General features: G+C 41.7%; 2 protein-coding genes across 2 annotated transcripts; one reads left to right on the top strand and one right to left on the bottom strand.

Moving 5' to 3' along the window:
* Positions 1-200620: 200620 nt before the first annotated feature.
* On the top strand, positions 200621-218438 carry LOC124719721 (26S proteasome non-ATPase regulatory subunit 10-like). The gene is made up of 2 exons (XM_047244924.1): positions 200621-200643; positions 217943-218438. Exons 1-2 carry the CDS (start codon positions 200621-200623, stop codon positions 218436-218438), a joined length of 519 nt encoding a protein of 172 aa, XP_047100880.1.
* A 52646-nt stretch (positions 218439-271084) lies between these two features.
* Positions 271085-528605, bottom strand: LOC124719720 (BTB/POZ and MATH domain-containing protein 4-like). The gene is made up of 4 exons (XM_047244923.1): positions 528585-528605; positions 278806-279379; positions 275264-275410; positions 271085-271475 (listed from the first exon to the last, which is right to left on the bottom strand). Exons 2-4 carry the CDS (start codon positions 279366-279368, stop codon positions 271085-271087), a joined length of 1101 nt encoding a protein of 366 aa, XP_047100879.1. The 5' UTR covers positions 279369-279379; positions 528585-528605.
* Between the last annotated feature and the right edge of the window lie 48111 nt (positions 528606-576716).

The following is a 576716-nucleotide window of genomic DNA, read 5'->3' as shown; positions in this document are numbered from 1 at the left end:
TTTTGGAGGTATGATATTGTGTCATTTGGTGTGCTACAGGCATCACGATGTGCAGTGTCCAAAATTATGTGTTGTGCAGATTATTGTAATATAAAACAGAATATGTCATAAAAATTAAACTGTACTCTTAGGTGTCCATGTAACCACTAAGTTGACCAATGTTTTTAATTAGATCATGGGAGGAGGCTGGTGAATCAGTTTTAGAAATATATCAAATGTGGAAACCTATTATTAATAAACATTGATCCACTAACCTTCTCCTGAGATTTAACTAGAACCATTGATCAATCTATCTTCTCCCATGATTTCATTAACAAACACTGAGTCACCTACTTTCTCCCATGATTCCATTAATAAACATTGATCTACTTATGACATTTTCTATTTTGTCATGGGTTCTGCTCTCTTCTTCGATCTGACTCATGATTTGTGCCGTTCACTTCCAATAACTCACTGTGCATACAGTTACTAACTGCAACATGCAACAGTAAGGCCACCAACACCAGTAACAGCACTTTTACTCTAGGATTGAGTTGTGTAGGTGAATTGGACTTTGGGATACTGCATTATTGTAATCCGGTCTAGGGTTTAGCTATGTAGGGGAACTGGAGATTGGGATACTGCCTCTTGCCATTGTGGAGGGCTGGATCATGGTTATTGTTACCCTCGTCTACGGTTGAGCTGTGTAGGTTAACTAGTGATTTGGATACTGTGATATTATAGTGTGTTTTGCATGAATTTGCTGGACTGTTTTTACTACTGAAATTTTAATTTGTCCCCACCCAAATCCCCATTTCTTTCCTGTGGTTTTCCCATTAAATTTATTGAGTTCAGTCAGTGTGTTGGTTCACATAGTATTTGTATTTTTGCAGGTTACAACCAATGTTTCGGCCATTCTGCTGGATACACTCGAAATAGGGCTTTTCAGCATGGTGCTGATGTCACTGGTCAAAGCAGACTGGTGGTATCCCAGTCTCTAGTAATCCCAGTTAGATCCAATTTATTAGCCTGTATGTAGTGTCAGAATTGACAAGTCACCTATGGCACAATCTTTGAGTATTTGAGAAATATTATGAGATGATAAACATTTGATTTCCAACAATTAGAACATGAATGGTATGAAATAAAAACTAATGACAATACTTACAATTAGAGGTCATCAAGCCAATAGGGACATTTTAATATTATCCAGTTCTTCAGTTTGGTTTTAAATTTTGAACCTTCAAAATCTTTCAAGTATCTTGGTACTTCATTACATGAGATTGGGCTGGTTACAGTATGGGTAAAATTTCTTCTTATTTTCAACAACCATTCTTATGTCCAGTTTTGTATTCCTGTACTTGACTGTTGCAGGAAGGTCTGTATGAAGTTCACTAATTGTTCATATTACAACATATATAAGCTCTTGTGTAGACTGACTTGTCAATGGAACATTGTACACAATAAGCTTAACTTGTATGCAGTCCCTGTTGCTGTAAAAATCCTCAATTGGTTGTGCATTACTTGCCACTTCAGTTTGTTATGTGAGATTCTGATATAACTATCTGTCCATTAAACTAAGTGTGTTACATTCACAATACTGCATACATTTTAACAGTTTGGCTAGGTGTACATTGTACTTATCTGTACAGCCAGTCCCATTAAAGTTACTGCACAATGGAAGCTACACTCCTGGAAATTGAAATAAGAACACCGTGAATTCATTGTCCCAGGAAGGGGAAACTTTATTGACACATTCCTGGGGTCAGATACATCACATGATCACACTGACAGAACCACAGGCACATAGACACAGGCAACAGAGCATGCACAATGTCAGCACTAGTACAGTGTATATCCACCTTTCGCAGCAATGCAGGCTGCTATTCTTCCATGGAGATGATCGTAGAGATGCTGGATGTAGTCCTGTGGAACGGCTTGCCATGCCATTTCCACCTGGCGCCTCAGTTGGACCAGCGTTCGTGCTGGACGTGCAGACCGCGTGAGACGACGCTTCATCCAGTCCCAAATATGCTCAATGGGGGACAGATCCGGAGATCTTGCTGGCCAGGGTAGTTGACTTACACCTTCTAGAGCACGCTGGGTGGCACGGGATACATGCGGACGTGCATTGTCCTGTTGGAACAACAAGTTCCCTTGCCGGTCTAGGAATGGTAGAACGATGGGTTCGATGACGGTTTGGATGTACCGTGCACTATTCAGTGTCCCCTCGACGATCATCAGTGGTGTACGGCCAGTGTAGGAGATCGCTCCCCACACCATGATGCTGGGTGTTGGCCCTGTGTGCCTCGGTCGTATGCAGTCCTGATTGTGGCGCTCACCTGCACGGCGCCAAACACGCATACGACCATCATTGGCACCAAGGCAGAAGCGACTCTCATCGCTGAAGACGACACGTCTCCATTCGTCCCTCCATTCACGCCTGTCGCGACACCACTGGAGGCGGGCTGCACGATGTTGGGGCGTGAGCGGAAGACGGTCTAACGGTGTGCGGGACTGTAGCTCAGCTTCATGGAGATGGTTGCGAATGGTCCTCGCCGATACCCCAGGAGCAACGGTGTCCCTAATTTGCTGGGAAGTGGCAGTGCGGTCCCCTACGGCACTGCGTAGGATCCTACAGTCTTGGCGTGCATCCGTGCGTCGCTGCGGTCCGGTCCCAGGTCGACGGGCACGTGCACCTTCCGCCGACCACTGGCGACAACATCGATGTACTGTGGAGACCTCACGCCCCACGTGTTGAGCAATTCGGCGGTACGTCCACCCGACCTCCCGCATGCCCACTATACGCCCTCGCTCAAAGTCCGTCAACTGCACATACGGTTCACGTCCACGCTGTCGCGGCATGCTACCAGTGTTAAAGACTGCGATGGAGCTCCGTATGCCACGGCAAACTGGCTGACACTGACGGCGGCGGTGCACAAATGCTGCACAGCTAGCGCCATTCGACGGCCAACACCGCGGTTCCTGGTGTGTCCGCTGTGCCGTGCGTGTGATCATTGCTTGTACAGCCCTCTCGCAGTGTCCGTAGCAAGTATGGTGGGTCTGACACACCGGTGTCAATGTGTTCTTTTTTCCATTTCCAGGAGTGTATATACGTATGATCGTGACTGAAAGTTGTTGCATTTTGTTTTCTGTCACCACAAATGTGATTGTAACCACACACAACCTGCTATTAAATGCAACATACAGAACACCTGTTAAAACTGTCACTTGTACTTATTGTAGCAGATGACACTCAGCTTAGTTATCTTAAGATTCTGGTCACTGTCAGTGTATTTAGACCTCTATGATCATCTTTGACTCTACTAGTAAACAGTGATCAGTTATTCAGTTGCCTCTGAGTGATATGAACTGTTCACAAGTGTTAACGTCAATTACCGTTTTAAAATCAATGTGTACAATCCCTAGCATTGTTTTAATAAAATGATGACATGCATTACCGGCCATTAAAATTGCTACACCACAAAGATGACATGCTTCAGATGCAAAATTTAACTGACAGGAAGAAGATGCTGTGTATGCAAATGATAAGCTTTTCAGAGCATTCACACAAGGTTGGCGCTGGTGGCAACACCTACAACGTGCTGACATGAGGAAAGTTTCCAACCGATTTCTCATACACAAACAGCAGTTGATGGGCATTGCCTGGTGAAACATTGTTGTGATGCCTCGTGTAAAGAGGAGAAATGGTTACCAATCACGTTTCTGACTTTGATAAAGGTCAGATTGTAGCCTATCGTGATTGTGGTTTATCGTATCTCAACATTTCTGCTCGCGTTGGTCAAGATCCAATGACTGTTAGCAAAATATGGAATTGGTGGGTTGAGGAGGGTCATATGGAACGCCGTGCTGGATCACTAGCAGTCGAGATGACAGGCATCGTATCCGCACAGCTGTAACGGATCATGCAGCCACGTCTCGATCCCTGAGTCAACAGATTGGGGCGTCTGCAAGACAACAACCATCTGCATGAACAGTTCGACAATGTTTGCAGCAGCATGGATTATCAGCTCGGAGACCATGGCTGTGGTTACCCTTGATGCTGCGTCACAGACAGGAGCGCCTGCGATGGTGTACTCAGTGACGAACCTGGTTGCACGAATGGCAAAACGTCATTTTTTCGGATGAATCCAGGTTCTGTTTAGAGCATCACAATGGTTGCATCCGTGTTTGGCAACATCGCAGTGAACGCACATTGGACGCGTGTATTCATCATCGCCATACTGGCGTATCACCCGCCATGGTAGTATGGAGTGACATTGATTACACGTCTCGGTCACCTCTTGTTCGCATTGATTGCACTTTGAACAGTGGATGTTACATTTCAGATGTGTTACGACCCTTGGATCTACCCTTCATTCGATCCCTGCGAAACCCTACATTTCAGCAGGATAATGCATGACCGCATGTTGCAGGTCCTGTACGGGCCTTTCCAGATACAGAAAATGTTTGACTGCTGTCCTGGCCAACACATTCTCCAAATCTCTCACCAATTGAAAATGTCTGGTCAATGGTGGCCGAGCAACTGGCTCGTCACAATACGCCAGTTACTACTCTCGATGAACTGTGGTATCGTGTTGAAGCTGCGAGGGCAGCTGTACCTGTACACACCATCTGAGCTCTGTTTGACTCAATGCCCAGGTGCATCAAGGCCGTTATTACGACCAGAGGTGGTTGTTCTGGGTGAAAATGTAACCACATTCCACTTCTAGTATAATTTGTCCAATGAATATCCGTTTATCATCTGCATTTCTTCTTGGTGTAGCAATTTTAATGGCTAGTAGTGTAATTTGGGTCATTGGAAGAGTCTGACACTATCCCTGAGCTTTGTAATGGTGTTGTGGTGTGTGACGTCACTACTATGGGGTGTTTTTGAGTTGTTTGTTTTTGTAGATGTCGTATTGTTGCATTTAATGGTGCCCTCTGGTGGTAGATGTGGACGTGCTGAGTTTAACAGGTGGTATTGGATTAATTTGAGTTTTGGTCATCATCATGCTAACATGGTTACGAGTTTAGGTGGTTGGTGCAATAACGTGGGTTGTAGAAGTCTTTTCAGCGAGTTACTAATGTTTGTTTTTGTTTATGTGTTTGGAGTTTTTGTTAGGTTTGATTAGCTTGGTATTTGTTGTGTGGAAAGAAGACTAATTTTTTTATTGTGTTTTAGTTAGGTATGCATATGACAGTGAAGTTAAAGAGTGGGTGGTTTAGGAGATTTTTGTTTTGTTTTTGGTATGTATATGTGTGTGTGTGTGTGTGTGTGTGTGTGTGTGTGTGTGTGTGTGTGTATGTGTGTGTGTGTGTGTGATGGCTAGCATAGGTGGTATTGCCAGAGGCTTTCGTGGGTAAGTAATTTTTCTTGTTGGTGTTGGTTTTTGGTATCGATAGCTGTGTCTGGGCTATGTAGGTCAACAGAAATGTCTGATTCCACTTTTCGAGGTTGCATGCGTTTTTTGGTGTCGATAGTTGCAGTTGGTTTTATAGGTAAAGAGAAATGCCTGATTCCTGTGGTTTTGTTGGTGGAGTAGAATGTTGCAATTTAATTTTTTTGGGTATTATTTGTTTTGGGATGATGTGGTGTTGTTTTTATTGTTGTATATGTAGCTTGTCCCACACCCTAAACCTCCAGTTTCCCACAGTTGTCCATTAGTTCTATTTTATTTATGGAACGAAATGTTATTGTATCATTTTTTTGTTTGCATTTGTTGGCATGTGTATGTAGTGACGTCGTTGTCACCATTATTTTATTTTCTGGAACTAGCCGTTTCCGCCATACTGATGGCATCTTGGGTCAAAGCAGACAGGTGGAATCAGATACTTCCGTAATTTCATTTATTCAACACTGACTGATTAATTGCATACGTATAAATAAAGGTTATCATTCTTGGTGCATAGCACAATAATACATTCTTCTGAATATGTCAGTGATTAACAAAATGATTAGATTACAAATAACATGGTTTGCTTAACACTGTTATATATTTTTTCTTCTAATGGGTAAAAGGGATTTGTAACAAGAATTTCTGTAAGTGAAATTTAACCTTCATTGTGGGTAGGGTCATACCTTTACTGCAAAGTGCATTATCTACCTTTAAACTCGCTTAATTGTTCGCCCCTTTCATAGAGTGCTGTTCTGTGGCTGCTGGTGTAAAATTTTTCTTTATTCATCGTATTGTACTGATACAAATCAGAACAAATGTTGGGCTGCAGTCTTTTAACAAGTAATATGGCTTTTCTGAATATACAGTGTGGTTACCGGATCACACACCACTTACCATCTTACTCATTAAAGTAAATTACAGTGCACTGAGTTCTATTTTGCAGAAAGAAATGGATGAGTCTTAACATCCACCCAGGGACATCAAAAGCAAATAGTTTATGCAAAAGTATTTTATGGTTGACCCAATGAAAAGCCTTCGATAGGCCAAGGCAGTGACCCACTACCTTCCAACTGGAGTCAAGGTTGTCAAACATTTTTGAAAAGACAAGGATGAGTGATATATGTCTGCAATTAAGAGGTGGTTATGCTTATCTCCAGTTTTGACATGGGCTTTACTACAGCATACTTGAGTGTGATAGAAAAGATGCCTTGAGTCATTGATTGATTACAGGAATAGCTTATGGCCAGTTCTATGGTCAGCAGAACATTTTAATATCCTGCTGGAAACACAGTCAGCACAAGTCTGCTTTTCATTGACCTAGTGAGTTCTGTAATCGCCTTTGGGGTTGTATTTTTGAAACTAATATATGCTGGTCTTGCATGCAGTGTCTGCACAACCAGCTGTATTCCATTGTTTGTTACTGGGTGCGCCCACTGTAGGGAAGTTATCTTTGAATTTGGTTGCCAACGATTTGAAAGTGTTGCCATTTCTGTCGGAACTACGTTCTGGTGGCTCAGTTTCATTTGAATTACTAATTTTATTTGTTTCTTGCTTAATGATGTTCTGAATAGTTTTTTGTGTTGTTCTTGGAGTGTTTTTTTCTTTTCAGGATAACACATGAGTTTTTATTTTTTAATGACAGAGCGGAGGATTCGACAATAATGATGGTAATGTAGTTACAAACAACGTCTACTGCTCTGTTCTCTGAATTACATAGAGCTATTACAGCCTAGCACAACATACTTTAATTCCAGAAGAAGTCCATCCTATATCCTGCTTCTATTCAGTTTTATTCTTCATTTTTTGTATACAAAAACAAAACTCAAAATGTTGAATTGAATATAAATTTTATTTGATCCTGTAAGATTACATGGTGTACAGTAAAGATACATGTAATATAGTACATGACAAAAATATAAAATACTTCATTATCACATACTTCCTAACTATTGTAACATCACTGATTATAGTTAACAGTATTTACAAATGTAATGTAAGCAAAAATCAAAACGAGGATAATGGAATGTAGTCGAATTAAGTCGGGTGATGCTGAGGGAATTACATTAGGAAATGAGACACTTAAAGTAGTAAAGGAGTTTTGCTATTTGGGGAGCAAAATAACTGATGGTGGTTGAAGTAGAGAGGATATAAAATGTAGACTGGCAATGGAAAGGAAGGCGTTTCTGAAGAAGAGAAATTTGTTAACATCGAGTATAGATTTAAATGTCAGGAAGTCGTTTCTGATAGTATTTGTATGGAGTGTAGCCATGTATGGAAGTGAAACATGGACGATAAATAGTTTGGACAGGAAGAGAATAGAAGCTTTCAAAATGTGGGGCTACAGAAGAATGCTGAAGATTAGATGGGTAGATCACATAACTAATCAGAAGGTATTGAATAGAATTGGGGAGAAGAGGAGTTTGTGGCACAACTTGACGAGAAGAAGGGACCGGTTGGTAGGACATGTTCTGAGGCATGGAGGGATCACCAGTTTAGTATTGGAGGGTAAAAATCATAGAGGGACACCAAGAGATAAATACACTAAGCAGATTCAGAAGGATGTAGGTTGCAGTAGGTACTGGGAGATGAAGCTTGCACAGGATAGAGTAGCATGGAGCGCTGCATCAAACCAGTCTCAGGACTGAAGACCACAACAACAACAATGTGAGCAGAAATTTAATGTTGCAGGAATATGTCTAAGAAAGAGATAAATTTTCCATCAACACTGTCTGCTTTATGAATTTTTCCCCGCCGTTCTACTGTAATTTCTTTCAAAACACAAAAATCAAGTCTTCATTTACAATTTTGCAATATAATACTTGCTATGACCTGTACCTAATGGGTTAGCAAATTTTGTTATTAACATGATCAATGAAACCCGTGGCTATTGGCTATACAGGTAAATCACTGAAAATTGTGGGCCAACAATCAAATTGTCAATTGCTGTTGCACCATGCACTTCAACCCTCTTACAGAATTTTATTGTACACTCAGTATGGAATACTTTTAATTATGTGCTTAGGCCCTACTACGAAAACTATAATATGACTATCTGGTGATAAAAAATGCAGCCTTTCTTTCTGTTCTTCTATTAAGAACAAACAAAATTTGCACTGCAAACACTGACAAGTCTTTGAACAGCCATTGATACTACAGAGTATTATTCAGTACATCCTCTTGAATCAAAATTTAGCCGGCAAAAACTTGTGTGAAAATTTAATTCGTAAGTTATCACTGCAGACCTCACTTGCAATAAAACATGACCTTCCTACTGGATTTAAATTGTGTTTTCTGAACCAACAAAGGACATGCAGAACTGTACCATGGTTTACTGTATTTCATATTTGTAAATAATTATACCATAGTAAGTGTTCGGAGCATTAAAAATCGATTTTCCGCAGCACTGCATGTCATAAGACTGTACAGTTATCATTGTCTCCTGAACAGCAAGCTCTCTCTCTCTCTCTCTCTCTCTCTCTCTCTCTCTCTCTCTCTCTCTGGTGGGTGTGAAGAGTGCCATCTGTTGGCGATGTCATGCAACAGCTGTATGTCACAGCCACACCGTCCAAAGGAGTCTTAAGGGACTGTTAATTTTATTTCATATTTTGCAGTTGTATGGGACGGCAGGTGAAGTATGATGCATTTCCACAAGGTTCTATTTCTACACCATTAATGGAATTGCTGTAAGCGAATGTGGGTTCATACTTTTTATGATCTGTATTGTTTATACATGTTTAGTGTAATTCACAGTGCCTTTTATTTACTTCGCCAGGAAGATGTAAGCCTCAATTTAAATGACTATTATGAAAGTAATTTTTGCGTATAATGTTGCTTGTGTCTGTGTATGTGCGGACGGATATGTGTGTGTATGCAAGTGTATACCTGTCCATTTTTCCCCCTAAGGTAAGTCTTTCCGCTCCCAGGATTGGAATGACCCCTTATCCCCTCCCTTAAATCCCACATCCTTTCGTATTTCCCTCTCATGCCCTCTTTCCTGATGAAGCAACCGTTGTTTGCGAAAGCTTGAATTTTGTGTGTATGTTTGTGTGTCTATCAACCTGCCAGTGCTTTCATTTGGTAATTCACATCATCTTTGTTTTTAGATATATTTTTACTATTAGTACAGTACCACATACTTGAATGTAGCTTAACATGTATAAATCATTTGGATAAAACGATACATGAGGCAGACCAACTGATATAAAATAATTATCACAGAAATAAAAATTAAAGAACAACTGCTCTCATGGTCATTCTATTCCATCAGATGTATAAAACAGAAGATAAAACTATTTGACTGATGACCTCAGAAGTTAAGTCCCATAGTGCTCGGAGCCATTTGATAAAACTATTTGACACATGACCGCAACTCGACTAACAGCAGTCGGCATTACACTGTCCACGCCAGTTTGCCTGCTGCAAATCTAATGGTTCACAACCAGCCACTAGATAGTGCTGTCCCAGCAGTGCACACACAGGCTCATGGTATAACCACTCATTACTACTACAATACAACTTTACTATTATTGCTAATCAAATACTCATGCAAAGAACACTTTTGCATACACTTACTGTTCACACCCCACAAAAAGAGAAAAAAAAAAGAGAAAAAATTACCAATAGTGTGTTGAAACCAGTCATCTAGTAAACAGTGTTTAAGTGATCCGAGCTTTTGAATTATTTCTACAACAGAGTGATCGCCCCACAACGCACTATGTGTTCACTGCAAAATTCATGTATATTCCAATATTACTATGTAAAGTTAATATTATATCAGCTGTTTTTCTAAAAGAATTTCATCTGATTTTATACATGGAATGGTATATTTCAGGCTAATATGCACGTTGTTACAATCGATGTGTACTGGCTCTGTATGTACAGTTAAAACTACTTTTCTCTTAGAAACATTTGAAATTACAAAGTATCTGGCACACTTAAAATTCATATTTTTAATTGTGTAACCTGATAATATTTATTAAATTTATGTCTTGATTCATTTATAAAATATTGATATAACTAGGTGAAGATTCTTCTTTTGTCAACAAAATTTGTAAACTCTTTGGAATATTGTTAGTACAGCAGAATGAGTTAGTAGTGGGCATTCCTCCGATGTGATCGGACGTAATTTTACATTTGGCAATAACAATGTAGTATTTTATAATGAAGTGGAAATTGTTAAGACAGTATGAGATGAAAAATATGAAAAAATAAAAATCAAGATAAAAACAGGCAATTATTCAGTAGTTATATGTCATTTACAACTTAAAATCTCAAAAATTTCAGCGTCAAGAATCGACCCCTAGACATGAAGAACTGGAGCCAACCACTGCAAAAGAAGATAAGTAAAAATTTATTTGGAAATCTCACTCCTCTTGAAGCTCATTAAAAGACTTTAATTCTGAAATGAGTGAAAATCAACAGGTGATGTGAGGGAGGGTGAGATTACAATTGGTGGCATCTTCCAGGATCAGTTGACTGATAATGAAGTTTTGTCTGTTGCAGAAGAAGGGACAACAATTTGTGTCATTTGTGGTTTATACATAAATGAATTTTCAAACCACTCAAAGAAAGAAGACTGAGAGTTGCCCAACAAAGTCATATCAACAGTGACAAGGTACTAGCAACAATGACAGACCAGATCAGATCAGTTGAAAGGGACTTTACAACTATGACAAGGGACATCAAAATAGGAAAGTTAAGTACAAACTATATGTGAAATTAATTGGTTTGTGGACTCACGTGATTGTTAACAAAATGAATATCGACTAGGGTAGTAGTGATCTCGAAGTGAAAGCTGTAGGACCCAGCCAGGACAAGTTTGAGCTGAGAGAACGCAAGAAATTGTAAAAACTGATGGTATGCAGTTGAGTTTGCCAAAATAGAGGAAATGGAGACAGATAACAATAGTAAATTCAATAGGGTGCAATACCAAAGGGACCAACTTAGTAATCAGGTTTCAGAGCTAAAAAATGGGTTGTCAGAGGGGTTAAAAAGTGTGAATGAAAAAGCTGATGTCTTAGAGAGTAAATTTATTGTGTTTGAATATGAGTTTATTACCAAACCCAAAAGACAGACGAAGAATGTTAATGACATTCGAGTTGAACAGAAGTTCGTAGTAGATAAAAGGGAACAGAACTTTAGTAGTTTAGATCAAAAAATTTCAAATGTTGAAAATAATATGCAAACTAATGTAAATGTATAAGATCAAAAAATTTTATCAGTTCCAGAAATTTGCATTCACAAAAATCTGCATTCAAACAACGGTATTGCGTGGTCCAACAGTCCGCTCAAAAGTTTTCCATTAGACAATTTACATCCAGTGGATTTTCTGCACCACTGTAGAGATAGTTTTGTGTCAGACATGAGTGACAGTCACAGAATTAAATTTGTTAAAAGATGTTTTGAAGGCAAAGCTCTCTCTTGGGTAAATTTAAATTTAAATCAGTGGGAAACATATCAAAGTTTTGAGAAAATTTTATTAAATAAATTTTGGTCAGAAGCTAAATGAGGAAGAATTATAGGCGGATTTTTCATTGCCCCTAACTATAGGGACAGGAATGGTACTCTGAAAGAGTTTTGTAAGAACCAACTTAAGAAATTAACACATTGACAAACCATTTGACGAAATGACATTGATAGATGCATTTAAAAGGAGATTACCATAAAGGTTGCAGTGGGATTTAGTACACGGATGTGACAAGTCTCTTGAACAACTTTTATAATATGTTGACAGGCTGGCTAGAGCAGTAGAACAATTGGAATGATAGACATCACAATGGTAATAACTACAGAAACAGAGATAGTGGTAACTTCTATCAGGGTCAGAATAGTGACTGGGACAGAAATTTTGAACATCAGCATAATGGGGATAACGATGGGCAGTTTATACAAGAAACAATCATAGAGGTAAAAACTACTTGGGAAAAGGCAGTCCGCCTCAATGAAGGTCCTCAGTTTTGGGGTGAGGAAACACAACAAGCACAGGTCCTCCAATTTACACTTGCAATCAGACAATTATAACATCTGTTGTCCATTGAAAACTAGATATCTGTGTATATAACCTAGGTGTGCACAGTTTTAATGACTCGAGATTACATGTACTTGTGGGATGAGACAGAAGGATCTCGAGGATCACAGTAAATTGGAGCATGTCTTGTTAAACATCTTAAACAACATGCCTCATCTCATTGTCTTGTTAAACATCTTAAACAACATGCCTCATCTCATTGTCTTGTTAAACATCTTAAACAACATGCCTCATCTCATTGCCATATTATCATGTATTCAGATTCTTGCACAGGTCAAAACAGGAATATCATACCAAGCTTATCATTGCAAAAACTTTTGCATGATCCAGGGATGGCAGCTGATTACATTGACCACAAATATATGGTATCGGGATACAGTTACCTCACAAATGGTGCAGATTTTGGCGTTATCAAATCCAAAGCAAAAAAGAAAGAATTTTTGTTGTTTCAAGAGATTGAATTAATTTGGCAAGAATTGCCAAATGTAAAAATCCATTTCTGGCAACAGAGATGAAGCGAGAAGAGTTTCTTTCAACTCAACAGTTGGAAGCTTGAATTTCCAATAGGAAAACCAATACTGAAGGGGGTAGAGTAAACTGGTTGAAAATGAAATGGCTAAGATATTGCAAATATCAAGAAAATTCTATTTTCTAGAAAGAAACATATCTGGAAGATATTGCATTTTATGAGATCAACATTACATCAAATTCAAAAGGAAGGCATCCTCATTTTATCAATATTGTTCGAGCTCCCCAGTATCCAGATCTTTGAGCTGTTAAAGAGCTGAAAACAGAAGCATTTGTTGGAACTTTTGCAATATATTCCTCCACATTATCTTTCATTTTACTGATGATTACCTTCAATAAACCAAAGCAGTAATGTGTCATCCTCAAAAGCAAAAGAAATCTAGAATGCTGCAAAGTACGGCAGTGATAACAATGTATATATAGATTAAATTCATCGAAAAGCGCTGTTGGCAGTGACCATAAGTCACAGTTTTTGTGTTAAGTTATAGTTATGTTTAAAATTATTTAAGTTAAATTCTTCTGTATCCTCACAATACGTGAGTTGTTATACTAGGTTTCAATACAAAAAAGTTTTATCATTGTATGAATCACTTGCATTTTTTTGGGTTACATTTTTAAAACATCTAATTATCTTCAGTTTCATTGTGGACTGACTGACACTGATTGGCATTTGAACCCTACATATTTTAATTGAATCAACTGTGGCTTCTTGCTGAAACATTGTAAATTAATGTTATATTGCTGACTGTGTTTACTGAGACTTATGGCTTGACTTTTTTGGGTACATAAACATTTTACTTTTATGTTTTATTACTTTTATGTTGTAACTTCACATACTGACATGTTCCATGACCTTGGATATTTGCTCCTCAGCTTGGTCCTGCAAAACTTGATGAGTAAATAAGTAAATAAATAATAAACTTCTAATATAAGAAACAAATTTTTAAGTAGTTTTCCCTGTCATAAGTAATTTGAATGCATTCTTAATAAAAAGCAAATAAATAACATAAAATCAAGGACACTTTGAGCAGAAATGCCTTGCCTCCCCCCTCCCCCCCCCCTCCCCCCCCTCCCACGCACTTAAACTGACTGCCACAGTTACCATGCCTAATCTGACTGCCAATTTTTTTTTTTTTATTTTTTTTATTTTTTTTTTTTATTTTTTTTTTTTTTATCCCAGGCAACCTGAGTAAGAAGAGCTTGACCCAGCTATTGAGTGAGATAAATATCAATCTATAGACAAGAGGCATTTGCAGCTGAGACAGCAGTTTGACCTTCCAAGACGACATTGCAAAAAGCCTGGGGTGGCGATGCTCAGATGTTTTGTTAGCTGGTTGGAAACTCAGTAGTGCGCCTACAGCTGAAAAAAGTGGTCCCAGTGCCAACTTAGTGGCTGTTCGAGTGGTTACTGTCATCTGCTGGGACACAGGCTTGGCAGCTTACTTTTTGCCCCAGAAGTTCCAAAAGTGGTGCAGCCTTGGTCAGTGGACACAGTTCAAGACCAAGAAGACACTCCATTTAAACTTGATTCTTTTTAACTGCTGCCACCATATTAAACTATGTATTACTTTCTCTCAAAATGATGCCAGCCCAAATCTCTGTTCTGATGTATGTAGGGAATTGTTAGTATTACAATGTTTCTTTCGTTTCTGTAATTGCTTAGGTTCTTTAATTCACAGTTGAATCCTTAGCTACTTTGAAATAAAACTGATATGCAAATTATGGATAGAGCAGTGGGTTGTTCATCATCAGAATGTCCCAAATCTGCCACCTGATTTCTTATTCTTTAATTACTTCTTGACTCAGCTTTTGTCTCTGGTCTTGCATGGCTGCCCATGTGCTCTTCACTGCACTTGGCATTCTTGGAAGGGTTTGTAACATGATGTGTTATAATATCGATCTCGATAGGCTGAAACACCTCATGTGTATCAAACAGAAAATTCAGGTTTGTCAATTTTCACTACTTTCAGAACATTGGCATAAATGAGTAATACGTATATCACTATTCTGTGCATTCATCAGATGTATGCACTTCATCGCACAGTACTAATTTAGTCTACATTTAAAGTGTAGTAATGTGATAAGTCATGTGGAGCTGTTAGGTTAGGTCCCTTACATGCTAAGATGTCTCTGCTCACTTTTTTCCTTACCCAATGTCAATATATTGCATAATGAATAGCATACTACAGAACAATTATACAAAATTCAGAAAGGAATTTAAGCACACTAAAATACATTTTCAACATTTTATAAACAAATTTAGCATAGATTTATGTAATTTTCTTGGATAAAGCTTACATAGCAGAGATTTGCTTGCCATCATATGTCCACATTTTACAGTTTTCAAGTTCTTTTTTAAAATTCCAAAACATATATTTTCAGACAAAATCTGGCACTCTCCTCATTAATTTAAATTTTAAATCATCTCAGCTTAGAAAATTCACTTGCTTTAAGACACCATAATCAACCATTTTATTTCTTAGGTGTGGAGAGCAACTGAAATATTCACTGCATTTTAGCATAGGGGCAAATTGTCAAAACAGCATTCCCATTTATACAAGAAACTTATAGCAGTTGTTGGAAGCAAACAATCACTATCTTTGTCCCACTTATATTGCTTCAGAGAACATTTAGAATTTCAGTTGTAGGTAGGTCCCAAATTAGAACCAGGAAATTCTATACAATGTGTTAATATTTGCGGTGGCTTCTGTGGCTTTTTGTTCTTTGCATTATAACTATTTTTCTTTCATGGTTTGTTGTGTCCAGCAAAAGGGAAGCAAATGCAAAACAAACTGTTTATTTTAAAAATTTACAACTTGGAATGTTAGACTGTTGATTAACTTTATTTTTGTCATATTTTGTGACTCTCCTTCCAACATACCCACTAGTAACGAAGAGTCCACATTTCTCCACACTTCTTAGCTGACTGACTGATGTACTGTTTTGCTCATTCCAACGTTTCAGAAGTTTGAATGTGCATTATTCATGCACACTGCTGGAGTATTACTTATCCGAAATTTCTAAATGGAACTAGTTAGGTAGAATCCTTCACTATTCTCATAAGTGGATTTAGATATGCTTGCCAAATACTGAGCCACACAAATTACCATAGGGTTATTTTTAAATTGTAATGCTTAGGTACCTTCTGGAGGCTTCTAATGCAAGAAAACAAGTTTTCAAGTCAGCCTTGCGTAAGTCGTTTTGCCAGAAGAAATTTGTATACACTTTGAATAACAAATAAATAAATAAATGAACAGAAATAGTCCCGTAAATGAAGAACACTTTGAGTGGAAAGTTTTGGCCCCCTCTACTGTATTTTATGGACATTAATACACACTTTTTTCTTCCAAGTATTACATCCAAAATTCAGGTGAATCTTATACTCGAAATTAATATAAAAATGTCCACTGTTTGATTCAGTACTCCTGCCAGTCATAAAAATGGCCATATATTCAATGCTGCGGAGAACCTCTCCCTATCTGGCAACATTGGATTCAACTGGCAGCAGCAGTGCACCAATGTGACGAACATGAGTTTCAGGAAACCACAAGCTTGCCAACACTGTCTCTCTCCTGCCCCACCATTGCAAACCCAGAACACTGTCTAGCCTATGATGTGTCATTGCAGTCTGTGGTGCCAGTTAACCTGAACTGAAAGTGATTTGTGTTATCAGTAACAGTCTGGATTGCCACAAGTTTCCCCAAGTGAAATGTCATGATATTTCCCTGATTTTCATACAAGTTTTAGCATTTTTCCATGTCAAATTTTGAGATCTCAAGGGTACTTAAAGACATAAGTTGACAAAAAACTTCCGTATTTCTCCGACATGTGAACAAAAATCTGAAGTACTAACATCAATATCTTTTGTAAGGAACTATTTTTTAGATGGAGAAAACAAGCCAAATGGTATGCGTGCTTCATTAAGACCACTGTTGTTATTTTGTTCCAACAAAATGAAACAGATTTGGTGATAAAAATACACCTTCCCTTGGAGTGGCAAGACAGATTTAAACAACCTACACTGATTTGAGAAATAACACCGGAAAAATGTAGGCCTCTCGAAATAAGTGTACAAGGCAGGGAAGAGTTGTGTAAGCCAACACTATAGGTTAGCACCAATAAAAAGTTGGTTCTACTATGATGATTATTGTCAGTTCTTACCCATTGTGTTATGTCGATTATGTTACAGGTATTGTTTGATTTTTCTTTCGAGAAATATATGAGTACCAGTGACTGCCACAATTTTCTTCTTCTTATCGTCCATACTTTCTATGACATAAATTGTTTTCGTATCACCAAAATATGCTAGAGTAAATAAAATGTTTATAAAACATCGCACTGTTCAATGTACTTGCCTTGAGACAGTCACAATTTCTGAAATCCATCACCCATGGCCTCTGGCCTTCTGAGGAGCACCACAGTCCTGGGTCCACGAATAAACCATGAATACCCACCTCATTATGCCACACAAAAACAGACCTACAGGCGGATCAGTGGGACTAGATCCAACGGGCAGGGCCTGCAATTAGTGGGAAACATAGGCTTCAGATTGGCAGGCTCGATCCATTAGAGATACCCACAGAAACAGACTGTGGTTTTGGTCCATCATGGATGTCTACTCATGTGGCCAGATATTCACATGTCACAGACACCATGCTCATGAAATGTTACCATATTGATCAATCTATGCAACAAATAACCTGTGCAAGTACTCTGAGAATCAATACTAAAGAGGATAGGGAGCAAACCACAGTAAAGATGAAACTTCCTGGCAGATTAAAACTGTGTGCCCGACTGAGACTCGAATTCGGGACCTTTGCCTATTGCGGGCAAGTGGTAAAGCACTTGCCCGCGAAAGGCAAAAGTTCTGAGTTTGAGTCTCGGTCTGGCACACAGTTTTAATCTGCCAAGAAGTTTCATATCAGCCCTCACTCCGCTGCAGAGTGAAAATCTCATTCTGGAAACATCCCCCAGGCTGTGGCTAAGCCACGTCTCTGCAATATCCTTTCTTTCAGGAGTGCTAGTTCTGCAAGGTTGGCAGGAGAGCTTCTGTAAAGTTTGGAAGGTAGGAGGCGAGATACTGGCAGAAGTAAGGCTGTGAGTACCGGGCGTGAGTCATGCTTCGGTAGCTCAGTTGGTAGAGCACTTGCCCGCGAAAGCCAAAAGTCCCGAGTTCGAGTCTCGGTCGGGCACACAGTTTTTAACCTGCCAGGAAGTTTCATATCAGTGCACACTCCGCTGCAGGGTGAAAATCTCATTCTGGGCACAGTAAAGATGATCGCTGTGCCACAGACAGGCATGTAGAAAAGGCAGTCATACACTCACAATTATATTTTCGGCCATAGCCTTTGTCAGAAAATAAGAGTGCACACATATTTACACAGTCACTCGGACGCAATTCATACGCACTTGACTGCAGTCTCCAGCCACAGCATCAACAACCTTTGGAAACCAAATCCAAGCAAACCGCTCCTCACGCCTCCCTGCCTCTCGTCAGCAGCTGCTAGGCTAGTGGCAAGAAGTGGTGGCACAGGTGACTGCAAGCAGCGAGGAGTGGTAGAAAGGGGAGAAGCAGTGGGAGTGAGGGAGCAGGGAAATGGCGCACATACTCAGTTGCACCCAGCCAGCAATGATGCATGACATATTCATAAACAAACGATTTCATCTACTGAGGCAAAATCGAAATTTTTCCAGTTTTTTTTTCCACATTTACCTGATACTTCCCTGATTTCCCTGACATGTTTGAAATTCTCTGACATTCCCTGGTCTCCAGAACATGTGGAAGCCCCGTCAGTACAATATTTCCATTACTAGCTAGTTTTGTAATGGAAAAAATGAAAGGCTTTTGTTTGATGCAGGCTATAAACTGGAAGCAACAGCATACGTCGGAGAACCTGGAAACAGAGCAGCTGAACAGCATTTCACCCATCCACCAACAGAAAAAAAAAACCATTCATGATTGGTGGGCTAGTAAAGAAGAACTGAAAAAAATGAGGAAGGCTAAATGTGCAAACAGAGGACTGAATGCAAAGTGGGAAAAACTAGATGACATATTGGAATGGATTCAAGGGCATCATAAAAATGGCATTCGAATTAATACAAAAATGATTCAAAAACACGCTTCTAAGCCAGTGCTACACTGGAACTTAACAGACTTTAAGGATGTAGTTGGTTGGTGCTAGAGGTTTATGAAGGATCAGAGACTGGGCATGCAAACTAAAACCAAAATATCTCAGAAAATGCCCCAAGAGTATGAAGAGAAAACAAATTTTAGCTTTCATTGCTTTATTATCCAAAATCAAAACAAAACCAGTGTGGAATAAAGCCAAATAGCAAATATGGATGAAACTCCTCTGAAATTTGATGTGCTGCGTAACAGAAATGTTGCCATGAAATGTGATAAAGCTGCAACTATAAAAACAAGTGGATATGAAAAAATGTAATCCAATGATCATTTTCTAGCGCAAAACAATGTCCAAACCTTCTAAAATACTGCCAGGTATTGTTGTTCACAGGCATGACAAGAGTTGGTTGGACAAGGCTGGTATGAAATTATTAATAAACTATGGGGGAGAGGGAAAGCCGGCCGATGTGGCCGAGCGGTTCTAGGCGCTTCAGTCTGGAACCGCGCGACGACTACGGTCACAGGTTTGAATCCTGCCTCGGGCATGGATGTGTGTGATGTCCTTAGGTTAGTTAGGTTTAAGTAGTTCTAAGTTCTAGGGGACTGATGACTATAGATGTTAAGTCCCATAGTGCTCAGAGCCATTTGAACCATTTGAGAAGGAAAGGTGCTTTAGTGAAGAAGAGTTTTCTTCTTGTGCTAGATCAGTTTAGTAGTTGTTTGAGAAATCATGTGAAAGAGAAATTGTGACAGAGAAATACAGAGCTTGCTGTTATTCCAGGAGGACTTACCTTACAATTGCAAACTCTTCATGTCTCGCAGAATAAACCATTAAAAGTATATACGAGTGGCGAATAGAACAAATGGATGAAGGATGAAACTCAGTATGAATTCACACCAAGGTTTTCAAACTACCTATAATCAAACAGGAATGTCAATGGATAAAACAGATGTGGTTTAGAGTGAGAGAAGACATTATTGTTAAATCTTTCAAGAAGCATGGTATAAATAACACTCTCAGTGGCAGTGAAGACCATCTTATAACTACATAGGTTTCCAGTGACCAGCTGTACCAACTAGCATATGCTGAAACACCTCCATTACATCAGTCAGAAAGTTCAGTTTTTCTTCATACGTTTGTAAGTTACGTTACTAATACCAGTAACAGCATGTTGCTCTTTCGAAAGTTTCTCCCCTTATCACCAGGTATAAAATTCAGCCCACAATGAGTGTAGTGCCTCAGAAATGTATGAGCTGCAGAAACATTTATTTCATCATATTATATTTACAATAGCTTAGGAACTAGCTTTAAGTCACTGTCTTACTAAAAGTTGTAGACATCCTCCAATGATGATCCACAATTGCTGTGGAAAATGAAAGTTTTCGTTTAATATTTTCAGAGTTTTCTAAGGACAGAAGCTGAAGTAATTAATTAAAATTTTTGCCAAGGCCAGGACTTGAAGTTATGTCTCCTGGTTACTAGACAGATGTATTATCCATTACACCACACTGCCATTGTGGATAACTCTCCTGCATGGACTATGCTAGTGCAATGCCCTCCCTAACACAAACTTCAAATCACACCTCAACCCTTTTTCAACAGTAGCAATTTAAGAACCAACAGGTTGGTGCCAACCCTGGAATACATTACCTTCTCAACATTTTTTAGAATGTTATATTAGGAGTGTCACTGCATGGTAGTTATTGAGATCTTTGGAGTTACCCTTTTTATAGAGAGGTCTAACAAAGGTGTATGTTAATCTGGCTGAGAAAAAAATGATGTACAAATGGTGCATAATGCACATGACCTAGAACACTGGATATGACAGGAGCCAAACATTTTACTGCACTATTTGAGATATCATCATTCCTATACAAATTTTTACATTATGGAGGCCTAATGACCTTCCTTATTTTAGATGGGGATGTGAGATTACTTTATATCTCACTAAATGTCTTTTATATAACTTCTTTGCTGTAGTGTTTTGCTTTCTTTTCAATTATTTGGACGAATTTTGTCACTTTTTTTTTTTTTTTTTTTTTTTTTTTTTTTTTTTTTTTTTTTTTTTTTTTTTTTTTGAAAAGGAAAGACTGATTACTATATAGTCTACTGCTCATGCACAGTCTTTTACAATGCTCCCATAGTTACTTTGTGTTTTTTAACAATATTACCCTTTGATCTGAATTTTTGTCTGATATCATTTTCAGAAAAAATATGTATGCTCCTGGCTTTCTTTACAAATGCATATTTCATACATGCCCCTTTCTTGTTGCTAATTTCCTCTGATAACCTGTAAAGATGCAAGGTTTCTTTGATGGCTTCCTAATTTTGAATTTAATTACCTTTTCCTGAAAGTTTATGTAAAAATGAAAACAAACTTTATGTATTGTGTTTAGAGCTATTTGTAACCTAGAAATTTTTAAAATTCCCTATCTTTAATCAGCCTCATTGTTTCCTTTGAATATTTTTGAGCTGCACATGGAGGCAGGTTATGTAATATGACTGTGCATCATGTTCTGACAATCATTTTACCAAGAGATAAGCATGTGTTTCTATAACTTCCACCTGTATGAATAAATTCTCTGTATGCAACTTGGACAAGGAAATTTATGACTGATACTAAATTAGAAGTGGCTGACAATGCTTTATCACTTTTGTCAGAATCCTTAAAGAAATTTATAATAAAATTACAATAAGTAGTTAATCTCTGTTTACGTTAGACAGACAGTGCAGTCAAAATAATTCATACAAAATGTTCCAACCTCCCTGTGGGAACCAGTATAATGTAACAATACAAACTCCCAAGCATATGCTTCTACATCCTGATCTAAACATAAGTTACTTAATTCTACATTTCTACTTATTTCTGCATTTCTTCTTATTCCTACATTTCTACTTATTTGTACATTCTACATTTCTACATTTTTTTTTATGAATACCTCAACTCCTCCTCTATCCATATTTTCTCTATGTGAATACAGATATAATTAATAACAACTTACATAAAGATTTTCTACCATTGTGATTATTCAGATAGATAAATGGCCTCGATTTCCTTCAAACTACTAAGTGTTCCAGATCAAATTAGCAACTCACTTATCCCCCAATATTCCAATGAAGCAAATTAATTTCTCCTTTATGCTCTATTATTATAAGATTAATGGGGAATACCAGTCAGTGTCACTTATTAATGCGTCTGAATTTGACCATAAGCAAGTGCCTCACCTAACTCCAATAATCACGGGATTTGCTGCTGGATCTCCTTATGTTTGCTGCTTACAGATTTTATAACTACATTGCTGCAGTTACCATAGGACTCATTAGGTCTTTTCAGCAACCATCCTGTTAAACGAGTACAATACATGTTCACCCTGAGCTTCTTTCCATGCATCTTTAGTCGCATTAGTTAAAACTTTGCGGGAAGTCATCCACACCCTTAGCTTGAAATGGAACGTTATGAGGCAAACACCTGGTTTATATTACACATTAACAACATAATGATATGCTCAGTTCGTCACCATGACCTAAATTTCAGATGCTCACATTCATTGGCATTGTCAATCCTGAAACAGTCACCATCCAATCTAACCTAGGTTTTGGGCTCCACTGCACGTCTGTCAGCTTAGGAGGGCACAAACAGTCACCACAAATGCTCTTGGCATGATGGCAAGTAAGCTTGGCGTTCTGCTCAACCCAATAAATTTTGTTCCAGGTGAGGACATTGTTGCGTGCTGTGTTCTGCATAATTTTATTTTGGAACAAAATCCTCAGTGGTGTTTTCAAACACACATGAGCAACAGTTCATTAACAGCTGGTATGAAAGCCATTCTACAGCAACATGAAAGTAATCCAACTATAAATATTATGGGAGTCAAGGATAATGTCAAAAATTACTTTAAGACAGTTAGGGCTGTGCCATGGTAGCAGGATTACGTGGATGCAAGGAGATAGCGAAAAATGTAGTGATGAGGCGGCTGAAATTTTACCTGAACTTTTACCTGCTATAGTGTTGGACTGAAATTAGAATCATGATATATGTTTTTTATGTAGTACATCGTCCTATACTATGATTTCATAAACAGTCTAATTGTTTTAGTTATATTGCCCAATTCCTTTTAAAACCTCCTGCACTTCACTTGTATCCCATTGATGTTATAAATGTTGCTGCTTATGTATATATAGTTTATTTAGGTGTAAGCTAATCTTGGTCTCCACAGCAGCTACTGTGTGAATTGCTTTCATTGTGCAGTTTTATTGAGAATCTACCTCTTGTATGTGCAACAAGCACACAGACTTTGACGTGTAGATAAGAAACAGATATTTCAAAAAGAAAACACTCTTAGTTGCAAAATAATGAGTATTTAACACTATGTTTCACACTTTTGGGGCGTTGTCAGGTTATGTAGTATTCTGCAAATTAGCATTCATCAAAAAGTGTATGAGTAAGGGGTGGGCATTGAATACAGCAGCATCCTCAGATGTCTGCAGATGCTGGTGTACTAAAGGTCCACACACTCTCTCTCATACTTTTGGATGAATGCTTGTTTGGAGCATACTACATAATTTGATGAAGCCCCATAAGGGTGAAATGTGTTATTTAATAATCATTATTTTGCTAACAAGAATGTTTTCTTTTTGAAATAACTTATAATGTTTGCTGTGCCTGCCAGCCAATGGAGTGGAAAAGATTTTACATACATATAGTTGCCAAGTTTATGAATACCAACATTAGATCGCATGACCTTTCTCTGTACATCCACCTCCTCCCCACTTAAAAGACCTAAGCTTTAATCTTGGATTTTTATTTATACAGTAAGGAGACTCTGCTAGCAAGTGAGAGCTTCATAGATTATTGTGAAAAAATCACCAATCCTGACCTATAAACAGGGTCTTACAAACTTCTAGGACTTGCAGATGGTAGTGAATAGATAATATTTTGAATTTGAACTCATATCCAGAAATTTACCATTTACATGCTACAACCATTTCAAAACAGGTTGGTAATGCAACCACGTTTACAAGTAATTGATTAGGCACGGGCTGAGTCGTTCTAGGTACTTCAGTCTGGAACCGCGTGCCCGCTACAGTCGCAGGTTCGAATCCTGCCTTGGAGATGGATGTGTGTGATGTCCTTCGGTTAGTTAGGTTTAAGTACACTATTGGCCATTAAAATTGCTACACCAAGAAGAAGTGCAGATGATAAATGGGTATTCATAGGACAAATATATCATACTAGAACTGACATGTGATTACATTTTCACGCAATTTGGGTGCATAGATCCTGAGAAATCAGTACCCAGAACAACCACCTCTGATCATAATAACGGCCTTGATACACCTGGGCATTGAGTCAAACATAGCTTGGATGGTATGTACAGGTACAGCTGCCCATTCAGCTTCAACTCGATACCACAGTTCATCGAGAGTAGTGACTGGCGTATTGTGATGAGCCAGTTGCTCGGCCACCATTGACCAGACGTTTTCAATTGGTGAGAGATCTGGAGAATGTGCTGTATCCAGAAAGGCCCGTACGGGACCTGCAACATGCGGTTGTGCATTATCCTGCTGAAATGTAGGGTTTCACAGGGATCGAATGAAGGGTAGAGCCTCGGGTCGTAACACATCTGAAATGTAATGCCTACTGTTCAAAGTGCTGTCAATGTGAAGAAGAGGTGACCGAGACATGTAACCAATGGCACCCCATACCATCACGCCAGGTGATACGCCAGTATTGTGATGATGAATACACACTCCCAATGTGCGTTCAGCGCGATGTTGCCAAACACGGATGCGACCATCATGATCATGTAAACAGAACCCGGATTCATCCAAAAAAATGACTTTTTGCCATTTGTGCACCCAGGTTCATCGTCGAGTACACCATCACAGGCACTCCTGTCTGTGATGCAGCATCAAGGATAACCGCAGCCATGGTCTCCGAGCTGATAGTCCATGCTGCTGCGAACGTCATCGAACTGTTCGTGCAGATGGTTGTTGTCTTGCAAACGTTCCCATCTGATGACTCAGGGATCGAGATGTGGGTGCATGATCCATTACAGCCATGCAGATAAGATGCCTGTCATCTCGACTGCTAGTGATACGAGGCCATTGGGATCCAGCACGGCATTCCCCATTACCCTCCTGAACCCACCTATTCCATATTCTGCTAACAGTCATTGGATGTCGACCAACGCGAGCAGCAATGTCGCGATACCATAAACCACAATTGCGATTGGCTACAATCCGACGTTTATCAAAGTCAGAAATGTGATGGTACGCATTGCTCCTCCTTGCACGAGGCATCACAACAATGTTTCACCAGGCAACGCCGGTCAACTGCTGTTTGTGTATCAAAAATCGGCCGGAAACTTTCTTCATGTCAGCATGTTGTAGGTGTCGCCACCAGCGCCAACCTTGTGTGAATGCTCTGAAAAGCTAATGATTTGCATATCACAGCATCTTCTTCCTGTCTGTTAAATTTTGCGTCTGTAGCACGTCATCTTCATGGTGTAGCAATTTTAATGGCCAGTAGTGTAGTTCTAAGTTCTAGGGGGCTGATGACCTCAGATGTTAAGTCCCATAGTGCTCAGAGCCATTTGAACCATTTGATTAAATATGACCCAGTCTTGCAGCTGTTGACGGGTTGTTTTTAATGTGATGCAATACTGCCTCTTCCATTTCGAGTGTCTGGCACCTCCTTGAAGAAACACCGACGTGCCTACTGATGGTGAAGGTACCCTTTCTTGAAGCCATTAGGTACTTGTGCAAAAAGGATATGCAGTGGAGTCAGATGTAGACAATAATCTTGATAAAGGCGACGAGCACCTCTTCCGTCCCTGTGAGCTTTACCATTCTGGAGGATATCGTGTTGTTGTATGCTGCAAATGTATGCTCAGTCATGTAGCTCTGACACTCACAGACACATAAATGAAGCTCAAAACACATCTGGGATGTTGGATGGACATCATATGTCATATGGCGATCTGACATAACCACCCTCCCACCATGACTACACTGTTGCATACTTATCTACCAAACATGTTTTCAAATGGCTATAGCATGGAAACAGTATGTTTTTGGACATGGGTTCCTATTCAAAATGTTATCTACCCACTCCCCTCTGTAAGACCTAGAAGTCTTTAGCAGGTAATTTCTGAACACTTTGCATATCTGAATTCTACTCCAATCATCTACTGTAATCTATTCTACTTTAGTGTCTACAATCATCTAGTTTTACCAGAAGACGCAGCACGTCTATAAGCCCTTCTGTTTGATGTGTATCACAAACACACAAACCTGTGCAGCTACATTGTCAATACACATGTGCTTATGTATGTGTTCTACCCTCTTTAAAGTATTTGTGCAAAAGTAGGCAAGCCAAATATTTTGGGTCCAACCCGGGGCATATTACTTAAGTCTTAACTGTGAACACCTTATTTATTCAGTTGAATTTCTCATTAGACATAACATTACTTCTCTCAGTTTTTGTCCTAGCTAATGAATATTTTAGGTTAACAATTTTAGACATGCAATGTGATGTTCTGAAACTGAGTTGATATCTAGCAGCATGGTATGAAAATGTAGCCTCTTTACAGCACATAACACATCACTGCTATTTCTGTCTTTGGCTTTAAAAAAATATCTTAAGTTTGGTGAAGCAATCACTTTAATAGTATTCCTACATTTAACTGTTTTCATGAGATCTGTAATATCACTCATTCTTTTATGAGTGACTGAAAACTGTTGAGTATACAGTGCACAATAAAAATGGTCATTGTTACTGTCAGTACACAGTTTCAAAAATTTGTATCCTATTTGCAGGTAAACACTAAACACAAGACTTTATTTTGCCTATTGGTAAGTAACCAAACAGAAAAGGAAGAGATATAAAATGGTCAAAAATGTGTAGACAAGTTGCTTGGCATATGAAAACTGCATAAACACATTGCTCTATTGTGTTGTCAAATAGCTAAGTAAAAATCTGGGGCAGAACCAGTAGCCACATCTCCCTAAAAATGGCTGAGGAAGACAGTGTCAGACATACAGGCCAAAATTTAAAAAAAAAATCCTCACTAGTCATAAAATTCTCAAACTCTACACATTTTTGCAACCTCTGGACAAAACTAAAATGAGGACAGTCCAGGATAATCCTTGCCTTGTGGTAACTCTATCCACAAGCAAGCAAAACTTTCATTCTTCCCCATGTGTCTGTTGACAACTCTATGCTTCTGGTATTTGATAAATTGTCACCTTCACTCCTACATTACTTACATCCTGCCAAAACTTTCCATACTGTATTTACATACTGAAACATGTAGTCAGTCTTAGTAAATACAAAACATACAAGAATAAACTGCTACCTCTAACATTATAATTATAATTTCCAGATGCTGACAGGACATGACTACATCACTGAATGAAGCTTCAAGTTTAACAGCAATACTGAAGAACAGGACCCACAAATTGAAGGCAAGAAAATTAAGGAAATGGATGTCATATGATGCATGGTCAGTGAGAAGGAATGAAGTGGAATGTGATGAAACAAATTCTGCACACTAGCTTGAGATTATAAAGAAGGTGATGAAAGAGTAAAGAGAAATTAAACTAAACCAGTTACATGGCAAGGATTATGGAACTGCAAAATGGTGAAATAAATATGCATCAATAGGCTTACTCACTGGCACACAACACAAAGGTGATAGGGAATGTGAACATAACAGTTAATAAAAAATGGCCACAGTTTGACATAGTATCAAAGGTGTGTAGTAATCTTCTTATTTAAATGATTGCCAAACTAAGGTCATATTTCTGTCAAAGTTACACACTACACTGTCTTCACATAGTGAGTGACATTTTCAAATATTTATTTGAGGGGCATTCAAAAAGTAATGCAACACATTTTTTTTCTTGGCCAGTTTCAACTGAAAAAAAATTTGGAATTAGCTGTGGGGCATTGTGGAATAATCCCTGCTCCTGCCCGTATAGTTTCATGAAGTTCCAATGTGTAATGGTGCTCTACATTGCCTTCAAAATGGTGTCTGTAATGGAGGTATGTTCCAAGCAGAGAGCTTTCATTGAGTTTCTGTTGGTGGAAAACCATAGCATCACAGATACTTGCAGGTACTTGCAGAATGTCTACAGAGAACAGAAGCACGGTGAGTCATTAGGAGAGGCATCTGTTGTCACTGCAATAAGGTGGGGCAAACCTGTTCAATCTCCTGCATGCCGGCCGGCAAGACACACGTAGCTGAGACTCCTGCAATATTGGAATGTGTAGACACTCTTATTTGAGGCTATTGATGAATCACAATCAAACACCTTGCTGCTCATCTGGACACCTCTGACGGTAGTGTTGACACACTTGTCCACCAGATGGGGTACTTAAAAGTGTGTGTTCACTGGGCTCATTGCTGCCTAATGAACCTTTAATGACAAAAAGTTTGGCCCACTGAACTATGCACTCTGTGGTAAGCAGTACGGGAATCCTTATATGAAGTATTCGGTACCACACTGTTACGTATTATACTATGTAAATTTCACAGTATTGCAAATGTTAAAATATGACTTTTGATGCTCTGCATTGTATAAAATAGCATTGTACACAATATATATAAAATGCGACAGACCCATTTAGCCATCTACAGTTTTATTTAAATACAAAAAGAGGAATCTTTAATTAGTGCACATGTATCCTATTGCAATCATAGATTTTACGAAATTTACAGAAAACATAATTATTTCATTTCCCTAACTATCACACAATAATCATGTAGAAATGTTAGTGTTAAAATTAGTTCAGTCATTAAATGGGAAATAAGTTGTCAAAATTCAATTATTTCATAGCACGTGAAAATTAGTGCTTTTAGTAAATTTCTGGCTAACTGATTCACTGAAAGAAACTTCCTGGCAGATTAAAACAGTGTGCCGAACCGAGACTCGAACTTGGGACCTTTGCCTTTCATGGGCAAGTGCTCTACCAACTGAGCTACCCAAGCACGACTCACGCCCTCTCCTCACAGCTTTACTTCTGCCAATACCTTGTCTCCTACCTTCCAAACTTTAAGTTTCATATCAGCGCACACTCCACTGCAGAGTGAAAATCTCATTCTGGAAACATCCCCCAGGCTGTGGCAAAGCCATGTCTCCGCAATATCCTTTCTTTCAGGAGTGCTAGTTCGGCAAGGTTCGCAGAAGAGCTTCTGTAAAGTTTAGAAGGTAGGAGACGAGGTACTGGCAGAAGTAAAGCTGTGAGGATGGGGTGTGAGTCGTGCTTGGGTAGCTCAGTTGGTAGAGCACTTGCCCGCGAAAGGCAAAGGTTCCAAGTTCGAGTCTCGGTTTGGCACACTGTTTTAATCTGCCAGGAAGTTTCATATCAGCACAGACTCCACTGCAGAGTGAAAATCTCATTCTGATTCACTGAAAATTGAAGTTACTCTTAGGAGAGTATATTTCTATAAAAACTCAAATCAGATTCATTGCAATTAATTCTGTAATGATGAGTTCTGGAACTTCCTGTCACAAGCAAACTATTATTTCGATCATTTTGTCAAATCAAGATTATTATGTAAAATTTGAAACACTCAATCTGTTTTTGCATTATGTAAAATACTCAAAAATATGTTAGCATCAAAGTTTCTTTTTTAATTAACATGACATTAATTATTTTGTATCAAGTATTGTTAGTCACATTTCACAAGCAGAATTTTGATACTAAATTTGCAATTTGAATTTTAGAAATCACATTTGTTATCTTATTAATGTAGCTCTGCTGAACAATACTTTCAAATAACTTCTGTTGTTAAGAAACCATACAATTTAGAGAAGTGCCAGTAGTGGGGCAGTTGTTCTCAGGTGTCAGAGTACATTAACTTTTTTTTACTCAAACCTTTCACAGTAGTGTAAATCTAATCAAAGTACACACAAAATGGTAAATGGTTTCATTCCTGATGATGTTCATCATCATTGTCTGCAGCAGCATTCATACATACAGGCCATTTTGTCAAGTCATCATAGAAATACTTATATTCTAATTGGGTATATTGCTGTTGTTTGTTACCATTGCTAAGGTTCCCCATCTCTCTCTCTCTCTCTCTCTCTCTCTCTCTCTCACCCCCCCCCCCCCCCAAAAAAAAAAAAAGCCCTTTTCTTGAGGATGTAATTCATAAGCATTATCAAGTTATATTTTTAGTAGTGTTTTAAATTGTTTCTTTTTTTTACTCAGGCATTTTCACAGTATTGTACAGCTAACCAATGTATACACAAAATGGTTTCGTTGGTGACGTTGAACATCATCACCAGCAGCAGCAGTGTTACATACTGACCATTTCATCAAATCATAGAAATATCTATATTCATGTGGAATATAACTGTGTAAACATTGAATGTCTTTCATGTTGTTTCTCTTAAGAGCCTTTTCAAAATTAAAAACAGCAGACACTCCCAGAAAATGAAAGACTGAATGTATGCTTCTGTAATCCACCTATGTATTCAGAAGAACCTGACTGTAGCTGACTATGTTGAAGATGCATAAAGGAACATGACTGAAACATGACTTTCTGAAATATGCCTACCTTGTGATTCATTTGACAGTCCCCCCTTTGCAGAAATATGTTGGCCACTGCTTAGGGAAGTTGTAGGTAGCTTCAGTTTCCATTGGATTTACAGTGAACTTACGATTTCTGGAAGCATTGGCAACCATTTCTCAATATTCTTTCACTGTATTCATACTGTCAACTCTCCTGGTTACCTGTTCCACCATGGAAAATTTCCTGTTGCATACAGTATATAAATTCCCATGAACAGGAAAAAACTGTTCCACTTTTTTAGAATGTTTCTGTGTCCTTCAAAGATGCACACATTCAAATTATACAGGGATTGTTATTTTCCCAATGCAACTGTCAGAAAACAACCATAGCTCTTAAACATCTTGTGATCGGTATTCTTTTATTTAATCAAATGAGAAGTCACACAGTTCATTTGCTCATTCCTCATAATGCCTTCTTGGTATACTTGCATTGCATACTCATTATACTTCATGTTATGGAAACAAGATACATTTACCCACAGCTGTCAAACTTGAGCTATGAAAAGCAAAACATAGCACATAGTGCATAATGGATTTCATAGGTGGCATATGAAGATGATCACTATTGAAAGGACATTATTGCAGAAGTAGATCCTTATCAGGAATTATGTCCCCACAATCAGGTTGCAGATACAATGTGTAGAATAAAGCACTTTGCATGTTGAAAGATGTATCTATGTGTACAGAACACAATGTTGGAATTAAATATATGTTTATTTCATCATCATTATCATTATATTCGTGTAGTGTATTTGTGATTAACTGAACTGCAGATCAAGATTCATCATTCCATTTCACTTTCTTCATTGTGGAGAGCCTTGGAGTGGACGTCTCAACATCTGTTGACTCAAGATCTGTGCATGTAGTTGTTGAGTTTTCATTGACTATAACTATGTTACTACCATTGCTACCCACTTCTGGTTCAGAATAGGTTAGGGCTGCATTACTACCTTTCGATACTTTTCTTCCTCAAGTGTAGAAACAGCTACAAATAAAAGTAGATATACAAACACGAAAGTTATGGCTGTGTGCCATCAATGGGAATAGAGTTACCCTAGTTTTTCTTGGAACTTAGTGCTCCGTCAACAATCCCATTTCATGAAAAATACCACAAATTTCGTGTTTATATCTGACAAATACACTGTCCCATGATTTAAATGTTTTGCCATTACATACTACATCATTAGCAGACAAATCTAAGAACATTTTATGTTCTCTATTGTCTTGTTGTTTTGAACATTTAACATAGTCCACATGTTCCCAAATTTTTCATAGCACTCCTTCATGCTGCATGACTGCAGCTGAAACTTTTCATCTCTGAAGACTCTAGATACAACCTCTAGCTGGGAATGTTGCAGACAGGCACAGTTAAAAGGCACTGACACACAAGCTTTCAGACACAGCCTTCATCAGAAAAAGAAAGAGAAACACATACTAATCATTCACACAAGCAAGTGCACCCCATGCATGCATGACTGCCAACTCCAGCCTAAGCTGATGGAGTTGGTGGTCATGTGGGCACGATGTGTGCTTGCATGAGTGATTGAATGGCGTGTTTTATCTTCCTCTGATGAAGGCTGTAGCTGAAAGCTTACATGTAAGTGTATTTTTAACAGTGCCTGTTTGCATCCATCTTGACATGTCATCTTTATGGGAAGTAGCAACATATCTATTACTACATTGCTGAAGTACATACGGTATCATCCATTAATTATGAGAGCTCAAAATATAGAATGGTGTGACAGCAAAAATCTCACATCAACTTTTTAATTCAAGGAATACATATTATTAGAATGGATAACATTTTGTTTTATAAAATCCTAAGCACAGACAATATTAAAGTGCCAGTCGTCTTTATGGCCTTTCTGAACTGAACTGATTGCATAAAGTGTGTGCATGCCTGGGGTTCTCTGATTTTAACCAAGTGCCTCACAAGTGCCTGATTTCATTTGAGGGGTTTTCGCCATGCTGGTTGAAATCACAGTGTGTCAGTGAATTAGTCATGATATTCTACAATGCATATGAAGCAAATGTAATTGTGATCAACATGGAAATTGTATCAGAGCTTTTACATCACGTATGTTAAGCACAAGTGCAAGCAAGAAGCTCACCATTTGTGGAAGGAAGCTAAGCTGAAGGTTGCTGAGAAGAATTCTCTTAGTGAACATACACATTCTTATAATGAAAAGCTATATGACCATGCGGTTCAGAGGAAGGTACAGATAATGTTATCTTTCAGCTCTGAAGTAAGTAAAGGTTCAATGACATTTAATGTATGCAATATATCCACAAAAGCTCAATTTTTTAAGAAACCATCAAAACAGTTAATACTATTTCCATGGAGACTTTTTGTTTGCATATCTCCATCTGTCTGCCTGAATACTACTCAGGGTCGGAATGTTTAAAATAGTGTTTTTACCATTTGTTCAAAAGGTTCAAATGGCTCTGAGCACTATGGGACTTAACTTCTGAGGTCATCAGTCCCCTCTGTAATGGATCTGGGAGATGTGTTTTTTTCAACCGGATTTGTCGATACCAAATCTAATGAGGGAGGTTGTAAATGTTACTCTTACATTTTTGTCAGAATATTTTTTGTGAATTGTAATTTGCCTTATTTTATGCTAATTTGCTTATATGTTTGAGAGTGACAGCATATTGATTAATATTAGTAGATGTGACGAAGAATATCAAACAGACTGGTTAGAAGTAGAAGCTTGTGTGTTGTGTGAAATGTCTTTGACGCTGGAGTCATCTTTGACCGTAGTCAGTCAGCAGTGAACTCTCGGTGTGTGATGGTGGAACAATGTACAGGTCTCCATTATAATAATTTGCAAGTGACCAGCAAAAATGAGTTCTTCTACTACTTTTTTATATAAACATAAAAAAGAAAGCACATTCGGAGAAATGGTATTTGAAGCACCAAAAATGAGGCAAACTCATTGAACCAGGACATTTCCACAGCCGACAAAACAGCATTATGGAATCATACTCTCACTAAATGACTGAAGCCAACTCAAAAAAGAAGTCAAAGATCATCGTATAAACATTTCACAAAAAAGTGAGTACTGTCACGAAACACGCTAAATTCAAGTATATAAAAATAGTGAGCATATTTCACCTAGAACTTAGAACTACTTACACCTAACTAACTTAAGGACATCACACACATCCATGCCCAAGGCAGGATTCGAACTTGCGACCGTAGCGATTGCACAGTTCCAGACTGTAGCGCCTAGAACTGCTCGGCCAAACTGGCCGGCTTAACATTTGTTAAAAACACTGTTAAATTCACTTTCCAAATAATAGATGTTTTTATTAAGGTTTTTTAATCAATGGTAATGTGTTTTTACCCAACTATAGTCCGTGGCTCGTGGTCTTGCGGTAGCGTTCTCGCTTCCCGCGCACGGGGTACCGGGTTCGATTCCCGGCGGAGTCAGGGATTTTCTCTGCCTCGAGATGACTGGGTGTTGTATGTCTTTCACCATCATTTCATCCTCATTCACTCGCAAGTCACCATAGTGGCGTTAAAGAACTTGTGGAGCGGCGACCAAACCGCCCTGCGAGGGGTCACCCGGTCACCAATGCCCTACGCTCATTACTATTACCCAAGTATAGGATAAACCTCATGTGATGGGCACAGGAGTAGGAATTCCAAATTTAAAAAAATAAGCACATCCTCCAGTTCATCCTCTCTGCAAGCAGCTGCAATGCTCTCTCTGACACTATTTAAAGGAGAGATGACCAGACTGTTTACAGGGTGTTACAAAAAGATACGGCCAAACCTTCAGGAAACATTCCTCACACACAAATAAAGAAAATATGTTATGTGGACATGTGTCCGGAAATGCTTACTTTCCATGTTAGAGTTCATTTTATTACTTCTCTTCAAATCACATTAATCACGGAATGGAAACACACAGCAACATAACGTACCAGAGTGACTTCAAACACTTTGTTACAGGAAATGTTAAAAATGTCCTCTGTTAGCGAGGATACATGCATCCACCCTCCGTCGCATGGAATCCCTGATGCGCTGATGCAGTCCTGGAGAATGGTGTGCTATATCACAGCCGTCCACAATACCAGCACAAAGAGTCTCTACATTTGGTACCGGGGTTGTGTAGAGAAGAGCTTCCAAATGCCCCCATAAATGAAAGTCAAGAGGGTTGAGGTCAGGAGAGCGTGGAGGCCATGGAATTGGTCCGCCTCTACCAATCCATTGGTCACCGAATCTGTTGTTGAGAAGCGTACGAACACTTCGACTGAAATGTGCAGGAGCTCCATCGTGCATGAACCACGTCTTGTGTCGTACTTGTAAAGGCACATGTTCTAGTAGCACAGGTAGAGTATCCCGTATGAAATCATGATAACGTGCTCCACTGAGCGTAGGTAGAAGAACATGGGGCCCATTCGAGACATCACCAACAATGCCTGCCCAAATGTTCACAGAAAATCTGTGTTGATAACATGATTGCCAATTGCTTGCGGATTCTCGTCAGCCCACACATGTTGATTGTGAAAATTTACAATTTGATCATGGTGGAATAAAGCCTCATCCGTAAAGAGAACATCTGCACTGAAATGAGGATTGACACATTGTTGGATGAACCATTCGTAAAAGTGTACCCGTGGAGACCAATCAGCTGCTGATAGTGCCTGCACACGCTGTACATGATAAGGAAACAACTGGTTCTCCCGTAGCACTCTCCATACGGTGACGTGGTGAATGTTACCTTGTACAGTGGCAACGTCTCTGACGCTGACATTAGGGTTATCGTCAACTGCACGAAGAATTGCCTTGCCCATTGCAGGTGTCCTCATCATTCTAGGTCTTCCCCAGTCGCGAGCCATAGGCTGGAATGTTCCGTGCTCCCTAAGACGCCAATCAATTGCTTCAAACGTCTTCCTGTCAGGACACCTTCGTTCTGGAAATCTGTCTCGATACAAACGTACCGCGCCACAGCTATTGCCCCATGATATTCCATACATCAAATGGTCATCTGCCAACTCCGCATTTGTAAATATTGCACTGACTGCAAAACGACGTTCGTGATGAACACTAACCTGTTGATGCTACGTACTGAAGTGCTCGATGCTAGTACTGTAGAGCAATGAGTCGCATGTCAACACAAGCAGCGAAGTCAACATTACCTTCCCTCAGTTGGGCCAACTGGCGGTGAATCGGAGAAGTACAGTACATACTGCCAAAACTAAAATGAGCTCTAACATGGAAATTAAGCGTTTCCAGACACATGTCCACATAACATCTTTTCTTTATTTGTGTCTGAGGAATGTTTCCTGAAAGTTTGACCGTAACTTTTTGTAACACCCTGCATGCACACACATACATGCACACATGACTGCCATCTCTGGTTGCTCAGGTCTGAATGCAAATATCATGTGGGATGGGGCAGCAGTCTGGAGAGGGCAGGGAAGGTGAAGGGATAGCAGTGTATGGGTGGGGGGATAGAGGAACGCTGTCTGCCAGTGTGTGCAGGGACTAGAACGCCAGCGGGCACAGTGTTGGAAGGCTGTGGGGCATGGAATTGGGGAGGTGAGGCAATGCAGGAAAAAGGGAAAGGAGGGGGGGGGGGGGGGGGAAGATGGGCAGGTTTGCTGGCAGAGAGCCCACAAAGAGGGTGGGAGACAAGAATGGGGAGGAGGTGATAGGACGGAAGGGGTGGAGACTGTTGGTTGGAGGGTGTGGGGACAGTACATTACTGTAGGCTGCGGCCGGTATAACTATGGGAGCGAAGAATGTGTTGCAAGGATTACTCCTACCTGCACAGTTCAGAAAAGCTGGTGGTGGAAAAGAGGATTCAGATGGCTGAGGTAGTGAAGCAGCCACTGAAATTGAGATGTTATGTGCAGCTGCATGTTGTGCCCCAGTTTGGCAGTGGCAGTTCATCATGATCAACAGCTGGTTGGTAGTCACAGCATAATAAAAACCTGTGCAATGACTGCAGCAGAGCTGATATATAACGTGGCTGCTTTCTCAGGTCACCCATTCCCTGATGGCATAGGATAAACCTGTGACAAGACTGCAACAGGAAGTAGTGTGTGGATGTATTGAGCAGGTCTTGCACCTGGGTCTTGCACAGAGATAGGATCCTTGTGGCAACGTGTTGGGATTAGGAGTGGCATACAGATGGACCAAGAAGCTGTGGAAGTTCGGTGATAGAACACCACTACATTGTTGATATTCCTACCTGGAGTTCCCATTGTTTGATCTTATGTACTTTAGGTGCACTGCCCCAGAAGATAATTTTATAAGGCAGCAAGAAGGCAAAACATACAAATCAAACCAACACTCTCGTCTTTATGTCGATACAATGGGAGATGCTTGTAAGTGCATAATGTACTGAACTGAGCTTCTTGATTAGTTTATTCATGTGTTGACTCCAGCTGGACTTTCAGCCTTCTGGACCACATGGAATTTTATGTTTTGTACTTCATTCACTGTATGACCTTTAATATGTACTTGAGGTGCTAAAAAGTATTTGTTGTTTGTTTGAAATTTCATAATGTGTGGCTTTGTGAAATTAAGATATAAACTGTTAGCTGCAAATAACTTATATGCATGATAAGGTCCTGCACTGTGTTTGCCAGTGTTGAGTTTGGACCCCTGATTAGCATTCTCGTGTTATCAGCAAACATTACAATTTCAAACAGCCCTTTAAAGTCATTGGAAGAGGTTAAAAAGAAGTGTGGGTTTCATAATGATCCCTGTGACACTTTGCATGCTAAATTCCTCCATTCTGCTTTCATGCCCTTGGTACAATCTGTAGCAAGACCCTCTGCTTGCTGTTATGGAGGTAAGACTGCATCCGTGCAAGAGTGATGCCATTAATGCCCTAATACTTTATCTCACTAGTTGGCTTTTTCAAGATGGCACTGATGGAAATATTGTAAATTGCTCCAATATAAGCAAAGCAAAATGTAGTAATAATTGTAATATACAATGCAATGAAAGGTATCCAATGGAAATGTTGTAAATGGTGGTTTCACAAAAACTGTTGAAAAATAAACATAAAATTGGTAACTGTGTACTACTCATGATTGTGTGATGCTTGTGTAACAAAAACATGAGAAGATAGTATACTGGGTGATCAAAAAGTCAGTATAAATTTGAAAACTTAAAAAACCACGGAATAATGTAGATAGAGAGGTAAAAATTTACGCACGTGCTTGGAATGACATGGGGTTTTATTAGATTAAAAAAAAAAAATTTCACAAAATTCCAACAGATGGTGCTGGACAGCAAAACGTCAGTGACTGTGCATGACAATCGTGTATAAAAGGAGCTGTAATGAGAGAGAGAATCAGATGCACCAGCAGTCGCAGCATGTTGATGTTACCTGAAAAGGCCTATTAGTGAAGCTGTATTATCAGAATGGGGAATGTGCTAGTTCAGCATTACGATCCTATTGCCATAGGAAGGGGATTCAATTGGGTAAAGGTCCATTGACAAATGCAGCTGTGGCGAGAATGATTTTGAAATTCGAAGCCACGGGTTGTTTAGACGATAGACCCCATAGTGGCTGACCGAGCACAAGGCATAATGCTGCTGAGACAGTTCAGAAAGAAATGGAGACCGTAGCGGGTTCGACTGTGCACGGGGAAGTCAGCACTCGTGCAGTCGCAGGCCGCACCGGCATTCCATACACTACTGTTTGGTTGGCACTTAGGTGTACCCTTCGATGCTATCCGTACAAGATTCATCGGCATTGTGAACTGTTACCTGGCGATTTAGTGAAGCAGAGGGCATTTGTGGCGTGGGCATTTCAAAAGATGGCAGAAGATGATGATTGGTTGAGTAACGTGTTGTGGACCGGCGAAGCCCATTTCACACTCCGAGGGTCTGTCAACACCCACAACAACAGAATTTGGTTTACCGAAAATCCTAGAACTGTCGTGGAAACTCCACTGCACAACAAGAAAGTCACGGTATGCATTGGATTTACCACATTTACCGTTATCGGGCCTTTTTTCTTTGAGGAAATGTGTGATTCTGGTTTTGTAACTGCTACCGTGACAGGTGAGAGGTACACAGATATGTTACAGAATCGCATCATCCCCAGCCTGGCTGATAAACACCTGCTGGTATGTACGATGATTATGCAGGATGGCGCTCCACCCCATATTGCTAGACACGTGAAAGTTCTCTTGCATGCGTCATTTGGTGATGATCATGTGCTCAGCCACCACTTTTGTCATGCTTGGCCTCCCAGGTCCCCAGACCTCAGTCCATGTGATTATTGGCTTTGGAGTTACCTGAAGTTGCAAGTGTATCGTGATCAACTGACATCTCTAAGGATGCTGAAAGACAACATCCGACGCCAATGCCTCACCATAACTCTGGACATGCTTTACAGTGCTGTTCACAACATTATTCCTTTATTACAGCTATTGTTGAGGAATGATGGTGGACATATTGAGAATTTCCTGTAAAGAACATCATATTTGCTTTGTCTTACTTTGTTATCCTAATAATTGCTATTCTGATCAGATGAAGCGCCATCTGTTGGAAATTTTTTGAACTTTTGTATTTCTTTGGTTCTAATAAAACCCCATGTCCCTCAAAGCATGTGTGTCAATTAGTACCTCTCTATCCACATTATTCCATGATTTATTCAGTTTTCAAATTTACACTGACTTTTTGATCACCCGGTATTATCATTATTAGAAACAAGGATTCAATAATTCAGGTCAGCAAAACGTCAGTGACTGTGCATGACAATCGTGTATAAAAGGAGCTGTAATGAGAGAGAGAATCAGATGCACCAGCAGTCGCAGCATGTTGATGTTACCTGAAAAGGCGCTATTAGTGAAGCTGTATTATCAGAATGGGGAATGTGCTAGTTCAGCATTACGATCCTATTGCCATAGGAAGGGGATTCAATTGGGTAAAGGTCCATTGACAAATGCAGCTGTGGCGAGAATGATTTTGAAATTCGAAGCCACGGGTTGTTTAGACGATAGACCCCATAGTGGCTGACCGAGCACAAGGCATAATGCTGCTGAGACAGTTCAGAAAGAAATGGAGACCGTAGCGGGTTCGACTGTGCACGGGGAAGTCAGCACTCGTGCAGTCGCAGGCCGCACCGGCATTCCATACACTACTGTTTGGTTGGCACTTAGGTGTACCCTTCGATGCTATCCGTACAAGATTCATCGGCATTGTGAACTGTTACCTGGCGATTTAGTGAAGCAGAGGGCATTTGTGGCGTGGGCATTTCAAAAGATGGCAGAAGATGATGATTGGTTGAGTAACGTGTTGTGGACCGGCGAAGCCCATTTCACACTCCGAGGGTCTGTCAACACCCACAACAACAGAATTTGGTTTACCGAAAATCCTAGAACTGTCGTGGAAACTCCACTGCACAACAAGAAAGTCACGGTATGCATTGGATTTACCACATTTACCGTTATCGGGCCTTTTTTCTTTGAGGAAATGTGTGATTCTGGTTTTGTAACTGCTACCATGACAGGTGAGAGGTACACAGATATGTTACAGAATCGCATCATCCCCAGCCTGGCTGATAAACACCTGCTGGTATGTACGATGATTATGCAGGATGGCGCTCCACCCCATATTGCTAGACACGTGAAAGTTCTCTTGCATGCGTCATTTGGTGATGATCATGTGCTCAGCCACCACTTTTGTCATGCTTGGCCTCCCAGGTCCCCAGACCTCAGTCCATGTGATTATTGGCTTTGGAGTTACCTGAAGTTGCAAGTGTATCGTGATCAACTGACATCTCTAAGGATGCTGAAAGACAACATCCGACGCCAATGCCTCACCATAACTCTGGACATGCTTTACAGTGCTGTTCACAACATTATTCCTTTATTACAGCTATTGTTGAGGAATGATGGTGGACATATTGAGAATTTCCTGTAAAGAACATCATATTTGCTTTGTCTTACTTTGTTATCCTAATAATTGCTATTCTGATCAGATGAAGCGCCATCTGTTGGAAATTTTTTGAACTTTTGTATTTCTTTGGTTCTAATAAAACCCCATGTCCCTCAAAGCATGTGTGTCAATTAGTACCTCTCTATCCACATTATTCCATGATTTATTCAGTTTTCAAATTTATACTGACTTTTTGATCACCCGGTATTATCATTATTAGAAACAAGGATTCAATAATTCAGGTGTTGGTGGGTGATACTGAAGCATTACAGATTAAATATGCTGCTTTAGAGCACAATCGCAAAATAGTTTAAAAGTGGATAAAAATAACTGTTTCAAAACATCTAGCTCATGTATAATCAAGAAATGTCACGCCCTGGAGGTGGAACTGAAAACAGGACAATTACCTGTGACTGCAGAACTATGTGGAGAGCTCATGGCCCCTTCAGCAGATGCTCAAATGCCTGAATGAGGAATACAATAAGCAAAATACTGTTAAGTTTTTCTCAGTTAATGAACTCGGCAGGTTACAGGTAAAGGATGGAATTAATGTCCATAGAGAGATGTACTGTTACAAAAAGTCCACCTGAGGCACTATACTGAACTGCTACTAGCGCTCCTCATCCTCCATGGCACAGCAATGTCTCCTCCACATTGTTTGCTACTGAAGAATTGTGACAAGACAACTGACTGACTGCAGCCAACTCAGCCTCAAAACTACTCAGAGTGACCCTTGGGTCATTACAGTGCCTAGTATAAATACGTACCAGTGATGTGCATGTCATGTGCCACCTCCCAGACCCCACACCATCATTTCTCTTCAAGATGATTGCACTGCATATTCAGACCACGTGTATGTGATCCTACGACCTCAAGATTTTTATTCTAGCTTCTCCTGGTATATGTGCCCAGATGCTGTTGCCGTGCAGAGGGTGGTACACAGTTGTTTCAAGATTTATGTTTGTCCGTTTCTGCTTCCTTGAAGGTTGCATGCCTTGGTAGCACTAACAAGTACACAGTCCTGTATCAGTGCCCCCTGCATGTTTAAGGGCTTGGCTATTCCCTCATAAAATCAGTTTTAAGCACTTTTGCATGCTTTGTATCCCTATTCACCAAACTTCACACACCATGAGGAAATTTCTGTTAATCTTCACCCTCGAAGTATTCCCAAAACTTTCTTCTCCTCTTAGTTTTAATATTGAAGTATGTCCTTCATACAATACTGGCCATTAAAATTGCTACACCACGAAAATGATGTGCTACAGACGTGAAATTTAACTGACAGGAAGAAGATGCTGTGATATGCAAATGATTAGCTTTTCAGAGCATTCACACAAGGTTGGCGCCGGCGGCGACACCCACAACGTGCTGACATGAGGAAAGTTTCCAACTGATTTCTCATACACAAACAGCAGTTGAGCGGTGTTGCCTGACAAAACATTGTTGTGATACCTCGTGTATGGAGAAGAAATGCCTACCATTACGTTTCCGACTTTGATATGGGTCGGATTGTACCCTATTGCGATTTCAATTTTTCGTATCATGACATTGCTGCTTGTGTTAGCCGAGATCCAATGACAGTTAGTAGAATATGGAATCGGTGGGTTCAGGTGGCTAATACGGAACGCCGTGCTGGATCTCAATGGCCTCGTATCACTAGCAGTCGAGATGACAGGCATCTTATCCATTTGGCTGTAACGGATCGTGCAGCCACGTCTCGATCCCGTTTGCAAGACAACAACCATCTGCACGAACAGTTTGACGACATTTGCAGCAGCATTGAGTATCAGCTCGGAGACCACAGCTGCGGTTACCCTTGACGCTGCATCACAGACAGGAGCATCTGCGATGGTGTACTCATCTACATCTACATCACTTGACTACTCTGCAATTCACATTTAAGTGCTTGGCAGAGGGTTCATCGAACCACAATCATACAATCTCTCTACCATTCCACTCCCAAACAGCGAGCGGGAAAAACGAACACCTAAACCTTTCTGTTTGAGATCTGATTTTTCTTATTTTATTTTGATGGTCATTCCTACCTATGTAGGTTGTGCTCAACAAAATAGTTTCGCATTCGGAAGAGAAAGTTGGTGACTGAAATTTCATAAATAGATCTCGCCGTGACGAAAAACGTCTTTGCTTTAATGACTTCCATCCCAACTTGCGTATCATATCTGCCACACTCTCTCCCCTATTACATGATAATACAAATTGAGCTGCCCTTTTTTGCACCCTTTCAATGTCCTCCGTCGATCCCACACTGCGCAGCAATATTCTAACAGAGGACGAACAAGTGTAGTGTAAGCTGTCTCTTTAGTGGACTTGTTGCATCTTCTAAGTGTCCTGCCAATGAAATGCAACCTTTGGCTCGCCTTCCCCACAATATTATCTATGTGGTCTTTCCAATTGAAGTTGTTCGTAATTTTAACACCCAGGTACTTGGTTGAATTGACAGCCTTGAGAATTGTACTATTTATCGAGTAATCGAATTCCAACGGATTTCTCTTGGAACTCATGTGGATCACCTCACACTTTTCATTATTTAGCATCAACTGACACCTGCCACACGATACAGCAATCTTTTCTAAATTGCTATGCAACTGATACTGGTCTTCGGATGACCTTACTAGATGGTAAATTACAGCATCATCTGTGAACAACCTAAGAGAACTGCTCAGATTGTCACCCAGGTCATTTATATAGATCGGGAACAGCAGAGGTCCCAGGACACTTCCCTGGGGAAGACACGACAAACCAGAGTGCACAAATGGCAAAACGTCATTTTTTCAGATGAATCCAGGTTCTGTTTACAGTATCATGATGGTTGCATCCGTTTTTGGCAACATCGCGGTGAACACACATTGGAAGCGTGTATTCGTCATCACCATACTGGCATATCACCCGGTGTGATGGTATGGGGTGGCATTGGTTACACGTCTGAGTCACCTCTTGTTCGCACTGACGGCACTTTGATCAGTGGATGTTACATTTCAGATGTGTTACGACCCATGGCTCTACCCTTCATTCGATCCCTGCGAAACCCGATATTTCAGCAGGATAATGCACAATCTCATGTTGCAGGTCCTGTATGGGCCTTTCTGGATACAGAAAATGTTCGACTGCTGCCCTGGCCACCACATTCTCCAGATCTCTCACCAATTGAAAACATCTAGTCAGTGGTGGCCGAGCAACTGGCTCGTCACAATACGTCAGTCACTACTCTTGATGAATTGTGGTATTGTGTTGAAGCTGAATGGGCAGCTGTACCTGTACATGCCATCCACGCTCTGTTTGACTCAATGCCCAGGCATATCAAGGCCATTATTATGGCCAGAGGTGGTTGTTCTGGGTACCGATTTCTCAGGATCTATCCACCCAAATTGCATGAAAATGTAATCACATGTCAGTTATAGTATAATATATTTGTCCAATGAATACCCATTTGTTATCTGCATTTCTTCTTGGTGTGGCAATTTTAATGGCCAGTAGTTTATATATATACCAATCATTTTACATTTTCTCGTAATAGTTTCCTCTTTGTGTAATATCTTTAACATTACAACATGTGAACTGTCATAGTTCTTGGAAATGAGGTGCATTTCCTTGTAACGTATGACATTATTCAACCATTTCTTTTTGCAATCAGCTCCGCATCTTACATCTATGGTGTTTCATGGCCTTACGGCATTATTTACATGAGAAATTGGTAGTTATCTTGCAGTCACTGTTGAATACAAATGTTAGTAGTATGAATCCACCTATGAGATTTGATTTGGTAGACTGGTCTTGCATGATTAGTGAAATTCAACAAACGAATCGCAAATTAAAATGCTACTGTCTGAAGTTTAAAAACATAAACTTTCTTGATGACAAGAGGTATGAGAATGCATGTTTCCCATGCACAGACAACGCCAAAATTGATGTGGTAAGAATATGCAAACAAAGCCCATCAAGAAATAATGTGTGAAAACAGTTGTTAAAAAAACTGTTTTTAAACACACTCTGCCTGATAATGTAAACAGTAGTAATTTCATTATACATTTGAACATTGGAGGTCAGTCAGAAGGAATGATCAGCAAGCGTAATAATATGCAAATTGTATTAGATAGCATGAAACAATTAATCAATGTAGTATGTTTAAATGAACAATGGTTTAAAATAGAAAATATGTCTTCTTAATAAACTTACATGCTACAAACTGGCTTCCAACTGTTAAACAGGTAACGAGTATGGTGGCTCTTGCGTACCAGTTCAGCACTTGGTAGTCTATAAAATCAGACAGAATTTTGGCCACTAATTGTAGAACTTGCATTTAAAAGTAGTTGTATAGAACTCAAATGTATAACATATTAACCATCAGTATATATAATATCTCTGGGTACCATGTAAGTTTGGTATTCTTAGATAATATGAAACATTGTTATATAAATTAAAAACTAAAAACTATTTGAGAAGCTAGTCGTATGTGTTGACTTCAACATAGATACAACAACTGATGACAAATTTGCATCACTTTGAACAACTGGTCAGACTCATATGGGTTAAATCTAAATTTCAAGCAATATACAAAGAGTTAGAGCAACTGCTTCTACATGTCTTGACAATATTATAAGTAGTTATAATTACACATAAAAGACAAAATTCTAGATTTAGGAGTATCAAGACCATGCAACACTATCAATATCACTATCAAAATTAAATGCAGGCTGTACAACAAAATGATGCAGAAAGTTCAATCAAGGAAATGTAGAGGTGTTAATTAAAAAATTAAGCCAACACCATGTGGTAGGTCAACAAACACAATTCAACAAAGGACAACTACAACCAAATTTGTGGATGTATTCAGTGAATGGTCCCTTTGGAACAGTGTTTACTGAGTCTCATAAAAGTAGATCATGGGTTAAAATAGGAATTAGGCAGCCTTACATTAAGATGAGGAAGCTGCATACGCTGGCAAAAGCTAATCAAAGTCATGAATTTCTTAACTACATAATCACATACAAAAAACACTTGACAAAGTAGTTAAACTGGCAAAGTGTATCGCAAACAACAGATTCATTTCAAATGCTAAAAACAAATCAAAAGCTGTTTGGTCTGTTATAAGTGATGCTGTTGCCACTGAAATGGAGAGAAGGTGCCCCTCTAAATTAATGATAAATGGCAGAGCTGTTGCAGGTTCTAGTGTCGTATTTGAATACTGCAAAGACTTATTCATATATTGCAATAAAATCTGTAACTCCTCACTAGCAAATATGAATCCCAGTATGCCAGAGAAATAGCTCAGGTTTTAAGTTTTCCCATGTATCAAGCCCACAAGGGAAACTCTGCATCGTACCTCCCCCACCCTCCCCACCCCCAAGAGTTAGTGGTAAAATGGCTCAGTTGATAGCCCTTCAAAAACTGAATGCAGATTAAGCATGAGAACTGTAAGAAGGTGTGCTGAACTGTGAAAAAAGAAGAAAAATATAAATAGTGAAGCAGAATAGTAACAAGCTCAAGATGTGCAACATCAAGCGAATTGCAAGAACTATGGCATTGTGGTTGTGTGGTCATGATGTTGGACTGCAAAGCGGGAGATCCATGTTCAAGTGTACTTCGTACCCCAGTCTTCCTTTTCTTTTCCACAAAATTATGAACTTTCTGTTTGTTTGTTGATGTGTTTTTTCTCCTTCTGTATTCTTGGCAATTTTCGTGGTTAAAGAATATGAGTTATGTGAGAAGAATATATTGCTGTCACAAGTAAATGTGATCAGTAGTGGGAGCAGGCTAGATGCTGCACAGATCACTCACACAAATGAAAACAACAAATAAACAGCTGTGAAATATGTTGGAACAAAGGAATGAAAGAGTCAAAACTTGTAAAATGGACACAAGAGTCATAACATATGGTACTTGTGTAGAACAAATTGGAAGTACGTATGTCTGGAGGCTGCTTCCTTACACCTCACTGCTACAAACGGACATTACACCGTGACACAGACACAAATTTCAATACAGTGAACAGACATGTCAGTGACTGGATGTACAGTCCATCTTTTGTGGTGGGGAAAAAAAAAATGTGGGGTGTGAGGGGGATTAATTTGAACATTGGTTTCCCCCATTGCACTCCAACACTGTAACCGCATTACCACAACACTGTTGTTACTGATATTGGCCTGATGTTCCATGTCTGGAGCTTGGACCATTCACTGTATATATTCTGCTTTTTTTTTTTCACAGTTCAGTACACCAACTTCCTGTCTTCATGCTTGATCTGTGTCCAGTTTTTGGCAGGTTATCCACTGGGTCAACTTACTGCTATGTCTGTCAATGAGAGGAATGGGGGTCGGAGGGCAATGGAAGTTTCCCTTGGCAGACACTATGAAATTCATAATGCCCCTATTAAAACTTTAAGTCAATTGGTTGTGATGAGTTTCTGATAATAAAAAAGGTCTGTCATAGTACTGCAAATCCACTGTTCTCAAAATCAACCAGTTTTTCATGAGTTACATTATCCAGATTGATTAAAAATGCTGAAGTTTTGCCAATTCATAAAACTGCAAAAAGAGGTGAAATGGGGAACTATGGAACTATCTCATAGTTACCAATTTTTTTAAAAAATTTCTGCATGTGAGCTTCAATTTGTCACAAGCATTATTTTATGCAATCAGTATGGTTTCAGGAAAGGATGCAGTACAACCACACAATAAGTGATTGACCATGAAAATTAACAAATGTCACAATAATAGAATGTGTGTATCAGGCACGCTTTTTGATCCTACCAAAGCTTTCAATATGGAAATCATAACCATCTCCAAAAACTGACCAGCTATGATTTTCACTGAAAATCTCTTCAATGGGTGTCATCGTATTTGGCAAACAGAAAGCAAGAAGTAATTGTTAATAGTAATGGGAAGAAATTCCTTAATGGAAACACACACTATATGGCCTTCAATAAGGTTCAATTTTAGGGCCACTACTATTTTTTATATTGTACTGATATGACAAGTCAGGTTCAGTCTGATGCCATAAACTTTGCTGATAACTCAACAATGATAGTTTGCTGTCAAACTGATGGAGACTTAATTTGCAATATTGAGCAGACTCTTGGGGAAGCAGAGATATCAGTCAAAAATAATATCCTAGATCAAACTTTGCAATAACAGAAACTGTCCCATTTCACCACGAAACGTTCAGCACAATGTCTTAGCAAAGTAAGCTATAAGGACAAAAAATTAGATATGCAAACTATGTCAAATTTGGTTGTGTACTAGTGAATAAAAATATGTTGTGTAGTTATCATGTGCACAGCCTACTGAGCCAACAGAACAGTCACAGATGTGTCATAATTGTAGTATATAATACTGCTGATTTAGCTCTGAAAGAAACTGCATACTATCCATATTATGTTTCCATCCATAGTTATAGTGTAATTTTCCCAGGGTTTATAAGACCAATCTACTTAAAGTCTTTAGACCAGGGGAAAAAAATTGAGTCATGGTGGGAGTTAAAATGAAACAACACTACAAACATAAGACTCATTTGAGACAAGAAGGAGAGCAAGTTACATATTACATATCCACAGACTAAAACTACATGAAGAAACTCCATGTTATATAAGTATGAAATTTATAAACATAATCTGGAAAGAGAAGTGTAACTCAAATTTGAAAAACAGTGAAGGAGACCTGGAAAAATAGTTGAAGAGTAACAGCTTTTATAGTGTAGAAAACTGCTTGAATGAAAATCACATAAAATAAAATTTGCCTAAAAAGTAACACCACATGCATTATAACCACAATTTTTTTAATATGGTAAATATGTAAAATAATACCTGTCTGAAAAATTAGCAGTCTAAATATTATAATCTTAAATAAGTTGCTTGCTTTGACCCATGATATAGCTGTGCTGTGCCTTGATATGTTGTGTGATGCCATTGAGAAGTGATGTATTTGTTTTGTAGTGGAAGTGAAATGTTGATGTAGAGGGCATGGTATATGAGGAGGTGGCATACCCTTAACTGTTTAATTATGTGGTGGTGATGTGTTTGAGGGGTATGATACTGTGTCATTTAGTGTACTACAGTCATCACGATGTGCAGTGTCAAAAATTATGTGTTGTGCAGACTCTTGTCATATAAAACAGAATATGTTATAAAATTTAAACGGTACTCTTAGATATCCATGTAACCACTGAGTAAGTTGATGAATGTTTTAATTAAATCATGGGAAACAGCAGGTGAATCAATGTTTATTAATATATCCAGTGTGCAGTTATATTATTAATAAACATTGATCCACTGACCTTCGCCCGAGATTTAACTAAAAACATTGATCAACTTATCTTCTCCCTTGATTTCATTAAGGAACACTGATTCACCTACTTTCTGCCACAATTCCGTTAAAAAACTTTGATCTGCTTATGAAATTTTCTATTTTCTCATGGGTTCTGCTGTATTGTACGATCTGACTCATCACTTGTGCTGTTCACCTCCAATAACTCACCGTGCGTACAGTTACCAACTGCAGCATGCAACAGTAAGGCCGCTAACACTGCTAACTCTGCATTTTTACTCTACAATTGAGTTGTATAGGTGAACTGGAAATTGGGATACTGTCTTTTGGAGAGGTACAAGGGGTGATTATTGGAATCCTGGCTAGGGTTGAGCAATATACATGAACTGGAGATTGGGATACTGCCTTTTGGAGTTGTGGAGGGCTGGAGCATGGTTCTTGATATCCTGGGCTAAGGTTGAGATTTAGATACTGTGATCCTATTGTGTATTTTGCATGAATTTAACTAACTGTTTTTATTGGTATGAATATAATAGAGGGAAACATTCCACGTAGGAAAAATATATCTAAAAACAAAGATGATGTAACTTACCAACCGAAAGCGTTGGCATGTTGATAGACACACAAACAAACACAAACACACACACAAAATTCAAGCTTTCACAACCAACGGTTGCTTCATCAGGAAAGAGGGAAGGAGAGGGAAAGATGAAAGGATGTGGGTTTTAAGGGAGTGGGTAAGGAGTCATTCCAATCCCGGGAGCGGAAAGACTTACCTTAGGGGGAAAAAAGGACAGGTATACACTCGCACACACACACACACACACATATCAATCCGCACATATACAAACACAAGCCGACATTTGTAAAGGCAAAGAGTTTGGGCAGAGATGTCAGTCGATGCAGAAGTACAGTGGCAAAGATGTTGTTGAATGACAGGTGAGATATGAGCGGTGGCAGCTTGAAATTAGCGGAGGTTGCGGCCTGGTGGGTAACGGGAAGAGAGGATATTCTGTGGTTGCGAAAGCTTGAATTTTGTGTGTGTGTTTGTGTTTGTTTGTGTGTCTATCAACATGCCAACACTTAACTATTTTATTGAATTTTTAGTTCATCCCTACCAAAAACACCATTTTTTCCTGTGGTTTTCCCAAAATTTCATTGGTTTCATTCAGTATATTGGTTCACATAGTGTTTGTATTTTTCTGGATTACAATCAATGTTTCGGTCATTATGTTGGATACACTTGAATTAGGATTCTTCAGTATGGTGATGATGTCACTGGTCAGACCAGACAGATGGTATCCCAGTCTCTAGTAATCCCCCTTAGATCAAGTTTGTGTCTATATGTAGTGTCAGAACTGATATGTCACCATTTTTATATCTAGTGTTGTATTCCTGTACTTGAATGATGCAGGAATGTCTCTATGCATTGTGTAAATTATTTGCAAGTACAAATTCAGTGAACTGTGGTACACTTCACCATGCCCTATGTTGGTTCAGAGAACATAATTTAAAACAGCTACAAAGGTTGTGTTTTATTGATGTCCGGTCTGCAATGTTAACATTCATATGAAATTTTCAAACAAGTTTTTGCAGGCTAAATTTCAATCCAATTGAATGTACTGAATAATATTTTGTAGTATCAATATTTGTTCAAAGACTTGTCAGTCTTTGCAATGTAAATTTTCTACGCTCTTAATAGAACAACTGAAAGGAAAACCACATTTTTAATACCAGGTAGTCATATTAAGGTTTTCTAAGTAGGGCCTCCGCACATAATTGAAACTATTCCACATTGAGTGTACAATAAAATTCTCTACAAGGATTGAAGAGCTTATTAATTTGATTTATTGATCCATTTTCATCTGCAGCTGCACAGTGTGCAAGAGATATTTGTATTTTTATGTTAATATTAACAATTTTATATATAATTATAGATTTGTACATAATAACACACATTAATATACCATTTAATGATGAATACTTAAATAAATGATCTTACGCTATATACAGAGAGATAATATACAAATGTTCTTATGTATGAAACTACACTGGGTTAAAATAGAAAAATTAATTTTTGTAGCTATTCATTTACTGTGTACAAGCAGTGATCAATAAAGTATGACTTCAATTTAGATTTGAAGTGACTAATCTTCTGTATGTGTTTAATGGTACCTGATAAGGCACTGTATAATTTGATACTAGGATGCCTAAGACAGATTTGAAATAACTTTGTGTTGGCACTTTGAACATGGACAGCCACTGCGACAGTAACTGACAATTTGATTTTGGACCCACAATTTTCATGGATTTAGCTATAAAACCAATAGTCAAGGGTTTAACTGAACACCTTTATGACAAAATTAGTTAAACCATTAGGTTCAGTTCATAGCATGTATTATATTGCAAAATCGTAAACGATGACTTGATCATCATGGTTCAAAAGAAACTACAATAGAACAGCAGGAAAAAATTTATAAAACAGACAGTGTTGATGAAAAATTTATCTCTTTCTTAGGCATATTCCCGCAACATTAAATTTCTGGTCACATAAACTTTAAATACTGTTAATTATAATCAATGGTATTACAATAGTTATAAAGTATGTGACAATGAAATTTTTTGTGTTTTTGTCATGTCCTATATTACATGAACGTACACTCTATACCATGTAATCCTACAGGATCAAATAAAATTCAGTTAAATTCAACATTTTGGGTCTTGTTTTTGCATACAACAAATAAAGAATTAAACTGAAGAGATGCAGGATAAAGGGTGGATTACTTCTGGGATTAATGTATGTTGTGCTACACAGTGAGAGCTCTACGTAATTCACAGAACAGAGCAGTAGTCTGGGTTTCAAACTACATTACCATCATTATTGTCGAATTCTCCACTCTGACATTAAAAAATAAAAACTGGTGCATTATCCTAAAAAAATAAAATACTCCAAAAAGAAGGCAATAACTATTCGGAACATCATTAAACAAGAAACAAACAAAACTAGTAATTCAAATGAAACTGAGCCACCAGAAAGTAGTTCCAGCAGAAATGGCGTCACTTTCAAATCGTTTGCAACCAAATTAAAAGATTACTCCCCCACAGTGGCTGCACCCAGTAACAAACAATGGAATACAGATGGTTGTGCAGACACTGCATGCAACACCAACATAAATTAGTTTCAAAAATTCAACCCCAAAGGAGATTTCAAAACTCATTGGGTCAATAAAAAATAGCAATTCTGCTTCCTATGACTGTGTTTACCTCAAGATATTAAAATCTTTTGCTGACAACGGAACTGGTATGAAGCTATTCTTGTAGTCAATCAATGACTTGAAGGATATTTTCTATCAGACTAAAATATGCTGTAGTAATGCCCACTCCAAAACTGGAGATAAACGTAACCACCTCTTAATTGCAGACACATATCACTCATTTGACAACCTTGACTGCAGTTGGAAGGTAGTGGGTAGTCCCTTGACCTACTGAAGGCCTTTCACCAGGGCAACCATAAAATACTTTTGCATAAACTAATTGCTTATAATGTCCCACAGAACAGCACTCTATGGAGCGAGCAAACAATAAGCAGGTTTAAAGTTAGCCAATGCATTTCCAAGTACAGGTATGACCCTACCCACAATGAAGCTTAAATTTCAGCTAAATAAATTCCTGTTACATATCCCTTTTATACATTAGAAGAATAGCGTACTTACATGCAGAATAAGAAGTGCTTCAAAAAAATATGTAAATAGTGTTAAGCAAACCATTTTATTTGTAATTTCATCATTTTGTTAATCAATGACATATTCAGAAGATGTATTATTGCACTATGCATCAAGAATTGTAACCTGTATTTACACATATGCAATGAATCATTCAATGTTGAATAAATGGGCATCACAGAAGCATCCGATTCCACATGTCTGCTTTGAACCATGATGTCATCAGTTTGGTGCAAGTGGCTAGATCCAACAAATACAATATGGTGACAATGATGTCACTACATTCACATGCCAATGAACCCAGAAGGGAGAGAGAGGAGGGGGGGGGGGGTTAGGGGGAGGGGGGGGGGAGGGGGGAATTTACACAATAATGTCACACTCCAAAAACAAACTGAAGCTAACAGGACAATTGTGTAAAATTGGGGTTTTAGGGCTAGGACAAGCTAAATATACAACAATAAAAAGCACCAAATCATTCTAAAACAAAAATTAAATTACAACACTCTCCTATGCCAACAAAACCACAGGAATCAGGCATTTCCCTTGACCTATATAGCTTAACGTCAGCTATCAATACCAAAAAACCATAACACCTACATCTCCAAAGCATGGAATCGGATATTTCAGTTGAATTATATAGCTCCGATTCAACTACTGATACCGAAAAACCGACACCTGCAACTCCTAAAAGTGGAACCAAAACCCCAACAACACAGGAAGCCAGTTACCTCATAATCACTACATGAATTAAAACACAATCGACCTGCCACAAATACGAACAGATGAAGCATCACAATAACTGTATAATACAATCAAAACAAAAATTACTTACCAACAAAAGTCTCTGGCAATACCACCTACATTACTCACCACACACACCCATGCTCCCACACAAATACACTCTCTCTCTCCCCCTCTCTCTCTCTCTCTCTCTCTCTCTCTCTCTCTCTCTCTCTTCTCTCTCTCTCTCTCTCTCACACACACACACACACACACACACACACACACACACACACACACATCATCAAAAACAAAAAAAACTAAATCTCCTTAAACACCCATTTGTGCATTTCACTGTAATATCCATACCGAACTGAAAATCAATAACAGAATTAGACTTCTTTCTGCACAACAAGTACCAAGCTAATCAATCCTAACAAAATCTCCATACACAGAACCAGAAACAAACCTTAGTAATTCAGTAAAAACACTTCTACTACCCACATTACTGCAACAACTACCTGAACTTATTACAATGTTAGCATGATGACAACCAAAACTCTAATGAATCCAATATCTCGTATTAAACTCATCATGTCCACATCTACCACCAGAGGGCACCATCAAATGCAACAGCACAACATCTACCATACCAACCAACTCAAAAACATCACACTGTAGTGTTGTCACACTCCACAACACCATTACAGCACGAATCAAACCAGAGTGATGGTATCAGACTCTTCCATTAACCCAAATTATGTCCTAAATTTATAAAAACCATGCTAGGAATTGCAATTGCATTGATGTTAAAACAGATTCATATCACACAGAGGCAACTGAATAGCTGATTACTGTTTACTAGTAGAGCCAAATATGATCATAGAGGTCTACATACACTGACAGTGACTAGAATCTTAAGATTACTAAGCTGAGTGTCATCTGCCACAATAGGGACAGTTGTAACAGGTGTTCTGTATGTTGTCTTTAACAGTAGTTTGTGTGTGTGTTACAATCATGTGGCAATTGCAAGTAATGCACATCTATTTGAGGGTTTTTACAGAAACAGAGACTGCATACAAGTTAAACAAATTTAGGCTTAGTAGCTTATTGTATCCAATGTTCCATTAACAAGTCAATCCATGTAAGAGCTTATATATGTAGCTTTGTATCCATTTTAAATTGTGTTCTCTGACCCAATATAGGGCATGCTGAAGTGTACCACAGTTCACCGTATTTGTACTTGCAAATAATTATACGATAGTAAGAGTTCGGAGTCGTAAAACCCTTTTTCAACAGCACCGCCAGTCGTATGACTGTACTCTCTCTCTCTCTCTCCAAATAATTACAAGGGCTATCCACGAAGTACATTACGTTTTCGTTTGTGTCCGCTAGGGGCGGGGCTAGCACGGCCATCTTGGTGTCATGGCATTCCGCTGCTCAGTCGGCATCCTGCCATGCTAGTGAGAGATTTGTGCTGTACTCTGTTGAGTTACTGTGACAGTTTGAAATGTCAGCGTTAATCAAAAATGCCGCGAAGTCTAAAGTGCATACTGTAACAAGGTTCCTGACTGCAAAAAACTGTACACCGATAGAAATCTGTCGGCAGCTTTGTGAAGTGTATGGGGACAACATAATCACTGAAGGTGTAGTGCATCAAAGGGTCATAAAATTTAAAAATGGTCAAACTAACGTTCACGATGAAGGCGAAATGGAAGACCCAGCATAGTGACTGCTGACCTTGTCGAAAAACTCGATGCCGCGGTCCGTGAAAACCGTAATTTCACAATAACGAAACTCTCTACGAGTTTTCCACAAATTTCACAAAGTTTGTTGCATGAAATCATTACCGAAAAGCTTGGTTACCACAAGTTTTGTGCAAGATGGATACCAGAAATCTTGACTGAGATTCACAAAAATCAGTGAATGGCTGCAGCGTTAACGTTTTTGGACGCTTACAAGAAAGATGGGCATCGTTGCTGGTGACGAAACATGGGTTAAGCATGTGAACTGTGAGACAAAATTGCAGTCAATGCAGTGGGGGCACACAAATTCCCCCCGAAAACCCAAGAAATGCATGCAGACAATGTTGGCAAGGAAGGTGATGGCGACTGTCTTTTGGGACAGAAAAGATGTGATTTTTGAGGATTTCCTGGAAAGAGACACTACAATAAACTCTCAAAGGTATTGCCAAACTCTGCACAACCTCAGAAGATCAATACAAAACAAGCGCAGGGGAAAGTCGGGCTCAAAGATCTTGCCGATTCATGACAACACCCGGGCACACACGGCAAATGCCACTCGTGAAGTTCTCGAATCTTTTAACTGGGAGTTGTTTCTTCATCCGCCGTACAGTCCCGACCTGGCACCGACCGACTTCCACTTATTCCCAGCAATGAAGAAGTGGTTGGCTATGCAGTGTTTTGATGACGACGCACAGCTTCAAGAAGAGGTAACCACGTGGTTGAAGGCGCAGGCGGCCGAATTTTACGACGAAGGAATTTCCAAGCTCGTCCATCGCTACAATAAGTGCCTTAATTTAAATGGCAACTATTTTTTTTTTCTTTATTGTTATTTTGATCACCTTATACAAAGGCGGGCTGTCAGCAGCATATCACGCCGCTCTTCAGCCTTGAGTGGTACAATAAGTATTACATAAAGGTGGCACAGATAATACAATAAAAACGGCGGGCAAAAACTGTAGACACAAAAAACAATAAACATGGAGCCATTCATGCTGGATGAGAAAAAGCACTAACACTAGTTGACATGCGCACATAACATGGATGACGGAGACGGCACACGTGAACAGTGGTGGTGTGATGGTAAAAGAACACTAAACACAAAACGAAGGCACACACACGAGACACTGATGGCGATGAACTGCGGCGCGTGAATGTTCACTGAGTGCGTGCGAGTCCAGGGACCTGCCAAGAGAGGAGGAGGGGCGGGGGTGGGAGAGGGAGAGGGGAGAGCAGAGATGCCACAGGCAGGGGAGATAGGGGGAGGAAGGAAGGGCGGAAGGGGGAGGCGAAGCCCGGGGGAAGAGGGGTGGAGGATGGGGGATGGGGGGTAAAGGAAAGAGAAGGGAGGGGAAGGGAGGGAGGGTGCCTAAAGGAAAGGACACAGGGGGGGGGGGGGCAGAGGATCAAAGTTGATAGGAGGGGTAGATGGAGGGGAGGAGGAAATCATCAGGGAGGGGGAGCTGGCGGAAGCCGCCTCGGGAGAGGGTAACGAGGGTGCAAAGATGGAGACCGGGTGGGACGTGGGAGAGGATGGGCGAGACAAGCGGGTGAGGAGGATTGAGTTTGCGGGAGGTGTACAGGATCTGTATCCTTTCAAGGAAAATGAGGAGGTGGGGGAACGGAATGAGATCGTACAGGATTTGCGTGGGGGAGGGGAGATGGGTGCGATAGGTGAGGCGGAGAGCATGGCGTTCGAGGATTTGAAGGGATTTATAAAAGGTAGAGGGGGTAGGGGGGTGGTGGAGATCCAGGCCGGATGGGCGTAACAAAGGATAGGGCGGATGAGGGATTTATAGGTGTGGAGTATGCTGGAGGGGTCCAGACCCCACATACGGCTGGAAAGGAGCTCGAGGAGACAGAGTCAGGAGCGTGCCTTGATTCGGATTGTCCGGAGATGGGAGGTCCTGGAGAGGCAACGGTCGAGGGTGACGCCAAGGTACTTGAGGGTGGGGCTGAGGGCGACAGACAGTGAGATAGAAATTAAGGAGGCGGTAGGAAGGGGTGGTTTTGCCTACAATGATCGCCTGGGTTTTGCAGGGATTGACCTTGAGCAACCACTGGTTGCACCAAGCGGTGAACTGGTCAAATGGCAACTATGTACAAAAGTAGTATTTAAGTGTGGCTTTCATCTGTATATAATAAAAAAATTTACAATACTTTATTTATTTTTAATTCCAAAACATAATGTACTTTGTGGATAGCCCTCGAATATGATAGGAAGAGTTCGGAGTGTTAAAAATGTTTTCCAACAGCACTGCAAGTCGTATGACTACTCTCTCTCTCTCTCTCTCTCTCTCTGTCTCTCCCCCACCACACTCTGCATGGGCGTACACAGTGCCACCTGTTGGCAATGTCATACAACAGCTGTATGGCACAGCTAGCTGTTCAAAGAAATCTTAAAGGACAATTAATTTTATTTCACATTTTGTAGTTTTGTTGAATGGATGGTGAAGTATGACGCATCTTTACAAGTTTGTATTTTTAGACCATTAATGGAGTTACTATAAGTCAACGAAAGTTCACACTTTTTAAGATCCATATTATTCATACGCGTGTCATGTAATTCATGACGTGTGGTATGTATTAATCATATTATTATTGTAGTTCACCATGCAAAATTCACAGAAGAAGTGTTACATACTAGTATCGTATATAATGTTCGATTAAGCATTGTATTCTATAGGCGAAACATGTCTGATAGTTATTGCAAAAGATGAAAGTTCTCTTACCTTTATGTTAAAATATGACTAGAAAGGTAATATAAGGCTTTAAATCCATATATCAGATGGGGAAAGGCAGATTTCGCTTACAGGGGCATAGGAGACTAGAGAAGCATCTGTATGAATACCAAGAGCTCAGATGGAAAACCTGTTGTATCAAAGAAGGGTAAAGGGGGAGAAGCATAGCTTGAAGGTAATTTTACAGAAGGGGAAGAGAACATAGATGGTGAGATGGGAGAGGGCACTGCCACATATTGCACACGATTGAATATTAAGCTCATGAAGATAAGTAATTAATTCTATAATAACTGTCAATTAAGTTAATATTACACTCTAATGAAGTTAATTAGTCTGTTTTATATTATCTATTGAAGGTTTCACTCGTTTCAAACTATTACTAAAAAAAAAATCTAATGGCCGGTTTCTGCATACTATAAACATATGTTTACATATAAATTTAAGACATTTTTTAAAGTATTAATTGAAGAACCATGGACCTTGCCGTTGGTGGGGAGGCTTGCGTGCGTCAGCGATACAGACTGCCATACCGTAGGTGCAACCACAACGGAGGGGTATCTGTTGAGAGGCCAGACAAACATGTGGTTCCTGACAGGGGCAGCAGCCTTTTCAGTAGTTGCAGGGGCAACAGTCTCAATGATTGATTGATCTGGCCTCGTAACACTAACCAAAACGCCCTTGCTGTGCTGGTACTGCGAATGGGTGAAAGCAAGGGGAATCTACAACCGTAATTTTTCCCGAGGGCATGCAGCTTTACTGTATGATTAAATGATGATGGCGTCCTCTTGGGTAAAATATTCCGGAGGTGAAATAGTCCCCCATTCGAGTCCCCAGGTGGGGACTACTCAGGAGGACATTGTTATCAGGAGAAAGAAAACTGATGTTCTATGGATTGGAGCATGGAATGTCGGATCCCTTAATCATGCAAGTAGGTTAGAAAATTTAAAAAGGTAAATGGATAGGTTAAAGTTAGGTATAGTGGGAACTAGTGAAGTTCGGTGGCAGGAGGAACAAGACTTCTGGTCAGGTGAATACAGGGTTACAAATACAAAATCAAATAGGAGTAATGCAAGAGTAGATTTAATAATGAATAAAAAAAAAATAGGAGTGCGGGTAAACTATTACAAAGAGTATAGTGAACACATTATTGTGGCCAAGATAGACACGAAGCCCACGCCTACCACAGTAGTACAAGTTTATACGCCAACTATATCTGCAGATAATGAAGAGACTGATGAAATGTATGATGAGATAAAAGAAATTATTCAGATAGTGAACGGAGACAAATATTTAATAGTCATGGGTGACTGGAATTCGATAGTAGGAAACGGGAGAGAAGGAAACTTAGTAGGTGAATATGGAATGGGGGTAAGAAATGAAAGAGGAAGCCACCTGGTAGAATTGTGCATAGAGCATAACTTTATCATAGCTAAGACTTGGTTCAAGAATCATAAAAGAAGGTTGTATACATGGAAGAACCCTGGAGATACTGGAAGGTTTCAGACAGATTATTTAATGGTAAGACAGAGATTTAGCAACCAGGTTTTAAATTGTAAGACATTTCCAGGGGCAGATGTGGACTCTGACAACAATCTATTGGTTATGAACTGTGGATTAAAACTGAAGAAACTCCAAAACTGGATAAACTGACAGAACCAGAGGTTGCAGAGAGTCTCAGGGTGAGCATCAGGGAACGGTTGACAGGAATGGGGCAAAAAAATACAGTAGAAAAAGAATGGGTAGCTTTGATGGATGAAATAGTGAAGGCAGCAGAGGATCAATTAGGTAAAAAGACGAGAGATAGTAGAAATCCTTGGGTAACAGAAAATATATAGGACAAATGTAAGGATGTAGAGGCATATCTCATTAGGGGTAAGGTAGATATGCGTACAGGGAAATTACAGAGACTTTTAGAGAAAAGGAAACACAGTTATAAGCAAAGGACAGAAAGCAGAAAGGTGGAAGGAGTATCTAGAGAGTCTGTACAACAGTGATGTACTTGAGGACAATATTATGGAAATGGAAGAGGATGTAGACGAAGATGAAATGGGAGATATGATACTGCATGAAGAGTTTGACAGAGCACTCAAAGACCTAAGCTGAAACAAGGCCCCGGGAGTAAACAACATCCCATTAGAACTACTGATAGCCTTGGGAGAGCCAGCCCTGACAAAACTTTACCATCTAGTGAGCAAGATGTATGAGACAGGCGAAATACCCTGACTTCAAGAATAATAATAATTCCAATCCCAAAGAAAGCGGGTGTTGACAGTTGTGAAAATTACCGAACTATCAGTTGAATAAGCCAGCTGCAAAATACTAAAAGAAATTCTTTGCAGGCAAATGGAAAAACTGGTAGAAGCCGACCTCGGGGAAGATCCGTTAGGATTCTGTACAAATGTTGGAAAACGTGAGGCAGTACTGACCCTTCAACTTATCTTAGACAATAGATTAAGGAAAGGCAAACCTATGTTTCTAACATTTGTAGACTTAGAGAAAGCTTTTGACATTGTTGACTGGAATAATCTCTTTCAAATTCTGAAGGTGGCAGGGGTAAAATATAGGGAGCGAAAGGCTACTTACAATTTGTACAGAAACCAGATGGCAGTTATAAGAGTAGAGGGGCATGAAAGGGAAGCAGTGGTTGGGAAGGGAGTGAAACAGGGTTGTAGCGTATCCCCGATGGTATTCAATCTGTATATTGAGCAAGCAGTATAGGAAACAAAAGAAAAGTTCGGAGTAGGAATTAAAATTCATGGAGAAGAAACAAAAACTTTGAGGTTTGCCGATGACATTGTAATTCTGTCAGAGACAGCAAAGGACTTGGAAGAGCAGCTTAACGGAATGGACATGGTCTTGAAAAGTAGATGAACATCAACAAAAGCAAAACGAGGATAATGGAATGCAGTTGAATTAAGTCGGGTGATGCTGAGGGAATTAGATTAGGAAATGAGACACTTAAAGTAGTAAAGGAGTTTTGCTATTTGGGGAGCAAAGTAACTGATGATGGTCGAAGTAGAGAGGATATAAAATGTAGACTGGCAATGAGAAGGAAATCGTTTCTGAAGAAGAGAAATTTGTTAACATCGAGTACAGATTTAAGTGTCAGGAAGTTGTCTCTGAAAGTATTTGTATGGAATGTGGACATGTATGGACTGAAACGTGGGCCATAAATAGTTTGGGCAAGAAGAGAATAGAAGCTTTCGAAATGTGGTGCTTCAGAATAATGCTGAAGATTAGATGTTTAGATCACGTAACTAATGAGGAGGTATTGAACAGAACTAGGGAGAAGAGAAGTTTGTGGCACATTTTGACTAGAAGATGGGATCGGTTGGTAGGACGTGTTCTGAGGCTTCAAGGGATCCCCAATTTAGTATTGTAGGGCAATGTGGAGGGTAAAAATTGTAGCGGGAGACCAAGAGATGAATACACTAAGCAGATTCAGAAGGATGTTCGTTGCAGTAGGAACTGAGAGATGAAGAAGCTTGCACAGGATAGAGTAGCATGGAGAGCTGCATCAAACCAGTCTCTGGACTGAAGACCACAACAACAAACAACAATTGAAGAATTTAGGTTGATTTCATTATACATCTATTTATATATATCTACTCAGGGAATTAAAGGTTTTAAGTTCTATCTTTTATTTCCTTTCAAAATGCATAAAGTCCGTATCGTGCATACACAATTGTAGGCCTAATTTTTTGGGTATACAAGTTTTGACTTTTAATGTTAGTTTAACTGCATTACATTACTATATTAATTTTATACACATATATTAGTGTTCCACATAACTTTGCTGACTTGTGATCTGTAGTTAATTGAATATTACTGTTATTACCTAGATAAATTTTGTAAAAATATTCTAAACAACCATGAGTAACACACAAATGTTGGATGGTTCCTGCTTTCATGCAATATGATCAGCCCCAATTGAATAGCTCTGTCAGGAGAGTCAATAAGGAGCTAGATCAGCTGCTTCGGGCGGCTACTTTGTCAGACATAGGTCTGATTCCTGTTGATGGGATTGGTAGGTGGGACTTCAAAAGACATGGCCTGCATCTCAATATGAAAGGGAAGAGTAAACTGGTTGGGGTCTTTAATAGGGGTGGGGGGCACTGAAACTCATGGGAGTACTTTTTGAGGCTAGATCGTATCCAGTCATCATACATTGACTGAAATTAAGCTTAATGAGAGGTTCAGACAGGCAGGTACTAGACATGTTGAAATATCTCAAGATTCTCATAACAGTACAGTGAAAAATAATGTTAGTATGTAACAAGATTCACATAAAAGCACAGTGAAAAATAATGTTAGTATATTGCATTAGAATATCAGGGGATTAAAAACAAAGTATATGATCTTCTTGTTCATTCAGAAGATTTAGCAACTGAGGATGGAATAGATGTACTATGCCTGTCTGAACGTCATGTAGTCACAGGCATGGAAATAGTAAATGTAGGTGGATATAAGCTTTCAGCACATGTAAGTAGAGACACTATGGAAAGAGGAGGAGTTGCCATATTTGTTAAAATCTGTCATAGTGTGAAAAATTTGGAAACTAAAAAATCTTGTTTAGAACAACATATAGAACCATGTGCATGTGAGCTTAAACTAAGTAATGGAAATTTTATAATTGTTGCTGTGTATAAGTCCCCATTGGGAAATTTTCAACTATTTTTTAAAAACTTGGATTCCTTGATGCTATCAGCCAGACAGAGGAAAGCAAATTATTGTTTGTGGGGATTTCAGTGTAGATTTTCTGAAAGAGTCCGATAGGAAGCTTGACCTTGAAGTAGTACTTGGTTCTTTCAATTTGACATCAGTTATTGATTTTCCTACATGGGTGGTACAGGAAAGCAGCACACTGATAGATAACGTTTTTATAGACCAAGATAAATTTAATCAAATAAAAACTTTTCCATTAAGAATGGTCTGTCTGGTCATAAGCTAGTTACAGTATATGATATAGCTCCACATAGTAATGCAAAACAGTCCTCCAAATTAGTGCGTTCAGTTAACAATTTTACGATTCAAAATTTTAGGAGAAGCTTGCAACAGTTAGACTGGCATGAGGTGTACAGGGAACATGATGCTAATTTAAAATTTAACCTATTTCATGATACCTTTGTGAGTATATTTGAAAACAGTTTCCCTAAGAAAGCAGTGACATATAATTGTAAGAAACTATGTAAAAAGCCATGGCTTCCTAAAGGGATAAAAATATCTTGTAAACAGAAAAGGGATATGTTTCTTATGGTTATGAGGAATAATGATCCTGAAACAGTGAAACATTATAAAAACTACTGCTATGTATTAAAAAAAGTTATTTAAATGTCCAGAAGTATATGCATTATGTCTGAGATTAGCATATCTGATAATAAAATTAAAACAATTTGGAATATCGTTAAAAGGGAAACAGGGCAACCGACAGCAGAGGAAGACTGCATTTCAATCAAACACAATGAAAAGTTTGTTAACAAGATGTCTGACGTAGAAAACATTTGTAATAATCATTTTTAAGTGTTGCAGAGAAAGTAGCATCTAGCTATTCATTAGAAAATGCAAGGCAGTATATGGAAGAGGCAGTACCTATACAATTTGATAACATTAAAATTCAACCCATCTCTGCTACTCAAAGTAGGAAAATAATAAATTCATGTAAAAGTAAAAGCTCACATGGAATTGATGGCATTTCTGACAGAGTACTAAAAGCTTGTTCCCAACAAATAAGTAGGATTTTCAGCCACATATGTAGCAGCTCACTGAAACAGGGCACTTTTCCAGATAGACTGAAATGTGGTATTATTAAACCATTGCATAAAACTGATGCTAACAACTCCTGCCCAATCTCACTTCTGAGACATTTATCCAAAATTCTTGAAAAAGTGATGCCATCAAGAGTAGCATCATATATTTGTAAAAATGAACTACTAACAAAATATCAATTTGGTTTTCAGAAAGGATTTTCTGCAGAAAATGCTATATATGCTTTCACTGATCAAATGTTAAAAGCATTGAACAACCAAACATCACCCATTGGGATATTTTGTGATATCTCAAAGGCTTTTGATAGTGTGAATCATGAAATCCTTATAGATAACCTGAAGTATTGTAGTATGAGTGGGACAGTGCACAAATGGTTTAATTCATACTTAACTGGAAAATTGCAGAAGGTTGAAATTAACAGTACAGATAGTCTGTAAAAATCAGCAGAGTCCTCTAACTGGGGAGGTATCAAGAATGGTGTCCCACAGGGTTCAGTCTTGGGTCCCTTAATGTTCTTAATATATATTAATGACTTGCCATTCTATATTCATGAAGATGCAAAGCTAGTTCTTTTTGCGGATGATACAATTATAGTAATCACACCCAACAAGCAAGAATCAGCTGAGAAAATTGTAATGTTTGGTAAAAACTCTTCAATCCAGCCACACAGCTGGTCTGATATTCCATAGGCTCTTACTTTGTTTATCAGGCGACAGTCCGGAGCTGTATCGAACGCCTTCCGGAAGTCAAGAAAAATAGCATCTACCTGGGAGCCTGTATCTAATATTTTCTGGGTCTCATGAACAAATAAAGCGAGTTGGGTCTCACACGATAGCTGTTTCCTACATAATAGATTCTGGGTTTCCAAAAACGACATGATACTCGAGCAAAAAACATATTCTAAAATTCTACAACAGATCGACGTCAGAGATATAGGTCCATAGTTTTGCACATCTGCTCGACGGCCCTTCTTGTAGACTGGGACTACCTGTGCTCTTTTCCAATCATTTGGAACCTTCCGTCCCTCTAGAGACTTGCGGTACATGGCTGTTAGAAGGGGGGCAAGTTCTTTTGCGTACTCTGTGTAGAATCGAATTGGTATCCTTAATCTTTCTTCTAAGATAAGTTGTCGCGTCAGTATTGCCTCACGTGTACCAACATTTCTACGAAATCCAAACGGATCTTTCCCGAGGTCGGCTTCTACCAGTTTTTCCATTCATCTGTAAAGAATTCACGTTAGTATTTTGCAGCTGTGACTTATTAAACTGATAGTTTGGTAATTTTCACATCTATCAACACCTGCTTTCTTTGATATTGGAATTATTATATTCTTCTTGATGTCTGAGGGTGGACTTTCCTCTGTTGAGTGATTTCAGTTGCTTTTCTATTCCTTGGACACTTATTTCGATGTCAGCCATTTTTTCGTTTGTGCGAGGATTTAGAGAAGGAATTGCAGTGCGGTCTTCCTCTGTGAAACAGCTTTGGAAAAACGTGTTTAGTATTTCAGCTTTATGCGTGTCATCCTCTGTTTCAATGCCATCATCATCCCGGAGTGTCTGGATATGCTGTTTCGAGCCACTTACTGATTTAACATAAGACCAGAACTTCCTAGGTTTTTCTGTCAAGTCGGTACATAGAATTTTACTTTCGAATTCACTGAACGCTTCATGCATTGCCCTCCTTACGCTAACTTTGACATTGATTAGCTTCTGTTTGTCTGAGAGGTTTTGGCTGCGTTTAAACTTGGAGTGAAGCTCTCTTTGCTTTCGCAGTAGTTTCCTAATTTTGTTGTTGTACCACGGTGGGTTTTTCCCGTCCCTCACAGTTTTACTCGGCACGTACCTGTCTAAAACGCATTTTACGATTGCCTTGAACTTTTTCCATAAACACTCAACATTGTCAGTGTCGGAACAGAAATTTTTGTTTTGATCTGTTAGGTAGTCTGAAATCTGCCTTCTATTACTCTTGCTAAACAGATAAACCCTCCTCCCTCTTTTTATATTCCTATTAACTTCCATATTCAGGGATGCTGCAACGGCTTTATGATCACTGATTCCCTGTTCTGCACATACAGAATCAAAAAGTTCGGGTCTGTTTGTTATCAGTAGGTCCAAGATGTTATCTCCACGAGTCGGTTCTCTGTTTAATTGCTCGAGGTAATTTTCGGATAGTGCACTCAGTATAATGTCACTCGATGCTCTGTCCCTACCACCCATCCTAAACATCTGAGTGTCCCAGTCTATATCTGGTAAATTGAAATCTCCACCTAAGACTATAACATGCTGAGAAAATTTATGTCAAATGTATTCCAAATTTTCTCTCAGTTGTTCTGCCACTAATGCTGCTGAGTCAGGAGGTCGGTAAAAGGAGCCAATTACTAACCTAGCTCGGTTGTTGAGTGTCCTATTGGTCTCATTTTTGAGACATTTGTATTCTTTTTCAGCAGCTTCATTTACTGTATTTTTATATTTTCTCCTTTCAACAATTAAATTCAATATCTCTTCTGATACCCAAGGATTTCTACTACCTCTTAAACGTTTGCTTAGCTGATCCTGTGTTGCCTTCACTATTTCATCTCTCAAAGCTATCCAGTCTTCTTCTAATGCATTTATTTCCCCTGTTCTTGTCAATTGTTCACTAATGCTCTCTCTAAAACTCTCTACAACCTCTGGTTCTTTCAGTTTATCCAGGTCCTATCTCCTTAAACTCCTACCTTTTTGCAGTTTCTTCAATTTTAATGTACAGGTCATAACCAATAAACTGTGGTCAGAATTCACATTTCCCACTAGAAATATCTTACAATTTTAGACCTAAATCTGTGTCTTACCATTATATAATCTATCTGAAACCTTCCAGTGTCTCTGGGCCTTTTCCACATATACAACCTTCTTCATGATTCTTATATCAAGTGTTAGCTATGATGAAGTTATGCTCTGTGCAAAATTCTACCACGTGGCTTCCTCCTTCATTCCTTACCAGCACAGCAAGGCCATTTTGATTGATGTTACAAGGCCAGATCAGTCAATCATCCAGACTGATATACCTGCAACTACTGAAAATTCTGCTGCCTCTCAACAGATCTCTTGATATTGCACTTGTGCTATGGCTATCTGTATCACTAAGGTATGCATGCCTCCCTACCAATGACAAGGTCCACTGGTCATGGACGGAGGGGGGGGGGAGGGGGAGGGTTCTGAAGTTATTGGGGTAAAATACAGGGAGTGAAAGCCTATTTACAACTTGTAGAGAAACTAGACAGCACTTTTAAGAGTCGAGGGGCTTGGAAGGGAAGCTGTGGTTAAGAAGGGAGTGAGACAGGCTAGTAGAATATCCAGAGTATAATTCAATCTGTACAACAAGCAAGCAGTAAAGGAAATAAAAGAAAAATTTTGAGTAGGAATTGAATTACTTGGAGAAGAAATGAGAACTTTGTGGATTGCAAATGACATAGTAATTCTTTCAGATGAAGCAAAGGACCTGGAAAAACAGTTGAACAGAATGGACAGTGTCTTGAAAGGAGGATATAAGATGAACATCAACAAAATCAAACTGAGGATAATGGAATATAATCAAATTACATCAGGTGATGATGAGGTAATTAGATTAGGAAATGAGACAGTTAAAGTACTAGATGAGTTGTGCTATTTGGGAAGCAAAATATCTGATGCTGATCAAAGTAGGGAGAATATAAAATGTAGACTTGCAATTGGAAGAAAAGCATTTCTGAAGAAGAGAAATGTGTTAAGATGGAATATAGTTTCAAGGGCTATGAAGTTTTTTCTGAAGGTATTTGTCTGGGATGTAGCCATGTTTGGAAGTGAAAGATGGATGATAAGCACCATAGATAAGAAGGAAATAGAAGCCTTCGAAATGTGGTGCTACAGAAGAGTGCAGAGGATGTGATGTGTAGATCATATAACTAATGAGGAGGCACTGAGTAGAATTTGGGAGAAAAGAAATTTGTTTCACAACTTGATTAAGAGAAGGGATCAGTCAATAGTGCACATTCTGAGCCATCCAGGCATCACATATTTAATGTTGAGGGAAGTGTAGAGGGTAAAAATCATAGAGGAAGATTAAGGGTGAATACAGGAAACAGATTCAGGAAGATGTAGGATGCAGTAATTATTCAGAGATGAAGATGGTTGTACAGGATAACAATGGTTGCATATATCAACAATATTATTTATCCACAGTAATTTGTCCTGATGAATGGTTTCTCTTAAAACAGCCAAGAATTATAATAAAAGAATACACTATGTGTGGCTCTGTGCTTGTGTTGTAACGCCAGTGAGTTGTTATTAGGTTACACTGCTCCCTTAAATCATTCTCGTGTGAAGAAAGGTGAGATGTTTTGTGAGATTTTATGGGAGCAGCGAACCTCGCCTTGCTTCACAACTTGTGCCTGTCCTGGAAAGTTTAATTTCAACAGTTGCCATTTCCATTGCAGGAAATGACTGCTCCCTCTAAAATGACTAAATATGTACTGGAATTGATACATGTCCTGATCTCATTCCCTCTGTCCATTTCCTCTGCCTACTTCCCCGTCTCTACATCCATTTCCTTCCTTCCTCCCTGCACAACTGCTTGCTCCCTCCACTCCCCCAGCCCCTCCCAGCCACAACTGCTTCTGTCTGATCTTGAACTGTGTTTATTGCTATTTCAAACAAAACCTTGTTTGGAAACAGAAGTCACTTGAATGAATGGGTAAATCAGTTGGGATCATTGCTATGCTGGGTATGAGAGAAACCTCCCAGCTTGCTGAGTCTGTGAGGATAGAAGCTTCAGTAATTTGTGAATGGGTAAGATTAAAAAGTTTTGGACCATTCAAATTCCTTAGTAGTATTCTAATCATAACACAATAAGTCACGCCAGCCACTGTAGCCGAGCGGTTCTAGGTGCCTCAGTCTGGAATTGCGCGACCGCTACGGTCGCAGGTTCGAATCCTGTCTCGGGCATGGATGTGTGTGATGTCCTTAGGTTAGTTAGGTTTAAGTAGTTCTAAGTTCTAGGGGACTGATGACCTCAGACGTTAAGTCCCATAGTGCTCAGAGCCATTTGAACCATTTGAACAAGTCATAAACACAACTTCTGTGTTTTATGTTAAAATTGACTGGGAGGAACAAAGGAAAACAGCACTTTGTGTGTATGGTACAGTATTCAATTTTTGTTTAAAATTATGTATGAGGATAAAATATGTATGTGAGAAACAATTTGTTTAGTAGTCTAAATACCCTGCTATCTTAGCTGAAACAGACTGTGAGAAAGAAAACTAAACCACACACACCCCATTCACAGTACAGTATAACATTTTCTCTCTTTCAGGCCATTGTGACAAAGAAACTGTACACTGTTGTTTAAAGAAATATTTAGTCTATACCTGACTGTTTATTGGAGTACGTAAAAACTTGAAGTAAATTGATTACGAACTCTTCGGGACTTTTGCTAACAACATTATCCTTTGTGTATCATATACCATTTGTATTTAAATAAAATGTGTAGTGCATGTCTGTGCAAACCACTGTGACAGTATTATATAAAGATTGTTCAATAACAATGTCCTGTCTTTACACAGTACTGTACAGGGTGGTCCATTGATTGTGACTGGGCGAAATATCTCATGAAATAAGCATCAAACGAAAAAACTACAAAGAACGAAACTCATCTAGCTTGAAGGGGGAAACCAGATGGCACTATGGTTGGCCCGCTAGATGGTGCTGCCATAGGTCAAACGGATATCAACTGAGTTTTTTTAAATAGGAACCCCTATTTTTATTACATATTCATTTAGTACGTAAAGAAATATGAATGTTTTAGTTCGACCACTATTTTTGCTTTGTGATAGATGGCACTGTAATAGTCACAGACATATGGCTCTCAATTTTTGACGAACAGATGGTAACAGGTAGGTTTTTTAAATTAAAATACAGAACGTAGGTATGTTTGAACATTTCATTTCAATTGTTCCAATGTGATACATGTACCTTTGTGAACTTATCATTTCTGAGAACCCATGCTGTTACAGTGTGATTACCTGTAAATACCACGTTAATGCAATAAATGCTCAAAATGATGTCCATCAACCTCAATGCATTTGGCAATATGTGTAAAAACATTTCTCTCAACAGCGAGAAGTTTGCCTTCTGTAATGTTGGCACATGCATTGACAATGTGCTGACGCATGTTGTCAGGTGTTGTTGGTGGATCACGATAGCAAATATCCTTCAACTTTCCCCACAGAAAGAAATCCGGGGATGTCAGATCCAGTGAACGTGCGGACCATGGTATGGTACTTCGACGACCAATCCACCTGTCATGAAATATGCTATTCAATACCACTTCAACCATACGCGAGCTATGTGCCGGACATCCATCATGTTGGAAGTACATCACCATTCTGTCCTGCAGTGAAACATCTTGTAGTAACATTGGTAGAACATTACGTAGGAAACCAGCATACATTGCACCATTTAGATTGCCATCAATAAAATGGGGTCCAATTGTCCTTCCTCCCATAATGCTGCACCATACATTAACCCGCCAAGGTCGCTGATGTTCCACTTGTCAGCCATCCTGGATTTTCCATTGCCCAATAGTGCATATTACATTGGTTTACGTTACCGCTGTTGGTGAATAACGCTTCGTCGCTAAATACAATGTGTGCAAAAAATCTGTCATCGTCCTGTAATTTCTCATGTCCAGTGGCGGAACTATACACAACATTTGAAGTTGTAGCCATGCAATTCCTGGTGCATAGAAATATGGAACGTGTGCAATTGATGTTGATGTAGCATTCTCAACACCAACGTTTTTGAGATTCCCGATTCTCACGCAATTTGTCTGCTACTGATGTGTGGATTTGCCATGACAGCAGCTAAAACACCTACTTGGGCATTATCATTTGTTGCAGATCATGGTTGACATTACACATTTGGCTGAACACTTCCTGTTTCCTTAAATAACGTAACTATCTGGCGAATGGTCCGGACACTTGGATGATGTCATCCAGGATATCGAGCAGTGTACATAGCACACGCCTGTTGGGCATTTTGATCACGATAGCCATACATCAACACAATATAGATTTTTTCCACAATTGCTAAATGGTCCATTTTAACACGGGTAATGTATCACGAAGCAAATACCGTCAGCATTGGCGGAACGTTGTGTGATACCACGTACTTATACGTTTGTGACTATTACAGTGCCATCTATCAATTGATCTCTGTTTGACCTATGACAGCGCCATCTAGCGGACCAACCACAGTGCCATCTGGTTTCCCCTTTCAAGCTAGACGAGTTTTGTTCTTTGTAGTTTTTTTGTTTGATGCTTATTTCATGAGATATTTGGCCTGGGTACTATCAATGGACCACCCTGTATATTGTGACTTACAAATGTTATGACACCCAACCCCTTTCCTGATACTGTCTTTAACAGTAACATTCACTGTTGTACATTGCAAATAACATTGCTATTATATGTCTAGTTGCGCAGTTTAATACTCCTTGTAATTTTCTAGATGCAGTTCACACTCTGCCGTGTGTAGCTTTCTACATCATCCTGTAGACCTAAACATTCATTCAAGGTCAAAGTGAACTGAAAGGGATGTTCAAAAAACATGAAAAATGCTGTGAGAAACTTGTTAGTAATAATGGAAATAGCATTTGTGTCTCAATGATTTATGATAAAATACATAATCTGTTTAGCTGTGTAATCAGTTGTTGTATTGAAGAAAATACATCTAGTGGAAAGATCATGTTGTTTGTGTCAGTTCAGTTTGTTACACAATAGTCGAAAAAATTGCAAAGAAGTATTACAGATTATGAGTTAAAACTGCAGAGTCCTGAAACATCGGCTCATCCGTGAGGAACTTTCTCCTTGCTCTTCATTCAGAACAGAATCCAACACATTTCATTTCATTCGTTATTTGTCAATAAAATTTGGTTGCCATGGTACAGTATTATCTACAAGAAATTACTTTGCCTGGTATGTAATACGGAAGTAAAGAATACACTGCTGTCTAACTGTAGCCGGCAAGCCGGAAACCAGTTGGTCGGTAATGCACCTCTACACCATACCGGCAATTCATTATGGATGCATGCTGCACAATGGCAGCATCTTCTGGTATCAGTGCTGTACTCGAAACTGACTCATTCAAGAAGTCCATAGAGTGTTTTGTTTAATTTTTTTCTGATTTTTGTGTTCAGCTGTCTTAGTTTTTTGTTATGAGCCTCCATGTCTGAGATTATGCCATACTGTTATCTGGTATGTGTATGTCCAATGGAAATGAACATTTCTCATATGAGTCCTTGTGTCCATCAAATTCTATATGTGTACTTTGTTTATGCACTTGTATTTTGGTATTAATTTGTGCTGTTTAACTTAAATATCATTTGTGAAGGCAGTGATGTGCCCTGTTGCCTAATAGCACAGAGGGATACTACGTTGTATTTCACTTACCTGCTTATATTGTCAGCACTGCCTTTGATATGGACTTTTCTATACATCTGTTTGTAATCCTGAAATAATGCAAGAAGTTTAGGTCATACTCTATGCTTTTAATAGGGCTGAGGTGTTTGAAATGTTGAGAGCATTTCCCATTGCTTATCATTACCCCACTACTACTGTACAAGCCAACTATTTCAGGAAATGCCTCCTCAAGTATTTGTTAATTTAATATTATGCACTTGCACATCTGTATCTGATTTTTGTGTTCTATACTTGTTCTTCATCGAGAATTCGACAAGAAAAAGAAAAAAAAGCTTTTAGATGGGAGGGAGGCACTATTTTCTGTTTGTCCACAATGATTCTGTTATATCAGTAAATTAAGACAGCTAATGGTGAATGATAAAATACCTACCCCACCTTAATACACACATTGTTATGGATATTGTAAAATGTTCATCACAGTAATACATCCAACCTTATTATAAGTATTGTTGTGGTCATTGTAATATAATCATTGTGGTAATATATCTGACCATCATAAAATCTTTAAAATAAAAAACATCAAGTGGGTAAGATGAAATTCCAACAAAGCTAATTAAAGAATGTGATTCTGAGTTAAGTAACATATTAAGCTATCTGTGTAACTAGTCGTTTATCAGTGGAATGTTTCCTGAATGGTTAAAATATGCTGAAGTTAAGCCACTGTTTAAGAAGGGAGATAAAGAAATAGCATCAAATTTCCGTCCAATTTCACTTTTGCCTGCATTCTCAAAAATTTTAGAAAAACTAATGTACAATCGGCTTTGTAACCATCTTATCTCAAATAACATACTGTCAAAGTCGCAGTTCGGATTTCTAAAGGGTTCTGATATTGAGAAGGCTATCTACACTCACAGTGAAAATGTGCTTATTTCATTAGATAAAAAATTGCAGGCAAATGGTATATTTTATGATCTGTCAAAGGCATTTGACTGTGTAAATCACAATATCCTTTTAAGTAAATTAGAATATTATAGTGTAACAGGAAATGCTGCAAAATGGTTCAAATCTTATATCTCTGGTAGGAAACAAAGGGTGTTATTAGGAAAGAGACATGTATCAAGTTATCAGGCATCATCCAACTGGGAACTAATTACATGTGGGGTCCCACAAGGGTCCATTTTAGGGCCCTTACTTTTTCTTGTGTATATCAATGTCCTTTAATCAGTAGCATTAGCAGATGCCATGTTCATTTTGTTTGCCGATGATACAAACATTGCAATAAATCGCAAATCAAGTGTAGTTTTAGAAAGATCAACTAATAAAATATTTGTGGACATTAATCACTGGTTCCTAGCCAATTCCTTGTCACTAAATTTTGAAAAAACACACTACGTGCAGTTCAGAACTTGTAAGGGGTGTCCCACGAGTGTATGCCTAACATACGATGACAAGCAGATAGAAGTAGTGGACAGTGTTAAATTCTTGGGATTACAGCTTGACAATAAATTCAACTGGGAAAAGCACACTACAGAACTGCTGAAGCATTTTAACAAATCTCTATTTGCAGTGCGAATTGTGTCAGACATAGGGGACATAAATATGAAAAAGCTGGCATACTATGCTTACTTTCATTCCAGAATGTTATATGGGATTATTTTTTGGGGTAATCCACCAAGTCAAGCTAAAGTTTTCCAGGCACAAATATGTGCAGTAAGAGTTATATGTGGTGTGAGCTCAAGAACATCCTGCAGAAACCTGTTTAGGGAACTAGGGATACTAACTACTGCTTCCCATTGTATTTATTCTTTAATGAAATTTGTCATTAAAAATATATCACTTTTTCAAACAAACAGCTCAATTCATGGAATAAATACTAGAAATAAGAATAATCTTCACAAGGATTTAAAGTCACTTAGTCTTGTACAAAAAGGTGTGCATTATTCAGGAACACACATTTTCAATAACTTGTCAGCAGCCATAAAAAGCTTAACAACCAGTTTAAGAGAAGCCTAAAGGATTTATTGGTGGCCAACTCCTTTTACTCCACTGATGAATTTCTCAGTAGAACCAGTTTATAGAGGGAAACATTCCACGTGGGAAAAATATATCTAAAAACAAAGATGATGTGACTTACCAAACGAAAGTGCTTGCAGGTTGATAGACACACAAACATACACACAAAATTCAAGCTTTCGCAACCAACGGTTGCTTCATCAGGAAAGAGTGAAGGAGAGGGAAAGACGAAAGGATGTGGGTTTTATGGGAGAGGGTAAGGAGTCATTCCAATCCCGGGAGCGGAAAGACTTACCTTAGGGGGGAAAAAAGGACACTTCTGCACAATTTCAGTGCAGTAATGTGTTCATTGTAAATATTTTAGTCGTTGCATTACACATTTATTACCTTATAAATAAATTTTAAAAAAAACTTTAAAAGATCTGGCCTTTACAAATGTCTGCTTGTGTCTGTGTGTGTGCAGATGGATATGTGTGTGTGTGTGAGTGTATACCTGTCCTTTTTTCCCCCTTAGGTAAGTCTTTCCGCTCCCGGGATTGGAATGACTCCTTACCCTCTCCCTTAAAACCCACATCCTTTCGTCTTTCCCTCTCCTTCCCTCTTTCCTGATGAAGCAACAGTGGGTTGCGAAAGCTTGAATTTTGTGTGTATGTTTGTGTGTCTATCGACCTGCCAGCGCTTTTGTTTGGTAAGTCACATCATCTTTGTTTTTAGATATAAAAAAACTTTTGATATTTTAAATTCAGTGCATTAGTATTTGTAAAATGATTCTTTCATATAGTGTTAGTTAAAAAATGACAATCATTCCACTTGGGACCTGTGGAATGGTACATTAGCTTATTTGTTTGAGTTGTAAATATTTGTCATGTATTGTTGTTTTTGTGACATGTTCTACATCCTGGAGGACCTCCTCACTACGGATCAATTGGAATGAAAGTAAATCTAATCTAATCTAATCAAGGAAATGACACATGGGTTGCATGACTGGGAGCAGGAACCAAGACCTTATCATTGTTCTGACACACTAAGGCTGCACTACAGTGGTCACAAATCATAGTGACTATGTTGCTAAGGGTGTGTTTATGCTGGCACCTCACTGCTCGCCAGCACGGCATGGTGATGACAAATAAAACCATCTGTGTCTACGGGTTCATTTAACGGCGACCGTCGCTGCTCGTGCCGCTTGTCACTATGATCCTCGTCAGGTAACAATGTTGGGTCAGTTTGTGTTTTGTGATGCAATCGTCACCTTATGTCCTGAAACTTGGGCTGCGATTGGCTACTTCGAGATGACTCCAGCATGCTGCATTTTACTCTGCTAGCACTCTGTTCAATACATGAACAGCTGCAGGATAATGACTTCCAGCAGGCAGAGAACTGTGAGGTTGCAGAGTGATTGCCACAATGCTACTGGGTAACAGCAATTTGCAATGTGCCCGCAGTGAGGCATCAGAAAGTGGGATGCAGCATGAAAGTCCTCTGAGGGTCACTATCAACTTTCCAACACCTCCGCAAACAAACCTTTCAACCGTGTTCCAGTCCCAGTTTGACAGGATCTCCCCCTGCACTCTCCTACCTTTTATTACTTCTCTCAAAACAAGCCCAACCCCACAAGCTTCCCCACCAGTTGCCCCATTGTAGCTGGGTACAGTGCTTCTACATATTAAAAGTCTGCCTTTGTTTATTTATTATTAATTTACTTAGTGCCTTTATTATCACATTCATGATACTGGACTTGTTGACCATCTCCAAACTATTGACTGTAACCTGCCATCCCACATTCATGACTCCACTCACTTCCTTCACCACCTTTCTACAGTACCTGCCCTGTTACCACCACCCTTCTTGTTGGTCACTGTGCATGTGACATTCTTATACACCAACATCCCCCATAAGCAAACTCCTGATACCAAACACGCTACATTTTTCCTTAACCTCCTAATCAATCACATTATGCCCACAATTATTTCACTTTCAAAGGAAAAAAATCTATAAACAAATCTGTGGTTCTGCCAGAGATATTTGATGGCACCACCCTGTGTCAACTTATATATGGGCAACCTGGAGGAATCCTTCCTATGCAGTCAATAACTAAAACGTCTTGTCTGGTTTAGATTCACTGACGACGTTTTTATTATCTGGACTCACAGCAGAGACAACCGCTTTTCTTTCCTCCATAACCTTGAAATCATCTTCCAAATCTGTTTAACCAGTTCATTCTCAACTCAACAAGCCACCTCTGTAGATGCTGATCTCTACTTCTCAGACAGCTCCATCAATAAGTCAGTTCATATCAAGTGCACAAGCCACCGAGAGTACCTCCGTTTCCACTGCTATCATCCCTTTTCTGTCAAAAAGTCTGTTCCTTACAGCCTCACCATCTGTGGATACCACATCAGCAGTGCAAAGCAGGAGTTGTCGAAATATACTCACAGCCTTATTGGAGCCTGTATTGAGAGACAGTATGCTACAAAGTTCAGCAATAAACAGATCTCCTGTGCCTTCTAAACCAGTAAATCTGTTAACCAGCCACCAACCAGAACTCTACTGACCACTCAGTGTCACCATTGCCTCGAAAAGCTCAACCACATCCTTCCTCAGAGTTGTTGTCAAGCCCTGAGATGAGAAATATCCTACTCGATATCCTACGCAGATCCGCAAAAATGTGTTCCATTGCCCACCCGACCTACAGAATAATCTTGTCTGCCCCTACACAGGTGACCCAGGTGTGACACCCATCATCTCCTACCACAGTCCAGTTGCAGGCATCTGCTACCCAATAAAAGGCAGACCCACGTGTGAAAGCAGCCATGTTGTACACTGAGGAGACAAATATCACGGGATAGCTATATGCACATATACAGATAGCGGCAGTATCGTGTACACAACGTATAAGAGGGCAGCACATTGACAGAGCTATAATCAGTACTCAAGTGCATCATGTGGATTGCCTTCCGACACAATTATAGCCACACTACAGGAACCAGCATACTTTGAACGTGGTGTGGTAGTTAGAACTAAAGGCAGGGGACATCCATTTCAGAAATCATTAAGGAATTAAATATTCTGAGATCCACAGTGTCAAGAGTGGAACTAGAATACCTCATTTCAGACATTACCTCTTGCCATGGACAATGCTGTGGACAATGGCCTTCACTTAATGAGTGAGAGCAGCAGCGTTTGTGTAGAGTTGTCAGTGGCAACAGACAAGTAGCAATGCATGAAACAACTATGCAGATCAGTGTGGGGCATGCAACAAATGTATCTGTTAGGATAGTGGAGCAAAGTTTGGCATTACAGGCTGTGGCAGCAGACAACTGACACAAGTGTCTTTGCTCAGAGACTGACTTCGCCGGCAGTGCCTCTCCTGGGCTCGTGACCTATTTCTGATTGGATCTTTGACATCTAGAAAATGATGGCCTGGTCAACCAAGTTCTGATTTCGATTGGTAAGAGGTGACAGCAGGATTTGAGTGTGGTACAGACCCTACGGAGCCATGGATCCAAATTGTGAAAAGGCACTGTGCAATCTGTTGGTGGCTCCATAATGGTGTGGGCTGTGTTAACGTGGAATGGACTGAGTCTTCTTGTCCAATTGAAACACTCATTGGCTGGAAATGTTTATGCTTAACTATTATGAGATCATTTGCAGCCTTTCACAGACTTCATGCTTCCAAACAATAATGGAAATTTTACAAATAACAGTGTGCCATGCCACTGGGCCACAATTGTTTTGAAGAATGTTCTGGACACTAAGTGAATCCCATCTAACATGAATGGAACATAATTGAGAAGTAAGTCTGTGCACAGAATTCTGGAGTGGCAAGACTTTTGCAACTATGGCTGGTTATAGAGACAGCATGGCTCAATATTTCTCCAGAGGACTTCCAACGACTTATTGCGTCTGTGCCACACTGAGTTGCTGCACTACATCATATGGACATGATGTTAGGAAGTATCTCATGATTTGCATCACCTCAGTGTATATGAGCTAAGCTGGGGTTACTGTACATTATTCTACATGGTCATGACGAGTAACCAGCTATTTACTCGCCTGAATGGCCACCAACAGATGGTGGCAAACCACAGACTTGATCATCCAGTTGCTGAACATGTGCACCACATCACTAGTAACTTCAACAGCTGCTTCACTAAATGGACCATTTGGACCTCTCTTCCAGCACAAGTTTCTCTGAACTACACAGTTGGGAATTCTCTCTCCAGCATACCAAGAGCTCTCCCAATCCCCTGCCCTAAACTGCACTAACATGTTTCCCACTGCTTCACCTTACCTCTACCCTTCTCTCCGATCCACACAACTCCTTCCATGTCCATGTCATGTACTGCCTTCTATCTCTCTCTCCCTCTTTCTCTTTCTCTCTTGGCAGCTGATGTCAACTCAGGTTTTAGGTCTGCTCTGAAAAACAGTTATCAAATCATCACAGTACTAAATATGTATGTATTTATTTATTCATTCTTTGATCACTTTTGATAGTGATATTGGATACATCAGAATATACATGGATTTGTTACAAATTATTTCATAGATACATAAAAAACATAGATATGTAGTAATTTTCAGGCATTTGAAAAATAGGTTTAGAGTTTACACCATACAACTAAGATTACAAACATACCCAAACACTGTAGTATCAGACAGAGTTAATAAAAACATACATAGTTGTATGCAGATACACTGGCCAGCACAATGTCTTTAGGTTATTTACAAAGAACCTGCATAAAAATCTCTTAAGAATTGCTGTACTTACACCTAGGAACTTCTTTTCAGTGTAACATCAGGCTGAGACTGGATACATCATAACTTTTGTTTGACAGTTGACAGTGTTTTTAAGTTCTTCATACTGATTACAAGTTTAAGAAACATACTTTCAATTACTTCATAGTCTTTTTTACATAAGTCTATTTGCATACATGCAGCATTTTTCTTTACACATAGCACTGCAATTATGTACATTTTTGTTCACCATAACTATGCAGTTTATTTTTCAAGAACGCGATATCTTCATATGTGTACAGAACAGGCACAATCACAAGTGGAACATTGTCTAAGATGTATTTATCACTAACCTTTTAAAATCATTTTATTTCCTGACAATGTATCACTGAAAAGGAATGGCCACAAATAGCCACCATTTTAAGAGGATGCCAATTTCAATTATTTTAATACCAAGAATAATAAATAATAAAGAAAAAATCAAACAATAGAAATTCCAAGATAGAAGAACTATGAATTATGAAAAGAATGGGGTTATACTTACTACACAGAGACAGTGTTGAGTTGCAGACAGGCACAAAGGACTACTAAATACTTAAGCGGTTGTCTAAAAGGTCTCCTTTCACACACACACACACACACACACACACACACACACACACACACACACACACACACACACACACAATCTTACTTCTAACATCAGAGCACACAAAAGATAAGTAAACATCAGCGTAATTTATTGTAGACTCTCGCATAAAGAATTGTTCCCCAGACTGCATCTACGACTAGTCTTGATATAACATAGAAAGCGTGTTCGTTGTGTGCACCATCTAACCTAAATTGTAAGCAAATCATTTTCTCCATTGGGCCAAACCTATGTGGAAAATCTCTTCATCATAAATTGTATTTAGTGGTAGATAAATTGAATTACTAACCAGTTACAGATCACCATCTGCATAAATGAGAAATGGGTCTGCTGTGTCATAAATTTCTGCAGCAACAATAGAAGTAATTGTTGAATTTACAGTACAATGTGAAGACAGAATGACTGAAATTTGTTGTCTTAATACAATTATTGTAGGAATTGTTGCCCACACCTGATGTTCTTGCATGAGAAGTAGTCAGTTTTTAAATGGTATTGTTGATGGGATGATTCTCAGAATTGTCTTCCTGTATCACTATGAACTTCTTGTAACATGACATTCGTACATACATGATCATATCATTTTGGGTGTCATGAAATACCATCATGAGTAACCATTATAGACTCCCACTGTCTCCTATGATTTATGCATTCATTAGTACAATGACACTGGTGCTCACAAGAACAATTGCAATTGAAATTTGGTCAATGGCATTTATTGGCCTGTGTATCATTGGATTGTACCAAATTAACATTCTGGCTACATTGGTAGTTTGGTTATTGCATTTCAAATTTGTGTTTGGGTTATATATATTACTGTAATTTTTACCAGTATTGTATATATATTGATGGTCAAAATCTGGATTGTGTTCATTTTTATTACCAGTGACTTTGATTTTTAAAATTCATAGATGGACTTTGCTGTGAGTTTTCATTAGGTTAACTTTTATTTTTTGCCTGCATCACAACCATGGTAATCATTTGGAATTATTTCCTGGAAGTCCATAATACATAACACCTCATTGATCACAGTGCCCCCAAAATCTTTCCTTCTGAATCTCTCAGACTCCCTAATAACTATAGTTGTACACTGGTTGGTAGTTTAGCAATGGCACATGCTATGAAATCATGCTGAGCTGGATTCTATAAACTTTTGTTCCTATTTCACAAGGCTGTAAAATAATCTGTAAGGTATTTAATTTCAGACTTGGTAAATAGCTGTGTTAAATTTATGTGTGAATACACACTTGCACATCAAGTGGCCAACATTTATTAAAAATATCATTTCAAATTGCTGGACAGTGTCACTGCTTTACATAATTTCCAAACAATCAGTATAATATTCTGGATCTATAAAATTCGATGTATACTCTAATTTGTGTCCTTCACCCCAATGAAGTGGAAAGAGGCAGCTGAATAGTGAAGGAAATGCGTTTGGCAAAATTTTCCCATTCTGTGTAAACATATGAAATCATTTGAGCTTTAAGTTACCTTCTGGTTTAGCATTAACACCAGCTGGTACACAGAGTGAATGTAGGTTAGGTGTTTGCCAAAATGGTGTCTGGGTTACATTTATTACCTCCTGATTGTTGTTAAATTATTTGTATTTGATAAGTGTCGAAAAATGCGTCTCTTATACTTTTTTTGTTAAATTTTTTTAATATATTTACAACAGACTGACAGATATATGTAAATCACACCTCACTATGGCATCTCATTCCTCAGTGGATTTCCGATAACAGTTCATTCCCAAGATGAGTGGTCCATGCAGCACAGCTCTTGTCTAGCTCTTTAAAGTGTTCCAGGAAATAATGCAATGTGAACCTTGACTTTTCCTAGTAATTGTCTTCTGCAGTCTTCTATTATTTGATTGACAGAGACCTGAAGTGCTTTATTGCAGGCAATAATGTTTGATTTAGTGTTATCGATTGCTTTCTCAGTGACTTTTGTTGTAGATTGTATTTTATTGGTCCTGTTGTCTATAGCTTTCAATTAGAAGAGGTGATTTCAGATTTGAATTTAGCTTCTACTTTCTAATTTAGATGACAAGAGTTGTAATAACAAATGTGACTGACTAATTGCTAAGATTCCTCTGAATTAATACCAACTTCGGTAATTGTGGCAAACTCAGTGTACTGAGATTCGTGGACCAGATTATTCTGAGGATGTCATCATCTTTATGCGGCTGATGGAATTTCCCACAAGCCCTCCAATGTTTTTTTCTGAAAATTTAATTACATCAGAACTGACTTACTGAAGAACTACATAGTCAATGCAAGTAAAATACCACGACAAACCAAAAAAATAACTATTCTTAGAATGGCAAATATTATTTTCTTTTAGACCATAAATGAGGGACCGATTGCTCCGTTTAAGTTTTGGCATTTAAATTTACAAAATTTTGATACCAGCTGCATATATAAAATGACTGGTGGCATGCAATGTTCAAAATGGACATTGCAATGCTACCCAACACAATGAGTTTAATTTCAGTGACTACTTCACAGGCTGTGACATCTAGATTTTTCCTACCAACAGCATCTTTTCTGAACTGCACAGGGGGAACCTCTCCTTACAACATATCCCTTGTTCCTGTAACCAACCTGGCCTCTGCCTTCATTATTCCCTGTCCTCCACCTATCTATCACTTTTCCTGCTCCCACTTCACCACTACGGCAATTCACACACCTTCCATTCTGCCGACACACCCACTACCCACTTCTCTCCTCTACCCTCTGCCTATCCTGCCCCTGCTAGCAAGCATCTTGACTCTGTGACAGTAGCATTACCCTCCCCCCACCACACGCCTGTACACTCTCACAGCAACCACACCACCTTCCCCGACCACTGCCCCACTATCCGTCCCTCTGCTTACTCTGTGCCTTCTCACCCCACCACCCGCCTTGGAGTGCTGCTGAAGTCAGAGGCAGTTGTAGCCCACAATCTGGCCACAGCAGCCAGTGACAATGGTTGCGTGCAAGTTACACTTGCGCGCTTTCTGTTTTCTAAGAAGGCATTTATGCTGAATGCTTAGATGTTTAACGGTATTTTGATTGCGCCTGTTTGCAGCTTAGCATCACCTCTTTATAGTGAGTAGTACTCTGTCCTTTCCACAGTATTATAAATAATCAAGACATATTCAGCCAGTAGAGTTTAAACAATGACTTCAGTATTTAAAAGTGGTTCTTTTACTTAATTTTGCAAAAGACATCTTTGCCTATGTAATTTATTACAAGATGATATTTCTTCAGTTTTAGGAAAGATAAGCCATTTTGGGAACTCAGTTCATCTTTTGCCAAACACTGCAAACTAAACACAATAGTAATTTCTTTCCTATACATAAACAGTGAACTTCCTTTCTGTTTATTTATTTTAATTTTGTTTTCCATGTCCCAATATGATTACTATTGAGGAAATCATTAAAAATGCAAACTACTGAAAGCTACTATGTAATACAATGAATGCAAGACTTTGTGGTGAGTACAGTCAATACAGAATTCCTGTTGCTTCAAGATATTCTGATACATAACAAACAAATGATCAATTTGTTGAAGTAAGAAAGTGATGATGTAATGCACCTCTTTCTCCGTGGGAAAATATTAATTATTGTCAGTAGTAATATAATAAGCTACAAATCATCATTTTAAACCTGTGTGGTCTCCCTGGTGTGCCTAGTCGACCATTAAGTCCCTGTCACGCTGCTCACTCTAACAACAGAGTACATACAGGGTTGAAAACATGGAGAAAGAAAGGTATCACCACAATTTGAATTTAGAGTAATATAACTTTCTTACCTTTATTGGTTGTTGTTGCATGCTCGTGGTCCAATGATGAATCTCACAATCTGCTGTTTGTTAAATCAATTTGAGGTCCAGAGTGCATATTCTGCTGCATAAGAACTGACACATATTTAAACTTCCAACTTTTATTTTATAAATGCTGATCATGACGATATTCAATAATTTTCAATGCGACAGATTTTCCAGTACATCATTTTGTTCCCTCTATCCTTGACCTTCTCAAAGCAAGCATATTACAAGACGTCTCAATGCCAACTGCCCATTGTCTCTACACCCGCCAACCACCAGCTCCTGTTTCACAGAGCTTACAAACTGTGCAGTACTGTCAACCTTGGTTGTACATCGATATTTTACACATCACACGTATACATATATGAAAAACATAATATGAAAAGTGAAAAGTGTTTATAATATAGTTCTGTGGCAATATACCTCATGATTGTCCTCATATTAACAGTTTTGTAACAAAATAATAATATGTTTATGTTTACATAGTTAAAGTTCACTTGCTCCTTCAAGTTGATTGACGGCACCGCACACCTCACCAGCCGGTGTTATCGGTAGTTTCAGTAGTCCATTACATTACAATGGGCACTTCAGTTCAAAATTTTGTGCACTGCAGCAAAAATGTAATGTGTTATTGGTCATGACTATTATTCTGAATTGCATGTTACGTGACTGAAAGCATACAGTTGCACTTCCTGATGATACGTAAAGTAGATTCACTTATACCATAAAGATGGCATGCTGGATTGCAGACTGGCACAACAAAAAGTTACATATAGAGCTTTTGGCCAAAACTTTCTTCAGAAAAGAAGACATACACACGTTCACACACGCAAGCACACCTCACAAATTCCCAGTGGAGGGAACGGAGATAGTGGTTATGTGTGTGACATCTCTCTCTTTGCGTCATTGTGTGTGTGTGTGTGTGTGTGTGTGTGTGTGTGTGTGTGTGTGTGTGTGTGTGTGTGTGTGTGTGTGTGTTTTCTATCCTGAAGAAGACTTTGGCCAAAGGCTCAGTGGGTATCAGTTATCTTTTTCGCACCTGTCCGCAACTCAACATCTCATCTTCATCTTTTTCATGATGTTACTGATATTCCAACATGGTTTTTCCATTGTTAGATTCATTTTTAATTTGAGTTAATTTAATATAATTAAGATCTTACTGGATAAGACAACCCTTGCTAGGCAAAGACAATATAATTATGTCTTGCTCTTTGTTTCCACATCTGGGTCATGTGAAATAAGAGTTTGGAATCCCTGACATTACTGGATATACACTACTGGCCATTAAAATTGCTACACTACGAAGATGACGTGCTACAGGCGCGAAATTTAACTGACAGGAAGAAGATCCTGTGATACACAAATGATTAGCTTTTCAGAGCATTCACACAAGGTTGGCGTTGGTGGTGACACCTACAACATGCTCACATGAGGAAAGTTTTGAACCAACTTCTCATACACAAACAGCAGTTGACCGGCGTTGTCTGGTGAAACGTTGTTGTGATGCCTAGTGTAAGGAGGAGAAATGGTTACCAATCACGTTTCTGACTTTGATAAAGGTCGGATTGTAGCCTATCGCGATTGTGGTTTATTGTATCGCGACATTGCTGCTCACGTTAGTCGAGATCCAATGACTGTTAGCAGAGTATGGAATCGATGGGTTCAGGAGGGTAATATAGAACACCGTGCAGGATTCCAACGGCCTCATATCACTAGCCGTCGAGATGACAGGCATCTTATCCGCACGGCTGTAAAGGATCGTGCAGCCACGTCTTGATCCCTGAGTCAACAGATGGGGACGTTTGCAAGACAACCAACCATCTGCACAAACAGTTCTGACAATGTTTGCAGAAGCACGGACTATCAGCTTGGAGACCGTGGCTGCGGTTACCCTTGACGCTGCATCAATGACAGGGGCACCTGCAGTGGTGTACTCAATGATGAACCTGGGTGCACGAATGGCAAAACATCAGTTTTTCAGATGAATCCAGGTTCTGTTTACAGCATCATGTAGGTCGCATCTGTGTCTGGCGATATCATGGTGAACGCATATTGGAAGCGTGTATTCGTCATCGCCATACTGGCCTATCACCCGTCGTGATGGTATGGGGTGCCATTGGTTACACGTCTCGGTCACCTCTTGTTCCCATTGACGGCACATTGCACAGTGGACGTTACATTTCAGATGTGTTATGACCTGTGACCTGTGGCTCTACCCTTCATTCGATCCCTGCGAAACCCTACATTTCAGCAGGATAATGCACGACTGCATGTTGCAGGTCCTATACATGCCTTTCTGGAGGCAGAAAATGTTTGACTGCTGCCCTGGCCAGCACATTCTCCAGATCTCTCACCAATTGAAAATGTCTGGTCAATGGTGGCTGAGCAACTGGCTCGTCACAATATGCCAGTCACTACTCTTGATGAACTGTGGTATCATGTTGAAGCTGCATCGGCAACTGTACCTGTACACGCCATCCAAGCTGTGCTTGACTAAATGCCCAGGCATATCAAGGCTGTTATTACGGCCAGAGGTGGTTGCTCTGGGTACTGATTTCTCAGGATCTATGCATCCAAATTGCGTGAAAATGTAACCACATGTCAGTTCTAGTATATTTGTCCAACGAATACTCATTTATCATCTGCATTTCTTCTTGGTGTAGCAATTTTAATGGCCAGTAGTGTATTCTTAGAAGTGGAATAGGAGTGAAATACCTGCATGTGAATACTGTTCTGCCCCACATGGGTTCACATTCGAAAGCTGAGCAGAAGAGTTCACATGTATGTTATGCTCATATCTATTCTTACCAACATCTGGAGTAACACAAGGTAATGTGTCTTGACAATCGTTTATCTTATTTATCTGTGACATCTGGCAAAGATTTTGTAGATACCATCATTTGCTGTGGGCCTTTCTTCTAAGATAGCATTAAAAACAACACTGAGAATTAACCAATACTATGGTAAGCCTAACAATGGATGCTGGTCTCTCATCTATTAGTAGCACTAAGCAACAGCTGTGTGGCCCACACTGGTGACTTATGGGGGCGTGGAGTTCATTTAACATTTGGACGTATTATAGAACATATGTATATCTGTGTGTGTGCTTTTGGACATCGGTGAAAGAATGACCCAAGATGGCACCAATAGGAAAGTGCAGCGACACTTCTCTCTCATTAAAAAGGAAAAAAATGAACAGTTCTTCATGTAGAGAATGTGAAAAGCGTGTGATGAAGGGTATTCTGTGTATGAAATGCAACTGCTGGTTACACGAAAAGTGTGGGAAAGTAAATCTAAGGTTCGTCAGCGATGATTTTCTGTGGTCATGTCACAGTTGTTTACATGACGAAATGGCTGATCTTTTAAGTGCAGTTGATACAAAAAACAAAATTATAAAGTTACTACAAAGTGACAGTGAGGCATTAAAAACTGAACTTTTGACCATCAAAAAAGAAAACGATATATTAATACAAGAAAAGAAGTCCTGCATGTGTAAAAACCATCAAACAGAAAAGCAAGAAGATCTCAAAAATACGATTGAATGATCGGACTTTAAAAACAACAACATTTCAACTCAGTAAACTCAGTAAGCCAAAAACCGGAAGATAAATATAAATGGAAGGTGGTGACATACAGCAAAAGGAAAAACAAGGCAGCAGATACACAACAAAATGAAAATGACTTTTTAATAATTAGTGATTCGCTGCAGAAGAATATCGCAGTCTCCAATTGCAAGATCGATGTACGACCTGGAATTAGAAATGAACATCTCGGTAAACATTTTAAAAATATGGTAAATGCAAGACAAGCTACTACAGAACCAGATTCTGAAACCAGACAATTATAAAGGGGTGTTTATACATATTGGAACGAATTTGTTAAGAAGCAGGAGTGAGAAAGAAATGGCAAATGAAACAAGAAACATGATTCGTTCTGCAAGAAATATGTATGCAGGATCTTGGCTGATACTTAGTGGAATCATAAACAGAAGGTCAGTGAGTGAAAAATATACCGCCAAAATAAACTGTGTTCTTAAAGAACAATGTGATTGTCTTCGGGCAGTTTTTAAAGACCCAAACTAATTCCTATCTGAAAACTCACTAGCGAAGGATGGCTTGCATTTAAATAGACTGCGGCCTGCAACATTCAGCAGAATGTTTGCAGATGTCTGCAAAATCATTAGAAGCAAGGGAAACTAATATGACCTGAAGGGGACGAAAAATCGTACACACTAGCTTGAAAAGAAAAATATAAGCACCATACAAAAAAAGACAATGCTAAAGAATTTGCCTCAGAATACAGCTCACGACATGTAAACTGAAAAAAGAAAAATTAGATAAAAGTACTTCACCAAAATATTCAGTACTTTGGTAACCAAAAATTAGAAGCAGAAGTACTCCTGAGTGAAGTAAGACCAGACATATTTCTGCATGTCTGCTTGTGTCTGTGTATGTGCGGATGGATAAGTGTGTGTGTGCGCGAGTGTATACCTGTCCTTTTTCCCCCTAAGGTAAGTCTTTCCATTCCTGGGATTGGAATAACTCCTTACCCTCTCCCTTAAAACCCACAACCTTTCAGCTTTCCCTCTTTCCTGATGAAGCAACCATTGGTTGCGAAAGCTTGAATGTTGGGTGTATGTATGTGTTTGTGTGTGTGTCTATCAACCTGCTAGCACGTTCGTTTGGTAAGTCACATAATTTCTTTATATATCTATCGACCTGCCAGCACTTTCGTATGGTAAGTCACATCATCTTTGTTTTTAAATATATTTTTCCGGCGTGGAATGTTTCCCTCTATTTTTTATATATATATATATATATATATATATATATATATATATATATATATATATATATATATATATATATATATATATATGGAGGACGGAACTGTTCCAGGCAGTGTTCAATTTGGATGGTGTCTTGGGGAGTTGGATCATTAGGAGTGGGATCAGGATTATATATATATGAGGGAAACATTCCACATGGGAAAAATATATTAAAAACCTAGATGATGTGAGTAAATGAACCAAACTGCCCTTGTCAAAGATTTACTGTCCTCCACTCGTAGTCTCTGCTGGAAATATCACTTTGCCACGAAGAAAAATAATCCTGATCCCACTCCTAATGATCCAACTCCCCAAGACACAATCCAAATTGAACACTGCCTGGAACAGTTCCGTCCTCCATCACAGCGGGACCCACCTCCTCTTCCTCAAAATCACTCTCTCCAAACCTTCCAGGAATTTCTCACTTCCAGCCTTGCCTCTCAATCTTTCTTGAAAAAACTTAATCCTACTCCCAACATCACCACAGCTGATGCCCAGGCTATCCGTGATCTGAAAGCTGACCATTCCATCATCATTCTTCCAGCTGACAAGGGTTCCACAACTGTGGTACTTGATCGTCGGGAGTATGTGGCTGAGGGACTGCGTCAGCTTTCAGACAACACTACATACAAAGTTTGCCAAGGTAATCCCATTCCTGATGTCCAGGCGGAGCTTCAAGGAATCCTCAGAACCTTAGGCCGCCTACAAAACCTTTCACCCAACTCCATCAACCTCCTGACCCCACCGACACCTTGCACTCCTACCTTCTTCCTACTGCCTAAAATTCACAAACCCAAACATCCCGGCCGCCCATTGTAGCTGCTTACCAAGCCCCCACAGAATGTGTCTCTGCCTACGTAGATCAACACCTTCAACCCATTGCATGCAGTCTCCCGTTCTTCATCAAAGACACCAACCACTTTCTCGAATGCCTGGAATCCTTACCCAGTCTGTTACCCCTGGAAACCATCCTTGTAACCATTGATGCCACTTCCCTATACACAAATATTCCGCATGTCCAGGGCCTCGCTGCAATGGAGCACTTCCTTTCACGCCAATCACCTGCCGCCCTACCTAAAACCTCTTTCCTCATCACCTTAGCCAGCTTCATCCTGACTCACAACTTCACTTTTGAAGGCCAGACATACCAACAATTAAAGGGAACAGCCATGGGTACCAGGATGGCCCCCTCGTATGCCAACCTATTTATGGGTCGCTTAGAGGAAGCCTTCTTGGTTACCCAAGCCTGCCAACCCAAAGTTTGGTACAGATTTATTGATGACATCTTCATGATCTGGACTCACAGTGAAGAAGAACTCCGGAATTTCCTCTCCAACCTCAACTCCTTTGGATCCATCAGATTCACCTGGTCCTACTCCAAATCCCATGCCACTATCCTTGACGCTGACCTCCATCTGTCCAATGGCCAGCTTCACACATCCGTCCACATCAAACCCACCAACAAGCAACAGTACCTCCATTATGACAGCTGCCACCCATTCCATATCAAACGGTCCCTTTCCTACAGTCTAGGCCTTCGTGGCAAACAAATCTGCTCCAGTCCTGAATCCCTGAACCATTACACCAACAACCTGAAAACAGCTTTCGCATCCCGCAACTACCCTCCCGACCTGTACAGAAGCAAATAACCAGAGCCACTTCCTCATCCCCTCAAACCCAGAACCTCTCACAGAAGAACCCCAAAAGTGCCCCACTTGTGAGAGGATACTTCCCGGGACTGGATCAGACTCTGAATGTGGTTCTCCAGCAGGGATACGACTTCCTCAAATCCTGCCCCGAAATGAGATCCATCCTTCATGAAATCCTCCCCACTCCACCAAGAGTGTCTTTCCGCCGTCCACCTAACCTTCGTAACCTCTTAGTTCATCCCTATGAAATCCCCAAACCACCTTCCCTACCCTCTGGCTCCTACCCTTGTAACCGCCCCCGGTGTAAAACCTATCCCATGCACCCTCCCACCACCACCTACTCCAGTCCTGTAACCTGGAACGTGTACACGATCAAAGGCAGAGCCACGTGTGAAAGCACCCACGTGATTTACCAACTGACCTGCCTACACTGTGACGCTTTCTATCCGGGAATGACCAGCAACAAACTGTCCATTCGCATGAATGGACACAGGCAGACAGTGTTTGTTGGTAATGAGGATCACCCTGTGGCTAAACACGCCTTGGTGCACGGCCAGCACATCTTGGCACAGTGTTACACTGCCCGGGTTATCTGGATACTTCCCACTAACACCAACCTATCCAAACTCCAGAGATGGGAACTTGCCCTTCAATATATCCTCTCCTCCCGTTATCCACCAGGCCTCAATCTCCACTAATTTCAAGTTGCCGCCACTCATACCTCACCTGTCATTCAACAACATCTTTGCCTCTGCACTTCTGCCTCAACTGATATCTCTGCCCAAACTCTTTGTCTTTAAATATGTCTGCTTGTGTCTGTATATGTGTGGATGGATACGTGTGTGTGTGCGAGTGTATACCTGTCCTTTTTTCCCCCTAAGGTAAGTCTTTCTGCTCCTGGGATTGGAATGACTCCTTACCCACTCCCTTAAAACCCACATCCTTTCATCTTTCCTTCTCATTCCCTCTTTCCTGATGAAGCAAGCTCGAAATTTTGTGTGTGTGTTTGTGTGTTTTTTTATTGTGCCTATCTACCAGCGCTTTCCCGTTTGAAGTCATGGAATCTTTGTTTTTAATATATATATAATACAGGAAAACATTCCACGTGGGAAAAATATATCTAAAAACAAAGGTGATGTGACTTGTCAAAAGAAAGTGGTAGCAGGTCGATAGACACACAAACAAACACGAACATACACACAAAATTCTAGCTTTCGCAACCAACGGCTGTTTCATCAGGAAAGAGGGAAAGACGAAAGTATGTGGGTTTTAAGGAAGAGGGTAAGGAGTCATTCCAATCCCGGGAGTGGAAAGACTTACCTTAGGGGGAAAAAGGACGGGTATACACTCGCGCACACACACACACACACACACACACACATATCCATCCACACATATACAGACACAAGCAGACATTTTCAAAGGCAAAGAGTTTGGGCAGAGATCTCTGCTCCCGGGATTGGAATGACTCCTTATCCTCTCCCTTATATATTTCTTATTGGTGTAATATCTCTGGTTTGGTACATCTTGTCACACCTGTAATAACATGAGATAAGTGGTCGTTAAGTGACAGACTGTTTTTGTTTTGCAGCACTTTCATGTATTCAGCTTTGTACATAACATTTTACCATTTTACCATTTTGGTCCTAGCAACTTAATTCTGTACAGCCATCTGTAGTATTACAGCGGCTGATAAATATTTAAGTAATACTGATCTGCTTGCCATTTCTTGTCTCTCATTCTTTGTACACACATGATAAATTTTGGTTGTGATGGAGTAAAAAAGTATGGATTTAAATTGCACAGTTTTCTGTATTGTAACATTTTAGATTGTGTGCTGTTATTTATATGCACATTTTTGCTTCAGTTCCTGCTGATACTACGCTACTGGTGGGTGGTCCATTTCAGTAATAACGCAACATTTTTGCTTTCTCAGGAATGACCTGTTGAAACTTAATTATAACCATTACTATTCCAGTTATATTAGACTAATACTTGTTCAGTAAATCATAAATACCAGTTAGATTAGACTAATACTTGTTCAATAAATCATAAATAAGATACTTTGAAGTGATATGGACTATATAAGTCTAACAAAACCTCTCTTTATTGTCAATAATCAGATTTTTTGTTGTAAGATTACTAATTTATATCTAAAAACCCATCCATTGAGTAGTAGTAGTAGTAGTAGTAGTAGTAGTCATTCAGAAATTCTTAATTTGTTTTGAAATGTTGGTTGGCTATGTGTCTGACTTTTGATGGTATTTGGTAAGCATCCCAAGATTTTTGTGGCAACATGGTTCACCCTTTTCTGTTCCACCACCAATTTAACTGTTAAGTATTGGAGACCAGCCTTTCTCATAGTGTCAGAGCTATGCACGTTTCTATTGCTTTAGGCGCGCGCGCACGCGCCCACACACACACACACACACACACACACACACACACACACTCTCTCTCTCTCTCTCTCTCTCTCTCTCTCTCTGATTGCGGCAGGGCGGTTTAGAATATTATTATTCGTGCGTCGTCATACTGTTCAAATTTAATGTCCACCTACCTCAGTACATCTTCAGCTCAACGTCCCTTCAGTCTGCAACTACTACTACTACTCAATGGATGGGTTTTTAGATATAAATTAGTAATCTTACAACAATTGGCAAAAAAGAAGCATTGAAGAAAACTCCGCCTAATATCTACCCGGCAAAGTCCGCGTAACTCTAGTAGCAATTCGGTGCCTGTAATGTTATTTTACATGATTTCGGGTGGTAACGTGGTGCATTTTGATTGAAATAAGTGCCCTAAATTCGAAGACAATGTATTTTATTGCTTTTGCAACTCATATACAGAGTGGTCCATTGATCGTGACTGGGCCAAACATCCCAAGAAATTAGTGTCAAATGAAAAAACTACAAAGAACGAAACTCGTCTAGCTTGAAGGGGGAAACCAGATGGCGCTATGGTTGGCCCGCTAGATGGTGCTGCCATAGGTCACATGGATATCAACTGCGTTTTTTTAAATAGGAACCCCCATTTTTTATTAAATATTCATGTAGTACGTAAAGAAATATGAATGTTTAAGTTGGACCACTTTTTTCGCTTTGTGATAGATGGTGCTGTAATAGCCACAAACATATGGCTCACAATTTTAGACGAACAGTTTGTAACCGGTAGGTTTTTTAAATTAAAATACAGAACATAGGTATATTTGAACATTTTATTTCAGTTGTTCCAACGTGATACATGTACCTTTGTGAACTTATCATTTCTGAGAATGCATGCTGTTACTGCATGATCACCCGTAAATACAGGCTACAAAGCTCTAGCAGAGATTTCTAAGATCATCATTTTTACTTATAACAATTATGAAAAATATACACCATGAATTAAAATTTGTAGTGCAAGAAACAAGGCAATTAAGAAGAATGCTTGCTTTCTATAATAAAAATATTCATTTGCATTAAATCCAGGCCCTTAGGTATCACACACTTCCAGCTCTCAAGTGTTGCCTTTGTGTTTTACACAAGCAGCTGCAACTGAAATTTAATACTGGATGGTCCACTGGCTTGCTCATTTATTTTTGTGCAGAGGTTGCACAGCATTGAACATTAAACAAATAATTACCATCTTTGATGTGTAAAACCAGTCTTCATTAGCTACAATGCTTGAATCAAGTATGGATCATTGTAATACATAATAAGCATTTCATACTGACAGTGGTTTATTAGAATAAAAACAAATCAAGCATGGTAAATTTGTTATACTATAGAGTTTACAAACTGACTAATTTGTGAAGAGACGCTGATGAGCGAAAACAGTACCACCACTGCCCACCATGAAACTTAATGTCTCCTAGAGGCACTACAAGCAAGTGATGATGTAATGAGAGTACATATACAGAACCGAGATGAATGGGAAGTCATTCTAGTGATGATATAGGCTGCAAATGTGTACATTCACAGACTTTGACAAAGGGCAGGCTGCGACTTGGAACAAGTACCTCAAAGTGGTAAAGGTGGCTGGCTGGCTGTCCATGTGCTGCTGTTGTGGGCATTGATGGAAAGTGGTCGAATGATGTGAAACCATATTTGCAGCACGGTGTAGGATGCCCAATCCTTATCACAGAATGTGGAGGTCAGACACTTGCTCTCTGTAAAGCAGAATAGACAGCAGCAATAGCGTATTTACTCGAATCTAAGCCGCACCTGAAAAATGAGACTCGAAATAAAGGAAAATAAAAATTTCCTGAATCTGAGCCGCACCTGAAATTTGAGACTCGAAATTCAAGGGGACAGAAAAGTTTTAGGCCGCACCTCCAAATCGAAACAAAGTTGGTCCATTGTAATATGAGACAATTTAGGTCGAATGAATGACGATACAGCTACAGTAGTTTGGTTCAAGTCGTAAGCTTAGCAGTTAAGCTTTACCAGTAGCCACTGCTATGCGTCAGGTGCTCCGTCCATATTTATACGGGTACCCTTCCTTTTTCACGTGCTTTGTCTGTTTTGAATCGATTGCTTATTTTGCTTTGATCTGATAAGTCCTGTTTTCTTTGTTATATGTGTTTACTTCACTCTAAGCTGAAAATGCATTACTGGACTGTGTCATGCATAGTTTGTCGCATTCTGATAGTGCGTGTTTATGGCCTGTCACCGCTCGCGTCATGGCTTGCTTTTGTGCGCGCTACCGCCACTTACAATAAAAAAAAAGAAGAGAGGAATCGTCTCATTACTGAAACAATGGCAAGAGACTGCTATTTGTTGTTACTTACACTGCTGCTTTCTTTGATAATGATCAACAAGAACCAAATAATAGACTGCGTATGATAGAACATGTTCTGAACGAGAGTTAGGCAAAAAATTTTCTCCGTTTGAAAATCTTTGCGGCTGCTTCTTTAGTACATCAATTTCTGCAGAGAAATTAGAGTCATCTTAGATTTAAAAATCTAGTCGATTTCCGTGCTTCATTTCTGACTGTACCACTATTAGGCATAAGAATAATACGAATATAAACATGACATGATATGAATATTCTTACGCGTTTGCTGTTGTCTCACTCTAGTTTCGTAATTTAGTAGGCAGACAGGATTTAAATGAGATAGCAGCAAACACGAAAGAATACATTGCAAAATGTTTATATTCGTATTATTCTTATGCTGAAAAGAATACTGCATGTGATTCACAATACCTAAAAGTTCCTATTAGCAACCATCTCTTCTCACAGGTAGGAAAAAATTCAGAACGGAGAGTTGGCCATATTGACGAACATCCCAAACTGTTTTGCCACGCGGATTTTTGAAGTACATTGAAATTCTGCTACATTTGAAGATGAACAATACGGAATTTGTATTTACTTCGTTGGATAATGTATGAAAATGCAGTGGTCGAAACTCGGGGTGGAGAAAAAAAAGCTCATCTTCCACCTTTTTTTTTTTTTTAATTTATTTGCCGATGCAGAGGTTTTGGCGCCAGTATTTATCTTTGTGCCTACAAAGCATGCTTGCGTAGCGAACATATATTTGACGGCAGAAGTTAGTAGTGGCAGCACCTACCAACATTTTTCAGAACTTCCGCTTGCTTTGTACTCTATTCTAAGCCGCAGGTGGTTTTTTGGATTACAAAACACGGAAAAAAGTGCGGCTTAGGTTTGAGTAAATACGGTATGTGGCAGACCTGGTGACAGAAGATGATGGCAGTGCACGCACAACTGTTTCGCAGCACACCATTTACCACACATCGTTGAACATGGGGCTCCACAGCATATGATTACTTGTGTTCCCAGGTTGATCCCACTATATTACCAATTAAGACTGCAGTGAGCATGGGATAAATAGGACTGGACCACAGAGCAACGGAAATTTTCACCTGGCTGTATGAGCGAAATTTCCTTTTTTTGCCAGGTCAATGATGGTATCTGGATATGCACCATCCAGGTGAATGGCTGCTTAAAAGATATACCACACCACAGATGCAGGCAGATGGAGGTTGTATTAATCCATGGGGGCATTCACTTGGGCTGGCATGGGACAAGTGGCAGTAACTGAAGGCTCCCTGACAGTTGTGGACTACATGGACATTATTACAACCACCTCCATCACTTCTTGCTCGATGTCTTCACCAACTATGATATCTTCCAACAGGATAACTGTCTGAGGGCTAGAACTCCACTACCATGGTTTGTGTAACACAACAACTCATACTAGTGTGCTTGATAACCAATTTACCAGATCTGACCTCAACAGAACAGGTGGGAGATGTCATCTGCTTCTGGCTCTGTGCCTGCAAACCACTGGCCAATAATTTAGAGAAATTTTGTGACTCATGTGTAGACCACTGGTGTAAGATACTTCTGGAAATTTACAGACTTGTGATGTCATATTGTGCACATACTCTGCTGCATTGTCCCCCAAAAGGTGGACCAACACACTATTAAGTAAATGGTCATAATACTTGTCTCATCAGCATACCTTTACCATTAGACATTTTGTAATAGACAATGTAGTATAAAAATCACATGTATGCATGCACCATTAATTACAGACACAGCACTAATATTGAGAAAGCGTACCTCATTAAAGTAAATGATATACCTGTGTTAAGACTGTGCTATAAATATTCTATTTTTGCTATGTCCCATGTAAAGCTTCATGGATGTTGAGGTGATATATCACTACATTTTCTTGGCCTATATAGACCAGTGTGGGGAAAAGATGTATCACAAATGAAAAACTTCATCTCAAGTTTTATAGGAACATAGCAGCATTAATTACAAAAGAATGATTTGTGTAATGTCTCTGTAGTGTTTAGTACTGCAACTGCAACTTGCAGAGTTGCATTTGTCTTGCTGAAATTTTCCGTGATCTCTGTCTTGTACATATCACTGCATCTCTCTGCAACTCTAGCACATGTGAAGAGTTTTTCACAGTGTGTCATTTACATATGGTCTTCAACCAAGAAGCACTACTGTATAGGCCTTGAAGGCATTGGCTAGAGAAAATGAATTGCCTCACGTACCTCATTTCCAAGTGCTTCTTGAGAGTACGCAATGCATTAAAGGATTTGCCACAAATATTACACTTGTGTGATCTCATTCCAGTGTGTCTTAATGCATGCTCCTTGAGATTACTCACGTTACTAAAAGACTTTCCACAAGTAGTACATTTGTATGGTCTTGTTCCAGTGTGTATCACTGAATGCTTCTTGAGATTACCCAAACCAGTAAAAGACTTACCACAAATATCACATGTGTTTGGTTTCAGTCCTGTGTGTACCAATGAATGTCTCTTAAGGTCACTCGAAACAGTAAAAGACTTGCCACAGGAACTACATGTGTGTGGTTTCACTCCACTATGTATCAACGCATGTTTCTTCAAATCACTCAACAGAGCAAAAGACCTGCCACAAACACCACATGTGTGTGGTTTCATTCCAGTGTGTCTTAATTCATGTTCCTTGAGAGCACCCAATCTAGCAAAAGATTTTTCACAAGTATTACATTTGTATGGTCTCATTCCAGTGTGTATGAAGGCATGTCTCTTGAAATCAGCCAACTGAGCAAAAGACTTGCCACAGACATCACATTTGTGGAGTCTCTTTGCAGTAAGAGGAACAGCATGGTCATAGACACCACCAGTGGCACATGAAGTTTTGTAATTATCACGTCTGTCACATTCCTCTGCATTGTGTGTTTTAGTATGTGTGTTATTAATGTCATTAAAGGATTTATTTGAAATTTTGCAAGTTTCCTTGGATGAAGACTGAAAAGTAGTCTGTTCCATGAAAGGAGCTTCTTTATTATCTTCCAAGAAAATGTTTTTGTGGTCATCGCTGCAATCAAATGTTTCATAATTGACAGCACGTAAGGCTTGAGCACAGTCACTTATTTTCAAATGTTTGTTCAACCTAGCACTACTGGGAAATGCCTCACCACATGACTTACAAACATAAGCAGGTGGCTGCATACCATCAATATGGATGAAGACATGCTTTATGAGCCTGAATTTTGAAGGAAAAGTCTGTAGACAGAAACTGCAGCTAAAGTTTTCCCTTAAACTACATTTTGGACTGGTACTGAGTAAGCTGTTTCCTTCTGAGGACAATCTTTGATTATGAGTACTGAACATGAAATTTGTTCACTCCTCTGCATCCATCTCCAGCTCATTGTCAACCACTCCTTGATTATCAGTTTCTTCAAATGAAATTCCACAACTCTCACCACTATTTTCAATCAACCTGCAGAATGAGGAGAACAACATTAAACACTCATTTATAAGACACATGGAAAAAATATGTCATTGTACACAAAATCCAGGACTACAACACAATAGCTGAAAGCATGTGGGTAAGAAATAACATATTGAGTAAATGTTTTACAATTATCTTTAGATTCTCCCAGGAGCACAAAATTTTGTTACAGTAAAACCCTTTCACAAAGAGAATGACTGGAGGAATATCAATAATGATTAACCTGATACACTGCTAACTTTATATTCAAAAATTCAGTCAGTAGGTAATTTAATTTAAGCATGCCATAATCTTTTGAATTACAGTGCTACAAGCTAATACAAAACACCAGTTTCTTAAATTTGTCAAAAATTTATTACATTATGTGTTGAAAAGTTCTAAGCATGGGCTGTCTAACCCTCGATTGTGCTCTACAGGTTGGGCTCGGGATCTGTTGCAGCCCTGATTACAATAGTTATCCATTATGTCACTGATACCATACATAAAAAATTACTTTACAAAGAAAACACAGTAGAATGGGCATGTCAAATTGTCATTGAGCTAATGCTGAATATTGTATCCTATGGAGTTTTGTATTCTGCATTTAAAAAATATGCCTACTACACATGGCTGATGTTTGCAATTTTTTATACAGCTGCTTCCTGGTAGGCCACGTAATACAGACTACATCCCTGCTGAATTCATATCACATGTGGCTCAATACACCAAACGCTTTCATAATCACCTTTCACTGACAGCAAAATAGCCACAATTATGTATATGCCACTCCGAGCTATTATTAGCATAGAATAAGTTAGTGAATTCCACGAGTCAGATTGCTCAGGATGGAGAGATGCTTGTCAAATACAGTCAGGAAGTTGATTAGTACTATCTTGGATTCTACAGCCCAGGTAAGCCACAGGCTGACCAAACTTTTCATGTTACTTTCCTTACAGATATTGAGGGCCACATTGCAGTAACTAATGTGGAATATGCAATTCTTCGCAACTCTCAGGAGAGGAAACAAAATAACTTCTTTGCTTTAGCAAGGTGCTCTATATTCAGTTTTCATTACAATGAATGAGGAAGATTTATTTGTGTTTTGAGAATGTAAAATCCATATCCCACACAATTGCTTATCTAACAGTTTTGTAATTGGTGTACCAACTATAACTTCCTGACACCAAAACTATCAAACAAGTAAATTTCTGGCCAAAAATGGCACACCCGAACAGTAGATCCTGAGAAATCAGTACCCAGAACAACCACCTCTGGTCATAATAACCGCCTTGATACGCCTAGGCATTGAGTCAAACAGAGCTTGGATGGTGTGTACAGGTACAGCTGCCCATGCAGCTTCAACACGATACCACAGTTAATCAAGAGTAGTTACTGTTCAAAGTGCCGTCAATGTAAACAAGAGGTGACCGAGACATGTAACCAATGGCACCCCATACCATCACAGGGTGATACGCCAGTATGGTGATGACGAATACACGCTTCCAATGTGCATCGCAATGTTGCCAAACACAGAAGCGACCATCATGATGCTGTAAACAGAACCTGGATTCATCCAAAAAAATGACGTTTTGCCATTCATGCACCCAGCTTCATCGTCGAGTACACCATCACAGGCACTCCTGTCTGTGATGCAGCGTCAAGGGTAAGCGCAGCCAAGATCTCCAAGCTGATAGTCCGTGCTGCTGCAAACATCATCAAACTGTTCATGCAGATGGCTGCTGTCTTGCAAACGTCCGCAACTGTTGACTCAGGTATCAAGACGTGGCTGCACAATCCGTTACAGCCACGCGGATAAGATGCCTGTCATCTCGACTGCTAGTGATATGAGGCCGTTGGGATCCAGCATTCTGTATTACCCTCCTGAACCCACTGATTCCATCTTCTCCTAATAGTCGTTGGATCTCGACCGACGCGAGCAGCAATGTCGTGATACGATAAACCGCAATCACGATAGCCTACAATCCGACCTTTATCAAAGTTGGAAATGTGATGGTAAGCATTTCTCCTCCTCACACGAGACATCACAACAACGTTTCAGCAGGCAACACTGGTTACCTGCTGTTTGTGTATGAGAAATCGTTGGAAACTTTCCTCATGTCAGCACGTTTTAGGTGTCGCCACCGGCGCCAACTTTGTGTGAGTGCTCTGAAAAGCTAATCATTTGCATATCACAGGATCTTCTTCCTGTGCATTAAATTTTGTGTCTGTAGCACGTCATTTTCATGGTGTAGCAATTTTAATGGCCAAGAGTGTATTTATATATTTTGTAGGTTCAGCTGCAATAGAAGGCCATCTGGAGAGCCCTCACTAAAATCTGGCTGTTGAAGAGGGCCAGCAGCCTTCCACCAGCAGTTGGAGGCTGCAGCAGCTTGGGGACAATCATCTATCTGGCCTTCTACCATTAACCTACATGGCCTTGCTATGTTGTAACTGTTAATGGCTGAAAGCAAGGGGAAACTACTGCCATTTCATAAAGATACACAGCTCTACAGATCTTTAACATAATGCAGTGCATAAGCAACTGTGTAATGTACAGAAAATAAACAATTTTTTCAGCCTTCAGTTGCAAGGTAATTTTTACTCGTTTACCTAGGTTTCGATTCCAGTAATGGAATCTTCTTCAGAACAAAAAAATTAAATTATTTTGAGAGCCAAACACTGGCCATGTCACAGATTAAAAATTAAAACAATAAAGACGCATAATCATAAGATTATGTCTGTCAAAATTAAAACCATTAAAACCACACGTGAGCGGCTCGGAAACTTACTTTCCGAGCCGCTCACGTGTGGTCCTTATTTCTGGCCGGCGCAGCTCCATCTACGTTTGCCTTAATGGTTTTAATTTTGACAGACATAATCTTATGATTATGCGTCTTTATTGTTTTAATTTTTAATCTGTGACATGGCCAGTGTTTGGCTCTCAAAATAATTTAATTTTTTTGTTCTGAAGAAGATTCCATTACTGGAATCGAAACCTAGGTAAACGAGTAAAAATTACCTTGCAACTGAAGGCTGAAAAAATTGTTTATTTTCTATACACAGCTCTCCCACTCAGATCTCTGGGCAGGGACTACCCTGGACAACGATGTCAACACGAGGTGGGGGGGCGGGGGGGGGGGGGGGTGGAACGAATATGGCTACAGGTCAGAGTGTGGAATGATAAATTGCTTAATCGATTAGGTGGGATAGAGAACATGAAAACAGAAATGGATAGGTTGAAGTTGGAGATGACAGGAATTAGTGAAGTGCGGTGGGAGGAAGAACAGGATGTCTGATCACAAGAATACAGGATTATCAACACAATGTGGGTCATACAATAGTAAAAATAATATTAAATACAAGGGCATGCTGAAAAGTAATGCCTCTGAATTTTTGCATTTGAAGCTGTAAGATTTTTAAATAGAACAAGTGTTACTAATATGCGAGTGCAGGCTTTCTCGGCAGATTTCATGTATGAAGTCTTCACAGATTGTCAGCTGAGTAACATCGTTGTCTCGTAGCAATGTTTCGATGGAATGCGTCTGCATCATCTCCGCCTGAAGATGATGGAGTACATTCCATCAAAATGTTGCTACGAGACGACGATGCTACTCGGCTGACAACCCGTGAAGACTTCATATACAAGTGTTACTAACATTCTATGCCTTTATTCTTATGTCTACATATCTGCAGCCCTCTGCTACAAGAGTGCTCTGAATTGTCATGTGTAACACGGAGATGTTGACCTTAACTATGTCAGTGCATGAGAAACAGTATGCTTTAATCGAGTTTAGAACTTGGAGAGTTTGGCCACATACTGAGCACCCTCACCATCAGCATTAAAATGCCAGACCACACACAACCACTGTGACATTTGCAACAACCTGATGTCTCAAATTAACGGTCATTGGTCATCCTGCGTATGGTCCCAACTTGGCCCCATCTGACTTTCATGTGTTTCTAGCACTTAAACACCTTCAAGGACATCAATTTCATAGTGATGAAGTGGCACAGGCAGAGGTGAGGTTTCGGCTCCACTGAAGTCAAAACGTTCTACAGTGACGGTACCAACAAACTGGTCTCATTGGGAGAAATGTGTGTCAACAGGGTCACCATGATGAGGAATGAACATGTAGGCATGAAGAATATAAGTGTACAATGTTAATAAAGTTTGTTTTATTTAAAAAAGTTTTAAAAATTTTTATACACAAAATTCTGAGGCATTACTTTTCAGCATGACTTTGAAAGAATATTGGAGTGTGGATGAACTTTTAAGCACAGTATGGTGAATGCAATATCAAAGGCAAGATGGACACAAAGTCAACACCAACCTCGATATTACAAGTGTTTATACCTACTTGATTTGCAGACAAAGAGATTGAAACAACACATCATCATAACTTGATAAAATTTTGTGCAAAGACTGGCAACTTGCTTTACATGTTCAGACATACACAGATCCTATGACTGCACCAGAGTCAACTTGTACAAATACCTGAGTATCAATAGGTGGATATATAAAATTGTATCATCATATTGGCTCAGTCATACATAAAGCAGGTGGCAGATTTTGGTCCACTGCTAGGACACTCAGGAAATGCTGTCAGGCTGCAATGGAGATGCTTACTCACCCATCCTAAAATGTTGTCCAAGTGTGTGGGACACACATGAAATAGGTCTAAAAGAGAGATGGAACTTGCTCTTCACAGCTGTTTTTCGAAAATGGAGGTAGCTGTATATACACAAGTCACACTACTCAGTGAGAATTTACTAGACGAACGAGAAAATCTTTACCAAGAGACCACACTAATATATGGCTACTTTCCAGCAGTTGGAGGGGCAGCAGTTTGGGTGACTGATCTGGCCTTTTACAATTAGCCTACGTGGCCTTGCTACGTCTTTACTGTGCATGGCTAAAAGGAGGGGAAACTACTTTACAGCAGGTCATGGGCAATTGCAGTTAAAGCTCACACCTAGGACCAAAATAACTTGTAGCAGTAAGATCATTAGTTATATAGAGGATTACCACTAACAAAAAATTTAAAGGTGCACTTCAAGCAGAATAGCAAAGTTCTTCACTGTGTGTACACAAAAGATTATTCTCTACATTAGGCAGATCTCCCTCTTATTTTCACAAGACTCCAGGATTTATTTGTCCCTTGGCCTTGCTTCTGTTCAATTTTATGTTTTTTATGGGAAGGTAATACTAGGAATACAGTTTAAAACAGTTAATTTTCCATTCAAACTCTCTGGCTAATAAAATTACGACACTCATTTTGTAATTTCTCTCTAGTTGCAGTAATTTAATCATTGCTTACAATTCTGTGATAAAACCACTTTCTTCTTATGATTTTAACCTAACTAATCTGAATACATCTGACTGTCATGGTCACAATCATTGGCCATTGGTTTTGCTACTGTATCACTGAAGGTTACTGGGTCACAAAAGAATTTTTCCGAGCAGGTTTTCAAAAGTTGGGAATAAATTATTCAGGGCATCCTTTGTTAGTACTGTTTGAAAGAAGACAAACCTTTGAGTCTCTACCAACAATGATTCACCAGTTAAGTCTTCAGAACCTTACTAAAACTGTATCCAGTTGCTTTAGGAAAGTTAAGATGCCTCTTGATGGTGACTTCTAAACTGCCAGCATGACAAGCTTCTGTGTTTCCCGAGCCACCTTTATGGTATAGCATTCAATGAGCTATTCAATGGTGTATTCATTAATCTGAAGGGACTTGGGACATAAAAGGCACTGTCCCTTTCATCTTACTGGTTGTACAACATTATGGCATTAGCTTGTGCTCATCAAGACATATCTGTTCAATGTCAGGGATTTTCATGTGAAGCTTCAGTAAACAATGTGACTGCTGTCATTCTACCTGCAGTTTCATTTACTTGTACTGGTATCAGAAGTTCACTGTTTTCATTACAGTACAGTGTCACATAACAGTTGTCATATAAAATGCATTAGTATCCATATTGCCCCATAATATTGTTACTTATTAATAACGAAAAACTGTGAAACTACATTTCAAGTATTTTCATACTGAGTAAAAGAAAATTTTTAGTGCCCAAAAAATTCTGCAGTGAATTATAAAAATTTACCTTGTACTATTGCATTCATATCTTGTTGAGTGTACCACCTGAAATATTTCAAGAAATTAGCAGTGAAAAAAATGATACAACAGTAAACAGAATTCTCTAAACAACCACTAACATCAGATTGTTCCAAAAGATGCTGTTTGTAATGTTAGTAAATAGCAATAAAGAAGGCATGTGACAGAAACCGAAGCAGTTATTGAAGCTGATTATCACTATGTATAACTATACAAGCCAGAGGCTAAGTTGTAGCCACACTTCTAACTCGATATTTCAAAAAGAAAAGGTACCAAAAATACCCTTCATTTATCATTCACATATGCCTCACAAAAGTGTTCTGCTTTTTTTATTATGAAATTTTATTTCACTTCAATGTGAACCCATCATCACAACTGCTGCATTGGGGCCTTTGTATTCAGGGTGTTGGACAGTCTTTTAAACCAAACCAAAAATTCAAACACAAAATGAAGGGCACTGAATGTTGAATACTCTAGCACTAATAAATGTTGACAAACCCAAACTACTGTGTCTATTTACAATAGATTAAAATATTGGCAAAACAAAATACCACATTCACAGCTAAAGAAATACCAAATTTATACAGTTGTAGACTATCACAAAAACTATGCCACATACAGACAATGCATTCATTTATTAATAAATCCATACCAATGGTACACAAAAATTAACGCTCAATCTGCTAAAAACGTGTACATGAAAATGTTTTCTGCCTGAAGTGTTAAACTTTTATTCACAGTTGCCATTTTGACTATTTTACCATTCTAAAATGAAGTACATAAAAATTACTGTGTCACATCTACTGCATGCACAGTGGAAATCAGAGAGATCAGTATACAACTTCATAGCAATTATTACATTTTATAGGCATATAGATGAGGAAGACTCTTTTCCTATGACACATATGAAATATGTAAACACTTAACACACAAATAATGCCCTCTTAAAAGGACAGAATTGAGAATTTCAGATGGATCACATGGCAATAACAGAAGAATGTCAGAAATATAATGAAAGTAAAAAGACAGAAATGGATACTTTCAGAAACTGTTTATTACCCTTCAATAATGAAAGTACAATTTCTGGTCCAGAATATGTGAAAAACCATATTTATAAAAGATTCCTACATTTGGCACACTAAATTTTAAAGAAGAAAATACAGAATTTATAAAGAGCTTCGTAAAAATGAATTCATGAAACTGGGAAGAAATAAGAGGAATTAACCTGTGTAGCACAAGAATTGATGCCAGTGAATAGAATAAGGTAACACTAGTGGTGGATACTGGAGTGTGAGAGCAGCTGAATGTAGTCTACGGGCCTGGAAAAAAAATGGCCATACTTGCAAAAAATTGAAGAATATAGCAATATCAAAAATGAAACAAAATTACTAAACATTCTAAGAAAGCAGAAGAAACAGCTACTACATTTGATTGATTAGTATTTTGAAGAAAAATATCTTTAACTTCTATCAATAATTTAAAAAGAAATTAACAAAATTCAGTCCCATGATCTAGGACTGAAGCAGACAATCTTGATATAAACAGAGAACTAGAAAATCTTAAGCCAAATTTTTTGATAGATTACTTTAAGGATCGAAAGGACATACGAGAATTTAGCAAACCTTAAGTAATTCAAGAAACATCTCAACCTCCAAATGAAAACGAGAAATTGTGAATCAATTTTAACACCAGGAGAAAACAATGCAACAGCAGAAATGCTAAAATACAAAGTAGGAGGCATGGCTTAGTAAGAAAGGCCATGTGTTGATGACATTAATAATCTTACACAAACACTGCAAGAAATGACCAAGAGATAAAGAGTACTATTAAACTTTAAAAATGCTTATGACTCTAAACATAGTGAGTTTATTCAAATGAAATGAAGACCCTGAAATACCTAAGTAAACAAGTGCTGTTAACAGGAACACTAACAAACAAAACCTAAAATAAAATAAAATTCATGTGGGAAATTTCAGACTTGTTTGAGACTAGGGCTGGAATTAGAGAATGTGATGGACTATCTCCATTTTTGTTCAATTGAATGCTTGAAGAGATATTCAGAGGATTCAAAAAGTAACGATCAGACCAATATCAAAGGTAGAATACCAATTGGCTAGGAAATGTATAATCTCAAAAACTGACAGTTTAATTTTTATAGAAAATTTACCAATTTTAGCAGTGTAGATGAAGCAAAAATACAGAAATACAAAAGTACAAAAAAAAAAAAAAAAATGACTACAAATAATCTCTGGTAAGCAGAGATAACAACAATATTGCAATTTCCAAAATCAATCCTCATGTATGCGAATAACAGAAAAACACAAATTGTCAGCAAAACGGAGAGTAAAAAGAAGTCACCAGAGCATGACCATGAAAGATGGGCTTCGCATTTCACTTAAGACATGTTTATAATAAAAAAAATTCTTTCTGTAGAACTGCACAAGTTAACACTACAAAGCTGTCATTCAGTCAGAATGTGGGCGAGTGCACGCACGCTCACACGCACGCACACACACACGCACGCACACACACACACACACACCAGAAATTAAGTTTAGGATCCATAAAATATACTGCAGAAATCAGAAAACAAAAGACATTGGTCAATACAACAAATATATAAACATTTAAATTAAGAAGTAACTCTGAAATATAACAGTATGTGGAAAACATTTCCAATAAAATTAAAGAAAGAAGATTGATGTAATATGTGTGCATCAAAGGAATGAGTCCTAACGTACTGATAAAAATCTGATTCCATGGCCTCCAAAAAAATCTTATCACCAACTGACATAGACTACTGACAACTACTGCACCTCAATCAATGTCACCTATGTTGTTCCTCATATATTTATTTACTTCAGTTCAGCACGCACTTCATCTGGTACTACAACCACTTCATACTCCACACTATCTCAAGATACTGTAGCTCAGTTCCACATTATTCTCCTTAACTTTATCAATGCTAGTACTCTGCACATCATTTAAATTTCTTTCTACAAACTTTCTTCTTCCAAGTGAGTACTATTTTTAATATCTCATAACCCCTACAAATGCTAATATTCTGTACCACTGGAGAACCATACTGGATGTTTTTAACCCACCAGTCACCATTCTTGTCACAACTTATCCACCTGCTCTGGAGTAACTGGACTGTGACAGTCCCAGTTCCTTTTCCACTTTTACTTTCTCTGCTATATCTGCCCTGTATGCTTCCACAGCCCAATTTTCTAGGACATACTCAAATTTCTAGCTTGCAGCTGAGCTATTTCATCAGCTGAATAAAAATAAAAGTAACTTATTTCACACATACAGGCAGAGACAATTATTAATGTTTATTATGCTACTAGCAATAAAACACTGAATATAGAAACACAAACATAAAATACAGGGGAGTAACCATTCAGAATGATCTAAAGACGACTGACCACAAAGTAGAAAAATTAAAGGGCAGACATACTCATTGGAAGATTCTTAAGGAATGTTATTGATCAAGAAAGAAAATGGTTCAAATGGCTCTGAGCACTATGGGAGTTAACTTCTAAGGTCATCAGTCCCCTAGAACTTAGAACTACTTAAACCTAACTAACCTAAGGACATCACACACAGCCATGCCCAAGGCAGGATTCGAACCTGCGGCCGTAGCGGTCGCACGGTTCCAGACTGTAGCGCCTAAACCGCTCGGCCACCCCGGCCGGCTGATCAAGAAAGAAATGGCTTGACATTCTTGAGTACTATTCATATCATTCTGGCATCATTACCCAAATTTATCATCCTAAGAAATGGAGAATATGCAAAGAAGGGCAGTGGGTTTTGTGGCAGGATCATTTAGCAAGTGCAATAGTTTTAGAGACACTGAAATCTAGTGGCAGATGCTACAAGAGAAATTGTGCATCATATAGCTTTACTGTTTGGAATCCAAAACCATACATGCCAAGAAGTCTGGCAATGTATTGCGTTTTCCCACATACTTCTTGGGAAATGAACATAAAGGGAAAACTTCTTCACAGAAGTATCTTTTGACACAGACCTTAACATGGTTTACAGATTACAGAGGTAAATGTATGTGAATGCTATTAATGTTGGAGAGTGGCAGTTTTGTACAGCTCTTACTTACAGCTACAGTGTGGCTTAATCTATTTTAGTACAATCAGTGGAATGAATCACAGGACAAGCAACAGAGTATTTCAAATTCACCCTGGGGTTCGAATCTGAGTAACCAACCCTTCTTTCCTAACCTCTCCCAACCTATACCGCATTCTTCCCAAACTAAGGAATTAACAGTTTAGAAAGTATCACAGTTACTTGTCATTTTGCCATGTGTCTATTGACAGTGCTATGAGTTTTGCCTGCTTACATGTTGACCAGCCATTTTTTGTCATAATTTTATAGTTTTGAGCCATTCCAGGATATGATCCTAAGAAGATTTGGTCTTAGTTTTACATCCAGATTGAGCTGCTGTACCTGTATTTTCCAATTTGTGAGGGAAAATTCATAGAATTATTTTTTGAGAGATACCGATTAGCATTACAGTAACACTTGTTAATCTGGGGAATTTTTGTCTTCAAACTACTTACATAATTTTTATCTTCATTTGACTTATTGATTACTATGGCACTTTATTTGTGCTGATTTGTACTATGTAGTACATGTTCCAAAGGAGATTTTGATTGTTAACCATGTCAGAGGCATTTATTTCAAGTTTAAATTCTTGGTTTTTCTTACGTCCTGTATTGTCTAAAAATATTTATTAAGTTGTTATGTCAAAAGAAGAAGTATTATGGTATCTTACACAACAGAAAATTGTTACATAAGCATGTATACACTTTTTGATAGTTAACTTTAAGTTAGACAATGTTGTTTTTCTAAAAATTGGTGGTGTATGATACAGGTCTTGCGATAGAATTATTTTGTAAATGAGATAATTAAATTGTTTCATCATTTGAATAATTTTTATCATGTTAGTATGCAAGAGGTTAAAATACTTTTTTGCACTGGAGACAACTGATAGTAATATGAAAAATTCATAGCTCAACACAGACAAAGAATATTACAAGACTTCAGAAGAAAGGAAAGAATAACTTATGAAATGTTGAGTGGGCATCCATGACAGAAAAGGTGCCATTAAGAAAAAGAAAAGACAAACCACTCAAGACAGTAGAATTTCCTCATCAAAACCTTATTGTGGTTTGTAGCTATCTCTGAATTTTAGGAAAGCAGTGAAAAAATGTAAAGCTGTTTCCAGACAGTTTCTCAATGTCTTTCTTCTGAAGAATGCAAACATTTAAATTTTTTAGAATAGAAAGCTATCAAGCATCTGGAAGAAGGGATACAAAAACAGTTAAAGATCTTCAGACTAATAACAGACAATATTCTCAATGAAGGGAGTATATGAGCAGCTTTTGGTAGACACTAAAATATACACTACTGACAAAACATTTTGTTGTGTTTATGATACAGCTTAAAATATATGTGCCTGTGGATATCATATTAACTTTGATTATCTGGTTAATGAACTGAAAAGTGGCAATGGAAAAAAAAACATATTTTCAAGAGTCAGGGAGTTAGTGGGGCATGTAGTAGAGTTACTGGAGCTTATAGTCTCCAATGTGAAAAGCAAATCCTGCATGTCAAATTATTATATGAAGTGGTAAGTTTGTAGGCTAAGATTCAATCCAGGTTAAACAATGAAGTTTACTATGATACACAAGTCAAATGAAAACAATGGACTGACATTTATAAATAACAAACTTGCAGAGGCTAATGGCACTATTTTTGATGTAGTGTCAGAAACGGATAAGTAAATCACTAAATATAAATTTCACTGCTTCATTGAACTTTATTCTGGAAATTCAATCTTCCAAATTTGAAACAAGAAAGCAGAAAGAATTTAACATACTGGAATGCTACATATACACTTCACTGAAAAATATTCCTCAGAATATCCAAGACAAAATTCATTGGCCATTGGCTGCACGAGCAAGTAACAGTACATACAATTTGTGACTGAGTACTGATAAAACGTGTTCTCATGATATATCACCAGCGGTGGTAAGAAGGCATCACCAGCAGTGGTAGAAGATTGAAAGATCTCTATTGGTGTGTTGTTCTAAAGCTGAGCTTCCACAATACAACAAGCTGACAATGTTTACACGATCATACCTCCCAATTCAAATCATGTCCAATTTGTGTTCAATGCAGTAAGTATTTCAAGTGGACATTGACAGTTTTGTCTTTGTCACATACCATGATAAAGGTGTGGTGGATGCTATTGGTGGTGTAATAAAGAGAAGAGTGTGAACCAAGTAAAATTGGGAAGAATGGCATTTCAGCTTTGCAAAATATTTTTATGAATGTGCAGAGGTTCAGATTCAAACGACAAGCATGCTTATGGCCTTAAAGATTTACTCTGTGAAAAGCCTAATACGAAATCTACCTGGATTAATGTCCAACTCATTGCTCACAATAAAAAAATTACTTTCTGCATTATTCAGTCACAATACTTGTGATGAGTCAAATAGTGCCTGTGACTGCAGCGCCGGGTTCTGGTCACCGACCACCACAATCAATGACCCATGCTGACAGCATTCTCAGCAGAAAATTGCTTCTATGCTTCAGCCTACTTCTGCAAGGCAATAACGAAGTCCTCCCACACTGGCTCCCCTTTGAGAAGCTTCTGCAGTGACTGAAGAATATGACAGTGCTACCTCTTTCCCTTTAACAGTCTTCTGACAGAGTAATGAACCTTACGACAAAGTTGTGTGTGTGTGTGTGTGTGTTTTCATTTTCAAACAACTGACCCCTTTAATGAGTGCTTCTAAAATTTTATTCCATTAAGAAATTTTTGTATTGCTTCCACTTTCACCACTATGCCAATTTATCAGGCAACAAATCCCAATTACTTTGAGCATAAGCTGTTGAATATTTTCAAGTGCTACAGTCATTTCCACAATGAAGCAAATTTGTTCAGCAATTTGCACGCTGTTTTAATGCTTCCATGCATTTTCTTTATATAAAAAATGTTTTTAACTCTTCCCTCATTTGTTGATAACCCACATGATGTTTTAATGCTTGGTTTACACTCTTAATTAAAATTATACAAAGAACGAAAAAGGAAACTTCTCATATCAGAAATTACCTTTTTTGATGTTAACTTACACATCTTGTCAAAGGTTCTAAGAATCAATGACACACAGATCCCACAATTCCTTTAACAGGGGCCATGTCCATTTATGGCAAGACATTAAGACTCCTCTGACATTTACTTGTTCATTACCTCACATCAAGATTGAAACATTTGCAAGAAAATATTAAGTTCTTTACAAGCTTCATGACTAAAGGCACCACCACTCATCTTTGTAACAAATATTGCCAAACTAATGCAGTCATGAAACACTTAGCACACATGCACAGGGTTCACTGCATTTGGAAAATTAAGTATGATACCTATAAATGTTCACAATATCCACACCCAGACATTTGGCTTACCAGGTCAAGTATTATTTTCAATTTTGTACACATTGCTGAAAGACTGGGAAGGAAACATGGTTTCCTAATAAAATTACACAGATGATAATTTATCTATTTGCAATAACTGTTCAGAAAACATGAAAAAATATTATGGGGTGCAAACTTATTTTTTAACTGTAGCTAAAGGAACACTGAGCAAGAAAGTAAACCAGTGAAAGCAGATCAGACAGGTAGTGAATACTACACCAGATGACATCAGTTTTATCAGATCAGCTGTTAAATAAACAATATTCATTTGGTGACAGAAGCAGTAGCTCTTCGAATTATGATGGTCACCCTAAGAACTACAGCTTTGTGCTGAACTAATTTTTTTTGGCATTAAAAATCACTTAAACTGCGCGAATTTCAAAAATATATCTAAAAACAAAGATGCTGTAACTTACCAAACGAAAGCGTTGGTATGTTGATAGGAGACAATGAAAAACACACAAACACACACACAAATTTCAAGCTTTCGCAACCCAAGGTTGCCTCATCAGGGAAGAGGGAAGGAGAGGGAAAGACAAAAGGATGTGGGTTTTAAGGGAGAGGGTAAGGAGTCATTCCAATCCTGGGAGTGGAAAAACTTACCCTAGGGGGAAAAAAGGATAGGTATACACACACAAGGACAGGTATACACTCGCGCGCGCACACACACACACACACACACACACACACACACACACACACACACACACACACACACACACACACGCTCATATACAGACACAGGCAGACACATGTATATGCAAAGAGGTTGGGCAGAGATGTCAGTCGAGGCGGATGTACACAGGCAAAGATGTTGTTGAATGACAGGTGAGGTACGAGGGGCAGCAACTTGAAATTAGCGGAGGTTGAGGCCTGGTGGGTAACGGGAGGAGAGAATATATTGAAGGGCAAGTTCCCATCTCCGGAGTTCTGACAGGTTGGTGTTGGTTGGTTGGTTGGTTGGTTTGGGGAAGGAGACCAGACAGCGTGGTCATCGGTCTCATCGGATTAGGGAAGGATTGGGAAGGAAGTCGGCCGTGCCCTTTCAGAGGAACCATCCTGGCATTTGCCTGGAGTGATTTAGGGAAATCACGGAAAACCTAAATCAGGATGGCCGGACGCGGGATTGAACCGTCGTCCTCCCGAATGCAGGTTGGTGTTAGTGGGAAGTATCCAGATAACCCGGACGGTGTAACACTGTGCCAAGATGTGCTGGCCGTGCACTGAGGCATGTTTAGCCACAGGGTGATCCTCATTACCAACAAACACTGTCTGCCTGTGTCCATTCATGCGAATGGACAGTTTTTTGCTGGTCATTCCCACATAGAAAGCGTCACAGTGTAGGCAGGTCAGTTGGTAAATCACGTGGGTGCTTTCACACGTGGCTCTGCCTTTGATCTTGTACAACTTCCAGGTTACAGGACTGGAGTAGGTGGTGGTGGGAGAGTGCATGGGACAGGTCTTACACCGGGAGTGGTTATAAGGGTGGGAGCCAGAGGGTAGGGAAGGTGGTTTGGGGATTTCATAAGGATGAACCAAGAGGTTACGAAGGTTAGGTGGATGGCGGAAAGACACTCTTGATGGAGTGAGGAGGATTTCATGAAGGATGGATCTCATTTGAGGGCAGGATTTGAAGAAGTCGTATCCCTGCTGGAGAGCCACATTCAGAGTCTGATCCAGTCCCGGAAAGTATCCTGTCACAAGTGGGGCACTTTTGGGGTTCTTCTGTGGGAGGTTCTGGGTTTGAGGGGATGAGGAAGTGGCTCTAGCTATTTGCTTCTGTACCAGGTCAGGAGGGTAGTTGCAGGTTGCGAAAGCTGTTTTCAGGTTATTGGTGTAATGGTTCATGGATTCAGGACTGGAGCAGATTTGTTTGCCACGAAGACCTAAGCTGTAGGGAAGTGACCATTTGATATGGCATGGGTGGAAGCTGTCAAAATGGAGGTACTGTTGCTTGTTGGTGGGTTTGATGTGGACGGATGTGTGAAGCTGGCCACTGGACAGATGGAGGTCAACGTCAAGGAAAGTGGCATGGAATGTGGAGTAGGACCAGGTGAATCTGACTGAGGTGGCACCAGCATGCCAGTAAATTAACCAAAATGCTCAAATAAGCCTGTTTGCATTAGAAATGTTTCACAAGTGTTCCAACATGCAGAAATGTCTCCTAGCATACTTTCTTTCAGTATTGACCTATGGCATAATTTTAGGAGAAATATAGCTAAGATTGAATAAATATTCATTCTACACAGGTGCACAGTAGGAACACAATGTTAAATTGGAACTGAATATCTTCAGGAAAAAGTTCTATCATAGACCTACATACCAGTACATGGACACTACTTGTATGAACATAAAACAAATATTTTACTTATTTTAGGTGTGCTGACCCAGAAAATAATTTAAAAAAATTGAAAGAAGCTAAAATTCTTTTCTTTAGCTAAGTCACACTGAGTGAACCTTCTTAATAAGTATAAGAGGTGTTCTAAAAGTTTCTAAGGGCTTTGCTGCAGCACATATGCAATGTTGCAGGACTTTGATGTGGGTATGTAAACACTGATATGTAGTCATGGGATCTGTGTGACATTTGTGTCTTTCCAAGATGCATGTGATAAATGCAGAAATGTGAACTCAATATTATTACCAAATGCATTCTAACAGAAATTATGTGCTGTTTTTCTTTATTGGGCCGAGAAGGAAAAACACTGGCAGAATTCCATTGAAGAATAATGAATGTGTTTGGGGCAGCATGTGCCAAAAACCACCACTGTGGGATGTTGCATTACAGATGATGATGATGATGATGATGATGACTGGCTTGTGGGGGTGGCTCAACTGTGCAGTTTATCTGTGCCCGTATAAATTCCCAATCAGTAGACAGTTCAATCTAGTGAAGTTTACAAATGATAATGGAATGATGAGGACAACAAACACCCATTCCTCTGGCAGAGAAAATCACCAACCCAGATGGGAATCTAACCCAGGACTCCATGATCCAGAGGTAGCAACACTAGCCACTAGACCATGAGCTGCAGACATTCATGACAAAGGGTGCTGCTGCTTCATGATAATAAATGACCCAAATCACAAATGCCATAATGCAGAAGTTATGCCAACACAAGTCAGAGACACTTGCACCTGCCCTACAGTCCTGATCTCTCCCATGTGATTACCACACCTTTGATCCCTTAGGAAAGGGCTCAAGGGGCCGAACATTCCTATCCAATCCACTGACGTGCAGCATGCAATTATGGACTACTTCATGCAGCAGGTCATGTTGTTTTGACAAATAGGTATCTTCAAACTGGTGCATTGGCGAAATAACTGAGTCAATGCTGACAGCAATGTAGCCTAATTGGCGTACTGATTCCAAACTTCTGAATGGGAACTTTTAGGCCACTCATTATACACTGTTGAGCCAGAACATGACAACCAACTACTATCAATGTAAACCTGTCCAGGTGATAGCAGCATCACCTGGCAAGGAATAGCTGCTAGTCACAAACACGCACGATGTATGTAGTACCACTGAGCGTGCTGTGTGTGTAGACTGGGGAACGTGAGCAACCCGAATCTGACTGGGGGCAGACTGTGACAGCCTGGAGGATCAGTATGAACATTTTGGAAACTGCACAACTGGTCTAGTGTTTGAAGAGTGCTGTCATGAGCGTCTAGTATGTGGCGAAACCAAGGTGAAACCATGTCCATATGTCTTGGGGCTGGGTGGCCCCCTCCTCATTACAGATGCCCGACACTGTAGCCCAGGCAGACTGGTAAAACAGGGCAGCAAACTGTAGCAGAAGTAACATCAGACTTTGTTCGGCATTAGAATACAAGTGTGTGTGAACACACAGTGCACCAAACACTCCTCTGCTGCCAATGACCCACGCATGTGCCAATGTTAACCACAGCACTCGCAACTATGACTGAAATGAGCACATGGCCATAGGCACTGGACGTTGGTAGGAAATTGCATGGTCTTATGAATCCCAATGCCAATGGAGGTTGCAAATCCGTCATCTTCCAGGTGAACAGCTCCTTGACACCTGTACTGTGTGACGTAGACAAGCTGGTAAGTGGCTCCATTATGCTCTTTGAACATTAACATGGGCATCCATGGGTCGAGTTGTGCTCATGCAAGGCACCATGACAGCCAAGGGGTAACATACACCCCTTCATGACACTCATGTTTCCCAACAGCAGTGGCATTTTTCAACAACATAATGTGCCATGTCCCAATGCCAGAAGTGTGTTGAGCAGTTTGAGGAACACAATGGCGAGTTCCAATTGATGTGCTGGCTCCCTATCTCACCAGATCTAATCCATCTAGGACATGATTGAACATGGCACCAGATCTTATCGGCTGCCCTCCCCGGAATTTACGGAATTAGGTAACTCGTGTGTCCAGATGTGGTGCCAACTCCCTCCAGCAACCTAAAAAGGCCTCACTGCTTCCATGCCAAGGTGTTTCACCACTGTTATCCATGATAAAGGTGGACATACTGTTTATTAGGTTGGTGGTCATAATGTTCTGACTGATCAGCATATGCCTATATCATTGACTCCCATTTTACATTGATGTCTGTCTGGGAGACTGGTCCTACAGGGGAACCTGAATGTAAATATCTGTGAGCACATTTCATGGACAACTCTTCACATGCAATCACGATCAATGCCAGTATGTCTCAAGGCAGTTGAAGGGTTGGCCACATAAAGCATTCATTGCACCTGCGGTGATATATGGCTCTGAGATGTGGGGTATACAAAAGCAGGACTGAATTTTCTCATTTTTGAGAAAAAGTGATGCAGAAGATATTTTGTCTAGTTTCAACTGCAAACACAGGTGAATGGAACATCATGCAACAATGAGCTGGATGACCTGTGCCAAGAAGCCAATATAGCAGGAATCATCAGAAGCAATTTGGCTGGACATGTGGCTTTGACAAGACAACAGCTGGACACAGAAGTTCCTGGATATCATACCTGCAGGCAGACTTGCAGGAAGAGCTAGGAAGAGGTGGAGCGATGGCCTCTGAAGACGTGTAACAATCAACCACCTACGTGGATGGATATAGGATGGCAGCAATGGACAGAAGACTTTGGAGGAGGACAATTGTAGCAGCGTGGAGTCTATTAGGCTCAAATGCATAAAAGTTAAAATATCTACATGGATGCCTAGGAAGTTTACATACTATGTTCCATTTAGTATATGATGAATAATGTCTACTTATAGTGGTACCACTAACTATTTTCGTTCCTATGAAATTTTATTGTGCGAGTCCTTGTGGTATTAAGATACATGCTATATGAGAATGCAGGCTCTCTTGGCGAATCTCGATGATAAAGTCCTCTCAAGTTGACAGCCGAGTCAATGTGTTGTTCTCCAGTAATGTTTCAGCAAGTTTCTTACTTGCCATCTTCAGGCAAAGTGTCGGGTTCACATCTTGTTCAGATCTTTATAGCCGCTGGACCACGGGCTTCTGTGCATCCACGGTGTCGGTTGAGCCAATCAGGCGCGGAATTGGTGCGGCGGCACGTGGTGGTGCAGGAGGGAGGTGGGAGGTGGGAGGTGGGGGTGGGGGGGGCGAGCCATGGGTGCTGGGTCCTAGCGTCTCGACTTTGTACAGCCTGTTTATTCTGTCCGCTGCCACTAACCTGCCTCCATCGGTGCGCTTTCTTCTCGTTCCTGATAATGTTGTGTTCCACACGCTGCTGAGTTGGAAGCCACTATCCTGATCGACCAGGTTATCACTGACCCGTATGTCCACTGTCTCTTTAATAATAGAGTCCCAGAAACCTTTCACTCTACACAGTCTCTTGGTTGCTTCAAATTGAAACCTGTGTTCTTCACTGAGGTTGTGATCCGCTAGCGCGGATTTTTCTTTTTGTCCGAGGCACACATGTTCAGAGATGCATTGTGTTATGCAACACTGCGTCTGTCCGATATATTGTTTCCCACATTCACAGGAAATACTGTAGACACCTTGTGTTCTTAGATCCAAGTTGTCCTTCATTGAGCCCAGCATATTTCTGATTTTTGCTGGAAGATGGTTTTTTATCTTGTTCCCCTCCAGTATCCTAGCAATCTTGGGCAAGGGAGGCACTGCGTACGGGATGAATGCCAAACCTTTGTTGTTCTCTTCTTCCAGAAGGTTCCTCTTCTTCTTCTTCTTCTTCTTCTTCCTCTTCCTCATCTTGAGAATGTGTCTAATCTGCATTTCAGTGTATCCATTCTTCTGGAAGGTTTTCTTCAGGTGCTGAATCTCAGTAGATAAACTGTCCCTGTTGCATGTCATGAGCTCTGCGGACAAGAGTAGGGAGCTCAGATTTCCGTTGTGCTGGGTGATGGCAGCTGTTGGCATTTAGGTACAGCTCTGTGTGTGTTTCGTTTCGGTAGACCGAGTGTCGCAGTGTGCCATCCCGTTTTCTTCTCTATTGGGATATTGAGGAAAGGTAGGCACCCATTCACTTCCAATTCCATTCTGAACTTTATGTTCTCATGTATGCTGTCCAGATGGTTGAGAAATTCCATTAGAGTGTCCTCGTCATGCGGACAGACTGCGAAAGTATCGTCCAGGTACCAATAAAAGACCTTGGGTTTAAGGTGTGCTGTTTCCAGGGCAATAGCCTTGAAGTATTCCATGTACAGATTAGCAATACATGGTGGCAGTGGGGATCCCATAGTGACCCCATGTGCCTGTTGGTAAAACTTGCCCCCACACTGGGAATACGTGGTCATGAGCGCATGGCGGAATAATTCCACTGTGTCTTCATCGAAACGAGTCTCCAATAGTTTCAAGGTGTCCTCTAACAGTACCCTCATGAAGAGGGATGTAACGTCAAAGCTGACCATAAAGGTGAGAGTGTCGAAGCCAGTTTCAGGTGGCATGCAAGTAAAGCATGTCCAATTTTGTCGAGTTCAGACCGGGTGAGGCAGAGAAGCCCGTGGTGCAGCAACTATAAAGATCTGGACGAGACGTGAACCTGACACTTTGCCTGAAAATGGCAAGTATGAAAATTGCTGAAATGTTGATGGAGAACAACACATTGACTCGGCTTTCAACTTGAGAAGATTTTATCATCAGGATATATGCTGTTAGTTGTGGATCAGTTGTAGGACTGATTAGCCATCTTCTGATCTGTGCCATAAGGTTGTGAATGGCTACTTAATTGGTATGCCTGTTGTCAGCAAACATTCCAGTTTTTTAACCTTGTAAAAGAACTTGTGGAAAAATTAATGTGACTGCTGAAAAATCTGAGTAGTAAATAATTTAAAGAGTCACTGTATAAAAAATATAAGTGAAGAAAAAGCCAAAAAGTGGACAATTGCAATTGCAGTAAAACAGGTCTGTAGTTGGTGCCTAGCAAAACTCCATCAGGATCAAGGAAAATCCAGAAATTTAGACACCATGCCAACAGGTGAAAAGCCAATGAGAAACTGATATCAAATAGGGTCACTGAAGATAGGATTACACATATTGTGACAATTCTTGTTCAAATTGTATTTAGAGCAGTCAGCAAATAATCTATGATAATCCAAGTCATTTGAAACTTTATAATGATACTGAGAAATTATTAGTGCCACTAATTCCACTGCAATGTATGTTTCACATTAAACAATTAACCTACAAAAATTTTCCTTACTCTGCATGCAATAAATCAGAAATGTTAAAGCTTACAATATTCTGAGTTCCATCTGCTTCCAAATTTTGTTCAGGATCTTCCTTGATAAATTCAGTAGAGAAAGAGATCCCCAATGGCTCTTCAACAAACTAGGAAAAAGAACACCTCAATTAAAACTGCCAGTATACTTCTATACATATGGTATGACTTTTTATTTCTTTTTCTGAGTACCATAAAACTTTTTACTGATTATTATCTCTTATGCAAAAAGGAATTTTTAAAAAAATATGATTTTCTGAGCAGCTGTTCTTCCAACACACATTCTGACTATTTCATCCTGTACTATACAATATTATGTTCTTTGGAATGAACCAGACCATTCTTTCTCCATTTCAGCATACTTCATGGGTTTTTGACATTCACTTTCAAATGCTAAAATCACAGCTTGCCTGTAGTTACAGTGCTTTTGTGCTACCTCCAAACACTAACCTTTTATCACAGAATTTGACCTCAATACTTAATCATCTCATCTGCCTGTTGCTGCCTGGTTTATCAATTAACTTATTCTCCTGATCACAGCTTTGGCTGAAATGTTTTGCAAAATTTTCAGCAGGTCTGTTTCTCCTTCTGTCCAGCTATCAGTGTCTTCAACTGTTTACTTGCAAGGTTCTGTATGCACTACTGCTCCACTCTTTTATACTCAGCAGAAATGTTTGTCTGCACATCAAAACTTCTCCAGGCTGGCCAATTTGAAATTCCCAGCTTGCAGTGGGGCTTCCAGAAAGAACTACCATGTGTGTTTCTCAGCATTGCCCTCCAGCACAAGTATACTGGCACTACAGGCTACAAACATCACTGTTCCCACTCCCTCCACTCAGACTTTGCCATTACTGTTGCAGATTAAGTCATGTGCCCACATTTTGTATATGTCATTCACGTAGGCACCTTTACTAGTTTTGTTAATTTCTCAATTACAATGTTGAACACACTTGCATGAACATCACCTTGTCCCTAAACAGTGTGTGCGCACTAAACTCGCTGCATCAGTCTCAGTCTCAGTCTCTCTCTCTCTCTCTCTCTCTCTCTCTCTCCCCCTCCCTCTCTCTGCCTGTGCCTGTCTCTCTCTGGTATAACCATATTTGCTCTTGCCCCTGACCGTCTACTTACTATGCCCACTTTCTTCGTTACCAACACTCCCTCACTCTGTGCCTTGTTTCACACAGAGAGAATACTACAGAAAGATCTGGAGATTTCCGAAACATTTGTGTGGAACAGTGCTTTTGAAGGCAGAGGGAATCTGTATAACCTCTAATGTCCCCAATTTGGCCATCACAGTCATATTTGATTAAATAACATGATGCCAGGTTGTTCTTACCAGCCCTGTAGAAGAAACTATGGCATATTCTTCTCCCAAAAATATGCACACTACCTTCCAACTTAATCTTCGTGTTTGACACTTTCAGGTTCCATTATGCGCTAGATAAAAAACACGAAAATTGACTACAGCACATTTTCAGTTCCTATTTCAGATGTCTAACATTAACATTTTTATTTTATTTATTTTTTGCATAGTGGAGGTCGGACACTTCTGCCTGGTTTGATGTGATCTGCCATGACTTCTCCTGTGCTAACCTCTTCATTTTAAATTGAATATTGCATCCAATGTCGAGTATTTGATGTACTTGAGACTGTCTTCCCCTACAGTGTTTTTTACACAGTTCTCTCTAGTACCATAAAATTTATTCCCTGATGTCTTAACGTGTCTGTCATCATGTCCTTTCTTGTCAAGATGTTCCCTAAGTTCCTTCTTCACTGATTCTGTGGAGAACCTCTGTACTTCTTATCAGTTATCTACTTTTATCACTATTCTGTCATACTACATCCTAGGTGGTTCAGTTATCTTTCTTTTGCATTTTGTGACTGTGCCTACCAAGTACTAATTGTAGTATCCCAGTGTATCTTATTTTACAAAGCTGGGTACTACTGCTAAGAATATAAAGACATGTGATCATCTTACATCTTGCCACAGGTCTGTGAAAATCAAGACTTTAAAACTTCAAAAAATTCTTAAGTGTACCAATCTTCCATCAGATATTTGTGCAGATTTCCTTGAATGTTATTTTATTTGTCTTTCAACAGAAATCTGATTTGGTTTTACTCCCATCTTTCTTGGCATACTTCCATCTTCCACTCTTATTTCAGCATCTACTATCGTTTCAGTGGCACAAGGGCCTGTTGTATCCAGTGGTTATACTTCCCTATACAGCCTGGTGTTGTGTACAGCAACGTGATATGTCATTTCAAAATTAAACTCTGACAATATAGAGATGCAAATAATTTTACTGTCGGCTGAAACCAGCAAACAGAGGGCTTCCTGATCAATAGTATAATGAATAAGGCATTCCATGTAGTATCACCAGAATTTACCCACTCTCTTGCTATTTACACTGGTTCTTGCTGTGACAGTGTGTTCAATGAATGTTGTTTAGGAAATGTTATGCTCATTACAATGCAAATTTTATGCCATGTGCACTGAACAACCATCTTCTGTACTGTACGTACAGCCAATGTGCGACTTTGGTAATGAAGGCAGTATTTCTTTAAATACTTCAGTGGACAGTGATCACGAAGTTTCAGACATATACCTGTCACATATCTTACTGCTTATGCTCGACTGCTTCATCTCTTAATGCTTTTCTGTTAAAGCACTGACACTGTGGCAAATACACAGATTAACAGCTACTGCAAAGAGGTGTCTTCCTTGCTACATTGGTAACAAAAATGAATGGAAGGCATTCATTAATACAATGATGATAAAAAATATAGCAAATGCCTTGTTTAATAAAGCTATGCTTGTTATGTGTATTGTTCAGATACTATTCATAGCAACCAACAAGTTACTCAAAGTAATGGAATCAGTCAAAATTTTACAAAAATTCTTAAAAATTGCTGATATATTTCATCAAAGCTTGTAGTTCACTACCTAAAATTATTCACCTTTAAAGTACACATTAAATGCCATAACATTCCCACTGCACATCATACACAATACAAAACTGATGTAAAAACTTACATTATGCACAGAGCCAGCCACATTCAGTTCTGGATCTTGCTTCACAGGGAGATTAGAGTCTTCAAAAAACTGAAAAAGAAAAAAAGTGATGCATGCAAAGCTTCTGTCCTTGTTCATATGTGGGTCTCTCTCTAGAGGGGGTGAAGAAAAGGAAGTGAGGGGAATGCTTTCAAACACGTGTCACGTAGAAGCTTCTGAGACCCTAATACTTATGATCATGCATATTCCACAAGCAGTCCATGGCAAAAGAAAACATATATGCCACAGTCAAATGTTTGAAACCAAAGATTTGTTTACTCTGGAAGCCAGATAATCAGTAATAGATCATCCACTAAATATGAACAAACTATGTCTTACTTTCCAAGCAGTGAACACTGAAGAGATCCTAGTTCCTTTAACTGAAACTTTTTGTGCATATTTGTATATCTGTGGCACAAAACTGTTCCATTAAATTTCAGGTGTGCAGCCACATACATTCAGCTGCTGCTTCTGATATTTCAGCTGTATATTATTCAGCAATATTCACACTAGGTCTAAGAACTATCACTGCAGCACTCAATCCATCCTTTAAACTTTTAGATCTTGCCACTGCATATACAGCCACAGATACACCGGCACCAGATATGTTTCTTGACAGCAAAGAAGTACAATGTATATGAATTATATTTGTAGCTGTGCAATCACAGCCAAAGTATCCACAACTCTTTCTGTGTAACTAACTACACAAATTCTCTTCTTAGTGTCAGAGTTATGGAGTCCTGAGTCAGCCCAAGTATGCCATCAATAAAAAGCCAAATTACATCCATATCTGAGGCTATGTTATACACTCTTGCAGTTCTTCTCGCCTCTTTCAGTTCACAACATGCGCACACTTTGCCTGCTAGTGACCAACTGACTTGTGCCACACAGGAACCTTTCGGTTCGACAACCAGACACACATTTTATATTCCAGCCTAGCCAGTTCTGTTGCAGAGGAACTTCCCTCCAAGTTTTACATGGTTGCAAACCTACTTTCCCTATGCATGAACCAGTTCTACAAATAAAATTTAGCTTCTTCATTCTTTTACAGTATATATTTTTTGAAATTACGTCCACAGATTAATTGAAATTACATAAATGCTCACAAATATTGAATAAAACCTTCACACATCAAAGTGCTTGCTGCTAGAGAAGTCACATTAAGTAAAAACAGACATAAAATTTAGCTTCATTCTTTTACAGTATATATTTTTTGAAATTACATCCACAGATTAATTACAATTACATAAATGCTCACAAATATTGAATAAAACCTTCACAAATCAAAGTGCTTGGTGCTAGAGAAGTCACATTAAGTAAAAACAGACAAAGAAGTTAGGTAAGACAATTATAGGTAATACTGATAATTGTGTTACAATATGAAGAGTAATAATGTTTTTACAATATCAATGATTAAACAACATCTTTTGGCCTACAAATATAGTGCCTTATAATTAACAAGTATTTCAGGTAATAGCCTCTTCTGTGAATCCTTCAACATGACATCCGATCACGAAAAGCAGCCACAATGCTTATCAAGAAACATGGCCAAGGTGTACACACCAATAAGAGTTAGTTACTTAAAAAACAAAACTTAATACAATTATGACACTGACTTCTAAACCTTTTCAGAAGCAAATCTACCATCTGCCATAGTTATCTCTTCGTAAAAATTTTGAATTAAGTTACATAATTTACAACTGTACTGTCATATTTGGCCTAATAATGTCTGTCTGAAAACAGTCTCCTGCAGCCCCTCGGTATAATTTCAGATACCAGGACATCAAGATTATTGGAAACAATGTCTCCAGATCAGGAGAACAAACATGGAATCCTGTTGTGATGGCACTGGTCACAGTACCCACCTACTGTATTTCCTTGAATCTAAGCCGCACTTGAAAAATAAGACTCGAACTCAAGCAAAAAAAAAATTGCCTAATCTAAGCACCTGAAATTTGAGACTCGAAATTCAAGGGGAGAGAAAAGTTTTAGGCTGCACCTCCAAATCGAAACAAAGTTGGACCACTGTAATATGAGACACAATTTAGGTCGAATGAATGACGATACAGCTACAGTAGTTTGGTTCGAGTCGTAAGCTTAGCAGTTAAGCTTTACCAGGTAGCCATTGCTATGTGTCAGGTGCTCCGTCCGTATTTATACGGGTATCCTTCCTTTTTAATGTGCTTGGTCTGGTTTGAACTGATAGCTTATTTTTCTTTGATCTGATAAGTGCCGTTCTTTGTGTTATTGGTGTTTACGTCACTCTAAGCTGAAAATGCATTACTGTACTGTGACATGCATTGTTTGTCACATTCTGATAATGAATGTTTACGGCCTGTCGCCGCTCGCGGCATGGCTTGCTTTCGTGCACGCTACCGCCGCTTACAATTAAAAATAGAAAAAGAGAGAGAGAGAGAGAGAGAGGAATCACCTCATTAGTGAAACAATGGCAAGAGACTGCTATTTGTTGTTACTTACACTGCTGCTTTCCTTGATAATGATCAACAAGAACCAAATAATAGACTGCGTATGATAGAAGATGTTCTGAACAAGAGTTTAGTGAAAATTTTTCTCTGTTTGAAAATCTTTGCAGACACCTCTTTAGTACATTACATTCTGCACAGAAATTAGAGTCATTTAGATTTAAAAATCTAGTGAATTACGATGCTTCATTTCTGACTGTATCACTATTAGGCATACGAATATGAACGTGACATGATATGTATATTCTTCCGTCTTTGCTGTTGTCTCACTCTAGTTTCGAAGTTTATTAGGCAGACGGGATTTAAATGAGATAGCAGCAAACACGAAAGAATACATGGCAAAATATTTATATTTGTATTATTCTTATGGTGAAGAGAATACTGCATGTGATTCACAATTCATAAAAGTTCCTATTAGCAACCATCTCTTCTCACAGGTAGGAAAAAATTCAGAATGTAGAGTTGGCCATATTGACAAACATTCCAAACAGTCTTGCCAGTCGGATTTTCGTAGTACATTGAAATGCTGCTACAAAGATGAACAATATGGAATTTGTATTTACTTCATTGGATAATGTATGAAAATGCAGTGGTCGAAACTCGGGGTGGAGAAAAAAGCTCGTCTTCCACCTTTTTTTAAAATTTATTTACTAACACGGAGGTTTTGGCGCCAGTATTTACCTTTGTGCCTGCGAAGAATGCCTGTGTAGTGCTACATATATTCGATGGCAGAAGTTAGTTGTGGCGGCACCTACCAACATTTTTCAGAACTTCCGCTTACTTTGCACTCAATCCTAAGCCACAGGTGGATTTTTGGATTACAAAAATCAGAAAAAAAGTGTGGCTTAGATTCGAGTAAATACGGTAGGTACAGGAAATTTGTCACTAAGTAAGCCTTCAGAAAAGTGCATGTATTTTTCACTTAGAAATATCTGATGAGACAATCTGAAGATTCAAGTTGCAAGTTCCATAAACAACTATGGTTTGGTGAAATCTTAATTTCTTTCAGTGGTCTCTTTGGTCCCCCCCTTTTCCTATGCGGCCCAAGTTGTCACTCTACAATACCAATATTGGCTGTTGAAAAGAGAAGTTTGATGACCACTGAACTACACAAAGAGCTGCATAATCTCAAATCCTATATGGAATACTGATCAAGAAGATGCTGAACCACAGGAGACAGCAGGATCCGATGGGGTAGCCATCAGTTTTAAATAAGGAATGAAACAGAACTGCCCCCTCTAGCATGAGAACTGTTGGTTTATGAAAGAGTGGTGTGTCATGTGTAACTGTGAAAAGGCAAAGGACATGCCAGTTTGGGAAAATAGTCACATGAAATATGCATGGAACTACAAACTTTTCTAGTAATGTTAAAATCTTTTAGAATGTGTGTTGCCATATGACTCATTTCGAAACAAGTCCTCTGCAAGAATAAAAATGGATCCCACAATCACTGATCATGTGAAACTAGTGCTGACACAATGTATGAGTGTGTGTGTGTGTGTGTGTGTGTGTGTGTGTGTGTGTGTGTGTGTGTGTGTGTGTCTGTGTGTCTGTGTGAGTGAGTGTGAGAGAGAGAGAGAGAGAGAGAGAGAGAGAGAGAGAGAGAGAGAGAGAGAGGCCACAAGCTACAGACAAATCTTATGGAAGCACAATTTAATGTTTTCACAAGTGCACAGAGTTACATCTGGCTGCAAGTATTCAAAGTGTAGTTAAATAATTGCAACACAAATACATGACTAAATCCAACTAGGATGCTTGTTTTCAATAGTCTTTGAGGGGTTTATTAACACACATATGATTGACTTAAATTTTTTTACACACGTTTCAATGACATTCATTCTTTCCCCACTCTCCCTCTGGTTCTTCCTACACCCCACAGACAAATATACCGAGGAAACATGTATCTGTTATCCACACCACTTTCACAAAAAAATTCAGAGAGACAAAAACTCATTTCGACCATCAGAAGCTTTTAGCTTATTACAACACTCCAATAAGGATCTAACAAATTTTGAAAGTTGGAAATTAATCCATGTAAAAATGAGAGCATGAAGTAAACCTTTTTCACAGCCACAATGATGAGTTTAACCCAAATTTCTTACTTTTCATAGGCAGTGACACTGAAAATATAATTCAGTCAAGGAAGCACGACTGGATGGCCTAACAATTAGGACAGCTACTTATCAAAGCTAATTCCTGGCTTGAGTTCTAAACACAGCGACAACTCCATGTGTCACTTTGTATAAATAGAAACCCAGTATCTCATAACTTCTTTCTGTGTTCATACAGGGTGTATACGACCCGGGAGATCTGGGAAAAATCCGGGAATTGTTTAGAATTCTGGGAATTTTTCATTGTTTTAGTTTTCAGTTAAATTTTTGAGATTTTGACAGGTAAGAACCAATACTGTAACAAAGGATATTACTGTATCCCGCTACTGCAGAGTAATACTGCAGCAACAAAACATGAATGAGAGGGAAAAAAAAACGAAAATAAAAGGAAATGTGCTGAATACAACAACAAAACAGTGCTCGTACAAGTGTACCAACAGCAAAGTGTGTCAAAGGCTTTAGGAAGACTATGCAATGCTTTATAACAAATTGCCTCCGATGAGTGTGACATGACAACTATTTAAATTAGATTTGTTTGAGTAGTTGCAGGCGGGCTCTTGAGCACGCACAGTTGAGTCGCATATGAGTTGTACCTTGTCCCGCTTCTGGTTACAGAAGTGTGGCTGGGCACCACTACTTAATATTGCCCCGGTTCGGAAATTACTAAATCTGGGGCTGATGCACAGAGCAATCTGAGGTGGGGGGGAGTCTCCACGAGACCAGTGTTTGCGTTCAGTGATTTTATTGTCTCCTCTTCGTTTATTGCTCTCACGTTAAATGATAACAAAATGGATTTTTGTGGCCAGGAGCTATCAAATGAATTAAAATATGTTTGCATAATTATGAAAGGCTAAAATATGTTATTAGTTTCAGATTTTATTTCCACCTTTCTGACAGTCACACACTAATCGCCTTGCAGAACAATGAAGTTAGTTTTGCCGATTTGCTAAAGAGATTTGGCTTAAAATTAATCTTTCCTGCTGAGGCAGTCAATTTATTTGAAACGAAGTGTTGAATTTCACACTGTTGGCTAGTTTCAACTGTTCATTGCATTTCAAGTGCACATATGACATTATGCCATAATAAAGAACCAAACATGAGATAATACGGTACTGTACTCCAAGAAAATTTACATATGTATGTGCATTTTAAGTCGGATTATGTGTTTTATTATGGTTCACGAAATTCCAACGCACTTGAAGCATCATCTGACATCTTGTTTCTTTTATGACATAATGTAAGATCTTTTAATGTTTTACACGTACGAACATTTGGACTTCCTGTGTCATCGTAGCTGCGCAATCGCGGTGACGCCTGTTATCTGGCACTCTCCTACAACTGCTGAAATGAACCTATTTCTAACAGGTAGCGGGAAAATATTGTGAATGGTGGTTTGAAAAGCGTCACATTCAAAGCAGATTACCTATTACACAAGATGAATTATGTGCGAGAATGTATGATGAATTTCTTAAATCACAAAGCGTTTGACTCTCATTTAAAAATCAACTCTTTGAGGACGACCATTTAGAAGAATTTCGTGCCCAGAAGATCAGACATTCACGTCATTATTAAAATTTTTACTGGCACATTTGTGTGATGTATCTTAAAGTGTAACACGCACAAAAAAGATCAACGTTATGCATGGAAGCTTTGCTTCATTTCCAGCTTATTAATCTTCAAGACCATTATTATATGTGAATGCTATGTATATTAATTTAAGCCATTAACTTTTCTTATTTGTGTGTTCGCGCTACTTAAGAGTGATCTTACTATTGGTTGACTACATGACGTGTCCTATGCTCCATCAGCTGGCGAGATCACGTGACATGAGCTATAACTGTCTTACAAAAGCGCATCGCAATCTCGATTTCAATGCTGTGGAAAGTAACGTGCAGTGTTTGGTGGAATTCAAATTTATATCTTCGTAATATGAAAATATGCAGTGTACGTGTTGCTGCACATCAAATGTCTTTCAAAACTTGTTTTTCCCCGTGTTTCGTTTCCTAAGGTGCCGGGAAATTCTACTCCGGTATATAAAACCATAAACATTCAAAGGATTGATGAGTTTTGAAAAAGTGTGTTTTCACCCAGGAGAAAGTGTATTTTTAACCGTGAAATCCGGGAATTTAAACAATAGAAAATCCAGGATGGAATGTAACAATACGAGAGAAGGAAAGTTGGTACTCACCATATAGTGGAGATGCCTGAGCCGCGATAGGTACAACAAAAAGATTCACACAATCATAGCTTTTGGCCATTAAGGCCTTTGTCAGCAGTACACACACACACACACACACACACACACACACACACACACACACACTATGGTGAGTAGCAACTTTCCTTCTCTCAAATTGTTACAAATCCGGAAATTTTTGTTTCCTTGTCCACGTATACACCCTGTCATATGTATAAAGAAGCAATTCTACAAATATAATGCTAAAATTATTTCACCTGGTCTGCAGTAATGTGAAAATCCTTGTAGCATAATACCTACAGGAAACTGTATGTTGCCTTTTATTACTTCCCATGATGGGTATCTATGTTATTGTGACCACCATCTTCATAGTGCCTACTGCAAAAACCTGGATGTAGACATATTGGTTACCCGTCTCATTATATTCACCACAATTAAGCCATGAAACAACAATATTTCATTCCAACCAGTCAGAAATTCTAGAATTACTTCTTTAATAACAACCTCCACTAATTATCTTCTACATTCAGACTACATGGAGAAACATGGGCCTGTGATAACAGTAAAACAAACTGCAGAAGTGCATTTAAGCAAAAATTGGCTCTGAGCACTATGGGACTTAACTTCTGAGGTCATCAGTCCCCTAGAACTTAGAACTACTTAAACCTCACTAACCTAAGGACACCACACACATCCATGCCCGAGGCAGGATTCGAAGCTGCGACTGTAGTGGTCGCACGGATCAAGATTGTAGCGCCTAGAACCGCTCGGCCACTCCGGCCAGCGCATTTAAGCAGTCACAATCTCTACACAGTACATGAAAGTATTACATATATTATGTTTAACTATGGTACATCTTAAGAATTAATTACAAGTTCTACGTAAGTGTTCTTTTTGGTGATACAATTTAGATGAAAAATTGTTAAGGAATAGTTCTTTGAGAGAACAAAAAAATTGAAGTAAATGGTATTTAAATATTTATTAGGATCTCTCACATAGCCTTCTCCCTATGCTATTATTTGCAATCATATTTTGTAACTTCATATTCTTTAAATTTAAGTAATAGTAGTGCAGTCAGAAGGTGCAGCTGGAATCATAAATACTAATATCAACATAGTTCATATTAAATGAAAGAACAGCCAAAGCCTTAAATATTAAAATCGGCATTTTACACATCATAGAACTGATATTAAAACATTGGTGTCCTGACAGCCAGTCACGTCACTTTGATATTTTTACAAGGCAAAGAACCGAGCAGGGAGAGAACATTAAAGATTTCGAGTGTATTCACTGAGTTTTCAATTCTTGTCAGCTGGTGGCTTTGGATGTTGGTTTCTTTCTGATATCCTGGATTGCTCCCTTGGGAGCATTTTCTCCACTGCTGCCCCAAAAATGATAGCAGATTCACAGCTGTGTGTTCAGAGCCTGGTAAAGAGACTGTTGCACTGCTCCATAGGACCAGTCTTCCAAGTCACATGGACAACTTTTTTCAATCAAATGAGGGGAGTAACTCCACATGAGTATTCCAATAAGGCATATGAGTAAAATGGAAGCCAATATGTCATATGAAGATTATTAATAGTAATAACACCCCTCAGGACACTCTTATGATGGTTTCACACATTTCATTGATACATTCTTCCGTGTTCAGGCTGGTGTCAATATGAATTCCTGAAGTTCCAAAAATTTAATTTCTATATTCCTAGCTGTTGATTTTTACTGTTACTGTATAGCCATCCTACAAACAACTTCTCATGAGCTGCTTGATCAGCCATTACACTTTGACACAGATTTGATTGAATGACAAGCAGACATCTCTGCACAACAGCAATAGCACAAAAGACGTAATAATTCTTTCTGTGCTTATCCCAAATGAAAACTGCAAGAGGAGATTGCTACAGGAAATATAGGTGTGAGATATTATGAGCTATTTGCCTCGCTTTATGAAACCTTTATTAGCCATACATCACTGTACAAAAAAATTAATTCCCTGTATGCAGCCAGGACAGTTCTCCTTGGTTTTGGTTTTGTTTTGCTTTGCTTTAGGGCACAAAAAACAACTGGGCTCATATGGAGCTGAGTCAAAACTAGAGAAAATAAAGACAGAGAGGACTTAAAAAAACGACTATACAACAGTCCCAATTGACAGAATAGCAAACAGCTAAAAACAGGGATGTGGAGAAAGGGCTAAAGATGACACCATACACAAACTGAGGTCCAAAACTGAAATTTAAATGGCCTTTGCCACATTACCTTGGCAGATAAAAAGTAAAACGTGGTTGACAGCTCGTGCATCATTTGTTAAAACGGCCGATAAATCAGGAGGAAAACCCAAGCTGGAACGTACGTGGTTAAAAAATAGGCATTCCATCAGGAAGTGGTAGACAGTTAAAACTTGGGCACTATGCATATGAAGTTGTGTGGTAGCTCCACTAAGCAAATGAGGATGGCTAAAAAGGCAGTGCTCAATATACCGTATTTACTCGAATCTAAGCCGCACTTTTTTTCTGGTTTTTGTAATCCAAAAAACCGCCTGCGGCTTAGAATTGAGTGCAAAGCAGGCGGAAGTTCTGCAAAATGTTGGTAGGTGCTGCCCAATTAACTTATGCCGTCGAATATATGTAGCGCTACACAGGCATGCTTTGTAGGCACAAAGATAAATACTGGCGCCAAAACCTCTGCATCAATAAATAAATTAAAAAAAAAAAAAGTGGAAGACGAGCTTTTTTTCTCCGCCCCGAGTTTTGACCACTGCATTTTCATACATTATCCAACGAAGTAAATACAAATTCCGTATCGTTCATCTTCAAATGTAGCAGAATTTCAATGTACTACGAAAATTTGACTGGCAAGACTGGGATGTTTGTCAATATGGTCAACTCTACGTTCTGAATTTTTTCCTACCTGTGAGAAGAGATGGTTGCCAATAGGAACCTGATGAAATGTGAACCACATGCAGTATTCTCTGCACCATAAGAATAATACGAATATAAACATTTTGCCATGTATTCTTTCGTGTTTGCTGCTATCTCATTTAAATCGTGTCTGCCTAATAAACTACGAAACTAGAGTGAGACAACAGCAAACGCGGAAGAATATATGTATCGTGTCATGTTTATATTCATATTATTCTTATGCCTAATAGTGATACAGTCAGAAACGAAGCACGGCAACTGACTAGATTTTTAAATCTAAGATGACTAATTTCTGTGCAGAATTTGATGAACTAAAGAAGCGGCCGCAAAGATTTTCAAACGGAGAAAAATTTTTGCTAACTCTCGTTCAGAACATGTTCTATCATACACAGTCTATTATTTGGTTCTTGTTGATCATTATCAAAGAAAGCAGCAGTGTAAGTAACAACAAATAGCAGTCTCTTGCCATTGTTTCGCTAATGAGACGATTCCCCTTTTTTTTGTTTTTTTTTTAAGTGGTGGTAGCGCACACAAAAGCAAGCCATGCCGCGAGCGGCGACAGGCTGTAAACGCGCACTATCAGAATGCGACAAACAATGCATAACACAGTACAGTAATGCATTTTCAGCTTAGAGTGACGTGAACACCTATAACAAAGAAAACGGCACTTATCAGATCAAAGCAAAATAAGCAATCGATTCGAATCAGACGAAGCATGTGAAAACGGGAGGGTACCCGTATAAATACAGACCTCCGGAGCGCCTGACGCATAGCAATGGATAACTGGTAAAGCTTAACTGCTTAGCTTACGACTAGAACCGAACTATTGCAGCTGTATCGTCATTCATTCGATCTAAATTGTGTCTCATATTAGAATGGACCAACTTTATTTCGATTTGGAGGTGCGGCCTAAAACTTTTCTCGAAATTCGAGTCTCAAATTTCAGGTGTGGCTCTGATTCGGGAATTTTTTTCCCCCTTTATTTCGAGTCTCATTTTTCAGGTTTGGCTTACATTCGAGTAAATACGGTACAGCCTAGTTAAAATGACCTACTTCTGGCAGGAGGGCAGAGAGGAGGTCGTACAAGCTGCTGGAAGAGGCTTAATTATCAGGAACTTATTCCCACGAAGGGAGGATCATTGGCAAAGCCAAAGGAACACCACATCTTGACAGACGGTGACACAGGTATCACTGGAGGGAATACAGGTACTCACGGGCTGAGAAACAAGGACTGCGGCCTCGGCAGCAATCTCGTTTCCTAGCAGACTGACATGACCAGGAACCCACAAACGTCACACTGGCTCCATCTACAGTGAGCAAGTGACAGTTTTCCTGGACCTGCTGCACTAAGAGATGGGCGGTGTACACCACACACAGACTTTGAAGGGCGCTGAGAGTCTGTGCAGAGGACACAATTGAAAAGGCTGTGTCACCTGATGTACTCCGTGGACTGATACAAGGCAAAGAGCTCAGCTATAAATACTGAGCAGTGTGATGGAAGCCGATATCAAAAGACACGGGTGCCAATGACAAAGGCACAACCGACCCCACGGCCAGTCTGAGAGCCATCAGTGTATACAAAGGTACTATGGCAAAGTTCCCTGTGAAGGTTGTGAAACTGAAGACGACAGAGCGAGGCTAGAGTAGTGTCCTCAGGAAGCAAATGGAGGCCAAGGTTGGCATGTGCTGCTTCATGAAGCCAAGGTGGTAAAGGGTTCAACCCACCGGGAGAGTCGCAGGTAGTGTGAAGGTAAGCCGCTGTAACACGTGCCAAAAACAGACTCCAGGAGGTAACAGAGAAGAGGGATGCACCCCATACTGATAATCAAAGGAATCATCAAAAAAGGAGGCATAGGGTGGGTGGCCATGCATGGCAGACAAACAGCATGCATCACTGCTGAGGAGAAAGTCACCACAGTAGGTCAGCAGCTTCAGAACACAGACTCAAACGGGCTAGTGTAAAACTCACTCCTGGCCAAACAGATGCCACGATGGTGGATAGTGTTGAGACAGCGTAAGAGGGATGGGTCCGTAGATGCATAAACATAGCACCCACAGTCGAGTTTCAAATGGACAAGGGACCGGTACAAACGTTGCAGGGTGGTTCGATAGGCACCCCAGGAAGTACCATTGAGAATACGTAGAACAATGAGGAACGTGTACAGTGGGCTGACAGGTAAGACACATGGGAGGACAGTTTCCTATCAAGCATGAGCCCCAGGAATTCATTGGTTTGAACAAAGGAAGGGCAACAGGCCCAAGACGTAAAGATGGTGGGAAAAACCACTTGCGTCACCAGAAATTCATAGACAGTTTTGTCAGTGGAAAAGCGAAAGCCACTGTCGACGCTGCAGGAGTAAAGACGATCAAGGCATCGCTGAAGATGCCGCTCAGTGAGACAGGTCTGTGGAGAACTGTAATGGATGGAAAAATCGTCAACAAAATGGGAGCCGGAGATGCCCAGCAGGAGACAGGCCGTTATAGGGTTAACGGTGATAGCAAAGAGGACGACACTCAGGACGGAACCCTAAGGCACACTGTTTTCCTGGATAAAGGTGTCTGACAAGGCAGCACCGACACGTATCCTGAAACCTCGATTATTTAAAAATGCCTGAAGGAAAAGGGGCAGGCAGCCATGCAAGCCCCTCGTGTAAAGAGTACAGAGGATACCAGTTCTCCAGAAGATGTCGAAGGCCTTCTCCTAACTGAAAAACATGGCCACAGTCTGGGATTTTTGCAGAAAACCATTCATGACACGAGTGGACAAAGTAACGAGATGGTCAACTGCGGAACGCCGCACTCAAAATCCACACTGTGCACTCGTCAGTAAACTGAGAGACTCTAGCCTCCATACCAGCCGGGTATGAATTGTAAGTTCCATCACCTTGCAAATGCAGCTGGTAAGGGAGATGGGGCAGTAGCTAGAAGGAAGGTTTTAGTCCTTACTGGGCTTAGGTATGGGTATGATTTGGCTTCACGCCAGTGCCCGGGAAATGTGCCCTCTGCCCAGAAGAGGTTGTATGTGTTAAGCAGAAAGTGCTTGTACGCAAGAGTAAGGTGCAGCTACATCTGAATGTGGATGGCGTCTGGCCCTGGGACGGAGGATCAGGATGAACTGAGAGCACGATCTAGCTCCCTCATAGCAAAGGCAGCATTGTAGCACTCATAATTCGGAGAAGGGAAGAGTATCGCCTGAGCCTCCTCTGCTCGTTTCCGATGGAGGAAGGCAGGGTGATAGCAGGGAAGAGCTCGAAACTTCCGCAAAATGATGGCACAAGGTCTTGGAGATAGCAACAGGGTCCATAATAACATCGTCTGCTACTTTCAGGACAGAAATTGGGGAATGGATCTTGTTTCCAGAGAGCCGTTGGAGGTTGTCCCACACTACAGAGGAAGGTGTGGAACTGTTAAAAGAACTAGTGAACGGAATCCAGCTAGCTCTTTTGCTATCCTGAAGAACACAATGACACTTTGCATGCATCTGTTTACAAGGAATGCAGTCTGCAATCGTAGGATGACTGTTAAAACGTGGAGAGCACATGGATGGGGTTGGAGTCAGAAAACTGATAGCACACGGTCGCTCAAGTAGGTGTCAGAAAGAACAGGCCACTCGATTGGTTGGTTGGTTTGTGGGATTGAAGGGACCAGACTACTAGGGCAATCGGTCCCTTTTTCCATGAACTTGAAACACCTTCAAAGAATAAAAACAAACAATGGAGATGACAAGACACGACACAGGACAAGAAAGACACAGACAGATACCAGAAAAAAGGAATTAAAATCACACCGACTGTGACAGTGGTTGGCCGACCACAGAAACAAAAAAGGAACAGCCAACCACCAAGAAATGCACTAAAAACCCAAAATCATAGGCCAAAGCCAGACTCAACACAAAAACAGGACAAACACTGAGATCAAGCGATAAAAACCCCCTGCATGATTAAAACTCAAAACTAAATCTGCCACCGCAACGTCATCTGATAAAAGTGCAGGAAGGATACCAGGCAGCACAAATGTCTGCCTGAGCAGAGTAAAAAGTGGCCAGTCAGACAAGATGTGGACCACCGTCAAAGCTAAGCCACAGCGACATAAAGGTGGGTCCTCACGGCGCAATAAATAGCTGTGTGTTATCCAGGTGTGGCCAATGCGCAGCCGGCAGAGGACAACAGAGTCCTTGCAAGGGACCCGCAAGGAGGAGCGCCACACACCGGTAGCCTAATCGATGGCCCTAAGTTTGTCGGACAAAGGAAGGGGGCGCTATTCTTCACCCCAGGTGCGAAGTACCTTCTGCCGCAAAACTGACCTGAGGTCACTCTCCGAAAGGCCAATCTCCAAGGCTGGTGGACCAACAGCCTATTTGGCCAGCATGTCAACATGTTCATTTCCCGGGATGCTGACATGACCTGGGGTCCACACAAAGACCAAAGAGCAGCTGCAACAGGCAAGAGTATAGAGGGACTCCTGGATAGCCATCACCAGACGAGCGGGGGAAACACTGGTCGATAGCTTGTAAACCGCTCAGAGAGTCACTACAGATAACGAAGGTTTCACCTGAGCAGGAGCAGATATACTCTAGGGCGCGAGGGGTGGCGACCAGCTTGGCAGTGAAAACACTGCAGCCAGTCGGCAATGAGAGTTGTTCATAATGATCACCTAGAGTAAGAACATAACCAACACGACCAGCAACCATTGAAACGTCAGTATAGACAACGTCAGAAACTTGAAACGTGGCAAGGATTGAAAGAAAGCAGTGGCAGATGGCCTCAGGAGGGCTGAGTCCTTCGGGCCCTGTGCTAAATCGAGCCGAAGGCACGAGTGGGGCACACACCATGAGGGTATACGCAGAGGGGCCCAGAAAAGAGGTGGAAGAGGGAAAGCCTCAAGCCCAGAGAGAAGAGCTCTGATGCGAACCATAATCATACACCCTGATTGGGGCCCGCGTTCCGGAAGATGGGCGACTGACTGAGGGAACAGGAGATGATAATTGGGATGCCCAGGCAAGCTACAAATGTGTGTAGCATAAGCAGCCAGTAACAGTTTGCGCCGGACCCGCAATGGAGGGACACCTGCTTGTCTGGAAAGCTCCAGAGGAGAGTCGGATCCCGCTGTGAAGGATGGGGTCCAGCAACTGCAATGGGGAAGGGGATGCCAAACCATAAGCCAGGCTCCCATAATCTAAACGGGATTGAATTAATGCCTGGTACAGCCGTAGAAGGGTACACTGATCGGCAGCCCAACTGGTGTGTCTCAAACAATGAATAGCGTTAAGGTGCCGCCAGCACATCTGTTTAAGCTGCCGAATATGAGGAAGCCAAGTATCAAAATCCAATACCAAAAACCGGGCAAGGGGGGGGAAGGGGACGGGCAAGGGGGGGAAGGCGGCGGGCTAGGGGGGGGAAGGGGCGGGCAAGGAGGAGGAAGGGGGCGGGCAAGGAGGAGGAAGGGGGCGGGCAAGGAGGAGGAAGGGGGTGGGCAAGGAGGAGGAAGGGGGTGGGCAAGGAGGAAGGGGGCGGGCAAGGAGGAAGGGGGCTGGCAAGGAGGAAGAGGGCGGGCAAGGAGGAAGAGGGCGGGCTAGAATGGATGAGCATACATTTCTGTATGTCCGCAGTGAAGTGTGTCTTCTATCACAAAGTACAATATTCATTTAAGAACTGCTACATCTGCAGAAGACAGGCTCACTGTAACACCCCGAATCCTTGCTACAGGAGGGGGTTAGGTTAGGTCAGTTTAGGTCGCCAGTCTTCTTAATCTATTTTTGTATTCAGGGTGCCTCACGTTAAGGGCCTCATCAACTTCATATGTCTCTTATTAATTTTGTAGTTGTCAGCACACAGCAATTATATTTACCGGCAACGTTTGTAAAAGCACTACAGACGACAGAAAGCTGCAGCGATGCTAGCACTCTATGTTGTAACATGTCACATTGCAGTGAACAGAAGACAAGCGACTTCTTTGATCAAATCTACAGCAAGGCCCTAGATTTGATCAAATATTGGACGACATTTGGCAAAGTTCCCTTTTACACCATCAAATATCTTTGACAAAGATTTTTGACAAATAAATTTAATAGTGTAATACCAGCCTAATCCATGCCATAGAAGCCAGGGACGGAGTTGTCCCCCAAATTGCTCACATTAGAGACAGAAATTTCGAGGCGGAGGTAAAAACCCAAGGGGTGCCGAAAATGTCTAAATGGAGGAAAGGGAAGTGGGACAAAATTGCAATGAATACGGGGAACAGTCAACCCAGGTTGACATAAATCAAAACACTGAGAAAGGATAACAGGGGCGCAGCAACGAAGGAGTGGAGATTCGGAGTGAGGGGTACGGTGATGGAAATGCAATTCAGGGAGGATCAATGGGGCACAATAGCTCATTTCCCAGTGTGCACCACGCACGACCTCAAAAGAATTGTGTGCCTGGGGGGGGGGGGGGGGGGTGATTTTTTTTTTCACACTACAGACATCTAATCAGCATTAATTGTCTTCAATTGAAGAGTTATATATTTTGTATTGTTATTTAAATTTCCAATACTTGCTTCACTTGCCTATTCTACAACGAAGGCGCCACTTTGACCAATCTAGCATCCCCAATTGGTAGTTTTAGTTTCACTGTGATTTCACCATGTAGCACTACCAGTCTCTCTGTGACAGTTACGTACTCAACATGTACTTTCAGTTCATCTTAACAACATGGTCTATTTGTTATGTTTTCATGATGTTTTAACGAATTTTTGCGCTTCTTAATACAGGTTGTCACTGCTGGTATAACCTTTTATTTCATGGTAATGTATCCTACATACTCAGAATATTCGTTGTGGGGAAACCCCAAACACTTTATATTAATGTAATTTGTTCACCAACTGATAACATTTCTTTTAATGTCTTATGAGTGTTTGTGCAGCACTGTTCACCTTATGCATTATGGTCACATGTTTCCTACACAACTGTTACCCCTTCAATTTGGTGGGCAAGGTTCCTTGAAGGGGATATCCACACTGATTATGGGGATAGATTATGAGCACATAGCCCTGGGATCCACGTGTCGTGGCTCCTTCGGCCATTATTTGCCATTGGGCCTCCGGTCTGAGGGTTACCGGGGAGAGGGATCCCAAGAGGGGACCTCGTCACCAGTATATAGAAAAAAAGGAGAACATTTCTCCAGCCACGTGCAAGAAGTGGTTCCTTAAGAAGGTGCTGTGAGAACAACGGAAAAGGAGGGTGGTGGGGAAGGCAGAGGGTGGAGGATGGGACAAGGCTGGGGCAGCAATGGTTGTGAGGTTAGCACAACATATCATACCCACAACCCACAGAATGTAGACATTCATATTTCCTCCATTGCTGCATAGCTGACATGCAAAGGAGGATGTTCACAAAGACTATGTATGTGTTTGCCACATATTGGGCAGTGGGGTGACAAGATCTGTTCAAAAAATTCCGCAACATTCAAAATTTCATGCCAATGGTGTGTTGTAGTCAAATATGGTTGGCATCCCTGCACACACATGGGTTTATTGTGTAAGTGATGGAAATTCCTTTGTTGTATGTCCTTCTGTTCAGTGCTATATTGAGTAGAATGTTGTGCCACATAGTTCACAAATTTCGAGATGGTTGTGTCAGAAGAGCAAATGAATCTTTACTACAATAACCATACCCCATATCGTTCCTGTTGCACAATAGGCTTATAGGACAACATACCTCACACGGCCTTCACAATTATGCCTTCGCATCTTCATACACTACATCAACATTTCACTATCAATCTTAAACACCACTGCTCAATTTCTCAACACATCATGGCTCAGTACAACTATATCACAGGTCGGGTCGACAGAAGCGTCCGATCCCACGCATTGGCTTTGACCCGTGACGTAAGGGTGTTGTCGTGTGTGACGTCATGACGGCGCGGAGTTTGGTTTGTGAGTGTGGCGTGTTCGTAGATGTCGTCGTGTTGTGGTTTGTTGTGCTCTCTGGTGGTATGTTCAGGGTTTTCGTTTGTGTGGTGTTATGGGCTCAGTTTGCTTTTGCTCATTGTCCAGAATTGTTCGAGTGTAGGCTGTTTGTAGTGGAATTCGTTTCAGTGAGTTAACGATTTTGTGTGAAGGTTAATTTAGTGTTGTTCGCTGTATGTCCTGTGGTAATTTTAGTAAAATTAATCGGTTGTTGTTTTTGTTGAGGAATGGATATGACGGATAAAATTAACAGTGCGCAGGTCAAGGGAAGTGTTCGATCCCAATGTGTGTGTGTGTGTGTGTGTGTGTGTGTGTGTGTGTGTGTGTGTGTGTGTATTGGTATTGGGAGATGTTTTTGAGCTATATAGGCCAAGGGACGTGTCTGATCATAATTTATGGGATCGGGAGCTGCTGTTGAGCTATATAGGTCAAGGGAAGTGTCCTATTCCGGATGATATTGTGTTTAGTGGTATTTGGGGAGTATTGTGATGTCAGTTTTTTTCGTCGTTTTGTGTGGTTTAGTATGGGTGTGAGTGTCTAAATTTTTTTATATTTAGTTTGCCCCCACCCAAAAACACCCCATTTCCCGCGCTTGTCCCGTTAGTGTCATCAGGCTTTTTGTGGAAAGTGTGTGTGCTTGTTTTTCGATGTATTTTCGTCCTCATAATGTGTATGTAACGACTTTATATGGGCCATATTGGAATCGTGGTTTATGGTCGTTTCCGCCATATTTGTTACGTCATGGGTCAAAGCAGACGGGCGGGATCGGACGCTTCCATATTTCCCACAGGTCAAACAAAGCAGGCGGGTGGTATCCTACAACCAAGTACACCCCTACATATGGCACACAAGTTAATGAAACAGTGGTAAACCACTTACCACAGAACCTGGCTCATTAGGGACGTCATCTGACCTCTCTTCCTTTATCCAGATTGTCTCCATGTCAATTGATGCCGTTCTACACCTCTGAAAAACAAGCAGGCAGACGAACAGTTGCATCCAGTTGCCATTTTTACTATGAGGTACAGATTAAAGGCAATATTTTATCCAGTACTGGCTGCAGCAAATGAGCCCACAGCTGAGGAGCTAAATCAGACACTAGCTGAAAAATATTATTTACAGTTCTCAGGTTGTGAGGAGTGTGAACAATCTCAAAGTATGATTCTTCAATTTCTCAAGGCATATTTCATGATGAAATAAATCTTGATTGAACAGGTCCTTTGTTCACACGAGATTTGTGTCATCATGAAATACGCCTGGAGAAATTGAATCTCAAAATGGTACGTAATGTCAACAAATGAGTAATGAATTCTGTTGTTCCTTTGTCCCACAGGCTTACTGTATACTGCCATGGATTGAACTACAGTCGCCATGTGTACTTTCCTACACGACCACTAATTTCAGCATCAAGACCAATAAAGGCATCTAAAATGGCAAAGTGAATTTTCTAAATAAAACCATTTACTAAAGCTGGCCTCTGTTTTACACAAGGAGAACGAACGGGTACAACAGAGCTCGCTGTCTCCTGCTAGGCAAATGCTTGTGGACATGTACTACACTCCAAAAGGTCCATAATCATGTCATTAACGATACAATTTGGACTGATGTTAATCACGCATGCTGCACTTTAAATCGTTTACTACTACACCCACATTTCTATCAGAACTCTGCTCACTGCAGTAATTAATTTCAGGCTGACAGATGCAAAATAAAATTCCAGCCCTACAGATTGTTGACTGCTGGTGACCCACATTTTTAACAGATATTTTAATATGTACTTTTAACACATCTTTTACTTTGACACTTTCCATAGGTGTATCGCTACCCAATTTGGGGCAACTAATACCATGCAGAAATCACCTGCTCACTAAAGAATAACACCTACTGCAGTCTAGACACTGCACTGCGAAATTTCTGATTCTTGATCTTAATATGGGTTTAGCTTTCTCTAAAACAACCGAATTTCTTGAAATGACTTCCTCCTAATAGCAACCATGAAGATTATCCTGATTACATGTGGCTTTCCTTGGTCAGCTTTTAATTATCTTTCCAGGAGGCTGTTCCACTATTCTTATAGAAAACTACATTAAAAGGCATATGATTTACTAAAATACACAGCAGAACAAACTTTTAATTCTCAAAGCACATTGAAAACTCCTGGAACATTCTATAGCATTTTCTTTCGTCCCAGCATAATGGATCCCTACAAGGAGGTAATGGGCACTTGGCACGCTACAGTCTGTAGGAGCAAACTCTAATTCCTGGTGGTTCTTTCACAAACACTATTTCGTCACATGGGGTACAAAACTCAAGACTCATACGAATTTAGTAGGGTGCAAACTTCACTTTGCGCTTTTCCTGTCATTCTCAAAGTATTGCTGGAGATCACAGCATACAGAACCTGCTTCAAACAACGTATCACTATGTGATATGCAGCTTTTACGAAATCACAGTAGACATGTACCAATTTTCATAGGACGTGGCGAAAATAGCAAGCACTTGAAAATATGATATACATACATATCGACCTGCTATTTTTCGTAATTAAGAGTACAGATACTGGTGTGTATTAAAATACTTGTTGTTGTTGTTGTGGTCTTCAGTCCTGAGACTGGTTTGATGCAGCTCTCCATGCTACTCTATCCTGTGCAAGCTTCTTCATCTCCCAGTACCTACTGCAACCTACATCCTTCTGAATCTGCTTAGTGTATTCCTCTCTTGGTCTCCCTCTACGATTTTTACCCTCCAAGCTGCCCTCCAATGCTAAATTTGTGATCCCTTGATGCCTCAAAACATGTCCTACCAACCGATCCCTTCTTCTAGTCAAGTTGTGCCACAGACTTCTCTTCTCCCCAATCCTATTCAATACCTCCTCGTTAGTTACGTGATCTACCCACCTTATCTTCAGCATTCTTCTGTAGCACCACATTTAGAAAACTTCTATTCTCTTCTTGTCCAAACTGGTTATCGTCCATGTTTCACTTCCATACATGGCTACACTCCATACAAATACTTTCAGAAACGACTGCCTGACACTTAAATCTATACTCGACGTTAACAAATTTCTCTTCTTCAGAAACGATTTCCTTGCCATTGCCAGTCTACATTTTATATCCTCTCTACTTCGACCATCAACAGTTATTTTACTCCCTAAATAGCAAAACTCCTTTACTACTTTAAGTGTCTCATTTCCTAATCTAATCCCCTCAGCATCACCCGATTTAATTTGACTACATTCCATTATCCTCGTTTTGCTTTTGTTGATGTTCATCTTATATCCTCCTTTCAAGACACTGTCCATTCCGTTCAACTGCTCTTCCAAGACCTTTGCTGTCTCTGACAGAATTACAATGCCATCGGCGAACCTCAAAGTTTTTACTTCTTCTCCATGAATTTTAATACCTACTCCGAATTCTTCTTTTGTTTCCTTTACTGCTTGCTCAATATACAGATTGAATAACATCGGGGAGAGGCTACAACCCTGTCTCACTCCTTTCCCAACCACTGCTTCCCTTTCATGCCCCTCGACTCTTATAACTGCCATCTGGTTTCTGTACAAATTGTAAATAGCCTTTCCCTCCCTGTATTTTACCCCTGCCACCTTCAGAATTTGAAAGAGAGTATTCCAGTTAACGTTGTCAAAAGCTTTCTCTAAGTCTACAAATGCTAGAAACGTAGGTTTGTCTTTTCTTAATCTTTCTTCTAAGATAAGTCGTAAGGTTAGTATTGCCTCACGTGTTCCAACATTTCTACGGAATCCAAACTGATCTTCCCCGAGGTCCGCTTCTACCAGTTTTTCCATTCGTCTGTAAAGAATTCGCGTTAGTATTTTGCAGCTGTGACTTATTAAACTGATAGTTCGGTAATTTTCACATCTGTCAACACCTGCTTTCTTTGGGATTGGAATTATTATATTCTTCTTGAAGTCTGTGGGTATTTCGCCTGTTTCATACATCTTGCTCACCAGATGGTAGAGTTTTGTCATGACTGGCTCTCCCAAGGCCATCAGTAGTTCTAATGGAATGTTGTCTACTCCCGGGGCCTTGTTTCGACTCAGGTCTTTCAGTGCTCTGTCACACTCTTCACGCAGTATCTTATCTCCCATTTCATCTTCATCTACATCCTCTTCCATTTCCATAATATTGTCCTCAAGTACATCGCCCTTGTATAAACCCTCTATATACTCCTTCCACCTTTCTGCCTTCCCTTCTTTGCTTAGAACCGGGTTGCCATCTGAGCTCTTGATATTCATACAAGTGGTTCTCTTCTCTCCAAAGGTCTCTTTAATTTTCTTGTAGGCAGTATCTATCTTACCCCTAGCGAGACAAGCCTCTACATCCTTACATTAGTCCTCTAGCCATCCCTGCTTAGCCATTTTGCACTTCCTGTCGATCACATTTTTGAGACGTTTGTATTCCTTTTTGCCTGCTTCATTTACTGCATTTTTATATTTTCTCCTTTCGTCAATTAAATTCAATATTTCTTCTGTTACCCAAGGATTTCTATTAGCCCTCGTCTTTTTACCTACTTGATCCTCTGCTGCCTTCACTACTTGATCCCTCAGAGCTACCCATTCTTCTTCTACTGTATTTCTTTCCCCCATTCCTGTCAATTGTTCCCTTATGCTCTCTCTGAAACTCTGTACAACCTCTGGTTCTTTCAGTTTATCCAGGTCCCATCTCCTTAAATTCCCGCCTTTTTGCAGTTTCTTCAGTTTCAATCTGCAGCTCATAACCAATAGATTGTGGTCAGAATCCACATCTGCCCCTGGAAATGTCTTACAGTTTAAAACCTGGTTCCTAAATCTCTGTCTTACCATTATGTAATCTATCTGATACCTTTTAGTATCTCCAGGATTCTTCCAGGTATACAACCTTCTTTCATGATTCTTGAACCAAGTGTTAGCTATGATTAAGTTATGCTCTGTGCAAAATTCTACAAGGTGGCTTCCTCTTTCATTTCTTCCTCCCAATCCAAATTCACCTACTATGTTTCCTTCTCTCCCTTTTCCTACTGACGAATTCCGGTCACCCATGACTATTAAATTTTCGTCTCCCTTCACTACCTGAATAATTTCTTTTATCTCGTCATACATTTCATCAATTTCTTCATCATCTGCAGAGCTAGTTGGCATATAAACTTGTACTACTGTAGTAGGCATGGGCTTTGTGTCTATCTTGGCCACAATAATGCGTTCACCATGCTGTTTGTAGTAGCTAACCCGCACTCCTATTTTTTTATTCATTATTAAACCTACTCCTCCATTACCCCTATTTGATTTTGTATTTATAACCCTGTAATCACCTGACCAAAAGTCTTGTTCCTCCTGCCACCAAACTTCACTAATTCCCACTATATCTAACTTTAACCTATCCATTTCCCTTTTTAAATTTTCTAACCTACCTGCCCGATTAAGGGATCTGACATTCCATGCTCCGATCCGTAGAATGCCAGTTTTCTTTCTCCTGATAACGACGTCCTCTTGAGTAGTCCCCACCCGGAGATCCAAATGGGGGACTATTTTACCTTCGGAATATTTTATCCAAGATGACGCCATCATCATTTAATCATACAGTAAAGCTGCATGTCCTCAGGAGAAATTACGGCTGTAGTTTCCCCTTGCTTTCAGCCATTCGCAGTACCAGCACAGCAAGGCCGTTTTGGTTAATGTTACAAGGCCAGATCAGTCAATCATCCAGACTGTTGCCCCTGCAACTACTGAAAAGGCTGCTGCCTCTCTTCAGGAACCACACGTTTGTCTGGCCTCTCAACAGATACCCCTCCGTTGTGGTTGCACCTACGGTACGGCCATCTGTATCGCTGAGGCACGCAAGCCTCCCCACCAACGGCAAGGTCCATGGTTCATTAAAATACTTACTTAAAAAAATATTTTCTACCATTTAGTATTTCGAAAACATATATTCACTAAAGACAATTGTTGGTTGTAATTCACATAACCTGAAAAAAATTATATGTGAAATTAACACCTTTGTCCCAAACCATAACTAGTGGTAGTGGGATCACAACAAGTTAAATACGGAATAAAATAACGTTCAATTGTGTCCAGTAAATAACTGGAAACTAACATTAAACCCATACCCTACTTTCATACACAGTTACACGATCATTTCAAGATACTGTCAAACTGCTTCAATCGTCCAAATCAAATACAACAAACATGTAGTATTAACTTGGCTCCAAAATATATATTCGTTTTTCCTAGAGTCATACTTAAGTCGCGTATTTAATACCTGGAAAAAGCAATACACGAGTTTCCGAAAGAACACGAGATTGCAACAGCTTTAACTTTATTTCTGCATTCCTCAATAGTCAATATGGGCAGAGTCCACATGCTCTAAGATAATAAAAGTGGAAGAACAAATCAAACCAAGGACGTTAGAATAGTATGAGTTTATTACTATTCCAACACCCTTGGAGCCAATTACGCTGATTTACCAGAAGGAAAAGTTGAAACGAGCGTTGTGAACTAAACACACATTTTTCTATGTAGTTGCATAAATGGTTTTGAAATACCATACATAATCTAACAGAATCTACAACCACTGTGGACGCACAAATGATAGAAAAAAAATTCTGATTCGCAGAATCAACCGTAGGGTGTATGAAATCATGAATGGGAACAACATTACGAGAAAACATTTACAAAATAACTAAATTTATTACGATCGAGAGTAGCGGCCTTTATCTTCACGAAATGTAATGTGAATTAAGGGAAGGTATCTCAATTTAAAGAAAGCATGTCTCATTATAAAAAAAAAAGTGCAAGCAAACGCCAGTTGCCGAATTCATACTGGCCGGTGGCACCTTCACGTCACAGAACCCTTACGGCAAGTTTGATGTTTTTACAAAGAACACAGATAGGATAGATATTGCACTTTGCTAATAGTCTTTGGCAAGACATCATTGTATTATGATACAAATATTGCTAGTACAGGTTTTACATTTCAGTAAATGTTGCTAGGTGCATACAAAAGGTAAACAGTTAGAGGTGAATATTTAAAACACAATTAAAAACTTTTTGTAAGTCATACAGTACCATAGTCGCTACACACCGAGAAGAATAAGATCTATGCAGGAAGATGAATTATTGTCTTTTTTGTTGTTTTCTTGCTGCCAGGATAGCCTGGAAATTCTGGAAGAAAAGGTTTTGCGTTGACTCAGTCTGTTCATTCAGGATTTTTTGGGGTGATTTTAGTTTGTGGATGAAAATTTCTAATTGTTCAAGGAGGTCCATCTGTAGCCCTTCCTCGGCAGTGTGTAGCACAGAAAGACTGTCATTGATATCATCAACAGAGTGTTCATGATGAGCAATTTGTGATGCAAAACTGGACTTATCTAAGTTTTTGAGATGAAGGGTATCCATATGTTGCCTGTAGCGAGTTGTTAAATTTCTCCCTGTTTGGCCTATGTAGAAGGAAGAACAGTTTGTATATGCCAATCTCTAGTGGATTTATTATTGTGGACAATTTTATTTTGTAGTTTATTGTCAGTGTGGAAAGATATTTTTATGTTGTGTGGACTGAAAAGATTTGCAAGTTTATATGATACTATGCCAAGGAATGGAAGACAGACAGATTTTGGCGTTTCAGTCTTAGTTTTTAATGGAGATGGCGGTTGCTTGAGTTTACTTCGGATTTTTTTCATATAGGGTGTTTATCAAAGATGAATTATAACCATTATTTTGGGTTATATATTTAAGTATGTTCATTTCTTTATATGAATCTACTTCACTGATACGGGTGTTTATCAAAGATGAATTATAACCATTATTTTGGGCTATAAATTTAAGTATGTTCATTTCTTTACATGCATCTTTTCACTGATAGGGGTGCAGAGCATATGGTTTACAGATGACCTGAAGAAAGCAGTTTAATGTTGGTTTGAGTGGCATGAGGTATTGCTAATGGTAACATCACTGGTAGTGGGTTTTCTGTATATTTGGAAGGTATGCTTGTTATTGTGAGTGGAGACAGTCACGTCAAGCAAGTTAATTCCTTCAGTGGTTTGGTGTTTAACTGTTAATTTAATATTTGGGTGCATTTTATTCATTTCATCTGCTAGGTTATTTAGTTCTTCTTTTGCCTATTGAAAAGTATTATTGTGTCATCCACATATCTTTTATAATATAGAATTTTGTCAGTAAATTGTGGGGGTTTTTAAAAAGAAGTTTTGTTCCAGATTATCTATAAATATGACAGCAAGCAAGCCTGCAAGGCTGCTACCCATTTCCAGACCATGGTTTTGCATGTAAAATTTGCCATTGAGTGAAAAATAGTTATGTGAGAGGACTAATTCAAGCAACATCATGAGTTCATAAATTTCTGCATTGCTTAGCTTTTTGTATTTGATTAGATTCTTTTGTATTATTGTGAGAGTGTCTTTCCAGGGGATATTGGTGTAGAGGTTTACTATGTCAAAGGAGGCAAATGTTGCTGTGTCTGGCACTATTAGTTCATCATCCACAATTGATATATTGAAAAAAAGGAAATACATTTCTTGAATATAACAATAAAGAGAGAGAACAATAAACACATATTTGACCTCTTCAGAAAGCCACCAGCCACAGACATTATCATACATGCATCATCTAACCACCCTCAAAATCAAAAATTAGCAGCCCTACGACACATTACAGTGGCTAAATAATATCCCACTGAAAAAAGAAAATTATGAAAAAGAGTTACAAACAATACAACCCATAGCCACTAACAATAGTTACAGCACCCATATAGTACAAAGCACCCATATAGTACAAAAACTCAATCAAAAAATTGAAACACAACTAAAGAAAAATCAAAACAAGCAGAGAGCACAGAACCTCACAGACACTACAGTACACATGGAAATACAAAACAATAACACTCATGACATGAATAACAGAAAAAAATGGTACACTCTTACATACAAACACAAAGCACCACACAAGATAGAAAATATACTAAAAAACAGGGATTACAAATAGCTTACAGAACAAGAAACACACTCCAGTCACATTTACAAACAACAGAAAAACCAGATAAATACCAAGGAGCAGGTATATACCAGCTAGAGTGCCAGAAATGTAAATCAGTATATCTGGGGATGACAAACTGGGACTTTATAACTAGATGTAAAGAACATATAAGAAGTTGGAAATATGAAAACAGTCATTCTACCTTCACCAAACACCTGATAAAACATGGACATGAACCATTCGACAAAATGGAATGTGAATAATCACAACAAAAACCTCCTGACATTGCAAGAAAACTTTCACATACAAAGGGCCATTGCAATGGAAAAGAAGGTACTCTAAACTGTTGAGTAATAAATCTTCTATGTGTGACTAAGGTTACTTGCATTTTAGATGCGTTAAATTTCAAACCTATGCCCTGAGCCTGTTCTGATAAAGCAAGTAAGTCAGCTTTTGCGTTCTGGTTGGCTGTACTCAGATTTGTTGAGCTTGCACCTACGTATAACTGAAGGTCATCATGGTATAAATGATATTTGCAATGGGAGATAACTGTCAGCACATCATTAACGTATAATGAGTAAAGTAATGGGCGCAATACCGATTCTTGTGGGACCCCTGATACAACATTCTTCCACTGTGAACTCTTTGTTCACATCATTACATACTATTGGTGGGATGTAAAGTATGAGTGGATCCATCGTAACGCACTTGAAGAAAAGTTTAGATTTTTGAGTTGAACAAGTAGAATACCAAAGTCGGCGGTGTCAGAAGCTTTGCTGAAATGCAAAAAGCACATAATGGTCACCACCTGTTTGTCCATAGCTTGTTTCACGTCGTCAGTCACTTTTACAAGAGCAGTCGTCATGCTATGATTTATTCGGAAGCTAGATTGGTATTCATGCAAAAGTTTATTTGAGGTTAAGTAAGTTCAAAAAAATGGTTCAAATGGCTCTGAGCACTATGGGACCCAACTGCTGGGGTCATTAGTCCCCTAGAACTTAGAACTAGTTAAACCTAACTAACCTAAGGACATCACAAACATCCATGCCCAAGGCAGGATTCGAACCTGCGACCGTAGCGGTCTTGCGGTTCCAGACTGCAGCGCCTTTAACCGCACGGCCACTTCGGCCGGCGTTAAGTAAGTGGTAAGCTGGTTGTGAACTGCGTATTCTAAAGCCTTAGATAATTCTGGTAGACTGCAAAGGGGCCTGTAGTCGGAAGATTCTTTGAGATATTCTTTTTCAGGTAGAGGTTTAATAAGTCCGTTTTTCCAGGCCATTGAATAGATGCTGGAGATCAGTGAATGTCTGAAAATATACACTATTATCGGCAGTAATAAATCGACAAGGAAACTGATCATTTGTATTGTAACATTGACATGTTGACTTTCTGACTCTGTTAAGGCTTACCGGCTGCAGAAAAAATTTTTCCTTTGTACCCACAGCAGACAGATCGAGGAATTCGATGGTTTGCCTCCTTGCGCGTTGGTCAAGTAGAGATGTAGTCTTGGAGAAACACTCTTTTGGACCCTCAATAGGAACCAGAGATTCAGCTGCACGCTGATATTTGCCTGTTCCTAGCCCCTGCAGATTTTTCCACATGATGAAGGGCCAGTGAAAGTCTTAGTTGAGGAGTGGGCATGTCTGAGTTTTCCATTTCTCACTGACTGGCTGAATCGGGTGCACAGCCGCTTTTAGGCGAGATGATTCTCGAACGTCAGGTGCCGTTTATATTGCCTGTGTACTATGTCTCTGATGGTGATCAGGTGTTTCATGTCTCTGATGGTGATCAGGTGTTTCATGTCTCTAATGATGATCAGGTGTTTCAGTTGATTGGCAAGCCATGGTGCAGGTTGTCTCCTGACTCTTAGAGTTTTTATCGAAGCATGTATATTCTATAAATTACTGAGTCTCTCAGCGAAATTAAATACTTCATAATTCATGTCGAAGTTATTTCTGGTCATTCCTTGCCAAGAGATATCATAGGCGTCAGCTATAAGCTGAAATCTCTAAAAGTGGCCAGTTGCTGTTTGTTCCTTGGACATTACAACGAATAATTCATGAATATTACATCTTGAGCAGATAAGCCATGTGCAGAAATTTGATCAGTGTGAATTTCTGTTTGGGGACTTGGTCGCGAAAATATCGATAGAGTTATGTCTGCAGTATGGTGAGTTGGCCCAAGTGGAAGCAGTGCAAGATTCGAGCAGGAAAGCATATACCTGAATTTTGAAACTGAAGGAGTGTTGCTCATAAAGTTTATGTTCACATCTCTGGCTACAGTTACATGTTCACACAAAGATTCAAGAACTGAGAGTGCAGATTCCAAGCTAGAGAGCTGCACAGCATAGTATGTATTATACAGATAAACTAAACTCCGTCTGAACAGGCCTTGTAGGGCCCAACGGTACCGACCGGCCGCCGTTTCATCCTCAGCCCACAGGCGTCACTGGATGCAGATATGGAAGGGTAAGTGGTCAGCACACCACTCTCCCGGCCGTATGTCAGTTTACGACACCGGAGCCATTACTTCTCAATCAAGTAGTCCCTCAGTTTTCCTCACAAGGGTTGAGTGCACCCCCGCTTGCCAACAGAGCTCGGCAGACCGGATGGTCACCCATCTGAGTGGTAGCCCAGCCCGACAGCGCTTAACTGTGGTGATCTGATGGGAACAAGTGTTAGCACTGCGGCAAGGCCGTTGGCATTGCAGAGATGGGGCACTTTCTATTGACAGGCGTAATTTCAATGAACATAAACTCCAGTTGTTTGTCCTCGTCTTTGGATGTGAGCAGGACACTGGGGTGTCGTTTGCACCCATATGTGCAGCCACACCGCCACCTCTTTTGTTACACCCGTCATGTCTCAGAGGCACAAAGCCATCGAGGCTTACATAGCTGGAAGAGATATTCGACTTAAGCCACGTCTCAGACAGTAGTGCGACATGAAAGCTGAGGTCCTGAAATACGCATCTGAACTCGGTCGAGTCGGCCAGTAAAAACTGCACATTTGCACGCGTGAGTTGTAGCATAGAATCATTTCTGCTGTAATTTTGCAAGTAGGGACAGCCGCTGCCTTGGACTCTGGTATGCAAGGGGGAGGTCCCATACATTGGTAGGGGGTTGGAGAAAGCAATGCGTTCCAGATATGCCTTAGTGCAAAGCACAGAGGTTGGAGCGAATATGGAGGAGTGGGCTAAACTGCAGTTTTCCGATATCAGTGATTTCTGTGATTGCTACTTTTCAGTAACTGCAATTCTTAACTGTGACATATTGCAGTTGATGAATTCACTACTTGTATCCAAAAAAATGGTTCAAATGGCTCTGAGCACTATGGGACTCAACATCTGTGGTCATAAGTCCCCTAGAACTTAGAACCACTTAAACCTAACTAACCTAAGGACATCACACACATCCATGCCCGAGGCAGGATTCGAACCTGCGACCGTAGCAGTCGCGCGGTTCCTGACTGAGCGCCTAGAACCGCTAGACCACCGCGGCCGGCACTTATATCCCTCTGGTATTTCTGCAACTTACGCGATTTTTACTACTCTTGCGATTTACGCGATTTCTGTGACTTCTGCCCCATTTCTGCGACTTCTGCCCCATATCTGTGACTTCTGCCCCATTTCTGCGACTTCTGCTCCATTTCTGCGACTTCTGCCCCATTTCTGCGACTTCTGCCATGTCTGCGACTTCTGCCATATCTGTGACTTCTGCCATATCTGCGACTTCTGCCCCATTTCTGCGACTTCTGCTCCATTTCTGCGACTTCTGCCCAATTTCTGCGACTTCTGCCCCACTTCTGCGACTTCTGCCCCATTTCTGCGACTTCTGCCCCATTTCTGCGACTTATGCCCAATTTCTGCGACTTCTGCCCAATTTCTGCGACTTATGCCCCACTTCTGCGACTTCTGCCCCATTTCTGCGACTTCTGCCCCATTTCTGTGACTTCTGCCCCATTTCTGTGACTTCTGCCATTTCTGTGACTTCTGAGCTTTATGCGATTTATCACTGTAGATGTTACACTGTCATTAGTCGCAAGTAAGAAGTGAACTGTGTCACTGCAACCCAGAACTATGCTCTCGCCTGTACAGGCGATTATTTGTGAAGGCCTAAAGTAATGTTTCAGTAACCTAACTGACAAAAAGTTACCTGAAATGGTATCATTAATATTTCCAATGATTCTTCCTCAGTTGTTACAAGATATACGAAAGAAACCCTTGCCCACAGACAAAATTTCATCTCAACACAATCAGTATTAAGTATATTTTACAGATGTTCTTCCTATGACTTTAGTTTAAATTAATGGAACAAGTGTGAAAATATTAATAGTGTGATGTTGAGAATCATAACATGAATTATCACAGAGTACCGTAGGAATTCATGTTTAGAATATGGATTCTAGCCATGTTGTTACGTTCACAAGTATCTGAACCACATTATCAGTCACTCGATATAGCGATAATTCAAAACATCAGTGACAACAGAACTGGAAAATTTGCCACAGCGTCTTTACACCGTCTTCGTCAGAAGTAAGGTTAATTTCTAAGTTTGTGAATGAACGGAGGGGCATCGTTTATGCAAAGTGTGAAACCTCCCCACTCAAGTGTATGCATCACCAGAAGTATCACAGTTGCATAATGTGAATTAAATTGCTAGTAATTAGTAGCAATACAAAAGTTTAATAATCCTAGTGATTTTCCAGACGCAGTTCCCATTTCGATTACTGGCTGCTTCATGTACCCATCCACATTTAGAAGAGATAATTGTGAAGATTCAAAACGACTCTTGAAGAATTCACAGCATAAAAGAGCCGTAATTGATAACATAAGTGAGCAAAATTAGTATTTGTATAGTGTGTCATTGAAGTCATTATGTGAAAGGGATGATAAATAGATGTGAACTGTACTGTTAGTGATTAATGAAAATCCCATACCCCAAAATTTTCTACCATATATTTATTGTTAAAGACTTGCTAGAGTGTGATACTGATATGTCTATCCCTCCCGCCTTGAATGTCGATTGTGATGACAGACTGATTTGTAGATTATCCTGAGGTCTACGCTATCTTGGAACGTTGCGTGTTTTAAGGTTGATGATATGCAAGCGAAAACAGAGGAAAGCACTGATCTTACAGTTACAAGTTGATATTGGGAATAGTACTAATGCAATATCTGAAAATACAGACAAAAGTTTAACTGCATATTGTACTGTCAGAAAAAATATCCGTCTTGTGAATGCAGCTGTTAAACATTTGGTAAAAGTTCCATAGTAAGACACCAGATTGCATTATTAGTATATTATGTACGATATACGTGTGTAATACACATCAAAATACTCATTGGAGACTTATTCATTATCTGTTCTTGAAATTACCGTGCAGTTTTAGCTTTTATGATGAAGTGTGTGTTTAAATGTGTCACGACAATTCCAGGCTACGCTTATGGTCTTTCTGTTGACACAACCTTTATTCGGCCTCACATTCCTCGGCTGCACCAATTCTCAACAGAGTATAATTTTTTTCTCAGAGCAAATTAGCTTCTTGGTACATTTCTTCGGCCATAAGCATGTAATACATCCATATCGTGAGACACAAGGTTCTCAGAACAAAGTACGGACGTAGTACAAAAGATCGCATACGGCCTGTAATGTTAATTGCGCTTTTTAATTGCTATTTGCTAATTCTCGCTGCGACTTGTCACGGAAATCGCGACGACACACGGCGTTGAATGTTACCTGCACTTTTTGGTTGCTACTTGCGACTGCTACTTGCGATTTGTCGCTGAAATCGCAGCTAGACAAGAGGTTCAGAGGAAGAAGTACGAAATTCGGCCAATAGATGGCACACGGTGTTGAATATTAAAGGTTACTTGCGACTCAGCTGTGACTGAAATCGCAGCCAGATTTTGTGAAGTTGTTATTGTCATATCTGTGACATCTCAATCTCTGATTTGTAACAGATACGCGACTTCTTGCCCACCCCTAATTCATTGTGAGGGAATGTGACTCACAATATGACGACTGTAAGAAAAGTTTACCCTTTCTATTAAAGGATGAAAAGTAGTTAGTGTGCTGTACAGTTTAGGGTGGGAGGAGAGAAGCAGATGATTTACAAGGCCGATTACGCCAGCAGAGAAAAATAGCTTTAGCAACTAAGACATTACCACAGAAAGCTATCAGTTAAACTAGAAATTAGCAAACCAACACTGAAGAAGTCAACACCTAGTTAAAAGTGTACAAATGGGGATTAGCGATCATGATGACATTATAGCAACTATGGTTACGAAAGTTCACAAATCATTTAAGAACGCTAGGAGAGTGTTTCTGCTAGAAAGAGCAGATAAGCGGTTGTTATCATCTCACTTTGACAATGAACTGACATCGTTTACTTCATTAAGCTGGACGTAGAGGAATAATGGGTAGAATTTAAGCAGATTCTAAATCGTGGTCTGGAGAATTACGTGCCTAGTAAGTAAATTAAGGACGGAAAAGACCCACCACGGTTTAGTAACGAGATTAAGAAACGCCTAAATAAAGACAAGCTGTGGCCGTCCCACACTCCCCTGCCCCCGCCGTAGCCATTTTTCTGTTCATATTTAGGAAATTTGGTTAATTTGTAGCTTAATAAAAATGAGGTGTTGTTGACAATTATTACTTAAATGATTTACATAAACAAAAAATATACATACAACAAATTATGCAACATTGTAGCGAATAAATTACAAATTGTATAGAGTTTCTAAAAAAAAGTTCATATGTCTTACTGTTTATGGCAGTTACTGTATTTTAGTACGATGTATGCTAACAAAGTTCGGAATACAATCTTACAAGCTGTCACTGTAGTGTGGACTCTTTCGTTAAATTGACGGAAATGGCTACTTTTTACTTGTAATCAGAGTGATTTGAAAATGTCATGAAATACAGATGTTACAAACGCGCTTGACAATGACGCTTAGTCGAAATTAGCTAGTCTTTCGCGGAAATAAATATCGTATTACGGCCTACTACGTTTATTAATCATCTGGAGCTTGTGGATCCCTAAAAATACAACATTTTATTTATCACGTATGATACGTGACCTGTAGGCTGTAAAGGGACATCCTCCTCTAGCATTACTTTTCCTCAGCAGTGGTAGTCGATACCACAAATATTTTTCGGATATTGAACAGGTCAGTATTATCTCAGCTGTTTACCTGAAAAATTTCATAGAATTTTATACACAATATGTTATATTTCACGCAAAAATTTATGAAAAGGTATTACTTTGTTTTCGTTGTTACAATCGATATGTACTATCTCTGAATGTACAGTTAAAATTTCGTTCCTTTCCTTTTTTTTTTTTTTTTTTTTTTTTTTAGAAACATTAGAAATTATGGAATATTTGGCAAATTTAAAATTTCTATTATCAGTTACTCAATTTAGTACTGTTTATTATGTCTATTTCTGGACTCATTTATAAAATAATAATCTATTGTAAACTAATAGAAATTCATTTGGCAAGAAAAATTGTAAACCCTTTGAAATATTGAAACTTGTTGGCACATTAAAACTGTGTGCCGGACCGAGACTCGAATTTGGGACCTTTGCCTTTTGCGGACAAGTGCTCTACCATAAGAGTTACCCAAGCAAGACTCACGCCCCCTCCTCACAGCTTTAGTTCTTCTGCCAGTATCTTGTCTCCTACCCTCCAAACTTCACAGAAGCTCTCCTGCGAACCTTGCAGAAATATCACTTTCCCACGAAAGGGAAACGTCCTGAGTTCGAGTCTCGGCCCGGCACACAGTTTTAATCTGCCAGGAAGTTTCATATCAGTGCACACGCCGCTGCAGAGCGAAAATCTCATTCACTCTGGAATACTGTTATTACCACAGAGTGAAGTAGTAGTAAGCATGCGTCTGATATGATGGGAGATACTTTTGTATTTCGGACGAACAATGTAATTTCAGCTTTGTTAATGTGGAAATTCAAAAGACAGTAAGGTACAGTACAAAGTGAAACAATAAATTATTGTGAAAACAATAATTCTGCAAAGACATTCTTCAAAATTATTTAGATAATTGAACCACGAGAGCCTAAAATGTAAGAATTTAAGCTTCAAGAAGACATGAAGAAGTGGAGCCATCTGTGCGAGAAAAGATACAATATGTGATCAAAAGTGTCTGGACACGTGGATGAAAATGTCTTACAGGTTCATAGCGCCCTCCATCGGTAATGCGGAAATTCAATATGGTGTTGACATACTCTTAGCCTTGATGACAGCTTCCGCTCTCATAGGGATACGTTCAACCAGGTGCTGGAACGTTTCTTGGGGTACGGCAGCCCGTTCTTCACGGAGTGCTGCACTGAGAAGAGGTATCGATGTCGGTCGGTGACGGCTGGCACGAAGTCGGCGTTCCAAAACATACCAACGGTGTTCTGTAGGATTCAGGTCAGAACTCTGTGCAGGCCAGTCAATTATAGGGATGTTAATGTCGTGTAACCACTCCACCACAGGAGGTGGATTGTGAACAGGTGTGCAATCGTGTTGCAAGATGCAATCGCCGTCCCCGAATTGCTCTTCAACAGTGGGAAGCAAGAAGGTGCTTAAAACATCAATGTCGGCCTGTGCTGTGATAGTGCCACGCAAAACAACAAGGGGTGGAAGCTCACTCCATAACACCACCGCCTCCGAATTTTACTATTGGCACTACACACGCTGGCGGACGACGTTCACCGGGCATTCGCCATACCCACACCCTGCCATCGATCGCCAAATTGTGTATCGTGATTCGTCACTCCACACAACGTTTTTCCACTAATCAATCGTCCAATGTTTTCGCTCCTTACAGGAAGCGATGCGTCGTTTGTTGTTTCAAAAATGGTTCAAATGGCTCTGAGCACTATGGGACTTAACATCTGAGGTCATCAGTCCCCTAGAACTTAGAACTACTTAAACCTAACTTACGGACATCACACACATCCATGCCCGAGGTAGGATTCGAACCGGCGACCGTAGCAGTCGTACGGTTCCGGACTGACGCGCCTGGAACCGCTCGGTCACCGCGGCCGGCCGTTTGTCATTTACCGGCGTGATGTGTGGCTTATGAGCAGCCGCTCGACCTTGAAGTCCAAGTTTTCTAACCTCCTTCCTAGCTGTCATAGTACTTGCAGTGGATACAGATGCAGTTTGGAATTCCTGTGTGATGGTCTGGATAGATGTCAGCCTATTACACATTACGGCCCTCTTCTGTGTCAGTCAGGTAGGCTCTATGCTTTTGTGCTGTACGTATCCCTTCACGTTCCCACTTCACTATCATATCGGAAACAGTTGACCTAGCGAAGTTTAGGAGTGTGGAAATCTCGCGTACAGACGTATATGACACAAGTGACACCCGATCATCTGACGACGTTCGAAGTCCGTTAGTTCCGCGGAGCGTCCCATTCTGCTTTCTCACGATGTCTAACGACTACTGAGGTCGCTGATTTGGAGTACCTGGCAGTAGGTGGCAGCACAATGCTTGTAATATGGAAAACATATGTTTTTGGGGGTGTCCGTATACTTTTGATCACATAGTGTAAGTAAAAAGTTTTTTGTAAATCTTACTCCTCTCGAATCTTCTGAAAAGTCCCCACCATCATGGGCAGTAGCAACAACAAGAAAAGGAGGTGTAGATTGAAAGGTCATGCAGCGCTCACTCAACAGCAGTCTCCTGCTGAGAGTGCAAGCTGCGAGCTGATATTCAGCTTCTATCCCCGCCCCCCCCCCCTTCCTTTTTTTTTCTATATCACTTTCTTTGAATTCCTGTTAAGAGTTTGGAATCCACACTACTGGCCATTAAAATTGCTACACCACGAAGATGACCTGCTACAGACGCGAAATTAAACCTACAGGAAGAACATGCTGTGATAGGCAAATGATTAGCTTTTCAGAGCATTTGCACAAGGTTGGCGCCGGTGGCGACACCCACAACGTGCTGACATGAGGAAAATTTCCAACCGATTTCTCATACACAAACAGCAGTTGACCGGCGTTGCCTGGTGAAACGCTGTTGTGATGCCTCGTGTAAGGAGGGGAAATGCGTACCATCACGTTTCCGACTTTGATAAAGGTCGGATTGCAGCCTATCTCGATTGCGGTTTATCGTATCGCGACATTGCTGCTCGCTTTCGTCGAGATCCAATGACTGTTAGCAGAATATGGAATCGGTGGGTTCAGGAGGGTAATACGGAACGCCGTGCTGGATCCCAACGGCCTCGTATCACTGGCAGTCGAGATGACAGGCATCTTATGCGCACGGCTGTTACGGATCGTGCAGCCACGTCTCGATCCCTGAGTCAACAGATGGGGACGTTTGCAAGACAACAACCATCTGCACGATCGGTTCGACGAAGATTGCAGCAGCATAGACTATCAGCTCGGAGACCGTGGCTGCGGTTACCCTTCACGCTGCATCGGAGGCAGGAGAGCACCTGCGATGGTGTACTCAACGACGAAAATGGGTACGCGAATGGCAAAACGTCATTTTTTTCGGATGAATCCAGGTTCTGTTTACAGCATCATGATGGTCACATCCGTGCTTGGCGACATCGCAGTGAACGCACATTGGAAGCGTGTATTTGTCATCGCCATAATGGCGTATCACCCAGCGTGATGCAATGGGGTGTCATTGGTTACACGTCTCGGTCACCTCTTGTTCGCATTGACGGCACTTTGAACAGTGGACGTTACATTTCAGATGTGTTACGACCTGTGGCTCTACCCTTCATTCCATCCCTACGAAAACCTACGGGTCTTTCTGGATACAGAAAATGTTCGACTGCTGTCCTGGCCTGCACTGGCTTGTCACAATACGCCAGTCACTACTCTTGATGAACTGTGGTATCGTGTTGAAGCTGCATGGGCAGCTGTACCTGTACACGCCATCCGAGCTCTGTTTGACTCAATGCCCAGGCGTATCAAGGCCGTTATTACGGCCAGAGGTGGTAGTTCTGTGTACTGATTTCTCAGGATCTATGCACCCAAACTGTGTGCAAATGTAATCACTTGTCAGTCTAGTACACTGCTGGCCACCGAAATGCAACACTCTGAAGGAAGCATCCGAATCAAGTGAATTTTACACCATGGGTTTGCAGCGATGAGATATGCAACTGATTAGAATTTCAGCGCAGACGCACATCACGCGCGCCTGTGTCGCCACCTCATAGCGCCATTTAAGGCTTGGCGATTTCGACGAGTGTACGTTCGGCACGTGTGTTTACCTTGTGGTTGTTTCACAGGACGATCAGTTATGCCTCGTAGACAACAGCGAACATCTTTTGATCAAGTATCCGAGTTCGACAGAGGAAGGATAGTGGCTTACCGAGATTGTGGATTATCATACAGAGAAATCGCTAGTCGTGTTGGACGAAACCAAACAACTGTAATGCGGATATGTGACCGTTGGATGCAGGAGGGTACGACGGACCGACGTGGTCGATCGCATTCACCTCGGTGCACCACTGCACGTGCTGATAAGCAAATTGTGCGCACGGTAGTGACGGATCGCTCAGTGACATCCCGAACCATAGCACAGCACATTGCGTCTGTAACGCATCATCCAGTGTCTGCGCGTACCATTCGACGCCGTTTACAGCAGAGTGGTCTGTCCGCAAGACGTCCATTGCTTCGTCTACCATTGACGCAGAACCACAGACGTCTCCGTCGCCAATGGTGTGATGACAGACGGATGTGGACGGCAGAATGGAATGACGTTGTCTTTACTGACGAGGCACGCTTCTGTCTGCAGCACCACGATGGTCGGATTCGAGTGTGGAGACACCGTGGAGAGAGGATGCTGGACAGCTGCATTATGCACCGCCACACTGGTCTTGCACCGGGTATTATGGTATGGGGCGGTATTGGATATTACTCTCGCACGCCTCTAGTACACATTGCCGGTACTTTAAATAGCCGGCGCTACATATCCGAGGTGCTGGAGCCAGTTGTCCTTCCTTACCTTCAGGGCTCGGCCACAGCCATATTTCAACAGGATAATGCGCGACCACACGTGGCACACATTGTCCAAAGGTTCTTCGTCAATAACCAGATTGAATTGCTTCCCTGGCCGGCTCGCTCTCCGGATCTTTCGCCGATAGAAAACATGTGGTCCATGGTTGCTCAACGAGTGACCCAGATTACATCCCCAGCTGCCACACCAGATGATCTTTGGCAACGTGTGGAAGCTGGTTGGGCTGCTGTACCCCAGGAACACATCCAACGTCTCTTTGACACAATGCCGAGACGTGTGGCAGTGGTGATCTCCAACAATGGCGGCTACTCTGGCTACTGATTCTGGCAGGAACCACATGTCACAGACGTCTGTAAACGTAATCATTTGATACTTGGTCAACATGTTATCTACAAAATAAATTTTGTTGTGCTACCTCTTGTCTTTCTTGGTGTTGCATTTACAGTGGCCAGCAGTGTATAAAATATTGTCCAATGAATACCCGTTTCTCATCTGCATTTCTTCTTGGTGTAGTAATTTTAATGGCCAGTGGTGTATATTCCGACATAACTGTTAGAAGGAGTGTGACCATAACATAAGTTAAAGGTCTATTTAACACTAAAATAGTGAAGCGATAGTCACAGTACATAAAATTTTTCTTAAAAAAAGAGGTCACATTACGTCGTCATTTCCAAACGTAAAACATCAGTTGGAGAATATACACTATGTGATCAAAAGTATCCGGACACCTGGCTGAAGTGACCACGCCCCCTAGTGCATCGAAAAGGAAAGTATCTATAGAAACGGCTAACAGTGGTGAAAGTAATGATATTATGGACAACGTCATTATTGATCTGGAAAGCCTTGCACAAGTTCTTTCTGAAACTGTCTCTTGCTGTCTTTGTGGTGGTGAAGTTAAACGTTATGAGGATATTGGAGCTAGAATAGGTGTCGTGTCTAAATTAATTATTGAAGGTCAGAAGTGCAGAAACGAAAAAAGCATTTCATATTTCATCAAAGTGTTCAGGTAACGAATTGTATGAAACCAACGTGAGGCTGTTCTAGGGCCTTAGATGCATTAGTAAAGGTACAAGGGCTGGTAATGTTCTATGCACTGTGTTAAATTTGCCAAAACCACCCTTCACGTATATGAAATATGTAACAGCAATTGGGGACTCTGTAAATGCTGTGGCTGAAGATTCAATGGTTCCTGCTACACCAGAAGCTGTTGAACAAAATGAAGGTGGCACAGACATCAGCACTGCTGTGGATGGATCCTGGCAAAAGCGTGAGTTTAGTTCCAAAAATGGTTTTACATCTGGAATAAATATTGACATTGGAAAAGTTTTGTATTTTGAAGTTCTCAGTAAGCACTGCCAAGGTTGTACAGTGAACCAGACGAACAGATTACTTCATAAGCAGCAATGTATAAAAGATCATGATGGCACAAGTGGAGGAATGGAGGTAAAAGGAGCAGTTGACATTTTCCAGCATTTGCAGCAGGAGAGAGGTGTCATATGTGAATTACTTAGGTGATGGAGACAGCAAGGCTTTCATTGCAGTACAAAACAGTAAGCCATATGATGCTCCTATACAAAAACTTGAGTCCATTGGACACGTCAAGAAAAGGATGGGAACACGTCTGTGTCACTTAAAAACCAAGCTAGGTAACACAGAACTGTCTGATGGCAAGACAATAAAATGTGCTGGAAGACTAACGGACAAAGTAATTGACGAATTACGGGAATATTATGGGAAGGCCATTAGAGATAACTGTAAAAATTTAGACAAGATGATAAGAGCTGTGTGGAGAACTTTCTTTCATCGAATGTCAACCGATGAAAATCCATGTCATACTTTGTGTCCACTTCCACCAAACACTCTGTGTAAATATAGGCAAGCTGAATTTTCAGGCACCTTGAATGAATTTACACATAAACATTCTCTTCCTTTGGCAGTAATGAAGGCAATCAAACCCATTTACAGAGATTAACAAATTATGAGCTACTAAAGAAGTTTCCAGAATGAGATTTTCACTCTGCAGCGGAGTGTGCGCTGATATGAAACTTCCTGGCAGATAAAACTGTGTGCCGGGCCAATACTCGAACTCGGGACCTTTGCGTTTCGCGGGCGGGCTAGGCCATGGCTGAGCCATGTCTCCGCAATATCCTTTCTTTCAGGAGTGCTAGTTTCTGCAAGGTTCGCAGGAGAGCTTCTGTAAAGTTTGGAAGGTAGGAGACGAGATACTGGCAGAAGTAAAGCTGTGAGGAGGTAGCTCAGATGGTAGAGCACTTGCCTGCGAGGGGCAAAGATCCCGAGTTCGGGTCTTGGTCCAGCACGCAGTTTTATCTGCCAGGAAGTTACTAAAGAAGTGTTTACATGGGAAGTACCAGAATGGGAATGAGTCCCCCCATTATGTTGTGTGGTGCCGTGTGCCTAAAAATGTATTTGTTGGCCTTATGACTCTAAAGTTAGCAGTGTCTGATGCAGAATAACTTTTAATGGTGGGAACTATGAAAGACTTCAGGTTCTGGAGAAGTTAGGGGTAAGAGTTGGACAGAACACAGCTAAAGGACTGCGGGAACTGGATGACTTCGTGTACGTGAAGGAGAGTTAGCTGGTCAGCAAATGACAAAAGAAGCAAGAAAGAAAAGGAGGAGGCAAGCAATGGACTGCTGTGACACTGAAGAAGGCACAGACTATGGGCCAGGGAAATTCTAGTGCATAAAAGACGCGAAAGAATTTGTAATAAGGTTTTAAACCTCAATATCTCTGAACTGCATTTTTTGCAATAAATGACCCGCTTTCTAAAAACGTACTGGCGCTGGAGACATGGAATATTCACAGCATGCCAAGTGTCAGATTCAACACACATGGAACTAGAATAACTAAAATATCCTGAGTTGTTTTGTTTTTATGATCATTTGTTTAAAAAATTCTGTCAAAAAAGGTGTTTGAAAAAAAAAGATTGTAAGGTGGCAAGGGTCTTGCACCTTACATGAGTCCATTTAACGTGACTGTTATCACTTTGCGAGCACTTCAGCACTCCGTCATCAGGCCACAACTGGCCCATCGCGACCATCCGACCGCCGTGTCATCCTCAGATGAGGATGCGGATAGGAGGGGCGTGTGGTCAGCACACCACCCTCCCGGTCGTTATGATGGTTTTCTTTGACCGGAGCCGCTACTCTTCGGTCGAGTAGCTCCTCAATTGGCATCACGAGGCTGAGTGCACCCCGAAAAATGGCAACAGCGCATGGCGGCCTGGAGGGTCACCCATCCAAGTGCCGGCCACGCCCGACAGCGCTTAACTTCGGTGATCTGACGGGAACCGGTGTAGCCCCTACGGCACTTTAGATCAATAAAAAACGACTTACAGCGCCGCAATCGCTTTGTAGATAAGTAGTTGCTGTTTGTTGGAGTAATGCTGTAAATTACGGTGTAGGAAATCTATGTGGAAACGTATGGCACGCTGGCTAGGTAATACAGCGAGAATTACGCGATTTTGTAATTATAAGATTATGCGGAGATGCAGTATGCTAGACAGAGCTCGGCTACCTCCCCGGGTAGCAGCCGAAGGCCACAGCCTGACGGGATGAATGGTGAACTGGGGAAGTTTAGCGTTTGGGATCCCTATCAGGTCGGATTGAGGGAGGACATAGAATCAATTCAGAGGCAGGCCGCTAGATTTGTTACTGGTAGGTTTGATCATCACGCGAGTGTTACGGAAATGCTTCAGGAACTCGGGTGGGAGTCCATGGAGGAAAGGAGGCGTTCTTTTCGTGAATCACTACTGAGGAAATTTAGAGAACCAGCATTTGAGGCTGACTGCAGTGCAATTTTACTGCCGCCAACTTATATTTGGCGGAAACACCACACAGATAAGAGAGATTAGGCTCGTGCAGAGGCATATAAGCAGTCATTTTTCCCTCGTTCTGTTTGGGAGTGGAACAGGGAGAGAAGATGCTAGTTGTTGTACGAGGTACCCTCCGCCACGTGGATTGCGGAGTATGTATGTAGATGTAGATGTAGAAGTTCTGTAATCAGTTTAGAGAGGCTACAGCGGCCGCCGGCCTCTGAGAGACGCGCGGCTGCAGGTGTTCAGGTGTTTACCAAAACAGAGCAGTGGATAGCTGGACGGGCTTTCCTGTGCGTGCTCTCGCCTATGTCCCACTAATTTTACGCCTTCGAGTAACTCAATTGGGGCTGGCCAGGAGTTCCGAATAACAAAACTTTCAATGCAGGAGTTTGTGTTCGCTACGACGAGGAATCTTGCCAGGAAACCTCGAGTGGTCTCTTAGGAGAAAAATTCCAGTGAACGTGTCATTGCCCACAGCTGTGGTTCTTCCCAGCCGGAGTGGGCGGAGTTTACTTGTGAAATTTTGTAGAAAGGGAAGAATTGTGGAAACGAGTTCTAGTCACAGGCTGTACATTGGTCGGCACTGGCAAACTGGCCGGCTGGAGTGGCCGAGCGGTTCTATGCGCTACAATCTGGTGCCTCGCTACCGCTGCGGTCGCAGGTTCGAATCCTGCCTCCGGCATGGATGTGTGTGACGTCCTTAGGTTAGTTAGGTTTAAGTAGTTCTAAGGTCTAGGGGACTGATGACCTCAGAAGTTAAGTCCCATAGTGGTCAGAGCCATTTGAACCATTTGAACTGGCAAACTGGGTATTTTGAGAGCTTCTGGTGATGTGATTCGCTCGGTGTAAAAGTTGAGGTGCGAAAACAGAGGTGGTCTCCCGTTCTGGGCTTTCGTACTGAGAGGACGATAGCCAAGTCGCCCTCCGTCTTGGTCTTTTGTTCTGAGAGGACGTTAGCCGCGCCAGCTCTTTGCTGCCAGGAAGATGGTAGCAATTAGAGAAGTTTACGCCCCCGGAGTAGACAATATTCCGTTATAATTACTGACAGCCTTCGGCGAGCCAGTCCTGACAAAACTCTACCATCTGGTGAGCAAGATGTATGAACAGCCGAAATACCCTCAGACTTCAAGAAGAATATAATAATCCCAATCCCAAAGAAAGCGGGTGTTGACAGATGTGAATATTACCGAACTATCAGTTTAATAAGTCACACTTGCAAAATACTAAGGCGAATTCTTTACAGGCGAATGGAAAAACTGATAGAAGCCGACCTCGGGCAAGATCAGTTTGGATTCCGCAGAAATGTTGGAACACGTGAGGCAATACTGACCCTACGACTTATCTTAGAAGAAAGACAAAGGAAAGGCAAACTTACGTTTCTAGCATTTGACAATGTTGACTGGAATACTCTCTTTCAAATTCTGAAGGTGGCAGGGGTAAACTACTGAGAGCGAAAGGCTATTTACAATTTGTACAGAAACCAGATGGCAGTTATAAGAGTCGAGGGACATGAAAGGGAAGCAGTGGTTGGGAAGGGAGTGAGACAGGGTTGTAGCCTATCCCCGATGTTATTCAATCTGTATATTGAGCAAGCAATAAAGGAAACAAAAGAAACGTTCGAAGTAGGTACTAAAATCCATGGAGAAGAAATAAAAACTTTGAGGTTCGCCGATGACATTGTAATTCTGTCAGAAACAGCAAAGGATTTGGAAGAGCAGTTGAACGGAATGGACAGTGACTTGAAAGGAGTGTATAAGATGAACATCAACAAAAGCAAAACGAGGATAATGGAATGTAGTCGAATTAAGTCGGGTGATGCTGAGGGAATTTGATTAGGAAATGAGACACTTAAAGTAGTAAAGGAGTTTTGCTATTTGGGGAGCAAAATAACTGATGATGGTCGAAGTAGAGAGGATATAAAATGTAGACTGGCAATGGCAAGGAAAGCGTTACTGAAGAAGAAAAATTTGTTGACATTGAGTATATGGCTCTGGGTACTGTGGGACTTAACATCTATGGTCATCAGTCCCCTAGAACTTAGAACTACTTAAACCTAACTAACCTAAGGACATCACACAACACCCAGTCATCACGAGGCAGAGAAAATCCCTGACCCCGCCGGGAATCGAACCCGGGAACCCGGGCGCCGGAAGTCAGAACGCTACCGCACGACCTGACATTGAGTATAGATTTAAGTGTCAGGAAGTCGTTCCTGAAAGTATTTGTATGGAGTGTAGCCATGTATGGAAGTGAAACGTGGACAATAAATAGCTTAGACAAGAAGAGAATAGAATGTTTCGAAATGTCGTGCTACAGAAGAATGCTGGAGATTAGATGGGTAGATCACATAACTAATGAGGAGGTATTGAATAGAATTGGGGAGAAGAGGAGCTTGTGGCACAACTTGACTAGAAGAAGGGATCGGTTGGTAGGACATGTTCTGAGACATCGAGGGATCACCAATTTAGTACTGGAGGGCAGCGTGGAGGGTAAAAATCGTAGAGGGAGAGCAAGAGATGAATACACTAAGCAGGTTCAGAAGGATGTAGGCTGCAGTAGGTACTGGGAGATGAAGAAGCTTGCTCAGGATAGAGTAACATGGAGAGCTGCATCAAACCAGTCTCAGGACTGAAGACCACAACAACAACGTCCAGCGGTCTGTTGTCCGAGTAGTGTAGGAGTGTACTTTCCGAGACGCCACACTCCGCCCGCGCAGCCGCGCCGACGCCGTCGAAGACCGCCGCTACAACAGGAACATTACGGTGAGATCGCTCCCGCATCGGCCTGTGTTAGGAATAACGTTAAATAGTTGGATCACGTGCAACTGCTGTTTCCACAGAGGTTTCACGGTACTTTGGGGTGTAGTGGTTCTTCATATTTTACGTTTTGTGTCGATGTCATTCGGTCAGCCAAGTTATAAGAGGTCGCGTTTTGGACCGATTTTAACACAGTTCACTGCCAATGCCAGTTAGGAGGGTAATTTGTAAATTGATCATTGTGTTTTATTCACCTTTGATCTGAAGGTTATAATAGCATTATTTTGATTCAGTAGAACCTTTACTTTCAGTAGTTGATCCTGAATTCACCCTTTTGCTTTATTTTATTTTTGTGTGTGTGTGTGTTTGATGTCATTGAACACCCTAAGTGTTCGTAATCGTTCATGTTTGGAAGTAAAAATAGGTGTGCTTTATCGTCAACACTACCACCGCAGATTAATTTGGGGTGACAGAGCCACATTTAACTCTAGCGTTATCCGTTTTTGCGTACAGTTTCACTCCCAATTTCTCTGTCAGTTGTTTGTCATGGGCGAACACACGCAAAATCGAGACATGCAACGGGTGGGGTGTTACAAGGTAACATGCTCCACATTACAATTTTAGTAATAATTCTAGATCAGTGTATTTGGGAAGGTGCATTCAATAATTATGGAAAATTGTAAGTGGGTCTCTTAAAAAGTTTCCAAGACAATGGGTCACAAAATTCGTTAATTTAACATTTGCGGCATAGGACATACAATGTCTCCTTAATAAAACGAACACCTTGTGCTACTTGCAGTAAGACAGTTTGCCCTTCTTTTAAGTTTTGTAATTCACAAGTAGAGATTATGCCACTGAGTAAGAACAGTGCTCAAGTAAGATTGACATTAGAGTTTTATTAAAAGGTGAGAATGATGAAATAATTTTTATCCTATGTGGAGAACTATTGTAAACTTTTATCGCACTATTTGTAATGACACTTATACAGGGTGTTCCACTGATCGTGAACGGGCCAAATATCTCACGATATAAGCGTCAAACGAAAAAACTACAAAGAACGAAACTTGTCTAGCTTGAAGGGGGAAACCAGATGGCGCTATGGTTGACCCGCTAGATGGCGCTGCCATAGGTCAAACCTATATCAACTTCGTTTTTTTTTTTTAAATAGGAACACCCATTTTTTATTACATATTCGTGTAGTACGTAAAGAAATATGAATGTTTTAGTAGGACCACTCTACTCGCTTTGTGATAGATGACGCTGTAATAGTCACAAACATGTGGCTCACAATTTTAGACGAACAGCTGCTAACAGGTAGGATTTTTAAATTAAAATACAGAACGTGGGTACGTTTGAACATTTTATTTCGGTTGTTCCAATGTGATACATGTACCTTTGTGAACTTATCATTTCTGAGAACGCGTGCAGTTACAGCGTGATTACTTGTACATACCACACTGTCTCTATTGAACACCTCACAAACTTGAAATGTACGAAAAGCAAAACATCTCTGTTATTGAAAGCCTCCAATCCAGAAACACGTTTAACGGTACTACCATCGTACCGTACAATAGCAACTGGGCTGTAATATAGCTGTAATACGTGTAACAACATTCCTCTCAACAGCGAGTAGTTCGCCTTCCGATTAGCACATACATTGACAATGCGCAGACGCATGTTGTCAGGCGTTGTCGGTGGATCACGATAGCAAATATCCTTCAACTTTCCCCACAGAAAGAAATCCGGGGACGTCAGATCCGGTGAACGTGCGGGTCATGGTATGGTGCTTCGACGACCAATCCACCTGTCATGAAATATGCTATTCAATAATGCTTCAACCATACGCGAGCTATATGCCGGACATCCATATTCTGGGAAGTACATCGCCATTCTGTCATGCAGTGACACATCTTGTAGTAACATCGGTAGAACATTATGCAGGAAATCAGCATACATTGGACTATTTAGATTGCCATCACACCATACATTAACCCGCCAAGGTCGCTGATGTTCCACTTGTCGCAGCCATCGTGGATTTTTCTTTGCTCAATAGCGCATATTATGCCGGTTTACGTTACCGCTGTTGGTGAACGACGCTTCATCGCTGAATAGAACGCGTGCAAAAAATCTGTCATCGTCCCGTAATTTCTCTTGTGCCCAGTGGCACAACTGTACACGACGTTCAAAGTCACCGCCATGCAATTCCTGGTGCATAGGAACATGGTATGGGTGCAATCGATGTTGATGTAGCATTCTCAACACCGACGATTTTGAAATTTCCGATTCTCGCGCAATTTGTCTGCTACTGATGTGCGGATTAGCCGTGGCAGCAGCTAAAACATCTACTTGGGCATCATGATTTGTTGCAGGTCCGGACACTTGGACGATGTCGTCCAGGATACCGAGCAGCATACACAGCACACGCCCCTTGGGCATTTTGATCACGATAGCCATACATCAACATGATATCGACCTTTTCCACAATTGGTAAACGGTCCATTTTAACACGGATAATGTATCACGAAGCAAATACCGTCCGCACTGGCGGAATGTTACGTGATACCACGTACTTATACGTTTGTGACTATTACAGCGCCATCCATCACAAAGCGAAAAAAGTGATCCAACTAAAACATTCGTATTTCTTTACGTGCTGCACGAATAATTTATAAAAAATGGGAGTTCCTTTAAAAAGAAAAAAACGCAGTTGATATTCGTTTGACCTATGGCAGCGCCATCTAGCGGGCCAACCATAGCGCCATCTGGTTTCCCCCTTCAAGCTAGACGAGTTTCGTTCTTTGCAGTTTTTCGTGAGATATTTAGCCCTGTCACTATCAATAGACCACCCTTGTAACCACCCCACAAAAATTTAAATGAAAGACAATATTATATAGAAATGCTAATGGACATTGCGCTAAGTGTAACCTCTCCACTGAAATTTTAAAGACGGAAATAATAAATGAATAGGAGCCAAGAATAACCTCCCTGCAATGAAATGTACTGACAAAGGCAACAAAAATGTGAAATTCGCAATCTGACTCTGGTGTAAGCTCCCACAAAAATAATGAAAAACAATTCAGTGCTAATGAAACTTCAGTTAAACCGAAATATCGGTCTTTGGCCCTGTGTAAAACAATCAGAATTAAAGTCTTACCTCATTGTAACTGCTAGTCAAATTTCTGCTCTTATTCCTGCGCACGGCTTGGAGGAACTGCATTGCAAATAATAATATTCCTTTTTTCTGTGATTTTACTGAAATTTTTCTTCAAAATAAGTGGAATGAAATGGGAAGTGCAACGAAATCTTTAGTTCAATAAAAAAAAAGTTAAAAAAAATGCTTTTGAAATAAAAATTATTATTGGGGCACTTGTTGGAGATTAATTACAATAAATAAACTTTACATTATCTGATCATTACCTTAATTAATAATATACCTCATTCAGCCTCTTGACCAGAATGCCGACAGCCTACATCACACAACCGCACTGGGCTGCTACCACTGACCGACCGCTCTGCATGACGACTACTAGCGTACTGCCCGCCACTGAACAGAGCTACTGCTCGCAACAACTACTGACAGAGTACTGCTCTGCATAGCGACGACCGCAACGACTACTGACAGAGTAACGCTCTGCATAGCGACAACTAGCGAACTGCTCGCAACACTCGCGCGGTCAAGCGCATACTCTCTGGTCAGAGACGCTGCAATGCCTCGCCATCGCTGCTACGTTACATACGTGTTTTATAACCCTCCACTGGGGGGGGCAAAAATTTGGCAGCGATGGTGAGTCATTTGGACTTGCCAAGCGCGGCAAAATTTTTCATTAATTAGTCAACTTGTACAATTTACAGAATGTTTAGATTCATGAATTAAATGTGGTGCACATGCACAGAGTACAAAACATTTCAGACAAAGACAAGATATGAGTACAAAACATAGTAGCAAATCAGAAAACTGTATATACAAATTATTTGACAGATAACAAAGTGCACAGGCACTGAAAAAATTCTTTAGCATATTCAGAACAAATAAACAGACTGGCAAAAAATATTATGTTGACAAGTGACATGAGTGCACATGCACTGCAGTTGAGAACATATCAGTAAATGATGAAATGGATATACAATTAGTAACAAATGACATAAGTGCATACGCATTGAAGTATTGAATATACAGAATAGTACAAATCATATTGAAAAATGAGAAAAGTGCACAGGCACTGAAGTTCAGTAGAAAACATATTAACACCTAACATAAGTGCACATGCACTGTAATTCAGAACATATCATTAAAATAAAAATGTATATACAATATAAAAGACAAGGGTGTACATATACTGTACTTCAGAACAAATCGAAAAAAATGTCTTTAGCATTTTCGCAATAAATAAACATAATGGCAAAAAAAAATCATGTCCAAAGTGCACACGCACTGAAAAAATGTCTTTAGCATTTTCACAACAAATAAACATAATGGCAAAAAAATCATGTCCAAAGTGCACACGCACTGAAGAAATGTCTTTAGCATTTTCACAACAAATAAACATAATGTCAAAACATCATGTCGACCAGTGACATAAGTGTACTCGCACTGGAGTTCAGCGAATCGAAAAAAATGTATAACCCACGAACATAAATGATGTTACCAAAAAAATGATTTTCATTATGTGACAAGAATTAGGATAGGAAAGGGAAGGATTGCATCATGGTTGTAGCACTTTAGATTGCACACAGCTGTTCTGAAAGTCCATATATTTCCACAGAAGTACAACACCAAGTGACACAACTTGAAGTTCTTTTCCCCTCAGAATTTATCAGTGTAGCCAAGACACTGAACTGTCGTAGTAATATTCCATGTTTTCATTTTGGCAGTACATTAGGTACACCAAACAGTGGGACCATAATAACGTCTTCATTGCTCACGGTGGTGGACAGCATGTCGTGTCAACACCACTCTCTTACAAGGCACACCAACGTAGAATTAGTGCAAAACCAAATATAGTGCTCCATGATCACTAGGATAGACAGGACAAATGGACATTGCAGTAATTCAGGGTAGTTAGCTCATGAGGTGAAGGACATTAAGTCACATAATATTCACAATTACAGTCTTCATTAGTAGTTTGTGGCATTCATAGCCCAGTTATTGAACATTTCTGTACCAAGTATGTAGTATTACAGAAAAATGTTCATGAATTGTTTTACATAGAATCAGTAACCTTCTTTTCCTAGTTACAAAGTATAGCATGGTTAATTAATCATTTGTCATTCCAATAGTATTAATCATTAGCCTTTTCCTAATTACAAAGCATTATTAAACAGTCACATCTTTCCCAATTACAAAGTATGGCATAGGTAATTAATCATTTGTCATTCCAATACAGTAAGAATGATTAGCCTTCTCTTAATTACAAAGCATTATTAAACAATCGCATTCTTTTCCAGTTACAAAGTATCAACATTGAAAACAAGAGCTAATTAATGGCATAATTAATAACAATTCATCGGGTGACATTAATTATTGGCACTCAGTGGCCAGCAAGTATTGAATAGAATAAAACATAGTTCATTATTCAGTATTATTCAGATCATTACGAAGTCATTATTAAAATCAGTTAATTACAGTCATAGCATTAATAATCATGGGCATTATAAGTAGTCTCATTACAATAAACAGTGGCAGTTATTAGCCAGTTACAAAGCATTATTTTATACATATATATTTTTTTTTGTCTCGTTAAGAAGTCATTACTCAAGTGACATACTATTCAGAGTTGATCAGTATTATTCAAAATTTTCATAAACTAGTGACATTATGTGGGACTGGTAATACATTCTCTTTTTTGTTAGCAATGCATTGCGTTGGGATCGATAATTAATTGCTGAGGCATAACACTACTTGCTTTTGACCTGTTGCTGCAAATGAGGATAGGTAACGTCATTCGTCATGAGTCAGCTGTAGCAAGGTTATGTAACAAGGCAGTATATGTGATCACATTTATAAATGATAAACACAAATGAGTAAAAAAGAAAAATGCAAGTACTAGAACAGGTATAATAAGTAACAGGTTTAGTAAGTATCATGAAAAGCTTCTCCTGGAAAAAATACAAAATGGATTATTGACCTGAAAGAAGAAACGCACACTATGCTGAAAAGTAGTGAACTTCGAATTAACAGGTAGTGAAATGTGTATAAAAATGTGTTCCATAGCTGTCCTTTCCAAAACTTTCCGTCATCCTACTATGCAATATAACACCTGCTGTCAAAACAAACTGCAACAAATACTTAAATAACTACATAGCATAAATACATAACTTCAACATTATCCTCATCTGTAAAGAAAAAACTTCATTATCCATCACTTCATTATCCATAATACCATTTCCTTCATCAGTATTCATTATCATCTGCAAAAAATCACTTCATTACTCATTATACAACTATTCCTTATCTCTAGCATATTTCATCACTAAAACTAAGATGTGTAGTTCTCTCTGACAGCCTGCATCAATTACCTTGTATTCTGAAAGAAAAAATTAGTTAAGACTGCTATTCTACGATGAGTATAGTATATTCTTGTTAATGCTTGTTAATCCTGATCCATTTACTCTTCCTCATAAAGCTATTGCATCTTCTTTCGTTTATTCCGTAGGTGAAATTCCCATTTATGTTAAATTTATTTCTTAGAATCATCATTCCTTTCTGAAATTGATGAACAAAGATTAATGTCCTGCATTTAAATCATATACCCACTAAATAATGACTGGTTTATGGTGACACAATTAAGCATACAGCATAACATGACAGAAAACGTAATATGTCAAAGAGATTGACAGTGTTCAGATGCAAAAATATACACAGAATAATACAATGCAGCAGCAAAAAATGTAAAACAGTCACGATGTTGAGATGTCATAAGGCAAAAAATGTCAAAGTCAACTGGTGTGTGTTATATCTTAACTATTTCACAGTGCATATAAACAAAACATGAAAACAATCGTACATTAAAAAAAAGTGGAAAATGTGCACGGTCTGATGTGTAACGACAAGAAAAGCGACCTGCTAACCTTACCTTGCCGGGCACTTGCCAAGAAAAAATACGATAATCATCAGTAATTAGTCATGTGAATATAAATGCATTAGTAAATGGCATCATAGTGTGTTGAATCATACAGTGTCTTCATTCAATAAACGGTTTAATGTTTGAGATATGGTGATTGCCTTTCGATTTTCTGGTTCTCAAAGTTTCGACGTGTACAACATTGGGGTGAGGGATGCTGCGAGTCCGATACGGACCTGCGTATAGAAGTTCAAATTTACTGCACTTACCTTTTAATTTACTGGATAAATAGTGTGTACGTACTAATATCTTCTGTCCAACGTGAAAGTCGCGGCGTGTACAAACCTGTTTTTGCTGTCTTCTCCGGCGCCCTGCGGCACGTTTGATGTTGTTCAGCGCAATGTCAATTATTTCGTGGTGTCTTAGTCGACGACATTTAGGGAAGTTTACTAATTCTTTAATTTTGTTTGGTGGTTCAACGTTTCTCAATATAACAGACGGAGATAGCATAGTGGATTCATTTGGAATGGAATTAATTACGTCTTGGAATGAGAGTATGTGTGTATCCCAATCAATATGTCTTTTGTGGCAGTATATTCGACACAGTTTACCAATTTCTTTCATTAATCTTTCACAGGGGTTCGAAGAAGCGTGGTACTTGGATATCTAGATCGGAGAAATATTTCTGGCTCGTAACATGCGTGTCCATACGCTACTACGAAATTGAGATCCATTGTCAGAAATTACTTTCATCACATGCCCTACATGAAATAGAAAATGTTTTACAAATGCTTTCGAAACAGTTTTAGCAGTAGCTTTGCGTAATGGAGTGAAAGTAACAAATTTTGAAGTGAGCTCAACAGCGACAAAGATGTAGCAAAAACCTCTGTTAGTTCTGGGAATCGGACCAAAAATGTCTACTGCGGCCATATGTCTTAATTTAACAGGTATAATGGGATATAATGGAGGAATATGTGAAGTGGTGTCTGATTTAGCTTTCTGGCAAATTTTACAAGACGCTAAAACTCGTCGTATACGTTTCTCCATATTGGCAAAATAACAGTTCTGTCTCAGTATAAGAAAACATTTTCGTGCTCCGTAATGTGCGTAACTTAAATGAGTGTACCAAATTAATTTGTTAACCAGTTCGTTAGGAATGCATAATAACCCATTGTTGCTGTCAGGATGAGAGCGGCGAAACAGAATGTCATTGCGTACAGTGTAGTGGTTCCTAATCGTAACATTTTTCCTATCTTGCCAAAGGTGTTTAATTTCTTTCCACACATTGTCTTTATTTTGTTCTTGTGCTATGTCCTGTAATGACGATGAAATAAAGTTTTCAAATGCAACTTGCTGAATGTACATGACACTGAAATTTGCTTTGCGGAAGTTGGTTGCTACGTCTTGCTGATTGTTGCTGAGAGAACGCGATAGTGCGTCTGCTATAACATTTTGTGTGCCAGGAATGTGAACAATCGTAAAATTAAATTCCTGTAAATAAAGTTTCCATCTGCTTAATCTGTCGTGAGTGAATTTAGCCGAAAGTAAAAATTGTATCGCTCTGTGGTCTGTGTAAACGGTGGTATGTCTGCCATAAAGAAAATGCCGAAACCTCGTAAAAGCCCATACAACACATAATGTTTCAAGTTCTGTAACAGAATAATTTCGTTCAGCAGGTGACAGAATGCGACTTGCAAATGCGATGTTTTTAATTACTGTAGAACCATCTTCTTCAATTTCCTGGAAGATATGTACGCCTAAAGCCGTGTTAGAACTGTCGGTGGCAATGGAAAAATTTCTAGTAAGATCTGGGTGCGACAAAAGTGGAGCATTCAACAAAGCATGTTTCAAATAACATTCTCGTGAACAAAATTCTGCGTGTCAAAATTATTGCTTACGTTACTGGAATATGAAACCTGTACTGTGTCTGGTCAAATTCTGTCGTACGTGCTATTATTTACGCGAGGATGCTGTGGCATTTCGACTATTTGAACTGCTCTGTTATTTCTTACTGACGTATTACGCTATGGATGACACCTATTTTCTGTTTCATTCATGATTATTTGTTGTTGCTGATGTTGTTGCTGCTCATAAGATCGACTGTTATTAAATGTACGCTGAAAATTGTGCTCATCATTTTTTTTACGTCTGTCATGATAGTATTTTCTATACGGCGCATTGCGATAGGAATTGAAATATTGTCTTCTTTGTACGTAGTTATTTCTTTGCTGCTGTGCGTTACTATTTGTTGTAGCTGACACTATACGTGCACGCGGCGAAACATTAAAGTTTGCTTGACCTTGTAGACTGCATTGTTGGTTACGTATGCTAAGCGGCTGACTTTCATGCTATTGTGGTGAAAAACATCTATTGTTACCAAAATGTGGTTTGCTATTGCTGATAATTTTACACATACTGATGATTACGATTTTATCTGTTATTAAAGTTACGGTGGTTCTGGAGTGCCTAAAGAATGTTGTCACTTTCAGTAAAAATTTGTCACATCGGGTTTTCATCACTCGTCTCTTAATACTAGGTAGAGCAATAGTTAAAGAGCAGTTTTGATAGATATAAAGGATAGTAGAAGAAAAGGAAGCAGTGCAGAAAACTAAAGATGAAACAGCACTACTACAGCTCGGGGCCCTATGCTCGCTACGGCACATATTCATTGAAGCGTAATGAATCCCCTGAGGTCATTTACGCACTGCAAATAAATTTTGGTTTTTGCGTTACAGGCAATTGCGGTATAAATTCAAAAGTAAATCGTTGTAAGCACGTTAATTCAAGTTTCCTCATTACACGCAATGCTGATGAAAATGCAATAGCAAATTGTCGCATCAGGTTCAAAGCTAGCTTCTGCATTACAGGCAATAGCGGTGAAAGCATAAAAACAAATTGTCGTATACAGCTCAAAGCGTGTACCTGTGTTCTGTCATTATTAAATTCTTTACATTTTCTTACAAATGCAAACTGCTTATTATCAACGCTCTCGTCACTGAATTTGAGAACACGTTCAGGTTTGTGTGAAAGTCTGTTTGTCCGTGTCATTCCGGATTTCCAGTTGCATAGCTTTTCAGATTTTAAGTCGCGTGGCTTTTCGGATTTTACGTCTCGTAGTCTCTGTAAATCGCTCACATTATACGCGCTGCGTAAGTCTGACAAATCTTCGCAAAGTGGCGTCTGCTGTGATGTGTTATTAACTGAAATGCTTTTCATTTCTGTTACTTCTTGTTGTAAATTTGACAACTTCCTACGTAACGTGTTGTTAGATGAATCGATCTCATTAATTGTCTGCTGTAAATTTTGAAATTCAGGTGTTTGGTTAAATGAAACCGGTGCAGTATCGTCTGATTTATTGTCATTAGTATTTTCGATAACATCAATACGACTGGCCAATTCATCACATTTTTCAGTCAGTATTTTAACCTGATCATCGATTTTAGAATCAGACGCATTAATCTGTTTTTGCAACTTACGCGTAGTTTCGCTCAGCTTTTTAACGTCAGTTTTGATGACATCTGAATCATGTGCTAGTTCTAATTGTTCGAATCTGTCTGTCACTGTTTGAATATTTACTGTGTGTGTATCTGTTTTTAATTTAAGATTGGAAATTTCGTCACGTAATTCCGCGTTCGTCTGTTTGATGGAATTAATTTCGTCGGACACTGTAGCAATATTGTTGTCTACGTACGTCTTCGCTTTCGCGAATATTTTACGTTTGTCTTCTTGTCTTTGTGCAGTGATTGTTTCCATGACTTGTCGTTTTACTTTGTTTTGATCCTGAATAAATTTGCGGAAACGCGTATCACTGCTTTGTATATGCTGATTAAAGCGTTCGTCAATCTGAGTATTCTGTTGTTCGAATTTCGCGTCTATCTTTGCGTCCATTGTGCGCGAAAGTTCTATCGTCATTGCTTTAAACTCGTCCCGTAATTGTGTAGCTTTTTCAGAGCATTGTTTAGCGACTCCGCTAATTTCGTCTCTGAGTGTGTCTGTTGCAGCTGTTTGCAATTCCCTTAATTCCTGCGCAACAGACTTAATTTCTTCGCTATTTTTTTGTGAACAAGCCTCAATTTCCACGCGCAACTGTTCCTTAGTGTCATGACACTGCGCGGCAACAGCTCTAATTTGTTCACTAAGCTGTCTGGAATTGTCATCTAATTTTTCATTTAAGTGTTGTTTGAGATCTTCTTTAAGTTGTTTGGAATTGTTATCTAGTTTTTCATTAAATTGTTTAAATTTTTTATCCTGTTCACTAAATTGTTGTTTGAGTTTTTAGTTATCTTGTTTGTTCTGTTCTTTAAGTTGTCTGAAATTGTTGTCTGTTTTCTCACTTTGCTCTTGTAGCAAACTTCTCATAATTCGTACCAAGTCAAAACTAGCGTTTATATTCTCTGTGCTGTTTAGTGGTGGATCTGGAATTGTCTCGCTTACTGTAACCATTTGGTTGTTCTGAGATTTAGAAAAAGGTTTGTCAGTCGGATGTACACTGTCAGACATTATTTCGGAATTAAATAAATCCGTCGTACTTTCAGTACACTGTCCATTTTCATTAGAAATATTTGTCTGAACGTTACTTGAATTTTCCAAACCGGGTGTGTTAAGCTGGGTAGCGCTCATTACAATAGAGCGTCCCGCGTCATCAACTGTCGTCAAATTAACAGAAGAGACAATTGAGTTCGTTTGTTCATCGTTAAGATAAAAGTCATCATTAATGCTTGGAATGCACTGATTGTTAGTGAACACAGGATTGTCATCATTACACTGCGTGTCACATGTCCTATCGGTAACGTTGTTTGAGTCGGTAATTTCGTTCATAATACCTCGCGATACACTATTCACAGTCTTTCGCGGCATTTTTGCTAAAGTCACAATTATTCACAAAAGAAATACGCACAATGCAAAAACAACACACAAATACAACAGGGCAAACGAATTGTCGTTGATCTGTGGAAAGAAAGTCACAAGATTAGTAAAAGCGTAGCGCCAAATCCTAATTATACTTAAGCAAATAAGAGCAGATATCTGACTGTTGTTCAAAAGATTCTCAACGAAATACGATCCTGGACTGGGTGTCGCCAAGTGTAACCTCCCCACAATGAAATCTACTAACAATGACCATTAAACAAAATTAGCAATCTGACTCAAATATAAGTTCTTCACAAAAAATTTTAAAGTGAATTCAGTGATAAGAAAATTCAATTAAACCGAAATATCGGTCTTTGGCCCTGTGCAAATCAGAATTAAAGTCTTACCTCATTGTAACTGCTAGTCAAATTTCTGCTCTTATTCCTGCGCACGGCTTGGAGGAACTGCATTGCAAATAATAATATTCCTTTTTTCTGTGATTTTACTGAAATTTTTCTTCAAAAAAAGTGGAATGAAATGGGAAGTGCAACGAAATCTTTAGTTCAATAAAAAAAAAATATTTTAAAAAAAATGCTTTTGAAATAAAAATTATTATTGGGGCACTTGTTGGAGATTAATTACAATAAATAAACTTTACATTATCTGATCATTACCTTAATTAATAATATACCTCATTCAGCCTCTTGACCAGAATGCCGACAGCCTACATCACACAACCGCACTGGGCTGCTACCACTGACCGACCGCTCTGCATGACGACTGCTAGCGTACTGCCCGCCACTGAACAGAGCTACTGCTCGCAACAACTACTGACAGAGTACTGCTCTGCATAGCGACGACCGCAACGACTACTGACAGAGTAACGCTCGGCATAGCGACAACTAGCGAACTGCTCGCAACACTCGCGCGGTCAAGCGCATACTCCCTGATCAGAGACGCTGCAATGCCTCGCCATCGCTGCTACGTTACATACGTGTTTCACCCTGTATAAGCCAATGGCCTCTCTAAGCGGATATGATACTTTCCATCTTGCCTTGTAACATTTTCACAGACACTGAAGTTTTTATTTATGTATACTGCAGACAAATCAACCTGGCTAGCATATGGACAAGGGAGGAAAGAATGTTGTAATAGAGCGTATATAGGAATTTTACGCGCGCCCTTTTCGTAAATTGTGTGACTTGCGGGCCAGATATAGCCGACAACTGCCGTTGGAGCGCGTTGAAATCACGTGTACCACGTGTCGGCCCACGTGCCGTGTGCACAAGTCGCATCGTTTCCGAGCGTTCAGCAGCGCGCTGAACTCGACACGCTAAAACGCTGACGTTCGACAGCACGGTCCGCGTCCCGACGGCTTAAAGGGAGTCGGAACGCCTTATCCCGACAATGTTAAATTTAGTGAGTTGGCTTGACCGTATTTCAGGAACTACTGTGGCCACTGACATGAAACTTTTACATAACATTAAACTGTATGTTCTGAGTCTACTGAAGCACACTAATTGTATTTCAGCCACTGCTTTCGGAAATACAATTTTTTTAATTGCACAGTAAAAATTTCGTGTACTTTTTTCTAAATAATTCTTATTATACGTAACATTATGAACATTATGTTCTTCTCTTAGTTCAGTAGATGTATGTTATTACGCCCTGAAAATTTGAATATTCTACTCAAAGTGGTGTCTGAGATTTTAGGGAAAATGCAACAGAAAATGTAAATTTTCAGGAACGGCTTCTAAAGTTTCAAAAGACTGTAACTCACTTAATATATACTTAATTTTTTTTTATTTTTAGTCACTCAGAAGCACCCTGAACCATACTGTATATAATCCTCTTTATCTTTTTCCAAGTTTTTTCTTCTTTTCTTCTTTCTGGACTCCTTAGTGGCCAACTGTGCCGCATACTCTGCTTTATCAATGCGGACCTTGTCCATCCGTTCAAGTTCTCTGATGCAGTTTTGCTCCACCATTAATTCCCATATGCTGTTGCACTTTCACCCTACCAATGTTGCCATCATTAACAGCAATAACAGCATCACTGCCCCCCCCCCCCCCCCCCACTTTAGTGTCTTAATTCCAACAAAAACATTCTTTGGTACACGTGTCCATATAAGATTATTGAACGACACATTGGGATTATGAGCCTGAACATGCAGACACTTCTTCGGATAATTCAGGATTTGCCAGGTCTCTGTAAATAGGTTTTATGATGTGAATCTTCAGGTTTTGGCGGCGCAAAGACTGTTCCATTAAGTTTCGGGTGTGCAGCCGCAAGAAATCTCCTTCTTCTTCTAATATTTCGGCTGTATAACGTTCAGCCATCTTCAGAGTGAGCGGCTGCACACCCGAAACTTAATGGAACAGGTTTTATGATATCCATTACTGCTGCTGGGATGGAATGTTCATAGCTGTATAAACTGTTTGAGTACTGGGCATTGCAGTAATTGCACCACGGATCATGTCCAGGAGGGCAAAGGTGGTGTACTGGTTTTTCATCAGTTGACAGTCTGTGGAAGAAGGTAGCCCATACTGCCTGCTTCATTTTCAACAAATCCTCAGTATTATTTATAATGGCCGTCCCATAACACTGCTGTAGCTCATCAGTCATTTGGTCTGCCAGCCTGCATCTGTTAGTTGTTAGCACTTCGACGTACAACGCATGTTTATACTATGAAACGACAGGATACTGTTTCTGACAGTGCTACCAATAGAAACACGTAATCTAAACTTTATGACACAGCAATCCACAGCCTTCTGAATAAAAAAAAATTACCGATTTTATTAGATCTTGAAATGTTGAAGGAATACGACAGATGGGGACTACAAATGAGTCAAACAAAAACAGAGTATCTGGTGGTGAATAGTGATGCTTAATCTGAAGTACACATCAATGACAAAGCAGTTATGAGACAGGTAAAGAAATTTAAATATCTCGGGGCACATATTGATAACAATTGATAGGGCCATACTGAAGTAAAATATAGAATACAGCAAAGCAGATAATTGTTAGGGTGTATGAATTCTTTTTGGTGGGATAAGAATATTTCCAGCAGCAATAAGAAAAGAATAGGTAGGATAATGGTTGAATCAGTGCTATGCTATGCATTAGAAGTATGGATCTTAAATGCGGATCTCAAACGAAGACTAATAGCTGTGGAAATTGATTATTTGCGTACGAGTGCCAGAATATCAAGAATCGAAAAAAAAACAATGATTAAGTAAGATCTAGAATGAAGGCAAATGATACAATGACAGATAGAACTGAACGAAAATCATTAAAATGGTACGGACATATGACGAGAATGCCAGATGGTTGGTGGCGAAAGAGTGTTTATCAATGGAAGACACCCGGCAGACGTAAGCGCAGAAGACCACAACGTTCTTGGACAGACCACGTAAATGGAGTAATGGAACATCGCAACATCGACAAGGAAGATGCGCAGGGTAAAGAGGCTTGGCGGAGGATAACAGGAATACAACAATATGTTGTTATTAATCAATCTATGTATTTATTAATCCTGTAATAATAATAGTAATAATTATTATTGTGACCATACATCTGACAGCAATTACGAGACATAATGAGACCAGGCAATCGAGGCAATGGTGGCAAAACCAAGTCACTACAAGTTACGCCCATGCTTGCCCAGCTGTTCATTCCATATCCTAATGTCAATAGATAAAAACTATACCAGGGCAAAAACTGTCAAGAATTCTTGCAATGCCGGCCGGAGTGGCCGTTCGGTTCTGGGGGCTACAGTCTGGAACCGGGCGACCGCTACGGTCGCAGGTTCGAATCCTGCCTCGGGCATGGATGTGTGTGATGTCCCTAGGTTAGTTAGGTTTAATTAGTTCTAAGTTCTAGGCGACTGATGACCTTAGAAGTTAATTCGCATAGTGCTCAGAGCCATTTGAGCCAATTCTTGCAATGTGTCCTGCTGTGACACAACGGTCATATGGCTGATGCAAATTCAAAAATCGTAAGTGTATCAAGCACAGCAAGCTTCGATGTGTAATGCAGCTCACAGTTTTACTATGTTCCGAAAAAAGAATCTCAAAACACCCTGTACACTGACAGGACTGACACACAACTAACTGTAGAAGTCAACATTATTCTTGTGCTTACTGGAATACAATGTTCTTACTTGCTGTCAGCGGAATCAGGAGCTATGACTATAAATAAAGAAGTTTTGAGTTCTAACTGATTAAGGTATTCAGTAAAAGTTCACACGCACAAACACAATAATATTCCTGAGTAACGTCCTTATCAGAAACACCACTATCAGTAGCTCAGAGGCGACCTCTACGGTAAGTTCCAAGTGAAATGTTCTATCGCCCTGACTTCTCACGATCAAAGTTAATTGCTCGCCACACGGTTTTGTCAACACTACGGGCGGCACACAAACAGGCACTGCCTTGAAATCTAACCGATCCAGGACGGTGTACGGTCCTCGCGAGTCCACCTCCCCCTACTACCGGAAACGCGTTTGGTAGCTGCCTGACTCTGACGTCATCCGACACACAGCGAATGAAAGCGTTTGACCCACGGGGACAGATTTACAGCTGAGCGAGATTAGGAATAATTTAATACTTTCAACTGCTGATTGGCGTTGATGTATGTCAACGGGGAGAGGTGAAAATGTGTGCCCCGACCGGGACTCGAACCCAGGAACTCCTGCTTACATAGCAGACGCACTTTCCATCTGAGCCGACGAGGGTACAGAGGATAGTGCGACTGCAGGGACTCTCTCGGACATGTCCGAAAGAACAGACACCATATCCATATAAGTATGCAGGGTGGTCCATTGATCGTGACAGGATCAAATATCTCACGAAATAAGCGTCAAGCGAAAAAATTATAAAGAACGAAACTTGTCTAGCTTGAAGGGGGAAACCAGATGGCGCTATGGTTGGACCGCTGGATGGCGCTGCCATAGGTCAAACGCATATCAACTGCGTTTTTTTTTTAAATAGGCACTCCCATTTTTTATAGATTATTCGTGCAGTACGTAAAGAAATATGAATGTTTTAGTCGGACCACTTTCTTCGCTTTGTGACAGATGGCGCTGTAATAGTCACAAACGTATAAGTACGTGGTATCACGTAACATTCCGCCAGTGCGGACGGTATTTGCTTCGTGATACATTGCCCATGTTAAAATGGACTGTTTACCAATTGCGAAAAAAGTCGATATCGTGTTGATGTATGGCTATTGTGATCAAAATGCCCAACGGGCGTGAGCTATGTATGCTGCTCGGTATCCTGGACGACATCATCCAAGTGTCCGGACCGTTCGCCGGATAGTTACGTTATTTAAGGAAACAGGAAGTGTTCAGCCACATGTGAAACGTCAACCACGACCTGCAACAAATCATGATGCCCATGTAGAAGTTTTAGCTGCTGTCGCGGCTAATCCGCACATCAGTAGCAGACAAATTGCGCGAGAATCGGGAATCTAAAAAACATCGGTGTTGAGAACGATACATCAACATCGACTGCACCCGTGCCGTATTTCTGTGCATCAGGAATTGCATGGCGGCGACTTTGAACGTCGTGTACAGTTGTGCCACTGGGCACAAGAGAAATTACGGGACGATGACAATTTTTTTGCACGCGTTCTATTTAGCAACGAAGCGTCGTTCACCAACAGCGGTAACGTAAACCGGCATAATATGCACTACTGGGCAACGGAAAATCCACGATGGCTGCGACAAGTGGAACATCAGCGACCTTGGAGGGTTAATGTATGCTGCGGCATTATGGGAGGAAGGATAATTGGCCCCCATTTTATCGATGGCAATCTAAATGGTGCAATGTATACTGATTTCCTACATAATGCTCTACTGATGTTACTACAAGATGTTTCACTGGATGACAGAATTGCGATGTACTTCCAACATGATGGATGTCCGGCACATAGCTCGCGTATGGTTGAAGCATTATTGAATAGCATATTTCATGACAGGTGGATTGGTCGTCGAAGCACCATACCATGGCCCGCACGTTCACCGGATCTGACGTCCCCGGATTTCTTTCTCAGGGGAAAGTTGAAGGATATATGCTATCGTGATCCACCGACAACACCTGACAACATGTGTCAGCGCATTGTCAATGCATGTGCGAACATTACGGAAGGCGAACTACTCGCTGTTGAGAGGAATGTTGTTACACGTATTACAGCTATATTACAGCCCAGTTGCTATTGTACGGTACGATGGTAGTACCGTTAAACGTGTTTCTGGATTGGAGGCTTTCAATAACAGAGATGTTTTGCTTTTCGTACATTTCAAGTTTGTGAGGTGTTCAATAGAGACCTATGGCAGCGCCATCTAGCGGACCAACCATAGCGCCATCTGGTTTCCCCCTTCAAGCTAGACGAATTTCATTCTTTGTAGTTTTTTCGTTTGACGCTTCTATCGTGAGATATTTGGCCCGGTCACGATCAGTGGACCACCCTGTATAGTTCTGGCAATACCGGCCGTGACCTTCTTCTTCTGTGCAGATGCACATATGTTCCCCAAACTCTTACGGGACTTGCTAAGAATGTCTTCCACGAGTAATGAGTGTGTTGGAGTGGGACACTACGAATGTAGTGTGTGGACATACAAGGTGAGAATGTGGGTCTCGCGGGAGGCGTGCGGCAGATAGTCCCTGCAGTCGTGCTCTCCTCTGTGTCCTCGGTGGCTCAGACGGATAGTGCGTCTGCCATGTAAGCAGGAGATCCTGGGTTCGAGTCCCGGTCGGGGCACACATTTTCACCTGTTCCCGTTCATATACCGGTATATCAACGCCCATCAGCAGCTGAAGGTATTAAATTATTTCTGATTTCATTATAGACAGCTGCAGGTCATCAATGTATAGATTTCCAGCTGCGTATGAAGTGCCTCCCTCGATGCCTCTCATGGTGTATTTATGTATGGGCGCAGCGCACCGCCGAATGGAATATCTACTATCAACAGTCCTAGGCACAAGTTTGCAGTATCTAAGTGGCCCATATCTCAAACACGTACACTACTGGCCATTAAAATTACTACACCAAATATATTATACTGGAACTGACATGTGATTACATTTTCACGCAGTTTGAGTGCATAGATACTGAGAAATCAGTACCCAGAACAACCACCTCTGGCCGTAATAACGGCCTTGATACGCCTGGGCATTGAGTCAAACAGAGCTCGGATGGCGTGTACAGGTACAGCTGCCCATGCAGCTTCAACACGATACCACAGTTCATCAAGAGTAGTGACTGGCGTATTGTGACGAGACAGATGCTCGGCCACCATTGACCAGACGATTTCAATTGGTGAGAGATCTGGAGAATGTGCTGGCCAGAGTAGCAGTCGAACATTTTCTGTATCCAGAAAGGCCCGTACAGGACCTGCAACATGCGGTCGTGCATTATCCTGCTGAAATGTAGGGTTTCGTAGGGATCGAATGAAGGGTAGAGCCACGGGTCATGACACATCTGAAATGTAACGTCCACTGTTCAAAGTGCCGTCAGTGGGAACAAGAGGTGACCGAGACGTGTAACCAATGGCACCCCGTACCATTACGCCGGGTGATTCGCCAGTATGGCGGTGACGAATACACACTTCCAGTGTGAGTTCACCCCGATGTCGCCAAGCACGGTTGCGACCATCGTGATGCTGTAAACAGAACCTGAGTTCATCCGAAAAAAATGACGTTTTGCCATTCGTGCTCCCAGGTTCGTCGTCAAGTACACCATCGCAGGTGCCCCTGTCTGTGATGCAGCGTCAAGGGTAACCGCAGCCACGGTCTCCGAGCTGATAGTCTGTGCTGCTGCAAACGTCGTCGAACTGATCGCGCAGATTGTTGTTGTCTTGCAAACGTCCCCATCTGTTGATCCAGCACGGTGTTCCGTATTATCCTCCTGAACCCACCGATTCCATATTCTGCAAACAGTCATTGGATCTCGACCAACGCGAGCAGCAATGTCGCGATACGATAAACCGCAATCGCGATAGGCTACAATCCGACCTTTATCAAAGTCGGAAACGTGGTGGTACGCATTTCTCCTCCTTACACGAGGCATCACAACAACGTTTCACCAGGCAACGCCGGTCAACTGCTGTTTGTGTATGAGAAATCGGTTGGAAACTTTCCTCATGTCAGCACATTGTAGGTGTCGTCACCGGCGCCAACCTTGTGTGAATGATCTGAAAAGCTAATCATTTGCATATCCTGTCGGTTAAATTTCGCGTCTGTAGCACGTCATCTTCATGATGTAGCAATTTTAATGGCCAATAGTGTAAATACGAACCTTTTTTTACATTGTCAAGAACTTTTAACAGCCAATAAATGTGGAAGAATAACTATTAAATGACTAACTTCCCTTAATACTCATATGAAGCGCAGGCAGATTACAGAAAAAAAGTTACTTGTGGAGTAGCAGTAGCGTTACATGTTGTGATTATTTGCCATGAAAAGGTCCAGGATTCGATTCTGGGCTGTTCTTATATCTTAACTGACTCAGTTATAAATTCTGTATACAATGTTTTATGTACACTGTTTACAGTGCCGCCCTAAGTATATTTTTAAGATCTTGCCAAAGAACCCAGTATATCTCCCATTAAATTCCTAATAAATTACAATGAACCACGAAATTTTACAGATATTTGATGTTGCAAAAGTAAGTCATCAGCAGTCAGTGTTAAAGCCAAGCGTTTCAATTACTCTAAATAGTCTGTAAAAGTAAAGCATACAAAATTTTTGAAAAGAAAGTCAAACGTTTTGTGTAATGATTTGTCTAAAAGCATGAATCAAAAAATATTAGGGAAACATTTGGTGCACCTCATTTTCTGTTCATGATTTAGATCATCATTCAAAGGCACGTAGAACGCTTCTCTGATATTTTTATTTGTTTTACACAAATCATTTCATAAAATATTTGACCGAGTTCTTGCATTTTTTATTTTCAAGTTTTATTCAGAAAGCATGACCTTACTGCGTCCTCGTTTGCCTTCCTAACGTACTTGATTCGAAAGAAGCCTTTTTGACATTTAAATACCGCACCAGTGTATATTTTTATTTGCAAAACAGCTAGGCCTTCAACAGATGAAATTTTAGACGATTCATTTACAGTAGCTTTTCGTGCAATACTTCAATTTTTCCTCAGCTTATTAAGTTTTTGTTAATTACCCTGATTACTTTCAAGCAGTTAATTATTTTCATGCAAAACTAGACCTCATGCTGGTCACTTTGATACCCCATTTACCTGTTTCTCTCCCTTTGCTTGGGTATGAAAATTTGGACAAAACTTCATGGTGTAATTTATAGGGAGTCTTTTTTTCGCTCTTCTCGTGCGTTTACAAAAACCTATCGCATGTTTACCATATGGTAAAATAGTCCTTTCTGCGTGCTGTCATATCGTTTCGATATGTTGAACCTGTTATGAGACACGAAGATTTTTACGACCACTTGATTCGTGAAGCGCATGGAAGCGAGCGACACATCCACAGGTATAACAACCAATATCTGAAGAATGAAAAGAGATATCATGCCGGTCTCAACTTCAAATACAATTTAGACATATTGCTTACATTTCATATGCAGTAATGTATGGCCTTAAATGAACTACCTAGGAAGTCTATGCAGTGTGATTTTACCACACAAATTCTTAAAAATTTCGTGCAGCCACTTACTCAATTTCGTGCAGCACAGTAACTATGACGAATAAAGAAAATAAATTGAGACCTTTATCGTTTCAGGATATCAAGCTCTAAGATGCGGAATAGTCAGTTTTTTTCACAGGTTTTCTTAAAATCGGATGGTAAGTATTTCATAGCTGCCGTCACGTCCGCTCCACAGCTTTGCCGAGGAGACACGTGGCTGTCGCTCTGTGTCGCGCGTGCTGCAGCCACAAGATTCAAACACGTCTGAATTCAAACGTCGCCAGTTGCAGCGGGAGACAGGCAGCGACACAGGTGTGGCTCACGTAGGACACCTCCGTAACTACACCTGCGGTTGTTTGTGTTTTGTCGCCTGAAGCTGTCGCGCGCTTCTGTCGCTCGCTTCTGTCGCCCGTGTAGGACACGGCCTAAGCGTCAAGGCGACGCGAGGTGGAGGGTTCCAGGCACATGTGTTCCAGTCCTTTTGACGCCGCCGAGGCTGTATCGCTGAGCCGCCGGTGCCAGACTTTACCCGAAGGTTCACGCACCGGGACAAATTCCAAGCGTGCCCGCAGCACTGCAACACTATCCCGAGTCACACCACTTGTTTTCAGTTAACCTGCTAACTACCGTAATAATTATTGTTTTAACTCATTACTGAATGTATTTTAAAAGGTAACTATCGTCAAACAAGGAGAATAAAAAATTCCAACATAATTTTTTTGATTTTACAAACGAATTCATACAGCGAAAACAGGGCTATGAGCACATAATGTGTGCTCTTGCACAACGCTGCTGAAAGATCATATAAGAGAGTGCAAACTGTGCGGGAAAACATCACACCCTAAAAGAAATGTCTTAATCTAACACTTGGGAATGGATATATTGTGAGAACGAAATTGTGGAGCATTGTTATACTGAAGGACGCTCGCATACTGGGATGTCCAGGGCAATTGTTGCCTCAAACATTTTCGTGGTCTTCTTCGAAATGCTTACACCAGTCTTAACCCATTCTCTTAATTACAGAACGCTCACCAAAAGCAGTGTTTAACGCTTCTAAAATATCGTTACATTGTATTACCTTCTTATTGCGATGTATAATACATACACTCTATTTTTATACAGAATAAATAATCGAATCGTCGATACTACTGTAACACATGTATCCTTTTGACAGATGACAACAAATTAAATATCCGATGTGGCTAACACTGTAAACATATTTTCCAGACTTGTTCATGACAACGAAAAGGAAGTACGAATCTGACTAACACAATATGCAAACATTCAAAAGTCCTATTGCCTCATTTGATATGAATTCAATTGACCATATGGTATTCTTACAACCATTAATACTTTGTTCGAGTGTTATAAGCCACAAAGATAGCTAAATAGCACTTAAGACTGAGTGCCACTTGATAGAAGAGCCTTGTACTTTTAAAAAGCTTCATTCTCACTATATATGTCGCTATTTTCTACTCCATTAAAAGAAAATAGCATTGTACCTGGCTGATGTGTCAGACTGTCAACATTTAAGTTTTCCAGAAACAGTCTCCAAATTAGGAGACATGAAACATGCACTGAGACGGTAGGGGTCTCTTAATTGTCCGTAGCTCAACGTACAGCGAATAAAGGTAACCCCTTAGGGAAATGACAGAAAGCTATGGGAAGTAACAACATGTGCAATCAGTGTGTGTGTCTGGGGACCTAAATCAGCAAGTTGATGAGGCTGTTCCAGCAGACGTTGAGGGAACAGCATGTACCCAATTGAGTATTGTGAGAACTTTGGTGCAAACGAAGCCTTTCATTTGGATCACTCCATCAACTGGCAGAGAATATTGTGGATAGCAGTCTTGCTCACAGAATTTCAACGAAGCTCAGAGTCTGCAGCCATTGTAAAAAACAGTGACGTTCACATACTACTGGGAACAGAAAGCTGGTTAAAACTCGAGGTTGACATCACTAAAATTTTTGAAAAAAGAAAGCATATGTCGGAAGAGCTGGATAATGGGAATGGAGGTGATCCACTGAGATAGAAACTCAAACGGCATGACAGATTGGTCATGCAAGAATCAGTGTCAAGGGTGGGCATAAAATTGTAGGTGTATCCTTCTATCAAACACCACATTCATCACCCTGTGTAACCAGAAATTTTAGAGAAAAGCTCAGTTCGCTAGTATACAAGTTCCTCAGTCACGTTGTAATCAAGTGAGGTGCTCCAGTGGTCAGCACACTGGACGTGCGTGCTGGGAGATGACGGTTCACATCCGCTTCCAACCATCCAGATTTAGGTTTCCTGTGATCTGCCTGAAACGCTCCAGGTAAATGCTGGGATGCTTCCTTTGAAAGGGCATGGCTGATATTCTTGCCCATTCTGGGCGAGTGCTTCGCCTCTAATGCCTTGAGATCGATAGGGCACGAGACCCTAATCTACCTTTCTTCATATTGCGATCATTGGAGGAAACTTTATCCATCCAAAAAAATCTTACGCAATGTCTAGTGCTGTCTTTTAAAAATATACTCATTTACTTCAGTTTACAATGAAGGCACTCATCCACAGCAGACAACCCATTATCTATGGCTCTAAAGTAAAGACATCAATATCTATGACTAGCCTATGACGTCATTGGTCAAAGCCAAAGGGTTGTATCCTGTCATTCGCTTCACCCCAATATACGGTACAACCCCTACCTATCACTCGCATATGAGGATGAAACTAGATTAGTGGCAGGGCACACAGAGACATTCAAACAACCATACCTCCCACCCCCCTACTTGAATGGAATTTGAAGCAGCCCTAAATGCTGATACAGTGGGAAGCACTCTCTGCCATTCACTTCAACGTGGTTTGCACTGTATGGGCGTAGGTGTACATGTAGAGATACACGTTTCTGGGATCGAATGTTATCTGAAAGCGAAAACCTCTTCTCTCTTCTTTTGTTCTGAGATGTTTGTTAGTATCACTGCTACCGTCAAATTGAAGTTCTTGAGCTGCTGGACAATAATTGGGAGTGTTCTGTTGATGGTTGATGTATGGGGTAGCATCTAGTTTCGTTTGATAGGCCTGTAAATTGTTGAGTCCTCTTCATGAACCTGTTCTGTTTCGGTATCACTGTTTTCCTCAACTGGTACACCCGCATCAGATGGAAAATGCCCCTGAAGCAACTTTAATGTCCCCTCGTCGTTCAAGGTTATTGCGATAGGCCGTTACGAGGAGTCATGAAGCTATAGGCCTGACGTTACTTACAAGAGTAGAGCATTTTTTTTACGATAAGTTTCCAAAAATTTTCAATATCTTGTGCTTATAATCGATTATTAACATAAATAGTCTCTCGACGAAAAGCGGAAAAATATGAAGCTCGGATTATCAAAGGTGAAGCACGGAATGACCGCTTTTTTCACTGCACACAAACGAATAATGATACCACAGCTCGCGTTGCAATTCAAACTGTTCTGGAGCCACAGATGATACATCCATGAAAGTCCAGCGATATGTAAACAATGAGCCAAAGTAAATACGTATAATCCGGGCGCCGCAGTAACTTCAGCGCTGAAACGATGGAGGTTCTTTTGGAGCGAGACAGACAAGTTAGTCGCCTAATAAAGGGTTAACAGCAGGAGAGCTGGAGTGAACGTGGAACACTGAGGATTGCTGGAGCAGCTTGGCAGCAGGTTATTCTACATCTGAAGGTAAGAACGAAAGCCGCTATTTTGTGTCGCATGTAGCTGTTTTTGGACCATTTTCACGTCGGGAACTGTATCTCATCATTCACCCTGCATGCCACACTACGTAAATATACCAGCTTAGATCGTTTCAGTGTGAATAGTCACTTCACTCTCTTTTTTGTAAAAGAGTTAGTACTTGTATTTGGATCCTCCTGAGGTGACGCAAAAAGGATAGATGCTGATACGCTAGATTTAGAATCACAAAGAACGAGAAGAGATTGTGACTGAAATTGCATTTTTTTGTTTTTTTTTTGCTTTTTTGCCAAACTCTCGTGGTTGTCATCCCTGCCCTCCTCGAATTTTTCGCAGTCTATGTACAATAATGATAAGTAAAATGTTGCAAAATACTCGTCCGACAGTTGTTCATTGCACAGATTTGATGAATTCGCCTTGCAGTTTGTTTTTACGACGATGAGTGCGATAAAATGGTGCGAACGTAGAGTCGTGTGAAGTTAGCACCCCTTTTTCGAGAAATATACATTTTTTCCACAGTTCTTGTTAGATGTGCCATAGTTCTAGAGTTCTTTGCACAAAATTTCAATAGTTCTGCAAAATGTAACGAAGAAAACAACAATACCCGAAAAAATTTTCGTATCGAAAATATTCCTTGACAATTTCCGCAAAATGTAAATAAGTACAAGAGTTCTGAGCACAGTTCCGAACAGAGCTCCAAGAGTTCTTTCGAAAATCCAAGTAACATTTTTTTGTGCAGCTAATAGTTCACGAGATAATTGCAATTTAAGGAGAAAATCTTTTCACTTACTGTGAAGTTGGCACCCTTTTTTTCCGAAATGTATATTTCTTTCACAGTTCTTGACAGGTATGCCGTAGTTCTAGAGTTCTTTGTACTAAATTTCAATAGTTCTGCAGAATTTAGCGAAGAAAACAACAATATTCGAAAAAATGTTTCTATCGAAAACATTTTTTGTCAATTTTCGCAAAAATTAAACTTGTACAACAGTTCTGAGGACAGTTCTGAACAGAACCCCAAGAGCTCTATCGAAAATCCTAATAACATTTTTCTATGGCGATAATAGTTTGTGATAAATTGATTTAATATGGGACACACTTTCTCTACAGAAAATATAAATATATTCGTACAACAGTTCTGATGACAGTTCTGGACACCACGTGAAGAGTTCTATCGAAATTCCTAGTAGAATTTTTTTGTGCAGGTAATAGTTTAAGAGGTAATTGCAACTTAATTAAGAACCCCATAAGAGCTCCTACTGTGAAGCTGGTACCCTTTTTTCAGAAATATATATTTTTTTCAGAGTTCTTGATAGATAAGTCATAGTTATAGAGTTCTCTGTACAAAATTTCAATAGTTCTGCAGAATTTAGCGAAGAAAACAACATTGTATAACATAGCTGATTCAGGAACCCTTTCCTTCTGATACAATTCTTACTGTTGCCACAATAAATCACTTGTGCATAGATTCCAACTGTACTGATCATTACAAAAATACAACCATTGACCAGCGGCGCACATTTCTTGCAGCATTGTACAAAGCATTCGGCTTATCCGCTGTGAAAGTACCACACTTAACGCTATTTTAAAATTTACGGTGGATGGCTTCCGTTTATCTACAATGTCAGCATCTATCGAATTATCTTCATGTAAACGTGATGCCTGGATCACTCACGTCCCCTTTTTAGGTACGGAGGAAACTAGAGTTCAGTCTTGTGGAAGCCAAAAAAGGAAATGTGGGCAGCCCTTCTTTTACTGATAGCAAACTCTAGAGAAATCTCCACGCTTGTTTTTCTTCATCATGCCAACAAAAGAAAAATTCTCCCTTCATAGCTCTGTTATCATTCCAGTACTAGTAAACCAGTTGTCCGCTTTCACATTTCGACCTGACTGATATATAGGTTTACACAGTCTCAGAACAACATCAAAATGTTTATTGCTCAGTTGGTAAATCCTTCTGGTTGCAACACAGCGTATATTTCCAAATTGTACAGGTAAAATACTTAAGAATCCACACTTAAGAATCCATAGTCGTTTGTTTTGATTGATACATATTGGCGAAAACTGTACCTTCCACAGAATCCTTCCAGCTTCTTGTCTACTGTAACATTTTCTCCAAGGGTGTAAGATTTGTGGTAGTTGCGTACAAACACAGTAAATATTTCCTGAATAGCTGTTAGCTTGTCTAATTGTCTCCTTTCATCACGAATAGCGCGACTGTAAAATCTAAGGCTCTCCAGAATAAATTTGAAACGATTTATGTTCATTTGCGAGGTGAAATTTTTCAATGCCATCACCATCAGTTCCACACAGATCTTCCAGGCTTTATCTGTTACTTTTGTTAACAACAATTAAAAACAAGAGACTGATGAAGGCTTACAATTCAATATCATCTATTGATTTTTACCCCTCTCTCACGCTGAAATGAGGCTTTGATGCTCTCAAAATTCTGATTGGAATACAAAACTACAATAGACAAATATCGTTATCTATGAGGTAATTACAGCATCACAAATGCTGCTTTGGCTGCACCTAGTGGTACAGGTAAATTTCGAATAATATTATGCTCTTCGAACAATATGCTTTGTATTTCTTCAACATTATCTAGTACTTCCCACTTACAATAATAAAATTCCTATAAAATAACGCAACCAGGCGCAGTGTATTAATCTGAAATTTGACGTTCAGACAGCGGACACTGACTATTAAACAGTTCAAACAGAATTTAAGTGCAGTTTACATTCTGGATTAGCTTTGTACTACTTACTACGTTGATAAACAAATAAATTAATCGCTGAAATGAAATACGAAAGAGCACAGTGAATAAAAACGAGCAATCGGCTCATATCTCATCAAGAGAGCATTAGCGTCGATACTGAATCATACAACAGTGAAAGGCACACATGAAGTGTATATTTTTAGAATCAGGAAGAACCAGATGAATTTTATTACGTAAAACGGTAATTGTTTTGAGCTCTCATGACATCCATGACCCACTAACAGCTAAAAATATGCCCAGGACCCTCATGGATGAAAGTTATGTGGCAACATCACCAGCCGCTAGGATACATAAAAACATGTGCTGTGTGTAACGAATAAATTTGAAATTGCTGTCGTTAATATTGTTGCAAACATTTGTTCTAGTTAGAAAGGAAGTGTGGAAGTTTGATGAGTTACACTACAGCGAGAGTTAAAAGTCTTTACAATGTATAGAAATGTAAGTATATTTACTGAATATATCGTACAAACGAACTAAGTGGTATGTTTAAATCCTAATTCAATACATGACTGATAGAGGTGTTATTATGTTGAGGGGATACAGTATTAAAGTTAATAAGAAGTTCGAAATTTGTAAATAAGAACCTCGTTTATTTGGTCCTCAGTAATCCGGATTTCCGGTTTATCCGGATTCATATTTTGTGTCCCTTGGTATTTTTCTCTTTTTTTTCTTATAACACGAAGATGTGTAGTCGGTGAGGTACATAGGCTGCTTATCACTAGGCCGGTAATTTAGTCTAGTACTGAGTGATAAGGAACTCGGAGTGTGTGAATGACATTGTTTCTCAAGTATTGTACATTAATATAACGGTGTATTGATGCCCTTCAAGTAAGTTGCATAGTAACCACGCCAACAGCACTCCACCATAGCTCATTGTACCTCTGGTGCGATTCTCGACAGGTGTGACACCATCTGGTTAGTGGCGCGTGTGAATGTATCTGCTCTCTCAGCCGTCTGTTTGTTTTGCACTGACGAGCCTTCTCTCCTTGAATCATCTAAGCGTGCACATCCCACAGTTACTACAGCCAGTCTTAAGAAGGTGTACTGGCATTTGTATAGTGCTGAACATTTAGACTTTTTGTATTTAGTAGAATATACATCCGGTTTTCGATTTTCGGTTTTCCAAAATAAAAGTGAGAATTTACGATCGTACTCATAGCTGTACTTCCAGCAGTACTTTATCTCCTGCGTTCCCAATTTCGTAGAAGTTGTCCTACGAAAATTGCAGAAGAAGCACTCCTGGACGAAAGGATATTGTGACGATATTCTTTCGTCACAGCCTGGGGTTAGAGACCCGGTCCGGCACACAGTTTTTATCTGCCAGTAAGTTTCACATCGGCGCACACCCACTGCAGAGTGAACACACAATCTATTTCATAATCTACTGCCACCATAAAAATGTTATGAGGGTTTTTAAAAGAACTCTTTCGGTGCTATCCAGAACTGTCAGCAAACGGGTTGTGCAAATTTATTATAATGTATACCAAGTGGGTCTCTCGAAAATGCTATTATCTCATTAACTGTTATCCCCACAAAAAATGTTATTACAGTTGTCGGTAGAACTCTTAGGATCGTATTAAGAAATGCCATCAGATCTTTTGTACGAATTTATTACTTTTACATGACAAAAGTGAGCCCACATTAATTATCTCATATAATGTCATCGTCACAAATAATGTTATTATAGTTTTTGGTAGAACTCTGTGGGTGATATTCAGAACTGTCATCAGAACTATTCTACGAATTTTGCTATATTAGATAAAGTGAGCATCAGATTAAAACAATTAGTGTATAAACTATTGTCGCCACAAAAATGTTCTTATCATTTTCAATGCACCTCTTCCGGTGCTATCCAGAACTGCCAACAGAACTGTTATACAAATTTATTTTTCCAAACTGACAAATAATTTTTTACGATACCAAAATTTTGCCGAGTTATTGTTTTCTTCCCGAAATTCTGTAGAACTATTCGTGTTTTGAGCAGGGAAATCTAGAACTATTGCATATATATCAAGAACTGTGAAAAAAATTTATATTTATCGTAAAAGGGGTTAAAACTTCACGGGAAATGCTCATAAGCATTCCTTAATAAAGCCAGTTGCTACATAAACAATTACCTGCACAGAATATGTTACTAGTATTTTCGATAGAACTCTTACAATGCTATCCAGAGCTGGCATCAGAGCATACGAAGAGACATAATTTTTTTTTTTAGTAAGAGTGCCCCACAATTAATCAATTACCATACAAACTATTATAACCACAAAAAATGTTATTATGATTATCGATAGAAGTCTTGAGGTGTTAACCAGAACTGTTCATCAAAACTGTTGAACGAATTTACTTTTTCTGTGGAGAAAGTGGGTCTAACATCAAAGCACTTACCATATAAACTATCATCGCCACAAAAAGATATTATTAGGATTTTCGATAGAGCTCTTGGTGTTCTGTTCAGAACTGTTGTACGAATTTACTTTTTGCGAAAACTGACAAAGAATGTATTCGATACGAAAAATTTTTCGAGTATTGTTGTTTTTTTCGCTAAATTCTGCAGGACTATTCAAATTTTGTACAAATACCTCTAGAACTATGACATTTCTATCAAGAACTCTGAAAAAATATATATTTCTGAAGAAAAGGATTCCAACTTCACAGTAAGTGAAGAGGTTCCCTCCTTAAATTGCAGTTATCTCGTAACGTGTTAGCTGCACAAAAACTTGTAATTAGGATATCCGATAGAACTATTGGGGTTCTGTTCAGAACTGCCCTCTGAACTGTTGTCCGAATTTACTTTTTGCGAAAATTAATAACGAATGTTTGCTATACGAAATTTTTTTCGAGTATTGTTGTTTTCTTCGTTAAATTCTGCAGACCTATTCAAATTTTGTACAAAGAACTCTAGAACTATGCCATATCCATCAAGAACTCTGAAAAAATGCAGTTATCTCGTAAAATATTAGCTGCAGTAAAAAATGTTACTTGGATTTTCGAAAGAACTCTTGAAGCTCTGTTCAGAACTGTGCTCAGAACTCTTGTACTTATTTACATTTTGCGGAAATTGCCAAAGAATGTTTTCGATACGAAAATTTTTCGAGTATTGTTGTTTTCTTCGCTAAATTCTGCAGAACTATTGAAATTTTGTACAGAGAACTCTATAACTACGACTTATCTATCAAGAGTTCTGAAAAAAATATATATTTCTGAAAAAAGGGTGCCAGCTTCACAATAGGAGCTCTTATGGAATTCTTAATTAAGTTGCAAACACCTCTTAAACTATTACCTGCACAAAAAAATTTCGCTAGGGTTTTCGATAGAACTCTTCACGTGGTGTCCAGAACTGTCGTCAGAACTGTTGTACGAATATATTTATATTTTCCGTAAAGAAAGTGTGTCCCATATTAAATCTATTTATCTCAAACCACTATCACCATAGAAAAATGTTGTTGGGATTATCGATAGAGCTCTTGGGGTTCTGTTCAGAACTGTCCTCAGAACTGTTGTACAAGTTTAATTTTTGCGAAAATTGACAAAAAATGTTTTCGATACGAACATTTTTTCGAATATTGTTGTTTTCTTCGCTAAATTCTGCAGAACTATTGAAATTTAGTACAAAGAACTCTAGAACTATGCCATATCTATCAAGAACTCTGAAAAATATATATATTTCTGAAAAAAAGGGTGCTAACTTCACAGTAAGTGAAAAGATTTTCTCATTAAAATGCAATTATCTCGTAAACTATTAGCTGCACAAAAAAATGTTACTCGGATTTTCGAAAGAACTCTTGGAGCTCTGTTCAGAACTGTGCTCAGAACTGTTGCACTTATTTACATTTTGCGGAAATTGCCAAAGAACATGTGTCGGTACGAAAATTTTTTCGAGTATTGTTGTTTTCGTCGCTAAATTCTGCAGAACTATTGAAATTTTGTACAAAGAACTTTAGAACTACGCTACATCTATCAAGAACTGTGAAAAAAACGTATATTTCTCGAAAAAGGGGTGCTAACTTCACACGACTCGAACGTAGATAGCAGGCTACGCTACACGTAGATGTTACCACAACCTTCCTTCGCCAGTTCACTTCCAAACTCACACCTTTCATCCTAACCTAGACGTAGGGCTACGCTACAAATCAGTCTGTACCACACCGAAGATGTGGAGCCCTTTTTTCTAAGTTCATTTATCGGAAGCTGTACTTCTCATTTTCCATCTGGTCTCGCGTTGAATGGAATTCACTCGCGGTGTAAGTGAACAATTTAAATTTCTACAACTACCATTGTAAAGCTATTGACAAATTGCTTCATAGTTGCGCAGGTAAGAGTTTATTGCTATACTATAGTTGAATACAACGCTTAGCTTGAGACGTAGAAAGCCGGCCGGGGCGGCCGAGCGGTTCTAGTCGCTACAGTATGGAACCGTGCGATCACTACGGTCGCAGGTTCGAATCCTGCCTCGGGCATGGATGTGTGTGATGTCCTTAGGTTAGTTAGGTTTAAGTAGTTCTAAGTTCTAGGGGACTGATGACCTCAGAAGTTAAGTCCCATAGAGCTCAGAGCCATTTGGACCATTTTGGAGACGTAGAAACAGTGTAAATATCACATGTTGCGTTTCGAAGCACGTTCATTTTGTTTCTTGTTTTTCAGTATTTTTTCATAAGAAAAAATAGCATATCACTGGCATGAGTTTTATATTGTCTGAACCTTTTGTTTCTTAGCGACATTAAATTCTGTTCAGTCAAAAAAATGGTTCAGATGGCTCTGAGCACTATGGGATTTAACATCTTAGGTCAGCAGTCTCCTAGAACTTAGAACTACTTAAACCTAACTAACCGAAGGACATCACACACATCCATGCCCGAGGCAGGATTCGAACCTGCGACCGTAGCGGCCGCGCGGTTCCAGACTGAAGCGCCTAGAACCGCTCCGCCACACAGGCCGGCTCTGTTCAGTCAAACATGTTTACTGGACACAGCCAGCAGTACGTTTCGATATACACGTAAGTACATGTGTCATACACAAACACATCTTTCGAAACAGTGAACGGTATTACTTTTAAGAAGAATATGAAAAGAATTGTTTCTTAATTAGTGCTGTTGTTTGAAAGTGTGTTTCGTTAAGCTTCAGTGCTGATATCCGGTCGGCATTAGACAGTGGTGCTTCTGGATCCACAATGACAACTTTAGTGTCCAAGTCGTTATGGCCATCAGCGGCTTGTCAAGGTTCGTTGTTCCGTGAGCGATCGAAAATGTCTCGACAGGGATACGTTCATGCAAAGCGCCATTATTTCGGCTTTTGTTTTTTATGCTGCAAGAGTATCATTCGTTTACTGGCCCGAGATTTACTTGAAACCCACGAACGCACAATATTTGTATTCAAAGAAGACTGCTATTCTTAAATGTCATATTTCCTCTCCTTTCATGAGTCATTTTCACAGTAGTCTATACTGTTTGTGAGGTGCTATGTTGTGGTTGCCCCTCAACTTTTTATATATTGCAAACTTTTTTAAAAATCTTTCATTCTCAGTTTATGTCGTTTTCGGCCGCATGTTATGTTGTAGTATTTGAGCTCCATTTGCTTGCTGCATGTCTGAAGGACACTGCATTGGACTATACACGTACCGAACACTAAAGACAATGCCAGCCTGTATTCCGTGCCGCAGCAGGGAAAAACAAAGAAAATAACAATGCAGCTCTCTGTGCGGGAACCACGGCACTGTGTGCGAGCACGGGGCGTGGTCAGTATGACTCGAGGAGGTCTGGGGCGGTCGGGGAGGCGAGCGCGGGTAGCCGGAGTGGCTCAGGGGGCGGCCTGCCCGCACTGACCGGTCGGGCCCCGGTCCAGCACAAAACTTTATCTGTCCGCTCGTTTGCACAGCTGGTGTATAAACGGATTCGTAGTTTGCGAATACATTTCGTTAATTTTCAATTTGTTGTCTATTATTCATTTTCTAATTTTTATTATGAGGGGGCCGGCCCGAGTGGCCGTGCGGTTCTAGGCGCCACAGTCTGGAACCGGGCGACTGCTACGGTCGCAGGTTCGAATCCTGCCTTGGGCCTGGATGTGTGTGATGTCCTTAGGTCAGTTAGGTTTAAGTAGTTCTAAGTTCTAGGGGATTGATGATCTTAGAAGTTAAGTCTCATAGTGCTCAGAGCCATTTGAACCATTTTATTATGAGGGGTATGGTATAGTCTCGGCATTCGCTCATCTGCGGTGAAGCTGTCATTGTTCCAGTTTTTCCTTCTGGGTTATCCTGTAAGAGATGTTTGGTGTTGCTGAAGACTTCTCCTTAGGTCTCTCTCGCCGCACTGTTTATCTGTTTTCTGTACGCAATGAACTATTCTATGTCGCAGGTAACTGAGTAGAACTTTTAGAACACTGGAAGTGAGGATTTTGTTTTTATGTGGTTCCGTAGACAGTGTGTTTTCAGTTAACCTGTTCAGTCCGATTTTACCAGCGAATTAGAAGTGTCGGTATTATACAGATGTTATGCTTGCTTTTTAGTGTGTGACGTCGATTATCATATATATAGTATACCATATAGTGTAGCTATTCTTTGGATTCTTCTGGCAGCTGAATAATCATTTTACTTGGTTTGGGATAGACATACAGACAGGCGCTGCAAATGAATCAGTTTGTCTAGTGAAGGTGTTGTCTGTGAGTACCAGTGTTTCGATTGCAGCATCATTAATGAGCGCTTTAGTCAGATTTAAAAGTCCGAGTCATCATCGTTCTTTTGCTGTGAGGCTAATGCGAGTTTTCCATAATACACTGAAGACCCAAAGAAACTGGTACGCCTGCCTATATCACTCCCACTGCACACACCCCACACAATTACAGAACCTCCACCAACTTGAACAGTGGCCTGCTGACATGCAGGGTCCATGGATTCATGAGGTTGTCTTCGTACCCGTACAAGTCCATCCACTTGATACAATTTGAAACGAGACTCGTCCGAACAGGCAACATGTTTCCAGTCATCAATAGTCCAGTGTCAGTGTTGACGGAACCAGGCAAGGTGTAAAGCTTTGTGTCGTGCAGTCATCAATGGTGCGCGAGCAGGCCTTCAGCTCAGAAAGCCCATATCTATTATGTTCCGTTGCACGCTGACACTTGTTGATGGCGCAGCACTGAAATTTGCAGCAGTTTGTGGAAGGGTTGCACTTTTGTCGTCGTCGGTCCCGTTCTTCCAGGATCTTTTTCCAGCCACAGCGATGTCGGGAATATGATGTTTTACCGGATTCCTGATATTCACGATATGCTCGTGAAATGGTCGTCACCCTTCATGGCTATCTCAGAGATGCTGTATCCCATTGCTCGTGCGCCGACTACAATAACCACCTTCAAACTCACTTAAATCTTGATAACCTGCCATTGTAGCAGCAGTAACCGATCTAACAACTATGACAGACACCTGTTGTCTTATATAGGCGTTGCCGGCCGCAGTGCCGTATTCTGCCTGTTTACGTATCTGTGTATTTGAGTACGCATGCCTATACCAGTTTCTTTGGCGCTTCACGGTAGTTTAATATCCATTGTCAGTTCGAGACGTTTAGCTTTCGTTTCTGGTGTTACTTATTGTCGCCTAACTGAAACGTTACGTCTTCTCGTGTCTGCTTTTCATTTCTTGTCCAGTTTATTACGTCTAAAGATAACAGGTGGACATTTCTGAGCGTTGGGTCTTTTGAGTCACAGGCTGAGGCATTTCTCTACTTTGCAGACTACTGATTGCTCATTAGTTTTATGTCTTTTCATGGTAGCAGTATAAAGTGTCATCTTTGCAAAACCCTAAGCCTTCATTCAAATACGTTGGGGTAAGCAAGTGTGCGTGTATACACTGTATAGTATTGAAGATAATATGACTCCTTGAGGTACTCCAACTTCCAGGATAAGAATGTATGTTTGCCACCACTGTGGTGGTTGTGTGCCTCTCATTTACAGTATGATTGACTTGAGTAACTATACACTTTGGTCGAGCATGGCGAGAGTGGTAGATTTATTTCATGTATGAGGAAGCATTTCGAAATTATTTCCGCATAGATTTAAATAATACGTCAAAGTTTTCAGAATTGTTGATATCGTAAGACGTTTTCCAAACAAGAAGTCTATCCTTAAAGTTGTACCTTGAAATGCTTGCTATTTTTCGAACAGGAGATAGTTCAGTAATTCAACGATCTCCTTCAGGCCTTGATTTTTTACCTAGATGATCTGCTGTCTTCGATGTTTTATCCCTCAAACCTACCCATTGATTTTCCACTGTATTACTTTTCACTGAGTACAACATTGACTAATGCTCCCTTTGAGACTCTCAGAATCCTATGGTTTCTTCAATTTATGTAGCTTCCTTTGCTATAATTTTAAACCTTTCTGCAATTTCTTCGCTTTTAATCTTCAGCGCATAACCAACAATATACAGGCAGCATCAGAATCTCCTGGAGGCATCTTCCAGTTTAAGATCTGGTTTAGAAATCTTTGTCTTATTCTTTAATCAATATGAAACATTCCAGTGACCTCAGTTCTCGTCCATATTACAACCTTCTCTCATGACTCTTAAACAAAGTGTTAGCGATTATTAAATTATGTTGTGTGCAAAATTCTAGCAAGTGGCTTCCTCTTTCACATCATTCCCCGAATCAATGATCTCCCTCTGTGATTCCTTCTCATCCTTTTGCTACTACTGTACCAAATTCTAGCCACCCATGACGATTAAATTTCCATCTCCCTTAATTCCCTGAAAAATTTCCCTTTCTCATCATAAATTCTTTTAACCTTTGAATCTGTCCACGTAGTTGGTTGGCTACAAATTTTTACTCCTTTGTTGGGTGTTGGTTTCATATCTAACTTGGCTATGACAATCCGGTCACTACAGTGTTCCTGGTAACTTATTCACATTCTTATTTTCTCATTCATTATTAGGCCTGTTCCTGCATTAACCCTAGTGTTGCTGACATTGTGCTGACCTGACCAAAAGTGCTGTTCTTCCTGTCACCACACTTCAGTAATACTTATTATATGAAACTTTGACCTATCCATCTTCCGTTTCAGATTCTCTAACGTAGCTAACTGATTAGGTGATCTAACAATCCTTGCTCCGACCAAACAATGCCAGTATTTTTCTCCTGATGACGACATCCTCCAGAGAAACGCCACTGTGGGATCTGAATAAGGTAATATTTAACCCCCAGAATATTTTTCTCTAGAGGATGTCATTATTAAACCATGCAGTGGAGCTGCATGCCCTCAGGAAAAAAACTGCGGCCACAGTTTGCCAGTGCTTTCAGCCATTTGCAGTAACTGCACATCAAGGCGATGTTGGCTAAAGTAACGAGCCCAGATCTGTCAGTCGTCAAATTGTTGACTCCGGAACTACTGAAAAGGCTGCTGCCCTGTTTTGGGAACCACAGGTTAGTCTGACCTCTTGCCAGATACTCCTATGCTGTGTTTGGACTTACAGTATGGCTATTTCTATTATTGATGCTGCAAGCCTCCTCGCGTCTGCAAGGTTCTTGTGTTGTATGGAAGAGGAAATAGACAAGATCCAAATCAGAGAAGCGAATTTCATTAAATGTCCGTTTGGTAATTGCGATAGGATCACAGAGAATCTGAACCAACTCCTGTGGAAGAAACGGGAAGAGAGGCTTTCAGCATCACAGTGTGGTTCACCATTAGAATTCTGAGAGCGTACATTTCTAGAGTAGTCGACGAATATATTGATTTCTCCCACGTATATCTCTCAAAAAGACCGTGAACGTATGAACAGAGTTTCGAGCTCACATGGAGGGTCACCACGAATCGTCTGTCCTGCAAGTCATTCGCTACTGGAACAGAAAAGGATGGCGTAGGTGCTGGATGTCGAGACCCACACAAGAAAAGCAGATTCCCACATGCAGAGAACTGTGCCTTCAAATGTATGGAGAGTAATTCTGTTACAGTATTCTAGGGTACCCTAGCGATACATTTAAAAACTTAACACGCCGTTATTACAGTGTACGGAATCGCCTGTGCACGAAACGGAAGATTATCTCTAACAGTAACAAAATATCCATATTAAATGACAATTAATGACAGGTCAAAGTATAATAGTGATACAGAGACACTGATTCGAGAGTGAAGATTCACTCTGTTGTTTTCCCTTTTTTGTAAGCAGCATGATGTGAAAATCGTGGAGGTTAGTAAAATTTGCTGCCCCCCCCCTTTTAACATGGAAGCACTGGCCTTATTTCGAAGCAAAGTTTTGGGATTAGCTTTTTGGTGTTTGAAAAAATCACTCGATATCAGCTGTGATGAAAGTACTCACTGTTAATGTTTAAACACCCCTCAGAGGCTCAGATTTCATTTGCTGAGTACGGACTTGGCCACCCCAGGGTTCCTGAGCTGGGGACTGGTAAGCACCGCCAGCCCTCTGTCACCGTAAGCTCTGGGCATGCTTCAGCGACCGCTGTGCGGCGCAGCAGTGGAATGTTGTGTGTTCTGGAGAACAGAGGCCTTGGCTTCACTGCCTGGAACGAGAGGAAGGTACACACCTCTATAAGAGAAAACCTCAACCTCAAGGTGGGCCACGTACTGATGAGGAGAATGGCTGTTGAGGTAGAACAGTCTCTAGCGGGCAACCTCTGGGGCACCTGGTGCCCCCACCCCCCCAGTTGTATAAGGCTTGCCCAGGCATGCAGAGCTCTGCCTGGGTAGACGGTTGTTTCCCTAGCGTCTCGTGGGATCCCTATGGAACTGCCTCATCAAGCTACTACTACTGACGTGACGGGTGTACCATCAGGCCGTACCTACACCCACTCCCCATAGAGAGCTCGGCTGGTAAATCCTCCCAAAAAGAAGCCTCAGAATCATAGTAAGACGGCATCAGTGTGCCATTTCATTTTAATCAACCGAATAGCGGAACCTTTGAGAAAGGATCCCCTTTCTATATTCACAAGACATTGGAAGGTATTGCTGGATCTCTAAAAAGTGTCAAAAAACTTCGTAATGGAACACTTCTAGTTGAAACTGCTAATTCAAACCAAATCTCTAAGCTTCTGGCATGTAAGACCTTAGGTGACTACGCAGCCGAGGCTGAGTTGTATAACACCCTTAAATTTAGTAAGGGCGTGGTTACCTGCTCCAATATGATGGAGGTGGACCCCGCGGAGTTACCTGAAGAATGGAAAAATATGGGCATCACGGAAGTGCAGAACTATATGAGGAGAGTCAATGGCAAATTGGAAAAATCGGCAACATTTATTCTAACATTTAGTACTCCAGAATTACCTGAACATATCCTTGCACACTATATCCATCTTAAGATATGCCCATTTGTTTCTAACGCAGTGCAATGCCACAAATGTCAAAGATTCAGCCATATGACTATGGGATGTAATGGGAAGGCTAAGTGTGACAATTGTGCAGAACTATATGAGGAGAGTCAATGGGAAATTGGAAAAATCGGCAACATTTATTCTAACGTTTAGTACTCCAGAATTACCTGAACATATCCTTGCACGCTATATCCATCTTAAGATTCGCCCATTTGTTTCTAACCCAGTGCAATGCCACAAATGTCAAAGATTCAGCCATATGACTATAGGATGTAATGGGAAGGCTAAGTGTGACAATTGTGGAGTCTCAGCTCACGAATCAGGCAATCCTTGTGCACTTCCTCCGAAATGTGCAAACTGTTCAGGGGATAACCCAGCGTGGAGCAGAAAATGTGTCATTTACGAGGAAAAGAAAATTCAGGATTAAAAGCCTAGAGACACATACCCTATAGTGAAGCTAAAAATACTTTCAAAGCTATGCAACTGCCCATTTTGGCAACTCCTTTTGCATCAGCCCTTAAGACGCCAGTCGCTAAGTGTGATGCCTCCACACAAACCCAGGCCACAGATTCAAGTACGAGCTCATGCACTTATCGATGTATCTGTAGGGGAAACACTCCACTTGAAACTGAAGTCGTTGAGAGGCCGTCAGAAACAGGCTTACCATCTAAGCCGCATACCACTACCCAACATCAGAAGCCAATTAAGCCATCCTCGCAACCCAGGCAACCACTTCCTCCCATCAGTAAAAGTAGTTCTAAGTTCAAGAAAGTGTTAGTTAAAGCTTGGGATTGGCGAGCTCTCTCGTTTTCTGAATGGGGACTATGCTCTTGATGATTTGGTCTTCCACTCATAGGAAGGTTAATCACCCCATACGAGGGAGAAAGAAAAGAGGAACCAACGCTAAACAATGGCTTCCACAGGGACATAAGCGTTGCGGTGGGATATGAATGGATATCGCTCACATTTGGAAGAACTGCAGCTCCTCGTCCAGCAGAAGCCGTTCTGGATCTGCTTACAAGGGACATATCTTAAAGTCATCGACACACCTGCATTACAGGGCTACCACACATATAGGGAGGACGATACTACTGGAGACAGGGCTAAAGTTGGAGTGCCTGTTTTCATTGATGACAGGTGTCACTCCTTTTCTGTCACTCTTACCACCACCGCGCAAGCAATTGCTGCGAAAGTTCTCGCACCCTTTAATGCTACAGTGTGTTATTTGTACCTTCCCCCTAATGATGCTTTGGATGCAGACGCACTGGCATAACTCTTCCGGGCACTACCGCGCCCATTCCTCCTTGTGGGGCACTTCAGTGCACACAATGTGTTGTGGGGCTCGGCTACCACTTGCTCCGAGGGTCGGACGATCGAGCGACTCATCCATTCTGAGAATATCTGCCTTCTGAACGCGGGTCAGATGACACACTTTTCCACAGCTACAGGGTCTTTTTCAGCCGTTGACCTTTGTGTTTGTTTCGCAGCTATTGCAGACTCAGTTCAGTGGGAAGTGGCTCCGGAATTACACTCTAGTGACCACTTCCCAGAGTGGATTCATCTGCCGACTAGGATGGTGGCTGGCAAGAGGCCAAGCAGATGGATGGATGATACAAAGGGCAAATTGGTTGCAGTACACTTGACAGGCTATTTTTGAACAAAAGGATTGTGCACAGCAGATGGTGGCCCATATCACTTCTGAGCTTCCACGGCACAAGTCTGGGAATCAATGAGACGGATTTCAGGCAATGGTAGTACACGTTCCCTTATGACCTTGTCAAGTAATGGGGTCATGGTGAACGGGCCAGAACACATGGCTCAGGTTTTAGCTGAACACTTCTTTACTGTTACTATGCCATCCAGCAAGCTCCTGCTTTTCACGTGTTCTGTAGGGCTGCACAGATGAGGAAGCTCACTTTGTAACTTCCTGGCAGATTAAAACTGTGTGCCCGACCGAGACTCGAACTCGGGACCTTTGCCTTTCGCGGGCAAGTGCTCTACCAACTGAGCTACCGAAGCACGACTCACGCCCGGTACTCACAGCTTTACTTCTGCCAGTACCTCGTCTCCTACCTTCCTAACTTCTCATTCTGGAAGCTCACTTTGTTCTTGCATAATGAGAAAGTCTGCAACCTTCCATCCTCCATGTGGGAACTGGAATGATCTTTGACTGAAGGTGAAGACACTGCTCCAGGACATGATCAGATACATTCTGCCATGGTTCGTCATGTGTGCCTTGAAGTGACAGGAGAGTTCCTCTCTTGTTTCAGTCTGATCTACAACTTGGAAGGAGGCAATATTAATTCCATTCTGGAAATCAGGCAGGGCCCATAGCGTCCCTAACAGATGCCAGAGTCTAGCCCTTACCAGTTGTATGGGTAAGACTTTTGAATGCATTTGTCAACTTCTGCCTCGTCTGACTGCTCAAATCCCAAGGTCATCTGAGCCATTCCCAGTGCTGTTGTAGGTGCTACCATTCCACCCTTATTCTATTGGAGATGGCGATACGGGCGTCCTCCTTACGCCGAAACCATTCGGTTTGTGTGTTTCTTGACCTTAAAAAAGCACGACACTACTTGGAGGTACAACATCCTTTGCCGACTTCATGAATGGAGACTATATGGATGTGTGCCACTTCTTATCCAATCCTTTCTCAGGGACTGGCGTTTTCGATATCGTGTTGGCGATGCCATGTCTGAGTTGCTATGTTCAGGAGATGATGCCCCCAGGGGCAGTGTCCTCAGTGTCACATTGTTTGCCATCGCTATCAGTGGCATTTCCTCATTTCCTCTGCAGTCAGGAGGGCTGTCAAATGCACTTTTTGGATGACTTTGCAATCTTCTACTCTTCCTCTGGTCCTAAACGACGACGGGGTAGTTACAGCCGACCATTAGGAGGCTGGAAACCTGAGCCAGGACAACGGGTTTCCAGTTCTCGCCCGAGAAGAATACATGTGTCAATTTTAACCGTGACGTCGACGTTTTAACCAACCAGTGCTCACATTAAGGGATAATATTTTACGATATCAAGACACTGTGCACTTTCAGGGTTTATTATTTGACTCGAAATTAACTTGGCTCCCACGCCTGAAAGACCTACGAACAAAGGGCTTCCAGTCATTCAATATTTTGAAATGCCTTAGTGGAAAAACTAGGTGAGGTGACAGGTCCTGCCTCCTGCAGTTTTATAGGGGATCTGTTCGATCACGTTTAGATTATGGCAGCGTGGTCTACAGTTCAGATTGTTCTTCCTACCTCAAGACGTTAGATGTTGTCCAGCATGATGGCATTCGGACATTGACTGGAGCATTTCAGACCAGCCCAGTACCGAGCCTGTGTGCAGAGGTTGGTAAACTACCACTCTTGATTGGGCAACGTATGCTTTTAGCTCGACAGGCGCTGAAAATCTCAGCACCACTTCAGTCATTGAAATTTAGTTCAGTGGTCCAACCCTCTTTTGAACCGCTGTTCAGGAATTGGCCCCATGCGACCAAGTCATTTCAGATATCTGCTACAGATTGCATCAAGGATATGAATCTCTCAGCATCCAAGTACACAGCCAGAGATCGAACACACTGCCGCTTTGGCGTCTTCAGAGGCCCGAAGTGATTTTAAGCTTGACACAGTACAAGAAAACTTGTACTGCAGATTTTGTTTTTACAACTTTGTTTTTGTCCATTTTAAGTACATACGACAATTTTACCTTAGTTTATGCAGATGCAAGAGAATGCTCCTAGTTGTGCTGCTGTTTACCCCGATAGGGTTTTTAGACTGTGTCTTCCGGAATAATTTACACATTGTGATGCAGAATTGTGTGGCATTTTGATGGCACTGGAGATGGTTCACAGGCATCACCGTTCAAGATTTCTTGTCTGTTCAGACTCTCCTAGTGCACTGGAAGCACTTCACCAAATGTAGTCAGTAGACCTGCTGATTCGGCTCATCCATGGCTCCTTACAGCGGCTCCAACACCGTGGCAAGGAGGTGAGTTTTTGCAGGGTACCTGGCCACATTGCGATACAGGGCAACGACGTGGCCGACAAGGGAGCATGCTGAGATAGTGCTGTCCAACAATGCCCCATCCCAATACAAGCCATCGTCTCATTTTCTGACAGACACATAATGCGTCATTGGGAGACTGAATGGTTGCAGGAGACAGACAACAAACTGTGGTTGCTCGAATTGACCACAAAGGCTTGGAGGACTTTATGTCAGCCTCATCACTGGAAGGAGGCTCTGCTTACGAGACTGTGCATCAGGCATAGCCGCTTAACACACAGCTCCCTCCTCTGGTGGAGAGGATCCACTGATCCCTGAAGTTTGTGGTGTGCCGCTTTCAGTTTAGTATGTTGTGGTTACGTGTGTCCAATGTACTGATATTAGGGCAGCTCTTAGTCTTGATGGAGATATGCCCACCATCCTCGGAGACAGTGATTCCAGTGTTACAAGAGATGTGAAATTTTGTGAACTGTCAGGCCTCATCCCCAAAAAACGTGGCGACAGCCTTCATCCGCACCCATGAGATTAGCATGCTGACTTTCCGTCAGGCCGCTGTTGACCATGATGTAGAGTGCCCCTCAACACAAATCATTACCGCCAATATTTAATTAAACCCACGTGGAATCAAAATATTTTCTTAAATATAAATCCTGTTAGGGCGATTGAAAAGCAACTGGCATTTCAAGACACAAATTTAAGGCTAGCTTAATTCTGCTCGAGAAACGTCACACAGTATCAACACATCTAAAAAGTTTGTTTGCCATTATTTAAATTCCTCTGGGAAAATTTTCGGATTCGTGTGTCATGCTTTAAATTTTAATATATTTTATTGATAAAAAGATGAAAAATTATCTTTTGTGTTGGCTCCAACTCAGAGCCTTCAGGTACAAGGCATGCCTGGAATAGGTTTATAGAGGTCTTTCAGTTAGCCAGTGCTAAGTACAGGGTGTTACAAAAAGGTACGGCCAAACTCTCAGGAAACATTCCTCACGCACAAATAAAGAAAAGATGTTATGTGGACATGTGTCCGGAAACGCTTAATTTCCATGTTAGAGCTCATTTTAGTTTCGTCAGTATTGAAGGAATGTAATGTTGACTTCGGTGCTTGTGTTGACATGCGACTCATTGCTCTACAGTACTAGCATCAAGCACATCAGTACGTAGCATCAACAGGTTAGTGTTCATCACGAACGTGGTTTTGCAGTCAGTGCAATGTTTACAAATGCGGAGTTGGCAGATGCCCATTTGATGTATGGATTAGCACGGGGAAATAGCCGTGGCGCGGTACATTTGTATGGAGACAGATTTCCAGAACGAAGGTGTCCCGACGGGAAGACGTTCGAAGCAATTGATCGGCGTCTTAGGGAGCACCGGCACATTCCAGCCTATGACTCGCAACTGGGGAAGACCTAGAACGACGAGGACACCTGCAATGGACGGGGCAATTCTTCGTGCAGTTAACGATAACCCTAACGTCAGCGTCAGAGAAGTTGCTGCTGTACAAGGTAACGTTGACCACGTCACTGTATGGAGAGTGCTACGGGAGAACCAGTTGTTTCCGTACCGTGTACAGCGTGTGCAGGCACTATCAGCAGCTGATTGGCCTCCACGGGTACACTTCTGCGAATGGTTCATCCGACAATATGTCAATCTTCATTTCAGTGCAAATGTTCTCTTTACGGATGAGGCTTCATTCCAATGTGATCAAACTGTAAATTTTCACAATCAAAATGTGTGGGCTGACGAGAATCCGCACGCAATTGTGCAATCACGTCATCAACACAGATTTTCTGTGAACCTTTGGGCAGGCATTGTTGGTGATGTCTCGATTGGGCCCCACGTTCTTCCACCTACGCCCAATGGAGCACGTTATCATGATTTCATACGAGATACTCTACCTGTGCTGCTAGAACATGTGCCTTTACAAGTACGACACAACATGTGGTTCATGCACGATGGAGCTCCTGTACATTTCAGTCGAAGTGTTCGTACGGTTCTCAGCAACAGATTCGGTGACCGAGAGATTGGTAGAGGCGGACCAATTCCGTGGCTTCCACACTCTCCTGACCTCAAGCCTCTGGACTTTCATTTATGGGGGCATTTGAAAGCTCTTGTCTACGCAACCCTGGTACCAAATGTAGAGACTCTTCGTGCTCGTATTGTGGACGGCTGTGATACAATACGCCATTCTCCAGGGCTGCATCAGCGCATCAGGGATTCCATGCGACGGAGGGTGGATGCATGTATCCTAACGGAGTACATTTTGAACATTTCCTGTAACAAAGTGTTTGAAGTCACGCTGGTACATTCTGTTGCTGTGTGTTTCCATTCCACGATTAATGTGATTTGAAGAGAAGTAATAAAATGAGCTCTAGTGTGGGAAGTAAGCGTTTCTGGACACATGTCCACATAACATGTTTTCTTTCTTTGTGTGTGAGAAATGTTTCCTGAAAGTTTGGCCGTACCTTTTTGTAACACCCTGTATACACGCTTGTGTCCCTGGAAAGGGCAAACTATTTCCTGTGCAGTGTGATTCATTCGACTGACGTGCGGTAGGTATGTTTCAGGTGAGGTTACAAAAGTGGAGACAAAGTCAGAGGGAGGCAGCTTTACAAGCAATCGGGGTGCTCTGCTGGAACTGGACGAGGGCGCCGATGTGACTCTGGTGGTTGGCGACTCAGAGCTGCCGGCTCACAGTCGGGTCCTGGCAGCGAGGAGCCCCGTCTTTGCAGCCATGTTGCGGAACGACATGCGAGAGGCCCGCAGCCGCCGTATCGAAGTGGCTGACGTGCGGGAGGCCGTCTTGCGGCAGCTGCTGCTGTTCGTCTACACGGACACAGCTCCGGAGCTCCCGAGTGTAGCGGCCGAGCTGCTGGCTGCCGCCGACAAGTACGACCTGCCGGCACTCAGGGAGAGGTGCGAGCAGCAGGTGGCGCGCGACCTGAGCGTGGAGAACGCCGCAGCCGCTGCGGGCCTGGCCGTGCTGCACAGCTGCGCGGCACTGAGGGGCGCTGCCGTGCAGTTCATAGCGAGGCACCCCGAGGTGCTGGCCACCGGCGGCTGGGCGCGGCTGCTGCTGGGCGACGCGCAGGCAGCGGTGGAGGTCTGCCGGGGGCTGGCGGCCGCGCTGGCGGCTCCACCTCCTCTGGAGGCATCGCGGAGCAGGTTGGGACAGCACTGGGCGTGCGTGTGTGTGTGTTCTGTGAGACTGTCGTGTCCGCCACCCGTGTCGCCATCGGGAAGGAGGCTGTTATAACACAGTTAAGTTCTAGTGTCTATTATCTGTCTGTGTGCGTGTGCTTGTTGTGGGACTACAGTTCAGAGCTAAGCACAGCCCTGTGATGCTGTCAACACCTGCACCTGGTGACCAGACTGCTCCTTGTAGTTGCCCAGTCAGTCACGAAATACAGGTACTGTAGCTCGCATAGATGTAGTGAAGGAATGTTCCAGCTAAGGACTGAACCTAGATGTCAAATTAAGTACTTGTTTTTTTTTTTGTTTTTTTTTTGCTAAATCTCAGTGACTTGACTCCAAACATTGGATAATATCAGCAATTTTTAACAGCACATTATTTCAAACTGATTATTTAACACATGCAATTACAGCTTGGAGCAGGTGGGTTGAGTGGGAAAGGCAATGCGAGTAAATTACTATGTTTATTAAAAAAACTGTAAATGATTCCCGAATTAGTAACCAGATTAAATGAAAGACTCAGGAAAGTGCAAGTGTGTACCAGTTCCGCTGCCTCAGCACATGTTGATTGTAACTAGCTCACTGTGTGAATTAATTCCTGAAAGCAAAACTTTCACTTGAAACAAAGAACCTCACATGCATTTCGTCAAGTCATGCGCCAGTGTTTCGGATGCTTACCGTAATTCTGAACTCGAATGCAGAGAACAGTTACAAGTTCAGCCCCTGTGTCTGTGATTAGCTCTCAGACAGAGCCTCAGAACAACTGTCAGCCAAAGACTGGCTGATGGGCGTGCACATAAAGAAGCGTCCTCCCTGGCCATCTAAAGTGAAGTGTCCTCTGGTTCTGCCAGCACTGGAATACCTTAAGCTAATGGCTGTGGACATTCCAATCAAAAGTTTATATAAAAAAGCAACCTTATCACTTCTCTTAAATACTCTGTTGTGATTAACCCAGTAACACATATATCTCCCTTAGAGAACCAGTTGTGTCTCAAAAGCTTCGGGGGGCAGCAGTGTAATCAAGAATCTATCGAAATAAAAATCACTGACAATGGCCTACAGCTCGATATCCAGCAATTGCAACGTTAAAGTGGGCGTACCGGACATGAAATCAAAGTATGTTCATGTATGGCAATAACGTAACCATGAGTGATGTCACAGCCGGCAGCTAGGTTGTGTAATGGTGTATGAGGAACGCACCAGCAGTCATTCCATTTTACAGTGACTGAGAAGCACTTGGTCGAAAGTTCATGCCATTTCACTCCCTTGAAGCAACTCGAAACCCGAGAACATTTTATTCTGTAGGCAGAAACTGCTGAAATAAACAGCACTTTCCACCATTTACACATTTCCATTGCCACAGCCTGCAGAACTGCGTTCATAATCGTAGTGTTAAGTGAAATACTGATACTGGGTAAGTGCTTGTAAACTATAACTTTGGCAAAAACTTGTAGCTATTGTAGTTCTTAAAAGAAACATAATATTTCAGTTTACCGGCTAATCCTTATCTACTATATAATTTTCAAAATTGCTGTACCTTAGAACTTACATAGTGATGTACTATGCGCTGATCTAAACAAATTATCACTGAAACCATAGACATCTGTTACAATGTTAAAAGTGAGAATGGCAGATTGTGTTCAGGTGGAGGGAGTGCGACAGCCAATAACAAGCTGTGAACACCCTCTCCCCAACTCCAAAACCAAACCACAGATGCTGACCTTCAATTACACTGCACTCTCTCACTCTAAGTATGTCATCTAAGGAATGTAAGATATGTAGTATAGCTTTTCTGTGAGTAATATGCTCTTCATACAAGGAACATCAGGCAAAATTAATACCTTTCTTCCCCACATTTATATAGTCTCCATTAAAGTTCTCACTGCAGTCAACAAGGAAAGCACACAAATGTATACAGAAAGTGTTCTGCTATCTGTTATGTATGAAATTGAATTGTTAAATTTTCTTCTATTTGGAATTAATGTCCATAATAAACATCACTAAAAACTGTGACAGCCTCTGAATTTCATCTTTAAGATTTTCTTGCCACATCAGAATCACATGCAGTTTCAGATGGTGATGGTTGCCGTATTTGGGGATTTTTGGGGGGTGGTGGGGGTGGTGGTGGTTTGGATGTATACACCTTTCTATTGCGGCCCAGAGAGAAATAAGCAGACTGTACTGGCTGGCCAAGGATCCATACATTTCTTAAGGCGTTTGTAATGTGAACTGTAGTGGGGCGTTTTGCATTATGCTGCTGGAATATGTCATTTGATTCTGTAGTCATTATGGGAATGACAAGAGGGTTTACTATATTTGTCACATATTGGCAGCTATTCAGCGTTTCTTCAACAATTACGAAGCCAGTCCAGTTGTCATATCCAGTACCTCCCCACAGCACGGTTCCAGGAATTGGAGTATGTGTCTGGAGTACTGCTGCTTCCTGCGACCTGTCACCAAGTCATGTACAGGCATGTGGATGACAATCTGAGTGCTAGAAACAGAAGCAGGACTCGCTGTTGAAGAGCAGAGAATTCCAGTCAGTGTTCCAGTTGACTATGGATGTACACCGTACAAGTCTTTGTTGTCTGTAGTATGGAGTCGACAGGAGATGACTCACGTCAACATGAGATCTCAATCCAGCTTCCAGTAATTTGATGCTGGCACACTGCCCATCAAATCAGCTCAGAATTAAATTTTCACTCAGCAGCAGAGTGCACACAGATATGAGACTTGCTGGCAGATTAAAACTGTTTGCTGGACCGAGACTCATACTCCGGACTTTTGCCTGCTGCGGGCAAGTGCTCTACTGACTGAACTACCCAAGCACAAATTGTGACCTGTCCCACAACTTTTCCTTTGCCAGCACCTCGTGCAGTATCTTCCGAACTTCTTAGCAGTTCTCCTGCAAAACTTACAGGACTAACGCTCCTAGAAGGAAGAATATGGCGGAGAATTGGCTTAACCACGCCCTTGAGGATGTTTCCAGAATGAAATTTTCACTCTGCACTGGAGTGCTTGTTGATATGAAACTTCCTGGCAGATTAAAGCTGAGACTGGAACTAAGGTTCTTTGCCTTTCATAGGTAAGTGCTCTGCTGACTGAGATACACAAGCATGACTCCCAAGCCATCCTCACAGCTTTACTTCCCCCAATACAGAAAGATACCGAACTCAAGTCTCGGTCCAGTAGACAGTTATAATCTGCCAGGGAGTTTCAACTCTGCTCAGGTTTCGGCTGTCGTCTATATGAAAAAGCCAGTTGTTCCATTTTAAAATCTGTTTGTAGTGCAGTTCTTCTGGATGGCCATGTGCCTACCCTTCTTGCCACGCTGTTGTCCTGCAACCCCATCGTCATCATTCATCTGTTGCACTTCAGACTGGGATCACTGTGTGACCTGCCAGTATGCTGCTCCCACGTCCATCAAGCCAGTGACTCAAGCCTTCTCAAAGCCATCTCGTGCACATTCTCTAGGCATACCGTTTTGGAGACTCCTGTAGATAAGCGCCAGTGACACCCAGTATCTATTGTAAAACTAAAACTAAACTAAACTCATCCCAAACAGCCATAAAAGCCCAACAGTACCGACTAGCTGCCATGTCATCCTCAGCTCACAGGTGTCACTAGATGTGGATATGGAGGGGCATAGCTACCATGCACTCACATAATTCTTCATCTACAAGAATGACTTTGTTTCTATGGTGACAATAAGCTAAACGCTAAAATTTTAACCAACATATCCAACGGGCTTTAAATTACTTTACTACTTGTATGACTGATTTCAAACAAGGTTTTCACATGGTCACATTTTGGATCTCCGACCCCACTCCCCTCTCTCTGTGTATGCGTGTGTGTGTGTGTGTGTGTGTGTGTGTGTGTGTGTGTGTGTGTGTGTGTGTGTGTGTGCGTGTGTGTGTGTGTGTGTGTGTGTGTGTGTATGTACGTGTTTTAGATACGTTGTGGAGGTCATGTCCATGTCACTGCTGCTATAATAAAACTGATGTAAATCATAATGTGATTTACAGGATCCTGACCGAGGAGCAGAAGCAGATGCTGGCTGGGAGGCTGATCATTGCTGCGTCACAGGGTCAGACCGACGAAGTGCGGGCACTCCTGGATGCGGGGTCGCCAGTCAACACGACAGACGCCAGTGGCGACACTGCCCTGCATGAAGCAGTGATGAATGGCCACGAAGAAACTGTCAAGTGCCTGATTGATGCCGGGGCAGACGTCAACATCAGAGACTCGGATGGGATGACGCCTCTGCACTGGGCTGCATGTAGAGGTGGCGAGCAGCACATTGTATGGATGCTGCTGGCGGCATCAGCATGTGTAGATGTCCAGGACGACGCGGGGGAGACTCCACTCCATGTGGCAGCCAGATGGGGGTGTGCATATGCAGCAAAGGCACTGCTGCTGGCCGGTGCGAGGAGGGACATAAGGGATAACAGTGGGCAGACACCTGCGGACGTGGCAGAAGCAGACGCGGTACAACTATTTAGCACTGAACAAGTCTTGTGATTAATTATTTTTATCTAAATTCTTCTTGTATTGCATAAAAATTTGCTATTAATTTTTTTAAATTTTGAAACACAATACATCTTAAGGACCACACATCAAAGAAATTTTAAGAGGGGGTTGGCGCAAGTTTTAATCTGTATTACTATACAAGGACAAGTCATTGTTTATCACATGATACTTAATGAATGGTCAGACAGATACAGGACATACATAACATGTAAAGAGGAAAAGTTTTTATTAAAAGTCTTTAAAAGCTCTTGACTGATATACTTCAGATTTGCACCTGATACTCTCATCAGTATTTAGTTGGATATATGCTATGTACTTCATTCACAATTATAACATATAAATGTTTTTGTAACATTTACATTGGAAAGGAGGTTGCCAGCCATATCAAGATGTTCTCAACCGATATAGTTCAAATTTTTACACAATACTTCCATGAACTATTGAATGGGCATAGGCTATGTACTTTTAATGTATATAACATACAAATATATTTTTAATCTATAAAGGGGAAATGCTGTTGCCAAAAATCTTCACTGTATTACATCAAATATTTACATGATACTCTAATAAACAATCAGTTTTAATATATATATATATATATATATATATATATATATATATATATATATATATATATATGTATGGGGGGAAGGTTAATCACCAAATACCTGGAAAAGTTCTTGAGTGAATTGCTTGAAATTTATGCAGAATGCTCTAATGAACCTACTTTGTTACAAAAACGCTCGAAAAGTGCTTGAGCGATTTGTTTCGAATTTCTATACTAAACTCTAACAAACATTTTGTCAGGTATGGTTACATATTTTTCTAAATGCCAACATGTAGGTTTTCTGTTAAAATCGACTGTGTGAAAGAAAATCGTGTGCTGTACTGTGAAAATGTGTTGTTTCGGTATCTTTCTCATAGTTTGAACTACAATAGTGGGGCATGTAACCCATTAGACAAATTCTTTCTCCCGTATATATTCTTTCTCTTTATGTATAATTTCAAAGACAAATTGTGTACACAGTATTTTACTGTTTTGTTTACTTCTTCGCCATCGTTTTTACAGAAACAAGAAACTGGTATCTATGGCTTATCGGCTTATTATTAGGAAAACACTACAGAATCTTTAACTTTGTAATTCTACCCACTCGCAAATTAAAACTATGCCAAACACTCTCGTTAAAGCTACTGTCTTCACAGATCCAGCAGGTGGACAGGTGTCTTCACACCCTGTATACCAATGGTCTCAACTAGCGTACACATTCATTTTAAGTGGCTTCAGTTCCCAATAGAGGTTTGGTTCTCAATAACAATAAACGAGGCTGGAGCTCAGAGAGGGGGGTAAGAGGAAATAGACAGAGGGTGGAGGAGGACTTGGGGAGGAGTCCATGCACAGAGAGGGGGGAGGAGTGGGAGATGGACAAAGAGAGAGGGAGTAGGAGATGGACAGAGAGAAGAGGGGAAGGAATTCGGGTTATACATCAAATTCCTACTCATATTTAGCAATTAAGAAGTCCTGCCATGTCTGCTAGTCACCTATGGGGAAAAAAATAACTTAATTCAAAAATGGTTCAAATGGCTCTGAGCACTATGGGACTTCTGAGGTCATCAGTCCCCTAGACCTTAGAACTACTTGAACCTAACTAACCTAAGGATTCGAACCTGCGACCATAGCAGTCGAGCTGTTCCAGACTGTAGCACCTAGAACCGCTCGGCCATTCCGCCCGGCAGAGGTAAGTAAATTTCTGAAAGGACCTAACGGTGATCAGAGAGGTTAGGCTAAACACAGTTGGTGGTGGCGTGTTTGTTGCTTTTAGAAGTAATGGTGGTTTATCTTTTAGTGATATTGAAGTAAATAGTTTCGGTAAGTTAGTATGGGTTGTCATTCTAGGCAAAATAATTGGATTTTTTTATTAACTTCCCAACTCAGATGATGGAATTGCTGAAAGGCTCAAAGAAAACTTGAGTATAATCTCAATCACGTACCCGATTCGTAAAATTATCATTGGTTGCGACTTCAGTTTACCCTAGATATGATGCTGAAAGTACATGTTTAAATCTGGAGCTACAGATAGAACATTGTCTGAAATTGAGCTGAACACATTCTCTGAAAATTATATCGAGCAGTAAGTTCACGACCCCACTCGAATAGTAAACAGTTGTGGGAAAACAGTTGACATCTTAGCAACAAATAATCCTGAGCTAATAACGAGAAGCAAAACATATACTGAGATTAGTGAACACAGGATTGTTGTAGCGAAACTGAATATTGTAACTCCGTGACGAAATATTCGTAACACAAAGACTATAATATTGCACAGATTATATCAACATTCAATAAAGGCACTAGGAGTAATCCACGAAATTACAGGGCCATATTATTAACATCCTCCCCCCATGAACCATGGACCTTGCCGTTGGTGGGGAGGCTTGCGTGCCTCAGCGATACAGATAGCCGTACTGTAGGAGCAACAACAATGGAGGGGTATCTGTTGAGAGGCCAGACAAACATGTGGTTCCTGAAGAGGGGCAGCAGCCTTTTCAGTAGTTTCAAGGGCAACAGTCTGGATGATTGACTGATCTGGCCTTGTAACAATAACCAAAACGGCCTTGCTGTGCTGGTACTGCGAACGGCTGAATGCAAGGGGAAACTACAGCCGTAATTTTTCCCGAGGGCATGCAGCTTTACTGTATGATTAAATGATGATGGCGTCCTCTTGGGTAAAATATTCCGGAGGTAAAATAGTCCCCCATTAGGATCTCCGGGCGGGGACTACTCAGGAGGATGCCGTTATCAGGAGAAAGAAAACTGGCGTTCTATGGATCGGAGCGTGGAATGTCAGATCCCTTAATCGGGAGGTAGGTCAGAAAATTTAAAAAGGGAAATGGATAGGTTGAAGTTAGATATAGTGGGAATTAGTGAAGTTCGGTGGCAGGAGGAACAAGACTTTTGGTCAGGTGACTACAGGGTTATAAACACAAAATCAAATAGGGGTAATGTAGGAGTAGGTTTAATAACGAATAGGAAAATAGGAATGCGGGTAAGCTGCTACAAACAGCATAGTGAACGCATTATTGTGGCCAAGATAGATATGAAGCCCACACATACTACAGTAGTACAAGTTTATATGCCTACTAGCTCTGCAGATGACGAAGAAATTGAAGAAATGTATGATGAAATAAAAGAAATTATTCAGATAGTGAAGGGAGACGAAAATTTAATAGTCATGGATGACTGGAATTCGAGTGTAGGAAAAGGGAGAGAAGGAAACATAGTCGGTGAATATGGATTGGGGCTAAGAAATGAAAGAGGAAGCCGCCTGGTAGAATTTTGCACAGATCACAACATAATCATAGCTAACACTTGGTTTAAGAATCATGAAAGAAGGTTGTATACATGGAAGAACCCTGGAGATACTAAAAGGTATCAGATAGTTTATATAATGGTAAGACAGAGATTTAGGAACCAGGTTTTAAATTGTAAGACATTTCCAGGGGCAGATGTGGACTCTGACCACAATCTATTGGTTATGAACTGTAGATTAAAACTGCAGAAACTGCAAAAAGGTGGGAATTTAAGGAGGTGGGACCAGGATAAACTGAAAGAACCAGAGGTTGTACAGAGATTCAGGGAGAGCATAAGGGAACAATTGACAGGAATGGGGGAAAGAAATACAGTAGAAGAAGAATGGGTAGCTTTGAGGGATGAAGTAGTGAAGGCAGCAGAGGATCAAGTAGGTAAAAAGACGAGGGCTAGTAGAAATCCTTGGGTAACAGAAGAAATATTGAATTTAATTGATGAAAGGAGAAAATATAAAAATGCAGTAAATGAAGCAAGCAAAAAGAAATACAAACGTCTCAAAAATGAGATCGACAGGAAGTGCAAAATTGGTAAGCAGGGATGGCTAGAGGACAAATGTAAGGATGTAGAGGCTTATCTAACTAGGGGTAAGATAGATACTGCCTACAGGAAAATTAAAGAGACCTTTGGAGATAAGAGAACGACTTGTATGAGTATCAAGAGCTCAGATGGAAACCCAGTTCTAAGCAAAGAAGGGAAAGCAGAAAGGTGGAAGGAGTATATAGAGGGTCTATACAAGTGCGATGTGCTTGAGGACAATATTATGGAAATGGAAGAGGATGTAGATGAAGATGAAATGGGAGATACGATACTGCGTGAAGAGTTTGACAGAGCACTGAAAGACCTGAGTCGAAACAAGGCCCCTGGAGTAGACAACATTCCATTGGAACTACTGACGGCCTTGGGAGAGCCAGTCCTGACAAAACTCTACCATCTGGTGAGCAAGATGTATGAAACAGGCGAAATACCCTCAGACTTCAAGAAGAATATAATAATTCCAATCCCAAAGAAAGCAGGGGTTGACAGATGTGAAAATTACCGAACTATCAGTTTAATAAGTCACAGCTGCAAAATACTAACACGAATTCTTTACAGACGAATGGAAAAACTGGTAGAAGCCAACCTCGGAGAAGATCAGTTTGGATTCCGTAGAAATACTGGAACACGTGAGGCAATACTGACCTTACGACTTATCTTAGAAGAAAGATTAAGGAAAGGCAAACCTAAGTTTCTAGCATTTGACAATGTTGACTGGAATACTCTCTTTCAAATTCTAAATGTGGCAGGGGTAAAATACAGGGAGCGAAAGGCTATTCACAATTTGTACAGAAACCATGAAAGGGAAGCAGTGGTTGGGAAAGGAGTAAGACAGGGTTGTAGCCTCTCCCCGATGTTGTTCAATCTGTATATTGAGCAAGCAGTAAAGGAAACAAAAGAAAAATTCGGAGTAGGTATTAAAATTCGTGGAGAAGAAATAAAAACTTTGAGGTTCGCCGATGACATTGTAATTCTGTCAGAGACAGCAAAGGACTTGGAAGAGCAGTTGAAAGGAATGGACAGTGTCTTGAAAGGAGGATATAAGATGAACATCAACAAAAGCAAAACGAGGATAATGGAATGTAGTCGAATTAAGTCGGGTGATGCTGAGGGAATTAGATTAGGAAATGAGACACTTAAAGTAGTAAAGGAGTTTTGCTATTTGGGGAGCAAAATAACTGATGATGGTCGAAGTAGAGAGGATATAAAATGTAGACTGGCAATGGCAAGGAAAGCTTTTCTGAAGAAGAGAAATTTGTTAACATCGAGTATAGATTTAAGTGTCAGGAAGTCATTTCTGAAAGTATTTGTATGGAGTGTAGCCATGTATGGAAGTGAAACATGGACGATAAATACTTTGGACAAGAAGAGAATAGAAGCATTCGAAATGTGGTACTACAGAAGAATGCTGAAGATTAGATTGGTAGATCACATAACTAATGAGGAAGTATTGAATAGGATTGGGGAGAAGAGAAGTTTGTGGCACAACTTGACCAGAAGACGGGATCGGTTGGTAGGACATGTTCTGAGGCATCAAGGGATCACCAATATAGTATTGGAGGGTAGCGTGGAGGGTAAAAATCGTAGAGGGAGACCAAGAGATGAATACACTAAGCAGATTCAGAAGGATGTAGATTGCAGTAGGTACTGGGAGATGAAGAAGCTTGCACAGGATAGAGTAGCATGGAGAGCTGCATCAAACCAGTCTCAGGACTGAAGACCACAACAACAACAACAACAACAACAACATTATTAACATAGGTCTTCAGCAGGATTTTGGAACATCTGTTGTGTTCGAGCCTTATGAATTATCTGGAAGAGAATGGTCTGTTGACAAACAGTCAACACGCATTTAGAAAACATCGTTCTTGCTAAACACAACTAGCTCTTTACTCAGACGAGGTACTGAGTGCTACTGACAAGGGATTTCCAATTGATTTCGTCTTTCTAGATTTCCAGAAGGCATTTGACACTGTACGTCAGAAGTGGCTTGTAGTCAAATTGTATGCTTATGGAATGTCATCACAGGCTGGACTGTGACTTGATTTGTGGTTTCCTGTCACAGAGTTTACAATTCGTATTAATTGGCAATTGATCCTAAATAATGGAAAGTGTGAGGTCATTCACATCAGTGCTAAGCGGAATCAGTTAGACTTCGGTTAGTCGATAAATCAGTCAAATCTAAAGCCCGGAAATTGAACTAAATACTTAGTTATCATCATTACGAACAACGTAAATTGGAAAGAAAACATAGGAAATTTTGTGGGGAAGGAGAACTAAAGACTGCGTTTTATTGGCTGAGGATGGAACAGATCTACTAGAGAGACTGCCTACACTCCGGTTGTCCGTCCTCTTCTAGAATACTGCTGTGCAGTGTGGGATCGTGACCAGGTAGAATTAACGGCCTTCATCGAGAATGTTCAGGGAAGAGCAGCACATTTTGTATTATCGAGAAATAGGGGAGGGAGTGTCACTGACATGATACAGGATTTGGGGCGGCCATATTTAAAACAAAGGCATGTTTCGTTGCGGCACAATCTTACCACGAAATTTCGATCACCAGCTTTCTCCTCTGAATGCGAAAGCATTTTCTTGACGGCGATCCCCGTAGGAAGAAACGATGATCATAATAAAATATGGAAATCAGGGCTCGCTCGGAAAGATGTTAGTTTGTTCTGCGCTCTGTTTCAGATTGGAATAATAGAGGATTATTGTGAAGGCGGTTCAATGAACCCTTGGCCAAGCACGTAAGTGTAATTTGCAAAGTATCGATATACATGTAGATTACGAATGATATTGTAGTGGACTTCAAAGGCCGTCTATGGTTCTTTCACTTGCTCACGTGAACTGTGATAATAAAAAAAATGAGCGTACGGCATTGTGGGCCGGGAGTCCCTCATTCGGGAAAGTTCGGTCGCTGAGGGCAAGTACTTATTGCATTCGACGCCATATTGGGCGAGTTGTGCGTCGGAGATGGGAATGGAATAATGATGAGGACAACACACCACCCAGTCCCTGAGTGGAGAAAATCTTCTGCCCCAGCTGGGAATCTAACCCGGGTCCTTTGGTGCGGCATTCCGCCGCGTTGACAACTTTTTTTTTTTTAAATCTCTTTTTGTTCGTTTTTGTTTGTTGTATCTGCTCTGGGTGGACGTCGAAAGACACCCGTTTTAGTTCGTTGTTGATCCATTAACTCAGTTTTTTTATTACAGAGGGCAGCTAGCCCTCTGACCGAACATGCTGAGCTACCGTGCCGGCTATCCACTCAGCTAACGGGGGCGGACACTGTGATAATAATTTATGCATGTAAGTTGTTACTTTCTTTTTTATTATCTTATTATTTATTTATTTGCGACATAAGTTGTAGCTATATAATTAGTCGTGTGAGCTTCAATGGAATTTAATTGTATGTACGTATATTATCTGTCTTTTTTGTGATACATTCATTGGTTTAGGAGTGAACCTCATTGCCTTTAGATGTCGCCTCTAAGTAGCATCTGTGACTCAGATATGACGTCGATCAAAGCCATAGAGTAGAAAAATCTTTGGAGTGAGCATTGCATGCTGCACATGTTGTCAGCATTAAGCTGTAGTTGTCACATGATCTCTGGATGACTCTTCTTTAGACCATGTCACCTTGGCCGTTAAATCCCGTAACATCGAGTCAAAACGATCCGCAATGCATTTCAAATGGTGGCATTAAGACAAGTCGTCAACAGATAGTCACGTCGCGTAAGGCATGTCAATGTTTCCCGGGAGGGAAGTGTCGATTGCATCATCGTCTGCTAACATCGTAAGTTAACCTATCTTGCCGCGCGTAATTGTTGTATAGTAGTGCATATTGTCCTTTTGTAACTTCGTAATCTTTATTTCCTTATTGTGCTTTGGTTCTGTCACGTACTTTTATAACTTCTTTATCTTTATTCATTATTGTGCTTTCGTTCCGTCGCGAATTGTAAATGTTCCATAACGACTAGGATGTTTTTTCATTTGATCTTCTTACACAAGCAATGTGAGATATCTGAAAGGAAAAAATTATTTAGTTTTGACCACAACACACAGATGCCCACTTTCCCACACCACAGAAATGTCTATGTTCTGAAATGTTGTTTCATGTCTCACCACTTCAACAAACAAAACTGATCCAGAACATACGTTATGAGGTTTGCTTTGGTCATTAATAACATTAATTCCTCAGTTGCCACACTACTCTCTAACATGGACTAAGCGAACTGACGTTACATGACGAAACCGTCAGTGCTGTGACGTGATGCCCGCTGATTTTGCTCATCAAAGCTGTGAGAACAATTTATTCCAGGTATGAAATGCAAATTGTTAAGGTGTCTAAAAAACGCCTGTTCCAAATACACAGCACATACTAAGGGAATCTATCTGTACTAACAATATTGTGTGATTCATAATTTATACGACATTTTACAGACAAACCTACGCCACCTCAAGATCACAGGACCACAGTAGCAATCTGTTTCGACAACAGAAAATCAGTTCTGTGCATCTGAGTGCTCACTGTTGTAACGTTCTATAATTATAATATTATTTGTGTTTGTTATTGGATATGCGATGCGTAATGTTTGTCTGACTGTGTGATGTGTTGTTGAGCAAATGGTGCGCTTAATCAGTTTTACTGTAATCCAAAGAAAAATTAAACAACTTAATCTGGAAAAGCAGTATCTAATGCCTATAATGAAATCAATCTCTCGGAAATTTACTCAGTCTCGTGAGCGCCGAGCTCTATCATCCTGCGCAATGAACTGATAAAATTCCCTATGCAAATAAACCAAGAAATACATTTTCCTTAGCTCTTGAGTCACAGTGGATGTGATCTTGGTATTCTGTGCTCTCCACAGTAGGCATAGAAAATATTCAATCTTGGCACAGTGAAGTGCAATGCCAGCCTTAAAACAGCTTTATACAAATAATGCCAGTAGGTTGTCTGATAAATAAATAACCTTGCAAACTTTCAATGAAAATATCGGATACTGGCTCAGCACTGTGCAGTGCTGCCCGCATTGAAGCTGTTACCAACGTTAATACTTTTCTGATTCTGTCACATTAATATTTTTTTGACTCTGATTGAAAAATAATTTCTTTTAAAAACGTTCACTGGATTTAAAGAAACATCGCATGGAAGAGGATGAGGTACTGATAACGGGATATGCTAAGACTGAATTGTTTGAAAATTGTATTCAAAATAAAGTTTCTCCTTTACAAAATCTAATATGAAACATTTGACATTACCTTCAAAACCAGTGAACTTCTCAACTGTTCTAGAATTCTCACATACTGATGTAATTAAAAATACTTGGATTGTTACATGACAAAAGGTCTGACATCATCTGCGAAACAGATTCCAAAATTTAACTTCCCTGTAACAGGTTTACAAAATATTACAAATCTTGTATCCCTAATCAACCTGTATATTGAATCTGATGGAAGATACTTGGTTCCTACATTCAAAGGTTGGTACTGTTAGAATTTGCAAAATCCATATTGTGTTGCTGCATACGTAAAACTAAATATACAAAATTTCTTTGTTACGAAACTGTATTATGCTGCATCCATAAGCCAACAGCTAAATTCTCACAGATAGCCACTAGCTTTAAGTCTTACATCCTACCTGTAACAGAGAACAACGGCAACTGTTACTACATTCTGCACACCACTGCTTACAATCTATTCTGCCACTCAGGCAACAGTTTTGGTTCAGTTGTGTCAAAGATACAATCTCTTCTACATACGATAAGCATTTCATGTCATTTTTTATGAAATATATTACAAACTCGGGCTCCACGTGCAAGTAGACCCCTCACATAACCCTCCAGCAGGGTCTGTTAAATTTGTTTGGATTTGCAATGGACGCCAAATGTAGGGTGTGCACCCCTTACACTGTGTGGTCAAAGCCGAGGATGAAATATATTACAAACTCGGGCTCCACGTGCAAGTAGACCCCTCACATAACCCTCCAGCAGGGTCTGTTAAATTTGTTTGGATTTGCAATGGACACCAAATGTAGGGTGTGCACCCCTTACATTGTTTTTTCTGTTTATGGATCATTAAATTAGACGTCTTTATCGTCCTTGTGCCAATGCAATTCGCATCCTTAACACCAGTGCACTACTGTCACATTATCTTGGCTTCTCATCTCCCTAGAACTGAATTAGTAGAGACTGTGCGAATTCGAGCTGCTGATATGTTGATTCATTTCGCTGTCAACTTTGGCAACATATAGTGGTTTGCAGCATATTGGTTGCAATGCAAAAGATTTTAATAGCAAAAATTCGCAATTTTCTTTACCAGGGTTACGTATGGCACATGGATTTTTTTCTCATTTAAATTAGTATATGCTGTGGGTATTTCTTTCGGCATGATGTCATATTTTTGTGCTATAAACATGCTGTTTACACCCTGTGAAGATAGATATCACTATTCTTCCAAAGATGTATTTATAAATTTATTCACAGGTAACATAGCTCTTCCAAAGATAAATGATTTCATGTACCTATGATCTTCCTGTGAACATGGATTGTCCAACATGGACTTTCAACCTATGCTATTCATCTTTGGCTATGTCAACCAGTGTCTTCTATAGTATATTTTCAGATCAAACTCACTACACATGTAAGTGCGGTACTGATGTTCACTCTGTGGCTCGATTGATTAATGACTGTAAAACATATTTGCTATTTGACTGTCATAGATTTAGACGATTTTGCACTTTTTGTTGTAAGTAGGCTGTTTAGGGTTTTATGTTGGTAACGTCACGTAGCGCTCTGTATGAAAATCAATGGCTATGCTGTGTGCAGTCTGTGGCTGGTTTGCATTGCTGGAATATTCTCTTTTGTAATGTTGGGCAGTTGGATGTGAACAGCGCGTAGCATTGTGCAGTTGGAGGTGAGCCGCCAGCAGTGGTGGATGTGCGGAGAGAGATGGCAGAGTTTTGAGAGCGGATGATCGGTACGTGTGTCCATCACAGACAGTAAATTTGTAAGACTGGATGTCATGAACTGATATATATATATATATATATATATATATATATATATATATATATATATATGTATATATATGTATATATATATATATATATATTATGACTTTTGAACACTATTAAGGTAAATACATTGTTTGTTCTCTACCAAAATCTTTCATTTGCTAACTATGCCTATCAGTAGTTAGTGCCTTCAGTAGTTTGAATCTTTTATTTAGCTGGCAGTAGTGGCGCTCGCTGTATTGCAGTAGTTCGAGTAACGAAGATTTTTGTGAGGTAAGTGATTTGTCAAAGATATAGGTTATTGTTAGTGTGGGCCATTCTTTTGTAGAGATTATTAAGTCAGATTGCGTTGTGCTAAAAATTTGTGTGTCAGTTTAGTGATGATCAGAATAAGTAAAGGGAGAAATGTCTGAGTACATTCAGTTTTGCTCAGCTGTTTGAAAATCAAATAACGTAAGGGGTTTATCAGCAAAGTAATTCATTAATTTTTCAAAGAGGACGTTTCATATGTCGACCCTTAGCCGAGGATACCTCACTAGAATCTTCTGATTTTTTCATGTAATTTGTGTAATTAAGGTAACTATTGTTTACTGCTAGAGCGTATTTCCTTTGTAGTTGTAGTTTTCCATTGTTGTACAGTAAAACAGTTGTGGCATGCATGTAGATTTGCACCAAGTATTTCGCAGCTGTGCTTGCAATCAACTAGATATTATTATCAGTGCTATGTTAATGTGTTTTCTTATTTTTGCTCTTCAGATTGTGCTGTTCTTGTCATCGTGGAAATACGTGACAATTATGGCGTCTGAAAAACGTAACACTAGGCTCCAAAGTAAACTGAGAAATGATGGTGATGACGAGCGTAGCTTATGAGCACCACCGTGTAATGAATTAACAGACATTCAAAGTAGTAATTTGGTAATTGTGCATAGGGAAATGGAGCGGGCGGCAAATAATGGTGTGGACAGTGAAACAATTAGTGAACAGGGAGGCATTATCGATCGATCGGTCGGCAAGAGCTCGCCTCAGGATTCCTAAATGACAGGACACAATCTTGCAAATACTGTAGATTCAGGTCTTGGGTCCTCACCGTTTTCTCAAATAAGTCAAGACACATTTTCTGCTCTTCGAAATGCGAATATTGCCGGTTCAAATGCACTGCCGACTAGCACTCAGGAACATGTTTCAGACACCAGTGCATTGTTACTACAATTAATGCAACAAATGGGACAAAGGCTACAAAAGTTACACCCAATGCTTGAACAAAATCAGAAACAAATGGGACAAAATCTTCGACAGTTAGACACAATGGAACAAAATCTTCAAAATCTAGACACAATGGAACAACACCAGAGACAAACATAGCAACAGATTCACATGTTAGACACCACGCTTGAACAAACACGCGAAGGTTTAACTGCTGAGTTACTTAAAATGGAATCGAAATGTCAAAAAGAATGTAATGACGTAAAAACACAAATTTGTGAGCATTTCAAACCTATTTTTTTGCGCCATGAAAATGCATTACAGAATCAGGAAGCAGCCATAAAGGAACTGCAAACTATTGTTCATGAAAATCACAACACCTTGCAAGCTAAAACTGACTCTGTTGCATCTGCTGATTCGGTTACGCAACTTGCAAAAACTCAGGAAAACTTAAAGGACACAGTAGACACGTTTTCAACACAAATGGACACTCGAAACTTGGTTCAGAAAAACACACTGTGGAAATCAGTTCATTATCGGATAAAGTAGCCGAACTTTCGGATCAGTCCACTAACTTATCTACAAAGGTAGATGATGATCTGAATGACACAAGACCTGTAGCCATCACTGACACAGAAGAGTATGAACAAATTAAGAAATTAAAACAAAATGAGAATCAAATTAATACGCAACACAAAAGAGAAATCCGGGAAGTACAAGATCAGTTGGCACAAGGAATTGCATATTTCAGAGGACACTCGCGCTCCAACACATGAAGAGGGACTTAGAAATACGGAAAAGCCACAAAATAATAACACAGGGCATTTCGGAAATTATGAAAGAAATTGGCACCGAATTTTGAAATGGAACCGCCGACACGACGTAACAATGACCGATATGCGACTCGCCGACACGATGATTTTGACTATAAGCTATTTATTACTACACGCAAATTCAAAACATTTTAGAATTCTGGCAACGACATTCATCCACAAGCGTGGCTTCATCAATGTTCTCATTGTTTTCCTCCCAACTGGTCATTAGAGCACAGATTAGAATTTATGTGTGGATACTTAGAGAATTGACCAGCTGTAAGAATGCGATTGGTCATTCACGATTGTCACAGTGCAGGAGAATTTTATCCTGCCTTCCTCTCAGCATATTGGTCTCAAGCTACACAAGACCGAGTAAAACATGGCATCATAATGATGAAACATTTCTAACAATCTGACTTTTCCAGTCTTGTGAAATATTTTGAAGACATGTTGCACAAGAATCAGTACCTGTCAAACCCATACAGCCCCACAGAACTCATCCGCTTTTGCTTAATCAAATTGCCTGAACATCTACGACATATTACTTTGGCAGGACGTTGCAAAGACGACATCGAAGCTTTTCAGGGACTGTTACAAGAATTGGAAATTGACACTGACAATCACAGAACGCGAAAACCGGACCACAACAATTACAGGTCACATCCGTCACAATTCCTCGATGACAGAAATAATAACTGGACACGATAAGGCCATTCTCACAGCGCAAATCGTGACCAAAACAGACACCACCCGTATGACAACCGTTGGCAGAATAATAGTTCAAGAGAAAGATTGCATTTCCGTAGTAATGAATATGATAGAAAAAATGGTTCAAATGGCTCTGAGCACTATGGGATTTAACATCTATGGTCATCAGTCCCCTAGAACTTAGAACTACTTAAACTTAACTAACCCAAGGACATCACACACATCCATGCCAGAGGCAGGATTCGAACCTGCGACCGTAGCAGTCGCGCGGCTCCGGACTGAGCGCCTAGAATCGGTAGACCACCGCGGCCGGCTATATGATAGAGATAACCATAGAAACAGACAATATGGGAACCAAAACAATTATTATCAAGGGAGACAGAATAACGTCAGACACAACAGTTCAGCGCACAGTTACGATTCAGGGAGAAATTCTCCACCACGTGACCGACAAGAAAGAAACTACGGAATCTACCGACATGACGACAGACAGTAATTACGAATGCATTGTTATAGTGAATCGACGACATAATGTTATTGTATGTGTACATTCTTGCTTGTTAGTTGCACGATTACGTAATGACTATAAGGCTTACATACTTAGAACATATACTGGAACTGCTAATGAGATTTTAATGCAACATTTTGGTTTACTTGAAATTAAGTTTTATTTCACTGCACAGTTTCTGTTGGTCACAGTATATGCACAATATGTGAGAAGTAGGGACTGTTAGTATTTGCATATGTGTTAATAATTCAGCAAGGGACTGGTTAACAGCATTGCTGGTTCTAAGGACAATTCCAAAAATTTTGTGAGTGCACAAGTGGTGGTTATGGACTTACTATAATCTCCACAAGACTCTTCAATGGTGGTTGTGCACCTGCACAGTCGCAACACATGGCTGCTGGCCATTTCTACAAGGACTGCAGTGGGTCTGCACCTTTGATGACCCACCAATACCATACTCTCTACCAGGACTACAGTGGGTCTGCTGTGTGATGACCTACCTACCAATATTCTTCAAAACTTCGACTGACTCTGCTGTGGGTTTGCTCTGTTGTGGCCCATTATCTGTCTGCATGTCAAGAGTCAGCATTGTCTTTCCGTTGGAAGGACAACACTACTTCTTCAATAGTGCATGGAAATCCACTACTTCCGTGCCCATTTTCTTTTTCTTATCAGATTTTGTGCAATGCAATCACTATTGTGATAAACGATCAGGACTGTCTTTATGAGAACAATTTTTTTGTTTTTGACCAACATTGCATCAATAAGTGTGTGCAATTGATATCTTTCTTATTGTAATTATGAAAAATGTTATCAAATCATTATTGGCCACTGCCCAAAACAATTTGTAAACTTTTTTTGTGGTGAGTATGGGGGCTATAAAAGTAGGCTGTTTAGGTTTTTATGTTGGTAACGCCACGTAGCGCACTGTATGAAAATCACTAGCTGTGCTGTGTGCAGTCTGTGGCTGGTTTGCATTGTTGAATATTTTCAATTGTGGTGTTGGGCAGTTGGCTGTTAGCAGCACGTAGCGTTGCGCAGTTGGAGGTGAGCCGCCAGCAGTGGTGGATGTGGGGAGAGAGATGGCGGAGTTTTGAGAGCTGATGATCTGGACGTGTGTCAAACAGAGACAGTAAATTTGTAAGACTGGATGTCATGAACTGATATATATATCATGACTTTTGAACACTATTAAGGTAAATACTTTGTTTGTTCTCTATCAAAATCTTTCATTTGCTAACTATGCCTAACAGTAGTTAGTGACTTCAGTAGTTAGAATCTTTTATTTAGCTGGCAGTATTGGCGCTCGCTGTATTGCAGTAGTTCGAGTAACAAACATTTTTGTGAGGTAAGTGATTTGTGAAACGTATAGGTTAATTTAGTCAGGGCCATTCTCTTGTAGGGATTATTAAGAGTTAGATTGCGTTGCGCTAAAAATATTGTGTGTCAGTTTAGTGATGATCAGAATAAGTAAAGAGAGAAATGTCTGAGTACGTTCAGTTTTGCTCAGCTGTTTGAAAATCAAATAACGTAAGGGGTTTATCAGCACAGTACTTCATTAATTTTTCAAAAGGGACGTTTCACTGTGCGCTGGGCATCCATTTCAATAGATCTTGACGATGACACCATTAACAGTGTATAATTATACCAAACATTGTTGAACTTGATAATGACTTAAGGCTGAAATCATGATATGAACCTAGAGTAAGGAAGTTTCATACAGTCAGAAGGCGGAAATATCATTCCAAAAGCTGCGATCGTCATTGTTTAACGCGGTGTTCCATTTAGGTGATATATAACTTATAGCAGTAAACATCATTTGCACGTGACCTCCAACACACTTGCGTATCCCGAGATATGGCAGGCTCGCCGACGACGAGTTCATCTAGCAGCCCACACACGAGTGGAAATGTAACATGTGGCGAGTAGTTATTGCTAGCAATTGTTCACAAAACACACCAGCGATCTGTATAGCAATTTTGGTCAATAATTCGAACGCCATTACGTCTGGAACACCTGCTATCGAAAATTATCTGCAGTGGTTAGCAAAACATCGTATGTCGATTAATACTCGAGGAAAAACAAGAGTTGAAATGTATTAATTTAGGGATGTTGAAATTGTAAGATGCCAACTAAAATGGTATTCAGATTTATATTATCTGCTCTTCTTCCTTTTTTCTTATTTTGGGGTCAGTACGTTAATCTGTCACAGGCATAGAGTCGCGGATTGCTCCTTCCTATTGCCAGCCCTTTAGCCTCCCATAATTCTTTTGGAGTGAGTAGTGGGGAGCGAAGGAGTTTTGGTATTTCTAACAAGCGCTCGGGATTACGCCATTGCAGCTTATATGTCTCATAGGATATTTTATGCTGTGCGACATTGTTGTCAGTTAATTTTTCTCAAAATTGCCCTGAAAAAGAACTACTCGCGACAAATGAAACCTATTCGCGCGAAATGCTTGTTTTTGCTAACACATACACATTTTTTAAGGCATAATTGTAGATAAAAGTTTGTAGAAAATTTTACGCTCTACAAAATTTACTATGGCTACTGTAACCGAAATGTCCACTTGAAAGTAGGTAGATGGGGAAAAAGATTTTGTCGTGCTTTCGGTTGGCTTTTTGAATGTGTCCACATGCACAAGTGCGCTCCAGTATCGAGATCTCTGATTTTACAACAGGGTGAGGTACATGTAACATACTAAAAAAAGTGGAACAACCGGAATAATTGCGATCGCGGATTACTAACTGCACTGTGCTACAGGGTGTTCGGAAATTCCAGTTACAATCATGTAGGACGTGTAGAGGGGAGTGAGTATATAATATTCTGAACAGAAACGCATGTCCGCGAACGTTCCCTATCCATTCTCCGACGCTTTCAGTACAGCTGTTTAACTCATCCACTTCTGCTTGAGGAACTGTATTAGGCGTGACGCAGTACAGTTGTTAGATAACAGTTCGAAAGGAAACATAACGAAACATCCACTTATCACTTAAATACATTTGTTTATGTTAACAAAAAAATGGTTCAAATGGCTCTGAGCACAATGGGACTTAACTTCTAAGGTCATCAGTGCCCTAGAACTTAGAACTTAGAACTTAGAACTACTTAAACCTAACTAACCTAAGGACATCACACACATCCATGCCCGAGGCAGGATTCGAACCTGCGACCGTAGCGGCCGCGCGGTTCCAGACTGTAGCGCCTTTAACTGCTTGGCCACCACGGCCGGCTTATGTTAACACACTACACTCTTGTCTACACGTCGGTGATTATATACAAGCATCGGAGTCATGCTGGGTTGCATATAAGCTGCAGTAACACCCTCATGCTGAAACTTTTTGATCCTATTTACACCTCCTCTCATAATATGGAAAGCAAAGAGCTGGCAGTAGAAGCGATTTGCTTCACAGTATCGAAGATGAAGAAGCTTTTAGAGCACACGTTTGCTAAGGCTTTTTTCCTTCGAATTGTCATTGCTGTAATATCCCTGAATATCGAGCATGCCTCCTGAGACACCCTGTGTTATTTCCGTCTGTCAGGTACACTGTAGCGCATAGACAGGACGCAAACGGCAACCTGGCGGAGTCATTTCAGGCTTCAGAATGCAGTTCGTGGTTGTGTTGCACCAACTGGTTGTCACCCACCCGACACCACAGCACCACATCTATCGTTTCCTTCAGCACAGCGTTTTCGAATCCAGATCGTAAGTGTGTCATACAGCGTAAGATGGATCTAAAACTGTCGTCAGTGATAAAGTAGATGCCATCAAATTCGTATCACATATTTTCTGATTCGCACGTCGGAAAAACCCAAACCAAAAAAGATTTTCGAAATGACTAGAACGGCATGGTGTTATGTCATTGACGACAACACAACTAACTTTTCAACTTGTTGCGAAAAACAATCAATGGTTACTGTATCGGTTCTGCCTATGAGTGATTGTAATGGATAACGACGCTTGTGGACGAGGAAGAGAGAGAGAGAGAGAGAGAGAGAGAGAGAGAGAGAGAGAACGCTAAAAGCTATCTGCGTTTCCAGCAAATATATGATTCATACATGCTAACTGGCATAAGACAATGTACGAACATTTCAGCACAATTCCCAGCTGATCTGGAGGCAAGTAACTCACACCGAAAAAATTCGCAACTGTGACATGTCACCTTCACAACTGTCTACGCTCTCTTGCTGACTGGTGAATTATTCTCACCCAAGAAAACTTCCTTGTCGACACTGAGAACTGAAATTCAAATCTCGTGTTACGAATTTCTTTAAAAGAAAATTGGTAACTTCGAATTCTCTTTTTCTGTAGGTGTCGATAAGAGAACAACCATGACAAATGCCGAAAGTGAGTACTGGGTAGTTAGATTTAGTATGTGTTAGAGCCGCGTTTGTCGACATTTCCGACTCTGGGGCACACCAACTTACGTTTCAAACTTTCGTCACACCCCTGCACGTGACATTTTTTCCTAGATGCAGAAAAGCGAACACATTATGTTCATACAATTCATTTTTTTATAATGCGTGTAATAATGTATAATGATCGGTGATGTCTTACAAATTGGGCTATTCCAAGAAATGATTTGGCCATTAATTTTGTATGGTCTAGATGTTTTACCTGCGGAAGATGGGAACAAAAGAAAAAAAAACTCCTGCGGAACACACCCTGACGGCCCAACCCTGAAGGTTCCGACCGGCCACCGTGTCATCCTCAGCTCACAGGCATTACTGGATGCAGATACGGATGGCCTTGTGGTGAGCACACCACTCTCCAAGCTGTTGTCAGTTTTGGTGACCGGAGCCGCTACTTCTCAGTCAAGCAGCTCCTCAGTTTTGCCTCACGGGGGCTGAGTGCAGCCCACTGGCCAACAGAACTCGGCAGACCCGGACAGCGACCCATCCAAGTGCTAGCCAAGCCCGACAGCGCTTAACGTAGGCGATTTGATGGGAAGCAGTACTACCACTGCTGCAAGGCCGTTTGCCGGGAGATGAGAAGGCATTAAGAATCCTAAGGCACACCTGACGTGTGTTTGTGTATATCGCGTCACAGCGCCTGAGAGACACTATGCTGTCAAACCACACTCTAGGCTAATAGGTTACTCTCACCACACTGTTGCCCACTTTTCTAATGCACTGCGATGGCAGCGCTCCTAGCGGACAATAAGCTGCACTTCTGAATACGGTAAGGGATGTGTGAGAGTAGTATTTTATGTTGGCTGACAACATAGTCTTCACAAGAGGGAGTGCATATAAAGCAGTAAAAATCGGCATTAACTAAAAAAAATTACACCGCATTTGTCTCTCTTTAGTTTCCTAAGGATCTTGGGAAGTATGGAATGGTATATCACGCTGGATTAACACGGGCACATATTGGTCGTGCACGTTGACGTACACATGTAAAGGTGTGCCTGTAACCACCCAAAACAGCATGCCGCAGGAACTGGCGCACCTAGAAATTAAAGCTGAAACCGGGTGTACCTAGTACCTTGGCTCGCCCCCCCCCCCCCCCCCCCCCCCGCCGTGGTCTTGGCCCTTTTTGCCGAATGGCACACAGTTTGTTTTTGATGGTTCGAGAGTTGACATCTTGCACATTTTATTTCAAAGGCCTGATATGCAATGGCAGAGAGAGATGTGGCCATTACAGTATGCTGTGCAATTTCTGGAACTCTGCAAGCATCATCCGTGTTTGTGGAACATTAATCTTGGTACTTCTAGTAACAGAAATATGAAGGAGAAACAATCTACATCAACATCTGCATATATATTCCGCAAGCCACCCAACGGGTTGTGGCGGAGGGCACTTTACGTGCCACTGTCATTACCTCCTTTTCCTGTTCCAGTCGCGTATGGTTCGCGGGAAGAACGACTGCCGGAAAGCCTCCATGCGTGCTCGAATCACTCTAATTTTACATTTGTGATCTCCTCGGGAGGTATAAGTAGGGGGAAGCAATATATTCGATACTTCATCCAGAAACGCACCCTCTCGAAAGCTGGCGAGCAAGCTACACCGCGATGCAGAGCGCCTTTCTTGCAAAGTCTACCACTCGAGTTTGCTAAACATCTCCGTAACGCTATCACGCTTACCAAATAACCCTGTGACGAAACGTGCCGCTCTTCTTTGCGTCTTCTCTATCTCCTCCGTCAACCCGACCTGGTACGGATCCCACACTCATGAGCAATATTCAAGTATAGGTCGAACAAGTGTTTTGTAAGCCACCTCCTTAGTTGATGGACTACATTTTCTAAGGACTCTCCCAATGAATCTCAACCTGGTACCCGCCTTACCAACAATTAATTTTATATGATCACTCCACTTCAAATCGTTCCACATGCATACTCCCTGATATTTTACGGAAGTAACTGTGTAAGTAGGCTGTTTAGGTTTTCTTATTGGTAACGCCACGTAGCGCTCTGTATGAAAATCACTGGCTGTGCTGTGTGCTGTCTGTGGCTAGTTTGCATTGTTGTCTGCCATTGTAGTGTTGGACAGCTGGATGTTAACAGCGCGTAGCGTTGCGCAGTTGGAGGTGAGCCGATTTTATCACGACGCTACTAATGAGTGACAATTTACAATGTTGCTTTTGCGGTGTTTCTGTTTTATGTCTGCACAGTTTTATGTATTATTCTGGAAAGTAAAACATGTTTTAGTAGTAACTTTTGTGGTATAGCTGCAATGAGACAGCCTTTTCCATAGCACAACAATACGTTACAGCACAGTACTTTCTTCATCACAGCAATAAGCGTAATAACTAAGATATCTATACGCAAAGCATTTCACTTTTGTTTATCATGAGGTAAGTACATTGACTTCTGCAGAACTTAGCTTTTGGAGGACAATAACTACGACACTTCCACAGAGATTATCTTACATTTAGCGCTACAGCTCACGTATTTGAGTGATTAATTTTGTACTTAAAACATTTATTTTTAAAGAAATTTGAAGTACAATGATACAAAGGTTTTACGTGATACATTTCATTCCATTGCTGTAATCTGTACCACCTGAGGGTATTATTCATTAATCCTCACAGGGGTACACGCTTACTTTGTGTACCATGTGTTTGGTAAGCACAAGGAGCCCTAGCTAATATGGTATTTGGCTATACAATTTTACACATCGCTCCCATATTTCTCTAACACACAAATTACACAGCTATCTGATCATTTAACTGAGAGATAAACATTTTTTTTACTACATCAGTGACACATGTTTACGCAATTACACCGTTGGATAACTTCACTCTTATGAAATTGTATTTTGTCTGTACTTTGTGAACTGTTCATACTTTTTTGGAACCTTGTGATACTATGAGGGCTTTGAATGATATATTTGGTAAGGGAGCATGATTTTAAAGTACGTTTGAGGTAGATGACACTATTGAAATGAGCAGAGAATTTTTTTTAGGTTTTGAAATTATTGGAGGAAGCTACGACGTTTTTGAGATTTGACTGAGGTGTTATGATGTTATTTTTACGACGACGATGTGTATTATGCTGTTGAGGTATGTTTATGATAAATAAGCTGATGCTAATGAGGAATTTGATTATGCTATATATTTATTATGATGAAATATTGAAGTGTCGCTGCAAGATTGATGTGTCGACGAATATGTACATGTGTAGTAAGGTAAGGAATAAGGAGTAGTGGTTAGGGACTCTGATTTATGAAAAGGCTGTTGGAAACCAAGAATCATACTTTAAGAGTTAAGAAATGTGTGTAAATGCGTGAATGTATCACAATGATGGCGAAAATTTTTGGACACTGTTATATCAATAGAATTTTGTTTCTACACATTTGTAACGCAAATTCTCAACCTGCAGAATTTTTTATATGAGACTGCCACTGTAGCGGAAACGGCTGTCATAAATATTTCAGTAAGAAAGTTAAGTGACCTTCACGTAATGCATCATGGGCACTACGCATTACGTGGCCAGCTGTGCAACAATTGCCTGGAAAAAAGCCATTGGTGTGTGCCTTTCAGAAGCACAGGTGAAGAAAAAAGGAGGCCATTATCCTCGCTATTGACATTCCTTTGTAGAACGCATCGCAAATACAACACGCTCAAACTTTAAAACATATGATTACACTGTGGAGCTCGTAATTTATGATGTTAACTAAAATGCCTAATGAAATGATGAGAAACATTTCACATCTATTACCTTGCTAGTTGAAAGATTGTTTATTGCATTATGAAATGCCATATGGCTAGTGAATGAGGTTTCACGCCTTGCTTTGCCTATTTTGTTTAATATCTAGTTTCTAGCTGCACTGCAGCATTGGTTAAAATAAAATTTTATAGATGAACTAATATAAATATTTTCTGTCTACAGATCGAGAAAATAATAATTTTTTTCAAAAAAATGAGGGAGCACAAAAAGACTTTTACCTTCACAGGAACTGCATACATAATTTTCTTTTCAACTACTTGGTAATTTTTTTGGTAGAGTAAGTTATCATGATGCATCACTCTAGTGTTAAGATGTGACATACGTATTAAACATGGCCATTTTTACTGTAATATTTTTTCTGCTTGAGCTTTCTCATGTTTAGATATAAGTTATTGCATTTGCTTCGGCTGTTTGCCAGGCATAGTGCTACTAAATTTCACTTTGTATTACTCTGTTAAGCTAGTTTTACTACTGATTTATTTTTCTTGTTGCTGCACATTGGCTCATATTAGTTGTAATGTTGCATTGCTTGGTAATTTAGATTTACTGTAGCTTGCTTTGCAAATTTCCATTTTTTTTTTGTCATTGCTGTTTGTGTTAATTGTTCTGTGTTGCTGCATTGCCTCGTCCCTTAGTTTAGCATCTGAGCTCAGTAGATTTAAGTTAGCTTAAGAGGGGGTAGACTACATAAGAGAATGAGTTGCGATGAAATGCATTGAGAAGTCATACGAAAAAAGTACAGAAAGCAGGTATAGATAGGACTTTTTGGAAATAATGAAGAACAAAGGGAGATCTCCGAGAAGTAAAGAAAGTTTTGTTTGCAAAATACTGCAGTAAAAGAAACCCTGTCCTTTCCTTGTGTTATCCCACTATGTGTTTGTGTACTTTCGTATATTTGTGTTTTTCCTGTCTTTATGTGTTTAGCTGATGTTGTTCTGTTGTAGAATTTTTCTAATACTATGTTATTTACTTTGTAAAGATGTTTAGACATTATTTATTCTGTTTTGTTTTCATGCTCATGTGTGAAGTTGATGTTTCGAAAGTTATTCTGATCTTTTACGTATGTACTCATGTTATAATTCCTGTAACACTGATGTATATGTTATTTCGATTCTTTTGTAAAGCCTGTACTACAAATGTTATCTGTATTGTTATGTTCTTTAATGATGTATTTTGTACCTTTGTTATTGTATTCTCATGTTATAAAATTGTAATTGACACCAGTTCATCAAATTAAGCAACTTGTAAGTTACATTTCACTGCACACGTTTCTGTTGGTCATAGTATATGGACAATATGTGAGAAGTAGGGACTGATAGTGTTTGCACGTGTGTTAATGATTCAGCAAGGGACTGGATAACAGCATTGCTGGTTCTAAAGACAATTCCATAAATTTTGTGAGTGCACAAGTGGTGGTTTATGGACTTACTATATTGTCCGCAAGACCCTTCGATGGTGATTGTGCACCTGCAAAGTCGCAACAGATGGTTGCTGACCGTCTCTACAAGGACTACAGTGGGTCTACACCTTTGATGACTCACCAACACCATTATTTCTACAAGGACTGCAGTGGGTCTGCACCTCTGGTGGCCCACCAATACTGTAATCTCTACCAGGACTACAGTGGGTCTACTCTGTGATGACCTACCTACCAATATTCTTCAAAACTTCGACTGACTCTGCGGTGGGTTTGCTCTGTTGTGGCCCATTACCTGTCTGCATGTCAAGAGTCAGCACTGTCTTTCCGTTGGAAGGACAACACTACTACTTCAAAACTGCATGGAAATCCACCACTTCCATGTGCATTTTCTTTTACTGCTCAGACTTTGAGAAAAACACTGCAATTTTACTGTGATTGACTGTGAGAAAATTTTAGCTTTTGACCAACATTGTATCACTAAGTGTGTGCATTTAATTTCTTTGTTATTGTAATTATAAAAATTTTTTTCAAATCTGTATTGGCCACTGCCCAAAACAATTTGTAAATTTTTTTGTGGGGATCATGGGGGCTATGTAAGTAAGCTGTTTAGGTTTTCTTATTGGTAACGCCATGTAGCGCTCTGTATGAAAATCACTGGCTGTGCTGTGTGCAGTCTGTGGGTAGTTTGAATTGTTTTCTGCCATTGTAGTGTTGGGCAGCTGGATGTTAACAGCGCGTAGCATTGCGCAGTTGGAGGTGAGCCGCCAGCAGTGGTGGATGTGGGGAGAGAAATGGCGGAGTTTTGAAATTTGTAAGACTGGATGTCATGAACTGCTATATATATTATGACTATTAAGGTAAATACATTGTTTGTTCTCTATTAAAATCTTTTATTTGCTAACTCTGCCTATCAGTAGTTAGTGCCTTCAGTAGTTTGAATCTTTTATTTAGCTGGCGGTAGTGGCGCTCGCTGTATTGCAGTAGCTTGAGTAACGAAGATTTTTGTGAGGTAAGTGATTTGTGAAAGGTATAGGTTAATGTTAGTCAGGGCCATTATTTAGTAGGGATTTTTGAAAGTCAGATTGCGTTGCGCAAAAAATATTGTGTATCAGTTTAAACACAGTCATGTATAAATTGTTCTAAGGGGACGTTTCAACTGCTACCAGTGTTTGTTCTGCTATCATATAATCATACAATAAAGGATCCTCGTTTCTATGTATTTGCAATACATTACATTTGTCTATGTTAAGGGTCAGTTGCCATTCCCTGCACCAAGTGCCTATCCGCTGCAGATCTTCCTGCATTTCGCTGCAATTTTCTAATGCTGCAACTTCTGTGTATGCTACAGCATCATCCGCAAAAATCAGCATGGAACTTCCGACACTATCTACTAGGTCTTTTATATATATTGTGAAAAGCAATGGTCCCATAACTATCCCCTGTGGCACGCCAGGGGTTACCTTAACGTCTGGCCGGCCACCGTGGTCTAACGGTTCTAGGCGCTCAGTCCGGAACCGCGTGACTGCTACGGTCGCAGGTTCGAATCCTGCCTTGGATGTGTGTGATGTCCTTAGCTTAGTTAGGTTTAAGTAGTTCTAAGTTCTAGGGGACTGATGACCACAGATGTTAAGTCCCATAGTGCTCAGAGCCATTTGAACCATTTGAACCTTAACGTCTGTAGCTGTCTCTCCATTGAGAACAACATGCTGTGTTCTGTTTGCTAAAAACTCTTCAATCCAGCCACACAGCTGGTCTGATATTCCATAGGCTCTTACTTTGTTTATCGGGCGACAGTGCGGAACTGTATCAAACGCCTTCTGGAAGTCAAGGAAAATAGCATCTACTTGGGAGCCTGTATCTATTATTTTCTGGGTCTCATGAACAAATAAAGCGAGTTGGATCTCACACGATCGCTGTTTCCGGAATCCATGTTAATTCCTACAGAGTAGATTCTTGGTTTCCAGAAACGACATGATACGCGAACAACAGATCGACGTCAGAGATATAGGTCTATAGTTTTGCGTTTCTGCTCGACGACCCTTCTTGAAGACTGGGACTACCTGTGGCCTTTTCCAATCATTTGGAACCTTCCGTTCCTCTAGAGACTTGCGGTACACGGCTGTTAGAAGGGGGGCAAATTCTTTCGCGTACGCTGTAAACGTAATGAAGGAAAATGTACCACACAGTGATGAAAGTGTGTAGTACCGTACACCGTGCCAGACGCCTTGCCGCAGTGGTAACACGGGTTCCCGTCAGATCGCAGTTAAGCGCTGTCGAGCTTGTCTGGTACTGCCATAAATCAGTAAATCCTTCTTTCGTTTGTTAAGTTATTACATCTGGTTAGCAGTCCGCAGCTCACGGTCTTGCGGTATCGTTCTCGCTTCCCACACACGGGGTTCCGGGTTAGATTCCCGGCGGGGTCAGGGATTTTCTCTGCCTCGAGATGACTGCGTGTCGTGTGTCCTTCATCATCATTTCATCATCATTGACTCGCAAGTCGCCGAAATGGAGTCAACTAAAAAGGAGTTGCAATACGGCGGCCGATCTCCCCCACATGGGGCCCCTTGGCCAAGAATGCCATACGATCATTTCATTTCATCTGGTTAACAGTTATAGTGTTACGTTCTACATATTAAAAGTGTTAAAGTTGTCATGACGATAATGGAAAAGAAATAAGTCTTGTATTATCAAGATCTTACTGCGTGTCTCTGGACATTCTAGCTCGCCAGACTGGCGTTTTCCGTCGTTTTCAAAAAAATCACAATTCACGAACGGTTACAGACAAATCATTGCAGTTTTTTGTTTTCAACTGTAATTGAAACTTTAAAACCAGGTAAAACATTTTAGTTACCAACTTCACTTAAATTTACACTGTTATCACAAGTTTGTAGCTCAAACAAGAAAAATTAAAACCTTTTATAGTAGGATTTATAGTAGGTAGAAAGAATATTGTACTTGTTTATGTTTTATAAAAACAAACTGAAAGGTATTTATTTAAAAAATCAGAATACACAACCATTTACCATTACAATTTCTTATAAATAATATCTATAAAAACTGGCTATCGTGTGAAATTGCTCAAAGCATTCTGGCAAACACAGCGCAACATCACACATTGCACCATAGTATGTTGTTTCTTTGCTTCTCCACACTCCATTTTCTTTTTTAGCTTTGCTACCAGACACTTTATACCACCTCCACGGCCTCGCTTTGCTATCAGTTGTAGGAGTTTTATCTTCCAAAATGTCGCCCAGTTAGTCTGTCGCCTGCAGTCGAAGGCTTCGCCCCTACTTGTTCCTTTCCTGCTATCGTGGCCAGTGTTTCTCCATTTGACACACATGAGTTTATCTGGAGGAGTGGTTACCTATGTGGCATTTTATAGATAATATAACTGTTTACTATTCCCCGGTATGAAAATTCTGTAAATAAGTGAGTCGTATGTAGGACTTGTCAACTTGTTTTGTATTATTTACAGTCTGATATGTGATGCATGAGAAGTGAACTAATTATTCTTTGAATGCTGTAGTGGCAATTACTAATTATTCTTACAAGTTTCAAATAATTCAAAATGAAATTCATGCTTTATTTCAAAGCATTCCTTAGTATTTTAACTTATTGAACCAGTGATTCATCCTTCTAACTGATAACAGTCTGTAGTTTTCGAATCTTTTATTTGTACACAGCTGTTACAGTCGCTGGAGAAAAATGTAAGTCACCTTGCAATCCCTGACACAGTACTCGTTAAAGCCTGTGATATGGTAAGTGAGGGGGATTCCCCTTATGAGAAAGGATTTTCGCATAGATATCGACCGTGTGTACCTGAATGGTGGCAAATGAGACTTACATCCACTCTGTAATAACAATGATCCGTCAAGTAAGTTCAAAATGCAATCACACGTCAGGATCGATCAAAAGCAAACTAGAAGATGTGACAATAATACAGTCGCCAGCCTAATTAGACATTAACTGAGTTTCTTCCCTGCACCAGTTGATATATATTCATGCAAAACGACACTGCATAATATAGTAGGATTTTAGAACCGGAAAATCTATTGAACTAATAGTTTCACGTTCTGTACTGATATGGAAAATCACGAATACATAACACTACACTATAATGTTTACTACAAAACTTTATACTCTCTATTAATCTGATTAAAATCGGGCATAGGTTACCCTAGAAATTGTACTTTTATGCCACACACAAAACGTCAATTTAGATAAAGATAAAACATTGATAAATTTTGACTTTTATATTGACTTTAACTTTTGCTGGTCAAACTAATTTAGAACACTTCAGAATTCAAATGAATGAAGGTGGGACCCTGAAACTGTTATGATCGCTGTATTAAAAAAAAAATGACTACTGAATTTATTATTCATTCAAATATCCAGTATAAAAGTTACTACTCTTTTCATCTTATTTACTGCTGATTTAAATGCCCTTAAACCTGTCTCAAAATAATAACCTTCAATACTATATCAATACTACAGTTATCTTTCGACTTCGTTAGACCTTCGCTATTCATTTACGGGTTAATTAACAAAACATTTCTTTAAACACAATTCTAATATAGCTAGTACTGCAAATAATTATTATTAATACCATTTTTAATTTTCATTTTGGGACGCTTGGATTGCACAACGTTTGGAAAGGACCCTGTCTATGTTAGTTGTGAGGCTAATTGAATGATGGAAAAGTTCTGGTAAAATTTAGGTTATTATTGCACCAAACAAACACAGTCCTGATCCATACGAATACAGCACTAAAAGTTTCAACCTGCTAGTATCGATGCGGCGGTTGGCGGGCGGGAAGATGTCGAGGCACAGAGCACACATGCAACCACAGCTATGGCTCTTGACGTATTCGCACTTTAATTCTTCTTAGCATCGCAATACTTTTCCATTTAGTGCCTATGGAACTTTGCCATGCTGTGTGGGTGTTGGGACGGCATACCCGAGGCTCAGTGAAGCTATGTCTTCCAGAAGGTGTTGCTCAATCCAGTGCCAAACTCCAACTACTACTGAGCCTGTTGTGACGTGCAGTGCCCGTGCGCATTTCCCTGCGCTCACCTGCCATCAACCTTTTTCCGCTCCCTGACAGACGGGGTATTCACCCGAGGTTTTGCATTCTACATATCCCAACACATTGCCTACGTATGGACCAGACGAGCAGTTACAATTTTAAACATCTTACAACAGTTTCAACATTTGTTGCATTTCAATTCTATTACAATATTACTTGACATTTGACATAAACATTAATATTCACATTGAAACTTACTTACAGTTTTCTTAACAAAATGGGATGAAACAAAAAGAAATGAAATCAGTACACCAATTACACAAGTTTATCGTAAAATCAGATGAAAAGAATTACTTATTTGTACAATAGTACAGAGTCATTGGCCCTGTTTCCAGTAAATTTCACTAAGTGCAGATTTGATGGGAACACTAAACTTTATTTTTATATGGGGGTTCTGAATCTTTATGCCAATGCACCATCACAGAATTTTATATCACAAAACTTCCTTTCACCCACATTATATATATCTATACTTTTTAATATATCAAGAAAATTTACCTATCATTTACTTAAGTGCCTTTGGCACAGTCCACTCTCCTATCACAAAATTACTTATTATTATTAAATTTCTCAGATAAATAAAATCAAAATTTGGGACACTAACACTTAACTACAAAGCATATACAAATACCTATGTATACTATAAAAAGATTTTTTGCTGCTTGCATTGAATGGCAGTCCATTTCCTTATTTACTAATAAACACACAATGCTATTTAGAAAAATCTCTACATATATTTGCTGCCTATTACTCATGTTTGGGCAGTCCATTTTGTATCATTTTATCACATCACCTGTACCACACTTACAATTCTCCTTTGACTATTTATCTGCCCTCTTTAGTGTTTGGCAGTCCTTTATATCACAACTCACGTACTGCCCAATTTGGTTATTGGCAGTCCTATCTTTTACTTGGCTTGCAGCATTTGCTTTTTCTTTTCAGCCCTTTTTTCCACACACCTTTACATGTATAGTACATTTGGTAATCTGAAACTTACATAAGTACATTAGCACACTGACATTGGTATACACACATTTACAAAGATTTGTTACATTTAGAATAAAATAGTTTCATCGTAAGATACAGCACATTTACTGCAGATTGCTTTCTGAGTGTATTTAGGTCACTCACTCCTAGGAACATACAGTTTCAGGTCCACAACGTTTCTTACACCTAAAGGTCTCTTGGATTTTGGGTAGAACAGGTAGTAAGCATTGTCATGTGGAATGTTCTGTATTATATAGGTCCATTATAAATATATTTAAATTTGGAAATTTCATGGTTCAGTTCACTAGAAATTTCGTGGGTTTTTAAAAGAACATAATCCCCAGTTTTAAATTTTGAAACTTTCAGGTTTTTATCATGCCTTTTATATGTAGATTGAGCTGTTTGCTTTGCCCTTTTTCTGACTAATTCTTTCTTTTGACTGAACCCCAAGCTTGTACAAGGTGGAACCCCTAGTCTTCCCTCAGTTAAACTTTTACTTCTGCTGGCTAACAAAATTTCTTTTGGTGGGAACTCAGTAGACTCATGATGTAAAGTGTTCATGACATTCTCAAAGTTCGATATAAATCTGCCCTCTTTGGTATGGGTACCGAAAATGGTCTTACAAAGAAGGGTTTATGCTCTAATGTAGTATTCAAAGTTCTTAACTCGACCGGTTTTGTCCGAAAATACGGTGCTATTACTTTCTAAAAGATGAAGCAATTCTATTTTCTGATCAGAAGATATCTCCTTCAAATTTTCCACAATATCCATAAAATCATGCCCTTGCCTGTCACTCTCGTCTATTAACCTCTTGACATGCTACATTTCATACATGTTTGTCAAACCATCATTCCCTTGGTCAATCTCCAATAATGAAGAACCAATTTCTGAATCGAACACCTTCCCATTTTCCTCAAATTTTATTTTCAAATTCGTAGATGCATTGTTGATTTTGAACACTTCCTGGCTACAATCAATAATAACTTTTTCTTTATCTAGCCAATCTATACCCAGAATCATTTCAGTACTCAAATGTGGCACAACCAAAAAATCGTGTTCAAACTTTTGTCCTTTTATACTAACTTCAACCAATATCTGGTTCTTTACTGGCTTGCTAGTCTTGCCAGTAGCACCAACAATTTTTACACTAGTCGCTAACATAATTACTAGTCTAGGCTTATCACAGATGTGTTCGAAAAACGATTGGGAGATAGCACTTATCTGAGCTCCAGTATCAAGAAGTACTTGCAATTTCACATTATAAATTTCAACTGGTATTACAGTTTAGCTTAACCATCAAATGCTTTTCATTGTTGTGTTCTTCCCTAAGAAAATCCAGGTCGACGATAACATCGTCCCAAGATATGCTTTTCACCTGCACATCACCTATATCTGGCAGTTTCTTTGGTTCCCGGAGTTCAAAGTCATTAAATACTTGAACTCTTTGTAACTTTGACACTGAGTCGTCCGGTGGCTCCTTTTTTCTGTGTTCAGTCTCAATATCTGGGTTTTGTTTTGAAACTTCGTCATCAGTAGGTACAATATCGCAATTAGCTGTATTCCCATTACTTTCACTAGTACCGAAATACTCGTCATCTGAACTATCGTCAGAATCTGACCATTCTGTCTGGATCGCTTTCAGGTTCTAACATAAAAGCTTTTCTGAGACAGGCACTAAGTTCTTCCTCCGCATTTTCATCAGGCTTTGATTTTAACTCAATATCCTCTTTTGGCAAAATGACCTCATTATCAGCTTTACTCACATCCACTGTTACTTCATATTTAGCGTAATCCTCGTGGACTTCAGTTACTCGTAGGTAATTATCTGCCCCTTCCCCACGGTGCCGTTTGGTAACAGCTTGTACTGTTGGCGGGTCGTTAACAGAACTTACTGCCTCGTCAATGCTTAGGATTTCATCCTCCAATTCCTACCTATCTTTAACCATCGTCCTATCGGCAGCACGCATACTTTGCGTGGCGCTATTTACTCTCTCCTCCTGAAATTCGGGGCACGTCACCTTATCGACGTTCCTACTATTACTTTTTTCACTAATTAACGTCCTTGCCTCATATTCCTTCTTAAAATTCTCCCACTCACATTGCTTGAGGCCCTCGTACAGATCGTCGATCTGCACACGCCAATCAGTTACTTCTGCTAATTCGTTCTCGCCATTTACTTCATTTCTGACACTGCTAACCGCACCTCTCTGTGTATCCACTGTTCCATCCACTATTTCCTTCGCCATGGAATTACCACTTGTAATGTATTCGCCAGCTCTTACGGCAATGTTCATACCTAATTCTGCCGCCTTGCTAGCGGCTTCTGTCTGAACAGCTGATCTGCTAGGCTGGGCTGTTGCTCTCTGATGCTCCACTCGCCAGTTAACATGTAGCGCACTGCGGGGCAAAGATGAATCATCTGCGCACGCACCTGACGCTTGTTTCGCAACAACACGCTGCGTCGCTCCACGCTTGTCCCTAACCTGTCTCATAATTTTACTGTCAGCCCGGTATTGTTTCTTAAATCGGGGCCGGTATGTTCCGTCCGCTTCCGTCTGGCCCGCAACGTTCTCGGAAATCAGTTTCCTGCGCCGTTATTATTCTGCGCGGTGTACCCTCCACCGCGACCTGGATAACTCCCTCCTCTTCCTCTGCCTCTACCTCTCTGTATCATGTTGACGCGAAAACCATCGCCGTCATTCCTCTCGTCATTGTTGCGGTTATTCCTGTTACTAAAATTCTGATAATTGGTACGACTTTCGCGCCAGTGGTCTTCGTCTTTGACCCTTTCGGGAAGTGCTTGGAAACTGCGATGATTGCTCCCCACATATCTCTTCGAATCTTCTGGAAGCTTTTTATACAGGGTGTTACAAAAAGGTATGGCCAAACTTTCAGGAAACATTCCTCACACACATAGAAAGAAAATATGTTATGTGAACATGTGTCCGGAAACGCTTACTTTCCATGTTAGAGCTCATTTTTTTACTTCTCTTCAAATCACATTAATCATGGAATGGAAACACACAGCAACAGAACGTACCAGCGTGACTTCAAACCCTATATTACAGGAAATGTTCAAAATGTCCTCTGTTAGCGAGGATACATGCATCCACCCTCCGTCACATGGAATCCCTGATGCGCTGATGCAGCCCTGGAGAATGGCGTATTGTATCTCAGCCGTCCACAATACGAGCATGAAGAGTCTCTACATTTGGTACCGGGGTTGGGTAGACAAGAGCTTTCAAATGCCCCCATAAATGAAAGTCGAGAGGGTTGAGGTCAGGAGAGCGTGGAGGCCACGGAATTGGTTCGCCTCTACCAATCCGTCGGCCACCGAATCTGTTGTTGAGAAGCGTACGAACACTTCGACTGAAATGTGCAGGAGCTCCATCGTGCATGAACGACATGTGTCGTACTTGTAAAGACACATGTTCTAGCAGCACAGGTAGAGTATCCCGTATGAAATCATGATAACGTGCTCCATTGAGCGTAGGTGGAAGAACGAAACTAAAAAGAGCTCTAACATGGAAAGTAAATGTTTCCAGACACATGTCCACATAACATCTTTTCTTTATTTGTGTGTGAGGAATGTGTCCTGAAAGTTTGGCCGTACCTTTTTGTAACACCCTGTATAGCTCACATACGATTTCAGAATCGTATCTTCTCCCTCTTAAGTGTGTCAACTTTCGGTACCAGTATTCACGGAAACCTTTCAAAGAGTTCCTGCCCCTGTTGTCATGAAGTTTGGCCAAGATAAACTCGCGCCACAAATGATTCTGTTTTTGTTCAGACCAGTATTCTTCCGTAAACTTTTGTTTAAACTCTTCAAACGTCATTGGTTCGGTATTCAAGTTGATTCCCCAGCGCTTAGCGCCACCTGCTAAGGCGCTAATTACTATGTTTATCTTCTCCTGATCAGACAATTGTTTAGGAAACATCCTCTCGCAATTTTTGATGAAATCCAACAGATGCCATCCGTTATGTTTTTTGGCGGGATCGAAGCGCTCCTCACCTTCCAACAGCTTCCTAAGTGGCGTGTTTTTACTCTCGAGATCGAAAATCTTCCCTTGAATTTTCGATGTATTTTGTTGACACTTTAGTACACATCCAGTAATTTTTTCGCCTAAATTTCTTTCAGTATCTGAAACTGTCTTTTTCAACTGTGAAATTCCATGTTGACGGTCGTTTACGATCTCAGTTTTAAGACCGAAAACTTTTTCGTCTATTTTTGTTTCAACTAGAGGCTCTACTTTCTCTTGGATGTTGAGAATTTCAACATCAAACCTACTGTTCATGTCGCCAATTTCCCCGTGCATAGTATTCATATTTTTATTAATTGTGTCAATTTCAGACTTCATAGTATTTACTGCAGAATTTAAATTACCCACTTTTTGTTCTACCTGTTCAATTTGTTTACTAATTTTAATTCCTTGTTCTTCGACCTGTGCTTTAAGCTGCCCAGCTTGTGTTTTAAGCTGCTCATCAAGTGTGTTTTAAGCTGATCATTCCGTGTTCTGAGCTGATTACTTTGTGTTTTAAGCTGCTCATCAATGTGTGTTTTAAGCTGGCTAACCTGATTACTGACTAGTTTTTGAAGTTGATCATTTTGTCCTGCAATTTGTTTGGTTAATCGTTCAAATAAGTCGTTCATGCTTAAAATTTTCACACTGTCTTGTTCTACGGAATTTGTGCGTTCCGATCCTACTTCAAAATTTTCTTTCTGTTCTTTCTTTATCTGTGGTGAATCAAACATGTCAGTGTATTCGTTCACATACCCACTATTATCTACAAAGTCATCCTCTACTTCCTGTTTTATTCCTTGCTGTTTTCGAGGCGATCTCGACATTTCAATCTGTTCGTTAACATGTTCGTGGTATTGTATGTACGCCAAATGTCTACTGCTAACGTCATCTGTTATCTGGCCGCGTGAACTCCTGTCATTGCCAGCCGCATCTTCCATTACACTCGGCACATCTACTGTGTTTACGTTCTTGTCCACACTGAACGCAAATTACACCTCACTACCGTACTTGACATTCACTGCTATTTACTTCACTAAATACTATTGCAATTCGTGCCACTGAACATCTTCGGTATTCACGGTAATTTGTGACCGACAACAACTGGATGTCCTGTCACTGGGAATCCACTTGTAATGTTCGCGTGACACAGTACTCGTTAAAGCCTGTGCTATGGTAAGTGAGCGGAGATTACTTTATGAGAAAGGATTTTTGTAAAGATATCGACCGCGTATACCTGAATGGTGGCAAATCAGACTTACACCCACTCTGTAATAACAATTATCTGTCAAGCAAGTTCGAAATGCAATCACACGTCAGGATGGACCAAAAGCAACCCGGGAGATGCTACTAATGTGATAATAATACAGTCGCCAGCCTAATTAGGCATTAACTGAGTTTCTTCCCTGTACAAGTTGATATATATTCATGCAAAACATGTTGTAACACTGTATAATATAGTAGAATTTTAGAACCAAAAAATCTATTGAACTGATAGTTTCACGTTCTGTACTGATATGGAAAAACCATGAATACATAACACTTCACTATAATGTATACTACAAAACTTTATACTGTCTATTAATCTGATTAAAATCAGGCATAGGTTACCCTACAAATAGCACTTTCGTGACACACACAAAATGTCAGTTTTCATAAAGATATCACACTGTTAATTTTGACTTTTATATTGACTTTAACTTTTGCTGGTCAAACCAATTAAGAACACATCAGAATTCAAATGAATAAAAAGGGGGTGGGGCCTTGAAACTGTTATAATCGCTGTATTAAAAAAATGATTACTGAATTTATTATGCGTTCAAGATTTCCAGTATATAAGTTACTACTCTTTTCATCTTATTTACTGCTCATTTAAATACCTTTATATCTGCCTCGAAATAATGAACTTCATTACTATATCAATATTAAAGTTATCTTTCAACTTTGTTAGACATTCGTTATTCATTTACTGGTTCATTGACAAAACATTTCTTTAAACACCATTCTAACATAGCTAGTTCTGCAAATAATTATTATTAACACAAATTTTCATTTTCATTTTGGGACACTCAGATTGCAACACATTTGGAAAGGACCCTGTCTAGGTTAGTTGTGAGGATAATTAAATTATGGGAAAGTTCTGGTAAATTTTAGGTTCACTCTCTGATCCACACGAAAGTTTCAACCTGCTAGTATCGATGCGGCGGTTGGCGGGCGGCAAGATGGCGAGGCACAGAGCACACATACAACCACAGCTATGGCTCTTGACGTATTGGCACTTTAATTCTTCTTAGCGTCGCAATACTTTTCCATTTAGTGCCTATGGAACTTTGCCATGCTGTGTGGGCGTTGGGACGGCATACCCGAGGCTCAGTGAAGCTATGTCTTCCGGAAGATGTTGCTCAAACCAGCGGCAAACTCCAACTACTACTGTGCCCGTTGTGACGTGCAGTGCCCGCGTGCATTTTCCCGCGCTCACCTGCCATCCACCTTCTTCCGCTCCCTGACAGACTGGGTATTCACCCGAGGTTTTGCATTCTGCATATCCCAACACATTGCCTACGTATGGACCAGACGCACAGTTACAATTTTAAACATCTTAACAACAGTTTCAACATTTGTTGCATTTCAATTCTATTACAGTATTACTTGACATTTGACATAAACATTAATATTCACCTTGAAACTTATCTACAGTTTTCTTAACATAACGACACGAAACAAAAAAGAAATGAAATCAGAACATCAATTACACAAGTTTATCGAAAAGTGGCTTGCAGTCAAATTTTGCGCTTATGGAATTCGTCACAGGCTGGACTGTGACTCGATTCGTGATTTTCTGTCATAGAGTTCACAATTCGTATTAATTGGCAGTTGATGCTAAATAATAAAAAGTGTGAGGTCAAATGTAAAGACCGGAAATTGAACTAAATACCTAGAAATCACCGTTACGAACAACATAAACTGGAAAGAACACATAGGAAATGTTGTGGGGACGGAGAACCAAAGACTGCGTTTTATTGGCTGATGATGCAACGGATCTACTAGAGAGACTGCCTACACAACGGTTGTCCGTCCTCTTCTAGAATACTGCTGTGCAGTGCGGGATCGTGACCAGGTAGAATTAAAGGACTTCATCGAGAATGTTCAGGGAAAAGCAGCACATTTTGTATTATCGAGAAATAGGGAAGGGAGTGTCACTGACATGATACAGAATTTGGGGCGGACATATTTAAAACAAAGGCATGTTTCTTTGTGGCAAAACCTTATCACGAAATTACGATCACCAACTTTCTCCTCCGAATGCGAAATCATTTCGTTGACGCCGACGTTCACAGGGGTTAACGATCAGCATCAAAAAATAAGGACATCAGGGCTCGCTCGGAAAGATATATGTGTTTGTTTCTTCTGCGTTCTGTTTCAGATTGGAATAATAGAGGATTATTGTGAAAATTGTTCGATGAACAGTTTGCCAAGCACGTAAGTGTGATTTGCAAACTGTCCATGTAGATGTAGATTACGAATTTACTACGAGTGATATTGTAGTGGACTTTAAAGGACATGCATGGTACTCTCACTTGAACGCGTGAACTGTGATAATAATTAATTTCATGCATGCATGCATGGTTTTTTTATGTTGTTACTTTCCTTTTTGTTACCTCAATTTATTTGCGATACAATTTGTAGCTATGTAATTTATCGCATGAGCTGCAACCGAATTTTATTGTATGTGTGTGTATTATCTTTCCTTTTTCTGATACAGTATTTGGTTTAGGAGTGAACCTCATTGCCCTCAGATGTCGCCTCTAAGTAGATCTGTGACTCAGATATGACGTCAGGCAAAGCCATAGAGTAGAAAAATCTCTGTTGTGAGCACTGCGTGCTGTGCATGCTGCTAGCATTAAGCTGAAATTGTCACATGATCTCAGGATGATTCTTTTTAAGACCAGTTCACAAAGGCCGTCAAGTCTCGTCATGCCAAAACATTCCACAATGCATTTCAAATGGCGGCATTCAGACAAGTCAACAGACCGTCACGTCACGTCACGTCACGTCACGTCACGTCACGTCACGGCACGGCACGGCAGGACACGGTTTACCGGGAAGGAAGTGTCGACGGTATTACCGTCTGCTATCATCGTAAGTCAACCAATTTTGCCGCGCTTACTCGTTGAATAGATAGTGGATATTGTGCTTTTGCAACTTCTTAATCTCCATTTTATTATTGTGCTTTGATTTCGTAGCAAATTGTAAATGTTAGATGCAGACTTGGAGGTTTTTTGCACTGGATGTTCTCACACAAGCAATGTGAAATATCTGAAAGCGAAAAATTATTTAGGTTTGGCAATAACAGAAGAGACGCCCACTTACCCGTAATGTAGAAATGTCGCTGTTTGAAAACGTTTCATGTATCAGCACTTCAACAAACAAAACTGATCAAGAACACAAGTTATGAGGTTTGCTTTGGCCATTAATAACCTTAGTTCCTCATTTGCAATACTGTACTCTGGCACGGACTAAGCAAATTGACGTTACATGACGTGACGGACAGTGTGAATACACGCTGTCGTGACGGTGCTGTGACGTGATGTCTGCTCATTTTGCTCGTCAAAGCTGAGAGAACAATTTACTCCAGGTATCAAATGCAAGTTGTTATGGTGTCTGCAAAACGCCTGTCCCTAATACACAGCACATACGAGCGGAATCTATCTGAACTAAAGATTTGGTGCCATTCTATGTTCACGGGAAGATCATAGGTACATAAAATCATACATCTTTGGAAGAACTATGTTATCTGTGAATACATTTATTAAGTCCAGTGTTATCTATGTGTAAACAGAATGTTTGTAGCACAAAAATATGACATCATGCCGAAAGGAATACCCGCATCTTTACTGGTTTAAATTAGAGAAATGTCCAAGTGTCATACATACCACGGTACAGAAATTGCGAAAGTTTGCCATTAAAATACTTTACGTTGTAACCAATATTTGGCAGATCACTACAGTGTCAAGCATATGGCCTGAATGCCAAAGTTGACAGCGACATGAGTCAACATACCGGCAGCTCGAATTCGCGCAGTCTCTACTAATCTTGACGATGACTTTACTTATACTATTTGATCAAAAGTATCCAGGCATCTGGCTGAAAATGAGTTACAAGTTCGTGGCGCCCTGGAATTCAATATGCTGTTGGATTTCTTATTCTCCACAACTCCAAATGGATTATACGCTTTCTCTTTAAAGTACTTTAATCACCAGATGGGATCGTAGTAACCTTGAAAATTAATTGCAAATAGTCTTGGGAAATCGTAAATTAAAAAACAGTAGATAAGTTGTGGATAATTCGTGCTACTCTTGCCAGAACTTACTCAGTCGTATTCCGCGCTAAACACCAGCAGCGGCAGAGATCTCGTTCAGACACGGACTTCAGTTCTCCAGTCGCTAGGCTGGAGTGAGAGCGGCACTGTTGCAGGGACGTCGCTGCTGAGGAAAACGGGAGAGGAAAAGGGGTTGATCTCGGAAACCCAAAGTGGGAGGAGGGAAGATTAAAGAGAAAGGATACAGAAATAAACGCAGAAACACTATCTAATACAACGTTTCTGGCGATTGGCAACCCAGTTTGGACCAACCCGATTCTGCCGAAAACCCCCAGAAATTGACAGGTATGTGGTACTGACGTCGAAGAAAAACAGTACATTGCTTCCTGTGGGGTAAACGTTCGTCACAACTAGTATTGCTGTGTTTGGGATAAACTTGTACATTTCGATCTGCAGCTTCAGAGTGAATAGTGTAATAGTTTCTGAAACAGCCTGCTGGACGTCCTGCACTTGCCGCCGACCAGAGCGAAAACTTTCTGAGACGAATTACCTCTCTAAGTGTGCGTCATCATGGTTTCATGCAACTTACAGAATCGCGACCTTCGATCGTATGAATAAAATGGAGAATGTACTTTATACTAGAAATTGTGGAGAACATTCCCAGGTTCCCACGAATAAAGCGAGTCGGAGAATATGCTTCACGCGAGAAATTTCTCAGCTTGAGTAAACGAGTGGTGGGGGGGGAGTCGCTAAAAACAATCAACATTCTCCGATTTCGTATGAGTAAAAGTAGAGGAGCGATAACGAACCGAGAACATTCTCCGTTTTTTGAAGTGTGCTCTGTAGCATACATCGAGCTGAGTAAGTCCTGTTGACGTCAGCTTTTACAGACTTTTTGGTAGTAAAGGCAAAGTTTATATTGCCTGTAAGGCAAGAAGGTATACGTACCCGAAGAAATACAGAAGAGAGAAACCGTAGAAACTTCTACGGGCTTTACAATAAAAACATTTTTGTATGGCGAATTTCCTTCCAAAAAATCGTGAAAGCAGAGATGGGCGACCTTTAAAACGAAGTGAAAATTAAAATGTTTTTGTTGCTATTTAGCAGACTCAAGTTTTCACACTGCTGTACGAGAAGACTTTGGTACACACACAACACCTGTGCCGCTGACGTTTCCGGATATTCATGTCTTCTCACATCGTAAATCTTACACTTCGTTAAGTTCGAAATATAGACGAATCAGAAAATTTAACAGCTGGCTGATTACAAAGCTAGCGATCTGCTTCTCGTAATGAACTCCACGGGCGATCGCTTGCGTCCTTGACACCATTCTGCGTCGTATTTAAACAAAATTATCTCTTCTTAGAAAACTCGGCCACAGTTCCGGTTTGGGGTCGATGACAAATGATGTAATTTTAAGATTTCATTCACGTAATGTGTTGACCTAACTTCAGTAACAGAAAAGGTTCCCCACATGTCTTAAATTCAATACGATCGCAGAAAATGTATTTTTCTAAATGGTCTTTAATCGTCATAACAATTTGCTGCCGCACATAAAAGTGAAATCTAAACGTAGTGCAAGTCTTCCAGAACACACCGACGCCAGTTCAATCTTCGTACACTAAACAGTTTGCCTGTTTGAGCGAGCTGAATGAAGTCTGACGTTACGCGTGCGTTCTGTGCGTGACACGGCATACGACACACACAGAGAACCTTCTCAGGGAGGTGGGGAGGAAGTTGGGAGGAAACTCTCTCGTCAGAGAATACGCTTCCAATTTTAGATTCGTACGAAATTGAGAACTTTCTGAGAGAATATTCTTTTGCTCTGATAATCTTCTCCGGAGAAAGATGTCTTTTTATGTATACGACTCCTAATCCTCACGATTTCTCCCCATGAATGCGAAATCGAAGGGAGTACCCACGACATATACTAGAGGAATTCTGGCGGGAGGGGACAGGTCATGCAATTCGCAAAGAACTAGGAGTAGGCAAACCAGGCATCATTTCTTGATAGAGGAAACAGAAAACTGGCGACAAACTGCTTTCTATAAACATTTTAAGTATAAGAATGCACTCGCGTAACAACACAATAATTTAAGTTCTTGGATTGGACGCAGATGTTTCTGATACTTCCTTTTTTGTAAAATCTCGCCGTATTCTTTCACGTAGTTTCGGTGTTCGCTCAGCAGGAACAACGCAGCCAGTCTCCTTCGTCTGTCTCGATTCGGTTCTAAGGCAAGTCTTTGCTGGTCGTAGAGTATTGAAGCATCGTTCCATAATCACCGTTCCCGTGGAATAGTACTCAAAATATTTTGTGCTTCTATAATGCTAGAGAAAAGGTTCTTGCCCTAGGGAAACAGAGCTGCGACCTATAAACCACTTAATTTAGAGTCAGAGACACACTTTCTCCTCGATCAGTTGTACTGCGGGTGCAGCTGAATGGCAATGGCCATAAAACCGTGAAGCTTTTAAAACAACTCTGCGTTTTTATGGAAGTGCGCCGTGCTACTTTTGCAAATATTCAGGGGATGTACCATGTTCAGAGCAAACGCTGGAATACTTTCAGAGAAAACTGAATACTTAACGGAGACGGGAGTGATTCGATATATGGTAATACGACCGAACGTCATCAGCACTTCCTCTCTTTTTCCGTCAAACATTTTCTTTCGAATTTTTCCTTACAAGCGGAAGGTCAAAATTTAATTTCCACCTCCGGTCCCCCTGCAAGAGCAGCCTGTGCTTCTACAAGTAATTCCACACTCATGGTGTCTCGTTCACTTAGGTCTGCACTCAGATGGTCGATAACCCATGCCGTGTGTTCACCCACCGACTTACATTGCAGGACATCCACAACGGGTACCACAACTCTAAGAGACCTCGCTACTACAATTCTGCAAAGAAAAGATAAACTACACCAACGTTCCCTTTGAAAGGTGGCTGTTTTAATACCACATTCTGTTAATTTGTAAGTAATTACATCAGGCTAATTTTTTAGAAATTAAATGCCATTATCTCACACACTCATTACAGATTCACACACGCCATGCAGTAATACGCTTATTCTCCTGTTCTTCATCAGCAGCATAACGAGTACCGCCTGCGTGCCACCATCAACTCTGCAGTCGACTGCCATTCATCTGCAAACAGAACATGCCCTGCTCGAAAGCTGCCTTTGAGATGTAGGGATGTGTCTTTATTTCTTTAATTTGATAAAAATGATATCTACATAATTCCTGTACGGCATGTAGTTCATCTACACAGATGATGGATTACTGCTGCTACGATGGCAGCTTATCAAGATTTAAGTGAGTCTGAACGCGGTGTTATAGTCGGCGCACCAGCGATGGGACACAGCAACTCCAAGGTAGCGATGAAGTGGGGATTTTACGGGACGACCATTTCATTGGTGTACCTACAATATCAGGATACAGGAAAACATCAAATCTCCGACATCGCTGCGGTCTAAAAAACATCCTGCAAGAACAGGACCATCGACGACTGAAGAGAATCGTTCAACGTGACAGAAGTGCAACCCTTCCGCAAATTTCTGCAGATTGCCATGCTGGGCCATCGACAAGTGTCGGCGTGTCAACCACTCAATGAAAAATCATCGAAAAGGGGTTTCGGATCCGAAGGCACACTCATGTACCCTTGATGACTGCACGACACAAAGCTTTACGACCGTCAACACCATCACTGGACTGTTGATGACGGGGACTGTTCAAGCTGGTGGAGGCGCTGTACTGGTGTAGCTGGAGTGATATGGGACCCGTGACACGTCTAGATACGACCCTGACAGGTGACAAGTACGTAACCATCCTGTCTGATCATCTGCGTCCATTCACGTCCGTTGTGCACAACGACGGACTTGGGCAATTCCAGCAGGACAGTGCGACATCCTGCTCGTCCAGAGATGCTACAGAGTGGCTCCAGGAACACTCTTCTGATTTTAAACACTTCCGCCGGCTGCCAAACTTGCAGCATACTGTTCAGAGGAGATCTCCGCCCCCTCGTACTCTTACGGATATATGGACTGCCCTGCATGATTCATGGTGTCAGTTCCCTCCAGCACTACTTCAGGCATTAGGCGAGTCCATACCACGTCGTGTTGCGGCACTTGTGCATAAAATATGTCGACTTGAACAGCAAATATTAAGTGTGTCTCTAGGTTTACATCTACTCCTTTTCCTGAAACTGCTCCACTAGCTTTAGTCTTTTATAATACGACTGTAGGGCAAGAATTATTCGAACTGCGTTTATTACATGCTGCATAACTAATCAAAGTGACTGGAGATCCATAGTCAGTTACCGCGGTGGAATTTGTGAGTCAATTGATATCTTTATAATTGCATGATACACATTCTCTTGTAGCAGTTCTTTTCCCTGCAATAACGTGTCTCTTATGTCTTCCAACGTGATAATATGTTCTGTTACTGTGTTCATGTTGTAAAAGTGTGCAAATTGATTAAATCCGGAACTTTACTATTAATCTGTTTAATAAAAACAAATTAGTCCCCTTGTGTTAATGCTCTGGAAAAAATGCTGTTCGTGAAATGGTCCCCGTCCGTTGACGATTTTCGTAGCAAACAGATCCTGGAATGGAAATATCTCACCTCGTAATGTAATTGTTTTGTAAGTACTGGCGCCTAGTCGCTCATAAATTATTTTGCAGAAAGCTTCGTCCATTTTGTGCTCAGGTGAACGCCGAGTTACAAATGTTGTTTACATTGGTGCTCAGGTGTACTCAATACGTTACATTTCGTTTGAAAGAATTGTGCACAAGTTAAGAAAATGGTCCACTCTAGTATTGTGCTATAAAGTCATCAATTGAGGCAAAAAAATTACGTTCATGGGTTTATTTTTTATCGTTATTCTGCACAAAATCTCGTGAGACTAATTGTGATTACGTCGTCTTTTAGTCGTAGCAAATATGTATCGAAGCAACGTCTTTTCGTGGTTTTCACACACGCAGCTGTTGGCCTGAGAGTACGCAGTACGCTATGCAGCACATGTTGGAGTGTCTTCCAGCACTCATGACGTTGTAACACCTCTCCAAGTGAAAGCGTCGTATCGTGACTGTGTGGGAGGCGGCTGAGAGCAGACTTGGTGCACTCCGTACGTGTCAGCAACAAATCCAGTGGCAACTCAGAGCCAGACCGCTCATAGAAGGTACCTCCATGTCACTTTTAACAAAATGTCTGAAGTCGCCAAAAATCACAATAATCGATGCGGCATGCCGTGGTAAAGAAAACGTTAATAATATCTCCAACTTCCTCACAGCGCAGACAATAACTATACTCGAGTCCACGAATGTGCTGCTTTCACAAAGTACGTATATTCTGTTACAATACAGTGAAAGCAAATAAAGCTAAGACGTTTATCTAAAACTACGTATGGTAGATTCTCGGATTAAATGACAAAGACTAACAAACATTTCTCACGAATATCGACATTACAATTTAGACGTATGTGTCCGTCGTAACATGTCAAACAGAAAAATCATATTCGACATTTGTTTTCACTGTGCTAGAAAAGAAACATTAAAATACAGTAATCATTACATGTATAATGCATTATCAAAATATCAATAGCTAAACATTGTGTTGTTATGCAAGAGTACAATAGTGATTTCTGCAGAGTGTGTGTTTCTATGTACTCGAGTAAATGCGCAGAAGTATACATGCTAAAGGAAAGGAATGGAATCTGAACAATATTTTGCATTTCTCAGTTGTCTGTCAGTCACACAAAAAAAAGAAAAGCAAGTGAAAATGTGTGCACAAAACCTTAACCTATGCACGTGCCAGTTATTTATAATTACCACAAATGCGAAATTTAAGTGTTATGAAGAAGAGTACTTAAAACCTATGAACAACTAAAGTCAACGTGCAGAATAAAAATAATTAAGAAATTATCTCTTTCCGATGAAGTCGATTAAATGTGGGCGAAAAGGAATGATAAATGATGATATTCTGTGAATGAGAAGAAAATCTATTAGTGGAAGCAAAGTCACAAATTTCATCAAAGCAAGTAAACAGTAATAAGCGTGTTCAAACCTTCAGGTTGTTATTCCCAAAGAAAAAAAGGCGTATGTTTGAAAGAAAGTGTTTATCTTTAAGTAAATTCATAGTTTTGTCTTATCGCTTTGCAACACCTTATCGCAAACCATTAGAAATTCCAGAACGAGAATTTCACTCTTCAGTCGAATGTGCGCTGATTTGAAACTTCCTGGCAGAGTAAAACTGTGTGCCAGACCTAGACTCGAACTCGGGACCTTTGCCTTACGCGGGCAAGTGCTCTACCATCTGAGCTGCCCAAGCACGACTCACTCCCCGTCCTCACAGCTTCACTTCCGCCAGTACCTCGTCTCCTACCTTCCAAACTTCACAGAAGCTCTCCTGCCAAAGGCAAAGGTCCCGAGTTCGAGTCTCGGTCAGGCACACAGTTTTTATCTGCTCGGAAGTTTCATTAGAAATTCTATTCATCAGAGAAACACACCAAAACACAATCAACAAAGCAAGCTCCAAAGGTTAAATCATCTCGTAATACCTAACACTCCCAAACATCAGTGTGCCACACTTCATATTATAAATCATAAACGTCTGCATAATAATCATGAAAAGTTCGCTATCCTCACTTCCAGTTGTCTCACCATATCTTTGTTGTAAAAATCCGTAAGTCATTGCTGCACATGCTCCATCTATAATTAATCCTTAAGTCTTCACATACGACACAGAGTAAAATTCTTACAGTCAATGAAAAAACCCTGGTTATAGCTCAGGATTAGAGTATCCCAGTGGAAGACGAAGAAATTAAATATCTTCTCCGATAGTTGACATTACGTGTCATACCTGTGCAAATATACATTGTCTACCTGTTTTATCAGTACTATCTGGAATCCGTTATTGCATACTTCTGTACCTTAACCTGTAGAGAAAATGTATTAGCTCTGGCGGAATTCTATGTTACTGTTTCACATGTTGCTTTTATCTTTTGTGATGCGTTTGTCTTTGGCGAAGGAGTCGTTACTGTCTTCTTTTACGTAACTTTTGCTTTTATAATGATGTATTGTAAAGATCTGGGTCAGTTACGTTGGAACACGGAATGGTATATACTCTGTAACAATCATTACACAGTGAAAATAAACATCCGAAATGGCTTGTGCTGTATGAGATAAAAATGTTATTGTCATGTACTCATACATGTCAATGAAAGAAAATTTGTAGAAAAAGTTTAATTTCTACCTACAAACGGTTGACGTCATAAGGAAACGAAGTGTTATGTATCGGTATGGTGTTGTCTTAATGAGGAGTACAAAATCAAACAATTGCATAGTGAACGGTTTTGTATTGGTGATGTGATGAAGACCTGTCGAAACTTTCGTTCTGAGTGTTTCAAGATGTCCTACGTTCCGAAGTGGGATTCGTCGATTCCGAAATGGTCCGTTATAAGGCAATGCAAATTTCTGACACCTGTTCTTTGCTTTACTAAGACAATGGCCGTGTTTGAACTAAAACTTACTGTCCAACTTGAAATTTTTTAGTGTGACTTACCTTCTGTTGTAGCGTTTTCCTCTTCTCAGCTGCCTCTTTTGTATTAACTGTTGCAGTGTCTGTGTTAACGATGACGTAGACGCTTTGACTTGGGGAAAGTCACAAGTTCTTTTATTTTGTCTGGCTGATTTTTATCCTTCAAAATTAAATGTGGCGAGAGCAAAGTTGTATCAATAGCAGTTGAAATAGTGGTGATCTGAAAAATCTGTCCAATGGAGTGTGTTGTTTGGTTCGTCTGTTGCTGCTTCACAACTGTCTTCCTTGGGTCTGACTGACTGCGAAACGGCGAAATTTAATCCTTCATCTACATTGACTGTGGCAAAATACGTCAGTTAAAAATGATGTGTACCAATGGTTATTTTTTGTGTATGAGGAAAGCTCTAATCTGTTAATTTCCCACTCGTGTATTGAAATGCTCTGCTGAAAGTGTAATGCATCTTCATAGTCCGAAATGGCATCATGTTCTGTTAAAAAACCCATACGCAGCTTAGCTTCAGTTTTTAAAAAGTTGGACGATCCAAAAATCTGCATAAATTGCGTGGCTGTGAACAGCAAATTTTAAGTGTGTGTGAGTGGTTTTTACATCTATTATTTTTCCTGAAACTGCTCCTCTAACTTAAGTCCTTTGTAATGGGATTGTACAGCAAGAATTATTCGCATTGTGTTTATTGCCCGCTGCATCACTAATAGATGTAACTGGAGATCCATAGTCAGAGCGGTGAAATTATGTAAGTCAGTTGGTATGCTTCTAATCGCATGATGCACATTCTTTTGTGGCTGTTCTTTTCCCTGTAATTACGTGTCTCTTATGTATTCCAACGTGATGATATGTTGTTTTACTGTATTGATACCGTCAAACTGTAAATTGATTAAAACCTGAAATTAACTATTAATCTCTTTAATAAAAACAAAGTGGTCCCCGTGTGTTAATGGTCTGCAAGTAATGCTGTTCGTGAAATGTTCCCTGTCCGTTGATAATTTTCGTAGCAAACAGATCCTGAAATCGAAACATCTCACCTCGTAATGTAATTGCTTGGAAACACACTGCTTGGCTGCTGTCTGCGCTCCAGTTGCAAATTTCTGACTCCAGTTGCTGAGGGCCTAATGGAATGCTCCAGACAGCGAGCAAACTGTTTTATACACACCACTGAGAGAGACACTGCTTTGAATAAAATGACTTGGACCGAGGGTGTGGTGAAATATGCCTTTAGCAAAATGTTTTTACATTATCGGATATATTATTACCCGTATGCAGTTCATATTACAACATCTATTAACATTGTCAAAGGAAGACACCGATACCAAAATCTTCCTCTGACAAACGTCAGTGAAATAATTGACAGACATGAAAAGACCCTCACAGTGAAAATTAAACAATCTTTAATGAAAAATCTCAATTTCCTTGATTTTACTGTCTAATTCAAAAATGAAACTAATGTAACTAGGGCGACTGCAGTGCCACTAAATAAAAAAATGTTACCTTAATTACTCTTTTCTGATATCCTTACACCTCATTTCATTCTGAACCGTTAATCGTATCTCTCTCCTCTGTTTCACAGCATTCAGGCACAAAGCACTTTACTTAAACGCTGGTGCTCTTAACTTTACGCCTGCACTGCCCAGTCCCCTGCTCGGCGTCTCAACTCACAACTACCCCCCTGACGCTGGAACTCCAGCGCCCCTCTCTCCCCCCGGCAGCGACGACAAACACGTGGACACTTTCCAGCGACACAGCTGCTCCTCCTTTCTTCCGCTTGGTAGGTAAATAGACCTGGTTAGACACTGTTCATATGAGAGCCTGCTGCCTCGAATGCTGTCTCCTGTTCCTTATCAGCAGGTTAATGAGCGCCACGTCGCTGCCGCCATTTATTCTGATATCGACCGCATTTTTTAAATTTTTTTGCCAAGGAAAGATGCCCAAATGAAGAGAAATAAGTACTTCCTTCTAGCACTGGCTAAGTAATTACATGTGGTTAACATTTTTTAATATTACTCTCTGCAACGTCAAACGCTATTATCTACAGCTTCCGATTTGGAATGTGGTAACAGGGGGTATTCTGCTGTTCTTTATCAGCATTTAACGGACATCTTTTAGTCTATTCTGCTGATGACTGCATTTTATCTGCAAATGGAAGATGCCCTACTCGAACACTTTTTGAGAAGTAGTGATCATGAGTACTTCTTACTTTCATTTTATAACAAATAACATCTCGTTAACGTTTTAAACATTACATTCTGCTGTCTCAAATGTTTTCTACAGAGCCCCACATGAATTGTAGTAATAGCACTTATTTTCCAGCAGGTTATGAATGTGTTCTGGCTGCCACCATTTCCTCTGTCAACAACTGTGTTTTATTTGCGAAGTGGAGATGCCCTGCCCAAAAGCACGCTATGAAACTTACAGAAATCAGTACCTCCTCCTTTCATTTGGCAAGTGATTACATCTGGTTTAGACTTTCAATACTACGTTCCACATATTGAAAATGTTACAGTTCTCTTGACGATAATGGAAAAGAAAAAATTGTTATTTTATCTCACGTCACCAAGACCTCAGTGAGTGTCCCTGCAGTTTCTTTGCCTCAGTCTGTCATCAACTGAAGGCCGCGGCAGGCGCCTCTTGCTGACACACTGTGGTGACGTCATAACACCACCGCCCACACACGCTGGCCCCGTAATCGAGTCAGCCTGGCCTTGTTGCCTCTCACCGGAACAACAAATCAACACTTTTAAGTTTGGGACTCTTCACGACATTCTAGCTCGTCAGACTGGGGTTTTCTGTCGTTTTGGAAAAAAATCACAACTCACGAACGGTTACAGATAAATCGTTGCACTTGTTCCGTTTTAACCCTGTACATCAAACTTTAAAACGAAGTAACACATTATAGTTACCAACTCCACTTAAATTTACACTGTTGTCGCAAGTTTGTAGCTGAAACAAAAAAAAAAAGTTTTTACAGTAGGGTTTATTATAGGTAGAATGAATATTGCAATTGCTTATGTTTTATGAAAACAAACTGAAAGGCATTTACTAAAAAATATCTTAAAACACAACTAAATCAAATTAAAATTTTTTTACAAATAATTTGTATACGTAATTGGCTTTCGTGTGAAATGGTTCAAAGCATTCTGGTATGCACAGCGCAACATCACACACTGGACAAGTGTATTGATTCTTCCCTTTTCCACTCTCCAGTTTCTTTTTTAACTTTGTCACCACACGCTTTACACCATCTTCACGGCCTCGCTTTGCTCTCAGTTGGAGGAAATTTTCTTCCAAAATGTCGCCCAGTTAGTCTGTCGCCTGCAGTCGAAGGCTTCGCCCCTACTTGTTCCTTTCCAGCTACCGTGGCCAGTGTTTCTCCAGTTAACACACGAGTTTATCTGGAGGACATGGTTGCCTGTGTAGCATTTTATACATAATGTAACTGTTTACCATTCCCCAAATGAAAATTCTGTAGATAAGTAAGTCGTATGTAGGACTTACCAACATGTTTTTTATTATTTACAGTCTGATATGTCACGTGAACGAATTATTTTATTTTTTTAATTATGTAGTGCCAATTACTAATTATTCTTACCAGTATCAAATAATTCAAAATGAAATTCACGCTTTACTTCAATCCTGTAGGCGACATTTGTAACTAATTTCCGAACACCGGGTTTTACGAGATTCACCCACCACTCAATTGCTTTACGGAAGAAATGTTTCCAGTTAACGCACAATTTGTAGAGAGCAATGAAATCCATAGTCATCCACATTATGTGCAGCAGGTTAGAATTTAATTTCCAGTATCCTCTGCGAATTATTTTGGGACTGTGTAGACATCTTGCAGTAACAATTACAGGGTGGTGGTCGGAGAAGCTGTCACGGGCTGCGTAGTAATCCTGCACAGTTACTCACACCCCGCTGTGATGTGGAGTCTGTCAGGCCTCGAAGCTGACACTGCGGAGACGTGCGTGCAGTGAGTGCGTGTAACGGCGCGCCGCTCAGCTGCGGCTCCCGTGTCCAGACCTGCAGTCATATTTTGCAGGGCGCCACAGAAGGGTGTCGCGCCTTTTGAGTCGATCGCTGAAAAATCTTTCCCTTGGAGGTCTCTTGTTTGCTGCGGAGGGACTGCAGACGTTTAGAGAGATGACCACATTGACAACGCCTGTCACAATGCGTCCTCCCGGCTCTTTTTCTAAATCCTTTAGTTACTGTGATCGTGAAGAGTTACTCACCGCAAAAACTCCATTACGAGACTGCAGTTGGCCGGTGGCCACCCGAGCGAGAAGCAGAAGGCGTACTTCTGCGCATGCGCGGGCGTAGCGAATCCCAATTTTGGGGAGTCGCCGTTTTTTTTAGGACGCTCTAGCGCGGTTACCACTCGCCGTCACAAAATCACTGCTGATTGTACAAGAGTTTGTCCAATTTAATTTTGTGTTGGGTTTTCAACTTTGAGAAACACGTAGTCTTTGTGAAATAAATGAAAATCTGAGAAAAGTCGGAAAATTTTGAGGCTTTCGTTGTGAAGCCTACATACTACAGGGCAGGAAGCACGAAATTTGGATTTTAGGAGCCCAAAACATATGATTATGGAACTGCTGAGGAAAGATCTGCCGCAGTTTCTTAGCAATTGGTATTTTTGGTCATTGCACGTAGCGTCGCTCTGGATAGTTACTGCTAGATATTTTACGGTAGGTGAGTTACTGTTTTCAGCAATTTGTGGTCAGCAGTGTAATTGTACAGTAGTGGATTTCTTTTCCTGTGTATGCAGAGTGTATTACATTTATTTATGTTGAGGATCAACTGGCAGAGCCTGAAGTATTCATCAATGCCGTGGAGGTCGCTCACCAAGTCAGTACTGCCTCCTGGCGTCGCTGCTTCCTCACAGAGAATGTTGAGGAGCTTCCGTGTGTAACGCCGCCACATGAGGGCCACAGAAGCTCTTGTTCAGAATGCAGTCTGCCGCTTTGATCACACATGCACGCACGGGTATGCCAAGTCTAATTGTATCACGGCAGACAGGGGAATGAATGTTCCAAATGTGGTCTGCTTCCAAAACGTCTACAGAGAGCCGTATAATTCCAGTGATCGCTCCATGTCTCACGTGATTGAGTGTAATTCCCTGAGAGATGGTAGTTTGTAAGAGCAGCAAGGGAGGTGTGTGGGAGAGAAATGATTTGAGGTGGATCTTCAATTGCCTTTATTTGAAGGTGAGCTGGCAAGAAGGCTGCAGATGGTGTGAGCATGAAGTGGTGTGAGCACTGCTACAAATGTGACATTGCAATTAAACACGAAAAGTACCAAGTGCTTGTGCAGTGCACGCACCGAACTGAATTCAGTGAGAAATCTGAAGTGAAGATACATTCTAACTGAACAGCTTATATGGCAGTAATATGAGTATGGTGCAGTTTGCAGTGATGTAATGTAGCAACATAGACACTGCTAGCAAATGGTTTGCAGTAATTAGGTAATGTAGCGGACTGGTGGGAAGAAGTGACGTTATTGCGGCTGGGCGATGTGTTACACAACAACCGGTATTCTCGCATTTGTCTCTTGGAAGAGATTGGGTGTTTACGTTTCGAAATACAGGCGGTTGTGAAAGACGTCGGCTGTATTCTTGTAAGCTGTTTGAACACTGTATGTGGGACGAGAAACGCAATACAGAGAGGGAGAGGGAAGTGAAGTTTATGAATGATGGAGTATTTGTCAATTGTTGCTGAGCTTTTGCAGAAATTGCTTGTGAAATGTTTTACATACTGAATTCACAAAAGGAAGGTTTGTCACGTTGGTTTACAGGTATCTCTTGTTGTTGCAGTAGTTGTCGTGTTACTGGAGAAATTGTGCGGACTGCAAAAGGTAGAAATGAATAGAGAAAACGTTCTTTTTTATCAATTTTTTTTATTTTAATGTTATGTACAATGAAGTACATGATGACATTTCCCCTAGTGGCACGTATTAACGCTGTGTTAGCATCTCGATGAGATGGTGTTTGTTTTGCTGCCTGGCGTAGTCCAGGGGGGTGTCCCCATCTTCATCCGTCTTCCCCCTGTCGGCTCCGGCCTGCAGCAACGCAGCCGCCGCTTCTGCGTGGCCATTCCGTGCCGCCCAGTGCAGCGGCGTCCGCCACCACTGATCCCTGGCGTTGGGGTCGGACGCCGCAGAGAGCAGCAGCAGCCGCACCACAACCGCGTGGCCTCTCCCTGCAGCCCAGTGCAGGGCGGTCTCCCCGTCCCCGTCCCTCGCCCCCACGTCCGCCCCAGCCGCGAGCAACAGCCGCACCTCCTCCACCGCCCCCACCTTAGCCGCCTCTATCAGCCTCCTGCCTCGCTCTGCCCCAGAAAGGCTCCTGCACAAAACATCAACACACTTACTCTCTACTATCGAGACACACACACCAAATGAAAGAAACTGTCACAGCCGCAAAACTGCCAACAATTCGGAATACACTTCTTCCGAGCGACAAGTCCAAAATCTAGAATTCTCGCTTCTGCGATACGGGTTAACCAGCGTAATCAAAAACTTCAGCCATCTCCCATTAAAAATATGTGTACTCCATCTCCTAACAAATTCATTTGGTTTTCCTCATAATTCACTCCACAGATCCGCTTCCTTTCACCTCGGCATGCACTTGCTACCCAATCCTTCACCTACATTCAAACACACCCCTAAAACTACCTTCTCTGGGTACCAATTCCTTCTTTCACTTACGGAGAAAACACTGGAAACTAAACGCATCTGTACTGAAATACAATTTCCTCACCAGACAGCTAAGTCATTCAGACCAGTAACACGGAAATTTCCTGACATACCGACAAAAGATATAAAAGTCACTCCTTCGTACACAATAAGTCGGTCGACATATTTCAAATACAACAAGGGCACCGGGTCGACTCTCCCTGACACACACACACACACACACACACACACACACACACACACACACACACACACACACCTACACAGTCCTCCTTAGCCATTTTCCACTTCTTGTCAATAATTGGTTAAACATTCATATTTCCTTTTGCCTGCTTTATTTGCTGAATTTTTATAGTTTCTTCTTTTAACAGTTGAACTCAGTATCTCCTGCATTAACCAAGGATTTCTATTTGGCCCTGTTTTTACCTATTTGATCCTTTTCTACCTTCTCTGAAAGCTACCGATTCATCCCCCAAAAATTTATTCTTTGTTTGTCATTGTCCTAGTTTGTTATTGTGTGTGCTGTGAGTCCATTGCTTCCTTCTCTAACAGTAAGTTTCTCACATTTTTCATTGTAACATAACCTGTTGTGTTTGCACCCCAAACATTTCCCCACTTCCTACCTTTCCAAGTCTTGCATCTCATCCTGGCGTTCTATTGTTTTCTCCTTTGTTTCACGTTCTCTATGGAGCATACTGATTTTGATATCAGCATGTGCTGCATTATTAATACTATTATCCTGGATACCAAGTATACGATTCGACACTATCAATGATGTTTTTAGTGTGCATGCACCACATGTAGGTGTGTGTCATCTTATATTGAGCGTTTTTAAAATTTCTTTACTTGTAAGTATGTACTTCCTGCGCCAAATTACGCGTTATTACCCGCATGATTTGTATGCACGAAAATTGAAAAATTTCTGTTTGTTGCCTGCTCCTGATATAATCTCAACACTAATTCTCTGTGTCTTCCATGACTGCCAGTCGAAATGGGTGTGCTTCTGTTGCCTGCCTGAGGTGCAGGAGGGTTTTGAATGTTCACTGGATTCCAAAGTCGATATCTGCAGCTGATTATCTTGGTCAATCAAAGCAGGAAGTACTTTAATCTCTATACCGGAGGGAATCAACATCTACATGGTTACTCTGCAATTCACACTCAAGTGCCTGGCAGAGGGTTCAATGAACCATTTTCATACTACTGCTCAACCATTCCACTGTCGAATGGCGCGTGGGAAAAAGAACACCTCAATCTTTCCATTGGAGCTCTGATTTCTCTTATTTTATTATGTTGATTATTTCGCCCTACATAGGTGGATGTCAACAAAATATTTTCCATCGGAAGAGAAAGCTGGCAATTTAAATTTCGTAAACAGATCTCGCCGCAAAGAAAACCGCCTTTGTTTCAGTAACTGCCACACCAACTCGCGTATCATATCAGTGACACACTCACCCATATTGCGCGATAACGCGAAACGAACTGCCCTTCTTTGCACTTTTTAGCTGTCCTCCGCCAATTGTACCTGGTAAGGATCCCACACTGCGCAGCAATATTCCAGCAGAGGACGTACAAGTGTAATGTAGGCTCTCTTTGGTAAGTTTGTCGCATCTTCTAAGTTTCTGCCAACAAAGCGCAGTCTTTGTTTCGCCTTTCCCACAATATTATCTGTGTGGTCATTCCCATTTAAGTTGCTCAATTGTAATCCCTAGGTATTTAGTCGAATTGACAGCCCTTAAATTTGTGCGATTTATCGTGTACCCAAAATTTAACGGATTTCTCTTAAGACCCATGTCGATGACCTCCCACTTTTCTTTGTTTGGTGCCAATTGCCACTTCCCGCATCATAAAGAAATTCACCCGTGCGGCTTTATTCCGCTCAGCTCGTGTAGCCCCGTCCCCTTTCCCTGCAGGAAAGTTTATTTCCCGATGCGACGAGGATTCCCCTGGCAGGTACATCATGTACACTATGCACGCATTCAAAAATCAACTTATGATCCATTCAGAAATCAACTTAGAATGTGATCAAAAATGTTCAAAAAGCAACAGGGATGAGCTTCAAACTCTTTTGAATAATCGATAGACCAATGTGCTCTAGATGCTAGGTGCTTTGTGAAACAAGGTTATTTTTCCTCAACAATGCGAATTCGTCTTTTTTCGTGAAAGAATTAAGGAAAACTGTATTTAGTAACTCCGCTGTAGTGGCACCATCATCATTGTGGAAACTCTGCTGTTGGTTTTATATATATATATATTTATTAATATATATATCACACACACACACACACACACACACACACACACACACAGAAGGTCCAACTATCTTTGCCCACATCGGTTGCTCATTTCTAAAAATAAAAGTTAACTATACCATGGAATTATGCAAAACTTCTCCTCGGTGAATCAAAACCACTACTCATCACACCTGGTGACGAGCCATACAGTGCTGTACGCATCTCCACTCAGCCACACCCACTGCATTTCTCACTTCTCAAGATCAGATGCCTCAACCATTAGGCCAGCTGAGTGCGTTTGCTGGCGTAGATGGAATTACCGCTGTGGATGATGCTTTTTACCCATGGTTTGCAAACACTACCACCAGAGGTTCTGATGTACATCCTCTGCAGTAGGGTAACATCCACCGATTCGATTTCCCTTTTGCTACTCTTCCCACAAGTCCCCCGGGGTAAACTCTAGTGCAAGTGTCGATGAGATGCTGAGTCAGAAGTGGAGGTGTACTCAGGCAGCCTACTGGTCAAGGAGACTGCCTGCAATAAGCAGCAAATCTGGGTTCCTGTTCCAGTGCGGCACAGATTTTCAATAGTCAGTACAGATGTAACTGACCAGAGAACCATTTAACGAATATTCGAATTACATTTTAAGACATACCCAAAACAAGCTGTATCCTCACTCCGGTACTAAATATTAACTTTTTGTCATTATTACTTCTATTTCTGTTTACCTTATTTTCGCCATTTCTTCCTCAGTGTCTTCAATAACTTATATCTACAACCATTCACATAAGTTTTGTTGAGTGGAATTGTGTGAAAAATCCCATTAATCCATTTAATTCAGAATCAATTTGTAAGACACACAATCGTCACAAAACAAAATCTAGATTCAACACATCAATATATAAAGAATCTTTGGGAATGGGTATGATTTGTATGCGACACTTCCTACGTAACTACAGTTGAGTGAATGAACTGAACGTAATTCTCACGGCAAATACAGAGAACGAGAAATCTTCTGCATATGTGCTCAATCTTCCAAATATCATAGCCAAAAAAGTGAGAAAGGAGTAATGTTTAATGGCAACTGTAACCTCCATCCAAAAACTGAAGGAATCTGTATTTTATTTTATTTACTATATCGGCTGGTTAATGCCAAAATAAGCAGTACTGCGAGGGTAAGACTTGGGCACGTGTGGCAACAACTCACCGGAAGCGAGAGACGGCTGCGTCATCGGGTGGAGGGGTGTGTCGGGCAGACGTGGGAGGCGCAGCTGCAGCAGGAGTCCGGCTGTGGCCGCTGTGGGGTTGACTGTCAGAGTTGGGGGTGGACCCGCCCCCTGTGGCGGCCGGCGAGCTGCACAGAGAAACACTGTGTGGGTGGGCGTGTTCACACAGGGGCTCACTGCAGGCGGTACAGCTGAAGGACTGTCCACCGGGGTAACAGAACACACAGTGCCAACAACACCAGCCTGTCACTTAACGTGACTGTGCCACCAATTAACTGGTCTTTTTCTGCACTACTTCTGCTATATTCCCCACTGGCGTAGCTTAAGATGCAAACCAACAAATTGTTCAAAATGAAGCACAAACCAAATCCCAAACATAAGGGCCAACAATTTTGTTGCCCTGACAAAACAACTTTCAGACAGAATTTAGAAGCAGTTAACGTCAACTGGCTGCTACCTTTGGTTGTGAGACCAGGAGACCAGGAGACCAGGAGACCAGGAGGCAACAAATGATAGCTGGATGAAAACGTCACATCAATACTGACGTTGTGGGAGGTATGTCATACACCTGCAGGTGGACAGCAAATATAATCTGCTGTATCCCAGTAGCAGGAAACCTGATAGGATTCCCTAGACGACCTCTGGTAACGCCACAGGGAACTTCAAAAAAGACAGGGGGGGCAGATATTTCCCATCTGTTCTGTAAAAGGGAATGCACGGAAAATATTCGGGGCAATAACTGCTGGCTGGATTATTCTCTTCTTGTTTGCCCCCAGTGTGCACGACTAGCCCCAGTGCTCATAGCTCCTGCTTTACTGGATATCTCAGGGAGTCATACCCTGCTCTTTGGGGCCAGTCACCCAGGGGTAGCGTCTTTTTTAGTAATCATGGAAGTCCTCAGTCCCAGGTTTGAACCTCACCATCACCTGAATCTTGAATACGAATCATCAGCATTGGTGTCTGAAGACTTCCAGCATCAGGTGTCGCCCTTTTTCACCCAACAGCCTTTCGAAAGAAGGCGGAGGGGCTGACAGAGGTTCACGGCACTCTCTTTCCCTTGAGGTCTGAAACTGCTCCTAAATGATGAAGAATTGGCAGTGATCAACAACGTGAAGATGCAGCAGGCAATGTAAACCATTGCTTAAAGATACATAACGTCATTGAGGCATGTGATTCAATAAGTCTGTGCTGTACAGACTCTCCATTGGCAAGACTAGTCCCCCATTCAAACCTCCAGGCGAGGAGGCCCAAAGGGGAGGTGACCATGAGAAAAAAGTTGAGTAATCAATAAAAGGATAACGTTCTACGAGTCATCAAGTGGAAAGTAAGGAATTTGTATGTGGTTGAGAAGCTAGAAAATAAGAAAAGGGAAATGCTGAGGACGTATCTAGCTGTAGTGGGTGTCAGTGATGCGGAAAGGAAAGAAAAGTACAGGAAAGGAAAGTATTTCTGGTCACATGAGAACAGGGTAGTAGCAATAGCAGTAGGATTCAGTATGAATAGAAAGGCAGGGCAGAAAGCGAGTATAGATATTTTCTCGTGAGAATCAAAACCAAACCAACAACATGCATAGTTCAGGTATACATGATGACGTCGCAAGTTGAAGGTGAAGAGAGAGAAAAAGTGAGGATATTGAACAGGTAATTCAGTACTATGTAGCAGTCATGGAGGGACTGAAACGTAATCGTAGGGGAAGGAGTAGAAGAAAGGGTTACACGAGAATATGTAATTGATAATAGGAATAGGAGAGAAGAAAGGCTATCTAAGCTCTACAGTAAATTTATTCTAGTAATAGCTGGTATAGTCTATTCAAGAATCTTGAGACAAGGGGGTATACTTGGAAAAGGACCGAAATATGCGAGGTTTAAAGTCACACTATATTATTGTCAGGCAAACATTTTGAAATCAGATACTGGACTGTAAAGCATACCCAGGAGTAGATATAGACTCATAAAATTCAGCCTACTCTTCATCACTGCTAAATTGTTATGAGACTCATCAGGAGCCATCGATGTACAAAGAGGTGAAATACAGTAGTACTAAGGAAAGAGGAGATGAGATTTATGTTCTCTGAGGCTACAGATACTGCTATAATAAGCAGCTCAATAGGTAGTTCAGTTGAAGAGGAATGGAGATCTTTAACAACGACAGTAACAGAAGTTGGAAAGAAAAACGTAGGTACAAAGAAGCTAACTGCGAAGAAACCATAGAAAACATAAGAAATCCTTCAGTTGATCAATCAAAGAAAGAAGTTCAAAAATATTCAGGAAAATTCAGTAATAGAGAAATATGTTACTTAGGAATTAAATGAATAGGAAGTGCAGAGAAGCTAAGGCGAAATGGCTGCACGAAAAATGTGAAGAAATCAAAGAAGAAATGATTCTTGGGACGACTGACGCAGCATATAGAAAAGTCAAAGCAATCTTCCATGGAATTAGAGGCAAGCGTGGTAACATGAAGAGCACAATGGGAATTAGAGTGTTAAATACAGAGGCGAGATCGGATAGTTGGAAAGAGTACACTGAAGGCCTCTCTTATTGGAACAACTTGTCCGATGGCGTGACAGAAGAACAAACAGGAGTCGGTATGGAAAATATTGGTGATAAGAATCAGATTTTAAAAGCGCTTTGGAAAATTTAAGATCAAAGAAGGCAAAAGGTATAGACAACATTCAATCAGAAGTTCTAAAATCATTGGGGAGGTGGCAAAAGGTCTATTCTCACTGGTGTGTAGAATGTATGAGTCTGGCAATATACAATCTGACTTTGAGAGAAATATAATCTGCACGATTTGGAAGACTGCAAGAGCAGGGAAGTGTGAGAATAATCGGACAATCAGCTTAATAGCTTAACAGTTCAAGGATCCCAGTTGCTAAGGAGGATAATACACAGGAGAATGGAAAAGAAAATTAAAGTTCCGTGACATTCATTCATAGGATTTGTGGTCCTGGAGAAAGCGTTCGGCAATATCAAATGTTGCAAGATGTTTGAAATTATGAGAAAAATACGGGTAAGACAGAGGGGAAGTCGAGTAATTTGCAATATGTACAAGAGGCAAGAAGGTAAAATAAGAGTCGAAGACCAAGAACGAAGCACTCGGGTTAAAAAGGGTGTCAGACAGGGATGTAATCTTTCACCCCTACTGTTCAATCTATATACCGAAGAAGCGATGATGGAAATGATGGGAAGACTGAAGAGTGGAATTAAAATTCAGGGTGAAATGATATACGATTTGCTGATGACGGATCCCCTCAGTGACAGTGAAGAAGAATTACAGCGTTTGCTGAATGGAACGAACAGTCTAATGAGTACAGAATATGGAATGAGAGTAAATCAAAGAAAGGCGAAATTGATAAGAAGCAGAAGAAGTGGAAACAGCGAGAGACTTAGCATTGTGACGGACTATCAGTAAGTAGATCAAGTTAAGGTGTTACGCAACGTAGGCAGCAAAGAAACCCATGACGAACAAAGCAAGGACGACGTGTAATTCACACTAGCAATGCTAAAAAGGGAATCGTGCTTACCTGTCTTCTGCTGGTGGCCCTCCGAGCATACTGCCGACTTCAATGACTTGTTGCGGGTACTCGAGCACAGCGTCCGCCCAGCCCCGCGTGGCCATCACCTGCAGGTGGTCCTTTATGAAGGCGACGGCAGCCCTGGTGGCGTCCGGGCACGAGTGCCTCACTGCCGTGACGGCCGTCGCCGCTGCGGTCTCGACGGCCAACTGCGAGATCAGCTGCCGCTCGCAGGCAGCCTTCAGGGCCGACAAGCCGTATTTGTCGGCCGCCGAGAGCAGCTGGGCGGCCGTGTCGGGCAGCTGGGGGGCCTGCAGGGTATACGCGTAGGCCACCAGGAGCCTCAGCACCGGTCCCTCCACGTCGTCGATGCTCACCTGGCCGCAGCTGGCCTCCAGCATGTCGTGCGCGAACATCGCTGCGAACACGGGGCTCGCGGCTGCCAACACGGCCCTGTGAGCCGCCACCCTCGTCTCGCCCGCCACCAGCGTCACCAGGGAGCCTTCACCCCCGTCTAGCAGAGCGGCCAGGGCCTCGGTTGTGGTGTTCTGAACCTCCGGAACTGCCGACATGGTGGGTGGTCCTGGAACACAGTGCCACTGAGGAGCCCTCGCACTGCACCCTCAACACTTGTACGAGGCGCATGCAGACCTGTATGAAACAGCAGCTGTTAAAGTGTTGTCCACCCTGAATCAATTGCAACGTCACCAGTTTCCTTCAAATGACAAGGGCCCGTACTGCTTCGCGATCACCTAAGGTTTGTAACTACCACTGCGGTGCTACGATAGACTGCTTTCACCTTCTAAAAATGTTATCGTTCTCAGTCAAAAGATGGTTTATTTATGTCTCAGCACAAAAATTAGCAAAGCAACAAACTTGTTTCAGCCATAAAGTTACACGACTTATATTTAAATCCAAGCTCGTGGCACTTCTGAGAAAAATTTTCTTCCTCCCTATCTCAGGTTCCACAGATCAGTCACACATCAGAAGCAATGTACATGTAATGCAGAAATCATGTTCCTCGGTGAATGTCTCAGGGTAGGCACGATTAAACTTGACCGGCCGCCTTGACCGAGCGGTTCTAGGCGTTTCAATCCGGAACCGCGCGCCTGCTACGGTCGCAGGTTCGAATCCTGCCTCGGGTATGGATGTGTGTGATGTCCTTAGGTTAGTTAGGTTTAAGTAGTTCTAGGTTCTATTGGACTGATGACCTCCGATGTTAAGTCCCATAGTGCTCAGAGCCATTTGAACCGTTCTGAATCACTGTAAGAGTCTAAATTCACTAGTATGTTTAACTCTCCTTTGAACAGACTGATATCTGTGCCTTCTATCTTATAAAAAAGATTCAGTGCCCACCTCCGTCGTAAACAATGCTGCATAATACAATCATAAATCATGTCGCCATTTTATCCGAATGTTGCAAGCTATGGTGTACCCAGGTATTTCCAGGTTGAGCAGTTTAGGAATTAAACTCGTTGCCTCCATTTCCAGAACGTGTGTTGTGGAACTTTCGCACAAATATATATTTGTACCTCCTTTTGGCGTGGACGTGTCTGTATAGCATCTTTGCCCCACAGAATGTTCGGATACTTATTAGATGACAGATACGTCATGGCTAAACCAAAGTAAGCTCTATCACAGCTCCGACATCACTCTTGACTCTCCTGGTCGTATGAGGGGGCAAACGACGGAGTCAGTAAAATAGTTCCACACCCTACAGTGTAAACTGGTTTCCGAAATTCAGACAAGTGGGTTTCGGGAGCACGGCGTCCACTTTCTTCGAAACGTGCCGAATTAGCATCTCCATTCCGCCAGCGTAAGACGTCTGCCGGACCGTTACGGTGCTAGCAGAGCGCCTAAGAATTCGTCCCAAGGCTTCTGCCGCGCCCGCTCGACGTAGATGGAGACGCCGAGGCAGTGCTGTACAGAGCGTAGCGCCGGAGGTCAGCGCAGGGTCGCAGGCCGACACGTACACTGCAGGCTTCTGGAAGCCACCCGACCAACCCGAGTCTTCCTTCCCCATCCCTCGTTAGTTGTACATTTGCTTCCGTTTTACATCGCTTTGTGGTTTTTTCGCCTCCCCATTCCAAGCATCCACTCAATGTTATAGGCTCAAAAATTTGGACACTGGCGTTGTAATCACATAATGAACGACTTTTTACTTGTTACCGTATTTTCCTACATCCAAGTGGTGCTGCATGTAAATAAGCGAAGCGGTAAAAGCTGTAAAGCCGATTACATTTCCATACAGTCTTCGAGCATCGGTATGTTCCTCGTCTAAGAATCAGACGTCATTGTCTTATAAATGTTTAACGTATCCTGAGATCAGTGGTGTAGTATTCTACTTTATTGTGACACTCACAATGCGACTGTAGTTTACACTGAGCTTTCGCAGATTCTTTCACTCAAACGGTTTTCTAGGTAATCACAAATTTGCCAAGATACTGAGCGGGATCGTGTCTGAATTATTAGTAGACAGAGAGCCATGGTCCCGATCACCGTCAGCATATTTTGGAGTCACAATCTTCGTACGTGTCTGCGCCATGTAATCGGCAGAGAAACGTGCGTCAAATGCACATAGTGGACTGGATATGCAGGGCGCGGAGGTGAGACACTCTGGACTCACATTCGGGAGGACAGTGGTTCGACCACACACCGTGCAGTGGTCTGCAGACCAAGGGCGAATGAGTGCATGTGGCTGCTTGTCATTTGTGTCTTCTGCACGGGTTTTCTGTTTGCTGTCCACCCACACAGGTTTTTCTTCATAGAGTCTCTCTCAATAGGAGTGCCGTGATGGTGCCCTGGGAGAGGCATGACCTTTAAGGCAGCCCTACCGGTCTTCATTACCGAATGTTCCACAAATTGCAACAGGTATTTACTTGTCGGTGTGTCGTTTCCCAGGAAAACCGTGAGCAAGTGGTCTCATTTCGTCCATCATTAAAGTTGTTTACAAGCTTTCCAATGAGTACGACGTGCATTAAACTACTTTTCAATATTTATATAATTTCCAATGGTGGTGATGTTTCCTTCTACAGTGTAATTTCCGTGTGTGGGTCACACAAGTCAAACGATTTCACGGTGCCATCAATTTGGAATCATTACAGTCGTATCATCAGTATGAATTGCAAACTTCTTTATTCTTTTTCCATCCAAATTCGAAATTAATCAGCAAAAGCACTCTACGCCCTCTCGAAAGTTTTTTATTAATGAGTAAACATTTGGCTGAGCTTTTGATATTAATAGATCACTTTCTTCCACCCCTCAGAGGCGTTTTCGATGTGATGGGGCCTTCCACTGTAATTCCACATGTCTGATGGCATCTGGTCTTTATCAACCAACTCGTCCAGAAATAGTCCAATAACCGACGGAACTCTAGTTTTTCAGACAGTATTTTCTGAATAGACAGCCAACCATGGTCCAATATTTCTAAAACAATATATCGTATTCTGGATAGATTGTTAGATAACAATGTCTTTCTTCATTTTTCTTAAGAGGGGACTTCTTTCCACGTCGTTGATTAAAATGAAAATTGCAACTCGTAATCTCTGGTTCAGGAAATAAATTTCCAGCTGATTGGAATGGACATTAGCAATTTCCAGAGTCATTATGAGAGAAGCAGGGTTCCATCCGAGCACATTTTTATTTGTTAAGTAATAGTAAATATTTGGACTATGTAGTATGTCTGAAATAGTGAGGTGCATTCTGACTCCTACCATGTACACAATTGTCTTTCATGATTCAAACCAACTGTTAGTGGTTAAATTGTGCTCTGTGCGAAATTTTGCCAGGCAGCTTCCCCTTTCATTCCCTTACTTCAGTTCTTTTCTCCTCTAACTTTTTTTCCGCTTCGTATTCTGCCTGTCGATTTCGAGTGCCCCATCACAAGTTTTCATCTCGCTTAACGATCTGACCAATTTCTTCTCTCTCAAAAAGCATTTCCTTAATCTCTTCGTCATTTTCGGAACCAGTTCGCGTGCAAGCCAGTACTTCTGCAACTGGTTTGGCTGTGTGTCCGTCCTGGCTGTGGTAACGACTTCTCTGTCCGGCTCAGATATCAATAAGATGTTAGTGTTTTCGGCCGAGAACGATATTAAACATACTTCCAGTGACGTCGGGGAGAAATCTAGGGAGGAGTTATTCTCGAACACACGCATTTCTTGCTACCAGATGCTGAGACGAAGACAGGCATTGTGAAGAATGTAGCCACACCAAGATCGAGGACCCAGATTAAAATACATATGCATAATCATCGTCCAACGGGGGCATTCGATCTGCAACGCTACACTTTTTTCTCGGCCAGTTTCTGTTGGGAAAATGCGGAATTTGTGAGACATCGTGGAATATTCCACTTCAGCCCCTACAGCTTCATGGAATTCCATCAGCTGACAGCACCGTATGCAGCCTCCAAAATGACGTCCGTAAAGGAGGTGCGACCCAAGCTGAGAGCGGTCACCGAGTTTCTTTCGGATGAAAACCAGAGCATCGGAGATCTTCATACCCGCTTGCAGAATGTCTGAGGAGATTTGGCAGTGAACAGAAGCACCGTGAGTCGTAGTGCGAGGTGTCTGTCAGCGTCAGAAGAGCTTACTGGTGATCAACGCCTGGCCTAGCAGCGCCATCGTCGCAGCAAGGTTGTGCATATCTGGCCGACCCCCGCGTGTCGGTCAGCTGCAGACGGCTGTGACTCCTGCGATGTGGGAACGTGCTCTCATTCAAGGTGACCGGTGGATCACTCAGAGCTGAACAACCCGCATCTCGCACCTTCCGACTCCCGTCTGTTTGGTCCAACGAAGGATGCACTCCACGGCAAGCAGTACACGGATGATGGGCAGCTCACTGACGCAGCAAGACGTGAGTGGCTAATCAACTGTTTATTCACTCCGTCAGTTTTATCAGTTTAATGAAACAACCAGATGAAACTGGCCATGTCAGCTATATGAACACTTTTTCAACCACTCTCTGAGTTTGCAATGTAGCTAATTATTACGAATTGTCATCTTACATCGAAAGCGTAGCTTACCACGGAGCTGGGAGGAGAGCAGAATTTTGGTTCTCACGCTGGCACAGCTGATTTCAAGTGAATAACTTCAGTACTTTCGGAGATATAAATTTTTACCTAAAGGACGACTGTGATGGATTCATCTATAGTATCAATTGAAACTACAACCAGAAGTACAGGTCCATAAAATCTAATTGTCTGGAATTTTCTTTCTTTTCATTACCACAGATTTCTGACTAAATAGAAAGTACTTTGGAAAATTATTATTTCATTGTGTTATGGTTATGTAAGTGTTTTGCTGGCTCTGAGGACATACGTTGAAATTTTATGGAAATTAAGTAAATCTATGTGTGAGAACGTTTCTTGTACAATAGTGGAATTTGTGATGTATGCCCGACTTACTTTGGTTTTGTAAAAGGCAGCCAGAATGGAGTTGAGTATTAAATCTGTAAGTAATTTATGTTGCGGAATGGAATCTAATTTTGTCTTCATTAAATTTTATTTAGTTTTGGAATTACGTGATTTCCAGTCTAAATTACCTGCAGTAATCTGATTGTCATTAAAAATACCTGAAGTATACAAGTGCTCGAAATGATCTGATTGGCTGTTTAACATATTAGCCAATAGGAATTAAGCATATCCCGTGCGTATCAGTATGGCTTTGTGCCTCCGATCTAGGAGCCGATGAAGTCATTCGGGAGCCATCTTCTGGTAAACGCCTATGTTAAATCGCGCTGATCAAATTTATTCCAAAATAACGAAATTTGCGCGTTTTATTGCTTCTCTTGCCGTTGACAAGGAGACTACAGTAGTGAATATTTTGTGAAAGCTTAAGATTTGTGAGTGATTTATTTTAGGAGATATTCGCAAGTAAACATTTTATTTCGTACACAAACACTGCGCGGCATGTTTCGTGCTGATTACGAGACATTATATGCATTATAGGAATGTTTCTATACTGAGTCTGGGTGAGTGATTTCGCTGACTTTTGTTTTCAAGGTTTATTGGAATGCCGCAATTGTTAAATCAGCCCAGAATTTTGCCATTCTGCATGCTTTTCGAGGAGCTAAGGACTGTACTGAGTGCAGGTTATTTCTGGAGGAGACAATATTCCATAAAACCACATTTAGAAAGTCTGTAGAACCAACGTCAAATCCTGACTCTGCGAATACATCGTAACTCCATTCGTATGGCTCTCGCACAGATCACGAAGATAAGTTTAGACTGATTACTGCACACACACAGAGGCACTTTAATGATTCTTCACACACCCCTGAACTCTTAGTAAGTGATACGATGCATGTGCCCACTGCCATGCACTTCACAGTCGTTACAAGGGTGTAGATAAATGAGACTCAGTTTGGGAGGAGGAAGAATCACACTATCTTTTAAGGGACTGTAACTGATTGGTTCCACCAGTAAATGTAAGGGCCTTGCTGCTCTCACACGTAAACAACTCGGGTAATACATAACGAGTCCGTAATTATGAGCAATACATCATCCATCCGCGGTAACTATAGACTTTGCATTACTGTACTGAAACTTCCTGCAGAGCTGAAAGGAACATTTACAACTTAACGGTCGTTAAATACTGGAAGAAACCCATAGTGTGTGGCTTTTTCAGTCCTTATTACGGCCATGTGCTCCCTCTGAACGTCATCACGTCATCAGCGCACACAAATTGAACTGTGAGGCTTCATAAATGGACGGCTGTGTGTCTACCAAACGTCGGTTTTCGTCATCTGGTTTTTTCCCTGTATGCAGACATCGTGAAGTGATCAATGGGCAGAATTACTCACAACAGAGTCAGTGCCCATACTGACACATACGATGAGTTTCATTATGCACTTAGTCGGGGAACTGCGATTGTGCAGCACTATTGCATTGTAGGTAACATGTGAGACACGTCGCCCGGCTAAAAACCAGGACGGCCTTCCTGCTGAAAAAGACACACGCGAGATTCTCCTGTCCTCTGGCAACGTGGCTCTGCTTCCCCACTCTAACCACCAACCTCCGAAAACCATGCAGTCCTTAAAGGACTGCTTAAAAACTGTTCGTGTCTGAAAGTCAGATCCCTCATCAGTGAAGAGCCGTCGAATGACTAATCAGTTGAGTGGAAAAAGCTAGCGAAAAGTCGAGAGGTATAGATTACATTTACCAAATCACCCACCAAATGTCTGAACTATGGCAAGCTGCAATCATTCTGGGGTGTTATACATGTGAGGAACAGATTTCCTCTGGAAAAAATTAACAGCAGCTACTGCACCTTACAAACACATTTTCTTTTGCGAACTTGCAGCATGCTGCAGTACTTAGGGCAACAAGTACTGTTCATCAGTAGCATAAAAAACAGCCCAAGTTGCAAATTTTTACTTTTTATTCATTTGATGACCAGTTTCGAGCCGAAACCAATTTTGAAATCGTCTTAACATAATCGGCAATGGGATTTCCGAACGTTTCAAAAATGTACTACGAGCATTTTTGACATGTTCGTAAATGCTATGATTTGAAAATGGGTCTCGGTCCGTAATTGGTCATCTAGTAAATAAAACGTAAAAATTTGCTACTTGGACTGCTTTCCCATTCTACTGACTCTTTTGCCACAGACTTTTTGTGTGTTTCTCTGTATAATAAATGCCTCTGAAAAACCTACACGAGGCAAAATTCTAACTTCAAGAAAAGTCGAAGGGAAGAATCGTTAATCTCGCGAAATAATCTTTTTTCAACTGCCGATGTCAGTTATTTAAAGTACACACACACACACACACACACACACACACACACACACCAAAAGTAGTCTTGCCTCACCTAGGTTCCGCGAGTTCTGGAACCTGTACAGAAAATTGCTCATGAAAGCTACACATTGCATGTTGTACAACCATACAGCGAGACCTTCAGAGGTGGTGGTCCAGATTGTAATACCTCTAATACCCAGTAGCACGTCCTCTTGCATTGATGCATGCCTATATTCGCCGCGGCATACTATCCATAAGTTCATCAAGGCACTGTTGGCCCAGATTGTCCCACCTCTCTATGGCGATTCGGCGTAGCTCCGTCAGAGTGGTTGGGGGGTCACGTCGTCCATAAACAGCCCTTTTCCATCTGTCCCAGGCATGTTTGGTAGGGTTCATGACTGCAGAACGTGCTCGCCACTAGTCGAGCGATGTCGTTATCCTGATGGAAGTCATTCACAATATCTGCACGATGGGGGCGCGAATTGCCGTCCACCAAGACTAATGCCTCGCCAATATACTACCGATATGGTTGCACTATCGGTCGCAGGATGGCATTCACGTATCGTACAGCCGTTACGGTGCCTTCCGTGACCACCAGCGGCGTACGTCGGTCGGCCCACCACATAATGCCACCCCGTAACAGCAGCGAACCTCCACCTTGCTGCACTCGCTGGACAGTGTGCCTAAGGCGTTCAGACTGACCGGGTTGTCTCCAAACACGTCTCGGGCAATTGTCTGGTTAAAGGCATATGCGACACTCATCGGTGAAGAGAAAGTGATGCCAATCACGAGTGGTCCATTCGGCATGTTGTTGGGCCCATATGTTCCACGCTGCGCTGTGTCGTGGTTGCCAAGACGGACCTCGGCATGGACGTCGGGAGTGAAGTTGCGCATCATGCAGCCTACTGCGCACAATTTGAGTCGTAACACGACGTCCTGTGGCTGCACGAAAAGCATTATTCAACATGGTGGCGTTGCTGTCAGAATTATTCCGACGCATAATCCGTAGGCAGCGGTCATCCACTGCGGCCTGAGCGAGGCATGTCATAGACAGTTCCTCTCTCTCTCTCTCTCTCTCTCTCTCTCTCTCTCTCTCTCTCTTTCCCTCCCTCCATGTCCGAACAACCTCGCTTTGGTTCACTCCGAGACGCCTGGACACTTCCCTTGTTGAGAGCCCTTCCCAGCACAAAGGGAAACTACATACAACACGAGCCGTGTACCTCCTTCCAGGTGGAATGGCTGGAACTGATTGGCTGTCGGTCCCGCTCCGTCTAATAGACGCTGCCCATGCATCGTCGGTTACATTTCTGGATGGGTTCGGTGACGTCTCTGAACAGTCAGAGGGACTGTGTCTGTGATACGATATCCACAGTGAACGTCTATCTTCAGGAGTTCTGGGAACCGCTAAACTGTGTGCGTGTGCGTGTGCGTGTGGGGGTTGTAGTTCCACTCACCGCACGAGAGAGCACCCATGAAAAGTGAGCCATGGTAGGGCAATGAAACATTTGTGAGGACATGGGGGCAGAGTAAGAGTGAACAAACCATTAAAAATCGCATTTTAATTTCCACATGAGTGGGAAAACGTCGTTAATTGCGTTCAGTGTTTACATTCCACGTTACGAACTTCGGTCAGTGTGGAGACGGTGTGCATCGGCGGCAGCCCCGTCAGCTCGCCACGCCTCCCCTGGACACGCGCGGCCCCGCCTCTTCCCTGCGGCGCCACGGACAGTGTTGACGCGGGCCGCGCCACCGGCAGAGTTGAGGCGCGCCGAGTCACAGCCTACTGGGCGCTACGGACGTGCGTACACGCACAGCTGTCTTCCCGCCCTGTTCTTCTCGTAGCTGTTCAGCGGTCTGACTGTGTAGTTCGAGAGTGCATGTTGCTGTGTTCGCTCTCTGCAGAATCCCACTTACATTCCTGTAATTTCGTCAGTTTTCTACGTGAGAAATGTCACGTCGCCGTGGTTGCACAGATAAATCCTGGATATGCGCACTAAGAGCGACAGTGGGTGTGAATTACCTGACGTTGCGTCTTCAATAGAATCTCGAAGCTGTAGTCCTCAGCCATTTACGTCAGAGGGGAGAGCGAGAATTAAAGTCAGCAGTTCCTCTGAATCCGAGGAATCAGAAAGCGACAGTGAAACGATTCAGAAAAATGCGCACTTACGTGACACATTTGACTGGAAAGAAACCGATTTCCAGCCATTAAACCATTACTTTGATGACGAGTTCAGGACACATACCAGATACTGACCCAAACATTCTTTCATTTTTTGTCATATTTACGTCTCAAGAACTTTCAATTTATTGCAGACGAAACAAATTCGGTTTTACGTTTACACCAGAGGAAATACTGCAGAATCTGAATTCTCCTGGGCCAGCCGTTGTGGCCGTGCGGTTCTAGGCGCTTCAGTCTGGAACCGTGTGATCGCTACGGTCGCAGGTTCGAATCCTGCCTCGGGCACGAATGTGTGTGATGTCCTTAGGTTAGTTAGGTTCAAGTAGTTCTAAGTTCTAGAGGACTGATGACCTCAGATGTTAAGTCCCATAGTGCCCAGAGTCATTTGAACCATTTTTTGTGAATTCTCGACTGTCAAAATGGAAATGTATCGTTTTGTTGCTGTTTGCCTTCTGGTGGAGCAGGTTCAGAAGCTAAAATTAACTGCTTATTGGTCCAGAGATACACTTTTGAACACACCAGTTTTCAGCGAAATTATGTCCCGAGACCGTTTTTGTCTACTTCTGAGAATCTTACACTTCAGTGATAACTCTGCGAGTACTGGAAGCGACAGTCTATTTAAAATTAGGGCTAGTGTTGACAAAGTTCGTAAGACATTTCGTAATTCATGTCGTCCACATCACAAGATTTGTATAGATGAAAGTCTCTTGCTGTTCGAAGGGCGATTATCTTCTAAGCAAGTTATTCCAACCAAGCGAATTAGATTCGGAATAAAGACATTCGGAGTGTGTACCTGTCACAGTAGGTATATTTTAAATTTTATTGTGTATACAGGCGCACCAACAGAAATTGGGTTCTACAATTTGCGACAAAGTGGCAACTCTTATGGAGCCATATTTGGAACAGGGTCATATTCTGTATGTCAATGACTGGCTGGTACTGCAGCCGGACCTGTTCCTCTGGCTTCACATCATGGAACAGCCGCGTGTGGCACTGTTCGTGAGAACAGGCGTAACGTGCCAAAACTGCAGACGAAATTAAAACGAGGAGAAACTGAGTTCAGGTCCACTGACAAGGTCCTTGCTATCAAGTGGTGCGATACAAAAGACGTGTACATGTTGACCACAAGTCACACAACACGAATGGTTGAAACAGAGAAGACTGACAAATACTGACGAAAAGATAGAGAAACCGCAATGTATTGTACAGAACAATTCTAGTATGGGTGCAGCTGACCGTTGTGACATGTAACTGAGCACAGTGGGATCAGCGCGTAAGACTGTGAAATGGTATAAGAAGTATTTTTTTTTCACATTCTGGATTTGTGCATTCTAAATGTTCATGCTCTCCACCGGTGGTAACAGGGCGAAAACTGGCACCAGCACAGTTCCACCTTTCTCTCGTAAGGGAGATTGTAGAAAAATATGCTACAGAGCGGAGGAAAGCTGGTAGGGGAAGGTACTGCTATGACGAGAATCCTCTGCGATTCACACGGAGACATTTCCCGGCTGTTGTGAGTGAACATTCGCACGAAAGTATGCTAATGCGCAGATGCGTGGTTTGCACGAAACAGTAAGTGCGCCGGAAACTGGAGACCGATGCAAAACTTGCGACGCTCCATTACGTGTTGCACCCTGGTTTGAGACTAATCATACAAAGAAGCATTACTCATCATTGGGAACTAAATGAGAAAATTTATTCACACTTCTGAATGAATCACTAAAAAAAGGCAAAAATGTAAAACAATATAAACCTATTTATCTCCGCCGAAGCCCGGTAGATGCAACAGGTGTAAAATTATTTAAACGAAGCCTGACTTCTTCATATGTAGCAGTTTACTGGCAAATGAACGGACTTTGTGATTGAGATGGCGCAATATCTGTACTGTGGGAAATGTAATTACGCCGAGTACATTGCGCCAGTCTAACAAAACCCTTCATTAATCTGCATACGGTACATTTAAATTATTAACACGTAACATGGACACTTATATTCATTCATCCTTAACAGTACAAATGTATGTCACACTGTCTACTTGTTCAAAACATGTTTTCCATAACTGATTTAAACGGCTTCGATCAACGAGAAACAACACGCCAAAGTTAAAACTCTTTTCTCAGTGCGATTTCTCTAGCTACTTTGCCTCTGTTGTCGGTCAATACTGAAAATTAAACTGTTTGTTCTGGGGAGGGTGGGGGGCTTAATTTGTTGTTCGAATGAGAATGGCTTTGAATCATTAATAGAAAACGGTATTTGAAAAAGGAGTGTATTACACCCTGCTTTCATCTTTTCATGAAAATCAACATATTTTCGACTAATTTGTGGATTATTGGAAAATAGTAGGGGAATAAAAATTTTTATTCCTTATCGTTGTGCAGTCAATCTATAGCACTCTAAATTTCATTTTCATCATGCGTTCACACTACTAGACATGCTAACCCGAAGTTTACATTGTTTTCGGGCCTGATTTTCGCGCCCAACTTTCATTCCAGTTGTACAGCATTGTATGTTCTATGCAGCACAGTTTTTTTAGCAAAATCGGAATGAAAATGCCGCATTTTTGACGTTTTTACGAAATCTTCAATTCTGTGCTTAATTCATTCAGTACTGAAAAGTGCTTTGGAAATATAACTTTATATTTAAGAACCTTTTGTTGTTAGGTTACTGCATGCCAAGTTTCACGTTCGTCATAGCATTAGTTCAGGAGGTGCAAGAAGCCAAACTGAAATTTTTTCGGGTGCCTAATTTTTTGCCCGATTTACCTACAATTTTCTGGCTGAATATGGTTCTTAGGAGAACGCATAAAGTTGTACAAGATGGCCGGCCAAATTTTATTTCTTTACAAAAACGATTGCCCGAGATATTACAGCTCAAAGTCGGCACAATTTCACGCTGGCTCTGCGCGGGCCGATCCGGTGAAAGAGCTGCGTGCGTTAGTTCCAGTACGTCTGGGAGCTTAACAGTCTTTTCATTTCTGGGGCCAAATAACTTCACTCGGCTCCAGGTCAGTTCTGTTGGGTTCATACTGTAATGGCACAGTAGCAAATGCAGCATTTGTAGGCTGTGCGCGATGCTGTGAAAATGATTGTTATTCATGTTTCTACGACACACATCTGTGGCATAGAACGGACACCGTGCAAATAAGGAGTATTTAGCTTTTCATTTTTGCACAGAATAATTAAATTGTTATGTTTTCCTAATTTGTTAACTGTCTTTCATAAAATATCGATAGTTGAGAATTTATAATTAAAATGAAATTCCGCGTGCAATAAATCACCAAGCCATTACGCTACCGACTCCGCTGTACATTCACTTTTAGTTACGTTGTAGCTATATGTGACAGTCCCTCGGAAAACTTCAAAGCCGATTATCTCACCACGCAACAGGAAGCGGCCTCGGCCATTTTCGTACAGCGCGACAGTGGGAGCACAACGCTGCAGGGCCCGTGACTGCACACGATATCTGAAATAAAAACTACATAGCTAAAGCGTGGTTGAGAGAAACGTTGGTGGCTGTTAGTGAGTTTGAATATCTTCATGGGCGTTGCCGTTGGTAGGGAGGCTTGAGTGCCTCAGCGATACAGATGGCCGTACCCTAGGTGCAACCACAACGGAGGGGTATCTGTTGAGAGGCCAGACAAACGTGTGGTTCCTGAAGAGGTGCAGCAGCCTTTTCAGTAGTTGCAGGGGCAACACTCTGGATCTGATCTGGCCTTTTAACACTAACCAAAACGGCGTTGCTGTGCTGGTACTGCAAACTGCTGAAAGCAAGGGGAAACTACAGCCGTAATTTTTCCCATGGGCATCCAGCTCTACTGTATGGTTAAATTATGATTCCGTCCTCTTGGGTAAAATATTCCGGAGGTAAAATAGTCCTTCATTCGGATCTCCAGGCGGGGACTACTCAAGTGGACGTCATTATCAGGAGAAAGAAAACTGGCGCTCTACGGATCGGAGCATGGAATGTCAGCTCCCTTAATCGGGCAGATAGAAAATTTAAAAAGGGAAATGGATAGGTTAAAGTTAGATATAGTGGGAATTAGTGAAGTTCGGTGGCAGGAGGAACAAGACTTTCGGTCAGGTGAATACAGGGTTATAAATACAAAATCATATAGGGCTAATGCAGGAGTAGGTTTAATAATGAATAAAATAAATAGGAGTGCGGCTAAGCTACTACAAACAGCATAGTGAACGCATTATTGTGGCCAAGATAGACACGAAGGCCACGGCTACTACAGTAGTACAAGTTTATATGCCAACTAGCTCTGCAGATGAAGAAATTTATGAAATGTATGATGAGATAAAAGAAATTATGCAGGTAGTGAAGGGAGACGAAAATTTAGTAATCATGAGTGATCGGAATTCGAGAGTAGGAAAAGGGACAGAAGGAAACATAGGTCAATATGGACTGGGGCTAGGAAATGAAAGAGGAAGCCGCCTGGTAGAGTTTTGCACGGAGCGTAACTTAATCATAGCTAACACTTGGTTCAAGAATCACGAAAGACGGTTGTATACATGGAAAAACCCTGGAGATACTGACAGGTTTCAGATAGATTATATACTGGTAAGACAGATTTAGGAACCAGGTTATACATTTTACGACATTTCCAGGGGCAGATTTGGACTCTCACCACAATCTATCGGTTATGAACTGTAGATTAAAACTGAAGAAACTGCAAAAAGGTGGGAATTTGAGGAGATGGGACCTGGATAAACCGAGAGAACCAGAGGTTGTACAGAGTTTCAGGGAGGGCGCAAGGGAACAATTGACAGGAACGGGGGAAATAAGTACAGGAGAAGAAGAATGGGTAGCTCTGAGGGATGAAGTAGTGAAGGCAGCAGAGGATCAAGTAGGTAAAAAGACGAGGACTAGTAGAAATCCTTGGGTAACAAGAAATATTGAATTTAATTGATGAAAGGAGAAAATATAAAAATGCAGTGAATGAAGCAGGCAAAAAGGAATACAAACGTCTCAAAAATAAGATCGACAGGAAGTGCAAAATGGCTAAGCAGGGATGGCTAGAGGACAAATGTAAGGATGTAGAGGCCTATCTCACTAGGGGTAAGATAGACTCTGCCTACAGGAAAATTAAAGAGACCTTTGGAGAAAAGAGAACCACTTGTATGAATATCAAGAGCTCTGATGGAAACCCAGTTCTAAGCAAAGAAGGGAAAGCAGAAAGGTGGAAGGAGTATATAGAGGGTCTATACAAGGGCGATGTACTTGAGGACAGTATTACGGAAATGAGACGATGTAGATGAGAATAAAATGGGAGATACGATACTGCGTTAAGAGTTTGACAGAGCACTGAAAGACCTAAGTCGAAACAAGGCCCCGGGAGTAGACAACATTCCATTAGAACTACTGACAGCCTTGGGAGAGCCAGTCCTGACAAAACACAACCATCTGGTGAGCAAGATGTATGAGACAAGCTAAATACCCTCAGACTTGAAGAAGAATGTAATAGTTGAATGCTAATTAAACATTTCTAATTTTCAAGGTGATAATACACCTGCTTAGGCGATTACAAAAACGCTATTAGTATTGCTTCTTTTTCGTTTACAGATAACTAGTCTGAGCTTACATTCGCATTTCACGCAGTTCAACAACATCATAGCTATGTCAGCTCTCACTGCAATGTAAAAGTTTTTTTCTCAGTTATTGGTTCAAATGGCTCTGAGCACTATGGGACTTAACATCAGAGGTCATCAGTCCAATAGAACTTACAACTACTTAAACCTAACTAACCTAAGGACATCACACACATACATGCCCGAGGCAGGATTCGAACCTGCGAACGTAGCGGTCACGCGGTTCCAGACTGAAGCGCCTAGAACCGCACGGCCACACCAGCCGGCTTCTCAGTTATGCCCGAATTCGATAGCTGCAAGTAAAATCACGAGTGGGAAAACAAAATTATATGACGCTTCCAACAAAGGTAGCCCAATCAAAAAAGCTATCCAATTTATGTAAGCTGCTTCGATGCGCAGGCACAGACTTCTCGATTCCAAAACACAAGGTGAGTTTGCCCCAGGTTTCAAGTTTTACTGTACACAATGCAAATGCAAACTGTGGGAAGAGGAACTATGTTCACTTAAAAAAGGAAATCGTGGGAGAGTGAAATCAAATTGCTGTGCACATATACTCCATAATTGATTTAAATGTGGTACGAACGCTATGTCAACAGATACTGAAATGTTAGTAATTAAGACTTTCAACTATTTCTTAAATTCATCTAAAAGGTTATCCAAGTTGAAAGAGTTCTTTCAATTTGTTGATACAAAATACAATGCTTTGTCGAGATGTGTACCTACAAGGTAGTTAAACCTAAAGCCTGCCATAGAAAGTGTGTTGAAAAATCTTCCTGCAATTATGCCATATTTTCCTAGTGTAGACGATTGCCCCAGCTTTATCAAAAACAACTTGATGGGTGTGTGTGTAGTTCAGGAATACAACTTATTTTAGTGGAATTATATGTTCAATTTTCCTTGCACTTACTGTGGTCTTCAGTCCTGAGACTGGTTTGATTCACCTCTCCATGCTACTTTATCCTGTGCAAGTTCTTCATCTCCCAGTACCTACTGCAACCTACATCCTTCTCAATCTGCTTAGTGTATTCCTCTCTTGGTCTCCCTCTACGATTTTTACCCTCCACGCTGCCCTCCAGTAGTAAATTGGTGATCCCTTGATGCCTCAGAACATGTCCTACCAACCGATCCCTTCTTCTAGTCAAGTTGTGCCATGAACTCTTCTCCCCAATCCTATTCAACACCTCATTAGTTACGTGATCAACCCACCTAATCTTCAACACTCTTCTGTAGCACCACATTTCGAAAGCTACTATTTATTGTCCATGTTTCACTTCCATACATGGCTACACTCCATACAAATACTTTCACTAACGACTTCCTGACACTTTAATCTGTACTCGATGTTAACAAACTTTTCTTCAGAAACGCTTTCCATGCCATTGCCAGTCTACATTTTATATCCGACCATCAGTTATTTTGCTCCCCAAATAGCAAAACTCCTTTACTACTTTTAGTGTCTCATTTCCTAATCTAATTCCCTCAGCATCACCCGATTTAATTCGACTACATTCCATTATCTTCGTTTGCTTTTGTTGATTTTCATCTTATACCCTCCTTCCAAGACACTGTCCATTCCGTTCAACTGCTTTTCCAAGACGGGCGCTGATAACCTCGCTGTTGTGCGCCCTAAAACACTAATAATCATCATCTTTTCCAAGTCCTTTGCTGTCTGACATTTACAATGTATCGGCGAACATCAAAGTTTTTATTTCTTCTCCATGGATATTAATACCTACTCCGAACATCTTTGTTTCCTTTACTGCTTGCTCAATATACAGATTGAGCAGAATCGGAGAGGCTACAACCCTGTCTCACTCCCTTCCCAACCACTGCTTCCCTTTCATCTCCCTCGACTCTTAACTGCCATCTACTTTCTGTACAAATTGTAAATAGCCTTTCGCTCCCTGTATTTTACCCCTGCCACCTTCAGAATTTAAAAGAGTATTCCAGTCAACATTGCCAAAAGCTTTCTCTAAGTCTACAAATGCTAGAAACGTAGGTTTGCCTTTCCTTAATCTTTCTCCTAAGATAAGTCGTAGGGTCAGTATTGCCTCACGTGTTCCAACATTTCTGCGGAATCTAAACTGATCTTCCCTGAGGTCGGCTCCTACCAGTTTTTCCATTCGTCTGAAGAATTCGCGTTAGTATTTTGCAGCTGTGACTTATTAAACTGAAATGACATTTTTTCGACGGGTGTACTAAACTTTGAAGTAAAAAATAAAAAGGAACTTAATTTGTGAAATATACCGTGTGATGGAGAAAATAAAAATGGAGGTAGAACGTAGGATAAATTATATTTTGTTATATGGTGCAACAGTTGCTAGACAAATTGGAGGACCAGATCCCACATGAAAGAGAAACGCGACTGGAAAAATGCAGACATATATAAAGTGTGTGAAATATTGAAATAAATAGTTCGTTTTTTTATGACTAACTTTCTGTCCAGAATGAGATTTTCACTCTGCAGCGGAGTGTGCGCTGTCCTTAATGGATTGCATATCACTTGGAAAAATCCTGTGCTTCAAAATATTTTGAAATTAGACGGATCACTTGGCATTGTTGATTTCCTTGGTGTAGATAATGCTATGGTTTCCCATTTCTTTTGGAGGAGGGAACGAGCACTTGAGGAGAGCAAAGTTGGCTGCTTTGACAACACTACTGAGGTGAGTCTGCATTATAGAAATGATTGGGGCATCAAGACTGTGCAGTGTTTTAAAGTACATTTTCTTCAAATGCATTCATGAAGAAAGTTTTCTCCATGGCTAACATTACACTGAGGGATGAGCGAAACAGAGCTTCAGTTGATCTACTAAAAACGGACTGTACACTTATTTCAATTACGATGAAAGCTGCCGTGAGTTCAAGACAGCATTGTCTCATAAAAAGTGTTGAGATTTGCACGCTCAGCTGAAAAGTACTCCTCTTCATTGTGTTGAGTGTGTTCTGAAGAAAATGTGCAAAAAACAATTATTTTAAAAAGTGTCGGTTTCGATACATCTGTTCCCATTTTCCCTAACTGGAATCTGGGGGCAGGAAGGCCATTCTGCGCTCCGTCGTCGCGTCAGCCTCGCTGCCGCACACTCCTCTCCCACACAGCAACAGGTACTTTTTTCCCCGCGGGTGTGGCCGCACTGCGCCAGCTGCCCGGGGAAGTCCCGGCCTCTGTGGCTGTGTGTCTCCTCAGTGTTTCGGCCTTGCAGCCGGAGTATTTGCTCCTGCGCCTTTTAGCAAAACGGCAACCACACCCGCGTACTCTGGCTTTTGAGTTTATATCCCGAAGGAGGATTCCGACGTGGAAGCCGGTTGAGCTACCCGCTCACGCCTTTTGACACAACCTTAAACGAATGTAGGTATGTGAGTTTCATCTATAGTGCTTCTCGAAATTAAAATGTCAGCTATGTTTTACAACAGTATAAGCCGTGTTCACGATTCATTGTTAAGTTACCTCGTTTATACAGAAGATATACAAGCATAATATGTGAGACACTAATGAAAAACTTCCGAAATCGTCATTTATTCTGTTTTTTTTTCACGATACACAAGTTGGTAGGCGCTACAAACATATCTGTAGTAAAAACGTTCGTAAGGTCATCTAGATGCGAAACAGTTTTACATTTCGAGAAGTATTCGTATTTTCCGGATCTGGATTGACTGCCGCTGTTTGCGAAACATGAAAATTTATGCCGGTGCGGGACTAACCCGAATGCCGAACAAACGTCCACAGCTCACGTCAATCCCGATTCGTAAAATGCGAATCCATTTCGAAATGTTTACCACAGCTATAATCGCGAGAGGAGAGTGCCTGCACCTATGAAGGGCATTGCAGTGTGACCCCGACATGGTATTAAGACGGACGTTGTCACCTGAGTTGAACGTATTTCAGAATATCTACGTACCACTGTATTTCCATTTAGAATCTCGTTGAGTACACTGGAATATGCAATTGGAATTATCGTGCATTGACGGAGACTAACGGGTTACGATTTCCCAAAATACTATTGTCACGGCGTACACACGCGACTGGAGCTATGGCGTGCCCACTTTGATAAAGGTTTTTCTCTACTCCAAACCACGCTGGGCAGCGGCAGTTTTAGCTCTGGTTTTGTTTCGCAAAGACGCAGAAATATTTCTTACGCAAGAGGACTTTTCTGAGGGAAGCTGTAATTTTCTTTGACTTCTATTCCGAGCTCCGTGACAAGCTGCTCTCGTAAATGGCGTTAGCAGGAGAGTTTCGTGTTCAGTCCTGCTGCCTGGCACCACTTACACAATCTGAAAACGACTTCTTCCTTAGAGGTTAAACGCAGCAAATATAGTTCATTATGACGTTCGTTTGTGCTTCTATCTCTTAACTGATGTCTGCATATCACTTATCACATTTTTTTTTGTGAACGAAGACTCCAGACAACAAGGCGGACTGCATGTCGTACTGACAGATATGCCCTTCGATATGCTGCAGTCTGTGTCGGCAGCTTCGACTGCACTTTGTCTGGGCTGGGAATGCGACATGACCCTGGTTTCAGCTGTAGAAACAATCTGTACCTGTCAGCGGCTGTTTCCGTGCACCCCTTTCCGACCAGAGGTGTAATGGGGCTAAAGCGGCTGGTATGTTTCCTCATCCATTCTTGGAGAGTCCCTGAAAACGTCACTCAAGAACTGGTAGCAGCTGTAAGTGACAGAACTGGTCTCTTCTTTGCAGCCATTTCTTCACCCTAAACTTTGGTCTCTTCTTCCTCACGCAGTCACACAGTTCCTGCACACAGCGGCAGCAAAGTAACGCCATCGTCCGCCCTGCCCCACTCCACACGGCAGACCGGCGGTCTGCGCGGCCACAGCTACGGTCGCAGAACCTCCCCCGCCGACGGGGGAAACAGCCCAGCATGCCGCGCGCTGAAACCTACTGTGGCAGGGAGGAGGGAGACCCGCTGCACGCAGCAGCTGGCGCGGTCAGCTCCACTGCGGGGGCGGGTGACGCAGTGGGGTGGCGGGGTGACGCCGGCAGACGGGGGCGGCACACGATATTCCCCCTTCAACATGAGCCACATTCTTAGGCGAACGCAGCTCTGCTGGGCGAATTGCGCTGGTGAACTCTGCTGGGAAACTGGCCCAACGTGGTATTTCCGTGTCACCAGGAGGTGGGACGCAAGAATATTGCCGCAACGTTGCTCCAAAACAAACGCATCACTCGGCACATTTCACGAGAATTCGCAATTTTCAGTTTCTTAGTACCTGTCGTGCACTTTCTCGAGGCGACGTGTAAACCGCCCTTTCGAAACACGGACGACGACCAGCAGTTAAATGTCTGGACCAGTCGCGACCAACACCGACTCAGAGGAAGGCCTCGGCGCTTGTTGGTGACGTCACGTCGGCTAGGCACGGCGAACGCCAAGTCTGCTGCAGGCAGAAACGCCTGGGCGTGCTTATCACTATAAATCTCTTATTTTGGGACAAACTGTTTGGTATTGTTTTGAATTCTGCAGTTTTATTTAGATGAACTATCGTACAGCTACAAATAAAGAACATATTTCTGAATTACTGAATCCTGTCGAAACAAACGTAGATCAATATGAGAAGATGATTTGCCCAATTGCAAGCTTCGGAAATTTTACATTCAAGAAACTATACTTACTTGATCCACTTTGTTATCGAAACTTACCCCAACCCCCTTACAATGAACTCGTTTCTTTTATTTATTTTCGTTTGACATCCTCGCCGAAAATGTGAACTAATTTACATGTGTAAATGTCCAACTGTTGCCAGTCATTAGATTACAGTCGTTTTCAACGAAAGGAATTCTAAACAGGACATAAAATAGCTTCATACGTCGAAAATACTGCTGAGCTTAAACTTTTTTAAACATGCACATTAGAAATGATAAATATTCCCTCTTGCAACTGAAAGGAGAAACTTTATAAGATAAAAAAATGTTATTTGATAAAACAAGCATCTGTCTTTTGCCTCTTCTTCTGTCCCCCACCCCCTCCTCCAACTTGTACAATCGCAAGATATTTCATTAACATTCAGTGCTCCTCACCCCATAGTCAACCAAGATACCTAAAGAAGAGCACCAATATGTTCACAGTTTCTTGTAAAAGCAACCCAGTACAAAAGTAACTTCCTCAGATTTGCAAATAAGATAAAGAAGCACAAATTCTGTTGCTTCTGGTCCATGAAGTTGTTTTGGTATGTCAATCCCTAAAACAGGCGGAAATTTAAGCTCAGGAGTACACTATTTGTTAAGAAGTGTAATGAATTGCACAATTAATTGATTGCAGAAATCTCTCAGAACAATGTGTGTTGGTCAGCTACCGCCAACAGTTTCACATTTTCCTGTGTCAGGTAAGGAGACACCACCATTATGAGTATGCCTGCAACAGACCTGGCGTTCGCCGTGCCTAGCTGACGTGACGTCACCAACAAGCGCCGAGGCCTTCCTTTGAGTCGGTGTTGCCGCGACCAGGCAAGTGGATGTTTCTCAGACACCCGCCACTGGCCGTCTCATGTTTTTTTTTTTCACAGTGCGCTTGTCCGTGACGTTCATAAAGGTACAAATATTTTGTGAATCTATTTTGATAATCTGTTGCACAAACGTTCTCGTCTCTTACATTCTCGCATCACTTTCGGATGATGAACTAGTGATAGACTCCTTGGTGCCGAGTATAAGCAACTTTGTTTCTCCATAACTTTTCGGCAACCGGACAGCCGATAACTGAAAACTATCCTCTCACGATTTAGCACCTTCCGACTACAGGTGTTCATGAAATATGCCTTATGGCGAAGGCTTGATGTCCTACAAAACATACGGTAGTGTGTAACCCGTAACACAAGATTCACACGTCATTTTTAACTTATTTTTCTTCAGCCTTTTGTAAAATATTGTGTTTCCAATATCACTGTTACCGTGAATGACCGAAATTGGAGAATGTCGACTTTCTCCGGTGAATGTCAACAGATACCAAATACGTCGGTGAAAGATCGAATATTTCATTACACTGTTGTACATTCGGACCCTCTCCGGTGTGTGTCGACAATCACAGATATGCTCTGGTGGAGGTCCAAAACAGAAAAGTCAAACAAGCGACTGGCTCTCTCCCGCCAAATCCTTTGTTCTGCTCGGAGTCAATCAGCTTTGTCAGTCTTACGCAAGCTTTGACAACGCCAGCAACGTTTCCTTAATTTTTTTTCCGGTACCCTAATTTATACTAAATGGATACTGCAGTAAATCGTGATCTTTTTCATGTAAAGTTAAATGCATTAATTGCGGGTAATGGAGAAGATACCTTGTTTTTATTTTTCTCAAGAAAATGTTCTAAAACACTTTCTTAAGTGGTTTCCGCTAAAATTAAATGCAACACACCTTTGGATCATTGACGTTAAAACGTTTTGATGTTTTAAAAATTAATGATGAAGAGAAGTTAATGCTACCATTAAAACCAGGGGAAACTAACACAGTATTATCTTACCAATGAAGAATTGTACAGTATGGTCTAGTATATGAAACTCACATCAGAATAGGCCACCGAGGAAGAACACGCATGCTTAAAGGGTTGCAAGTTAAATACAAAAATATTACGTATGGACTTGTAATGTTGTATTTAAATTTATGCAAACAGCGTCAAATGAAACGCAGTGCACCTAAGAAAGGTATTGTTGTGAAGCCAATGGTTAGTTCTGAATTACACTCAAGATGTCAAGTTGATCTGATAGATCTGCAGTCAGAGATGGCGAATATATGTTCATAATGGTGTGTCAAGACCATTTAACTAAGTTTGTCCAGCTACGACCTTTGAAAACTAAAAGAGCTGAAGTAGCGCATCACGTTCTTTGAATATTTTTAACATTTGTTGCAACGGCAATATTGCAGTCAGATAATGGTAGAGAATTTAGTAATCAAGTCATATCCGAAATATGCGCTACGTGGAAAGATGTTAAAATAGTTCATGGAAAGCCTAGTCACAGTCAAACAAGACTCAGTTGAAAGGGCCATTCAGGATATACAGGATACGCTAACTGCATAGATGAACGGTAGCGACACAAATAAATGGTCAGATGGTTTATCCTTTGTTCAATTTTCCAAGAACACTACATACCACGAAGGAATACGCCAAAGTCCTTATGAAGCCGTGTATGGCGTTAAAACAAAAAGAGGCATAGCATCGTCTTTTTTTGCCTGGCGAACACATACCAAATATTGAAACTGAAGAACTCTAAGAAAGCGCCAATACTTCTGAAACCGAAAGATAGCTTGAAGAAGCTGTTAATGCTTATATAAAAAAAACTTGCTGTCATCATACCGAAAACCACATTCCAAAGAAAAATATTGAAGAGGACCTACAACCTACAACATCTTCACATCAAATTCTGTCTGAAAAACACGAGTTGATTTCTACAAAACGAGCGGCCGCCAAATTAAATCTTCTACTGCAAGCAACAAAAATGTTACGAACCTCACAAAAACAATTTCCTCCTGCTTAAATTGGTGATAACGTACGAATACGAGTCCCTGATGTCGACCGTGGTCGTACAGATAGCCGAAATGTGTTAGCGGTTGTTGTGGGAATAGAAGACTCAGACTTCTATAAACTGGCAAATAAAAATGGTACCTTCATGCAGCTTTACACACGTAATCAGTTCGTAATTTGTAAACATAAGTTACTTTCCATAGATGAGATTTCTTTTCAAGAGATGTCGCTGGGACAAGCAGCTGCAGCTAATTCTAGAAAGGGGGGGGGGGGGGGGGGCAAGACTATACAAGGCGTCGTTGCAAAAGGAAGAGTTCCACAAACAAATGCAGTTGTAAAAGCAAGGGACTCTTGTGCAATTCAAAGTGTCATAATAGTTCAAGTTGTTGCAATAAATAAGATATGAATCATATAATTAAGTAATTTTTTATAACTTGTTTTCTTTTGTCTCATGTAGAATGTACTGTGTATTTTAAGTTCTTGGTAATTCCTTTCGGAAAGAGGCGAAAAAGTTACGTCAAGTCAGAAATAAGGGTGTTTAGCAAATATTTCGGACATACACTAAGCGACTACTTGAATGTCGACATTCACCGGTGAAAGTCGACATTCTCCAGATTTCGGTGTTTCACTGTAACAGCACCACCACCAGATATCCGGCAATTGCTTCCTAAGTCTACAGTGATACACTCGTAATTTGCGTTTACTATCGCAATCGAAAGCATGCTACGATTGCCCTCACATTTACTACTTGACAGTAGCGTGAGTTAGCTGTTGCAACTACCAATGAAGAGAACCACAACATTCAACTCCGTCTCCAAATTGCCATTAACGTTGATATCATTACCAAGATGGACATAACGCTATCACTCACACCACAGGCAATGAACAGACAAACAATGTACGGTAAGAGAGATTAACCAGGTAAGCGGGACAAAAATTTAAAATGTGGTGGGAGACTGGAATACGGTAGCAGGTATAAAAAGAGAAAATAGTAAGAAATTATAGACTTAGGGGGACGGGATGAAAGGGGAATCCATCTGATAGAATTCTGCACAGACCATAATGTAATGACCGCAAACACTTTGCTCGACAACCATGAAAGAATAATACATACTTGGAACAGAAAAAATGGTTTAAATGGCTCTGAGAACTATGGGACTTAACATCTGAGGTTCCATGCCCTAGGCAGGATTCGAACCTGCGACCGTAGCAGTCGCGCGGTTCCGGAATGAAGTGCCTAGAACCGCTTGACCACCACGGCCGGCCTTGGAACAGAGTTTTCGAACCAGATTTTACACTGTAAGCAATTTCCTGGTACAGACGCACACAGACGATAATTTATTGGTTACGGACTGCAGTTCACAACTACGCAAAGTGACAGTAAACGGAAGCAGAGTAAGGACGTGGAACCTGAATAAGTTAAGGCGCAGAGTTTTTCGTTAATGTTACACGCAACGGCTGATTGAAACAGAGGAAGGATTCTATTACAATACGAAGCTGAGAATGTCAATCGGAAAAAGGTACAGTTGAAATCTTTGGATAAAACACGAATGTTTAATAGAAAAAATATAAAAACGTAGCAAATAAAGCAGACCATGGGGAACAGAGATGTCTAAAAATACGCTGACAGAGTCGAAAATCGCAAAAGCGATTTTGCACTTGGAAAACTTTGGTGTCGACATTAAATAAGAAAGAAAACTTTGCTCAAAGGAGAAGCAACTGCCGAAAGCTCATTTGGGTACCCAGAACTAAGCAAATAAGAGGATATATGGTGGAAGGAGTATGTAGAGAGGAGAGAGGGAGGGGCTATACGAACTGATATGAACGCAATGTTAGATTCCTGTAAAATGTCTGAACACGAGAGACAATACTGATCCTACCACTTAGCTAATTAGACAGACTGAAGAAAGGCAAACCTGTGTTTATAGCATTTGCATATTTAGGGATAGGTTTTGACAAAATTAACTGAAAGACACTCTTTGAAGCTCCGGAGGTATCAGTGGTAAAAAACAGGGACGCAAGATTATCTACAGCTTGTAAAGAAACCAAACTCCAATGACTTTGAAGGGAAGCAGTTATTGAGAAAGCAGGAGTAGAGAGGATACAAAATGCACACTGTCAGTAGCAAGGAAAGCGTTTTTGAAAAATAACATTTGTCCACATCGAATAAATTTTAATGGTTGAGAGGTATTTCATAATGGTATTTGTGTTGAGCGTAGCCTCTTTCAGCTATGTAAGTGAAACATGGACGATGAACAGTTCTGTCAAGAAGACAATGGACGCTTTCTAAACGTGATAATAAATAAGAATGCTGAAGGTTAGATACGAAGATCGTATAACTAAAGAAGAGTTACTGAATTAAATAGAGGAGGAAGAGGAAATTATGGTACAACTTGTCTACAAGAGGAGTTGGTTGACAGGGCATGTTGTGAAGCATCAAGGAATCTTCAGTTTGGTAATGGAGGCTCAATTGTAGGGAAAGACCGAGGCTTGCCAACGGCAAGCAGATTAGAATGGATGTAGGATGAAGTAATTACGTGGCGATGAAGAGGCCTGCAGAGGATAGACTACTGTGGAACACTATCAACACACAGACGAATTGTTTTTCTTATTAATGAAGCCCAACAGCAAATAACATAACTTTTCATTACGTACGTCAGTTGTGTATTTATTGACAGAATATTTGTTTAATGTAGCCTCTAGCACATATACTTGTGATTTACTTGTGTATATATCTCTATTAGTTTCTGCAAACGGCCCTATGTTAGGGAAAAGTTACGACTTGAACGCAGTTTTCTTATGGCGACTGTCAGCAAATGATGGTTACTACAGGGTGTATATGTGCACAAGGAAAAAGAATTCCCGGATTTTCCGGTAAAAAATGAACTTTCTCCCAGGTGAAAATAGACTTTTTCCGTGTTAAGTGACATACTATTCCTGGAAACTGTAAAACTTATCAATCCTTTGAATGGTTGTGGTTTTATACACCGGCGTAGAATTTCCCGGCACTTTAGGAAACGAAATTCAGGGAAAAAAACACTTATTGGAAAGATGGCTGATGCGCAGCAACATGTACACTGTATATTTTCGTGTTACGAAAGTATCAATTCGAATGCCACCAACCACCGCATGTTACTTTCTGAAGCATTGAAATCGAGATTGCGATGCGTTTTCAAAGCCAGTCATAGCTCATGTCACGTGATCTCGCCAGTCGATGTAGTGGATATTCAGAGCACAGGACACGATGTAGGCAGCCAACAGGAACATTACTGTCAAGTAGCGCGAACACACAAACACGAAACGTTCATGGTTTAAACTAACATACATAGGGTTGCTACAAGAAAAGGAAAGCTTTCACATATTAGTGTCTAAGATTAATAAACTGCAAGAGAAGTTAAACTTTCACATATAATGTTTATTTTCTTTTTTCTTTTTTTTTTCGTGTCACTTTTAAGATACACTACACAAACGGGCCAGTAAAATTTGTAACAACGACATAAATGTCTGATCTTCTGGGCTCGAAATTATTCTAAATGGCCGTCCTGAAAGGGTTGATTTTTAAATGAGATCAAATGCTCCGTGACTTAAGAAACCCATCGTACATTCTCGTACATACATCATCTTGCGTAAAAGGAAATTTACTATGAGGTAACGCTTTTCAAACAATCATTCGCATTATTTTCCCGCGACCTGTTAGAAATAGGATCGTTTCAGCAGTTGCCAGAGAGCGACAGGTAAAGGGCGTCACCACGCTTGTGCAGCTACGACGACGCAGGAAGTCCGAATGTTCGTATGTGTAAAACATTGAAAGATCTTATATTATGTCATAAAAGAAAAAAAGACATTAGAGAATACTCCAAGAGCATGGGAATTTCGTGCACCATACTAAAATGCATAATTCGGCTTGTAGTGCACATTTGCATGTCCTGATTCGGATGAAAATTTTTTGAAGTACCGATACTGTATTATCTCATGTTTGGTTCTTTGTTATGGCATAATGGCAAACGTGCTAGAAGATGAAATTGTGCACTTGAAATTCAGCGAACAGTTAAAGCTAGCTAATAATGTGGAAATAAACACTTCGTTTCAAGTAAGTTAACTGCCTCTGCGGAAAAGGTTAATAAAGCCAAATTTCTTTAGCAAACCGCCAAAGTAACTTCATTGTTCTGCAAGGCGACTAATGGTTGACTGTCAGAAAGGTGAAAATAAAAGTCTGAAAGTAATAAATTTTAGCCTTCCGTAATTATGTGAATATTTTATTTCACTTGATAGCTCCGGGCACAGAAAAAATCCGAAATGTTTTCATTTCACGCGAGAGCAATAGACGAAGAGGGAACAGCAAAATCACTAAAACGTAAACACGAGTCACGTGGAGACTACCCACCCCTCCACCACAACTCAAGACTGCTCTGTGCATAGCCCCCGTATCTACGATGTTTCCGAACCGGAGCAATACAAGAGTGTTTTTTTCATATTTTCAAAAAATATGTTCATTTTGTAGCGCACATCTTTCTGAAGGGTCTGATCCATAAAACACACGTGTTCGAGGAAATGTGAGACATGTCATTTGGTCAGAAGTGTGCCAAAGTGCAATGCCACGCCTCTTCACACAGCATTTTTCTATCGCTCGTCACAGTATTTCGCTCTGTGAAATTCAAACGTGGAATATTGTGTAATGGAAGCCACCAAACTATATTCAAGACAGTGGAAATTAAAATGTCCTGCGCTGTCCCACCTGCCCCTCCTAAAAAAACTCTGAATTAATATTGGCTGGGATTATTTGCAACCCGAAGAACAAGAACTCTTTACAAAATTTGCACTCTTTATTGCTTATTAGCTAACAACTTGCTGTTTTGTAACATAAAATTATATATAGGATACATAAAACCAGTAAAGACAAGAGACAAGCGAGACAGTACACATTTCTTCAATCCGTAAGTCCTAGCATTTTTCTCCCTACTCTTCCTACAGCTTTACATGGCGTGCTTTCTTTTCTGGGAAAGAATCTATTACCTCATCAAAGTTCGTCAAACGTTTTGCTACATGAGAAAACGACATGTCGCTGTCTAGTACTGAAAAAGCTGTTAATACAAATAGTAACCAAGACTGCTGTGGTTTTGTCGATCTGATTACGCGTATTTTGTCACTGCTAGACGAAATAGGCCTGCATAATATTGCAGCAGTTTTTACACACACCAAATAAACAAGATGTTTTGGCATTTTTTTATAACACCACATAATATAATTCACAAAGTACCAATATCAAATTCGTAATTAGGCCACCTACAAGCAAAACGTTTTTGTGTTAGGAAACAGTTACACATTTCAATCACACTCTCTAGCTTCTCAAGCAGGAGATCGAAAAGCAGTAGTACGAAACTTGATATAAATTTGGAATCTTCATATTTTTCCGTAATATGTGATGTCCCCGTTTCTTCTCCTTCCTCGTCCGAACAAACAACCCTGTTATCACTTATTTTGTAACTATTCCTGCCAGTGTCAAAAATTATTCTCCGGTTAACTTCACTAACCCTACCGCAATCACCGGTTTAGTTATCCCACGTTTATTCTCCGGTCAGGCGTTATTTCGTGTTCTTACAACGCGTTTTCCGCGCTACTACCAGAATACAGGTTTAGCGGCTGCTATCCGGGGACTGTACGACTGGCCCTTACTAGTGTAACGGTCTGGCCAAAACTTTCCTGTCAGCATTTCCTTTTCATGGATACACCGAGAAGATAGTAAGTAATCTTTCTTACCTCTTATTCCTGTTACTCGTTTATTTCCACTCTGGTAGTCTCAGCCTATGGATTCCGCTAGTAATTATAACAACGCTGATCATTCGCAATCCAACAGCGATTGGCATTCACCCTTTCGGCTTTGTTCCGCTCAGCTTGTGTAGCCCTGTCCCCTTTTGTCTGCAGGAAAGTTTATTTCTAGATGCGACGGGGATTCCCCTGGCATACACATCACGCACACTACGCACGCATACAAAAATTCAACTTATGATTCATTCAGAAATCGACTTATAATTTGTTCAAACTCCTACAGTTATGCGTTTCAAAATCATATGAAGACTCGATAGACCAACGTGCGCTGGATGCTAGGCGCTTTGAGAAACGATGTCTTTTTCGTCAAGAATACGAATTTTACCCCCCCCCCCCCCCCCCCGCCTGAAACTGCTGCCAGGGACAGATACCTTGGTTTGCCACTCGTCCCCTAGACCCGGGCCTGTTACGCATCCGTGAATGTGCCATCTTAGGCGCGTCAGTGAAATTTTCCCGGGTAGCACCTGGCTGCTTGCTGCTGTTGCTTATACAACTAACTGCCACACTTCTGTAACCAGAAACGGGAGAAGGTACTGCTCATACGCGACTCAACTGCGCTAGAGCTCGCTCGCAACTGCTCAAAAGAATCTAATGTAAGCAGTTGTGACGTCACGCTCATCGGAGGCAATGTGTTGTCGCGAGGTCTTCCTAAAACCTTTCACACATTTTGCTACTGGCAGACGCTTCTATGAGCACTGTGTTTTTATGTTGTACATGGCGCATTTCCTTCGCAACTCGAGTGTTATTTTCGTTTTCTATTCTCTCGTTGACGTTTTATTGCTGCAGTATTATTCTGCAGTAGCGAGATACAGCAACAGCCTTTGTTAGAGCGTTGGTTCTTACTAATCGAAGTTATAAAAATTTATCTGAAAACTAAACCTGTGAAAAATTCCCGCAATTCTAAAATATTTCCGGGTTTCCCCGGTTTTCTCCCGGATGAAAAAATTTCCGGATTTTTCCCAATCTCCCAGGTCGTATACACACACACTGGTTAAAAACCATTTTGGCCACTGCCATTTGTAGCATTTTCCATAAGACCTGTATTGCTTCATGAAACAAAGACTGAATGGTTACGTATTATCCATGACTTTAGAATGCACTGGCAGTACACAGACATTTTTTCTTATTGTTTATTTTTTGTTTACACGTCAAGCTCCGTAGGGCCAAATTGAGGAGCAAATCTCCAAGGTCATGGAGCCTGTCAGTACGTGAAATTACAACATAAAAGTGATGACAAAAATAAAATGTTAACGAATGCGAAAAAGTCAATCCATAAAGCCAATCAACAATACAACAAGAATCACCTTAATTTTTCAAGGAAATCTTGCACCGAATAGGACTGGACCCATGAGGAAACACTTCAATTTCGATTTGAAAGCGCGTGATGTACTACTAAGATTTTTGAATTCTAGCGGTAGCTTATTGAAAATGGATGCAGCAGAATACTGCACACCTTCCTCCACAAGAGTTAAGGAACTCCGATCCAAATGCAGGTTTGATTTCTACAGAGTATGAACTGAGTGAAAGCTGCGATATTAGCACATATTCACGTTAATTTTTTTTCTTTACAATTTTAATATTCTTTGCGCTATTTGGTGTGGAGCACAATTAGTCTTCTATTACTAGCGGTGGATATTTTACCAAAAATTAATTCAGAGTCGTAACTACTGTGTGTTCAATTTATGTCTCTGATTTGTTTATCTACACGTTGCCAACCTAACGAAGTATATGCTGAAACTTAAGTCTGTTCCCTTTGTGTGTGTGTGTGTGTGTGCGTGTGTGTGCGTGTGTGTGCGTGTGTGTGCGTGTGCGCGTGTGTGTGGTTAGGGTGCGTTGTAGGACGTTGAATGTGAATGTAGTATCTGCCAGGCCGGCCGGTGTGGCCGAGCGGTTCTAGGCGCTACAGTCTGGAGCCGCGCGACCGCTACGGTCGCAGGTTCGAATCCTGCCTCGGGCATGGATGTGTGTGATGTCCTTAGGTTAGTTAGGTTTAAGTAGTTCTAAGTTCTAGGGGACTGATGACCACAGCTGTTAAGTCCCATAGTGCTCAGAGCCATTTGAACCATTTTTTTAGTGTCTGCCAGAGCGTATTAATAGTTTTCATGTTCAGCTGATTTTCGATTTTTTGTTTAAATATTTTTGAAAGGGTTCATGTAAGAGTAGGGACAAAGGGGGTTGGGTGTTTATATTCCGATAATCATCATCCTTTGAAATGTTATTCTACTATTGTATCTGTTAATGTAAGTAGTGAATTACTCCTACATGAACTCCACAAAACACTTAAACCAAAACTGAAATCAGCTGCACACCAAACTTTTCAACCACTGACAATTATTGCATTCACTTCCAACTTTCTGTAACTCTCACTGAACAGAAGTAAACAAACAGTTTTCAGCATATAATTCGTTGGGTTGGCAGCATGTACATAAACGAAAGAAGAGGAGACATGAATTGAACACACTGTAGTTACGACCTTAAATTACAGCTTTTGGTAAAATGTCAACAGCTACTGACAGTAGAAAAAAAAGAGTTAACACAAAAATGTGTTGACCACGTGAGAAACGCAGATTTGCGCCAAAAACTATTTAAGCGTAAGTAATTACCTTTTCACACAAAAATACGATTAAGTTTTATAACCTACAAGCGTCATATATCGAAACAAACTGAATCATTCTACATTCCACCAAAGCTGCCTTAAAGCGAAGGGCAAAACGCGTCTTTAGCAAATAAAGTACACTGCAGCAAGAAAAAAGGATTCATTTTACCAAAGGAAACGATCAACAGCTGTACATACTTAGCAAATTACATCTTATGACATACCATCAAATTAGTTTCTGTTTAGCTTCTGTAGGTCAATTTAGAGTATTGTAAATATGAAAGTGTTCCATGTCACTGCAATTCTCATTTCGCTTGTTATCAAATGTCGTTTAAAAAATTAAATCGATCCATGCTGAAAAACTGTAGTTACCTTCACATCTCGATAGGTAAATAAATTTTGGGTATTTATCATGCAACCAAATATTGGACTCATTAGAAGTTATCATTCGCAAAAAAAAAAAGTTTCGATATCTTGAACCGTTTAGGAAATCTGGGGCCGATAACAGCCACGTGGTTGACGAGGAGCAGGGCGAAGTGTGGGCCGCATGGTGGGCGACCCGCCGACGTACCACTGAATTATCTGGAGAGCGGTCATAGCTACCGCTCTGCTCTCAACTTTAAAAACAATTTCGGCATGTTGACTATATTTGATACGCAATAATGTATTACCCGAAATGAACTATAGGCAAAGCCCACGCAATGGCTTTTCACCTCTGAAAGCTCATTAAAAATTCGTGTAATGGTTTACGTAAATACGATGGAGCACGCAACCACTACGAATAACAAAAAGAAATTCAGTTCTTTATCGACAAAAGGCATCAGGTCGTAAGACGAAGAATAAATTTTTTTCACCGAACCGTTTCCTTTAAATCGGATGGTAAGTGTTTCATACCTGCCGCCGCGTCTACGCCAGAGCGCTTCGGGGAAAGTTCGTGTGGCCCGGGGTTGTGTGACTGACGTCACGCTCAGCGCGTTCTGTGATTGGCGGCGCGGCACCGGTTCGTGTGCAAAGAGCGACGCACGTGGCAACCGAGTCCCAGCCCCGCAGTTTTTTTAGTGGGAACGGGCCTTACACAAGTTTCTGCACATGCGCAACTGGCGTGGCGTATAATTCCCTACCGGCCAAATACATAGGGTTTGATGAACAATGTGCGCGGTTTGCGGCGTGCACTGCTAGCCCTTAACACTCAATTACTTGCTGCGTCAATGCCACCACTTGGAAGCACTCGGCAGCAAATTTATCTTCGTTCGCCATAAATCCCGCTAGCGGCAGCATACACCACAGACACACACTATACATAATAAAATCAGATCCGACATCAGCGTATGTTATACTGAGGGGGAAAAAAAATTATTTTCTGACATTCTGAACGAGATGTTTTAAAATTTATCGTACAGTAATACATTTGTGGGACTGAGAACCATGAAGCACCTAATCGTCGATTGTTAGACAGTAGCATTTGTTCATGCTTCTGACATCTGTAGGGTCAGTTTATCTGTACTGTAGGGCCACATTGTACTTATATCTGAACACTCACTGAGAGCTGTCACTGGTTTCTCTGATATTCACTTAAATATAGGGGGTCGAAGACGAAGTCCTCTTGGCCGTTACGGCTCTTAGCGCCTCACTTGTGTTCTAGTTAAGTCACCTTGTCGGCAAATGGTACCAACTGAATTTAACCATTTACGCAAACGGCTGTTTATGTCTGGAGTTGGCTGTCTACTGTGAAGAAATAGGCTTTCTAGTGGAGTAGCAACATGAACTCTATTGAACGTGTATTAAGTGCTAACAGAAAAGAAAGCCGACCGAAGTGGCCGTGCGGTTAAAGGCGCTGCAGTCTGGAACCGCAAGACCGCTACGGTCGCAGGTTCGAATCCTGCCTCGGGCATGGATGTTTGTGATGTCCTTAGGTTAGTTAGGTTTAACTAGTTCTAAGTTCTAGGGGACTAATGACCTCAGCAGTTGAGTCCCATAGTGCTTAGAGCCTTTGAACCAGCCAGAAAAGAAAATTACCTGGAAAAGCTGGCCGCAAAGAATTTACGGCATTCAAGACGAAATCCATTGTCACAGAAAGTGACTAAATCAAGCGTGACTACAAGCCAACAAGGAAGTGTACAATAACCGTAAGTTTTTAAGTGGATGCAACGTAATAACGTCCGATTTTAGGCCCAGAAGTTTATTAGTTAACTAACAACAAATGAATTAGGAATCTTGCCGAAAAAAATACAAAACCACGAAAAGTTACACAAAAAACGCGAAACGGAGGGTAGTGGAAGCTCAAACATTATTCCGTTCTTACCATAAACTACTTAATTATGGACAAAACGAAATCAACAAAACCATTTCTTCCTTTTTGCAGAGAAGTGACGCCTATTATTATTACTATTATTATGGACAGCTGCTCATGAATGTGTTGGTGAGCATAGCTGTTAGATAGCAGACATTAATTTCGAGCTATCACATTTATCTGAATTTAAAAATTTGTCAACACCCAGAACGTATACCTGCGAGGGACTACAGGCACATCGAAACAATGCCCGACGGAATGTGGCGCTATTTTCCGTTCGTTCCACATTATTCTAATGCAAGCTTTCAGCTATCAGATGACTGTAGCATTACGACGAATAACAAGCAGCGAATTATGAAACACTGGACAGGGTAATTTAACACACCATTCGCCATTCGTTTGTTCGCAACAATTCTATTTTGTAATTAAAGTACAACAATGGATTAGGAGCAGGTCTGCCGTGAGTTAGGCGACAAACCAGACAAAAGCGTGCAGCACAACATCCACAGCTTCCTGAAATTCCAGCACACACCCCATTCGCATGACGTTCCAAAAACCGACGTCCTTATATCGACTTCCCGATGCTGCTTCTGGGTGGTTATATAAAGCCTTAAAAATCGATTTTTTTGAAGCCGCTTCTAGTTGCCTGTTTTCCAATTCCGCAATCTATTTTCGCTTCCATGTAAACGCATCTGGTTTTGAAACGTGCTTGGGCTGAGAGGTTTCTTCTTATTTTTAAAAACTTTCAGGTAATATGGACGGAGTGGCTTTTTGTACAGTGAAGGACAAGTAAAAATATTATACCAACTATTTACACCTCGTCTACGTGCATAGGAATAGCAGTTGCACAGACTAAATCAGATACCTTAACAGCTCTTTTCCTGGTGCCATATTTAACTGGGCAGCAAATGCGTTTCAGGCCTTAACATGTAACCACGAGGCCGAAAAGCAGTTTGCGAAATTCGGTTTTCGTCTTTCCGATGAGGTGTCGCATGTAGAAGCCATTTTAAGGCATGTACACACTAGGACCTAGGCTAGCGTCACCAGAAGCCCCGTCTCTAATGGGAATGGCCATTTTTTTCGTTCTGTGTCCCGCTGACTATCCAATGGGAGGCAAAATGCCCCGGCTTTTTCGTAATCAGAAGTGACATTTTGTTTCATTTTGTGTTTTTAATTATTTCTACGTCAATTTCGCATGACAAACATGTTTAAGATTTTCGTGAGTCTTGCTTTGTCTAGAATTCAAAGACGGAATACAGAAGCTGTATTTTGGTCACAGGATGAGGAGAGGTGTGAACAGAAGATTTCCGGTCATCACGCTCGGTGAAAGTGACTCAAGCGTGAGCTTCACGATTCGTATCCATCACTTACTACTGCAGAAATAACGGACGGATGTAAAAAGTTTTCGTTAAAGAACGTTACAGGGCTATCAACTTGCAATTGTACTTGCAGTTACGAACTAGCTATTCACTGGTAGATGACATACGTTTACAGTAGATGCGACCGACACGATGTCTTCGGATTGTTTGAGAGAACAATGAGAAGCAGGCGGCAGTTTCAACAATAGATTCGGCAAACCTGCTTCAGTACGCTCCATTCTCTGTTGTGCGTTGTGTGAAACTAACTCCTGCCCTTTAATATGGGAAAACCATGGAAGACTAGTTCGCTTTTTTGAAGGAAACCACGACTATGCGAAGGTAAAATGTGTGCTGCATCGTTCAGTTTTTTCCACTGAACGAACATGGAGGGTTTGCCGATATAACGCATCACACGAAGAAAATGAAGCACCTGTTGGCGGTTTCTTCGGGAACTGACAGTGTAACTTACTTTGTTAGTACGAATGAACTACAAACAGACGAAGATGAGAGCATCGCTACCGCAAAACACACACGTTCTTTCCGTTAAAGGACTGCATGGTTCTTGTCATCCGAGACCTGTTTCAGAAGAAACATGTTCTAGGACAAAATGCGAGTGCATCTAAGTGAACGTTTTATGGCCTTACGCAGTACGTTAAGTTCAGTCAGGATTTGAAGATGCAATGTCCCTGTGATGGCTGATGATGCATCAAATGACAAAACCTGGAAGCTGGTGCCGATTCTAGCTAGATAATTCATTCGTGCAGAAAGTTGGCCAGTGCAGCGTAATCTCTCTTCAGAACAATGGCGGAGAAACGGTAGCATTATTAGCTAACTGTAGTCTGGGTATTTTAAAAAAGAAAAAATATAGTTTACGAGATTGTCACATTTTGTGCATATAATTGGAATTTCAACGTTGGTACGCACAAGATGGCAGGAACAAACAATGTTTATTGCAAACTGAGCAGCGTTCTCGAGATGAGCATTGAAGGCATCCGTTGTGCTGTCCACGTGGTACAGAGCGGAGGTAGAGTGTAGAAATTCTCCCCACTCACACAGAAACAACAGCGAATTAAATTTTTCCAGTATTTTCACATTTACACTCAGCGTGTGGGGAAACTGAAATCCTTCTGTGATTTTGTTGATACTGAATACAAACAAGTTCTAGGTAGTATTACACTAGATGGTTGTCACTGTTGCCGGGAGTATAAACCTCTCAAATGGTGTGATGTATTCCATACACTTAAAAGTACAGGTGCTTCATTTAAAAAATATAGAGACGCATGTGAGGTTTGCTCGTGCTTTACCAGGCACAAATGCTGTCGTGGAAAGAGTATTTTCAACTGTGAATTCCTTTTGGATTGCTAAGAAAAATCGTTTTACGACAAACTATTGAAGCAATTGTAATAGTTGAGACTCGTTATGAAGATCTCACCTGCAAGGATTTCTGCAATCTGCTACTAATCTAGTCAAAGCTGTTAGGTATTCTGATAAGTACAAAGTCAGTAGCAGTGCACGCCGTACAGTAGCTGAACGGTTTGCGTGTTTTAGACGTGTACATTATCGTTCATTTGTCAGAAATCGTTCTATCAGCTTCTCAGTATTTTCAATTGTAGTCAGTTTCTGGAAAAACAATGAATTATCATATGAAGCAGTGGCATTACAAGCATGTTCTGAAGTGCATTGTTAGAATGTGTCTTTATGTGTATAAAGTTTAGTTTTTATGTATTTTAGTAAAGCAATGCAGTCACATATGCAGAATAGTTTCTTTTTGTCCAGTGTCCTGTTTATCGCAATTTCCGCAAATACCCCGTCTCCTCATGTCGGAAAAGAGGCCGAGAACTGTTCAGTGTGTGCAGACGGCAAATCCGGCCGGCCTCTCTTGCAGTTGGGTCTGCTGGCGGGAACACCAAAGCGTCGCCGTCTGGCTGCCGCTGGGTCCCCACTGCCGGTGCTCCCATGTCCGTCGGCTCAGCAGCGACTAGCCGTGTGTCTGGAACGGCTGTGGAAGTTTTCGACGATAGCCACCGGTCGCACTGAGTGTGTTTTGTTGTCCGGTTTCGCTCTTTAAGTGAACCAGACGGCCATGAGAAGCTCTGGAATTTACAGTATCAAATACATTAGCTGGCCGTTATTCTACGACCAGCATGAGAATAAACCGGATGTAAACATTACACTGTGTAATATTTGGCTTTTGCTGGAATCTCACCGAGTCGCGTTTCACGAGGAGCGGCAGCCGAGCTGACTGCAGTGCAGTAAGGATACGTTTTGCGCTGTGCGTTACCCGTACGTCGGCTGAGCGATAATAAGGGACCACAGCTTTACCGGCGGATCTTGTGCAACTAACCTGCCGTGATTTGAACCCTACAGTTAAATCGTAAGAACGGACGAGGAGACATACGTAGCTTAGAATGTCATTTAATTTTTGAAGAGAATGAAGTAATGTTCGGCACTATTCCAGCAATACCGCACGCTTCTTGGCTGACCGAACAGAATGCGTAGGATTCTCTCGTTCTTATCTAACATAGTGTTATAATTAAAAAGAAGAGTGATGAAAAGTCTAACTTGAACACCGGAAAATAGATCTGCGTCAGATACGTGTAATGCAAAAGCGTATTGCACAGATCCAGTACGGGAAGGTCAAGTGTGGTCCGGGAAACGTCACTACGTGCCGGTAACGTTGGAAGCCAAGATAAGAGCGTAGGCAGTCAGAAGGCTGGAACACCCTCGCCTGGTATAAAATATTCTGTACACCCGTATATCAGTGGTAAGATTGTCATCAACCGTATGTTTTGATATCTATGTAAAGGTTTCACAAGGCCATGGAGTCATATTTGAAGAACAATCTTTGTAAGAGGAGAAACGGCGAGATCGGAATCTTACGATAACGGCCTGGAGGGAATAACACAAAATAAAAAAAGTATGAGAAGAAATTATCGTGGTAAGGCACCTGGCCAAGAATCGCCCTGAAAGATGCGATGAATGGGGAAGTATGGCTTGTGGGTGAAAGTGGCCGTCGTGAGTACTCGTGACAGGTTTATTGCAAATTGTTGTATTTACATTCGTTATGCTGACGTAATTTTTTTTTAATTTAAATATTATGTACCTTGTAATGGAATGTTTTTGTGTGTTTCAGGAATACGTCCACCGGAACCACGTTATAGGTACGGAGCGCCTGCTCCCCCTCAGTCCGCGCCGCTGGCTCTGCTGCCGCTCTCTCGTGGCGACACATCTGCCGCGCAGTTAGCGTTCCGAAAAATTTAGTCAGTCTTCTTTCTTGCTACAAGAAAACGACAGCCACATGTTGCGTCTGTCCGACGAGACGTCGTAGCCCAGAGCCTGGATTCGAACTGCACCCACGCCTTCTCCGTCACATTTACTTCCAGGCTGGGCTGTCCGGCCGCGCTTCGCGACACACAGACGGCTCTCCAGGGCCCCACCGAGTTTCTCCAGGCGGCCTGACCAGCCGCTCTGCTCTGCCCTCTCTGACTCTCCACACACTTACACCTTTTCAAAATCAGCCTTCGGAAATCAGTTTCCTGACGAAGTACGATTCAGTACTAAACAACACTGCAAAAAATAGAATTTGAAGATTCCCGAGCGCCATTAAGCAATACTGGTTTTTTATTTACTAATAGCGCCAAAATGCGGACCTTCGTAATTAAAAGTTTGTAGTAAACTGAAAAATTACTTATTTTCAAATGAAGAAACTATAAATTCTTCATTTGTGTGGCCATACTGTCCGTAGTTGCTTCATAATTCTCGAGTGTAGTTTTGTTCTGTCGTTGCAGCTACAAAAATGCGTGATTTTTTCACCGGACACGTTTCGCTTTACTACGGTACAGCTGATAATGTTTTTCGTCAACAAAGCGAAACGCGTCTGGTGAAAAAAGTCACTCATTTTTGTAGTTGCAACGACAGAACAAAAATACACTCGAGAAGAAACTGTAGTGTACACCAACAGTACAAGTCAATGTCGAGCAATCAGGTTGTATTTCATTTAAAATTTGAAAACTCGCACTTTTTTGTACCGGATTTTAACTTTTTGTTATTACGCGTGTTTTCATCCGATTAGAAATCAAAAATAAAAATTTTCTATTTTAGTTAATTAAAACGCCAAACTGATAAAATTATAAGCTACGTAATACAGAATGTTACTGGCGAGAACTGCATTAGAGTTTACACTAGTTCAAGATTACAACGGTACGTTCTCACATCCAGGCATTTTGATTTGAAATGCTCACAATGTTTTGTACTTAAAAGCCGTGCGAACCCTTGAACGCCGATACTTTCGGGTGTAATTCGAAGTGTGTCGTACTACTGTAGTAAACAGATCTCCGAACGCCGCACTTGGATTTTTATTTTTTTTATTTTTGAACAGAGTTAGCCACGCGATTACCCTCGCAGTGCATCCCACTATTTCGCGTGAAGCGGTGGGAGGTTCACCTTTCAGCTAGTGCACTTCATTACGAAGGATAATTTAACGTTTTCTTTAACCCGAAGGGAGTTTCAGAAGAAAAATAGTCTGTGTGAGCTACACGGCAGTTGCCAGATTTAACGGTATCGAAATTTCAGCAGACCTGTTACCAGTGGACGTGGAAAATATAGTTACGAAATTTTATTCGTACTTCACCCTTCTTTTCCTGATGATGCTTTGTATAAAAACGGCAATTCCAAAAACGTTTATCTGGTCTAGAAAGATCATCGCCGGTAAAACGAACCCATTTGCTTCTGAAAGAACTCCCAGTAACTATTCAAACTACTTTAACAATGTCCTAATACTTGTGAAAAAGAGGATTCCACTGTGATCCGACGCCAAACTTCAATGTCTCGGCCTCAAAGAATGTCATTTCACTATCGTCAGATGTCTGAGTTCCACTCATCTACCACTAACAGACTGCCTCAGTTTGCACGTGTAGCTGTAAATACGCCATTATCTTCCGGTGGACGCAATGAATACAAATGTCAACGTTCATTGACAACATAGGAAATCCAAGTACGGGCATTGCAGAGACACTTCGGTTAGAAAAAATGGTAGGAGTTTTGTAAGTGGAAAGTACAGTTACGGAAACGCTCGATGTTCCAGATACAGAACCTGCACAGAAGCCTTAAGCGAATGATAAATACATACAGGCAGACCACTTAAACTGGAATCATTAAAAATTTTAGGAATCCAAAGTACTTGCGAGTTGATACGAGGAACGAAATTAGATAATTCTGACAGAGAAAATGGGGGCTTAACTTGGAATCGACTAAAGTACAGGTACGAACAACTCTGGATGAATAGCCGGCCCAATAAAGTGCAGAAATCTACAGCAGAATTCCTGCGTCTGTGGTGAAACTAAAATTAAGACGCATTGCGATGAAAAAACAGAAGAAAATGAGAACGAGAATGGCCCGAAACTACGAAAGACGCTATGATAATACGATGCTAAACAGCATCTTCTACATCCGCTTCTGCATCTATATACTCTGTAAACGACCGAGGCAGAGAGTACGTCCCACTGCACCAGTTATTAATGTTTCTTCCTGTTCCATTCACGAATGGAGAGAATGACTGAATGACTTTGTACGTGTAGTAATTATTCTGATCTTATCTTCACGATTTCTATGTGAGCGATATGTAGGGGGTTGTAGTATATTCCTAACGTCACCATCTAAAGCAGCTTTCTGAAACTTTGTCAACAGACTTTCCGGTATAGTTTGGGTCTGCCTTAGAGTCTGTAAGTTCAGTTCCTTGCGTATCTCAGTTATACTGCCACGGGTGAGAGAAACCTGTGACCATTCGTGCTGCCCTTCTCTGTATACGTTCAGTGTCCCTTGTTAGTCCTATTTGGTGCGGGTCCCACACACTTTAGCAGTATTCTAGAACCGGTGGTACGAGTGGCTTGTAAGCAAAGTCCACCGTATGCTGACTGCTCTTCCCCAGTATTCTACCAGTAAACGGAAGTCTGTCACCTGCTTTACCTACGACTAAGCGTATGTCGTCATTCCATCTCATACCAGGTACTTTCCCTTACAGTATAAGTACAACATTTACAAAACAGTTCCATCTGAGACTTTAATAGCACTCTTGTCCTAACTAGATGAGGACTGCTTCATCGCAGGTCACTAACTGAGCAGAGCAAGTCCTTGTTTGGCTCAATACCGACCTCTGTGTGATGGCGCTGCAGTGCTTAGAGACGGGGCGTGTTCTTAGGAGCCTTTCTCATTTGTCATTACGGATTGCAGCAAGACATCGCTCATGTCTGTGGTATCAACACGCTTTGCCGATTTTGGTGTGGATCGCGATCTTCGGACGATAAAGAAGAAGTCACTCGGATTGGCCTGACATAGCCACAATATTTCCGCCGATGGCTCTGAAAGCTGATGTGTGGAGTTGGTCCGTTGTCAGAAAAAGCGGGCAGCCATTCTAACAGGCGAAGTAAACCATCAGCTCGTTTATATTGTGTCCAGTGAGTAATGCCGTTTCGAAACACTAACACCAGCTAGCACATTTCGAAAACACGTCACTATCGGTAACACTTGTTGTAGTAAAATGGACGTTTATCTCGTAAAGACGTGGCCTAGAAAAACTAGCCCGTAAATTGTCTTTGTACACTTTACATATGGCTACGTGTTATGTATAGCTGAGACTATGCTACCTTTTTATTCTGTTGCAAATGTGTCCGTCAGTTATACGCTTTTTATTTTGAACGGTAATTTGCTTTGCCAGATGATCAACGTGTGAATATTCGCATTTGCGAGTTTCACACTTAATATTTAGATTTGAAAATTATTGACAATGACAACCCAGACATGATACGCTCACCTCCAGACAGAGGGAACTACTGTATGTACAAAACATCTAATATTTAAGAATTAACTGCAGTTAACTTAATAAAGAAGTCCCACAACCTTTACAAACGTGAAGGTAGGACGCGAGTCACCTCCGTAGCTACCCTCTGCTCTGTGACTCAACGCTTACAACCGCTGCCTCACAATCAACCGCTGGAAGATCAGCCCCCGCACCGTAAACTGAATGTAATGAAGGCTTTAGCAGCCGATACGTCCTTACATGACGTCTGATTATAACACCTCCGAAAGAAAGTGACGTGTTTTTACAAATCTTCCATGTACAGTTGCCTTGAAACGGTGCTGTTTCATAATACGGAATTTAGGACCTCATATCCAGTAGCAGTCATGACAAATGACAACTTTTTTCATGCATAAATAATTATAACAGTCACGTGCAAATGTCAACTCACGGAGTAACGGTGTGATAAGTTTCTTTTTTTTTTTAACCATTCTTGACGGCCCACGTAAAGTCTGGTCTTCCGCCATTTTCTTTGTTTGTCTTTACAGGAACACAGCCGACTAAGCGAGCAGAACCGTTGTTCCAGCTCCAAGTACTGGAGACGCTGTCCAATGCTCGTACTGCATGCCTGGACTGCACACTTGCGAAGGGCGTTTCAGTTTTCCAATACCTATGTACCCTAAAATGTATCACAGAGTTTCGTGGTGTGCAATTTAATAAATAATGACTCCGAAATGCACCACTTACGCTTCGCGGAAACTGAATACAACCTGGCGTCTACTACGACTGCTGTTTCCCACCAAACACAAAACGACACAACTGAAGTCATGAGAAAAGTTACTGACGTCCAACTTTAAGTGACGGGAAAATTCTCCGTGCAACTTCGTATGCATTACGTAGCTAAAAATGAAATTTCCATCCGGATGACAAATTTATTACTGTCTGTCCATTTGCATACTGATGAGTGAACGAACCCTCATTTGAATTCTGGGTTCCATATAACACTTTACAGCTTTGCATCAGAAGATCACATGATCAGAAGAAACACCTAAAGAGTGAATAGTAAAGATATTGTTTTCCGACGCAGACTGAATGCACATTTAACAGCACATGACGATTCTTGCTGCACGAATTTCGTGAAAGGAAATACGGACCAGTACTCTATGTGTCCAGACTAGGAATGAGAAAATACCGCACCTGTTGCTACCGCTGCCCATCTTTGACCGACGACGAAACTGCCGGATAAACCACTAACCAAAACGCAGTATGCGTAAAATACGTGTAGTAACAAGGACTATTTAGTTTGTTTCCATCACAGCACATTCATACACTTCACCAAATCACAAACTGCCCTTTCAGTCTCAGCTGCAGAAACGTGTCAGCACACCCTGCCTTCCAAGCAACAACGTGGGAGGGAAACAAAGGTCAGTGTTGTGTTCTGCCTCTGCACTGGGAGTAGAGAGAGAGTCACGTGAAATCACGACACAGGTCAAAGCCAGTGTGTGGCGTCGCTAGCACACTCGGTGGGGAGTCTTGTTTTACGGTACGTGGTTGTGCCCTAGCAGTTTAAGATTTTAATTTGGAAGGCATGATATATGCGGAAAAGTGCGTTGAATGTATTGCAAATCTGGACATCGCAATATACTCTGTTCATCACATTAAACTTCATGTAAACATTACGCTATGTACTCTTCCGCGTTTGCTGGAACCTCTTTGGATTTAGTTTCAGGAGGAGCAGATGCCAAGCGGGTCACAAGTGCAATCAAGTACGATAATGAGGTTTCGTTTTATGCTGTGCCTATCGACTTGTGCTGTAATACGGGGCAACAGCTTTACCGGCGCATTTAGCTTTGACAGCGCTGGCCGAGCAAGTGGTCCAGCTAACGTGCACTGAAGTGAGCAGTGGCAGTTCAGACGTAAAAAGAGACGAGCAGAGGACAATACAGCTTTGGATGTGAATTTTTAAACAGAAGGAAATAATATATGGTAAAACTCGGGTGTTTTCTCCTTAGGTGACCGGACGGAAAATGTAACGTCATCCATATCAGCGAACATACTATTGTAATTAAGAGCAGGAGTGATGAAAATTCGTGACTAATGAGGGTAATTTTTCTACTTGAGCTGTGTGTGGCGTGAAAGCGCACTGTAGTAGCGCAGTGTAGTAAAATACTAAGCCACTGAAGGTATCGGAGTCAGTTGTCTGGTAATCTCTGAACTCCTTCCACATCGGACACCGCTGAACACACTTCAGTACAGCTAGGTTCATAACGAGTCTATCAGAGACAGAACCCCAAGCCACAAAAATTTCCACATTTCCTCCTCCTCCTCCTCTTTCGTGACTTGCTGTTCTGCGGTTCGCCATCGTTTGGCAGTGCCGTGTCACAAAGCTTCGCGCATTAGTTGCAGTTCGTTTGACAGCGTAATGTCTTGTTATTTCTCGCGACAAATACCTTAACTTGGCTCCATATCAATTCTGTCGGGTTCAGACTGCAGTGTTACGACCACAACTAAATATAATTCATTTGTACAGCGTGCTCGACGCCATCAAAATTGTCTTCCATCTTTCTGCGACATTTATCACTCTGGCTCATGTGAGACCACATCTGACCTACAAAACAATGGGCATATTCAAACAGTACTTTTTAATTTTTCTCCAAAAAATTTAATCACGTAATGTTTTATCTTCAACCATCTTTTGCAATCTTTTATAATATATCTGTAATTAAGAATGTATACTTGCAATGACAACCAGAAATTTTCGTGTGATATGTAATTGTAAACTACAAGATGTGCATTTTTCTTAAAATTGGTGATGCACAAGTTAATTGCCATATATGGCTCAAAACCATATCAACCAAAACCACTAAAAATAAACGCAAAATATATCTATTTAAAACAGCAGATAAAAATTCTGCTTGATGCCTTCCTAAGAGAGAGTCTCCATTCCTTCCAAGCTAATTATGTAAGTGTAGACCAGATATGGCTCAAATTCAAAGATACAGTATCGACAGCAACTGATTCATACCGTCTAAGTTAATAAGAGACGGGACTTATGCATCATGGTACACAAAACACATCAGAACACTGTTGCAGAAGCAACGAAAAAGCATGCCAAATTAAGAAGAACGCAAAAGCCCCAAGACTGGCTAAGTTTCACGGAAGCTCGAAATTTAGTGCGGACGTCTATGCGAGATGCTTTTAATAGTTTCCACAATGAAATATTGTCTCAAAACACGGTAGAAAAGCCAAAGAGATTCTGGTCGTATGTAAAGTACACCAGTGGCAAAAAACAGTCAACACCGTCACTGCGCGATAGCGATGGAGAAGTTACCGACGATGGTGCCACTGAAGCGGAGTTACTAAATACAGTTTTCCGTAATTCCTTCACGAAAGAAGACTTACATATTCCAGAATTCGAAACCACAGCAGCTGTAAGCATGAGTGACATAAAAGTAGGTATCTTAAGTGTTGCGACAACTCAAATCACTTAAGAAAAGCAATTCTTCCGGTCCACATGGTATACCAATCAGGTTCCTTTCAGAGTATGCAGACACAATACCGCCTTTCTTGGCAATCACATACAACTGCTCATTTGACGAAAGGTCTGTTCCTGAAGACTGGAAAGTAGCACAGGTCGCACCACTACTCAAGAAACGAAATAGGAGTAATCCATTTAATTACAAACCCGTATCACTGACCTCAATTTGCAGGAGGATTCTGGAGCACATACTGTACTGTAACACTATAAATCACCTTGAAGAAAATGACTTATTGATACATAACCAACACGGATTCAGAAAATATCGTTCTTTATTCCCATCAAGTAATGAGTGCTGTCGACAAGGGATCTCATATCGATTCGATATTCCTAGATTTCCAGAAGGCTTGATACCGTTCCTCACAAGCGACTATTAATCAAATTGCGTGCATATGGAGTATCGTCTCAGTTGTGTGATTGGATTCGTGATCTCCTCTCCGAGAGAGGTCACAGTTCGTGGCGATAGACGGTAAATCATCGACTAAAACAGAAGTGATATCAGGCGTTCCGCAAGGTAGTGCCATAGGGCCTCTGCTGTTCCTGATTTACCTACACGATCTAGGAGATATCTGAGCAGCCCCCTTAGATTGTTTGCAGATGACGCTGTAATTTACAGTCTTGTAAAGTCATTAGACGATCAATTCCAACTACAAAATGATCTAGAGAGAATTTCTGTATGGTGCGAAAAGTGGCAATTGGCACTTGCCACTAAACAAAGAAAAGTGCGAGGTCATGCTCATGGGTACTAAAAGAAATCCGAGTAATTTTGGGTATACGATAAATCGCACAAATCTTAGGGCTGTCAATTCGACTAAATACCTAGGAATTACAATTACGAGCAACTTAAATTGGAATGACCAGATAGATAATATTGTGAGGAAGGCGAAACAAAGACTGCGCTTTGTTGGCAGAACACTAAAGAGACAGCCTACATCACCCTTGTGCATCCTCTGCTGGAATATTGCTGCGCGGTATGGGATCCTTACCAGGTAGGATTGACGGAGGACATCGAAAACGTTGAAGGGAGGGCAGCCCATTTCGTGTTATCGCGAAACAGGGGTGAGAGTGTAACTGATATGATACGCGAGTTGGGCTGAGATACACTGAATCAAAGGCAGTCTTGACTGAGGAGAGATCTGTTTAAGAAATTTCAATCTCCAACTTTCTCTCCCGAATGTGTAAATATTTTGTCGACACCCAACTACGTAGGAAGAAATGATCATGACAATAAAATAAGAGAAATCAGAGCTCGAACGGAAAGATATAGGTGTTCCTTTTTCCCACGCGCCATTCGAGAGTGGAATGGTATAGTATTAGTATGAAAATGGTTCGATGAACCCTCTGCCAGGCACTTAAGTGTGAATTGCAGAGAAACCATGTAGATGTATATGTAGATGTGATGAGTTTCATATTTAAATGCTTTAGGTATCCAAACCAAACAAAGAAAATTACGCACCACGTGGAGCGTAGAACCACCGCCCGCCGGCACACACGATGGTCAGTCTACGACCCTGTCCATCACGCCACGCATGTAGTTAACACCTCCCTTATTTCTGATACATGGTCCTACTCGAAAAAAAGTCAAAAGCTGATTTTTGTCTGTAATCTTGTGAACATTAACTACTTGTTTCTCCCCATTAAAGGTGTTCCATGCGCGTGTTTCACTACGGAGCAGGAAGCAGTGTCGTCCATTTTCGCGGTACGTATGAACAGCGAGAAAGAGCACAAGTACTCGTTACAGGGACTGTGACTGTACACAATTTTTAAGATAAAAGTTACGTAGGTAAAGTACGATTAAGATAGACGTAGATGGCTGTTAATACGTCAGAATGTCTGAAAGGTTCTTCCACACTGACATAGTAATAAGCTGCCGAACACTTAAGTTGGACCTACTTCCGAGAGCGGAGCACCACCAGTGGTAAGAGCTACGGCTGATGACCTGTCACCGCGCTTGCGTTTGTTTACATCTGGTTTGCTCTTATGCTTAAGTACATGCTACATACGAACCCCGTAGCCCCACCCTTTATTTCGCATTCACGTTTATTCTCTTATCCGTCTCTCAACCGTAACTTCTTATTCCACACCAACCTACACCTCTTGCTGTGCTACGGAGTACTGAAAGCTTGTTCCAACAAATAAGTAGGATTCTCAGCCACATATGAATTTCTCCAGATAAACTGAAATACGCTGTTGTTCAACAACGGCGTAAAAAAGGGATAGGTCTGATGCGAACAACTACCACCCAGTCTTAGTTCTGACATCTTTATCCAAAATTCTTTAAAAAGTCATGTATTCAGGAGCAGAATCTCTTATCTGTAAAAATGACGTAGTAATTAAATGTCAATTTGGTTTTCAGAAAGACTTTTCAACAGAAAATGCTATATATGTGCTTTCACTGATCAAATATTAAATGCACTGAACAACCGAACTTCATCCATTGGAATATTTTGTGACCTCTCAAAGGCTTTTGATGGTGTGAATCACGAATTTCTTTTAGACAAGCTTAAGTATTGTGGCATGAGTGGGACAGTGCACAAATGGTTTAATTCATATTTAACTGAAAGAAAGCAGAAGACTCATATTAACAGTACAAATAGTCTGCGAAAACCAGCGGAGTCCTTTAACTAGGGAGGTATCAAGATCGGTGTCCCACAGAGTTCAGTCTGTTTCCTTATTGGTCTTAATGTATGACTCGCCACTCTATATTCATCAAGCTGCAAAGCTAGTTCTTTTTGCTAATGATACAAGTACAGTAATCACACTCAAGGAAATTGTAAATGTCTTTCACAAAATTACTAAGTGGTTCTCTGCAAGTCGACACTTATTAAATTTTGAGAAAAACAGTGAATATAATTCTGTGCAGTAAATGGCATAACAACACTGATAAATATAGGCTATGAACGCAAGTCTGTTGCTAGGGCAGGGTATTCAAAATTTCTGGATGTGTACACTGATGAGAAATTGAGTTTGAAGAAACATCAGTGATCTGCTGTAATAGTTAGGTTGAGCTACTTACGCCACTGCGGTTATTGCAAAATATTGGTGATGAACATCATTAAATTAGCCTACTATCCCTATTTCCATTCACTGGTTACACATGGTATCGTATTTGGGGCAATTCGTCACTAAGAGGAAAAGTATTCATAGCACAGAAGGGTGTGATCAGGATAACAGCTGCAGCCCACCGAAGATCACCTTGTGGGCGTTTATTTAATGAATTTGAGACATTCACAGTACCTTCGACGTACATATATTCATTTATGAAATTTGTCATTAATGACCCACCCCAATTCAAAAGTAACAGCGAAGTGCATAGCTACAACACTAGAAGAAACGATGATCTTCACTACTCTGGATTAAATCTCACTTTGTCACAAAAAGGTGTAAATTATGTTGCCACAAAAATATTTGGTCATTTCCAAATAGCATTAAAAATCCGGCAAATATCTAACCAACATTTAAAAGAAAAAATTATGTAAATACGGAAGCGTCCGATCCCGCCCGTCTGCTTTGACCCATGACGTCACAAATATGGCGGAAACGACCATAAACCACGATTCCAATATGGCGCATATAAAGTCGCTATGTACACATTGTGAGGACGAAAACACAGCTAAAAACAAACACACTTTCCACAAGAAGCGTAATGACACTAACGGGACAAGTGCGGGAAATGGGGTGTTTTGGGTGGGGGGAAAACTAAATATAAACTAATTTAGACACCCACCCCCATACAAAACAACACAAAAAGACGAAAAAACCGACATCACAAAACTCCCCAAATACCACTAAACAGTATCATCTGGAATCGGACACTTCCCTTGACCTGTATAGCTCAACAGCAGCTCCCGAACCCATAAATTAGGATCAAACACTTGCCTTGGCCCATATAGCTCTCCTGATACCAACGTACACAGCCACACATCGGGATCGAACACTTCCCTTGACCTGCGCACTTAATTTTATCCGTCATATCCATTCCTGAACAAAAACAACCGATTAATTTTACTAAAATTACCACACGACGTACAGCGAACACTAAATTAACCTTCACACAAAATCGTTAACTCACTGAACCGAATTCCACTACAAATACAGCTGACACTAACAATTCTGGATAATGAGTAAAAGCAAACTGAGCCCATTACACCACACGAACGAAAACCCTGAATATACCACCAGAGAGCACAACAAACCACAACACGACGACATCTACAAACACGCCACACTCAAACCAAACTCCGCGCCGTCATGACGTCACACGACAACACCCTTACGTCACGGGTCAAAGCCGACGCGTGGGATCGGACGCTTCTGTCGACCCTCCTGAATGACAGCTTCTACTGAATAGATGAATCTTTAGACATGAAGTATTAACTATAAAAATATTTACTATTTTGTGTAAAGAAAACTTAGCCCTTCTTTGTGAAAGTTTGTCTACAAACACATGCATTGCCATTTTTCATTTACTTACACAAAAGACGATGAAATTACTCCCAACGTATTAATGACAAGAGATCCGCTTGCTGTGATAAACTGTGTATTCCTTCCTCCACACAACAGCAACACACTTTATACTGTAAGCACCTACAGATGTAACAATGCGTTCTTAAATCCGCAACAGTTGAATAATTCTTTATTTGTCCTAATAAAGTATTACTCAGCAGCACCCGTTTGGTTTGACAAGAACATGTATGTGGAACTTCAGTTTCTCCCAGCTTATTTTTTGATGGAACAGTCCACAGGTGAACTGCCTGTTTGTAGTGTCCAGCGTGCACGCTATGAACCGAAAGTACAGTTATGGATTGTTCCATCTAGAATATGTATAATAGTTGAGTTCTGCAGTGAGATTTGTAACTGATACTCTGTATTTTGATATCGTTCTGAGCAATGACAAACACTTGTCAGAAAGGATTCTGAGGATGGCTGGTTTTACTGCCAAAGTGTTTCAGTACTGGTCCTTTACGTGGGATACTGCTTCACTCGTCCAGATACCTCCTTATCAGAAAACCGACTACTTTTTTGGTAAGTGTACGGCACAGTCACTGCCTGGAGATGCACGATTATTAACAGAAGTGAAGACTAAGCCCCTGACGACGGGAATTTTGACAACTTTTCTAGCAAGAGGATCAATTTTAGGTCAACGTAATAATTCATTAATTTCTGCACTTGCACATATAGAACAAATACGAAATGGAAGGTAACATTATCTGTCTTACTGACTACCCAACAGACTACCTTGTCACCAAAACCATTGCTCTAGAAAAGTGAAGATATCGAAATTAAATGGAACAGCGTTCTGTACTAAAGCACATTTGCGTGACTTAACGTGCTGACGATTGCTGATGCAGGACTGGGGGAAAGACGCGAACAGATTAGTTGTACTAAATTCGGCAGTTTTCGTGGAGCCGACTGCTTCGGGAAATATCTGATTCAATGCTCCACTATGGAACTGTCAAAATGCGTCTAGCTTGGTTTGATTTCAAGCCATTAGGAGTAGGATCAGACTGTCCCAAGGTCCACGCACTATCCTGACGGAAAGTAATTGTTTAATTCCTCAATAGTCCAAGTTGCCATAGCACCTTATCTACTTGCACAAGCAGTGTTCCATCATTCTGTTCTGTTATTCCTAAAAAGCAGAATAATCCTTTTATGGATCAGATGTGTACAAATACCAACCTATAGTTCGGGAAAAAAAATTCAACAAAATGGCGCGAATACGAGTAGAAATCTCGTGCGAGCCTATGCTTTTCACTCATGCCTAAAGTCCGTAGAACAGCAGAATTAATAGGAATGTCGATAGGAGTTTAAAATAACAAGATTTGTAATACGAAACTCTTTAGTATTTTGAGAGCGTAATAAACGAATGCGGTTTGCTTTATACGCGATAGTCTCCATAGTGAACCTAAATGAAACCATACAGCTACCGTGACTTTGCAAAAACAAACCAAAAGAAAACAAAGAAAATAACTCAACACTACAGGAACGCATGAAAACAGTCGTCCTTACCTTATTACGGGTGTGGCTGTAGCAGAAGAAATTCTCGGCGCAGAAACAGCAGCACGAAATCCCAACGCAGAACGTCACACTGGACACGACTCTCTACTAGTGGTGGGCAGGAAATCGCGTATCTGTTAGAAATCACAGTGACTGAGAAGTCACAGATATCACAGTAGCAACTTTACAGAATCTAACTGCGATTTCAGTCACAGTTAGCAGTCGCAAGTAGTATTTCACATTGACAGACGTGAGCCATCTATTGGTCGAATTTAGCACTGCTTTCTGCGATTTCAGTGACAAGTCGCAACTAAGAGTCGCAAGTAGCAACTAAAAAGCGCGGTTAACAGTGGCATCTGTTGGCCAAAGATCGTACTACGTCCATCTCTGCGGTACGCTATGGAGTCTAACTGCGATTTCCGTGACAAGTCGCAACTAAGAGTTGCAAGTAGCAACTAGAAAGCGCGGTTAACAGTGCCATCTGTGGGTCATAGTTCGTACTACGTCCATCTCTGCGGTACGCTATGGAGTCTAACTGCGATTTCCGTGACAAGTCGCAACTAAGAGTCGCAAGTAGCAACTAAAAAGCGCGGTTAGCACTGCCATCTGTTGAGCAAAGTTCATACTACGCTATTCGCTACCGAGTCAAACTGCGATTTCTGTGACAAATCGCAACTAAGAGTCGCAAGTAGCAACTAAAAAGCGCAGTTAACATACTTTTCCTAGTGTGCCTCACGAGATCGATGTGTTGTGTGTGTGTAACTTAACAAATGTGTTTGATTCTGCTTCCAATATGACAGTTTTGGTTAATACTCCACATGCCTACAGGACTTTGCAATGTTAACACAAAGGAACTCAGACATCTGTATAAGTGTAGTGAAATGAAAACAGTCATATGAATGCCTCACTTTTGTTCCGACACAGTTCAAGACTCGGGAGAAAAGTTTTACACCTGGTGTTCTACATGGCAACTTCACACACAAGAACTTTTTGCCGACACTGCTACCACCTACATAAGTAAGCTTTTCCTGTGTCACTTTCAAGTAATGCACTTAAGCTATTCCTGATTTAACTGGAAGATCTGTACTTCCCACTTTCATATCAACAGCCTCAAAATGCATATTGTAGACTTCGGGATATGTTACAGGTCAGTGTCACACCAAGATTGTGGAGAAAGGGGGGGGGGGGGGGGGCGGCATGTCACTCTCCAACAAGTGTTTACCAATAAATAAGTGGCGGAAAATTACGGGTATAGGACGGCTTAACATGTGGAAAATGAGATTTTTATAATTCACTCAATGTATTTAACATTTATTATTCCTTTAAAATCGCACAACTTCAATAAAACACTTTAATCAGTCACACACTTATTTCATAATTATTTCACTTTTAAACTGCAAATCCTCTAAGGGCTGTCTTGAATCTTCACGAGTCTCTCTCAACAGCCTTGATGTGGATAGATATGTACAGCAACCAGTAATCAGTCAGAACTGCGTCTGCAAAAACACAAGGATTATTAAACAATTTTTGCTGTCACTAATTACTAGCAATATAATTGACAGAGTAGATTGCTAATATTTGCTATACCTCATTTGCTAATATTGCTATATCACATTCGCAAGAACGATCTCACTGAAGTAATGAAGTCCATCAAAACGCTTAGAAACTAACCTGTCGTCTGACGAAAACGGTCTAAAGACTGGCAATTTCTTCAGATCTGTTGACAATGATATTTTGAATTATCACTTTACTGAGTGACTGAAATGTAGTTCAGGTACCTATGAACATAACAATATGTTAGAATTCATTTTCTAAACACGAACTATTACGGTACTGTGCGGCTACTTACATATTAATTACACTATTAATATTTTCACAGTTGTTTCTTTAATACAAAATTAAAGCCAACGGAAGAATAAACGTAAAACATACTTACCAATGACAGGTTTGTTGAGATGCAATTTTCTGTGTGGACAGATGTAACTTTTTCATACTGTGGTACGTCGCAGAAATCACAGGAGTCACAGAAATCGCAGAAGTAGCAGAAGTCACAGAAATCGCAGAAGTCGCAGAAGTAGCAAAAGTCGCAGAAATCGCGGAAGTAGCAGAAGTAGCAGTGGCGGAGGGATACGCGACTTAGGTTCCTTAACTGCGACTCTTAACTGCGACAAATCACAGTTAAGAATAACAGATACTGAAAAGTAGCATTCACAGAAATCACTGATATCGGAAAATCGCAGTTTAGCCCATCACTACTCTCTACAAATGCGATAGACTCCTGAAGCGGCAGGGCTGTGGCACGCAATCAGTGCTGCCAACGGCTGCGAGGCCGGCAGGTACCAACTGCAGTCTGCTACGGGGGCCTCACACAGGGGGCAGCGCTTCCAGGGCCCCGCGCAGAACATGCGAATGTAATACGAAGACTGTCGTCCTAATTTTGTCATTGCTGACAAATTCAAAAAAATAAAGTAATTAAATTTCATCATTTTTTCACTTGCTATTGGCTTTTCTTCATAGGTAAGACAGACTCTTCGGTTAATTTGGCGCAGCGTACAAACCATGCTTACAGGTGTATGAAAATCTAGAATTTTCCAAATCTATAAAAACTCTGGTAAAAACTGAGATAATTGACAATAAAATTAGATTTTTTATCTAAACATAAAGTTTAAAATGTAACAGCTTACTCATTTTTTCATAAATTAAGTAAACTCTAGAGCTTCATACAGCTGTAAGTATGGTTTGTACGCTGCGCCAAATTCATAGTAGAATCTCTCTTACTTATGAAGAAAAGTATACCTATAGCAACAAATGCAGCCAATAGTGGGTGAAAAATGTTGAAATTCCACATGTAAAAAGAAAATTATTTTGTTATGTTTTTGAACCTCCACTGCTATGAGTGTGATTTCTGAATAAAATGTCCTGTGGTGCCTCTCCTGTTACAAGTCGGGCCGTTTGACGTCCTACCCCCTTAAAGACAGCACAGCTGTTCATGTGCCCAGTATGTGCGGCGTTCCTTGTAAATGTGGCAGCATTTACATGCATCAGACAATTCACAGTTGCAGAGCGTTGTACTGAGCATAAGATATTAAACAAAGGGAGCTTGTCAAGTTGACCGTAACTGAACTTTACTTGGAAAACGGACGTGAACTACAGTTCGAAAACACGAGAGCCCTAGCTCACGCGTCAACATACTGGGATTCCGTTATAAAAGAGATGAATGAGATTAACCGGCCGGGTGGCCGAGCGGTTCTAGGCGCTTCAGTCTGGAGCCGCGCGACCGCTACGGTCGCAGGTTCGAATCCTGCCTCCGGCATGGATGTGTGTGATGTCCTTACGTTAGTTAGGTTTAAGTAGTTCTCAGTTCTAGGGGACTGATGACCCCAGAAGTTAAGTCCCATTGTGCTCAGAGCCATTTGTACCATTTTTTGAATGAGATTAGAGTGGACAGCAACAGTTTTAAAAGAGACGAGGGGAACACAGTTATTAGGGCGTGGGGGCGGGCACTGTATGTTGAAAGGAAGCAACGGTGGGCGCTCGACGTTTTCAGAGAGACGGGAGCGGCAGTTCAAACGTGGTGGCGGCCCCTCGTTCCAGATCACGTCATTCGGTCCCGCGGCGGGCCAGCGCTGCTACACTATGTGACCAAAAGTATCCGGACACCCCCAAAAACATACGTTTCTCATATTAGGTGCAGTGTGCTGCTACCTACTGCCAGCTACTCCGTATCAGCGGAACTCACGGACTTCGAATATGGTCAGGTGATAGATGTAACTTGTGTCATACGTCTGTACGCGAGATTTCCACTCTCCTAAACATCCCAGAGTCCAATGTTTTCCAACGCAAAGGGACGCGTACAGCACAAAAGCGCACAGGTCGACCTCGTCTGTTGACTGACAGAGACCACGGACAGTTGAAGACGGTCGTGATGTGTAATAGGCAGACATCTGTCCAGACAGTCACACAGGAATTCCGAACTGCACCAGGATCCACTGCAAGTACTATGACAGTTAGGTCAGAGGTGATAAAACTTGGATTTCACGGTCGAGCGGCTGCTCACAAGCCACACGTCACTCCGGTAAATGCCAAACGACGCCTCGCTCGGTGTGAGGAGCGTAAACATATGACGATTGATCAGTGGAAAAACGTTTTGTGGAGTAACGAATCACAGTACACAATCTGGCAATCTGATGGCAGGGAGTGGGTATGGCGAATGCCCGGTAAACATCATTTGTCGGAGTGTGCAGTGCCAACAGTAAAATTCGGAGGCGGTGGTGTTATGGTGTGATCGGGCTTTTCATGGCGGGAGGGGAGGCTTGCACCCCTTGTTGTTTTGCATGGTACTCTCACAGCAAAGGCCTGCACTGATGATTTAAGCACCTCTTTGCATCTCACTGTTGAAGAGCAATTCGGGGATGGCGATTGCACCTTTCACCACCATCGAGGACCTGTTCATAATGCGCGGTCTGTGGCGGAGTGGTTCACGACGGTAACATTCGTGCAATGGTTTAGCCTACACGGAGTCCTGACCTGAATCCTATACAACACCTTTGGTTGTTTTGGATCGCTGACGTCGTTCCAGGCCTCACCGACCGACGTCACTACCTTTCCTCAGCGCAGAACTCCGTGAAGAATGGGCTGCATTCCGCAAGAAACCTTCCAGCACCTGATTGAACGTATGCCTGCGAGACTGGAAGCTGTCATCAAGGCTAAGGGTGGGCCAACACCATTTTCAATTCCAGTATTAACTATGGATAGTGCCAAGAACTTGTACATCATTTTCAGCCAGGTATCTTGATACTTTTGATCACATAATCTAGTTAACCGCCTCTTAACAGCCAATCACACAGAGGTGCGGAATTACCAATAGAAATGTCCATCACACAAAAGTAACTCAGCGACTCAGAAACTATTGGATTAGAGCAGGCGGTTTCTCGCACTGGAAACGATGAGACAACTAGCTGTTAACTAAGTACTGGTCAAACAAAATGTAGAATGATAATGAGACTGCATGGTAGGCTAAAAATGACCGATGAAAACCAGTTAGCAGTTCATTACCATAGCACCAGCACTGGTGGTAGACATCCAAACAGATGTCTGTACGTTGTCAGTTTGGATGCTCCATACTCAAGGGGCTGATTTCATGTATCAGGGTTTGACTTGCAATTGCACACAAGTATATGTGATTTTGACCACTACCAGTATCCCCTGTTTTTCTGTTTCTTTTTTTTTAATGAAGCACTACCTGTATTATTATTGAGCTTATAGAAAACAGGAGATTATACAAAAATGCAACTGATGAACAAAGAAAAGCTGAATACAGAAGACTAAGGAATTTAGTTAATAGAGAATCTAGGAAAGCAAAAGAAAATTTGAAACTTCCTGGCAGATTAAAATTGTGTGCCGCACCGAGACTCGAACTCGGGACCTTTGCCTTTCACGGACAAGTGCTCTACCATCTGAGCTACCTAAGAACGGCTCACGATCCGTCCTCACAGCTTCACTTCTGCCAGTACCTCGTCTCCTACCTTGTAAACTTTACAGAAGATCTCCTGCGAACCTTGCAGAACTAGCACTCCTGAAAGAAACGATATTGCGGAGACATGGCTTAGCCACAGCCTGGGGGACGTTTCTGGAATGAAATTTTCACTGTACAGAAATGTGCAGGGAAGTGGAAGAAAATATGCAAAGATAGAAAGGCAAATCAGTTTTTTAACAAACGTAAAACAACACTCTTAGGCACAATAGAAAATAAAGAGGGGAAATTGCTGTTTGGTGAAGACTTAGTGAAGAGACGGAAAGAATACATAGAGGAGTTGTACGCCGGAACACCTCTTTCCGAGGAAGTAATAGGAAGAGAAGAGCAAGAAGATGAAGGTGACAAGGGAGAAGCCATTCTGCAAGAAGAATTTTACAGAGCTCTAAAAGAACTACGAGACAACAAAGCAATGGTATTGATGACATCCCTGCAGAACTAATAAGGAACGTTGGTAACAGCAAGAAAATGATGCTGCTCAAAGTTATTAGGTCCATCTATAACACAGGAGAGATACCGACAGACTTCCAGAAATGTATCATTGTCCCTATTGAAACGGAACTTGTTGTACCGTTCCAATGTTTTATTAAATTGCTAGCACGCAGAAATTATTAGCAAGAGTTTCTTCTCTTGCAGGTAATACCTCAGCTGGTGTCCAAAAGGAGAGAATGGACTAAACAGTGTTATTTATTGAATTTTTTTATGTTGTGTACCACGTTTCCCATTTTCTTTTCCTTAGTGCAGCCTGGACGGTATAAATGAGTGAATGTGTGAACTAGCAGAAAGCTTTAGGCACAGATTGTAACACTGCACGAATGGCCGTTCTGGCGTAGGGTAGTACCAACCCCCCAAGTGCGAACAAGGTTAGCAGAGACCAAGTTTGCAGGTCAGGGCAAAGATGACACGTAGGCGCGCCTACTGGCTCTGTCAGGTTGACACGCCGTCCACACCACGTTTGTAAGCGGAACGGTTAGGCGATTTCGGTTGGAAGAGCACTTGTTCCTGGGTCGTGGTGCGGGACAGACATGGAGACGCAGCTCACGTCTTGGTAATGTTAACATAGGTATTAGATTGTCCATAATCTGCTCTGCAATGAAGTCCAGATGTTGAAATCAGGTGCGAAATTACCACTGAACACCATAAGGGAATTGATTTTCTTGCCCGCATCTCGTGGTCGTGCGGTAGCGTTCTCGCTTCCCACGCCAGGGTTCCCGGGTTCGATTCCCGGCGGGGTCAGGGATTTTCTCTGCCTCGTGATGGCTGGGTGTTGTGTGCTGTTCTTAGGTTAGTTAGGTTTAAGTAGTTCTAGATTCTAGGGGACTTATGACCACAGCAGTTGAGTCCCATAGTGCTCAGAGCCATTTGAACCAATTGATTTTCTTACTTTACTCGAATTTCAGTAGACCTTGTGTCAGTGCCTTGTTCAGGCAACGCACCATGTGCCTTAAGCTCATGGTCACGTTGCTGCTCTGTGCTTAACGGAAATTCACTCATTCAATGTATTTTAATGTGCTCTTCCATTTACAGTAATGTTTTGGGGATTATTATTTATTTTCCATATGTTTTCTTTGTGAATTGGTTTCGCGCCACGTGGTCGGTTGGAGCAACCGCCGCATTGATAAATTGTAGTTTCGGTCTGAAAATATATTGTACACGATGAATAATCATACGATAGTGAGCGAGTGTAAAATAGAGAAGGGATAATCGTGTGTGTCCATATTTTTCTGGGTTTCTGTTGGCTACTGAAACTTGGCCATGTGGGTTGAACTGCGTTGCAGTGATGTTTCTTGTGCACCTCCATAACGATCTGATTTGTTGGCGATGTTGTGCATTAAATAAAATACTCGTGCCACTAGGAAAAGTATCGGATTTTAATGCCCACTGATTTGATAAAAATTTGCGAAATACTCTCCCACCCTGATCAAGTTTTGCTTGTATTGTCTTTGCGGAACTTGTTCTGAGTAATCTATAGGAACTGAATGTAATAACCTAGGGTTTAGGTATAATTGTGCGGTTGTATAAAATTACATTGAAGCCAGGTCTGCGCTCATCTGTCCCATTTCATAATTACGTGGCGAAACTGAAGCATGTTAACTAGAGACCGGTTTTGATGATGTACATATCAAGAGAAACACGACTAGTTGTTGAAATAAAATCGGTATTGCATAAATATCAATTAATCTCTACCCTCGACTGATTATTTACTCCATCCATCATAAAGAATAGGTGGCAGTCAGTACCACAGTCGAATTGTGGGTCATGAAATCAAATAAAAGCTATATACTGCCTATTAAGCCCTCTATAGGTGCCTTCTGTAGTGGTTAAAAAAATGCGTTATCCGTTGCGTTCAAATTTCTACCGGTCCGTTAAAACCTTCCGCTAGAAATTATTAATACCCAGCAATAACTCGCAGGGGCCAGTAATTTCGTGGACCACAAGAAACCATTTACTACAGATGGTAGCTTGCAGGAGCGGTAGGACATGTCAAAGCGACGGTAATCTACCTACGTAGGTAGACTTTTACCACCGCCAGTACTAGAAGGTTATGTTGCACGTGGCGACCCCGCCTGGATATCGAGTCACAGGTCCTTTTGATCAGTAATTAGGTTGCATTAAATTAACAAAATTGAATGAAATAATATTTTTTTTCTTGTATAGAGGAGCACAATTCTGCTTGTGCTGAATAGAGCGTTGCTTCTATCTTTGTTGTGTTCTGCTGATTTTGTTGTGTCTTGGCCTATAGTTGAATTTACGGGTGTTTTGGTACATGAGATCGGTTAATTAGATATTTCTGGGTTATTTTATTGTACGTTGTATAGTGTATAGGGGACAGTGATTAAAACTGTAAACATAGGTAATGAGTCAGATTATTACTAGAGTGCGCGAGAAAAGCATAGCTGAGATGGATACGTTGCACGACGAAAACGGTGGTGTGTGCAGCACGCAGGGATTGCCGGCTGGTGCGGAGTACCAAACCGGGGCGAGCTGACCGCGGGCACCGGACAAACAGTGGAGCCTCGTGCGTTCGTAGCGGGACTCGGGCCCCAGGCAGGCTGTGCGGAGGCGACCAGCACGAGTGAGGGTGCGACTCAGGAATGTGCATCCGAGCCAACTTTCACAGCACAGGCTAGCGCGGGAAATACGGGCTACGAGAACCCACTGCTAGCAAGTGTTTTGCAATTCATGAAGCAACAAGCCGATCATCAGAAGAGGGTAAATAAGGCGTTAGAAGACTCAAATAAGACATTACTGGACTCAAACAAGGCGTTATAATACACTCCTGGAAATAGAAATAAGAACACCGTGAATTCATTGTCCCAGGAAGGGGAAACTTTATTGACACATTCCTGGGGTCAGATACATCACATGATCACACTGACAGAACCACAGGCACATAGACACAGGCAACAGAGCATGCACAATGTCGGCACTAGTACAGTGTATATCCACCTTTCGCAGCAATGCAGGCTGCTATTCTCCCATGGAGACGATCGTAGAGATGCTGGATGTAGTCCTGTGGAACGGCTTGCCATGCCATTTCCACCTGGCGCCTCAGTTGAACCAGCGTTCGTGCTGGACGTGCAGACTGCGTGAGACGACGCTTCATCCAGTCCCAAACATGCTCAATGGGGGACAGATCCGGAGATCTTGCTGGCCAGGGTAGTTGACTTACACCTTCTAGAGCACGTTGGGTGGCACGGGATACATGCGGACGTGCATTGTCCTGTTGGAACAGCAAGTTCCCTTGCCGGTCTAGGAATGGTAGAACGATGGGTTCGATGACGGTTTGGATGTACCGTGCACTATTCAGTGTCCCCTCGACGATCACCAGTGGTGTACGGCCAGTGTAGGAGATCGCTCCCCACACCATGATGCCGGGTGTTGGCCCTGTGTGCCTCGGTCGTATGCAGTCCTGATTGTGGCGCTCACCTGTACGGCGCCAAACACGCATACGACCATCATTGGCACCAAGGCAGAAGCGACTCTCATCGCTGAAGACGACACGTCTCCATTCGTCCCTCCATTCACGCCTGTCGCGACACCACTGGAGGTGGGCTGCACGATGTTGGGGCGTGAGCGGAAGACGGCCTAACGGTGTGCGGGACCGTAGCCCAGCTTCATGGAGACGGTTGCCAATGGTCCTCGCCGATACCCCAGGAGCAACAGTGTCCCTAATTTGCTGGGAAGTGGCGGTGCGGTCCCCTACGGCACTGCGTAGGATCCTACGGTCTTGGCGTGCATCCGTGCGTCGCTGCGGTCCGGTCCCAGGTCGACGGGCACGTGCACCTTCCGCCGACCACTGGCGACAACATCGATGTACTGTGGAGACCTCACGCCCCACGTGTTGAGCAATTCGGCGGTACGTCCACCCGACCTCCCGCATGCCCACTATACGCCCTCGCTCAAAGTCCGTCAACTGCACATACGGTTCACGTCCACGCTGTCGCGGCATGCTACCAGTGTTAAAGACTGCGATGGAGCTCCGTATGCCACGGCAAACTGGCTGACACTGACGGCGGCGGTGCACAAATGCTGCGCAGCTAGCGCCATTCGACGGCCAACACCGCGGTTCCTGGTGTGTCCGCTGTGCCGTGCGTGTGATCATTGCTTGTACAGCCCTCTCGCAGTGTCCGGAGCAAGTATGGTGGGTCTGACACACCGGTGTCAATGTGTTCTTTTTTCCATTTCCAGGAGTGTATAATTTGACCTTACAAATTAATTGCTCAAGTAAGGCATTACGCGAGGAACTAACAAGAAAATTAGATGAACAGATAGGCGCAATTAATAGCCTTTTCGACGAACAAGAACGCATGCTAGGGCACCAACAGGAACGCCTAGAAGCGTTAGAAACCCGAGTCGAAACAGCCACTGCTGGAAACCAGGCACTGGCTGACTCCATGTTAAAGGAGTTACAGTCTGTGCACACCGAAGTCAGCGAGGCCACAAGCAGACTCGAAAACCGGGTCACAGTGCTTGAAAGTGACCTGTCCCTGCGAGAAATAGTGCTTCCTTCCGAGTCGCAAGTTAGAGAAGTATAGGAGAGCGTCTGCACGGAACAGAGAGAAGTGGTTGCTCGTATGAGCGAACAGGTGGCCGCTCAGGGTGAGCAGCTAACGGCGCAAGCAGACGAGACTGATAAGGTCATCAGTCAGGTAGGCGTCCTGACGGGTGTGATAGAGAAGATCGCGCGTAATAATGGAACGGACTCGGATAGGACACAGCCGGTTCCTGTCGCGGAATCCGCAGAAATTCAGTCACTTCTGCAGTTTAAAAGGGTGCAGGCGGATGTTAAGAAATGCAATCGGGACATGATAGCTGACCTACATAATAAGCTGCAGGAAAATGAAAGCGCCAACGGCAGTAATTCTGTTAGTAATGCGGCTAGGGGAGCAGAAAGTTCCAGCAGTGAACGTAGATGTAGAGCAGAAGAGGAATACCGTGATTTTGAAGAGAGACTCGGTAATTTAAGGCGTAATCCGGAGCCGCCTACTCGGACGACTGATCATGGTATGAATTTTGATACTGACGAGGAAGAATGCAGGAGACACTTTGTCTCAGTGCAATCTTATTTTCTTTTCCCCGACCCGACCGACGACGTAGCGCCCTCGATGTGGCTCAATCAGTTTGGACACTCGCTCTGCCTCGCTCCTGGGGAGATGTGCTAAGAATAAAATTCGCGCGCAGTCACCTGAGAGGTGAAGCGGCTACCCCGATTACAAATAATGCTTAAGGACTGTCGAACGTCCGAGGACTTCAAGGCGGCTTTCCTCAGCGAGTTCTGGTCTCGGAGCATGCAAGAGCGGGTGAAATTGGGCAACTTAACGCGAGAGAACTACGTTTACAGTACGTTCAGACACCCGGTAGAGTACTACAAAGACATGGTCGAGAGCAATCACTTCCTTGACGCACCGTATGATCCTAAGGAACTCAATAGAATCTGTCTTACTAAACTCCCGCGTAAATTGCGTAAAGAAATTACAATTGCGGGAAGAGGCATGGACGAAGTTAGTGGGTTGCAGAACCTGCTGCAAGAGTTGGGTACTGAAAGAAATATAGGTGAGCAGCAAAACGCCGTTAGGTTTGAAGGAAACCGCGACGAGAATGTCGGGCGAAGGCGCAACCAGAGTTGGAGACCTCAGTTTCCCGGTAATAATAATCACGGTCGTGGGCATGACAGGCGTGGGCGCGCCTCTTGGAGCCCGCGACAACGCAGCAGAGGCTGGGGACGCTCTAGGGAAGAGCGGTTCCACCGTAACGAGCAGAATTCACGGTACGCAGGAGGCGGGAGGTCAGAGGAGCCACGTAATTCCCGCGGTAATACGGAAGGCGAAAACAGGGGATCAATATCTGGCAGACTTCCAAGGAATCCTGAACGAAATTCCATATGGGACGATCAAGCTCAGTCCTACACTGGTCCTGAAGAATCAGGCACCTCCCAACAGAATTAGGGAACTGGTAGATTGGCCACCAGAAAGGCGGCAACAACACAGGGTAGTGGTAGAGTTAGCAACTGCAAATATCAGGAAGGAGGCGTTAAGTAGAAAAAGGCAACAAAAGGGACGCATTAGATAATTAGTACTGGAAATTGGCGATAAGGTTCTCGTGAGGACTCATAGATTATCCAAAAGACACCGGCATATTAGCAGTAAGTTTTTCAACGCGTATTCAGGACCCTTTAGGGTGAGACGTGTCGCTCATCAGAACGCCAGTGAAATCGAAACTGTCTGGTCTCGTAAGCCAAGAGGGTTCACCACATATCCAACGTCAAAAAATGGATAGAGTAAGAACAAGGGAGAGGAGGGTCATCGTTTACAGGCAACCATTTAGTTTAGTGTAATCATAGAACTCCACAACATCTTAAGCAATGGATTTGGTACCCTTCTTGCTGTTTTTGCCTGGTCATAAGCTAGAAGCTAAGTGGAAAAAACGAGTGTCAAAGGAAAATATTCGTACGCTATGGTGGTGATTTGCTCTGGAGAAGCGAGGCCCACTCGTAAGGGAAACGAGAAGTAGTTACGCTGGGAATGGTAGACCTTTGCAAAGTATATTGATGGGGAAACGCGCCATAGATGCGCTTATGTGGTAGTAATGGCTCGCGCCAAGGTAGCGACGGGACCAGTTGTCGGGTGCAAAAGGCACCGAATTTTTGTGTGGTTGTGGTATTTGTGTTTTAGTGTTGTGCAGAGGCGCAGCGCTATAAAGTGTTACTGACTTACGCGGTGGTGACTTTGAGAGACCCCGAGAGCGAGCTGAACTTGGTAAGGAGTATGTGACACACCATAGCAAGGATAATCAGACGGAGGCAAGTTAAGGTTCCTGGAGGTAAACCATCCAGAGGAATGAAGGCACGACTGAATGAAGAGGAAGCCCCAGGGAGGTAACAGGGGGAGTACCGACTGCAGTCACGAATGACATCTTGACGTAAGAGGATGATACTCTAGATACAAGATGTAAAGTGTGTCCTTAGATTTATAACTATTAGTATGTGGTATGCGGTTTCTGTGCTTGAATGTTTGTTCCCAGGGAATAAACAGCACTAAAAGGGACGAGATGCTGATTAGAATGGCCTCAGATGAAATTGCGAGTAAAGAGGACTGATGTGATGACCCAGAGTTGTTGGTGTAATGTTCTGTGAGTCTTTTCCAAGTAAAAAACAGCCGTAACTTGTTCTTGGCGGACTGAGCTTGACAAAACGGAGAGGAAACATCTGAGTCGGGTAAAGCATGAAACCGTAATGAGAGGTAATAACTGCAGGTGGTATCGTTCCAATGAACCTTTATTCTATGTTTTTTCTTGTGATGTGTAACTAGCTACTCAGTGTTTCATGGTGTGCTAAACTGGTCATACCTAATGGATGAGCAGTTACGTCGCCAGTGTTGGCTTTGCCTGTCTGTTAAAGGAACAAAAAAAAAAAAAAAACGTTGGGATAATGCTTCTAGCTATCTGTCAGTACTGCTAACGATCTCTGATAATAGTAGATTAGAAAATATATGAATGTCAGCAGTAATACTCGAGTGGTTTGGAAATGTGAGCATGCAAGAAGGAAGGAAGATAGAGAGGTAGATCGTGGTGGTGGTGTAGTGGTTTACATAACAATGCCCAAAACCCAAGATACCTGCCCTACTCCACAATCGAGACAGAAGGGTTGCTCCTTTATGGGCACTCAAATATGATTGGTATCTAAGGAAGTAGCCATAAGAATTTAACAGTTGTCAGAGAGAAGTAAATAACCTGTAGCCAAAAAATAGGCTAGCAATTTTTATAAAACGTCTTCCGCACAGTAACGCCTTTTGGAGACGCATTTTTTTCCTCTCTTATAATTATTATTCAGGAATCGCGAAACTTATTTTTGAATTCAGTTACTGTAAATTGCCAAACAGATTAGCGTAAGATTTCAGAGAGGCCTGTGTATAAACAAAATGTAATATGTAGAGGTTAAGAATTATTTTGTATTAGTAACTATTTGTCATCCATTGTAAAGCCCTGGTGAAACCTGTAAATAATTAAGATTTGTGTACTGTAGGTTAATTGAGAAATGTACTTGGTGTACTCAAGTAAGGAGATGACGACCACTAAAATTTAAGAGAATGACGATTGTTCTGTCTGAATGTTGCAAGGCGATGGCGAGAAAAGGGCGGCTTACCGAGTCCCGGTGGCAAGGACACGGGAGAACCTGTCCCGGTGCTGCAGCCGAGCGCGGAGGGGCGCGCACGCACGGGCCAGGCGGTACGAATGGAGCCTTGCCCCCCCCCCCCCCCCCCCCCCCGGCCCACCCCACGCGGCAGAGCCGGGGCGTGGCTAGCCGTCCACGGCGGCCCTGTGCTGACGTACCACTCTCAGCTGCTGACAAGTGCCGACGGCCTCGGGCGGCTACCTGCAGGTATTCACGGCCAGGCGGAGCGGCTAAGCCTTTTAACCACTAAAGAGGCCCTGATGTTATTGCTCCGGCGCATCTTGTCAGGCGGCGACTCGCATGCCGTTACGACTGGATGCAAGAGGCGGCGGTCGTAATGACTTTAGCACAAGCCATTAGCGTGACCGAACTTGTCAGGTGAAGTAGGTTGCTGTTCGGATTGTTTCCAGAGCTAAGAGATGATGGGGTACAGACTGAAGGCTCCTAGTCTCATAGGTAACCCCTGTAGTGACTATGGACACGGAAATGAGGGAGAACCCGTTAAAGACTGGCAATATAAAGGCCGCATATTTCGGACTTAGAGATAGGGCATAAACTCGCCGATATTTAATTAGATCATGATGAACTACACTAGCAGTTTTCCTGATCCGTGATAGGTTTCGGACTCAAAGAGCACATAACCTCGCCGATATTTAACTAAGTAGATGGAATCACGATGAACTTCACTAGCACCTTTCGTGATCCCTGATAGGTTTTGACGTAAAGAGGACATGGACCCACCGATATTTAATTAAGAAAAGTGTGTCGTGATGAACTTCGCTTGCATTTTCAGTGGTCCACGACGTTGAGGTGTAGACACCGCCAGCAGTGCCTGGTGAGAGAGCTAAGAACTGTTCGCCACCCAAAGTTAAGACAGTAAACGCTAGTAAACCTGCCACACAATAATTTAGTGGTTCAATGAGGACAGTAGGAAAACTTCAAGCCATAAAGGGACACAAATGTTCAGAACGAGTGTATGACAGGTGATTTAAGTGGGCTTACGGGAACTGCTGTACCTTTAGTCCAGCCCATTCCACTAGTCATGGTGCTCGCAGGACAACAAAGGCAACCTCTTTAACAGTGTGTTCACTGCCAACGGACGACTAGCTTGCCATCAGAATTTCGCAGAAGACAATGGCGCTGGACGCAATAAAACTTAAGGAGACAGCGTGTGAGGAATGACAGTCGGCTGAGTGTAATAGGCTACCCCCCCAAGTAAAGCAGATTAGGGGGGGGGGGGGAGGGAGAAAGCCCTGCCCGACGATAACCCTAGATTGTGTGCGTGTGACTTAACAGTGCCGCGTGACTACTTAAGTGTAGGAAGTGCCAGTGATACCCGACCTAACAAGGGAGCTAGCCCCTTCTTTCAAGTGTTTCTGTATCATGCCACTCTAACCTCAAAAGAGAATCTTGTATATTATTCATGTGAATGTGTTGAGTAAGATGTATAAAATGTTACTTGTCCTACGTTAGTCGTGTCATTAGTGTATCCTTCTTTGATGACTTCGTAGCAGATTCTGAGCAGAGTGGAAAAGGAGAGGACCATTGGCTTTAACATAAAGTATTATCTCTAAAGTTATAAGTATAGTAAGATGCATGTCGTTAGTCTGTCATCTACCAGCCTGACACTGGGGATGTAAGATGGGGTAAATTTTCTGCCCCAAAGCAAGATGTGCGCCTAATGAGTTAATCAGAACCTAGGCCGACAATGTTTCTCTCAGTCCTGTATGGCCAGAATTAAGTGTGTGTCATGACAAGGCGGCCATAAGCCTTGGTGTAGCAGAGATAAGATACTTGATTTTAACTGGACCTAAGACATGTGTAGAGGGATATTGTTTTGTGAGCTGTTTGTGCCTATATAATTGTTCATAACATTGCTTTCATGGCCCACGTAGCTTTATTGCAATCAATAATGAGAATGCTTTATTAAGGGTTTAGTGATAGGCTAGCAGACTCAACAACTAATGAAACTGAAATTAGAGTTTTTATTAGCGTTTCTGATAAGACGAATAATAGAAAATGTTTTGTAGCCCCTGAAGGCGATATATTTTTATTAAGTGATTGTTTACTCATTTTTGATGTGTTGTTAAACAGTAACTGCCACCCTTGCTATAAATGTTTCATCTCACAGTGTCTTGCCATAACTAAGAGTGTTTCCATTATGTGTATTTATTTGTCTTCGTGATTACGTGAATATTTACTCATTTTAATATTTTGAACAGTACTTCTGTGATGCCTACTGAGAACCACTAACTGCCCCCCCCTTGTTATGAGTGTTCCAATTCACAGTGTGCTAAAACAATTGTGTTTCCATAATGTGTACCCATCGCTATTGTACAATTGTGATTAATTACTTAAGGTGATATCGTTTCTAGAATCTTCAAGGATGCTCTGAATATTTGTTGCAATAATTCATTGTGTTTGCATAATGTGTACCCATCTGTATTTTATAATTGAGATTAATTACCTGAGATGATGTCACTTATAGAACATTCACAATGCTGAGATTATTTGTTGCAATTGTCACTGTATCAATGATATTATTTTGTGCGGTCTTGGCAGACTAACTGTCCAATGTTGTACTTTGAACAGTGTCTAGCATAGCATGTTAAAAATATATATATATAAAACGGATTGGTGCAGTGTGGAGATTAGGGTCTCCTCCCCGTGGCGTCAATTGAAAAATGTTCTGGACTGTCGTTCCATCGGAAAGCCAGCCAGAAGTCCATTTTCTTCGAAGATACCAGAGTGTGATGAAATGGAACTTGTGAAAGGTCCCTGTTGGATTCCTTTCATGTTAATTTCTTAAATCTGTTGTTATTTTCAGCATAAATTTCTCTTCTAAATTGACTGTGGTGTTTCTGACTGCCTGCATCTCGTGGTCGTGCGGTAGCGTTCTCGCTTCCCACGCCCGGGTTCCCGGGTTCGATTCCCGGCGGGGTCAGGGATTTTGTCTGCCTCGTGATGGCTGGGTGTTGTGTGCTGTCCTTAGGTTAGTTAGGTTTAAGTAGTTCTAAGTTCTAGGGGACTTATGACCACAGCAGTTGAGTCCCATAGTGCTCAGAGCCATTTGAACCATTTTTGTTTCTGATTATCTGGGAGGAGACTGAGCAGTGAAACGTGTTACTTTTACACATAAACAAGAGCGATCTGTCACACTACTACACTTTAAAACACAGTTTATATGTAATTCATGTCACACAGTCTCATACGGAACCTACATCCGCTTTCTTCTATATAATGTATATGATAAGATACTGTCATCCCCCTTCCCTTCTGTGTGAGAGGATGAATGAGCAAACGTATTTGTAGTTGCATGCTTGATGGTAGCAGACAAGCTTGTCTACTAGAGAACAGTAGGACCAACGTCGGAACAGGTAGTTACGCTTTCTAAAAGCAGAGAGGTTTCTATTCTTAGTATGGTCCTGCCCATCCCTTGTCATGTTGGTATAGGAAGCTGCCTCTCTGGTCACTTCCGTTTGTATCTGTGAAGCACCCCTTGGTAGGGGCCCAGGCAGTCTGTCCACGGCGAGTGTCTGAAGTGGTAAGATCTCCGGCTAAGCACGTGGCTGCTAAGTCCGTAGGACAATAGATTTCTTAAGTTCAGCCTAGCTGAAAATTTAATCACCTTTATTTCAGGTTTAGCTCTAAAATATCTAATGTTATCTTAAATTGCAACGCAGTGTAATTCGAGTGTGAAGTTCAGAATATCTTCCGGTAGTTGCTTTGTCACTACTTTGTGAGTAAAGAGGAACCACGTGTTGATCAGTAACTCTAACTAAGATCATCAATCTTAAATGCGAATGTGCGTGAGGTTATAACGTCTCGTCTTGACAATATTTTTCAATATAGCAACTTTTCTTTACGTTAAACCCACGTGGGGTGTACTTTGTGAGACCAGCACCACGTGCTTATACAATTGTTTGACCCATCAGGTTAATAGTAAGACGATGGTAACCAGTTTGAGGTTTTTCTTTTGTAAATTGCGTTTCGATGTAATTTATTTTAATTATCAAAATTATTGTGGAGTTACATTCTTTGTGTAAACCAAGTTGACCACGTGAAGCATGTGGTGTAAGCATCAAAGTAACCCTCAGCTATTCTTTTCGGGAAGATTTCACAGAGAGTTAGTATGAATTTGGTATACCAGTGTGTGGTAATTTCATGACAGACAGGATTGCGCTATGAACGTAACTTCTTTGGGTGAAAATTGAATCGGTTGGTTGTGGTTAATTTCCTCTTGGGTATGTCTCAACGTTCTTCGTGTGTTATTTTGTGAATGCAGTGTTGTATGCAGTCTCCCAATCCTGGCTTCCTGTTTGATGTGTTCCGTAAGATAACAAACTCACATTTTCACAGCCCTAAATAAGGCACCACTTTAGTTATGAATCAAGTTTGATATGCTGAAATTCTAACGGAACAATGATAAAATTTAAAATAAATGTCCAAATATAAACTGATTCATTTCTTTTTATTTTAATTGTCTTTCTATATATACATCACCGGTTCTCGTAAGATGAGTACTAAAATACAGGGTTATTACAAATGATTGAAGCGATATCACAGCTCTACAATAACTTTATTATTTGAGATATTTTCAAAATGCTTTGCACACACATACAAAAACTCAAAAACTTTTTTGGGCATTCACAAATGTTCGATATGTGCCCCTTTAGTGATTCGGCAGACATCAAGCCGATAATCAAGTTCCTCCCACACTCGGCGCAGCTTGTCCACATCAATGAGTTCGAAAGCATCGTTGATGCGAGCTCGCAGTTCTGGCACGTTTCTTGGTAGAGGAGGTTTAAACACTGAATCTTTCACATAACCCCACAGAAAGAAATCGCATGGGGTTAAGTCGGGAGAGCGTGGAGGCCATGACATGAATTGCTGATCATGATCTCCACCACGACCGATCCATCGGTTTTCCAATCTCCTGTTTAAGAAATGCCGAAAATCATGATGGAAGTGCGGTGGAGCACCATCCTGTTGAAAGATGAAGTCGGCGCTATCGGTCTCCAGTTGTGGCATGAGCCAATTTTCCGCGGGCTACGCGTGAAACTTGCCCGCACGCGTTCAACCGTTTCTTCGCTCACTGCAGGCCGATCCGTTGATTCCCCCTTACAGAGGCATCCAGAAGCTTTAAACTGCGCATACCATCGCCGAATGGAGTTAGCAGTTGGTGGATCTTTGTTGAACTTCGTCCTGAAGCGTCGTTGCACTGTTATTACTGACTGATGTGAGTGCATTTCAAGCACGACATACGCTTTCTCGGCTCCTGTCGCCATTTTGTCTCACTGCGCTCTCGAGCGCTCTGGCGGCAGAAACCTGAAGTGCGGGTTCAGCCGAACAAAACTTTATGAGTTTTTCTACGTATCTGTAGTGTGTCGTGACATTATGTCAATGAATGGAGCTACCGTGAATTTATGAAATCGCTTCAATCATTTGTAATAGCTCTGTATTATAATTAATGTTAGTCTGGTTGGGAATTTGGTAAGCTAGACTGGATACCTGGTGAAACAGTTGCGCAGTAATGCAAGGTTAACTTCCTCAGATAGCTCACAACTTTTAACCCACTTTTATGGTCTTGAATATCAGCACCGCTTTCAGAACAAATTAAAGCAACAACATTACACATAACAACATTACACTTGTTGTACCGTTCCAATGTTTTATTAAATTGCTAGCACGCAGAAATTATCAGCAAGAGTTTTTTCTCTTGCAGGTAATACCTCAGCTGGTGTCCAAAAGGAGAGAATGGACTAAACAGTGTTACTTATTGAATTTTTTTATGTTGTGTCCCACGTTTCCCATTTTCCTTTGATTTATGCGGCCTGGACGGTATAAATGAGTGAATGTGTGAACTAACAGAAAGCTTTAGGCACAGATTGTAACACTGCACGAATGGCCGTCCTGGCTTAGGGTAGTACCAACCCCCCAAGTGCGAACAAGGTTAGCAGAGACCAAGTTTGCAGGTCAGGGCAAAGATGACACGTAGGCGCGCCTACTGGCTCTGTCAGGTTGACACGCCGTCCACACCACGTTTGTAAGCGGAACGGTTAGGCGATTTCGGTTGGAAGAGCACTTGTTCCTGGGTCGTGGTGCGGGACAGACATGGAGACGCAGCTCTCGTTTTGGTAATGTTAACATAGGTATTAGATTGTCTCAAATGTACTCTGTAATGAAGTCCAGATGTTGAAATCAGGTGCGAGATTACCACTGAACACCATAAGGGAATTGATTTTCTTAATTTAGTCGAATTTCAGTAGGCCTTGCGTCAGTGCCTTGTTCAGGCAACGCACCATGTGCCTTAAGCTCACGGTCACGTTACTGCTCTGTGCTTAACGGAAATTCACTCATTCAATGTATTTTAATGTGCTCTTCCATTTACAGTAATGTTTTGGGGATTTTTATTTATTTTCCATATGTTTTCTTTGTGAATTAGCTTTCGCGCCACGTGGTCGGTTGGAGCAACCGCCGCATTGATAAATTGTAGTTTCGGTCTAAAAATATGTTGTACACGATGAATAATCATACGATAGTGAGCGAGTGTAAAATAGGGAAGGGATAATCGTGTGTGTCCATATTTTTCTGGGCTCTGTTGCCTACTGAAACTTGGCCATGTGGGTTGAACTGCGTTGCAGTGATTCTTCTTGTGCACCCCCATAACGATCTGATTTGCTGGCGATGTTGTCCGTTAAATAAAATACTCGTGCCACTAGGAAAAGTATCGGATTTTAATGCCCACTGATTTTACTCCGTCCATCATAAAAAATAGGTGGCAGTGAGTACCCCAGGTGAATTCTGGGTCATGAAAGCAAAGAAAAGCTATATACTGCCTATTAAGCGCTGTATAGGTGCCTTCTGTAGTGGTTCAAAAAAAATGCGTTATCCGTTGCGTTCCAGTTTTTACCGGTTCATTAAAACCTTCCGCTAGAAATTATTAATACCCAGCAATAACTCGCAGGGGCCAGTAATTTCGTGGTCCACACGAATTTAAGAAACCATTTACTGCAGACGGTAGCTTGCAGGAGCGGTTGGACAGGTCAAAGCGACGGTAACCTACCTACTTAGGTAGACTTTTACCGCCACCAGTACTGGAAGGTTACGTTGCACTGTACCAAAGAAGACAGCAGCTACAAAATGTGAACAGTACCGAACTCTAAGTCTAATATCACATGCATCAAAAATTCTCATAAAATTAGTTCTGAAGAGAATTGAAGAGAAGGTGGAGGATATGCTGAGTGAAGATCAGTTTGGTTTCAGAAGGGGATTGGGAACAAGAGAGGCGATTGTGGCACTGAGATTCGTTATCGAAAGGCAATGACAGAAAAATAAACCAACTTGTATTGCCTCTGTAGACCTGGAAAAGGCGTTTGATAACGTTCTCTGGCAAGAGATGTTCAGAGTGCTGAGGAAAAGTGGAATAAAGTACAAAGACATCCCTGTGATACTCAGTTTGTATAAGAGTGAGGTGGCAGAGATTAGGGACTGTCACCAGAAACAAGAAGCAGATATTAGAAACGGGGTAAGACAAGGATGTGCTCTCTCTCCTCTTATATTCAACGCTTTCATCTAGGAAGGTATAGACCACGTTCGAGAAACTACTAAGGTGGGTATCAAAATTAGTGGGCTGAAGATAGACATGGTACGTTATGCAAATGATATTGCTATAGTCACGGAGACAAAAGAAGATCTGTGGGAAGTCCTCAGAACGATGGAAAAAATTCTATGCAATCAGTGTGGGATGAGAAAAAACAAGAAAAAGACTAAAGTGATGGTATGCAGTACAGGAGCAGAATATGAACCTCTGAGAATGAGAATTGGAAGGGAGGAGCTGGAAGTCATAGAGGAATTTACTTACCTGGGAAGCAAAATCACAAGGAATGGTAGAAGCTGGAAAGAAATTGCGACCAGAATACAAAAGGCCAAAATTGCATTTAACTGGCGGAGGAGCTTACTCAGCAGCAACAACATCAGTCTGAAAATGAGGAAACATATCATGAAAGCTTTCGTTTGGAGTGTGACTCTATAAGGGTGAGAAACTTGGACAATTGGAAGAGTAGAGAGAAGACGGCTAGAGGCCCTGGAGATGTGGTTCTATAGAAGGACGATGAAGATCAGCTGGAGAGACAAAAAGTAACAAATGAAGAGGTGCTTGGAAGAGTACAGGAAACCAGATGTCTGTGGAGGCACATCTAAACAAGAAGCGACAAACTTGTAGGGCACGTACTACGACACAACAAAATGATTGGAACAATAGCAGAAGGAGCTACTGAGGGAAGCAATCGGCGGGGGTGACCAAGGATATCACACATGCAACACATCATGAATGACGTTGGATGTAACACATACGTGGAAATGAAGACAAAGGCAGACAGAAGAGAGGAATGGCGCTCTGCTGCAAACCAACCTCAGGGTTGAACACTAAAAGAAAAGAAGACCAGTGTTAGAAGTCCGGGTGGGACAGTGGGTCCGCGTGACCCTGTGCACACTACAGGTGAGGGCAAAGCTACACCGACTCCACCAGGGCCACACCTACGAAAGAAGTGTGGTTGCGGAAAGCATTACTTGGCTATTGGCCACTGCACAGTCGTTAAAAATTCTCTTCGTCTACATCTCCATTTCATGCTAAAGATGAAAATGCATTTGACGTAATTGTCAGAACATAGTTACACTTTGAGTATGCGAGCTGAATGGAGACACAGTAAGTTAGTTTGGCTGTACAGACTCACTTCCAAGTGGTACGGTGCCATTAATATCTGCAGGTGCATATAATATTTAGAGAAAAAGAAACTGTTTGGCTGGTGGATATTGGATTTATTAGCTGGAACATCTTTCTTTCCATAATAAGAAAAGGAGTTTGTTATTAATTGCCTTTGTTTAGTAAAGAATTTTCAGAATTTTTACTCCTCACCGTATGATGAAGCCGTAGTATATGCGGAAATGTTCTCCTTGTGTGACTGAAGAGTTATAGAGTGTGACTTAGACAGAATTTCTGTTTTGTCTGGATGAATGGCCGTATTCTCTAAACGTAGAAAAACGTAAATTAATGCAGATAAGTAGGAAGAAAAATCCTGTAATGTTTGAGCACAGTGACAGTGCTGTGCTGCTTGACAAATTCACATCGGTTAAATACCTACACATAACATTGCAAAGTGATATGAAATCTAATGAGCACATTAAAACAGCAGTAAGGAAGGTGGATTTTCAGCTACAGTTTACTGGAAAAGTTTTAGGAACGTGTAGCTCACCTACAAAAGGAGACCACATATACAACACTAAGGCAACCCTATTCTTGAGTACCCTTAGAGTATTTGGTATCCTCAGAAAGTAATATTAAAGAAAGACATTGAAGCAATACAGAAGCATTCTGCTAGATCTGTTACCAGTAGATTTGATCATCGTGAGATTGCTACTGAGACGCTACATAAACTCAAATGGGAATCCCTAAAGGGAAGACGACACACTTCCCAAGAAATAGCTACAGCTGCCTGCAGAAAATTCTACAGTGACCAACATATATTTTGCATAAATATCACAAACACCAGATAAATTAGAGCTCTTGCGGAGGTATGTAAGCAATCTTTTTTTCCCTCGCTTCGAGTGGAATAGAAAAGGAAATCGCTGGTAGTGGTACATGGTATCCTCCACAATACAACATAACAGTGGCTTGCTGACTTATGTACATAGATGTAGATGTAGCACAGAGTTTTCGAAACAGAATGAACGTATTGTCTTGTTGGGTCACTGTAGTGAAGTTGTCACGTGCCAATGGTGAACTGGTTCAAATGGCTCTGAGCACTATGGGACTTAACTTCTGAGGTCATCAGTCCCCTAGAACTTAGAACTATTTAAACCTAACTAACCTATGGACATCACACACATCCATGCCCAAAGCAGGATTCGAACCTGCAACTGTAGCAGTCACGCGGTTCCAGGCTGTACCGCCTAGAACCGCTCGGCCACCGCGGCCGGCAATGGTGAACTGCCATGTTTCATTATTTACATCAGTGCTATGAGGAATAAATACAAAATCAAATAGGGGTAATGCAGGAGTAGGTTTAATAATGAATAAAAAATTGGAGGTCGGGTAAGCTACAACATAGCCGGCCGCGGTGGTCTAGCGGTTCTAGGCGCCCAGTCCGGAACCGCGCGACTGCTACGGTCGCAGGTTCGAATCCTGCCTCTGGGATGGATGTGTGTGATGTCCTTAGGTTAGTTAGGTTTAAATACTTCTAAGTTCTAGGGGACTGATGACCACAGTAGTTAAGTCCCATAGAGCTCAGAGCCATTTGAACCATTTGAAGCTACAACAAACAACATAGTGAACGCATTATTGTGTCCAAGATAGACACGAAGCCCATGCCTATGACAGTAGTACAAGTCTATATGCCAACTAGCTCTGCAGATGTCGAAGAAATTGAAGAAATGTATGATGAGATAAAAGAAATTATTCAGATAGTGAAGGGAGACGAAAATTTAATAGTCATGGGGGACTGGAATTCGATAGTAGGAAAAGGAAGAGAAGTAAACGTAGTAGGTGAATATGGATTGGGGGTAAGAAATGAAAGAGGAACCCGCATGGTAGAATTTTGCACAGAGCATAACTTAATTATCGCTAACACTTGGTTCAAGAATCATACATGGAAGAAGCCTGTAGATACTGACAGGCTTCAGATAGATTATATAATGGTAAGACAGAGATTTAGGAACCAGGTTTTAAATTGTAAGACATTTGCAGGGACAGATGTGGACCCTGACCACAATCTATTGGTTATGAACTGTAGATTAAAACTGAAGAAACTGCAAAAAGGTGGGAATTTAAGGAGATGGGACCTGGATAAACAGGAAGTGCAAAATGGCTAAGCAGGGATGGCTAGAGGACAAATGTAAGGATTTAGAGGCTTATCTCACTAGGGGTAAGATAGATACTGCCTACAGGAAAATTAAAGAGACCTTTGGAGAAAAGAGCTCAGATGGAAACCCAGTTCTAAGCAAAGAAGGGAAAACAGAAAGGTGGAAGGAGTATATAGAGGGACTATACAAGGACGATGTACTTGAGGGCAATGTTATAGAAAGGGAAGACGATGTAGATGAAGATGAAATGGGAGATATGATACTGCAGGAAGAGTTTGATATAGCACTGAAAGACCTAAGTCGAAACAAAGCCCCGGGAGTAGACAACATTCCATTAGAACCACTGACGGCCTTGGGAGAGCCAGTCCTCACAAAACTCTACCATCTGATGAGCAAAATGTATGAGACAGGCGAAATACCCTCAAACTTCAAGTATAATATAATAATTCCAATCCAAAAGAAAGCCGGCGTTGACAGATGCGAAAATTACCGAACTATCAGTTTAATAAGTCACTGCTGCAAAATACTAACGCGAATTCTTTGAAGACGAATAGAAAAGCTGGTAGATGCCGACCTCGCGGAAGATCAGTTTGGATTCCGTAGAAATATGGGAACACCTAAGGCAATACTGACCCTAAGTAAGAGCATATGGACTATCAGACCAATTGTGTGATTGGATTGAGGAGTTCCTAGATAACAGGACGCAGCATGTTATTCTCAATGGAGAGAAGTCTTCCGAAGTAATAGTGATTTCAGGTGTGCCGCAGGGGAGTGCCATAGGACCGTTGCTATTCACAATATACATAAATGACCTGGTGTATGACATGGGAAGTTCACTGAGGCTTTTTGCAGATGATGCTGTGGTGTATCGAGAGGTTGTAACAATGGAAAATTGTACTGAAATGCAGGAGGATCTGCAGCGAATTGACGCATGGTGCAGGGAATGGCAATTGAATCTCAATGTAGACAAGTGTAATGTGCTGCGAATATACAGAAAGATAGATCCTTTATCATTTAGCTACAAAATAGCAGGTCAGCAACTGGAAGCAGTTAATACCATAAATTATCTGGGAGTACGCATTAGGAGTGATTTAAAATGGAATGATCATATAATGTTGATCGTCGGTAAAGCAGATGCCAGACTGAGATTCATTGGAAGAATCCTAAGGAAATGCAATCCGAAAACAAAGGAAGTAGGTTACAGTACGCTTGTTCGCCCACTGCTTGAATACTGCTCAGCAGTGTGGGATCCGTACCAGATAGGGTTGAAACGTCCCCTTAGAACAATTTATACACGACTGTGCTTAAACTGACACACAATATTTTTAGCGCAACGCAATCTGACTTTCAAAAATCCCTACAAAAGAATGGCCCTGACTAACATTAACCTGTACCTTTCACAAATCACTTACCTCACAAAAATCTTCGTTACTCAAGCTACTGCAATACAGCGAGCGCCACTACTGCCAGCTAAATAAAAGATTCAAACTACAGAAGGCACTAATTACTGATAGGGATAGTTAGCAAATGAAAGATATTAACAGAGAACAAACAATGTATTTACCTTAATAGTCATAATATATATATAGCAGTTCATGACAAATTACAAAACTCCGCCATCTCTCTCCCCACATCCACCACTGCTGGCGGCTCACCTCCAACTGCGCAATGCTACGTGCTGTTCACATCCAGCTGCCGCTGCCCAACACTACAATGGCAGACAACAATGCAAAACTAGCCACAGACTGCACACAGCACAGCCAGTGATTTTCATATAGAGCGCTACGTAACGTTGCCGATAAGAAAACATAAACAGCCTACTTACATAGCCCCCATGCTCCCCACAAAAAATTTTACAAAATATTTTTGGGCAGTGGCCAATAATGATTTGAAAAAATTTTTCATAATTACAATAACAAAGATATCAAATGCACGCACTTATTTATACAATGTTGGTCAAAAGCTAAAATTTTCTCACAGCCCATAAAGACAGTCCTGATCATTCATAACAGTGAAACTGCCGTTTCTTTTCTCAAAGTCGGAGCAGTAAAAGACAATGCACACGGAAGTAGTGGATTTCCATGCCGTCTTGAAGAAGTAGTGTTGTCCTTCCAACGGAAAGACAGTGCTGACTATTGACACGCTGACAGGTAATGGGCCACAACAGAGCAAACCCACAGCAGAGTCATTCGACGCTTTGAAGAAGATTGTTAGGTATGTCATCACAGAGTAGACCCACTGTAGTCCTGGTAGAGATTATGGTATTGGTGGGTCATCAGAGGTGCAGACCCACTGCAGTCCTTGTAGAGATAATGGAATTGGTGAGTCAGCAAAGGTGTAGACCCACTGTAGTCCTTGTTTGAGATGGTCAGCAGCCATCTGTTGTGACTGCGCAGGTGCACAATCACCATTGAAGAGTCTTGCGGATAATATAGCAAGTGCATAAACCACCACTCGTGCACTCACAAAGTTTTTTTTTTCTAATTGTCCTTAGAACCAGCAATGCTGTTAACCAGTCCCTTGCTGAATTATTAACACACGTGCAAACACTATCAGTCCCTACTTCTCCATATACACTCCTGGAAATTCATTGTCCCAGGAAGGGGAAACTTTATTGACACATTCCTGGGGTCAGATACATCACATGATCACACTGACAGAACCACAGGCACATAGACACAGGCAACAGAGCATGCACAATGTCGGCACTAGTACAGTGTATATCTACCTTTCGCAGCAATGCAGGCTGCTATTCTCCCACGGAGACGATCGTAGAGATGCTGGATGTTGTCCTGTGGAACGGCTTGCCATGCCATTTCCACCTGGCGCCTCAGTTGAACCAGCGTTCGTGCTGGACGTGCAGACCGCGTGAGACGACGCTTCATCCAGTCCCAAACATGCTCAATGGGGGACAGATCCGGAGATCTTGCTGGCCAGGGTAGTTGACTTACACCTTCTAGAGCACGTTGGGTGGCACGGGATACATGCGGACGTGCATTGTCCTGTTGGAACAGCAAGTTCCCTTGCCGGTCTAGGAATGGTAGAACGATGGGTTCGATGACGGTTTGGATGTACGGTGCACTATTCAGTGTCCCCTCGACGATCACCAGTGGTGTACGGCCAGTGTAGGAGATCGCTCCCCACACCATGATGCCGGGTGTTGGCCCTGTGTGCCTCGGTCGTATGCAGTCCTGATTGTGGCGCTCACCTGCACGGCGCCAAACACGCATACGACCATCATTGGCACCAAGGCAGAAGCGACTCTCATCGCTGAAGACGACACGTCTCCATTCGTCCCTCCATTCACGCCTGTCGCGACACCACTGGAGGCGGGCTGCACGATGTTGGGGCGTGAGCGGAAGACGGCCTAACGGTGTGCGGGACCGTAGCCCAGCTTCATGGAGACGGTTGCGAATGGTCCTCGCTGATACCCCAGGAGCAACAGTGTCCCTAATTTGCTGGGAAGTGGCGGTGCGGTCCCCTACGGCACTGCGTAGGATCCTACGGTCTTGGCGTGCATCCGTGCGTCGCTGCGGTCCGGTCCCAGGTCGACAGGCACGTGCACCTTCCGCCGACCACTGGCGTCAACATCGATGTACTGTGGAGACCTCACGCCCCACGTGTTGAGCAATTCGGCGGTACGTCCACCCGACCTCCCGCATGCCCACTATACGCCCTCGCTCAAAGTCCGTCAACTGCACATACGGTTCACGTCCATGCTGTCGCGGCGTGCTACAAGTGTTAAAGACTGCGATGGAGCTCCGTATGCCACGGCAAACTGGCTGACACTGACGGCGGCGGTGCACAAATGCTGCGCAGCTAGCGCCATTCGACGGCCAACACCACGGTTCCTGGTGTGTCCGCTGTGCCGTGTGTGTGATCATTGCTTGTACAGCCCTCTCGCAGTGTCCGGAGCAAGTATGGTGGGTCTGACACACCGGTGTCAATGTGTTCTTTTTTCCATTTCCAGGAGTGTACTATGACCAACAGAAACGTGTGCAGTGAAATGGAACGTACAAGTTACTTAATTTGATGAACTGCTGTCAATTACAATTTTATAACATAAGAATACAATGACAAAGGTACAAAATACATAATTAAAAACATAACCATACAGATAACATTTGTAGTAATACAGGCTTTACAAAATAATAGAAATAGACATATACATCAGTGTTACAGGAATTATGACATAATTCTATGAAACTACACAGAGACAGGAAGAAAACAAATACACAAGGGTACACAAACACATAGTGGGATAACACAAAAGGAAAGGACAGGGTTTGTTTCATTGCAGTATTTTGCAAATATAACTTTCTTTGCTTCTTGGAGATCTCCCTTCATTCATCATTATTCCCAAAAAGTCCTATATATACCTCCTTCCTGTATTCTATTCACATTTCTTTCAAAATAATTATTTCTCATTGTACAATACTCATTTTCCCCCAAATCTTTTTCATATAATTTCGCAATGCATTCTTTACCTATTCTCCATAGTCAGTTTCTTATATAGTCTACCCCTCTTAAGCTAACTTAAATCTACTGAGCTCAGATGCTAAACTAAGGGACGAGGCAATGCAGCAGCACATAACAAATTAACACAAACAGCAATGCAAAAAAAATGGAAAATTGCAAAGCAAGCTACAGTAAATCTAAATTACCAAGCAATGCAACATTACAACTAATATGAGCCAATGTGCAGTAACAAGAAAAATAAGTCAGTAGTAAAACTAGCTTAACAGAGTAACACAATTTAAAATTCAGTAGCACTATGCTTGGCAAACAGCAGCAGCAAATATAAAAAATATAAAACTTAAATCTATACATGACAAAGCTCAAGCAGAAAAAATATTACAGTAAAAATGGCCATGTTCAATACCTATGTCACATCTTAACACTAAAGTGATGCATCACGAGAACTTACACTTGCAGATAAGTTACCAAATCGTAAAGAAATTATTTATGCAATTCCTGTGAAGGGAAATGTCTATTTATGTGCCCTCGTTTTCTTGGAAGTAAATCATAAATTTCTTATTGACTGGATCTGTTGGCATAAAATAACTATATTAGTACATATATTAAATTTTATTTTAACCAATGCTGCAGTGCAGCTAGAAACTAGATATTAAAGAAAATGAGCAAATATGTACAAAGGACGGCATGAAACGTCATTCATTAGCCATATGGCATTTCATAACGCAGTAAAAATTCCCTCAATTCTAGAGAAAGACGCTTGTCATAATCAGGTGTGCAGATGTAAGCGTGTCGTGTTTGCGGTGCTTTCTACAAAGGTATGTCAAAAGCGAGGATAATGGCCTCCCTTTTTTTTTTCTTTTCTACCTGAGTGTCTGAAAAGGCTTGTTCTTCAGGTGTCTGACACAGCTCTGTGCCCACGACGCATGTGCAGGTGGTCACTTAACTTTCTTATGGAAATATTTACGACAGCAGTTTCCGCTACAGTGACAGTCTCATATAAAAATTTCACAGGTCGAGAACTTACGTTGCAAATGTGTAGAAACAAAATCCTATGAATATAACAGTGTCCAAAAATTTTCGCCGGCATTGTGATACATTCACGCATCTACACACACATTTCATAACTCTTAAAGTACAATTCTTGGTTTCCAACATCCTTTTTCACAAATCAGCGTCCCTAACGACTACTCATTATTCCTTACCTTATTCGTCGACACTTCTTCAATATTTGACCATAATACATACGTAGCATAATCATTTTCCTCATATAACATCGGCTTATTGATCATAAATATACCTCAATAGCATAATACACATCGTCGTCGTAAAAATAACATCATAACACCTCAGTCAAATCTCAAAAACGTCGTAGCTTCCTGCAATAATTTCAAAACCTAAAAAAATTCTCTGCTCATTTCAATAGTGTCATCTACCTCAAACGTTCTTTAAAAATCGTGATCCCATACCAAATATATCATTCAAAGCTCTCATAGTATCACAATAGTTCCGAAAAAATATGAACAGTTCACAAAGTACAGACAAAATACAATTTCGTAAGTGTGAAGTTATCCAGCGGTGTAATCACGTAAACATCTGTCACTGACGTAATAAAAAAGTTTGTCTCTCTCAGTTAAATGGTCAGATAGCTGTGTAATTTGTGTTAGAGAAATATGGTACCGATGTGTAAAGTTGTATAAGCAAATACCATATTAGCTAGGGCGACTTGTGCTTGCCAAACACATGGTACACAAAGTAAGCGTGTACCCCCCTGAGGTTTATTGTAATTATACCCTCAGGTGTTACAGATTACAGCAATGGAATGATATGTATCACGGAAAACTTTCTTTGTAATTCAAAAATCTTTAAAAATAAATGGTTTAAGTACAAAATTAATCACTCAAATACGTGTCCTGTAGCGCTAAATGTGCGTCTTGCTGTAAAATAATCTCTGTGGAAGTGTCGTAGTTATCGTCCTCCAAAGCTAAGTTCAGCAGAAGCCAATGTACTTACCTCATGATAAACAAAAGTGAAATGCTTTGCGTATAGATTTCTTAGTTATTACGCTTATTGCCATGATGAAGAAAGTACTATGCCGTAACGTATTGTTGTGCTACATAAAAGGCTGTCTCCTTGTAGCTATACCACAAAAGTTACCACTAAAACATGTTTTGCTTTCCAGAAAAATTCAGAAAAACCGTGCAGATATAAAACAGATACTCCGCAAAAGCAACAATGTAAATTGTGTCACACATTAGTAACGTCGTGATATAATCGTGTAGCTGTCACATTAACTAACCACTGTGTCATCTGGTATCTCCCAGAAAGTACTTTAATTCAGAATGTATTTTCAAGTAAACCAAAATGTTGCATTAGAATTTCGTTAGCAGTACTGGTAAATGTTCTAAGTATGTGAGCCTTATAGTCGTTACGTAATAGTGCAACTAACAATCATGAATGTACACACACAATAACACTGTGTCGTCTGTTCGCAATAACAATGCATTCGTAATTTCTGTTTAAATAAGTTCTCCTGGTTCTTGACTAGATATTTAACTTCAAAACATAGTTGCATGATAACAGTTTCTAAGTGTGACAATGCATACTAGAAATGTGAAGTGAAACGTTTTATGGCAAAGACAAAGTTAAAAAGCAGATTATCTTTCAATAAATGGTTTCACATGTGAAATGTGGTGTAAACCTTTACTCTTCCTAGTACGCAGAGTTTCAACTTCAACGCAATTATCATGTGGTATACGTCGGATTCTGTAAGGTCCATTGTAAACTAGAAAGAATTTGTGACTCAAGTGTTTCTTCTTATGTGACAATGGATGAGCTTCAATGAGAACTTTCTGACCAATATATACTTTCTTTGCATTTGCTTTACCGTGTAGTTTTCTCCTTTTGTCTGCTGCAGATTTTATATTTTTAAGAGCCAAATCAATTATGTCTTTGTGTCGAAGTTTACGTGTATTCGGGAAAGGTACAAGCTCTCTGATTCTGTTCGGTGGTTCTTCATTCTTTAATACAAGAGTAGGTGGTAAAGCAGTGGAATCATGAGGCATTTCATTCAGCACATTTTGAAATAAGTGTAAATATCTGTCCCAATGCTGGTGCTTTCTGTGACAATAAAGTCTGCAAAGCTTATTGATTTCTTTCATAATCCGTTCGGAGGGGGCTGTATGGGTTTGACAGGTACTGATTCTTGTGCAACATGTCTTCAAAATATTTCACAAGACTGGAAAATTCAGATTGTTCGAAATGTTTCATCATTATGATGCCATGTTTTACTCGGTCTTGTGTGGTTTGAGACCAATACGCTGAGAGGAAGGCATGATAAAATTCTCCTTCACTGTGACAATCGTGAATGACCGATCACATTCTTACAGCTGGTTCATTCTCCAAGTAGCCACACATAAATTCTAACCTGTGCTCCAATGACCAGTTGGGAGGAAAACAATGAGAGAATTGATGGAGCCACGCTTGTGGATGAATGTCGTTGGCAGAATTCTTAAACGTTTTGAATTTACGTGTAGTAATGAACAGCTTATAGTCAAAATCATCGTGTCGGCGAGTAGCATATCGGTCATTGTTACGTCGTGTCGGCGGTTCCATCTCAAAATTCCGTGTACCTTGCCAATTCCTTTCATAATTACCGAAATGCCCTGTGTTATTATTTTGTGGCTGTTCCGTATTTCTAAGTCCCTCTTCCCGTATTGGGGCGCGAGTGTCCCCTGAAATACGTAATTCTTGTATTACCTGTGTCAGCTGATGTTGTACTTCCCGGATTTCTCTTTTGTACTGTGTATTGATTTGATTTTGATTTTGTTTGAATTTTCTAATTTCTTCATGCTCTTCAGTGTCAGTGAAGGCTACAGGTGTTGTGTCATTCAGATCATCTTCTACCTTTGTAGATAAGTTAGTGACCTGATCCGAAAGTTCGGCTACTTTCTCTGATAATGAACTAATTTCCTCCATGTGTCTTTCTGAGCCAATTTTCAGAGTATCTACTGTGTCCTTTAAGTTTTCCTGAGTTTTTGCAAGTTGCGTAACCGAATCGGTAGATGCAACTGAGTCAATTTTAGCCTGCAAGGTCTCATGATTTTCATGAACAATAGTTTGCAGTTCTTTTATGGCTGCTTCGTGATTCTGTAATGCATTTTCATGACGCGAAAAAATAGGTTGGAAATGCTCACAAATTTGTGTTTTTACGTCATTACAGATTTTCTGACATTTCGATTCGATGTTATGTAACTCAGTAGTTAAATCTTCACGTGTTTGTTCAAGTGTGGTGTCTAACTTTTGAAGATTTTGTTCCATTGTGTCTAACTTTTTAAGATTTTGTTCCACTGTGTCTAACTTTTTAAGATTTTGTTCCACTGTGTCTAACTTTTGAAGATTTTGTTCCATTGTGTCTAACTTTTGAAGCTTTTGCTGTGTTTGTCTCTGATTTTGTTCCATTGTGTCTAACTTTTGAAGATTTTGTCCCATTTGTTGCATTAATTGTAATAACAATGCATTAGTGTCTCGAATCTGTTCCTCTACGCTTTTCGGCAGTGCATTTGCACCAGCAACATTCACATTTTGACAAGCAGAAAATGTGTCTTGACTTATTTGAGAAAACGGTGAGGACGCAAAACCTGAATCTACAGTATTTGTAATATTGTGTTCTGTCATTCCTAATTCCTGAGGTGAGCTGTTGCCGACCGATCGATCGATAATGCTTCTCTGTTTACTACCTGTTTCACTGTCTACACCATTATTTGCCGCCCGCTCCATTTCCCTATGCACAATTACCAAATTACTACTTCGAATGTCTGTTAATTCACTACCCAGTGGTGCTGATAAGCTACGCTCGTCGTCACTATTATTTCTCAGTTTACTTTGGAGCCTAGTGTTACGTTTTTCACACGCCATTATTGTAACAATATTTCACATGATAACACAGAAAAGCACAATTTGAAGAGCAAAAATAGGGGAACACATTAACATAGCACTGAAAATAATATCTAGTTAATTGCATCTGCGAAATACTTGGTGCAAATCTACATGCATGCCACAACTGTTTTACTGTACAACAATGAAAGACTGCAACTACAAAGGAGATTCTCTCTACAATTACGCAGTAGCAATAAACAAAATCTACACTAATTACACAAACTACAAGAAAAAATCAGAAGATTCCAGTGAGGTATCCTCGGCTAAGGGTCGACATATGTAACTTCTACAAATTCACCGTGACGAGAATCCCGCCAGTTCTGATGCAGTTCAGGTCTGTCGTTACGATCATATCGTCTGTCGTCATGTCGGTAGATTCCATAGTTTCTTTCTTGTCGGTCACGTGGTGGAGAATTTCTCCCTGAGTCGTAACTGCGCGCTGGACCGTTGCGTCTAAAGTTATTCTGTCTCCCTTGATAATAATTGTTTTGGTGTCCATATTGTCTGTTTCTCTGATTGTCTCTGTGATATTCATTACTGCGGAGAGGTGATCTTTCCCTGTAATTATTACTACTTTGGCAACGGTTGTCATACGGGTGATGTCTGTTTTGGTCACGATTTGTGTTGTGAGAATAGCCTTGTCGTGTCCAGTTATTATTTCTGTCGTCACGGAATTGTGACGGATGTGCCCTGTAGTGATTGTTTTCCCGTTTTCGCATCCCGTGACTGTCTGTGTCAATTTCTAATTCTTGTTAGAGTCCCTGAAACGCTTCAATGTCGTCTTTGCAACGTCCTGCTAAAATAATATGTCGTAAATGTTCAGGTAGTTTGATTAAGCAAATGCGGATGAGTTCTGAGAAAAAATCAGAAGATTCCAGGTTCGTATCCTGGCAGGGTTGCCATATGAAACGTCCCCTTAGAACAATTTATACACGACTGTGCTTAAACTGACACACAATATTTTTAGCACAACGCAATCTGACTTTCAAAAATCCCTGCGAAAGAATGGCCCTGACTAACATTAACCTGTAACTTTCACAAATCACTTACCTCACAAAAATCTTCGTTACTCAAGCTACTGCAATACAGCGAGCGCCACTACTGCCAGCTAAATAAAAGATTCAAACTACAGAAGGCACTAACTACTGATAGGGATAGTTAGCAAATGAAAGATATTAATAGAGAACAAACAATGTATTTACCTTAATAGTCATAATATATGAATAGCAGTTCATGACAAATTACAAAACTCCGCCATCTCTCTCCCCACATCCACCACTGCTGGCGGCTCACCTCCAACTGCGCAATGCTACGTGCTGTTCACATCCAGCTGCCGCTGCCCAACACTACAATGGCAGACAACAATGCAAAACTAGCCACAGACTGCACACAGCACAGCCAGTGATTTTCATATAGAGCGCTACGTAACGTTGCCGATAAGAAAACAACAGCCTACTTACAGGGTTGATAGCAGAGATAGAGAAGATCCAACGGAGAGCAGCGCGTTTCGTTACAGGATCATTTAGTAATCGCGAAAGCGTTACGGAGATGATAGATAAACTCCAGTGGAAGACTCTGCAGGAGAGACGCTCAGTAGCTCGGTACGGGCTTTTATTGAAGTTTCGAGAACATACCTTCACCGAAGAGTCAAGCAGTATATTGCTCCCTCCTACGTATATCTCGCGAAGAGACCATGAGGATAAAATCAGAGAGATTAGAGCCCACACAGAGGCATACCGACAATCCTTCTTTCCACGAACAATACGAGGCTGGAATAGAAGGGAGAACCGATAGAGGTACTGAAGGTACCCTCCGCCACACACCGTCAGGTGGCTTGCGGAGTATGGATGTAGATGTAGATGTAGATGTAGATGTAGACTTATCTTAGAAGCTAGATTAAGAAAAGGCAAACCTACGTTTCTAGCATTTGTAGACTTGGAGAAAGCTTTTTGACAATGTTGACTGGAATACTCTCTTTCAAGTTCTGAAGGTGGTAGGGGTAAAATACAGGGAGCGAAAGGCTATTTACAATTTGTACAGAAACCAGAAGCCAGTTATAAGAGTCGAGGGACATGAAAGGGAAGCAGTGGTTGGGAAGGGAGTGAGATAGGGTTGTAGCCCCTCCCCGATGTTATTCAGTCTTTATATTGAGCAAGCATTAAAGGAAACAAGGAAAATTCGGAGTAGGTATTAAAATCCATGAAGAAGAAATAACAACTTTAAGGTTCACCGATGACATTGTAATTCTGTCAGAGACAGCAAAGGACTTGGAAGAGCAGTTGAACGGAAGGGACAGTGTCTTGAAGGGACGATATAAGATGAACATCAACAAAAGCAAAACGAGGATAATGGAATGTAGTCGAATTTTGTCGGGTGATGCTGAGGGAATAAGATTAGGAAATGAGACACTTAAAGTAGTAAATGAGTTTTGCTATTTGGGGAACAAAATAACTGATGATGGTCGAAGTAGAGAGGATATAAAATGTAGACTGGCAATGGTAAGGAAAGCATTTCTGAAGAAGAGAAATTTGTTAACATGGTGTATTGATTTAAGTGTTATTTTTATTCAATTAACTGGAAGGAAAGTGATTTTTAAATTTTTATTCCACTATCACGTTACTTTAATCAGTGTATTAATTGCTTCAGTTGTAATTCCTCTCATCATTCTTTTTCCACTTCGAATCTTTGTGCATGTGAATTTCATTATTTTCAATTTATCTATCATAATATTTAAACGCTTTAAAATGCCATTTTATCATTCAAAAAAACAAAAGACGAAAAAAACCTACTCCTATTGACTGTGGTATGGTGTCAAAAACATGTTTTTTGTTACAAGGTGCATAGATTTTTAGAATGGCAACTGCCACATTGACATTTACAAAAGAATTCTTATTGCACTATGCACAAAACAACGCAGATGCAAAGACGAAAGAAGGGTTATAAGTAAAACCGTATGTAGCAAAGTCAGGAATAAAAATAATGAAGGCGATAAGATGGACGAGAATATAAGATGATAAAAGGAAAGAAATTAAATCGTAACCAATAAATCACAATAATTAAATTCACATGCACAAGTATCCCAAGTGGTAGAAAATTTTAGGAAGAAAAAATGAGAGCAATTGAAAGAATGAACAGTGTAAATAAATTGACGTTACAAAGGAATAAAAAATGTTACATTTAAAACTGTTATTTGAATAAAATTAACGATCAAAGTGATTTCAATAAAGATTAAAAAATAAAAGAATTCTAAGTCTGTAACGAGATACGAACCTACTCAACGCTCTAGTAGAGCTACTCACGAAATTCAGAAATTCTTTTCATCGATCACTCACAGACGAGGTCCCACCTGTGTGAACGACTGCAGGGTGTGACGCCTTGGACCATCACTGTATAACGGTTTCAAAAATTCGAGCCCACTCTCGGAGACATCTTCTAGTCAGAGACTCTTCAGTGCTGTGACGTCACGTTGTATCATAGCGACAACTCCTACCGATTTGCGCACACAACAGAGGCGATACAAAGTGTGCAGACGCGACTGTCGATGATATGTGCCACTCGATTGTGTTGAATGAACACCGAAAGATCTGTTTGCGTGGAGATGTGGCAGAAAGCTGCTGCCGTGTTTGGAGCTGCCAATAGCTACACGGTGAATGAAGTTGCCTGATTTGTTGGCGAATAAAGGCGTATTTTACAACATGTCTGCAACGAATGATTTCCATCTCGCAAACATGTAATACGGCACAAAATTGCTACAAACCCGACAGAAATGTCAGCTGTTAGTCAATGCTTGTCCTTCCCAGTCAGTTTCTGAGCCATGATTGTGAAGGGAACTCCACGCAGTGGCAAACTGGAGTAGGAAACCTCGCTAAAGTCCATAAAGTCCATCCCTCGCAACGGCATGTAAAGCTGCACGTCTTCGATTTGCCACACAACGGCGCAACTGGACGTTACATGACTGTAGGGAGTAGCACGTTCCGACCAGTTTCGACTTTGCCCCTTTTCAAACAATGCAGGCCGTTGATTGGACCGACGGCTCTATGAGGCGTGTAGCCTGCAGCGTGGGGACGGCATAGTTGAGGCCGGAGGTGGTTGTGTGATGTTTTATGGGTGTTTCTCGAACCATAGATTGCGACCTTTCAGTCACATTACCTCGAACACGAACGCTGATCTTTATTTCAACATTATCGATACCAAGTTTTGCACTTTCTCCTACACCTTATGATGAGCACATGGTTCACCTTTGCATATTCCAATACGGCAACACCTGTTTTCCTAGGGCAGGCTCATGGTTTTCTGGTTACTTGAAGTTCGGAAGTGTGTCGTACCTCGAATTGTCCGCTACGTTACACGATAGCTGTCCCATAACACACGTCTGTAGCTGTTTGTGCAATCATCATTCTCGCAGTTTCACAGCTTTTGGCTCCCAAACATCAGTGAACGTCTCTAGCTTGATCTAGTACACCCGAAGAAACTCTTGGAATTTGTCCCTTGACGAAATGAGGTGGTGCCACACAGTATTGGCTATGAGTCTACGGGAGTCACTAACATTTATTCCAGTGTCCTTGAAAGCCTACCAGCTTCAACATTTTTTTTTACTGTGCGGTCATTACTTGTGTTATTAGAGTGAACGAACGTCTCTAGAAGATCGCCATAGTTTGTACGCTGAATAGACAAAAAACTGGTACACCTGCCTAGTATGGTGTAGGGACCCAGCGAGCAAGCCCAAGTGCCGCAACACGACGTGGCAGGGACTCGACTAATGTCTGAAGGGAACCGACACCACGAGTCCCGCAAGGCTGTGTAAGGGGGTGGAGATCTCTTCTAAACAGCACGTTGCAAGACATCCCAGATATGCTCAGTAATGTTCATGTGTGGGGAGTGTGGTAGCCAGCGGAAGTGTTTAAACTCAGAAGAGTGTTCCTGGAACCAATTCTGGACGTATAGGGTGTCGCATTGTCCTGCTGGAGTTGCCCAAGTCCGTCGGAATGCACCACGGACATGAGTGGGTGCAGGTGATCAGAGAGGATGCTTACATACGTGTCACATGTCAGAGTCGTATCTGCACGTGTCAGCGGTCCCGTATCACCTCAAATGCACACGACCCACACCACTGCAGAATCTCCACCAACCTGGTCCCCTGCTGACACGCAGGGTCCATGGATTCGTGAGGTTGTCTCCATTCCACTACACATCCATCAGCTCGATACAATTTGAAACGAGACTCGTCCGACCAGCCAGCACGTGTCCAGTCATCAACCGACCAATGTCGATGTTGACGGGCCCAGGCGAGGCGTAAAGCTTTCTGTCGTACAGTCAAAACGGGATCACAGTGAGCCTTTGGCTCCGAAAGGCCATGTTGATTACGCTACGCTGACACTTGTTGATGGCCCAGCTTTAAAATATGCAGCAATCGGCGGTAGTGTTGCACTTCTGACACGTTGAACAATTTTCTTCAGTCGTCGTTGGTCCCTTACTTGCAGGATCTTTCTCTGGCCGCAGCGATGTCTGAGATTTGATGTTTCACCAGATTCCTGATATTCATGGTACACTCGTGAAATGGTCGTATGGGTAAATCCCCACTTCATCGCTACCTCGGAGATGCTGTGTCCCACCGCTCGTGCGCTGACTATAGCACCACGTTCAAACTCACATCTTGATAATCTGTCACTGTAGCAGCAGTAACCGATTTAACGACAGCGCCAGACACTTGTTGTCTTATACAGGCTATGCCGACCGCAGCGCCTGTTTACATATCCCTGTATTTGAATACGCATGCCTATACCAGTTTCTATGGCTCAGTGTATTACGGACAGCCAGTCAGTTATTCATATGTTCCATTGACCTCATTCACAAAGAAATGAATAAGATAAAAACTTATTTCCTCAGCTATTACGAAGTACTTATTGATTGAATTGTGTGTAGTTCTTTTACTTCCAGACATTTATTGTTGTTCTGGATCATCTATCGTATAGCAGTTGCTGAAGGGAAGCATCAGTTTGCTGTTAGAAGCATTTCCCTGCCTGCCAGACGGTTTTGTTTCATTCATATTTTACTTTGTCCTATAACGCTGCAAGTGAAGAATGTGTTAGTGTTAGTGTACTGCCCTGTATAGCATTATCATTGTATGAAATGACAGTCTTCCTGTAGATCTGCTTCAAGAGCTGGAGGATGGTTCATTTCTATCAGAAAAGGAACACAGTTATATCAAGGAACGAACTTGATACCGTAAGTGAACAGAGACACTTTCAAAAATCTGATACTGAATTAACAACACTTGACATCTACAAGAAATCAGTTATTTTACGTATGTCTTAATCACCCAGTATTAGTGTGGACCCTTTCTTCAATGAACTAACACAAGTTGTAGATAATGTCTCAATTACAAGAGCCAATAAACATATCGTTTTGGCGGAATGTTTGTCTTCAGTTCCAAATCTTTTCTAGTTACATGCCTGATATGCCTTCGTATTTTAAATGACTGGTGATTAAGCTTTTCTTCGTTATGTGTTGGAGGCCCATTTCAGGAATTATGCTGATATTTCTTGATAATGTGTATAGCTCATTCACAGACTATGTCGGCATCCTTCATGTACGACATTCAACCAGCCTCTAGGTTATTGTACTCTCGAAAGCTTACCAGTCTCCTGTCGCTTTGTACGCCTCTCCAGTAGAACGTAGTTCGAGTTGAATTAATTGTGCGATCCTGCCTTGATGGATATGAAATGTGACGGCAATATTTTCTATGCATGAGAATTATTTTTGCATTTTTGTTAAGAAATTCCATTTGAATTCCATCTGAAATGAATTTAATTTTACAAGAATTTTTACAAGACAGGAGAGTAAAGTAATCATCGAAACATAGGTAGAGCTAAAAATGTAAGCAAGTCTGGAGGAAATAGGGAAAGAACTCCAGAGACCACCAGTTGAGACAGAAGGAAAAACTAATAAACAGTAATTAAGCTCAGGAGTGGATATCCGCCGCGATGTGAGTTCAAAATACCGGTACACGAAATGTACACTATGTGATCAAAAGTGTCCGGACACCTGGCTAAAAATTACTTACAAGTTCATGGCGCCCTCCATAGGTTATGCTGGAATTCAGTATGATGTTGGCCCAGCCTTAGCCTTGATGACAGCTTCCACTCTCGCAGGCATACGTTCTACCAGGTGCTGGAATGTTTCTTGGAGAATGACAGCCCATTCTTCGCGGAGTGCTGCACTGAGGAGAGGTATCGATGTCGGTAGGTGAGGGCTGGCACGAAGTCGGCGTTCCAAAACATACCAACGGTGTTCTGTAGGATTCAGGTCAGAGCTCTGTGCAGGCCAGTCCATTACAGGGGCGTTATTGTCGTGTAACCACTCCGCCACAGGCCGTGCATTATGAACAGGTGCTCGATCGTGTCGAAAGATGCAATCACCATTCCCGAATTTATCTTCAACAGCGGGAAGCAAGAAGGTGCTTAAAACATCAGTGTAGGCCTGTGCTGTGGTAGTACCACAGGAAACAACAAGGGATGCAAGCCGCCTCCATGAAAAACACGACCACACCATAACACCACAGCCTCTGAATTTTACTGTTGGCACTACTCACGCTGGCAGATGACGTTCAGCGGGCATTCGCCATACCCTCACCCTGCCATCGGATCGCCACATTGTGTACCGTGATTCGTCACTCCACACAACGTTTTTCCACTGTTCAATCGTGCAATGTTTACGCTCCTTACACTAAGTCAGGCGTCGTTTGGCATTTACCGGCGTAATGTGTGGCTTATGAGCAGGCGCTCCACCATGAAATCCAAGTTTACTCAGTTCTCGCCTGTCATAGTACTTGCAATGCAGCATGATGCAGTTTGGAAGTCCTGTGTGGTGGTCTGGATGGATGTCTGCCTATTACACAGCACGATCCTCTGTCAGTCAGCAGACGAGGTCGGCCTGTACGCTTTTGTGCTGTACGTGTCCCTTCACGTTTCCACTTCACTATCACGCCGGAAACAGTGGACCTACGGATCTTTAGGAATGTGGAAATCTCGCGTACAGACGTATGACACAAGTGACACCCAATCACCAGACCACATTCAAAGTCCATGAGTTCCGCAGAGCGCCCCATTCTGCTCTCTCAAGATGTCTAATGACTACTGAGATCGCTGATATGGAGTACCTGGCAGTAGGTGGCAGCACAATGCAGATGTGAAAAACAATGCAATATGGAAAATGTATGTTTTTGTGGGTGTCCGGATCCTTTTGATGACATAGTATATCGTCCAATGTTTGGAAAGAAAGAGATCTTATAAACCTGTCAGAATCTCTTTCAATGTGTATATACACCTTCATAAACACACTGTAAACTGCATGATGGGGATATAAATTATATTAAATTTTACAAATCTTTCTGGTGTTTGGAATCCGTAGGACATTTTATGGACTGTGAATTTAAACATCGTGGCTTGTGGGATTGGAGCAGCACTGAAAACAATCGAGACTATCAACTTTTATTTATTATAAAGCGAATACACTGTAGCTCCTTACTTCAGCTGTACATAAGATGCTACGCTAGGCCACTATCCGTGTACAACCTTTGCTGAACTACCTGCTGATCACCCTCGGCCCCATGCAGAACCTGTAAACAACGTAAGCATCAGAATTTACAATGACGGATATGTAGCAACTTTTCCCTTAATAAAACAACGGATATTGGTATGGATTTTAAAAGTCAAAACTGTAAAGTTCGGGCACATATGCTGTTATTACCAAAAAAATTCTGTACCAGAGAATTAAGCGACATTGAGGTCGCATCCATGATCACATCCATTTGAGTCTCCGCCATGGCATCCAGACTCAACTTGTGAAGTAACGGGCGAGTTGCGGCGCCCTGGAAATATTCTATGGCCGGAGTTGGGGCGGCCGCACAGGATGCTCGTCAAAGCCGCGGCCCGGCAGCAGCCACGTGGTCCAAAACGTTAGCTTAGCTACCGCGTATGGTTCACAGCGGCCGGTCCAGCCACTTGGCTGGGAATTTCTTGGTGACGCTCTGCGCCGGGAGTGCCAAAGATGGCGCACTTCGTGAGACCTTAATGGCAGACATCTAACAGTTCGTATAGAAATTAATAGTAGCCAGATGAATCATGATACGTCAAAAAGAAACGTGTAAATTACTATTATTTGCACGTCGATTCTGACGGTGTGATCGGATTTTCAATATCTTTATTAGTTTGAAGTTTAGTACTGACCGTAAATTATACACGTAACACCCAGCAACGAATTTCCAAAATATAAATGCTTCTTCCGAATTTGTCGATCGCCGTGTCTTTAGAATGGTATGAGTGTAGACCTAAATTGGCTTGATTTACAGGCATGTAACTTGAATAGTACATGAGTTATTGGAGGTCAAAGTGGCCGATTACTATCGATCGCGTCAGGCCATAAGTACACCATAGTTACACAAATAAACGGTATCAGCATGCTTATAAATATATTTATTCACCTATGTCTTTGTTTATATCCGATATATACTATTCATGAAGAAATTGCTTAAATATTTACTGTGGTTTAGAAAGCACAGAGACATTAGGCTACTGGCCTACCTTTTGTTGCTATTCCTTTGATATATGTTTATTTAATTTGTTTATGTATCTAATAATGTGTGTTAGAACGTGTTTATGGTCCAGCCGTAGGAGTATTTATTTAATTTCAAGTATTTAAATGTAAATCCAGTATTTCGTATGTGCTTTAATATGTGTGTGTGTGTCTGCGTTGGTTTGCAGGCATGGCGCGAGCGCTCGTGGGTGGGGAGACTGGATGGGGGCGTCGTCTCCGGAGAGGACACGGGGCAGCTGGTGAAGGGTGCGGCGCGAGGGACGGTCGCACGGGACACGGCAGTTCGGAACAGGACGGCGACGGGCGCGCAGTCGTGGCAAAGACTGGGAGAGCGTGGAGCGGTCTGCGCGTGGTCGCGGCGGGTGGAAATACTCCGTAGTGCCCACTTGTGCACTTGTGAGATTTCCGTGGCTTCTACAGTGGAGACGTAGCGTGCGTTCAGAAGTGAATATCTCGCGAGCTATGTCGTTGTTCGTAACTAATTACGTGCAGTAGGAATCTATTGTTTCCCTGTTATTCAACTTATATTTTATTTAATTGCTGCACCAACGACACCAATAAGTCTTTTGCAGAAATATACCGCATTCTCAAAAGTACTTCTACTATAGTACTCCTCATTTAAAGTCGTTAAGATAGTGCCTGCAGATTTTATTTAATTGCAATCATTCTTTTATAAATTTATATGTTACTTTCATAATTCGCAATTGCCGAGTGATAGAAACCTTCGACCATTCGATTCATGTGTGTATTCTTGTAGTATACTGTAGACTCAGCAGTATGTGGCAAGCAATGCGGCAACTACGTATCCCAGCCCCCAGACAGCGAAACCGGCCAAAACTTTTAATATTTCAACTCTGAGTCGGAGGGCGCGTAGTTGAGGGCCACCAACATCATTTCATTTCATACTGTGGGCATGTTTCCCTGAAACAGGACAGAGCCGATTTACTACTTTTTTTTTTATTCATCAGTCTTCTTACTGGTTTAATGCGGCCCGCCACGAATTGCTCTCCTGTGCTAACCTCTTCATCTCAGAGTAGCACTTGCAACCTACATCCTCAATAATTTGCTGGATGTATTTCAATCTCAGTTCTCCTCTACAGTTTTTGTCCTCTAGTACCGTGGAAGTCATTCCCTTATCTCTTAACAGATGCCCTCTCGTCCTGTCCCTTTTTCTTCTCAGTGTTTTCCACATATTCCTTTCCTCTCCGATTCTGTGCACAACCTTCTCGTTCCTTATCTTATCACTGCACCTAATTTTCAACACTCGCCTGTAGCACCACGTCCCAAATGCTTCGATTCTGTTCTGATCCGGTTTTCCCACAGCCCATGTTTCACCACCATACAACGCTGTGCTCCTAACGTAAATTCTCAGAAATTTCTTCCTCGAATTAAGGCCTATGTTTGGTTCTAGTAGACTTCTCTTGTTCAGGAATGCCCTTCCTGCCAGTGTTAATCTGCTTTTGATGTCCTCCTTGCTCTGTACGTCATTGGTTGATTTGCTGCCTAGGTAGCAGAATTCCTTAATTTCATTTACTTTGTGACCATCAATCCTGGTGTTAAGTTTCTCGCTTTTCTCATTTCTGCTACTTCTCGCTACATTTGTCTTTCTTCGACTTACTTTCAATCCATATTCTGTACTCATTAGACTGCTCATTCCATTCAACAGATCCTGTAATTTTTCTTCACTTTCACTCAGGATAGTAACGTAATCAGCGAATCGCATCATTGATACCCATTCACCGTAATCCTAATCCTGAACCTTTCTTTTATTTCCATCATGTCTTCTTTGATATACAGTTGGGATGAAGGACTACATCCATGTCTTACACCCTTTTTAATCCAAGCACTTCGTTCTTGGTCATCGGCTCTTATTTTTCCCTCTTGGCACTTGTCACTGTTGTATATTACCCTTCTCTCCCGCCGGTTCTAGGTGCTTCAGTTCGGAACCGCGCTGCTGCTACGGTCGCAGGTTAGAATCCTGCCTCGGGCATGGATGTGTCTGATGTCCTTAGGTTAGTTAGGTTTAAGTGGTTCTAAGTCTAGGCGACTGATGACATCCGATGCTAAGTCCCGTAATGCTTAGAGCAGTTAGAAACTTCTCTCATTTTCCTCAGAATTTCGAACATCTTACATCCGTATCGACAAATCCTACGAAAATATGTTGATTTTTCTTTAGTCTTGCTTCCATTATCAACCGCAACGTCGAAATTGGCTCTCTGGTGCCTTTACCTTTCCGAAAGCCAAACTGATTGTCATCTAACACATTCTCAATTTTCTTTTCCATTCTCCTGCACGTTATTTTTGTCAGCAACATAGGATGCATGAGCTGTCAAAATGATTGTGCTACAATTCTCATATTTGCTAGCTCTTGCATTTTGCGGAATTGTGTGAGTGATATTTTTCCAAACTGGGGAGGGGCAGTTGAGAATGTGATTAAATAACCGACGAAATGTTAACAGTGTAGGAGTTTGAGTGTAGAATGTCAGAAGTCTGAATGTGGTAGGGATGTTGGAAAGTCTAAAACTACAAACGCAAAGGCTCAGTCTAGACGTAGTGGAGGTCAATGAAGTGAGATGGAGAGAAGATGTCTCCTGGTCAGACGAATGAAGGCTAATATTAACACTAGCATAAAATTGTGTAGGCAGAAAGTAAGCTACTGTGCGCAGTTGAATGCTAGGATCTGTCGGAATTACGTTTTCGTGGAGATACATTGAGTCTCGAGGATAGAAGCCGAGACAATTAATTAAAATTTATGCCACGGCTGGGACATGAACCGCGGTTTCCCACATGAGGTACGGGCAGTATTTCTCCGTTATATACAAAGCTGGGGTGCTACTTCAATATCGGAGAGCCTCAGCAATACCGACGACTTAAGGAAGGGAAAATTAAAATGGACTGAAGTTTGTGTTAGGGAGGGCATTGAACTATGGTTAACTGTGCACCTGGAGTAGCCACCATCGACGTGAGTAACACATCTGCATAGTAAGCTGGAGATCTGGATTTAAGTCCCGGCTTTAGCAAAAATTTTAATTCATTACTTCAGCTTCTGTCTTTATCAGTGGTAGGAGTTTCACAACAGGCTCGACACTCATTGAACATCAACAACAGTCATTAGGGTATACATGCTAACATCAAATGCAGAAGATGAAGAGATAGAAAGAGTAAATGAGAATATTGAATAGGTAATGCAGTGTATAAACGCGCTCAAAATATAATAATTAAGGGCGACTGAGAAGCAAGAGGAGCCGTAGAAATATAAGAGAGATTGACGGGAAAATGTTGGTTCAGTAGTAGGAATGAGAGACTAGAAAGACTAATTGAATTCTGCAATAGATTTCAGATAGTAATACCTGGAACACTGTTCTAAAATAACGAGCGGATATTCTTGGAAAATATCCAGACGCACAGATGAGACAGCATTTCAAAATCAGATACTGGATTGCAAGATGTACCGAGGAGCAGATGTAGACTTAGAACACAAATCCGTAAGGATGAAGAGTAGCCTGACTTTACGAGAATCGTCCAGAAGATCCAACGAGGAAAAAGTGGAATACTGAACCAATGACTAATGATTAGATACGACTGAAGGACTCTAAGGTTGCAAATATTTCGATAATGAATACCAGAATAAGCCGTTCAGTTGAAGAGGAACTGGCCTCTCTAGAAGGGGCAATCACAGAAGTGATTGCCTCTTCTAGAGACTGATAAAGGTACAAGGAAGGTAATACTAAGAAATCTCGAGTGACAGAAGAAATACTAGAGCAGGTCGATGAATGAAAGAAAGAATATAAACACTCAGGAAATGACAGGAATACAGCAGTGAAAGTTACTTGGTAATGAAATAAGCAGGAAATGCATGGATACCAAGACGAAGTGGATGCATGAGAAATGGAAAGAAGTCGAAAAGACTGATTCATCATTTTGAAAGACAAATGCAAACGCAGATGGAATTAAAAGGAAAGGCGTCAACACTAACACGGCAGGAAAAATTCCACGGTGAAATGCTGAGGAGTTAGCGGACAGGTGGAAATACTACGTAAAGGCTCCTGTGCAGAAGTGGACATGTCTCATGATGTGATAGAAAAAATGGAAGTCGATGTGGAACACGTGAACCCATCTTCTCTAGAACCTGTGGTCTAGGGGTAGCGACTTTGACTAGTAGTCAAAACGTCTTCGATTACTTGTTCAAATCCAGCCGCTATATAAATTTCGCTTAAAAATCATCAGCAAAGTTGGCCGAAGACTTTCGGCATAACAAGTGACTCAGCCGATGGCCTTGTCAAAACTGACGGAGTAGCGGACAGAGATTCAGGGCACTCTCTTGCCCACTGGGTGGGAAAATGCCCCCCAAAAAGGCGGAACCATTGGCGATGATCAACAGCATGAGGATTCAGAAAGGAATGGAAACCACTGGGCAAAAGACGCCTGATGTATATCTGCAGGACATGTGACTTTTAACTGCAAAAGTCTCATCATGACCTCTCCATTGGCGCCATGATTCTGAACTAGTCCGCCGATCGGACTTCTAGGAGGGGACTGCCAAGGGGTAGGTCACCACAAGGGAAAAAAAAAGATAAAATCAACGAACGAGTAGCATTGTTCGAGTCGAGGAGAGTAATGTAAGAACTCTGAATGGGTCACAGGGGTGAAACGGAATGAAGGTAAGGATTTCTGGTCAGGTGAATACATGATAATAGAACAACAGCAGAATACTGTGTAAAGGGAGAAGGATTATGCGTAAATAGGAAAGTAGGGCAGGAAGTGAGCTACTGTGAACTGTTCGGTGATAGGGTTGTTCTCATCCGTTTTGACAGCAAATCAGTATCGACAGCGATAGTTTGTGTATAAATACCTACGTCGCAATCGAAAAATCAGTATACAGAGGCAGTATAATTATAAGGATACTGAAGGAGTAATTCAGTATGTAAAGGGAGATGAAAATATAAGAAATATAATGGATTGGAATATGTTTGTAGGGGAAGGAGTACAAGAAAGGTTTACTAGAGAATATAGGATAGACAGTAAGAATGAGAGAGGGGAAAGACTAATTGAGATCTGCAATAAATTTTAGACAGTGACTCTTTTCAACGATCACAAGAGGAGGAGGTGCACCTGGAAAAGATCCAGATACATGAAAAGATTCCAGCTGTATTACATCGTGGTCGGACAGAGATTCCAAAATCAAACTGAATTGTGAATCATACCCAGGAGCAGATATGGACTTGTATCATAATTTAGTAACAGTGAAGAGTCGACAGAGGCTTAGGAGACTCGTACAGAAGAGTCTGAGCGGAAGGAAGTGGGATATGATACACTCAGGAGTGAAGACACTCGTCTGAAGTTCGCTAAGGAGGCGGGTATTGCGATAAGGAACATTACAGCACGCAGTTCAGTTGAAGCGGAGCGGACATCTTTAAAAACGGCAATCTCACATGTTGCACAGTCAGAGAAAGGTACAAGGAAGGTAACTACGATGAAACCTTGGGTAACAGAAGAAATAATTCGATTGACAAACGAAAGGAGGAAGTACAAAACTGTTTATGGAAAGACAGGAATCCATACATACTTTAAAAATGGACGCACATATACGTATGTTCCACATACCCACCAAAAATAGTGGACCGATGTCAACCAAACTTTGCACACATACAACGTATTGCCTTGAGATAATCTCTGTAGGGCTAAGAAACACCTACCTGTCAAAGAGATACGCGTGAAAAAGAAGTGTAGCTCGTTATGCGCGAATATCCATTCTTTATTCACCAGTATTTCAGAATGAGACTTCGAAGAGACATGACACATAATTTCAAACCTTTCTCAAACATTTTCTCGCTGTAATGATGAAAGTAAAACGTTGGTAGCTTACTACATTTTCCCTATTCACGCTGAAAAAGTGCCACCTGAATCATGACGTTTCAACCTAAGTAATTGCTTACTACTACCGCTATTCGCAACACACGTCCCAAATAATAAACACGCATGCTGTTGAAAGTACCTACAAAAATGTATAATTTAGGACACGCCGTTGAGGAGATATGACGTCAAATACAAAGATGAGTTACAAACTGTCGCATCATGCACGACATTTTAATTTATTATTTTTATCCTATTAACTCTACTCGCAACACATTTCGCAGACAGTATGTACATATGTCACCGAATATAAGTACAGAAATACACCGCCGAAAGAAAAAAAGAAATCTCTCCACCAAGAAACAGTTGTGCGACATAAACGAAAGTTGGTTCAAATGGCTCTGAGCACTATGGGACCTAACATCTCAGATCATGAGTCCCCTAGACTTAGAACTACTTAAAGCTAACTAACCTAAGGACATCACACACATACATGCCCGAGGCAGGATTCGAACCTGCGAGCGTAGCGGTCGCGTGGTTCCAGACTGAAGCGCTCGTCCACACCGGCCGGCTAAACGGAAGTTGGTAGCCGTGCTTAGACATCTGAACAATGACGTCTATTCGGATTTCGGACCGAACGAGATGGCATATTGGTTAGCACACTGGACTCGCATTCGGGAGGACGACGGTTCAAACCCGCGTCCAGCCATCCTGATTCAGGTTTCCCACGATTTCCCTAAATCGCGTCAGGCAGATGCTGAGATGGTTCCCTTGAAAGAGCATGGCCAACTTCCTTCCCATCCTTCCTTAATCCGATGGGACCGATGACCTCGCTGTTTCGTCCCGTCCCCAAAATTAACCAACCAATCGGATCTCGAGCCAGTCGCATTAGAGTGGCACTAATAGCGTCACTATGAGGCTTCGAATCAAGTTTCCTTTAAATACACGCCGTGACGGTCGTGAGTGTTAGTTACCTTTGATATTGGACGTGGTGAGTAGTGTTAGTCAAGAATGCCTTTGACAGAAAAAAAAGGCCAGTTGAGGACCAGCACCCAACTTGTGTGTGTGCTAGACATTCTGGATCTACACCTGGAGCTACGGTCTGCGGTGCGATTTCTTATGACTGCAGGAGAACTCTCGTGGTTATGCCGAGTACGTTGACTGCAAAACTGCATGTCAGTCCCGTGATTCGAACTGTTGTGTGGCCATTCAGAAACAGCTCTCCAGGGGGTGTTTTCCAACAGGATAACGCTCACCCACGCACATGTTCTATAGAGTGTCAGCATGTTTCCTTGGCCTTCTTGATCGCCAGATCTGTCTCCAATCGAACATATATGGGACATCATTGGACAAGTACACCAGCGTCATCCACAAACAGCATTAACCCTCCCTGCATTGACTGACCAAGTGCTACAGACATGGAATTCCATCCCACAAACTGACATCCAGAACCTGTGCAATACAATACATGCACGTCTGCATGCTTACGTTCGACATCCTAGGGGCTTACACCAGTTAATTTGTATGCCAGCGTTTCAGCATTTCACATTTCCAATTGCTTTCCTCGCACCTATATCAAACTGTGATACTGCAAAGTTAATGATTTAAATATTTCATCTAAAGAAATTTATTCCCAAGATTTCATATCTCTACATTAATTATTTTGTGCTGCTGCGACTTTTTCCCGTCAGTTCAGAAGACACGACGTCACAAACATTGAGCTGTGGGAAAATGAAACAGCAGAGCGAATTTCACTAGAGATACAAGTGAAATACGTCTGCAAATACATGTGGAAAATTTTAAATATACGTGAAACATATTTGACTTGCATGTACGTGAGCAAAGACATTGGTGGAAAGTTTATCTTAAAACCCTGCAACTATTGCTATCAAATGTGATACACTTATTAGTTACTCTCTCCATAATAAAAACTGTGGCGGTGTGAGCCAGCAGCATCCTGCTGAGGTGGCTGTGATAGTGGGGAGAGAGAAAGGGGCAGGAGATGACAGGTAGACTGAGTGTGTGAGGAGATGGACAAAAACGAGGGAAACGACATAGAATAATAAGAGAAGGGAATGGACAAAGAGGAGGGGACGAGAAGATGGAGAAAGAAAAGAGGAAGAGATGTACCTAGACAGGGGAGAGGAAGAGACACACAGAGAGAGGGGGGGGGGGAGACAATGGTCAGGGGAATGGAGAAGAGAAGAGGGATAGAAGGAGGGGAGAGAAGGAAATAGAGAAAGGAAAGAGGAGGAGAAAGAGTATATGGAGGAGAAAATGAACAGAACAGCGAAAGGGGGGATGAGGAGATGGACAGGATAAGGAAAGAGGAGGAAATGGAGAGAGAACAGAGGGAAGAGGAGATGAACAGTGAAAGAAGAGTTGGAAGAGATCGACATGGAGAAGGGAGGAGAAGATAGACAGAGTGAGGGATGGTTGGCAGAGAAACAGGGCAGGAGGAGATGGACAAAGAGAAGTGAAGGAGGAGATGGAATTAAGTGGAGGGAGGTGGACATGAAGGAGCAGATGGACAGGAAGGACTAGCAAATGAACAGAGAGGGGGGAGAGCAGATAAACTGGGACAGGGGTAGCAGGAGCGGACAGAGGGTTGAGGGTGAAGGAGAGAGAGAGGGGGGAGAGGGGTAGAGGAGATGGACAAAAGAGGAACAAGGAGGAGATGGACTAATAGAAGACTGGAAAAATTCAGTTCTATTCGGTTCAATATTTTACTACGAATTTCAGACCTGTTATCTGGAAACTCTAAACAGGTCGTACATATTCATTAATCATGGTGACGTACAACGTTTTATATTATGTATGTTGACAGCAACGACTGATAGTATTAATGTAGAACTAAAACAGAACAGTTGAAAAATAAGAATCAATTTAAAAAATAACATAAAATAAAGAGAATTAACTGAAGTGAATAACTTTCATCTTACATTACTAGATATGTTACTGGCAGACTCAGAACAACTCGAGGTTTACCGAGTAACTACTACACGTACTTCCAAACATATTGTTGCTACACTATTCTACATCACCCACACTGGCACTTATTTGGCTCGGCAATCCTCGAATCTGTGCATACCGATGTGAGAGACCGTAGAATTCTTTCGTTTCGTTTTTATTTTATTTTTATATTTTCTTATTTGTTCATATATGTATATGTTAATTAAATGTATATGTGCCTATCATTACCTATAATTAAGGTAACGCTTCTTTGACCTGTTGACATTATTTTGATACTCAGAGGGTCCACTTGATCTTATAGACCGAAAATTAAGCAGTTGCCTTTTAAATATCTGATGTGCCATCATATTTTACTTTAGTCCACAAGTGTTGGTCACCTACGATTGTTTGCAGATCGCAGTCTAATTGTTTGCTGTCTCTCTCTCTACCTGAAAAAGGGGCATCTCAGAACGACATGCTTAGCCGAACCTTCACCTCACATTGGTGCGTTACCACATCCTGTTCGACGCAGATGTGTGGGATATGGACCGTGACCTGTTAATAGGTGCACCACACCTCAAGTAGGGGTAACGTCGCGCAGTTTGAGCCTGTTCCAGGTGCTTGGGAATACGCTGTAAACACGTCTCGTAGTGCTCCTAGGGTCCCAGTCAGACTGCCATTCAATTCCAGGGTCCTAAATGTCTTTTATCAGGAAGATACGTCCTTGTGATCTCGTACACGCGATCATATTGCTAGCGTCCCGACCGTTACAGCGGTGCCCTGTAACGTACCACGATATACACGTCATGAAGCCCGAAGATCACAACTAAACCCTCTACAGGTGTAGTGCAAAAGGCAGCGGCGAGCCTCAGAAGTACGCTCCGCTGAATTCGCCACAGTATTGTTTTGTAGCTGCCTAGTCTAAGGCGATGCGCCCAGACGCTGGCAGCAAAGCCCACAGTAGCTTCGTAATATGGCCACACTACGTGCAACGGTAATTTTTGGTCAGCAGTACCAGCATGGGCAACCTTATGCATGATTTTGACTGCTTTCTGAGGAACAGATCTTACGTGTTGTGGGAAGTTTCTTTTCTCGTCTAGAAGAGTGGCTAAATATCTATGACAGATATTACGTCAAGCACCAGGGAAGGATTTCTGGCAAGAGAAAGTCTTCTCTGAGGAAGTATGTATGTGGTTTTATGAATGGCTATAGTTAGTTTCTTGCTCTTGCACCAATGCTGCATCTGGACAAGCACATCATTCACTTTTTCCTCAAGTCTCGCCCTGAAGTCTGCAAGGACTACTACTAGGATGTCATTTGTGTATGTGACAATATCGTCAATAGCATCTGCCCCATATAACAGAAGTAATAGGGGTTCAGCACTAGGATTCCAGGACAGTGGACCACTTACGGAGACAGTAAATATACCAAGGGGACAATATTACACGTGCCTAAAAGTTTATTATCTGAATAACAGAATTTTAATTTATGCATCCAGAGAGAGAACAGCACCGATAGGAATTAACAGAGATGTACGACAAGAGTGCCGTCTCTCACCCACTTTATTTAACATATATGTCGTTCTGACAATATTGTTAGGCAGTCGAATGATAAATTAGTCCACGAATAAAATTAGTTTCTAGAAATACAAATTTACATACTGTACTCTTTGCTGATGGCCAAATAATTTGCCGGGCGCTGTGGCCGAGCGGTTCTAGGCCCTTCAGTCCGGAACCGCGCTTCTGCTACGGTCGCAGGTTCGAATCCTGTTTCACGCATGGATGTGTGTGATGTCCTTAGGTTAGTTAGGTTTAAGTAGTTCTAAGTCTAGGGGACTGATGACCTCAGATGTTGTCCCATAGTGCTCAGAGCCATTTGTTAAGTCCCATAGTGCTTAGAGCAATTTGAACCAAGTAATTTACAAAAAATGGACGATTATTTACAATTTACTCTACATCTCTCGGACTCCACAGCTTCAACATATCACAAAATACAACGTAAGTTATGACTTTTTAAGGAAAATATCCAAAGTGTACTAAAATAGTGCTAAATGGAAAATCATTTGCAAAGGGAATCTCACTTTATGCTGTTAGGATATGATGCAATTATCGTAACGTTATATCCAATAAGCTATGTAAGTTTCAAATGATACGTGGCACTATACAGGAAACATTACCCAATGATAGCAAGAAAGATATAAAACCAAATTCTACGAAGTAATGGCAACATCCATCCTCACACGTGGACGTGAGACTTGGAAAGTAACTAAGAAACGCCAAAGGAGGATACAGTCAGCTGAAACGAAATTTTTCAGATAGTGAAAGGATGTACTCATTGAACCCTCTGCCAGGCACTCAATTGTGAATAGCACAGTAATCACGTAGATGCAGATGTACTCTGAGAGAACAAATAAACAGTTCTCAAATGGGGACAGAATTAAATACGTTTTGCACCAATGAAAGAATGGAAAATGCGACGATAAAATGAAAAAGCACATTGAAAGAATAAGGCAGAAAGAATAGTTGGACATGTAATATACTTTATGCTGTAGGACAGAGATACAGGAATACCAAGGAAAAGCTCGCATCTGCGAAGGTAGAACAAGCTATAAAGTTACTGCCTGAGTTAAAGAAGATGATGAAAGAATATCAAACTAGTGCCGTCAACAGTATTTCATTTACACCTGTGGACTTAACAAGCAAAAGATGAAGAGGTAGAGAAAATGTATGACGGCACCGGATAGGCAACTCAGTATCTAAGGGAGATGTTAAACTAGTAATCAGGGGAAGATTGAATGTTGCGGTAGGGGAAAGAATATAAGATGGTGTTATCGCAAAATTTGGGCTCGGTGGTATGAAGGGGAGAGGAGAGACTAGAGTTTTGTGATAAACATCGGATAGTGGTAGCGAATACACCGCTCACAAATCATAAAAGCAGGAAGTATACTAAGACGTGGCCTGGAGTGGATGCTAGATATCAGCTTGATGACGTTATTGATAGGCTGAGATTCCGAAATGAGATAATGGATTGTAAAATTTAATCAGGGGCAGATATAGACTAAGACCACAATGAAATAAGGATAAACAATAGGCTGAATATAAAGAGAACTATCAAGAAAATTAAATGTGGCAATAACGAGGAGAATCTGAGAATGGGTAGATGTGCTGTAATGAATATCACAGTAGGTAGTTCAGTTAAAGGGGAAGGGGTCATCAAAGAAGCTGGAAGTGTGTTCCTCGAACCACTCCGTCACAGTCCTGGCCTTGTGAGATGGGGCATTACCTTGTTGAAAAATGCCACTGCCGTCGGGAAACATGTTCGTTCTAAAGGGGTGTATGTGTTGTGCCATCCAGTGTACGATACACCTTGGCCGTCACGGTGCCTTGCACGAGCTCCATTCAACCCACGAATGCCCGTGTCAGTGGTTTCCAGAGCATAATGGAGCCGCCGCCAACTTGTCTCCGTACGGCCGTACAGGTGTCAAGGGGCTGTTCCGCTGGAAGGCGACAGATTCGCGCCCTGCTATCGGGATGACGGAGAAGGTATCGGGATTCATACAGCCATGCAAGGCTCTGTCACTGTTGCACTGCCCAGTGCTGAACATTCCAGGCGAAGTCGTCAGTGTCGTGCTGTTCATATTAGCACAAGCATGGGTCGCCGGCTGTGGAGGCCCATCGTTGGGAGTGTCCGGTGCACTGTGAGTTCAGACACACTTATGCCCTGCCCAGCATTAAAGTCTCGTGCTATTTCCGCCACAGTTGGCAGCCTGTCCTGTTTCACCAGTCCGCCCAGCCTACTACATCCGACATCTGTAATGGGAGGTGGCCGCCCAACCCTACGACGTCAGGACGTGGTTTGTCCTTGGCGTTGAAGACATTCACCACAGCTCTCCTTGCAGTTTTTGAAATGCTCGTGCCTAACCTCCAGGCCATTGCAGTCTGCCCTCGGTCAGACAGAACGCGAGCCTTTACAATTCTACACACAGACAGCACACTCATTGATACCACATGCACCGTACGTGTGTCCGTTCAGCAGGCATATCTCGCCGGCTGACGCCGCTATTGCCTGGATGGATTTATATCGATAGTAGGCCATTATGTTCTGGATGATCAGTGTAGGTACGGGTAGAATAACTGAGAAAAAACTTTCTGTAATGGAACAAATATTGTCGGCCGGAGTGGCCGAGCGGTTCTAGGCGCTACAGTCTGGAACCGCGCGACCGCTACGGTCGCAGGTTCGAATCCTGCCACGAGCATGGATGTGTGTAGCTCAAGAATGCAAGTTTCAGAAACAAATAGCATAGGATGCAAAAATAGTTGTGGACGTGACCGATGGTTTTGCTTTAGAAAAGGTGAAGGCAGTTCTGAAGAAGCAACACTTAAGAAAAATTGAGGCTCTTTTATGGGATTTGCAGACCTAGGAAAAACGTTACGGAATGGCGAATGGTGAAGGACTATCGAAATTCTGAGAAAATAACAGTGAGCATTACGGAAAGACGTGAAGTATCAAGAAGTATCAAGAAGTAACAATTAGTACTGAAGGCAAATGACGAAATGCTCGTATTAACTCTTTCATTCTCACTGTTCAATGTGGCCGCGCGGAGTGGTCGCGTGGTTTGAGGCGCTGTGTCACGGATTGCGCGGCTCCTCCCGCCGGAGGTTCGAGTCCTCCCTCGGGCATGGGGTGTGTGTGTTGTTCTTAGCATAAGTTAGTTTAAGTAATGTGTAAGTCTAGGGACCCCAGACCTCAGCAGTTTGGTCCCTTGGGAATTAATAAATATCTGAACATTTTGTTCGATGTGTACATCGCAGAAGCAGTGACAGGTCGGTCCAGGAGTGGGGTTGAACCACAGAGTGAAAGATCACCAGGGATAAGATTCGCAGATGACATTGTTCATATCAGTGAAAGCAAGGAATATTTGCAGAACATACTGAATAGAATGAACAGTCTACAGAGCACAGAAAATGGACTGAGAGTGAATCGAAGAAAGGCGAAAATAGTGAGGTGAGGAAGAAACGTGGTTTGTGAGAAAGTCTGTTGTTGTCAAAAAAATTTTCCTTGTTTTGAGGAAGATATTTCTGAAAATGTGTGTATGGACTGCAGCTTTGTGTGGAACCGAATGTCGGACGAGGAAATCCCAGAAAGAAGAGAGTCAAAGCGTTTTGGACGCGGTGCTATGGAAGGATGTTGAAAATTAGGAGGACTGATAAGATACGGAATGGGGAGCGGAGAAGATTATATGGAAAACATTTACAAAAAGAAGAGGCGTGATGATGGCGCATGTGTTAAGAATCAAGGAATAACTTTTATGATGCTTGAAGGAATTACAGAGTATGAAAATCGTAGGGCAAGACAGAGACTGGACTATACGGAAAGAACAATTGAGGACGGAGGGCGCAACTGCTGCTCTGGGGCGAAAAGTTGGCACAGGAGGGGGAACCGTTGCGGCCACTGGAAAACCTGTAAGGACATTGATCAACGAAAAAAAATGGCGATTTAGAAGATAGTTGGCCTTTTTAACTGGCATTCTTGCTTACTTCTGCCAATAGAAAGTGTGTCTGATATTCAAATGACAGGAAAGAGAGCGTTGACTACTGAATATATTTGAATTTCCATTGACATTTGCAATCAAAGTTCATCATAAAACCTGTACTGAAGCTGTGTTTCGTTGCCTTCTGCTATCAGACAGTGCTACAGGTTGTCCCATGTTTATACAGAAAACACGTACAGGAACGTCTTCATGTTCTTACATGTTTCTTCTCCCCACATTAGTTTAGGTATCTAGTTAGTAAAGTTTTACCGAATACTTTTATGGAAGAAAACTATATCCCTCAAGGAGATGTTTCAACTGTGACGTGGTTTCTGATGGCTATAACTAACAATACCTCAATGGACTGTTCGGGCGCTTTAGTTGCGGAGAGTTTTTCAGTTTTCAATACATCTTTCACAATTGCAGCAAGTACGCACCAACTGCAGATGATTGCTAAGAGACTAGAGAGATGGGCACACAGACCTGGATTCAAGTAATTGTCAAAAAATAAACTGCATGTGTTGCTTGTTAACAGTTCCCGTCATCCATTACGTCTTCCAGAACTGAAACTGAGGGACATCTTTTTAAATTTGAAGGCGTCAGTGAGGTATATAGGCATCCATTTTCATCAGGCGTTCAAGTGCCTGCCACATCTGAGGAACTTTTGCTCTCGATCCATCAAAGCCCTTGAAATTTTAAAGCGTGCAGCACACAGAGTTTGGGAAGAAGATCGAGCAGACCTGCCCCAGTTTTAAAGAGAGTTTGTCTGGTCCCAGCTTCATGATGGATCTCCGATGATCAGACCTTCTAGACCGTCATATTTGGAAGTCCAGTGGGTGGGCATTACACTGGCAACAGGTGCATTTAGAGCCTCTTCACCGAAGCTCGCCAGCCACCACTTCTGATCTGACGGCAGCTGCTCGCCGTAACCCATCTCCACGGCTGAGGTCGCTAATGCAATCCTGTGCAGTGGCGCTTGACCTGGTGGTAAGGCAGTTTGCATTCTGGTGGCGGAAAAAGTTTTTACTGCCAGTATTTGGGCGGCGAGGGGAGGAGAGGTGGTGGCGTAAAGCTCCTGGTCACCACGCTCTACGCCAGTGTTCTCGTTTCAATACCAAAGCTCTCTGCAGTGCCTCACCAAGTGGGGGCATGCAACACTGTTGATGGTGGTTTGTCTGCTGGATGGGGGTGTTCAGCCTGGTGGCCTCCTTTGTGTCAATCATGAGGAGCAGGCCATGCGCCAGCACTGGCTTTCACCCTCTCCTTTCCCCTGTCATCATCACACAAAACAAAGATCACACTACACACACACACAATACATACATGGAATATTACAAATATTGTAATGGATCACGTTGTAAATAAAAAGAAAAAAAGAAGCTACTCACTGTGCAACAAGCTTACAAAACGTCTTGCAAAATCTAATTGCCAGCATACCATACTGATTCTCTCCCACTCACAGAGTGGCTTTTCGATAATCGTCTGTGAGCAGTGGGACCATTTGGGAACCGAACAAAGAGCTGTATTTTAAGAGTGGTTGTGGCGAATACTAAGCCTTACAACACAGGTGGAGTAATTCCCCACTATATTACGTTTAGAAGCCATTACTTATTTTAAATTTGACTGATTTTAAAGATCGTAATTTTTTAGGTATATTTACTAACGTCTTACATGAACACATGAATTTTAAGATTGTTTATTGAAATGTATCTAGACAGAGAGGATCCCTTGGGTGCTCAATGGTATTCTCTGATTGTGTCCTCAGAGTCTGCCTACCAGATGCTTTCACAATCCGTCATGCTGATCTATAGGATATTTGGAAGGCCCTGTATCGTATGAGATGATACAAAGGAAACATGTTTCTAAACTGATCCAGTACCGTTAGAGATCTACAGGCTCTTCAAAATAAGCATGTAGGTGAAAAGGTTTCGTAAAATATACGAACTGCATTTCTCTTGCGGCCACATTGTGGATAGGTGGTGGTGTTCTGCCAGGTACCTGGGCTGGAAACCAGCAGGTAGATATAGAGGTGAAGGAGGCCTGTAGGGAGTGGCAGTTGGAGAAAGCATCATTCCCTTGGAATCCGTGAACTCACCGTTGAGCCAGAAGGTAAGGCGTGAATGGGAAGGTGAGTGGCTTGTCACTTGTCACCGTACTGGACGTTGCTCTTTGTGGGTGGCGTTTTCTCCGTAGAAAGTTCCAGCCATTTCTGAAATTCGTTGAACTGACCAGATTACACTCTAAGTTGTTAGGTTGAAGGAGTTTCAGAGCGGTGTCTCATCCCTTACCAGTCCAACCTTCAGTCAGCTGCAATTCCTGCTGCTCCATTTAAAATCTTTCATTGTACCTTCCCTCTTTTAGTTGTCTGCTTTACAAATCATGATTCCATGCATCATAGTGTCTCTTTCTCTCTCTCTCTCTCGCTCTCTCTCTCTCTCTCTCGCTATGTGTGTGTGTGTGTGTGTGTGTGTGTGTGTGTATGTGTGTGTGTGTGTGTGTGTGTGTGTGTGTGAATTCCTATGGGACCAAACTGGTGAGGTCCCTAGACTTACACACTACTCAAACTATGTTAATAACAACACACATACCCATGGCTGAGGAAGGACTCGAAACTCCAGTGGGAGGGCTGCATAATTCGGAACATGGCACCTCTAAGTGGGCGGCCCACACTGAGTGGAAATAGTGTAAAACATATTGTGACTGTGCACTGGAAACTTGGAGTTTCAATAGAGACTAGCAACTATCACAGAGAAGCCTTACGTAAAATGTTGCCTGCGAATTCCCAACTGCGTCTTATGTAGAAAGTAATATCAATAGCTGAGTTGGATTGTTTGGTGGAAGAGACCAGACAGCGAGGTCATCGGTCTCATCGGATTAGGGAAGGATGTCGGCTGTACCCTTTCAAAGAAACCATCCAGGGATTTACCTGGAGTGATTTAGGGAAATCACGGCAAACCTAAATCTGGAGGGCCGGGCGCGGGATTGAACCGTCGTCCTCCCGAATGCGAGTCCAGTGTGCTAACCACTGCGCCACCTTGCTGGGTTCAATAGCTGGCAATGCTGGGACACAGTGGGGTGGGGGATTACTCTATCAAGGAATCCAACAACTCTTCCACAGAAGGGAGAAATGTCTCTTTTCATCTCCTTTCAAAGAGTGTCAAACTAACATTCACCCCAACAGTAACATCTGTGACTATTTTCTAATAAAACACTAGACCAAGCATTAAAGATTTAATTTAATAATTGCCAGCCTCTTACTTCTTTTCAGAGTCTGCGGTAATTCTGTCCATTTTGTAACGAGAATTTTATATGGATAGCAATTGTCATGATGTTAACAGTTCTTTTGTATTATTTATTACAGCATAATTCTTGTACAATCATCATGTCCAGCGTACTGGGTGAGTACTGTTCTGGAATGAGACCTCAGGTAGAAGGACAAAACGATGGGCCAAGACATTCTGAAGTAATGATTCAGTAGACATACATAAAAACTTTTGAAGTCAGTTGAGCCGGCCGCGTTGGCTGAGCGGCTCTAGGCGCTTCAGTCTGGAACCGCGCGACTGCTACGTCCGCAGATTCGAATCCTGCCTCGAGCATGGATGTGTGTGATATCCTTAGGTTAGTTAGGTTTAAGTAGTTCTAAGTCCTAGGGGACTCATGACCTCAGATGTTAAGTCCCATAGTGCTCAGAGTCATTTGAACCAATTGATGCCAGTTAATTACATGGCATGCTCATTGAAACTGAATTTTGATATAACATCTCACATAATAAATAATGCTGTAAAGACACTGTTGCACAACTGAGAACATATCCGCAACAATAACAAAAAGTTTGATTATGTGGACGATACATACCTCCTAAAGGTGGCTTGAATCCCAGAGCTGCAGAAAGAAATGTAGTGTAAATATATAAAGTCAACAGAGTCTGTTTTTAATTAATATAAATGCACAAAAGTAAATGAGATAAGTGCAACAGAATAGTATAGTTTTAAGTTTCTTCAGCAATGGCAGTCGCTTGTATACAATAGACACATATCTAAATCATGAAGCAAAAAAGAAAACTTTCTACTGATGGTTTAAAAACTTAGTTTTTAGACAAATTTCAATTAACGATGTTCTTATTGCGTAATTTTTATCAGTCCTAGGAATCTGCATGGCAACAAATAAAATGAAAACAAAATTATATCAATAAAACACACTCAGCACAGTGCCTATGTGAACAATCAAAACAGCTTTCTATAGCACTCTGGCATGTTCCTTTGCCTGTTTTGCCAGTCGGAACTAGTTATTCACTTTCAATGCCTTTGAAGTTGATAGGAGATTACAGTGAAATCTGCCTTAGTTTTATTTCTTTTGAGTTCAGCTGTCACAAGGCATATCTTGAATTTCATTCATATAAGATTTTCAGACTCATCCAAAGTAACCCTAAATATTGGAAGATATCATTTAAAAAGTCTGTGAGATTTAGAAAAATATGTGAGACAAGATGATACCTTAGTTTTAAACGATCAAACTTAATTTCCTTTTACCCCTCTCTTAAATTAAGTTTCATTTATATAATAGGCTAAAATTGTAAATTCTGTTCTATTTTCATCTGTTCTGACTGCAGCAACACACACAGAAACAAGTTTATGTTTCATTTATAATGATATTTAGCCATAAGTCACAAATAATTTTATCTCTGTTTGTGAGGCATAGTTGTCATCTGTCAGTGGCTTAGGAAGGCAAAAGGTTGTGACTTATTTAACAAATAATATTTTGAAGAACGTTAGGAAAATTTTCCCTACATACAATTAAAAAAATGAAATTATGCCAAGGCTAATTACTAAAGATATTAACTATTTAATGATGTAAAGATAAATAAGGTACACTTTACACTAACTGCGAATAAAGTAAAGTCTTGCATTCAGAATAAGATAGATTCTTGAGCAGAGATGCAACGAGCACTCTGGGACAAAACCTGTCACAGTGTTTGCTGCCCTTATTTGTATATGACATAGCATTCCAAGATAGTGGAATCGAAGATGGCAAGGCAGGAAATTAAAAAATCCAAGACAGGGCAACTACTGAAATATCAAAGATGATGGAACTACCTCACTTCTCCAAATTTTAAAATAATGGGAAATTTAAGAAGCCTACTTATGACAGAGAGAAATTCAAAAAGCCCAGACTTGCGTGTGCTGCCCTATTTTGGATGCGCTCAGTATACCCAAATGGCATGTATATTGCGAATACATTTAGGGGCAGTGTTATGGAACAGTGTCTCCCATAACTGCCCTGTAATCTAATTAATAACCCATTCATCAAATTAGACTAAAAATTTCGAGCGATAAATTTAAGTACACATGTAACTGAAACAAATGCTAGCGATTGTGATTCTAATAAGTTCTTCATTATTGCAAGTCTATGTTGTGACTGATATGTGTAACGTTTCTGTGTAAGCTGGGTCTGCTGGATGGCTGTGGGAAGTCGAGAACCGCATTGCGAAAATAGCAAGTGGTTCACAAAACTTTTTTTCGCTGAAAGGGACAGAATGCAGCCAGGTACACACTGGGAAGCAGCTGCAGCGCGGGACAGATGTGGGACGCCTTGCGTGGTCACTGCATGGCCAGCCGGGAGAAATCTGCATTCTGTAAATTCCATTGTGAGAAGGAGCAAAAAGAATAACTTTTAAAAAGATAGAGGATTGTGGCGGGTTGGGGAAAAAACTGAAGCAGAGAGAAGTATCCACTGGATCCAAAGGAGTCCAGCAATAACTTATGTTGAAATTTAGGGGCAGATATTCGTAGGCACCTGCTACAGGTGCCGAATACTAAAACCTACGACACTTAGAATCCTTTCTACTGTCAGTTGCCATCAGATAATAGAGTGCTGTTGTCATACTGAATACTAGCTCTCGGAAGCTAAGTAAGGTTTCGCTACTCTTGTGGAAGATGCAGTTTTACAATAGGACCTGGTTAGCGATACTATACGGCTTATCGTCTGATGTTTATTGTTTCACGAAACCGTGAACAGTAAAAGTTTTTGTTTAATGATCCAGGATTGTATCGCCCATCTGAGGGAGGACGAAACCAACTACTCAGTGTTTCAAGAAGATGACGCTACTGCTAACACGGCTTACAACACACTATGCGTCTTATGGAAGAGTTTTTTGGCGAAATTTTCATCTCAAAGAACCTATGGCAGCCTCGCTCCTCGGAGTTTACGCCAACAGACATTTTTCTTTGGGGAATAGCATGTAGTGTACCGCAAACGGCAATGCTTCATTCGAGATTTAAATATTGAAACAACTTCATACACGAGAAGCATACCATAATCAGATGGACAGAAAGGGATTCCCAATAAAGTTAGGCGGGTTGAGCCTTGTATAGTCACTCGTGGATGTCATTACCAACATAGTGTACATAGTAACCACACAGTTACTTTCTGAGCACCCATACAAACAGTGGCACTCAATACACATATTATATACAGGTACTCGTTACAGAGGAAATGTTGAGGAAGAAGAAATCCTGACCTCTGCCGCATTCGAGCAACGAAAAAATTCATAGGTGACAAATGAAAATTTCTATTAACGCTGGGGTTCTAAACCGGGTCTTCCGTTTAGCAGGAAGATGCATAAACTACGCTACCTTGACATAGCAGTTAGACACAACTGCGCAGACTACACAAGTGTGCTACCCCTGCTCCATCCATATTACTTTTCGCTGCACAGCTAGCCGTGGTGGCCGAGCAGTTATAGGCCCTTCAGTCCGGAAGCGAGCTGCTGCTACGGTCGGTTCGAATCCTGCCTCGGGCAGGGATGTGTGTGATGTCCTTAGGTTAGTTAGGTTTAAGTAGTTCTAAGTTCTAGGGGACCGATGACCTCAGAAGTCCCATAGTGCTCAGAGCCATTTGAACCACGAAGGGATGCAGGCAGTATGCAACTGCCAATGTGTCTCCGATTACTACCACAGGTGCCACGAAAGTGCAGGAGAATGTCTCCCACACCATAACACTACTCCCACCAGCCAGTGTCAGTGGGTCGCTGCACGTTTGAAACCGCAGTTCACCTCGATGACGACCATCGACCTAGTGTAGCAAAAATGTGGTTCACCCGAAGAGCCGACACTTTTCGATTGATCGACGGTCGTACCCCGACAGTCCTGTGCCCACTGCAATCGTAGCTAACGATGTCGTTGCCTCAACATGTGAACACGTGGGGGTGGTGTGCTGCGGAGCTCCGTGTTGGGCAATGCACGATGAGAGGTGTGCTCCGGAACACTCGTGCTGCACCAGCACTGTGCTCTTTCGGCAGAGGTGCCACAGATCACCATCCGTGCTACTTCACATAGCAGAGAAGCCTCCGAGCCCAACGTCCTGTGAAGAATAGTGGACGTCTAACCATTCAGCGCCTAATAGTAGTTTCACAGTCGAACCCCTTCCCGCAGAAGCTCACGACAGTAGCACGTGAACATTCGACCGTCTCCGCCGTTTTAGAGATACTCGTTCACAGGTTCTGCGTAATAATAATCTGCCATTTGTCGAAGTCGCTTATCTCGGTGGATTTCGCCATGTGCAGCCCGTATCTCCGCCGTCCGTGGCTGCTCCACTCACGCACTTTCATCACTGCGTGAGGGGCCCGCAGCGCCAGCAGGCGGCGTCCAGCGACGCGGTGGACAGTCGTCGTAATGTTTCGGCTTATCGCTGGATATCTGTATAAGTGGTGCCTGTTCTTTCGGACATGTCGGGAAGAAAAGACACCACTCATATAGGTTGTAGATGTTTTTGAAGGCCTTTATGGTCAAAAACATCAGATGGTAGAGAGTGCCAAAATTAGCACTGTCCGATCTAGATCTAACGCTCAGCAATGAATACTTGGTTTTGTTTTGTTTACTTTAGCAGTCCAGGCTAATATTGACAGTGCAAAATGACAGCCACTCTTCTTAGTGCACGCCTTATGAGGCGTGAAAGCTGCTCCCCCGACTCTGCTTGAGTTTTGTACACTGAATACTCCATGTAGCCACACGGGAAAAAAATACAATTAAGGGCAATATGGTTTATTCGTTTGGATGTTCACGTTACAAATTCTGACGCAGAGACATAAGCAGTTTGCACGACGTGTGCCCACCTCTCTGCCCACTGAAGCCCTCGAGCTGCCTGCAGCACTCACTCACTCTGCATGGAGACGCTCACAACGCGACACTACAGAGCGCTCTCCCCTCTGCGACTCTTTTCGTACTCACAGGGCTTCAAGTTCAGTTGTCTGGACGTAAATTTGCTGAGGTGCCACCACGCAGTTCTCCAACAAACAAGACAAAATTGGCTTTGAAGGTGACAAGACTTCCGAGTGTTGTTACCCAAACAGCATTTGACTAACTCAGCTTGTAGCATAGTCGGATTTTCAATCATGAACACGAGAGTGGAATCTAGCTAGTAGCATACTTTTTTAAATGTAATATTGATCAACAAATGCGAACGTTAAGCAAGAAGTTTTGAATAATATTTTTAAAATAAAAGTAGCATCCTTTTATTGACGGTTACTAGATGTCTGAAAATGAATTTAAACTTCTTAGGAATATGCCAAAACGTATTTTATTCAATGAAAAAATTACGTATTTCAATAACACTAGTGAGTCTGTGAAAATGATACTTTCTCATTATCTATCTGATGTATCGGCTTCGTATGCCATATTTCAATTTACTGTCAGCAGCAACGAATAACCAAGATGTTATTCTTACTAAACACTATAGTTCCATATCTGTCAACTGAGATTACACTTTGTTAATAAATATATATGTTTTTTAAAAAATTGAAAGATACAGGGTGACGCAGAAAAACGGGAACATTTCCACAATCCAATAAAACTAGAAGTGGAGAAGGAAATAAATTGCATTCATCGTAACTGAAACCTCCCAACTTTGCCATTTAGGAAACATTGATGGCATTTATCATTTTTCTAAAATTACGACCTTTAGATGGCGTCCTCCTGTTCGAATACATTCGTGAAACCTGCAACATCTCAGCTGGCATATTGTGGATTGCATCCCAAATTCTCTGTTTTATCTCGTCCAGGGTTCTTGGTCGAGTCGTGTAGACTTTGCTGCAAGAGAAAAGTCACAAACGGATAGATCTGGCGATCTAGGAGGCCCGGGTATGTTAACGAATCGTTAGATCACACGGTAGCCAAACAATTCTCGCACGTATGCCACTGATTGCCGTGTAGTGTGTGATGTCGCTCCGTCACGTTGAAACCAGGCTTCTTGAACGTTTGCAAAGTTGTTCAATGCAGGTGTAACGAAAGTTCGTAACATCTCCGCGAACCGATCGGCGTTGGCAGTTATTGTGTTTCGTTGCTCATTTGCGAGACAATGCGGTCCGATAATTCCACGTGATGAAACACCACGCCATACTGTCACTTTAGTAGCGTGTCAAGGGCGCTCATGAACGTCATTAGGATTTGCGTTTTCCCAGTAGCGGTAGTTCCGTTTGTTCACATTACTTGTGCCTCATCTGACGTCTTCATCGTCATTGTTTATTTTTGTTATCATTTGTTATCATTTGTTGTAATCGGAAATCATGGTCCTTAAATTGTTGCACCATCTGTAGTTTGCACGGATGAAATTTTAAATCAAGATGAAGGATTCTGCGAACACTCTCCCGGGACACTCCAATCGCTGCTTCTTGCTTACGAATTGACGCCGTGGTCTCCGTAAGACAGACTCGCGTTCAACATCAGTGTTCGCTGGAGAACGCACACTTCTTGGTCGTCCTGTTGGTTTCTTTTTGAGGGCAGATCCAGTGTCTTTTAAGTTATTAATCCAACATTTTATCGCGTCTTTCGACGGAACGGCATCATGACATCCTAAATTACAAAAACCTCGAAACTCCCTCTGTGCCGCTAGCAAACAATCATTGCTTTTATAAAACATTTTTATGGCTAACGCACGCTATTGTCCGTTCCACTGACGCATGATTAGGGAAATGGCGAACTGTTTACTTGCTGTCTGTCACGAACCCGCAGTGCTGCCACGTGCGCATGGCTGCCACTACACATTTCAAACTTTCCCGCTATTCTGTGTCACCCTGTATTTATCTTACTAGCGAGATTCGAACCATCGAACGTACTAACGTGCTGAGAAACCGACGAATTCGTCGAAATAATGAAAATTGTTTTTAACTGCACTTGGAGATCTGCTAACTGTGAAAGGTCATATTTCAGGGTTCTTTGTCGTACTGTCTTAGAAAACTTATGTGCGTGCATTGAACTCCATCTGCTACAAGTGTACACAAAATCGGAATCTGTGAGGACCCCTCGTCAATGTAGAATCCTCCTTTTACCACCATCATAACTGTGACCTGAAGCCACTTTGGCACGAAAAACTCCTAATAATTGCCTGACAGGTCTTTCACTGGAAACTGTCCTCATAAACATTAATAAATTATTTCTTTGGTATTGTGTGACGTCACCACATGTACAATCAGTGCCTTCCCCGTACTCTCTGCACTGCCGAAGCAGTCTGCCACCTCAGCAACAAACCACCTCCGTCGCTCGCTAACGGGCGATCGTTGTCGAAATCCACACGCTGTGTGGAAAGGCCACATCACAGAAGAATTTCAGTGTTCCTACTACAGACCCTGGAGGCAAATGAATCCCTTACGCGACTTGCCATAAGATGAAACAAATTGTACTATCTTGCGTACATGGGCGTGTTACAGCGTGTCATGAAATGATTCCGTAGTATCCATCATTTTATTTCCTACTGAAAGAAGTTTTTGGGCAGTATTACGTTAGTGAAGCATCTGTACGAGGCTAATTCGCAAACTAATGTTACAAAAATTTTTTGAGGTGCATAAAATTTAATTTGTCATAACAAAATTTAGATGCATTGTAGTACAGGTGTTGCATTGTTTTTTCACGCGATCACCATTTATCTCTATACATTTTGTCATTCGTAGGACGGGTTTTTTGATTCCTTTGTCATAGACGTCTCCCAACGCCTTTTTCAGTCAGTTCTTCACTTCGATTTTCACATCGTCGTTGTCGGAAAAGTGTTTTCCAATAAGGTGTTTCTTCAATTTAGTGGCCGGCCACTGTGGCCGAGCGGTTCTAGGCACTTCAGTCCGGAACCGCGCGGCTGCTACTGTCGCAGGTTCGAATCCTGCCTCGGGTATGGATGTGTGTGATGTCCTTAGGTTAGTTAGGTTTAAGTAGTTCTAAGTTGTAGGGGACTGATGACCTCAGATGTTAAGTCCCATAGTGCTCAGAGCCATTTTTGAGCGGTGTGCGGACGCGCGTTCTCATGGAGGGGACCAACTCTCGTTCTCAGCACGTCTGTTTTGTATGGCTCTGCGAAGTTTCTTCAAGTTCCCACAACATCTTCCAGCATTTATTGTCCCACCTATTAGCAAAAAATCAATGCACAGAACTCTATTCCTGTCCCAAAACACTGACACGACGATTTTCCTTGCTATATCCTGGGTTGTGAATTTCATAGCTATAATATCTCCGTTCATCTCCCTTTACAGACCCTCTATATACTTCATTTACCTTTCAGCTTTCCCTTCCTTGCTTAGGACCGGTTTTAAATCTGAGCTCTTCATATTCATACAGTTGCTTCCCTTTTCTCAAGAAGTATTTTTAAATTTACTGTAGGCGGAATCAATTTTTCCCCTAGTGAAACAATCCTACATTTGTCCTCTAGCCATTCCTGTCAAACTCATTTTGAGAGACGTTTGTATTCCCCTTCGCTTGCTTTATTTACTGCATTTTTATATTTTCTTCTTTCATCAATTGAATTCAATATCTCTACTATGCCTTGTCCTTCGACCTATTTGATACTCTGCTGCCTTCGCTATTTCATCTCTTATAGTTTAAGACCTACGATTTTTTTTCTCCGGACTGGAAAGAGATAGAAACATGCGCATTGTTTTAAAATGAGGCCGTGTTCATTGTCAATATGTCCCAGAGATGGCAGCACCGTACGGCAGATGGAATTTTACCGCCAGCGGCGAGAATGAGAACTGTTTTAAATACTTAAAATGGCGACGTTTTCCTTACTTGAACAGCGTGCAATCATTCGTTTTCTGAATTTGCATGGTGTGAAACCAACTGAAATTCATCGACAGCTGAAGGAGACATGTGGTGATGGAGTTATGGATGTGTCGAAAGTGCGTTCGTGGGTGCGACAGTTTAATGAAGGCAGAACATCGTGTGACAACAAACCGAAACAACCTCGGGCTCGCACAAGCCGGTCTGACGACATGATCGAGAAAGTGGAGAGAATTGTTTTGGGGGATCGCCGAATTACTGTTGAACAGATCGCCTCCAGAGTTGGCATTTCTGTGGGTTCTGTGCACACAATCCTGCATGACGACCTCAAAATGCGAAATGTGTCATCCAGGTGGGTGCCACGAATGCTGACGGACGACCACACGGCTGCCCGTGTGGCATGTTGCCGAGCAATGTTGACGCGCAACGACAGCACGAATGGGACTTTCTTTTCGTCGGTTGTGACAATGGATGAGACGTGGATGCCATTTTTCAATCCAGAAACAAAGCGCCAGTCAGCTCAATGGAAGCACACAGATTCACCGCCAGCAAAAAAATTTCGCGTAACCGCCAGTGCTGAAAAAATGATGGTGTCCATGTTCTGGGACAGCGAGGGCGTAATCCTTACCCATTGCGTTCCAAAGGGCACTATGGTAACAGGTGCATCCTACGAAAATGTTTTGAAGAACAAATTCCTTCCTGCACTGCAACAAAAACGTCCGGGAAGGGCTGCACCTGTGCTATTTCACCAAGACAACGCACCCGCACATCGAGCTAACGTTACGCAACAGTTTCTTCGTGATAACAACTTTGAAGTGGTTCCTCATGCTCCCTATTCACCTGACCTGGCTCCTAGTGACTTTTGGCTTTTTCCAACAATGAAAGACACTCTCCGTGGCCGCACATTCACCAGCCGTGCTGCTATTGCCTCAGCGATTTTCCAGTGGTCAAAACAGACTCCTAAAGAAGCCTTCGTCGCTGCCATGGAATCATGGCGTCAGCGTTGTGAAAAATGTGTACGTCTGCAGGGCGATTACGTCGAGAAGTAACGCCAGTTTCATCGATTTCAGGTGAGTAGTTAATTAGAAAAAAAATCGAAGGCCTCAGAACTTGAATGCACCTCCTATATTCCTTTTCCTTGCTCTACTCAATCGCTGCGTAATGCTTCCTCTAAAACTATCAGCAACCTCTAGTTTTTTCAACTTATCCATGTTCCGTCTCCTTAAATTCCTACCTTTTTGCAGTTTCTTCAGGTTTAATTTACAATTCGCTACCAATAAATTGTGGTCAGAGTCCAATCTAACCGTGTAAATGTCTTAAAGTTCAAAATCTGGTTCTGAAATCCCTTTCTTGTCATTATGGAATGAATCTGAAACCTTCCAGTGTCTCCAGGAGTCTTCCATGTATACGCGCAACTTTTATGATTCTCAAACAAGGTGTTAGCGATGGCCGCGCGGGGTAGCCGAGCGGTCTGGGGCGCCCTGTCACGGTCCGCGCGGCTCCCCCCGTCGGAGGTTCGAGTCCTCCCTCGGGCATGGGTGTGTGTTGTCCTTAGCGTAAGTTAGTTGTAGTTAGAGTAAGAAGTGTGTAGGCCTAGGGACCGATGACTTCAGCAGTATGGTCCCATAAGACCTTACTACAAATTTCCATTGTTAGCAATGATATCCTCTGTGCAAAATTCCACCAGACGGCTTGCTCTTTCATTTATTTCCGTGAGTCGATACTCAATTTTTGCTTTTCTTCCTTTTCCTACTATCAAACTGCAGTCTCTCATCACAGTTAAATTATCGTTTCCTTTAACTATCTGAATAATTTCTTTTATCTCATCATACATTTCTTCCGTCTCTCCATTAGCTACAGAGCTAGTTAGCATATAAACTTGTACAACTATTGTAGGTGTGAATTTAGAGCATATCTTGGCTACGTTAATGCGTTCACTATGCTGTTTCACGTGGGTTATCTGCATTCCTATTTTCTTATTCATTATTACACCCACTCCTGCATTATCCCTTTGTGACTTTGTATTTATAACCCTGTATTCATCTGACAGAAGTCCTGTTTCTCTTGACGCCGAGCTTCGCTAAGTCCCGATATATCGAACTTCAACCTATCCGTTTTTAAAACCACTAACCGACCTGCCCAATTAAGGCATTTAACATTCCAGAATCCTATCCGTAGAACGCCAGATTTGTTTTCCTTGGTGATGACGTCCTTCTGAGTAGTTCCTGCATGGAGATCCGAATGGGAGATTCTTTCATCCCCAGAAATTTTTACCCAACAAGAAGCTATCACCATTTAACCATAGAGTAGAGCTACATGCCAACTGGCAAATTACAGCTGCAGTTTCCACTTGCTTTAGGCTGTTCGCAGTACCAGGACAGCAATGCCGTCTTGGTTAGCCAGATGAGTCAATCATCCAGACTGATGCCCCTGCAACGACTGAAAAGGGTGCCGCCCCTTTTCAGGAGCCATATGTTTGTCTGGCTTCTCGACAGGCATCACTCCATTGTTGTTGTACACACAGTACAGCTATGTATCGCTAAGGCAGACAAGCCACCCGAACCGACGGCAAGTACGTGGTTCATGGGAAACATCGGAAACTATGAACGAAATTTTCGCTCTGCAGCGGAGTGTGCGCTGATAGGAAATTTCCTGACAGATTAAAACAGTGTACCAGACGGAGATTCGAACAAAGGACCTTTGCCTTATGCGATCAAGTGCTCTGCACTTGGTATGAAACTTTCTGGCAGATTAAAACTATGTTGCCAGACTGAGATTAGAGCTCGGGACCTTTGACTATCGCGGGCAATTGCTCTACCATCCGAGCTAGCAAGCACGATTTACGACCAGCCCTCACAGCTTCAATTCTGCCAGTACCTCGTCTCCTAGGTTCCAAACTTCACAGGAGCTCTCCTGCAAACCTTGCAGAGTTAGCACTCCTGCGAGAAAGGATATTGCAGAGACATGGCTTAGTCACAGACAGGTGGATGGTTCCAGAATGAAGTATTGACTCTACAGTGGAATATGCGCTCCTCTGAATCTTCCTGGCAGACTAAAACTGTATGCCAGACCGAGACTCGGGATCTTTGCCTTTAGTGGGCAAGTGCTCTGCCAGCTAACCTTCCTTCCAGGAGTGCTATTCCTGCATGGTTTCCAATAGAACTTTCGAAGGTATGAGACGAGATACTGGCCAAACTGAAGCTGTGACGACGGGGTGTGAGCTGTGCTTGGGTAGCTTAGCCAGTAGAGCACTTGCGCACGAAAGGCTAAAGTCCAGAGTTCGAGTCTCGGCCTGATACACAGTTATAACCTGCCAGGAAGTTTCTAATCAGGGAAGACTCCTCTGCAGGGTGAAAATTTCCTTCTGAAAACATCCCCCAGGCTGAGACTAAGCCATGTCTCCGCAATATAATTTCTTAAGGAGTGCTAGTTTTGCGAGGTTCGCAGGAGAAAAATGGTTCAAATGGCTTTAATCACTATGGGACTTAACATCTGAGGTCATCAGTCCTCTAGACTTAGAACTACGTAAACCTAACTAACTTAAGGACGTCATAGACATCCATGCCCGAGGTAGGATTCGAACCTGCGACCGTAGCAGCCGCGTGGTTCCGGACTGAAGGGCCTAGAACCGCTCGACCACAGCGGCCGGCTCGCAGGAGAACGTGTGTGAAATTTGGATGGTAGGAGACGAGATGTTGGCACAATTGAAGCTGTGAGGACGGTGCATGAGTTGTGCTCGGGTAGCTCAGTTGGTAGAGCACTTGCCCACCAGAGGCAAAGGTCCGAGTTCGAGTCTCGGTCCGGCTCACAGTTTCATTGGAAACTATGGTTTAACCAACAGAAAATTGCAATATCGCTTCAGAACAAATTAGTGTATTTGCACGTGCTCTTTACGCTTTTTTCTGTAACAATCCAGAAGAATTGTACTTGTTTCCCATTGCCATTACGTGAAGTTTTTTGCTATGTTGTATGTGCTTGGAATGTACGAACATAAATTTGTTTACATCATCAGGTATACCAGTCACATAAGTGCAGCTGACTGCTGTGTATTACATCGAACTTCAAGGAGGAAACTCTCTCTCTCCAGGAGACAACGCCGAGGCAGGCTTGGCTTTAGCCGGTGGCAGTGACGGGAGGGCACTGTGTGCAGCCAGCTCTTTCTCGCTTCTCGCCTAAATGATTACGACTGAAACTTTTTCTGCCCACAGGACTTTTACCTGCTACGTCCACCTCTTCAATGACCGCGAAGCCCTCGGTTGTGGAATTTCATAACTCTACTGAAACAATTACTCGTGATCATGTGTTACTCAAAGATCAAATCCTCACCTTGGAAAAATCCGACTTCGTAGATATCGATGACCATCTGCACACAAACTTGTCTTTTTCCATCCTTCAGACCCTTCATGTACAATTTATACTTCCCGTAAGGTAAGGCGACGAACTTTTTTAGGGTGATCGGTCGTGTCCAGTACCGATGCATGTAGTAGGTGCCCTGCTAGCAGAGGTAGCGATGTAATTACACAATACAGGTTTTGTGACTAAATCAAAACTTCAACTTGTAGGATTATTCTTTGTCGAGGTCTTTACTGAGTATTAGATGTAGCAGTCTCTCCTGTTTTTTTTTTCTGCTCCTTTCATAACTTAGACACGCTTATTGCATTTTGGCCGTCATATATTGGCACATGTAAGTTAAGGAAATAACAAAGGATGTTGAAATTCACACTCTAATAGTTAACATAGCAATGAGTGAACATCCTGATACTTCTCAGCAATCAGCGGCGAATGACAAAGACGGGAACAGGAAAGTCGAAATCTCAAGGCATTCGCCTAACACGAGTGAAATTAAGAAACAGAGTGCAAGATGTCATGGTCTCCTGACCTTCATTGCTCACATATTCCGCCCTCACAATCACATTCTGCACATCAAGACGCTTCATTCGAACCCACACTCGATAAGATAAAGTCAATCTTGTATGAATTCATGTAAATTATATGCAAATAACTAATAAGTCGCAGGTGCGCACCGTGGTTGAAATACTCGAGGCTGGCGTACACACTTACATTTCACAGGAGCTTTTAGTTCGAGAGAGGCAAAACCGCACGCCAGGAGGCCAGTCCCAACCCATCTACGTCGGCCGCTGACCGCCTGCAGAGCAGACAGCGTTTGCCCGAGTGAAAGGACGACCCCGTGTTCGGCTTAAAAGCAAATTCCGCTACATTGTGTGGGAGCGGCCAGCCTACGCATTCTTTACACATAGCACGCAGTTTCAGAGATTTTTACAGAGAGACAGCAAACGCGAAACGCCGATACTACAGATTTCCGGATTGGTCGCCTTAAACGAAACGTCATTCTCCTGTTTTAGAAGAGCAATGCTGATTGGTAGACGATATTTATGACGCCTTGAGATGAAGGAGTAATGGAAGAGACCGAAAGATATACCCCTTCACGTCTGGCGTGGAGAGGCGCCGTTCCGTTGTCGCTCTTGGAGCGAGAACACGTAATGAGAGCGTGCGCGCTCATACGTGTACTCAAAGAGTGAGGAACAAGTCTCTGCTCAGTACTTCACTGGGAGAGCACCTCTGTCGAGAGCGAATCGGAGTGCGACTCTATATTGAGTCCTTGCAATTAAGCGTTGTCCACTGTATTGGCCGACACACTTATTGTGCGGTGTGAACGGACAGAGTTATAGATAAACGCCTGTGAGCGAATTTTGAGTGGCATCGCGGTGGACTGGTTATCTGACCGGTGTACCACGCCAATAGTTAGACTAGGGACGAATAGAAGTCCTTCATCAAGGCGTAGGGAGAGTTTGATTGGCGAAGGTCAATCCAGATAGAACGAGAGTTATCTTATTTGTCAGCAGCGAGCGGCGCAGACAGCAGTCATCGCAGCTTACAGTATTGTGCGCTACAGTTATTGCGAGTCTCATATTTCCTCCACAACAGTACACTACACTGCATTTCACACGCGACATTCCTGACCGTACCTAGCAACATTCTAAAGGATAATTATTCAAGTTGAGTATCTCCTCCATGTCCGAACAACATCTCTTTGGTTCACTCAGAGACTCCTGGACACTTCCCTTGTTGAGAGCCCTTCCTGGCACAAAGAGACAATGTGGATGCGATCGAACCGCAGTATGTAGGCATGGTTGAACTACAGACAACACGAGCCGTGTACGTCCTTCCTGGTGGAATGACCGGAACTGATCGGCTGTCGGACCCCATCCGTCTAATAGGCGCTGCTCGTGCATGATTGTTTACATTTTTGGGCAGGTTTTGTGACATCTCTGAACAGTCAAAGGGACTGTGTCTGTGGTACAATATCCATAATCAGTGACTGTCTTCAGGAGTTCTGGGAACCGGGGTGATACAAAACTTTTCTTTGGTGTGTGTAAGTGGATACTTAAATATGGAGCTCTGAAACCGGCAGTATATTTACAATGTGAAGCAGATACTTTTATGAGCCGACGGGTTGATATTTTATCAGTCTGTTTATCGAATATCTATATGTTGATGCCATTTAAATATCGATATATCGGGTACTCGATACCTTAAAAGATATCAACTGTTCTATCAGAAAGAGCAGGTGGCTGTTTCTCGAGGAGGTCCTGGCTATACTTCAGTCTTCCGTGAAGACGTATCCGTGTCCACAGGACTGCATGCATTCGTTCCTGGTGTGACGAAGGCTTACAAACCCTACTGCGCGTCGTCCGTTAAATCACTCAGTCTTAAGACCAGGTTCTCATTCAAAATAGTCGAAAAATCGATTTTCTGTTGCATTTTTGAAAGATATTTGCGTCAGGAATGTTGATATACGGTCTTGGAATTGCAGACTAAACATAAGTAACGAAAACACTATTTTTATCAAATTTTGATTAAAATTGGCCAAAAGATAATATTCGATCAGCCATAATGGATTATCCATTTTGAATTTTGAAAATCTAACTTCAGATTTGTGTTCAGCGACACCAAAAGTGTATAATGACATATAGTTTTTACGCAAATTCAGCTAATAACTAATATAAAAGTTCGCCCTAAACTTTAGTCATGGTTTTCCTCGAGAAACGGTTTTTCAAAACTGTATGCAGCATAAAATAAAAACGGTTCATCCTATTAGCTTCTGACTTTGACTCCCGAAAAGCAATAACTACTTTTTGTAAAGCCATAAAGAGTAAAAAAAAAAATCCAACACAGAGTTCGATTTAGCATCATATCGTTAAATTTAACGTTGTTTCATTGTAGTTAGGTACAAGCTCCCATAAATTTAGTGTAGTATCTACTGATGTTATCCATTTTTGATCTGAGATAACTTCTAGAGGCTACACTCTACGCCGCAGGTGTACTTCAAACTCGTGGGTTCTCGATCAGACCTCGATTATGGGCTCCATTTTCTTCTTTTTTGTATCGAAAATATAAAATATAGTTGAACGTATGTCTTTTCATTGTCTCAAAAAAATTTCGAAACTTTGCATATTTTTTGTTCATTTGAATGAGAACTTGGACGTAATTTCCAATGAAATATGGACTCTCATTCTCTGCAAATCAATGACAACGTCAAGACTGCGTGCCTTGTGACGCCGTAGCAGTGTCGTATCTGTTGTGGAAGGGGCATCTGACTTTTTGTCACTGTGGCTCTTGTGGGCGTGGGGTTGCTATTCTGTTATTCTGCGCAACGGATTAATCTGAGATGTACCCTTTACCCTGTGGCTACTGCAAGATGCAATTTACACCCCCACACTACTACAGAAGTCAGCAGACGCTCCTAAACAGAAATGCCTGAAAAACTTTTAGCAATAAATATCTTCTGGAGTCCTCCACTGTAAGGAAATGACACAAAAATTTACAAAATTTCTTACGTAGCCGACGGATACTTGGGTACTGGAGTAGTGCTAGTTAGTGTAAGAAAAACATGAAACTAACGAAAATTATTATTTATTTTGCAAAAATTCTGAGAAATCACAATGGCACTTTTAGTTATGAACTGAACTACTGCAGTGGATGACCGCTACCTACGGATTATAGCTCGGAGGAACCCTGACGGCAACGCCACCATGTTGAGTAATGCTTTTCGTGCAGCCACAGGACGTCGTGTTACAACTCAAACTGTGCGCAACTTCACTCCCGACGTCCATGGCGAGGTCCATCTTTGCAACCACGACACGATTATAGTTGGTGGTGACTTTAATTTACACTCGATATGTTGGCGAAAATACATGTTTAATTTCGGAGGTATGCATAAAATATCATCCGAAATCGTTCTAAACGCATTCTCTGAAAATTATTTCGACCAATTAGTTCATGAGCCCATGCGAATAGTAAACGGTTGTGAAGACACACTTGACCTCTCAGCAACAAATAATCCTGAGTTAATAACGAGCATCAAAACCGATACAAGGATAAGTGAACGCAGGGTTGTCGTACCAAGACTGAATATTGTAATCCCCAAATCCTCAAAAAATAAACGAAAAATATACCTGTTCAAAAAGGCAGATAAAAATTCACTTGATGTCTTCCTGATATACAATCTCCACTCATTCCTAATTAATAAAATAAGAGTAGATCAGATGTGGCTTGAAATCAAAGAAATAGTATTGGCAGCAGTTGAGAGATTTATTCCAAATAAATTAACAAACGACGCAGCTGATCGTCCTTTGTACACAAAACGAGTTAGAACACTTTTGCAGAACCAACGAAACAAACATGCCAAACTTAAACAGACGCAAAATTCCCAAGATTGGCGATCTTTTACAGAAGCTCGAAATTTAGCGCGGACTTGAATGCGAGATGCTTATAACAGTTTGAGGCGTGGTAAAAGTTGCTGTTTTGCAGAGCGCGCCGCAGCGCGTAGTGTGAAGCAGTCGCCCTCCGTTTCTGGCCGTGTCGCCGCTGTGGCAGTCGCAGCTGTGGTGTCTCCCTCTGGTGGGAAAGGGGAAAGGTTGCCTGTTCACGTGCATTTAAGGGGCGCTATGAGCTCGCCAGTGGGTCAGTCTGGGTCAGTCTCTCGTCCCCTGCTTGCTCCTCTGTCTCTCGTCCGCATTTGTTAGGCAGTTAGTGTCTGTCTGTCGTTCGGAGCTGCCTCTGTCATGTTTCTCGGATTCGGTGTGTGAACGAATCTATTGCTTGAAGTGTAACGGCCTAATTCCTTAAATATGTTTTTATCTTGCCTATCATCTGGAGAGGCGGTATATGTGTACTGTAGAGCATGTTTGGCCAACCTTGCATAATTTTATGTTAGATTGCATTTCGTGGGCTTTTATTTAAATGGTCATTTTAGTAAATAAACTTGCCACTCTTCCACCATAAGACTTTCTTAGAAGTTAAAATCAAGTTGCACCTTCAGTGGCACGTTTATCTTTTAATTTTAGTCTTTTGTACCATTTCCATCCCTCCTATGGGGTGCATAGTTTGTGTACTTGTGTGAATTGTTAAAACTTTTACTTTACGGTAATCTGGTGTGTTGCAGATTTGCACCAGTGTAGTCTTTCAGAGGCTGTTGTGAGCGGTCGTAACTACGGCGGCGTCAAAAGGGAGCGGCAAGGTTCTCAGCCCAAAAGCTCATACACTCAAAAATTTGTTTCTTTCTGCCTCTGAATAAACTGTAATTTGATGTTTAGAGAGTGCTTTCTGCTTATAATTTTAAATCTGTTTCTAAAAAAATGCTTTTAGGAATAAAATTCCCATTTGTTGAAAGCAATTTGATTTTGATTTCATAAGTTACTCCCTAGCAACTACTTCCACGCTCACATATTGTGACTAAATGTGTTAATGTTCTTGATGAATCGCTAGTAAATAAAGTAAATTTTGAAGAATATTCTTTGAAATTAAATCCACAGTTCACAGTTTCCACAACGAAACTTTGTCTCGAAAACTGGGAGAAAACCCAAAGAGATTCTGGTCGTATGTGAAGTATGTTAGTGGCAAGAAACAATCAATGCCTCCTCTGCGCGATAACAACGGAGATACTATCGAAGACAGTGCTGCCAAAGCACAGCCTTCGGAAACCCCTTCACAAAAGAAGACGAAGTAAATATTCCAGAATTCGAATCAAGAACAACTATCAACATGTGTAATGTAGAAGTAAATATCCTCAGAATAGTGAAGCAACTGAAATCACTAAATGAAAGCAAGTCTTCTGCACTAGACTGGAAACCAATTAGGTTCGTTTCTGAGTATGCTGATGGATTAGCTCCATACTTAACAATCACATACAACTGTCCTCTCGACGAAAGATCCGTACTAAAAGACTGGAAACTTGCACAAGTCACACCAATATTCAAGGAAGGTAGTAGGAGTAATCCACTAAACTTCAGGCCCATATCGTTAACGTCTATATGCAGCAGGATTTCTGGAACATATATTGTGTTTGAACATTATGAATTACATCGAAGAAAACTATCTATTGACACACAGTCAACATGGGTTTAGAAAACATAAAAAATGGCTCCAAGCACTGTGGGACTTAACATCTGAGGTCATCAGTCCCCTATACTTAGAACTGCTTAAACTTGACCAACCTAAGGACATCACACGCATCCTTGCCTGAGGCAGAATTCGAGCCTGCGACCCCAGCAGCAGCGTGGTTCCGGACTGAAGCGCCTAGAACCGCTCGGCTAGGGCGGCCGGCTTAGAAATCATCGTTCCTGTCAAACACAACTAGCTCTTTATTCACATGAAGTGTTGAGTGCTATTGACAAGGGATTTCAGATCGATTCCGTATTTTTAGATTTTCGGAAGGCTTTTGACCCTGTACCACACAAGCGGCTTGTAGTGAAATTGCGTGCTTATGGAATATCGTCTCAGTTATGTGATTGGATTTGTGATTTCCTGTCAGAGAGGTCACAGTTCGTAGTAACTGACGGAGAGTCATCGAGTAAAACAGAAGTGGTTTCTGACGTTCCCCAAGGTAGTGTTATAGGCCCTTTGCTGTTCCTTATCTATGTAAACGATTTGGGAGACAATCGAAGTACCCGTCTTAGTTGTTTGCAGATGACGCTGTCGTTTATCGAATAAGATCAAAACAAACTGCAAAACGATTTAGAAGAGATATTTGGTTCAAATGGCTCTGAGCACTATGGGACTTAACATATGTGGTCATCTTAGAACTACTTAAACCTAACTAACCTAAAGACATCACACACATCCATGCCCGAGGCAGGATTCGAACCTGCGACCGTAGCTGTCACGCGGTTCCAGACTGAAGTGCCGAGAACCGCACGGCCACACCGGCCGGCTTAGAAGAGATATCTGAATGGTGCGAAAAGTGGCAGTTGACCCTAAATAGCGAAAAGTGTGAGGTCATCCACATGAGTGCTAAAAGGAATTCGTTAAACTTTGGTACACGATAAATCAGACTAATCTAATATTTGTAAATTCAACTAAGTACCTAGGAATTTCAATTACGAACAACTTAAATTGGACGGAACGCATAGAAAATATTGTGGGGAAGGCTAACCAAAGACTACATATTATTGGCAGGACACTTAGAAAATAAACAGACCTAGGAAGGAGACTGCCTACACTACACTTGTCCGTCCTCTCATAAAATACTGCTGCATGGTGTGGGACCCGTACCAGATAGGACTGACGCAGTACATCGAAAAAGCTCAAAGTAGGGTAGCACGTTTTGTATTGTCGCGAATTATGGGAGAGAGTGTCACAGAAATGATACAGGATTCGGGCTGCACATCATTAAAAGAAAGCGTTTTTCGTTGCGACGGAATCTTCTCACAAAATTCCAATCACCAACTTGTGATAGGGCACAAATCGCAGAATATCTGAGTGACCACCATCAAACGTTCATTTCTGAGGAAGAGGATGTGGAACAAAAATGGAAAAAATTCAGAAACATCGTCCAGTACGCCTTAGATAAGTTCGTACCGACTAAGGTCCAAAGCGAGGGGAAAGATCCACCGTGGTATAACAATCATGTACGAAAGGTACTACGGAAACAAAGAAAGCTTCATCATAGGTTTAAGAGTAGTCGAATCATAGCTGATAAGGAAAAGCTGAACGAAGCGAAAAAGAGCGTAAAGAGAGCAATGAGAGAAGTATTCAACGAATTCGAACATAAAACATTGGCAAACAATCTAAACAAGAACCCTAAAAAGTTTTGGTCATATGTAAAATCGGTAAGCGGATCTAAATCCCCTATTCAGTCACTCGTTGACCACGATGGCACCGAAACAGAGGACGACCGAAGAAAGGCAGAAATACTGAATTCAGTGTTCCGAAACTGTTTCACTGCGGAAAATCGTAACACGGTCCCTGACTTCAGCCGTCGCACGGACGCCAAAATGGAAAATATTGAAATAAACGATATCGGAATTGAAAAACAACTGCTATCACTTAGTAGCGGAAAAGCATCCGGACCAGACGAGATACCCTTAAGATTCTACAGTGATAATGCTAAAGAACTTGCCCCCTTTCTATCAGCAATTTATCGTAGATCGCTGGAAGAACGTAAAGTACCTAGCGACTGGAAGAAAGCGCAGGTCGTTCCCATTTTCAAGAAGGGTCATAAATCAGATGCGAATAATTATAGGCCTATTTCGCTTACGTCAATCTGTTGTAGAATAATGGAACATGTTTTGTGTTCTCGTATTATGACGTTCTTAGATAATACAAATCTCCTTCATCATAACCAACATGGATTCCGCAAACAGAGATCATGTGAAACTCAGCTCGCCCTATTTGCCCAAGAAATTCACAGTGCCGTAGACACTGGCGAGCAGATTGATGCCGTATTCCTGGACTTCAGGAAGGCGTTTGATACGGTTCCGCACTTACGTTTAGTGAAAAAAATACGAGCTTACGGAATATCGGACCAGGTTTGTGATTGGATTCAGGATTTCCTAGAAGAAAGAACACAACATGTCATTCTTAACGGTTCAAAATCTGCAGATGTAGAGGTAATTTCGGGAGTACCGCAGGGAAGCGTGATAGGACCTTTATTGTTTACAATATACATAAATGACTTAGTTGACAACATCGGTAGCTCCGTGAGGCTATTTGCAGATGACACGGTTGTCTACAAGAAAGTAGCAACATCAGAAGACTCGTACGTACTCCAGGAGGACCTGCAGAGGATTAATGCATGGTGCGACAGCTGGCAGCTTTCCCTAAACGTAGATAAATGTAATATAATGCGCATACATAGGGGCAGAAATCCATTCCAGTACGATTATGCCATAGGTGGTAAATCATTGGAAGCGGTAACGACCGTAAAATACTTAGGAGTTACTATCCGGAGCGATCTGAAGTGGAATGATCACATAAAACAAATAGTGGGAAAAGCAGGCGCCAGGTTGAGATTCATAGGAAGAATTCTAAGAAAATGTGACTCATCGACGAAAGAAGTAGCTTACAAAACGCTTGTTCGTCCGATTCTTGAGTATTGCTCATCAGTATGGGACCCTTGCCAGGTTGGATTAATAGAAGAAATAGACATGATCCAGCGAAAAGCAGCGCGATTCGTCATGGGGACATTTAGTCAGCGCGAGAGCGTTACGGAGATGCTGAACAAGCTCCAGTGGCGGACACTTCAAGAAAGGCGTTACGCAATACGGAGAGGTTTATTATCGAAATTACGAGAGAGCACATTCCGGGAAGAGATGGGCAACATATTACTACCGCCCACATATATCTCGCGTAATGATCACAACGAAAAGATCCGAGAAATTAGAGCAAATACGGAGACTTACAAGCAGTCGTTCTTCCCACGCACAATTCGTGAATGGAACAGGGAAGGGGGGATCAGATAGTGGTACAATAAGTACCCTCCGCCACACACCGTAAGGTGGCTCGCGGAGTATAGATGTAGATGTAGATGTAGATGTAATAATAGAGAATTGTGAAGGTGGTTCCATGAAACCTCTGCCATGCACTTAAATGTGATTTGCAGAGTATCCATGTAAATATAGATGTAGATGAAGCGTGGTACAGATGGGCCCAACAACATGCCGAATGGATCGCTCAGGACTGCGTCACGTTCTCTTCACTGAAGAGTGTCGCATATGCCTTCAACCAGACAATAGCCAGAGACGTGTTTGGAGGCAGCCCAGTCAGGCTGAATGCCTTAGACACGCCAGCGAATGAAGCAGGGTGGAGGTTCCCTGCTGTTTTTGGGCGGCATTATGTGGGGCCAACGTACGCCGCTGGTGATCATGGAATGCGCCGTAATGGCTGTACGATATGTGAATGCCATCCTCCGACCGTTAGTGCAACCATATCAGCAGCATGTTCCTGAAACCCAACAAACTGCCATCTGCTGTCTCCTACCGTCCCGTCAGCGTTACCTCGGTCTTCAGCAAGGTCCTGGAATCCATCCTTACCCGACACATCCATCAGCATCTCCGCCAGCACCGCCTCCTTCCCACTACCCATTGTGGCTTTCGACCGTCCTTCTCTGCCGATGACCTTCTCCTTCACCTCACTCATCTCCTCTCCGAACAGCTCAACTCCCGCCAGTCCACCATCTTCCTCTCCCTCGACCTTGAGCGTGCTTACGACCGTGTATGGCATTCTGGTCTCCTCTTCAAGTTCCAAACATCCACTCTTCCTGTCAACTATGTCCGTCTGATAGGGTCCTTTCCTTCCCAACGTCCTTCCTATGTCAGCATCCATAACACAGATTCCTGCACCTTCCACCCTTCTGCTGGTGTGCCCCAAGGTTCCGTCCTCTCCCCTCTTCTCTACCATCTGTATACGGCAGACATGCCACTGCCTCCACCCCTTGTCCACCTTCTCAAGTATGCCAATGACACCGCCTTCCTTGCCCTCGCCTCCACCCTGCACTGCTCCCAACACCGTCTCCAATCCCATCTTGACTGGTTCACCATTTGGTGCAACCAGTGGTTGCTCAAGGTCAATCCTTCGAAGACACAGGTGATCATTGTAGGCAAAGCCACCCCTTCCTTCCGTCTCCCCGACTTCTATATCACCATTTCTGGCTGTCCTATCACCCTCACCCCCACCCTCAAGTACCTTGTCATCACCCTTGACAGTCGCCTCCCATGGATCCCCCATCTCTGGACAATCCAAGCCGAGGCATGCTACCGCCTCCGTCTCCTCGAGCTCCTTTCTGGCCGCACATGGGGTCTGGCCCCCTGCACCATCTTCCACACCTAGAAATCCCTCATCTGCCCTATCCTCTGTTACGCCCCTTCAACCTTTTAGAAATCGCTTCAAATCCTAGAACGCCATGCGCTCTGCCTCGCCGATCACATCCATCTCCCCTCCCCCATGTGGATCCTGCATGAGCTTATTCCGTTCATGCACCTCCTCCTTTTCCTCTAACCGATACGGATCCTCTACACCTCCCGTAAACTTGATCCCCCTCACCTGCTTGTCTCTCCCATCCTTCCCCACCCCCATCCATTGCTGTGCCCACATCCCACCTGCTATCTCTCCACTCTCCATACCTTTGCCCAGGGTGGTTTCCACCAACTCCCGCTCCCTGGTGATGCCCTCAACCCCTGCATCTAACCCTCCTACCAACTTGGATCCTCCCTTTCCACACCCTGTGTTATTTTCCTGAGGGCACCCTATCTTCCTTCTCTCCTTCCTCCCTTCCTGCCCCCCCCCTCCTCACCCTGGGCTTCCTCTACCCCCTACCTTGTTTCCTTCCCCTCCCATCTCCTCTGCCACTGGCATCTCCACCCTCGCCTCTCCCTCCTCCCCCACCTTTTCCCCTTTTGGCAGGTCCCTGGACTCGTACACGTCAAGTGAACATTCGCGCGCCGGAGATCGTCGCCAGTGTTTTGTGTGTACCATCGTGTTAGTGGTTCAGTGTTTCGTCATTTGTGCTCCTTCATTCACGTGCGCCGTTTCTGTCGTCTCTGTTAGTGCCAGAGCGCTGCACTTGTGACCGACTTCGTGTATTTTTAAATTTGTGTGTCTACTGGTGTCTATGCACCGTGTTGTTTCGTTTTTCAATGTCTCCACTTGTAATAAATGTATTATCTATGGCCCAAGAGCGGCGTAGTATTGCCGCTGCCGGCCTACTTTTGTGTAAGGTGTCAAAATAACAATAAAGGAAAAAAAGGAAAAGCCTGTGTCGTTCAGAAGTACGATGCAACATTCCTTAGTCACGCAAAGAGTGCTCGTCCCTAAGAACATCGCGTCCTACTTCTGAACTATACGGGCACTGCAATATCATTCTTTTCCAATGGCTGTTCTGTCATCACAGCCTAGTGAGGGTTCAGGGAATGGTTTAATATCTCGCCTGCAGGTTGCGTTCCTGATCGAAAATCGATTGTTGTGTGGGTGTACGTGTTTGTGGTTACAGGGAAAGAAACCAGGATCTTCAAGAACTGGCGATTTTAAACTCCCCCAGGCTACGCGCACGGAAACGTGCAGCTGCTGCTGCTGTTCCTGATCGCACAGCGAGGCGAAATCTCCATGAGGGCTTAAAAACTCTTGCATACACACTGAGACTAGTGTACACACTTACGACACACATTCTCGCTTCACAGAAAACCACTTGTGAAGCCTTGATCTAAAACTTGCCTCGTGACAGCCTCGTCTTCTCCAGCGTCGAGGCACATTTTCATTTCCCCGTATGCGTGAATAAACAACACATGCGATACTGGAGTGGCACGAAAACCCAAGAACTTCATGAGGAGCCCATGCCTACAGAACGTGTGACTGTCTGGTGGGGATTATCAAAAACTGACATTATTGGCCCATGGTTTTTCGAAGAGAATGGTAGGGCAGTTACGGTCTCTTTTGAGCGTTATGACCAGATGATTCAGACAGCTACTCTTGCAGAGCTTAAAGAAATGTGTGTTGGGGATGTCTGATTCCAACAAGAAGGCGCCACAGGTCACACAGAACGGACGTCAGTGACAATCGTTCGCGAACATTTCCCCGACCATTTCACGACTTTGAAGTGCGATCTGCAGTCGCCAGAACGCTGGCCACGATTAGCCCGCTGCGACTTGGGGCTGTCTTATGGGGCTACCTGAAACCCTTGGTGTGCACCAATCGGCCACAGACCCTGTGTAAACTGCAGAACCATATTCGTGCTGCTAATGCCAACATATAGAATTGCTGGATGCTGAAACGAAACTTCGATTTCGACTCTCCAGATGCACTGAGGAGGGCGGAGGCGACCTTCAGGATAAAAAAAGAAATGTAAAGAAAAGAGAATTAAACTGACATCTTCAATACTTTCTGCTTCATGATTTTTTTAAGGTAAGGAAGTACCTGCACCACATCCAGAAGTACGAGGGTCATTCAGTACGTAATGCAAGACTTTTTTTTCTGAAAGCACACTGCTTTTGTCAAAATTCCAGCACACCAATTACGCGCAACTCTTTTCGCTACTAAAACTTATTTTTCAACATAATCTCTGTTCAGTCTGACACCGTTACGTCACCTTAGTGGGACGGCCTGTAGGTCCACATATTACCACACTAATGGCCGACGTCAGAGCCAACATCTTCCTTCATCACTAACCTCGCTATCCTCCACGTACTGCTTCTCATGGAGTGTATCCATTATTGGACTAAACAGGTGGAAGATGCGAGATCCAGGCTGTAGGGTGGACGAGCAAGAAGAGTTCAATGAAGTTTTGGGAGCTCCTCTCTGGTACGCTGACTAGAGTGACACTTTGCTTGTCATGGAGATAAAGGATTTCGTTTGAATTTTTGTTGCGATGACACTCTGCAGGAGTCACAAACGTGTGCGGCCGGCTGCCATGTGGGATATCGGACAGGTCTGTGTGACCTTTTTGCAGTGATGACTGGCGCCTCGCCCAACGACTCATCGTGCTTTTGTTCAACGCCAGTTCTCCGTAGACATTCGGCAAGTGCCTACGAATATTTGCGGTGCTCTGGTTTCCCACCAAAAGAAACTCAATGACAGCTCTGCTCTTGCAAACGCCGTTTTGAATGTTACATATACTGCTACCATCCACCGAAACTTCATGAAACCGTAGGGACTGAAGAGGGAATATTCCGTGACAAATTCTGCATTTTTTCAATCGAAACTGACCGTAAAAAATAGAATCCATTACTTATTGAACGCCGCTCGTATAAGCTGTCTTTCCAGTTGAAGTAATCAGTGACTCTCATACGATCTTTTTGAATTTATTTACGCTCCTTGCCATTATTAAACTGATAGCGTTCATTTAACGAATCTATTTATCAAGCCAGGTGGCCATGTACTGCACGAGCTACACACTACTGCGTACTCTCCCACGATCATTTTGCCTTCAGCAAACGTGTTGATTCACTATGAGTTTTGCCTGCGCGATCGACACTCATTTATTGAGCTCAAGATTACTAGCAGGGATTTTGTACGAATCTTTCAGGTTGTAGGAGGTAAGTTTACATCAGGATATTCGCAGCAGGTTATCGTCACTGAGTTTCCATTCACTGTTATTCTATTATTCAACATTCTCAATCTTAGCGTGGAGAAGTACTGAAGCCAGAAGCCAACGTAAGAAGGGCCGTATCTATGGGCGAGGAGGGGGGGGGGGGGAGGGGAGGGACTGGGTTATTTGTCCAGGACGGCAATTTCAAGGGGCGCCAAATTCATATTATTGAAGAAAAAACCTTGTTTTACAAAGCGACAGCCCACGTATCGATTACTCATATGATTCTGAAACATATCCCTATTGATTTCCGAACATTCTAAGTTCATTTCCGAACGTGTCATAAGTTGACTCAACGCGTGCATACAGTACGTGATGTCTCTGCTAGGGGAATCCCCGTCGCACCCAGAAGTTAATAACTTTCCCGCAGACAAAGGGGGATGGGGCTGTATGAGGCGATCCCAATAAATGAGAACGGGTGAATACCAATCGCTGTTTTTTTATGTGGTTGATTAGGTGTGCGAATGATAAGCCTTATTTTAACTTTTAGCGAAGTCCATAGATTCAGACAACCAGAGTGGAAATAAGCGACTAACAGCAACATCAGGTAATGAAAATTACATATTATTTTCCCAATGTATCCAAGAAAATGAAATTCTGAGAGGAAATTTTTGTTAGATTGCTACACTACTAAGGGCCAGTTGAACAGTCTCCGGTTAGCAGTAGCGTAATTCTATTCTCGGAATAGCGCGGAAAATGCTTTTTACGAACATGTAAAAAACGCCTAACCGGAGAATGGACGCGGGATAACTAAACAGGATACTGGCTGGGTTAGTGAAGTCAACTGGAGAACAATTTTTTAAAATGGCAGGAATAGTTACAGAAGTAGTGATGATAAGATTGCTTGTTAGAACGAGTAAGGAGAAAAAACGAGAACATCACACAAATTATATGGAAGAATATGACGATCTCAAATTTATACAAAAATTTCGTACTACTACTACTTCTCGATCTCATGCTTGAGAAATTGGAGCTTATGAACGAAAAGTGAAACTCCTAACATAAAATTTTTGCTTGTAGTAAGCCTAATAGGCATTTGATATTCGTACTTTGTGAGTTATATTCTGTCGTGTTATTTATATAAATAAGGTAGATAAACATAACCATTTGTGCCAAAACAGTCGCGCCTATTTGGCGAGTGTTACAACTGTTGCAATATTAAAAAGACGTGTTTCGTTTTATCTAGCAGACAGTGACAAAATAGACGTAATCAAATGGAGAAACCCCGCCAGTCTTGGGTACTACTCGTATTAACAGCTTTTTCAGTGTTAGGCAACACCATTTTAATTTTTCATGTAGCAAAACTTTTCACGAACTTTGATGACGTAATACATATATCAAAAAACATTTTGCATCAGCCCGGGTCCCAGAACTCCTGAAGATAGACGTTGACTGTGGCTATTGTATCACAGACACAGTCCCTCTGGCTGTTCACAAATGTTACTAAACCCTCCCAAAGATGTAAACAACCATGCATGAGCAACGCCTATTAGAAGGAAGGGGTCCGATAGCCGATAAGTTACAGCCATTCCACCAGGAAGGAGGTAAACGGCTCGTGTTGTCTGTAGTTCAACCATGCCTAGACGGCCAATACCGCGGTTAGATCGCGTCCACATGGTTACTTTGTGCCAGGAAAGCAAGTGTCCAGGCGTCTCGGAGTGAACTAAAGCGATCTTGTTCGGACATGGAGGAGATACAGAGAGACAGGAACTGTCGATGACATGCCTCGCTCAGGACGCCCAAGGGCTACTACTGCAGTGGGAGACCGCTACCTACGGATTTTGGCTCGGAGGAAGGCAACGCCACCATGTTGAATAATGCTTTTCGTGCAGCCACAGGACTTCGTGTTACGACTCAAACTGTGCGCAACAGGCTGCATGATGCGCAACTTCACTCCTGACGTCCATGGCGAGGTCCATCTTTGCAACCACAACACCATGCAGTGCGGCACAGATGGGCCCAACAACATGCCGAAGGGACAGCTCAGTACTGGCGTCACGTTCTCTTCACCGATGAGTGTCGATATGCCTTCAACCAGACAATCGTCGGAGACGTGTTTGAAGGAAACTCGGTAAGGCTGAATGCTTTAGACACACTGTCCGGCGAGTGCAGCAAGGTGGAGGTTCCCTGCTGTTTTGGCGTGGCATTATGTGGGGCCGACGTACGCCGCTGGTGGTCATGGAATGCGCCCTAACGGCTGTACAATACTTGAATGCCCTTGTCCGACCGATAGCGCAACCAAATCCGTAGCGTATTGGCGAGGCATTCGTCTTCATGAACGTCAATTCGCGCCCCCATCGTGCACGTCTTCTGAATGACTTCCTTCAGGATAACGACATGAACCCCATCGAACATGCCTGAGATGGATTGAAAAGTGCTGTTTATGAACGACGTCACACACCAACCACTCTGAGGGATTTACGCCGAATCACCGTTGAGGAGTGGGACAATCTGGACCAGGATTGCCTTCATAAACTTGTTGATAGTATGCCACGACGAATACAGGCATGCATCAATGCAAGAGGACGTGCTACTGGGTATTAGAGGTACCGTTGTGTACTGCAGTCGGGACCACCACCTCTGAAGGTCTCGCTGTATGGTGATGCAATGTATGGTTTTCATGAGCAATAAAAACGACGGAAATGATGTTTACGTTGATCCAATTTTCTGTACAGGTTCCGGAACTCTTCTAACCGAGGTGATGCAATTTTTTTTTAATATATATGTGTAGATTCTTTCGCAGAAAGGAAAGCACGCCGTGAAAGCTGTAGCAAGATAAGAGAGAAAAATGCTTGGACCTAAGGATTGATGAAATGTGCGGTGTCTTGCTTCTCTCTTGTCTTTATTGCGACGAAGTTGTGGCACTGCACTGCGGCACACCTTAGACCAAATAAGGTGTTTTACATTGCGCCGAATATATATGTCTTGTATATCATACTCTTCAGAAAGATGTGCGCTACTTTTGAAAATTCGATTTTTTTAAATTTCTGGCGGTCTATCTCAAACTCTCGAGGGGGAGGGTGGGGGGCGGGAAGTCGCCACTGTCACGTCTTGACTCTGGTCCCAAAATATCGTAGATCCGGGGCTGAAGGTAAGTCTGACCTGTATTAGCGTCTTCTTGACATGACGTCAGGTAACGTTAAATTAAATCTTTTTTGGTTGTAAGTGGACAAATTAAGGAGGGCAGTTTTCTGTAGGTAGTGTAACACGTTACAAATCACTTGGTACGAGGGGTAGCAACAGCTGTAACGATGCATTTCGAACGATGAAAACGGCAGCAGATGCGTCAAAATCGCGACTGGTTTCATGACATTACAGTGCTGTCTTCAGGTAACAAACTGTTGACATTCTAGTAAAAAAATGTCTCTAAAATATTCGTATGGATAAAGAAAAGAAGTCTTCAGACTCGCTGAACAAGATTTTGCACAATTGTCAAGAAAAAGACGACCAGTGGTATTGTAGAAAGGCGTTTCCCAGACATACGTGATACGTATTCTCAGGAAAAGCGGCCATCTCGGAGGCAGGTCTTTCTACGGTTGATTTCGGCACACCAGGACAAGACTCAGAGCACATTTATTACTTTATCAAGTTTTTTCCGTAATAAATCGCGTTCAGAAACAACAGCACCCTTCATAAATTCAGTTATAGAAGGAGAAATGACTTACACCACCCACCACTAATCCATACTGTACTACAGAAAGGAATGAGGTCTTTGACGTCATAGCCAGTAATGTAAAGAATTTTATACTAAATAAAATTAACATCAAACGCTGTCTGAAATCGTATCTGCTTGAGTTGTTAATAATCCTTGAGTGAGTGTGTGTGTGTGTGTGTGTGTGTGTGTGTGTGTGTGTGTGTTTGTGTGTGTGTGTGCGTGGGCACGTGCGTGTTGTTTTAGAGAGATGGGTGGGAGATGGACAATACAAAAAAAGTGTATTGAGACAGTTAAGAAGACAACCGCACAAAAGGTCAGCAAGTTGTCTTGTTTCTCGGCGAGAACATGCATTACAGCTGCAAAAGTGACTCTCTCCACATCGTAGCGAGAGATCGAAATTACAGTGCACAGACCATGAAAGTAATTAAACTAAACTCTCACGAAAGGAGTTTTGTTACATTCCATGCAAGAAAGTATTCGTAAACTTCAGCTGGTGCGAGTAATGTGTTTTTCTCTGTTCATATCTCTTCTCTAGTTCAAACTGACAACGTTTTCCTTACACATTAGCGTCTGCCTCCAGTTTCAGTTTTAGGATCTGATAATTTGCAGGAGAGGTACTTAACACCAGAAAGGCGTCAAACTGATTAATTTCGAACATATTCCTTTTCTTATTGCCGTTCCTCAAAGTCATCGTAAACGAGTTTCACAAAGCATGACATTAAATAAAACTATACGGAGCTGTTCTAGATGTTCCAGTATGAATAGCAGCCTTCTAAGTATCACTTTAATGGATATTTTGCATGCAGTTTGTCATCCACGCTTCTGAAGATACGCTCCGTCCAGAGTAGTGATTGGATACTTGCCGGAGGCACAGGCTTCTTGTTGATCCCCATGGGGTACCAGATGTACTCAAAGACGGCCGGGAAGTTAGTCAGCAAGTAGTCGAATGGCTTGGTGAAGGTCAGGTCGTAAAATTTAAGCCATCCACCAGTACTGCCCCACTTGTAAACGGTGATCTCCATCTGCAACGACACCACAGAAAATCATCAGAGAACTGTTCACGAAAACTTTCTCAGTGCAGATCACTTGCAGACAATTTTAGAGGAAATTAAATGGGATCAAGTGCAAACATTTTCACACGGAGATATGATGATTTATTGTCATCAAACAGCACATGTGGAAACCGAATCACCAAAACCGTCGTTCATCCGAACATGAGTTAACTATCGTATTCGTCTCTAGAAAACTGTACTTATTGATAAAAGCGACAGTAATTTCCGTAACCGTTCTCTTTCCATAGCTAAATGTTTCGTCAACTGTTAATTGCATTCTTCTTAGTTCAAGGGTTTTCAGTTCTTCAGCAATACATAAAGCTACAGTTTCAAAGACGAGATATTTATGAAATGCCACTAAAACAGCACTGCGCCGAAAATTCCGTTACGACTGGGAACGGAGTGTGTCGCAACGACATTCTTCTGACACACTTCCGGCGTTCTTGGCCGGCTTCGACGTAACAAATCGAGGTTCGGATGAACGTCTCCACCGCCTCTTCCTGGACCGGCTGACACCAGCCGTTCTGCCAAACAAGGTGTCGACGTCTGCGACGCTGCTTCCCCCATGCTTAAAACGTAAACGAGTCTTGAGACTCCTCTGTCATCTGTCGATGCTACGGCAACAGCCGCCGTGCGGCTACAAGTTGCTGCTGTACATTCTTCTCTCTGCGGCCTGTCTTCTCACACAAGTGATGGGGCTCGGTTTTACGTGAATATAAGTAACGTAACTATTTTTGCGTACAACACCACAGCCAATATTTACAGTTACTAGTAACTGCTTTTTCGCATTACTCATCTTAAATGTATTCAGGTTTCGTAATACCTTAACTGTTTTCGCATGTGCTTGTGGTCGTCGGCAAGCAAATGCGTCATTACCAGCGCAGAAAACTCATCGTTGTCAAACCGGCATCGGAGACGACTTTGCGTACCTAGAAAGGTAGCTACTTACGAGAGTTTACATGTATTCTGGAACCTACACAGCTTACTCTGTTATTGGCCACACTAAGAAAATAAAATTAGCACTCGAAAAATACCGTCTGTTTAAGAAGTTAGGCAATGTCAAGGGCGCACTTTTTGTTTGGCTCTAGCTTTAAAACGCCATAAAAACGTTTAGCCATGTATATGTAACCGTTTCCAACTCTGCACCTTACATATTATTTTTCTCGCCTTACCCGTGTTTCTACTAGCTGACTGGTGACATGTTTTCCTTATTACAGCATTTTCCATTGCGAAGTGGGGCTGTGGCCCTATACATATTCCGGCCACATATTAAGAGAGTGTTATGATTGTCATGATGACAATGAAGATGGAAAAGAGAAAGTTGTTCTTATTGTATCTCGTACTATCAAGAGCTTAGTGAGTATCTATGCAGTTTCTTTGCGACCGTACTTTATTATCTAAAGATCAGGGCAGGCCTCTCTTGCTGATACACTATGGTGACGTCATGACATCCACACACGCGACTCATTCATTACGAATGGCTCTGCACTGCCATATATGCTAGCTCTGTAATGGAGTGTGGCTGGCCTCACATTCTCCTCACTAAAATAATACAGTAAGTGCTCTGACACATTCTGGTTTTTTGAAAAAAGTAAATTCTTCGCTATTTCAAAGCGTCTCAATTTTGTTCTACTGTAAGTGTAATACAGTTTGAAAACGTGGAAATGGCGGATATCTGTTCGACTGTGTTTTACTCTCTGGGCGATAAGCGCAAAAATACTTTTTTAAGGCATTGTCTTCGCCTCGACCAACGAATCACCTGTTCTCTGTTGACAACATGCTGACAATGTTCCCGTCACCTCGAAATTCTACAGTATTCTGTTTCACCTTTCTGCTATACGTTAAAAAATACCGCAATTTGTTTTTTGTTGACCACGAAAAACAAAATTATCATTTTTATTTCTCCTTCTGAAGTGTGCTGTCCGCCGCGTTAAAATAACCGACATAGCACAGTTGTAGCACAGATTGGTACGATTTGTGTATCTACATACTTCTCAGAAATCATTGCCCACTATGGGCAATGATTTCTAATCAAGAAACGTATTTTACACCTTGCTTCGTAACGATTTGGTTTAATGTATCCGTCATTTTGCCGTATTTAGCTCTTTCTACCATAGACGAAGTGTATTGTATGGCTGAGAATTCGACCATTACTGTCGCGTCACGTCTAGCACAAACAGGGTGGGGAAAAACACTTTGACCGAAAGTGCAGAGCAGGAAGGCAGCATCAAATGAAGGAATTTCGGTATCGCAAGTGTCAGTTCAATATTTCGGGCGCTATGCCAACATGGCAACTGTGATCACTTTGAACATTCGCTATGACATACTTATAGCAATAAGTGGCGGATCGTTTTTTACTCATTTTCACCTTTTTAAGACATTCTGAAACATGAGACATGGACATCTGATTCTCTTCATCTCTAAAAACGTGCAGTGTCCTAAGTCAGCTAAGTGCGATACACGTGTAAGTGGCGCTTTAAATTTATCCTGTTCTCATGGTGGCGGTTGGTTAGTTCACACAGCCTGTGTTTACGTATACATTTTCTGTAAACTACCAGTCATTTAGAGCCAAGACTCTCGTGTGTGGGATTTTAATTGCGTTCCGGTGCCGCCGAAAATATTCAATCGCGAAGCCTAGTTGCTATACTCAAATTTTTGTGTTTCATGCTGCGTTTCCACGATACTTTTGGTCAGATTGTCTCTATGCACCCTGTATGACGACGCCGGATGGCAAACTTCGCTGAATCAGAACAGCTTAAATTTGTCTTTTTTTACGAACGCTGGGTGACTGCCACCCATGTTCTGCCACGTCACTGGAACGCTAGCATGCGACACATAAGATCACGAAACCAGTATCAAATCCGCGTAGTTACACTGTCCCGATTATGTGCATATGTAAACGATAATCACAAATGTAGATAGTAGTAATGTGTAAGATGAATTTCTCTTTCCGTTAGTCTTCCACGTCCCGCAACCGACAGAGCTTTGTCGCTGCCTCAGCGACTGATTGTTGCTGCTACCACGCGGAACGATGTCAATTTTAAAGTCTGCCGCGAGTAATGGCGGTTTTCTGAAGCAAACGAAAACGGGAGAAAAATGTATATGCATCATCTGATCGAGAGTGTATCCCTAATTGGCACAGCGACTTAATTTTTAATATTTACGAGCAGCAGAGCCTGGCGCAGCCGTCCAGTTGCGAGACGCGTGTCCATTCCCACACGTGAATCGTACCCCTAGTCGCTGGCAGTTGTAATGTACTCGAAGTGTGCTCTTTCGCACACCGCACCTACATGGACGGACTTGTGTCTCAGCTGCCTCCAGCTGATTGTATCCTACACTCCTAAGAAGGAGACCATTCTGTGAGAAAATCTTCTGGAAAACACGTATAGAAATTGTCAAAAAATACCTTCAGAACCTTTCTATCCAAGCCAGTTAACGCTTGTGCTACTTATATTATGCTCACTTTAATGACACACGTGGTGCAGAATATGCGTAGCAGTAAGGGATGGAACTTATTTACACTCCATGGCTTTGAAGACGTGTGATGGCTAGAAAAATTCCTGTCGAGTCGAGGCGAAACCTTAAAATAGTACACAGGATTAGCAGATATGTTGTCACCTCCCATCGATTGTGAAGGTTTAATAAACAAGTTGACAGCGTCGTCTGTTTCGCATCGAGGCGGAATATAATCGCAGTGTGAGAACCTGTCTTATTTCGTGGCAATGTGTCCAGCTATTGTCCTTCTGTGTTTCTACAGACTGCATTCGTATCTGGTAACGGATAAGGAAAAAGATCTATCATCGGCCCTAACACACTGCGCATGTGAAGAGGAGCACCGTATGGAAACTAACAAGTAATTTACTGGAAAGGTGATAAAAATGAAAAAAAAATCTTGCGCCAGCGATATTATTCTGTCGTGTCTGGGCAGCGCCTAACGCGAGAACGAACGCCACCAAAGCTTTATTTTATTTTACGGCGCCTGTTTGCGTTGTACGGCGCTCGTGGAACTTTGGACACACACAGCGTGTCATACCTTAGACCATAGACACACACATGTAGACGGCAAATGCATCTATCCTTGCCGTGTCGAGGTTCGAAACCAGGTGGATACGACAGTTGCAGTATTAAGCACTCATTCCAACGACGGATCTCCGTGTCGTATTAGCGTCACGCGTGTAGCAATTCCGTTAAGCTAATTTCCCCAAGACTCGCACTGCTAATCCGGTATCTATCCTTGTTGCGTTTGGTCAGGTGGGACGACAGCAAACGTTTTACACACTGTCCTGACAAGTCTTTATTTTCACGAACGACAGAATTCCTGTTCTTGTTAGGCTGTGGCTCATTTAGCTGGCCGCTTCTACAGAAGAGCAAATATCGGCCTGGCGGGAAGCAAACAGTTTTCTGGCCGTTTCCTCGGGAGTACGTGTGATGTGTGTCGTTATGCCCTAAGAACTAACATCTATGATGTCCGAATTTACACAGAATAAGAGGCTATGGTCCCTGCATACTCCAGTACAGATACCGACACAGTATCGAGATATGAAGCGTGAAGAACCGAATAAGTTACTGATGGAGGACGCCCGTATACCGAGTTAGAGATTAACATCCCGTCGCCGGCCGGTGTGCACGTGCGGTCTAGGCGCTTCAGTCTGAACCGCGTAACCGCTCCGGTCGCGGGTTCGAATCCTGCCTCAGGCATGGATGTGTGTGATGTCCTTGGGTTAGTTAGGTTTAATTAGTTCTAAGTTCTAGGCGACTGATGACCTCAGAAGTTAAGTCGCATAGTGCTCAGAGCCATTTGAACCAGCCATTAACATCCCGTCGTCTCAAAATCTTCGCCATTCGTAGCGTTTTACACCTGACGACCGACACGCATCCCTGCTTTCAACCCATGGAAGGATTCTGAAGCAGGTTTGGTGCGTAGCTTGTGGAGCCAGTTGGGTTAAAATCCTCCCTTTTTAAAGAGTGTGTCCAAACATTCCTCAGTGCTCCGTCACTGGGCAGACTGTAACGACTTTTGTTTCACGTGCGTTTGTGCCGGACTGCAAGCACTTGCATAGTAAGCAGTGCTGGTAATTCACTGCCGCCCATCCAACCCGGGAAACGCAGAATATGCAGATGTAGACACCCACTTTGGAAAGTGTACGCACATTCTGTACCCATCGCGGCAGGCCTCGTTGCGCGATACACAACCGTGACGTCACAACACGGACACACTCGCCCTGTTTATCTCGGCCGACTCTGCAGCGTCACATGTGCAGCCCCTGCCTTCGACAGAGCTCGGCCTTACAGTCTTCTCACTAAGACGATGCGTTTAGTATTGCCAAAGATTTGTCCTATTATTAAGTTTTAGCGTTTAAATGGTGTACTGCTTGTTCTGCTACTGCTTTAATATGTTATCTAAACATATAAATGGCGTACATCTAATCGGTCGTTAGGAAAACGGGGATTACATGTTCCAAACGCACAAATTTACATCGCTTTATTTTCTGCATCGGCATTCGAATTGCACAGCCTTTGTTGCCAAAGAGTTTTCGTTGTGGTTTGCTTCCTCCTCTGCTAAGTAGTGCTGTGATTTCTTATGCATTCCATCCACGTATCAAATCAGCATGAAAGTTGCCCTAATGAGAATAGAGAAGAAATTTAACATTACTAGGTGCTCGTACGAAGTGTGGTGTCCGCTCTCCGACGTGTCCGAAAAGTCCATACCAGGAAACCGCACTACAAAATGGCACGCATTGTGAATGTTGATAATCTTTAAAAACCGTGTACCAATTACGGCAAGCACAGTTGCTAAGCTAAAACTAGTGTGTACTAATAAAATGTTTAATATGTCTCCAATACACTGACTTTACATAGGAAAGCGTCTCACGTTGAGTTGCTAGAACAATAATTACACTCCTGGAAATTGAAATAAGAACACCGTGAATTCATTGTCCCAGGAAGGGGAAACTTTATTGACACATTCCTGGGGTCAGATACATCACATGATCACACTGACAGAACCACAGGCACATAGACACAGGCAACAGAGCATGCACAATGTCGGCACTAGTACAGTGTATATCCACCTTTCGCAGCAATGCAGGCTGCTATTCTCCCATGGAGACGATCGTAGAGATGCTGGATGTAGTCCTGTGGAACGGCTTGCCATGCCATTTCCACCTGGCGCCTCAGTTGGACCAGCGTTCGTGCTGGACGTGCAGACCGCGTGAGACGACGCTTCATCCAGTCCCAAACATGCTCAATGGGGGACAGATCCGGAGATCTTGCTGGCCAGGGTAGTTGACTTACACCCTCTAGAGCACGATGGGTGGCACGGGATACATGCGGACGTGCATTGTCCTGTTGGAACAGCAAGTTCCCTTGCCGGTCTAGGAATGGTAGAACGATGGGTTCGATGACGGTTTGGATGTACCGTGCACCATTCAGTGTCCCCTCGACGATCACCAGTGGTGTACGGCCAGTGTAGGAGATCGCTCCCCACACCATGATGCCGGGTGTTGGCCCTGTGTGCCTCGATCGTATGCAGTCCTGATTGTGGCGCTCACCTGCACGGCGCCAAACACGCATACGACCATCATTGGCACCAAGGCAGAAGCGACTCTCATCGCTGAAGACGACACGTCTCCATTCGTCCCTCCATTCACGCCTGTCGCGACACCACTGGAGGCGGGCTGCACGATGTTGGGCCGTGAGCGGAAGACGGCCTAACGGTGTGAGGGACCGTAGCCCAGCTTCATGGAGACGGTTGCGAATGGTCTTCGCCGATACCCCAGGAGCAACAGTGTCCCTAATTTGCTGGGAAGTGGCGGTGCGGTCCCCTACGGCACTGCGTAGGATCCTACGGTCTTGGCGTGCATCCGTGCGTCGCTGCGGTCCGGTCCCAGGTCGACGGGCACGTGCACCTTCCGCCGACCACTGGCGACAACATCGATGTACTGTGGAGACCTCACGTCCCACGTGTTGAGCAATTCGGCGGTACGTCCACCCGGCCTCCCGCATGCCCACTATACGCCCTCGCTCAAAGTCCGTCAGCTGCACATACGGTTCACGTTCACGCTGCCGCGGCATGCTACCATTGTTAAAGACTGCGATGGAGCTCCGTATGCCACGGCAAACTGGCTGACACTGACGGCGGTGGTGCACAAATGCTGCGCAGCTAGCGCCATTCGACGGCCAACACCGCGGTTCCTGGTGTGTCCGCTGTGCCGTGCGTGTGCTCATTGCTTGTACACCCCTCTCGCAGTGTCCGGAGCAAGTATGGTGGGTCTGACACACCGGTGTCAATGTGTTCTTTTTTCCATTTCCAGGAGTGTATAAAAGGTGGCAATGCTATTTACGCACTATCTTCTAAATAGATAAGATGGTATCTGATACTCAGCTACTAATGCAAAGAAACGTACTGATGCTAAAATGCTTTAAATTCTTGCTATCATTTAATATTTAAAATTTAATAATTCTCTTCCTGTTAATATTTAATTAATTAACTTACGTCGTTCAGATTTCGTAACGATGACGGCCTTAAAATTTAAAGTTGTTCAGTCCCTGTTTTGTTTTCTTTCAATTGTTGCGAGCCAGCGATGGTGCAATATTGTTCGCTTTCAAGTCTCCACATTTATAAAAATCAGGTCCAGGAAACACTTTTGTGATCACGGTTGCGATTCAGGCGGTATTCGCGTCATTGTACTGATTAAGAGTTATCGTTTCCGGAAGATGCAGGTTCGATCAAAGCTGTGTGCGCTTTTGCGCGTATAATTAAAATATTCCTAACACGTCGCGTAACAAAAAGTAACATGCGAATCACAACCGTGGTCAAACGAAGAAAATATATGATGACATAAATGTTCTTCGCTGTTATGCAGGACAGGTTTAGATTAAACACCGCAATTTTCAGTCTTTTTAAATCACAGTACGATACGCTTTAGAGATATTTGTTTTGAATAACTTGTATTTACCTTTTCTTATACAATATGGTCATTGTCCGCGAGAATTATCTCTCTGTCTCTCTCTCTCTCTCTCTGCGTCTCTCTCCTTTTTATAGCCTTTATACATTCACATTACATACATCGATTAAGAAACTTTTCTTTCTCTACCGACCAGTACGAGCACAAAACCCGCCCAGACAAAATGTCTTACATAGAATTAATTCTCACTTAAGAATCATACATAGTTTCGTAGTACTAACAATGCTAGTTTATTCCGTGCAATAGAAAGTCTTTGATTCACTGAGCACAAAAATTAAAATAATAAAATTATAATTACAATTTTAATATCGTCAGTTATTGTTTATTTTATGAAAATAAGGTTTGACATTGTCGTAATATTATTTTTCATCGTTGTAGCACTATAACGTACTCTGAATATTTCTGTGAATGACGCATACTACTTTTCTTTCGTTCCGACCGACGCTTCGAATTAAATATCGAAACTGCTTTGGAGTTTATCCACGTACGGTTCCAGAGGCTACGTGTAGCAGCTTTCAGTCTAATCAGGATTGGTGACAAATGAAGCTGTTTTGTCTTCTGGTCTTAAGAAACTGATAGCACCTCTTTGTTCCGATAGACTATGCTTGACCGTTCCTACACGTGGACCACAACGTCACACGCGTTTTGCTCAGGTTGTGCCGCAGGTGTATATTGAGACCAGAAAGGAAAACAACGATTAAATCATTATATATGAGTTCCTCTCATTCACTTCTGTGCCTGTTATTTAGTTCTCGCCGTATGTGATGCTTTATTTGGGAAGTAAGGAGCGTCTCTAGTTAGTTTCGGTAGCAAACTTTTGCCCACGGCTGAAACTCAGTTTCCAAACCACATCTGCCATGAAATGAGGTCGCCTTTACTAGTGAGACGATGAAGCGATTTCCCAACTCTGGGTAAATGTTTTTTTACTTTCATTGCCTAGGGGAATTCACTGAAAGAGCATAGTGTTGTCTCCCTTAACCCATAGAAAAGACGACAAGAAATATTACGGTCTTCCGATTAAACTACAGTTGAGAAAAGCCTTCACTTCATCATCGTAATCGCGTTTCTCGTTAAAATGACGCGGTGTTTATAAATTGCCACGAAACCTGCTGTGGGCCGAAAATTCCGTTACAACTGGGTACGGAGTTGCTCGCGACGCCATTCTTGCGTCAGACGCTGTCGGTGCTCTTGACGAGTTAAACTTGAGTAGCGGTTCGGGATTATTTTATGAAGTTCCATCGCTCTTCTTTTGGTGACCGTATCATTGTCGTCGTGCTGCGAGGGAAGATGTCGATGTCTGCGACGCTGTTTCCCCACGTCGGGGCGTCAATGATTCGACGAATTACTCTGGAGTACAGCCGCTGTCCAGGTTGAAACTACAGTTGCGAAATCTGATCTGTGCGGCCTCTCTGATGACAATACGTAAAACCCTTGTATGAGATAAAAAATGTTTGTCTCGGTTTTGCGTCGTTAACAGTGCTGGCAATATTTTTGCTTAAAACCCAAGTGCGAAATATTATACATAGTTAAGCCGAACATATTTCTCCGTCAGTTCTCCGTCCCCTGCGGCCTACAGAGCTTTGCCACTGATGGCGCTCCGAAAGGACAGCAGTTCGACTCTCTCGCGAGTGACGGCTGTTATCTGACCTTTCTTAAAATCCACCCACAGCAGGACGTCGCGTCGCCCGCCATTCACGAGATGCGTGTCCGTTCCAACACGTGAATCACACGCCTAGTCGATGGCCAGTTGCACCATTTTAAAGCATCCCGACAGTGCTGTTTCGCAGTCCGCACATTCATGGCCGGCCTTCTGTCACAGCTGCCTCCAGCTGATGGTATCCTAAATTTCTGAGGAGGAGGAGGAGGTTGTGTGAGAAAATCTTCTAGAAAACACGTACAGAAATCGTCAATAAACACCTTCAAAACATTTTTATCCGGGTCAGTTAATGCATGAGATTCTGTTTTATTATGCTCACCCGGATCACACGCTTTGTGTGGTAAGAGTTGTTACGTATTTAAGCTTCAAGGTTATCAAGACTTGTAACGGCTAGAAAGACTCGTCTTGAGTCACGGCCAAGTCTTAATCATATACGCATTATCAGCGTCTATATCGTCAACAGACATCGATTGTGAAGATGTATAAAAAATTGTCGACAATGTCACCTGCTTTGTGCCGATGCGGAATTTAAACGCGGTCTGTATCGACAGATTCCATTCGTAAATGGAAACAGATTAAAATATATCCATCCAGAACCTTTAGACACTGCACCTGTGAGGACAAAGAACACGTTCAAGTCAAGCAGTAATTCACTGACAAGGCGGTAGAAAATTAAAACAAAAAAACTTGTCTCATCCATATTCTTCTGTCCTGTTGCTGGGCAGAGCAGGTCGCGAGAACCAATGCCGCAAGAGCTTTCTTGACGGTGCCTGAATGCGTTACACGCTGCACGCCGGCCTGTGCAAAGTTTTGGACACAAACCGTGTTCCGTACCTTCGGCCAATCTCGAAAGTCTGCCGTAGTGTCCTTCATATTCTTGCCATATATTGAAACAATCTTGCAATTTTTTTTATTATCACGTAAAACAAAAGTTAGTATTTTGATTGTCTCTTATTAAACGTGCCATAACTCGTGTTTCAATAGTCGACATCGCAAAGTTGTCCCACGGGCCAGTGCGATTTGTATGTCTACGTACTCTTTCTAAATGATTGCCCAGTATGGGACAAGCACATCTGCGGGAAATTCGTTATGATACAATTATTATCTAGTATTCGAATCTCTGATTTGGCGGTTATATACATATTTCGGGAGGTGTATGCGGCCTTCAAATCGTTTTGTGACAGTAAAATAGTAGGACTGCTACTACATTCCACATCTGCGATGTCGATGCTGGATGTGTCCCTACAACCACAGCCACCTCTCGCTTAGTGGCAAAGGCTCGAGCTCACAACAGTGGCTGGGAACAAAAACATCCCCTAACCCTGCGTACAGCGGTGGGAATGTGAATTTACTCCAAGTTTTCGGCCCACATCTAAACGCCTAATCTTTTTAGGTGCAAAACGCTTCCACCAGTGCCCGCCTCGTATTTCTTTCGACAACGGTGTATTAATAAAGCAGCCACGAACGCTTTATTGGGCCTGCATAAGACTTTTGAACATCCCTTTACGTGTGATCTGCTCCTCACACTTGTCCATCTTATGTTTTCACTGACCTCCGTAAGGAATTCGTACTCTACATTACATGTTGACGTCTTCCTTTCACAATACGGAAACACCGCCAAGTTTGTTTCATCGTCGATAGTTTGCTCAGCGGAGACCATGGGTCTGATACGTAAGAATCTTGGAACGTACCGCAGTTCGTTCCGGCTAGTAGAATTGGTTAAGGTTTAACATGTAAACATGACTACAGAAAAGTGGTTTCCGAAATTTTGGTCATCCCAATGTTGTGTCCCGCGTGGTCGCCGTCTCTGTCGCGCCTTTCATCTTGACTGCTCAGTACAAACATGGAAACTCGCGGCAGGTATCCGATTCTGACAGCCCACCTTGATGGAGGGCTAGAAGCGATATTCACCACATTTCAGTATTGTCAAAACAGTTGATAAGTAGAATAGTGTTTGCCTCTGGTCGGGAGAAGGAATAGGGGCTACTTGGTTGCATAGTGTCGTAGGTATTTATCGAACAAAAAACAAAACAAAATATAGAGGAATGAAATTCACCGTATTCATCAGTCTCTGAATCCACACTCCCACATCATAGACACTATGAATTTATTTCGTCTTCATTCACGATGATAGTTCCAATGTCATAGACCCAGTTAAGTGTTTTGTCTAATTTTGAACGCTTTGGCAACTGAGCAACGGTGCACGCTTTCACTAATACCGATTCTGTGGGGTCTCATACGTTGCTCCATATTAGAGTGACACACACGCTTGTCACGACATTTGTGCGGTTACCGCTCTACTAGAGAACTTTTTGTAATCAGATAACATATTACACATCTAATTCCGTAGTGCCTCGTTATACGTGTCACATTTCCTTTAACGTAGTTACTGTCTACTGAGCTTTAAAGTTACAAATCGCTACCGACGCATTCTGACATTTTGCCGTTGTTAGCACATCCTACGAACGATTAAGTGTACTGGACTCCTGAGAATTCGAACAACATTCTGTAACGCATCGTCTGGCATATACAGGGCGGAAAAACTATTTGACCAAAAGCGTAGGGCACAAAGAGAGCGCCAAACGAAGGAATCTGAGTATAGAAAATACAGGTCGCAGTTAAATATTTAAGGCGCTGCGGCAGCATGGAAACGGTGGTCAATTAGAACATTCTCTATACATACTACTGTTAACTAAGTGATGGCTCATTTTTCACTCATTTTCACTTTTTTTTAAATATACTCAAACAAGAAACAGGGGCATGTGATTGTCCTCATTTCTGAAGAAGTACTGTCTCGTTCGTCAGCTGAATGCGATACACGTGTTTGTGACGCTTGAAATTTATCTTGTTCTCGTCGTGACGACTGGTTAGTCCAAACAATCTGTTTACATATACATTTCCTGGAAAATACCTATCATTTTGAACAAGGGCCTCAGTATGGCAGATTTCAATTACGTTCCCGTAGCGCTGAAAATATGGATTTACGACCCTTAGTTGCCATACACACATTCCTATGTTTCATGCTGTTCTTCCGCCCTGCATTTTTGGTCAAACTGTTTCTGCACGCCCTGTATATCGGTGCTGGATGGCAAACCTCGCTCAAACAGCACTGTTTAAATTAGTCGCTTCCTACGTTCGTTACACATACGTCACTGAATGACACCCAGCCAGGTTGTCCGCCTATATTCCGCCACGTCACTGGAAATCCAGCACGCCATCCACAAAATCACGAAACCAGCATCAGATTCGCATAGTGACACTGTACTGGTTGTAAGCACATTCGGACATTAATCGCAATTGCAGATCGTTGTAATGTAGAAGCTGAGTTTATCTTTCCGTCAATTCCCCGTCTCCCGCAGACCACAGAGCTCTGTCGCTGCATCAGCGGTCGCTTGTTGCTGCTGGCGCCACGGGATGATGGCAGTTAACATTCAGAGTTTCTCCGGAGTAACTGGGCTTCTGTTAAAAGAATGAAAACAGGAAGTAACGAATGAGGCAACTCGGAATCAAACAGTACGTTTCTGGTAGTTTAATGCGATGACAATTTTGAACGAGAACTTTGGTGATGCCACTGTGTTACCAGCAATTACAGAAACCCAGGTTTTAAGTTGGGCCCTCCACAGACAAACTCACTATAGTTATAGTGCGTGCCAAGTTTCATTTTAAACGCAACGGAATTGTACTATTTCCAATGAACTACACATAACCTAGCCTGTAATTCATGACGAAGTTGACTATTTCTACTGCCACTCTCGTATTTTTTTTAGGTAAAGAATTAGCACAATGCTGACACGAGAAAGCAGTCTTGCGTCCATCATGCAATCATCCTGGAAACAATTCCTCTATCCAGAGCATTTCTTTCTCCGACAGAGGAATGATTTTACAATTAGCTTTGCATGTAATTCATACTTTACTGTATAATCTGAATATTTAGTAAAAGGGCGAACCGAGTTAAGTACTGCATAGTGTGAATGAATGCTGCGATTTTCCAACAAAGAACAACGGGCACAAAATACTGAGACTCGGCTACGGATATCTGCCGTCACCGAGCTGCAGTGGCAGCTGAGTCATTCGTGAAATCTTAATGGCGGCCACGGCTGCCGAGGCTCGTCCACAGATGCAGCAGCAGCCCACAGTGTGGGGTGACGTCACAAGGCACCCCTGTCTCCAAGACAACACACGACGTGTTTTGCTGTATGTAATCACTTGTTTCTCTTTATCGAGCATTTCCATATTTACACATCTTTGAACTCCAGTATATTTTCTCGGTATCAATACAATCAATTTAAACGCTCTGTATAATACTTTTATACGAGCGGCACGATTATTAACAATTTTACATTCAATTTTTGTCGGGTACGTGGTCGTTAGTTAGCGTATTTCCTCATTCCAAACCCAGCATCAAGCAAGTTACGTGCACCTCTGAACTTGGCCCGCCTTTACAAGGTACATCTCTAGTAGTATTGGGTGCTTAACACGTCTGTATGATTTGCGTGCAAAACTTGATCTTCCACGAAAAAGGCAGACGTCATTTCGCGTCTGCTGCCAGTTGTAAGATGCATTCCAGTAACGTGTCCCACTCACTGACCAGTTACGCCGATTTTAATCTGTCCACCCGGGGCCATATCGCCGCCCACAGATTTCTGGATACTCTGCCTACGTAACAGAACTTTTCCGCTCTTTGCCTCCCGCTGCTGTCGATGTAGTTCAGATTTTCCGTTTCAAGATCCGCCAGACAGTCGATGGCTCGCAACACGCGATCCGCGACCGCTTTCTCTATAGACTGCCGCCGGTTGTTAATTTGGCTCTTTCTCCATTCAGATAATCTATCTTCCAGCGTCGCACCTAACTGCTTATGCCTCTTGTTACTCCATGCTACGAATTGTGACCTTTTACTGAAAAACTAAAGAAAAAGTAATGCCACGTATTATTTTGAGTAGTTGAAAAGTACACTTCGCAGGCAATATACTTGCACCTGACATTGAAATCAATTTTTTTCCTCTCAGGGGAGTGTTGGAATGTGACGAAAAAAACTTTATGTATTTCCATTCTTTTCAAAAGAAATACGAAATATAAACTTATTTTATGTTTTAATATGCTACTACTTATTTGAAAGTGCTGACCAACGCTTCGCTCGAGAACGAAAACAGTCTGAAATTTATTCTACGGCTCCTGACTGCGTTATACGATATTCTCTGGTGCTGTGTGGAGGCGGATTTGAAATCGCAACTGCCCGTTTCTCTGGTGTGGCAGTCTTGTCCACTCACAGTTGTCTCATTTTACCTTCTGTCATACAAATAGGGTACAGCCTTCCCTCGTCGTCCAGAACAAGAGATTTCGATGTACGGATGTTCTGCTTTTATTTCTTGAAAGTGCGTGATTCACACCGGAATCAGCGGTATACGCTGTGATGGCGCCCCGTGTTGCAGAAGAAGGTAACTGCGAAAGGAGTTACAGAGGACGCAGTGTCGTCGATGGCCGACAGATGGCAGCATGCGACTTCCCGTGTTAAGGTTTGATGCCGGTGAAACGGAATACACAGCGCGAAAAAGATGTATACGGGCTCCATTGTGTATAATATGGACACTGAAATTCTGATACCTTTTTATAGTAAATTATAAATGTCGAACGGAGGAGAATGTTTAGCGTAAAAATAAAATTTTTGAATCTCTTGTGTTTCCGTTCCGAGAAAGTAACGGTATGTTAATAATCGCTTCCATTCTGTCAAACAAAATATAAACGTTATTTAACAGTTCTACACACGGCTAACGAATGTGCTTTCCATAAACCGAACTGCCGCTACCGCTTCTGGTTCGTCATGTAAACGCTGTCATATCGACTCCCGAATCATTGTCACCGGTGCCGGATTTCTTGCTGTATTTCGAGTGAAAAAAACTCTACCACAGCATTCCATCATTTTACGGTTTTAAGCACTTTCATTTTATCGAAGAATTGAGACTGCGGTCAGCACCTGGTCATGTCTGATAATGTGTAACAGTGCAGGATGACAAAACCCCGCCCAACCGCCACTGCTTACGTTTGCGTTTTTTCACACACGTCAGTGACTGACTACCAAAAGGGACGCCACTCGAACGCCAGCACGGGTTACACAAAATCGTAAAACCAGCGTCGCATTCGCATACTGACACGGTACTGACATTGGGTACTTTTAATCGCGGTTGCAGATCGTGGAAAGATAAAGCTGAGTTTATTTTTTCGTTAATTCTGCGTCTGCTGCAGCCCACAGTGCTTTGTCGCTGCCCCAGCGACCTATTGTTGCTGCTGGCGCTCCACAATGTCGGCAGTTTATCACTTGCTCGCTGACAATGGCGGTTTTATGGAGAAATTGAAAACGGAGATATTATAGTAAATGCACAACCACCAATCAAACTTTACATGTAAACGATAAACAACGTCGGTGGGGCACACATAACTGTATGTTGTCCATTTAAACCCTCATTTAGAGTTAGGCCTTCCACACACAAACTCGCAAAACTTATCATTCTGTCCAATCGAAATTACGCATCGCATTCCTCAATGAAAAATACTACTCACTTCCACTAATCACTTGTGGCGTCATGCTTGCGTGACAGTTCCACCTCCCTGTAGCAAACGATTGTCTGCTATATTAAACACTGTCCGCATATAAAAGCATTTCAATATTTTCGCAATAGTAATTGACGAGCTAAAAAGATTTTTCGTCTTGTTACTGCTTAATTATCATGTCGGCATTCACAAACGTTGTGTGAGCTCCCTGTTAACAGGGATTGATAATGTTTTATCACTCTGAAACAGCGGCTGAAACTCGTATGCAGACGTAGAACCCGAATCGCAAAAGTCGTCGTTCGTACCAACAGAAACTACCCACGATACTGGTCGCTAGAAAATGATATTAACTTATATAAGAGAGAGTAATTTCCATAGCCGTTGTCTTCGTAAAGCTGAATGTTTTGTAAACTCACCATCGTAATTAGTTCAGAGGCTTTCGTTTCTTCAGTAATACGTAAACGAACAATTACAGAGACTTAGAACCGTGCCGAAACTTCCGTTACAAATGGGAACGGAGTGTACCGCAGCTACATTGCCCTGACACTCGCTTTTCGGCGTTCTTCGCCGGTTTAGCCGTGAATAACAAACCGAAGGTCGGACGAATCTCTCCGTCGCCTCTTTCTGGACCAGCCGACTGCAGCCGTGCTGCCAAACAAGGTGTCGATGTCTGCGACGCTGCTTCCACCACGGGTTAAAAGTTATCGAGTCTAGGAGAGCCTCTGCAGCTTCCCAACGCTAAGGCAGCAGCCGCCGTGGCGGTACAAGTTACTGCTGTACACTCTCGTCTCTGCGGCCTGTCTTCTCACGGAACAGATGTTCCTTGGTTTTACCTGAATATAAATAACGTAAATAATGTTGCCAAAACACTACGGCGAATATTTACATTTATTACTGTTTTCTCGCATTATCGTCCTACGCATATTCAGGTTTCCTAATACCCTCACTGTTTTCACATGTGTTTGTGGCCGCCGGCAATGAAACGCGCCATTAGCAGTGCAGGAAACTCACCGTCGTCAAACCAGCATCAGAGACAAATTTGCTTACCGAGAAAGCAACTTGTGAAGGTTTGCATCTATTATAGAGCCGACACAGCTTGGCCTGTTGTAGGACACACTAAGAGAAGACATGTAGCACTCGAAAAAGACCGTCGTTTTAGGAAGTTAAGGAATTTCAAGGGCATACTTTTTGTTTGGCTCTAGCTTCAATACACTCTAAAATCGTCTCAGAGGTGTTTATGTTACCGTCTGCAACTCTGTCGCTTACGTATAATTAATTTGGCCTAAACTTGTGTTTTAGGAGCTGACTGCTTGAGATGATTTGCTTAATTTGGCACCTTCCATTGCGACGTGGTGCTGTGGCCCTTTTCATATTCGGCCACACACTAAAAGAGTGTTACAATTGTCGTGATGATAATGGATAGAGAATGAGTTGTTGTTATTATCGTATCTCGTATTATCGAGAGCTTAGTGCGTAGCTGTGCAGTCTCTTTGCGACAGTACTTCATTAACTAGAGACCACGGCCGGAGTTACTTGCTCGTACACCACAGTGACGTCATAACATCCACACTCGCGTCTCATTCATTATGAACGGCTCTGCACTGCCACATATGCTAGCCCTGAAATCGGGTGAGCCCGGCCTTTTTGCTTCTCATTAGAATAACACGGCAACTACTCTAAAAAGAGCCATGCATTTCTGGACAGACGATTTTTTCCATTTAATACAACTTTTCTTTCACTACAGGTATTAACACTCTTGGAAAGCGTGTAATCGGCGGATCTCTGTCCGATCGTGTTTACTCACCGTCCTACAAGCGCAAAACTTGTACTCCTCACGGCTTTGTGTTCGCCTCGACCAAGGGATTACGTGACGTCTGTTGCCAACATGCTGATTTTATTCCTGCAGCGTCTTATATGTCCAAATTCTACCGTAGTCGGTTCCACATTCTTGGTATATATTAAAACAATCCCGCGATTTATTTGAATGACCACGAAAACAAATGTTGTCATTTTTATTTCCTCTTCTTAAACGTACCATTCGTCGCGGTTCAACAGTCGACATCTGAAAGCTGTACCACAGATCGGCGCGAATTGTATATCTACACACTCTCTCGAAGCGATTGCCCAATATGGGACAAACACAACTGCCACAACATTTGCGATGATACAATTGTTCTCTACTATTCGAATCTCCGATTTCTCAGTAGCATACTTGCGTAGGGAAGCGTATCTGGTACTCAGTCCGTTTCTGTGATCGTCAAATAGTAGGACAGCTACTATTTATTACATAGAGCAGTCTCTGCAAACGGATCTGCTAATAGCAGTTCCGTCTCATCACGCGACCTCTGCGATATCGATCCTGGAAATGTGCTTATAACCACAGCCAGCCTCTCGCTTAGTGGCAAGGGCTCCGGCAAACAGTGGCCGGAGACAAGACACCTGCTAACTCTTTGCACAGCCGTGTGGATGGGTTTGTAGTCTTTGACAAGTTTTGTCGTCGTGCCTAAACGCCCAAAGGTTTTTGGCGAAATGTGTTTGCAGCAGTGCCCATCTCGCACTTCTTTCCACAACGAGTGTAATCCTGATCGCTCAAGAAATCAGCTGTGAACGCTTCAATGGCCAAGCACGAGACTTTTGAACGTTCCTCCATTTCCAATCTCCTCTTCACCCTCCACCACATCACGACTCCACTGGCGTCTGCCAGGATTCCGTACCCTCCACCATCTGTTAATGTCTCCACCAATTGCGCAAAGACTGCTAAGTCTGCTTCGTCGAGGACAGCTGCATTGCAGAGACCACGCGTGTAATAATTATAAAGGCTCTGAGCACTATGGGACTCAACTGCTGTGGTCATCAGTCCCCTAGAACTTAGAACTACTTAAACCTAACTAACCTAAGGACATCACACACATCCATGCCCGAGGCAGGATTCGAACCTGCGGCCGTAGCAGTCGCACGGTTCCGGACTGCGCGCCTAGAACCGCGAGACCACCGCGGCCGGCAATAATTATAAAGCTCGGGACATCGACGTTTGCTTGCTTGTAGAGTAAATTCATAATAGTGGGTTAGAGATTAACGCTCTGTCATGTCAAAAATTTTCGCCATTCGTAGAGTTTCAGAAATGACGACCGACACAGCCACATCCCTGCTTTCATCCAACCCAAGGATTTTGGGAAATGTTTGCCGCGTAGCGTGTGCTGATGTCATTTGGGTTGAAATTCTCCCTTTTGAAAGAGTGTCCAAACATTCCTGAGTGATCCGTCAGTGGGCAAACTGTAACGACTTTTGTTTCACGTGTCTTTGTGATGATCGGCAAGCGCGGGAACCCACCGCTGTCAGCCCAGCCCTAGAAACGCATATGCAGATGTGCAGTCATACTGTGGAAAATTTACATATGTTCCATACACATGGCGTTCCATGATCACAACCGTGACGTAACATCTACACTCCCGTCCTGTTTATTACGAGAGATTGTCACAACCCACATATGCAGCCCCTATCTTATCCTCTGTTCACCAAGATGATACGTTCAGTGTTCCAAAAGATTCCTCCGTGTTAACGTTGTAGTTGCATCTTCCTCCGCAAAGTAGTTCTGCGACATCTCACACATTCCGGCCACGTATCAAATCAATATCAGAGTTGCCTTGATGACGACACAGAGTAAATTACTCATTAATATCTGCTTCTACAAAACGCGTTGTGCACTCTCCGTCGTGTTTAAATGGTCCTTACTAGAAGACTGTAGTAGAAACTGGCGGCAGTCATACATGTACGTAATCTTTGAAAACTGTGACCCAATTACGGGAAACACAGTTGCCGTACTAGAACCACTGTCTACTACTAGAAGTTTTAATTTGTCATTGATACACTGACTTTTGCGTAACAAAGCGTCTGTTGTACTCAGGAGATTTGCACGAATAATGCATACTACGGCACTTCTGTTTCTTTCAGACCGATGCCTCGACGTAAACATCGAAACTTCCAGTTACTATTAAAGTTTTGGAGCCAGTGAAGATGTGGTTCTGGAGGAAGTATTTTGCTGCTTTCAGTTTAGTCAGTATTGGTAACATTTGAAGCTACTTTGTCTTCTGGTCAGAAGAAACTGATAGCACCTCTTAGTTCCGACAGATTATACTTCACCGTTCCTGCACGTACAACCACCACGTCACATAGTGTGTGTTACTCTTGTGCCGTAGCTTTATAGTGAGAGCAGAAAGGAAAAAAAAGACAGCGGACATCAGTATATTTAACGAAGTCATTCATTTCTGTGTACGTTATTCACCTCTCGCTGTGTGCCCTGCTCTGTTTGGGAAAGGAGGAAGCGTCGGTAGCAAACTTTTGCCAACGGCTGAGTCTGGAGGTCGTCCGTACTAGCGAGGCGATGAAGGCATTTGCGAACTAGGGGTAAATCTGTTTAATTTTTTTTATTTCATATCATAGGTGAACAGACGGAATCAGCATAGTGTGGTCTCCCCTAATCCACAGAAGATACGATAAGAAATGTTACGTTCTTCCGATTAATCTACAGCTAAGAAAAACCTTCAACTTCTCATCGTAATCGCAGTTCCTTCCAGTTCACCGCCCTGTAATTCGTCAGAATCAGATGAACGGACAATTCAAATGACGCAGTGTCTACAATATACTGTTGCGAAAACAGCTGTGCGCCTAAAATTCCGTTACAACGGGGAACGGAGTGGCTCGCGACGGCATTCTTGTGTCAGACGCTGTCCTTGCTCTTGTCGAGTTAAACTTTTATATCTGTTCAGGACTACTTTAGAAAGAATCGTCTCCTTTACTTCGGCTCCGCATCACTGTCGCCGTGCTGCCAGACGAGGTGTCGACGTCTGCGACACTGCTCCCCCACGTCCGGACGCAAATGATTCGACCAACTGCCCCGTAGAATAGCCGCTGCACAAATTGAATTTTTTGGGGAAATCTGGTTTTTGCTGCATCCCTGACGACAGAAAAATGTGAAACCCTTTTCTTATACAAAAGATTGTCTGTATTCCTATATTTTTTGTTGGTAACAGTACTCTAAATATTTTTACGTAAAACGCTAGGCAAAGTATTACACTTAGATGAGGCAAGTGGCAAACGAGGGAAAATGTTAGAAATATGGCGCGCTTCCCAGAATTGACTGTTCCCTTCGCTTCAGTTGTGTTACACATGTTCAGGTCTGGGGAGGGCGTCTCTTGCTGATACACTGTGGGGACGTCGCAACATCGACACTCGCGAGTCATTCATTACCGACGATCCTGCACTGGCAAACAAGCCACGCCTGTAATCTAGTGACCCTGGCCTCACATTCTTATTACTAAAGTACTGAAGAAACAATTTTTTTCTATTTCAATGTGTCTAATTTTTGCTCTACTATACGCTTAATACACCTTGAAAACGTAAACGGCGGACATCTTTCCGACTGGTTTCAACTCTGCTAGCTACAGCTGCCAGCTAATATAATTATTAATCGCTCTGTCTGGTGATTGTGCAAAAGGATCGCGCGAGCCGAGTAGACGACATGTTTACATCGCTGTGACATCTTCTTCGCGGAAGTGGTGCTGTGGTCTCCTGTACATTCCGGTCGTGTATAAAAACAGACCAGTACCCGTCTTCTTGACAATGTGGAAACACGTAAAGTTATCCTTTTTGCGACCTGTTGTCAAGTATGCTGGCCATTCTCTATCGTGTTTGAATACTTGGTAGCACAAAGCCGCAAAAGAAATAAGTGCGCAACCTGTATCTACACTTAGTTCACAACCGTGCACCAGTAAACGTAACTTTTGTCGCTCAATACAGCACCTTCCAACGCTTTAACGGACGTGGATACTTTTGAACACCCGTTTATGTGCAACCTCCTCCTGCTCCCCATGTTTTCACTGGCGTCCGTAACAAGTCCGTATCCTCCACCATTTGTTAATGTCTCCTCTCGATTTTAGGGAAACACCGAAAAGTTCGCTGTACCGAGGATAGTTGCATTGCAGAGGCTATGAGCGTAATTGTTATGAAGCTCACAAAATAGAGGCTTATTCGGACTAACGTTTCATGTGCAAACATGACTAGAGAAAAGCAGTTGCCCAAAGTTTCGTCTTGTGAATGTTGTGTCCCGTGTAAACGTCATATCTGTCGTACCGTTCACCTTACCTGCTCGGTAACCAGGCTAGGTGTTAAATCACAGAAAATATTAAATTCTGCTCGAGGTCTACGTGGTTCCATAGATTGTTGTCCACATGTTTCAGATGTTTATTGAAATACAAAGGGAAGTTAATATCGCCGTATTCCACAGCCTCTGAGTCATCAATACCGAATCACAGACGATAAAAAAGAGTACCGCCATTACTCACGTTGATGGTAACAATGTGACCAACGCAGTTAAAAAGTTTGCTTCGTTTTCAATGCTTTGGTAGTTGACCGACGGTGCATAGTCTTTACTTTCATTAATATTGAGTCTGTGCGGTCTCATGTGTTGCCCCATAATAGCGTGACTGATACTCTTGTCACGACACTTGTACATTACTACTTTACCTGAGGACATTTTGTAATCAAGAAACGTATTTCACATCTATTTCCTTAGCCCCTTTGTTAAACGTATCATAGTTATCATCCACTGAATTTTAAAGTTACAAATTGCTACCAACGCATTCCGTCATTTTGCCGTTTTCCACACTTTCCATCAAAGATTAAGTGTACTGGACTCTAGAGAATTCGGCCAACCCTCTGTCACGCCTCGTCTGGCATACGCAGGGTGCGGAAACACAATTTGACCAAAAGTGTAGGGCACAAGGACGGCATCAAATGAAAGAATCTCAATATAGAAGCCATAGGTCGCACGTGAATATTTTAGGCGCTATGTCAGCATGATGACGGTGGTCGGTTTGAACATTTGCTACAGATAATTATGTTAATTAAGTGGATGCTTATCCGTCATTCATTTTGGCTCTTTTATGAGATATTGAAAAACGAAACATCCTGTTCTTCAAATATTCTGTTTACGTATACACGTTCTGCAAATGCAGATCGTAGTAATATAGAAGCCGACTTTATCTCTCCGTTAATTCTCCAAATCTCGCAGACCACAGAGCTATGTCGGTGCATCAGCGGTCGATTGTTGCTGTAGGCGCCACAGAAAGATGGCAGTTAGATTCTGACTTTCTCTAGAGCAACTGGCATTCTATTAAAGAAATGAAAACAGAAAGAAGTAACGAACGCGGCAGCTAGCAGTCAGTCAGCACTTTTCTTTTAGTTTAATGCGACGACAATTTAAAAAGATAAAGTGTTTTCTCTATTAAAAAAATCAAAGTTTAAAGTTACGCTCGCAACAGACAAACTCACTAAAAGTTATCGTCCTTGTCACATTTCATTTTACACACAATTGAATCAGACTATTTCTTATGAGCTACACATAATTAAGCCTGTAATTCATGACGAAGTTGACTGTTACTATTCCTACTGTTGTATCTTCCTTACGTAACGAACGAGCAAAACGCACACATGAGATAGTAGTCTTGTGTCTAGCACGCTATCACCCGGGAAACAATACCTCCAGCCAGAGCATTTCCGGTTGCCACAAATGAATGATTTTGTCATTACCTCTACATCTTATTCATATGTGACCTTCCAAACTGAATTACGTAGGCCTACTACATTGCGTGAATGAATGCGGCAGTTTTCTCGGCAACAACGATAAACAAGCAAAGAAATAGAAAGACTTGGCTATAGATGTCTGCCATCATAGGGCTGTCGTGACAGCTGAGTTTTCCGTGACGTCTTAATGGTGACGACAGCGGCTGAGGGGCGTTTAGAGACGGCAGCAGACCACACTCACGTGTGACGTCACTTGGCAACCAAGTCTTCTTGTATCCGCTGCAATTAATCATTTATTTTTATCGATCATTTAATAGGTATACATTTTCGGTAAATTAAGTATCATTTGGTGCCAAGATGCCCGTGTGGGAGATTTTAATTACGTTCCGGTACCGCCGAAAATGTGCAAATTGCGACGCCTAAATGCTATTCTCAAATTTCTGTGTTTCATGCAGCGTTTCCAGGCTACGCTTTTCATCATATATTTTCTATGTGCCCTGTACAACGATACGGGATGGCAAACTTCGCTGAATCAGCACTGCTTAAATTTTTAATTTTTTACGTACACTGCACATATGTCATTCAATGACTCCCACGCCGATCGTCCACCTATATTTTGCTACGTCACTGGAACGCTGGCACGCGACACACAAACCGTGAAACCAGCATCAGATACTCATAATTACACTGTACAGAGTGTGAGCAAATTTAAAAGTTAATCACAAATGTAGACAGTAGTAATGTAGCAGCTGAATTTCTTTCTCTGCTAGTCTTCCGTCTCCTGCAGCCGACAGAGCTTTGTCGCTGCCTCAGTGACTGTTGTTGCTGCTACCGCGCGGATCGGTGTAAATTTTAGCTCTCCCGCGAGTAGTGGCGGTTTTCTGAGATAAACGAAAGCGGGAGGAAAATATATACGTGCAAGTGTTCGTCATCGAAACGATAGTGAATCCCTAATTGGCACAGCGACTGAATTTTTAATATTTAGGAACAGCAGAATCTTGCGTTGCCCGCCAATTGCGAGATGCGTGTCCATTCCCACACGTGAATCACACTCCTAGTCGCTGGCAGTTGTACCATTGTAATGCATTCAGAGTGTGCTGTTTCGCACTCCGCACCTACATGGGTAGCCTTCTGTCTCAGCTGATCTTACCCTACACTCCTGAGAAGGAGGAGATTCTGTGAGTAAATCTTCCGGAAAACACGTATACTAATCGTCAAAAAATAACGTCAAAACGTTTTTATCCAAGCCAATTACCGCATGTGATACTTTTATTATGCTCACTTGCATGACGTGCGTTGTGCGGAGTATGCGTAGCGATAAGGGATGGAGCTCCACGGTTTTGAAGACGTATGATGGCTAGAAAAGTTCCTCTCGAGTCAAGGCGAAACCTTAAACACGTGCATAGGATTAGCAGATATGTAGTCACCACCCATCGAGTGTCAAGACATAATAAAGAAGTTGACAGCGTCGTGTGTTTCGTATCGACGCGGATTATAATCGCAGTGTCAGAACGTGTTTTACTTCGTACAATGTGTCCAGCTGTTGTCCTTCCGTTTCTACAGATTGCGTTCGTATCTGGTAACGGATAAGAAAAAAGATCTGTCGTCGGCTTTTACACACTGCATATGTGAAGACGAGAACCGCAGTGAGGGTCACAACTAATTTACTGGAAAGGCGATAAAAACAAAAAATCTTCTGTCCGCGATATTACTCTGTCATGTCGCCGGTGCGCAATGATCGCGAGAACGAAAGCCACCAAGGCTTTATTTTACGGTGCCTGACTGCGCTATACGCAGCTCTTTGGCGCATGCGGACACACGCCACGTTTCATACCTTAGGCCATAGAGATACATATATATAAGGCACGTGCATCTATCCTTGCTGTGTTGTGGTTCGAAACCAAGGCAGCTGCAGTATTTATAAAAATTTCATTCTGCAGCATTTATAGGTAGATTCAAGGACTGATTTCAACAACTGATCTCCTTGTTGTATTAGTATCACACACGTAGTAATGAAGTTGAGCTAATTTCCCCAAGATTCGCAGTGTTAATCCGATAACTGTCCTTATTGCAGTTGGCCACGTGAAACGACATCAAACGTTCCAAACACTGCCCTGACAATTCTTTATTTTCACAAACGACAGAATACAGTAATACGACGAATACCTATTCTTGTTGGAATGTGACTCATTTAGCTGGCCGCTTCCACAGATTTGGTTTGGCGGGAAGCATATAGTTTTCTGGCCGTTTCATCGGGAGTACGTGTGAGGTGTGTTGTTATGCTTTAAGAACTAACATCCGTGATGTCCAAATTTACACAGAATGCGAGGCTATGATCCCTGCAGAATGCAGTACAGGTAGCGACACAGTATCGAGATATGAAGCGTGATGTACCGAATACGTCACTGATGGAAGACATTAATATACCGAGTTAGAGATTAACATCCTGTCGTCTCAAAATTTTCGCCATTCGTAGCGTTTTAGACCTGACGACCGACACGCATCCCTGCGTTCAACCCATGCAAGGATTCTGAAGCAGGTTTGGTGCGTAGCTTGTGGAGTCAGTTGGGTTAAAATTCTCCCTTTTGAAAGAAGAGTGTCCAACCATTCCTCAGTGCTCCGTCACTGGGCAGACTGTAACGACTTTTGTTTCACGTGTGTTTGAGACGGTCTGCAAGCACTTGCGTAGTAAGCAGTGCTGGTAATTCACTGCCGCCCATCCAACCCGGGAAACGCACAATACGCAGATGTAGACACCTACTTTGGAAAGTGTACGCACATTCTGTACCCATCGCGGCAGGCCCCGTTACGTGGTACACAACCGTGACGTCACAACACGGACACACTCGCCCTGTTTATCTCGGCCGACTCTGCAGCGCCACACGCGCAGCCCCTGCCTTCCACAGAGCTCGGCCTCACAGTCTTCTCACTAAGACGATGCGTTTAGTATTGCAAAAGATTTGCTATTATGAAGTTTTAGCATCTAAATGGTGTACTGCTACTGCTTTAATATACTATCAATACATATAAAAGGCGTACGTCTAATCGATCGCTAGAAAAAAGGATTCTGAAGCAGGTTTGGTGCGTAGCTTGTGGAGTCAGTTGGGTTAAAATTCTCCCTTTTTAAAGAGTGTGTCCAAACATGGGTTGAACGCAGGGACGCGTGTCGGTCGTCAGGTCTAAAACGCTACGAATGGCGAAAAAATTTCCGACGCTTTGTTTTCTGCATCAACAATCTAATCGCACAGCCTTTGTTGCCAAAGAGTTTTCGTTGCAGTTTGCTTCTTCCTCTGCGAAGTAGTACTGTGATTTCTTACACATTCCAGCCACGTATCAGCTCAGTATGAAAGTAGCCTTGATGACAATAGAGAAGAAATTTATCATTTCAAGGTTCTGGTACGATGTTTGGTTTCCGCTCTTCGACGTGTCCGAAAAGTTCATACTACTAGGAATCTGTATTTTTCTTTTGTTTCCTTCACTGCTTGCTCAATATACAGATTGAATAACATCGGGGACAGGCTACAACCCTGTCTCACTCCCTTCCCAACCACTGCTCCCTTTCATGTCCCTCGACTCTTATAACTACCATCTGGTTTCTGTACAAATTCTAAATAGCCTTTCGCTCCCTGTATTTTACCCCTGCCACCTTTAGAATTTGAAAGAGAGTATTCCAGTCAACAATGTCAAAAGCTTTCTCTAAGTCTACAAATGCTAGAAATGTAGGTTTGCCTTTCCTTAATCTATTTTCTAAGGTAAGTCGTAGGGTCAATATTGCGTCACGTGCTCCAACATTTCTGCAGAATCCAAACTGATCTTCGCCGAGGTCGGCTTCTACCAGTTTTTCCATTCGTCTGTAAAGAATTCGCGTTAGTATTTTGCAGCTGTGACTTATTAAACTGATAGTTCGGTAATTTTCACATCTGTCAACACCTGCTTTCTTTGGGCTTGGAATTATCATATTCTTCTTGAAGTCTGAGGGTATTTCGCCTGTCTCATACATCTTCCTCACCAGATGGTAGAGTTTTGTCATGGCTTGCTCTCCCAATACACTCTTCTATACACAGTTAAGCCGAATACGTTTTTCCGCCAGTTCTCCGTCCCTGCGGCCGACAGAGCTTTGCCACTGCCTCAGCTGCTGACTGTCGCTGCTGGCGCTCCGAAATGTCGGCAGGTCCACTCCCTCGCGAGTGACGGCGGTTTCCTGGCCTAAAGGAAAGCGGGAAAAGTTTTTCGAATATGCCCTAAGAAGAACGTCGTGTAGCCTGCCATTTACGAGATGCGTAACCATTCCCACATGTCATAATCACACTCCTAGTCGCTGGCTAGTTGCACTGTTTTAATGCATCCGGACACTGCTATTTCGCAGTCCGCACATTCATGGTTGGCCTTCTGTCACAGCTGCCTCCAGCTGATGGTATCCTAAATTTCTGAGGAGGAGGAGGAGGTTGTGTGAGAAAATATTCAAGAAAACACGTATGGAAATCGTCAAAATATACCGTCAAAACATATTTATCCGTGCCAGGTAACGCATTTGATTCTGCTTTATTGTGCTGACCTGGATGACACGCGATGCGTGGTAAGAGGTGTAACGTATTTTTACGCTCCAAGATTATGGAGACTTGCAACGGCTAGAAAATTCGTCTTGAGTCAAGGCGAAATCTTAATCATTTATGCATTATCAACGTGTATTTTGTCAACAGGCATCGATTGTGAAAAAGTAATAAAAACAGTCGACAATATCATCTGTTTTGTACCGATGCGGAATTTAAACGCCGTGTAAGAAACTGTTTCCTTCCTTGGGGCAATGTGTCCAGCAGTTGCTTCTCTGCTTATACACGTTCCATTAGTAAAAGGCAACTGAAAAAAAAAGAAAAGATCTATCCAGGACCTTCACACACTGCATCTATGAGAACAAAGATCACGTTCAAGACAAACGGCGGTAGAAAATTAGAATAAAAACTTTGTGTCATCCATATTCTTTTGTCCTGTTGCTGGGCAGAGCCGGTCGCGTGATCGAACGCCACCAAAGCTTCATTCACGGTGCCTGAATGCGTTATTTGCCGCTCGTTGGCCAGTGTAAAACTTTGGACACACACTATTTTCCGTACCCTAGTCCGACCTCGAAATTCTGCCGTAGTGTCCTTCATATTCCTGCCATTTATTAAAACACTCTGACAATTTTTTTTATTATCACGTGAAACAAAAGTTATCATTTTCATTTCCTCTTATTGAATGAGCTGTCCGTCGTGTCGCATCGCAGAGTTGTCCCACAAGTCAGTGCGATTTGTATATCTATGTACTCTTTCTAAATCATTCCCCAGTGTGGGACAAGCACATCTGCGAGAAATTTGCTATCATAGAATTATTGTCTACTGTTTGAATCTCTGATTTGTTGGTAATATACATATTTAGGGAGGTGCGTGACGTCTTCAAATCGTCTCTTTGACAGTAAAATAGTAGGACTGTTAATACATTCCACATAGGGCTGTCATTGCAGATCGATCTGCCAATAGCAGTTCTGTCTTATCACGGAAACACTGCAGTTTCGATGCTGCAAATGTCCTTATAACCACAGCCAACCTCTCGCTTAGGGGCATAGGCTCCATCACACAACACTGATTGATTACTCTATCACAAGTTTTCTGGCCATCCCTAAACGCCTAATCTTTTCAGGTGCAAAACCCTTCCATCAGTGCCCGCCTCGCATTTCTTTCGACAACCAGCGTAACCCTGGTCGGTTAACAGAGGAGCCGCTAACGATGTAGTGGGCCTGGATAAGACTTTTGAACATCCCCTTATGTCTGACCTCATCATACTCTTCCAACTTATATTTTCACTGGCGTCCGTAAGGGATTCGTACTCTACATTACTTGTTGACCTCTTCGTTTCACAATACGAAAACACCACCAAGTTCGTTTCATCGTCGATAGTTTGCTCAGCGGAGACCATGGGTCTGAAACGTATGAATCTTGGAACGTACCGCAGACGTTCGTTCCGGCTAGTAGAATCGATTAAGGTTTAACATGTAAACAGGACTACAGAGAAGTGGTTTCCGAAATTTGGTCATCCCAATGTTGCGTCCCGCGTGGACGCCGTCTGTGTCGCGCCGTTCCTCTTGACTGCTCAGTACAAACATGGAAACTCGCAGCAGGTATCCGATTCTGTTAGCCCACCTTGATGCAGGGCTAGAAGCAATATTCACCACATTTCAGTATAATCAAAAAAATGGTTCAAATGGCTCTGAGCACTATGGGACTCAACATCTTAGGTCATAAGTCCCCTAGAACTTAGAACTACGTAAACCTAACTAACCTAAGGACATCACACACACCCATGCCCGAGGCAGGATTCGAACCTGCGACCGTAGCTCAGTATAATCAAAACAGTTAATAAGTAGAATAGTGTTTGCCTCTGGTCAGGATAAGGAGTAGGGTCTACTTGGTTCCATAGAGTATCGTTCTTGTGTCGTAGATATATATCGAACTAAGAAAGAGTAATCAATTTCACCGTATTCATGCTGCTCCGAAACATTACTTCAACATCATAGACGGTACAAATTTATTTCGTCTTTAATTTTAAACGCTTTTGCAACCGACCAACGGTGCTTGCTTTCACTAATACCTGTTCTGTGGGGCCTCATACGTTGCCCTACAATAGCGTGACAGACACTCTTGTCCGACATTTCTGCGTGCACCACTCTACTAGAGGACTTTTTGTAATCAAGAAACGTATTTCACGTCTAATTCAGTAGTGCTTTGTTATAAGTGTCACATTTCCTTTTACGTAGTTACTGTCTACTGAATTTTAAAGTTACTAGTCGCTACCAACGTATTCCCGCTATTTTGCCGTTCTTAGCACTTTCTACCAAAGATTAAGTGTACTGGACTCGTGAGAATTCGAACAACAGAGTGTAATGCATCGTCTGGCATACACAGGGCGCGGAAAACCAATCTGACGAAGACAGTATCAAATGAAGGAATCTGAGTATAGAAAATACAGGTCGCAATTAAATCTTTCAACCACTATGCCAGTATGAAAACGGTGGTCAGTTTGAACATTTTCTATACATACTCATGTTAACTAAGTGGTGCCTCATTTTTCACTAATTTTGACCTTTTTGAGATATATCCAAACAAGAAACATGGACATGTGGGTGTCCTCATTCCTGAAGAAGTACTAGACGCGTTAGTGATGTTTTAAATTTATCTTGTTCCCATCGTGACGACTGCTTAGTCCGAACGTTCTGTTTACGTATTCATTTTCTGTAAATTACCTATCATTTTGAACAAGGACCTCCGTATGTCAGATTTCAATTACGTTCCTGCACCACTGAAAATATACATTTACGACTTTTAGTTGCCATACACAAATTCCTATTCTACATGCTGTCCTTCCGCCCTGCAATCTTGGTCAAATGGTTTCTGCACGCCCTGTATATCGGTGCTGGATGGCAAAACTCGCTCAAACAGCACTGTTTAAGTTATTCAGTTCATACGTTCGTTACACGTATGTCACTGAATGACACCCAGCCAGGTTGTCCCCCTTATGTTCCGCCACGTCTCCGGAAAGCCAGCACGCGATCCACAAAATCACGAAACCAGTTCCAGATTCGCATAGTGACACTGTACTGGTTGTAAGCACACTCAGACATTAATCGCAAATGCAGATCATAGTAATGTAGAAGCCGAGTTTATCTTTCCATTAATTCTCCGTCTACTGCAGAGCACAGAGCTCTGTCGCATCATCAGCGGTCGATTGTTGCTGTTGGCGCCACAGAATGAAGGCAGTTACGTCCAGAGTCACTCCGGAGTAACTGGGATTCTGTTAAAGCAATGAAAACAAAGAAGTGATGAATACGGTAGGTAGTTTCTGTTGGAACGAATGACGACTTTTGCGATTCGCTTTCCACGTCTGCAATCGAGTTTTAACGGCTATTTCACAGCAATAAAACGTTATCACTGCATGTTAACAAACCGGTGCTCGAAGCTCACATTACGTATGAGAATGCCGACATGATTATTAAGAAGCGATAAATCTTTATAGTTCGCCCATTACTACTGCGAAATATTGCAGTGCTTTTATGTGCGGACAGGGTGTGTAAAGTAGTACACAATCGTATGCTGTCGAAAGGTGGAGGTGTTATACAAGCAAGACACCACAAGTCATTAGTAGAAGTCAGTAGCATTTTCCATTGAAGGATACGACGCGTAATTTCGATTGGACAGAACGATACGTTTTCGAGTTTGTGTGTAGAAGACCTAACTCTAAATTATGGTTTATATAGACTACATACAGTTAGGTATGCCCCACCGAGGTAATTTACAGTTTAAAAGTTTACTCGCTTACAACTTGGATAAACGTAAAGTTTGACTGGTGATTGTGCATTTGTTATAATTTTTTTCCGTTTTCATTTTCTCCATAAAACCGCCATCATTCGCGAGAATGTTATGAACTGCCGATATTGTGGAGCGCCAGCAGCAACAATCAGTCGCTGAAGCATCGACAAAGCTCTGTGGGCCGCAGGAGACGGAGAATTAACGGAAAAATAAACCCAACCTTCTACATTTCTACGGTCTGCGATCGCGATTAAATGCGTTCAAAGTCAGTACCGTGTCCTTGTGAATCCGACGCTGCTTTTACGATTTTGTGGAACCCGTGCTGGCGTTCGAGTGGCGTGGAGTAACATAGGCGGACGTCTCTTCTAGAAGTCATTCAGTGACGTATGTGAAAAAAAGCAAACGTGAGCAGTGTTGTTCGAGCGATGTTTTGTCATCCGGCACCGTTACACATGACGTGCTGCCCGCAATCTCAAGAGCTCCGCACTCATTCCTCGATAAAATGAATGTGCTTAAAACGGTAGACCGAACGAGGTGATGCGCCGGTTAGCACACTGGACTCGCATTCTGGAGGACCACGGTTAAAACCCGCATGCGGCCATCCTCATTTAGGTTACCCGTATTTCCCTGCATCGCTTCAGGTCAAGGCCGAGATGGTTTCTTTGAAAGGGCACTGCCGACTTCCTTCCCCGTCCTTCCCTAATGCGATGGCCTGGCTGTTTGGTTCCCTCCCCCGTCAAACTAACTAAAACGGTAAACATGGTGACGATGTCTGCGACGCTGCTTCCACCATGCTTGAAACGTTATCACGTCTCGGAGATCCTTTGTAGCTCCTCGACGCTAAGACAACAGCCGGCGTGGCGGTAGTAGTCGCTGCCGCACCTTGTCATCTCTGCGGTCTGTCTGTTCACGGAACTGATGTCGCTTGGTTGTACCTGAATATAAATAACGTAATTAATTTTGCCTAAAACACTGCAGCGAATATTTACATTTATTACTGTTTTCTCGCATTGTCGCCCCAAACATATTCAAGTTTCGTAATATCTTCACTGTTTCCCCATGTGTTTTTTTGGCCCTCGGCAAGCAAATGCACCATTAGCAGTGCAGAAAACTCACCGCCGTCAAACCAGCATCTGAGACGAATTTGCTAGCCTAGAAAACTGGTTATTATAGTTTGCAAGTGTTCTGGAACCGACAGAGCTTGGTCTATTATTGGCCACCTTAAGACAATACATTCAGCACCCGAGCAGCTCCGTCGTTGTAGGAAGTTAAGGAATTTCGAGGGCTTACTTTTCGTCTGGCGCTAGCTTCGGTACACTCTAAAAACATCTCAGCCGTTTGTATGTAATCGTTTCCAACTCTGTCGCCTACATATAATTATTCTGGCCTTACTCGTTTTCTAGGAGCTGACTGCTTGATACGTTGTCCTTATTATGGCATTTTCCATTCCGACGCGAGAAGAAAAAGTTTTTATTATTTTCTCTCGTACTATCAAGAGTTTAGTGAGTATCTGTGCAGTTTATTTTTATTTTATTTATTTATTTATTTTTGGATAGTACTTCATTAACTAAAGGCAACGGCAGGCGTCTCTTGCTGATACCCTATGGTGACGTCCTAACATCCAGACTCGCGTCTCATTCATTACGAACAGTTCTGCACTGCCACATATGCTAGCCCTGGAATCAAGTGAGCAGGGCCTTTTAGCTTCTCACGAGAATATTACATTAAGTACACTAAAAGGATCACGCTTTTCTGGACAGATTATTTTTTTCCCCATTCAATACGACTCTTTCTTTTAGTATAGATATTAACACACTTTGATAGCGTGTAAATGGTAGATACCTGTCCGATCGTGTTTAACTCACCTGGCTACAAACGCAAAACATATACTCCTCATGGCTTTGTGTTCGCCTCGACTAACGGATCACGTGATCTCTGTTGGCCACGTGCTGATATTATTCCTGTAGCGTCGTACATCTCGAAATTCTACCGTAGTCGGTTTCACATTCTTGCTATATATCAAAACAACCCCGCAATTATTTTGATGACCACGAAAACCAAAGCTGTCATTTATATTTCCTCTTATTAGACGTGCTATGCTTCGTGTTTCAACAGTCGACATCGCAAAGCTGTACCACACATTGGCGAGATTTGTATATCTACATACTCTCCTGACGACATTGCCCAATATGGGACAAACACATCTGTGGTGCATTTGCGATGATAAAATTGTTCTCTAGTATTCGAATCTCCGATTTCCCAGTAACATACTTACGTAGGGAAGCGTATCTGGTACTCAGTCCGTTTCTGTGAACGTCAAACAGAAGGACTGCTACTACGTAGTACATAGGGCAGTCTCTGCAAGCCGATCTGCCAATAGAATTTCTGTCTTATCACGCAAACTCTGCTATATCGATCCTGGAAATGTGCTTATAGCCACAGCCAGCCTCTCGCTTAGTGGGGAGGGCTACGGCAAACAGTGGCCGGAGACAAGACACCCCCTGACTCTGTGCACAGCGGTGTGACTGTGAGTTCACTCTCTGACAAGTTTTGTCGCAATGTCTAAACGCCTGATATTTTTTGGTGTAATGTGTTTGCAGCAGCGCCCATCTCTCACTTCTTTCCACAACGATCGTAATCCTGATCGCTTAACAAATCTGCTATGAACGCTTTAATGGCCGTGCACGAGACTTTGAACATTCTTCTACTTCCAATCTCCCCTCCACCACATCATGTTTTCACTGGCGTCTGTCAGGAATCCGTACTCTCCACTGTTTGTTAATGTCTCCTCTTATCTTACACAAAGACTGATGAGTTCTCTTCGTCAAGGACAGCTGCATTGCAGAGACCATTTTTGAAAACAGAGGATAGCGCGACTGCAGGGATTTATCTGTGGCACGCCTCCCGCGAAACCCACGTTCTCACCGTAGTGTCCCGCTCTACATTCGTAGTGCCCCCACCCATTATACTCATTACTCGGGGCGCGTTGCCGATTCCCGTAAGATTTCGGGCACTGTTTGTGCCTCCGCACGGAAGGAGAAGATGGTCCAGTGGCCGGTGAGCCTTAACTACACTCCTGGAAATGGAAAAAAGAACACATTGACACCGGTGTGTCAGACCCACCATACTTGCTCCGGACACTGCGAGAGGGCTGTACAAGCAATGATCACACGCACGGCACAGCGGACACACCAGGAACCGCGGTGTTGGCCGTCGAATGGCGCTAGCTGCGCAGCATTTGTGCACCGCCGCCGTCAGTGTCAGCCAGTTTGCCGTGGCATACGGAGCTCCATCGCAGTCTTTAACACTGGTAGCATGCCGCGACAGCGTGGACGTGAACCGTATGTGCAGTTGACGGACTTTGAGCGAGGGCGTATAGTGGGCATGCGGGAGGCCGGGTGGACGTACCACCGAATTGCTCAACACGTGGGGCGTGAGGTCTCCACAGTACATCGATGTTGTCGCCAGTGGTAGGCGGAAGGTGCACGTGCCCGTCGACCTGGGACCGGACCGCAGCGACGCACGGATGCACGCCAAGACCGTAGGATCCTACGCAGTGCCGTAGGGGACCGCACCGCCACTTCCCAGCAAATTAGGGACACTGTTGCTCCTGGGGTATCGGCGAGGACCATTCGCTACCGTCTCCATGAAGCTGGGCTACGGTCCCGCACACCGTTAGGCCGTCTTCCGCTCACGCCCCAACATCGTGCAGCCCGCCTCCAGTGGTGTCGCGACAGGCGTGAATGGAGGGACGAATGGAGACGTGTCGTCTTCAGCGATGAGAGTCGCTTCTGCCTTGGTGCCAATGATGGTCGTATGCGTGTTTGGCGCCGTGCAGGTGAGGGCCACAATCAGGACTGCATACGACCGAGGCACACAGGGCCAACACCCGGCATCATGGTGTGGGGAGCGATCTCCTACACTGGCCGTACACCACTGGTGATCGTCGAGGGGACACTGAATAGTGCACGGTACATCCAAACCGTCATCGAACCCATCGTTCTACCATTCCTAGACCGGCAAGGGAACTTGCTGTTCCAACAGGACAATGCACGTCCGCATGTATCCCGTGCCACCCAACTTGCTCTAGAAGGTGTAAGTCAACTACCCTGGCCAGCAAGATCTCCGGATCTGTCCCCCATTGAGCATATTTGGGACTGGATGAAGCGTCGTCTCACGCGGTCTGCACGTCCAGCACGAACGCTGGTCCAACTGAGGCGCCAGGTGGAAATGGCATGGCAAGCCGTTCCACAGGACTACATCCAGCATCTCTACGATCGTCTCCATGGGAGAATAGCAGCCTGGATTGCTGCGAAAGGTGGATATACACTGTACTAGTGCCGACATTGTGCATGCTCTGTTGCCTGTGTCTATGTGCCTGTGGTTCTGTCAGTGTGATCATGTGATGTATCTGACCCCAGGAATGTGTCAATAAAGTTTCCCCTTCCTGGGACAATGAATTCACGGTGTTCTTATTTCAATTTCCAGGAGTGTATATATATATATATATATATATATATATATATATATATATATATATATATATACTAAGATGGTATCTGTTCTTTCGGACATCTTAGTATATATTGTATATATAAGATTCCCTTTCATACTCAAGCTTCTGTCATTTTCAGTGACTGTAATGCTTGTTTTATACAAGCGTAGTTATGTTTTTCCAACAAATACGTACTTCCCCTTACAAATGTTTGCAGTGACAAAGTGTTTCATCGCCTACTAAGTGCCAACACAAGCGGCTCCCACTGCCTCCTGCATCCTCATGCCGTTGACCACGGCCGGTTCTTCGGCCTTTTTGCAGCAGTTTCTCAAGTCGAGGGCGAGAGGGCGCCCTGGACCTCTGCGCCCTCCTCCGCCCTCTTTGACGAAGCCGACAGTCGGAGCTGCCACCACCACCAAAACTAAACCAAAACGAATGCATCCCACAGTATACAAAATAAACTAAACGAAATGGCGAGACGGAAACGGTTCTTCCCAATGCAATGCTTAGCGTTGGACAAAGCGTAGTGTGCAAAATTCAGCCACACACGTGTAGAAGAGCGGGAAGAATGGGGTAAGAAACAGAGAAAAACCATGAATATCGATAATAATTAATGCCTTTTATAGTACTGAGTTCGAGCATGAGAACTGTTCATGATTCACGCAAACACTACTGGAGATTTGTTTTTCGACATGGTCCTCTCGCTTGTTCCAGCGAATGCCTGAGCTGAGGAAAACTCTTGCTTTGTGTGTTACTACATTGTACGCTGCGTCAGGGATTTGTAACGTTGTTTTAAAATCTGTGTGATACTTAACTGAGCGCCTGTGCACGTAACAAACAAATAAAATTGCCTTACTTCTAAAACAGCAGCGATGGAATGCGACACGTTGTTGTCTCTTATGCAAAAAATAAAAATGTGCTAGCTACAGGCTCAGTGGTATGCAATGCCGGGCGCAATACTTTGAAATGTACGTGAAATTCTCTCGCCTGATAAAACATTCACGAAAAATCCAACGTCTTTGAAAAACATATGACTTGGACGCTGCTGGTACTGACTGTCGTGGATTACTAACACAGATTTTTTTATGAAATTATATTGCAAGTTAACTTTCGCTTTTCAAAACATCTGACATCGTTTCCGCCCTCTACCAGGCTGCACACCAAAATAATCCGTCTTTCGAATTTCGGAATCTTTTTCTCCAGACCCACGGCAGTCATCGCCTTTTTTCAAACCCTTCAGTGTCCGAAACTTCTGCAGGGCGACGTGTTTTTTTCTTCTGCCATACGTTTCCCACCTTCTCCTATAATATTACGTTGCAATTCGACGTTATTCTCACGAGTGGTGTTATTTCGACAGCGTTTTGAAAGTTTAACTTTAATTATAGTCCCCCTGTATAAAGGTGTGGTGTTGTCGTCATTAAGGAGTAGAAAGTCAAGTAATTGTTCAATGGACGATGTTGTATTGGTGATGTGATGAACACCTCTCCAAGCTTTCATTCTGAGAGTTCCAAGATGTACTACGTTAGGAAGTGGAATTCGTCGAATCCGAAACGGTCGTTATAAAGTAGTGCAAGTTTCTGACACTTGTTTGCCCCACAAGACAATGGATATACTCGAAATAAAACTTTTTGTCAAACTCTGAATTTTCTAGTGCGACTTATCTTCTTTTGTAGCATTTTCCTCCTCCCAATTGCTTTTTTTATTTTAGTAACTGCAATCTCAATCAGTTCACGATGACGTAAAAAATGTGACTTTATTTTGTCTGGTCGATTTATATTCTTCAAAACTAAATGTGGCGAGAGCAAAGCTGAATCACTAGGAATTGAATTAATGCTGTCCTGAAAAATCTGAATATGTCTGTCCCATTCAGTGTGTTGTTTGTCTTCCTCTGTTACTGCTTCATAATTGTCTACCTTGGCTTCCATTATCTGCGAAACGTCTAATTAAATTCTTCATGTCCAGTGTCAGTATCAAAAGACGGGTAGTGAAAAATAGTGTGTACCACTGTGTATTCTTCGAGTATGAAAAAAGCTGTAATTTGTTTATATGCTGTTCGTCCGTTGAAATGCTCTGCTGCAACTGTAATGCAACTTGCTCGTTGTTGTTGCGTAGTACAATAGAAGAGTCCTAAAAGACCAAAAGACCAAAATCGGTTCGTGTTCTGTCAAGGAGTCCATGCCTAGCATAACTTCATTTGTTAAAAGTGGGTCGATCCCAAAATTTGTATAAAATCTGTCGCCATGAAGAGCAAATTTTAGATGTTTCTGCTCCTCTAACTTTAGTCTTTTCTAATGGGATTGCAGGGCAAGAATTATTCGCATTGCGTTTACTACCTGCTGCATCAGTAATCGATGTAACCGGAGAGCCATAGTCAGTCAGTGCGCTGAAATTATGTGAGTCAGTTGGTGTCTTTACAACCGGATGGTACACATTCTATTGTGCCTGTTGTTTTTGCTGCAATAACGGGATAACACGCTCGGTTACTGTGTTCATATAGTAAAAATGTGCAAACTGATTAAATCCTGAACTTTACTATTAATCTCTTTAATAAAAACAAAGTGTCCCCGTGCGTTAATGATCTGCAAATAATCCTATTGTTGAAATGATCCCTGTCCGTTGGCGATTTTCGTAGCAAACAGGTCCTGAAACGAAAATGTCTCACCTCGTAATGTAATTTCTTGGAAACGCGCTCCTTGCTGCTCTCTGCGCTCCAGTCGCAAATTTCTGACTCCAGTCGCTGAGAGCCCAGTGCAGTGCTCCAGACAGCGAGCAAACTGTTTTATACACACCACTGAGTGCGGCACGATTTTATATAAAAATGCTCTTAGGTGAAATATGCCTTTAACAAACTGTTTTTACATTATCTGATATGTAATTAACTGTATGATATTCATGTTACAACACGCATTAACATTGACAAATGGCAATATTCTTAACAACACTCACTGTCAAAAATGTGGGACAAACAATTGACAGACATGAAGAAACCGTTACAGTGAAACTCATTCAATCTTTTAAAAAAAAACCTCAATTTCCTTGATATGGCCGTCTAATTCGACAATGAATCTAACTACGCTTGACTGCAGTGCCACCAAATAAAAAATGTTACCTTCATACTCTTTTCTAATATCCTTACATCTCATTTCTTTGTGAACCCTTATCTTTCTCTTCTGTTTCACACAAACCACTTTACTTAAACGCAGCTGCACTTAACTTTACGCCTGCACTGCCCAGAGTCCTCTGCTCGGCGTCTTAACTCACAACTACCCTCCTGACGCTGGAACTCCAGCGCCCCTCTCCCTCCCCGGCAGCGACGACAAATACGTGGACACCTTCCAGCGACGCAGCTGCTCTGACCAAAGACTGCACGCAAATAATAAGCGACTAACAGTTGCCGCTTAGTGTCTGAGCCATACGCTAAGCAAGTGCGTACAAAATCCAGAAATGCAAATAACAAACTCCCAGTAGACCTGTCCAGTAACAGGTTTGTTCTCCTGTTCTTTGTCAGCAGGTTGACGAGTGTATTCTAGCTGCCACCATTTACTTTGCCATCGACTGCCTTTTATTTTCAATGGGAAGATACCGTGTTTGAGAGGAGGCTTTTAAATGTAGAGAAATGAGCCTTCTATCTTTGGGTAAGTAATTACACTCCTGGAAATTGAAATAAGAACACCGTGATTTCATTGTCCCAGGAAGGGGAAACTTTATTGACACATTCCTGGGGTCAGATACATCACATGATCACACTGACAGAACCACAGGCACATAGACACAGGCAACAGAGCATGCACAATGTCGGCACTAGTACAGTGTATATCCACCTTTCGCAGCAATCCAGGCTGCTATTCTCCCATGGAGACGATCGTAGAGATGCTGGATGTAGTCCTGTGGAACGGCTTGCCATGCCATTTCCACCTGGCGCCTCAGTTGGACCAGCGTTCGTGCTGGACGTGCAGACCGCGTGAGACGACGCTTCATCCAGTCCCAAATATGCTCAATGGGGGACAGATCCGGAGATCTTGCTGGCCAGGGTAGTTGACTTACACCTTCTAGAGCACGTTGGGTGGCACGGGATACATGCGGACGTGCATTGTCCTGTTGGAACAGCAAGTTCCCTTGCCGGTCTAGGAATGGTAGAACGATGGGTTCGATGACGGTTTGGATGTACCGTGCACTATTCAGTGTCCCCTCGACGATCACCAGTGGTGTACGGCCAGTGGAGGAGATCGCTCCCCACACCATGATGCCGGGTGTTGGCCCTGTGTGCCTCGGTCGTGTGCAGTCCTGATTGTGACGCTCACCTGCACGGCGTCAAACACGGATACGACCATCATTGGCACCAAGGCAGAAGCGACTCTCATCGCTGAAGACGACACGTCTCCATTCGTCCCTCCATTCACGCCTGTCGCGACACCACTGGAGGCGGGCTGCACGATGTTGGGCCGTGAGCGGATGACGGCCTAATGGTGTGCGGGACCGTAGCCCAGCTTCATGGAGACGGTTGCGAATGGTCCTCGCCGATACCCCAGGAGCAACAGTGTCCCTAATTTGCTGGGAAGTGGCGGTGCGGTCCCCTACGGTACTGCGTAGGATCCTACGGTCTTGGCGTGCATCCGTGCGTCGCTGCGGTCCGGTCCCAGGTCGACGGGCACGTGCACCTTCCGCCGACCACTGGCGACAACATCGATGTACTGTGGAGACCTCACGCCCCACGTGTTGAGCAATTCGGCGGTACGTCCACCCGGCCTCCCGCATGCCCACTATACGCCCTCGCTCAAAGTCCGTCAACTGCACATACGGTTCACGTCCACGCTGTCGCGGCATGCTACCAGTGTTAAAGACTGCGATGGAGCTCCGTATGCCACGGCAAACTGGCTGACACTGACGGCGGCGGTGCACAAATGCTGCGCAGCTAGCGCCATTCGACGGCCAACACCGCGGTTCCTGGTGTGTCCGCTGCGCCGTGCGTGTGATCATTGCTTGTACAGTCCTCTCGCAGTGTCCGGAGCAAGTATGGTGGGTCTGACACACCGGTGTCAATGTGTTCTTTTTTCCATTTCCAGGAGTGTATATCTGGTAGACGATTTTAATATTATATTCTGCTACGTCAAAGACTATCTCCAGATTCCTATTTGGGATGTAATAACACGGTTCTTCTCCTCTACTTCATCAGGTTAATGAGCGCGTTGAGATTTCAACCGTTCATCCTGCCATCGACTGGATTTTTTCGGCAAAGGGAAGGTGCCCTAGTCGGTAGCTGGCTTTGACATGTAAAGAAACGATTACATCTTTTTATAATTTGCTACGTAATTGTATTGCAATTTACTCTTTGAGAAGTTTTGTCGCCATCCCTACTCGCCCAGTCTTTTTTTGGTGTAATATGCTTGCAGCACTTCCCATCCCGCACTTCTTTGCACAACGAGCGTAATCCTGGCCGCTTAATAAATCATCTACGAAGCCTTCACTGGCCGTGCACGAGACTCTTGAACATCCCTCTACGTGCAATCTGCTCCTCACGATTTCACAGGCGTCCGTAAGGAATGCATACTCTGCACTACTTGTCAAAAAGTCTGGTGAGTTCACATCGTCAAGGACAGCTGCAATCATCTTTTATTTTCTGAAATTCTACCACCACAATGGTGAAGAATTTCGTTCAATACATTCAAACATAGTAATAAAAAACAAGGAATTGTCTGCCCCATGGACATGATGTTACGTACGCATTTCAATATCCTGTGGTCTCTTATTGTTTTCCCTTATTACTATAGTGCACTTTCTGGATTTCCTGGAATAGGACGGATATCTATTACTTCTCTCTCTCTCTCTCTCTCACTCTCCTATACTGATTGATTAATAACCTAGAGAATTTACTAACGGTCAGGTTATTCAAGGATAATTATTGCTTTTTGGTACAGTACTTGTAACTAAGTTTCTACATTCAAATTACACAGGTTAAACATGTAAGTAAAACAGAACAACCGACTTTAGCCTGTACGTATCAAATCTTCCCAACAACTAAATTTCTACGCAGATTAATAAGTCAGAGAGCTTCGGATTAAATTTCAGACGAAACCTTTCCTACGGACCTGCCACACACTCTGGAGGATTTATACTCATCTCCCACCGCACTGTAAGCCTCATTGTGTTGCTGGGTAAATGGTTAACTAACCTTTTTCTCTCTCAATCAAAATTTCTAGTTTGCTTTACACGAATCTAGTTAATAATGATTATTTTGGTGCCATGAGTAGTTAATTATCTCACACACGGGTCCTCAAGTGAAGGTTTGCACACGCACATCCGTTTTCCATTGTCTCTTCGCCAGATTGAAACAGCCAGTACTCACCATGTGGAAGTGCTTGTTTCCAATTCAAATTCCGTACAAGAAAATTCTTAAATATTCTCAGCTTAAATTTATACACGCAAGTATCTCAGCTTAAAATTACCACACATGGTGTCATTAAGACCATTGCCCACTGCAAAAAATCCCAAGTTCCCCATGAGTGTTACCTACCCTCCTTTACATGAATCTCCCACCATAACGTTTTGATATATATATATATATATATATATATATATATATATATATATATATATATATATATTCTGAAAAGGGAAATCATTGTTTCTGGCTGCTCTTAAATGTTCCACACGCATACCATTCCCGTATTCTGTGGTTCTACGGAGCGCTCTGAAAACAGGTGTTTCAACTTGGGGAACCAGCGCCAGAGTGCCGGGACATGGCCGTTCGCCAGGCCACCCCACGCTCCCTCACCAGTGGGGGAGGGTCCTGTTACCGTACTGGCCAGCCACACACTCCAGGCCCTCCAGTGGTCTGGAATGCTTCTTTGGCTCTCCCGAAGGTGACCAGAGGACTGTGTCAAAGATAATTACAGGTTCTACATCCACTATCTGTGGTCAGCAAGCAACAAACCATTCACTCATTTCTCAAACATCACAAAACTAGATATAGGGATCTATTTTTGAAGGAAGTGTGCATACGAATAAGCAAATATACAAACTGTCCTTTTTTTCTACACCAGTAACCGGTTTAAGTGTAGTGAATACAGTTGTGTTACAATAAAACAGCTGTTCTGACGAGAACAACGCAGTATGTTGTTATACTATGGGTATTACTGTCCCGAACGAGGCAAACCTTTTCTATGTCGGGTAGTACTGTACCCTTTCATAGTACAGCATATTGTCCACAATTTGAAGGCTGCTCGTTTGTTGTGTCCTGCACCAGATCACAGTGTACTTTTCCGTTCGCTCCTTTAGGAACCGAAAGCAAAGCAGCCTGAACTGTGTTATTTAGGCTACAAATCTGCGGCCTTACGGCAGAAAACCACAAACACGTAGTGTTTGGGGGCGACCTGAGGTGCGTCGCAGTGGAGAGAGACCATCTGCCGATGGCAGGCGCGTCCGCTCAGTGAGAGGACGCTGTCAGTAAAGCGCAGCTCAGTGGCGGCTGCGACAATAGCCTGGCCAGACACGTGTTTGACGGTGCTCGAGTACAGCATTCAATATCTGAATTGTTATTAGTTTTGCTGTAACACCTAACTCGTATGTTTTTGTTGATGCAGTTGTGGTTGACATTTGATTAGAGGCAGCGCATTGCGGTGATTATTTCATGTGATCGCACTTGCTGCGCCGTTTGTCCCTGAACAGCTGCAGCTGGTAGCGTGTTTAAGAATGCCCGCCTGCCTCGAGTCGGGCTCCCGCCAGTGCGCAGAGCCGCACGCCCCGCCGCCGCTGACCGCTCAGCCCTGCCGGGGGAAACCCCAGCCGCTCTCCGGGGCAGCCAGGGGCTCTGCAGGCGCGCCTCAGCCGCGGCACCTTTCTGGCACTGTGTCCGGGCAGGCCCACACGTCACACATGCGAATGCGTCACGAAATAGTATCAATCCTTAATGGCTCTAATTACAGTACCTAATAAAAGCATTAATTATTAGCAACATTTTGTTTCCCATTACCATAAGGACAGTCATTACAGATGCTACGTATTTGTCAGATACAACACAACCGTCTGGTAAAGGAACGGTCAGCTCTAAAATGAAAACAAGTCTTCAACAGATGACGAGCAAACAGCTTGGCCAGTCACAAGTAACGCCAAAAGAATTGTTCACCTCGTAATTGAAAATCCCTGAGTTTAAAATGGTGCAACGGAAATCTAAACCTATAAAAATACCTTAAAGTTACAGTAGAAAAGAAATTCATGTCATCGGTCTTCACCACACTGTCACCGACAAAACAGAAAAATCTACAAAGTCATAACGACAGATGCCTCTGCAAATATTCCAGACTTTTGCTTTGGTCCTCTAACGTTTGCCAGATTCATTAAATATAACGTTACGTTCGTTCCTGTTTTCACCATGGTATCTCAGTAGCTACAACTGTCTGTTTCACAATAAGCAACAATATTCCGTTAATTCACTTAGAAGAGAACTGTATGAAAGCAAGAGAAAATAAAAGCCTACCTAAATCTGTGAAGAACGTTTTATCTGCTACGTTTTGAAATTATTGCTCAATGTTCATCACAACAAACTGCAAAGTATTGGCCGCCCGCGGTGGCCGTGCGGTTCTAGCCGTTCCATTCCGGAACCGTGCGACTGCTACGGTCGCAGGTTCGAATCCTGCCTCGGGCATCGATGTGTGTGATGTCTTTAGGTTAGTTAGGTTTAAGTAGTTCTAAGTTGTAAGATGTTAAGATGTTAAGTCCGCAGCTCGTGGTAGTGCGGTAGGATTCTCGCTTCCCACGCCCGGGTTCCCGGGTTCGATTCGCGGCGGGGTCAGGGATTTTCTCTGCCTGGTGATGACTGGGTGTTGTGTACTGTCCTTAGGTTAGTTAGGTTTAAGTAGTTCTAAGTTCTAGGGGACTGATGACCATAGATGTCAAGTCCCATAGTGCTGAGAGTCATTTGAACCATTTTTTTTTTTTTTTTTTTTTTTTTTTTTTTTGCAAAGTGTTGCTTATGGACAGTGAAACGATACGTTGTAAATATTATCGCCAGAAACTGTAAAACCGTCTTCTGTTATTGCTCTGAGCTTGTTTCAACGTAATTTAACTCTAATTACTGCCTGAGATACAGTGTTGCTTATTTTGTACTGAGTGCCAGTCCAATGGAGGTCAGTAATAGTACTCTGTGAAGAACACGGAACATGATTTCGGGTGCGAAGAAAGGAAACTTTTTCGACTTTGGCATATCCGAGATCGGGAGAGTTAATTTCACGTTTGAAAATGTAATAAACGAAGTCTGACTGATAGTTCTGAATTTTCTATTTCTTTCCGTTTCCATTCACTTTTAGCAGCAACAAGCAAGCGCGGGAGCAGCTTGAAAGCTGCGTGGTTGGCAGGACACGGGAAGCGGACCTGGAAGTGAAATCGTCCTCTGCTTTGCTGCGACCTGCGTCTGCGGCTGACGTCAAAATGTCTGCAGAATTAACACGGCGACGTTGTGCCAATTCGAGGCTTGTTTCGCAGTTTTTGTGTCGCGGGTACTCGAGTGCTTGCAACATTTGAACAACGCCCAGTTGCTAGTCATTTAAAGTCGTAAGTGTGACGTATGGGAGAAGACAGTGTTTTGTGCTGCGGGGGTCCACCCCAGATCGAGGGAGGAACATTACACAACGCGAGTACACGGCCGATGTGACGCCACCGACTGTCAAACTCAATCCCCAAAAGTTAGGCGTATTATTTAGCGAAACGAATCCACTAGAAACGACTTGGAAGTGTAAACATAAGGTGTGGTATATTAATGAAAGAAAAAACGATCTTATGCACTGATAGAGATTTTAAGTCTACAGTGCATGTAGACTTTAACTACATAGAGAGTTATGTCGCATGTGTAGCTATCGCGCTATTAATAAATGAACCATGCGTCTCGATAAAGCAAAGTGCTCTGGTAAAGTACTACACATGTGGACGCCGTGACAGGAATGTAAAGCGAAGCTCACAGGTCTACAGAGCAGCATACATGCCGGTACAGAGCCCAATGTAACAAATTATTCCTCATTTCACTCGGAGGAGCATATCGTTCTGTACTGTGTTTGGCGTGGATTGAAGGAGAGGAGAGCACGCATTCTGCGTCTACTCTGCGAGCAGTGCTAGTTAAACAGAACGTTTATCAGGGTTCCTCAAACACCACTCTCACATCGTCTGTAAGTACGGCCTCCTTTAACGGTTGCTTAGCTTGAAAGAGCATAGTAAATATTAGCAAATTTAGTACTATTTAGTATTTCGTACATACGTCGATTAGCGCTCTTTTAGCCAGCTTTCTACGTAGTTGAGGATTCTGTCAACACCTTCACAGTAGACTTATCCACTTAGGGAGTTTGTTATCAGCGATTAACAACAGTCTGGAAGCAACAAAAACCTTCATGAGTGTAATAGTAGGATATGGAATGACTTACACTATCCGTCATCTAGTGACACTGAGAGGGATGACTTATTCAGCCGAATAAACCTTGAGTGAAGCCGGCCGAGGTGGCCGAGCGGTTCTAGGCGCTTCAGTCTGGAACCGCGCGACCGGTACGGTCGCAGGTTCGAATCCTGCCTCGGGCATGGATGTGTGTGATGTCCTTAGGTTAGTTAGGTTTAAGTAGTTCTAAGTTCTAGGGGACTGATGACCACAGCAGTTCTGTCCCATAGTGCCCAGAGCCATTTGAACCTTGAGTGAAGAAAAACAAATCTAGATACGGAAATGAACTCCATACACAAACTCAAATCACATTTGCTTGACAATATGCTCCACTCCACAGAATAATTTCAGATTGTGCAAAGGCACAGACTGTATGTATTTTAATATATTTTGGTACGGATAATTCGTAGAGAGACTCAAGTGCGGAGCTGTTATACCAGCACACTCTCGATAGGAACCTGAATGACATGCTATGTGGACCGGAAGACTTGTCCTTATTGAGTGTTTGAAGCTGCTTCGGTACATGAAGGATATCTAATTCCATGTTACTCAGGATGTCAATTGTTGTTGACTCGAAAGCTGGAATACTTAGTTGGTCTTCTTTGCTGAAGGAATTTCGGGAAACTGTGTCTAATGTCTCCGATCTCGTGTCACTGTCGTCGGTAACATTACGGTTGACGTCACGCAGTGGAGGTACGGATTGTGTCTTGCACCTGGTGTAATCCACATGCCACAAGAATCCCTCTGGACTATCTGCCAGATGTCTCCTACGAATGTTTTCGCAAAGTGTCTTTGTCCTCCGGTCGCTCCTTTCCTTTCTCGTGGCGGCCCGCCCAAGCAGCAGAAACCTTAATAGCAGCCACCCTGTAGGTTACGTGTACCTTCTCTTGATTTTTTTATCCTGCTCAAGTTTTACTGTAGATGCCACTAATACTCCAAGCAGCTTTATCTTCCTGTATATGGAAAAGCAACTCAAATCATGCCTCTGCCTGCATTTTAAAACTGCCCTTTCTATTTCTGTGTATTATAGTTAATTTTTGAGGTTTTTTTTATAATTATGTGGATTTTCATTACTTGTATACGTAGTCATTGTTCTCTATGCCTGTAACACCTTCTGCATTTCGTGTGTAAATGAATTCCTTACGTTCAAACAGAAACTAGAAATTGAATTCAATGCCTGTCATGTGCTGCCTCTATCGGTTATCCCTTCTATTCCAGTCTCGTATTGTTCGTGGAAAGGATTGTCGGTATGCCTCTGTGTGGGCTCTAATCTCTCTGATTTTATCCTCATGGTCTCTTCGCGAGATATACGTAAGAGGGAGCAATATACTGCTTGACTCTTCGGTGAAGGGATGTTCTCGAAACTTTAACAAAAGCCCGTACCGAGCTACTGAGCGTCTCTCCTGCAGAGTCTTCCACTGGAGTTTATCTATCATCTCCATAACGCTTTTGCGATTACTAAATGATCCTGTAACGAAGCGCGCCGCTCTCCGTTGGATCTTCCGTATCTCTTCTATCAACCCTATCTGGTACGGATCCCACACTGCTGAGCAGTATTCAAGCAGTGGGCGGACAAGCGTACTGTAACCTTTGTTTTCGGATTGCATTTTCTTAGGATTGTTCCAATGAATGGCATCTGCTTTACCGACGATCAACTATATGATCATTCCATTTTAAATCACTCCTAATGCGTACTCCCAGATAATTTTAACTGCTTTCAGTTGCTGACCTGCTATTTTGTAGCTAAATGATAAGGGATCTATCTTTCTATGTATTCGCAGCACATTACACTTGTCTACACTGAGATTCAGTTGCCACTCCCTGCACCATGCGTCAATTCGCTGCAGATCCTCCTGCATTTCAGTACAATTTTCCATTGTTCCAGCCTCTCGATATACCACAGCATCATCTGCAGAAAGCCTCAGTGAACTTCCGATGTCATCCACAAGGTCATCTATGTTTATTGTGAATAGCAACGGTCCTACGACACTCCCCTGCGGCACACCTGAAACCACTCTTACTTCAGAAGACTTCTCTCCATTGAGAATGACATTGCTGCGTTCTGTTATGTAGGAACTCTTCAATCCAATCACACAATTGCTCTGATAGTCCATATGCTCTTACTTTGTTCATTAAACGACTGAGGATTACTGGAATTCCACCAAAATTCCAACAGAATTGGCAATCTATTTTTGCGTTAATTGTTAACCTTTTCTCCTTCGAAGAAACATTACCGTTCGTGAGTAACGGCCACATTTCTGTTGGTGACTGGTTTAATTGTACGTCCTTTGTCACAGTGTAATTTGCCAAACTCATCTCACAGCAGCTATTGAGACAGAATTCCGAAACGGAGTGCCTCATTAAACAAGTAATTGGCAATCACAGAGCAACAATAGCTTACAAAAAACCTCATAGTGTCGGTTTGCAGTAACATACAAGAACAAATTTCATGTTTATTTTCATACTAGGAAGCTCTTGTTTCGCTAGCTGCCAATAACTCTTAAAAAATTACAGTCACTGGAATGAAGTAAATAGAAAGGGAAGTATAAGTACTGGTATATCGCCATAGATGAGAAAGTTCCGTGTGCTTAAGAGTTGGCAAAACACTCTCCTCCTTGTGTGCTATCATTCGCCAAACCTTCGTTTCGATGTCTCGAGCTGTTTAGGAGATATGAGAGATGTTGCGAGTATTTCATTCTCGCGGGCGTGAGATCGTAAGTGAGCGCGCTACATGGGATCCATTTTCTCGAGATCGGAGGCAGATAGAGACCTTCTCCCAAATCTAAACAAAAATTCTTCATGTTAGCTAAATTTCATACGCAGCAACATATGGTGTAATACGTACCAAACGCAAAATCACAGCGACCCCTAATTTTCATTGCAAACTTTTTGATTTTGCGTAGTGTCTTACTAAAATTGTGTACATCACAATAAGAATGGTCGTTAGCGAGATGATGTGCACTTCGCCACGAAGCTGATACATAACGATACAAGTAAGGCAAAAATCAAATATTTTCTTTCAATAGTGTCTGTAAAATCGTTTGAGGAAGGTAACAGGCTGCGCGCGCCTCGGTTCTGTCAGCGCAGAGCGTCGCCAGCCGGCGCGTGCGAGGTGTGCTGTACGCGTCGCAGTATGCTCTGGACACCCGTGCGGCACGTGCGTGTCGCGCTGTAGTGTCGTGTCACGTGACACGCGCTGTAAGCCTCTCACTTTGCCTAACGCTGCCACTCACGGCGCATTTATTGCTGCGCCGTCACGTATGCGACTTGAGTAGTCGACCCCCATCGGTCCTGCATTGCTCTACTGTAACAATACATTCTGTGCAACCGCTATCTACATGTCTGAGGAGACTGTGCAACCCTAATTCGTACCCAAGTAATGATGAATTATCGTAGAGTACAGCACAGAACACGAAAAACAAAAAGATACAGGAAACAGGGCGACAGCCTTCAAAAATTCCTCAACTTTGGAATCGGATGTGAATGTGTGTGTTTAGAAGCCACATCTGAATGTAACTACTGTGTTCAAAATGTATAAAGGAACATGGCTGAAAGGGTTAGTGTACTCATGACAAATTACTGTGGCTGTTCTTACAGCGTTCTGCTCATGTTTTCCAACAATACGTTTTTGTTTCTTTCTTTATTTCTTTCTTGGTACTGTCACTACTCTCCAACACAATACTTGGAGTCATTTTTACATTTCACAACGCTTCTTCAGAAATAGCAACGGTTCAACTACGGAAAGAGAAACGTAAAGATATAGTGCATTAAGTATTCGGTAGATGGCATGCTAGTATGATCACCATTGAAAGGGCGCTGTTCCAGGAGTAAAGCCCTTTCATAAATGATGCCGCTGTAACGAGTCACAGTAACACATTTACAATATCTGGAATAAAGCTCTTCTCATACGAAAAAAAAAATTGTATCTATGTGTGTAGGATCCGTTACCGCTCTTAACTCATTTTGTCAAAATTTGGACTAAGGCCCCTTCAGAAATGATTGTTCAGTCAACTGTACCCCCTTACAGTAAACGAGACAAATGAAGACGTGACGCAGTTGTCAACAATACACGGCTCTCGTCATCGGCCCACGCCGTATCCCAGCAACGGTTTGAGTCCAGTTGAAAGGCGAGCAAGGCGGCTGTTGCTGTCCCCGTTCCCAGCAGAGTCTGCAGAGACAGAGAAATGCGGCAACAGCACGGAGCAGCGGCAGCGGTCTGTGCCGAGTCACCGACCAGCGTCTGGTCTCTGTCTGCCAAAGCACGGCCACCGAAATGACTGCACCTTCCTGCGCATGCGTAACGTTAATTCTCGACTCCTGCATGTTTAATAAATATGGAGATCTTAGACACAGCACTTATATTACGAATAATATAATTTTACAAATCAGTCGAGCGGATAATTCATACGAATCTGTCTAAGGCAGTCTGTGTAGGAGAAAGATTAATTTTATGCATCTTTTAATTACAGGAAGATCGGGCGTCAGCAAATTATAAATGCTCCTACAAAGCTGCCTTTCCAACTGCTACGTTCATTCGATCGTTTGAATGATGTTCGACAACGTTAGCACACCGCCATGGTTTCTTGAAACACGCGTCCTCCATGGACCTATCGTAAGGCAAAATTTATTTTTACAAGATTTTCCACCAGCCTAGATATGAATTTCAGGCATTAAGTACTACTTTGGTTCAATTCTAGTGTCCTATTCCACCCGTCAACTTTGACTAGCGACGTCGTGTGTGCCATCATCGGTCTTCGATGCGAAAGATGAAAGTGTCCCGTCATTAAATGTTATCTGTGGTTGTCTCAGTGCCTGAAGTAAACTGTGCCGATTGTTGTAAATATGTCGCGATTTCCGAGAGTACGGTTAGGCAGCACCGCAACCTCAGCGCGCAGTTTAAACTGATGCCAGTGAATCAAGCAGCAATCGTATTTTTCATACTTGGTTCTCATAAAATATTTAGCTATTTATTTCCCAATAAGATATGATTTCCGAATGTGAGGTCGGGCAGGAATCGAAAGAACAGCATAATTGGTGCGAATGGAACGGTTAGCTCGCATATTTATAATCTTGATTCCCACGAATATTTGGCTGTATTTTTCCGCAAACTGCAAGATTTATGAGGGTGAGGTTAGGCAGGAGACTAAGAGGACAGCTAGGCCTATACAGGTAAATTGTAGGCCTCTATCGCACGGTTCGTTATTTTCCCTGACATTTCATTAAGTGTGTATTGTTAATACTTTTCAGAATTTTTTATTTCTTGTCTCTGCACTTGAGATATCTACGTCAAGTTTAGTTGTTGATTCCAGAATTTCTTATTTGTCGCAGTAGTACAGAGTGCGACATCAAGAATAGAAATCCTGTAACAAAGAACTGCACTCCCTTAGTGCAGAAACGCTGAAAATAGTGAAACTTGGACTCGATATCTTGAACTGAAATATGTAGCTCAATTCTCGTGATCGGTTCCAACATTTGACATTTTCTCGTGAATTTTCCTTACCTCTTCAGTGCTTCTTTTAGGTATTCTGTGTTGATTACTCCTTATTTCCTGCTTGTGTCCAGCTTAAGTTTGCTAAGTTTTTTTATTACTGAATTCGGTCAACTATAGACAGCTTGGAACCTAAGACAGTGGTACATTATGTGTATCCTTCCCAGAATTTCTATATGCATTGGCTGACGGCCTGCCTCTATTCATTTGGTTCAAAAATGGTTCAAATGGCTGTGTGCACATTGGGACTTAACATCTGAGGTCATCGGTCCCCTAGAACTTTGAACTACTTCAGCCTAACTAACCTAACGACATCACACACATCCATGCCCGAGGCAGGATTCGAAACTGCGACCGTAGCGGTCGCGCAATTCCGGACTCAAGCACTTAAAAACCGCTCGGCCACACCGGCCGGCTCTGTTCATTTGGCATCACTGTCCTAGGTTGTGAGTTTTGTTGTCGGATAAGAAATTTCACAGTATTGATCACTAGCCTGAAATTTTCCCTGTCCTGTCTGGTGTCTTCTGTGAGGTTTAGTTTTCTCAGGCTCTTTCTTGTCTCTTCCAGCCATCTCGTGGTGTTTCTTAATTTCGAAATGAAATTAAAGATTTTCTCCGTTAGCCTGTTGTCATTCATTCTATAAATATGACCGTAAAACTTTCATCTCCTCTTTCTTATTATGTCTGCGATTGTTCCTATGTTTCTCTCTAGCTTCTCATTTCTCCTCTTCGTCAAGCTGTTACCTTTGTTCTTTTGTGGCTCTGAAGTTTTTCTGCATTTCCAGTTCTTCTTCTTCACCTCTTGTACTCGGTGTTGGGCATTCAAATGTGCATATTGCATCCGGTTTAATTACTGTTGCGTAGCGTTAAATTTTTGCCTGGAATGATATTGATTTCTTATTATATCAGTTTTCGGTCATTTTGTTTGTTAATTCCGTTTTCCTTGATCTTTCTTTGCTTGTAGTGTTATCTAACCCATTCGATTGTATCCATTCTCTTCGATACTTAAACTTATCAACTCTTTGGACGTTTCCATCTTGTGTTTGTATATATTTTTCTCTATTGTGTTTATGTTCAATGCATTCTGTTTTCGTTTTCGGTATTTGTAGTCTGGTTGGAGATGCAGTTTTGTACAGTGTTCCTATCATTATCTTTGCATCTGTTTTATCCTTAGAAATCATAGCAATATAGTCAGAAAAGAAACAAGATATTCCACGCCAGTTCTTGCCCATTCTACTAGATGGATTCGGTCGATGTTTTTCTCTTGTGGTTCTTTATTCCTCTCTCTCGTGACCTTGTCTGAGATCATACTGAAGAGGATCTGTGAGACACCGTCGCCCTGCCGAACTCCTGTGCTACTTCTGAAGGCTTCAGAAATTTCCTTAGGAATTTAACTTATGAAGTTGTGTCTGTAAGTGTCTGTTTGACTGACTGTCTGCTGATTTTGTCAGCACCTGCTTCTTCCAGTGTTAAGGATACTGTGCTCTGTTTACAGAACTGTAAGTTTTTTTGAAATCAGTAAATGTAACGACTGTGTTGAGGTTCTTCTTTGTTCTGATCCTGATAATTGTTTTCAAGTTAAGAATTTTTTCTGGGCAAAAACTATTTTTCCTCAACCCCGCTTGGTACTCGCCAGTTGTGTTCTCTGCTTGGTGTTCTGTCATACTCAGTAGAGGTCTCAGTAGGGAGCTCGGTAGATGTGGGTGCCGCGCGGGATTAGCCGAGCGGTCTCAGGCGCTACAGTCATGGACTGTGCGGCTGGTCCCGGCGGAGGTTCGAGTCCTTCCTCGGGCACGAGTGTGTGTGTTTGTCCTTAGGATAATTTAGGTTAAGTAGTACGTAAACTTAGGGACTGATGACCTTAGCAGTTAAGTCCCATAAGATTTCACACACATTTGAACAACATATGTGTGTGCCTGTCCTGTCTCCCTTCTTACGTGGCGGATGGATTGTGGCTTGCTTCCAGTCGTCCGGTACTCCTCCTTTCTCCCAGCAGTATTTCGTAACCTCCTAAACGGTTTCAGCTGCCCGCTCCCTCCTAGTTTTCACATCTCAGCCAATACCCCGTCTTCTCCTGGCGCCCTGTTGTTTTTCGGCTGGCCAGTGTATTGTTCAGTCTAATGCAGTTATATGACTCTCAAGGCGGGATTTCCTTTAGAGGCTGTCTGAAAGATTGTCTTTGTGTTGGTTCCTGGCAGTTTAGAAGGTTGTTGGAGCATTTTGCTAGTAATTCAGAGTTGTGTTTGTTGTTGGTAGTCAGTTTCCCTTTTGAATCTTTGAAGTACAGCTGCTTGTAACCTGTTATTTCTGCTTTGAAAACTTTTTAGAATTCCTTGTGTTGTTCTGTCTGGAGTCTGTAGGTATACGTTCCCCATATGTTTCTAATTATGTCATTTTGCCATTGTTGTGTTTGATTTTAAATTGTCCCTGCCCGAAACACCCACTTTCGCATAACGAGCACCAAAACATATACTGAGATTAGTGAACACAGGATTGTAGCGAAACTGAGTGTTGAAACTCCCCGACGAAAGATTCGTAACCTAAAGACTGGAAACTTGCACAGGTCACACCAATACTTAAGAAACGCAGTAGGAGTAATCCATCAGTTTACAGGGCCATATTACCAACGTCTATTTGCAGCAGGATTTTGGAACATATATTGTGTTCGAACATTATGAATTATCTCGAAGAGAACGGTCTATTAACACACAGTCAACACAACTAGTTTTTATTCACACGAAGTACTGAGTGGCATTGACAAGGGATTTCCGATTGATTTCGTCTTTGTGGAGTTCCAGAAGACAGCTGACACTGTATGTCACAAGCGGCTTGTAGTCAAATTGCGTGGTTATGGAATATCATCACAGGCTGGCCAGTGACTTGATTCGTGATTTCCTGTCACAGAGTTCACAATTCGTATTAATTGGCAATTGATCCTAAATAATGAAAAGTGTGAGGTCATCCACATGAGTGCTAAACGGAATCGGTTAGACGATAAATCAGTCGAATCTAAAGGCCGGAAATCGAACTAAATACCTAGGAATCACCGTTACGAACAACATAAATTGGAAAGAACACATAGGAAATATTGTGGGGGAGGAGAACCAAAGACTGCGTTTTATTGGCTGAAGGTGCAACAGATCTACTAGAGAGACTGCCTACACTACGGTTGTCCGTCCTCTTCTAGAATACTGCTGTGCAGTGTGGGATCATTACCAGGTAGAATTAACGGACTTCATCGAGAATGTTCAGGGAAAAGCAGCACATTTTGTATTGTCGAGAAATAGGGGAGGGTGTGTCACTGACATGATACAGAATTTGGGGCGGCCATATTTAAAACAAAGGCATGTTTCGTTGCGGGAGAACCTTACCACGAAGTTTCAATTACTAACTTTCTCCTCTGAATGCGAAAGCATTTTTTTTTTCGCCGACGTCCACAGGGAGAAACGATCATCATCATAAAATAAGGAAATCACGTCTCGCTCGGAAAGATACATCTGTTCGTTTCTTCAGCATTCTGTTTCAGACTGTAATAATAGAGGATTATTGTGAAAACTGGTTCGATGAACACTTTGCCAAGCACGTAAGTGCGATTTGCAAACTGTCCGTGTAGATGTAAATTACGAGTTTACTACGAGTGATATTGTAGTGGACTTTAAAGGACATGCATGGTTCTTTCACTTGCACACGTGAACTGTGATAATTTGTTTCATGCATGTATGATTTTTTATGTTGTTACTTTCTTTTTTGTTAGCTCAATTTATTTGCAATATAGCTTATAATTATGTAATTAATCGCATGAGCTGCAATCAAATTTTATTGTATGTATGTATATTATCTGTCTTTTTCGTGATACATTCTTTGGTTTAGGATTGAACCTCATTGCCTTTAGATGTCGCCTCTAAGTAGCATCTGTGAGTCAGATATGACGTCGATCAAAGCCATAGAGTAGAAAAATCTCTGGTGTGATCATTGCGTGGTGTGCATGTTGTCAACATTAAGCTGAAATTGTCGCATGATCTCGGGATGCCGTCAAGTCTCGTCGTGTGGAAACATTCCACAATGCATTTCAAATGGCGGCATTCAGACAAGTCGTCAACAGACCGCCACGTCACGTCACGTCACGTCACGTCAAGGTTTCCAGGGAATGAAGTGTCGACGGTATCATCATCTGCTATCAGCGTAAGTTAACTCGTTGTATAGTAGTGGATATTGTGCTTTTGTAACTTTTTACTCTCCATTTTCTTATTGTGCTTTGATTTCGTGGCAAATTGTAAATGTTCGATGCCGACTTGGAGGTTTTTTGCACTGGATGTTCTCACACAAGCTTTGTGAGATATCTGAAAGCGAAAAATTATTTAGGTTTGGCAATAACAGAAGAGACGCCCACTCACCCATAACATAGAAATGTGGATGTTTTGAGGTGTTGCTTCACGCCTCAGCACTTCAGCAAACAAGACTGATAAAGAACACAAGTTACGAGGTTTGCTTTGGCCATTAATAACCTTAGTTCCTCAATTGAAATACTGTACTCTGACACAGACTAAGCGAATTGACGTTACATGACGTGACAGACAGAGTGAATACACGCTGACGTGACGGTGCTGCGACGTGATGTCTGCTCATTTTGCTCGTCAAAGCTGAGAGAACAATTTATTCCAAGTATAAAATGCAAGTTGTTATGGTGTCTGCATAACGCCTGTCCCTAATACACAGCACATACGATTGGAACCTATCTGAACTAACAATTTGGCGACATTCAAAATTTATAGGACGTTTTACGCACACACCTATGCCAACCCAAGGATACACAACCACTGTGGCAATGTGTGTCGACAACAGAAAATAAATTCTGTGCATGTGAATCCTCACTCTATGGTCAAAGCGGAGGGTGGAATCGGGCACTAGAATATGTTCATTGTTTTTTTCTGTTTAACATTAAATGAGGCGTCCTTATCATCCTTGTGCCAATGTAATTCGCATCCTTAACACCAGTGCAGTACTCCCATGTTATCTTGGCTCCTCATCTCCCTAGAACTGAATTAGTAGAGACTGCGCGAATTTGAGCTGCCGGTGTGTTGACTCATGTCGCTGTCAACTTTGGCATTCAGGCCATAGGCCTGAAACTGTAATGATCTGCCACATATTGATTACAACGCAAACTATTTTTATGGCAAACTTTCGCAATTTTCTGTACCATGGTATGTATGAAACATGGACATTTTTCTCATTTAAACCAGTAAAGACGTGGGTATTTCTTTCGGCATGATGTCATATTTTTGTGCTACAAACATACTTTTTACACCTTGTGCTCACAGATAACACTGCCCTTCCACAGATGTATTTATAAATGTATTCACAGATAACATAGTTCTTCCAAAGATGTTTGATTTTATGTACCTATGATCTTCCTGTGGACTTGGATTGTCCAACATAGACATGTTATTCATCTTTGGCCATGTCAACCAGTATCTTCCATAGTATAATTTCAGATCAGATTCATTACACATGTAACTACTGTACTGATGTTCATTCTGTGGCTCGATTGTTTAATGACTGGAAACCATATTTGCTACCTGTCTGTCGTTGACGTAGACCATTAAGCACTTTCTTGATGCTCAAACATCCATTTTAGATCTTGACGATGCCTTCACATACACTATGTGGTCAAAAGTATCGGGACACCTGGCTGAAAATGACTTACAAGTTCGTGGCGCCCCCCATCAGCAATGCTGGAATGCAATGTGGTGTTCGATTTGTTATCATCCACAACTCCAAATGGATTACACGCTTTCTCTTTAAAGTACTTTAATCACCACATGGGGTCGCAGTAACCTTGAAAAATAAATTTCAAATGGTCTTGGGAAATCGTAAATTAAAAAAAAAAATAAACCAGGAGAAAAGTTGTGCATAATTCGGGCTAAGCTTGGCAGCACTTACTCAGTCGTATTCCACGCTAAACTCCAGCCGTGACAGAGATCTCGTTCAGACACCGACTTCAGTTCTCCAGTCGCTAGGCTGGAGTGAGAGCGGCACTGTTGCAGGGACGTCGCTGCTGAGGAAAATGGAAGAGGAAAAGGGGTTGATTTCGGAATCCCAAAGTGGAAGAAGTGAAGATTAAAGAGAAAGGAAACAGAAATAAACACGGAAACACTATCTAATACAACGTTTCTGGCGATTGGCAACCCAGTGTTGGACGCCATTAATTGGAAAGGACCAAAATAACTCTTGGCCCGACCCGATTCTGCCGAAAGCCCGCAGAAATTGACAGGTATGTGGTATTAACGTCGGAAGAAAAACAGTACATTGCCTCCTGTGCGGTAAACGTTCGTCGCAACTAGTATTGCTGTGTTTGGGACAGAATTGTACATTTCGATTTGCAGCTTCAGAGTGAATAATGTAACAGTTTCTGAAACAGCCTGCTGGACACCCAGTACTTGCCGCCTACCAGAGTGGAAACTTTCTGAGCCGAATTACCTCTCTAAGTGTGCGTCATCATGGTTTCGTGCAACTTACATAATCGCGACCTTTGGTCGTATGAATAAAACGGAGAATGTACTTTATACTGGGAATTGTGGAGAACATTCCCAGGTTCGCGCGAATAAAACGAGTCGGAAAATATACTTCACCCAAGAAATTTCTCAGCTTGAGTAAATGGGTGGAAGAAGTCGCTAAAAACAAAGAATATGCTACGATTTCGTATGAATAAAACTAGAGGAGCGATCACGAACCGTGAACATTTTCCGTTTTTTGAAGTGTGCTCTGTAGCATACATCGAAATGACTAAGTTTTGATGGCGTTAGCTTTTGCAGACTTTTTGGTATTAAAGGCAAAGTTTATATTGCCTGTAATGCAAGAAGGTATACGTACCCGAAGAAATACAGAAGAGAGGAACCGTAGAAACTTCTACGAGCCTTACAATAAAAACATTATTTGCGTTGAGAATTTCCTTCCAAAAAATCATGAAAGAAAAGATGAGCGACCTTTCAAAAGAAGTGAAAATTAAAATGGTTTTTTTTTTTTTTTGCTACTTAAGAGACTCAAGTTTTCACACTGATGTACGAGAAAACTTTGGTATACACAGAACAAGTGCGCAACTGACATTTCCGGATATTCTCACACCGTAAATCTTTCATTTTGTTACGTTAGAAATATAGGCGGATCAGAAAAATTAACAGCTGGCTGATTACAAACCTAGCGATCTGCTTCTCGTAACGAACCCGACGGGCGAACGCTTGCGACCTTGACACGCGAGCACACCATTCTGCGTCGTATTTGAACAAAATTATCTCTTCTTAGAAAACTCGGCCATAGTTCCGGTTTGGAGTCGATGAAAAATGATGTAATTTTAAGATTTCATCCACATAATGTGTTCACCTAACTTCAGTAACAGAAAAGGTTCGTACGAGTCGTATACTCAATACGATCGCAGAAAATGCGTTTTTCCAGTTGTCTTTAATCGTCTTAACGATTTGTTGCCGCACATAAAAGTGAAATCTAAACGTAGTGCAACTCTTTACAGAACACACTGACGCCAGTTCCATCTTCGTACACTGAACGGTTTGCCTGTTTGAGCGAGCTGAATGAAGTCTGACGTTACGCGTGACACGGCAGACGACACACACAGAGAACCTTCTCAGGGAGGTGGGGAGGAAACTCTCTCGCCACAGAATACGCTTGCGATTTTTCATTCATGCGAAACTGAAAACTTTCTGAGAGAATATTCTTTTGCTCTGATAATCTTCTCCGGAGAAAGATGTCTTTTTATGTGTACGACTCTTTATCCTCACTATTCGTCCCCATGAATGCGAAATCGAAGGGCGTACCCACGACATAAACTGGAGCAATTGTGGCGGGAGGGGGCAGGTCATACTATTCGCAAAGAACTGGGAGTAGGCAAACCAGGCATCATTTCTCGATAGAGAAAACAGAAAACTGGCGACAAACTGCTTTCAATAAACATTTTAAACATAAGAATGCACTCCCGAAAGAATACAATAATTTAAGTTCTTGGATTGGACTCAGATGTTTCTGATACTTTCTTTTTTTAAATCTCGCCGTATTCTTTCACGTAGTTTCGGTGTTCGCTCAGCAGGAACAACGCAGCCAGTCTCCCTGGTCTGTCTCGATTCGGTTCTAAGGCAAGTCTTTGCTGGTCGTAGGGTATTGAAGCATCGTTCCATAGCCACCGTTTCCGTGGAATAGTACTCAAAATATTTTGTGCTTCTATAATGCTAGAGAAAAGATTCTTGCCCTAGTGAAACAGAGCAGCGACCTATAAACCACTTAATTTAGAGTCAGAGACACACTTTCTCCTCGATCAGTTGTACTGCGCGTGCAGCTGAATGGCAATGGCCTTAAAACCGTGAAGCTTTTAAAACAACTCGGTGTTTTTATGGAAGTTCAGTGCGCTACTTTTGCACATATTCAGGGGATGTAGCTTGTTCAGAGCAAGCGCTGGAACACTTTCAGGGGAAACTGAATACTTAACGCAGACGGGAGTGATTCGATATACGGTAATACGACCGAACGTCATCAGCACTTCGTCTCAATTTATGTCAAATTTTTTCTTTCGAATTTTTACTTACGAGCCAAAAGTCAAAATTTAATTTCTACCTCCGGTCCCCCTGCAGGAGCAGCCTGTGCTTCTACAAGTAATTCCACACTCATCGTGTCTCCTTCACTTAGGTCTGCACTCAGATGGTCGATAACCCATGCCGTGTGTTCACCCACCGACTTACATTGCAGGACATCCACAACGGGTACCACAACTCTAGAGACCTCGCTACTACTATTCTGCGAAGAGAAGATAAACTACACCTACGTTGTCTTTAACATGTGGATAACTGAAAACCACTTTCTGTTACTTGGTAAGTAATTATATCTGATTAACTTTTTACAGATTCATACACGTCATGTAGTAATACGCTTATTCTCCTGTTCTTCATCAGCAGCATAACAAGTACCGCCTGCCTGCCACCATTAACTCTACAGTCGACTGCCTTTCATCTGAAAACAGAACATGCCCTGCTCGAAAGCTGCCTTTGAGATGTAGGGATGTGTCTTTCTTTCTTTAATTTGATAAAAATGATATCTACAAATTCCTATACGAAATGTAGTGCATCTACACAGATGGGTTACTGCTGCTACGATGGCAGCTTATCAACATTTAAGTGAGTCTGAACGTGGTGTTATAGTCGGTGCACCAGCGATGGGACACAGCAGCTCCGAGGTAGCGATGAAGTGGGCATTTTACTGGACGACCATTTCAGTGGTGTACCTACAATATCAGGATACAGGAAAACATCAAATCTCCAACGTCGCTGCGGTCTAAAAAACATCCTGCAAGAACAGGAGCATCAACGACTGAAGAGAATCGTTCGACGTGACAGAAGTGCAACCCTTCCGCAAATTTCTGCAGATTGCAGTGCTGGGCCATCGACAAGTGTCGGCGTGCCAACCACTCCTCGAAAAATCATCGAAAAGGTGTTTCGGATCCGAAGGCCCACTCGTGTACCCTTGATGACTGCACGACACAAAGCTTTACGACCGTCAACACCATCACTGGACTGTTGATGATTGGAAACACGTTGGCTGGTCGGACGAATCTCGTTTCACATTGTATCGAGTGGATGGACGTGTACGGGTGTGCATACAACCACATGAATCTGTGGACCCTGAATTTCAGCAGGGGACTGTTCCAGCTGGTGGAGGCGCTGTAATGGTGTAGCTGGAGTGATATGGGACCCGTGACACGTCTAGATACGACCCTGACAGGTGACAAGTACGTAACCATCCTGTCTGATCACCTGCGTCCATTCACGTCCGTTGTGCACAACGACGGACTTGGGCAATTCCAGCAGGACAGTGCGACATCCTGCTCGTCCAGAGATGCTACAGAGTGGCTCCAGGAACACTCTTCTGATTTTAAACACTTCCGCCGGCTGTCAAACTTGCAGCACACTGTTCAGAGGAGATCTCCAGCCCCTGGTACTCTTACGGATTTACGGACAGCCCTGCATGATTCATGGTGTCAGTTCCCTCCAGCACTACTTCAGATATTAGGCGAATCCAACCCACGTCGTGTTGCGGCACTTCTGCATAAAATATGTCGACTTGAACAGCAAATATTAAGTGTGTCTTTAGGGTTACATCTACTCCTTTTCCTGAAACTGCTCCTCTATCTTTAGTCTTTTCTAGTGGGACTGTAGGGCAAGAATTATTGGGACTGCGTTTATTACAAGCGGCATAAATAATCAATGTAACTCGAAATCCATAATCAATTACCGCGGTGAAATTATGTGAGTCAATTGATGTCTTTTTAATTCCATGATACACCTCTTGCGGCTGTTTTTTCCCTGCAATAACGTGTCTCTTATGCCTTGCAACGTGATAATATGTTCTGTTACTATGTTCATGTGGTAAAAGTGTGCAAATTGATTAAATCCTAAAATTAACTATTGATCTACTTAATAAAAACAAAGTGGTCCTCGTGTGTTAATGCTCCTGTTGGTGAAATGATCCCTGTCCATTGATGATTTTCGTAGCAAACAGATCCTGGAATGGAAATACCTCACCTCGTAACGTACTTGTTTTGCAAGTAGTGGCGACTACTCGCTCATAAATTATTTTGCAGAAAGCTTCGTCCATTTCGTGCTCAGGTGAACGCCAAGTCAAGTTACAAATGTTGTTTACATTGGTGCTCAGGTGTACTCAGAATACGTTACATTTCGTTTGAAAGAAGTGTGCGCAAGTTGAGAAAATGGTCTACTCCATTATTGTCAACTAGCTATAAAGTCATCAATTGAGGGAAATAATTACATTCATTGCTTTATTTTTTATCGTTGTTCTGCACAAAATCTCGTGAGACTTATTGTGATTACGTCGAAGCAATGTCTTTTCGTGGTTTTCACACACGCAGCTGTTGGCCTGAGAGTACCCAGTAAGCTATGCAGCACATGTTGGAGTGTCTTCCAGCACTCGTGACGTTGTAACACCTCTCCAAGTGAAAGCGTCGTATCGTGATTGTGTGGGAGGCGGCTGAGAGCAGACTTGGTGCACTCCGTACGTGTCAGCAACAAACCCAGTGACAACTCAGAGCCAGACCGCTCACAAAAGGTACCTCCATGTTACTTTAACAAAATGTCTGTTAAGTCATCTAAAATCACGGTAATCGATTTGGCATGTCGTGATAAAAAGAAAACTTTCATAATACGTTCAACTTTCTCACAGTGCAGAGAATAACTATACTGGAGTCCACGAATGTGTTGCTTTCACAAAGTACGTATATTCTGTTACAATACAGTGAAAGAAAATAAAGCCAAGACGTTTATCTAAAACTACGTATGGTAGATTCTCGGATTAAATGACAAAGACTAACAAACATTTGTCACGAATATCGACATTGCAATTTAGACAGATGTGTCCGTAGTAACATGTCAAACAGAAAAATCATAATCGAAATTTGTTTTACTGTGCTAGAAAAGAAACATTAAAATACAGTAATCATTACATGTATAATGCATTACGAAAATATCAATAGGTAAACATTGTGTTGTTATCCAAGAGTACAATAGTGATTTCTGCAGAGTGCGTGTTTCTATGTACTCGAGTAAATGCGCCGAAGTATACAGGCTAAAGGAAAGGAACAATGTGTTGCTGCATTCTCTGTTGTCTCTCAATCACACAAAAAAAGATAAAGCAAATGAAAATGTGTCCACAAAACCTTAATCTATGCACGTGCCAGTTACTTATAATTACCCCAAATGCGAAATTTAAGTGTTATCAAGAAGAGTACTTAATACCTATGAACAACTAAAGTCAACGTGCAGAATAAAAATAATTAAGAAATTATCTCTTTCCCATGAAGTCGATTAAATGTGGGTAAAAAGTAATGATAAATGATATTATTCTGTGAATGAGAAGAAAATCGATTAGTGGGAGCAAAGTCACAAATGTCATCAAAGCAAGTAAATCGTAATAAGCGTCTTCAATCCTTCAGGTTGTTATTCCCAAAGAAAAACATGTAAATGTTTGAAAGAAAGTGTTTATCTTCCTGTAAATTCACAGTTTTGTCTTGCCGCTTTGTAACACCTTATCGCAAACCATTAGACATTCCAGAATGAGAGTTTCACTCTGCAGCGGAGTGTGCGCTGATATCAAACTTCCTGGCAGAGTAAAACTGTGTGTCAGACCGAGACTCCAACTCGGGACCTCTGCCTTTCGATGGCAAGTGCTCTACCATCTGAGCTACCCAAGCACGACTCACGCCCCGTCCTCACAGCTTTACTTATGCCAGTACCTCGTCTCCTACTTTCCAAACTTCACAGAAGCTCTCCTGCGAAAGGCAAAGGTACCGAGTTCGAGTCTCGGTCAGGCACGCAGTTTTTATCTGCTGGGGAGTTTCATTAGAAATTCTATTCATCAGAGAAACACACCAAAACACAATCAACAAAGCATGCTCCAAAGGTTAAATCATCACGCAATACCTAACACTCCCAAACATCAGTGTGCCACACTTCATATTATAAATCATAAACGTCTGCATAATAATCATGAAAAGTTCGCTATCCTCACTTCCTGTTGTCTCACCATATCTTTGTTGTAAAAATCCATAAGTCATTGCTGCACATGCTCCATCTATAATTAATCCTTAAGTCTTCACATACGACGCAGAGTAAAATTCTTACAGTCAATGAAGAAACCCTGGTTATAGCTCAGGATTAGAGAATCCCAGTGGAAGACGAAGAAATTAAATATCTTCTCCGATAGTTGGCAGTACGTGTCGAACCTGTGCAAATATTCATACTCTACCTGTTTTATCAGTACTATCTGGAATCCGTTATCGCATACTTCTGTACGTTAGCCTGTAAGAGAAAATGCATTATGACGCGCAAAATTCGATGTTATTGTTTCTCATGTTGCTTTTATCTTTTGTGATGCCTTTGTCTTTGGCGAAAGAATGGTTGGTTCAAATGGCTCTGAGCACTATGGGACTTAACATCTTAGGTCATCAGTCCCCTAGAACTTAGAACTACTTAAACCTAACTAACCTAAGGACATCACACAACACCCAGCCATCACGAGGCAGAGAAAATCCCTGACCCCGCCGGCAATCGAAGCCGGGAACCCGGGCGTGGGAAGCGAGAACGCTACCGCACGACCACGAGATACGGGCCACGAAAGAATGTTTGTCTTCTTTTACGTAACCTTTGTTTTTAAAATGATGTACTGTAACGATCGGGGTCAGATGTTAGAACACGGAATGATATATATACTCTGTAACAATCATGAAACAGAGAAAATAAACATCCGAAATGGCTTGTGCTGTATGAGATAAAAATGTTATTGTCATGCACACATACATGTCAATGAAACTACGTACAAACGGTTGGCGTCATAGGGAAACGAAGTGTAGTATATCGGTATGGTGTTGTCTTCATGAGGAGTACAAAGTCAAACAATTACACAGTGAACGGTTTTGTATTGGTGATGTGATGAAGACCTGTCGAAGCTTTCGTTCTGAGTGTTTCAAGATGTCCTACGTTCCGAAGTGGGATTCGTCGATTACGAAATGGTCCGTTATAAGGCAATGCAAATTTGTGACACCTGTTCTTTGCTTTACTAAGACAATGGGCGTGTTTAACCAAAAAATTACTGTCCAACTTGAAATTTTTTAGTGTGACTTACCTTCTGTTGTAAGGTTTTCCTCTTCTCAGCTGCCTCTTTTGTATTAACTGTTGCAGTGTCTGTCTGTTTACGATGACGTAGACGCTGTGACTTGGGGAGAGACACAAGTTCTTTTGTTTTGTCTGGCTGATTTTTTTCCTTCAAAATTAAATGTGGCGAGAGCAAAGTTGCATCAGTAGGGACAGAATTAGTGGTGATCTGAAAAATCTGTCCAATGGAGTGTGTTGTTTGGTTCGTCTGTTGCTGCTTCACGACTGTCTTCCTTGGCTTTGATTGTCTGCGAAACGTCGAAATTTAATCCTTCATCCGCATTGACTGTGGCAAAATACGTGTCAGTTAAAAATGATGTGTACCATTGGTTATTTTTTGTGTATGAAGAAAGCTCTAATCTGTTAATTTCCCATTCGTGTATTGAAATGCTCTGCTGAAAGTGTAATGCACCTTCATAGTCCGAAATGGCATCATGTTCTGTTAAAAAACCCATACGCAGCTTAGCTTCAGTTTTTAAAAAGTTGGACGATCCAAAAATCTGCATAAATTGTGTGGCTGTGAACAGCAAATTTTAAGTGTGTGTGAGTGGTTTTTACATCTATTCTTTTTCCTGAAACTGCTCCTCTAACTTTCGTCTTTTGTAATGGGATTGTAGAGCAAGAATTATTCGCATTGTGTTTATTGCCCGCTGCATCACTAATCGATGTAACTGGAGATCCATAGTCAGTCAGTGTGGTGAAATTATGTAAGTCAGTTGGTATGCTTCTAATCGCATGATGCACATCCTTTTGTGGCTGTCCTTTTCCCTGCAATTACGTGTCTCTTATGTCTTCCGACGTGATGATGTGTTGTCTTACTGTACTGATACCGTAAAAACTGTAAACTGATTAAATCCTGAACTTTACTATTAATCTCTTTAATAAAAGCAAAGTGGTCCCCGTGTGTTAATGGTCTGCAAGTAATGCTGTTCGTGAAATGTTCCCTGTCCGTTGATAATTTTCGTAGCAAACAGATCCTGAAATGGAAACATCTCACCTCGTAATGTAATTGCTTGGAAACACACTGCTTGGCTGCTGTCTGCGCTCCAGTTGCAAATTTCTGACTCCAGTTGCTGAGAGCCCTGTGCAGTGCTCCAGACAGCGAGCAAACTGTTTTACACACACCACTGAGTGAGACACTGCTTTGAATAAAAATGGCTTGGACCGAGGATGTCGTGAAATATGCCTTTAGCAAAATGTTTTTACTTTATCAGATATATTAATACCTGTATGCACTTCATATTACAACATTAACACTGTCAAAGGAAGACACCGATACCAAAATCTTACTCTCACAAACGTCAGTGAAATAATTGACAGACATGAAAAAACCCTCAGAGTGAAAATTAAACATTCTTTAATGAAAAATCTCAATTTCCTTGATATGGCTGCCTAATTCAACAATGAAACTAATGTAACTAGCGCGACTGCAGTGCCACTAAATAAAAAAATGTTACCTTCATTGCTCTTCATATTCTTTTCTGATACCCTTACACCTCATTTCATTCTGAACCGTTAATCGTATCTCTCTCCTCTGTTTCACAGCATTCAAACACAGAGCACTTTACTTGAACGCAGGTGCTCTTAACTTCACGCCTGCACTGCCCAGAGTCCCCTGCTCGGCGTCTCAACTCACAACTACCCTCCTGACGCTGGAACTCCAGCGCCCCTCCCTCTCCCCGGCAGCGACGACAAACACGTGGACACCCTCCAGCGACGCAGCTGCTCCTCCCTTCTTCCGCTTGGTAGGTAAACAGACCTGGTTAGACACTGTTCATATGGGACCCTGCTGCCTCAAATGCTGTCTCCTGTTCCTTACCAGCAGGTTAATGAGCGCCACGTCGCTACCGCCATTTATTCTGATATCGACTGCATTTTATTATTATTATTTTTTTTTTTTTTTTTTTTGCCAAGGAAAGATGCCCTGCCCTGCTCGAAAGGAGGCTTTTAAATGAAGAGAAATAAGTACTTCCTTCCAGCACTGGGTAAGTAATTACATGTGGTTAACATGTTTTGATATTACTCTCTGCAACGTCAAAGGCTATTGTCTACACCTTCCTATTTGGAATGTGGTAACGGGGGGTATTCTGCTGTTCTTTATCAGCATTTAGTCTACTCTGGCGATGACTGCATTTTATCTGCAAATGGAAGATGCCCTACACGAACAATCTTTTTGGGAACATCTTTTTTATAACAAATTACATCTGGTTAACGTTTTAAACATTACATTCTGCTGCCTCAAATGTTTTCTACAGAGCCCCACATGAATTGTAGTAATAGCACTGTTCTTTTCCAGCATGTCATTAATGTGTTCTGGCTGCCACCATTTCCTCTGTCAACAACTGTGTTTTATTTGCAAAGTGGAGATGCCCTGCCCAAAAGCACGCTATGAAACGTACAGAAATCAGTACCTCCTCCTTTCATTTGGTCAGTGATTACATCAGGTTTAGACTTTCAATACTACGTTCCACATATTGAAAATGTTACAGTTCTCTTGACGATAATGGAAGAGAAAAACGTTGTAATTTTGTGTCGCGTCACCAAGACCTCAGTGAGTGTGTCTGCAGTTTCTCTGCCTCAGTCTGTCATCAACTGGAGGCCGCGGCAGGCGCCTCTTGCCGACACACTGTGGTGACGTCACAACACCACCGCCACACACGCTGGCCCCGCAATCGAGTGAGTCTGGCCTTGTTGCCTCTGACCGGAACAACAAATCAACACTTCGAAGTCTGGAAAGAAACAAACTGAAAGGCATTTACTAAAAAATATCTTAATACACAACTAAATTAAATTACAATTTTTTATAAATAATTTGTATACGTAATTGGCTTTCGTGTGAAATGGCTCAAAGCATTCTGGCATGCACAGCGCAACATCACACACTGGACAACAGTATGTTGTTTCTTTCCTTTCCCATACTCCAGTTTCTTTTTTAGCTTTGCTACCAGACACTTTACACCAGGCTGTTCCAACCGAGCTCCAGGGAGCCGGAGCGCTCCGGAGCGCTCACTGCGGCAGCTCGGAGCCCACGTGGAGGGGGAAAGCGAACTCACTGCCCCCTGGCCGCATGCAGACGTAATAATCCGTGCTCAATGACAGCTATGACTAGCCGCGGGAGCTCTGTACCTCTATTGGAGGATACCTTTCGATTCATTGAGAGGGATGGTCTACCGCTGTGTTTTGTATGTATTTAATTCTGCGAAGAAGTACAATATACAGAATTAAATACAGTCAGGTAGAAGGCGTTGCACGCAGAGAACTGGTAGCCAGGCTTAAGAACGACATACCAGTAGACGTATGTTTAAAAACGGACTCGTAATACGGAGGGTATCAAAACATGCAACGTAGTTCGTGTTCTGTAATGCGTTTATAATTTTCAGGTGAATGAGAGCGGAGAAAACACTACTGAATCTGCAATTCGAGCAAGCTACAGGGTCGCTCACATCACTGCGACGAGTGGCAAACAGTTTTCGGTGGGACCTCTCGTAAAATCGTGCATGGTAGCAGTTGCAGAATGTTTGTTTCCAAGGGAGGTGCAGGCAATTGAAGGGGTTTGCCTGTCGAAGCAACCAATGTCTCGTCGAATCCTGGACATGGCGGATTTAGAGACACAGCTCAGGAAAAAGGCGGAGAGCTTTGTTGCATTTTCGCTAGCGCTTGACGAAAGCACCGGCATATCGGACTGTGCTCAGCTTGCAGCCTTTGTGCGTGGTGTCGACATGGAGCTGCAAGTAACTGAAGAACTCTTGGATGTGGTAGCACTCGATTGCACCGCAACAGGACGTGACATTTTTGAAGCTGTTTGTGAGTGGACAATATGAATTTGCCGTGGGATAAGCTCCGTTGTGTAGCGACAGACGGTGCACCACAAATGATCGGGCGTCACCAAGGTTTTGCTTCTCGTTTGAAAAATAAGCTCAGGGATGAATTCGGGAAAGACATTTTGACTCTTCATTGTTTTATTCACCAAGAGGCACTGTGTGCTGAAACAGTAGAGCTAGGTGGCGTAATGAAAGATGTCGTGAAGTGTGTGAACTTTGTGCGGCGTCAAAGGATTCCTGAAAGATGTGGAAGCGGAGTATGGGGATATATCTTACCACAGTACAGTTCGTTGGCCGAGTCGGGGAAAAGTTCTTGATGTTTTCTTTGCCATTCGTGGGAAAATATCCCTTTTTCTCGAAATGAAATGGGAAGAAATGCGTTGTCTGAAAGGTATAAAATCGATATCAGACCTGGCGTTCCTAGCTGACATAACTATGCATCTGAATAATTTAAATCGGTCACTGCAGGGCAAAGGGCAGCTAATCGTTGACGTGCACGACCAGATCAAAGTGTTCATGGAAAAGATACGTTTATTTGAGAGGCAGATGAGTAATGGAAATTTAACGTTCTTCAATCGTCTTGCTTCTTTAAAACTACCTGAAGGCACTACTTCCGGCGATTACCAAGCAAAGTTAAAGCAGCTCATCACGTCGTTTGAAACACGATTCCGAGACCTCACTAGTTTGGAAATGGAACTTAAGGTGTTCAGCACTCCTTTTTCAGTTTCCCCCGATGGCTTGTCACCGTCACTTCAATTGGAGATTATTGATTTGCAAAATTCAACTTTGCTGAAAGAGAGGTACTAGAATACGTTGGATTTGTCACGATGGTATCGTTCATTACAGCAAAAAAGGTTTCCCAAGCTTGCTACAGTCTGGAACCACGCGACCGCTACGGTCGCAGGTTCGAATCCTGCCACGGGCATGGATGTGTGTGATGTCCTTAGGTTAGTTAGGTTTAAGTAGTTCTAAGTTCTAGGGGACTGATGACCTCTGAAGTTAAGTCCCATAGTGTTCAGAGCCATTTGAACCATTTCCCAAGCTTCATAACAATGCCGCTCAGATCATGTGCATGTTTGGATCTACGTATTGTTGCGAGCAGCTTTTCTCAGCAATGAAAAGAGTAAAAAGTAAGGAACGATCGTTTCTTCAGGATGCAACAATGAAGGCCATCTAATGAAAAGAAAATGTCAAGCTACAGAGGCCCGATAAATTCAGTATGCAATTTCTTGTGAAACAGTTGTTTCTTATTTATTTCCTGAACATCGTATTTCCTGATGTAGCATGTCACCACGTCTTAGCAGCTAAGACTGTGAGGTTGTCGATCTTGTAAGACGCAGCTGGCACATCAAAACGCTTGCCTTGCCGCCTGCCTCAGCCAGCCGTGCCGGCCCACTGGAATGGTCACAGCGAGCGACACGGCTCCCTGGAGCAGGGAGCGCTCCGCGGCTCACAACGGAGCCGACGAACTGGAACAGCCTGCTTTACACCATCTCCACGGCCTTTCTTTGCTGTCAGTTGGAGGAAATTTTCTTCCAAAATGTCGCCCAGTTAGTCTGTCGCCTGCAGTCAAAGGCTTCCCGCCTACTTGTTCCTTTCCAGCCACCGTGGCCAGTGTTTCTCCAGTTAACACACATGAGTTTATCTGGAGGACATGGCTGCCTGTGTAGCATTTTATACATAAATGAAAATTCTGTAGATAAGTGAGTCGTGCAAAGGACTTGCCAACACGTTTTGTATTATTTACAGTCTGATATGTCACGTGAACGAATTATTTTTTTGAGTGATGTAGTGGCAGTTACTAATTATTCTTACAAGTATCAAATAGTTGAAAATGAAATTCACGCTTTACGTCAATCCTGTAGCAGACATTTGTAAATAATTTCCGACCACCGGATTTTGCAAGATTCAGCCGCGACTCACTCGCGTTACGGAAGAAGCGTTTGTACCGACCAATGAAATGTATATTCACCGATGTTATGTGGAGGAGGTTACAATTTAATTTCCATTATCCTCCGCCAATTATTTTGGGACGAGGTAGACCTTTTGCTTTCACAATTACAGTGTCACGGTCAGAGAACCTGACAGGGGCTGCGTCGTAATCCTGCACAGTTGCTCACAGCCCGCTGTGGTGTGGAGTCTGTCAGGCCTCGAAGCCGACACTGGCGAGGCGTGCGTGCAGTGAGTGCGTGTGGCGGCGCGCCGCTCAGCTACGGCTTCCGTGTCCAGACCTGCAGTCAGATTTTGCAAGGCGCCACAGAAGGGTGTCGCGCCTTCTGAGTCGATGGCTGAAAAATCTTTCCCTTGGAGCTCTCTTGTTTGATGCGGAGGGAGTGCAGACGTCCAGAGAGGTGACCACATTCGCAGCTCCTGTCACAATGCGTCCTCCCGGCTCTTTTTCTGCATCCTTTAGTTACTGCGTTCGTGAAGAGTTACTCAGTGAAAAAGGCGCAAAATCTGCATTACGAAACTCTGCACTTGGCCGGTGGCCACCCGAGCGAGAAGCAGAACGGGTACTTCTGCGCATGCGCGGGCGTATCGAATTGGTCTGCTGGTTCTGTGATGCTGGCACCCTTTCTGCCTCCAGACGGCTGTCGCGCTGGACCTGTACCGTACGTTTTTGACAGTTCCGTCACTATCTTAATAGTAACTGGTTCCAGAACAGAGGAGGGTTCCGTTCGGACAGCTAGGCCAACAAATTTAATTACCATCAATGTTCATGTCCACCGCAAGGTACAGCGACTGTCACAATGTATCTGTGAAAATATATCATTTTAGATGTTTCAAACAGGTAAATGAAGTCTAAACACAAAGCTTAACAATATTCAGGGCCAACATTTTAATCAGAGTCATTTGTTTTGCAGACAAATGACATATACAAATTAGATTGAAATCAGCCTGCTCTCTCGCAGGCGAATTGTTTGACGTACTGACTAGCCTCTAATTCGCATCGTGTAGCGTGTGCTTCGCATACACACATTTACCAAAAGACATGGGACATCCTGATTAAAAAATAGTCCGATCGTGCATGTGTAACGTCAGTCCCGGATGGCGCGTAAATATTTAAGCGGAATGTCTCAGCGACAGAACATGCAATTGCACGTCTGCTGGGATAAAGTTGGACGTTTTCAGGTGTAAACCCATCCCTTAAAAGAACTGCCGTAGCGTTGTTTACTTCTGCATGGATAGTAATGACAGCTTGAAAGTCAGCTGATGTCATTGAGAGACTTGCTGCAAAAATAAAACATTACATGTATTAAATCATCCAGAGCACTAATTTTAACAGAGGTTGTTATCGAAATAATGTTTAGTGTTAGTACATAGTGGATTGCCATTAGACAGATGTAGCGTGCTGTGACATAACTACGAAACTGCTGGGAGGGCGAGAGAAAATATCTTTGTAATACTGGGACATTAAATGGCAGCCGGACACCGGTGTCTGCGATCATCACCGACTTTGAAATTGTTGAGTACAACTGGAGCAGTAATCGCTAAACAGTATTACAGATTTTATGTCGGAAGTGATCGTCCTGATTTAGTTTCGGCCCCCCCTGTCGTGTGGCCGGTCTTTTCTCCGCCGCCGTGGTCGGACCGCCCCTACCGCCTGCTCCCGCCCCGCCGCTGTTTCTGCGCATGCGCGGCCCTCTGCCGGATTCGCTGCCCGCATTCTGCGTCGCGCCCCCACCTGCGAGTTTCCCCTCGGCGACTGCGCCGGCCGTTTGCGCGGGCTGTCTGACGCCACCTGTTGCTGTTTGCACGTGAATAAGTGTCGTAAGCGTTTCTGCCTTACAGACAAGACCGAATGTTTACACGGGCTTTCGTTACGTAGGGAGTAATGCAACATGTTACAGATACGTTGCTCTTTCCAGAAACAACTGTTTCTTTGGCGTCATTTTTATCGATGAAATTCGGATCTCGGAAATTCCTTTGTTATCTCGTGATCTGGCGTGCGCAGACGCGCACTTAAACGAAAACAAGTGCTGTAAACTCATCGCTGTGAAACTGGGCTTGAAACGCATTTGGTCGGTACACACCTGTCTGAAGCGTATTTCACAATGCTCTTCACCTCCTTCCACTGATACCCGCGCTGTTGCTGCTGCAGAGGAAAGGTAACCTGAAGCCTGTTTCTCGTCGCTCTTGCTGAGCACAATAATATTCCCAACTTATTTTCTATTTATGGTTACGGTCGTATTCGGTAACACTGTAACGGTCTTGGCATAGCTGATTCCCCGTTCTACCCTAACAGATTCGAAAAGTTCGGGTCTATTTGTCACTTGCAAGTCTAAGATGCTGTCTTCACGACTCGTTTCTCAGATTAATGGCCCGAGGTAGTTTTTGAGTAAAGCACTTGGATCAGTTTCTCACGATTCCCTGGCCCTGCCGTCAGTGTCAGCCACCTACGTCGCCCACTGCAGAGGTGGCAGGTTAAAGGTTCCACCTAAATCTGTAACATGGCGAGGAAATGCACGCCAGATGTTCTCCGGGTTTCTTACTTTCCATTCAGAGCTCTTAATAGACGACTAGTTCAAAGATATTTCTAGCATCGCGACTGCAACAGGAAAAGTCCGGAACAGCTGTGGTACTCAAACTGTCCTCCGCCTCACACCAGAATGTATCTGTGAAATTATCATTTCAGACTTTCCGAATCCCTAAATTATTTCAGAAAGGCGTTATCTTGTGAATTTTGGAGCAGTTTTGACACAAAGCGGGATACGTTACATTTTATCTTCATTTGCACTATAAATACGATAGCATATCTGGTGCAGTTATTGTTTACAAGTCTGAAGATAAAGATTTACAATATTCAGGACCAATATTTTAAATTGAGTTATCTGTTTTGCAGATAAATGGTATGTATAAATTACATTGAAAACGACCTCCTCTCTCGCAGGCGAATTGTTTGATGTACCGGCTAGCCTGGATTTCGCATCGTGTAGCGTGTGCTTCGCATACTTTGGTACAAAATTTTATTCCTAGACTTTTCTGTCGCACTGGACTGAGATTTACGTATTTCGATATCAAAATAAATTTTAGCCATTTCTCAGATACCAACCACACACTTACAAGCACTAGTTTAAATAAATGCGAACACGTTTCAAAATATATGACGTCTGTTTGGACAGCAGATGTCTGCCGTGAGTGCTATTGTGTTTGACGATGCGAAGAACACAGGTGGAGTTCTGGGCTGTTCTCCGTCTGCTGACGCGTGCCACACCGTTCCAAAGTGCCGTAATAGCAGAGTGCAACAGGTGAATGGCGTTAGGCGCGATCCGAATTTTGGGGAGTCACCGTTTTTTTAGGACGCTCTAGCGCGGTCACCACTCGTTGTCAGAAAATCACTGCTGATTGGTGCATGTTGTAGAAGAGTTTGTCCAATTTAATTTTGTGTTGGGTTTTGAACTTTGAGAAACACGTAGCCTTTGTGAAAGAAATGAAAATCTGAGAAAAGTCGGAAAATTTTGAGGCTTTCGTTGTGAAGCCTACATACTACAGGGCAGGAAGCACGAAATTTGGATTTAGGAGCCCTAGATATTTTACGGTAGGTGAGTTACTGTTTTCAGCAATTTGTGGTCAGCAGTGTAATTGTACAGTAGTGGATTTCTTTTCCTGTGTATGCGGACTGGTGGAAAGAAGTGACGTTATTGCGGCTGGACGACGTGTTACACAACAACCGGTATTCTCGCATTTGTCTCTTGGAAGAGAGTGGGTGTTTACGTTTCGAAATACAGGCGGTTGTGAGAGACGTCGGCTGTATTCTTGTAAGCTGTTTGAATATTGTATGTGAGACGAGAAACACAAGAGAGGGAGAGAGAAGTGGAGTTTATGAATGATGGAGTATTTGTCAATTGTTGCTGAGCTTTTGCAGAAATTGCTTGTGAAATGTTTTACAGAGTGAATTCTGAAAAGGAAGGTTTGTCACGTTGGTTTACAGATATCTCCTGTTGTTGCAGTAGTTGTGGTGTTACTGGAGAAATTGTGTGGACTGCAAAAGGTAGAAATGAATAGAGAAATCGATCTTTTTTTTCAATTTTTTATTTTAATATCCTGTACAATGAAGTACTACTGGCACGTATTAATGCTCTCTTAGCATCTCGACGAGCTGCTGCCGGTTGTGCTGCCTGGCGATGTCCAGGGGGGTCCTCCCGTCATTAGCCCTCACCCCCCTGTCGGCTCCGGCCTGCAGCAACGCAGCCGCCGCTTCTGCGTGGGCATAGTATGCCGCCACGTGCAGCGGCGTCCACCCCAACTGATCCCTGGCGTTGGGGTCGGACGCCGCAGAGAGCAGCAGCCGCACCACAGCCGCGTCGCCTCTCCATGCAGCCCAGTGCAGGGCGGTCCGCCTGACCCCGCCCCTCGCCCCCACGTCCGCCCCAGCCGCGAGCAACGCCCGCACCTCCTCCACCTCCCCCTCCACAGCCGCCTCTATCAGCCTCCTGCCTCGCTCCTCCTCAGAAAGGCTCCTGCACAAAACATCGACACACTTACTCTCTACTGTCGAGACACACACACCAAATGAAAGAAACTGTAACAGCCACAAAACTGCCAACAATTCTGAATACACTTCTTCCGAGCGACAAGTCACGAATCTAGAAATCTCGCTTCTGCGATACGGGTTAACCAGCGTATTACAGACAGATCCGCAGCACTAGCCCATAACCAAAAACTTCAGCCATCTGCCATTAAAAATAGGTGCACTCCATCCCGTAACAAATACATTTGGCACATTTCCTCATAATTCACTCCACAGATCCGCCTCCTTTCACCTCGGCATGCAGTTGCCACCCAATCCTTCATCTACATTCAAACACACCCCTAAAACTACCTTCTCTGGGTACCAATTCCTTCTGTCACCTAGGAAGAAAACACTAGAAACTAAACGTATCTGTAAGTACTGAAATACAATTTCCTCACCAGACAGCTAAGTGATTCAGGCCAGTAACATGGAAATTTCCTGACATACCGACAAAAGATATAAAAGTCACTGCTTCGTACACAATAAGTCGGTCGACATATTTCAAATACAACAAGGGCACCAGGTCGGCTCTCCCTGACAGACACACACACACACACACACACACACACACACACACACACACTCCTCCTTAGCCATTTTCCACTTCTTGTCAATAATTTGTTAAACATCCATATTTCCTTTTGCTTGCTTTATTTGCTGAATTTTTATAGTTTCTTCTTTTAACAGTTGAATTCAGTATCTCTTGCATTAACCAAGGATTTCTATTTGGCCCTGTTTTTTACCTATTTGATCTTTTTCTACCTTCTCTGAAAGCTACCGATTCATCCCCCAAAACTTTATTCTTTGTTTTTCATTGTCCTAGTTTGTTATTGTGTGTGCTGTAAGTCCATTGCTTCCTTCTCTAACAGTAAGTTTGTCACTTTCTTCGTTGCAACATAACCTGTTGTGTTTGCATCCCAAACATTTCCCCACTTCTTACCTTTGCAAGTCTTGCATCTCATCCTGGCGTTCTATATTTTTCTGCTTTGTTTCACATTCTCTACGGAGCATACTGATTTTGATATCAGCAAGTGCTGCATAATTAATACTATTATCCTGGACACTAAGTATACAATTCGACACTATCAATGATGTTTTCAGTGTGCATGTATCACATGTAGGTGTGTGTCATCTTATATTTAGCGTTTTTAAAATTTTTTTACTTGTAGGTATGTACTTCCTGTGCTAAATTACGCGTTATTACCCGCATGATTTGTATGCACGAAAATTGAAAAATTTCTGTTTGTTGCCTGCCCCTGATATAATTTCAACACTAATTCTCTGTGTCTTCCATGACTGCGAGTGGAAATGGGTGTGCTTCTGTTGCCTGCCTGAGGTGCAGGAAGGTTTTAAATGTTCAGTGGATTCCAAAGTCAATCAAATCTGCAGCTGATTATCTTGGTCAATCAAAGCAGAAAGTACTTGAATCTCTATACAGGAGGGAATCATCTACATCTACATGGTTACTCTGCAATTCACACTGAAGTGCCTGGCAGAGGGTTCAATGAACCTGTTTCATACTATTTCTCTACCATTCCACTCTCAAATGGCGCGTAGGAAAAAGGAACACCTCAATCTTTCCATTGGAGCTCTGATTTCTCTTATTTTATTATGTTGATCATTTCGCCCTACATAGGTGGATGTCAACAAAATATTTTCCATCGGAAGAGAAAGCTGGCAACTGAAATTTCGTAAACAGATCTCGCCGCAAAGAGGACAGCCTTTGTTACAGCGACTGCCACACCAACTCGCGCATCATGTCAGTGACACACTCACCCATATTGCGCGATAACACAAAACGAACTGCCCTTCTTTGCACTTTTTCGCTGTCCTCCGCCAATCGTACCTGGTAAGGATCCCACACCGTGCAGCAATATTCCAGCAGAGGACGTACAAGTGTAATGTAGGCTCTCTTTGGTAGGTTTGTCGCACCTTCCAAGTTTCTGCCAACAAAGCGCAGTCTTTGTTTCGCCTTCCCCACAATATTATCTGTGTGTTCTTTCCAATTTAAGTTGCTCGTAATTGTAATTCCTAGGTATTTAGTCGAATTGACAGCCCTTAAATTTGTGCGATTTATCGTATACCCAAAATTTAGCGGATTCCTCTTAGTACCCATGTCGATGACCTCGCACTTTTCTTTGTTTGGTGCAAACTGACACTTCCCGCATCATACAGAAATTCTCTCTAGATCATTTTGTAATTGGAATTGATCGTCTGATGATTTTACTAGACGGTAAATTAAAGCGTCATCTGCAAACAATCTAAGGGGGCAGCTCAGATTACCACCTAGATCATTTATGTAAATAAGGAACAGCAGAGGGCCTATGACACTACCTTGCGGAACGCCGTATATGACTTCTATTCTACTCGATGATTTGCCGTCTATCAGAATGAACTGTGACATCTCTGCGAGGAAATCAAGAATCCAGTCACACAACAGAGACGATACTTCATACGTATCAAATTTGATTAATACTGGATGTATACATGGACAAGGAAAAAAATTCCCGGATTTCCCGCTTAAAAATACACTTTCTCCCGCGTGAAAACACTTTTTCCGTCTTCAGTGACAGTATATTTCCCCTCGGAAGTGCAAAACTTATCAATCCTTTGAATGGTTATGGTTTTGGACATGGGCTTAGAATTTCCTGGCACTTTAGAAAACGAAACTCAGGGAAAAATACACGTTTTGGAAATATCTTTGATGTCAGCAACATGTACGTTGCGTATTTTCGTATTACGACAGCACACAATGGAATTCCACCAAACACCGCATGTTACTTTCCGAATCACTGAAATCGAGATTGTGATGCGCTTTTGTAAGCCAGCCACAGCTCATGTCACGTGATCTCGCCAGCTCATGACAGCGAGTACTCAGGGCATAGGGCGCGTGACGTAGTCAGCCAATACCAACATCCCTGCTAAGCAGCGGTAACACACGAGTTAATGGCTTACATTAATATACATAGTGTTGCTACAAGAAAAGCAAAGCTTCCACATATAATATTGGTCACTAAGGTTAATAAGCTGCAAGAGAAGCTTATCTTTCGAAATGATGTTGATATTTTGCGCGTGTTACACTTTAAGACACATCACACAAATGTGGCAGTAAAATTTTTAATAATGACATAAATGTCTGATCTTCAGGGTTCGAAATTCTTCTACATGGCTTGTCATCAAAGAGTTGATTTTTAAATGGAGTCAAACACTCCGCGATTTAAGAATTCCATGGTACACCCTCGCGCGTAGTCCAACTTACGTTAAACGATATTTACTTTGAAAGTAACGCTTTTCAACCAGCATTCGCAATATTTTTCTTCGACCTGCTGGAAACAGGTTCGTTCCAGCAGCTGCCGGAGAGCGGCAGGTAAGAGGCGCCCCGCGCTTGCGCAGCTAACATGACGTAGGAAGCCCGTATGTACGTACGTGTAAAACATTGAAAGATCTTACATTACGTTGTAAAAGCAGTAAGACGTCACAGGGTACAACAAGAGATCGTAATTTCGTGAACCATACTAAAATGTGCACATTTAAACTGCTACTTAAAGCGCCCATTCGTGTGTCCAGATTCAAATGTAAATTTTCTTGGAGTACCGGTACTGCAGTATCTAATGTTTGGTTCTTTATTATGGCATAATGCCGTACGTGCTAGAAGATGAAAACTTGCACTTGAAATACAGCGAACAGTTGAAACTAGCCAGTACTGTGGAATTAAAAATTTCGTTTCAAATACATTGGATGCCTCTGCGGAAAAGGTTAATAAAAGCCAAATTTCTTTAGCAAACAGACAAAAATAACTTCATTGTTCTGCAAGGCGATTAGTGCTTGACTCTGCAAGGCGATTTGTGCTTGACTGTCAGAAAGGTGGAAATAAAATAAAGTCTGAAACTAATAACGTATATCAGCCTTCGGTAATTATGTGAATGTATTTTAATTAACTTGATATCTCCCGGCCAAAGACATCCGTTTTGCTTTCATTTGACGCGAGAGTAAACGAAGGAGAAACAGCAAAACCACTAAACGTTAACACGGGCCACATGGAGACTGCCCACTATAATTCAGACTTCTCTGCGCATCAGCCTTGGGTCTACGATATTTACAAACTGGGTCAATACTAAAAAAAAATCGAATTTTGAAAAGTACCCTATGTGCATCTTGTAAAACACATCATTCTGAAAAATTTGAAACAAAAACATACGTGTTCAAGAAAATATAAGACATGTTATTTGGCCTTAAGTGTGCTGAAGTGCAGTGCCACGCCTCTTCACACAGCGTTCTCTTACTGCACTGCACATCACTGCACTTCGCACTGTGGGACTCAAATGTGTATTTTGTAACGGATGCCATCGAAGTACATTCAGGACAGCGGAAATTAAAATGTCCTTTGATTTTAAACAAAATAACCTCGCAATTAATACTGGATGGAATCATTTGTAACCGGAAGAAGAACTCTTCAGAAAATTTGGATTCTTTATTGCCTAATAGCTAATAACTTTGTTCTGTGTGACATAAAATGAAATACAGGATACACAAAACAAGATAAGACAAGAGACAAGCAAGACAGTACATATTTCTTCAATCCTTGCGTTCTTTTCTCACTAATATTGCTCTAGCATTACATGCCGTGCTTTCCTTTCTGCAGAAGAATCTGTTACCTCATCAAAATTCGTCAAATGTTTTGCTACGTGAAAATGTACCAAAGACTGGTGTGGTTTCTCGATCTCATTACGTCTATTGTCACTGTTTGCAGGACGAAAGAAAATAGGTCTTTCTAATATTGCAGCAACTGTCACACACACCAAAGAAGCGAGATTGTTTTGGTAATAATGGTCGTTTTTATAATATGGCAGAATATAACTCGCCAAGTACCAATATGAGATGCCTGTTTCGCCTACTACAAGCACAAGGCTTTATGTCAGGAAATAGTTTCATGTTTCATTCATAAGCTCCAGCTTCTTAAGCATGAGCTCGAAAAGTAGAAAAGTAGTAGTGCGAAATTTTTGTATAAATTTCGAACCGCCCTGTTTCTTCTCCTTCCTCGTTCTAACAAAATCTTCTCATCCCTAATTCTATAACTATTCCTATCATTGTCAAAGCTCATTCTCCAGTTAATTCTACTAACTCTGCCAGAATCACCGGTTTAGTAATTATCCAGCGATTATTCTCCGGTTAGGCGTTATTACGTGTTCGTACAACACGTTTTCCGCGCTACTCCCAGAATGGAACTTAAGCGGCTGCTAACCAGGAAATGTACAACTTGCCCTCTATAGTGTAGCGACCTGGTCAAAAACTTTCTGTCAAACTTTCATTTTCTTTGATACAGCGACAAGATAATACGGTTAATATTTCGTATCTGTTATTCCTGTTGGTCATTCATATCTACTCTGGTAGTCTGAATCTACGGACGTAGCTATTCGCTCATCATCTGCATACCAGTCAGTCACACTCACACACACACACACACACACACACACACACACACTCTCTCTCTACATTCACCCGTGCGGCTTTATTTCGCTCAGCTCGTGTAGCCCCGTCCCCTTTTGTCTGCAGGAAAGTTTATTTCCAGATGTGACGAGGATTCCCCTGGCAGGTACATCACGTACACTATTCACGCATTCAAAAATCAACTTATGATTCATTCAGAAATCAACTTAGAATGTGATCAAAAATGTTCAAAAAGCAACAGGGATGAGCTTAAAAACTCATTTGAATAATCGATAGACCAATGTGCTCTAGATGCTAGGTGCTTTGTGAAACAAGGTTATTTTTCCTCAACAATACGAATTTGCCCCCCTCGCCACCGAAATTGCCGCCTGGTTCAGATACTCCGGTTTGCTGCGTACAGAACTGACAATGTTGAGTGTTTATGGAAAAAGTTCAAGGCAATCAATCGTAAAATGCGTTTCAGACAGGTACGTGCCGAGTAAAACTGTGAGGGACGGGAAAAACCCACCGTGGTACAACAACAAAGTTAGGAAACTACTGCGAAAGCAAAGAGAGCTTCACTCCAAGTTTAAACGCAGCCAAAACCTCTCAGACAAACAGAAGCTAAATGATGTCAAAGTTAGCGTAAGGAGGGCTATGCGTGAAGCGTTCAGTGAATTCGAAAGTAAAATTCTATGTACCGACTTGACAGAAAACCCTAGGAAGTTCTGGTCTTACGTTAAATCAGTAAGTGGCTCGAAACAGCATATCCAGAAACTCCGGGATGATGATGGCATTGAAACAGAGGATGACACGCGTAAAGCTGAAATACTAAACACCTTTTTCCAAAGCTGTTTCACAGAGGAAGACCGCACTGCAGGTCCTTCTCTAAATCCTCGCACAAACGAAAAAATGGTTGACATCGAAATAAGTGTCCAAGGAATGGAAAAGCAATTGGAATCACTCAAAAGAGGAAAGTCCACTGGACCTGATGGGATACCAATTCGATTCCACTCACGAGTACGCGAAAGAACTTGCCCCCCTTCTAACAGCCGTGTACCGCAAGTCTCTAGAGGAACGGAGGGTTCCAAATGATTAGAAAAGAGCACAGGTAGTCCCAGTCTTCAAGAAGGGTCGTCGAGCAGATGCGCAAAACATAGACCTATATCTTTGACGTCGATCTGTTGTAGAATATTAGAACATGTTTTTTGCTCGAGTATCATGTAGTTTTAGAAACCCAGAATCTACTCCGTAGGAATCAACATGGATTCCGGAAACAGCGATCGTGTGAGACCCAACTCGCTTTATTTGTTCATGAGACCCAGAAAATATTAGATACAGGCTCCCAGGTAGATGCTATTTTTCTTGAGTTCCGGAAGGCGTTCGATACAGTTCCGCACTGTCGCCTGATAAACAAAGTAAGAGCCTACGGAATATCAGACCAGCTGTGTGGCTGGATTGAAGAGTTTTTAGCAAACATAACACAGCATGTTGTTATCAATGGAGAGACGTCTACAGGCGTTAAAGTAACCTCTGGCATGCCACAGGGGAGTGTTATGGGACCATTGCTTTTCACAATATATATAAATGACCTAGTAGATAGTGTCAGAAGTCCCATGCGGCTTTTCGCGGATCATGCTGTAGTATACAGAAAAGTTGCAGCATTAGAAAATTGCAGCAAAATGCAGGAAGATCTGCAGCGGATAGGCACTTGGTCCAGGGAGTGGCAACTGACCCTTAACACAGACAAATGTAATGTATTGCGAATACATAGAAAGAAGGATCCTTTATTGAATGATTATATGATAGCGGAACAAACACTGGTAGCAGTTACTTCTGTAAAATATCTGGGAGTATGTGTGCGGAACGATTTGAAGTGGAATGATCATATAAAATTAATTGTTGGTAAGGAGTGTACCAGGTTGAGATTCATTGGGAGAGTCCTTAGAAAATGTAGTCCATCAACAAAGGAGGTGGCTTACAAAACACTCGTTCGACCTATACTTGAGTATTGCTCATCAGTGTGGGATCTGTACCGGATCGGGTTGACGGAGGAGATAGAGAAGATCCAAAGAAGAGCGGCGCGTTTCGTCACAGGGTTATTTGGTAACTGTGATAGCGTTACAGAGATGTTTAACAAACTCAAGTGGCAGACTCTGCAAGAGAGGCGCTCTGCATCGCGGTGTAGCTTGCTCGCCAGGTAGAGGGTGCGTTTCTGGATGAGGTATCGAATATATTGCTTCCCCCTACTTATACCTCCCGAGGAGATCACGAATGTAAAATTAGAGAGATTCGAGCGCGCACGGAGGCTTTCAGACAGTCGTTCTTCCTGCGAACCATACGCGACTGGAACAGGAAAGGGAGGTAATGACAGTGGCACTTAAAGTGCCTTCCGCCACACACCGTTGGGTGGCTTGCAGAGTATAAATGTAGATGTAGATGTAACTGCTTAAATGAATCCAATGTAAACAGTTGTGACATCACGCTCATCGGTGGTAATTTGTTGTAACGAAGCACTGCGTTGTCTTCCTACAGCCTTTCACACATTTTGCTGCTGGCAGATGCTTGTATGAGCACTGTGTGTTTTTTGTTTACATATAAAGCATTTCCTTTGCAATTTAAATTTCATTCCCTCGTTCATATTTTGTTGCTGCAGTATTATTCTGCAGTAGCGGGATACAGTAATGTCCTTTGTTAGAGTATCGGTTCTTATCAGTCAAAATGACAAAAAATTAACTGAAAACTAAATCAATGAAAAACTCCTGGGATTCTAGAAAATTCCCGTTTTTCCCGGTTTTCCTGCGGATGAAAAAATTCCTAGGTCTTTCCCGGATCTTCCGGGTCGTATACACCATGTAATAGTCTCTTGTTAGAAGTGGTATCAAACCCTTCTGGAAATCTAGGGATATGGAATCGATCTTAGATCCCTTGTCGACAGCTATATTTTCCGAATCCGTGTTGGTTATGTATCAGTCCCTAATCCTTCACCTACACATCAACTCAGCCAATGAACACACCCGTCAACTCCTATCCTTAATAAAAGTCCTTAATCTTTCCTCTCCCACATCCACACCGGCTGTTCAGAGCATCCTCCTACAGGCCAACCGTAAATTAGAACAGCATGCCACCCTCCACCTCAAAAAACTATCCAATCTCCTGGTTTCCCACCTCCGGAAAGGCAACTCACTCACCCTTCACAACCTTTCCAGCAAACCTCAACCTCCTCTCATTGCACACAAACCCAGTCTCTCCCATCTACTCAATCTCCCACTTCCAGCTTCACTCTTTCCAAAACCTCAAAATTCCGATCAACACAATCTGGAACCACAACACCCTAATTCAGTAGTTAACCTCTCCTCCAAACCTCTCTCCCAATCCGAAACCTCTGTCCTATCCAAAGGCCTCACCTTCGGCCCCACTCCCAGATTCAACCAAACAGCCCTCGTCAAAGATTTACTGTCCTACACTCGTACTCTCTGCTGGAAGTATCACTTTGCCACGAAGAAAAATGATCCTAATCCTACTCTTAATGATCCGACTCCTCAAGACACCATCCAAATTGAACCCTGCCTGGAACAGTTCCGTCCTCCATCACAGCGGGACCCACCTCCTCTTCCTCAAAATCACCCTCTCCAAACCTTCCAGGAATTTCTGACTTCCAGCCTTGCATCTCAATCCTTCTTAAAAAACCTTAATCCTACACCCAACATCACCACTGCTGAAGCCCAGGCTATCCGTGATCTGAAGGCTGACCGATCCATCGTCATTCTTCTGGCGGACAAGGGTTCCACGACCGTGGTACTTGATCGTCGGGAGTATGTGGCTGAGGGACTGCGTCAGCTTTCAGACAACACCACATACAAAGTTTGCCAAGGTAACCCCATTCCCGATGTCCAGGCGGAGCTTCAAGGAATCCTCAGAACCTTAGGCCCCCTGCAAAACCTTTCACCTGACTCCATCAACCTCCTGACCCCACCGACACCCCGCACCCCTACCTTCTACCTTCTTCCTAAACTCCACAAACCCAATCATCCCGGCCGCCCCATTGTAGCTGGTTACCAAGCCCCCACAGAACGTATCTCTGCCTACGTAGATCAACACCTTCAACCCATTACATGCAGTCTCCCATCCTTCATCAAGGACACCAACCACTTCCTTGAATGCCTGGAATCCTTACCCAATCTGTTACCCCCGGAAACCACCCTTGTAACCATTGATGCCACGTCCTTGTACACAAATATTCCGCACGTCCAGGGCCTCGCTGCGATGGAGCATTTCCTTTCACGCCGATCACCTGCCACCCTACCTAAAACCTCTTTCCTCATCACCTTAGCCAGCTTCATCCTGACCCACAACTTCTTCACTTTTGAGGGCCAGACATACCAACAATTAAAGGGAACAGCCATGGGCACCAGGATGGCCCCCTCGTACGCCAACCTATTCATGGGTCGCTTAGAGGAAGCCTTCTTAGTTACCCAAGTCTGCCAACCCAAAGTTTGGTACAGATTTATTGATGACACTTCACACGTCCGTCCACATCAAACCCACCAACAAGCAACAGTACCTCCATTATGACAGCTGCCACCCATTCCACATCAAACGGTCCCTTCCCTACAGCCTAGGTCTTCGTGGCAAACGAATCTGCTCCAGTCCGGAATCCCTGAATCATTACACCAACAACCTGAAAACAGCTTTCGCATCCCGCAACTACCCTCCCGACCTGGTACAGAAGCAAATAACCAGAGCCACTTCCTCGTCCCCTCAAACCCAGAATCCCCCACAGAAGAACCACAAAAGTGCCCCACTTGTGACAGGATACTTTCCGGGACTGGACCAGACTCTGAATGTGGCTCTCCAGCAGGGATACGACTTCCTCAAATCCTGCCCTGAAATGAGATCCATCCTTCATGAAATCCTCCCCACTCCACCAAGAGTGTCTTTCCGCCGTCCACCTAACCTTCGTAACCTGTTAGTTCATCCCTATGAGATCCCCAAACCACCTTCCCTACCCTCTGGCTCCTATCCTTGTAACCGCCCCCGATGCAAAACCTGTCCCATGCACCCTCCCACCACCACCTACTCCAGTCCTGTAACCCGGAAGGTGTACACGATCAGAGGCAGAGCCACGTGTGAAAGCACCCACGTGATTTACCAACTGACCTGCCTACACTGTGATGCATTCTATGTGGGAATGACCAGCAACAAACTGTCCATTCGCATGAATGGACACAGGCAGACAGTGTTTGTTGGTAATGAGGATCACCCTGTGGCTAAACATGCCTTGGTGCACAGCCAGCACATCTTGGCACAGTGTTACACCGTCCAGGTTATCTGGATACTTCCCACCAACACCAACCTATCCGAACTCCGGAGATGGGAACTTGCCCTTCAGTATATCCTCTCTTCTCGTCATCCGCCAGGCCTCAATCTCCGCTAATTTCAAGTTGCCGCCACTCATACCTCACCTGTCTTTCAACAACTTCTTTGCCTCTACACTTCTGCCTCGACTGACATCTCTGCCCAAACTCTTTGTCTTTAAATATGTCTGCTTGTGTCTGTATGTGTGGATGGATATGTGCGTGTGTGCTAGTGTATACCTGTCCTTTTTTCCCCTAAGGTAAGTCTTTCCGCTCCCGGGATTGGAATGACTCCTTACCCTCTCCCTTAAAACCCACTTCCTTCCGTCTTCCCCTCTCCTTCCCTCTTTCCTGATGAGGCAACAGTTTGTTGCGAAAGCTTGAATTTTGTGTGTATGTTTGTGTATCTATCGACCTGCCAGCGCTTTTGTTCGGTAAGTCACCTCATCTTTGTTTTTATATATAATTTTTCCCACGTGGAATGTCTCCTTCCATTATATATATATATATATATATATATATATATATATATATATATATATATATATATATATATATATATATATATATTCAGTAGGACCAACTGTCTTTGCCCACATCGGTTGCTCATTTCTAAAAATAAAAGTTAACTATACCATGGAATTATACAAAACTTCTCCTCGGTGAATCAAAACCACTACTCATCACACCTGGTGACCTCCATCATCCATCAGTTTTTTTACATGTGACGACCCATACAGTGCTGTACGCATCTCCACTCAGCCACGCCCACTGCATTTCTCACTTCTCGAGAGCAGATGCCTCAACCAATAGACCAGCTGAGTGCGTTTGCTGGTGTAACTGGAATTGCCATTGTGGATGACGTTTTTCACCCATGGTACTTCTGTACTTCTGTAGAATTTTGAAAAATGGAGGTCAAACCCCAAGGGGGACCAACACATAGAAGGCCGAAACGGTTGAAACTCCTTTTAGTCACCTCTTACGACAGGTAGGAATACCTCGGGCCTATTCTTACCCCGGACCCGCAGGGGGGACTTACGCGCGAGGTTCGCGATTCGTATCGATCATTTCCTACTCCAGAAATGATGGACGAGTGTGACAAGTTGTCGTTAAAGAACGTTACAGGGATATCAATGCTGAGATCATCGGTGCCTGGGCTCACGTACTACTTTAACTTCAAGTTACACTGAGGACGACACATTTACCCTCAACGTGTGGACCAACTGAAGTCTTTCTGTGATTTCGTTGATACTGGATACGGGAAAGTTCTTGGTAGTATTAAAACTAGATGGTTGTCATTGTTGCCAGGAGTTACAAAAGTTATTCACATGTATGAACCTTTGAAATCTTGTTTTCTATCTCAGAATACATGTCCCACGTTGCTGAAACAAATTTTCGAGAACCGACAGTCACTTCTTTGGCTTCATTTCACACAATGCCCATTGAAAATGTTTTTTTAAATTCAATCCAAAAGTTGGAAATAACCACAGTTTCAGCTTGCTTCAAGAAATAATACCATTTTAATTAACTTAGAAAAGAAGGTACTTTCACTCAGTCAAAATACGAGCCTTTTACCAATTCTAAGACACTTTTGTGACTTGTTTGGAAAAGTAGAGTTCTCCACCTCAACCTCTGAAATCATCTCATTGGATAACACAAAAAAAAAATCCTGTTTCTTGGGCTGAACTTTTAAATTTTCTGATAATTCTTAAGGCAGTAGACTAATGTGCAACATTTCAGACGAGATACGATGCGTGAACATTGTATCCCAGAAATTTGAGGAATTGGAAAAAGCTAATTTGGAAACAGTTAAGAGACTGTGTGATATATTCCACACACTTAAAAGTACAGGTACTTCATGTAAAAATATAGACACGCTTGTGAATTTTGCTCCTGCTGTACTATACACCAATATTGTTGTGGAAAGAATATTTTCAACTGTGAAGTCCCTTTGGAGGGTGGAATGTGTAGTGCTAGAACCACTTCATTCCCCACACGAGTTGTGTGTCTCATATTAGAGGCCAAAAACGAACATAAAATTCTTTGTCAAGTACAGAGTAGAGGTGCTCTTATTCAGTAATTGTACTGTCTAATTATTGGATTTATAGTGAATTCTTGCAATGGGCCTTTGTCCTCAGAAGTTGACTGCCGAAAGTAGTTGCTCTCTGTCCCAGTGTACTTAAAAGCAGAATAAGCAAGCATTCTTCAAAACTATGTAATGTATGGATGGTCAGTGTCTGCATCAAGTAAATCCTACCCCATATTTAGCAGATTGGGTTCCGCATTTGGAGGCTGCATTCGAGAGAGACGTACCATATGTCGAAGTTTAAGCACCATTTAATATTTTCGTGTGTTTTAATTCAGACATAAATGTCGAGTGGCTCTTTACATACCACCTCATAGAGCCACTCTGCTTCCTAGTCAAGCTCCCTCAAATCATTCAGTTCTTATCTTCCCTTAATAGCGATCAATCAATAAAATTGTAATATGTTGTCTTGTGTATCCAGTACGAGGATATTTCATTCCTTAGCTCATACAACAGCCTGACAGGTGGTGGTTCTCTCGGCTATTTTTCCAGTACCTGAACGAATTTCAGCCACAAACTAAGTTTGTGTGTCTGGTGCGTGCCCAATGAAATGAAAATAACCTCTGTTTGCCTGGTGGCTGTTGATATTTGAAGTCAGCAACAGGTTTCATTCGGAACACCGACTTTGCCATTAAATCTGAATTTTGCGGACAACAGGTAGCCTTCATAATGGCGAGACCCTTTTGCACAGGATTTCGGTCACCCCAGGGATCTTATGTCGATGCTGTGACATTGTTAGGGTGTACTAACATGTAAATTTTATTTTCTACAGATCTCACACAATTACTTCATTGTGGTTGATCAGCGTTGTTGCTTGCTTTATGAAACAGTGTCGTCTTTGATGCCTGTTTTGAATTTTGTGTGAAGTGTGTTTATGGTACTTTGGGAGCTTTTCGTCGTAATCCTTTTCATTGGGGAGTTTTTTAAATGTAATTAATCCTCGGTGTGACAATGATTTTGCGCTGGGAATTGCGTGTGAAGCTCATTTTCATTCTATCAGGTTGCTTGTGATGAATACTCTTGTTTAGCCAGTGTGATGAACTTAATAAAAATTCAGCATGTTATTTAAGTGTGTTTCAGGTAGTGTTTTTTCTGTATAAGATTTTCATTTGCGTTATTCGAAAATAGTTACGTTAGTCGCTCCAAAAGCAGTACGAGGAGAAAAGAAAAAAAGGTGGTGAGGAGTCACTATGCGAAATGCCCAAAAAAGAGAATGCGAAGGTACAGAGACACGTGTAGGAGATAGATTCTCCCCAATTTTAGCCACGAAAATGTGCAAAATGAAACAGTAGGTTCCTCCGATGCGAGAGAAATGAGTGAGCCAGACTTCAGTGGTGCAGCGGAGATGTTTAGATTTAGGACGTGCACAGCCTGTTCCAGTCACAGCTAGCAGTGTTTCAGGTCGAGTGCACAATTTACTAAGTGTGAGTGCGGGCGAGGCTGAAGCAACGATAAGTGAACAGAGGGCAGCAGAGCATGTAGCTCTGAGCAGAACATGATTGGCCAATTTGGCCACGCTGATAAAAAGAATAAGCACACAGCGAAGAGTTAAAGGCAGACTGCAGACTTGCTGGCGTCAAAGGAGGAGCTGAACTGGGATTTAGTTGCCGAATATGGCACCTTAACGACTACAGTAGAATCACTGAGCTCAGAAATTGATGATGATATGGAAGAAACGTTCAGAACTTAAAATCAAGGGCGACGCTGCGCAATTTGAAGAAGCTAAGGCCATCGGTCTCTAGACTTACACACTACTTAAACTAATGTAAACTAACTTATGCTAAGAACAACACACACACACACACACACACACATGCCCGTGGGAGGATTCGAACCTCCGGCGGGAGGGGCCGCGCAATCCGTGACACGGCGCCTCAAACCTCGCGGCACTTGGAGAGGCAGGAAACAGGTTAAGTGGGATAGAAGTAGAACAGAAAAGAGTGAGCGGGAAAGGCTGGTTGCCAGGTGGCTAGAACAGGAGCATGGGGGATGTGACTGATGGTGATCATAGGGAATTCTTTAATCTACTAAAACGAATGCCCATGTTCACTGGCAACATACAGGGTGGCGCACGAAATGTGTTACCATTTTGTTTTTGAATATGAACTTTGTCAATACGATCTGAAAGGAACATATACTACAATGAAGAGCCGCCCATGGAGATTTGTTCTAACTCAGCGCATACTGAATATGTCCGCCAGTTCGTTTCCGACCTTCCTTCAAACGAATACTGAAGTTAGTGATTACCTACGGCACATGTCTTCCGCAATTTCAGTGCAAGCTTGAAAAATAAGTTTTCTGAGCTCCATTAAATCAAGTGGACGTTTCGGGGAAATTTTTTCCTTTAGGTACCCCAAAAAGAAGAAAGTCACATGGATTGAGGTCTGGTCTATGAGTTTTTACACGAGCATTTCGACGTACAGATCATTTCACTCAGGCTTCCAGCTCGCTTCAATGACGGACAAAATTGGCTCCCCAATGGCGGACATATTGAGCATGTGCTCAGTTAGAACAAATCTCCATGGACGGCTCCTCATTGTAGTATATGTTCCTTTCAGATTGTATTGACAATAAAGTTTATATTCAAAAACAAAATGGTAACATTTCGTGCGCCACCCTGTATGTAAGCCAAGTACGGACATTATCGAGACACTTTGGAGGGAATAAACAGCAGGAGTTTTGGAACTGGAAAGTACAGTTAAGGAAACGCTCGATGTTGCAAATACAGTACATGCACAGAAGCCTTAGGCAAATCATAACAAATAGCTACAGGCAATCCACTTACACTGGAATCATTAAAATTTTGTAGGAATCCACAGTACTTGCGAGCTGAAATTAGAAACAGCATTCGGTAATTTTGAAAGAGAAAATGGGAGCTCAACTTGGAATCGACCGAAGTACAAGTAGGCACAACTGTGGATGAATAGGCCGGCTCGAAAAAGTGCAGAAGAAATCTGCAGCAGAAATCCTGCGTCTGTGATGTAACGAAAACTAAGATGCACTGCGATGAAAAAAGAAAAGAAAATGAGAACGAGAACTGCCCGAAACTACGGAAGACGCTGTGCTAATACGATGCTAAACAGCATCTTCTACATTTGCATCTACATCTACATCTACATGCTCTGCAAACGACCGCGGCAGAGAGTAGGTCCCACAGTACCAGTTGTCAGGGTTTGTTCCTGTTCCATTCACGTATGGAGCGCGGGAAGAATGACTGAATGCCTCTGTACGCTTAGTACTTACTGTAATCTTATCCTCACGATCCCTATGTGAGCGGTACGTAGAGGGTTGTAAGTATATTTCTAGCATTACCATCTAAAGGCAGTTCTTGAAACTTTGTTAATAGACTTTCTCGGGATAGTTTGGGCCTGTCTGAGTCTGGAAGTTCAGTTACTTGCGTACTTCCGTTACACTCCTACGGGTCAAACAAATCCATGACAATTCGTGCTACCCTTCTCTGTATACGTTCAGTATCCCTAGTTAGTCGTATCTGGTGCGGGTCCCACACACTTGAGCAATATTCTAGAACCGGTGGTACGAGTGGTTTGTAAGCAAAGTCCTTTGTAGGCTGACCGCTCTCCACCAGTAAACTGAAGTCTTTCACCTGCTTTACCTACAACTAAGCGTATGTCTTCATTCCTTCACATACCAGGTACTTTTTATGTGTCGGCCAACTCCAACAGTGACTCCATGATATAGTCTTAGAATATTACTTTTTAGTTTTCTGGAGGCACAGTTTTACATTTATGAACATATAAATCAAGTTGCCGTTTTTTCACCGCTCTGAATTCTTATCAAGATCTGACTGAATATTTATGCAGCTTCTTGCAGACAGTACATTACAGATAACTGGATCATCTGAAAAACTCTGAGGTTACCATTATTATTAATACACTACTGGCCATTAAAAATGCTACACCACGAAGATGACGTGCTACAGACGCGAAATTTAACCGACAGGAAGATGCTGTAATATGCAAACGATTAGCTTTTCAGAGCATTCACACAAGGTTGGCGCCGGTGGTGACACCTACAACGTGCTGACATGAGGAAAGTTTCCAACCGATTTCTCATACACAAACAGCAGTTGACCGGCGTTGCCTGGTGAAATGTTGTTCTGATGCCTCGTGTTAGGAAGAGAAATGCGTACCATCACGTTTCCGACTATGATAAAGGTCGGATTGTAGTCTATCGCGATTGCGGTTTATCGTATCGCGACATTGCTGCTCGCGTTGGTCGAGATCCAAAGACTGTTAGCAGAAAATGGAGTCGGTGGGTTCAGGAGGGTAATACGGAACGCAGTGCTGGATCCCAACGGCCTCTTATCACTGGCAGTCGAGATGACAGGCATCTTATCCGCATGGCTGTAACGGATCGTGTAGCCACGTCTCGATCCCTTAGTCAACAGATGGGGACGTCTGCAAGACAACAACCATCTGCACGAACAGTTCAACGACGTTTGCAGCAGCATGGACTATGAGCTCTAAGACAATGGCTGCGGATACCCTTGATGCTGCATCACAGACAGGAGCTCCTGCGATGGTGTACTCGACGACGAACCTGGGTGCACGAATGGCAAAACATTTTTTCGGATGAATCCAGGTTCTGTTTAAAGCATCATGATGGTCGCATCCGTGTTTGGCGACATCGCGGTGAACGCACATTGGAAGCGTGTATTCGTCATCACCATACTGGCGTATCACACCGCGTGATGGTATGGTGCGCCATCGGTTACACGTCTCGGTCACCACGTGTTCGCATTGACGGCACTTTGAACAGTAGACGTTAAATTTCAGATGTGTTATGACCCGTGGCTCTACCTTTCATTCGATCCCTGTGAAACCCTACATTTCAGCATGATACTGCACTACCGCATGTTCCAGGTCCTGTACGGGCCTTTCTGCTTACAGAAAATGCTCGACTGCTGCACTGGTCAACACATTCTCCAGATCTCTCACCAATTCAAAACGTCTGGTCAGTGGTGGCCGAGCAATTGGCTCGTCACAATACGCCATTCACTACTCTTGATGAACTGTGGTATCGTGTTGAAGCTGCATGGGCAGCTGTACCTGTACACGCCATCCAAACACTGTTTGACGCAATGCCCAGGCGTATCAAGGCCGTTATTACGCCCAGAGGTGGTTGTTCTGGGTACTGATTTCTCAGAATCTATGCACCCCAATTGCGTGAAAATATAACCACATATCAGTTCTAGTATAATATATGTGTCCAATGAATAACCGTTTATCATCTGCATTTCTTCTTGGTGTAGCAATTTTAATGGCCAGTAGTGTATTTCGTCTTCCGTAGCGCTGTGGTGTGATCTCAGAGCTGTGTTAAAGGTAACTTACAGTTCACAGGAGTTTCTGCAAACGTGACGTTATTTTGACGCCATAAGTATTGCATTCATGTGGACCGGGCTGTGGATAAGGGAGAGATGTTGGCAAGAATTAGCTCCGAAACTTACTGAAAAAGTTGTGCCAACTGCTCTTGCTAATACACCTTCATCAACACCAAAAGTGAGACCACTTGCTGATTTACAAGCAAAAAGAATCTTAAGCCAGCCAGCACATATTGCAATAACCTGCTCATTCAAGCTTCTCAAGAAAATAAACTTATTTTTAAAACATCTGAAAACTGATGTGTGGAGTTGGTCCGTAGTCAGAAAAAAAGGGGAGGGGCAGTCATTCTAACAAGTGAGGTAAACGATCAGCTCACTTACCTTGTGTCCAGTAAGTAAAGCCTTTTCGAAACCTCAACATAGCTAGCATCTCTCGAAAACACGCCACTATCTGTAGCATTTTGTGTAATAAAATCAAGAAAAGCGTAATATAGGTGGTTGAAGAGAGCCTTTAATGGGAGATTTTTGTCTGGGAAAGAAGTGGCCTAGAAAAACTAGCCCGTAAATTGTCTTTTGTACACTTCACATATGGCTAAATTTTATGTATAGCTGAGACTACGTTACCTTTTTATTCTGTGGCAAATGTGTCGTTCAGTTCTATGCTTTTTATTTTGAATGGCAATTTGCTTTTCCAGATGATCAACGTGTGAATATTTATTCACATTTGCGAGTTTCACACTTAATATGTAGATTTGTAAATTATTGACAATGACAACCCAGACCTGAGACGCACGCCTCCAGAGAAAGGGAACTACTGTATGTACACAATGTCTAATATCTAAGAACTAACTGCAATTAACTTAATAAAGAAGTCCCAGAACCTTTACAAACGTGAAGGTGAGATGGTAGGACGCGAGTCACCTCCGTAGCTACCCTCTGCTCTGTAACTCAACGCTTACAACCGCTGCCTCACAATCAACCGCTGGAAGATCAGCCCCCGCACCGTAAACTGACTGTAATGAAGGCTTTAGCAGCCGATACGTCCTTATATGACGTCTGATAACACATCAGAAAGAAAGTGTCGTGTTTTAAAAAATCTTCCATGTAGAGCTGCCCTGAAACGGTGCTGTTTCATAATACGGAATTTAGGACCTCCTATCCAGTAGCAGCCATGACAAATGATTAGGTTTTTTTATGGATAAATAATTATAACAGTCACGTGCAAATGTCTTCAACTCACGGGGTAACAGTGTGATAAGTTTCTTTTTTTAACCATTCTTGACGGCCCACATAAAGTCTTGTCTTCCGCCATTTCCTTTTTTTGTCTTCACAGGAACACAGCCGACCAATCGAGCAGAACCGTTGTTCCAGCTCCAAGTACTGGAGACGCTGTCCAATGCTCTGTACTGCATGCCTGGACTGCACAATTGCGAAGGACGTTTCACTTTTCCAATACCTATGTACCCTAAAATGTATCACAGAGTTTCGTGGTGTGCAACTTAATAAATAATGACTCCGAAATGCACCACTTACGCTTCGCGGAAACTGAATATAACCTGGCGTCTACAACGACTGCTGTTTCCCACCAACCACAACACGGCACAACTGAAGTCATGATAAAAGTTACTGACTTCTAAATGACGGGAAAATTCTCCGTACAACTTCGTATGCATTACGTAGCTAAAAATGAAATTTCCATCCCGATGACAAATTTATTACTGTCTTCATTTGCATACTGACGAGTGAACCATCATTTGAATTCTGAGTTCCGTATAACACTTTACAGGTTTGCATCAGAAGATCACGTGATCAGAAACACCTAAAGAGTGAATAGTAAAGATATTGTTTTCCGACGCAGACTGAATGCACATTTAACAGCACATGACGATTCTTGCTGCACGAATTTCGTGAAAGGAAATACGGACCAGTACTCTACGAGATGTGTCCACACTAGGAATAAGAAAACACCGCACCTGTTGCTACCGCTGGCCATCTTTGACCGACGACGAAAACGCCGGATAAACCACTACCCAAAACGCAGTATGCGTAAAATACGTGTAGTGACAAGGACTATTTAGTTTGTTTCCATCACAGCACATTCATACACTTCACCAAATCACAAACTGCCCTTTCAGTCGCAGCTGCAGAAACGTGTCAGCACACCGCGCCTTCCAAGCAACAATGTGGGAGGGAAACAAAGGTCAGTGTTGTGTTCTGCCTCTGTACTGGGAGTAGAGAGAGTCCCGTGAAACTACGGCACAGGTCAAAGCCAGTGTGTGGCATCGGCAGGACACTCGGTGGGGAGTCTTGTTTTACGGTACGTGGTTGTGCCCTAGCAGTTTTAAGATTTTAATTTGGAAGGCATGATATATACGGCAAAGTGCGTTGAATGTATTGCAAGTCTGGACATCGGAATATACTCCGTTCATCACATTAAACTTCATGTAAACATTACACTATGTACTCTTCCGCGTTTGCTGGAACCTCTTTGGATTTAGTTTCAGGTGGAGCAGATGCCAAGCGGTCACAAGTGCAATCAAGTACGATAATGAGGTTTCGTTTTATGCTGTGCGTATCGACTTGTGCGGTAATACGGGACAACAGCTTTACCGGCGCGTTTAGCTTTGACAGCGCTGGCCGGGCAAGTGGTCCAGCTAACGTGCACTGGTGTGAGCAGTGGCAGTTCAGACGTAAACAGAGACGAGCAGAGGACAATACAGCTTTGGATGTGAATTTTTAAACAGAAGGAAATAATATATGGCAAAACTCGGGTGATTTTCTCCTCAGATGACCGGACGGGAAGTATAACATGCCATCGATATTAGCGAACATAGTATTTTAATTAAAAGCAGGAGTGATGAAAATTCGTGACTAACGAGGGTAATTTTTCTACTTGAGCTGTGTGTGGCGTGAAAGCGCAATGTAGTAAAATACTAAGCCACTGAAGGTATCGGAGTCAGCTGTCTGGTAATCTCTGAACTCCTTCCACATCGGACACCGCTGAATACACTTCAGTACAACTACGTTGATAACGAGTCATCAGAGACAGAACCCCAAGACACAAAAATGTCCACATTTCCTCCTCCTCTTTCGTGACGTGCTGTTCTGCAGTTCGCCATCGTTTGGCAGTGCCGTGTCACAAAGCTTCGCGCATTAGTTGCAGTTCGTTTGACAGCGTAATGTCTTGTTATTTCTCGCGACAAATACCTTAACTTGGCTCCATATCAATTCTGTCGGGTTCAGACTGCAGTGTTACGACCACAACTCTAAATATAATCCATTTGTACAGCGTGCTCGACGCCATCAAAATTGTCTTCCATCTTTCTGCGACATTTATCGCTCTGGCTCATGTGAGACCACATCTGTCATACAAAACAATGGGCATATTCAAACAGTACTTTTTAATTTTTCTCCAAAAAATTTAATCACGTTATGTTTTATCGTCAACCATCTTTTGCAATCTTTTATAATATATCTGTAACTAAGAATGTATACTTGCAATGAAAACCAGAAATTTTCGTGTGATATGTAATTGTAAACTACAAGATGTGCATTTTTCTTAAAAATGATTGTGACATATGAGTTAATTACCATACATTTGATTAATCCCATATTTAAATGATTTAGGTGTTCAAACCGAACAAAAACAAAATAATGCACCACATCGAGTGTAGAACCACCGCCCGCCGGCACACACTGTGGTCAGTCTACGACGCTATCGATCACGCCATGCTTATAATCAACACCTCCCTTGCTTCTAATACATAGACCTACCCGAGAAAAGTCAAAAGTTGATTTTGTCTGTAACCTTGTGAAGAACATTAACAACTTGTTTCTCGAAATTAACGGTGTTCCGGCAATTGCGTTTCACTACGGAGCGCAAAGCAGTGTCGTCCATTTTAGCGGTACGTATGAACAGCGAGACCATCAGAGCACAAGTACTGGTTAGAGAATGTGACTGTACACAATTTTTAAGATAAAAGTTACGTAGGTAAAGTACGATTAGTATAGAAGTTAATGGATGTTAATTTGTCAGAATGACTGAAAGGTTCTTCCACACTGACATAGTAATAACCTATCGAACACTTACGTTGGCCCTACTTCCAAGAGTGGAACACCACCAGTGTACGAGAGCTACGGCTGCTGACCAATCATCGCGCTTGTGTTTGTTTACATCTGGTTTCTTCTAATGATGAAGTATATGCTACACACGAATTCATAGCCCCACCCTTTATTTCGAAATTAGAATGATTAATACCTTCAGCTAATGACAGGCGTTGATATACATCACGAGGAGAAGTGAAAATGTGTGCCCTGACCGGGAATAGAACACGGGATCTCCTGCTTACACGACAGACACCATCCATCTGAGCCACCGAGGGCACAGAGGATAGAGCGACTGCAGGGCCTATCTCGCGCACGCCTCCCGCGAGACCCACAATCTCACCTTGTATGACCACACACTACGTTCGTAGTGTCCCACCCCCAACACACTCACTACTCGTCGATTTCTTACCGAGTCCCGTAAGAGTTCAGGGAATGTGTGTGCATCCGCACAGAAGAAGGTCATGGCCGGTACAATTTCGCGTACACGTTCATTCTCTTATTCGTCTTTCAACCATACCATCTTCTTCCAAACCAACCTAGACCTCTTGCTTCGCTACAGAGAACTTAAAGCTTGTTCCCAACAAATAAGAAGGATTCTCAGCCACATATGTAGTAGCTCAATGCAACAGGGAATTTTTCCAGATGGACAAATCCGCTATTGTTAAACCACTGCATAAAAAAAGGAGATAGGTCTGATGCTAACTACCACCCAATTTCACTTCTGACAGCTTTAATCAAAATTCTTGAACAGTAATGTATTTATGAGTAGCATCACGTATTTGTAAAAATGAAGTACTAACAAAATGTCAATTTGGTTTTCAGAAAGGCTTTTCAAAAGAAGATGCAATGGGCCTATATATGCTTTCAGTGATCAAATATTAAATGCATTGAATAACCAAACATCACCCATTGGGATATTTTGTCCCCTCTCGAAGGCTTTTGATTGTGTAAATCATGAAATTATTCTAGATAAACTGAAGTATTGTGGTATGAGTGGGACGGTGCACATATGGTTCGACTCATTTAACTCGAAGAATGCAGAAGGCTGAAATTAGCAGTACAGAATATATATTAATGACTTGCCACTCTATATTCATGAAGATGCAAAGCTAGTTCTTTTTGCTATTGATACAAGTAATCACACCTGACAAGCAAGAATCAGCTGCAGAAATTGTAAATAGGCTAATTTATTTCAGAAAATTAGTAAGTGGTTCTCTGCAAATGGAATCACTAAATTTTGAGAACAAACAGGTTACACAATTCTGTACAGTAAATGGCATAACACCATTGATAAATATACACTCCTGGAAATGGAAAAAAGAACACATTGACACCGGTGTGTCAGATCCACCATACTTGCTCCGGACACTGCGAGAGGGCTGTACAAGCAATGATCACACGCACGGCACAGCGGACACACCAGGAACCGCGGTGTTGGCCGTCGAATGGCGCTAGCTGCGCAGCATTTGTGCACCGCCGCCGTCAGTGTCAGCCAGTTTGCCGTGGCATACGGAGCTCCATCGCAGTCTTTAACACTGGTAGCATGCCGCGACAGCGTGGACGTGAACCGTATGTGCAGTTGACGGACTTTGAGCGAGGGCGTATAGTGGGCATGCGGGAGGCCGGGTGGACGTACCGCCGAATTGCTCAACACGTGGGGCGTGAGGTCTCCACAGTACATCGATGTTGTCGCCAGTGGTCGGCGGAAGGTGCACGTGCCCGTCGACCTGGGACCGGACCGCAGCGACGCACGGATGCACGCCAAGACTGTAGGATCCTACGCAGTGCCGTAGGGGACTGCACCGCCACTTCCCAGCAAATTAGGGACACTGTTGCTCCTGGGGTATCGGCGAGGACCATTCGCAACCGTCTCCATGAAGCTGGGCTACGGTCCCGCACACCGTTAGGCCGTCTTCCGCTCACGCCCCAACATCGTGCAGCCCGCCTCCAGTGGTGTCGCGACAGGCGTGAATGGAGGGACGAATGGAGACGTGTCGTCTTCAGCGATGAGAGTAGCTTCTGCCTTGGTGCCAATGATGGTCGTATGCGTGTTTGGCGCCGTGCAGGTGAGCGCCACAATCAGGACCGCACACGACCGAGGCACACAGGGCCAACACCCGGCATCATGGTGTGGGGAGCGATCTCCTACACTGGCCGTACACCACTGGTGATCGTCGAGGGGACACTGAATAGTGCACGGTACATCCAAACCGTCATCGAACCCATCGTTCTACCATTCCTAGACCGGCAAGGGAACTTGCTGTTCCAACAGGACAATGCACGTCCGCATGTATCCCGTGCCACCCAACGTGCTCTAGAAGGTGTAAGTCAACTACCCTGGCCAGCAAGATCTCCGGATCTGTCCCCCATTGAGCATGTTTGGGACTGGATGAAGCGTCGTCTCACGCGGTCTGCACGTCCAGCACGAACGCTGGTCCAACTGAGGCGCCAGGTGGAAATGGCATGGCAAGCCGTTCCACAGGACTACATCCAGCATCTCTACGATCGTCTCCATGGGAGAATAGCAGCCTGCATTGCTGCGAAAGGTGGATATACACTGTACTAGTGCCGACATTGTGCATGCTCTGTTGCCTGTGTCTATGTGCCTGTGGTTCTGTCAGTGTGATCATGTGATGTATCTGACCCCAGGAATGTGTCAATAAAGTATCTCCTTCCTGGGACAATGAATTCACGGTGTTCTTATTTCAATTTCCAGGAGTGTAGATTATAAGCGAAAGTCTGTTGCTAAGGCACAATATTCAATTTCTGGTTGTCTGCATTGACAAGAAATTGAATTGGAAGAAACATACATAATTTGCTGAAATGGTTAGGTTCAGCTACTTGTGCTATTTAGGTTATTGAAAATTTTGGTGAAACATATTGGTGAACTAGCCTACTATGCCTCTTTTCATTCACTTCTTACATGTGGCATCACATTTTGGAGAATTCGTCGTTAAGAGAGAAAGTATCCATTGCACAAAAGCGTGTAATTAGAATAACGGATTGAGCCCACCAAAGATCACCTTGAGGGCATTTATTTAAGGAAGTCGGGATATTCACAGTACATATATTCACTTACGAAATTTGTCATTAATTACCCACGCCAATTAAAAAATAACAGTGAAGTGCATAGCTACAACACTAGGAAAAACGATCTTCACTAGTCTGGATCAAATCTCACTTTGGCACAGAAAGAGGTGAATTATGCTGCCACAAAACTCTTTGGTTATCTGCCAAATAGCATTAAAAGTCTGACATAACCAACCATCATGTAAAGACAGATTAACAACATTTCTGAATGACAACTACTCAATAGATGAATTTTTAGATATGAAGTACTAACTATAAAAAATAATTATTCTGTGTAAAGTAAACTTGAAGTTACATTCTACGTCATTACGAAATGTCGTATTCATGACCTATGGAATAAGGATTAACGTATGTATGTATGTATGTATACAGACCAGTTGGTCTGCACAACCAATATTTTACAGAGGTGGGGAAGAAGCTATCGTATCAGCCCCTCTTCCCGGAAGTTTGTCTACAACCACCTGCATTGCTATTTTTAATTTACTTCCACAAAAGACGATGAAATTACTCTTAACGTATTAATGTCAAGATACCTGCTTGCTCTGATATAAACTATGTATAGCTTTCTCTACGTAACAGCAACACGCTTTATACTGTAGGTAACTACAGCTGTAACAATGCGTTCTTCTTAAAACCGCAACAGTTGAATAATTATCTATCCTAATAAAGTATTACTCAGGAGCACCCGTTTGGTTTGACAAGAACATGTATGTGAATCTTCAGTTTCTCCCAACGTATTTGTTAATGAAACAGTCCACAGGTGAACTGCCTGTTCGTAGTGTCCAATGGACACACTATGAACCGGAAGTACACCTGTGGGCTGTTAGATCTGAGTTCTGCACGAAGACTTGTAACTGATACACTGTATTTTGATAACGTTCTGAGCAACGACAAAGACTTATCAGAAAAGGTTCTGAGGATGGATGGTTTTACTGTAAAAGTGTTTCAATACTGGTCCTTTACGTGGGGCACTCTTCATTCAGATACTCCCTTATTAGAAAAGCGGCTCCTTTTTTTATATTTGTAGCCAGTCAGTGTCTGGAGATACACTATTAACAGAAGTGAAAACTACGGGCATTTTGACAACATTTGTAGCAAGAAGGTCAATTCTGGGTCAATTTAAGAATTCATTAATTTCTGCACTTACACATACTCAGTAAAGACGAAATGGAGGATAACCTTATCTATCTTATTGACTACACAACAGACTTTCACCAAAAACATTACTCTAGAAAAGTGACAAATATCGAAATTAAATGGAAAAGCGTTCTGTACTACAACACATTTGCGTGACGTAACGTGCTGATGTTTGCTAACATGGGACTGGGAAGAAGAAGCTAGCAGATTAGTTGTACTAAATTCGGCTGACTGCTTCGAATATACCTGATTTAATGCACCAGTACGGAACTGTCAAAACGCGTCTCGCTTGATTTTATTTCGAGCCACAAAACAATAGGAGCAGGCTGTCCCAGGTCTATGCAGTATCCTGGCGGAAAGTAATTCCTTAATACATAAGTGGTCCAAGTTCTATCATTGAACAGTATGTACTTGCAGAAGCAATGTTCCACCATTCCGTTCTGTTATTGCTAACAAGCAGAATAGCCCTTTTATGCATCAAATGTGTACGAATACAATACTATATTTCAACAAAACAAAATTCAACAAAATTGCGCGAATAAGAGAAGAAATCTCGTCCAGGCCTATGCTTTTCACTCATGCCTGAAGTCTGTAAAACAGCAGAATTAATAGGAATGTCTGTAGGACTTTAAAATACCAGGATTTATAATAGGAAGTTCGCTAGTATTTTGAGAGTATAATGACCGAAAGCGGTTTGATTTATACGCAATAGGCTCCATTGGGAATTAAATGAGACCGTACAGCTACGATGGCTTTGCAAAAACAACAGAAAGAAATAATTCAAGACCTCGGGAACGCATGGTAACAGTAATCCTTACCTTATTAAGTATGTGAGTGTGACACGGATCTAGCAGCAGCAGCAGCAGCACGAAACCCCAATGCAGAACGTCTCACTGGACACGACTCGCTACAAATGCGACAGACGCCTGAAGCGGCAGGGCTGTGGCACGCAGTCAGTGCTGCCAACGGCTGCGAGGCCGGCAGGTACCAACTGCAGTCTGCTACGGGGGCCTCACAGGGGGCAGCGCTTCCAGGGGCCGCGCGCAGAACATGCGAATGTAATACGAAGACTGTCGTCCTAGTTTTGTTATTGCGGACGAGCTGAAAAAATTAAGTAACATGTTTGTGAAACTAATTTTAAGGTAATTTAATTCAATTCTACGATCACTGTGACACGACTGTGGCCTCTGGAGTAGGCTACCTCTCAGAAAATTATGCCCGCACCAGAGTCGAGGGAACCAGGGTTATTGTGATACCGACGCACTGCAGTACTGCTTATTAACACATGGCTGTTGCCCATGCGTATATTCGGTTCATTGCTTCGCAGCCCCTCTCCGCGCCCTTTCTACTCATTGTTGTCGCTAACAATCAAGCGTCACAGAAAGTACATTAGCGTCATGTTCTAAGAAGCATTACACTCACCATCAGGTACCTAGTTCAACGTATTATGGCCTTAAAGGGAAGCAGCGACGTGCCCTATCAAGAAAATAATGGTAGTTTTCTTGGTTTGATCGAATTGACAGCAGAATTTGACCCCGTTTTGCATGAACATTATAGGTGGTAAAGACCCAAGAAAATCATGACCATTGTCTTGGAAAAAAAACATTCAAAACGAACTCATAAATTTGGTTGCCAACAAAGTAAAAAACACCATTGTTAATTCTGTAAAGGAAAGGAAATATGTTTCTGACGTGCTTGATTGTACTCCTGATACATGCCACAAAGGAACAAATGACATTGATTGTTAGGTCTGTAATTTATCAGAAGACGCAGCGACTGTAGAATAACACTTCCTCGACTTCCTGAGCGTCACTTCAACAACAGGAGAAAGTTTGACTGGAACCGTTTTGTCGGAACTAGATGAACTAGGACTCGATATTCATGATTGCAGAAGCCAACGTTATCGATTATAAAAGGTTATCGAAGTGGTGTTCAAGCCAGAATATCAAGGTGCAAACCAAGAGCATTTTATACGCCATGTGACAGCCACAGTCTTGTGTTATTAGATGCGGCGAAATCTACTGCAAAAGCAGTCACATTTTCTGGTGTAATTTAAAGAATATACATTATTTTCAGTGCATCCACTCAGAGATGGGAAATCTTATTGCGCAGGGCGCCAACTTTAACAGTGAAGAATCTTTCAGATAGTCGATGTCAAAGTAGGGTGTAGAGTGTCAAAGCTGTTAAAGTGCCAGACGAGAGAAGTCAGAGGCGCCCTTCCTGAGGTGAGCGACGCCGCTGTTGAATCGAAAACAAAGAGCGGAGCTCACTCGCTTGCTGTGGACGATTTGAAAAGCTTCGAGTTTATTGTAGGCGTTGTCGTATAGTACGGTCTTCTCTTTGCCATTAGCGCAGCAATTAAGGCAGTTCGAGCAGCAAAACGTTGACGTGAAAGTAGCAACTAAATCTCTCGAAAGTCTAATTACGTTTATTGGGAATTTCCGCGAAGGAGTTTTCGTTAATATGCAGTTAACAGCGAAAGAGATAACTGAAACTTCGCAGACTTGACCAAAATTTGGAGAAAGGAGAACTGGCAAGAAGGCGAAGCAATTTGATTATGAAGGTGACGATTTGGTTTGCAGAGCTCAACCGTCAGAGGAGACATATAGGATCGATTTTTTCTACCCTGTCGTTGAGACAGTGTTAAAAAGTTTGAAAGAGAGGTTTCGCCAAATGGCTAAGTATTCCGGAGTACTCGGCTGTTTGTTTTCTCTACACAGTTTAAAATACATACAGGACGAAGAGTTGAAAATGCTGTCTACAAACCTTGAGAAAGAGCTAAGTGTAAACATAAATTGAGAATGTTCGAAAGACATTGTTGCTTCAGCTGTCTTGACAGAAATTAATGTGCTCAGAGAAATGGCGCCCGATGACGTGAAAACTCCTACGTTAATACTGAAATACTCGAATGACGCTGCAAACCCGCTTCACAGGATTTACATCGCCCACAGTATTTTGCCAGCCGTGCCAGGAACTGTCGCCTCCGCTGAAACAAGCTTTCCACGTTCAGAGCTCGTCAAGAATTATTTCCGAAGCAGCATGTCGGCCATGTTCTCAATAGAACACGGCGCGGTTCGAAAACTGAGTTCTGAAGATACTATTCATGAATTTGCTCTTCAAATAGCGAGGAAAAGATGTTTTGTGTATACCCTTTGTGTTTATAACCTACAACTCAGTTAATTTCTTGTGAACACAGAGCACAGTCGAGTGATGAAAACATTGAAGCAAAATTTGTGAACCTTACCTGATTTTGAATTTCATTGAATTGGAAGGATTCCCGTAGCAGTCTTATTATTAACATTTTTGTAATAACTATAACTATTAAGATTTCTTCTCCAACTAACTATTTTCCTACAGCGACAGTAGGTCCCCTGCGGTAACAGTCTACTGAAGCACTGGTACTACGTTAATGACGGAAGTTAGAATTCTTTTGAACGTCACGGAGATATGTGAGCTGTGTTGGTGGAGGGACTGGGAGGTTGGGGGGGAGGGTGTGGGAGGGCCCCTCGCAGAACTTGGGCACACGTCCCCACGCCGGCTGAGCCCTGCTCACCCACTGCTGGCTCTGGAATTTCCTGTAAGCAGGCTTTCACGCAAACACTACTTTGCCTATTCGCACTACCCTTCTCTGTACGCGTTCAAGATTCCCTGTTATTTCTTTTTGTAATGTGTCCCACACACCCGAGCGGTAGTCTAGGATGGACCACACGAGTGTTTCGTAAGCTGTCTCCCTTGTAGACTCACCGCATTCATCCAGTGATCTCGTCCACTCTGCCATCTAGTTTACCTACAACTGAGACTATGTGATACTTCCATTTTATATCACCTCAGTGTGCCACACCCAGGTCTTTTTATAAGTTGACTCATTCCAAAAGTGACTCACTAATATTACAACAACCTTTGAATACGACGTTTCAGCGAGTTTTTAAGTGCACAATTTTGTGCGTAATTTCTCTGCCAAACAGACTGAAGTGGATGGCAGGGTGTTCGTCTAGCCACCATCACACGATTTGCCTTACATTTCTTCCCGCTTACAGTAATTTGTCGAAGCCTCTTTTACTTTGAAATCATGTGAACATATGAATAAATATTTGTACAGCTTCTTTCAGACACTCCTTCATTATAGAGAATGTATCATCTGCACAAACTGTAACCTTACTGTTAACATTGCCTCCAAGGTCATTAGCATACGACGTGGACAGCAGTGCATGCAACACACATCCCTGAGGCGTGTCTCAAGCTACTCCCACACCTGTTGGTAAGTCTCCTTCCGAGATAACATGCTGCGTCCTCCAGATACCTAGACAGATAGACAGGCAGATGGACAGAGACGGGGAAAGCGGGGGGAGGGAGGGAGAGAGGCAGAGCTGGAGACAGAAGCGCCTCATTCGCGTGCAGGGGGCGGCCCCCGCCTCTGCTCCCCTCGTGGTGGATGTCGCCATAGTCCGACACACACACTGCCGACACTCCTTCCCGCTCACTATACACCCCTGACGGCAGCGCTCCAAGCGGACACTAAGCTATAGTTCTGAATGCGATATACGAGGAATGCGAATAGCATCATTTATATTCATTTGTAACACAGTTTTTCAACAGGGAACGTCTGTAATGCTGTAAAAATCTGCAGTAACTAAAACATTACACCTCATTTTTTTTGTTGAATTTCCTAAGGACCGTGGGAGGTATGAAGTGGTACATTTCGCGACTTTTTACTTACGATTCTCTTGTAAGTAACATATATTTAATGAAGGATGTCGTTTTCTTACAAGGGAATCAAAAAGGCTAGTAAACAGCGAAAGACGTGACCTTCAGCAGAAAGACGTATATTTATTCGACGACGTGAAGTTTTGTTCACAACACCTCCAGTCGGATCAATGAACGCGAGACATGGGAAACTTCTATGGAATGCAATATCTACGTTACGTAAGGTACCAAATAAGCCAACACAACTGTTGATAAAATGAAAAACACACAAATGTGGTAATAAGACATCAAAAACAATGAAACTTTTTCCAACACGGATCACACCAATTCCACAATTGTTGCTACATCTCTGCCAAAAACGGGAAGAATCTTACAACTGATTCGGGCTTGAAGCAAAAACAATTACATTGAAAGAAATATTCGTCTATTAGAACATCGATAGAAGTGTGAGAATCTGTGAATCATTACGCTGCATACAAAATTGTTACGTGTCAAAGAGACTGTCCATCATGACAGGAACAGAGAGCAAACGAGATATATTTTCTCATGCTTCAAATATGTGTTTACGTTCTCTTCCTTTAAGAGGAGCAAGCTGCAGTTATACAAATTATTGCTTCACGAGTAAATTGTAGGTTACGTCACAGAATCACCTCGGTCGGCGCTTTGGCGCGAGTTTTTCAAGCTGGGCGACTGTTATTAGAAAATAGTTTCCAGCTTTCCACAATAACGATCTTTTTATAAAAATTAATATAATTTGTGTTTGTTTCGATATTCTGGAGTATAATATTGGTGGAATCAGTGTATCTGCAGCTTTGTCGAACAAATTTATTACAAATTAGATTTTGAATGATACTGTTCAAAGCATCGTGTTCCACAAACCCCAACTTCGCACTCTACACAAAACACACGTGCTTTTCTTCTCGCTTTTTTCCAATTGGCAACACCCACGGCATTTTCGCGTCGGCGCCTGCTTTTACGCGAAAGACTGTGTGTGTTATTCTGGAAGAAGTCGTCCCACCAGACGTGTCGGCACCGACGCCTGTCAAGGTTCCATGCTGAGAGGATCAGCTGACATCGATACTGCCTCTTTCTGTGAGGTTCATTTGAAACTCAAGTCTTCCGCATTTTACCACCAAGTCGGTTCCTTGCCGTTAATACTAACAGTTCCAATGCAGCCACTGCTTTTAGAAACGAGAAAATGGAACCGCTGATTAATAATATAGAACCTGTCGGTAGACAAAGTATATCCATTGTTAAAACATCGGTGAAGCAAAGACTTTAGACACTAGAGGATATTCACTATATTGTGGCTTAAACACAATGTCTTTTCCACTGCAAGTTACAAAGTGTCACAAAGAAACGCTACCTGCTTTACACAAGCGAAACTATTTAATATCAAAGCGAGATTGATAGACGTCCCGCCCTTTCCACAATTAACAGCGATTTATGATGGCATAACTCATGTCCGGGAGTAAAAAGCCTCCTCAAGTGTTTTCTATAGATGGTAAATGACAGATCTGTATCTACACAATTCAGCGAGAATACCAGAGTCATTTTGAATAAACACTCTTGTCATTAAAATGAAGGAACCTCAAATAGTACATTTCAAAATTCAGTCTTTAAATAATCCCTGAGAGGAATAAGATATCGAATAAAGATTACAATTCCCCAATACTTTTTTCTACCCATTTGCGAACACACGATCGCTGTTTCAATGTGTCCTGCGTGTGCGTTTATGAACTGTTCAGCACATTTGTTCGTCTCGCTCACCATCTTTGTTAGCAAGCTCCCATAAAGAAGTGATTGTGGAGGATCTCCAAAGAAATTCTTACATCTAGATTTCGTGTCGAACGGAATTTACTCCTACCTACACTGCAATTAGCGAATCACGAAATTGCCGAACCGGAACCATTGTAATCAGTTATCACTTCTTGTCTGACGTCCCCTTCACATCTTGACGTTTCTGAGTCATTGTCATTGGGTATCATCATCGCTCTCTTCACCACTATTCGACACTCCGTACCGTTTATTTATTTACTTCTTCACTCATCACTCTTCTGACTGGTTTGACGCGGTCCGCCACGAATTCCCCTCCTGTGCCAACTTCTCCACCTCAGAGTAGCGCAGGCAACCCAGGTCCTCAACTGTTTGCTTGCTGTACTCCAGTCTCTGTTTTCCTCTACAGTTTCTACCGTCTACAGCTCCCTCTAGTACTGTGCGAGTTATTCCGTCATGTCTTTACAGCTGTCCTACCATCCTGTCCCTTCTTGTTGTCATTGTTTTCTCCATATATTCCTTTCCTCGCCAACTCTGCTGAGAACCTCCTCATTCCTTACCTTATCAGTCCACCTAATTATCAACATTGATCTGTAGCACCACGTCTTACATACTTCTATTCTCTTCTGTTCTGGGTTTCAGACAGTCCGTGTCTCACGGTCATATAAAACTGTGCTCCAAACGTAAACCCTAAGAAACCTCAAATTAAGGTCAACTTTTTCATACTAGTAGACAAGCCAACATCTCTTTTTCTCAACACATACTAATCGTACGGGGGTAAATGAGGTATCGTTAGAAAGTTTTTTAACCGGCTTCTGTCATTGCATATTAGTATTGCACTAAAATTTTGCTACTTGCGGAAAATTTAGCTTAAAGGAGACTTTCAAGGGTATCGCGGATGGCGAGCATCATACCTATAGTCTACGAAGCTAAGTTATTAAACAGGAATAACAGCCTCCCTCTTCATACCACCTTGTTACAAAAATAATTTTATTTGTTGTAAAGCACTTATTAACTGGACAGTTTATATACAGCACTGTCACAGATAATGTCTGTGGCCACTGAAGTTATCCGCTATATCTGCCATTGTAAAGTTGACTTTCCTAATCGAGTATACCTTCTGAAACGACAGACATATCTGCCATTGCCACCTTCAATTCTGATTTACCTAGAGCCACCATGATCTAACGTGCTCACTGTAACTGAAAATGTCTCTCGAGAGGAAGTTACAGGAAACGTGGATGCACTGACAGTCCCTGGTCTCTGCCACTCGTACAAACCGGGACAAATAGTCCGAATGCAAAACACATTTTTCGAAACATGAACGTATCATACATAATCCACGATTATTATTTCACGTAGTTCGATTAGTTTTTAAAAATATTTCCTCTTGTTCCCACAACTACCCTTACACCAATGACTAAACTTATTCGAAAAACTGACATTATTTAAAACTGTAACATCGAGCATGTTTCGCACAGGTCCCGCGGTTATATTGTGTATTCCATCGTCTTTGACATGGATAAGTAGGGGATTTTCCAGTCGATTCCATATAGGTTTCCCAAGCTTTAGGGGACTTTTATAGCAATTCCAAAGTGTTTGAGATTTTAACAGGGCTGCATCGTAAAGTTTTTGTACGAGTTACTTTCAGGTATCGTCTTAGCCACAACCCTTTTAGCTATTTGGTGTAAATTGTCCGACCTCTCTCCCGCCTTTCTTCACTTCCTTTTGATGGCACTATTCTTTATCAGATTCAGGTACGGTTTACATTGATCAAACAGTAAAAATGTAATGTGTACTCAGAACTAACTGCCGTTTCTAATACCTAGGGTCATGGACATCTTCACTTGACAGGTGTGGTACCGACGTCGCAACACAGAAAAAACGCAAAATCGTGACTGGCGATGTCCTTACTGGAGCTGGAAATTTAGCGTGGAATTCTACGCGAGATGAGTTTAATAGTTCACACAACGAAAGTGTGTCTCGAAAACTGGCAGAAAATCAGAGATGTTCAGGTCGTAGTAACATTACACCAGCCCAAAGACACAGACACCACCCGCACTCTGCGATAGGAATTCTGATGTTTCCTATGACAGTCACTGAAAGCGGTTTCCCAAATTCAGCGAAGATGATGAAGTAAGTATTCCAGAATTAGAGTCAATGACAGCTACAAATATGAGAAACTTTGCAGATCCTCAGAGGAGTTAAGCAGTTTAAATCACTTAATGAGGGCAGGTCCTCAGGTCCAGATTGTACACCAGTTAGTCTCCAGATGTAACAGTCCCGTACTTAGCAATCGCATACAACCGCTTGCTCGACGAGAGACCCGTAACTGAAGGCCGTAAAGTGGCACACGTCACACCGGTACACAGGAAGGGGAACAGCAATAATCCACTGAATTACGGACCCACATCACTGACGTCGATTTGCTATAGGATTCTGGAAGACACATAGATAATGTTGCGGGGAAGGCTAACTGAAGTCGGCGTTTATTGGCAGAACACTTACAAGATGCAGCAGGTCTTGTGAAGAGAATGCCTACACGAATCTCGTCCATTCTCTTCTGGAGTGTTGCTGTACAGTATAGGCCCCTTACCAGATAGGACTGACGGAAGACACCGAAAAGTTTGAGAGAAGGGCAGCTCATTTCGTGTTATCGCGATATAGGGCCAGAGTGACACGGATATGATAGGCGAAAATATTTTGGTGACGCCCACCTACACAGGGAGAAATGATCACCGTGGTAAACTAAGAGACAACACACCACATTTAAGTGGCCGTTTTATCCACGTGGTGTTCGAGAAAGGCACGGTGCAGACAGAGTGCGGAGGCGGTCCGGCGAGTCCTCTGCCAGGCACTTAGGTGCGAATAGCAGAGCAGTCGTGTGGACGGAGGTGTGTATGTAGGTGGGACAGGGGTAACCAGGAAATGAAAAAAAACAGTTAGAAGACATTGGTTAAATGCCATTAAAACATGTTAAATTTATTTTCATGGCAACACACAAATTGTAAGATATTTTCACTTAAATTTTGCCAAGATACGGAAGAAGTACAATAGCTTTTATACAGTGAAATAACCGGTGGATTTAATTTTAGACGTATTCGTACATTGTTTGTGCTCATCAGGACCACACAGGTGTCCCTGCTGAATTGTTTACATTGGCCGAAGACGAACAAAAGGAAGTAATATCACCATAAGGACTCACCATTTCGAAACAATGGTGTTCAATTTCTTTCCGTTTCCTCTTCCTATCTGAAATCGTTGAAGCTCCAACAACAAATTAAACAACAATTTTGTTCAACAGTTCTACTTTACCCATCCTCTGCAAGACAACTATCTTGCTGACCTTGGACATAAGCACGTTCCTTCTCTTTGATGTCCCTCTATATTCGCAACAGATGGGCCAATAGAGGAAACTACACAACTCGATGTTGACTTGTTAACTGCCACTGCGCTTGGATCTCTGTATGCCAGTGGCTGTATTTAAATTTAATGTTTGTCACCATCGATTGTTGCCTCTGCAGTATCCAATACTATATAGTTATTCAGATGAGCGACATATCTGAATTAAGAAGGGTCAGGTAAATGAAGTTCCGCTGTCTCCGCACCTGTAACCACCTGCCTCCCTTGGGACAGGAATCGTTACATTCTTCTTGAACTCTGAGGATACGTTGCTTGCCTCATATGTCTTGCACACCAGGGGGGGGGGGGGGGGGATGTTTTATCCTGGCTGGCGTAGCCAAGCATCTTAGTGACTCTGAAGGAATGTCGTGTACTCCGCAGATCTTGGGTTTTTTGGTTGTCTTTTGTATCGTGAGGATTTGAAAGCAAAGTGCATAATACGTGTTAGTGATGAAATGACAGAGGCCGTAGCCTTCCGACGCCAGAGTCACTTTGCCTCCAATCAACGAAGGATCGCTCACATCTGGAGCTGTCGACAGTCGGCCATAGAGCGAGTGAAGCCACCTGCAGCACACTGATCATTCATCCCAAGACACACAGTGATACAGCTGAGCACCACAAGTCACATTTCTGGACTCGTTTAAGATACTGTAATACGATTTGCCCCATATTAAATACTGTGAGAAAGGCTTCAGTGAACGACGTATAGTCTGTTTTCATAGTTATATCAATCGCAGGGATATCGGTATCAATTTAGCTTTTTGCAATAGGACTGTTGTAGTTTCTGCTGTTAGTATCGTAGTTCTGAAAGAGACCAAGTCTACAGCATTTCGCTCTTCAAAATCTAGTTAGTACTTTCGGAGTAATTACAGTATTTGTAATTTAGGGTTAACCAGAGGCATTAAGTAAGTAATGCAGCACATTTGTTTTCCTCCACCAGTTTTGCTTGAAAGAAATGAGGAATATGTTGTGGGGAATCGTGGAATACTTCCGCTTGAGCCCTCATAGTTTCATGAAGACCCGATAGGTGGTGGCACAATACGCACCCGTCAAAGTGTAAAATAGTAAGCACCTGATGATTGAAGAAGAGGAGGCGTTGTTCCCATCTTAAAAAATGGCAATAAAAGACTTTGTAAAAACTACAGAGGAGTAACATGTATGAGTCATATAGCCAAGATTTTTGAAAGAATTTTACTAAATCGAATAAGTGAAAGATAGAAAAGGAGCTGAGTGCAGAACAGCATGGGTTTAGGAAAGGAAGAAGCACAATCGACCTAATATTTTACATCTGTCAACTGATGGGAAAAAGTTGGGAATGTAACAAAAGGGTGATAATTGTTTTTATCGACATAGAAAAGGCATATGACTCAGTTAACTGGAAAGACTCTGGTAAGAAATGAAGAAAATAGATATAGAAGATGAATAAATTAATGTAATGAAGACAATGTACAAAGGACACAATTATAGAATTAGAACATCATTAGGGAACTCTGAATACTTCGAAATAAGACAAGGACTTCAACAAGGAAGTATTCTACCTACTGCACTTTTTAATGCTGTGATGGAGAAATGAATAGGGCAGTTAAAGATATGGTAAAAGAAAAAGACAGAAAGATTATTTTTGCAGATGCTATGGTAATATGGGGCGATAAAGAGGCACATGTACAGTTACAACTTGATGTGTGGAAGGAAATAATGAAAAGGTATGGATTAAAAATAAATAAAGATAAGAGTGAAGTAATGGTATTTGGAAGAGACAGAGGGATCAATGGATATATTACTTTGAATGGAGAACCCCTCAACATGGTAGACAGTTTCACTTATTTAAGGAGTGAAATGTCTAGTGATGGAAGAATAACAAACGAAATTAATAGGAGGTTACAGAAGGGAAGTAATTTCTACTAAACAATAAAACACCTGATTTGGAATAATGAAGTTTCAGAAAAAGCAAAACTCCTTATGTATGGGAGTTATTGCTTCCCTATTGTTACCTATGGAGGAGAAACATGGACAATGACAGGGAGGGACTGGAGCAAACTGCAAGCAGGGAAAATGAAATTTCTCAGAGGAGTTTAGGGAAAAACAAGAATGGACAGAGTAAGGAACGTAGATATCAGAAAGGACCTTAAACAAGAATGCATGAGAGAAGAAACAGAAAAAAGAGATTAAGATGGTACGAGCATGTTAAGAGGGTGTGTGGGCAGAGACTCCCCAAAATTATGGAAGAACTAAAGATGGATGGAAAAAGACCTAGAGGGCGCCCAAGAACACGGTGGAAAACGGGAGTGAGAATATCTGTGGAAAGGAGAGGTGTGACCTGGCAGCATGTGGAGGAAGAAAAGCGGTGGGAGGACCGAAACAAATGGAGAGGACTCGTCAGCACCCAGAACTGGCAGTAGCTGGAGCGGGATCCAGGTATAGATAGACCTAGGAATCACAATTATGAACAACATAAAATGGAGAGAACACACAGGAAATGTTGTGGGGGAAATCGAACCAAAGATTGCGTTTTACTGGCTGAAGATGCAACAGATCGACTACAGAGACTGCCTACACTACGCTTGTCTGTCCGCTTTTGGAGCGCTGCTGTGCGGGGTGAGATCCCTACCAGATAAAATTAACGGACTACATCGGGAATGTTCAAAGAAGAGCAGTACATTTTGTACCATCGAGAAGTAGGGGAGAGACGTGATGCAGAATTTCGGGCGGACATCATTAAAAATAAGGCGTTTTTCGTTGTTCTAGACACTTCTCACGAAATTTCGATCACCAAGTTTTTTCTCCAAATGCGAAAATATTTTTTTGACGCCGACCTCCATCTGGAGAAACGATCATCATCATAAAATAAGGAAATCAGAATTCGCTCGGAAAAATATAGGTGTTCGTTTCTTCGCGCGCTGTTCGTGATTGGAATAATAGAGGATTATTGTGAAGGTGGTTCGATGAACCCTTTGCTAAGCACGTAAGTGTGATTTGTAAAGTGTCCATGTAGGTGTAGAGGGCTCTAAGCACTATGGGACTTGACATCTGAGGTCATCAGTCCCCTAGACTTAGGAACTACTTAAACCTAACTGACCTAAGGACATCACACACATGCATGCCCGAGGCAGGATTCAAACCTGCGACTAGAAGCAGCGCGGCTCCGGACTGAAGCACCTAGAACCATTCGGCCGGCATGTAGATGTAGATTACGAGTTTACTACGAGTGATATTGCAGTGGACTTTGAAGGCCGTCTATGGTTCTTTCACTTGCTCGTGTAAACTGTGATAATAATTTATTTAATGCATGTATGTGTTTTATGTTGTTACTTTCTTTTCTGTCACCCCAATTTCAACAATGTAATTAATCGCGTGAGCTGCAATGGGATGTTATTGTATGTATGTGTATTATCTTTCTTTTCTGAGATACCTTCTCTGGTTTAGGAATAAACCTCATTGCCTTCAGATGACGCCTCTAAGTAGCGTCTGTGACTCAGATAAGACGTCGGTCAAAGTCACAGAGTAGAAAAATCTCTGGAGTGTGCATCGCGTGCTACGCATGTTGTCAACATTAAACTGAAATTGTCACATGATCTCGGGATGACTCTTTTTAAGACCAGTTCACCTTGGCCGTCAAGTCGTGTAATGTCAAGTCATAACATTCCACAATGCATTTTAATGGCGGCTTTCAGACAAGTCATCAACAGACCGCATCGTCTCGTCACGTCATGGCAGGCCAAGGTTTCCCGGGAAGGAAGTGTCGACGGTATCATCGTCTGCTATCATCGTAAGTTAACCTATTTTGCGGCGCTCGCTCGTCTTATAGTAGTGGATCTTGTGGTTCTGCATCTTCTTAATCTTCATTGAATTATTGTACTTCGTTTTCGTGGCAAATTGTAAATGTTTAGAGTTATTTCCACTAGATGTTTTAACACAAGGAATGTGAGATATCTGGAAGCAAATTATTCAGGTATGACAATAACAGAACAGACGCCATCTTTTTCATAACACAGAAATGTCGATGTTTTGAAATATTGCTCCATGTCTCAGCATTTCAACAAACTGATCAAGAACATACATTATGAGGTTTGGTTCGGCCATTAATAACCGTAGTTTCTCAGTTGCAATACTACACTCTGACACGGACTAAGCGATTTGATGTTACATGACGAGAGAGACAGTGTAATTACAAGCTGATGTGACGGTGCTGTGACGTGATGCCAGCTCATCTTGCTCATCAAAGCTCTGAGAATAACTTATTCTAGGTATCAAATGCAAATTGATAAGGTGTCTACAAAACACCTGTCCCAAATACACAACACATACGAAGGGAATCTATCTGTACTAACGATATGGCCGCATTCAAAATTTATAGGACGTTTTATGGAGAAACCTACGCCGCCCCAACATCATATGTCCGCGGTGGCGATGTATATCGACAACAGAAAATAAATTCTGTGCATCTGAATCCTCATTCTGTGGTCAAAGCCGAGGGTGAAATCGGACACTAGAATTTATTCATTGTTTTTTTCTGTTAATATATCATTAAATGGGGCATCTTTATCGTCCTTGTGCCAATGTAATTCGTATCCTTAACACCAGTGCAGTACTGCACGTTATCTTGGCTTCTCATCTTGCTAGAACTGAATTAGCAGAGACTGCACGAATTCGAGCTGCTAATATGTTCACTCATTACACTATCAACTTTGACATTCAGGCCATAGGCCTGACACTATAGTGTTCTGCAACATATTGGTTACAACGAAAAATATTTTAATGGCAAACTTTCGCAATTCTCTGTAGCATGGTATGTATGATATATGGACGGGTTTCTCATTTAAACCTGCATGCGACGTGGGTATTCCTTTACGAATGATATCATATTCTTCTTCTACAAACATACTGTTTACACCTTGTGGTCACAGGTAACACTGTTCTTCCAAAGATGTATTTATTTATAAATGTATTCACTGATAACATAGTTCTTCCAAAGATGTTTTATTTTATGTACCTATGATCTTCCTGTGAACATGGATTGTCCAACGTAGACATGTTATTCCTCTTTGGCCATGTCTACCAGTATCCTCCATAGCATATTTTCAGATCAAATTCACTACACATGTAACTACTGTACTGATGTTCATTCTGTGGCTCGATTGTTTAATGACTGGACAACACATTTCCTACCTGCTGTCATAGATTTAGACGATTTTGCACTATCTGCACGATGGGACATCAATTTCAATAAATCTTGACGATGCCTTCACATACACTATGTGGTCAAAAGTATCTGGATACCTGGCTGAAACTGACTTACAAGTTGGTGGCGCCCCCATCGGCAATGCTGGAATGCAATGTGGTGTTGGATTTGTTATTATTCACAACTCCAAATGGATTACGCGCTTTCTCTTTAAAGTACTTTAATCACGATATGGGGCCTTAGTAACTTTGAAAATTAATTGTAAATAGTCTTGGGAAATCGTAAATTAAAAAACAGGAGATAATTTGTGCATAATTTGGGCTAAGCTTAGTAGAACTTACTCAGTCATATTCCACCCAAAGTGGGAGGAGAGAAGATTAAAGAGAAATGAAACAGAAATAAACATGCAAGCACTATGTAACACAACGTTTCTGCCGATTGACAATACAGTGTTGGCCCCATTAATTGAAAAGGCCCTAAGTAAGTCTTGGCACCACGCGATTCTGCCAAAAGCCATCAGAAATTCACAGGTATAAGGTATAAACCTCGGAAAAAAGTACACTGCATCATGTGGGGTAAACGTTGGTTACAAGCAGTGTTGCTGTATTTGGGATAGAATTATACATTTCGATTTGCAGCTCCAGAGTGAATAACGTAACAATTTCTGAAACAGACTGTTGCAAGCCCAATATTTGCCGCCAACCAGTGGGAAAATTTCTGAGCCGAATTACCTCACTGAGTGTGCGTCATCATGGTTTGGTGCAACATACAAAATCGAGACCTTCGGTCGTATGAATAAAACGGAGAGTCTACTTTATATTCCAAATTTTGGAGAACACTCCCCGGTTCGCACAAATAAAGCGTGTCGGAGGATACACTCGATCCAAGAACGTCCTCATCTTGAGTAAAGGGGTGGGGAAAGTCGCTCAAAACAAAGAAAACACTCGGATTTCGTATCAGTGAATCTAGAAGAACGTATCACAAGCCGAGAACATTCTCCATTTTTTGAAGTGATCTCTGTATCATACATCGATCTGAGTAAGTTCTGTTGAGGTTAATTTTTACCGACTTTTTGGCAGTAAAGCCAGAGTTTACATTGCCTGGAAGGCAAGAAGGTATAAGTAACCCGAAGAAGTACAGAAAAAAGAAACTGTAGAAGCTTATACGGGTTTTGCAACAAAAAACGTCACTTGCCTGGCGAATTTCCTTCGAGAAAATCGTGAAAAAAAAAGAGGGGAGACCTTCCAAACGAAGTGAATATTACAACATTTTTTCAAAGTGATGCACGAGAAGACTTTGGTGTACACAGTTAGTTAGTTACGTATTCCATTGATCAATAGCACGGAAAACCGTTATTATGTGGAACATGTAAAATGCATAAGAAATGTGCACAGGAAACAAGTCTTTTTTTGTTTACATTGTAGTGTTATACTTAAATATTTCTATTATCTATCCCAATCCCTTAATTGGCACAAAATGCATATATTATATCTCCAGATTTATTTACTCATATTCAAGAATTCATCTATGGTATAGAAGGAGTTGTCAAGGAGGTATTATTTCAGTTTGTTTTTGAAACTATTACTGCGGTCTGTCAGCAGAACAACTGTGCCGCTGACATTCCCGGATATTCCTCATCATGTCTTCTCACAGCATAAATCTTATGTCTTGTTACATTAAAAATATAGGCGGATCAGAAAAATTGATAGCTGGTTGATTACAAACCTAGCGATCTGTTTCTCGGAACGAACCCCACGGGCGATCGCTTGCGTCCTTGACACGCGAGCAGATCATTCCGCATCGTATTCAACCAAAATTATCTCGTGTTAGAAAACTCTGCCACAGTTCTGGTTTGGAGTAGATGAAAAATCGTGTAGCTTTAAGATTTCATTCACATAATGTGTTCACCTAACTTCAGTAACAGAAGAGGTTCCCGCATGTCGTTAATTCGATAAGATAGCAGAAAACCCATTTTCTTAAATTGTCATTAATCGCCTGAACAGTTCGTTGTCGCAAGTAAAAGTGAAATCGAAACATAGTGCAACTCTTTACAGAACACACTGAGGCCAGTCCCATCTTCGTACACTGAACAGTTTGCCTGTTTGAGCGAGCTGAATGAAGTCTGACGTTACGCGTGGGTTCTGTGCGTGACACGGCAGACGATACACACAGAGAACCTTCTCAGGGAGGTGGGGAGGACGTGGGGAGGAAACTCTCTCGCCAGAAAATACGCTTCCAGTTTTTGATTCATGCGAAACTGAAAACGTTCTCAGAGAGTATTCTTTTGCTCTGAGAATCTGCTTTGGTGAATAACCTCACATTCATTGTCCCCATGAATGTGTTTTCAATGGGCGTACCCACGATATAAACTAGTGGAATTGGGTGGGGGAGGGGGGCAAGTCATGTATTATCGAAGAATAGCGAGTAGGCAAAGCAGGCAACATTTCTTGATAAATAAAACGGAAAACTGGTGACACACGGTTTTCAACAAACATTTTAAACATAAGAATGGACTCGCATAATAATACAATAATTTAAAATCTTGTATCGGACTCAGATTTTTCTCATAATTCCGTTTCTAACATCCTGCCAGTAGGCGGACAAGGGGGACATCACCCCAAGGCTGGTGTCGCGCCAAAGTAGGTCACCCAAGAACAGGACGTCGCCCCAAAGTAGTTCACCCCAAATGACGTCCGTGACGTCACTGATGACGCAAGTGTCAGAAGCCCTGTCACAGCCCCTGGCGGGAAAGTGCCACACACCTCTCCATCACCAACATGGCGGAAAGTTCAAATTAAAACAGGATAACTCATCAGACCACAGTTAAATCTACTAAGCTAAGAAAATCGCAGGAAGATAGGTCACCTGGGCTACCTCCAGTAACCTAAGCCACCCGACCGCCACCTCTTCCTAGGAACTGGCGCCAAGTTTGAATTTTGGCTAAGAAAATGATGTGAAAGAAAGGACACTTGGACTACCTTCACCAGCCTCTCACCTCATCCTAGGAGCTGGTGGGAGGTTTGAATTTTGGCGGGAAGAGAGGTCAATTGGGCTGCCTCTGCTACCGTAAGAAAATGGCGGGAAAGAAAGGACACTTGGACTAACCTAAGTCACCTGACTGCCACCTCCTCCTAGGGATTCGTGGGAGAAGGACTCAGCCTGCACTGGGATGGTGGAGAGAGGAAGGAGTGTGCTTTATTTATTTTGGAACAATTTATTTAGGGATGGAGTATATTTATTACACTGGTACAAAAAAACACACTCTGACATGCTTGGGGTCATGTCACAAAGCCAACAGACACGCGAACCACTAAAAGACCAGTATTTACTTAATCAATTTGAGGCACTACCGCCATCCGGTGTGTTTGCCACGAGGTCCAGAGCCCAACTGAGCTAGTACACAGTACCGGCATCAGATGGCGCTATCATCCCTCCCATCTGTTCAACAGCTTTCTCTCTATCGCCATTCTAATGGGACACCTCTGACGCGTGGATACCGATGTCACAGATAGTGCTGTTCCACTGCTCGTGACGTGTGTGTGTGACGCGCATATCGACGTGAGAGATCGTGCAGCAGAAATCTGAACGCAATTCAAATGGAACACTCGGGCACTGAAGCCCGCGGCCCCGACACCTCCTCGGCCGCGGCCGCCACAGCATCTCTGTGACGTCCATGGGCCACCCCGCCGTCAGCTGTCAAACCACACACAGGTGTCCGTTTGGGCCCATATCACGTAAGAATCTTACGTGATCTGGGGTTCGGGTCCCGCACGCATGACGTGGCAGCATCCCCATCATACTTGACACACCTGAGAAATTTCTCTCCAAATGCGTGGTCGCCTAGGCGCCGCTGATGCTGCGATCGTAGGGGAGCGAAGACCTATTTTCAAAGCACAGACGCCACAAGGTGGCAGGCTTCTGAAAACACCCTCAATAGTAAGAGCGTTCTCCTTGTTTGGAAATAGATCACTGTCTAAGCACAGACGGGGCGATCGTCGCAAGCGCATCTAACGACATTCTCAACCTTATACTCATGTCACATGACCATGTAAAAATAAGAACCGAGACGACCTCACGGAAATTGTATAGTGTCCCATAAATAGTTAACGCTCTCTTTCTTGATGTGTCAGCTTGTATGCACGGAAATTCTTGCCCTAATAGAACCTGTTTAGGAAAATAGCGCAGAATAACATCGAATGCAGTCTCCCTTGCGGACCTAATGAGGTTTCTCTTCCTGCTTTCAGCACACACAAACGTCCCCTTCGCTATGTAGAGGCTCCTATATCCCTGCACAAAGGATGTGAATGAATCGAGCATTATGGTCGCATCTAATCGAATTTACTCATCGAATTAATGATGCCGCTAGTATCAAAGCTCTGTCCACCCTTTTTCCTTCTGCAGTGGATACTTCCAGCCATTATTTTACACAGTTCACCATATTGTGCTGGCAATTAAATCTTACAAACTACCACACATATCATCAAATACAGAAAGACTCTTACTCATTCACACTGCCATCGCACCGAGGACAGGAGCATGAATATTAGAACGTGTAGTTTTTGATAAAAAAATTGTCAGAGTGTATTGTTAGTCTGTCTGTCCATCCTGCCCTGAAATTTTGGTTGTGATGAAAGACTAACCTGTAGCACAGCCCAAGGTATAGGTCAGTCTGGAAGGTTGTGCGTTTTAACGTTGATGATGTGCAATTGCCAACAGAAGAAATTACAGATTCCCCAAGTATATATTGTCGTCTTGTGAATTTAAAAGGGATGCTAAATAATTGTGAAATACACTATGAGTAAATATTGAAAATTCTTTTCTCCTCTTCTTTTAGCTGTCTGATATGCAAAATTTTTTGTCGTGAGGTTACTGACAAATACTTGTCCGAGTGTTTTATTGGTCTGTCTGTCCATCCTGTAACGAAATGTCGGTTGTGATGAAAGAAAAATCTGTAGCAAAGCCCAAGGTCAGGGTGACATTGGTAGGTGGTGTGTTTTGACATTAATGTTGTGCAAAAGAAAACACTAGAATTTACTGATCTTCCTGGAACAAATTGTCATTATGTGAGTAAAAGTGATGATAAATAAATGTGAAATACACTGTGGGTAGATATTGAAACTTCTGTACTCATCTTCTTTTAGCTGGCTCGTACCCCAAAACTGTCTGTCCTGTACTTACTGATAAAAATACAGGAAAGATCCCAGGTAGATTACACAATGAAATCAAATATTGGATTGTAATGCATACCCAAAAACAGATATAGACTCATATCACAATTTAGTTAACATGAAGAGCAGTTGTACAGACACAATTTATAAATAAATAAAGTTCACTTAGGAATGTAGCAAATAGGAAGTGCAAGGAAGCTAAGGCAAAATGGCTACATGAAAAATGTTAAGAAATGAGAAAAGAAATGTTTGTCAGAAGGACTCACTCAGCATATAGAAAAATCTAATTAACTAAAATTAAAAGCAAGGGTTGTAACATTAAGAGTGATTAATTGTCATTTATCATCCCTTTTAAATTCACAAGATGACAATATTTACCTGGGGGATCTCTAATTTGTACTGTTAGCAATTGCACATCATCAACGTTAAAACACACATCCTTCCAGCCTGACTTAGACCTTGGGCTTTGCTACACGTTAGTCAGTCATCACGACCTAGACTTCAGGGCAGGATGGGGAGACAGCCCAATAAAACACTCTGGCAAGTATTTATCAGTAAATACACAACAAAGAAATTTCCGTATCTCACAGCTAAAACAAAAGGAGAACAGAATTTTCATTATTTAGTCACTGTGTATTTCACAATTATTTATCATCCCTTTGTAATTCAGAAGACGACAATATTTACCTTGGGGATCTGTAACAACTACTGTTCGCAATTGCACATTATCAGTGTTAAACATATAATGCTTCAGCCTGACATTATCCTCAGGCTTTGCTACAGGTTAGTCTGTCATAACAACTTGAAGTTCAGGCCAGGAAGAACAGACAGACCAATAAAACACTCTGACAAGTATTTATCAGTAAACACACAACAAAAAAACTTTACATTCTGACAGCTTAAACAAAAGGAGAACAGAATTTTCATTATATACTCATAGTGTATTTCACATATATTTGTCATTCCTTTTTAATTCACAAGACAACAATATTTAGTTGGGATTTCAGTTATTTCTACTGCTGCCAATTGAACTTCATCAACATTAAAACACACAACCTTCCACCCTGACCTACCAACCTGACCTAGACCTATGGCTTCTCGGGGATCCGCAAATTCTACTGTTGACAATTGCACATTATCAATGTTAAAACACACAATCTTCCAGCCTGACATAGACCTTGGTCTTTGCTACAGGTTATTCTGTCATCACAACCTCAACTTCAGGGCAGGGCTGACAGACAGCCCAATAAAACACACTGTCAAGTATTTATCAGTAAATACACAACAAAAAAATTTGCGCATCTGACAGCTAAATTCTGTAAATTCTACTGCTGGCAACTACACTTCATCAACACTAAAACAAACTACCTTCCAGCCTGACCTAGACCTTGAGCTTTGCTACAGGTTAGTCTGTAATCACAACCCAAACTTCAGAGCAGGATGGACAGACTGACCAATAAAACACTCTCACAAATATTTATCAGTAAATGTACAGAAAAATGGTGCGTATCTGACTGATAAAACAAAAGGGGAACAGAATTTTCTTTTTTTACTCACAGTGTATTTCACGTTTATTTAATATTACTTTTTAATTCACAAGATGACAATTTTTACCTGGGGGGTCTTTAAATTCTACTATTGACAATTGCACGTCACCAATGTTAAAACACACAAACTTCCACTCTGACCTAGACCTTGGTTTCTGCTACAGGTTATTCTGTCAACACGGCCTAAAATTCAGGGCACGATGGACAGACAGACCAATAAAACACTCAGACAAGTATTTATCAGTAAATACACAACAAAAAATTTATGTATGTGACAGCTGAAACAAAAGGAGAACAGAATCTTCATTGTTTACTCACAGTTCAGTTCACATTTATTTATCATCACTTTTTAATTCCCAAGACGACAATATTTAGTTGTGAGATCAGGAATTACTACTAATGGCAACTCCAATTCATCAACATTAAAACACACAATGTTCACACCTGACCATGACATTGGGCTTTGATACAGACTGGTCTGTCATCACCATCTAAACTTCAGGGCACGGTGGGCAGACAGACCAATAAAACACTCTGACACGTTTTTGTAAGTGGAAATACAACAAAAAAATTTCCGTATCTCACAGCTAAAACAAAAGGAGAAGCGAATTATCATTATTTACTCACAGTATATTTCACATCTTTTTAACATCACTTTATAATTCCCAAGATGACAATATTTAGTTGGGAGATCAGTAATTTCTACTGCTGGCAACTGCGCTTCATCAACATTAAAACACACAACCTTCCAGCACGGATTAGACATTGGGCTCTGCTTCAGGTTAGTCTGTCATCACCTCCTAATCTTCAGAGCAGGATGGAGAGACAGACCAATAAAACATTCTGAGAAGTATTTAGTACTAAGTGCACAACAAATAAATTTGCATATCTGCCAGCTAAAACAAAAGGAGAACAGAATTTCATTATTTACTCACAGAGAATTTCACATTTATTTATCATTCTTTTTCGTTCATAACACAACAAGATTTGCCTGGGGGATCTGTAATTTCTACTGCTGACAATTGCATATCATCAGCGTTAAAACACGCAAGCTTCGAGCCTGACTTAGACATCGAAGTTTGCTATTGGTGATTCTGTCATCAGAGCCTTAACTTCAGGCAGGATGAACAGACAGACCAATTAAGCACTCTGACAAGTATCTATCAGTAAATGCACATCCGAAAAATTTACGTATCTGACAGAAAACCAAAAGGAGAACAGAATTTTCATTATTTACCCACAGTAAATTTCACATTTACTTATCATACCTTTTTAATTCACAAGATGACAATGTTTAATTGTGGAATCTGTAATTTCTACTGTTGACAACTGCACATCATCAATATTAAAATACACAAACTTTCGTCCTCACCTCCGCCTATAGCTACGCTACTCGTCAGTCCCACATCATAACGAACATTTCACCACAAAATGGACAAACATGCCAATAAAACCAATTGACATGTATTTATCAGTAAATGCACAACAACAAAATTGCATACTTGACATTTAAATCAAAAGGAGAACAGAATTTTCATTATTTACTCACAGTGCATTTCACATTTATTTTCATCCCATTAAAATACACAACACAACAACTTTTAAATAGGAGATCATCAATTTCTACTGTTGCAAATTGCACTTTACTAGCATTAAAACACACAACATTCAAGCATGAACTAGACATTTGGATTTGCTACAGGTTTGTCTGTCATCACCAGCTAAATTTTAGGGCACGATGGACAGACAGACCAAAAAAACACTGTTACAATTATTTATCAGTAAATGCGCAACAGCAAAATTTATGTATCTGACAGCTGAAACAAAAAGAGAACTGCTATTTCATTATTTACTCACAGTGAAATTCACATTTATTAATCATCCCATTTTAATCCACAAGACGACAATATTTGCCTGGGTTATCTATAATTTCTACTGTTGGTAATAGCACAACATCAACGGTAAAACACACAACCTTCCAGCCTGACATAAATCTTGGGTTCTGCTGTAGGTTAATCTGTTATCACCAGCAAATTTTTATGGCACAATGTACAGACAGACCAATAAAACATTGTGGCAATTATTTATCAGTAAATGCACAACAAAAAAATTTACGTATCTGACAGCTACAACAAAAAGAGAACAGATAATTCATTATTTACTCACAGTGAAATTCACATTTATTAATCATCCCATACTTATACACAAGATGACAATATTTGCATAGGTTATCTATCATTTCTATTGTTGGTAATAGCACAACGTCAATGTTAAAACACACAACTTCCCAGCATGACATAAATCTTGGGTTTTGCTACAGATTAGTCTGTCATCACCAGCTAAATTTTAGACCACAATGGACAGACAGACCAAAAAAACACTGTTACAATTAAATATCAGTAAATGGCAATAACAAAATTTATGTATCCGTCAGCTAAAGCAAAAAGAGAACATAAATTTCATTATTTACTCACAGTGAAATTCACATTTACTAAACATCAAGTTTTAATCCAAAAGACGACAGTTGTTGCCTGGATTATCTGTAATTTCTACTGTTGCCAATAGCACAACATCATGTTATAACACGCTACGTGCAGCCTGACCTGGACCTTGGGTTTTGTTACAGGTTAGTCTGTTATCACCTCCTAATCTTTAGAGTAGGATAGAGAGACAGTCAAATAAAGCATGCTGAGAAGTATTTATTAGTAAGTGCACAGCAAAAAGATTTACGTATTTGACAGCTAACACAAAAGAAGACCCGAATTTTCATTATTTACTCACACTGTATTTCACATTTATTTATCATCACCATTCCATTGTCTAGACGACAATATTTACCTGGAGGATTTGTAATTTCTACTGTTCACAATAGCACATGTCCAATTTTAAAACGCACATTCTCCCAGCCTGACCTAGACCTTGAGCTCTGCTACAGCTTAGTCTGTCATCACCAGCCAAATATTAGGGCATGATGGGCAGAGAGACCAATAAAACGACTTGACAATCATTTACCAATAAATGCACATCAAAATAATTTATGTATGTGTCAGGGAAGACGAAAGGAGGATACATTTTTCATTATTTACTCTCAGTGTGTTTCACATTTATTTATCATCCATCCTCCATTCATTAGACGACAAAATGCACCTGGAGGATCTGTAATTTGTACTGTTGGCTATAGCGCAACACCAATGTTAAAACACCCAACATCCCAGCCTGACCTAGACCTTGGTTTGTGCTACAGGTTAATCTGTTATCACCAACTATACTTTTGGGCATGATGGACAGACAGACCAATAAAACACTCTGACAATTATTTATCGATAATGCACAACAACAAAATTGATGTGTGTGACAGCTAAATCAAAAGGAGACAGATTTTTCATTATTTACTCATAGTGTATTTCACATTTCTTTATCATTCCTTTTCCATTCACTAGGTGACAATATTTACCTGGGTTATCTGTAATTTCCACTGTTGGCAATAGCACAACATCAGTGTTGAACACACAACTTCCCAGCCTGATCTAGACCTTGGGCAGCACTACAGCTTAGTCTGTCTTCACAAGCTAAATTTTAGGGCACGATGGACAGACATACCAATAAATCACTGTGACAATTATTTATCAGTAAATGCAAAATAAAAAATGTTACATATGTGACTGCTAAAACAAAAGGAGAAGAGAAATTTCAATATGTACTCACAGTGGAAATCACATTTATTAATGATCCCATTTTTATACTCAAGTCGACAATATTGTCATGGGTTATCATTAATTTCTACTGTTGGCAATAACACAAAAGCAATGTTAAAACACAACCTCCCACCCTGACCTAGACCTTGGGCTCTGCTACAGATTTGTCTGTCATCAGCAGCTAATTTGTTGGGTATGATGGACAGAAAGACCAAAAAATACTGTTACAACTATTTATCAGTAAACGGACAAAAAAAATTTATGTATCTGACAGCTAAAACAAAAAGAGAACAGGAATTTCATTATTTACTCACAGTGAAAATCACATTTATTAATCATATCAGTTTTATACACAAGTCGTCAATATTGTCCTGCGTTATCTTTAATTTCTACTATTGGCAATAGCACAACATGTATGTTAAAAAACGCAACCTCCCAGCGTGACATAGACATTGGGCTTAGCTACAGCTTAAACTGTCATCACCAGTTAAATTTTAGGGCACATTTGACAGACGCACCAAAAAAAAAAAAAAAAACACTGTGACAATTATTGATCAGTAAATGCACAACTAAGAAATTTACGTATCTGACAGCTAAAACGAAAACAGAACAAAAATTTCATTATATACTCACAGTGAAATTCACATTTATTAATCATCCCATTTTAATCCACAAGATGACAATATTTACTTCGGTTATGTGCAATTTCTACTGTTGCCAATACCACAACATCAATGTTATAACACACAACCTCCAGCCTGACCTAGACCTTGGGTTTTGTTACAGGTTAGTCTGTTATCACATCCTAATCTTTAGAGTAGGATACAGAGAGAGACAAATAAAACATGCTGTGAAGTATTTATTAGTAGGTGCACAGAAAAATATTTACGTATTTGACAGCTAAAAGAAAAGGATACCCGAATTTACATTATTTGCTCACCCTATATTTTACATTTATTTATCATCACCATTCCATTCTCTAGATGACAATATTTACCTGAGAGGATTTGTAATTTCTACTGTTCGCAATTGCAGATCATCTATGTTAAAACACAAAGCCTCAGAGCCTGATATAAACTTTGGGCACTGCTACAGCTTTGTCTGTCATCACCAGCAAAATTTTAGAGCATGATGAAACACACACGAATTAAACACTGTGACAATTATTTATCAATAGGTGCACAACAGAAAAATTTACGCATCTGACAGCTAAAACAAAAAGAGAACAAAGAATTCAATACTTACTCACAGTGAAATTCACATTAATTTATCATCCCATTTTAATCCACAAGATGACACTATTTACCTGTGTTATCTATAATTTCCACTGTTGGTAGTAGCACAACACCAATGTTAAAACACACAATGTCTCAGCCTGGCGGAGACCTTGGGCATTGCTACAGCTTAGTCTGTCATCACCAGTTAAATTTTTGGGCACGATGGACAGACAGACCAAAATATCACTCTGACAACTATTATTCAGTAAATGCACAGCAAAAAATTTACGAATATCACAGCTACAACAAAAAGTGATCATAAATTTCATCATTTACTCACAATGAAATTCACATTTATTACTCATTCCATTTCAATCCACAAGATGACAATATTTACCTGTGTTATCTATAATTCCTACTGTTAGCAGTAGCACAGCACCAATGTCAAAACACACAACGATTCAGCCTGGCAGAGACCTTGGTCATTGCTACAGATTTGTCTGTCATCACCAGCTAAATTTTAGGGCACAATGGACAGACAGACCAATAAAATACTGTGACAAATATTTATCAGTAAATGCAGAACAAAAAATTTACGTATCCCGCAGCTAAAACAAAAAGAGAACAAAAAATTCAATATTACTCACAGTGAAATTCACATTTATTTATCATCCCATTTTAATCCACAAGATGACAATATTTACCTGTCTTATCTATAATTTCTACTGTTAGCAGTAGCACAACACCAATGTTAAAACACACAACGTCTCTGCCTGGTGGAGAACCTTGGGCATTGCGACAGCTTAGTCTGTCATCACCAGTTAAATTTTAGGGCACAATGGACAGACAGACCAAAAAATCACTCTGACAATTATTATTCTGTAAATGCACAGCAAAAAACTTACGAATATCACAGCTACAACAAAAAGTGATCAGAAATTTCATCATTTACTCACAATGAAATTCACATTTATTAATCATCCCATATCAATCCACAAGATGAAAATATTTACCTGTCTTATCTATAATTTCTACTGTTGGCAGTAGCACAACACCAATGTTAAAACACATAACGTCCTAGCCTGGCGGAGACCTTGGGCATTGCTACAGTTTTCCCTGTCATCACCAGATAAATTTTAGGGCACAATGGAAAGACAGACCAATGAAATACTGTGACAGATAATAATCAGTAAATGCAGAACAAAAAAATTTACGTATCTGACAGCTAAAACAAAAAGAGAGCAAAAAATTCAATACTTACTCACAGTGAAATTCACATTTATTTATCATCCCATTTCAATCCACAAGATGACAATATTTACCTGTGTTATCTATAATTTCTACTGTTGGCAATACCCCAACGTCAAACTCAAACACACAACCACCGAGTCGGACCCAGACCTCGGGCATTGCTACAGATTTGTCTGTCATCACCAGTGAAATTTTAGAGAACAATGGAAAGACAGACCAATAAAGTACTGTGACAAATATTTATTAGTAAATGCAGAACAAAAAAATTTACGTATCCGACAGCTACAACAGAAAAGAGAACAAAAAATTCAATACTTACATTGAAATTCACATTTATTTATCATCCCATTTCAATCCACTAGATGACAATATTTACCTGTGTTATCTATAAATTCTACTGTTGGGAGTACCACAACACCAATGTTAAAACACGCAACGTCTCAGCCTGGCGGAGACCTTGGGCATTGCTACAGATTTGTCTGTCATCACCAGCAAAATTATAGGGCACAATGGACAGACAGACCAATAAAACACTGTGACAAATAATAATCAGTAAATGCACAACAAAAACATTTACATATCTAACAGCTAAAACAAAAAGAGAACAATAAATTCAATACTAACTCACAGTGAAATTCACCTTTATTTATCATCCCATTTTAATCCACAAGCTGAAAGAAATTACCTGTGTTATCTATAATTTCTACTGTTGGCAATAGCCCAACGTCAAACTTAAACACACAATAGCCGAGTCTGACCTAGACCTTGGATATTGCTACAGCTTAGTCAGTCATCACCAGTTAAATTTTAGGGCATGATGGACAGACAAACCATAAAATCACTGTGACAATTATTATTCAGTAAATGCACAACAAAAAATTTACGAATATCACAGCTACAACAAAAAGTGATCAGAAATTTCATCATTTACTCACAATGAAATTCACATTTATTAATCATACCGTTTCAATCCACAAGATGACAATATTTGGCTCTGTTATCCGTAATTTCTACTGTTGGCAGTAACCCAACACCAATGTTACAACACACAATGTCTCAGCCTGGCGGAGACCTTGGGCATTGCTACAGATTTGTTTGTCTCCACCAGCTAAATTTTAGGGCACAATGGACAGACAGACCAATTAAATACTGTGACTAATATTTATCAGTAAATGCCGAACAAAAAAATTGACATATCTGGCAGCTAAAACAAAAAGAGAACAAAAAATTCAATACTTACTCACAGTGAAATTCACATTTATTTGTCATCCCATTTTAATCCACAAGATGACAATATTTACCTCTGTTATCTATAATATCTAATGTTGGCAATACCCCAACGTCAAACTCAAACACACAACCGCCGAGTCTGACCTAGACATTGGGCATTGCCACAGATTTGTCTGTCATCACCAGTTAAATTTTAGGGAACAATGGACAGACAGAACTTTAAAATACTCTGACAAATATTTATTAGTAAATGCAGAACAAAGAAATTTACGTATCCGACAGCTACAACAAAAATGAGAAAAAAAAATTCAATACTTCCATTGAAATTCACATTTATTTATCATCCCATTTTAATCCACAAGATGACAATATTTACCTGTTATCTATAAATTCTAATGTTGGGAGTACCACAACACCAATGTTACAACACACAATGTCTCAGTCTGGCAGAGACCTCGGGCATTGGTACAGATTTCTCTGTCATCACCAGCAAAATTTTAGGGCACAATGGACAGACCGACCAATACAATACTGTGACAAATATTTATCAGTAAATTCACAACAAAAACATTTACATATCTGACAGCTAAAACAAAAAGAGAACAATAAATTTAATACTTACTCACAGTGGAATTCACATTTATTTATCATCCCATTTTAATCCACAAGATGACAGTAATTACCTGTGTTATCTATAATTTCTACTGTTGGCAATACCCCAACGTCAAACTCAAACACACCACCGCCGAGTCTGTCCTAGACCTTGGGCATTGCTACAGCTTAGTCTGTCATCACCAGTTAAATTTTAGGGCACGATGGACAGACAGACCAAAAAATCACTCTGACAATTATTATTCAGTAAATGCACAACAAAATATTTACAAATATCACAGCTACAACAAAAAGTGATCAGAAATTTCATCGTTTACTCACAATGATATTCACATTTATTACTCATCCCATTTCAATCCACAAGATGACAATATTTACCTGTGTTATCTATAATTTCTACTGTTGGCAGTACCACAACACCAATGTTAAAACACACAACGTCTCAGCCTGGCCGATACCTTGGGCATTGCTACAGATTTCTCTGTCATAACCAGTTAAATTTTAGGGAACAATGGACAGACAACCCAATAAAATACTGTGACAAATATTTATTAGTAAATGCAGAACAAAAAAATTTACGTATCCAACAGCTACAACAAAATAGAGAACAAAAAATTCAATACTTACATTGAAATTCACATCTATTTATGATCCCATTGTAATCCACAAGATGACAATATTTACCTGTGTTATCTATAAATCCTACTGTTGGCAGTACCACAACACCAATGTTAAAACACGCAACGTCTCAGCCTGGCGGAGGCCTTGGGCATTGCTACAGCTTAGTCTGTCATCACTAGCTAAAGTTTAGGACACGATGGACAGACAGACCAAAAAATCACTCTGACAATTATTATTCAGTAAATGCACAGCAAAAAATTTACGAATATCACAGCTAAAACCAAAAGTGATCAGAAATTTCATCATTTGCCCACAATGAAATTCACATTTATTACTCATCCCATTTGAATCCACAAGATGACAATATTTACCTTGTTATCTATAATTTCTACTGTTGGCAGTAGCACAACACCAATGTTAAAACACACAACGTCATAGCCTGGCGGAGACCTTGGGCATTGCTACAGATTTGTTTCTCATCGCAAGATTAATTTTGGGGCACAATGGACAGACAGACCAATAAAATACTGTGACAAATATTTATCAGTAAATGCAGAACAAAAAAATTTACTTATCTGAGAGCTAAAAAAAAAGAGAACAAAAAATTCTATAATAACTCACAGTGAAATTCACGTTTATTTATCATACCATTTCTATCCACAAGATGACATTATTTACCAGTGTTATCTAAAATTTGTACTGTTGGCAGTAGCACAACACCAATGTTAAACACACAATGACTCAGCCTGGCGGAGACCTTGGGCATTGCTACAGTTTAGTCTGTCATCACCAGTTAAATTTTAGGGCACGATGGACAGAGAGACCAAAAAATCACTCTGACAATTATTATTCAGTAAATGCACAACAAAATATTTACAAATATCACAGCTACAACAATAAGTGATCAGAAATTTCATCATTTACTCACAATGAAATTCACATTAATTAATTATACCGTTTCAATCCACAAGACGACAATATTTGCCTCTGTTATCCGTAATTTCTACTGTTGGCAGTAAGCCAACAATAATGTTACAACACATAATGTCTCAGCCTGGCGGAGACCTTGGGCATTGCTACAGATTTGTCTGTCACCACCAGCTAAATTTTAGGGCACAATGGACAGACAGACCAATTAAATACTGTGACTAATATTTATCAGTAAATGCACAACAAAAAAATTTACATATCTGACAGCTAAAACAAAAAGAGAACAAAAAATTCAATACTTACTCACAGTGAAATTCACATTTATTTGTCATCTCATTTTAATCCACAAGATGACAATGTTTACCTCTGTTATCTGTAATTTCTACTGTTGGCAATACCCCAACGTCAAACTCAAACACACAACCGCCGTGTCTGACCTAGACATTGGGCATTGCTACAGATTTGTCTGTCATCACCAGTTAAATTTTAGGGAACAATGGACAGACAGACCAATAAATTACTGTGACAAATATTTATTAGTAAATGCAGAACAAAGAAATTTACGTATCCGACAGCTACAACAAGAAAGAGAACAAAAAATTCAATACTTACATTGAAATTCACATTTATTTATCATCCCATTTTATTCCACAAGATGACAATATTTACCTGTTATCAATAAATTCTACTGTTGGCAGTACCACAACACCAATGTTAAAACACGCAACGTCGGAGCCTGGCGGAGACCTTGGGCATTGCTACAGATTTGTCTGTCATCACCAGCTAAATTATAGGGCACAATGGACAGACAGACCAATAAAATTCTGTGACAAATATTTGTCAGTAAATTCACAACAAAAAATTGACATATCCGACAGCTACAACAAAAAGAGAACAAAAAATTCAATACTTACTCACAGTGAAATTCACATTTATTTATCATCCCAATTTAATACACAACATGACAATGTTTACCTGTGTTACCTCTAATTTCTACTGTTGGCATTAGCCCAACGTCAAACTCAAACACACAACTGCCGAGTCTGACCTAGACCTTGGGCATTGCTACAGCTTAGTCTGTCATCACCAGTTAAATTTTTGGGCACGATGGACAGACAGACCAAAAAATCACTGTGACAATCATTATTCAGTAAATGCACAACAAAAAATTTATGAATATCACAGCTACAACAAAGAGTGATCTGAAATTTCATCATTTCCTCACAATGAAATTCACATTTAATAATCATCCCATTTCAATCCACAAGATGACAATATTTACCTGTGTTATCTAAAATTTCTACTGTTGGCAGTAGCACAACGCCAATGTTAAAACACACAACGACTCAGCCTGGCGGAGACCTTGAGCATTGCTACAGTTTAGTCTGTCATCACCAGTTAAATTTTAGGGCATGATGGACAGACAGACCAAATAATCACTCTGACAGTTATTATTCAGTAAATGCACAACAAAAAATTTACAAATATCACAGCTACAACAAAAAGTGATCAGAAATTTCATCATTTACTCACAATGAAATTCACATTTATTAATCATACCGTTTCAATCCACAAGATGACAATATTTGGCTCTGTTATCCGTAATTTCTACTGTTGGCAGTAACCCAACACCAATGTTACAACACACAATGTCTCAGCCTGGCGGAGACCTTGGGCATTGCTACAGATTTGTTTGTCTCCACCAGCTAAATTTTAGGGCACAATGGACAGACAGACCAATTAAATACTGTGACTAATATTTATCAGTAAATGCCGAACAAAAAAATTGACATATCTGGCAGCTAAAACAAAAAGAAAACAAAAAATTCAATACTTACTCACAGTGAAATTCACATTTATTTGTCATCCCATTTTAATCCACAAGATGACAATATTTACCTCTGTTATCTATAATATCTAATGTTGGCAATACCCCAACGTCAAACTCAAACACACAACCGCCGAGTCTGACCTAGACATTGGGCATTGCCACAGATTTGTCTGTCATCACCAGTTAAATTATAGGGAACAATGGACAGACAGAACTTTAAAATACTCTGACAAATATTTATTAGTAAATGCAGAACAAAGAAATTTACGTATCCGACAGCTACAACAAAAATGAGAAAAAAAAAATTCAATACTTCCATTGAAATTCACATTTATTTATCATCCCATTTTAATCCACAAGATGACAATATTTACCTGTTATCTATAAATTCTAATGTTGGGAGTACCACAACACCAATGTTACAACACACAATGTCTCAGTCTGGCAGAGACCTCGGGCATTGGTACAGATTTCTCTGTCATCACCAGCAAAATTTTAGGGCACAATGGACAGACCGACCAATACAATACTGTGACAAATATTTATCAGTAAATTCACAACAAAAACATTTACATATCTGACAGATAAAACAAAAAGAGAACAATAAATTTAATACTTACTCACAGTGGAATTCACATTTATTTATCATCCCATTTTAATCCACAAGATGACAGTAATTACCTGTGTTATCTATAATTTCTACTGTTGGCAATAGCCCAACGTCAAACTTAAACACACAACAGCCGAGTCTGACCTAGACCTTGGGGATTGCTACAACTTAATCTGTCAACACCAGTTAAATTTTAGGGCATGATGGACAGACAGACCAAAAAATCACTGTGACAATTATTATTCAGTAAATGCACAACAAAAAATTTATGAATATCACAGCTACAACAAAAAGTGATCAGAAAATTCATCATTTACTCACAATGAATTTCACATTTATTAATCATCCCATTTCAATCCAAAAGATGAAAATCTTTACCTGTGTTATCTTTAATTTCTACTGTTGGCAGTACCACAACACCAATGTTAAAACACACAACGTTTCAGCCTGGCAGAAAACCTTGGGCAATGCTACAGATTTGTCTGTCATCACCAGCTAAATTTAGGGCACAATGGACAGACAGACAAGTAAAATACTGTGACAAATCTTTATCAGTAAATGCAGAACAAAAAATTTATGTATCTGACTGCTACAACAAAAAGAGAACAAAAAATTCAATACATACTCACACTGAAATTCACATTTATTTATCATCCCAATTTAATACACAACATGACAATGTTTACCTGTGTTACCTCTAATTTCTACTGTTGGCAATAGCCCAACGTCAAACTTAAACACACAACCGTTGAGTCTGACCTAGACCTTGGGCATTGCTACAGCTTAGTCTGTCATCACCAGTTAAATTTTAGGACACGATGAACAGACAGACCAAAAAATCACTGTGACAATTATTATTCAGTAAATGCACAGCAAAAAATTTACAAATATCACAGCTACAACAAAAAGTGATCAGATGTTTCATCATTTACTCACAATGAAATTCACATTTATTAATCATCCCATTACAATCCACAAGATGACAATATTTACCTGTGTTATCTATAATTTCTACTGTTGGCAGTAGCACAACACCAATGTTAAAACACACAACGTTTCAACCTGGCGGAGACCTTGGGCATAGCTACAGATTTGTCTGTCTTCACCAGCTTAATTTTAGGGCACAATGGACAGACAGACGAACTAAATACTGTGACAAATATTTATCAGTAAATGCAGAACAAAAAAATAGACATATCTGACAGCTAAAACAAAAAGAGAACAAAAAATCAATACTTACTCACAGTGAAATTCACATTTATTTATCATACCAATTTAATCCACAAGATGACACTATTTACCTGTATTACCTATATTTTCTACTGTTGGCATTAGCCCAACGTCAAACTTAAACACACAACCGCCGTGTCTGACATAGACCTTGGGCATACCTACAGCGTTGTCTGTCATCACCAGTTAAATATTAGGGAACAATGGACAGACAGACCAATAAAATACTGTGACAAATTATTATCAGTAAATACACAACAAAAAAAATTTACATATCCAACAGCTACAACAAAAAGAGAACAAAAAATTCAATATTTACACATAGTGAAATTCACATTTATTTATCATCCCATTTTGATCACAAGATGACAGTATTTACCTGTGTTATCTATAATTTCTACTGTTGGCAGCAGCACAACACGAATGTTAAAACACACAACGTCTCAGCCTGGCGGAGACCTTGGGCATTGCTACAGCTTAGTCTGTCATCACCAGTTCAATTTTAAGGCACGATGGACAGACAGACCAATGAAATTCTGTGACAAATATTTATCAGTAAATGTACAACAAAAAAATTTACGTATCCGACAGCTACAACAAAAAGAGAACGAGAAATTCAGTACTTACTCACAGTGAAATTCACATTTATTTATCATACCATTTAAATCCACAAGATGACAATATTTACCTGTGTTATCTGTAATTTCTACTGTTGGCAGTAACCCAACACCAATGTTAAAACACACAATGTCTCAGCCTGCCGGAGACCTTGGGCATTGCTACAGATTTGTCTGTCACCACCAGCTAAATTTTAGGGCACAATGGGCAGACAGACCAATAAAATACTGTGACAAATATTTATCAGTAAATGCACACCAAAAAATTTTACGTATCTGACAGCTAAAACAAAAGGAAAACAAAAAATTCAATACTTACTCACAGTGAAATTCACATTTATTTATCATCCAATTTAATCCACAAGGAGACAATATTTACCTCTGTTATCTATAATTTCTACTGTTGGCAATACCCCAACGTCAAACTCAAACACACAACCGCTGAGTCTGACCTGGACTTTGGACACTGCTACAGCTTAGTCTCTCATCACTAGTTAAATTTTAGGGCATGATGGACAGACAGACCAAAAAATCACTGTGACAATTATTATTCAGTAAATGCACAACAAAAAATTTATGAGTATCACAGCTACTACAAAAAGTGATCAGAAATTTCATCATTTACTCACAATGAAATTCACATTTATTATTCATCCCATTTCAATCCACAAGATGACAATATTTACCTGTGTTATCTATAATTTCTACTGTTGGCACTAGCACAACACCAATGTTAAAACACACAACGTCTCAGCCTGGCGGAGACCTTGTGCATTGCTACTGATTTGTCTGTCATCACCAGATAAATTTTGGGGCGCAATGGACAGACAGACCAATAAAATACTCTGCCAAATATTTATCAGTAAATTCAGAACAAAAAAATTTACGTATCTGACACCTAAAACAAAAAGAGAACAAAAAATTCCATACTTACAGTGAAATTCACATTTATTTATCATCCCATTTCAGTCCACAAGATGACAATATTTACCTGTGTTACCTATATTTTCTACTGTTGGCATTAGCCCAACGTCAAACTTAAACACACAACCGCCGTGTCTGACATAGACCTTGGGCATACCTACAGCGTTGTCTGTCATCACCAGTTAAATTTTAGGGAACAATGGACAGACAGACCAATAAAATACTGTGACAAATTATTATCAGTAAATACACAACAAAAAAAATTTACGTATCCAACAGCTACAACAAAAAGAGAACAAAAAATTCAATATTTACACACAGTGAAATTCACATTTATTTATCATCCCATTTTGATCCACAAGATGACAGTATTTACCTGTGTTATCTATCATTTCTACTGTTGGCAGTAGCACAACACCAATGTTAAAACACACAATGTCTCAGCCTGGCGGAGACCTTGGGCATTGCTACAGAATTGTCTGTCACCACCAGCTAAATTTTAGGGAACAATGGCAGACAGACCATTAAAATACTGTGACAAATATTTATCAGTAAATGCAGAACAAAAAAATTGATGTATCTGACAGCTAAAACAAACAGAGAACAAAAAATTCAATACTTACTCACAGTGAAATTCACATTTATTTATCATCCCATTTTAATCCACAAGATGACAATATTTACCTCTGTTATCTGTAATTTCTACTGCTGGCAATACCCCAACGTCAAACTCAAACACACAACCGCCGAGTCTGACCTAGACCTTGGTCATTGCTACAGCTTAGTCTGTCATCACCAGTTAAATTTTAGGGCACGATGGACAGACAGACCAATAAAATACTGTGACAAATATTTATCAGTAAATGCAGAACAAAAAAATTTATGTAATCGACAGCTACAACAGAAAGAGAACAAAAAATCTATACTAACTCACAGTGAAATTCACATTTATTTATCATCCCACTTTAATCCACAAGATGACAATATTTACCTGTGTTATCTATAATTTCTACTGATGGCAGTAGCACAACACCAATATTAAAACACACAACGTCTGAGCCTGGCGGAGACGTTGGGCATTGCTACAGATGTGTCTGTCATCACCAGATAAATTTTTGGGGCACAGTGGACAGACAGACCAATAAAATACTGTGGCAAATATTTATCAGTAAATGCAGAACAAAAAAATTTACGTATCTGACACCTAAAACAAAAAGAGAACAAAAATACAATACTTGCTCACAGTGAAATTCACATTTATTTATCATCCCATTTCTATCCACAAGATGACAATATTTACCTGTGTTACCTATAATTTCTACTGTTGGCAATAGCACAATGTCAAACTCAAGCACAAAACCGCCGAGTCTGACCTAGACCATGGGCATAGCTACAGCTTTGTCTGTCATCACCAGTTAAATTTTAGGGAACAATGGACAGACAGACCAATAAAATACTGTGGCAAATATTTATCAGTAAATGCACAACAAAAAAATTTACGTATCCGTCAGCTACAACAAAAAGAGAACAATAAATTCAATACTTACTCACAGTTAAATCTACATTTATTTATCATCCCATTTTATTCCACATGATGACAATATTTACCTGTGTTATCTATAATTTCTACTGATGGCAGTAACACAACACCAATGTTAAAACACACAACGCCTCAGCGTGGCGGAGACGTTGGGCATTGCTACAGATGTGTTTCTCACCACCAGCTAAATTTTAGGGCACAATGGCAGACAGACCAATAAAATACTGTGACAAATATTTATCAGTAAATGCAGAACAAAAAAATTTACGTATCTGACAGCTAAAACAAAAAGAGAACAAAAAATTCAATACTTACTCACAGTGAAATTCACATCTATATATCATCCCATTTCAATCCAGAAGATGACAATATTTACCTGTGATATCTATAATTTCTACTGTTGGCAATAGATCAACAGCAAACTTAAACACACAACTGCTAAGTCTTACCTAGACCTAGGATATTGCTATGGCTTAGTCTGTCATCACCAGTAAAATTCTAGGGCGCGATGGACGGACAGACTAAAAAATTACTGTGACAATTATTATTCAGTAAATGCACAATAAAAAATTTACGAATATCACAGCTACAACTAAAAGTATTCAGAAATTTCATCCTTTACTCACAGAGAAATTCACATTTCTTAATCATCCCATTTCAATCCACAAGATGACAATATTTACCTGTGTTATCTATAATTTCTACTGTTGGCAGTAGCACAACACCAATGTTAAAACATACAATGTAGCAGCCTGGCCCGGACCTTGGGCATTGCTGCAGATTTGTCTGTCATCACCAGCTAAACTTTAGGGCACAATGGACAGACATACCAATAAGATACTGTGACAAATATTTATCAGTAAATGCAGAAAAAAAATTCACGTATCTGACAGCTAAAACAAAAATTCCTTAGTTACTCACAGTGAAATTCACATTTTTTTATCATCCCATTTTAATCCACAAGATGACAATGTTTACCTGTGTTATCTTTAATTTCTACAGTTGGCAATAGCCCAACGTTAAACTTAAACACACAACCGCCGAGCCTGTCCTAGACCTTGGGCATTGCTAAAGCTTTGTCTGTCATCACCAGTTAAATTTTTTGGCACGTTGGACATACACACCAAAAAATCACTGTGACAATTTAATATTCAGTAAACGCACAACAAAAAATTTACAAATATCACAGCTACAACAAAAAGTGATCAGAAATTTCATCATTTACTCACAATGAAATTCACATTTATTAATCATCCCATTTCAATCCACAAGATGACAATATTTACCTGCGTTATCTGTATTTTCTACTGTTGGCAGTAGCACAACACCAATGTTAAAACACACGTCTCAGCCTGGCGGAGACCTTGGGCATTGCTACAGATTTGTCTGTCATCACCAGCTAACTTTTAGGGCACAAGGGACAGACATACCAAAAAATCACTGTGACAATTATTATTCAGTAAATGCACATCATAAAATTTATGAATATCACAGCTACAACAAAAAGTGATCATTTACTCACAAGGTGTGCTGTTTTCTCAAGGTTTGCTGTCTTAGCAAGCTGTGCTGTTTTAGCAAGCCATGATGTATTACCAAGGCATGCTTTCTTAGCAAGGTGTGCTGTCTTGGCAAGGCGTGCTGTCTTAGCAAGGCGTGCTGTCTTGGCTAGGCGTGCTCTCTTTGTAAGGTGTGCTGTCTTCGCAAGGTGAGCTGTCTTCACAAGGTGTGCCATCATTGCAAGGCATGCTGTCTTCGCAAGGTGTGCTGTCTTGGCAAGGTGTGCTGTCTTGGCAAGGTGTGCTGTCTTGGCAATGCATGCTGTCTTGGCAAGGCATGCGTTCTTGGCAAGGTGTGCTGTCTTGGCAAGGCGTGCTGTCTTCTGAAGGCATGCTGTCTTGTCAAGGTGTCCTGCCTTGTCAAGGCATGCTGTTCGGGCTATGCAAGGTGTTTTGTCTTGGAATTGTGTACCATCTTGGCAAGGTGTGCCATCTTTGATATGTGTGCCATCTTTGCAAGGCATGAATTCCTTACAAGCCGTGAATTCTTTGCAAGGCATGCTGTCTTTGTAAGGTTTGCTGTCTTTGCAAGGTGTACTGTCTTTGCCAGGTGAGCTGTCTATACAATGCATGCTGTATTTGCAAGGTTTGCTGTTTTTGAAAGGTGTGCTGTTTTTGCAAGATGTGCTGCCTTTGCAAGCAGTGCTGCCTTCACATGGCATGCTGCCCTAAAAGGCATGATGCCTTCGCAAGGCATGTTGTCTTTGAAAGGTGTCCTGCCTTCGCAAGGTGTGCTGCCTTTGCAAGGTGTGCTGCCTTCACATGGCGTGCTGTATTTGCAAGCCGCGCTGTCTTTGTAAGGCTATTTGTCTTCGCAAGGCGAGCTTTGTTCACAACGAGTTCAGCATTCGCAAGGTGTGATGTCCTCACAAGGTGAGCTGATTTTGTAAGTCATGCTGCCTTTACAAGGTGTGCTGCCTATGCAAGTCGTGCTGTGTTGCCATTACATGCTGTCTTGGCAAGACATGCTGTCTTCGCAAGGTGTGCCATCTTTGCAAGTCGTGCTGTCTACACAAGGTGTGCTATCTTCACACGGCGTACTGTCTTTGGAAATCGTACTGTCTTTGCTGTCTTGGAAAGGCGGCACGCACTGTAAAGGCAATATGCACTATAAAACAAGCACACAATGGAATGGCAGCACAAGCTGCAAAGGCAGCACATGCTGCAATGGCTGCATATGCTACAAAGGCTGTATATGCTACAAAGGCTGCACACCATGCAAAGGGTGCAAACGCTGCAACAGCAGCACATGCTGCAATGGCAGCACACACTACAAAGGCAGCACATGCTACAAAGGCGGCACACAATACTAGGCAGCACACACTGCAAAGGCAGCCCATGCTGAGAAAGGCAGCACAAACTGAAAAGTCAGCACATATTGGAAAGGCGTCACACAATGGCAAGGTACTGCACACTGAAACCCAGCATGCACTGTGAAACAAGCATACAATGAAATAACAACACACTGTAAAGTGTCACAATGTGGATAGGCAGCACACACTGAAAGGCCGGAAACACTAGAAAAGCAGAAGACAAAGGAAAGGCACCATGCATGGCAAAGGCAGCCCGCACTTTAAATGCAGCACACGCTGCAAAGGTAGTAGGCACTGCAAAGAAAACATGCACTGCAAAGGCAGCACACACTGCAAAGGCAGCAGGCCCTGCAAACACTGCACATGCTGTGAAGCACATGATGATAAGGCAGCACCTGGTGCAATGGCAGTACACACTGCATAGCCAGCACTCGCTGAAAAGGCAGCATACATTGGGAATTCAGCAAATGCTGCAAAGGCAGCATGCACCTCCCTCTATAACAGCACATGCCTCTATGGCCACACACGCTGCTATGGCAGCATGTGGTCTTATGGCAGCACATGCTGTAATGTCAGCATGCGCTACATTGGCAGGATATGCAGGAAAGGTAGCACATGCTGGAAAGGTAATACACACTGCAAAGGCAGCACATTCTTGCACACACACCAGAAAGCCATACACACTTGAAAGGCAGCACACACAGCAAAATCACACACACTGGGAAGGCAGCTCACCATGGAAAGGCAGCATACTCTGGAAAGCCAGCATACCCCAAAAAGACAGCACACCCTGGAAAGGCAGCACAACCTGGAAAGGCAGCACACCCGGGAAGGGCAACACACCCTGGAAAGGCAGCACACCCTGGATATGCATCACAACCTGGGATATGCAGCACACACTAGAAAAGCGGTGCACACTAGAAATCCACACACAATGGTAGGCAGCACAAATTGGAAAGGAGCACATGCTGCAACGGCAGAACACGCTGCAATAGCAGCACACACTGCTGTGGCAGCAGCAATCTGCAATGGCAGAACATACTGCCATGACAGCACATGTTGCAAAGGTAGCACATATTAGAAAGGCAACACACATTGGAAAGTCACCTCATATTTTAAAGACAGCACACATTGGGAAGGCAGCACATATTGGGAAGGCAGCACACATCAGAAAGGAAGCACACATTTAATATGCAGCAACACTGGAGAAGCACACACAGTGGAAAGCACCATGCTGGAGTCTGCAGCTCGTGGTCGTGCAATAGCGTTCTCGCTTCCTGTGTCCGGGTTCGATTCCTGGCGGGGTCAGGGATTTTCTCTGCCTCGTGATGACTGGGTGTTGTGTGCTGTCCTTGGGTTGGTTAGGTTTAAGTAGTTCTAAGTTCTAGGGGACTGATGACCATAGATGTTAAGTCCCATAGTGCTCAGAGCCATTTGAACCATTTTGAACCACGCTGGAAAGGCACCACACACTAGAAAGGCACTACATACTGGAAAGGCATCACACACTGCTGCAGTTGCAGCGTGTGCTGCCTCTCATTGTGTGTGGTTTTCTAGTGATGTGGCTCCGCAGTGTGTTCTGCCTTTCCAGTGTGTGTTGCCTATCCAGTTTGTGATGCCTTACCAATGTCTGCACCCTTTCAGTGTGTTCTTCCTTTCCAGTATCTGCTGCCTTTCCAGTTTGTGCTGCCTTTCCAGTGTGTTTCAGGCTTCCCAATGTGTGCTGCCTTTGCAGCATGTGCTTCCTTTGCTGCATGTGCCTCTTTGCAGTGTGTGCTGCAGTTGAGCATGTGTTGCATTTTCAGTGTGTGCCGCCTTCGCAGCATGTGCTGCTTTTGCAGGGTATGCAGCCTTCATAAAATTTGTACTATATGCAATGCTTGCAGTGATTGCAAGGTGTGCAGCATTCGCAATCTGTGCAGCTTTCACAAGGTATGCTGCCTTAGCAAGGTGTGCTATGTTCACAATGTGTGCTGCCTTTGCAATGTTTGCAGCCTTCACAAGTGATGCTGTCTTCGCAACGTGGTTCAAATGGCTCTGAGCACTATGGGACTTAACATCTGAGGCCATCAGTCCCCTAGAACTTCCAACTACCGAAACCTAACTAACCTAAGGGCATCACACACATCCATGCCCGAGGCAGGATTCGAACTGGCGACCATAGCACTTGCGCAGGTCCGGACTGAAGCACCTAGAACCCCTCGGCCACCGCGGCCGGCTTCTTCACAATGTGTGCTGCCTTCACACTGTGTGCTGCATTTATACAGTGTACTGGCTTCACAAGGTGTGCTGCCTTCACAAGTTGGTCCTCCTTCACAATATGTATTGCCTTTGCAGTGTCTTATTTCTTCACATGGTCTTCTTCCTTTGCATGGTGTGCTACCTTCGCAAGGTTTCCTACTTTCGAAAGGTTGACTGCCTTCACCGAATATGCAGCTTCCGCAAGGTAACCTTGCAAAGGCAGCACACATTGTGAAGGCAGCACACCTAGCTAATGCAGCATTTCTTGTGAAGCAGCACTCCTTGAGAAGCCAGCACATCTTGTGAAGGTAGCACATCTTCTGATAGTAGAGGCAGAAAACCTAGCATAGGCTGCACACCTTGCGAAGGCTACACACTGTGTCAAGGCAGAATAGCTTGCAAAGGCAGCACACCTCATGAAAGTAGCACACCTTGCGAAGACAGGACAGAATGCAATGGCAGAAAATCTTGCAAAGGAGAACACCTTGCAAAGAACAACTGCCTTGCAAAGGCAGCACACCTTGTGGAGGCTGCACACATTGCAAATGCAGGACACCTTGCAAAGACAGCACATTTCCTAAATACAGCTCTCCTCCAAAGGACAGCACATATCCCAAAGGCAGCACACCTTCTGGAGACAGTTTACTTTCGTGCATATTGTCCACAAACTCAGGAAAGAAACATAGGATGTGAAGTTACCTTCCCATTCCTGCGTATTTTTGCGGGAACGGTCGCAGCATTCGGCATGTGGCAGTAGGTGTGCAGGGTTGAGGTTCCGTCATGACTCCTGGTGTGGTGGGCGCCCTGTCGCTCCACATCAGCTGTGCACGCGAGTGCAGCGTGCTCAGTGCAGCTGCTGCGCCACACTTCTGTGTGCAGCACGTTGGTCTCTGTTCCACAGGTGTAGCCTGTACGAGCGACCTTCCAAGCAGTTAATAATTAATGTAAACCCAGCCATGTCGCTGTTTTGTGCTCTACGTGTTAATTTAATGGTACTCTTGTCTTACGTTTTATAATTCAATAGAAGAGTTCCGATTAGGAGATTGACCTCTTGGACGTAGAACGCCTTTCATATCTTCTGCCAAAATGATATTACCTTAATGAAATCTGAAGAGAGGGACAATTTTGTAATTAAAGGAACTCTGCTCGTTTACTGCTACCAGGTGGAACATATATATTAAATAGCCAGGTGTTGTAAACAGTACAAGCTACAACTGTATTACATGTGAGTTTTCAACGTGATCCACTATTATGCCCTCTTTCGCGAGTATCACGGTCTCTAATTCACCTCCAGTTCCAGCATTAATTACAGCGCTATATCCCAATACATCGTGTAGTGCAGTATCCTTTACTTCTGTAACTAGAATAATATCAATGTTTGGCTCATACATAAAGTCTTTCAAGCTACTTGCTTTTAGGGAGCTCCCTATGCTGTTTATGGATTCATAATGTATCACATTTCATAAATTCAACTCTTTCATCGCATGCAGTCAGTATGAAAGCTATGGATAAGTGTCACATATGTATCTACCTCTGTCGCTTGGTTTGGATGAGATAACCATTCCCGTCCCCCCTTGCAATCTTAGTAAGCATGCAGCGAAAATCGTGCACAGACACACATGTTAAACTCTTAAATTGACCGAATCAGTTCGATAGCTGTGATTCAGGGCCTAGTGTAATGCCACCATGTGTTTGAAACCTCCGCAAAGAATTCTGTTGCATGGTTCATACTGATGTCTCGATATCGCCATCGTGTAACTTACAGCAAGTATTTTATTCTTGTCGTTCACCTACATTAAGGAAAATGGGAAACATTTACCACCTTCCGATACTGTTGTCATTGTTAGTAAGTAGAATGATAGAAGTCTCTGGTCAGGAGAAACTAAAAGCGATTATTTGTTTCCACAGACAGAGCTTAACAATTCGTATCAGTACACTGTCCCATCCAAGAGGCAGATTCGTTACTCTGTCGTATGCATATAACGAGATAACATAAAGACTTTACGCCACAGCTACTCAGTTTATGGGGCTAGGTAACCTACACACATCGACATGATTCACTTCTAGTTTGCTGAGATAAATTTCGTAAGTAAAATGACATTGCAAGGTGTTGTTGTAGTGAACATCTTCTAAAAGCTTAATGCAAAGACACTATTTACACACGGGCATCCTGACTGACTATGCGAGGAAGTAAATTGACTGGCTCGGTTAAGAGGTGTATATAATTTTGATTCGTTTCACAATAGATTCACGTAGAATGGTCATTTTTGAAAGTTTCGGCGAACAATACAGTTAAGACTTTGATTACGATACATGCATCACATTCTTGTAAAACTATTGTATTAATCGTGTGCTACTGTCGATATTAATCGCAATTGCAGAAAGCAGCAATGAATATGTCTCGTCTCGTTTCTCCGGCCGTTTCCCGTACTGTGCGACCCACAGAGCTCTATCGCTGTATCAGCGGTCGATTGTTGCTGTTGCCGCCACGGAATGATGGCAGTTAAATTCAAATTTCCTCCAAGTATAAGGGATTCTACGATATAAACGAAAATGGAAAGAAGTAACGAAAACGGCAACTAGCAGTCAAACTCAACGTTCCTGGTGGTTTAATGCTATGACAATTTTAAACAATAAACTGCGCAGTGGAACTAAGAGCTATCACAGAAATCTGCAATATACCCTCGATGGACAAACTGATTAAAGTTTTCGTCCTTGCCACTTCTCATTTTACAGACAACTGATTCTGACTACTTCTTGTGAACTGCACTTAACTGAGGCCATAACTCATGTCCAAGTTGTCTGTTTCTATTACTACTATCGTATCTTTCTTAGGTAAAGAACGAGCAAAATAGCAGTTTTGCGTTTAGCATGCCATCATCCAGGATACAATTTCTACAGTCAGAGCATTTTCTGTTGCGGCATAGGAATGATTTTGTGATTACATCTACATGGAATTCATCTGTAACTTTATGAACTCAATATTTAGTAAGAGGGCCAACCGAATTACATACTGCACAGTGTGAATAATTGCTGCAATTTTGGTGGCTACAACAACAAACAACCAGTCAGTGCCGAGATTTGGCTGTAGAATAGTGGCAACACAGAGCTACCGTTGCAGCCGAGTGGTTCATGATACCTTGGCCGTGACCACAGCGGCTGAGGCGCGTCTACAGCCGTAGCAACCGCACAGCAGCCCACACTGAGGTGTGACGTCAGAAGGCACCCCTGTCTCGGTTGACCACCCACAACGTGTTTCGCTGCATTTGATCAATTCACTATTTGCTCATACCTGAAACGTCAGTATGTTTTTTTTTTTTTTTTTTGTTATCAGTATAAGTAAATGAAACGTGTTGTATAATACTTCCCTACCAGGGGCATTATTATTAACAATTTTACATTCAATTTTTATCAATAACTTATTTGCTAGTTACCCCATTTCCTCCTTCTATGCTCAGGTAGCGTCAAGCAAATCGCGTGTACCTTCGAAACTTGGACCTTTTTACCAGGTACATCTCTAGAAGTATTAGGTGCATAACATGTCTTTGTAATTTACACGCAGAACTTAATTTTCTACGAAAAAGACAGACGTCAATCCTTATCTCTGTTTAAGATACGCGTCGGAATCTCTCCCTACTTGAATCGGCGAACGTATGTCCGAAACTCCGCCCATAGCTCATCCCCGCATATACTGCCGACTGCAACGTGCGTGCCCAGTAGTCACTGATCAGTTACGCCATTGTAATCTGTCCAGAGTGAGCTGTTTCGCCGTCCACAGATTATTACAGAACGTGCACGGCCTTTATATCCAGTTTATGTATTTTAGACTTTTCGTTTCAAGGTTTGCCAAATGACAGTCGCTCCCAGTCCGTGTTTCACGACCGCTTTCTTTGCAGTCTGCCGCCGATTGTGAACTTAGCTCCTTTTCCTGTCACATAACATTTGTTCCAACGTTTATTCTAATGACTGATGCCTCTTGTTACTCCATGCCATGAATGGTTATCTGCATTCCGAAGGGCTAAATGAAAATTAATGCAACGTAGACTATTATTTTAAACTGATGGAAGTAACAGTTCTTAGCGAGTAGCCTCGAACCCGATATTCAATTCAGAGTTTACCTCGGACGAGAAAAAATGTTCTGTGTAGTGTTGAACGCTGTGACGAAAAAAGGAATCTATTTATTTCCATTCTCTAGAAAGGCAGTACAAAAAAATCAACTTATCCCATATCTGTAATACAAATTTATTTGAAAGCGCTGGCCTTCGCTACGGTCGTACGAAGGCAATCCAAAGTTTATTCCCCACCGCCTGACTGCGTTATGCGATACTCTCTGGCGCTGTGTGCTGACGGATTTTAAATCCCAGCCGCCTGTCTCTGTGACGTGGCAGTCTTGTTCGCTCACAGTTATTTCATATTTCGTGTTACCTCCTTTCATGCTAAAAGACCGCAGCCTTCTCTCCACGTACACAAAAACAGATTTCTATTTTTTTCTTTTTTTCATTTCACGAAAATGCGTGATTCGCGCCGAACCAGCGATACGGAAAGACACGTTCTATTGGCGCCTCGCGTGGCAGAAGACGTTGACTGCGAAAGGAGTTTCGGAGGACGCAGTGCAGCCGTTGGTCGACAGATGGCAGTAGGCGACTTGCAGTGTCCGGCAGTGATATGAACAATAAGACGCTAAAAAGAAATAAACAGCGCGGAAAAGAGTAACATGTCTACTGGGCATCTTGTGACACGCGGCGATCACGGACATTGTATATAATAGTGCACACGAAAATTCTGATAGCCTTTTGTTGAGAATTGTAAATATCGAAAGCGGGAGAAATGTTAAGCGTAAAAATAAAATCTTTGCTTCTCTGTGTTTCCGTTTTGTAACAGGAAAGGTATGTTAATATTTACTTTCATTGCGTGAAACGAAAAGTAAAACATTCCTTAGCAGTTCTACATATGTCTACCGAGTGTGTTTTTCACAAACCGATCTTCCACCACCACTTGTGGTTCGTCATGTAAACACTATCATATCGGTTTTCGAAATGCGGTTACCGGTTACGGATTTTTTACTGTATCTTAAAAGTAAAACACACTACCACAACATTCCATCATTTTACTGTTTGTAGCACAATCATTTTATCAGAGACTAAGTAAGTATTGAACTCTTGGGAATGCGGTCAGCGCTCTAGTCGGCTCATCTCTGGCGTGAACGACGGTGCACGATGACAAAATCTCGCTTAAACGGCACTGCTTAAGTTATGCCTTTTTTCACATACGTCTCTGGATGACTTCCAAACGGGTCGTCCCCCCATGTTCCGCCACGTCACTGGAATACCATCACTGGTTACACGAAATCGCCAAATAATGACAATGTATTGACTGTGAACGCATTTAATTATGCTTGCAGATCTTAGTAACGTAGAAGCCGAATGTATTTTTCTGTTGATTCTCCCTCTTCTGCAGCCCACAGAGCTTTGTCAGTGCCCCAGCCATTGATTGTTGGTGCTAGCCATCCGCAACGTCGGCGGTGGAACTTTCTAGCTAGTAATGTCGATTTTATTAAGTAAATGAAAACGGAGGAAAATGATAATAATTGCACAACCACCAGTCAAACGTAACGTTTAGCGAAGTTATAGGCGAGCAAAGCCTTAAGCCATAAATTACGACAATGGGGCACACATAACCGTTATTGCGTAAATCCACATTCAGAGTTGGACCTTCCACGCACAATGTCGCAAAAGTTACCGTTATGTCCAAACGAA

This window comes from Schistocerca piceifrons, chromosome 11 (assembly GCF_021461385.2).
Source record: "Schistocerca piceifrons isolate TAMUIC-IGC-003096 chromosome 11, iqSchPice1.1, whole genome shotgun sequence".
Classification (NCBI taxonomy): Eukaryota; Metazoa; Arthropoda; class Insecta; order Orthoptera; family Acrididae; genus Schistocerca; species Schistocerca piceifrons.
This window is presented reverse-complemented; position numbering and strand designations above follow the sequence as displayed.

Excerpts from the sequence above, each read along its gene's own strand:
- LOC124719721 (XM_047244924.1), top strand. The coding sequence starts at position 200,621 with ATGGCCATCAGCGGCTTGTCAAG. Across the intron at positions 200,644-217,942 it reads GCCATCAGCGGCTTGTCAAG|GATCCTGACCGAGGAGCAGA; the intron begins GTTCGTTGTTCC and ends TGTGATTTACAG.
- LOC124719720 (XM_047244923.1), bottom strand. The coding sequence starts at position 279,368 with ATGTCGGCAGTTCCGGAGGTTCAGAACACCACAACCGAGGCCCTGGCC. Across the intron at positions 275,411-278,805 it reads GGGCCACCAGCAGAAGACAG|CTCGCCGGCCGCCACAGGGG; the intron begins GTAAGCACGATT and ends TTCTCTGTGCAG. Across the intron at positions 271,476-275,263 it reads GCAGCCGTCTCTCGCTTCCG|GAGCCTTTCTGGGGCAGAGC; the intron begins GTGAGTTGTTGC and ends TGTTTTGTGCAG.